Here is a 576,716-nt window from a genome sequence, read left to right on the forward strand (position 1 = left end):
TGACAACACAATAACTAGGCAGTTATAAAACCTTTCCTATTCCTCTAGGTTACCCTTGCTACCTCCCGCCCAGAATTCCCATTATACTTGCATTTTAATATTGACCTGTCTCTCTGTGCTTCAGGTGATTTTCCATGGCGTTTCTCCAGACCCCTTCCTCGTGGCTCAATTCTCTCTCTCTCTCTCTCTCTCTCTCTCTCTCTCTCTCTCTCTCTCTCTCTCTCTCTCTCTCTGTCTCTCTCTCTCTCCCCCTCTCTCTCTCCCTCCCTCCCTCTTTCCCTCCCTCCCTCTTCCTCTTCTTTCTCCTCTTCCTTGTGGCCGGCGGAAGTTCTGCCCTATTCTCTCTTCTCAGTTATTGGCTAGCCAGTTTTTAATGACAAACAAGAGAATAAGTAGGAGCAATGTTTACATAAACTTGGGACAGAGGATGCTTAGAGTGAGACTTACGACGCCATGTCCAGATTGGAACTAGATCTGGGGCCGAGAAACCAGCATATGAATAATACAAGGCTAATCTCTACACAGTACACAGAAACATCATGCCTATAATGTGGACTCTGGCCACCAGGTTCTCTCAGAATCACAAAGCACCTGCTACAGGGTCCTGGCTCCTCCCAGCACTCCTCACCCCACCCACTACCCTAAACCGTCCAGCTCCTGGGCTTCATTCCCCCCCCCCCCCCCAGCTTCTCTTTCCTATACGACTCAGCCATTTTGCCTATGTGCTCTCTTGGCTTCGCTCTTGGATTCTTGGATGTCTCTTTGCCCTTTTGGTTTCCCCCTGTTCTCTTCCTCTCTCTCTTCTCATAACACAGTCTATTCTGCTGGCCGTGTGAGTCTGGACTCATATAGATGCCTCTAGCTGTCCTCTCCCTCATATCTACAATAAAAACCTTCTCAACCATACATAGGAGCAGTCATGACCTCATTTTTATTTATGTAATTTTTCACTTATTCATATATGCCAAACCTGGGAGTGGCATCTATGAGTTCCCTTCTAAAGGACATGGCCTCTTTGAACCAAGGTGCTGATTTGCCTCTCCTAAGGTATGTATAGATCATCTGTTTCTGCTGGCCTTTGCCACCCCCCAAATTTGACTCCAAATTCTAGAGTTCTCCTCTTGAACTGCTTCTTCTCCTCACCTGCTCTAACCATTGTGTCTCCTCATCTACTCCGTTAGTGTCTGTTTAGCTCCCAAAGCCTGCTACACTCTCCATGTGTTCATCTCTCTAATGGAACCTGCCCTTTTGCCCAAAGCTTTTCCCAGTCTGTCTCTTCAGCTGCTCTCTCCTCTCCTTTCCTCTGCGACTGGATAAACATTAGCCTGGAGCTTCCCACCTTAATTAAGCCACACCTCTGTGCTAGGAGGCTCCCTTTGCCCCAGTGGGACCCTGTCACATGGGAAGGGATGCCTCTCTTCTACGGTTTGGGACATTTTCTCAGTCTGCTTGGGATTACACTTCTTGTCACCAGGACACTTACTTCCTCGCTTCCCTTTGTTCTCAGCTCCTTTCGGGAGCTTCCTTGCCTCCCCATATGTGCTGCTCGCTAAGTCCTGCAACTCCTCTCTGCCCTCCTGAGCCTCTATGAGTTTGGAATTCTCAGGAGGAATCCCTATCTGCTATCCTGCTCTTTCTCTCTCTCTTGGAACTTATGAGAATCATCCTTCTGGTGGAGCTCTGTTTTTCGACCCTTTCTCTTTTCTCCTCAGACTCAGAGATTTTCTTCAAGCTTCACTGTCTTACTGCAAACAGCTTGGCCCCAGTATAACTCAGTGACCAAAATTGGCACACTCGATTTTCAGTTCTGTCATGTGGTAACAACTCCTACCACTGCACAAACGAATGATCCCAAAGTCCCGTATATCTAAATTTTCTCTGCTCTACACTCCCAAAAGCCTCTTATTTTCTACTTTCCACTCTTAAAAACCTTTCATCTCTATGATTTATTTGTTCTCTGCTCTAAAAAACAAGTCTCTTAGAACTGTGCTGTAAACTGTCTCAGGATTTGTAAGTTCATTAGGCATGGTTAAAAACAAGGATCTTTAAGAATCTGTTTAAGACCAAAAGTTTTCTTAAAACTTGTAACCAAGCTTGATAATTTATAAACCTATTCATAGGTGTTATTAATTAGCTATGATGTATTATATATGTGATTCAACTCTTGTTTAGCAAAATCTATATTATTAAATAGCAACCATGTGGTTTGCCTCCACCTTGGCTGATGACCTAATTAGGATAGAAGCAACCATATGGCTAGCAGCCATCTTTGCTAAGGTTAAAAGAGAGTAATAAAGAAGCCTTATGAGTTCCTGAGGCTATAAATGTATAAGCAGAACTGACTTAGCAATGTATATATTACCACTTATGTCTTTGCTCATTGATCAGCATTAAGCTTCTGAAGATTTTAAATGAGGGACAGCATATGTTTGACGAGTAAGGTTTATGAGTTGCTAAGGTCTACTCAGGTTCGCAGCAGCGACCTGATGATGTGTGTCAAGCCTCTTTGTCTTGCTGACTTTGCTAAGCTCTGGCTGCTTGGAGAAGTGGACACACGCCTCGTCCTTAACTCAGAAGTGATCTCCAACTAAAACCAACTGCAAACGGAATTTACTTTTCTCCGAGGGAGTCTCACTGGGGAAACAAACTATTCTGATTTTTTTCTTGCATAATTTTAATCGATTCTTTGTGAATTTCATATCGCCCATCGCGATTCCACTCATTTCCCAGTCCTTCCATATACATCCTCCACTCTTGTATCTTTCTCCATAAAATAAAATAAAATAAAATAAAATTAAATTAAATTAAAGCATCTCTCCATGGAAGCTACAGTGTGCCATGGTGTGTCACACAATATACCCCTTTGCCCAAACAGGTTTATTTGCAAATGTTCGTTGCAACGTTTATTCCCTCAGTCTGGTTCGAGGCCTCTGCTTCTGCCTCATTATCAACACTGGATCCTCCCTGAGATGCCTCCCGGACAACCTGCTGTTACCCTCAAGCATGGAGATCTTGAAGCTTTGGTTCTGCTTGGACCAGCCCCTTCATGTGCTCCAGCAGCTCATAGATGGGGTAAATGTTGGTATAGGCTAGCTCAAAGGCCCGGATCTAGGCTTGGGTGGTGTCTGGGATGGTCGGCCTGTCAGCTCTCCTATGCAGTGGCCGGTGAGGAGCAGAGCCAGCTCTGTGCAGCTCTCAGACATCAGCATAGCTTCAGGCAACAGCCCAGAGCACAGACATCTGCATGGCCTTTGGTGGTAGCACGGGTCACGGATGTTGGCACAGGCGCCTGCTGTGGTAAGGACATATGTGGCCCTTGTGGCAGCATGGTTTGGACATCACTATGGCCTCAGGTGACAGCACAGGCCTTTCACATCAAGCTGGTCTCACAGCCATGGTGTTTCCAGTTCTGCCTCTCTTCATAGAGCACAGACTATTCTGCTTCTCTTTCTCTCCCATCTCTCCATCACATACTTGTTCATTGCCACAAGGTGGCAGGCAGGCCTCTGTGACAAACTGATCTAATGGGTAGGCCCTCACCCTATGGGAACAGAGCGCAGTAGTGCCTTTGGAGTTTCCCTGTCTGATAACATCAAGGCTGGGCTTTTCTTTTTACATTTTATGTTTATTTATTTTTCTGTTTTACTTAATTTCCTTCCTTTCTTTTTTTCTTTTCTTATTTTTCCTTTCTTCTCTTTCTACCCCTCCCTCCCTCCCCCTCTCCCCCCTCCCCCTTCTCTCTCTACCCTACAGGTTCTTTGCGTATAGATTATGGCTCCCCACAAAGGGGGGGTTCCTGGGTATGTGAATGAGTATGTCTGTGCATCTGTACCTGTCTCTTGCGTCTTTTCTTGGGCTCTTTTCTGTCTGTATGTTTGTATTGTCCTATTTGAATGCGTTTTTTAATCTTATTTTTATCTTACTATATTTTGTTTCATTATTAAATATCCATTAGAAGTCTGTTGTTTAATGAGATACAGAAAGGGATCTGGGTGGACTGGGATGTGTGTTGGGGAATTGAGAGGAGTAGAAGGAAGAGAAAAACATAAAGAAAACAAATTTTTTAAAAATAAGGGGCTGGAAAGATAGCTCAGCGGTTAAGAGCACTCATTGCTCTTCCAGAGGTCCTGAGTTCAATTCCCAGCAACCACATGGTGGCTCACAACCATCTGTAAAGAGATCTGACGCCCTCCTCTGGTGTGTCTGAAGACAACTACAGTGTACTCATATATATGAAATAAATAATTCTTTAAAAATTAATGAATAAAATAAGCCACAAAATTAAAAGTATTAGATACTACAATAATTAGCCTTAAACTATAGAAGCAATAATGCATATGATTTGATCTGTCAAACGGCTTATTTCTATATGTTTTTGATTTTACAAGATATCATGTCTTGAAGTAAACCAACGTTAGGTAAGATCTCTGAAGAAAGCGAATGACGTAACTGACTTCAGTCATCCAGAACCACAATTAAAACTCAAGATTTTCCATCTTTCTCGTGTGTGTGTGTCTGTGTGTGTGTGTGTGTGCACGCGAGTGTGTGTGTGCCTGTGTGTGTGAGTGTGTGTGTGTGCGTGTGTGTGCCTGTGTGTGTGCCTGTGTGCGTGTGTGTGCCTCTGTGTGTGTGTGTGTGCATGTGTGTGTGTGCCTGTGTGCGTGTGTGTGGGAGTGTGTGTGGGAGTGTGTGTGTGAGTGTGTGTGAGTGTGTGTGTATGTGTGTATGTGCCTGTGTGTGTGCGTGTGTGTGTGTGCCTGTGTGTGTGCGTGTGTGTGTGTGCCTGTGTGTGTGCGTGTGTGTGTGTATGTGTGTGTGTGAGAGTGTGTGTGTGTGTATGTGTGTGTGTATGTGTGTGTATGTGTATGGTGTATGTTTGTGTGTGTGTGAGTGTGTATGTGTGTGAGTGTATGTGCCTGTGTGTGTGCGTGCGTGTGTGTGTGTGTGTGTGTGTGTCTGTAGAGAAGTGAAATTAGCTCATATCTGTCACCTTCCCAACACTCACTTCCGTGGATCAAAGGTGTGGTGTGAAACCTGAAACTGCTACAAGAAAACACAGCTGGTGCCTAGAAATGGATTTTTCCGAATAGGACTTCATTTGTCCAAGAATTAAGGCCAGCTATTGACAAGGGATTCTTTGTAAAACTAAAAGCCTTTAGACAGGTAAAGAAACTATCAGTTGGCTTAAGAGGAAGCCCACAGACTAGAAGAAAATCTTTGCCAGCTATGTAGCTAACAGAGATTTAATATTCTGAATATACAAAGAGCTAAAAACAAACAAACATGATAATAATGACAAAAAACCCCAAAAAACAAAATGAAAAGAAAAAAATTAAAATCTCAAAACAAACAAAAAAGTCATATAAAAACGAATGAACAAACAAATAAACCCAAACAGCTCATTAAAAAAAAAATGGCTTGTTTTCTGAACATTGAGTTCTCAAATGAATCGATAAAGATGACTAAGGAATATCTTTAAAATTTTTATCATCTCTAGCAGTTAGTAAAATGCAAATCAAAACAACTCTGAGACGTAGCACATCCAGTATAAGCTTAATCCCTGACTAGCTTACAAATAAATGAGACTCAGACCGTGGTTGGTTATTTTATTTGGCTTTGACGATTACTGGGGAAGGGGTGGGGGTGGGGTCACCCCTAATCTACTCTTCTAACTTCTTGCCTGGCTACCTCCTCAGTGGTTACCTCAGACACTTGCTGTTTCTCCTGGCCATAGGCTCATGGTCTCTCTCCCCTCATGGCGGCTTCCTCCTCTTTTCTCCTTCTTGTTCCTCCTCCTCTTGTCTCTCTCTTCCAACCCTGTCAATCCAAACTCTCTTACCTCTAATCCCTCCAGTAATTGGCTGCAGCCAATTCTCTTTAATTAATACTTTTAAATCAAGGAACGAAGTTTGCCCAACAAAAGCTCGTAAACATGAGAAGTCACTTGTGGTCTTAGACCTTCATAGAGTTTAACATTACAATCCATAGCAATAGACCAAACCCTAACAATTCCTCTCTTTTGTCCAAATAAAAAGGCTCTTTCTCCCCTAGTAATAAGCAACATGACCTAGGAACAATTATAAAATCATTATGAAAATTATTAACTAAAAGTTACATTAAAAAAAACCCAGTCTGATTGTATTTGGCAACTCAGGAGAAAGTATTTTACTATCTACCCTATCCTGGTGAGTTCAGAGTTCTGTATCTAAATCGATTTCTATCCTAACTTGTATTATGCTCCTAAAATCACCGTCTTAGATCTAGAACATCCTTTTAAATCCTAAACAACTTAAGATTATAGTAAGACCATGTCTATTCACTTAGGCTTCAGCCCCATCGGAGGCCTGAGAAGGAATAATTATTCCCCGAGTGTGCAGGAAGCACAGGATGCAGCTTCCAAAACCTTAGAAATGACAGAGACAGCCAACCGCCTGGACAGTCCCCAATATTCTCTGTAACACTGGAGCACCTATCTTCTGGCCCAGAATATCTGACAGATCTCTTGTGAATCAGGAATTACGAAGGACTTGCCCTGTCTTGGCACAGCTTGCCAGTCGCCTTCCCTTCATCTGTCTGTCCTTTCTGGATGGCATTCCGACTGCAGATAAAGTTAGAGCATCTTCTGTGCCCAGTGATTAGCTTGCCACAATTGAAGTGACTTGATATGGAGGCCTTTGACGCTCATCACTCTTTTCCAAGTTGAATGGGGCTGCTGCCAGGGGCTGATATGTCTCAATGAAAAAAAAAGCCTTAAATTAATAAAAAAAACTTTAAATGCCATATTCTGTGAATATCTGAGGTTTTGAAGACCATCTATCTATTCATGGCATATCCAAATGTTGCCTGTCTCCAGCTATCTATAGTGTGTACAACCCAGCGTGTAGGGAGCGGCGCGGCAAAGTAAAGATGGCGCCGACAGCCAGACCTGTCCTAATGTGAATAACTTACCACGCATGCGCAGGCTTGTCCCCTGTCAGGGCAGCTGTATGATAATGAGGTGAATCTAGCGCCCTCCTGTGGTGAACAACAGTACTGCGCATGCGTGGGGTCTTGCACCTGACGTCAGTCTGGCTGGGGCGGTACTATGCTAATGGCAGTTCATGCCGTGCCAATCTCTGGAGGACAAGTAGCTGGGATGACAGTGGGGTGACTCGTGCCCCACCAATCCCTGAAAGAATATTAGCATACTGTTGTGTATATAAGGCGAGTGGCTTTGCCGCTCCGCGTGGTAACATTTGAAGCTGTAACACTTGGAGCTGTAACACTCTTGGAGCTGTAACACTTAGGGCTGGCTGCTGCCACCGCCGCCTCCCTGTGTCAAGAATGAAGGTGTCCTGCAGTAAAGGCTGTTGAGAAGAATCCAACTGTGTTGCGTCTTCCTTGCCGGCCGAGGTGGGCGCGACAAGTGGTGGTCCGTACGGGGAACTGAGGACATCCTCGTGGATCTCAGAACTCTTCAGCTTCAGGACAAACGACGTCGGAAAGTTCCCAGATAAGGGAGGTAAGATAAATAAAGTTCTCTGGAGGTAAGCAGAGACGATAAAAGCCTTGGTATAGAGGCGGAAAGGTTTGGGAACTATGGCAATGTTGTTTCCAATTGATCCTTTGAGGGTAGGGCTTATAATTTTGTTTCTTTTCTTCTTTGTGTGGGATAGAGAAGCCACAGAGGGCAAGCTTAAGCCCAGACCAAAACCTCTTTGGCGAATGGTCCCTGCCTGCTTAGAGGATAAACGATGTGAGGATGATGAGGCTGATCTCGAGGAAGAGGCTGCTCAGTGTGAGAGGGAGAGACTAGGCCAGAAAGCAGTTATACCAACAGCACCTCTGTATAACCTTCAATATAAAAACATGGTGAAGCCAGCAGGGGCTGCTTCCTTTTGCCCAGAGGTGTGGAAAGAGATGGGATTAACTTTTCCAGTGTTTCTGGATGCTAACGGGCATAGATATCATGAACCCGTTGACTTTAAGACTATGAAGCAATTGGCAGAATCAATCAGAACCTATGGGGTCAGTGCAGCTTTTGTTATGGCTCAAGTTGAGGCTGTTGCTAGGTATTGCCTCACCACTGGGGATTGGGGAAGTCTGGCTAAAGCCTGCCTCTCCTCAGGTCAATACTTAGATTGGAAATCTTATCTTTTTGAATACGCTAATACTCAGGCCGCCATTAATCTGGCCTCAGGAGTAGACCCTCAGAGACATTGGGACGCTGACATGCTATTGGGTCTAGGGAGATTCGCTGTGGACCAGACTGGTTATCCAGAGCAAGTTTATAACCAAGTAAATGAAATAGCCATCAAGGCATGGAAAGCACTGCCTAACAAGGGTACAGTCTCCGGGAACCTTACCAAGGTTCTACAAGGGCCCACAGAGCCGTTTTCAGACTTTGTGGCCCGTATGGTAGAGGCTGCTACCAAGATCTTCGGAGACCCTGATACAGCCATGCCTCTCATTAAGCAGCTGGTATATGAGCAATGTACAAAAGAATGTAGGAATGCCATAACACCATACAAACATAAAGGTTTAGAAGTTTGGATGAAGGTCTGCAGGGAACTGGGAGGACCATTGACTAATGCTGGCCTAGCAGCAGCTGTAGTACAGTTAGGGAAAAATACCACCATGGATACCTGTTTCAAATGTGGCAGTAAAGGGCATTATCGAAGACAGTGTCCTGAAAGGGATAAGGGAAGATTTAGTGATAGACCAAAGCAGCCTGGACTATGTCCATGATGTAAAAAGGGAAGCCACTGGGCAAGTGAGTGTAGATCTATGAAGGACTTGGATGGCCGACCCCTAGCGACAGGATATGGTGGTGCACGGCCAAAAAACGGACAACGGGGCCCACGTCCCCAGGGCCCTCAAATATATGGGGCTCTACAGGGCGACAGACAGGGACAGGACAATCAGAGGCCTTGGCCTTTCCTTCGCCACCCGAAGGACCGAGGAGAGCCGTTAAAGGCTCCGCAGGACTGGACCTCCACTCCACCACCAGACTCGTACTAACCCCCCAAATGGGAGTGCAGCCTGTAGACACAGATTTTAGAGGACCCCTCCCTAAAGATACAGTTGGATTATTGTTGGGACGCTCCTCCTCTGCCCTGGAAGGTTTACAGATTGTGCCCGGAGTAATTGATCCTGATTATTTAGGTACAGTAAAAGTGCTGGTAGCCTCCCCACAGGGAGTCACTGCCATTTCTCCTGGAGACAGAAAAGTTTCATGTACCTGCCTTTACTCTTCAACAAAAATTTAAAATCTCTAGAGCTGCAACTCGTGATGTGGTGTTACGTTGCCAAAATTGTGTTCAATTTCACCACCCTCCTCATGTGGGGATTAACCCTCATGGTCTGATCCCGCTAAAACTTTGGTAGATGGATGTCACACACATATCTCAATTTGGAAATTTAAAATATGTTCATGTTTCTGTTGATACCTGTTCCGGTATTATACACGCTACTCTGATGACTGGTGAAAAGGCTCGTAATGCCATTAGCCATTGCTTAGAGGCGTGGGCAGCCTGGGGAAAGCCTGATAGTCTCAAGACAGACAACGGGCCTGCCTACACTGCAAAGTCCTTTCAGACATTTTGCCAGACAATGCAGGTCAAATATACTACAGGATTGCCATACAATCCCCAAAGTCAAGGAATTGTGGAAAGGGTACATCGTACCTTAAAAGAGCTTATAAAAAAAACAAAAAGAGGGAATTGCCAGCGGCCGAACACCAAAAGAACAACTTTCTTTAGCTCTTTTTACTCTAAATTTCTTATTTTTGGATGCGCATGGCCACTCTGCTGCGGATCGCCATGCTGCTACTACACCTATAACTAATGCAGAAGTAAAGTGGAAGGATGTCTTAACTGATGAATGGCATGGCCCAGATCCCGTGATTTCGAGATCTAGGGGAGCTGTTTGTGTTTTTCCGCAGAATCAAGAAAATCCAATTTGGGTACCTGAGCGTTTAACTCGAAAATTGCCTTCTGGTCTTCCTGAAGATGAGACTACAAACCCTACTATTGCTACTGGGAATGGTAATGCTGATGCAGATTGCTGTCCTCAACAGCACTAGGCTGGACCACATCACAATTGAAGACTTTACCTCATGGATTATCAATGCTTTCTCCTTTTTTAAGGAGTGGGCAGGCATGTTTGCCTGGGGAGCTATTGTCCTCCTGGGATGCGGAATATGTCTCTGGTTTATTGGCCGTTTAAAAAGAGAACATGCCAGACACAAAGCGGTTGTTTACCAGGCTATGACCGCTATTGACGATGGTGCTTCTCCCAATATATGGCTGGCCTCTTTGAAAGATTAAGAGTTCGCCCTAGATCATTTTGTCACAGTCATGTGGGGTCATTGTATCCAGGGACGGGCAACTTTCCTCGAACTCGAACCAACCTAAGACACGGGGCCCGGTGGCGATAGGGTGACCTAGCGACGGGTAAGGCCGAGTCATCGCAAGGAACGACCTAAGACAGGAACAATGACAAGGTTGACGTGACACCCAGATCTAGACCAGTCATTTTATTAAACAAAAAAGGGGGAGATGTAGGGAGCAGCGCGGCGAAGTAAAGATGGCACCGACAGCCAGACCTGTCCGAATGTGAATAACTTGCCGAGCATGCGCAGGCTTGTCCCCTGTCAGGGCAGCTGTATGATAATGAGGTGAATCTGGCGCCCTCCTGTGGTGAACAACAGTACTGCGCATGCGTGGGGTCTTGCACCTGACGTCAGTCTGGCTGGGGCGGTACTATGCTAATGGCAGTTCATGCCGCACCAATCTCTGGAGGACAAGTAGCTGGGATGACAGTGGGGTGACTGGTGCCCCACCAATCCCTGAAAGAATATTAGCATACTGTTGTGTGTATAAGGCACGTGGTAACATTTGAAGCTGTAACACTTGGAGCTGTAACACTCTTGGAGCTGCCACCGCCGCCTCCCTGTGTCAAGAATGAAGGTGTCCTGCAGTAAAGGCTGTTGAGAAGAATCCAACTGTGTTGTGTCTTCCTTGCCGGCCGAGGTGGGCGCGACACCAGCGTATATATTTCTGTGATAATACAGGCCAGTATCTGACAAAACCATGAGTTTAATTGGCTGTTAACCTCCATTACTAATTTTCCTAAGCAGTCTGTAATAACGGCCATTAAAAGGACTGTGCTCTTAAATGAGTTGCATGGGCACAATACCTATTTAAGAGTTGAAACATACATATATTATGTTGTAACAAAATTAATCTTAAATTTTGTCTCAATATACAAAGATTTATAGCAATGAAACCTGTATCAACATACAAAACTCTGTACCAATGTAAGATTATGGCTATAAAATGCCTTTAAGAGTAGGTTCAAAATTCAAATTCATTATTTGTCTAATTTTATAATATTTCTGTATTATAATATTTCCCCTTTTTCCTTTCAACCCCCTTTCCCTTACACAGGAAAGAAAGAAAAATAGAAATTCCTGAGTCTAAGCTCTTTTGTTTCCTCCCTATAATTATTTATAAATTATAATTATTTATAAAAAATAACCATAATTATTTGTAATCATCCCTTAAAATGACAACATATCAATAATCCATAAAGTGATGAATAGCAGCCACCCCAACTTTAAAGGACTGGGATGACCGACCATCTTTTTATAATTGCTTCCCAAAATACCAACGTCCAACCCTATTACCTGGTCTGAAGTTTTCTGTGCCTTTGTTTCCCTTTGGTTCAGGACTCTGAACCAAGATCAGGTTTCTGATTCTTTTATTCGTAGGGAGGGGCTGATTGTAGGAAAAACCTGTGGCTCTTGTGCTTCTGAACTGGAGTTGTCTGAAAGTAAATTCGCATCACTGTGGGTATTGGTGGACATATATCCTGCTCCCTGCTTCTGCCTTCGCACTTGCGTGGGAATCAGGCAGGCATTGAGAAACCACGTCCATCGTCATAAACATGTAAGAAGAAACTCCCACCCGTCTCTCTTCAGAGACCCTGGCATGCTGTCTCCGTCTGTTCGTCTCTTCGTGACATTAATAGCTCTCTTTAATAAATTCTTCAACAATCTGTCTCAGTGTTCCTCTTTTTTTAAAAAAAGATTTATGTATTTAGTTTTATTTTATTTATTTGTGCCCTATGATGCATGCAGTACGCATAGAGGCCAGAAGAGGGCACCAGATCCATTACAACTGGAATTACAGATCTTCGTGAGGCACAGTGTGGGTGGTTATGGGCAAGAGCCACGAGTGCTCTTGAAGTGGTAAGACTCATTTTTCTAGAGTCCCCATCTGTGACCTTCCAGGTTCTACCCCAGTGAACTGATGTCTAGTTCTGAATTTCCCCCCTCGGGCTTCAGTGATCCACGAAGAGTAACCGGCAAAGCACTATTCTCATTAGGGTTTTCCTGACTTTTGTCTGTCTGTTTTTGTTTTTATTTTATCAGATATAATTTCTCTGTGTAGTTAGTTCTAGCTGTCCTGGAAGTCACGCTGTAGATCAGGCTGACCTCTGCCTCCTGCCTCTGAGATAAGGCATGGGCCGCCACAGCGGGCTGGCTTCTCCTGTCTTAACAGCTACGCGATGGACTGAAGTGCGCTACTCTCACCTGATGTATATGCATCGTTCAGGTTCTTGTTTTGACTGAAGAGCTGGAGGTTGGCTTTAGACAGCCCAACTTGTAAAGAAGGAAGGCTGCGGCTGCGTGACGTCCAATGCTAGCAGTTGCTGCTCTGAAGTTTAGTGTCCCACTTCTCAGCAACGGGACCTGTCGTTAAGCCTGTCTGGACCAGGCGTTTCCAGATTCTTGCTTATTCAAAGAACTGAAAGAACAGCCAGCCATGGTGTGACGCGTCTTTAAACCCAGAGCTAGGGAGGCAGAAACAGGAGGATCTCGGTGAGCTTGAGGCCAGCCTGCTCTACACAGGTAGGTTCGGGCAAGCCAGGGCTTGCACAGTGAGACCATGCTCTAAAAAACAAAACAAAGAATTGAAAAAAGGAGTTTCCCCTACCCGCCGAATTCTCAGGTCTTGCTTAGCTGCCGGGAGCAGCCTGCTGTTCCCTGGACCTCCACTGTCCAGCCACCTCTACCGACCTCACCCCCTAATTCCCTTCCTCTTGTGTCCTCAGGGGCACAACCAACGCTGAAGGCTTGCACCATTCCCTGGGTCCCATTGTTCAGCCCAAGGATACCGACCAGAAGCCTGATCATCTTAGGTCCCCTCCCAATATCTGCTACAACGGTAACATCCAGGGACAGGGACAACCAGATGGCTAAAGTCTCACAAAAAACCCCACAACCAACAAAATCTAGGGCAACATGGCGCCTTCAGAGACATTAAGCACTGGTTAGCCCAAAACAACTGAAACGCAAGAAAATGACCTTAAAACCAATCTTTAAAGATGACAGAAGCCTTTAAAGAGGAAAGGAAGAAATCCCTTTAAAAATACAGGAAAATACAAACAGGTAAAGGCCTTTAAAGAGGAAACATATGAATCCCTTAAAAAATACAGGGATCTTTCAATTGTGTTCGCAGCTTCAGAGAAAGGACTGGAAGAGCTTGAAGGGGCCCGAGACCCCATATGAACAACAATGCCAACCAACCAGAGCTTCCAGGGACTAAGCCACTACCCAAAGACTGTACATGGACTGACCCTGGACTCTGACCTCATAGGTAGCAATGAATATCCTAGTAAGAGCACCAGTGGAAGGGGAAGCCCTGGGTCCTGCCAAGACTGAACCCCCAGTGAACGTGATTGTTGGGGGGAGGGCGGCAATGGGGGAGGATGGGGAGGGGAACACCCATAGAGAAGGGGAGGGGAAGGGGCTAAGGGGATGTTGACCCGGAAACCGGGAAAGGGAATAACAATTGAAATGTAAATAAGAAATACCCAATTTAATACAGATGGAGAAAAAATTATTAAATTAATAACAAAAAAATACAGGGATCTTTCGATCGTGTTCGCAGCTTCCGCCGCGCTGCGGTTAATGCCAAGCGCCGCCTCTCTTTTGCTGAGCTCCTGCTGAAGGAGAAGGGTGGGGGTGGTGGTAAGTAAGGAGGTGCGCATACCATGGCTCATACAAAGCAGACTGTCCGCAAATCCACCGGTGGTAAAGCCACCCAGGAAACAACTGGCTACAAAAGCTGCTCGCAAGTGTGCGCCCTCTACTGGACAGTGAAGAAACCTCATCGTTACAGGCCTGGTACTGTGGCACTCCGCGAAATCAGACACTTTCAGAGGTCCACCGAACTTCTGATTCGCAAGCTCCCCTTTCAGAGGCTGGTGAGAAAAATTGCTCAGGATTTCAAAACAGATCTGCGCTTCCTTGCAAAGGCAGGAGGAAAGTGAGGCCTATCTGGTTGGCCTTTTTGAAGATAGCAATCTGTGTGCTGTCCATGCCAAACGTGTAACAATTATGCCAAAAGATATCCAGGTAGCATGACGCATAGGTGGAGAACATGCTTAAGAGTCCACTATGAGAGGAAACATTTCATTCTTAAAAATTATTTTTTCTCTTCTTCCTGTTATCAGTAGTTCTGAATGTTAGATATGTTTTCCATGGGGTCAAAGGTACCTAAGTTTATGATTGCGAGTGGGAACATAGGGGACAGAATCAGGTATTGGCAGTTTCTCCACGTTCATTTGTGTGTGAGTTTTTAATATAAATGCAAGATGTAAAGCATTAATGCAAGCGAAATGTTTCAGCGAATGCATTTCAACAGCTCAACTTTATAACAATTGTAAATAAGCCTGTTAAAATTTTCTGGACAATGCCAGCATTTGGATTTTTTTTTTTAAATAAGTAAATTTTTTACTGATGGCAACTAAATGGTGTGTGTAGCATTTTATCATACAATAGGCTCCATCCGTTCACTATACTTTTCTTTTTTTCTTTTTTTCTTTTTCTTTTTGGGAGCTGGGGACCCAACCCAGGGCCTTGCGCTTGCGCTCTACCACTGAGCTAAATCCCCAACCCCTCACTATACTTTTCTAATGGACTTGTCCTACATGCAAGTACACGTTTTAATGTTGTCTGTCTTCTGTGCTGTAAACTATAAAAAGGATATACAGGAAAATAATAAATAAATAAATAAAAACTGTTCAAGACCTGAAAATGGAAATAGAAGCAATAAAGAAAGCACAAACTGGGGGGACTCCTGGAGATGGAAAACCCAGAGAAGAGAACAGAAACAACAGACACAGGTATCACCAACAGGATATAGGAAATGGGAGAGAAATCCTCAGGGGTAGAAGATAAGAGAGAAGAAATTGATACATCGGCCAAAGAAAATGTTAAATCTAAAAAAATTCCTCACACGAAACATCCAGGAAATTTGGGATGTCATGAGAAGATCTAACCTAAGGATGATGGGAGTAGAAGAAGTTACCTGAAGTATAAGCTGAAATAAACCCTTTTCCTCCTCAGGTTGCTTCTTTGGTTAGAGTGTTTCAGCCCAGCAATGGTAACCCTAACTAGGACAGAAGTTGGCACCAAAAATGGGGTATTGCTGTCATACACTTAACCATGTTGTTTTGGGGAGGATTATGGAGTTTTGTTAAAATTTTTATTTCGTTTTTGTTTTTGGAGACAGGGTTTCTCTGTGTAGCCCTGGCTGACCTGGAACTCACTCTGTAGGCCAGGCTTGTCTCAAACTTAAGAGATCTGTCTGTCTCTGCTTCTTGTGTGCTGGGATTAAAGGCGTGTGGCATCGCTGCCTGGCCAGATTATGGAATTTGTAACTCCGGACTAGAAAAGTCATTGATTGCCGAGAGTTCAGTGGACTCTTCTGTAGGAGCTTGCAAGGTAAGAATTTTGAGAACAGAGCGGGCAGTGGAGGACTGGCTTGTGAAGTTTCAGGGGGAAACTTAGGGCAGTGGTTCTTAACCTGCGGGTTGAAACCCCTTTAGGGGGAGTGCGATGACTCTTTCTCCGGGGCCACCTGAGACCACCAGAAAAAGTTATTTAACATAATGCTTCGTAACAGTAACAACATTACAGTTATGAGGTAGCCACAAGGATAATTTTAGGTGTTGGGGTTACCAAAACGCAAGGAACTGTATTAAAGGGTCTTAGCATTAGGGAGGTTGAGAACCACTGGTTTAGGGGATCAAACCCAGGGTCCCTAAGTGCTTTTCGCCGCTGGGCCACCTGAGTTGCTGTTACTTTGATCACTGGCGTGACCCAGAAGCCCAGGTTAGTTCATCAACACCGGCACCTCATCAGCTATTTTGGTCTTGAGTCATATTTGTGTCTTGCCCTATTCTGTGACTTGTGGCCTAAACACTCATTCAGTTTTATCTATCCCCTTTGTCACAGTGCTTTGGCTTTGCTTCCTCTGCAGTAAACTGGGCAGAAATTCTAGAGACCTTTTGTCAGATCCTTTCTGGGGTGTCAGCAGACAAATCCTGGGATTCGTTCAGTGAAGAAGTATCCTTTGATGGCCCCCTCACCCGTGAGATGGCTGTGGTGATTCCAGAGCCCAGAAGGATCTAGGCGTCTTAGCATATTTATTTTCCTAGGGTTCACCCAGAAGTTCCTGCCTTGGTTGCTGCCACCTTCTGGTGAAAGGTGTCAGTTGCACTGGGAAACATGTTGAGGATCTAAGGTTTTCTGTTTGTTTTGCTCTGTCTGATATTTTTAGGTATTTATATCTTTTGTAATTTTTTCCAAGTGGCTTCTCAACTCTCAGTCAACACCCATCAACATCTGCCTCACCTCAAACTCCCTGTCTTAGATTACAGCCAAGTGACGTGTAGGGGCTGTGACCATGGTACCTCCGTGCATTGGACTGAAGGGATGTTTAAATGTTTAGAGGGAAAAGAAAACGAAACACCACCAAACTGTAGAGGACTTTGTAACATGGACAACACTATAAGGAACAACAGAGGCTTATGAGCATCAATAAATAATTAAGAAAGAGAGGCTTGAAAACATGTTAGCTGAAGTCATGGCCTACCTATGCTATCAGATCAATGATTCAACCTCACCAACCTTCATTTTGAATAATTCTTCAAAGCTACCTGTTTCCGATTTGTATATTTAGCCTGTTCCTGGGTCTGTAACTAAATATCTTCTATATAACTCAGCTGAAGCATCAGGTCATTTTATATGGTTCAGTGACCTGGGAGGTCCAGGATGAAGATTTGGTGCTGGCTGGGCGTCTATTCCTTCTTGGTGTGTCCTCATGTTGTAGAAGAGGGGGAGGATGACACACTCCCTACACCCTCTTTTAGAAGGGCCCTGATACTTTCATGTAAGTCCAACACTCGAGACTTACAAAATGGTGCCACTACTGTGAGTTTGGGCTGTAATGTCACCGTCTAGGTGTTAACAGTATGTTAGTAACATGAAGAAGTGTGCCCTAACCAGTTCTGATTAATACCCACCCTGAGAATGCCAACAGACTGCCCACAGGTTTAGAAAAGTAAATTCCAGGTTCGAGTCACTTCTTTCTGATTCCCTAAGATACATTTTAGAAAGGTGGCAAATTGAGAATATCCAGTCTTATTTTTGGCTTTAAAAGTGGGGAGACTGCCCCACCTGGGGATTCATCCCATATACAGACACCAAACCCAGACGCTATTGCTGATGCCAAGAAGTGCTTGCTGACAGGAGCCAGATATGGGTGTCTCCTGAGAGGCTCTGCCACAGCCTGATAAATACAGAGGCAGATGCTCACAGACAACCATTGGGCTGAGAATGGCATCTCCAATGCAGGACTGAAGGAGCTGAAGGGCTTTGCAACTCCATAAGAAGAACAACAATATCAACCAACCATATCTCCCAGAGCTCCCAGGGATTAAACCACCAACCAAAGAGTACACGTGGAGTGACCCATGGCTCCAGTTGCATGTGTAGCAGAGGATGGCCTTGTTGGGCACCAATGGGAGGAGAAGCCCTTGGTCCTAGGAAGGCTTGATGCCCAGTGTAGGGGAATGCCAGGGGGGGTAGGCGGGAGGGAGTAGGTAGGTGGGCCGGTGGGGTAGCACCTTCATAGAAGCAGGGGGTGGTGGTGGGATAGGGGGTTTCCAGAGGGGCAACCTCGAAAGGAGATAACATTTGAAATATAAATAAAGAAAATATCCAATAAAAAAAAGTAACATCCAATGAAACCTTACATCAGTGATATAATTCACATGAAGGATACTACTTCCCTTCACATCAGTAATACCCATAGAAGAACGATTTTATTAGTTGAACTTCCGAGATCCCAAGACTACTTTATTTCAACTTCATTTACTTGTAAGGCCCTTTCCAACCTTGCAAAGGTTTAATTTCATTTACTAATGTTTTACATGTAATTTGCATGTATATGTGTCTCTCTGGGTGTGTGTGTTCACGTGCGTGCCTGTTTTCTTGACCCTCTGAAGTAGCGGTCAGTCTCCCTAAAGCTGGAGCTGCAGTTTGTTCCGAGCTAGGCAATGTGAGTTCTGGATCCAATCTGGACCTCTGCCAGAATAACAAGTGCTCTTAACCCCTATCTCTCTCTTCAGCCCCCAACATTGGGAATACCAAGAAAAATCACCATTGGATATCGTGCCACTTGGATGAAAATGGACTAGTTTACTAGATTGATTGGGCTTATTTTAAGGTAAGGATAGAAATAAATTCATTCACCAAGATAATATGTAGCAACTCACTGTCATGTAATTGTTATTTTGGAACAATAAGAAAAGCAATAAAGAACATTTACATTTAATTCTTTAAAGAAAAGTGGGGAATAAAAGCTGGTCATAGTGTCTCCTCTCTTTATTCCCAGCACTCGAAAATTTAGGGAGGCAGGCAGATTCCCATATTTGAGGGGCAGCCTGGTCTACACCGTGAATTCAGGGCAGCCAGGGCTACACAGAGAAGCCATGTGTCCAAAACCAAAACCAAAGCCAAAGCCAAAACCAAAAAGCCAAAACTAAACAAAAAAACAGTGGGGGATAAACTCAGACAGCTCTTGCTTTTATTATTGATTATTGTTTTATTATTGATTGGTTGTACTGGGATTGAGCTGAAAGCCTCACATTCTAGACAAGTGTTCTCCTGCAGGCCACATCCTTGTCCCTCTCTTTATATTTTGAGGAAAGGGCTCATTAAATTGCCCAGGTTGGCCTTGAAGTCATGGTCATCCAGGCAGGATTTGAACTTGTGAATTTTCTGCTATAAACTCCTGAATAGTTGGGATTGTAACCCTGTGCCCCACCAGGCCTAGTGAGATGCTGTGTGTGCTGTTTTGCTTTAGTTTGGTTTTTAAGTAACACAGCATAAACTTTCAGTTAAGCTCTTATTTTTGCTATATTTGAGGCTTTAAAATTGGTACTGTGTAAATCACTCTGGCATGTGCTTATGCGACAGGAATACAGATCATCTGCGTCATGACGTCTTTGCATTATTAGACTTAGATAAACTTCAAGATATCAAGAAAAAAAAAGTCCTAACTTTTTGATATTGGTATTCCTCAGCGGTCTTTCCCATTTACTGATTGTTTGTGCGTGAGTGTGGGCACACATGAGTGTGTCAAAGGACAACCCTCAGGTGTCAGTTCTCATTCTGTCATGGGGTTTCTGGGGAGGAGACACAGGCCAGGCTTGAGGGCAAGTGCCATTCCCCACGGAACCAGTAGGGCTTGCTTGAAGTTGGTAAGGCTGTTTCCTCCTTTGAGGTAGGCTCTTGGCTTCATAACTAAATATGTGATTTTTGGAAAGTCATTTAACCTTCTGGATTTCAGACATCAATTGTGAAATTGGGGGAATTAAGCTAGAAAATTAAGGGCCAGATCGCTGGGGTTGGTCTTGTGCACTGTGTGTTTAGATGCTGTGCCCCGAGATTAGGTTGCAGTCTGGACATAGGCACTGTATTGACCGATGTGCTACGGAGAATGCTGCCCAGTAATATCTGACCGGGTGATACAAGACTTTAGTCTATGGCTGGGCAGGAGAGAGAGAAAGGCAGGGCTTGAGATCAAGTGATGGGTCTCAGGTAGGGTCCTCGAGGGAGGAGAGAGGAGGTAAAAAGGAGGTTGTCTTGAAGCTTGAGGATGCCCCATGAACACGTGACCAAGAGAAGCTCGCCCCGAGGACTCACGTGGAGCAGAGCAAACAGAGCAAGACTCAGTTACCAGGCAGTGGGAGAATCTATCTGGTTGTTAATACCCTAGCAGTGGTATAATGGTCTCAGAACCTGTCTAGTTTAGGTTGGTAGCTTGACGGTAAATCCCAATGTCTAGGTGTTGTTTCCTTGGGAGCCAAATGGGAAAGAGTGGGGGCAGAAACCTCCTGTAAACTTACTTCAGTAGCAGAGAGATGACCCAGCCTAACGTCGTGAGCACATATCGCTCTTCCGGAGGGCTTGGGCTTGATTCCAAGTACTAGTGTTGAGTGGCTCAAAATGGCCTGTGACCCCAGCTCCAGGTGAACTGATCCCTTAGCCTCTGTGGGACGTATGGTGTGTGAATGCTCACAAACTCACTTTTTAAAAAATTTTTATTATTTATTTATTTATTTATTTTTTATTAACTTGAGTATTTCTTATTTACATTTTGAATGTTATTCCCTTTCCTGGTTTCCGGGCAAACATCCCCCTAATCCCTCCCCCTCCCCTTCTCTATGGGTGTTCCCCTCCCCATCCTCCCCCCATTGCCGCCCTCCCCCCAACAATCACGTTCACTGGGGGTTCAGTCTTGGCAGGACCCAGGGCTTCCCCTTACACTGGTGCTCTTACTAGGCTATTCATTGCTACCTATGAGGTCAGAGTCCAGGGTCAGTCCATGTATAGTCTTTGGGTAGTGGCTTAGTCCCTGGAAGCTCTGGTTGCTTGGCATTGTTGTTCACAAACTCACTTTAAATAAACAAGCCAAAGAGTTAAATCGGAGGTTCTTAAGGATTCGATAATTGTGTGCACTTAGTATTTAATACTTCAGTAAAAATGGCTGCAGATAACGAGTTTTAGCCTCGAGGCTACAAAACTAATTTCATTCATGTGATAGCCAGGATCTGAAAACGTCACTCCCACTTAACCAAGCCTCAGTTATCATCACGGTAAAATGGAATATGGCGATTTTTAGTAATCAATTTTTTTTGACACGCAGTTTTTGGATTTTAAAATTGAATTGTGTGAATTTCGGGGTTATTCGATTCTTCGTATTTCATACCGTACAAGAGTGAAATATTTCACCTGAAGTGAAAAAAAAGCCCTAAACACACTAGAAACCTCACAGCTTCCGACTGAAGGGGTTTCACAGACTCTTCTCCATGTCGACGGGTAATAATAAACTTTCTCTTTCCTATATGTTCAATATTTTTTAAGACAGTAGGATTATTTCTTGATACAAAGGTAGATTAATGAATTCAGACCCAGAAGGTTAGAAGTCCATAAAAAAATCAACATGTACATTTGTTGCTAGCTGTCTTATTAAATCTAGTTAGGTCGTAGCTGCAAGGAAGATGGCTCAGTGGGTAAGAACACTTGCTGCTCTTCTAGAGGGCCCAAGTTCGAGTCCTGACATCTACATGAGAGCTTATAACCAGCTCTAAGTGCATTCAATGTCCCCCTTTGACCACCAAGCACAAATGTGATACACAAACATACGTGTGGACAAAACATTCATATACATTAAAAAGAAACTAGTTTGATCAGAAATTACAATTTTTACCTTTACCCGATATCAGTCACTCAGTGGTGCAGGTACCCAAGGATTAACCATTGAGATATGCACTCTCAGTGCACTTTAAATTAGTGTCTATGGCTAGAGAATCTGGAAGAGCATATTGAACACACCACTTACATTTATCCAAAATTAATTTAATTAATTTCCACTCATGTCAAATGTGCTGAGTAGAATGAAGTCTTCATTGTGTCTGCTTGTCTGACCACGCAGATTCATGTGCTGTGCAAAAAGAAAGGTTGGGAACTCACAGACAGGTTGTTGGGACCTGTGTCTGGTAAATAGATTTTTATAATACAATCCCCAAATGACTTAAAGGTAATGATTCAAGCCCAAGTAACCCACCATGGATGAGTAAACTGATGCTTCTAGATTCCATCTCAGCTGTGGTCTCGATTTACGTAAAAGCTAAGACCGTACCCGGCTCTGACAAGCAGCGTAGTCCCTAAATTAAAAATGACCACCGATGGGCTGGAGATATGGCTCAGCAGGTAAGAGCGATCACTTTGCAACAGTGAGAGTGCAAGCTGAGTTTTCAGACTCTATTAGAAAGCCTGGCGTGGCCACGGACGTCCACAGATGTGCCAGGCAGATAAAAGGATCGCTGGGCCTTCCTGGATGTCAGTCCAGTTCCAGGTTCAGTGAGCCATCCTGTCTCACGGGAATAAGACAGAAAACGATAGCCAGGACACCTGATGTCTTCTTCCTCTGGCTTTTGTGTGTATGTGCATCTCATACATCCTTACACATTTGTCTGCCCACACGCACACAGATAAATACATAATATATAATGATTATAAATGCTGTGTAAAATATGAATTTACAGGTAGTACAGTTAAAAATGTAACGTCCTCTTGGGGGATGCATCTTCAGGTCTTTTATAGATTCATACCATGAAGCTATCAGATAGCAGGACATTTTAAAAGGAACTGCTTCTGTGTATATATATATATATATATATATATATATATACACATATATGTATATATATATTTTGTTGTGAATCTCATTCATTTATTCTGTGATTATCCCTTTAGTTTCTGGGATGATCATATTATTCTAGTTGCTAACAGGAGCGAGTTCTTATTTTTAAAATTTTTTATTAGATATATTTCTTTACTTGCATTTCAAACGTTATTCCCCTTCCCGGTTTCCTGTCCATAAGCCCCCGTTCCCTCCCCTCCCCCTCCCTCATACGGGTATTCCCCCCTATACATACCCCTTTCTGCACCCCCCCAAATTCCCCTGCACTGGGGGTCCAACCTTGGTAGGACCAAGGGCTTTCCCTTCCCCTGATGCCCCAACAAGGCTATTCTCTGCTACATATGCAGTTGGAGCCCTGGGTCAGTCCATATATAATCTTTCAGTAGTGGTTTAGTCCCTGGAAGCTCTGGTTGGTTGGCATTGTTGTTTTTATGGTGTTGCAAGCTCCTTCAACTCTTTCAATCCTTCCTCTAATTCCCCCCAAGGGGGTCCTGTTCTCAGTTCGGTGGTTTGGTGCTAGGAAATGCTTCTATATTTTGAAGTGTTTTCCCTTGTGATCTTGAAACAGTTTTGAGAAATTGTTGTAGTGTAGCCCTTCACATACTACGTTGACTAGTCAACTGAGGTTTTTTATGTACCCCAAATCACTTATTTCTTTACTATTTTCAATTTGAAAAGTATATTGTAGGAAGAACAGTTTATCCTGCAAAGCAAATAGGTCTTCACTCCCAATAATAAGCAAATGATTTTTTTGGAAGGTCAATGCCTCACAGTAAAAATATCACGTGTTACAAACCACCCAAAACTCACAGAACTCAAACTCACAGCAATCCTTCTGCCTCTGCCCTTCAGGTGCTGAGATTAAAGGTTTGTGCTACCACACCTCATGTAGAAAGTGCACGTTCTAATAACCCTTACTCTGGGTTTGGAGACAGCATATTAAGACAATCTGGTTAGGTGAGTGTTTGCTTCCTTTATATCTGCTCAAAAAATCTTCCTTTTTAACTTGCTAATCATTCACCAGCCCTTTTAGAGTAAGGTCCCAATACTTGTCAGCAGTTCCAAAGTCAGGGTTAAATCTCCAGCTCTTGGGACAAAATGAAACAGGGCTCCTATTTTGCCAGGGTCATCACCAACACTTAGTTTCACTCACACATGGCTATGCCAGGGCTAGAAACACTAATACTGAGCTCATTTTGAACTCCTTATTGCTGATTTCCCCCTATTCTTTCCTCAGATCACTTCCCAGATAAAATTCTTTTCCAACAGAAATCATTGAAAACTCCTTCTCCTTCCCACCTCAAGATAGAACAAAGTTTATCACGATCCTTTGATCTTAGGAACATTGGGCCTTGTTCGCCCTGAATAAAATATGTATGCACAAGTGTGTCGCTGAATATCGTCTAACAGAGCTGTTTCATTGAATACCATCTAAAAGAGCTGTAACGTTGAAATCCTTGGAGAAGGCTACCCTACCCATTTCTGTACCCACAGTTAAACCAAGATCCTGTTGACCCATCTGCTCTAAGCTCAGATTCATTCTTTCCCTCCTGATATGCAGCCTGAACCCCCCCCCGCCAGGAGGATGCGGAACACGGAAGAATACTTCAGTATGTTGTAACCAGGTGTACTGGCTGGTTTTGTGCATCAACCTGATACAAGCTAGAGTCATCAGAGAGGAAGGAGCCTCAGTTGAGGAGACACCTCCATGAGATCCAGCTGTAAGGCATTTTCTCAATTAGTAATCAATGTAGGAGGGTCCAACCCATTGTGAGTGGTGCCATCCCCGGTGGTCCTAGGTTCTATAAGAAAGCAGGATGGACAAACAAGTCCTGCCTCCAGGGTCTGTTCCTGCTTGAGTTCCTGTCCTGACTTTCTGATCTGAAAGTGTAAGTCAAATAAACTGTTTCCTCTCCAACTCGCTTTCTGGTTATGGTGCTTCATTGCAGTATTAGAAACTCAAAGACACCAGGAGACGGTAAGAATGAATATAAGTTGAGAATGTTAGCACATGCCTTCAATCCTAGCATCCAGCGGGCCGAGGCAGACAGATTACTGTGACTCTGAGGCCAGATTGATCTACATAGTGAGTTCCAGGACAGCCAGGACTCCATCGATATGCTGTGTTTGAAAAAGGGGTGGGGGGGAGGAGTGGTATAAATGGGTCAGTGAGGTGGCTCAGTGGATAAAGGCACTTGTCACCAAACCTGGTGATCTGAAGGAATCCGTGTTGTAGGAGAGAACTGACTTCCACACGTTCTTCTGACCTCCATATGCATCTCTCTCTCTCTCTCTCTCTCTCTCTCTCTCTCTCTCTCTCTCTCTCGCCCACCCACTCACTCACCCACCCACCCACTCATTCACTCACTCACTCACTCACTCACTCACTCACTCACTCACTCTATATAAACAAACAAACAAGCAAGCAAACAAAGTGTTTAAAAACCAATGAGAGGCTGGAGAGCTGGCCCAGTAGTTAAGAGCATGGGTTGTTCTTTAAGGTTCAATTCCCAGCACTCACACGGCAGCTCGCAACTGTCTGTAACTCCAGCTTTAGGGAAATCCACCACTGTTACACAGACATACATGCAGAGAAAAACACTAATGCTAGTAAAAGTAACCATTTTAAAAAAAAGAGTTGGAAAACCCACCTTTAAAAAAAAAGGATACAAACGAATACACCACCACCACCGCTGGCAGAGCAGTAGACTTGGTGTGGGTTCTTGACACTGGTGAGCGGCAGAAACAATGTAATTCCCTTTGTCTGGTTGGCTTGACATTAGGAAAAATAAATTTGTGTTCTGTTCCTGGCAATTAGAACTGGTGCTAAATGATACGTTTCTCTTTGCTTTAGTTTCTGGAAGTTTGTGTTTCAGGGCTTAAAATGTAGAGTTTTCTAATCTGACTCAGTTGGGTTGTACTTCATTTATGCTATTTTATAATCCATAATAAATGTAGTCAGTGGGACGGTGCTCTCAGTTACAGACCTTTAAAGGTTGGCAAACAATAGTGTGACAGGTGAGGACAGTGCAGAACTTCCTCCATCTTGTATTCTTGCTGAGGCCATTTCAGGTTTAACTGGAATTTCATCTCCTTGATGGGGAATCCCATGGGAAACGACCAAGCTCTATTCTAGGAGCCCAAGGTCAAGATGCCCCAGCTAGCTTAGCACAGCTTCTGTTAAACGACTTGCTTCTTCTAATGTCCCCTGCATCTTATGAGCGAGATGCCAAGATGTGGATTTTGCCTTCAAAACTTGGTGCCCTGAACACTTGGGGCTACACCTGGGTCCCTGAATACCCAAGTATAGTCCCAGCCAGCTAGAATAAAGACTTTCAATGGGGTATAAACTGCGTCTGAATGGTTATTTCTGATGGGCTCCTGTTAATAGCTTGTTGGCCAAAACTTGGCAGAAGAAGTAGGAAAAACCAAGAAAAGGGTTTTTATGTTTTAAAGGCCTGTGTGTGTGTGTGTATGTGTGTGTTGCTGTGGATTGATCCCAAGGCAGGTTAGGCAACACTGCTCATCATCTTTAAAGTTTTTATTTAAAAAGAAAATAAAAGCAAAAGAAACTTTGCCAGTTTTTGCAAAGTCACACAGTGATGTCATGTAATAAAGCTGAGATTAAATTTTTACTAAGGAAAGTACTCTTAGGTTAGCATTTTAATGCTTTCGAAAAGTAGACCTATAAAGGTTGCTTTGTAAAGCTTTTTCCACCGAGGAAGATGAATTTTATCTTTAAATTCAATCCTCCTTGACTGCAGTCCAGTTTATTACATTTTATTGTTGAAAGGAAATGAGTGGAATGAATGAGACAGGGTCTCAGTGCAGTTGAAACCCACACAGGGAGTCAACTCTCCATGCAATACCCTAATAAAAGATAAGGGTCTGTATGTGTGTGTGTGCGTGTATGTGTGTGTGTGCGCGTGTGTGTGTGTGCGCGTGTGTGTGCGTGTGTAGTGTTGGAGATGGAGCCCAGAGTCTCTGGAATACCAGGTAAGTTCTAAGTCTCAGAAATATGTAGCCGGCACTTAAAATTTTTACATGGATCCTCTTCTTTCTAGAGAGGACAGGACAGCAGGTGGTTGCAAATGTATGCCAGGAATTCAAGAGTAGAAGACAAAAGGAATGAACAAGCAACAGCCACTTTCTATTTTGCATTTTATTTATTTATCATTCCAAAGGTGGGCGCTGTTTGTACTAAGTACTAAGGTAGTCTACCATGTCCAGACAGCCTTCCTGAGCTCTGCACAAAATGGAGGGCTTCCTTTTCTTAGTGGAGCTTTCTCTTCTTCACCTAATCTGGGGAGCCTGACACCCAGTCTTCTACCTGAGGAACGACCTGTAATCCCTGGAGAAATTACAGGTTCAGCTTCCTGGAGTGCCTGTCCATGCAAGTGAGGTATTCCTGGTACCTTAAGCCTCAGCCAATGAAACATCACTATCTTAGTTAAGAGTTTCTGTAAAGGATTTTAATTGGGTATAAAGTGTCTGAATGGTCATTGCTGGGAAGAAACACCATGACCAAAGCAACTCTTAAAAGGACAACATTTAATTGGGGCTATCCTACAGGTTCACAGGTTCAGTCTATTATCATCAAGCCAGAAACATGGCAGGCATGGCGAGAGAGGAGCTGAGAGTTTTGAAGGCTGATAGAAGAATGGCTTCCAGGTAGCTAGGAGGAGGGTCTCAAAACCCACTCCCACAGTGACAACCTTCTTCCAATGGGGCCATACCCACTCCAATAAGGCCACACCTCTTAATAGTGTCACTCCTTCAAACCACCAAAATCACCCTAAGAAGAACCTCTTCCCACTCTCCAAGGTTCATATGTATAGTCCTTGATTCACTTCAAATAAAATGTTTATGTACAAGCTGTTCATTAAATGTCATCTGAAAGAGCTGTAACACTGAATCTTTGGAGAAGACCTTCTCCCAGCATTTACTGCGGGACTGGAATCCTGCTGACCCACCCATTCTGGACTCTGTTTCACTCTTTCCCGCTCAGTGTGCATTGGTGCCTGGACACTCTGAGGGAAGACTTGGACTGTGGAATTCAGCTTCATCTCTCCTCCCTGCCTAGACATCCCAAGGGAAGAGGGGAAAATGGGATCTACAGCTGTTTTGTAGTTTCTACTTTCGGATCTATTCTGGCCAGTTCGCTTTGAACAAGGAAGTCAGGGCTAAAAGTGAAGACTAGGAAATGACTCACCAATGCTTTCACAGCTGGTGAGGATAGACAAGAAGAGAAAAAGGTCAAAAACAAAGCCCGAGGGACTGCCGGGGGAGAAGAGGCAAACGGTGAAAGTCAGGATCCAGAGAAGTAAAAGAGAGTGGTTTCATGAAGCTTAGAACTTCTGAAAAGCTTCAGCACCTTAAAGGACAAGGATGAAGCAATTTGAACCGGGACAACAGGACACAGGGTATTTTATAGTTTTGTTCGATTTGGTAGTCAATAGTCTTCATGGGTGTTTTAATCTAATTAAGAGTAAGTAAAACACTTACAATTCAAGATTTCTTTGTTAAATTGTATTTGCTATATTTAAAATGCAAAAGCCACCAAACTGGTGTCCACCACACTGAACAGCTCAAGGTATGAAGCATTCTGTTTGCAGATCATTACTGGTGTATAGTTTTTTTTTTTTTTTTAGACTTTTTTTTTTAGCTGAATATTTATATTTCAAATGTTATTCCCTTTCCAGGTTTCCTGTCCATAAGCCCCCATCCCTTCCCCCCTTCTTCTATAAGGGTGTTCCCCTCCCCGTGCACCCCCTTTACTCCTCCCCCCAACATCCCTTATACTGGGGGTCCAACCTTGGCAGGACCAAGGGCTTCTCCTCCCATTGGTGCCCAGCAAGGCCATCCTCTGCTATACACGCAGTTGGAGCCCTGGGTCAGTCCATGTATAGTCTTTGGGTAGTGGTTTAGTCCCTGGAAGCTCTGGTTGGTTGGAATTGTTGTTCTTAAGGGGTTGCAAGCCCCTTTAGCTCTTTCAGTCCTTTCTATAATTCCTCCAATGGGGGTCCCGTTCTCAGTTCAGTGGTTTGCTGCTAGCATTTGCCTCTGTATTTGACATACTCTGGCTGTGTCTCTCAGGAGACATCTATATTCAGTTCCTGTCAGCCTGCACTTCTTAGCTTTGTCAATATTATCTAATTTTGGTGGCTGTATATATATGGGGCACATGTGGGGCAGGCTCTAATGGCCACTCCTTCATCTGCTCTGAACTTTGCCTCCATATCCCCTCCTATGGATATTTTTTGTTCCCCCTTTCAAGAAGGAGTGAAGCATCCACATGTTGGGAATCCTTCTTCTTGAACTTCAAGTGGTCTGTGGATTGCATGTTGGGTAACTCAAGCTTTTCGGCTAATATCCACTTATCAGTGAGTGCATACTATGTGTGTTTTTCTGTGATTGAGTAACCTCACTCAGGATGATATTTTCTAGTTCAATCCATTTGCCTATGAACTTCATGAAGTCATTGTTTTTGATAGCTGAGTAGTACTCCATTGTGTAGATGAACCACATTTTCAGTATCCATTCCTCTGTTGAAGGGCATCTGGGTTCTTTCCAGCTTCTGGCTATTATAAATAAGGCTGCTATGAACATAGTGGAGCACATGTCTTTGTTATATGTTGGGGCATCTTTTGGGTATATGCCCAGGAGAGGTATAGCTGGGTAGTGGAACGTCCAGTTATCCGAGGAACCTCCAGACTTATTTCCAGAGTGGTCGTACCAGTTTGCAATCCCACCAACAGTGGAGGAGTGTTCCTCTTTCTCCACATCCTTTCCAGCATCTGCTGTCACTTGAGTTTTTTATCTTAGCCATTCTGACCTGTGTGAGGTGGAACTCAGGGTTGTTTCGATTTGCATTTCCCTGATGACTAAGGATGTTGTAGGTACTTCTAAGCCATTCAATATTCCTCAGCTGAGAATGTTTTGTTTAGCTCTGGACCCCATTTTTTAATAGGGTTGTTTGGCTCTCTGGAGTCTAACTTCTTGAGCTCTTTGTATATTTTGGATATTAGCCCTCTATCAGATGTAGGACTGGTAAAGATCTTTTCCCAATCTGTTGGTTGCCATTTTGTCCTAATGACAGCATCCTTTGCCTTACAGAAGCTTTGCAGTTTTATGACGTCCCATTTGTCGATTCTTGATCTTAGAGCATAATCCATTGGTGTTTTGTTCAGGAAATTTTCCCCAGTGCCCATGTGATCGAGACTCTTCCCCACTTTTCTTCAGTTAGTTTGAGTGTATCTGGTTTGATGTGGAGGTCCTTGATCCACTTGGACTTAAATTTGTACAGGGCGATAAGAATGGATCGATTTGCATTCTTCTACATGCTGACTGCCAGTTCAACCAGCACCATTTGTTGAAGATGCTTTTTTCCATTGGATGTTTAGTTCCTTTGTCAAAGATCAAGTGATCATAGGTGTGTGAGTTCATTTCTGGGTCTTCAATTCTATTCCACTGGTCTACCTGCCTGTCTCTGTACCAATACCATACAGTTTTTATCACTATTGCTCTGTAATATAGCTTGAGGTCAGGGTTGGTGATTCCCCCAGAAGTTCTTATATTGTTGAGTGTAGTTTTCACTATCCTGGGTTTTTTGTTATTATAAATGAATTTGCAAATTGCTCTTCCTATCTCTATGAAGAATTGAGTTGGAATTTTGATGGGGATTGCATTGAGCCTGTAGATTGCTTTTGGCAAAATGGCCATTTTTACTATATTAATTCTGCCGATCCTTGAGCACTCCTGTAGATCTGTTTTCCTATTTTCTTTCAGCCAGTTCTGGGAACAGAGTGCTCTGCTCTCCGGTGTGTAGTTGCTCCTGGTGACTGGCTTTCAGCCTTGGCATAGGCAGGAACTGGAAGGGTCCTGCCCCTGACTTTTCCTAGGTCCCTATGCCCAGGGGGCACAGATGGCACTAGATGATTTCCTCTTGGGTCGGGAATGTGGGCAGAGGGTAGTCTCCTCTGATTTCTCAGGAGTGTCCGCACTTCTGAGGGTCCAGCTCTCTCCCCCACGGGACTTCTTGTGTATAGTTTTGAAAAGTGTCTGATAATGCAGAAGCCATGGAACCCTCTTGTCTGTGTGCTGGATAGTTTTACTTGATATTTATTTACTTTGTGCTGGACAGTTTTATACTAACATGACTCGAGTTAAAGTCATCAGAGAGGTGGGAACCTCAATCAAGGAAATGCCACCAGGAGATTGGCTGTTGGCAAGCCTTTAGGGCATTTTTAAAATTAGTAATTGATGTGGGAGGCTCCATCTCCTTGTGGGTGGTGCCACCCCTGGGCTGGTGGTCCTGGGTTCTATAAGAAAGCAGGCTGACCAAGCCAGTAAGCAGCCCTCCTCCATGGCCTGTGCATCAGGTCCTGCCTCCAGGTTCCTGCCCTGCTTGAGTTCCTGCTCTGACTTCCTTTGATGGTGAGCTGTGATGGAGACGTAGAAGCTGGAGAAACACTTTCCTCCCTAAGTTTCTTTGGTCATGGTGTTTCATCTCAGCAACTGTAACTGTAATACAGCCTGGTTGGTTTGACCTCCTCTCAACTTAGAATTAATACTTATTTATATGCATTCGTGTCCCTCTAGGAATATAAGTATGTGAATACAGTTGCTCCTGGGTACAAGAGGGAGTTGGGGGAACTGAAATACTGTCTCTGCAAGAGTAGTGTGGGTTCTTATCCTGTGGGCCTCTCTTTTTTCCTTTTTTTTTTTCCTTTTTTCCTTTTTTCTCCATCTTTATTAAATTGGGTATTTCTTATTTACATTTCAATTGTTATTCCCTTTCCTGGTTTCCGGGCCAACATCCCCCTAACCCCTCCCTCTCCACTTCTATATGGGCTTCCCCTCCCCTACCTCCCCCCATTACCACCCTCCCCCCAACAATCCCGTTCACTGGGGGTTCAGTCTTGGCAGGACCAAGGGCTTCCCCTTCCACTGGTGCCCTTACTAGGCTATTCATTGCTACCTATGAGGTTGGAGCCCAGGGTCAGTCCATGTATAGTCTTTGGGTAGTAGCTTAGTCCCTGGAAGCTCTGGTTGGTTGGCATTGTTGTTCATAGGGGGTCTCCAGCCCCTTCAAGCTCTTCCAGTCCTCTCTTTGTTCTATTTAGTTTTAGTCTCAAGCTCTCTTTCCTTGACTAGTGTCTGTTGACACCGCCCCTCCCCCCAGCATAGCTGTAGCCATTTTGTTCCATGCCCACCAGCTATTTCATTGTTGCTGTAACATGCCTCGCAGTCAATGATGTAGAAAAATAGTTTGGCTTAGAGTAGGGTCATGCTGACTGCATAACCTGTTATGTTCTGTATGTTATGAGGTTTGTTAATCTTAAGAAATTCCACAACTGCATGCTTCACATAGGACCCATCAAATTAAAAGTCAATATGAACTGTTTGATCCAAAATGGCTTGAGTCAGGGGCAACACCAGGCAGCACTTCCAGCATGGGTATATGAGCTCATTGTGTGTGTGTGTGTGTGTGTGTGTGTGTGTGTGTGTGTGTGTGTTGCAGTTTTAGCCTTTATAAGCTGGACTGAGAAATGTCCAGTGAGCAGCTTTGAGCCTGAACTGTTGCCCTGGTCGATCGTTCTTTAGATGTGTGTTCAATAAACCATCCCTGTCTGACTGAGTTGGTGTTCCCATGGTTTGCGTGGTGGACTCCTGGACACTGTCTATCTGCCATCCACCTTCTGCTCTACCTGCGTTACTGACAGTGAGCTCCACTTTCCCAGTCTTCCATTCTTAAGTTTGTGCTGATAGGACACTCTAGGAAGGTGGTTCCTCCCAGTGTTAATGCAGTCCATTTACATCACAAATAACCCCAGGGCAGGATGGGATTATCCATCTCCCCTTGCCTTCTTGTCTTCTTGACTGAGGTAGTCTTCCCTTTCTGCCAGCCTTGTGCTAATTACAATTTCTTTCCCTTCACTACAGGAGTCCTCTTGCTTCTAATCTTTTCCCCAACGTCCATAAGAATCTATGGTCCTGTCATTTCATTTCCTTAACCGTTCCCAAACTCATTTAGGCTTTTGGCCAACATAATGTAGAGGTTTAATGAGAGAAGAGTAGAAGAGTGAACTGTGGGCATGGAGGGGGTAGGATGGGGAAGCGGGCAAGAGCAGCGAAGAGCAAAGAGTAAGAGAGAATTAAGAGAAAGTAAGAGAGGGCAAGCAGCTCCTTTTATAGTGTCAGGCACAGCTGGCTGTTGCCAGGCAACTGTGGGGCAGAGCATACCTGGCTATTCCCAGGTAGCTGTGGGGGACAGTTAGGTCACAAATTTCGGGCACTCTAGGTTCCCTCCTTCCAATTCCCATTAGTCTGTGGTACCATTCCTGTGGCAGGTTCATACCTTGTCACCTTCCTTTCAGCACACACGATACCACCTTTCAGACTTCAAGATCATCTGGCATCCATTTAGTAACATCCAGGACCAAAGACACAGGGAAGGAGTGCGTGCGTGCGTGCGTGCGTGCGTGCGTGCGTGTGCGTGCGCGCGCGCGTGTATTTCTATGTGCCCAGTGTGTGTGTCTATGTTAATATGCCAACTAAGACCACATCCTGTTTGTCCTTGTCCATTTGGGGAGCAAATAATAACACCATCCTGCACTCCCAACCATTCCACTCACATAAAGCAGCCGATTTTTCAGCCGCACAAAACAGTTTGAGGACAATTGGCCCAGCAGGGGTCAACAAAGAACTTGAGCGCCGAAGGTGGTTGTGGGAGCGCAGTGGTAGCTCCGCGGGCTCATGGGAAATGTAGTGCGATTATCTGCAGCTTCGCGGAGCCCAGGTGAGAGAGCGCGAGAGCACTTGCCTAGCTCTCTGGGTTGTTTCAGGTCAGGCTGGTAGAGAGAGCAGCTGGGAGGGGAAAACTTCTCATGTGGCGCGCCCTGTTTTTGACAAGGACAGAAGGTAGCAAACCTTGGCTTTCTCCCGTTAGCTCCTTGCCTGCTGTCCTGGCCAGGAAGAATCGACCCAAGTCGTGCAGGGTGCAGTCAGTGGGTCGCAGGGTATTGGGCCACTGGGAGCCCTGGTCGGGTCTCTTTTCCTCTGGTCTAATGTGGGGTGGGTGCCTGGGACTGTCTGTGTCAGCTGCCTTCTTTGAGGTTGGAGATGGGCACTTGCTTTTAAGACTTTTCAGCCAGTGTCAATCCCGTGAGACAGGCATGCTCGTGGCAGTTCAGTCACAAGTCTCCCTACACTTTTTTGATCAATCCTGCATTTGAGGTGGGATGACGTCTGCCCGTGGTTTTGATCGAGTTCATTGAACCTTTGCTCCAGCTGTATACCAGGCACCCAAGACTGTGTCATCAAGTAGATGAATCTTCTTTCTGAGTCAAAAATATGCAGGAGGGGATGGGAGAAGGAGAGGGGAACCAGGTGCAGCAGCAAGGAGGCAAAAGGTACTAAGACGGTGGGTAACCAAAATGTCTGGATTATATAGGGGAGAGTTTCTAGGGGAAAGAGCAGCTCAGCCCCTGGGCTGGAGAGTTCAGGGAAGAGGGCAGAGCATGCCAGCCTTACTCTGTGACAGGTAGGGACTGAGGGATGCTGGGAGAACCTGAAGGTCAGGTTCATTTTGACATATTAAATAGGCATCTCGGCTATTTGTTCTGGTTTTTGAAACTTAACACTTGTATCACTGATTTTGCATATTAGTATATTCATGTATATATTCTTTCTAGTCTTTTAAAAATAATCAATAATAAATATTGTTAATAAATAATATAATAATACATTAATAGTCACTTTAATAAAGATAATAGTTACTTTATCTGTGTTGCTTCATCTGCTCTGTTTTCTTTCTTTTTGTTATAACGGTTATTTTTATTTTATGTGTATAGGTATATTGCCTGCATGTGTGTCTGGGCACCACCTGCATCTGCGGTGTCCAAAGAGGACAGAAGAGGAAGCCAGATCTCCTGGAGCTATAGTTAATGAATGGTTGTGTGTTACCCTGTGGGTGCCAGGACTTGAACCCAGGTCCCCTGGAAGAACATCAGTGCTTCTAACCACTGAGCCATCTCTCAGCCCCAGGGCTCTCTTTTCTAACTCAGGCATGGACACAGCACGATGGCCACTTGTGGTCCTATTCAACATGACGTATTGAGAGTTAGCCAGTAGCAGAGCGTGTATATCTATCTCCATGCTCCCCTTTCCAAGACAACGTGCTTAGGCTGGCCTTAACGGGGTACTGCCAGGGCCGCCATCCCAGTAAATAGGGACCTTACTAATGTCACATGACAGGTTCATCCAATCAGGTGTACTGATTCCTCTCTTCTTCACGTCCATCCCTCCCGATGCCACTTGAACTTTCTTTAACCCTTTCTTGCCTGTTTCTTTACCTTGTATGCCTCCAGTGTAAATCAGGTCAGTATTTCTGCTTGCCACGGGTGGATCACAGGGCTTCTCATTATTCACCATGCTGCCCTGCTGTCCGACCATTCTGCCTCGCGTGTCTCCAAACGTGCTCTGGGTGCTAGCCAACTGAACTATTGCCATTTTTCTTCTATCCTTATATTATGACTTACTAGTCATAATTTGAGTTTTGACGGTGCCCCAATTATTTCGAAATACAATTTTATTTAAGTTATTTCACTTGCTAAATTTGAAGTATGCAGCATTGGACTGGAGGGTCAGTAAACACTTACTGCAATAAAAAACTTGTGCCAGCCGGGCATGGTGGTGCACATTTTGATCCCAGCGCACAAAGGCCGAGGCAGGATAAATGTTGTAAGTCTGAGGTGAGCGAGGCCTGCATGGTGAGAGACTGTCTCAATGACAAAAAAAAAAAAAAAAAAAAAAAAAAAAGGGAAAAAATATTGCAAACTGGGCATGTGGACACACACCTGTAACACCAGCACTTGAGAGGTAGAGGGCAGGAGTACCCGAAGTCAAGCTCATCCTCAGCCTTCTAGCAAGTTGGGGGCTAGCCTGGAATACATGGAACCCTGTCTCAAAACAGAACAGCAGCAACAGCAACAGCAACAGTAAGAACAACACAGTTGATCACCCTCAAGTTATGCCTGTATTTCACTACTGGACACTTCTGTCTTCCCTTTGCTCTTTATAGCTCACTGAATACCTTCTTTTAAAATGAGTCTATGTTGTTCTGATCCTTCTAGTTTGAAGTCTTCCCAGCTCTCCCAGTTAATATCGAGCTTGTCTTTTGGTCTTTAGTTATGCCACAGGCAGCAGCAATGCTATTAGCAGTCAGTCACATGAAATTACATCGTAGTCTCTCACTGGTTAGTGTGTTTTTCTTTTACTCCGCTAAGTTAAAATCATGCACAAAGCCATGAAGTGTTTTAGAGCATATGCTCAGGGCACTGAGGCCATAGTAAACAGATATGCTAACTCACCAACATTCATTCATCCCTTCTGTATGTTTCCTGGGCATGCACTGTCTGCCAGCATCCATTTCCACCATTGCTGTGGAGGACTTAAGCTAACAGATGAGTCATCTTGAGTCGTGTTATGTTCTGAAGTTTTCTATATTTTTTAAAATTTGTTTTTAACCTTTCTAGATTGTTGAAAAGGAAACTAAAGTTTTTTTTAAACATCACAGACATTTTTATAAACTATAGAACACATAAGTAACATTATAATTGTTCCTTCAGGAGTTTTAAGATTTATATGTTTTCTTTACAGAATCACTATAAATATCAATTATAAAGGTGATCTGAAACTCAGTAAAATGAAGACGTTCTTAAGGACAGAAAGTAAATTCAGGCCTATTACTGAAACATGAAGTCACTCAAGTGAGCTAATAGTGTTATGCTCACTTGAATGTACCTGCTAATATATTAATATATTATGTTAAACCTTAATGTATAGCTAAAAGGTGTGATCGTTCAGTGATGTGTTGCATTCATATTGAATATATGTGTGATAGGTCCTGCTAGCTTTCTATTCGTGTGGTAGCCTTGTCTGTAGCTTGAATATCCTTGTATTGTTATGCCTTCAACTAGAGCATATTGCCAGTATATATTAATAATAACATCATGAAGATTTTTTCAGTCGACAAAGCAAATTTAACATCAGCTATTATGTTCAATTCTCTAAGCTAGAAGATGTCTTGAGAGGTTAATATCTCTTAATATTGTTTATATTGTAATATAGGTTTGGAGTCACCCAGAGATTAATCATGTCCACAAACAAATTTTAATAAGAGAGGACTTTTTTGCTTTTAGATACTGGTACCCAGAGTGATTGGGGCCAGGTCTGTTCTTGAGAGCACTCCCAAGATGCCGCCCCTAGGCATATCAGCCCAGGGCTTATAAAGTAAATTAAAAAAAAAAAGCTGTAAGATTACATCTGTCTAGGTGTAGGCAGGGTCTAACGCATATTTTTAACATATATGTCTTGCAGTCATTGGGCAGAGCAAGCAGATAACAGAAGTGGAAATAGCAGTTGTTGTCTTATGATCTTGGAAGAACAGCCATTTTAGAAGATCAGTCCATTTAAGAATAGTTTTCAATGCTGGAGAAAAAAGGGATGTGAGCTGCTAGAGTAATACCAGTACAAGCTAGAGATACATCTTAGAGGCTGTTTTTACTTTCTGGTCTCTTTTGCATAGTATGCCTACATTTAAAATGTAATATTAGGGGTTGGGGATTTAGCTCAGCGGTAGAGCACTTGCCTAGCAAGCGCAAGGCCCTGGGTTCGGTCCCCAGCTCCGAAAAAAAAAATGTAATATTAATCACCCTTATATAAACTAGTAAATAGTTGAATTTTTTCCATATCCTATCTTAGTTAGGGTTTCCATTGCTGTGAAAGGGACGCCATGACCAAGGCAACTCTTATAAAGGCAAGCATTTAATTGGGGCTGGCTTACAGATTCAGAGTTTCAGTTCATTATCATCGTGATGAGAGCACGGCAGCATCCAGGCAGACATGGTGCTGGAGGAGGAGCTGAGAGTGCTGCATCTCAAATGAGGAAAGGTAACCAGGAGAGACTGGCGTCCTCAGGCAGCTAGGAGGAAGCTCTCTTCCACAGTGGGTGGAGCCTGAGCAGAGGAAGAGACCAGCCCCACAGTGACGCACTTCCAATACCAGGGCCACACCCTGCACAGCACTATTTTCTATTGGCTAAACATATTTAAACCATCACATAATCTTTCTTCTTTCTTCCTCCTTCTCCTCTCCTCTTCCTCCTTCTCCTCTCCTCTTCCTTCTTCTCTTCCTCCTCCTTTTTTTTTTTTTTTTTTTTTTTTTTTTAAAAGACAGGGTCTTCCTATGAGCCCTCGCTGTCCTGGAACTTGCTCTGTAGACCAGAATACCATTGAGTTCATAGAGATCTGACTACTTCTGTCTTCCAAGGAAATTAAAGGGCTGTGCCACTACACCTGGTGTGAGCACTGGGTGAGCCGGCCTCGAGGGCATGAAAGTAGTGGAAATAGCTCTGCCCCTTGCCAGCTGCAGCGGTGGGTGAGCTAGCCAGAGCAGTGCTAGAGAACTCAACCCGGTGGTGAGGATGAGGGAGAGCTGGTGCCGACCAATTCAGCTACCAACCAGGCCTACACCCAGGGCTTTGAGTTGGTCCATCCCAGTATCTACTCTATCTGTGAGCTTCTGGAACTCATGAAAGAGGCTGATCCTGCAGAACCCAAGCTACAGGATCTCCATAACACGGGGCAACAACAGGATATCCCAGAAGAGTCCCAGTGAGGATCCAGTATTGATAGTGTAGCAGAGTCAAAGGCCTGGAACTGGGCCAGTGATTCTCGCAATGAACATTTGCAAGTAAAGCTGTGTGGACAAAAGGGTATAGGTAGGACACACCATGACACAATGTAGCTTCCTCGGCGAGATGTTTTTGTAGTTTTTGTTGTTCTTGCCTTTTTTGAAACCTCACAGTCCCACCTCACTTAATTATAGTGAAAAAAATACTTTATATCATACAATCAAAGTACTTTGTAACATTGAAAAGGTAAGAAAAGAAAAGCCAGGTGTAGTGCGTACTGGAGAGAAGCCCTCCCCCTCAACTCTCAGGAGAGCAGCCACTGCACCTTGACTGGGCAGCCCAGTAGAACTGCCCCTGGTGGCGTGAGCACTGGGTGAGCACAGGAGCTTTCCCAAGCTTATGCACCTCACCTGCTCCTTCATCACCAGGGCCCGCTCTACTGTGGTGCTCAGGCATGGTGCAAGGCTTGCTTTCCCGAGTGCCACAGCTGGGGAGGGGCTGGGCCAGCTCTGCACAGCCCTTGGACATCAACTTGGTTCCAGGCAGTAGCCCTAGACCAAGGATGCCTACATGGCCTTTGGTTGTAACATGGACCATAGGCATTGGCACCGACCCCTTCTGCTGCATCAGGGCCAAGGACCCAGCTGTGGCCCTCAGTTGCAGCAAGGGCCAGGACTTCACCATGGCCTCAGGTGACAGGGCAGGCTGTTCACATTCCACTCCACCTCTAGTTCCGAGTCTCCAGTTCTGCCTCTTTTCACAGTGCTCAAACCTTTCTGCTTCTCTTCGTCTCCAATCTCTCCACCATATACTTGCACACTGGAGTGGCTCCACTGTGGGGAGGCCATGTGGTGGGCGGGCCTCTCATGTCTGACTGTATTACTTTTATCATCACTGAGACAGAATAAGGAGGGAGGAAATTATTATTATTATTATTTTTTGCTCACGATTTAGAAACCAAAATTCATCATAACAGAGAAGTCGTGGAACAGTGCTGTCTTCTGTGGCCTTGGGCATGTGAAGTGGGTGGTCATCTCAGTGACAGATAGGACATGATTTGAGAAGCTGGGTGGGCCTACAACACACAGGCCCCACCTCTCCTAGCCATTTGTCAGCTTGGCTAATAAAATCATAACCTCCCCAAATACTGCGATCCAAGAGGGATGAGGTCTCCAAACACAGGAGACTGTAGGGGAGGTCTCCAGGGGCTCATGATGCATTTAGTCATCCCTGAGTATGATTATGCCTTTATTTTTTTATTTTTTAAAGATTTATTCATTTATTATATATAAGTACACTGTAGCTGTCTTCAGACACACCAGAAGAGGGCATTGGATCTCATTACAGATGGTTGTGCGCCACCATGTGGTTGCTGGGATTTGAACTCAGGACCTCTGGAAGAGCAGTCGGTGCTCTTAACCGCTGAGCCATCTCTCCAGCCCTGATTATGCCTTTATATGTAAAAAGACACACTTGAGAGCGTCTGGATATTGGAGCACACTGCAGGAAGGTGTCCTCAGAGAGGGCAGTGACTTGCTGCATTCCCGTAGCTTTATGCCGGGTCTCTCCCACCTGATTTCATCCGTAGCCTTGTAAGTACCCTGTGTAATCAAAGTGTGGGCATGAGTGGTGTTAGCACGAACCCTGTGAGCTGCTCTAGTAAGTTAACAGAACCTGAGGCGGGAATCTTAGGAAATCAGTTACAGCTGTTGTGTCAGACGTGTGGGTGACTGCTTTCTGCTGACACGGCCAACTGAAGCGGGGACCAGGCTTGCCGGACTGAGCTCTTAGCCTGTGGGAGGCGACACTCTTACTAGGTAGCTACTGTTGGACTGAATTGAAATCAATTGACTTCAACTAGAGGACTATGAGAGGTCACTCAGCTGGGTCTGCTAGAGAATTGTGGCGGGAAATATTTTTTAAAAAAAAAAGATTTTCCATCTCACGCTACGCCATTGCTGGGCCACATGACGCCAGTGGGGTGTTCTCATCTTGGTCAGCCAGACTCGGCAGATTCTCCAGCCCAGAGCTCTCGAAATGTCTCCACCCGACTCACTAAGTTCCCATGGCGGGTCACTACTACGACAGTCCCACGCATCCAAATTCCCCGGCCCCATACCTTTCTCTTGAACTCAGTTGAGCCACCGCAGGAAGGAAAACACCACACTAACTTGGTTTAGAATTAACAGGTAACTCAATCGCTGGGAGCAACTACTAACATCTGGATTAGTAAGCCATACTAAGTTAAATCCTCCGGTGGAAGATCCTAGTGGATCCTCCACCTAACTGGGGGCTTCTAGTTGGTTACATCCTCTATCCCCAGCTCTCTCTTGGTCCCAAAAGCCTCAAGTCCCTTCTCTCCTCTTCTCTTCTCCCCTCCGACCTGGAAGTCCTGCCTACTCTTTGACCAGTGATTGGTCCTCTGAAATCTTTATTCATTAGGGAGAAGATCCTTGCCACAGAGAATCTTCCAAGAATCGGTTGAGGGTATTCTCTGTCTGGGTGTGTTGAGTGCCTAAGAGTAGGAAGAGACACTTTGTTTCCTTTGTGTCTCTGACTCAGGGTTAGGGAAAGGGAAGTGTTTTTGCAATGGTAGCCACATATAAACAAATTATTTTGATATTTTAATGGAAAACAGTATTGAGTGAGACCGTTGGTAAAGTGATGAGGGAATAGATTTTACGTTGTGTAGTGTAGTATTTTAGTACTGACTGAGTTTATTATGTATTTTGTGTGCTTGTGCACAGTTGGGCCTCTGTGGAAGAGAATTTTGCTGGGCATGGTGGCACACACCTTTGATCCCAGCTTTCAGGATGTAGAGGTAGGCAGATATCTGAGTTCAAGGCCAGCCTGGTCTCTACTGTGAGTTCCAGGACAGCCAGAGCTACATAGAGAGACCCTAGAGACAGACATGAAGACACACAGACACAGACATACATCTATACATAGACACACACGGACATGGACACACGAACAATACGATTTAGAAATAGTTGGTGATAAATTACATTAACATATGTTAACATTGCATAGGGGTTGTTTTTAAGTCTTTATTGATTCTTTGTGAATCTCACATTACGCACCCAGATCCCACTCATCTCTCCAGCCCTCCATATCTTGCCTTTGTCTTTGCAGTCTTCTCCTTGAAAGAAAACAAAAGATAAAAATTAAAAACTAAAATCAGCCAAACCAGAGCAAAACAACAAAAACAAAAATCTCAAGGCGGAAGCCGTGGTATGCTACAGTGTGTCACACAGTATCCCCTTTTGCCTAAAATGGTTTAGTTGCAATGTTCATTGCAATGAGTCATTGGTCTGGTTCTAGGCCTCTGGCTTCTGCTGCACTATCAATATTGGATCCTCTCAGATGTCCTGTTGTTGCCCTGTGTCTTGGAGATCCTGTAGCTTTGGATCTGTGGGACCTGCTCCTTTATCTGCTCCAGCAGTTCATAGATGGGATAGATGTCGAGTGGGCCAACTCAAAGCCTCTGGTAGCTGAGGTGGTCAGCCTGCCAGCTTCTCTCCCTTGTCACCAGGGCCAGTTTAATCAAGCTGGCTAGGTAATGGGGGGGGTCTTCCCAGTTGCTGCACCCGGTGAGGGGGTGGGCCACTTCTCCTGTCTGGACTAGACCATAAACCTCAAAATGAAGGTAGGAGGGGTCCCTCCCTTACTCCAACTCCTCGACTAGGGTATAGCAGTCTACAAAGTGGTAGGACGTGAGCTTGGAATTTAGAAAAAGAAAATGTCTACTTGCAATCTGACTAAGTCACTTTGTCCAGTTTCCTTCAGTAGGAAACTTCATGTTTTATGAACTTGCAGTTACATTTTCCTTGATCCAGTTCCTTGACTGTTTTTGCTAAGCATGGTATAATAGTTATATTCAAAGATTGGGTTTCAGAACACTAACAGCACTGCTTAAACCTAGCTCCCTATTCTCTCACTTAACCCAACTCTGTGCTCATTAGCTTCCGGCTCTGTAAAGTGAGGCTCATATTACCCAAGTAAGTTTACTTTGTTGTGAAGATTATGCTAATCAGGACTAACTAGTAAAAGAATGTAGAGCGTCTGCTCTCTGGCAAACAGTGTTATGTGACAGCATGTTTCTCTCCATTCTTTTCCCCTTCCTTTTCATTGTGTTAATTTGTATTTCTGAACATAGGAAATTGTCTTTTAACTTCTATTTCCAATTATATCACCGATACAAGTGATCAAAAAAATAAATATTTACAGCATAGGAATACTCCCCCCCCCAAAAATACTCAGTAAATCAGTTTACGTACTTTGTGTGAAGATAGCAAACCAAATAACCAATGGAAAAGAAAGGACTTTATATTTTTAATTCCGTTAGTTTGAAATAATGTGATTTTATTTTATTTTCAAACAAACAGGTCATGTCCGTTGTTCATTACTCCTCTTTCTCAGGGCTCGCTTGCTATCAATGGTGGCATGAGGAATCCTGTGAGCAGGAAGCAACTGCTTTTGGCTTTAGAGGTCTGTGGACCCACGGATGCTCTCCTAATGCCACCTCATAAGCCTCATGCACTTGTAAGACAACATCATCTAAGTATCTAAGAAAACCCGCGCTGCTCTCAGCGAAAAAGAAACCATTATGCTTTGGGGCAGAAGCTCCTTCTGTGAAAACAGCATCTGGGTTAGCTTCTAAAGTTACCCTGTGTATTCTCTTCTTAAAGGCATGGCGGTCTCTGTTGTTGGGAAGCACAAGAGTCCCAGATAAACAGACTTTACCAGTTATTCTTTGTGTGTGTGTGTGTGTGTGTGTGTGTGTGTGTGTGTGTGTGTGTGTATGTGGTCTGGTGTCCTGGCCTGTGCCATGCCTGTAGAGGTCAGAGGTTGATGAGGGGAGAGAGAAGCCATAATTCACTGTTGGTAGTAATGTGGTTGGCAACATGACAACAGTAACAACAGCAGCAGCAGCAACAACAACTACAGCAAATACAGCTTCCTATGATGATCTAGCTGTCCTACTCCTGGGTACGTACCCAAAAGAAATGTTAATTTTTACTTCCCTTTGGCTAAGGATATTAAATATATTTTTTCTAGATTCTTAGTTGTTTTTATTTCTTCTTTTTGAGAACTGGCTGTTCTAGTCATTTGCCACGAAAAAGATTCTTTTTTTCCTTCCACTTTCTTTCTCTGCTACTTCATTCGTAGCATACAGAAACGCTCCCGGTGTCCGGATGTTGTTCCTTTGTTCTGTTATCTCGCTGAAGTTGTTCATTAGGTCTAAGAATTTCCTAGTGGAGTTTTTCTCTAGGCGTGCCCCTCTTCTTTCTTCCTCTTAGGGGTCTAGCTCAGACCTCTAGAACTCTATTGATCTGAGTGGTCAGAGGACAACTTTGTCTCAATTTTTCACTGTTTACCGTATTGGATATAGTTTGTTGTATCTGTATCCTTTGAAGGCTCTAATTTCTCCATAGCTTTTATCATGAAGGGATGCTGAACTTGGTTGAAGCATTGAGTGAGATGACCGTGTGGTTGCTGTCCTCATTTTGTGCTTACTCTTGACTCTCTCTCTCCATATTTTTTTTATCTTTATTAACTTGAGTATTTCTTATTTGCATTTCGATTGTTATTCCCCTTAACGGTTTCTGGGCCAACATCCCCCTAACCCCTCCCTCCCCTTCTATATGGGTGTTCCCCTCCCCATCCTCCCCCCATTGCCACCCTCCCCCCAACAATCACATTCACTGGGAGTTCAGTCTTGGCAGGACCAAGGGCTTCCCCTTCCACTGGTGCCCTTACTAGGCTATTCATTGCTACCTATGAGGTTGGAGTCCAGGGTCAGTCCATGTATAGTCTTTGGGTAGTGGCTTAGTCCCTGGAAGCTCTGGCTGGTTGGCATTGTTGTTCATATGGGGTCTCAAGCCCCTTCAACCTCTTCCAGTTCTTTCTCTGATTCCTTCAACAGGGATCCCGTTCTCAGTTCAGTGGTTTGCTGCTGGCATTCACCCATGTATTTGCTGTATTCTGGGTGTGTTTCTCAGGAGAGATCTACATCCGGTTCCTGTCGGCCTACACTTCTTTGCTTCATCCTTCTTATCTAGTTTGGTGGCTGTATATGTATGGGCCACATGTGGGGCAGGCTCTGAATGGGTGTTCCTTCTGCCTCTGTTCTAAACTTTGCCTCCCTATTCCCTGCCAAGGGTATTCTTGTTCCCCTTTTAAAGAAGGAGTGAAGCATTCGCATTTTGGTCATCCCTCTTGAGTTTCATGTGTTCTGTGCATCTAGGGTAATTCAAGCATTTGGGCTAATAGCCACTTATCAATGTCTCTCCAAATTTTTTTTAAAGATTTATTCATTTATTATATATAAGTACACTGTCGCTGTCTTCAGACACACCAGAAGAGGGCATCAGATCCCATTACAGATGGTTGTGAGCCATCATGTGATTGCTGGGAATTGAACTCATGACCTCTGGAAGAACAGTCGGGTGCTCTTAACCGCTGAGCCATCTCTCCAGCCCCCTCTCTCCATATTTTTAATAGCATTCCATACAGTAAATTTTATGAGAACCCTTGTCTTGGAGCGAGGGTTAGACAGTGACTCAGTCGTGTGCAAACAGAAGACCCGAGTGTCGTTCGTTGCTAAAGATGGCCGTTGAGCAAAAAGCACTCAGCACCTCTGATCTCGGTCTTTGTTTTTGGATTTTGTCGTGGGCTTTTCAGCAGTTTCACTTCTGAAAACGACAACCAAGAGCCTCGCAAGAAAACGTTGTGACTTTTGAGTCTTAACCCAGACATTTTGGTAGAAGAAATTATTTCTTCTCAGGATGAGAAAATACTTTCAGAAAGTGATAATTGGACAGAAGATGCAGGCAATCGGAATTGTAAGTAAAATTTCCAAAGTCCGTCTATAAATATTTGGAAAATATCCCGTTTCTGCTCTTGCTTTCTTTGTACACCAGTGGTTTGCAGGGGTTCTGTGATTTCCTCAAGATCATTGGAATTAGTTTGGACCTGCTGGTAGGCAAGCCACGCCGACAGGTTTTAAGAACAGTAGTTGTAGGTGAATTCTAAGTTGCAGTCTGAGGAATGCTTACTGGCTAATGTTTACGAAGCTTTTATCAGCTCGCCTGTTGTTTCACCTGTGCTGCTGGATCTGGACCAGCAGGTTGTTCTCAGTGACAAGTTCTTGAGGGGGATGATCAGGGCATCGGAAGTAATAAAGAAGGCATGAAAGTTGGGGTCAGGTCTTGCACAAGCTATGCCTTGTGCCAAGCAAGAAGGGCAGCATCTTATATACAGTTCATAGGGGAAACACGGTACAGTGTCAGCAGAAAGTTAATTAAGCAGTGTTGCACAAAGGAACACAGGGCATCTCACATGTACCACAGACTGAGTGCTTGGTAGCTTTGGGACTGAAAACTCCAGTTTCTTCAGGAGGAAAAAAGTCAGATTCTTAGGATCTGAAACCTTAAATACTTCAAGGCTCTGGCCCTAGCCCTAGATCGACCTGCCTGGTCTGTTGCTGGGCAAGGGTATACAGAGGTATTGTTTCTTTCATCCATTCATCAGGGCTTCTGAGAAAAGCCTTGAACCAGTCTCCCTGTCAACAGCTATTCTCTGCCCTGAGGATTCCCTCAGGCACTCGGTCCTGCAGCACATCCCATGAGCTCTTCAGATTTTGTTGAGATTAAAAATGTGAACTTCCCACACCCGCAGATCCCAGCCCGCAGCAGCTCTCTGCTCCCAAACCCCGTGGGAGAGAGACCTCACCGCCTGGTCAGGTGGGCACTCCTGAGGCTGCAGAGCGGAGGAGACCTCCAACACTGCCCACCCCTGCCCACATCCCTGCCCATTTCCCAGAGGAAACTGTATAAGGCCTCTGGGTTCCCGTAGGGGAGGGCCCAGGAGCGGCAGGACCCCTGCGCCTGAGACACCGCCGGAACCTGAAGGAAACAGACCGCATAAATAGTTCTCTGCACCTAAATCCCGTGGGAGGGAGAGCTAAACCTTCAGAGAGGCAGACAAGCCTGGGAAACCAGAAGAGACTGCTCTCTGCACACACATCTCGGACGCCAGAGGAAAACACCAAAGGCCATCTGGAACCCTGGTGCACGGAGGCTCCCGGAAAGAGCGGCGCAGATCTTCCCGGTTGCTGCCGCTGCAGAGAGCCCGTGAGCAGCACCCCACGAGCAAACTTGAGCCTTGGAACCACAGGTAGGACCAACTTTTCCCCTGCAAGAGACCTGCCTGGTGAACTCCAGACACAGGCCTACAGGAACAGCTGAAGACCTGTAGATAGGAAAAACTACATGCCCGAAAGCAGAACACTCTGCCCCCATAACTGGCTGAAAGAAAACAGGAAAAGAGGTCTACCACACTCCTGACACACAGGCTTATAGGACAGTCTAGCCACGGTCAGAAATAGCAGAACAAAGTAACACTAGAGATAATCTGATGGCGAGAGGCAAGCGCAGGAACCCAAGCAACAGAAACCAAGACTACATGGCATCATCGGAGCCCAATTCTCCCACCAAAATAAACATGGAATATCCAAACACACCAGAAAAGCAAGATCTAGTTTCAAAATCATATTTGATCATGATGCTGGAGGACTTCAAGAAAGACGTGAAGAACTCCCTTAGAGAACAAGTAGAAGCCTACAGAGAGGAATCGCAAAAATGCCTGAAAGAATTCCAGGAAAACATAAATAAACAAGTAGAAGCCCATAGAGAGGAGACACAAAAATCCCTGAAAGAATTCCAGGAAAACACAATCAAACAGTTGAAGGAATTAAAAATGGAAATAGACGCAATCAAGAAAGAACACATGGAAATAACCCTGGATATAGAAAATCAAAAGAAGAGACAAGGAGCTGTAGATACAAGCTTCACCAACAGAATACAAGAGATGGAAGAGAGAATCTCAGGAGCAGAAGATTCCATAGAAATCATTGACTCAACTGTCAAAGATAATGTAAAGCAGAAAAAGCTACTGGTCCAAAACATACAGGAAATCCAGGACTCAATGAGAAGATCAAACCTAAGGATAATAGGTATAGAAGAGAGTGAAGACTCCCAGCTCAAAGGACCAGTAAATATCTTCAACAAAATCATAGAAGAAAACTTCCCTAACCTAAAAAAAGAGATACCCATAAGCATACAAGAAGCCTACAGAACTCCAAATAGATTGGACCAGAAAAGAAACACCTCCCGTCACATAATAGTCAAAACACCAAACGCACAAAATAAAGAAAGAATATTAAAAGCAGTAAGGGAAAAAGGTCAAGTAACATATAAAAGCAGACCTATCAGAATCACACCAGACTTTTCGCCAGAAACTATGAAGGCCAGAAGATCCTGGACAGATGTCATACAGACCCTAAGAGAACACAAATGCCAGCCCAGGTTACTGTATCCTGCAAAACTCTCAATTAACATAGATGGAGAAACCAAGATATTCCATGACAAAACCAAATTTACACAATATCTTTCTACAAATCCAGCACTACAAAGGATAATAAAGGGTAAAGCCCAACATAAGGAGGCAAGCTATACTCTGGAAGAAGCAAGAAACTAATCGTCTTGGCAACAAAACAAAGAGAAGAAAAGCACACAAACATAACCTCACATCCAAATATGAATATAACAGGAAGCAATAATCACTATTCCTTAATATCTCTCAACATCAATGGCCTCAACTCCCCAATAAAAAGACATAGATTAACAAACTGGATAAGCAACGAGGACCCTGCATTCTGCTGCCTACAGGAAACACACCTCAGAGACAAAGACAGACACTACCTCAGAGTGAAAGGCTGGAAAACAACTTTCCAAGCAAATGGTCAGAAGAAGCAAGCTGGAGTAGCCATTCTAATATCAAATAAAATCAATTTTCAATTAAAAGTCATCAAAAAAGATAAGGAAGGACACTTCATATTCATCAAAGGAAAAATCCACCAAGATGAACTCTCAATCCTAAATATCTATGCCCCAAATACAACGGCACCTACATACGTAAAAGAAACCTTACTAAAGCTCAAAACACACATTGCACCTCACACAATAATAGTAGGAGATTTCAACACCCCACTCTCATCAATGGACAGATCATGGAAACAGAAATTAAACAGAGACGTAGACAGACTAAGAGAAGTCATGAGCCAAATGGACTTAACAGATATTTATAGAACATTCTATCCTAAAGCAAAAGGATATACCTTCTTCTCAGCTCCTCATGGTACTTTCTCCAAAATTGACCATATAGTTGGTCAAAAAACGGGCCTCAACAGGTGCAGAAAGATAGAAATAATCCCATGCGTGCTATCGGACCACCACGGCTCTGAAACAGAATACTCACTGCCTTGCTCCTTCCAACTTGCTAGCAGAGTTCTTAGACCATTCAAGACCATCTGACCAGGGATGATACTGCCCATCCTACCCTGAGCCCTATCACGTCAATTATAAATGAAATAATAAAATATTCTACTACCTTGCCTACAAAAAAAAAAATGCCTATGGAGTTTCCTTGGCAATCACCAGCAGTAAGTGTCCTGAAGTCTTTCTAAGCATGAAGTGTATGCATAATCCTGATCAAAAAAGTGTTAAACAAGGATGAGATCATAGCTTGACAGGTAGTAGACCTAATTATCTGTAAAGAAAAGAATCAGCGGGTAGAATGTTTTTCGAGTGGACGCAATCAGCCTAAGTTAATCTTGACACACCCTCATGTTGTACCCAACTAGTAAGCTGGGACTTGTCACCAGAGCTGGACTCAAAATGGACACAAAGGGGTGGTATCCACTGTGACCACAGACCAGTTGTAATGGTAATAGCAATGTCTAATAATCATTATGTTTAAGTGTTAAGCATTTGTTAATTTATTTAGCTTCCAAATCAACTCTATGATATAAGCAATTATATATTATTTCTATATTAAAGAAAAAAATGAAAAAAAAGCAATATTGTAAACAACTAAAATATCAAGTATCTGGCTTTATTTATTTTAGTATGGCTGAAATCCATAAGTACTTGAAATAACTTGCTTTTGTGGAGCATGTATGAAAGAAAATAAACTCAATATGATTACCCGTTTGACAGAAAAAAAAAATCTTTGAAAACTCAACTGGTGAAAAGCCATGAGTGAAAAATCTACCCTATATCAACAATTATATGATTGAATTCACTGTATACTTTTATCTCTTTACTTAAAATATAGAAAGAAAAATGAAAAAAAAATGTGAACTTCCCAATTAGGAAGACTCAACCTCAAAATCTTATGTTAGAAATAAATTTGAATACTTTTGCAAATTTTAAAAAGCTTATTTATTTCAAATATTTTAAATTATTATTATTAAAAAAAAACCCCATACCTTTCAAAGTAGAACTTTTATGGGGCCATACATGCCATTTTATAATTCCTGAAAGTCTTAATATGACTCTGGCCATGGAAAATGAGTTTAGGTCTGGGGAGATGTCTGGTTGGTGGCAACCTCAGTGATCTGCCTGTCTCTGGCTCCGCAGCGCTTCTACCTGCACGGTACCACGCCCAGCTGTTTGTCTGTGCGAGCTAAGGCAGGTCCTTAGCTCTCATAAATTGTGAAATGACATTTATGACCCCATAAAAGTTTCACTTTGAAAGATGTGTTTTTTTAAGTAATAGTAATTTTAAAGTATTTGAAGTAAATGGGATACTTTTTAAAATTTACAAAAGTATTCAAATTTACTTCTAACATAAATAAGAATTTTAGATTGAGCCTCCCTAATCTGAAAGTCCAAAAACTCAAGTATGTTCAAAATCTGAAGGTGTTTGAGAGCTGAAATGATGCCGGAAGTGGAAAGCGTCCATACAGAAGCTTGTGATGAGTCCCAGTCAAAGCATACCAAAATCAGATAGAAAATTACCCTAGCTGTGATGTAAGGTTGTAAAATTAATAATTAATTAATAAATCTCGGTGTGTGGTTACTACCTGCCCCAATGGCTTATGTTCATGAATGAAACACACACACACACACACACACACACACACACACACACACACACACAGACACACAGACACAGACACACACACACACACACACACACACACACAGTCTTTATATTTAATATGCCTTAAGCATTACAATAGCTGAGTGGCTGCCTAGCCCCCATGTTGCTAGAACCTACCTGCTGCTGATAATTCTGAGTTACTATTTACTAATTCTATCTTCCACCTTGGCCACTCCAGCCCTATTTGTGCAGCCCTCTGGGCCACACTTTCTTGGCCCTGAGCCCAGGGTACTCTCTTTGCTTCTCTACTTCATGGTGGCCTCTGTGTCTCTCCTCTGTCCACACTCCGTATCCTCCTCCTCCAGGCCTCAAGCCCGGGAGTCCTAAAATCCTGCCTCTATCTGTCCTTCCTAGCTATTGGCTGCTGGCATCTTTATTTACCAATCAGAACCAACATAGGAAGAACAACAATATCAACCAACCAGACCCCACCAGAGCTCTCAGGGAATAAACCACCAACCATTGAGTACACATGGAAGGACCCATGGCTCCAGCCGCATATGTAGCAGAGGATGGCGTTGTCCAGCATCAATAGGAGGAAAAGCCCTTGGTCCTGTGAAGGCTCATTTCCCCAGTGTAGGGGAATGCCAGGGCGTTGAGGTGGGAGTGGGTGGGTAGGAGTGGGAACATCATAGAAGCAGGGGGAGGGGGAGTGGCATGGGGGGGAAAGGGGATAACATTTGAAATGTAAATACATAAAATATCGAAGAAAAATAAAATAAAATAAAAAAAAAGAACCAACTGGGGGCTGGTTTCCCGATGCTATGTGCAGACCCTCTTGTGCAAACAGTTTTTCGGGGGAAATAATTAGCATATGTAATCGAAGCAGCTACATAAAGTATATGAAACATTAGTGAATTTGGATAAAGGCAATTCAACGTATATTAAGTTTTATTATAATTTTATGAAATGCCAAAGATGTTACTAGTAAAATTATCATTTTGTACTTTTTATTTAGTAGAATCAATGGTGTAATTTTAAAGAATTCTTGCATGTGTATGTCTTAATTTGTTTTGCCTGTGGATTTGTCCTTTTTATTTGCTTTGACTATGACGGTAAGGTGATGGCTATTGTAATGTTGCTTTTGTATGCTTGGTTAAGAAAACGTGCAGGTCTTTGAGTGTGCTTTGGTCTTCTGGTTTTTGGCTTCAGTTCTTCCCGATGCTTGCAGTAGCATTTTGGAGAGATGGTTGAAAGCAGGTTACATCAAACATAAACCAGTTAGGCTGTCCACAAGGCACTATGAACCTGGGCTTGGTAGGTATTACTTTAAAACAAACAAACAAACTTTTTTTCTTTTTAGAAAATATGTTGTCTTTTATGTGAATGAATGTTTTGCCTGCATGCATGTGTGTGTATTACATGTGTCTTTAGTGCCCGCAGAGGTCAGAAGACAACCTCAGACCCTGGAATTAGGGTCATGGATGACTATGAGCTAATGGGCTCTGGGAACCGAACCTGGGTCGTCTGGACGAGCGGTTAGTGCTTTTAACTATTGAGCCATCTCCTAGGCCTGATGTTTCTTCCTTAAAATCCCTGTTGTGTGTTTCAGAATTAAGGTTATGTAACCTTTGAAGATCAAAGGTTATAGTTCAGTGTTTATTTCTTTAGTTTAAAACGTTTCTTAGGCGGCTTTGCTTGTGTTTAGTAAATGAACTTGTTTTTAATATATGTACACTTGCAGTTCGTGACTCAATCCCCTGAGGAACTTCCATTAAAAAGTGTAATTAAGGGACATAAACTGCTCTTTGTGGTTTCTGCTTGTTTTTATTCCTCTATCAGTGTTTGTAAGGGAGGGAGAGGGTAGCTGGAAACAAACAACACTATGTGTTAGAGGGAGAGTGTAGCTGGATACAACACTATCTATGTGTTAGAGGGAGAGTGTAGCTGGAAACAACACTGTATCAATGTGTTAGAGGGAGAGGGTAGCTGGAAACAACACTATCTATGTGTTAGAGGGAGAGTGTAGCTGGAAACAACACTATATGTTAGAGGGAGCGTGTAGTTGGAAACAACACTATGTGTTAGAAGGAGAGGGTAGCTGGAAACAACAGTCGTGGAATGGAATGCACAGAAGGAAAGGACAAACACTCTTTTCGGGGAAATGTTGTGAGGCTCCGGGCGTGCACAGTCTGCTTGGATATCCCCCCCCCACCTCTGTTTTCAAACGTACAAGATAGTTCTAAGGGTATGTGCCAGTTTAGAACCTTAAATCTAGATAGGTTTCCTGCATATCTTAGCAGCATTTCATTGTAGTCAGTAATTACATGTTTTTCGTTTTCTTTCTGTTTTTATTTTGTTTATGGTAATAGCAGAAGGTTCCCCCACACCTTTAGCACACTATGTTCCCCCTCCCCCTCTCTTTCTCACCGTTTTATTGTGGTGGGGAGGATAGTACCTGCTAGGCTCTGCTAGCTCTGTCCCTGAGCTCATTCCCAGCCCCCTATTGTAACCCGGCAGACTCAGACTCCTGCCGCTGCTGCCCCAGCTCCCCTAGGGGAGGATTGCCTGTGTGTGCTGTGGCACCCATATCTTAAGTACTTGAACTGTGTGTTTTCTCCTGCCGGCTTTCTGTTGGTCTGAACATTCCTGAGGAGATTGTATCTTTCTTTTTTGTATCTTTTCTCTGTAGTGCAGTTTCTTTGCCAAGGGCTGCTGGTTTAGCAGACCCGGAAGAAGCCTTGTCTTAGTAATTGGTACTCTTTACACCTGGCCTCTGCTCGCCAAGTCCCTGAGAACCCCAGCCTTTATGGGAAAGAATGTCTTCTATTTGTCTCTTACATGGTCCTCTTGGGCTGTGAATGGAAAGCGTCCTATTTAAGCAGTGACTCCAATTTTAAAGTCAAGTCTCAGTGTCATTTTTTTAACTTGAAGTCGGATTTTGTTGAGTCATATTCATTGTTTCCCTTTAACCGAGATTATAGTACCTCCCTAAGAAGCAAACAATCTTTCCGGGGAAATGTTGTGGAGGCTCCGTGCGTGCAGTCTAAATCTACAAGGAAAATGAAGTGATGTTGTCGCATTTTCCATGTCAGGAATTCCTGCCATATCGACCCATATTCCTGATTTGGAGGATGAGATCATTTCTCTCGGTTTGGAGTCAGAGGTTAAGTGCAGAAGCACTTTTCTTATCAGCATTTTAATTTCTCCGGAGTGGACGTTTTCGACGTCTCTCTTTTTATATGTCTGAAGTCTTACCTTGAAGCTCATCGGATGCCAGGAAAAAGCTATACAGTCCTTTTCACGTGTCACGTTAGCAGGTAGGTGCAATCCAGATTTTCTCCAGTGTAGTTTGGCCAACTTTTTCTTTTCTTTCTTTCTTTTTTTTTTTGAAAAAGTCTTTTTACCGACAGTTGCAGAAGCAAACTCAGATCACGTGACCCATTTTGAATAGCCAGAAGACTTAATTGGACTTAAGGACCGTGCAGCGGGGAGGGTGGCATGCAGCTGCCTCAGTCTTGCGCCTCCCACTGCGCCGACCCCCACAGCTCTCTAAGCATTAGATGTCCAGCTGCGAAATCCACTTAATGGGTAAACTGCATTTATTAGTTCCTTTGGTTCCACACATCCGACCCTGTCCCTCGATATGCTCATTAAACGCATCCCCCCCAACCGCAGCTCCCTGTGCCTTGGAGAGAGTCCTGCTATGTCTCCTGAATCCCGACTTCATGTCCGGAGCACCAAGATTCCCACGACCATGGGCAAGCTCTGGTGTCATGCTGACCTGCCGTCGCCTCTAACTGTCCAGTTCTCCTCCAGGCCACGTTCCCCTTCGTGGCTGCGGCGTCCTTCAGGGTAGCCATCACCAGTTCCTTGGTCCTGACTGCTTCGTTCCTGCGCCGTGAATCCCTTTCCGGCATCTCCTGCAGCATCGATTGCTTCTGTAGTTCTCCTGGGGTCACCAAAGCAAACAGAATAGAGCCCACACCAGCTCCCGCGCCTAGCACTGCAACTACAGCCAGTGTTTTACCAGCCGCCTCCGTGGCGAGCTACACTACAAACGAGACGCCGTCCGCATCCTCCCGCAGCCTAGAAGGGAGCCATGACATCGCGCCGATTCCTATCTGCTTTTACAGCATTGCCATCTGGTGGCCAAAGGTAGTAGCTGCAGGAAGTCTGACAGAACTGAAATACATATTTACTTACTCATTTTAATGAGATAATTTTCTTTCGACGTAGTCTCTCAGGCTTTGAGTTTGTGTGTAGAGCAGGCGCCTGCCTCTGCCTTCTGTGCTGCAAATTCAAGGGTAATTCTTGAAATATTGAGATCATTTGTTCTAGCTAGAAGCCGCTTCAAAATCTGGTGTTTCTCCTGGAGGCAAGTACTATTTGTCTCTCTCCCACCTCTCCCCCTCCTTTCTCCTTCCTCTCCCCCTCCTCCTTTCCCCCTCCTCTCTCCCACCTCTCCCTTACCTCTCCCACTTCTCCTGTCCTCCTCTTCTCCCCTCCTTCCCCCTCCTCTCTTTCCTCTCCCCTGCCTTTCCCCCACCTCTCCCCCCTCTCCCCACCTCTCCCTTCCCCCATTCTTTCCCACCTCTCCCCCTCCTCTCCCCACTCTTCCCCTCCTCTCTCTCGCCTCCCCCCCTCTTCCTTTTGTCTCTCTTCCTCTGTATTTATATAGTTCCCGTCTCTATAGCCTAAGCAGTTTGGATTCTTAACCTTTGCTGTATTCTTGGGATCATGTTGATGCTGTGGGTTCTTAGTATCAGAAGTTTCCAAAACACTGGGAATGGAGAAAACACAGCTTTTTTTTTTTCCATGCTGCTGATTCTTGCTTGTCGTTTTAGGGGCCAGTGAGTAACATCCTTGATTTTTTTTTTCTTTCTTCTCAACCTTGTAAGTAGTTGAGAAATGAAGGAAAAGCTGACTGGTTCTGAAAAGGGCATGGACAAGAAATCCTGGCTGCAAGCTAATGGGTAAGCCAGCATTGCTGCTGTCCCGGGAAGCTGTAAGCAAAGGGAAAAGCCCAAGGTTTATTTCCTGCTTCTCTTCCCCTGGAAATATGAAAAAAGGGAGAGGGGAGTGACCTGGTGTTCTCCCAACACCTCCAAAGTCACTGGAGTGATCGATGAAGTGTAAGGCAGGGAAATCCTGTGCTTTCTTTGGACTGAAAGCTGGTAGATAATTATTTCCATCTGTTGTCTCTCGAGATACGGTTTTCAGCTGCTGGTTAAATGAGAGGTTTTGGTTACAATGTTCTTTGTAATAGCTAGAAAGCATACATGTTATAGGGACAACAGGAATACATTTTACTTTAAAAGATGGTTTGAGGGTAAGTAAATCTGAGATTTTGAAAGTTAAAGAACTGACATTTCACATTAACTTATTTAAAATAGAGTTCTAAATCTGAGCTTTTATTTCATATATCAAGTGGGCTTATTAACATTACTTCCTGACCAAAGGATTATGATGGGAATAAAATGAGTTAATCTTGTGTCTTTTTCTTTTTTTCTTGCTTAATCCTCTTTTTTTTTCTTTTTTTTCCGGAGCTGGGGACTGAACCCAGGGCCTTGCGCTTGCTAGGCAAGTGCTCTACCACTGAGCTAAATCCCCAGCCCCCTTTTTCTTTTTTCCTTCTCTCTCTCTCTCTGTCTCTCTCTCTCTCTCTGTCTCTCTGTCTGTCTGTCTCTGTCTCTGTCTCTCTGTCTCTCTGTCTCTGTCTGTCTCTCTCTCTGTGTCTCTGTCTGTCTCTCTCTCTGTCTCTCTGTCTCTCTCTCTGTCTCTCTCTCTCTCTCTCTCTCTGCCTCCTCAGGGCTGGGAGGATGCTGCAATGCCCAGTGGTTTCTTTATGTTTGGTTGGTTGGTAACTTGGTTTTTTGGTTTTTGGAGACAAGGTTTCTCTGCGTAGTCCTGGCTGTCTGGGAACTGCTCTGTAGACCAGGTTGGCCTTGAATTCAGAGATCCAGCTGTCTCTGTCTTTGGAGAACTGGGATTAAAGACATTCACCACCATGCCCAGCCTTTGTTTGTTTTAATGAGATTACTGGGGACTGAGGTCAGGCTCTTAGGCTTGCATAACAAGGATTTTACTGACTGGGCAATCTCTGCCAGGCCCTCTTATTTTTTTTCTTAATGACTTGTTTAATTATTGTTAACTTTTAGAAAATGTTTTTTATTGACATGTTTTTAATTGCATTTTATTTACATTTTAAATATCCCATTTCCTGGTTTCCCCTCCAGAAGCCCGCTATCCCACCTCCTTCCCACATTTATGAGGGCGCTCCCTCACCTACTGACCCACCACCTCCCACCTCCCCCTCCTGACATTCCCTACACTGAGAACTTCAGACCAATTTCCCTCATGAATACCAACACCAAAATACTCAATAAGATTCTCACAAACGGAATCCAAGAGCACATCAAAATGGTCATCCATCATGATCAAGTAGGCTTCATCCCAGGCATGCAGGGATGGTTCAATATACGGAAATCCATTAATGCAATCCACTATATAAACAAACTCAAAGAAAAAAAACACATCATCATCTCATTAGATGCTGAGAAAGCATTTGACAAAATTCAACACCCCTTCATGATAAAAGTCCTGGAAAGATCAGGAATTCAAGGCCCATACCTAAACGTAGTAAAAGCCATATACAGCAAACCAGTAGCCAACATCAAGCTAAATGGAGAGAAACTTGAAGCAATCCCACTAAAATCAGGGACTAGATAAGGCTGCCCACTCTCTCCCTACCTATTCAATAGAGTACTCACAGTCCTAGTCAGAGCAATCAGACAACGAAAAGAGGTCAAAGGGAAACAAATTGGAAAAAGAAGAAGCCAACATATCATTATTTGGGGATGATATGAGAGTACGTTTAAGTGACCCCCAAAAGTTCCACCAGGGAACGCCTACAGCTGATGAACGACTTCAGCAGAGTGGCTGGGTATAAAATTACCTCACACAAATCAGGATGCATCAGGACGTGTGTGAATAATGGATGCCCTGTGTGGTTGCTTAAGGCTTCATTTAAGTGTTCTGTCACAAACAGGCTTCATCTGCTGGAAACGGCAGCATAAACCTACGTGTGATAAGGGGCTGAATAGTGTTGGGCAGATAATCAGCTCTGTAAATGCCACAAGGATTTAGCCAGCCAAGGGTCACAATCATCATTTACTGTGTAAAATATGTAGCAAGTTTTTACTACAAATTAAAAAAAGTTTTAGGGGTTGGGGATTTAGCTCAGTGGTAGAGCGCTTGCCTAGGAAGCGCAAGGCCCTGGGTTCGGTCCCCAGCTCCGAAAAAAAGAACCAAAAAAAAAAAAAGTTTTGATCACAGTGTAACTAGAAAAATGAAACTAAAAATTATGAAGATCGTTTATCTTTTCTGCTTGATAATATTTAGCTTATATTATGACTATTGATTTTAAATATTTTTCTGATAAAATATGACAACGTAGCAAAAATTTCTTTTTTGATATCCACTTAGTTTGTTAAAGTGAGTACCTCCTTTACATCAAAGAGAGAAGGAATAATTTTCTCATATTATTTCTGACTAGAATTTATAATGTCTAAACTGATTCTTTTAAATCTACTGTGATTGTATGTAGCAAGCTACAAATTTGCTTCTGATCCTGATGACTATTTGACTTCATTTTCTTTCTTTTTTTTTTTTTTTAAAGATTTATTTATTTATTTTATGTACAGCACTCTGCCTGCATATGTGACTGCAGGCCAGAAGAGGGCACCAGATCTCATTACAGATGGTTGTGAGCCACCATGTGGTTGCTGGGAATTGAACTCATGACCTCTGGAAGAGGAGTCAGTGCTCTTAACCTCTGAGCTATCTCTCCAGCCCCTTGACTTCATTTTCTAAATGACAGTATAAAGTTCTCTTTTGGAATTTAACGTTCCCTCTTGCCATCAAACGAATGAATATTTTCTTCTGAGCCAACCTTTAAATAACTGTCAAAAGTTTAATGCTCTCCAATTGCTTTATCTGTCTTAAAGAGAATAAGGAAGTATATATCGGAGGGCTTGTAACAAGGATATGAAGGTAGGAATTGATATAATTATATTAAACCTTAAAACTATGAGAAAAATTAAAGATAAGATATTCTCTTCATGAAAATGCACCATAGAGATACCTAAGTTTTTTTGCCATATGCCTTGAATTCTCTCCATTTTGTACATTTTCTCAAAGATCTTTGATTTCATCAAAGATAACTGGATGGTGTTGATTGCAGGATGACATTTAAACTCAAAGTTATTTAATAATAATCATAATAATATAAACAGTATATACTATAATATAAGGTAATGTCATTGGTCAAATGGGACAGTTAACAGAAATAGTTGCAATGTTAAATTTAATTCATACAATTTTAAGATATAAATGAAGCAATTTTGTCTAAGAATAATATATTCTAATAAAACATATAAACATTCTTATCTTGTTACATTACATAGTTCAAGAGATAGTATAAACTCTTACAATCAATTGAAAATATTATTCAAATTCCTTATGTATTGCCAATACAAAAGTCCTTGAATAATTAAAGCAACTTTAAAAATAATCTAACAGAGTTTCCTGAGGGACTTATTTTTTCTTTTTCTTAAACTATTCACAAATTAACAATATTTGAAATGAATATGTTATTATGTAACTAAAATTTTCTGAACAATAATATCAATTTATAAATCATTACCAAAAAAAGTCCAGGGCCAGATGGCTTCAGTGCAGAATTCTACCAGATCTTCAAAGAAGACCTAATACCAACACTCCTCAAACCATTCCATACAATAGAAAAAGAAGGAACACTACCTAATTTATTTGATGCCATAATTACTCTGATACCTAAACCACACAGAGTCCCAACAAAGAAAGAGAACTTCAGACCAAATTTGCTTAAAAATATCGATGCAAAAATACTCAATAAAATTCTGGCAAACTGAATCCAAGAACACATTAAAATGATCATTCACCATGATCAAGTAGGCTTCATCCCAGGGATGCAAGGTTGGTTCAATATACAAAAATCCATTAAAGTAATCCACTATATAAACAAACTCAAAGAAGAAAAATCACATGATCATTTCATTCGATGTTGAAAGAGCATTTGACAAAATATGACACCCCTTCATGTTAAAAGTATTGAGAGATCAGGAGTTCAAATCCCATACCTAAACATATATAAAAGCAATATATAGCAAACCAGTACCCAATATCAAATTAAATGGAGAGATACTTGAACCAATCCCACTAAAATCAGGGACGAGACAAGCATGTCCACTCTCTCCACATATATTCAATATAGTACTTGAAGTTCTAGCAATAAGACAAATACAGGAGGTCAAGGGGATACAAATTGGGAAAGAAAAATTCTTCATATGATGTTTACAGCTTGATTGTAAAGAGAACGTCCTGACCACACAAATTATTGAAACCTTTATCACGTTTTTGTTTGCTGAGGCAAAGTCTTACTCCATAGTCTAGGCTAGCTTTGAATTTATAGTAATCCACCTGCCTCAACACCCTGAGAGCTTAAGTTATGGGTGTGAGCCAGCCTAGCTGGCTTTCCAGGAGCCTGTTTTAGCTCTCTAATATTTACACCACACTTAGAGGCTCTAACTGTGCTTTGCGGTTATGTTTTTTTTCCCTTGTCAAAGTATAGATTGCTAGGTTTTCAAGTATGAAGTGTTTAAGTCAGTGGTTCTCAACCTTTCTAAAACCGGGACCCTTTAATATTGTTCCTCATATTGTAGTGTCCCCAATCATAAAATACTTTTGTTTCTACTCCACAACTGTAATTTTGCTGTTCTTATGAATCATAACTTAAATATTTGATATGCGGTGTGTATTTTCAAATTGAACATAGTTAAAACAGACTGATCGAAAAACGATATGTAAGTATATATTGTGAAATATTTATTTCTAATTACAAATAAGTGAAATACTGTCTTGAAGCATGGTGCAGTGTGGGTAACAGTCTTAATATAACAACAGCAAACTCTATTGCTACGTTTTGCAAACAGTGTGCACGGGAAGTCAACGTCAACACCAAGGTTGAGATCGCTTCTTTCTCGCCAGGTCAGAAATTCTCAGGCAGTGAATTTTCAATCACAAAAAGAAGATCGCCATCTTCCAGGACAAGTCTGCTTCTGAATTCAGACTTGATAACAACGGGCTGGCGAAACTCGTTTCACAGAAATGGAAGAAGAAGGTACAACATGGTCTCAGACAGAACAGAGCGTAGTCTCAGATAGAACTTGCAAATGCTTGCTTGATCCAGAACTGTGCGACTGGCATTGCAGAGAAATCAGTTCTTGCTGCATCACTGTTAATAAGTTTAGTGAACTCTTGGGCTGTCTCAGGGACATCTTTATGTTGTCTGTTGTTGGGAGCAATGCCCTTGAAGCCCTCCATTATTGATGTTATTATTATGGTTAGAATTAAGTATGACTGGGTTTGTGGAAAATCCCCAGCCAGCTACAGAAGACTAATACAAATGTGGTGGTCAAAATGAATAATCATATGATAACGTCTGACGTTAAGATACCCAATGTGATGACCTGTAACCTTTCTGAAAAACCAACATCCTGCTGACTAATAGATATGACAAACCTGTGACCTTTCTGACATCCTGTCAACATCAGCAAATTCCCTGACCACACGAATACTGTGTCCTTGGCCTGCGTAAATGTTTCTTGTTCCCCCTCCCTCTGTTACCCATGTTATGGTATAAATTCAGCCTTGGGGAAAAATAAAATTGTTGCCTTGGTCAGACTCTTGTCTTGGCGTCCTTCTTCACATCTCTCGTATCCCATTCTCTTCCAGGTACCTTCAGTACCCTCATTGACAGTCTATGAATGGGCTTCTGGCAAGTGCAAAATGAACTGTTTGGTATTTTGGAAAATTCAATGAAATTTCGTCTGTAAGCATGGGCAAGTGTTTGTTCTCAGAAATTATCATCGTAATCCTTTCATCTGGTCAGTGTCATGCTCCTCAAAGACAGCAGAAAAAGTAGGCAACATATAAAGTTTATTTTCATCCAATTCTTTTTTTTTTCTTCGCCAAACCTCAAGTTTCATCTGGAATGACCATATTTATTCAGATAAATTGAGGCATGCTGCATTTGTCCTTGCAACAATAAATTTGACTCATTCAAGATGGCAAAGATGTCAACCAAGTAAGTTATTTTCTGAAATTCACTTTGTTTATTCTTTTCTCATACAGTATTTCCTGTCTGCAGCCTTCCCTCCCTTACATCTTCCTCCCGTTCAGATTCACTGCTCCTCTGTTTCCTTTCATAAAAGAGCAGGATTCCCAGTGATATAATGAAACATGACGTAACAAGATGCAATGAGACCAATCACAAACTGTCATATCCAGGGTAGATGAGTAACTCAGTAGGAAAAGGGCCCCAAGGGCAGGCAAAAGAGTCATAGACTCTCCATCCCCCACTCATATTGTTAGGAGTCCCACAAAAATCTCGAGTTACACAACCATAGCGTATACGTATCCACAGACCAGACATGCTATGTGATTGCTGCTTCAGTCTCTGTGAGCCTCTAGGAGCCCTGTTTAGTTGATTCCATGGGTTGTTTTCTCTTTGTGTCCCTGACTCAACTGACTGTTACGATCCTTCCTCCCCATCTTCTGCAACACTTTTATTGCTGAAAAGTTCTTTGAACTGTGGTCATGCTTTCTGATTAAAAAAACGCTTTTAAGTTTTGTACCCAGATCCCACCGGGAGAGAGCTGGTCTCCCAGGAGTGCTGACACACCTGAGAACACAGGTAAGACAACCACTTCTGCTCCGAGTGACCCATCCAGAGCACTTAGGACACAGGAACCGAGGAGCAGTCTGGGTAAGATTCTTCTGGTTTCCATCTGTGCTTGGAGTTGACCCTGTGCCATAGCTCTCTGTACCCAGGTCCATCTAGGAGAGAGCTGGTCTCCCAGGAGTTTACAGGAGGGCCAAAGAATGGCAGAGACAGCAAGACCAGCTAACACCAGAGATAACCAGATGGCGAGAGGCAAGGACAAGAACTTAAGCAACAGAAATCAAGGCCACTTGGCATCATCAGAACCCAGTTCTCCCACCAGAGCAAGTCTTGGATACACCAACAGACCGGAAAAGCAATATTCTGCTTTAAAAATCACATCACATGATGATAGTAGAGGACTTTAAGAAGGACATAAATAACTCCCTTAAAGAAATACAGGACAACACAAATAAAGAGGTAGAAGCCCTTAAAGAGGAAACACAAAAATCTCTTAAAGAAATACAGGAAAACACAGTCAAACAGGTGAAGGAATTGAACAAAACCATCCAGGATCTAAAAAATGGAAATAGAAACAAAAAGAAATCACAAAGTGAGGCAACCCTAGAGATAGAAAACCTAGGAAAGAGATCAGGAGTCATAGACACAAACATCACCAACAGAATACAAGAGATTGAAGAGAGAATTTCAGGGACAGAAGATACCACAGAAAACATTGACACAACCATCAAAGACAATGCAAAAAGCAAAAAGATCCTAACCCAAAATATCCAGGAAATACAGGAAATACAATGAGAAGATCAAACCTAAGGATAATAGATATAGAAGAGAGTGAAGATTCCCAATTTAAAGGACCAGTGAATATCTTCAACAAAATCATAGAAGAAAACTTCCCTAACCTAAAGAAAGAGATGACCACGAACATACAAGAAGCCTCCAGAACTCCAAATAGATTGGATCAGAAAAGAAATTCCTCCCATCACATAATAGTCAAAACAGCAAATACACAAAAGAAAGAATATTAAAGCAGTAAGGGAAAAAGGTCAAGTAACATATAAAGGCAGACCTATCAGAATTACACCAGACTTCTCACCAGAGACTATGAAAGCCAGAAGATCCTGGGCAGATGTCATACAGAATCTAAGAAAACACAAAATGCCAGCCCAGGCTACTATATCCAGCAAAACTCCCCATTACCATAAATGGAGAAACCAAGATATTCCATGACGAAACCAAATTTACACAATATCTTTCCACAAATCCAGCCCTACAAAGGATCATAGATGGAAAACTCCAGCACAAGGAGGGAAACGACACCCTAGAAAAAGCAAGAAAGCAATCATCTTTCAACTAATGCAAAAGAAAAGAGCCACACAAATATAATTCCACTTCTAACAACAAAAATAATAGGAAACAACAATCACTATTTCTTAATATCTCTTAACATCAATGGACTCAATTCCCCAATAAAAAGACATAGACTAACAGACTGGATATATAAACAGGACCCAGCATTTTGCTGCATACAGAAAGCGTACCTTACTGACAAAGACAGACACTTCCTCAGAGTAAAAGGCTGGGAAAAAATTTTCCAAGCAAATGGTCCCAAGAAAGCAGCTGGAGTAGCCATTCTAATATCAAATAAAATCGGCTTTCAACCAAAAGCTATAAAAAAAGATAAGGAAGGACACCTCATGCTCATCAAAGGAAAAATCCACCAAGATGAACTCTCAATTCTGAATATCTAAGCTCTGAATGTAAGGGCACACACGTTCAGTATATGCAAGAGCATATACGTTCTTTGAACTTTACTAAAGCTCAAAGCACATATTGCGTCTCACACAATACTAGTGGGCGACTTCAACACCCCATTCTTATCAATGGACAGATCATGAAAACAGAAACTCAACAGAGACACAGAAAAAACTAACAGAAGTTATAAACCAAGTGGACTTAACAGATATCTATAGGACATTTCATCCTAAAAAAAAAAAAAAAAAAAAAGAATATACCTTCTTCTCAGCACCTCATGGTACCTTCTCGAAAAATGACCATACAATTGGTCACAAAACAGGCCTCAACAGATATAAGAAGATAGAGATAATCACATGCATTCTATCAGATCACTACAGAATAAGGCTGGTCTTCAATAACATCACAAACAACAGAAAGTCCACATACACATGGGTTGCATTGTTTAACAATTTGAGTCACAGACAGACCCCCAACCTTCTGTGGAATTACTACCCTCATTTCTGTGATGAGTGACGTATTAGCCAGGAACAATATTTTCAAGATATTGTTTTAATAGACCTTCCCCCTCAGGCGCAAATAAATCATGACTCCTTTACACAGGTTAGAAGACAGATTTAGACTTGATGGGAGAGTGTGACTAAATCACAGTACAATGCTTGGAAAGTTTACCTCCTTCTAATGTCATATTTCTTTCTAAATGGCCGTGATGAGTGACTGTTATAGAAGGTTCATGAAAGCAGTGGAGTATTTAAAAAAGTTAAGACTTTACGACAGGTTTCAAAAATATCTGAAAGTTCGCATATACGTTCAAGCTTAATAGTTCTGTATCATAATACCCTCTAATAGTTTTCAAGAACCTTTCTTGGCAATTAAAAAATTAACTGGGGTTGGGGATTTAGCTCAGTGGTAGAGCGCTTACCTAGCAAGTGCAAGGCCCTGGGTTCGGTCCCCAGCTTCGGAAAAAAAAATTAACTAAAGCTAAAGAGAGATAAAAAGAAAACCAAATGAAATGTGTGAAGATTATGAGGTATAAGTTGAAAATGAGTATGTGGGCTGAAGAACAAGGGCAGACTCTTATTTAAAGCTACCTAGAGTTTAGACAATGAGAGATTATTGAAGAGGCTGCCTCCCTCCTTCTGCAACCAGGTAAAATCGTTCTACTCATGATGGTTGGGGAACTGTCTCCTACTGTGGCAAGGTGACCTCCAAAACCACAGAAGATGGGGATAAAGCTGGATGGTCTGCAGAGAATTTACCCATCTTTTACTTCTTTGAAAGGGATTTATATTTGATGCTTTGTTTCTAATAATTGTGTGCTACTGAGGCCATGTTTCATGTCGGATCCCTGAGCCTTAATCAATTTGTGAAAAGGCATTTGCATGAGTTTCCAAGGACCCGTGGTATACCATGTGGACAGTAGCTCACTGTAGGACCAGCCTGGTACCATTTGCTGTTTCAGTACTGGAGATTTAGCCCAGAGTCTCGTATGAAGCAGGCAAATGCTCCATCCTGGGAGCTAATGCACCAAGCCCGTACCAGTGCAGCTTTTACTAGTGCGAGGAAGCAGCGCTGTGTGTTGCGATGTGTGCAAAATAAGCTGCAGATCCAGGGAGAGCTGACCGCTCACTCTCACCCGCTAAACTTTCTATTTAACCGTGAATCACAAAAACAGTACATTAATTAGCTCTCTGTCACCAAAAGACCTGAGTTTTAGAGCTCTTAATCCACAGTCTCTAGGTTCCGTTGTTCCAACTCTGTCTATGCAACACATCGTGATAGGCTGTGTGCTGGGGGAAGCTACCGGCCTCCCAGGGGACGTCAGACGAACACAGCACAACAAGATACAATAAGGCCAAGCACGAAAACTCACATTAAGGCTTGGCGAGGCAACGGAGTAGGAGGAAAAGGTCCCAAGAACAGGCAAACGAGTCAAAGACACTCCCACCCCCACTATTAGGAGTCCCACAACAAAACCCAAGCTAAACAACTACAATATATTTGTAGAAGACCTAAGGTAGAACCACGTAGATTCTGTGATTGCTGCTTCAGTCTCTGTGAGCCTCCATGGGCCCTGCTGTTTTCTCTAGCTGGTTTCCACAAGTCTTCCTCCCCACTTTCCAGAGTTTTCTTTGAGCTCAGAGGGTGGGAAGACGGTATCGATGGAGACCTCCAACCTGGGCTCTCTCTCTGCCTCATACAAGACCTACACATTTTATGTTCTTTCCTGTAGTTTTGTATTTCCACAGTTATGGAATTCATAAAAGAGGTTTGAGATTCAGAAAAACATATAGAAACCACTCTCACATATAGCTTCAGCTCTTATCAGTGCCGATAACAATGACATTTATTTGGTCTTCCTAATAAAACGAAACCAAAGGTTTGGAAAGCAGCGTTCTATCAGGATTATTCCCTTTTTGGGTCCAGTGTTTAATTCCTTAAGCAAAGCCAGCACAACACATGTAGCGCTCAGTTTTCTGATTATGGCTCCTGGAGGCCGGGAGACGTGTTAGATGCTTTCTCTTGATCACTGTGAGGTTTGGGCCTCTAATGCCTCCCCAGAGCAACTACACGGAGCCATGAGCTTCTTCAAGGCTGTGTTTCATGAAGGGGCTCATTTACTTACCCATCTCTTTAGAATGGCTTTTCCAGACTACTCCTTAAGGAGTAGTCTCTTGCTGGAGGATTGACAAACCCATTTGAGGTTAACTCTTAAGGAGAAAACAATAGTATAGATGGTTGTAATATTTTTGTAGTGGGCTACAGTGTCATGTCTCTCCCTAGTGCCAAAGGTAGATTGGATTCTTTTCTTTTCTTTTTTGGAGCTGGAAACCGAACTCAGGGCCCTGCGCTTGCTAGGCAAGCGCTCTACCACTGAGCTAAATCCCCAACCCCAGATTGGATTCTTTTGACCAGGAGGAAATAATGTCTCTTTATTAGACATAAACAGAGCTCCGATAGCCATCTTTGATGTCCTATAAGGCCACCATTATAGGGCCAACCCCTAACAGGAATTAAGGGCCTAAAATCATTGAGGAAATAGGTTGAAATTGGGAAATAGATACAACTTGTTTGTTCCACGAAAATCCAAAGATCCATCTCCAGATGATCCAGAGCTTGGTGTCTGCTTTGCAACCTCCTTTCCATGCTCACCTAGCCTCAAGGTAGAAGTGTCATTTAGAAACTGGAGCTACTCCGAACTAGCATAGTTTTTTGGCCTTGGGCTAGGACAGAACAAAGGCCATTCCTGATTTGAGTCAAGAGCGAGAATTCTCTTTCAGGTTCCCTGCCCCCGAGCCTCCGGTAACTTCTTTCTGTCTCCTGCCCTCAGCAATTTCACATTTGGGAAGTCTGAGACCCATGCAGAGGCACACAGTTCACTGTAAAGGGTCTGTTTCACACCTGAGGTTTCAGTAGCCCATGGATACCTTTCAGTTGCTTCTGTGTATGTTTGAAATTAATGGCAGACTAGTAGATCCATAGCCACCATCAGCTGCTCATAACAGAAACATGGTTTAAGAATTCTCTCCATTTTAGAGTGATACAAAAGCTCGAATACGATTCAAACATTCTTGATCTGGCCATTCTTTACATTTTGGGAGTGTAAAACAACAGAGAATTTCCAAAAATGCTCATGTTACAAAAAGGCACGGGCTTTACGAAATTGGTTTTAGAATTTTTGAAAGTTTTCTTTGATTCCAAGCTGCTCCATGTCCACTTTTTCTTATTTCTGATGCAAGAGCTATGATTCCTAAGTCCCCGGCCTCTTCCAGAGAATCTGCCTGCCCATAGGGGATGGCACGTGTTAAGTTGCTATGGTTTTGATTTAGAAGGCTTGTGGAGAAAGCCAATGCACTGTGTCCTGTGGGAATTTCAGAAATAGTTGTCCCTGGTTTTGTATCTTTAAATTAGAAGCTCTTTGTGGTGGCGGGCTATTCTTTTAGCAGTATGTACTGAAAAGCACTGCTAAGCATGATATACCCACTCTGCTATGTAAATAAAGACATTATTGTTGGAATAATGCAAGGCAGGGGATGTCTCTTCGGGTAGGCTTATCTGCCAATCTGTGTTTAGTTGGCTTTTCAGCCCACCCATTGTAATTACCACCTTTCAATCTTCTGGAATAGGGATCTGGGAAGGGGATTCATTCCAACTGGGTTACTTAAATGGGAATTTTCCACATATACAGTATCTCCTCCTCAGATCGCAAATCCACTCCCCCATCCTTCCTGTGTCCTTTAGAAGCCCTCCGCAGACTATTATTATGAGCTGAAGGGCAGGTTTCAAGCTCCCCCTGCTTCTGAGCTGGTGCAGCCGTCAGTAAGCTGCGTGCATTTCAGATTGCTACTCCTCGTTCTAATTTCACTGGGAATTGTGCTAACTTTAAGAGTGCGAATTGTTTCAGGAGCTAAGTTGGCAAACGCTGAATATCAGGTCTGTTGCATGTTGTCTGGCCTTTTTATAATTGGACACTATTTAATATAGATGGTTTGATGGGTGTTATAACTAAAGATTTTATTAAATATGTCACATAAGCTGTTTTGAGGTTCTTAGGAATGTAACCAAGGGCCTTGTGCATGCTAGGTAATCATTTTTACTCAGCCACATCTATAGCTTTAATTTTTTTTAAAAAAAGATATTAAAATATTAAATACAAAGGGAAACATTATCATCCACTGTGGTAGACCTGTAACATTTATGATCTTCAGGAAGGTGGTATGTATTTTGCAATATCCTTTCCTTTGCCCTCAAAGCTCGTGGCTGAGAAATAGATATTTGGAGTTGAGTCTACAGTTGAAGGCCTGTGCTACACCAGGATGAGTTTCCCTGCATTTTCTTATTTATGGGAGCCTGCAGTGTACCACACTGTGACACATTTGTAAAGGAAGCCACAGCTTCTCCCGCTTTATGAATGGCTCTTATGTTGCAAACTTTACAAGGTGCATAATCCAGTTAGAAATTCATTTTTATCCACTGTTTTCCATCCCAAGTCTCCCTTCTCAATCACATTTGTTAGCCCTCATCTGCATTTCTTATCTCCTGCCTATGTTGTAAGTTTCTACTTCTACCTCAGAAAGACCTTGGGGGAGCTCACAGAGAACTCTGGGGAGCATTTTCTTGAACCCATGCCTTTTTTTCCCCATCTTTATTAACTTGGGTATTTCTTATTTACATTTCGATTGTTATTCCCTTTCCCGGTTTCCAGGCCAACATCCCCCTAATCCCTCCCGCTCCCCTTCTATATGGGTGTTCCCCTACCCATCCTCCCCCCATTACCGCTCTCCCCCCAACAATCATGTTCACTGGGGGTTCAGTCTTGGCAGGACCAAGGGCTGAACCTATGCCTTTTAAATGTCACATCATCTCAGTTTGTTGACCTTTCCCCATGTCTTTCATATTCTTTTTGAAATAGAACAGCAATAATGATCACCAAAATTATTAATAGGTACAATTATAAAATATATAATATACTATTAATAATATTACTGCCACTTTAATTCTTGGTGCTGGATATTGCTAGCTTTCTATTCTTTTTATTTTAGATTTATTCATTTATTATATATAAGTACACTGTAGCTGTCTTCAGACACACCAGAAGAGGGCATCGGATCTCATTACAGATGGTTGTGAGCCACCATGTGGTTGCTGGGAATTGAACTCAGGACCTCTGGAAGAGCAGTCGGGTGCTCTAACCACGGAGCCATCTGTCCAGCCCAGCTAGCTTTCTATTTTAAGGTTAATTTCTTTCATCATTTTTTTTTGTTTTCTTTATTCTTCTCTCATTCAATATATCCTGCCTGCAACTTCCCTTCCCTCCACTCCTCCTATCTCCTCCTCCCCTCCCATTTTCCACAGATTAACTCCTTCCCTGACCACCTCCACTGCCCTGAGAAGAGTGGGCCTCCCAGGGTCTTCCATTTCTGTTGTTTACCATAGGACTTTTCCAGTTAACTTAGCCTGGAAAGTTCTGAGTCACGGTTACTTCTTGTTCCCTCTCTCTTTCTCCTTGTGATTAGTCAGTTAAAGTTTTCTTGTCTTTCTGAGTAGTGTCTTCTCCCTCACCCTTTCTTTCCCATTGTCACTCCTCTACGTCTTTTTTATCGTTGGCCTGTTCTGTAGGCTTCAAGTTCTTGTCTTCCCTCTGCAGAAGAAACTCTGAGGCAGTTTAGGTATTGCTAACCTGACTGGTGCATAAAGGCAAAACTAGAGACATTGATATAAGACCCGATGTCTCAGTTTGCTACTAAGCTGACTGCTAATGGAGGTGACGTAAATGCTGGCTAGATGTCTACAGCATTGTGTCTGGTTTGCCACAGTGCACTGTTATAGAAAGCTGTGCATATGGGCCAGGACACCCATGGGGTAAACAGAGCCTGAAGGAAGTTCTGTTTTATAGGAAGTCTCTGACGAAATATCATCTCACACAGACATTCTGCTTTAACTATTTCTGGACTCTAATTTTGTGTAGATCTGGCAAGAACGATTCTATCTTGATACCAGCAACTCTCACACTTTCTTCCTTGTCTAGAACAGCTATCTTTTAAAGGTGGGTAAACTTTTGAGCCTCATGGATTAATCTTACTTTGTTCTACTCCCTTCTGGTTGTTATACTTAAAACCAGCCATGACTGTTTCTCACCCTTCAAATGTCTTTTTTCCCCCAAATGCACTTTACTCTTCCACCTTTCCTTTTCCTGTTTGCTATTAAAGGAAACACAAAACCAACCAACCAAGTAACCAATCGACCATCCTACCACCCAAACAAACAAAAATAAGAACCCTGCAGCCGCAATGAAGCACTTGCCGTAGAAAGGCTTTGAGACATTAAAAAAAAAAAATAGTTGCATCTCCCAGCATGCCCATGTAACTGGAGCTAACGTGAATTATTATGCTGAGATGATACGTGACATAGTCGAATTCTGTTTAAAGAGTTTTGGACTGCAGAGACTTAGTAACCAGTATTGGTAATACCAGAAAAAGTCCTGCCTAGAATATGACCCTTCAGCTGAGCTCTACAAGTAAAGAAGAAGGAAGATCATTCCAAGCAGAAGAACACATACATCTGTGAGAGAGACCATGCGCAATCTGGACATTGGTTGATATCAAAAGCTAGATCTAAATGGAGATGAGACGAAAAGACAAATGTGTAGGTAATGGAACTTCTTATATTTTCTCTTCCTTGGTGAGATGACGGAAGACACCAACGATACTGGTTATGGCGAGGCAGAGGTTTGGTAAAATAATATTTTCATCTCTGGGAAGGCTTCATAGATGAGGTTTAGATGTATGGGCTAAACTACACACACACACACACACACACACACACACACACACACACACACACACACCCACACACACACACCCACTCATTCTTATCACTTTCAAATTTGGGAATAAGCAGCTGTTCAAAAGCAGGAGAGCCAACTGACAAAATGTCAAACAGTTGGAGAGGATGTCATTTTGGAAGTTACTCAGAATAAATATGATATAAAACTGGGGGTATCAGGCCTCTGGATATGGAGCTTGGAGTTCTGGTGGTGGGCGCTATAAAGAGTGCATCCTCCCTTGGTGGCTTTATGGGTAGTGGACATAGATCAGTTGGAGTTAGAATGGCAACTAGTGGCAGAAAAAAAAACTAGAAAAAAATTAAAATTTGAAAAGAAACATTTCAACTAATTACCATTTTGGGTAAATTAAATTACCCAAATCTGTTTTTTAAAGGTAAACATGGCCTTTAAGATGCTTTGATTACGGGCTGGAGATTTAGCTCAGTGGTAAAGTGCTTACCTAGGAAGCGCAAGGCCCTGGGTTCGGTCCCCAGCTCCGAAAAAAAAAAAAAAAGAAAACCCCACCAAGATGCTTTGATTACTTGTGGGAATTCTGCCAGGACTCTTTATACTTCTCGGTAGTACACGTCTACAACCACTACATTGCTTATAGACAACAACCATTAAGTTTTAGCAAATTTTACCCTTAAAACAAGTTGTGGGAGCTCTTATAGTCCGTGACTCCCTGACAACATCAGGAAGAAGTAGGGTCCATATAGGAACCTGTCTTAGAACCCCCCATCCTTCACTCTAGACTAACATTTGGTCTATCTTGGTACTCTTTGTCCAAGTCTAAAAATGGCCTCCAGTTGGCTTCCAAGGACAACACGGGACCCTATTCCTTAATCTTCGTGAGATCAAGGCTAGCCTGGTCTATATATCTACATAGCATGCTCCATACCAGGCAAGTCTACTCCTTCAGAGTAGACTCAATGATTATAATGGTGGTGGTGGTGATGGTGGTGGTGGTGATGGTGGTAGTGGTGGTGGTGGTGGTGATGGTGGTGGTGGTGATGGTGGTGATGGTGGTGGTGGTGGTGGTGATGGTGGTAGTGGTGGTGGTGGTAGTAGTGGTGGTGGTGGTGGTGGTGTCTCTTTTGAGTTGTTGGTCAAGGCTGTCCAAGATATTTCCAAACATTATAGGCTATTGATCTTGCCCTTGGTTGCCCCCAACCCCAGAGATAGAAGGTAAGGTCTTACTGATGAAGACACAAAGCGCTTGTACTCAGTACCACAGAAGACCCAAGGTGAATGAACTGAATGCCTCCTTCCTGAGGACTGGCTTTTATGATGCCAGAAGGTGCTATACAAGCTTCCGAAGAAGAAAGGAAGCCACTATGACCAACCAGGATGGCATGATTACCCTATGGGTATGGTAGTGGCCTATATACCTTGGCCATAGCAGACCTCTCATTGAGGACTTAAGACTTGATCAACAAGAGGACAATCATGCTCAGTACTGGAAACCTGGCCAACTACCTGGGATTTGTGAAGTTACTGAGGGACCCTAGAATCAATAGAAATCCCTAACTTTTTTCTAAATATTATTTATTATTATTATTATTATTATTATTATTATTATTAATTTTTTCTTACAAAGTCAGAGCAATGCTATTTGGTGCTAAACCAAAATTTTGGTACCATGAAAGGGTTTCTGGCTACAATTCTTGTGACTGAAAGTCGAATTTTGTAACATCGCTTTTCACTCACTACTTGGGAATATTCTTAACAAATAAACAAGGTCTGTCAACCACTTTCCTGTGAGCATATGGACCATGCAAATTGTACGTAGTGGGTTATAAAGAAAAGAAAGATGAGAATGTGGAAGAGAGTGGCGAGATGACAAGATAGGAGTTAGGAGGAGACAAGATACATTCTATGGATGTAAGAAAATCTCAAATAATAAAAATATATCATTTTAAAAGTTCAAAACAAAGTCAAAAAGCCCCTCTCTTTCTTTCTCAGTAGGAGTCCTTGGGCAGCCTTCATACTACGTCCTATAATAAAGAGATCCTGGTGAAAACCCAAAACATTGAAGGTCCCTGGTAGCGGGAGCTCCCTCTTTGGCTATGGAACGCAACCAGAATAGAACCTTTGGTTCTAGCCTAACTGTGTTGAGCAGAACAGAGACGGAACAGATATGCCTCAACGTCACAGTGGGAAGCATACATATTCCAGGGAACCTTCTGGCGGTTGCCACAGGAGTCTTGCCAAGCCTGGCAGCTCCTGGTGCCAGGAGGTCCTGGTCCTCAGGGGTGCTGCAGCAAGGTCCTGCTGCCCCCACAGAGAAGTAGGCTAGTGAATCCACAGTGTTGTGAGGAGTGAGAGAAGGGGGCACTAATGGGGCCTGGCAGGGCAGCTATGATTGGGAGAGTGCCCTGGGGGCGGAGCTAGGCAGACAACAAGGGTGGGTTGGGCGACTCCACAACCACTAAAGAGGACTGAAGGTTCTCTAGCTGCAGAAGGTGACCCTGAGCCTGAAGCTAAGGTGAGCGTGGTTCTGGGGCTTTGGAGTTCTCTTGGGTGAGGGTAAAGAGAAATTGGAAAAAAAAAAGTATATTTTCATTCTCCAGATAAAATAGTATTTTACACAGTAGAATATGCCATAAAATGTTTGGACTACATTTCAAAGCGATAGAAAATAGAATAATGTCTGGCCTTTTCAGTGTTTTTGTTCTGGGCACTCTTGTATGTGTTAAGTAGGCAGCTGGCCTCACATTGATCTAGGTACTCAAAAGGTCGCGGCGCACGTGGGTGGGGCTTAAAGCTGAGACAGTCGCTGCTGTGCTGCCACCCCAGGGAGTCTCACAAGGCGCCCGTTGCTGATTTGGAATGCGCATGTGCAGTGAGGAAGCATTGAGAACAGTGAAGGCAACTCTGAAATAAAACCCTGCAATAGGGCAGTCAAATGGCGGATGAGACCGCTTCATAAAAATTTTAAACATTTGGGGAGGGGACAATTATCGGTGATATTTAGTGATCAGAAACGGGATTTAAATAGCTTAATCCTAAAACTAGTGTGCATACTAGTTAGTTCCCAGAGATTAGCAGTGCTCTTAGTATCTGATCTTTACTATCCCACTATATATCCTACTATCCCCCCCCTCACACATATATATTTATTACTTAGATCTGTCTTGTAGGTTAGTAAACTGAAGTTCAGAGAAAGGGTTTTGCCAGGGTCACACTGCTTATTGATGGCAGAACCAAGACGTGATCTTAACAGACCTCCCCATTATCCAGTGTTTCCCCTCTTCGTTACAACTCAGTGTGGTTGCCCAAGAGTGGTTTCGAGATGATCTTCATTTTAAATCTGCAGAAGAGGCAACCTCCATGCCAGTGGCTTGAGAAGAACGCAGCATTTGATAATAATGCACTTGAGAGGTAGTGGTGAGAGGAATACAGTACTTGGAGAGCTGTTTCCCCCATCTCTTGGATTAGTCATTTGTTTACTTTGTCAGTTCACCTCATGCCCTTTTAGAGTCACGACTCTTTAGAGAAATGAGCAGTCCTGTTTCTGCAGAAGGAACTTGTGCTCTGACTACCAGCTACTTACCGCCAACCCTATCCCTCAAGGCATCAGGTCTTTAGAAACAGTGAAGGCTTAGATTCTAAATATTTTAGGTTTACAGCCATATGGTTTTCGGACACAAGGACTCAACTTTGCTCTTCTGTCTTTGTTGGGAGATGGATGTTTTTTGAGGAAAGAGAGATTTATTCAGTTAAGCCGTAAACTGATCCATATAGCACGGTGTTAGTGTTTGAATTAGGTCCCCTTGGCTGTATCATAACATTGTAGAGAAATAAAAGAATTCTAGGCAATGTGTGAACGAATGGTGTATGGCTGAATCCCTGGGAACAAAGCCGAGCGGATTGGGCCCCCTGACTTGGTTCTCATTTGCCAATTCCTGTTTTGGACTGTGGAGTAATTTCTAGCTCACTTTCCTTGGCCGTGGCTGACATGTGTTAAGGTATGTTCTCTGTGTCAGATCCTTCGCAAACATCATGCATGTGAGCACAGGGGGCTTTGGAGACTCCATTATTAAATAACATGGTCAGAAACTAGGTTGTTTGTAAATTTGTCACTACTATTTTATTTTGAATTTTTTTGTCTACAGAAACACTTGGGAAGTTATCTCTTACCAGCTCTGTTACCCTTAATTGCATTTTGAGTCTTTGGTTTTGCTGAGTCCCCACGTATTTAAATTTAGATGAAAAAAATCATGATTATTTTTCCTGGGAGGCTAAGCATGTACTCATTGATACTAATGTAAGATCATGGTTTCTGTTTAAAATCAGGAACATAAAAAGCCTAATGATCCTGAAGAATCCTCAACAACAATACAAGATTTCACAACATAAGTGTTTTGGGAAACACTCGCCAAAGCTCTAGTGGGAAATACAGTCTCTCCCTCCCCCTCCCCCTCCCTCTCCCCCTCCCCCTCTCTCTCCCCTTTCTCCGTCCTCCCCTTCCTCGATCTCCTTCTCTCTTCCCTCTCTCCTTCTCCCCCTCCTCCTCCCCCTTTCCTCCCTCCTCCCCCCTCTCCCTCCCCCTCCCTCCTCCTCCCTTTCCCCTGTCTCTCCCTCTCACTCCCCCTCTCCCCTCTCTCTCCCTCTCCCCCTCCCCCTCCAGTATGCAGGCACCAGCTGAAAGCAGGAGATCAGATCAGATCAAAGGATGTAATTCTAGGGACACAGCTGATGTATATTCTGACTCTTTGGTATTTGTTTTTACTAAAAAAAGTTGTCAGATCCAATTTCTGGCGAGTCTACAGTGTTAATTATGAAGAAAATATAGGAGGGCATCAGTAGAAAAGTTGCATGTAATCAGATATATTTTCTTTTGAGTTAGCGTTTTAACTTTTATCATGAAAGGAACTTAGCTGCATTGTGTAAAATGTAGTTTGAAGGGACAGTTACTAGGTTAAAGAGTTTACAGAATTCTCATAAAAAAACTGATATAATTACACAGAATGAAGAATTAGTTTGGCCATTGTAACATTTCTGTTTCAGAATTTATAAAAATGATTTTACTTTTTTATAGGTTATGTAGATGTTAATGCAGTTGCTGATATTAAAGGAGAGCGTTTTCGCACATATCATGACTTCACTGAAGTTAATATAATTTCTGGTGACCCTAAAAATACAGAACAAGAGAATGCTAGCGATGAAGGGAATCAGGAGGCTATTTACACCCGGGTTTCTCATCAGCAGCACTATTAATGCACTGGACTAGGTTGTTCACTGTTGGGAGGTACATGGTGCTGGGGAGTGCGAGGATGGAGCAGTCCTGGGCACTGAAGAATATTTAGCAGTATCTATGGTTTCTGCACGTGAAGTTCCTTCCGTGTTGGATGTAGTGTGTTTGTAAATGTCTTCGTATGTTGGAAAACTGCTACTCTAGGGATGGCTTGGTGGGAGTCATCTTTGATTAAGACACTGGGGCTTGGTGCAACCCTCTTGCTATTAAATAACATTGATCCTGTGCCTGCTTTCAAAGAACTAAGAAGTTTTTCATTTAGTAGCCTAGTTAGGTCTGGTATGTTGGAAGTAAGAGAAGGCAAAGAATGAAGTTATGAATATAATTCAAAGCCTCCATAGATAACACTGGCAGATTTTTAAAAAATGCATTTCTGGGGCTGCCATTTTGTTCTACGATCCTTTCTAGTCTTTCTTTTTCTAAGATCAGCAGCACTAAGAAAATCAATAAACATATCACTTAATTTTATTGACTACATTTACACATAAACACTCTCAGGTGTGCATATGCACAGCCATGCACATGCTCACACGTGTACACACTCACAGTGAGACAGGGTGTTGCTGTATTTCCCAGGTTGTCTTGCGCTCATGGGCTCAGTGCTTTTGCTGCAGTACCCTGAAGCTGGGTTTTAGGTGTGTGTCCCTCTGTTATACTAGTTTGTTTGTTTGTTCACATGACTTTCTCAATGAAGCGTACTGTGTTGATTCTGATAGGAGCATTTAGTGTTCCAACATTCTGTGACAAAATTCACGGACAATCATCAATATCTGGTCCCTTTTGGCTATACCACTGAAGAGATGAACACATCCTTAGCGTGGGCTCCTTTCTAAGTCTGTATCTGTTCTCTATGAGGAGATATTTCCTTGAGGCTCTGTTTTCTATCTGGCATAGTCACAAAGCAGACTTATATTACTCTCTTCCTTAAATTTATTTATCCTATTAATTAATTAATATGATTAAATTAATCCTATTCAAACCTCTCAAAATGTATGTTTGGTTCTTTTAAGAAATGTCCCAGTGAAGACTGTTCTTTGATGGCAATATAATTCTCTCAGGCAATGATAAATTCCATGTTCTCTTTGTTTTTCTGGGGGATACAACACACACACACACACACACACACACACACACACACACAAATCATACATATTGACTCACCCCAGAAAGAAAACCCGTGAGATATCAAAATAATGATCTCACAACATCCATCTGGGCAATCAACTGTAGTCTCCTGTCAGTCTTCTCCCCTGAGTTGTTCATTCCTTTCTATACTGCTGGTGGTGGGGGGGCCCTCAAATATCTTCCAAGTGTTTCTTCTCCCAAACGAGGGAGGTTTTATTTACCTCCTGAGTCATATGAGCTTCTCTCCTACAGGGAATATTTCAAATTGGGGGGAAAGTGTCATATGAAACTGTCTGTGTGTGTGTGTGTGTGTGTATTTAGACAAGAAAGGGCATGGGCAACAAAGAACTTGGAGTTTCCTACAGTGGGAAGAAATTGACCTTCACCAATTTGGAGGACGGACATCAGTGAGGGAAAGAAGGCCTTAGCAGAGTAAAGCAAAAGGCAGATGGTTGAGCCCTGGCATACTAAACCAAGTGACTTTAATTTTTATCCCAAGGACAATGGAAAGGGTATAAACCGATCAGACTTTATAGAAATCATCAACAAGAGTCTATTTCCACAACTATACATGGTGTCAAGTACTTTGGCTTCTTGATCACAAAACTGTTCTTCATAGTGACACAGGGTGGTGGCAGAGATAGCCTGACAATAAAAGACAAACAGTGACCTGTGGGAGAAGATCTAACACACAAGGACAGCGAGGCATTGCTACTTTCTAAATGTATCTGTGGAATTACGCTGTGCCAACATACAGATCAACGTCAAGTGATAATTTCACACAAGAGAGTAAATACTTGCTTCAGAAACGAACAGTCGGGACCAGATCTTTCAGGCGAGAGAGAAAAGACAGTTTCTAAATTCAACTTAGCTGGTGACCAAATTAACTCCTATTAGCATTTGAAGAAATATCCTTAGCCCTAACTAGAGTATGCACATTTGCAAAAACAGCCTCAGTGTTGGAGAAAGCTGCTGCTGCTTCAGCTCTCGTTGTGTTGATGGAACACTCTGTCCCCGTTAAGGTGCCCCCACTCCCTCAACGAAACAGGAAGACTAGAACGGCGCAACTGGGAAACCGACAAAGCCGAGTTGTCCCGACTTCTCTAGCTTAGCCTTTGAATTGTCAGCTTACCCAGGAACTGGGATATATTTAACACAGGAGGAGTCTGTAGTGCTATCCTTGAAATGTAGGATGCTTATTACTTTTTCCAGATTTAATTAAACATATGCTTGTTGTGTGCGATAGGAAGACATTGTGGCCAGTGAATCAGAGGATGACGAAAGTAATATTATGGTGTGCTTTGAGGTAAAACCAAAACTTACGTGAAAGAACAGGATCTGACAGTAATGCCTGTCACTCTGAAGCTTTTTTCAAAAGTTGCCATATATGTGTATATATATGAATATATACAAGAATATATACAAGAAGGGGTTGGGGATTTAGCTCAGTGGTAGAGCGCTTGCCTAGCAAGTGCAAGGCCCTTGGTTCAGTCCCCAGCTCCGAAAAAAAGAAAAAAGAAGAAAAAAAAAAGAATATATACAAGAATACATATATATGTATATATATGTACATATGTATATATGTATGTATATATATATATATATATATTCTTTTCTTATACAATACATCTCAACTGCAGGCTGTCCTCCCTCCCTTCCTCCAAACACCCCTGCCTCCCCTCTTTCCCATATCCACTGCTCCTTTGTTTCTTTTTAGAAAACAGCTGGCCTCCAGTAATACCCCTGAACTTAGTATAACAAGATGCAGTTAGACTAGGCACATATCTATCCTCACATCAAGGCTGGATGAGGCCACCCAGTAGAAAGTAAGTCCTAAGGTTTGACTTCTCTCTCTTGTCCCTTCATACAGATGAACAGTAAGTTGAGAAAATTATTAACAGTAAATCCAACTTCGTACCTCCCATGGAGGTATTGGACAAAATTCATTTCCTGTCAGGAAGAAATAAGAATCTAGTATTTGTTCATATTACCTCCCAGACTTTGAAAAGCAGGCCACTTTTATTGTAACCGAGAGAAATTATCCCTTTCAGGACTATTTTTGGACCTGTATACAGTTAAAGTGTTATTCAAAAGATCTAAAAATAAATGTTAAGTATTTGTCATAATAACAGGCAGTGTGGTAGAAGGCGATTTTCCTTTTATGTAAAAATATAAAGCCTTGCTGATTTCCTTGCTTTAATCTTGCTTTCCAAGTGTGAGCTTTTTTTTTGTCTCCACAAATGTTCATATTTTATTTTCCTGTTTTGGAGAGGAAGGGGCGGTTGTTAGCTCACCATTGGAATGCTCGGCAATGTGGCATTTCTTTTGACACTGTTTCTTGAAAAAAGAAAACAGGTAAAGCTTCTGCATATAACGTAGACTAAAGAGAGCATAAGTATAAACATTGCAAGATAGAAATATTATAATAGTTTACCTGAGCACTGCATTAAAACAAGAGTAGAAGCATTGCCCATGAAAAAGCCTTGTCTTCCAGTGTTGACGAATGTCTGGAAAAAGAATGCTGGGCATAAAAGGGACTATGTTGGTAGACAGTTTGTGTTTAGATTAACTGTGATTTCTAGAGAAAGAAATACGCATTGTAGATGAAGATCTGGTTTATTACTCATGTTTTTTAAAAAACTCCTACTTAGTAGTTTCTATATCCTGCAAGCTGTTTTTAAACTAAAAATTATTACACTTACTATTCATCATTTATTCATTTTATTATGTGCATCAAAGTCAGAGGATACCTTGCAGGAGTTGGTTCTCCCTTTCACCATGGGTGTTCTAGGGATAAAGCTCAGGTTCCTGGGCTTGGCAGTCGGTGCTCATATTAAATGAGCCACTCCCAGCCCCAGTTGCTTGCTTATAAGAGAAACATTTCCAGTCTTTTTCCTGGCTTCCCAAACTGAAATGCTCCAGTGGTCTCCAGTGTCTGCTGGTAGTCCTGGTAGACTGTGACTGTTGACTCTCGGGCTCTAATGTTAGATAACTTTTTCACATGGTCAGGTGGAAATGTTTGCCGTCTGCCATTTCACTTGGCTTAGGATGCTCCGCCGTGAACGTTAGATTTCATCCCCCTGCCCCAGTTCTTTATTTCTCTAACTTAATCACATTTTTGCACAGTGAGTGCTGGACTAGCCTCCTTTGTATTTTAGACTCGATCTTTACCTCTCGGGATCATCTTCACTCCTCTGGCATATGGAGGCCTAGTTAAAGGAGCCCATCTTTGTGGACATTGCCGAGATTGTGCTCTGTGGGGACACTGGGAGGAAACAGTTGAGTGCAGAAGGTTTACGGATGTGTGTTCACGGGAGATAGTTCTCTAGTGACAGACAAACGGCAGACTAGAGCTAGGAGACTCTTACCTGCAATAGGATAGAAATGGAGGTCTCTCTACCTATGCTGTAGGATGCTGTGGTTATTAGGAGGGGCCTAAGGGATCGTCGCAATTTGAAGCATACGCTTCAGGCATTTGTTTTCAGTGTTAGCCGTGTGTTATCTTTTCACGCCTCCTAGGTGTGGCTTTGACCTAGGACAAGGCCCTTCTCTGTGGCATTAGTCAGGGACTTTGCAATGAGCCATAAACTAGTGATGGGATCAGATGAGTTCGTGCATTGGCCTTGAAATTGCAGATTTTTAATTTTCTAGAAAAGAGTAGGCCTTACAAGCATTATAAACCACCCACTAGGGCATCAAACACTGTCACAATTCTAACTAATCCCTTGGGGCCTTGGTTGGAAACCATTTATGATCACTGGGTTAAAAGACTGCTTATATCTACTATGGCTTTAAGGCTTGTGGATGAACGGGTGCATTGTGGGTCAGAATAGCAAACCTGGCCTGGCTCAGATAATACTGAATCTAAATACTTATATGCAACCACTACTGCAAAGGATGTGGAGGATATTTAGAATGTTGCCCTCTGTTGCCCTGTAAAGCAGTTGAACCAGTTTATATTTTCATTAGCCATCTAACAGCCACGGGCTTTTAAAGTCTGCTAATTTGAATCTCTGTGAATTTTTACTGATGTTGTGGATGAGGCCCGAGAAGACAGGTAAAGAAGTGGGGCTTGTATAACCTAGGCTATGCTGCCATGCATGTTTTTATCCGGGTTTCTCCAGTGCCTCTAGAGATCTCCGAGAACAAAGGAGAGAGCTGGACACTTTATAATTCACATTTAAGAAAAACTAGAGTACTTAAGAAAGTGATTACTGAGAAGAACGTGGAAATATTTTAAGTTTTGACTGTGCAATTTAAACTCTCTTGGAGGTAACTCTCTTACTCCAATTTAACAAATTTAGATTAGTTCAACTCTGTCCTTTTAATATCTACTAATGGTTCAAAAAGGAATATCTGCTGTTAATTTAATCCTGTTCCCAAGGGCCAGCTGTCGATAGGATTGGCAGCTTCCCAGAAGAAAGAGTGGGCACGGAGACAAAAATAACCAACAAGTTTTCAGTGTGTGAGTTCCAAGAACAGGATGGGAGACTTGAAAATTAATTGTATAAAGTATCCAGATATTATGTATGGGCCAAAATGTGGCCCACACCATTTGTTGTTAATTTGGGATCTTTCACTTTTCTTTCTTTTTTTGTTTATAATCATAATTTGTTCAGTAATAATGTGTCATCACAGTTTGGTATATATAGAGACCATGATATTTTATACGTTTTTAGGAATAGCTAATTTAATAGTACACATAAGATATTAACTCTGAGCTACCCATGCTTTTTCAAACAGAAATTGTCCTATGCAACCACTTATACTTTAATGAGAACCAGGTCATGTATTTTTGTATTTTAATAATAAATTTTAGAAACAACTAATTATTTTAGATATGAACAAACAATACTGAAAATATTGGTGTATCTTTCTATAACAGCAGACATAAAATCAACATTGTTTTATAAAAACAAATACTCTCCCTTATAGTTATTCATGAGCTTATTAAAAAGATGAACATTTTTATGTTTTAATACAAAGTCTTTCGCAGTTTCATGTAATTATTAGAAAGATAAAAGGAGGCTCATTGACAAAAGAAAAATAACCATGTTCATTTTAATGGACTCTTCCAATTTTTCACTTTTTACCACAGTACTTTACCTTTAGATTTGTGTGCATGTGTGTGTGTGTGTGTGTGTGTGTGTGTGTGTGTTTGGGTGTGTATGTGTTTGTATGTGTGTGTGTATGTGTGTATGTGTGTGTATGTGTGTATGTGTGTGTTTGTGTTTGTGTGTGTATGTATGTGTGTGTATGTGTGTATATGTGTGTGTTTGTATGTGAGTGAGTATGTGTGTGTATGTGTTTGTGTGTGTATATGTATGTGTGTGTGTTTGTGTGTGTGTGTGAGTGTGTATATGTGTATGTATGTGTGTGTGTTTGTGTGTGTGTGTGTGTGTGTGTGTGTGTGTGTAAGTGCAGGTGTCTGAGGAGGTCAGGGAACCTTGGAATCCTGCGAAAAGAACTCAGGTTCTCTATAAGAGCAATATATGCTCTTAATCATTGAGTAATCTTTCCAATCCTTCTTATGGATTTCAGATATTTCTGTTTTTTTAAGCATAGTATATTGAAAAGTGTGAAAATAAGTTGTATAATGCTATAAATTATTTTGTTCTGTTATAGCACCAAAGTAAACCATCAAGAACAATGTTTTAAATACTGACACACTATCTTCTTAAGAATGAGAATAATATTTCACGATGCTTAAATGACATAATTTGATCCATACATAAGTTGCTTAAAAGCTGTCGTTATTTTAAATAAATTTTCAATAAATAACTTGCTTACAACTCATTGAGTGTTGTCAAATTAGTTTCTTAGATATATCCTTGTGCTGGAATGGCCGTTTGGAAGCAAACCTATTTTGAATTTGAGGCATATTTTCAGAAAATTTTCAGTACCAATTTGCACTCTCTAATAGTGACGTGAGGGAATCAACTACATCCTTTTAGGTATTAATAATATCAATACTTGACCAGCAGATGAAAATCTGTTTTAATCTTTTGATCATTAGTGAGATTGGAAATTTTCATTAGTATTTGCATTGTTTTGTGAGTTATGGGTCTTTTGGTAGTTTAAAAAACTAGATTGTTCCTTTTTAATAAAAATAGATTCAAAAGGACATGGCAGTGATTAAATATATTAGTCCTGTATATTACACATACATTTTCTTGACTTTATTTATAGTATACTTTCCTAGATTAAAAATCATATTTAAAGTATTCAAGTTTTAAGTATTTTCTTGTGTGATTTCTGATCTTTAGGTCAACCTTAGACTAATCACAATATAAAAATATCCTGATTAAAAATGCTACCTTTTTCCTCTTTTTTTTTTCTCTCAAATAGAAAGTCTTTCATATTGTGTTTTCTTTAGCTCTCCCGAGGGGGAAGAAGAAAGATCACCAATGGCAGAAGGCCGTGGCAGCATAGGCGCAGAAAGAGCTTGTTTTGTGCTCAGGAGAGAACACGGCATCTCAGCCTCCTGGTTTTAGGTACTCTATGTGTTCACGGAAGTTTCTCTAGTAATGAAGTTCAGAGATGGTCCCTGGAAGTATAGTTCTCGATATCAGATATTTATTCAAAAAATTATATATTTTTGTGAGTTGGTTTCTTGTACAGAATAAGAAGTCTGGTATCTATGTTAGGTTTTGTCTACTTGACAAAGAGTTACCTGAGACCCCAGTTGAGGAATTACATCTATCAGATTGGTCTGTGGGGTTAGTGTTTGATTACTGATTGATGTGGGAGGGCCTCGCCTACTGTGGGTGGTGTCACTCCCTAGGTGGGTTGTACCCTGGGTTTGTATAAGAAAGAACACTGAGCAAGCAACCGGATGTAAGCCACTAAGCAGCTTCCCTCCGCTGGTCTCTGCTTCTAGCTTCCACATTGGCTTTCATCCAGGATGCACAATAGCCTGTAGACCAAAACACTCCCTTTCTCTCCAAATTGGTTTTTGTCAAGGTGCTAATCACAGTGAGAGAGGAGAATGAGGACAGTATCTTTCCAAAGGAAGGGTGATTATATGAATTATGTTTATTTTATAACTTACTCCCTTCACTTATTTGAAGTTATTTCATCTTCACTTAGATCTTCATTATTTTAAAATCTTTCTTGTTTTATTTAGTATTTATTTATTTATTATTCATTCTTCTCTCATACATTACACCCCAACCACAATTTCCCTTTTTATCCTTCTCCAATCTCATCTCCCTAACCTCCTCTCTCCCCAGATGCACCCCTCTCCAACTCCCCTCAGAAAAGAGCAGGCCTCTCAGGGACATCAACCAAACACGTAATACAACTAGGTACATACCGTCACATCAAGGCTGGACAAGGCAGTCCAGTAGGAAGAAAAGAGTCCCATAAGTAGGCAAGAGAATCAGAGAAAGCCCCTGCTACCATTGTTAGGATTCCCACAAGAACACCAAGTTACTCAGCCGTTGTTAACATGTCTGCAGAGGACTGAGGTCAGACTCCTACAGGCTCCCTAATCTCTTTGAGAGCCCATGACTCCTGCTCAGTTGATTTTGTGTTCTCCTGGTACATCCCTGACCACTCTGGTTCCTCCAGTCCTTCCTCTTTCCCCTCAGCAGGACTCCTGGAGCTTCACCTAATTGTTTGGCTGTGTTGCATCGATCTGTGTTACCCAGTGGCTGGGTAACGTCTCTCTGCTCTCTTTGGTGAAGATCCTGCCATACTTCAGTCTCAGAACATTCTGTTGGCGGGACAAACTGTAGGTCAAAGTCTTGTGGCTGGGTTGGTGTCCCAATCCCTCCACTTGAGGCCTTGCCTGGTTACAGAAGACGGCCAGTCAGGTCAAGTTACTCTTTAGAGTTCCATGGAGTTTGCATAGTACCTCACCCCTGAAATGGTCTCTAATTCAGTCTTTCCTCCCAGTATTTTTCTCCCTACTCCCAACCTGATCAACCCAGTCCACCCTTGGAATCTATTCGATTTCCCTTTCCCAGGGAGATCCTTGCATCCTTCTTCTTACTTAGCCTTTCTAGGTCCTAAAGTTCACTTATAAATGAGTACATACCATGTTTGTCTTTCAGGGTCTCACTTGCCTCACTTAGGGTAATTTTTTCTATTCCTATCAATTTACCTGAAACTTTGATGATGCATTCTTTTTAACAGCTGAGTAATACTCCATTGTGTAAACATACTGTGTTTTCTTTATCCATTCTTCAGTTGAGGGACATCTAGGTTGTTTCCACATTCTGTCTGTTATGAATAAAGCTTCTTTGAATGGAGTTGAGCAAGTGTCCTTATGTTGGGATAGAGTTTGGGTATATGCCCAGGAGTGGTATGGCTGGTTCTTGAGGTAGATCGATATCCAATTATCTGAGAAACCACCATATTGAGCTCCAAAGTGTCTGTGAAAGTTTGCACTCCCACCAGCAATGGAGAAATGTTCTCCTTGTTCCACATCCTCACCAGTATGAACTCTCGCTTGCGTTTTTGATCTCAGTTATTCTGACAGGTAGAAGACAGAGTCTGAGTCATTTTGCTTTGCATTTCCCTGGTGGCTAAGTAAGATGTTGAATGTTTCTTTGTTTCTCAGCCATTTGGTAAGTGGTATCTATCAAAGATTATCCATTTATTTTCCATTTTCCATTTTGTGCAGTTCAGGTTTTTGAAGTAAAATGTAATGATTTTTTTTTATTTTCTTAGTGCCTGTTGTTATGTCCCCCTTTTAACACCTGATTTTGTTAATTTGGATATTCTCTGTGTTTTACTTAGCTTGGATGAGGGTTTGTCAATATTGTTCCTTTTTTTTTGCAAATAACCAACTCTTTGTTTCATTGATTATTTGTATTGTTTTTGTTTCTATTTTATTGATTTCAGCTCTGACTCCTACCATCGACTCCTCTTGGGAGTGTTTGTTTCTTTTTATTCTAGTGCTTTGGGATGTGCTAGTATCAGATTTCTCAAATTTCTTTATGTAGGCACTTAGTGCTATGAACTTTCCTCTTAGCACTGCTTTTATCATTTTCCATCAGTGTAGGTATATTGTGTGTTAATTTACATTGAATTCTAGTAAGTCTTTAAGATCTTTCTTTATTTCTGTTTTGATCCTGAAGTTGATCTGTAGGGAATTGCTCAGTTTCCATGAGTTTGTCAGCTTTCTTTAGTTTCTGTTGTTGTTGATACCCAGGTTTAATCTGTGGTGTTCTGATAGGATACAGGGGGTTAGTTTACTTTTCTTATATTTGTTGATACTTGCTTTGTGACTGAGTGTGTGGTCAATCTTTGAGAATGTTCTGTGAGTCGCTGAGAACAAACAAATATTCTTTTGTGTTTGAGTGAAATCTTCTGTAGATATCTGTTAGGTACTTGATTCATATTATCTATTAGTTCCATTATTTCTCAGTTCAGTTTTCATCTGAATGGCCAGTGCATTGGTGAGAGTAGAGTACTGAAATCCTCCACTATTAATGCGTGGGGTTTGATGTATGATTTAAGCTTGAATAATACTTCTTTTACAAGTGTTTGACTTTGAATTTAGGGTATAGATAATAAGAACTGAATTGTCATTTTGGTGAATCTTCCCTTTGTTGAGTATGGAATGTCCTTAGCCATCTCTTTTGATTAATTTTGGTTTGAGTCTATTTTGTTAGATATTAAAATAGTTATGCCAGATTATTTCTTGTGTCCATTTGCTTGGAAAATAATTTTACAAGCCTTTACTCTGAAGTTTATCGCTGATGTTGAGGTTTGTTTCTGGTATGCAGCAGAAGGATAAATCCTGTTTTCATTTTGTTAGGCCATTTTGTTAGCCTGAGTCTTCTTATTGGAGAAGTTAGTCCATTGATATTGAGAGATGTAAATGACCAATGATCCTTAATTCCTGTTATTATTGTTTGTTGTCGTTTGTGGTTCTCTCTCTCTCTCTCTCTGTGTGTGTGTGTGTGTGTGTGTGTGTGTGTGTGTGTGTGTGTGTGCTTTCCTTCTTTGGGTTTTGCTGGTGTGAGATCATTTTCTGCCTATGGTTTTACCTGCCTGTGTAGTTAATGTCCTTTGGTCACATTTTCCTTCTAGTACTTTCTGTAGGGCTGTATTTGTGGATAGACATTGTTTACTTTTGACTTTGTTTTATCTATGGTGATTGAAAGTTTTTCTGGGTATAGCATTCTGGGCTGGCATTCATGATCCCTTAGAGTCTCCAAGACATCTGACCAGCTCCTTCTGGCTTTTAGCATCTCAGTTGAGGTGTCTTGTGTACTTCTAATATTACCACAATAATGGTAATAATATTGCAGCTTTTAATATTTTTCTTTGTTCTGTATATTTAGTGTTTTGATTATTATGTGGTGTGAGGACTTTCTTTTCTGGTCCAATCTATTAGGGGTACTGTAAGCTTCTTGTACCTTCAGAGGCATGTCCTTCTTTGGGTTAGGAAAATTTTCTTCTATGATTTTGTTAAATTTTCTGGGTTTTGAGCTGGGATTCTTTCCCTTCTATTCCTATTATTCTTATGTTTAGTCTCTTCATAAGGGTCCTAGATTTCTTGGAGGTTTTATGTTAGAAATTTTTTAGATTTAACATTTTCTTTGACTGATGAATCTAGCCATTCTAGTATATCCTTAACACCTGAGATTCTTTTTTCTGTTTCTTGTATTCTGTTGATGATACTTGCATTTGTAGTTCCTGTTTGCTTGCTTACATTTCCCATTCCCAGAATTCCCTCAGTTTGTTTCTCTATTGCTTCTGTATCCATTTCCAGGTCTTGAATAGTTTTCTTCCCTTGCTTGTTTTTTTTTTCCCCCCTTGGCTTTCTTGTCATTCTGTAAGGGATTTATTGATTTCCTCCATTTTTTTTGTCTTTTCCTTGATTTCCTTAAGGACTTAAACATTTTTCTTTAAGTAATTCTGTCATCTTCATAAAGTTGGTTTTAAGTTTTTTTTTTTTTTTTTTTTTTTTTTTTTTTGTGCTTTGGCTGCACTAACCAAGTCTTGCTGTCATAGGGTAGCCTCATGGTGCCATGTTGCCCCGGTTGTGCTCTTTCACTGGTGTTTAGGCATCTGGTTTTGGGATGATTATAGCTCTAGGTGTTGATTTCTCAGTTTGTCTTTGTGATGGATGTTTTGTTCCTTAGGTTCTGGTTCTTTGTTGGTCTTCTGGTCTTTGTGGACTGGATTTCTGGTGACCGGTATGACCTCTCATCTAGTAGGGAGTCTCTTGGCCTTAGGTGCAGCAGGGGGTCTCTGTTCTTCTGACTACCGAGTCCTGCACCTGAGCGTCTTCTGGAATTGTAGGCAGGAACCTAGCTGCAGGGAGAGCAGTGAGGTGGGTAGAAGGGACCTGGCCTTGGGGTGGGTGGTTAGTGGGGGTGGGTGGAATGGCTCTTTGGGAACTGAATCTAGGGTGTTAGTTTGGCTGGCAAGCAGGTCAGTCACCTGTCCTTTTGACCAAAGTGACCTGAGCAACAGGAGTCTTCAGGTATTAGGGTATTTCTTGATTTTTAAAAATTATCATATCTATCTATCTATCTATCTATCTATCTATCTATCTATCTATATCTATATATATCGAATGACAAGAAAGATTAATAATTTTGTCCATATGGGGGCAATGCCAGTGTTTCAATGCTAGTCTAGCATCTAGGACTCACTGTGGCAGAGCTTGCTCTATGTCCTTCCCTGTCCATTGTTGACAGTGTTTTGATTCTAGGCCATTACTAAGCTCCATGCCTTCTATTTTCTGCTCATAATCTGAAAAAAATTCTCCAACACGTTAACCCATGTTTCTAGAAGGTACAGAGCGAGATTACTAATGGATAATAAACATGATTGCTGTGTCTGACACAGTACTTTCTGTCCCCATTAAACACTTAAGATCTTGAATAGACTGATATTTTATCCAGCAGTCAACCCAGCATTGTCACTTTGGACTCTGTTTGGCACTCCAGTCAAGGGGTTTGAGGTACTGGCCTACTCAAAGGTGGCTGTCTTTTGGTATGGATATCCTTATAATCTGTTTTATTAAAAGTTTAGTAATTGGGGTTGGGGATTTAGCTCAGTGGTAGAGCGCTTGCCTAGCAAGCACAAGGCCCTGGGTTCGGTCCTCAGTTCTGGAAAAAAGAAAAAGAAGGAAAAAAAAAAAGAAAACAAAAAGTTTAGTAATTAATGACATGAACCCTTTTGTGTGTGTCTCAAATCCCTTGCATATATCGATACATACAATAAAGAGAAGAAAGAGTTTAAGATCTGTATTTTATAGCTGAAAAAAAAAACCAAACTGAAATAAACAAGAACACACCCAGAGACTTTTAATTGCTATTCAACCCACCTAAAGTTCTACACTCAGAAAGGCTCTTTTATTTAAAATTTTTAATTGATGTTGATTTGATTCTTATAAGCAAAATATAAACTATGTAGCTCAGGCTAGACTTGAGCTTCTGATTCTCCTGCCTGCTTCTTCAATGCTGGGTTTACTGTCGTGTGTGACTTTTGTCCATTCTCCAGAAAAGATCTTACACCAGTATTTCAATTAAGGTGTTTTATTTTATTTTAACTTTTAAGATACTGAAAATTTCAATTCTAGTCATCTAGGTAATTGACTTTTTGGTTTAAGAACAATACCTACTTAAATATTGAAAAGCATTTTTTCTTCATTTTCACTCCAAACTCAATAGCCAACATGAAAGTTTGTGAATAGCTCCTGCATCATTAAATCAATTCATTCCCTCTATTTTGTGTTCTTTAAGAGTTTTATGGTATTCCCAGTTCAGCTTTGAAAGCCCCGAGAAGTTTTCAGCATCTTGCGTCCAGTTCTCATTCTTGGAAAGCTCAGAGGCAGCCAGGCTTTCCCAACTGATGAAAAGCAACACAAAGCTTAGAAGCCCTCTAACCTCACCTCAGCATGATGGCTTTCCTTCTTGCTTTATTACCTTTTTGACAGAGAATCCAACTACAAGAAAAGGGCATTTAAGAGATAAAGTCATTGCTAAAGTGAATATTGCAGACTTCCTTTGGCTCTACCCAGATTTCTAGCCACACTTTCATTTCTAGAAAATCTCTAAGACTTTTAAGTCCTATATTCTTTGCTTTTCTACTAGTTTATTTTTCAAGTATTAGATGTTTATGGCTTTTGTAATAAGTTCTAGTGTCCAGAAAAACTACTATCTATCTATCTATCTATCTATCTATCTATCTATCTATCTATCTATCTATCTAATGTTCATTCAGAAATCAAAGCTCTTGAAATTATTTTTTGAGAGTGATATAATGTTGAAAACTTATACATTGGGAGTGTTGGTGAATTATGATCAAGGTCATGGCAAACACATTGCTTTTCTAGTGGCTGCATAATTATGAGGTCTTTGATGATAAATCTGTACCCACTGAAAATGCATTTAACTTATGTTGGTGATTTTGATTTATTGACCTTACAACAGACAAGGTGCCCATTTATTAGTGCTTGTTTTATATCTCAGTGGCTGGGGAGCTTGTACATTTGAGGCATAGCCTAAAGTTAGTCTAGCTGTGTCATATTTTATAGCGAGCATCTAATCAGGGAAGCACTTTTTTGATATTTCTATTGTGATATTATATTGCTTTTAATATAGAGCGAGCATGTGATTTTAATTTAGAGTTCCTCTTTTCATGAACAGTATTGTGGTTTCAAAGAACTGGAAAATACAATAGAAATATGAAAATTACTAGTGAGCAATCAGCTTCATTTAGGGGGACATAAGTTAAATAATTTAAATAAAAGCAACAAACAAACAGCGACAGAAAAGATGTATTCATTAGCTTCTTTCTGAGCTTTTCTTCAACATGGACAAATGCTCCTAATGAATTTTATTAAAATTATTCTTAGTTTTCACTATCTAGGGGAATCCTTCAGCGTTTCCCTGGAAGAGCCAAAGAAAAAACTTGAAAGTCTCTAACTAGAATGAGAGCTTAAGGAATGTGGGCTTCAAGTGCCAAGGTTTAGAATAATTTCCAGGGTTAAATTGACTACTAGAGGAAGTACACGTTAATCCAAGCTTTCCTTCTGGGTTATTGTAACTTGAAGCTCCATGGATTTGTTAGTGCTCTCAGCTTGGGTCCTAGGAGCCCTGATTTTCACAGTATTGTCAATTCCGGGGGCTGTTCTGTGTATTGTAGTGTAGTTAGTGTTATCTCTGGCCTGTGTCTATTATGTGCAGGTAGGACTACCACAACTGGGAGATGTTTCTAAGAGCTGGGGAGATAGCTCAGGAATATATATATATATATATATATGTATATATATATATATATGAATGATATCTTTTGATGATTGTTATCCTTTGGGTCAAATGCTAATTTTGGAGCCAAGAGATAGCCAAGAGATAAATCAAATATAGATCAGATAAATTATCCATTCCATGAAAGTATTCTTAATTTCCTAAGTGAGCTGGAATAGAGGTAAATTTTTTTTGGGGGGGGAGGGGAGATGATCATCCAAATCTAACACCTTTGGGAACGTGGTTGACATTTGCATTTAGTATGAAAAAGCTGTTATGAATTCCAAAAACCATACTAAGATGCCATAAGCCAGATCCTTTGAATGGTGAAGTGTAACGATTGCGCTATGTCCACCTTAAAGTAACTGCGCTATCCCTTTGATTGAGATAATTAGTCTGGTGTAGACTGGGTGGTTCGCTCAGAGCAGACTGCAAGCAATTATCACCAGATAAGAGATTATTCTAGACCTGCTTCCCACACAGCACGGCTAACTGTATGTTTTCCTGGGGAGGAAGTTAGCTACAAACTTCCACCATGATTTTTAATACGGCAGAGCATAGGGTGTAATTTACAATGAAATTATTTGACCAATGTGTGATGGGAATTTGTATTTTAATATTTTCTTTTTTTCTCATCCCACTTGGGATTTATTATACATTTCTTTTTTAAATTTATTTATTCACTTTCCATACCAATCATAGCCACCTTCCTTCCTCTCCTCCCAGCCCCACCTTCTCATCCCCGTTTTCCCAATTCCATTCTCAGAGAAGGAGCCCCCCTGGCACGTTTTCTCCCACTGAGACCAGACAGGGCAGCCCAGCTGGGGGAAAGGGATCTCAAGCCAGGCAACAGAATCTCAATCTTGCAACTTTAAAACACAAGTGTAGGTAGTGAGCAGAAGGTTTTATTTTGATGAGTATCAAAGAGCCTGACTTTTAAAGTGTAGGTGATAGCAGTTCACACTGAGGTCCTCATGCCTCTGCAGCAAGCAAGCATTTGCCAGTTGAATAGTCTTCCCTGGGAAATAACTTTCCTTCCTTCCTTCCTTCCTTCCTTCCTTCCTTCCTTCCTTCCTTCCTTCCTTTCTTCCTTCCTTCCTTCCTTCCTCCCTTCCTCCCTTCCTTCCTCCTTCCCTCCCTCCCTCTTTCTTTCTTTCTTTCTCTCTCTCTCTTTCTCTTTCTTTCTTTCTTTCTTTCTTTCTTTCTTTCTTTCTTTCTTTCTTTCTTTCTTTTTCTTCCTCCCTCCCTTCCTTCTTTTCTTTCTTTCTTTCTTTCTTTCTTTCTTTCTTTCTTTCTTTCTTTCTTTCTTTCTTCTTTAGTTAAAAAGAAAGAAGATTAAAAAGTACTTGTTTGGGTTATAGATATCACAACTAAGAAGTATCTTCCTTCCCTTCCCTTCCCTTCCCTTCCCTTCCCTTCCCTTCCCTTCCCTTCCCTTCCCTTCCCTTCCCTTCCCTTCCTTTCCTCTCCCTCTCCCTTCCCCCTCCCTTTCTTTCCTCTCCCTCTCCCTTCCCCCTCCCTTTCTTTCCTTTTTTTCTTTTTAAATGAAGGGTTATTTACTGAACACTCAGGGAGGCAGACAGATCAGGATCTGAACATATCCCCAAAGAGAGATTGTACAACACTTTAAAAAATATTTTTAATCATTTTTTTTACAGTTCAGTTGTTATCCCCTTCGGGGTCCACGCTCTGACAGTTCCTCATCCCATTCCTCCTCCCCCATCTCCAAGAGGATGTCTCCAATTCACCCCCTACCCTCCCAGGCCTCCCTCCCTCTCTAGGGCCTCAAGTCTCTCTAGGGTAAGGTGCATCTTGTCTCACTGAGGCCAGACCAGGCAGTCCTCTGCTGTATATGTGTCAGGGACCTCATATCAGCTAGTGAATGCTGCCTGGTTGGTGGCTCAGTGTCTGAAAGATCTCAGGGGTCTATGTTAGTTGAGATTGCTGGTCTCCCCATGGGGTTGCCCTCCTCCTCAGCTTCTTCCAACCTTTCCCTATTCAACCACGGGGGTCCCTGTCTTCTGTCCATTGGTTGGGTATAAGCATCTGCCTGTAACTCTTTCAGCTGCTTGTTGGGCCTCTTGGAGGTTAGCCATGCTAGGCTTTGTCTATAAGCACACCATAGCATCAGTAATAGTGTTAGGCTTTGGAGCCTCCCCTTGAGCTGAATCTCAATTTAGGCCTGCAACTAGACCTCCTTTCCCTTGTGATAGCCAGAAGCTGGAAACAACCCAGATATCTTACAACAGAAGACTGGCTATAGAAAATGTAGTTCATTTACACAATGGAATACTATTCTGCTGTTAAGAATGAGGACATCAATGAGCTTTGCAGGCAAATAGAACTAGAAAATATCATCCTGAATGAGGCAACTCAAACCCAAAAGGACATGCATGGTATCTTCTCTTTGTTTCTTATTGAGATAAGGTTTCTCTTTGTATCCTGACTGTCAGAGATCTAACTGCCTCTGTCTCCTGAGTGCTGGAATTCTTTAATCCCATGTATGTACCACCATGCTTGACAGAGAAGCCTCTCTGGTTTAGTAACTTTTAACCCCCCCACTCCCTTTCCATGCAAAATTTGAAAATTAGGATTAATATAAAATTTTAACACAGAGAAGTTTACCAAGAGCTAAGTATATATTTTATGATATTTTCATATCATATTAACGATATGAAATATTTATTAGAAGCTAAGTGTAGTCACACATTTCTAAGAAACAGTTTACAGCATTGAGATAGTAATGCCGTTGACTGACAACCAGGGTTAAAATTTTAATTAAACAGTACAAGGGCAGTGGCTTTTATTATTACCAGATAGGAGTGCCTTGTCACCTGGGGAGGGCAAAATTTGTAAGTAGCTAGAGCAGAGGGTCTGCCTTAATTTCTGTCAGAAAGAAAGGCAAACAAAGTCATTCGGGAGGCAGAGGCAGGCAGATCTCTGTGAGTTCGAGGGCTGCCTACTCTATATAGTAAGTTCCAGGACAGCCAAGATTTCATAGTGAGAGCTGGCCTCAAAAAATCAAGACCAAGACCTACTCCCTGCACCACCTCCCCCTGACAAAAATCTGACCCAACCATAACCTAACCAAACCAAAAGGCAGAGAGAGGCTGGAGAGAAATCAGTGGTTAAGATCACTTGTTGCTCTTGTAGATAGATGACTTGGGTTCACATGGCAATGTATAAACATCTATGACTCTGGTTCTAGGGAAACTATGCCCTCCTCTTGCCCATTCTGGCTCCTGTATATATGCGATGAATATCCATCAACTTAGGCACTCATTTATGCACATAAAATAAATAAATATATTTTAAAGGGCAAACAGTAAACCATTTCTCATTTCTTCATTTAATACATGAGATTAGGTAGGGAAAATATAAAAAAAATGGAGTTGCACCAACAGTGCAATTTAAACCATTTAATTACAAGCCTTATAAAATTAGATTATATGTTGCTAAGTTTTAAGAATTAAATATGCAAATATTTTGAAAAATAAGTGTTTCAGGAGAAGAGACGGGTGGGAATGAATGTGGAAGGTAGAATTGCTGAGAGACTGAATTTCGATGGAAAGCCTGTAGGGGCCCTTTACATCTGTCTCACATGCGTCTTTGCAGTAAAGAATTACATCAGATATTTCTGGTGATCGTTTTCATGTCCAAGTTAAGAGTGAAAAGCGTGTAATTAATCTTAAAAGACTACCTGTAGGGTCACTTCCACATGGCCAAGGATTTGGCCTCTGTCAGAGTGATGTTTGATGTTTGAGGGTGGCTCTTGGGAACTTGTCACCAAGGAAAAAGAAGCATTTGAATTTATCTGTTCACCCAGAGGAGTATTAAAGCATACTCTGACTTCTGAAGTCTGTTTGAACGTCGAATGCCTTCCTTTGAGACTACTTTGCTGTTCACTTATAAAACTGGAAAAGGGCATTGCTGCCATTGCTGTAGTCTCTTAGTTAGGAGCAGAGACTGAGCAGTGGCCACCAGCAGGGATAACTTAAGGGCCCCTCAGAACGCTCTTCTACCAAAACATATCTGCCTGCATGAAGCCTATATATTTCTCTTTCTTGAACTGATTGAAATTCTGCCTACACACAGTGCCCTCTTTAAAACATATATTCCAGGGAAGGTTAAATAGTCTATTAATCGATCATTCACAGTCCTATGGGACTTAGTTTAATTAAATTGCTTTTTTTCTAGGTAATGGAAGTTTTGATGAGGGTCAGGAGGAGAGAGAAGGGAAGTAGTTTTGTCCCTGAGGCTAGCCTGAGCTGAATGCCAAAGTGAACTCACTTTTGACATCGGAAGGACACAGGATGATACCAGGGACGAAGAAGAGAAGAGATAGAACTAGGAGAGTAAAGAAAGAAAAGAAGTATGGGCGAATATTCAAAAAAATGTTGAAGCATATTTTTTAAAATTTCTTTTTTAGAATTTAGGTTATTTTACTGACTTTGACTAATGTGATTAATGCACTCAAAGCTGCATATAGATGATATCAACCTGTATCCCCATGTTGCTTTGAACATTTATGTGATTATTAATTTTGTTTCAGGTTGATTTTTTTTATTAACTTGAGTATTTCTTATTTACATTTCAAGTGTTATTCCCTTTCCCGGTTTCCGGGCAAACATCCCCCTCCCCCCTCCCCTTCTTTATGGGTGTTCCCCTCCCCATCCTCCCCCATTGCCGCCCTCCCCCCATAGTCTAGTTCACTGGAGGTTCAGTCTTAGCAGGACCCAGGGCTTCCCCTTCCACTGGTGCTCTTACTAGGATATTCATTGCTACCTATGGGGTCAGAGTCCAGGGTCAGTCCATGTATAGTATTTAGGTAGTGGCTTAGTCCCTGGAAGCTCTGGTTGCTTGGCATTGTTGTACATATGGGGTCTCGAGCTCCTTCAAGCTCTTCCAGTTCTTTCTCTGATTCCTTCAACGGGGGTCCTATTCTCAGTTCAGTGGTTTGCTGCTGGCATTCGCCTCTGTATTTGCTGTATTCTGGCTGTGTCTCTCAGGAGCGATCTACATCCGGCTCCTGTCAGTCTGCACTTCTTTGCTTCATCCATCTTGTCTAATTGGGTGGCTGTATATGTATGGGCCACATGTGGGGCAGGCTCTGAATGGGTGTTCCTTCAGTCTCTGTTTTAATCTTTGCCTCTCTATTCCCTGCCAAGGGTATTCTTGTTCCCCTTTTAAAGAAGGAGTGAAGCATTCACATTTTGATCATCCGTCTTGAGTTTCATTTGTTCTAGGCATCTAGGGTAATTCAAGCATTTGGGCTAATAGCCACTTATCAATGAGTGCATACCATGTGTGTCTTTCTGTGATTGGGTTACCTCACTCAGGATGATATTTTCCAGTTCCAACCATTTGCCTACGAATTTCATAAAGCCGTTGTTTTTGATAGCTGAGTAATATTCCATTGTGTAGATGTACCACATTTTCTGTATCCATTCCTCTGTTGAAGGGCATCTGGGTTCTTTCCAGCTTCTGGCTATTATAAATAAGGCTGCGATGAACATAGTGGAGCATGTGTCTTTTTTATATGTTGGGGCATCTTGTGGGTATATGCCCAAGAGAGGTATAGCTGGATCCTCAGACAGTTCAATGTCCAATTTTCTGAGGAACCTCCAGACTGATTTCCAGAATGGTTGTACCAGTCTGCAATCCCACCAACAATGGAGGAGTGTTCCTCTTTCTCCGCATCCTCGCCAGCATCTGCTGTCACCTTTCAGGTTGATTTTGATCTGTTGTCTGCTCTCAGCAATTTTGTTTCAGGTTGATTTTGATCTGTTGTCTGCTCTCAGCAGCACATGCATACACATGCACACACATGCATACACACACACACACACACACACACACACACACACGCCTACTTCTGGGTTAGGGGCATGGAAGAGTGCACAGTTAAAGATTAAATCTGTGAGTTCACCTTCGGTTGTAAACCTGATTACATGGGGAATCCAAGGCAATGTAAGGTTGGTTACACCGTTCTCTCACAGGGAGGTTAAACTTAAAAGATGCTGAGTACACAGCAGGGCCCCGGATTGAATCATCTCTCACGATCTCAAGGCGATCTCAAGGCGTACAATTAACTAGGTTGCAAGGTTCAGCAAATGCTTACCCTTCTTAAAGGCAGGAGGTATTCTCAGAGGAAGATAGCAGCACCCGCTTCGGCAGCCCTCACCTGCCGCGGCAGTGTCTTCTCCGTGAGTAGCTCTCCCGTCCGAATCTGCCTTCTCCAGTTCCACCCAACACTGCACAATGCTCATGTTTTCTTGGCCAGTGTTCTTCTGTAACCTATCCACTTAAGTACTATATTTTTTTTTCCCTTACATTTAGGCGTGTGACTTGAGGGAGGGAAACGTCATTATCCATTTTTTCTCAAGGGAGTAACATGTGTCTTAAAAAAATGTTGTAATATGCTTAAAATTACCTTTGGCTTTAAAGGAATTTTAGTAGGTCATACTTAAGTTTAAGTGTCTGACAAGTTTCTTATATGTTCCTCATTACCCCTTATGGAATTTGTCTTCCGTGGAATACTAGACGGAGCCAGTAAATCCATAATGTTTGGGTAATTTTGAAACACAAACCTGAATCATAGCTGAATGTGTTAGGGCAGAATGTGTGCAAGTTTTGTTGAGGCAAATCTGTGTCCTAGTAAAACAATGAAGACAAAATTCATATAGCCATCCATATATATATGCATGTATAATATATGCATATAATATATATCCATCCATATATGCCCATATATATTCATATATATGTGTATGTTATACACACACACACACACACACACACACACACACACACACACAAGTATACTTGAGGTAAGTATTGCTTAAAGCAGTCTCTGGCTTTTGCCTGGTTTCGTAGCTACAAGGCAGGAAAAGACACAGGGAGTGATGTGAATGCTGCCGCTGTTAGAGGAGACGGTTGCTAGAAGGCTCGAAGGAAAGGACTAGCAATGGGAGGAAGGGAGGCACCTCAGGGCAAAGAGTCAAGATTTACTTTTTCCTCCTCACCTGCGTCTTGCTTCTTACGGTTTGAAAGGGAGATCTGAGAATGATCTAGCTCTTAGAACTTCAGACCAAGAGAGAAAGACAAATCCTAGATCTAGATTAGCTCTTCTGTTGATCCCTTATTTTCCTCTGCCAGAAAGGATTATGTAAATCAGGGCAATGTTCGTGTAAACCATCAAGTGAGCACAAACCTCCCTTAATGTTTCTTAATTAGGTCATCAAAAATGCCACCGAGGGAATTGTGCTGGCATTATATATAATATCTGGAATCCAATGTTGAGGACACAGGTGTGTTTTGTAGAAGAAGGGGATAGGGGAGGTATAGGGGCTTATGGACAAGAAACCGGGAAAGGGGAATAACATTTGAAATGTAAGTAAGAAATACCCAATTTAATAAAGATGGAGAAAAAAATAAGAGAGGCAGTCCTCACCAGTATAAACCACACTGCGGTACTGTAACAGTTGGTATAATGTCCTATCTGAGCTATTGCTTTTTGATGATGAAAGTGATGATGATGACGATGACGGCGATGATGGTGATAGTGTGTAAAATGAGACGCTGTAATGTTTTTAGGATGAAGGGTGATATCAGATGGAATGTAGTTTGATTTTAATTAAATTAGCTGCATTTACTCTTAGCCTTCATCTTCGTGGGAGTTACAAAAGATGGACTTGGTTGTCCATATACGTCATGTAAATATGTATTTAAATGAAACGTTTTGCAAATTCTGTAACTACAAGATGCTTTATGTCAAGGGACTCATGTCGCTAGGGACCTCTTTTGAGGAAAAGCTATTTAAATAAGTACTTTGGGATTTTGGGGTCTGTAGAGAACCTTATCCCTGAATTGCAACTGATTAGGCTTTTGATAAATGAATCTGGAGAAGACACGAGACTTTCTTCCTATTCCACCATTGGACGTACCTCTAACTTATTATGTAACTAAGCAATTAAATGTACCTCCTCTCCTGGTATCAGCTGACTCGTAGAAAAAGCCAGATGAACAAGGCCTGCAGGATCAAGATGCTTTTAAAACAGTGTGGAGCAGCTGCAGTCCCTGTCATCAGTGGTCCTGTCTCGGGGACAGGGTGCATGGCCAAAAGGACTTAATAGCTTGCTCTGAAGTTCTGCTTCATAGAAGACTAAGTGAAATGGTTGATTACCTTTCATATTTAGCATAGTTCTTTCTGATGCTCTATGAGGTAATTGCATGGTGAGCTGAGTATGGATTCTGGAAGAAGATAGCATTTCCCCAAGGCTAGCATCTGCTGTTACCATTTAAGCCACCCTTCTAAGCAAGCACTCTCCCCCTTATAAGCTTGCTGTAGCTGACTTAAAAGATCACTCTGTTAATTTGTTTTTATTCTATTCATTACTCATAAACTCACACAAGCCTCAGATTTCCCTACCAATGAAGAAATTCCCCTGTCACACTTTTTAAGCTCTTAGATATGGTTAAAAAGTTTGCCACACAGCTTTTCTTAATATATTGCCAAACATTATCTTATCATATATTAATTTTATTACTTATTTTATTCATGATTCTTTTTAAAGTTTTGCTTCCTTGAATTTGAGAGTGATTACCTTTCCTCCTTGTTCTTGTTTTTCTTGACACTTTCAAATGTATTACCTTTAATAGTAAGCTTATTTTGGGAAGCTTCTATCTTTAATGAGGGTATTAAAATGAGTTCTTATGTTTCCTACTGTAAGAGAAAGAGAAGGGAGAGGAAGAGGAGGAGGAAGAAGAAGAATCTTTTCACTCCTGCCCAATTTCAAAGGGACATCAGGAGAGCCTGTGGCTTGGAACTGGGCTTGTGGTTTTTGATCATTTATTATGCGATTATCTTTTTAAGTGGGGACTCTCTCAATGGAGATTCTTACAATCGTTTTATTGTTAGTCATAAAGCTATGTGTGCAGAAAGTGTGAGTTGCTTCCTGTCATTTCTTGGCTCTATATTTTGTTATTTGCTTCACATAGTGACCTAGGCCATAGCAGTCCTTGACCCAAAGAGTATGGACTCATGGACTCCTAGTGGTTCTCATGTACTCTGAGAGTTTCAGGGATAGCATATTACTTTCTTGTTGCTGTGATCAACCTGATAAGAAGTAATTAAGTGGAGGAAGGATGTATGGACCCATGGATTGAGCCATGGTAGAAATGGCATGGCAGCTACTTGCTTCCATATAGGTAGGTTAGGACGCAGAGAAGGGAGACAAAGTGGGCACTCAGCTGGCCTTCTCCTTCCTCCTCCTTGTAAGTTCTGGCCTCCGAGTCATGAGACAGTACACCTAACCCGCAGGGCTGCTCTTGTGTTTGAGTTTATCCTATCTGGGAAAGCTCTCACAGAAACTAAACCTTTGCCTCTTCGGTTTCCGAATCCAATGAGGCAGCACTAGCCATCCTTTCTGGTTAGGTTAATTTATAGTTGTCTGGACCCAAAGGCAGCTAAGGAATGCGGACAGCAACAGTCTTCTCCAGGCAAGAGCACACACGTTGGTTATCTAGTACCAAATGGTCAGTCCTGAAAAGATACATTTAAGTAAGATTATATAGACCGAGCAGGTTGTATTGTGTGTGTGTGTGTGTGTGTGTGTGTGTGTGCGCGTGTGTGTTCATTCGTTCCAGTAAACCATGATCAATGCCTTGATACATTTTACTTAATGATAATTATGATAATGATGATGATGATGATGTTGACGACGATGATGACGATGATGATAATAATAATGGTAATAATCTCTGAAGGTAGTCTAACAGTCCTGTTGGAGAAGACATCTCCAATGGAAAGTGTCTGGAAAATTCTAGACCCCAATTGTTATTTAGTGCTAAATTGTTATTTAGCCTCAGGAATGCTGTGTGTGTACTCTGCTAATGGCCATATCCCCAGCCCTTTGAACTGGTGTTTATTTATTTGTTATTCATTATTTCTGTGCTGAGAATTGAACCCAAGGCCTGTGTGTGCTATGCTCTTCTCCCGAGGTAACTTACTAGCTATGTGGCTTGTATATTTGGACCAGTTTCATCATGTTTATTACTGTTCCACTCTCAGCCTTCTGCTATGTTATTTTAATCTCACGTAAGTAGTTCTTAATAAAAAGCATTCTATTCTAAGTTGATTTCATCTTATGCAACCTTAGCTCTTTACTTAGAAAGGAAAATACTTGAAGAGCTAGCATGTCTGGATCCCACGTGCTACTGTCCTCACGTCTTTCTCGTTAGCGCATTTCATGCTTTTTGGTCACCCCATTCTCTATTATTTGTTCTTCCCTGTGTGGGGCTCACAAGGCTTTGGGGTCTCGGGGCCTCATTACTGCCCAGCCTTATCTGAGTCTGTGTTCAGGTTGCCTTTGCCTGTTTGTCTCTCCCCCGTCCCTTTTTACTCGCTTTCTTTTTTGGGGGGAGGGGGAGGTATTTTTATTTATATTTCAAATGTTATTCCTTTTCCTGGTTTCCCGGCCATAAGCCTCCTATCCCACCCCCCTCTCCTTCCTCTATAAGGGTGTTCCTCCTCCCCAACCACCCCCCTTTCTGCCTTCCCCCCTGACATTCTCCTATACTGGGGGGTGGGGTTCCAGCCTTGGCAGGACCAAGGGCTTCTCTTCCCACTGGTTTCCAACAAGGCCATCCTCTGCTACATATGCAGCTGGAGCCATGGGTCTGTCCATGTGTAGTCTTACTGATGAAGCCAAGAAGTGCATGCTGACAGGAACCGGATATAGCTGTCTCTTGAGAGGCTCAGCCAGAGCATGACAAATACAGAGGCGAATGCTAGCAGCAAACCACCGAACTGAGAACTGGGTCCCTGTTGGAGGAATTAGAGAAAGGATTGAAGGAGCTGAAGGGGCTTGCTGCCCCATAAGAACAACAATACCAACCAACCAGCTCCCAGGGACTAAACTCACTTGCTTTCTTTTGGTCCCTAGAATTTAGGAGACCGTGGACCTTGTTACTGTTTGTCAAGAGCCAGCTTTTGCTTCTTTTGCCTGCCTCTGCTATGCCATTTAGTGGAGTTGTTTTCTACCTTGGAACAGTTTTGTTCATTAATTTCTTCTATGCTTTTCACAATTATTATTTTTTGCTTTGCCCCTAGAGTTATTAGAGTTGTTTTGTTTTGGTAAATACATTCGAGGCAGTCAATTTGCTGTTTGATACTACTTCATGTGCACCCTACAGGCATGATGTCCTTATGCATATTTTCCTCATCCCATGCCTAAATACTTAAATTTTTCTATTATAATGTATATTAAATTTAAGATTTATTCTCTCTAGAATTTTTTACATGAGTACTTACATTATCTTTGCTCCTTTCTTCTCCCCTAACATCTTCTGTCCTCCAGATTCCCTTTCAAATCCATTATGTATTTTTAATTATTATTACATGTTCATAAGTATGTATATATGTACATATATATCTTGTTGAGTACATTTGTGTGTATATATATATGGTGTGTGTGTGTGTGTGTGTGTGTGTGTGTGTGTGTGTCTTTAGGGCTTACTTTGTAGGTTGGATAAGCTATCAGGGGCTTTATCCCTGGAGAGAACTGATCCTCTCTCAGTGGCTTTTAATTGCTCATTCTCCTCATCTAGAGGGAAGGCCTTATGGTATTTTCCTTCCTATATTGGCAGGGAAACTGGTATTGCCATTGTTCTGGTCTTGTTTAGACTACCATTTTGTTGAGCTATCATGAGTGCAGTTTTCCTTTTATACATAACAGACACAGTCGCACACCAGACGTCCGATTCTCTGTTTCTGCAATCTTTGGCCGCCTCTCCCAGAATGTTTCCTGAGCCTTAGGTGTCGGGGTTGTGTTGTAGATGTATCAGTTGGATTGGACACTCCACTGTGATTTGACCAGTTGTGATTTTCTAATGGTTTCTGTTCACTACAGAAAGAAGCTCCTTTGATGAGGGATAAGAGCTACATTTCACTGTAGGTTTAAGGATAGGTATTTAGAATGCAACTAGAATTTATACTGCTTTAGGCAGCATAGATTAAAGCTGGATATCAACAATGGTAGAAACAACAGAAGACTTATAAACTCGTGAAACCTTGACAACTGGATAAAAAAATGGGAGAAGACAGAAATTAGGAAAGGATTTAAAGTCTTTCTAGAGTTGAATGAAAACAAGTGTACAACATACTTGAAATATAGTTCCCTATATTTAGTGATATATTAAAGTGATTCTAAGAGGCAGAGTCCTAGCTTTAGTGCCTATATAAGATCTCTGGAGAGACCTTATATTAGTAACTTAATACTATACTTGAACATTCCACACCAATATAAGAAATCATATCCAAAAGAAGTAGACATCAAGACATTCTCAAATTCAGGGCTGAAGTCAATAAAATAGAAACAAGTGAGCAAGCAAACAAAAAATAATACAAAGTATCTGTGAAACAAAAGCTTTTCATTTGTATATTCTTGAGGTTTCTGTTAAAGGTTATACATAAATTTTAATTAAATTATTTTTTAATTAATTAAATTAAATTACTTTTTATTTTTATTTTATGTGCATGGGTATTTTGCCTACCTATCTGATGTGTGTGCAGTGCCCAAAAATGTCAGAAGGATGCATCAGATTCCCTGGGACTGGAGTTATAGATGGCTTTGAACTGCCAATTAAATCTGGGTCTTGTGGAGGAACAGCCAGTGCTCTTAACCACTGAGCCATCTCTCCAGCCCTCTCATCTGTATTTCTAATTGTCATTTTTTTAAAGTAGTGAGTATTCTTTGAATATTTTGAATAGCAGACCTTTATCAGAGAGACATTTAAAACATATTTTTTTCAGTCTAGTCTTCTCTTGAAAAATAATTTTTATAGAGAGAATGTTTAATTTTAATGAAGGCCAGTTTTCTAGCTCTTCCTTTTCATATATAATGCTTTTGGTGTTATGTCTGAAAAGAGTCAATATTAAAATGTGTTTCATGTTTCTCCTTACCTAAAAGGAATTTTTGTTTGATTCTCTGGCTAGTATAAAATCTTTTTGCAGATATTTTTTTCTTTTGCACTTCCTCCCCAGTTGTTCCAACACATTTGCTGAAATACATTTATTTTCTACCGCAATGCCTTGGTTATTTGGTTGAAGATTAGTAGATTATATTCATAAGAGTCTGCTTGTCTATTGATATATATGGATGTATATCAATCAATATATATTCAAGAAAGTGTAATTTTATCTACACTATGCATCCCTCATGTTTATAAAATTCTTCTGTCAGATGCATCCTGTTGTAAATTGTCTCTTCTCTCTGTGAGAGTTCAGGTAATTTATTTATTCATTATTCTTCCAAGACAGTGATTTCCAATGAATGAATGTCAAAATATTAGAAATGCATCAGTGAAGAAGGAATCCTTAAACCCCGGTGTTTATAGGCCTTATAATCTCTGATGTAAATACGTAAGCAAAGATAGAGATAGATAGTCATAAATTAATCCCCTAGTTACCACTAACTTTTGTCTTATCATGCTTATTCATTGAAACTGTCCAAATGAGGCAGATTCTCCTCTAAATGATTTTTAATTTTTATTTAATAAAAAATTAGTTATGTGGGGTGGACATAAGCACTTTAACGCATGTCTGTAGAGCGGAGAGAGAGGGTACAGGTCCCTGGCGACTGGAACTAGAGGTACTTGTGAATTGCCTGATGTGAGTACCGGGAACTGAACCCTGGTCCTCTGAAAGAACAACACGAACTCTTACCTGTCGAGTGATCTCTCTAGCACCACTGACCTCCACCCAAGCAATTTATTAAAAAACCCACAAACTTCTCCTTGTGTCTTCGTTACTTTCAACGCCCAGAGTCAGTGGCGTCCTAGTGTCACCTGCACCCCTGCGACAAAGAAGGAAAAGAAGACGAGGTTTGGCCTGAACGTTTACATGGACAAGACAGTCTGTGACACTTGTTTGACCCACATTCTTGCAGCTAGACCTTGAGCGCAGTTCAAGAGTTCCTACGAAAGGGAGTTTACCATGGGCTCACGATGAAGAGAAAGCAAGTCTGGCTAGAGGTACAGTAGACTGGGCTGTGCCTCAGTTTAGTGAAAGCGCCGCAGATCCTTGGAGAGCATAGCTGCTGTAGTCCTTCAGAATAGTCCTGAGCTGGGCCAGTTTATCCGGGTCTGCAACCACTCTGGGCTGACTTGCCACTGAGAGTGGACTGCCTGGGCGGCGGGTGTGGTTATGAACAAGGTAACTTCCAGAGAGTGTGATTCCGAGAAGTAAGTGTCACAGCTCAAGGTTGTGCTCTGTGCGTTTCCATAAGTAGGGGACTGCTCTCTCTCTCTCTCTCTCTCTCTCTCTCTCTCTCTCTCTCTCTCTCTCTCTCTCTCTCTCTCCCTCCCTCCCTCCCTCCCTCCCTCCCTCCCTCCCCGAAGGCTTGCGTCATGCTTCTCAGTATCCACCAGGGGTGTAGATATATTGTAGTTAGGTTTGCACAAAGACAAAAACCCGAGAACAGAATATAGCAAGACAGAAAATGGAGACAAAGCACATGCACGACTTTTTCTTTATTTCCGATGCTTGCTGTAAAGTGTGGATTTATCTGTATTCATATTGCTCATCTGAGTGTGCTTTCAGCCTGAGACTTGCATCATTAGTTTAATACTCACAGGTCAAATATTGCCTGCCTTCTATTTCTCTTTTTCCTGAAACTTGCTTTCCATGCTCACTGGGATCCTTCAGTATTTATGTCTCTTATTTGATATTTCATCTTTTTTTCCCTCCTCTAAGCATTTCTGGGAAATCCTCCATGCCGTCTTCTAATTCTTAGTCTAATCCAATCTAGACTTACTTTGTACCTTGAACATACAATTTTTCCAAATAATATATTCTCCTTTTCCAAAATTCCAATCTCTTCTTTTTCATGTCTCTATTTTACTCCTGACTGCTTTACTTCGTAGTTTGATGTTCTCTTCGAAAGTCACCCCATCTCCTCCTCCTCTCATGGTAGAGTTCAGTGTCCGTTTAACTCCATCTCATGCCGTTTGCTGTTCCCATTCTCTATGGGATGTCAATTCATTACAATTATTGGTATCATTCATTACTTTTTCCAGTGATGGTTTGGAGCGCATGTTTTATGATTTTAAAGTTATCTTATAACCGCCTGGTTTACACAGAATAGAGATTTTTTTTCTGTTTTTTTTTTTTTTTTTTTTTTTGCGTTTTTGTATTTTCTGAGTCACACTGTGGCTGCTGGGAGGATTTCCAGTTCAGACCCAGCCATGGTTCTTCCTGGCTCTTGCCCCTGCACTGATGGGAATATTGCACATCCCGTTCCTTAGCCAGGCCTGGCAGGGTCTGACCACATTTATGTTACTTCTTAAATAGGGAAGTTAGAATGAGCCATGCCTCTAGCAGGAAGTAGTCGCCTTTTCTGCTCCCTCTTGGCCATTGTTTTTAGTGGAGTCAGGTGCCACTCTGCCTTCTGTGGGGTTTATGCTGGTTTCTGGGTGTCTCAGCAGTGTCGAACCCTAGGAACCTTTACCTGCCTGTGGGGGCTGGGACACTGTCCGCACTGCTTCATTTCTGTCACTACACTGTCTTCTGGTTTGGGGTCCTTTGTGGATTAAAAGTGCATCTCTGACTCACTCCATTCCACAAAGAAAACCTGTTCCTACCTTCCTCTTTCTTTTGGTCTAGTCTTCTACAGAAGCCTCACTTATCTGCGGGATTAAAATATAATTTATTATCATATATCATGCTTGCACAATCTCTGACTCCCTTTCCTGTCTGATTATGTTGGTCATTATGGCCTCTGGCCTCTGGCCTCCCTCCTTCCTTCCTTCTTAATGATTTCTGCTCTTCCTACACTATCCACACTTTCCTGAGTCGGCTGCTTGTCTTAATTCTCTGAAAATGAGTCTTATCTGTATGTTAAAAATAACACCTAAAATATTCAACTCTAACATGGAAAGAGAGGCAGGAGTGTGTGAGTCAAATAGGAGAGTGCTTCCTGGAGCTGGGCCTTGCATCATTTTGGGTTATAAGGCTCATCATCATCACCATCATCACCATCATCATCACCACCACCATCATCACCATCACCATCTCATCACCATTATCACCACCACCATCGTCACCATCATCATCACCATCATCACCACCATCATCACCATCATCATCACCATCATCACCACCATCATCACCATCATCACCACCACCATCACCATCATCATCACCATCATCATCACCACCATCATCATCACCACCATCATCATCACCATCATCACCACCATCATCACCATCATCATCACCATCATCACCACCATCATCACCACCACCATCATCACCATCACCATCATCACCACCATCATCACCATCATCATCACCATCATCACCACCACCACCATCATCATCATCATCACCATCATCATCACCATCATCACCACCACCATCATCATCATCATCACCATCATCATCACCACCACCATCACCATCATCCATATTATGTTTTACAGGATAAAGAGTTTTGGTTAAGAGAATAAGTAACTATCTTGAGTTTTTTCTAACATAAGCAGCCTCCAAGACTCAGGACTCTAGTTTTCGAAACAGTGATGTCATGGCACATTTAATATAATAGCTGGTTGTATAAAACTCAAGACAGTGAATGGGAACTAAGAACCTTGTAGGGGGAGTACGATTCCCCAGAAGAAGTTTATTTCTCAGGAATCGGGAGATCTGTATCCTGTTTTCCATTCATTCACAAACCCAGTGCTAAATGGATATATAAATTCTTTACATATACCTGAAATGCATTCTTCTTACCTGTAGGAAGGGGGCTCAGAGAAACTCTTAAGATTCTTTGCCATCTTCAAATTATATTACTTGAAGCTGTTACTTAAATATAAACTCTCCTACACCAGTATTTTTTGCAAGGTCTTGAGAATAAAGAAAGGAGAGTACACAGAAGGAATAGACTGTGATTGGCCTCAATTTCTTGGACTGGATCTTTAAATTTACTATTTCTCAGTACAGAACGATTCTCTGTACGATAGCTTTGACCTTTATTTTATTTTGTTTTATTTGTTGTAATTAATTTTTTAGCAATTTCATTGTTGCTTTTACCTATTTACAAAATGTCCCAAGCATATCAACAGGGAACTATTTTGCAAAGTGAGTATTTACTCTGTATTATTATTTATAAGATGTTAATGCCTTCTATTTTAGACATAAATGATTAAGGCCAAATACACTTTATAATAGCACTGTTTTAATCTATAAAAATAACACGAAAGCATGCACATCGTGTTTCATTTGTCATGTATTAATTTGGGAATCTTCATGAGATATTTTGAAACCATACGTGATATGTAAGAGTGCTTCACAGACGGGAGAGTCAGTCTTCTACTGTTGTCACTGGGAATATGTACCTTCACTTAGAGTTTTCTTACCAAAAATCTTTTCATTAAAAATTGTTAAAAACTAAAATATAATTACACTACTTTTCTTTCCTTGAATTCCTTTCACTATTTCTTCCTCTCAAATTCATGGCTTCCTTTGTTATTGATACACAGACTCACATGCACGAATGTACACACACACACACACACACACACACACACACACACACACACACATTCAAAAATGTATAAAAAAGGCCTGCATAGTCCGTATAGTGATATATGTATATGTTTCAAGAGCTGACCACTTATCTTACGAAACTTTGTACATAAAAATGCATGATAAGACATAATACTCGTACATTTTATTCAAGAAAAGCTTAAGTCTTCCTGTCATGGGAGTTTGAGGTGAGAGAAATGTAGTAAAAGGTGGATCTTTCTGAAGCCAGCTGCTTGTGTGTTCACTGCTATTTTGGACCAAAGCACTTAGATTCATTTCTCATTTGGCTAATTATGTTCTTCCTGTCAAGGTCTCTGTACTAGTCATATTGTAAAATGCATGGCAGGTTACATGGAGGTTTTAGTAGTAATAGGGTTTCTAAAGAGTAGGTTGTCTTGGAAAATGTAGAAGAATACAAAACTAAGACTTCAGAGCAACAGTGTGTGTGTGTGTGTGTGTGTGTGTGTGTGTGTGTGTGTGTGTGTGTGTGTGCAGATGTGCATATGCTATGGTGTGCATGTAGAGATCAGAAGGCAACCCTAGGTGTTGGTTCTTATCATCTTATCTTGTTTTAGACAGGATCTTTACTGTTTGTTCACTGTGTTGTCTAGGGTATCCAGGCTAAAAGCATCTCTGGGATTCTCCTGTCTCCATTTCTCATCTCCTTATTGGGGTCTTGTGATAGCAAACACTTGTCCTGCATGCTCTTACTCACATAAAATCCCCAAGAGGGATTTGAACTATGGACTTTACATTTCTTTCATAGAAAGCTAGCTCCCTAGAAGGGTCCCAGCTTTCTATGGTGCAATAGTACAGGCTTAGCCACATATACAATCAATGGAAGACAAAAGTTAGTACTTGGCCAGGTGGGTCTTCCAAAGTAACTCTGACACATCCGGCTTTTTAAAACAAAGCTCTGTGCTTCATATTTCTTTTGATGGAGAATCAGCTGATAATAAATAAAAATATCTATGAGGATTAGAGCTTAGTTTCAGTCTTATGTGTCATTTTGAAAAAGTAATAGGTGTCAGTAAATGCATTTTAGTTGCTAAATAAGATATTGGGAAAGTGCATACTATTCCCAGGGGCATAGCTTAATGAATAATACATATTTACAAAGGGAACATATTGTAAACCACATTCCATAAATGTCAGAAATTACTAGGACTTATAGTCTCACCTGAGACTCTTAACTCCTCTCCCTAGAGGTTGTACTTAGTTTTGAACTTTATATCAACTGGAGCATAAATCAGATCCTCTTTATGCTGACTTACACTCTTTAACATTGTCTGTGAGAACCAATGATCTTTGATTAAGTCCAGTGTCAAGGCTGCAAATTTTCCACTATGTACATAGTGCTTACATTATTTATTCTTCTTTTGGTGGACATTAGAGTTGTTTCTATTATTTCAATTTTTACACAGTACTACTATGATCATCCTTACATGTATCTTTCAGTAAATTGTGTTGCCTTTTCCATAAGGAGTCAGAATTGTCTGGTTCACGGGTAGGAATTTAGTTTTTGAAGATTATTTCCAACCAGTTTAATAAATTGACCAATTAATTCTCCAATAGGCAGGGAGTGAATATTTGAGTTGATCTATGTCTTTGGGGATTTTAAAGAGTCGTTTATTTGGGTATGTGTCTGTAAATTTTAGCCTTATTTTTCCTAATAACAAATCAATTTTGAGTATTATCTAATTTCCATTTGGAAATCTGCCTTGTAATTTTTTCAGTGTTTTCTTTTGTTATAATTTTACTGATTTGTGAAAGCATCTTAGATGTCTGTGTTTTCAATTTTACATTATGTAGAGACTAAAATTACGCATTTCAGCTCCTTGGAGCAGTTGGTACCTTTACTCAAATGTGGCTCCACTTGACAATGATCGACTCTCACTAACACAGGCATAATCTGCTTGATTCCCAGGAACTTCCGTACACATGTTTGATTTTGCTAAATCATTTTCATATATGTATGTGCATATATGTATATATCCATGGGGGCGGCTAGAGTTATATCTTGAGTATCTTTCCTTATATCTCTCTACCTTATTATTATTTTTTGAGACAAATATCATTGAGCCAAGAGCCAGTATAGTTAAGCAGATTGGCTGGTCAGCAAGCTCCAGGAACCATGCTGTCTTCTCTTCCCTAGCGCTACACAGACATGAGCTAGAGGCACACGCCGCCCCATCCAGCCTCAAGTGAGATCTGAGTGTTTGAATTAAGGTCCCTGTGTTTGGGCAGCACACACTGGGGTAACTTCCACCTCACCAAATTATATTTCATAGATCACTGTAGTAATCCCTCGTCATGTGAGATGACAGAAAACCACGGCTTATTGAACATGACTCAGCAGAGTCGGCTTCCTTTCCCCCCCTTTTATTAAAAATACAATTTTTCCTCTCACATAATGTATCCCGGCAACACTTTTCCCTTTATCTAACATCCCAGTTCCTCCTCCCCTCCCCAGCCCTCCCCTCCAATCCAGAACACACCCTTTCTGTCATTAGAAATCGAACAGACTTCTAAATAATAATAATGCAATAAAATAAAAAAAAGATAAAACAAAACCTAACACATTGGAATAGGACGAAATGAACTGAAAGGACAGAGCCCAAGGAAAAGCAAAACTAACAGATACAGATGTCGTGATCCATTCATTTTCACACTCAGGAATTCCATGGAAATACAAAGCTGGAAGCCATTTACTCATTTCCTCTTTAAGGGCCTCTGTCATATTCATAAAGACCACTTCAAGGTCTCTTACTTGTAGTTAAGCTATGTTGCAATGCTCAGGGCCTTCTGTGGTGTGGTTGCTGGCCCTAGTGGAGACATTTTGTCCCGGCTGTTCTTGTGTTTGTTACACTGGAGTCTACACAATTGGCTTTGGAAGACTGGAATTTTAGGTGCTGATTTCCTGTCTTGTCTTTGTTGGGGGAGGGGTGTTTTGTTCCTTGGTTTCTGTTGCTTTTTCTGGTTCTTAGGAGGGTGTGGTGGCTGTGTGTTGCCCAGTGGGGATGCTTCTGGGATCATACAAGGTGTGGTCAATGGGGATTCTAGCTAAAATGTATTCTAGGTGTCTTAGTTAGGGTTTTACTGCTGTGAACAGACACCATGACGAAGGCAAGTCTCCCCAATCCAAACGAGCAATCTCAGGTTCTTTCTGCTCGTAGTTATTGTTCTGTACAAGTGAGAAAATACTTTGTCTAAAGCAACTTGAAAGAGAAGGGGCTTATCTTTGTTTTCAGTCTAAGGAAACAGCATAGGATGGCATAAGGATTCCAGTTGTGGTGGCAGAAGCAAGAGGTGGTTGTTTGCACTGTCTCCACAGTCAGCAAGTACAGAGGGAACCACCGAGTCTCCTCTTTTCCTTTCTATTCTATCTGGTATAGCAGTATGGTGGCACTGGCGCTCTCTGGTAAACTTCTCAAAGACTTGCTCAGAAGTGTGTCGTCTGATGGGTCGTGATCTAGTCCAGTGGCCAATATGGATAGACCATCACCCTTGTTAATCTGAACGAAATGTAGCACAGATTGGGAACAGTGGTCAGACCAGACTACGAGAGAGAGGTTATGGAATGAGAGGGAGTGCCGAAGGCTGTGGGGAGTCACGTGACTCAGGAGGTCTGGCCTGGACTTTTCCTTTTATGTCAGACTCTGCAGCTTCTGAAAAGGCAGGAAGTGGCCAAAGGAGACCTGGGAAACCTTGACCGCATAGTTGACTTCTGTCATTCAGAATCGGCGGTTTATTTTTTTATTTCAAAATATATAAAAACAATACACCAAAATTAAAATCGGAAGGGCCCTTTAAAGTATTTTATCCCAGTAATATCATTTAAATGAGGAAAATTAAAACTAAACCAAGTCAAATCCACCTACTGACTTAGTTCCAGAGTTGTGGAGTTTTTAAGATTGTAGTCCCAAGCTTCTTCTTCATATTTATATAGGACGGTGAGATACACAAGGCCAGGGCCAAGGCCACGTCCTTAAATGCAATCAGAAGCAGTGGAAAGGAAATGATCTGGTCCACACTTTGGAAGGCGGATGCTCTTCTGTGAAGACAGACAAAAACGTAAGGTGCTTTGAGGCCCAGGGCCCCAGGAACAGGTAGATACAGGTCAAGTTTCTGAGCGCAAAGTGTGGAGGTGAAAGTGGGACTGGAGATTTAGAAACTTGGTGTGGAGAGACAGTGGGAAGAAAGTTAGTGTTAAACGAAAATTTCTTTTTTTTTTAAATTTTTTATTTTTTTAATGCATTTTCTTTTTTTTCTTCCATCTTTATTAAATTGGGTATTTCTTATTTACATTTCAAATATTATTCCCTTTCCCGGTTTCCAAGCCAACATCCCCAAATCCCTCCCACTCCCCTTCCTTATGGGTGTTCCCCTCCCCATCCTCCCCCCATTGCCGCCCTCCCCGCATAGTCTAGTTCACTGGGGGTTCAGTCTTGGCAGGACCAAGGGCTTCCCCTTCCACTGGTGCTCTTACTAGGATATTCATTGCTACCTATGAGGTCAGAGTCCAGGGTCAGTCCATGTATAGTCTTTAGGTAGTGGCTTAGTCCCTGGAAGCTCTGGTTGCTTGACATTGTTGTACATATGGGGTCTTGAGCACCTTCAAGCTCTTCCAGTTCTTTCTCTGATTCCTTCAACGGGGGACCTATTCTCAGTTCAGTGGTTTGCTGCTGGCATTCGCCTCTGTGTTTGCTGTATTCTGGCTGTGTCTCTCAGGAGCGATCTACATCTGGCTCCTGTCGGCCTGCACTTCTTTGCTTCATCCATCTTGTCTAATTGGATGGCTGTGTATGTATGGGCTACATGTGGGGCAGGCTCTGAATGGGTGTTCCTTCTGTCTCTGTTCTAAACTTTGCCTCCCTATTCCCTCCCAAGGGTATTCTTGTTCCCCTTTTAAAGAAGGAGTGAAGCATTCGCATTTTGGTCATCCTTCTTGAGTTTCATGTGTTCTGTGCATCTAGGGTAATTCAAGCATTTGAGCTAATATCCACTTATCAGTGAGTGCATACCATGTGTGTCTTCTGTGATTGGGTTACCTCACTCGGGATGATATTTTCCAGTTCCACCCATTTGCCTAATTTCTGTCATTTGTTCTCACACCAACTGCTGGGCCACCTTTTCCAGGTCCCTAATTTATGGTCCCCTTCCCGGCATCCCCCTGTGGGGCAACCACATCTGTTCTTGATCCCAAGTACATCCTTATGAAAGACATAACATTTGTTATCTTTCCTTTGCTTGGCCAACATTTCCAGGATACTAATGGCCAATTGTAAAGACAGAAGTTTTGTTTTAGCTCATGGTTTCAGAATTTTCTTTCCATGGTTGTTTGACTCCATCATTTCGGTCTGTGGTGGCACAGTACCTTAAACTAGGGACATTTGATGGAGGAAGTTTGCTCATATCCTGGAAGTGGAAGCAGAATGTCTAGGGTCTTGATATTCTCTTCAAAGGTATGACTCAGTTTCCAGAGATCCTCCTACCAGGAAATGCCACCACCTTCTGGTACTTTTATACAAGCCTTTAATATATAGGCCTTTGGGAAAATTTAAGGTCCTATATGGTATAGTCTACGATCAACTCTGATTAGTCATCTACTTTATGAGGATAAGGTAGGAAATGAGTTCTAATTCTGTTTGCCTCTTATCCTACAAAAACAGGAATGTAAATCTTAAGCTTTCTCTTACCAATTTAGAGAACTTTAAGTTGCATCTACCCGGAGAGGACATATTCTGTGATCCTGCCTACAGTATAATTCTGAGACTTGGAGAAATAGATTTTTCTAGAATTCCGAATTTTTAAATACGTGTTGTAGTGGTTTCTTTCTCTGGGTAGGGACCGAGGAAACTTTTTATACTTCTTTATCTAACCACATGTGACTATAGTAATGACTTTCGTGGGGTGGAGTTTATGCTTATTACAATAGTCCCCAAAGGGTTGAACTCTTCTTCACAGATTGTTGGATGAGTCAGTCAACTGAACAGTTATGTGTAAAGTCTAGACTACGATGGTGTGTGGGTCCCTGCGAGGCATGTAGTATTCTTGTTTATAATCATACAAACACTGAGTGCACAGTTTCCACCAGTGCAAGTGATTCCATAACTCTAGAGACACGTAATACATAGCATAATGCTTTCAAAGGAACGTAGTATTGATGTAGAAAGGAGAACTCAGCTCTGTCCATGTACCAGTCCATTTCCGAGCATCTCCAGAATCTGGAACACTGGACTAGAAACCCCTGTATCAAGGTTCAAGGCAGAGGTAAACTTCAAAAATGAAGTTCTTAGAATCTAGACTGATATGTTCATTAAACTTCCCAGGTGCATGGTAGTCATTCACAGTTGAGGACAAGCAGTGTTTAATTTCTAGTATTTTTTTTTTAGTATAATTTTGCTTTCCAGGTGCATGTGGTCTGTGTGGGGTTATGGGACTCTTAGACATACTTCTATTGTTAGCTCCTTACACAGATGAAATAGACAGCATAGCTATGATATTTAAAGCAGAGATAAGGGACTGAGACTAGACAAGTCACGAAGGAGATGGGAACAAAACCCCGGGCACTTTTTAAGTTGAAGATGAACACAAATCTAAGATCAGAGCTGGAATGTATAAGGTATGAATTAGATATTAATAAGAAAGTAATGAAGTTGCGTGAGCTCTCACAGCACCTCGAGGTAGAATATTTGAAGTTGAGTTCTTTTACTCCACGAAATAGCTGTTCGCATGAACTGTTGGTTCCCTTTCTCTCCATTTTTTCTTTCGGGCTCTACCAAATGTGAGGCAGCAGCTCTAGGAGGTGTCCAGCTCTGTTACAATACATGAACTGTCTGAGGGAAGTTCATTTAACTCCGTTCCAGAGGTGCAAATTACGGCGCTAGCTTTGTCCCAGCTTCAGTGGGGAAGCTTGTGGCTGAGTTTCTCATAGTGGCAGCACATGAGGAAGAGAGCAATCATATCTCAGAAACCGGAAGCCAGAGGGGCTAGGGTAGCTCAACCTAATCCTATTACATCCTCCACATGACTTAAAGATGCTTCACTAGTTCTTAAGTCCTTCACACTGTCATTGGCACACCAAGAGCCATGCTTTCAACATGGGAACCTTTGGGAATACACTTAAAGACATCCAAACCCTTTCAAAGCTGTTTGAGTCCAGTAAGGTAGAATGTAAGCAAATACCCCACCACCCATCAGAGAAGAGACATTGAAAGCTTTAGATCAGGGGGCTGGAGGGGTGGCTCTGCTCTTCCAGAGGAGCTGGGTTAAAGTCTCAGCACCTTCATGGCCACTCACAACTATCTGTAATTCCAGTTCTAGGGCTTCTGATACTCTCACATGCATATAGACATCTGTGAAAGCAAAACACTAACAACTGTAAGATTGTGTGTGTGTGTGTGTGTGTGTGTGTGTGTGTGTGTGTGTGTGTGTGTGCGTGTGTGTGTAGCCCCGGAAAGTTTTAGATTAAAAGTATGCAATATAAGTGTTAGTTAATCATTTTATTTATGAATAAATAAAATACCTAAATAAGTGACCGTCACATCTTTATCACTCATAAACAGTGGCATTCAGCATTCAAGAAGGATAACCCAACCTACCCGTCATGGCAACTGCAGAAGCTATACCTGAAGTAGTGGAAGGTGAGTAGCCATGTTACCTAATCAATGAAATTGTTTTGAAGAATCTTTTCCTCTGATGCAATGACTCACAGAACAAACCATGTGTAAAGCATGACTTTTGACTTCTACGAACAGAGAAGGCCTGACATGTTATTTACTAGTCACGTGCGGCTACCCACTGCTTGAAACATGGCTGGCATAGCCAAGAGTGCCCATGACTAACAGCTGTTCATGTTTATCTTTTTGGAACATGATCTTTTCTATGCATGAATCTTTTATTGAAATATCTTGGCTTTCACCTGTTAGATATATGTTATTTTAGCCAACGATTATTTCCTTTAAAATAAAACTTAGTAGGAGCTTAAATATGAAACAGAGTTTGAGCTACTCTGGCTGGGGTGCTGGGAGCTCAAGAAATTAATGAAGTACAGATTTAAAGCTGCTGCTTGAGTTTGGATTTGCCTCACTGGGTCATTTCTCTGGAGATGTTTCTGTTTTAAACCTTTCCTTCCATCACGCAATGTAAAGCTTTAACTCTTCAAGGTGAAGTTTAGTCATCAGGGGGCCAGTTAGTGGTGGTTTATGCTATTCTATATTTCAGTATACTTTGTACTAAATGCCATTGAGTTTGTTAATAGATTCTTTCTAGAAGAACCCAAGCTCTATAGTACATAGAAAACAGGTGCAACGGTGTCCCGTGTGGGCACATTTGGCACTGAAAGCAGCACAGAGCTTAGCAGGTACGCAATGAATACATGCAGAATTGAGTTCATTGTGCCTAAGGTTATTTAGCACAGTTTTATTTTTGACTTTTTGAGACAGTATCTTGTTATGTAGCCCAGGCTGGCCTCAAAATCTTTTTGTCTCAGCTTCCCAAATGCTGGGATTCTAGGCATCTGCCAACAGGCTCAGTTTGAGGGTGCCTTTTCCAAATCCTGCGAATTCAGTCAAACACAGACCAGTAAGGGCATTCACTCAGACTACACATGCAGGATGGACTCACCCACATGACCATAAATCTTTGATTATCTTTTTTGTAATTTTTTTGTGAAGGCTTTCTGGGAAGTGAAGTCTAACTGGGAAGGGGTGAAACTTTCTGTGTTAGAAAATACAGGCTTACAAGTCTCTGGGACTTTTGGGTGCATAAAAGGCTTGTTCAAGGATCCCCCTTGCGGGGGAATTAGAGGAAGGATTGAAAGAGTTGAAGGAGCTTGCAACCCCATAAAAACAACAATGCCAACCAACCAGAGCTTCCAGGGACTAAACCACTACCGAAAGACTATACATGGACTGACCCAGGGCTCCAACTGCATATGTGCCTTGTTGGGGCACCAGTGGAATGGGAAGCCCTTGGTCTTGCCAAGGTTGGACCCCCAGTGAAGGGGAATATGGGGGGCAGTCAGGGGGATGTATGGAAGGAATATCTGTAGGAGGGGAGGGGATGGGGGCTTATGGACAGGAAACCGGGAAGGGGAATAACATTTGAAATGTAAGTAAAGAAGTATATCTAATAAAAAATTAAAAAAAAGGAATGGATATTTCTCATTTCCATATAAGTCCTACTGATTTATTGAGGCATTTTATTTTATAATTGTTACTTTACCAACAAATTAAAAGCACTCAAAAACGTATAGAATTATATGCTTTAGTCAACTGGGTAAGAGTTAATATTTTTATGCCCCAAATGTATTTTAATATTTTTATAAGATGATATTCAAAGAATCTTCAAAGACGATGGATATTTCAAGTTTGTTTGTTTTTTCCTTTAGTTTTTCAGGGACTTAATATTTAAGATCATTTAGCTCATTATCCTGACCACTATAAATTGAGTTTTCTTTTCAAATAATAGATATTACATACAAGTAGACGTTATTTCATTTCTTTCGAATCGAACTGTAAAGATTACTTAGAAAGTCCCCGTAATTGAGCCCCACAAAATCCACAACTGTCTCCAAAATTTAATCTCCTAGCTTCACCCCCTTGCTGTAGGGAAGTAAGTAATGATTTTAAGCAGTGCCTGGGAGGCTGAGGAAGGACAATGGCAAATGGCAAGCCAGCTTGTGACCTTGTCTCAGCCACAAAACAAATACTTTTATTTAAAGCAGTGTTTTTGTTTCCATTCTAGGCCCCTTATTAGAAACCACCCAGCGAGATTTTTTGCAAGAAGCAAAATCTCTTATCGCCCAGCATTACAAGAGAGTAAACGAGGTATTGCTTTGCCTTATTTAATGCGTCTATTCAGAAAAAATGAGTCAGGGACTTGAAGACCGTAATGATCATCACAAAAGCTTTCATGGACACTAATGACAGCTTCAAGTAGCTTTTATAAAAACCGATTCAGATGGCACACAGATCATTATTCAAATGATTTGATGATTACACACACACACACACACACACACACACACGTTTGCACATTTGATATATTTAAGGGTGTTAACCCTTTCTTGGATTTATCATTTTATGTAAGTATTCCCTTAAGTCTGTTTAGACAAAACTAGAATAGAAGCTTCACCATGAGACGCACCTCTCCGGTCTCCTCAGCCTGATATGTGAACCGGTGTCTTTTCCCGTGTCACTTTGCATTAAAGCTCTCTGTTGCAGTCTGTAGACCCTGGAGGACAGGCTGTCTTCTCGGAATGTCGTATCTCCAGCAACAAGCGTTGTGCCTGCTCAACAGACATTTGCTAGGCGTCAGGCAGTTGTGCGGTCTTAGGAAGGGTGGGAGGGTAAAAGGGAGCAAAGACGGGGGTCCCAGTTGGGAAAAAGGCTTTGCAGAGCAGGTGGGAAATCTTAAGACGGGGTAGCCATTGGGACAAGTGGTAAAGGTAATACTTAGCACCAAGAGCTTAATGACATCTTGAGTTGGCAACAATTAGAAGTGACAACAACTTGGCTTTTTGTAACCAGCTCTGTCCATCTGTAGGACAGATATTGTATAGACAATTGCATTTCAGGGACCTGGAGCTGTGTCAGTCTTCCACTGACTATGCTGCTCAAAATTAAGAAACACGTGATTAAAAACAACTGAAAAATTATATCCTGTTATCAATACATACAATCAATTCATGACAGCATACCTCCATCCTGAGTGGTTTCCAGCTTAGCAGAGAAACATTTGGGAATTTTATAGGCAGTTAAGTGTTCTCAGAGGTGGTTAAAATGACTAAATTAAAAAAATTATTTAAAAATAGACTGTATTTCTTGAGATAATTTAATTATAATTAATTTCTCCCTTCCCATCCTTCCCTTGAAATCCTTCCATATACCCCTTCCTGCTCTCCTTCAAATTCATCCATTCTTTAAATGTTATTATATATTCATATATATATATATGTATATACACTTTTTTTAAATTAACTTGAGTATTTCTTATTTACATTTCGAGTGTTATTCCCTTTCCCGGATTCCGGGCAAACATCCCCCTAATCCCTCCTCCTCCCCTTCTTTATGGGTGTTCCCCTCCCCTTCCTCCCCCATTGCTGCCCTCCCCCCAACAATCTAGTTTACTGGGGGTTCAGTCTTAGCAGGACCCAGGGCTTCCCCTTCCACTGGTGCTCTTACTAGGATATTCATTGCTACCTATGAGGTCAGAGTCCAGGGTCAGTCCATATATAGTCTTTAGGTAGTGGCTTAGTCCCTGGAAGCTCTGGTTGGTTGGCATTGTTGTTCATAAGGGGTCTCGAGCCCCTTCACGCTCTTCCAGTTCTTTCTCTGATTCCTTCAACGGGGGTCCTATTCTCAGTTCAGTGGTTTGCTGCTGGCATTCGCCTCTGTATTTGCTGTATTCTGGCTGTGTCTCTCAGGAGCGATCTACATCCAGCTCCTGTCGGCCTGCATTTCTTTGCTTCATCCATCTTGTCTAATTGGATGGCTGTATATGTATGGGCCACATGTGGGGCAGGCTCTGAATGGGTGTTCCTTCTGTGTCTGTTTTAATCTTTGCCTCTCTATTCCCTGCCAAGGGTATTCTTGTTCCCCTTTTAAAGAAGGAGTGAAGCATTCACATTTTGATCATCCGTCTTGAGTTTCATGTGTTCTAGGCATCTAGGGTAATTCAAGCATTTGGGCTAATAGCCACTTATCAATGAGTGCATACCATGTGTGTTTTTCTGTGATTGGGTTACCTCACTCAGGATGATATTTTCCAGTTCCAACCATTTGCCTACGAATTTCATAAAGTCATTGTTTTTGATAGCTGAGTAATATTCCATTGTGTAGATGTACCACATTCCTCTGTTGAAGGGCATCTGGGTTCTTTCCAGCTTCTGGCTATTATAAATAAGGCTGCTATGAACATAGTGGAGCACGTGTCTTTTTTATATGTTGGGGCATCTTTTGGGTATATGCCCAAGAGAGGTATAGCTGGATCCTCAGGTAGTTCAATGTCCAATTTTCTGAGGAACCTCCAGACTGATTTCCAGAATGGTTGTACCAGTCTGCAATCCCACCAACAATGGAGGAGTGTTCCTCTTTCTCCACATCCTTGCCAGCATCTGCTGTCACCTGAGTTTTTGATCTTAGCCATTCTCACTGGTGTGAGGTGAAATCTCAGGGTTGTTTTGATTTGCATTTCCCTTATGACTAAAGATGTTGAACATTTCTTTAGGTGTTTCTCAGCCATTCGGCATTCCTCAGCTGTGAATTCTTTGTTTAGCTCTGAACCCCATTTTTTAATAGGGTTATTTGTCTCCCTGCGGTCTAACTTCTTGGGTTCTTTGTATATTTTGGATATAAGGCCTCTATCTGTTGTAGGATTGGTAAAGATCTTTTCCCAATCTGTTGGTTGCCGTTTTGTCCTAACCACAGTGTCCTTTGCCTTACAGAAGCTTTGCAGTTTTATGAGATCCCATTTGTCGATTCTTGATCTTAGAGCATAAGCCATTGGTGTTTTGTTCAGGAAATTTTTTCCAGTGCCCATGTGTTCCAGATGCTTCCCTAGTTTTTCTTCTATTAGTTTGAATGTATCTGGTTTGATGTGGAGGTCCTTGATCCAGTTGGACTTAAGCTTTGTACAGGGTGATAAGCATGGATCGATCTGTATTTCTTCTACATGTTGACCTCCAGTTGAACCAGCACCTTTTGCTGAAAATGCTATCTTTTTTCCATTGGATGGTTTTGGCTCCTTTGTCAAAAATCAAGTGACCATAGGTTGTGGGTTCATTTCTGGGTCTTCAATTCTATTCCATTGGTCTATCTGTCTGTCTCTGTACCAATACCATGCAGTTTTTATCACTATTGCTCTGTAATACTGCTTGAGTTCAGGGATAGTGATTCCCCCTGAAGTCCTTTTATTGTTGAGGATAGCTTTAGCTATCCTGGGTTTTTTGTTATTCCAGATGAATTTGCAAATTGTTCTGTCTAACTCTTTGAAGAATTGGATTGGTATTTTGATGGGGATTGCATTGAATCTGTAGATCGCTTTTGGTAAAATGGCCATTTTTACTATATTAATCCTGCCAATCCATGAGCATGGGAGATCTTTCCATCTTCTGAGGTCTTCTTCAATTTCTTTCCTCAGTGTCTTGAAGTTCTTATTGTACAGATCTTTTACTTGCTTGGTTAAAGACACACCGAGGTACTTTATATTATTTGGGTCTATTATGAAGGGTGTCGTTTCCCTAATTTCTTTCTCGGCTTGTTTCTCTTTTGTGTAGAGGAAGGCTACTGATTTATTTGAGTTAATTTTATACCCAGCCACTTTGCTGAAGTTGTTTATCAGCTTTAGTAGTTCTCTGGTGGAACTTTTGGGGTCACTTAAATATACTATCATATTCATCTGCAAATAGTGATATTTTGACTTCTTCTTTTCCGATCTGTATCCCCTTGACCTCCTTTTGTTGTCTGATTGCTCTGGCTAGAACTTCAAGAACTATATTGAATAAGTAGGGAGAGAGTGGGCAGCCTTGTCTAGTCCCTGATTTTAGTGGGATTGCTTCAAGTTTCTCTCCATTTAGTTTAATGTTAGCAACTGGTTTGCTGTATATGGCTTTTACTATGTTTAGGTATGGGCCTTGAATTCCTATTCTTTCCAGAACTTTTATCATGAAGGGGTGTTGAATTTTGTCAAATGCTTTCTCAGCATCTAATGAAATGATCATGTGGTTTTGTTCTTTCAGTTTGTTTATATAATGGATCACGTTGATGGTTTTCCGTATATTAAACCATCCCTGCATGCCTGGGATGAAGCCTACTTGATCATGGTGGATGATTGTTTTGATGTGCTCTTGGATTTGGTTTGCCAGAATTTTATTGAGTATTTTTGCGTCGATATTCATAAGGGAAATTGGTCTGAAGTTCTCTTTCTTTGTTGTGTCTTTGTGTGGTTTAGGTATAAGAGTAATTGTGGCTTCGTAGAAGGTATTCGGTAGTGATCCATCTGTTTCAATTTTGTGGAATAGTTTGGATAATATTGGTATGAGGTCTTCTATGAAGGTCTGATAGAATTCTGCACTAAACCCATCTGGACCTGGGCTCTTTTTGGTTGGGAGACCTTTAATGACTGCTTCTATTTCCTTAGGAGTTATAGGGTTGTTTAACTGGTTTATCTGTTCCTGATTTAACTTCGGTACCTGGTATCTGTCTAGGAAATTGTCCATTTCCTGCAGATTTTCAAGTTTTGTTGAATATAGGCTTTTATAGTAAGATCTGATGATTTTTTGAATTTCCTCTGAATCTGTAGTTATGTCTCCCTTTTCATTTCTGATTTTGTTAATTTGGACACACTCTCCGTGTCCTCTCGTTAGTCTGGCTAAGGGTTTATCTATCTTGTTGTTTTTCTCAAAGAAACAACTTTTGGTTCTGTTGATTCTTTCAATGGTCCTTTTTGTTTCTACTTGGTTGATTTCAGCTCTGAGTTTGATTATTTCCTGCCTTCTACTCCTCTTGGGTGTATTTGCTTCTTTTTGTTCTAGAGCTTTTAGGTGTGTTGTCAAGCTGCTGATATATGCTCTTTCCTGTTTCTTTCTGCAGGCACTCAGCGCTATGAGTTTTCCTCTTAGCACAGCTTTCATTGTGTCCCATACGTTTGGGTATGTTGTGCCTTCGTTTTCATTAAATTCTAAAAAGTCTTTAATTTCTTTCTTTATTTCTTCCTTGACCAGGTTATCATTGAGTAGAGCATTGTTCAATTTCCACGTATAAGTGGGCATTATTCCCTTATTGTTATTGAAGACCAGCTTTAGGCCGTGGTGGTCTGATAGCACGCATGGGATTATTTCTATCTTTCTGTACCTGTTGAGGCCTGTTTTTTGACCAATTATATGGTCAATTTTGGAGAAAGTACCATGAGGAGCTGAGAAGAAGGTATATCCTTTTGTTTTAGGATAGAATGTTCTATAAATATCTGTTGGGTCCATTTGCCTCATGACTTCTCTTAGTCTGTCTACGTCTCTGTTTAATTTCTGTTTCCATGATCTGTCCATTGATGAAAGTGGGGTGTTGAAATCTCCTACTATTATTGTGTGAGGTGCAATGTGTGTTTTGAGCTTTAGTAAGGTTTCTTTTACAAATGTAGGTGCCCTTGTATTTGGGGCATAGATATTTAGGATTAAGAGTTCATCTTGATGGATTTTTCCTTTGATGAATATGAAGTGTCCTTCCTTAACCTTTTTGATGACTTTTAGTTGAAAATTGATTTTATTTGATATTAGAATGGCTACTCCAGCTTGCTTCTTCCTACCATTTGCTTGGAAAGTTGTTTTCCAGCCTTTCACTCTGAGGTAGTGTCTGTCTTTGTCTCTGAGGTGTGTTTCCTGTAGGCAGCAGAATGCAGGGTCCTTGTTGCGTATCCAGTTTGTTAATCTATGTCTTTTTATTGGGGAGTTGAGCCCATTGATGTTGAGAGATATTAAGGAATAGTGATTATTGCTTCCCGTTATATTCATATTTGGATGTGAGGTTATGTTTGTGTGCTTTTCTTCTCTTTGTTTTGTTGCCAAGACGATTAGTTTCTTGCTTCTTCTAGGGTATAGCTTGCCTCCTTATATTGGGCTTTACCATTTATTATCCTTTGTAGTGCTTGATTTGTAGAAAGATAATGTGTAAATTTGGTTTTGTCATGGAATATCTTGGTTTCTCCATCATGTTAATTGAGAGTATTGCAGGATACAGTAACCTGGGCTGGCATTTGTGTTTTTTTAGGGTGTGTATGACATCTGTCCAGGATCTTCTGGCTTTCATAGTTTCTGGCGAAAAGTCTGGTGTGATTCTGTAGGTCTGCCTTTATTTGTTCCTTGACCTTTTCCCTTACTGCTCTTAATATTCTTTCTTTATTTTGTGTGTTTGGTGTTTTGACTATTATGTGACGGGAGGTGTGTTCTTTTCTGGTCCAATCTATTTGGAGTTCTGTAGGCTTCTTGTATGCCTATGGGTATCTCTTTTTTTAGGTTAGGGAAGTTTTCTTCTATGATTTTTTGAAGATATTTACTGGTCCTTTGAGCTGGGAGTCTTCACTCTCTTCTATACCTATTATCCTTAGGTTTGATCTTCTCATTGAGTCCTGGATTTCCTGTATATTTTGGACCAGTAACTTTTTCTGCTTTACATTATCTTTGACAGTTGAGTCGATGATTTCTATGGAATCTTCTGCTCCTGAGATTTTCTCTTCCATCTCTTGTATTCTGTTGGTGAAGCTTGTATCTACAGCTCCTTGTCTCTTCTTTTGGTTTTCTATATCCAGGGTTGTTTCCATGTGTTCTTTCTTGATTGCTTCTATTTCCATTTTTAATTCCTTCAACTGTTTGATTGTGTTTTCCTGGAATTCTTTCAGGGATTTTCGTGACTCCTATCTCTAGGCTTCTACTTGTTTATTTATGTTTTCCTGGAATTCTTTCAGGGATTTTTGCGATTCCTCTCTGTAGGCTTCTACTTGTTTATTAATGTTTTCCTGTGTTTCTCTAAGGGAGTTCTTCACGTCTTTCTTGAAGTCCTCTAGCATCATGATCAAATATGATTTTGAAACTAGATCTTGCTTTTCTGGTGTGTTTGGATATTCCGTGTTTGCTTTGGTGGGAGAATTGGGCTCCGATGATGCCATGTAGTCTTGGTTTCTGTTGCTTGCCTCTCGCCATCAGATTATCTCTCGTGTTACTTTGTTCTGCTATTTCTGACAGTGGCTAGACTGTCCTATAAGCCTGTGTGTCAGGAGTGCTGTAGACATGTTTTCCTGTTTTCTTTCAGCCAGTTATGGGGACAGAGTGTTCTGCTTTCGGGCGTGTAGTTTTTCCTCTCTACAGGTCTTCAGCTGTTCCTGTGGGCCTGTGTCTTGAGTTCACCAGGCAGGTGGCTTGCAGCAGAAAAGTTGGTCTTACCTGTGGTCCCGAGGCTCAAGTTTGCTCGTGGGGTGTTGCTTATGAGCTCTCCGCGGTGGCAGCAACCAGGAAGCGCATATACACTTTTATTTACATTTCTTTTTTTTTTTTCCAGAGCTGGGGACCGAACAGGGCCTTGTGCTTGCTGGGCAAGTGCTCTACCACTGAGCTAAATCCCCAACCCCTTTCATATATATTTCTATATTTCTAAATGTTCAATTTGAATAATGCTGCCTGTATGTAAGTTTTGGGGGGTGTTTGTTTGCACACCTACATTTTAAAATATCTCTTTTGAGACACAAGCTGCTATTGGACAAATCACTTTCCTTTTGAAGTGGGATTTTGAAGTCCCATTCATGCTTGGGACTAGCTTTAGAGTGTGGGCTTAATTAATAACGGTCATGCATGTTGCAGTAAATATCTTCTCAGCGAGATGGTTTTCAAAATGCAGCCAGCTATGGTATGATTTTTTTTTCATCTCGGTAAAGTTTACTTATAAACTTAACCATGCAACTACATTAAAAAAATAAATATTAAAATTTTAATTTTTTTGTTTTATTTATAGAATAAGGCTCATGGAACGTCTATAGATGTCTTTAAAAACAAACACCAAAAACCGAAAACTGGCCAATTCATACCTTTCGAGATTAAGAAAAGTGAAATCCTTAATGTCGTTGAAGAACATCGGTTGGTACTCAGAAGCATTAGCTCCCCCAAGGACACTGCCAAATGCTCAAATTTAACTGAGGCCTCACAGCAAACTTCCTTGACGGAGCAGCATGTTCCGAATATAAAAAATAAGTACCAGCCTGTAGACCTTTTAAAAAAAGGTAAGCCTCACATGGCAGCAAGAAGATTGGAAAAGCAGCACATGGAACCCTTTGCTGTTTTTGAGAGCTTGAAATAAAATTTTCTGGTTCAAATGGTACCTAGAACCTTGTTTTAGCCGTGAAGGCTGAGGAGGATGGTTTCTGGAGCTTTCAACGTTTGATCTGTCAGAAACTGTGACAAGAGCATCCTAACAGGGAAGGGGAACCTAGGAACCAGAACTGGCTCATGTGTTTTCCTTAAGTGACATTTTTTTCTTTTTCTAGTGCAGATAGTTCGAGAATATTTATTTACCAAATAGCTTAAGTTCTATTGATGGGGACCATTAGGGCAAGCAACCTCTTTTCAGGGATGTTTCCCCAGCTCCCTCAACAGTATTCCCAGGCTGTAGAGTTTTCCACAAGGCAAACATTAGTAAAAATGTATTCTTTATTAGAAGCGTAGTAAGGGGGAAACCTCGGTTCCATTTAAGCAAAGTCAATACTGTTTTCTTCATAGTAACAGCTTAAACAAATGACCTCAAAACACACTTGTAGTTGTTATAGTGGTCAAAGGCTTAGGTATTTCTAAAATATTTCCTAAGCCATTCATCTGTTTATAGTTTTTTTTCTCAGCAAAGACTTTTCTTTCTGTGTCAGACACTGTTCAGAACTGGGGAAACAAAAGGTTAAAAAAGACTTATAGATCAATGTTAGGTTCGAGAATATTCTTTTCCCACTGCATGGCAATTGCTGAATGAGAAGTAAAAGAAAGTATATGGGAACACCATGAAATAATAAACTAAAGGCCAAAATGAAAATTTATCAGCAAAGATCTCACTAGAAATAGGATTTTAAGACATTTCTTTATTGTTAAGAGCAGAGAGAAGCCCCATTGAGCAGTGGGAGAAAAATTCCTCAGTCCCCAGAAGGGCGAAAGATCATGATATCAGGAAACAAAGCTGGGAAGAGGGATAGGGCCAGACTTTTGGGAATCTAAGCAGCCTAGGGTTTGAATCTATGCTTTTAGCAGATGAGAGCAAAGAAATATAAATAACAATGTCTTAGTGTTGTATTGCTGACAAGAGACACCACGACTACAGTTCTTTTAAAGAAAAACATTTAATTGGGACTGGCTTCCGTTTCAGAGGTTTAGTCTATTTTCATCATGGTGGGAACCATGATGGCATGCGGGCAGACATGGTTGAGAGGTAGTTGTGAGTTCTATATCTGAATCCACAGGCAGGTTTAAGCTTCTAAGACACCAAAGCCATACCCTACTGACAAACCTTCTCCAATAAAGCCACACCTCCTATTGTCACTTCCTATGTGCCTATAGGCATCCTTCATCCCTGCATCCCTGGGATGAAGCCTACTTGATCATGATGGGGGATTGATTTGATGTGTTCTTGGATTCAGTTTGCAAGAATCTTATTATTTTGGCATCTATATTCATAAGAGAAATTTGCCTGAAGTTCTCTTTCTTTGTTGGGTCTTTGTGTGGTTTACGTATAAGACTAATTGTGACTTTGTAGAAGGAATTTGGTAGTGTTCCTTCAGTTTCTATTTTGTGGAATAGTTTGGATAGTATTGGTATTAGGTCTTCTACGAAGGTCTGATAGAATTCAGCACTAAACCCATCTATGTGGTCCTTGGTTTTCTTTGATTTGGAGACTTTTAACTTCTATTTCTTTAGGAGTTATTGGACTGTTTAGATGGTTTATCTGATCCTGATTTAACTTTGGTACCTGGTATCTGTCTAGAAAATTGTCCATTTCATTCATATTTTGCAGTTTTGTTGAGTATAGGCTTCTGCAGTAGGATCTGATGTCTTTGAATTTCCTTGGTTTCTGTTGTTATGCCTCCCTTTTCATTTCTTATTTTGCTAATTTGGATACTGTCTCTGTGCCCTCTGGTTAGGCTTGCTCAGGGTTTATCTATCTTGTTGATTTTCTCAAAGAACCAGCTCTTGGTTTCTTGATTCATTGTATAGTTCTTTCTGTTTCTACTTGGTTGATTTCAGCCCTGAGTTTGATTATTTCCTGTCTTCTACTCCTCTTGGGTGTATTTGCTTCTTTTTGTTCTAGAGCTTTCAGATGTGCTGTCAAGCTGCTAGTGTATGCTCTCTCTAGTTTCTTTTTGGAGGCACCCAGAGCTATGAGTTTTCCTCTTAGTACTGCTTTCATTGTGCTCTATAAGTTTCAATATGCTGGGCCTTCATTATCATTAAATTCTAAAAAGTCTTTAACTTCCTTCTTTATTTCTTCCTTGATCAAGTTATCATTGAGTAGAGCATTGTTAAGCTTTCATGTATATGTGGGTTTTCGGTCATTTTTTGTTGTTCTTGAAGACCAGCCTTAGTCCACGGTAGTAGGACAGGATGCCTGGGATTATTTCTATCATCTTGTATCTGTTGAGGCCTGTTTTATGACCTTTATGACCAAGGGTGCCCTTGCATTTAGAGCATAGATATTCAGAATTGAGAGTTCATCTTGGTGGATTTTTTCTTTGATGAGTATAAAGTATCCTGCCTTATCTTTTTTGATAACTTTTGGTTGAAAGTTGATTTCATTTGATATTAGAATGGCTTCTCCAGCTTGTTTCTTGTGACCATTTGCTTGGAAACTTTTTTCTAGCCTTTTACTTTGAGGAAGTGTCTGTCTTTTCACTGAGGTGTGTTTCCTATATACAGCAAAATGCTAGGTTCTGTTTACATATCCAGTCTCTTAGTCTATGCCTTTTTATTGAGGAATTGAGTACATTTGTATTGGTAGATATTAGGAACTAATGATTATTGTTTCCTATTATTTTTGTTTTTAGAGGTGGAATTATGTTTGTGTGGCTATCTTCTTTTGGGTTAGTTGAAAGATTACTTTCTTGCTTTATCTAGGGTTTAGCTTCCTGCCTTGTGTTGGAGTTCTCCATTTAGTATCTTTTATGGGGCTGGATTTGTGAAAATATATTGTGTAAATTTGGTTTTGTAATGGAATATCTTGGTTTCTCCATCTATGGTAATGGAGAGTTTTACTGAATATAGTAGCCTGGGCTGGCATTTGTGTTCTCTTAGGGTCTGTATGACAACTGTGCAGGATCGTCTAGCTTTCATAGTCTCTGTTGCGAAGTCTCGTGTAATTCTGGTAGGTCTGCCTTTATATGTTACTAGACCTTTTTGTCTTACTGCTTTAATATTCTTTCTTTGTTTAGTACATTTGGTGTTTTGACTATTATGTGCTGGGAGGAATTTTTTTCTGCTTCAGTCTACTTGGAGTTCTGTAGGCTTCTTGTATGCTTTTGGGCTTCTCTTTAGGTTAGGGAAATTTTCTTCTATAACTTTGTTGAAGATATTTACCGACCTTTATGTTGGGAATCTTTGCTATCTTCTATACCTATTATCCTTAGGTTTGATCTCATTGTGTCCTTGATATCTCAGATGTTTTGGGTTAGGATCTTTTTGCATTTTGCATTTTCTTTGATGGTTGTGTCAATGTTTTCTAAGGAATCTTCTGCCCCTGAGATCCTCTCTTCTATCTCTTGTGTTCTGTTGGTGATGCTTGCATATATGACTCCTGATCTCTTTCCTAGGTTTTCTGTCTCCAGGGTTGACTTCCTTTGTGGTTTCTTTATTGTTTCTATTTCTATTTTTAGATCCTGGATGGTTTTGTTCAATTCCTTCACCTGTTTGGTTGTGTTTTCATGTAATTCTTTAAGGGATTTTTATGCTTCCTCTTTAAGGGGTTCTAATTGTTTACTTGTGTTGTCCTGTATTTCTTTAAGGTTTTTACTTATATCCTTCTTAAAAGTCATCTAACATCATTATGAGATGTGAGTTTAAATGGGAATCTTGCTTTTATGGTGTGTTGGGATATCCTTGCCCTGCTGTGGTAAGAAAACTGGGTTCTGAAGATGCCAAGTTGCCTTGGTTTCTGTTGCTCATGTTCTTACACTTGGTTCTTGCCATTTGTTTATCTCTGGTGTTAGCTGGTCTTGCTGTCTTTGACAGTCACTTGACCCTCCTGTAAGTCTGTTTGTCAGCTCTCCTGGGAGACCAACTCTTTCCCAGCAGGATCAGGACACAGAGGCCCGTGGCTCAGTATCACCTCTGGGTGCAGACAGAAACTGGAATGATCCTGTCCCAGATTGCTCCTTGGCTCCTGTGTCCTGAGGGCTCCAGGTGGGTCCCTAGGAGCAGAAGTTGTAGTCCTACCTGTGCTCTTGGTGTGCTAGCACTCCTTCCCTTCTTCCTTCCCTTTCCTCACTCCAAGCCTTCCTTCCCATGCAAACCCTTCTTTATTATCTTTTAAATTCATGACCCCCTTTTAAAATTGTTAAATGTGTGTGGGTATGTGTATGTGTTCGCACACACACACATGTGTGCATGTCCATGTCAGTGTCTGTGTCTGTGTGTATTGCAAAATATACATAAATACAACCTGCTTCATCTGTGCAATGTTGCTTGTATGTGTATTTTCAGGCTGACCATTTGATAATGGATAGCCAATTGGTGTACTCTTCCCTAGGGAAGAATATTTCTACCACATTCAGCATTCTTTGGTTGCCTGTAATTCTTCCTCTAGGGTTGAGACTTCATGAGCTTCCTCCTTCCGTGTTAGCATGTTTACTGGTGTCCTTCATGCTCAAACAGTCATGTTGGTGAGACTTTAAAAGTGTAGCTTCTGACATTACATGGAAACACAGGCTCACAGCAAATTCTCTGTTCCTCTGGCTCTTACAATGTTTTTGTCCCTTCTGCAGTGATCACTAAACATTAGGTGCAGGAATTTTTTTGTAGATAAGTTGAGACTGGGCTCTACAACTCCCATTTGTAGAGTTGTAGTTTTCTGTAATGGCCTCCTTGTGTTGTAAAGAGACGTTTCCTTAATGAGGTGTGAGAACTACACTTATCTGTATGTATAAGGTCAAGTATGCAGAATGTAGTTAGGGATCGTGCTGATTAGAATTATTAGTCCAGTGCTAGTTGTAGGTTCCCCAAGGTCCATGACTTCACTAACCCTGAGTAGTTGGTTAGGTTTTCCAATACCAGGCACAACTTCTCTCTTCTTGGCAGGTCTTAAGTCTAATTAGAGAGATGTTGGTTACCGTCAAGGTCTGTGTGTCACTATTGCACCCTTAGAGTTAGTATACCATGCTGGTCATTGTTGTGGTTCATAGGCATCATAGTTGAGTAGGGCTATGAGTTGCTTACATGGTGTCTTTTCGTATCATGAAGGAGACTTTCCGGTCACATCTAGATTAGGTTAGGCCCCCTGGGCCCTGTTTGGGTATGTAGTTTTTAATGGAGAAAACTCAAGAGTTAGGATTTGGATATAGTAGGTACAAGGAGTCTTTTAAACATCAAAGACATGACATCAAGTAGTCTTTTCCTTAAGAGCATTCACTCTGTTATAGCACCACAAAATGGGCTATGACATTACTCAAAAGATACTTTATTTATAACGACATTCAAATTTGATTTTGTGGGCTAAATATCTAAATTTAGTGTTTATTTCTCAAGTAGCACAAATATAGAGTTTATTACCATCATAGACCTTGAGAAGGTCATGAAGGGAAAAAGTGTAGTTGGGAGAAAATCCAAGATCTGAGCTCCAGAGACTTGTAGCATTGTGAGAAGAAAACAAGGAGTGGGAACTGAGGAGCTGAGGGGATTGACAGGACATGCAGTGACCTCATGTTCATGTTTCTACCAGGGAGGAACAATGCCTTAGACATTACCAAGTGTCCTAGGTGAGGCAGGTCTTGGGCATTGATGAATGCAGATTGGCAAGTGAGGGGTAGTGTTACATCTATATTTAAAAATAAATGTCAGAATGAATTCTTCACTTGAAGCTGGGATTGGATCACAAGTAGTAGAGTTTAGAGTAACTGGGAGAGGGGTCACTCTGGCAGACTTTTTTGGTAGAGTGTGGCAATGAATTGACTATGTTAATTTTTGTTTTCAGAGGAAAGGAAAATGATTGGTTAGTTTCTATAAAGAGAACGACTTTCTACAGCCCCAGAGTGTGAGTGGTGAACACATGGAATAAACAAGAGATTCTGGAAGGCTGTGTCCTTAAGATAGATGGTAGAAAGACCAGGCAAGGGACATCAAGGAGAATATAGTGAAATACCAACTTATCTGAGGGAAAGTCTTGAGATATTTGGTGTATAATAGTTTATGTCATGGTTTGAGGAAGGATGATAGATATGGATCTGTGGAGATTGGGATGAAACATTAAGAGTGACAAAATTGTGAGGATCTAGTAGAAAAGATGAGTAACTCTTTATAGCCATAGTCTCTTTGGGGAATATAGTTCCCTTTGGCAGTTAATTTGTACACAAGAGGTTAGGAATGTGGTACGTGATGAGGGAATGAAGTGTCTGTGAGAGTTCAATCACAGGGATCCTCCGGGGAAACCTCTATAGACTCTGTGATGTCAGAGCCATTTGACTAAGAGCCTTTGTATGTTCCCTACCAGGTAGCAATGATCAGAGAGAGAACTGATGTGTGACTTGAAATTGTGAGTCATTTGTTAAAGGTCTTATCTCAACACACATTAGGTTGTACCTTGGATGCATTTATTGAACAAATTTGATATTCACTTTGGGCTGACTTGGAAATGTGATCTAAGGTATCAGTGGCATTAATTTTAGAATTCAATTAGAGTTTGTGAGATAAGAAAGAGAAAATCTGCTATAGTACTTGTAGTCTACTCAGGCTGACAATTTTCTTCTGAAAATGGTGTATCTATCTGTCTATGTGAGAACATGCTAAACATTACCTTGAATTTGATCCAAAGATATCAACTTTTAAAAATGCCATGACAATTATCAGATCAAATAGCTTTAGCAAATATGTTCTTTATGTGTGACAGTTTCCTTAATAGAGTAAAATAAGGAAAAAATATGAACTCAATTTCTCTCGAAGTTTATAGATTCTACAGTACTGATTAACCAATTCCAATCGTCATTCTTCCAAGAACTTATGACTCTGGATTATTATAAATTAGAATTTTGAATGATGTATTATCAAATTAATGAATTTCAGAAATTAGAGATCACACGAGGAGTCACATGAAGAAGTTGGTTTTTGTAGTACATATTAAACACCACTCCATAGTCATCATAAAGCATATAATGTAAATGTCTTTATGCTTTTCTTTGGGGATAAAGGCATGTAATTTTACTTTTGGATTAGTTACAATTTTAAATGAACTTTGCGAGATTTAATATTTATATATGACAAATATATTTAGGATTGATACTAGGTTTTTAACTAGTCTGAAAGGAAGTGTGTGTGTGTGTGTGTGTAGAGAAAGAAAGATAGAGAGACAGAGAGAGAGGCAGAGACAGAAAGAGAGAGGGAGAAGAGACAGAAAGGGAGAGGGAGGAGAGAGAGAGAGAGAGAGAGAGAGAGAGAGAGAGAGAGAGAGAGAGAGAGAAATTTAATTTTGAGATTGTATGTGTGGGTAGTTGTAAATGTGTAGAGATGTGTCAGAATGTATGTTTCTTTGGTTATCAAATCACACATCGTTTCCTTTACATATACGATGAAGGCATATGCACTTTGATAATGATTTTCCTAAGGCATTATTAGGTGATGCATATGTAGGAAAGAATAGAGAAATCTCTAAGGATAGATGTCTGTTTTGTGCTTATTTCTGTGGCCACAGTTACAACTTATAAACAGTGTTTTGATCAATGATGTTTATAAAATATTCTAGTCTATATTTTAATGACTTTTAGAACACATGTAATTGTAGCAAACGTGTTAAAACTTTCTTTTAAAACTTATTTCTACAAAATTATTTGGAAGGATTTAAGTCTGGGATTCTTGATAATTTATTAGAAAAGGAGAAACTAAAATATATTTTTAAAAATGTTTCCATGAAGTAGGAAAATATATTGACTTTAGTATCATGAAGTAACTTGATCTTTGAAGCTTTCACATTTGAAACTATTTCCTTGTGCACAGAGGCTGACTTTCTAGGGGAGGGCTACCCTCAGAAGATGGTCACACAGAGAACTGTGTCTCTGGCTTTTCTTCTAGGTTTGGTTTGTTGTTTATTTTCAGTCCTTGTTACAGAACTTACTGTCCCCCCTTACTTTGTGTTACTGAGAAGACAGGCTCACCGACCTCCCTGACACATGTCTGGGTCATCAGCCTGTATCTCTGTACTCCTTTCACACTGTATCTTGAAACAGATGCATGCAGAGCGAGAACTCTGAATAAATAGGGGGTGCACTGCTTTTGCTGTAATAGGGGTTCGCATGTGAAAAACTTTTGATATAGTTATAAGATCTTAAACATGAACTTATCGTAAGAATTTAGAAGTAATAAAAAGGATTTTCAAAACCATCTTCCTTCTAGTATTTCTAGTATTACCAGACCAGAAAAATTCCATAATGGTCTGACTTTCAAATTGTCTGATTACTCTTGCTTCATGTTTTTTATATGTGGGGAAGAATTAAGAGCATGTCAAGTGTTTTATGGGGGGTGAAGGTCACACCCCATGTTTTATACATGAGTAACTTACACCAGCTCTTCTGAGGAAGTAAAATCATAGCTTCTTAGCTATGGTTTCTTATTTGTAGTGACAACCATCTTTAGTAAATGTATATATTGCTTTGGATTTCCAAGAATCCTTTAGTTCTGTTGACAACATAGTAAACATGCCTGCAATTTGCATCCAGGCATATAAAATCCACATGTGAAATTCATGTATAAACAGTGACTCACTCTTTCATGGCCAGAGTGATGTATTGAATGATAAAGCTCCAACAGGCAAGGGGAAAATGAGTCTGGAGGTAGCAGAGGATATGACCTGGGAATTTAGGACAGAAAATACAGAGTAATGGAGAAAAGCCAAGTCCTAACAAAATTGGTTAGGCCTCTGGACCTAGTATTGTTGCAAGTAAACCTTACCCGGACTCATGAAAACCAGGGACTGTTCCTTTCTTGAGAAGGTAGTCAACACATGTTCACAATTTAGAAGCATTTTCTTTGTGTTTACACTAATTTAGTTTTGTGTTGATCGTCACTATAATTCTGATGGAAACAGACTTTTCATCCAGTCGTCACAGGAAAAAAAATATCCCCTCAGTTGTCTTAAGTAGGTTGAATAATGGTAACTGGATGATACAGACTAGTGCCTGTAAAGTTATTTTATTAAGAAAAACAAGAGCAACAGCAATGAAAACAATGAAGGGTCTTTTTAGTTAAAGTTAACTTGAGAAACATGGGTTGGGGAGAGCAGTGAAAGCTGAGGTAGAAACACTGTCACAGGGAGAGTAGGAGATTGCCGATACAAAGAGGAGCCTTGGACCCTGGTGGCAAGTGTGGTGTGGGCAGAAGGTTGCTGGCAGATCTCGGAACTTGGAAGAGAGGAGGATCATTTATCTATCTATATCTATATATCTATATACCCATACCTATACCTAGATCTATAACTATATTTATATATTAATAGGCTTTATGATATATGGACCATATGCCTCTGTACCTTTTAATATATCTAAGCTGAGAAATGAAAAGTGTTGGTGGATAACCAACTTATTACTTTTGTCTTGAGCCTATTAAATGAAGAGATTTTTGCTTCTGTTAATTAATGACTTGCTAATTGATTTTTAAAACACCAGAGACTCCTATGTAAACCAAGCTTTATGATAATGAAGATAATAATGGTGATATGCACGGAAGTCCTTTGTATGTATGGGCATAAGCTATGTTGGTGTAGGCATTTTTTCCTGCTTTTGATAGACGCTGTTCAAGTCCGGTTTACTTTCTAGCTCTAAATTTTAGTGATTACAAAAGGTCAGAGTAGCATAGAGTAATGAAAAGTCAATCAAATGTGTTTCATGGGTAACTTTGTGCTATTGATTTTGGAATAATATAGCATCTCCTATTTTAAAAAGGTCTGTAAGTTTAAGTTGTAATTCAATCAAAAAGTACATTTGTTTTGGAAACTATAGTAATGCACAATCAAATCTTTTTTTTTTTTTGTTAATTCTAGAAAAAGTGAAACTGGGTAAAATAATGGACGATATTGAATCCGTGAGTAAGAGAATGGAGAAAGAGAAGGAGATGAATCTCAGGAAGTACAGGTACTGTGGATTATCTAATTTAGAGAATAGAGAGAGAGAGAGAGAGAGAGAGAGAGAGAGAGAGAGAGAGAGAGAGAGGGAGGAAGGGGCAGAGGGAGAGGGACTGAGGAAGGAAGAGGGATGGAGGAAAGGAAGGAGGGAGGGAGGGATAGAGACAGAAACAGAAAAAGGAGAGAAAGAGACAGAGAGGGGGGAGAGAGACAGAGAGAGGGAGAGAGAGAGACAGAAATTTTCTTCTTTTCTGGCCGTATTCTCTGACCAATGGCAGTGGTTTCTCAAACCCATCAACACCCCATGCATGAGGCTAATTTATCTTTCTGCTCCAGTCCCAAGGCATGTCAATTATCAAGATTTTAGTTTTCAGTTCAATTAACTTTTGAACCAGAGGATGTCTGAGTAGCTAAGCAAACCATCTGGGTTTTACAGTGCAGAAGCCTGTATCCAATTTGTGTCTTTCTTGAGAAAAATGCCATGTTTTTATGATAATATTATATAAGTTTGGAATTTTAATAACCCCTTTGCAGCAATTATGGAGCAGAATAACTTATGATTTTTTCCCTTTAAAATCTAATAGTTAAAGGTTAGTTTTTCCGTCACAGATGATGAGGGTGATTCCACAGGATGTGGTTGAGATGCAAGGATTTGCAATCTTGCTTCTGCTCTCCAGAGTGCCTGGAGATGGGTCAGCTTCTCTTCAGGGTTATCTTATGGAGTCATATCATCTTCCAGATACCTTTACAGGGGTGTGTGTGTGTTTTACCCCAGGGCTTCAGATAAAACCTCCGACTGCCCATAAGCACATATATTTGACAACTTGTACACTGTAGATGTTTCTCTGTTAAAATGCTCTCTCAATGGCTTATTTTACAGCAATTCATTAACACAACATGTTAAGAGAATTCCACACACGTTAAGAAAATTGACACAATATATAAAGAATGTCTTGTCTTCCAAATTCTGTGTCACAAACTGTGCCTCACGCCAGAAGACCCTTGACCGGTGCACTCGATCTCTTTGATCAAATCTGTTACAAGTCTCAGGTTTGAACAGATGGAAAACAGGCACAGCTTCAGGGCAAGGAGTTTGGTTTCACTTATCATTGGGGGAAGATATACATTATAAGAAAAAGAAGTTATTATATTGAAAGATTAATTTAAAAAAATTTCTCCTTTCTATCTTTACCCCATTTAACTCAAGATTCAGGTAAGATTAACTAAATCATGGCTGTTGGAAGACTACTTAATAAAGCAATTAATGTATAAGGCCTCTGGGTTCCCGTAGGGGAGGGCCCAGGAGCGGCAGGACCCCTGCGCCTGAGACACAGCCGGAACCTGAAGGAAACAGACCGGATAAACAGTTCTCTGCACCCAAGTCCCGTGGGAGGGAGAGCTGGACCTTCGGAGAGGCAGACACGCCTGGGAGACCAGAGGAGACTGCACTCTGCGCACATCCAGACGCCAGAGGAGAACACCAAACGCCATCTGGAACCCTGGTGCACGGAGGCTCCCGGAAAGGGCGGCGCAGATCTTCCCGGTTGCTGCAGCCGCGGAGAGGACTTGGGCAGTACCCCGTGAGCAAACTTGAGCCTTGGAACCATGGGTAGGACCAACTTTTCCCTTGCGAGAAACCTGCCTGGTGAACTCAAGACACAGGCCCACAGGAACAGCTGAAGACCTGGAGAGAGGAAAAACTACACGCCCGAAAGCAGAACACTCTGTCCCCATAACTGGCTGAAAGAAAACAGGAAAACAGGTCTACAGCACTCCTGACACACAGGCTTATAGGACAGTCTAGCCACTGTCAGAAATAGCAGAACAAAGTAACACTAGAGATAATCTGATGGCGAGAGGCAAGCACAGGAACCCAAGCAACAGAAACCAAGACTACATGGCATCATCGGAGCCCAATTCTCCCACCAAAATAAACATGGAATATCCAAACACACCAGAAAAGCAAGATCTAGTTTCAAAATCGTATTTGATCATGATGCTGGAGGACTTCAAGAAAGACGTGGAGAACTCCCTTAGAGAACAAGTAGAAGCCTACAGAGAGGAATCGCAAAAATGCCTGAAAGAATTCCAGGAAAACATAAATAAACAAGTAGAAGCCCTTAGAGAGGAGACACAAAAATCCCTGAAAGAATTCCAGGAAAACACAATCAAACAGTTGAAGGAATTAAAAATGGAAATAGAAGCAATCAAGAAAGAACACATGGAAACAACCCTGGACATAGAAAATCAAAAGAAGAGACAAGGAGCTATAGATACAAGCTTCACCAACAGAATACAAGAGATGGAAGAGAGAATCTCGGGAGCAGAAGATTCCATAGAAATCATTGACTCAACTGTCAAAGATAATGTAAAGCAGAAAAAGCTACTGGTCCAAAACATACAGGAAATCCAGGACTCAATGAGAAGATCAAACCTAAGGATAATAGGTATAGAAGAGAGTGAAGACTCTCAGCTCAAAGGACCAGTAAATATCTTCAACAAAATCATAGAAGAAAACTTCCCTAACCTAAAAAAAGAGATACCCACAGGCATACAAGAAGCCTACAGAACTCCAAATAGATTGGACCAGAAAAGAAACACCTCCCGTCACATTATAGTCAAAACACCAAACGCACAAAATAAAGAAAGAATATTAAAAGCAGTAAGGGAAAAAGGTCAAGTAACATATAAAGGCAGACCTATCAGAATCACACCAGACTTTTCGCCAGAAACTATGAAGGCCAGAAGATCCTGGACAGACGTCATACAGACCCTAAGAGAACACAAATGCCAGCCCAGGTTACTGTATCCTGCAAAACTCTCAATCAACATAGATGGAGAAACCAAGATATTCCATGACAAAACCAAATTTACACAATATCTTTCTACAAATCCAGCACTACAAAGGATAATAAAGGGTAAAGCCCAACATAAGGAGGCAAGCTATACCCTAGAAGAAGCAAGAAACTAATCGTCTTGGCAACAAAACAAAGAGAAGAAAAGCACACAAACATAACCTCACATCCAAATATGAATATAACAGGAAGCAATAATCACTATTCCTTAATATCTCTCAACATCAATGGGCTCAACTCCCCAATAAAAAGACATAGATTAACAAACTGGATACCCAACAAGGACCCTGCATTCTGCTGCCTACAGGAAACACACCTCAGAGACAAAGACAGACACTACCTCAGAGTGAAAGGCTGGAAAACAACTTTCCAAGCAAATGGTCAGAAGAAGCAAGCTGGAGTAGCCATTCTAATATCAAATAAAATCAATTTTCAACTAAAAGTCATCAAAAAAGATAAGGAAGGACACTTCATATTCATCAAAGGAAAAATCCACCAAGATGAACTCTCAATCCTCATCTTCGGTTGGTTTATATACAAGTGTGCAATTTCTAGGCTTGAAAGTAAAATGATGCTATCTGGTGCTGGATAGAGGAGCCTTATTTTTTATTATGGCAGCTTGCTATTTTTGTAACATGGTGATTTGGTTGAACACAATAAAGTACAGTAGTAACTGATCTCCCCTTCTTCCTGGATGAGTGAGCAGATGATTAAATGTTGATGTCAGCATCCTTGAGCATACTCAGATGAGCTTCTGCTTCTGTTGAAAATGATGCTGTGTTTGATTGTGGTCCGAAGCTTTGAAGCACTACTTGGCATCTCCTTCCTTGGAGGTCTCACTGTTTAAACCTAACAGATTTGATAGCTTGTTGGTAAGGTGAGGTCCAGCTTGTCTCCACTAGGTCATCTTCATGTGAATCCGGTGGTTATATGGTTTTGTTCTAGGGATATTTCATTTTTTTTAATAACGGTTTTAGCTGACATTCATGGAGAGAATGAATCCTTAGAACTGTGCCACTAGTGAAAGGAAATCCTGTCTAGAGTATGTTTCTTTACAAAGCTGTGTCACACCATCCTTTGGGCCCTCTGCTGGAAAAGTAGAATCAAGTCTCAAATAATGCCTTTTAAATTGTATCCTCTAGTATTATAGATGTAGGACAGTACTGTATCATACCTCTGTGGATGTAAAATAGCTTGTACCTGCTTTATGATACGTAGTAGTGACCGTGCTTTATCAGAGCTGTTTTTAATGATGTTGCTCAGAATGTTTTCTTTCCAGATGATGATTGAGAAGCTAATTTAAAAAAAAATGGTGCCAGGTACCACAAGAGTAACAGAACTGTGCTGTTTTCTCGGGTTTTGTTTTTTTACTTTTTTTTTTTTTTTAATGGAGTGTGCTGGATGTCTCTACAGTTTTGTTCAGATGACTGCAGAACCTGGAAAAGCTGTTGCTGCTGTTGATGCACAACACACTGCTATTATTGGTCTTTTTATATAAATATAAATATATATATACAGATATATAATTTGAATTTTTTGAAACTTTAGCTGTGCTGTCAACTTTGGAAAAAAGTATCCCCATTTACTGTGTTGAGTTGGCACTGTACAGAAATTAACAGCCATATTGGTCTAGAAATGTTGAACTTAAGTTTTTTCCATTTGTACAGGGGTAACACACTGTATTAAATATGTAAGGTCTTATCTATGTGGGTTTGATTACAAAAATTAATAAAGTATTCGCTAAATAAAAAAAAAAACTCAACCGTGATAATCTTAGCAAATGAGCGGCCGTTTTGTTCATTTAACTATGCAAATAGAGAATCATTTAAATATGCAAATAGCAGCTCAGGTTCATGCAGCATTTAGCCTAGTATTGTAGCAAGTTTTCCATTCTCTCCCACAACTTTCTCTTGTTCTGAATGCTATCATCTGCAGAAGTAGATGGCAGTGTAGTTCACCTCTGACTTCAACACCTTTATCCAATGACATGTTAAACATCTTTATATAGAAATCTCTTTCCAAACAGGTTTATTAAAAGGGAAACTTTCAGCTCTTTGGTTCTCTAAAATAAAAAGCATACCAATTTTAATAAAAAAAATAAAGCAGTTAAACAGTTTAGTCTATCCAGCAAGCTTTTAATAATGAGAAAAGTTAACCAAATTCATTGAAAAATAATTCTTATTTAATTTTAGGAAGCCTGTAATCCAAGGAACATTGACATCGATTTAGGGACAAATGAGCACTCATTTGTGATAAATCTGAACAAGAATAATGTCTTTCATTACGGTGTCTTTCTCAGTAGGGTTAACTGTTTCTCGGGGAATTGTTTCTTCTGCAATGGGTAGAAGATAAAGGTCTCCTAATACCCTCCTAGGTCCCATTTTTAAATGAAAACACATCCTGTTTAATGAGGAAGATCAACACTGTTCGAAATTAAGACCTGGTCCATGTACTCCAATGATAGCCTGGGGCACATAAAGCCTGAACTTCAATCTGCTCGGGCTGCCTTGTCTTTATTTATAGTTATTCTATGTTAGTAAGTTGTTCCTACCTCGGCAGTTGGCTTCATTTTGTTAATGCTGCTGTATGATGGGAATGCAGACAGACAGACAGACAGGCAGACAAGTAAGTACTTTGGGACATGGTGATTCAGGTTTTTTGAAAACCAGTATTTAGGTAGAATTTTTTTTTTTTTTAAAGAAGACATCAGGTTGAATTTTTTTATTGAAATCTGGCTCGTCCTGTCATGCAGAGAAAGCTTAGCAGAGATGCTGTAGAAAGCAGAAGGGAAAGAATGGAATCAGTCAGGTGGACAGGTAGAGAATTGCTAACAGCTTTTCAGACTAGATTTTGGGGGCGCTTCTGTCCAGATCACAGAGAGGCTTACAGGGGAGTTTTTTTCTCTCTCTCCTATATTTCCTTTCAAGATGACTTAGACAGAAAGCACTTATGGTTAAGGTGACATACATCATTTTCAGGTAGATTATAAAAATATTTACTAAAGAAAAGAAAAATGCCTAAAAAATAAGAAATATAAAAGAATTTTGTAAACACGCGATGTTTTAATTCATCTACAGTTCCCCATTTTTTGTCATGCAAAGAACAGAGTGGGCTGTTTCCACATTTTCACACTTCAGTTTAAGAATGTGACTTTCAAATTTTAAGTTAAAGATTATCGTTCACAAACCGTCCTGGTCCAACCATGGCAATGGTGGATGTGGATACATTCTAAATGTTACTTTCCAACCATGACGAAGCTGCACTGACCTACCTATTAGTGCTGTCAGTCATAGCCAGTGCATTGGAAAGCATGGCATCTGTCTTTCCGTCCAGGCACTCTTGGAATCCAGGCAAGTGAACCTAAACGCTGACCTCTGCTTTGTCCTCACCGAAGAGCTTACGCTGTATGTGACAGTCCAAGCCTGGGTCCTCTGACAAGTTCAATAAGAGAACCATAATGACGTGCCTCCCACTTCATTCTCCCACTTTGATTCATCTCCCTCAAAGTGCTAGGATTATTGGCATGCATCTCACTGGGTTGAAACAGCTCTGAATTAGGACTTAATGCTTTTCCTTCTTTTGTTTGCTAAACCAGATGATTTCGGTGACCATTTTTCATTAGTAGACGATTGTTGCTAAGATATCATGTTTTCCAGTTTGAAGATTAAAACATACTTAGTCATGTTCTACATGTTAGAGAGTAAACTGTCTGATACACGCACATACCTCTCAAGTTTGGTAGGATATAAATGAATTCTAAAATTTCAGTGGAATTACCCCGATCTTTGACAAATCCTTGAATATGTCATACTCATAGAAGAAAGACAAGGTGATTTATGAGATAAGTTAATCTCGTAATTTATTTACTCTTTATTTAGTGCCCACACCATATCTGATAGCAAGCTCTGACCAGGACTGTCATAGTCTCTTTCCCCATACATGCTGTTGTTTTTTTTCTCTTAGGGAAATATTTTAAATGCTAACACCTCTGTAATATTTATATAACATCTGGACAATAGTCCCATCCCTAGGCATTTATACCAAACAGGAAATTGAACAGGGGTAGAATTGAGAATGCCCAAAGGTTTCTGAGCCTTTTAAAAATGGCAGAACAGTGTGAGCTCCCTAAATATCTATCAGAAGACTGATACACCATTAGTCTATTCAATCCATATAGTACGACATTAAATAATAGTCCAATAGAACAGCAAGCATCTATGTGTGCTAATGAAGATATCCATAAGAATATCCAGTGTAAAAACTACTAGAAAACAACTTTATACACATAAACACTGTATGGAATATACTCTCTAGCTTATCATGTCAAATGAAGCTAGAATAGATAGTGTGTTATAATTCCTTAAGCCCACTGCCTGACCTCAAATCGAGGCTCCACCTATTTCTAGTTGTGATAATCTGACCTAATAACCCCCAGGCATTCTAGTGCCTTCATGTATAAAATTTGTAAATTAATAGTAGTAATTGGTTATTGGGCAAATTAAATCAGATAGGACATACAGAAGGCTTAAATGATACCTAGTCTATGAGAAATTATAAGTTAGCAAAATATTAGATGATGGCATTAGAGGAGATGTTCCTTTTCTTTTGGTTATTTATATTCTCTAAATTGTCTACATGGTCCTTGGCTTTAGATCCTACAGACAGACCTGTTTTAATCTTTACAAGAGACATTAGGAAAGCACGATTTAAAAATCTCTTATGAAACAATAAAAAATAGACATGGTGATTATTTTCCTGACTTCCGTTAGGTGAGGTTTGCTCAGACAGATGTTCCTGATGTTTACCACACTTAGAAGGTTAAGATTATTCTTTTAATAACGCTTACTGTGTAGGACACTGAGGGTGCCACAGCTCTAGTCCCTTTGTCAGGAGTACATGAGATTAGCATTTAATCCTGTAATTTGAGGTATGGGGGGCTTGCACTACCTAACAGGGGGCACTGAATGACTCAAGTTATAATAATTATGTTTTGAAAACAGGATGTTGGAACCCTTCCATTCCCAGATTGGCTTGTCTTTGCATAATGCGACCTCCCATTTGGGACTTCTGAAGGAACTTGGTGAGTTTCCCTGGACAAATGCTGGGAGCAGTAGTGATTTTCATTATATAAACCAAAGAGATGGTATTGAGCAAAGTCACTTGTTTATGATGTCATCTAAAAAACCATGCCAAAAGATAAAAGAGATTTGGGGGAGATCTAGTGGGAACTACTTTTTGTTACTTTAAACCTGAGAAGTTGGATCTTTAAGGTGTGAATATAGAATGCTGTAGGAAATTATGAAGATAAATTCATAGGCTTGAAAAGGAGTTTTCAGCAATAATTCTTTCAAGTTATTATTTTTGAAGTATATAAAATGTCTTAAAAACAAGCTATCCACGACACTTTATTTTATTTTTTTCCTCCATCATTATTTATTTATTTTTTTGTTATCTTTATTAACTTGAGTATTTCTTATTTACATTTCAGTTGTTATTCCCTTTCCTGGTTTCCAGGCCAACATCCCCCTAACCCCTCCCCTCCCCTTCTATATTGGTGTTCCCCTCCCCATCCTCCCCCCATTACCGCCCTCCCCCCAACAATCACGTTCACTGGGAGTTCAGTCTTGGCAGGACCAAGGGCTTCCCCTTCCACTGGTGCCCTTACTAGGCTATTCATTGCTACCTATGAGGTTGGAGTCCAGGGTCAGTCCATGTATAGTCTGTGGGTAGTGGCTTAGTCCCTGGAAGCTCTGGTTGCTTGGCATTGTTGTTCATATGGGGTCTCGAGACCCCCTTCAAGCTCTTCCAGTTCTTTCTCTGATTCCTTCAACAGGGATCCCGTTCTCAGTTCAGTGGTTTGCTGTTGGCATTCGCCCATGTATTTGCTGTATTCTGGGTGTGTTTCTCAGGAGAGATCTACATCCGGTTCCTGTAGGTCTGCACTTCTTTGCTTCATCTATCTTATCTAATTGGGTGGCTGTATATGTGTGGGCCACATGTGGGGCAGGCTCTGAATGGGTGTTCCTTCTGCCTCTGTTCTAAACTTTGCCTCCCTATTCCCTGCCAAGGGTTTTCTTGTTCCCCTTTTAAAGAAGGAGTGAAGCACATCTGGGTTCTTTCCAGCTTCTGGCTATTATAAATAAGGCTGCAATGAACATAGTGGAGCATGTGTCTTTTTTATATGTTGGGGCATCTTTTGGATATATGCCAAAGAAAGGTATAGCTGGATCCTCAGGCAGTTCAATGTCCAATTTTCTGAGGAACCTCCAGACTGATTTCCAGAATGGTTGTACCAGTTTGCAATCCCACCAACAATGGAGGAGTGTTCCTCTTTCTCCGCATCCTCGCCAGCATCTGCTGTCACCTGAGTTTTTGATCTCAGCCATTCTCACTGGTGTGAGGTGAAATCTCAGGGTTGTTTTGATTTGCATTTCCCTTATGACTAAAGATGTTGAACATTTCTTTAGGTGTTTCTCAGCCATTCGGCATTCCTCAGCTGTGAATTCTTTGTTTAGCTCTGAACCCCATTTTTTAATAGGGTTATTTGTCTCCCTGCGGTCTAACTTCTTGGGTTCTTTGTATATTTTGGATATAAGGCCTCTATCTGTTGTAGGATTGGTAAAGATCTTTTCCCAATCTGTTGGTTGCCGTTTTGTCCTAACCACAGTGTCCTTTGCCTTACAGAAGCTTTGCAGTTTTATGAGATCCCATTTGTCGATTCTTGATCTTAGAGCATAAGCCATTGGTGTTTTGTTCAGGAAAATTTTTCCAGTGCCCATGTGTTCCAGATGCTTCCCCACTTTTTATTCTACTAGTTTGAGTGCATCTGGTTTGATGTGGAGGTCCTTGATCCACTTGGACTTAAGCTTTGTACAGGGTGATATCCATGGGTCGATCTGCATTCTTCTACATGTTGACCTCCAGTTGAACCAGCACCATTTGCTGAAAATGCTATCTTTTCCTTTGGATGGTTTTGGCTCCTTTGTCAAAAATCAAGTGCCCATAGGTGTGTGGGTTCATTTCTGGGTCTTCAATTCTATTCCATTGGTCTATCTGTCTGTTTCTGTACCAATACCATGCAGTTTTTATCACTATTGCTCTGTAATACTGCTTGATTCAGGGAGGTGATTCCTCCTGAAGTCCTTTTATTGTTGAGGATAGTTTTAGCTATCCTGGGTTTTTTGTTATTCCAGATGAATTTGCAAATTGTTCTGTATAACTCTTTGAAGAATTGGATTGGTATTTTGATGGGGATTGCATTGAATCTGTAGATCGCTTTTGGTAAAATGGCCATTTTTGCTATATTAATCCTGCCAATCCATGAACATGGGAGATCTTTCCATCTTCTGAGGTCTTCTTCAATTTCTTTCTTCAGAGGCTTGAAGTTCTTATTGTACAGATCTTTTTTTTTTTTTATTAACTTGAGTATTTCTTATATACATTTCGAGTGTTATTCCCTTTCCCGGTTTCCGGGCAAACATCCCCCTCCCCCCTCCCCTTCCTTATGGGTGTTCCCCTCCCAACCCTCCCCCCATTGCCGCCCTCCCCCCATAGACTAGTTCACTGGGGGTTCAGTCTTAGCAGGACCCAGGGCTTCCCCTTCCACTGGTGCTCTTACTAGGATATTCATTGCTACCTATGGGGTCAGAGTCCAGGGTCAGTCCATGTATAGTCTTTAGGTAGTGGCTTAGTCCCTGGAAGCTCTGGTTGCTTGGCATTGTTGTACATATGGGGTCTCGAGACCCCCTTCAAGGTCTTCCAGTTCTTTCTCTGATTCCTTCAACAGGGGTCCTATTCTCAGTTCAGTGGTTTGCTGCTGGCATTCGCCTCTGTATTTGCTGTATTCTGGCTGTGTCTCTCAGGAGCGATCTACATCCGGCTCCTGTCGGCCTGCACTTCTTTGCTTCATCCATCTTGTCTAATTGGATGGCTGTATATGTATGGGCCACATGTGGGGCAGGCTCTGAATGGGTGTTCCTTCAGTCTCTGTTTTAATCTTTGCCTCTCCCTTCCCTGCCAAGGGTATTCTTTTTCCTCATTTAAAGAAGGAGTGAAGCATTCACATTTTGATCATCCGTCTTGAGTTTCGTTTATTCTAGGGATCTAGGGTAATTCAAGCATTTGGGCTAAAAGCCACTTATCAATGAGTGCATACCATGTATGTCTTTCTGTGATTGGGTTAGCTCACTCAGGATGATATTTTCCAGTTCCAACCATTTGCCTACGAATTTCATAAACTCCTTGTTTTTGATAGCTGAGTAATATTCCATTGTGTAGATGTACCACATTTTCTATATCCATTCCTCTGTTGAAGGGCATCTGGGTTCTTTCCATTTTCTGGCTATTATAAATAAGGCTGCGATGAACATACTGGAGCACGTGTCTCTTTTATATGTTGAGGCATCTTTTGGGTATATGCCCAAGAGAGGTATAGCTGGATCCTCAGGCAGTTCAATGTCCAATTTTCTGAGGAACCTCCAGACTGATTTCCAGAATGGTTTTACCAGTCTGCAATCCCACCAACAATGGAGGAGTGTTCCTCTTTCTCCACATCCTCGCCAGCTTCTGCTGTCACCTGAGTTTTTGATCTTAGCCATTCTCACTGGTGTGAGGTGAAATCTCAGGGTTGTTTTGATTTGCATTTCCCTTATGACTAAAGATGTTGAACATTTCTTTAGGTGTTTCTCAGCCATTCGGCATTCTTCAGCTGTGAATTCTTTGTTTAGCTCTGAACCCCATTTTTTAATAGGGTTATTTGTTTCCCTGCGGTCTAACTTCTTGAGTTCTTTGTATATTTTGGATATAAGGCCTCTATCTGTTGTAGGATTGGTAAAGATCTTTTCCCATGCTGTTGGTTGCCGTTTTGTCCTAACCACAGTGTCCTTCGCCTTACAGAAGCTTTGCAGTTTTATGAGATCCCATTTGTCGATTCTTGATCTTAGAGCATAAGCCATTGGTGTTTTGTTCAGGAAATTTTTTCCAGTGCGTATGTGTTCCAGATGCTTCCCTAGTTTTTCTTCTATTAGTTTGAGTGTGTCTGGTTTGATGTGGAGGTCCTTGATCCACTTGGACTTAAGCTTCTTCAGGGTGATAAGCATGGATCGATCTGCATTCTTCTACATGTTGACCTCCAGTTGAACCAGCACCATTTGCTGAAAATGCTATCTTTTTTCCATTGGATGGTTTTGGCTCCTTTGTCAAAAATCAAGTGACCATAGGTTGTGGGTTCATTTCTGGGTCTTCAATTCTATTCCATTGGTCTATCTGTCTGTCTCTGTACCAATACCATGCAGTTTTTATCACTATTGCTCTGTAATACTGCTTGAGTTCAGGGATAGTGATTCCCCCTGAAGTCCTTTTATTGTTGAGGATAGCTTTAGCTATCCTGGGTTTTTTGTTATTCCAGATGAATTTGCAAATTGTTCTGTCTAACTCTTTGAAGAATTGGATTGGTATTTTGATGGGGATTGCATTGAATCTGTAGATTGCTTTTGGTAAAATGGCCATTTTTACTATATTAATCCTGCCATTCCATGAGCATCGGAGATCTTTCCATCTTCTGAGGTCTTCTTCAATTTCTTTCCTCAGTGTCTTGAAGTTCTTATTGTACAGATCTTTTACTTGCTTGGTTAAAGTCACACCGAGGTACTTTATATTATTTGGGTCTATTATGAAGGGTGTCGTTTCCCTAATTTCTTTCTCGGCTTGTTTCTCTTTTGTGTAGAGGAAGGCTACTGATTTATTTGAGTTAATTTTATACCCAGCCACTTTGCTGAAGTTGTTTATCAGCTTTAGTAGTTCTCTGGTGGAACTTTTGGGATCACTTAAATATACTATCATATCATCTGCAAATAGTGATATTTTGACTTCTTCTTTTCTGATCTGTATCCCCTTGACCTCCTTTTGTTGTCTGATTGCTCTGGCTAGAACTTCAAGAACTATATTGAATAAGTAGGGAGAGAGTGGGCAGCCTTGTCTAGTCCCTGATTTTAGTGGGATTGCTTCAAGTTTCTCTCCATTTAGTTTAATGTTAGCAACTGGTTTGCTGTATATGGCTTTTACTATGTTTAGGTATGGGCCCTGAATTTCTATTCTTTCCAGAACTTTTATCATGAAGGGGTGTTGAATTTTGTCAAATGCTTTTTCAGCATCTAATGAAATGATCATGTGGTTTTGTTCTTTCAGTTTGTTTATATAATGGATCACATTGATGTTTTTCCGTATATTAAACCATCCCTGCATGCCTGGGATGAAGCCTACTTGATCATGGTGGATGATTGTTTTGATGTGCTCTTGGAGTCGGTTTGCCAGAATTTTATTGAGTATTTTTGCGTCGACATTCATAAGGGAAATTGGTCTGAAGTTCTCTTTCTTTGTTGGGTCTTTGTGTGGTTTAGGTATAAGAGTAATTGTGGCTTCATAGAAGGAATTCGGTAGTGCTCCATCTGTATCAATTTTGTGGAATAGTTTGGATAGTATTGGTATGACGTTCTAGGTATGATAGAATTCCGCACTAAACCCGTCTGGACCTGGGCCCTTTTTTTTGGGATACCTTTAATGACTGCTTCTATTTCCTTAGGAGTTATGGGGTTGTTTAACTGGTTTATCTGTTCCTGATTTAACTTCGGTACCTGGTATCTGTCTAGGAAATTGTCCATTTCCTGCAGATTTTCAAGTTTTGTTGAATATAGGCTTTTATAGTAAGATCTGATGATTTTTTTGAATTTCCTCTGAATCTGTAGTTATGTCTCCCTTTTCATTTCTGATTTTGTTAATTTGGACACACTCTCTATGTCCTCTCGATAGTCTGGCTAAGGGTTTATCTATCTTGTTGATTTTCTCAAAGAACCAACTTTTGGTTCTGTTGATTCTTTCTATGGTCCTTTTTGTTTCTACTTGGTTGATTTCAGCTCTGAGTTTGATTATTTCCTGCCTTCTACTCCTCCTGGGTGTATTTGCTTCTTTTTGTTCTAGAGCTGTTAGTTGTGGTGTCAAGCTGCTGACATATGCTCTTTCCTGTTTCTTTCTGCAGGCACTCAGCGCTATGAGTTTTCCTCTTAGCACAGCTTTCATTATGTCCCATAAGTTTGGGTATGTTGTACCTTCATTTTCATTAAATTCTAAAAAGTCTTTAATTTCTTTCTTTATTTCTTCCTTGACCAGGTTATCATTGAGCAGAGCACTGTTCAATTTCCACGTATATGTGGGCATTCTTCCCTTATTGTTATTGAAGACCAGTTTTAGGCCGTGGTGGTCTGATAGCACGCATGGGATTATTTCTACTTTCTGTACCTGTTGAAGCCCGTTTTTTGACCAATTATATTGTCAATTTTGGAGAAAGTACCATGAGGAGCTGAGAAGAATATACATCCTCTTGTTTTAGGATAGAATGTTCTATAAATATCTGTTAAGTCCATTTGGTTCATGACTTCTCTTAGTCTGTCTACGTCTCTGTTTAATTTCTATTTCCATGATCTGTCCATTGATGAGAGTGGGGTGTTGAAATCTCCTACTATTATTGTGTGAGGTGCAATGTGTGTTTTGAGCTTTAGTAAGGTTTCTTTTACGTATGTAGGTGCCCTTGTATTTGGGGCATAGATATTTAGGATTGAGAGTTCATCTTGGTGGATTTTTCCTTTGATGAATATGAAGTGTCCTTCCTTAACCTTTTTGATGACTTTTAGTTGAAAATTGATTTTATTTGATATTAGAATGGCTACTCCAGCTTGCTTCTTCCTACCATTTGCTTGGAAAGTTGTTTTCCAGCCTTTTACTCTGAGGCAGTGTCTGTCTTTGTCTCTGATGTGTGTTTCCTGTAGGCAGCAGAATGCAGGGTCCTCGTTGCGTATCCAGTTTGTTAATCTATGTTTTTATTGGGGAGTTGGGGCCGTTGATGTTGAGAGATTTTAGGAATAGTGATTATTGCTTCCCGTTATATTCATATTTGGATGTGAGGTTATGTTTGTGTGCTTTTCTTCTCTTTGTTTTGTTGCCAAGATGATTAGTTTCTTGCTTCTTCTAGGGGGTAGCTTGCCTCCTTATGTTGGGCTTTACCATTTATTATCCTTTGTAGTGCTGGGTTTGTAGAAAGGTATTGTGTAAATTTGGTTTTGTCATGGATCATCTTGATTTCTCCATCTATGTTAATTGAGAGTTTTGCAGGATACACTAACCTGGGCTGGCATTTGTGTCTCTTAGGGTCTGCATGACATCTGTCCAGGATCTTCTGGCTTTCATAGTTTCTGGTGAAAAGTCTGGTGTGATTCTGATAGGTCTGCCTTTATATGTTCCTTGACCTTTTTCCCTTACTGTTTTTAATATTCTTCCTTTATTTTGTGCATTTGGTGTTTTGACTATTATGTGATGGGAGGAGTTTCTTTTCTGGTCCAATCTATTTGGAGTTCTGTATGCTTCTTGTATGCTTATGGGTATCTCTTTCTTTAGGTTAGGGAAGTTTTCTTCTATGATTTTGTTGAAGATATTTACTGGTCCTTTGAGCTGGGAGTCTTCACTCTCTTCTATACCTATTATCCTTAGGTTTGATCTTCTCATTGAGTCCTGGATTTCCTGTATGTTTTGGACCAGTAGCTTTTTCCGCTTTACATTATCTTTGACAGTTGAGTCAATGATTTCTATGGAATCTTCTGCTCCTGGTATTCTCTCTTCCATCTCTTGTATTCTGTTGGTGATGCTTGTATCTACGACTCCTTGTCTCTTCTCTTGGTTTTCAATATCCAGGGTTGTTTCCATGTGTTCTTTCTTGATTGCTTCTATTTCCATTTTTAATTCCTTCAACTGTTTGATTGTGTTTTCCTGGAATTCTTTCAGGGATTTTTGTGATTCCTCTCTGTAGGCTTCTACTTGTTTATTTATGTTTTCCTGTGTTTCTCTAAGGGAGTTCTTCATGTCTTTCTTGAAGTCCTCCAGCATCATGATCAAATATGATTTTAAATCTAGATCTTGCTTTCCTGGTGTGTTTGGATATTTCCTGTTTGCTTTGGTGGGAGAACTGGGCTCCAATGATGCCATGTAGTCTTGGTTTCTGTGCTTGCCTCTGGCCATCAGATTATCTCTAGTGTTACTTTGTTCTGCTATTTCTGACAGTGGCTAGACTGTCCTATTGGCCTGATTGTCAGGAGTGCTGTAGACCTGTTTTCCTGTTTTCTTTCAACCAGTTATGGGAACAGAGTGTTCTGCTTTCGGGCGTGTAGTTTTTCCTATCTACAGGTCTTTAGCTGTTCTGTGGGCCTGTGTCTTGAGTTCACCAGGCAGGTCGCTTGGAGCAGGAAGGTTTGTCTTACCTGTGGTCCTGAGGCTCAAGTTTGCTCGTGGGGTGTTGCTTATGAGCTCTCTGAGGCGGCAGCAACCAGGAAGATCTGCACCGCCCTCTCCGGGAGCTTCTGTGCCCCAGGGTTCCAGATGTCGTTTGGTGGTTTCCTCTGGAATCAGTAATGTGGGCAAAGTCTAGTCTCTTCTGGTTTCCCGGGTGTGTCTGCCTCTGTGAAGGTTTAGCTTACCCACCCACAGGATTTGGGTGCAGAGAACTGTTTATCTGGTCGGTCCCTTCAGGTTCCGGCAGTGTATCAGACGCACGGGACCTGCTGCTCCTATGCGCTTATCTCCAGGAACCCAGAGGCCGTATACAGTTTCCTTTGGGCCAGGGATGTGGGCAGGGGTGGGCAGTGTTGGTGGTCTCTTCCGCTCTGCAGTCTCAGGAGTGCCCGCCTGCCCGGGTGGTGAGCTCTCCCACGGGGTTTGGGAGCAGTGAGCTGCTGTGGCCAGGGATCCGAGAGTTTTAGATATATTTCTTTACTTACATTTCAAAAGTTATTCCCTTTCCTAGTTTCCTGTCCTTAAGCCCCATCCCCTCCCCTCCCCTCCCCCGTACGGGTATTCCCCCTATACATCCCCCCTACTACCGCCCTCCCCCATATTCTCCTGCACTGGGGGTTCAACCTTGGCAGAACCCTTCCCCTGATGCCCCAACAAGTCTATTCTCTGGTACATATGCAGTTGGAGCCCTGGGTCTGTCCATGTACAGTCTTTGGGTAGGGGTTTAGTCCCTGGAAGCTCTGGTTCGTTGGCATTGTTGTTTTGATGGGATTGCAAGTTCCTTCAACTCTTTCAATCCTTCCTGTAATTCTTCCAAAAGGGGGTCCTGTTCTCAGTTTGGTGGTTTGCTGCTGGCATTGACCTCTGTATTGGACATGGTCTGGATGTGTCTCTCAGGAGAGATCTATATCTGGTCCCTTTCTGCATGCATTTTTTTTTTTAGCTTCATCCATCTTATCTAGTTTTGATGGATATATATATATATACATATACATATACATATACATATACATATACATATACATATACATATACATATATATATATATATATATATATATATATATATGCGCGCCACATGTGGGGCAGGCTCTGAATGGTTGACACTATTTTTAAGTGCTTTTTAAAAAGTAAAGACTGCAAGCAGACTGAAGCAATGGTTCTTTACATCAAGTACATAGTTCTACGCCTGAAAGCCAAACTCTCTGGCAGATCGCTTCATATCCCAGTTCTCTCAACATTCGTCTAAACCAGTCAGTTTAATGTTCTGAAAGTACAAAAATTTCAGTAAATTGATAATTTCTGAGTGTTATAGGCTGCTGTTCTTTCTTTCTTTAAAATTAAATGTATCCCCAACATAAGGAGTTTGTAACCAATGTTCGATCATGTGAAGTTTTGTTGAATTTCATTATGTTTATAGCTAAATCATTACATTTTAATTGAATTAAAACTTTCTAAACAACAACAACAACAACAACAACAACAACAGACAACTAAAATAGAAACACCTAAAGGCTTAGGACCAGGGATTTATTCTGTAAAATACAATGTGAAAAATGTTGATTTTTCTTCTGAAATAATTTATACATATTCCTTACATTGCATAGCATCTTTGTTGAAAAACAGTATTTTAAAAATATTTTTAATGTTCACTCCCATGGCGTTTTCTAAACATATGCATGACATAGGCTTTTATTATTATTACTAAGCCTATTGGCTAAAATGTTTCTCCAGTAATCATAGGAAACATCCACTGAGGCTGATTAAATTATAGAGTGGTGAAAACAGGGAAGAAAAGGACCTAGATCGGCTTCATCTGAAGGGCACAGTCATTTTCTGAAATCTTAAACATTTCTAAAAAGTTTAGGAATAAATTTTCGTAGAAAAAGGGAAGAAAACTAGATCATAAGAATCAAGACCGATCCTGATTTCTATCCATTTGATTGAAATTTTAAGTGGGTGACTAGGACATCACTCTTTGAAGCTCACGTTGTAAAATGGTGGAGCAGGGTGCTTGCTTTGATGATCTGATCCTGCTACACCCGATGCTTACCAAAGCTGAGCTGCAGTTACCGGTAACGGTTTCCAAGTCAAAGGTGAGATAGGAGCAAAGGCCTGTCCTCGACACCTATCCTACAAGAGGGGCAATCTCACAACACAACCTGCATGGTGTGAACACTGCTCCTTTGTGGGGTCATCTGTTCTGCCGTTGTTGCGGTAGTCGTCCCGCTCGAAGGTCTATTTGCCTTCCTGCTTCAGTATGTTCAATAAAGCCCTTCTAACTTGATATTCCAACAAACAACCTTTCCACCACTCATTTCAAAACTCTTTCTTACTTATCTCATTCTAAGAGAATAAAACCATGGCATGAGTTCTAGTTTGGAAAAATGTTCTTTTTTTTTTAAAACTCTAGATTTTAGTGATTTATTTTTCCCTTCTTTTTTATGTTTTTTCTTGCTTTTAAAAACTTTTTTATTAGATATATTTCTTTACTTACATTTCAAATGTTATTCCTCTTCCCAGTTTCCTGTCCATAAGCTCCCATCCCCTCCCCTCCCCCTCCCCCGTACCGGTATTTCCCCCATACACCCCCCTTACTGCCACCCCCCCATATTCCCCTGCACTGGGGGTCAAACCTTGGCAGGACCAAGGGCTTCCCCTTCCACTGGTGCCCCAACAAGGCTATTCTCTGCTACATATGCAGTTGGGGCCCTGGGTCAGTCCATGTATAGTCTTTCAGTAGTGGTTTAGTCCCTGGGAGCTCTGGTTGGTTGACATTGTTGTTTTTATGGGGTTGCAAGCTCCTTTAACTCTTTCAACACTTCCTCTAATTCCCCCCAAGGGAGTCCTGTTCTCAGTTTGGTGGTTTGCTGCTAGCATTGACCTCTGTATTGGACATGCTCTGGATGTGTCTCTCAGGAGAGATCTATAGCTGGTCCGTTTCAGTATGCATTTTTTAGCTTCATCAATCTTATCTAGTTTTGGTGGCTGTATATATATGGGCCACATGTGGGTTAGGCTCTAAATGGCCATTATTTGAGTCACTGCTCTAAACTTTGCTTCCATATCCCCTCCTATGGATATTTTTTCACCTTTTAAGAAGGAATGAGAGCATCCATATTTTGGTCATCCTTCTTGAGCTTCCTTTGGTCTGTGGATTGCATTTTGGGTAATTTGAGCTTTTTGGCAAAAATCCATCAATGTAATCCACTATATAAACAAACTCAAAGATAAGAACCACATGATCATTTCATTAGATGCTGAGAAAGCATTTGACAAAATTCAACACCCCTTCATGATAAAAGTCCTGGAAATTGCATCTTGGGTAATTCGAGCTTTTTGGCTAATATCCACTTATCAATGAATGCATATCAAGTGTGGTTTTCTGTGATTGAGTAACCTACCTCAGGATGATATTTTCTAGTTCATTCCATTTGCCTATGAATTTCATGAAGTCATTGTTTCTGATAGCTGAGTGATATTCTACTGTGTAGATGTACCACATTTTCTGTATCCATTCCTCTGTTGAAGGCATCTGGGTTCTTTCCAGTCTCTGGCTATTATAAATAAGGCTGCTATGAACATAGTGGAGCACGTGTCTTTGTTATATGTTGGGGCATCTTTTAGGTATATGCCCAGGAGAGGAATAGCTGAGTCCTCAAGTAGTTCAATGTCCAATTTTCTGAGGAACCTCCAGACTGATTTCCAGAATGGTTGTACCAGTTTGCAATCCCACCAACAGTGGAGGAGTGTTCCTCTTTCTCCACATCCTCGCCAGCATCTGCTGTCATCTGAGTTTTTTATCTTAGCCATTCTGACTGGTGTGAGGTTGAACTCAGGGTTGTTTTGATTTGCATTTCCCTGATGACTAAGGATGTTGAACATTTCTTTAGGTGCTTTTTGGCCATTTGATAGTCCTCAGCTGAGAATGTTTTGTTTAGCTCTGTACCCCATTTTTAATAGGGTTATTTGTCTCTCTAGAGTCTAACTTATTGAGTTGTTTGTATATTTTGGATATTAGCCCTCTATCAGATGTAGGATTGATAAAGATCCTTTCCCAATTTGTTGGTTGCTGTTTTGTCCTAACAACAGTGTCCTTTGCCTTACAGAAGCTTTGCAGTTTTATGAAGTCCCATTTGTCGATTCTTGATCTTAGAGCATAAGCCATTGGTGTTTTGTTCAGGAATTTTTCCCCAGTACCCATGTGTTCAAGACTATTCCCCACTTTTTCTTCTATAAGTTTGAGTGTATCTGGTTTGATGTGGGGGTCCTTGATCCACTTGGCCTTAAGCTTTGTACAGGGTGATAAGCATGGATCGATCTGCATTCTTCTACATGCTGACCTTCAGTTGAACCAGCACCATTTGTTGAAAATACTACCTTTCTTCCATTGGATGGTTTTAGCTCCTTTGTCAAAGATCAAGTGGCTATAGGTGTGTGCTTTCATTTCTGGGTCTTCAATTCTGTTCCACTGATCTATCTGCTTGTCTCTGTACCAATACCATACAGTTTTTATGACTATTGCTCTGTAATACTGCTTGAAGTCAGAGATGGTGATCCCCCAGAAGTTTTTTATTGTTGAGTATAGTTTTCACTATCCTGGGTTTTTTAATTATTTCAAATGAATTTGCAAATTGCTCTTTCTATCTCTATAAAGAATTGATTAGGAATTTTGATGGGGATTGCACTAAATCTGTAGATTGCTTTTGGCAAAATGGCCATCTTTACTATATTAACCCTGCCTATCCATGAGCATGGGAGATCTTTCCATCTTCTGAGATCTTCCTCAATTTCTTTCTTCAGAGACTTGAAGTTCTTGTCATACAGATCTTTCACTTGGTTGGTTAAAGTCATACCAAGATATTTTATGTTATTTGGGACTATTGTGAAGGGTGTCATTTCCGTAATTTCTTTCTCAGCCTGTTTATCTTTTGAGTAAAGGAAGGCTACTGATTTGTTTGAGTTAATTTTATAACCTGACACTTTGCTGAAGTTCTTTATCACGTTAAGTAGTTCTCTGGTGGAACTTTTGGGGTCGCTTAAGTTCATTATCATTTCATCTGCAAAGAGTGACATTTTGATTTCTTCCCTTCCAATTTGTATCCATTTGACTTCCTTTTGCTGTCTGATTGCTCTGGCTAGGACTTTGAGTATTATATTGAGTAAGTAGGAGAGAGTGGGCAGCCTTGTCTAGTCCCTGATTTTAGTGGGATTTCTTCAAGTTTCCCTCCACTTATTTTGATGTTAACTACTGGTTTGCTGTATATTGCTTTTACTATGTTTAGGACAACGGGGCATCTGAACACAGTGTTTCCAAAACTGGTGCTTAGCTGATGTCTTCCTTATTTTTATTCTGCCTGGGATGCTGGTCTGTGGCAAGGCATCATCCACATCTAGGATAGATCTTCTCTCCTCAGTTAAACCTCTGTGGTGACACCCTCAGAGATACCTGGAGAGGCATGTTTCCTCAGTAATACCAGGTTCAGTCATAAAATCAAGATAAACCATTATAAGGCCTAAGTAGAAAGTAAGCTTTCTTAGGACCTTAAGGTTTGTGTCTTGTAAAACTTCGATAAATAAACAGGACTTCTTTATTAATCAGTTTTTATAGGGGTGTCAGCCGTAAACATGAAAATTGTGAACAATATTGTTTTTCTTCTACATACATCTTTATTTTTCTTGAATCTATTTCAAAACAGTTCATTTTATTCAAACAAAAGACGGTAGCTATCATAACTTGATAATACATTGTTTCATTTTACAAAATAATACATATGAATTAGTTTGAATGGACCGTTTTGCCATTTTTTTTTCTAAAATTCAACTAATATAGCAGATAGAGTTCAGCTACCCAAGCAACTTTCTGAGGTTTGATTATTCAAATGGTTAAGATGCTATTTGTCAACTGTAGGTTACCATCCCTTTTAATTATATAGGTAATCAAACTAAGAACTGCCAATTCTCTCTCCTATTAATTGTTTGTAATCACCTACAGATTAAAACTGCGTGTGCAGTTAACTCTAAGAATTTATTAGTACAAAGGGATTGATAGAAAGGAAACAAAATGAGCTTAGCATTAGAGAGGCTCTGGGGACCCAAGACCACTAAACCCATTTGGTTCTGTCACGTCCTAATAAAGATATATTGGCTTTTCATTGGGCATTCTCCAGAGGCAGCTGCATGCACTGTTACTTCACAGCATTTAGTTTCTTTCTTGAGTGAAACCTTCTATGCAAAGTTCAAAGTGCTGTTGTCTTTTGCCAATGTCCAGATGAACTGAACAAATCTCTTGTTTGTGACGTGAGGGAATGCCGGGGAATCCTTTGCTCCCTCCCTTCTCCTCCCGTCCTCTCAGGCTTTGGTGGCACGCCCAGGTACACACAGCATTACCAGTTTTCTGTGAATCACTTGAACAATTTAGATTTCTAAAACAGCCATGCTTATTAGGTTTCAGAAACATAGCCAACCTGGTTAAATAATTGGCTTAGGTTGAGCACATAAATTTGAATAAAAATGGAAAAAAATCTTCCACCTGGAGGATACTTAAGAGACTATTACCATTCTAATTTTGAAGGTATTGGAGACTAAGGAAAGATGATGTGGTAAAAACATTTTGTCCTCCAAAAGGTGGTACTTTAAATCCTGTGAAATAATTTTTGTCCCCTCGTGGAGTGGTTTTGCTTGGGGGGTTTCATTTGTATGCTTTTGCTGGCTGGCATGCCGTTTAGTGCCAAATGGGTGCTGGGATCTAAGAAAAGGTCGAAGCATTTTCAGTTGTGTCTAGGTTGGCAATGAGATATGCAGAAGACAGCAGAATAATACGAACTCCTGGTATTTTCCAAGCCCACGTGTGTTCTTTGGTTGGTGGCTCAGAGCTCCCAGGGGTGGTTTAGTTGTCGCACTCATCATTTTCTTAAGGAAAAGATTGCCGTAGAATTCCACAGAAGAACGGAGGGTGTCTGTTGTCTGTCCATTTTCTCTCTCACTTTAGCGCCGTTAACAATTTCATTTACTTTGCATTTTTAAAACTTATTTCTTAATAATTTTCTGGATTTCCTTTTAATGTACTTACATGTCAGAGACATTTACTTTTTATGTGTGCAACTCACAAATAGGATTTTACTCGAAGTCTCCTTAAAAAACAAAACAAAACAAAAAACAAAACAAAAAACAAAGGGGTCAACATTCTTGGAGAAGTGAGTCCCCGAGGGTGAAATGGTTAGCTTGCTGCCTGCACACTGGATGCGCTTTACTGTGCTAATTAATTCAAGTCTCTCTTCGTGCAGGGCCATCGCTTCTTCATCTCTCTCTGATGAGATGACAAGATGTGATTTTAACACAGAAAAGTGAGCCCACAAAGATGTTTTGCTTTCCTTCTTGTGTTATAAAGCACTATGATCAGTATGTACTCGTCTTAGATAAATATTATTTTAACCTCCATCAATATTTCCAGCTGACAGGACTCTTTATGATCAGAGGAGTGCTGCATTGATGAGATCTTCCCATTTGCCTCATGAATCTGCTCAGACTTTATCAGGAGCCTCAATAATATTTAAGGATTATTTTATCGTAAGTATTTTTTAAATATGCACATGTCATTTACTTGCCGTTGTTTTTTTCCCTCTCAGTAAAATACTGGGTCGATTTTGATGAAAAAAAAAAGCCATGAAATTTTACAGTGAGCCTAGTTCATTTCTTTTTTTTTTTTTTTTTAATTAACTTGAGTATTTCTTATATACATTTCGAGTGTTATTCCCTTTCCCGGTTTCCGGGCAAACATCCCCCTCCCCCCTCCCCTTCCTTATGGGTGTTCCCCTCCCAACCCTCCCCCCATTGCCGCCCTCCCCCCCACAGTCTAGTTCACTGGGGGTTCAGTCTTAGCAGAACCCAGGGCTTCCCCTTCCACTGGTGCTCTTACTAGGATATTCATTGCTACCTATGAGGTCAGAGTCCAGGGTCAGTCCATGTATAGTCTTTAGGTAGTGGCTTAGTCCCTGGAAGCTCTGGTTGCTTGGCATTGTTGTACATATGGGGTCTCGAGCCCCTTCAAGCTCTTCCAGTTCTTTCTCTGATTCCTTCAACGGGGGTCCTATTCTCAGTTCAGTGGTTTGCTGCTGGCATTCGGCTCTGTATTTGCTGTATTCTGGCTGTGTCTCTCAGGAGCGATCTACATCCGGCTCCTGTCAGTCTGCACTTCTTTGCTTCATCCATCTTGTCTAATTGGGTGGCTGTATATGTATGGGCCACATGTGGGGCAGGCTCTGAATGGGTGTTCCTTCAGTCTCTGTTTTAATCTTTGCCTCTCCCTTCCCTGCCAAGGGTATTCTTTTTCCTCATTTAAAGAAGGAGTGAAGCATTCACATTTTGATCATCCGTCTTGAGTTTTGTTTGTTCTAGGGATCTAGGGTAATTCAAGCATTTGGGCTAATAGCCACTTATCAATGAGTGCATACCATGTATGTCTTTCTGTGATTGGGTTAGCTCACTCAGGATGATATTTTCCAGTTCCAACCATTTGCCTACGAATTTCATAAACTCGTTGTTTTTGATAGCTGAGTAATATTCCATTGTGTATATGTACCACATTTTCTGTATCCATTCCTCTGTTGAAGGGCATCTGGGTTCTTTCCAGTTTCTGGCTATTATAAATAAGGCTGCGATGAACATAGTGGAGCACGTGTCTCTTTTATATGTTGAGGCATCTTTTGGGTATATGCCCAAGAGAGGTATAGCTGGATCCTCAGGCAGTTCAATGTCCAATTTTCTGAGGAACCTCCAGACTGATTTCCAGAATGTTTTTACCAGTCTGCAATCCCACCAACAATGGAGGAGTGTTCCTCTTTCTCCACATCCTCACCAGCATCTGCTGTCACCTGAGGTTTTGATCTTAGCCATTCTCACTGGTGTGAGGTAAAATCTCAGGGTTGTTTTGATTTGCATTTCCCTTATGACTAAAGATGTTGAACATTTCTTTAGGTGTTTCTCAGCCATTCGGCATTCCTCAGCTGTGAATTCTTTGTTTAGCTCTGAACCCCATTTTTTAATAGGGTTATTTGTTTCCCTGCGGTCTAACTTCTTGAGTTCTTTGTATATTTTGGATATAAGGCCTCTATCTGTTGTAGGATTGGTAAAGATCTTTTCCCATGCTGTTGGTTGCCGTTTTGTCCTAACCACAGTGTCCTTTGCCTTACAGAAGCTTTGCAGTTTTATGAGATCCCATTTGTCGATTCTTGATCTTAGAGCAGAAGCCATTGGTGTTTTGTTCAGGAAATTTTTTCCAGTGCCCATGTGTTCCAGATGCTTCCCTAGTTTTTCTTCTATTAGTTTGAGTGTGTCTGGTTTGATGTGGAGGTCCTTGATCCACTTGGACTTAAGCTTTGTACAGGGTGATAAGCATGGATCGATCTGCATTCTTCTACATGTTGACCTCCAGTTGAACCAGCACCATTTGCTGAAAATGCTATCTTTTTTCCATTGGATGGTTTGGGCTCCTTTGTCAAAAATCAAGTGCCCATAGGTGTGTGGGTTCATTTCTGGGTCTTCAATTCTATTCCATTGGTCTATCTGTCTGTCTCTGTACCAATACCATGCAGTTTTTATCACTATTGCTCTGTAATACTGCTTGAGTTCAGGGATAGTGATTCCCCCTGAAGTCCTTTTATTGTTGAGGATAGTTTTAGCTATCCTGGGTTTTTTGTTATTCCAGATGAATTTGCAAATTGTTCTGTCTAACTCTTTGAAGAATTGGATTGGTATTTTGATGGGGATTGCATTGAATCTGTAGATTGCTTTTGGTAAAATGGCCATTTTTACTATATTAATCCTGCCAATCCATGAGCATGGGAGATCTTTCGATCTTCTGAGGTCTTCTTCAATTTCTTTCCTCAGTGTCTTGAAGTTCTTGTTGTACAGATCTTTTACTTGCTTGGTTAAAGTCACACCGAGGTACTTTATATTATTTGGGTCTATTATGAAGGGTGTCGTTTCCCTAATTTCTTTCTCGGCTTGTTTCTCTTTTGTATAGAGGAAGGCAACTGATTTATTTGAATTAATTTTATACCCAGCCACTTTGCTGAAGTTGTTTATCAGCTTTAGTAGTTCTCTGGTGGAACTTTTGGGATCACTTAAATATACTATCATATCATCTGCAAATAGTGATATTTTGACCTCTTCTTTTCCGATCTGTATCCCCTTGATCTCCTTTTGTTGTCTGATTGTTCTGGCTAGAACTTCAAGAACTATATTGAATAAGTAGGGAGAGAGTGGGCACCCTTGTCTAGTCCCTGATTTTAGTGGGATTGCTTCAAGTTTCTCTCCATTTAGTTTAATGTTAGCAACTGGTTTGCTGTATATGGCTTTTACTATGTTTAGGTATGGGCCTTGAATTACTATTCTTTCCAGGACTTTTATCATGAAAGGGTGTTGAATTTTGTCAAATGCTTTCTCAGCATCTAATGAAATGATCATGTGGTTTTGTTCTTTCAGTTTGTTTATATAATGAATCACGTTGATGGTTTTCCATATATTAAACCATCCCTGCATGCCTGGGATGAAGCCTACTTGATCATGGTGGATGATTGTTTTGATGTGCTCTTGAATTCGGTTTGCCAGAATTTTATTGAGTATTTTTGCGTCAATATTCATAAGGGAAATTGGTCTGAAGTTCTCTTTCTTTGTTGTGTCTTTGTGTAGTTTAGGTATAAGAGTAATTGTGGCTTCGTAGAAGGTATTCAGTAGTGATCCATCTGTTTCAATTTTGTGGAATAGTTTGGATAATATTGGTATGAGGTCTTCTATGAAGTTTTGATAGAATTCTGCACTAAACCCGTCTGGACCTGGGCTCTTTTTGGTTGGGAGACCTTTAATGATTGCTTCTATTTCCTTAGGAGTTATGGGGTTGTTTAACTGGTTTATCTGTTCCTGAATTAAATTCGATACGTGGTATCTGTCTAGGAAATTGTCCATTTCCAGAAGATTTCGAAGTTTTGTTGAATATAGGTTTTTATAGTAAGATCTGATGATTTTTTGAATTTCCTCTGAATCTGTTGTTATGTCTCCCTTTCATTTCTGATTTTGTTAATTTGGACACACTCTCTGTGTCCTCTCGTTAGTCTGGCCAAGGGTTTATCTATCTTGTTGATTTTCTCAAAGAACCAACTTTTGGTTCTGTTGATTCTTTCTATGGCCCTTTTTGTTTCTACTTGGTTGATTTCAGCTCTGAGTTTGATTATTTCCTGCCTTCTACTCCTCCTGGGTGTATTTGCTTCTTTTTGTTCTAGAGCTTTTAGGTGTGCTGTCAAGCTGCTGACATATGCTCTTTCCTGTTTCTTTCTGCAGGCACTCAGCGCTATGAGTTTTCCTCTTAGCACAGCTTTCATTGTGTCCCATAAGTTTGGGTTTGTTGTACCTTCATTTTCATTAAATTCTAAAAAGTTTTTAATTTCTTTCTTTATTTCTTCCTTGACCGGGTTATCATTGAGTAGGGCATTGTTCAATTTCCACGTATATGTGGGCATTCTTCCCTTATTGTTATTGAAGACCAGTTATAGGCCGTGGTGGTCTGATAGCACGCATGGGATTATTTCTATCTTTCTGTACCTGTTGAGGCCCGTTTTTTGACCAATTATATGGTCAATTTTGGAGAAAGTACCATGAGGAGCTGAGAAGAAGGTATATCCTTTTGCTTTAGGATAGAATGTTCTATAAATATCTGTTAAGTCCATTTGGCTCATGACTTCTCTTAGTCTGTCTACGTCTCTGTTTAATTTCTGTTTCCATAATCTGTCCATTGATGAGATTGGGTGTTGAAATCTCCCACTATTATTGTGTGAGGTGCAATGTGTGTTTTGAGCTTTAGTAAGGTCTCTTTTACATATGTAGGTGCCCTTGTATTTGGGGCATAGATATTTAGGATTGAGAGTTCATCTTGGTTGATTTTTCCTTTGATGAATATGAAGTGTCCTTCCTTATCTTTTTTGATGACTTTTAGTTGGAAATTGATTTTATTTGATATTAGAATGGCTACTCCAGCTTGCTTCTTCCTACCATTTGCTTGGAAAGTTGTTTTCTAGCCTTTCACTCTGAGGTAGTGTCTGTCTTTGTCTCTGAGGTGTGTTTCCTGTAGGCAGCAGAATGCAGGGTCCTTGTTGCGTATCCAGTTTGTTAATCTATTTCTTTTTATTGGGGAGTTGAGGCCATTGATGTTGAGAGATATTAAGGAATAGTGATTATTGCTTCCTGTTATATTCATATTTGGATGTGAGGTTATGTTTGTCTGCTTTCATTCTCTTTGTTTTGTTGCCAAGACGATTAGTTTCTTGTTTCTTCTAGGGTATAGCTTGCCTCCTTATGTTGGGCTTTACCATTTATTATCCTTTGTAGTGCTGGATTTGTAGAAAGATATTGTGTAAATTTGGTTTTGTGATGGAATATCTTGGTTTCTCCATCTATGTTAATTGAGAGTTTTGCAGGATACAGTAACCTGGGCTGCCATTTGTGTTCTCTTAGGGTCTGTATTACATCAGTCCAGGATCTTCTGGCCTTCATAGTTTCTGCTGAGAAGTCTGGTGTGATTCTGATAGGTCTGCCTTTATATGTTACTTGACCTTTTTCCCTTACTGCTTTTAGTATTCTTTCTTTATTTTGTGCGTTTGGTGTTTTGACAATTATGTGATGGGAGGTGTTTCTTTTCTGGTCCAATCTATTTGGAGTTCTGTAGGCTTCTTGTATGCCTATGGGTATCTCTTTTTTTAGGTTAGGGAAGTTTTCTTCTATGATTTTGTTGAAGATATTTACTGGTCCTTTGAGCTGGGAGTCTTCACTCTCTTCTATACCTATTATCCTTAGGTTTGATCTTCTCATTGAGTCCTGGATTTCCTGTATGTTTTGGACCAGTAGCTTTTTCCACTTTACAATATCTTTGACAATTGAGTCAATGGTTTCTATTTAATCTTCTGCTCCTGAGATTCTCTCTTCCATCTCTTGTATTCTGTTGGTGAAGCTTGTATCTACAGCTCCTTGGTCTCCTCTTTTGGTTTTCTATATCCAGGATTGTTTCCATGTGTTCTTTCTTGATTGCTTCTATTTCCATTTTTAATTCCTTCAACTGTTTGATTGTGTTTTCCTGGGATTCTTTCAGGGATTTTTGTGTCTCCTCTCTATGGGCTTCTACTTGTTTATTTATGTTTTCCTGGAATTCTTTCAGGGATTTTTGTGTCTCCTCTCTATGGGCTTCTACTTGTTTATTTATGTTTTCCTGGAATTCTTTCAGGCATTTTTGCGATTCCTCTCTGTAGGCTTCTACTTGTTCTCTAAGGGAGTTCTTCACGTCTTTCTTGAAGTCCTCCAGCATCATGATCAAAAATGATTTTGAAACTAGATCTTGCTTTTCTGGTGTGTTTGGATATTCCATGTTTGTTTTGATGGGAGAATTGGGCTCCGATGGTGCCATGTAGTCTTGGTTTCTGTTGCTTGGGTTCCTGTGCTTGCCTCTCGCCATCAGATTATCTCTAGTGTTACTTTGTTCTGCTCTTTCTGACAGTGGCTAGACTGTCCTATAAGCCTGTGTGTCAGGAGTGCTGTAGACCTGTTTTCCTCTCTTTCAGTCAGTTATGGGGACAGAGTGTTCTGCTTTCGGGCGTGTAGTTTTTCCTCTCTACAGGTCTTCAGCTGTTCCTGTGGGCCTGTGTCTTGAGTTCACCAGGCAGGTCACTTGTAGCAGAAAAGTTGGTCTTACCTGTGGTCCTGAGGCTCAAGTTCGCTCGCGGGGTGCTGCCCTCGGGCTCTCTGTGGCGGCAGCAACCAGGAAGATCTGCGCTGCCCTTTCCGGGAGCTTCAGTGCATCAGGGTTCCAGATGGCCTTTGGTGTTTTCCTCTGGCGCCCGAGATGTATGTGCAGAGAGCAGTCTCTTCTGGTTTCCCAGGCTTGTCTGCCTCTCTAAAGGTTTAGCTCACCCTCCCACGGGATTTGGGTGTAGAGAACTGTTTATCCGGTCTGTTTCCTTCAGGTTCCGGCGGTGTCTCAGGCAGGGGTCCTGCCGCTCCTGTGCCCTCCCCCACGGGAGCCCAGAGGCCTTATACAGTTTCCTCTTGGGCCAGGGATGTGGGCAGGGGTGGGCAGTGTTGGTGGTCTCTTCCGCTCTGCAGCCTCAGGAGTGCCCACCTGACCAGGCTGTTGGGTCTCTCTCTCACGGGGTCTGGGAGCAGAGAGCTGCTGCCTAGTTCATTTCTAAACTCTCCATTGAAATTCATCTTCTTAGCTACGTCTTTTTAGTTCATGCCTGCAGTCCCAGCACATGTGAGGCCAAAGCAGGAGAATTGGCTGTGTGCTTGAGGCCAGCCTAGGCAACAGTTCTGAGGTATTGTCTCAACGTCAAAAGCAACCTCACCAAAATAAATAATTAAACAAACAAATAAACAAACAGATGCTCTTTTCTGCCAGAAGCAAATCTTGAGCCCTTTTATCATGCCTTGCGTAAAATTTACTAATCACCTTGACCCATAACATGTGCCTATATTTTAGTAGAAAAGCACTTAGCCAAAGGATCATCACATTTTTTTTTCTACATGTGATTACACAGCTACTGTTTCTGTATTATACCAAGGAGTCGAGTAGAGACTGAGGAGAAACACATCTACTTGAAGGATGATAATTGAGGGACCGAGAAAATCCAATTTAGGGCTTTTAGAATGAAGACTCTAATTCAGAGCACGTGAAGCTATAATCTGATAGTCTTTTTGGGTTCTTCTATTAGAGCAAGTCCTTGGGTGCAGCGATGTGAATACCACAGGAAATTCAGCCTTAAACATCTTCAGCACCAATTCTGTAAAAAAAGATTCCAGAGCTATAACACTGTGTCTCAGAGTGTCAGTCTGTGTATCTTGTGTCTCTTACATGATCCTCCCTGTGTGTGACTATGCGCGACCCCTCTTTTCTTTTATCCTATATTTTATATGTTAATGATTTATTTATTTTTCTTCCCTTCCCATTTGCCACCATAGAAAAAAAATGTCAGTGAGTGGTATTAGATAAGTTAATCAGCAAAAGTTCATTGTTCTCACAGTTCTGGATCCCAGAAGTTAGCTATCAAGGTTGCTGGCAGGTGTTTCTTCTGAAGCTTCCCCGTTGACTGCACGGCAGCTGTCTGCTTTGTGTGGTCTCTCCTCTGTTTGTATGGAGTCTGGTGTCTCCTATCTTTTGATAACATTTAATCTTAGCTTCCTCAGATCTGTGTATCCAAAGATGGTCGCACTGATGGCTAGGTCTCTTGCATGTTTGAAGAACACAGTTTAATTATAATTAAATATGAATGAAGTATATTTGAAGTGTTTCTTTACGTTGAATAGTCCTTTACATTTATTTGTCTGTCTGTCTGTTTGTTTTTATTTTTGGGTAGTGATGCGTGGGCCATGGAGTACAGGTCAGAGGACAATATGTAAGAGTGAGTTCTTTCCTATACTGTGTGGGTTGTGGAGTTTGAACCAAATTTAACAAGATTAGCAGAAAGCATCTTTACCCATTCACCAGCAACAGTTCTTATCATTTAAAGTCCTATAGCCACGACTTTAAAATTCACTCTTATCTTATGGTGTTAATTATGTTACTCGTATCTTTATGAGTCTACTTTGCTAAAACTAAATTTTTACAAGTCTTTTTTGGATATGGAAATTACATGGATTCTTTTTAATGGAAAATATAGACATGTCTATGTTTTCATGTCTACATGTGTATAATTTCCTGAAAAAGGTTAAGTCATTGTTATATATTGTTTATGGAAGACATTCCTCAATTCATGATAGTTATTGTTTAGAAGGAGAATGTCTCCTACAGGCTTATATGCTTAAACACTTGCTTGCTAGCTGTTATCATTGTTTTGGTAGATTACCTGACTTCCAGGAAGCAGAAATTAGATGGACAGTGGTACGCCTTATGGTTATAACTTGATTTTCGTTTCCTATGCTTCTCAACTTGATGATACAATGCAACCAGTTGCCACTATGAGCCAGTCTTGCCACCATGCCATCCTTGACATGGTAGACTGTACCATGCAAACAATCCTTCCTCTCCTAAGTTTATAATCCTTGTGATACAAAATAACCGGTTTAGAAAATCAGCACCGAAAAATGGAGTCCCTGCTGTGGAAAACAGTGGTTCATTAGCCTTTGGAGACGTTTGCAGTGGGAATGTGAAAGAGTTTGGAGTTTCTGGCTACAGAAGTGGTTGTGTGCTCTAAGTAGAGCTCAAAGGACCTTTCTGGTAGATGTTCAGAAGACCAAAGTGCTTCCAGAAATGTGAATGTCAAAGTGTTTGCGTGAAGTATCGAAGGGGAAGAAGGACTCTACTAGGGACTTCCATGTTCCAACAATGGACCTGGCTACATTCTACCCTTGTAGAATTATAACTTGGGGTGAAATTTGTAGCAGGATAGCTGAGCTTTGGTGGCGCCTGACTCTTACTGATTGTGTTCTTATGCTCTCCTATAGGCATCTAGATTTCCCTGGTGTTGGCTGGATGAACTTGATGATAGCAGGGCTTTTTTGGAAGGGAGGGAGCCATGAGCCTGACTATGGAGGTTTGGGCACTGGACTCGGCTGGATGTGCCTCTGGCAGACCCCACTAGCAAGGTATTTGTGGGGCAGTGTTCCAAGTCCGTAGTTCTTGGAGGCCCTGTTTGCCTCTATGTGGAAGCAAGAAGCTCTTAGAGTTCTGCAAGGCTCCCATGGACCAAAGGGCAAGCCCAGTGCTAGTGAAAGGAGGTCAGTGGACTGCGTACAACTCACTTCCGCCAGCTGTGACACAGGCAGACCCACCTGGGAAAGCATTGGTAGGGTACGGTTCCAAGCTGGTGAAGCTTGGGTCCCCGGAGGCCCCCACAGGGGAGCAGTACACTCATGGTGTTCCCCATGGCTCCACAGGACTGAAGAGTGAGCCCAGTGCCAAACAATGGAGGTCAGGAGACCGTGGGCAAGTCAACGGTGCTGTCTCTGAGAAAGGGTCTTCTGTTTCATTGACTTTTTATTTGTATTTTTTTGCCAGTCCTGTTTGGTTCTATCCCGTGTCTCTTGGCTGTACTTAACCTCTGGTTTCTGCTTTTTTTTAGGCAGTCTCGGGCATGGGTTCCCTCTCAGGCATGGGCCTCAAGTTGGGCTAGTTATTGTTAGGCTGTTCCTACAAGTTCTGTGCCACCTTTACTCCACCATATTTTACAGGTAGTACGAATTAAAGGTCAAAGATTTTGTGGTTGGGTTGATGTCCCAGTCCCACCACTAGGAGCCTTCCATGGTTATAGAAGGAAGACAGTTTGAGCTCCATATCCTCCATTAGCAGAGACTCTGTTAGGGTAACTCTTGCAGATTCCAGTGATCTTTATCAGTGCTCCCTATCTCTTCCTTGGCCTTATCCCTCCTGCTCCCATCCCCACCTGCCCTAACTTCACCTGAAAAATTTATTTCATTCGTCCTTGATACAGAGATCTGTTTATCAGCCCTTGAACACTTCTCGTTCCTTAGCCACTCTGGGTCTGTGGATTATAGCATGATTATCCTTTGCTTAACAGCAGTACCCAAAAATATAGAACTCAAGAAACAAGACGTAAAAAAAAACACCCCAATAATCCAATTAAAAATGGGTACACCCAGAAGAAGAGACAAGGAGCTGTAGATACGAACTTCACCACAGAATAAGAGAGATGGAAGAGAGAATCTCAGGAGCAGAAGATTCCATAGAAATCATCGACTCAGCTGTCAAAGATAATGTAAAGCAGAAAAAGCTACTGGTCCAAAACATACAGGAAATCCAGGACTCAATGAGAAGATCAAACCTAAGGATAATAGGTATAGAAGAGAGTGAAGACTCCCAGCTCAAAGGACCAGTAAATATCTTCAACAAAATCATAGAAGAAAACTTCCCTAACCTAAAAAAAGAGATACCCATAGGCATACAAGAAGCCTACAGAACTCCAAATAGATTGGACCAGAAAAGAAACACCTCCCATTACATAATAGTCAAAACACCAAATGCACAAAATAAAGAAAGAATATTAAAAGCAGTAAGGGAAAAAGGTCAAGTAACATATAAAGGCAGACCTATCAGAATCACACCAGACTTCTCAGCAGAAACTATGAAGGCCAGAAGATCCTGGACTGATGTCCTACAGACCCTAAGACAACACAAATGCCAGCCCAGGTTACTGTATCCTGCAAAACTCTCATTAACATAGATGGAGAAACCAAGATATTCCATGACAAAACCAAATTTACACAATATCTTTCTACAAATCCAGCACTACAAAGGATAATAAATGGTAAAGCCCAACATAAGGAGGCAAGCTATACCCTAGAAGAAGCAAGAAACTAATCATCTTGGCAACAAAACAAAGAGAATGAAAGCACACAAACATAACCTCACATCCAAATATGAATATAACGGGAAGAAATAATCACTATTCCTTAAAATCTCTCAACATCAATGGCCTCAACTCCCCAATAAAAAGACATAGATTAACAAACTGGATACGCAACGAGGACCCTGCATTCTGCTGCCTACAGGAAACACACCTCAGAGACAAAGACAGACATTACCTCAGAGTGAAAGGCTGGAAAACAATTTTCCAAGCAAATGGTCAGAAGAAGCAAGCTGGAGTAGCCATTCTAATATCAAATAAAATCAATTTTCAACTAAAAGTCATCAAAAAAGATAAGGAAGGACACTTCATATTCATCAAAGGAAAAATCCACAAAGATGAACTCTCAATCCTAAATATCTATGCCCCAAATACAAGGGCACCTACATATGTAAAAGAAACCTTACTAAAGCTCAAAACACACATTGCACCTCACACAATAATAGTGGGAGATTTCAACACCCCACTCTCATCAATGGACAGATCATGGAAACAGAAATTAAACAGTGATGTAGACAGACTAAGAGAAGTCATGAGCCAAATGGACTTAACGGATATTTATAGAACATTCTATCCTAAAGCAAAAGGATATACCTTCTTCTCAGCTCCTCATGGTACTTTCTCCAAAATTGACCATATAATTGGTCAAAAAACGGGCCTCAACAGGTACAGAAAGATAGAAATAATCCCATGCGTGCTATCGGACCACCACGGCCTAAAACTGGTCTTCAATTACAATCAAGGAAGAATGCCCACATATACTTGGAAATTGAACAATGCTCTACTCAATGATAACCTGGTCAAGGAAGAAATAAAGAAAGAAATTAAAAACTTTTTAGAATTTAATGAAAATGAAGGTACAACATACCCAAACTTATGGGACACAATGAAAGCTATGCTAAGAGGAAAACTCATAGCACTGAGTGCCTGCAGAAAGAAACAGGAAAGAGCATATGTCACCAGCTTGACAGCACACCTAAAAGCTCTAGAACAAAAAGAAGCAAATACACCCAGGAGGAGTAGAAGGCAGGAAATAATCAAACTCAGAGCTGAAATCAACCAAGTAGAAACAAAAAGGACCATAGAAAGAATCAACAGAACCAAAAGTTGGTTCTTTGAGAAAATCAACAAGATAGATAAACCCTTAGCCAGACTAACGAGAGGACACAGAGAGTGCGTCCAAATTAACAAAATCAGAAATGAAAAGGGAGACATAACAACAGATTCAGAGGAAATTCAAAAAATCATCAGATCTTACTATAAAAGCCTATATTCAACAAAACTTGAAAATCTTCAGGAAATGGACAATTTCCTAGACAGATACCAGGTACTGAAGTTAAATCAGGAACAGATAAACCAGTTAAACAACCCCATAACTCCTAAGGAAATAGAAGCAGTCATTAAAGGTCTCCCAACCAAAAAGAGCCCAGGTCCAGACGGGTTTAGTGCAGAATTCTATCAAACCTTCATAGAAGACCTCATACCAATATTATCCAAACTATTCCACAAAATTGAAACAGATGGATCACTACCGAATACCTTCTACGAAGCCACAATTACTCTTATACCTAAACCACACAAAGACCCAACAAAGAAAGAGAACTTCAGACCAATTTCCCTTATGAATATCGACGCAAAAATACTCAACAAAATTCTGGCAAACCGAATCCAAGAGCACATCAAAACAATCATCCACCATGACCAAGTAGGCTTCATCCCAGGCATGCAGGGATGGTTTAATATACGGAAAACCATCAACGTGATCCATTATATAAACAAACTGAAAGAACAAAACCACATGATCATTTCATTAGATGCTGAGAAAGCATTTGACAAAATTCAACACCCCTTCATGATAAAAGTCCTGGAAAGAATAGGAATTCAAGGCCCATACCTGAACATAGTAAAAGCCATATAAAGCAAACCAGTTGCTTACATTAAACTAAATGGAGAGAAACTTGAAGCAATCCCACTAAAATCAGGGACTAGACAAGGCTGCCCACTCTCTCCCTACTTATTCAATATAGTTCTTGAAGTTCTAGCCAGAGCAATCAGACAACAAAAGGAGGTCAAGGGGATACAGATCGGAAAAGAAGAAGTCAAAATATCACTATTTGCAGATGATATGATAGTATATTTATGTAATCCCAAAAGTTCCACCAGAGAACTACTAAAGCTGATAAACAACTTCAGCAAAGTGGCTGGGTATAAAATTAACTCAAATAAATCAGTTGCCTTCCTCTACACAAAAAGAGAAACAAGCCGAGAAAGAAATTAGGGAAACGACACCCTTCATAATAGACCCAAATAATATAAAGTACCTCGGTGTGACTTTAACAAAGCAAGTAAAAGATCTGTACAATAAGAACTTCAAGACACTGAAGAAGGAAATTGAAGAAGACCTCAGAAGATGGAAAGATCTCCCATGCTCATGGATTGGCAGGATTAATATAGTAAAAATGGCCATTTTACCAAAAGCAATCTACAGATTCAATGCAATCCCCATCAAAATACCAATCCAATTCTTCAAAGAGTTAGACAGAACAATTTGCAAATTCATCTGGAATAACAAAAAAACCCAGGATAGCTAAAGCTATCCTCAACAATAAAAGGACTTCAGGGGGAATCACTGTCCCTGAACTCAAGCAGTATTACAAAGCAATAGTGAAGCAATAGTGATAAAAAACTGCATGGTATTGGTACAGAGACAGACAGATAGACCAATGGAATAGAATTGAAGACCCAGAAATGAACCCACACACCTATGGTCACTTGATTTTTGACAAAGGAGCCAAAACCATCCAATGGAAAAAAGATAGCATTTTCAGCAAATGGTGCTGGTTCAACTGGAGGTCAACATGTAGAAGAATGCAGATCGATCCATGCTTATCACACTGTACAAAGCTTAAGTCCAAGTGAATCAAGGACCTCCACATCAAACCAGACACACTCAAACTAATAGAAGAAAAACTAGGGAAGCATCTGGAACACATGGGCACTGGAAATAAATTCCTGAACAAAACACCAATGGCTTATGCTCTAAGAACAAGAATCGACAAATGGGATCTCATAAAACTGCAAAGCTTCTGTAAGGCAAAGGACACTGTGGTTAGGACAAAACGGCAACCAACAGATTGGGAAAAGATCTTTACCAATCCTACAACAGATAGAGGCCTTATATCCAAAATATACAAAGAACTCAAGAAGTTAGACCGCAGGTAAACAAATAACCCTATTAAAAAATGGGGTTCAGAGCTAAACAAAGAATTCACAGCTGAGGAATGCCGAATGGCTGAGAAACACCTAAAGAAATGTTTAACATCTTTAGTCATAAGGGAAATGCAAATCAAAACAACCCTGAGATTTCACTTCACACCAGTGAGAATGGCTAAGATCAAAAACTCAGGGGACAACAGATGCTGGCGAGGATGTGGAGGAAGAGGAACACTCCTCCATTGTTGGTGGGATTGCAGACTGGTAAAACCATTCTGGAAATCAGTCTGGAGGTTCCTCAGAAAATTGGACATTGAACTACCTGAGGATCCAGCTATACCTCTCTTGGGCATATACCCAAAAGATGCCCCAACATATAAAAAAGACACGTGCTCCACTATGTTCATTGCAGCCTTATTTATAATAGCCAGAAGCTGGAAAGAACCCAGATGCCCTTCAACAGAGGAATGGATACAGAAAATGTGGTTCATCTACACAATGGAATATTACTCAGCTATCAAAAACAACGACTTTATGAAATTCGTAGGCAAATGGTTGTAACTGGAAAACATCATCCTGAGTGAGCTAACCCAATCACAGAAAGACATACATGGTATGCACTCATTGATAAGTGGCTATTAGCCCAAATGCTTGAATTACCCTAGATGCCTAGAACAAATGAAACTCAAGACGGATGATCAAAATGTGAATGCTTCACTCTTTCTTTAAAAGGGGAACAAGAATACCCTTGGCAGGGAAGAGAGAGGCAAAGATTAAAACAGACACAGAAGGAACACCCATTCAGAGTCTGCCCCACATGTGGCCCATACATATACAGCCACCCAATTAGAAAAGATGGATGAAGCAAAGAAGTGCAGACCGACAGGAGCCGGATGTAGATCGCTCCTGAGAGACACAGCCAGAATACAGCAAATACAGAGGCGAATGCCAGCAGCAAACCACTGAACTGAGAATAGGACCCCCTTGAAGGAATCAGAGAAAGAACTGGAAGAGCTTGAAGGGGCTCGAGACCCCATATGTACAACAATGCCAAGCAACCAGAGCTTCCAGGGACTAAGCCACTACCTAAAGACTATACATGGACTGACCCTGGACTCTGACCTCATAGGTAGCAATGAATATCCTAGTAAGAGCACCAGTGGAAGGGGAAGCCCTGGGTCAGACGTACTTTCTCTGTGTATCCTTAGCTGTCTTAGAACTTACTATGTAGGGGCTGGAGAATGGCTCAGTCAATGTTAAGAGCACTGACTGCTCTTCCAGTCCAATTCCCAGCACCCACAAGGCAGCTCACAACTGTCTGTTATTCCAATATCTGATGCCCCCACACAGGCATTCATGCAGGCAAAACACAATGCACATAAAATAATTATCCATAAAATTAAGAAAAGAGAAAAGATATCATAGGCAAGAACCTGAAATAGTCGATCATTCAGAATCAAGAACTGAGACAAATGAAATATAGACATGCTTACCTGCTTATGTGCCTGCTTCTCTCATTTAGGTTTCTCTTCCCATATCCTCTTCAGTACCTCCTGCCTAGGGAACGGTGCCAACTATAATGGGGTGTCTTTCTACAGCAAAGAACAGTCAACAGTGAACCCCCTGAGGTGTGCTCACAGGTCATGCTCATCTTGATAATTTCTCAGTTGAGGCTCTCTTCCCAGTTGTTTCTAGTTTGTGTCAAGTTGACAGTTGAAACTAACTACCACAGGGTCTCTTTAGTGGCCTACATCTGGTATTCTCTCACAGTGGTGAGAAAGCTTCTAAAGATTGTAGGTGAACTTTGAAAATGGCCTTCCTGAAATTTACACATATTAAAAGTCATTTCCTGGTCCACTAGTCTAGTAACGACAAAGGTAATAAATAGTTAAACTTTAATAAGCAAATGGATTCGGGAAGACATTTCTTATTCCTTTTTTTTTTGCTTGGTCTACTACTTGGTACCCTTGCTTTGTGTGTAAATCCTTACCTGTCATCAATCCGATCACAGGCTGGTATATTAAACTTGTAGGCCCATGCTTTGCAAATTTTATTTTTCCATCTCTTTCTAAAGTGAAGACACTTGGTATTCTTTGGAATTCTCATATCATATTCATTATCTAGTTTCTCACGGTAGACAGAAACAGATAAATGTGGAAAATTGCTCCTGTTAGCCCAGAACATTTAACCACTGAAGGGAAACTTCAATTTTCTTGATGAGATCTTTTCTTAGCTTCAGCCTCATTCTCTCCCTTCCAGTGTACTAGTCCCTCCTCTTCGGGATAGCAGAATTAGTCCAGCAGAAGCTATTTCATTTCCAGCACATCCCTAGACACTGTGCAGCAAGCAAGCTAGAAGATACATTTACTATATTCAGTCTTTACCTCCTGCCCGCTGCCAGGCTAATCTGGACTCTTGGCTTGACTTAGTTACTTTCTCCAATGTCTTCAGCCTAATACGTAGAGAGAGCCAGGGAAGATCACCTTTATGCTACCCCATTAGGGTGCAGCTGTTATAGCTAGCAGGGAGTAGCTAGAAGAGGAATGCATTTTCCAGCCACACTTCTGTCTCCGTGCTCCACACTTACCTCCAAGTCTTGCTCTTGTCTGTCCCTTCAGGGTTTGAGGCCCACTTTCCCCCCTTCTAGTGGAAGAAGAACTAAGTTTAAGGCAAATGAAATCATCCTGTGGTATTTGGTTTGACTTTGCTTCTGATTGCCTCGGCTTGAGTTTGCCTGCTTGCCCATACTTTCAGTAATTACTGGTGTCTTGCTTACTATTGTCAGGACATTTGAGCGTTCTCTTCCTCATGGAGTCCGTGCTTTTCAGTGCCAGCATTTTTTTTTTTTCATGTGGTGTTTCTACTCAATAAGGCTACACATCCCTGTAGGGGCAGGATGGAGCAGTGACCTATTGTACCGCAGATCTCGGTATGATCAGGGACTGCTGTGCCAGCAGCACCACAATTCCAAATCTAGTCTGATCAGAGTAGAAGAAGCATTGCACTGTCAGGGTGAGGATGAGAACACGAAGTGCCCAAGTACCAACAGTGAGAATCTCTGTGAAGACTGAGTAGAGCCTATTGGCTACAGCTTCAGGTTGAAATGAAATCTTCTGTTGTCTCCCCTGGAGCCAAGGTGGCCTGGTCTATATGCTCAGCCATATGTAGAAAACAGACATGTTTCCACTAACATCTGATGAAGGATATAACAGCAAGTAGAGAACGTACTGGTCCTGGGAAATGTCTAGATGGCCGGCTGGGGATGAATGGCTGCGATTCTTGCCTGAAATCAGAAGGAAAAAATGAATGATGGAGGAGAAACAAATCATGAAGGAAAGGATGCAGAAGAGTTCTCACCTTTAAATTACAGCACCACTCCAAAAGCAGTGATGAAGAACGAAGTGCCAAGGATGGGAAGGCAGACTTGCAATAACTTTTCCTTAGAGAAACTTACAGAAAGTGCTAACAGAGGGGCAGAGGCCTGAGGTGAGGGCCCTCTGGACTCCATGGTGCTGTTCTGAGAATGTCTGCCTCTTCTACTTTTCTACTATTCTTTGGCTTATTACTGCTGTCTGGTTTTTGGAGGTATTTTATTTGTTGTAATCAGAGTCCCTAAATGATATATCTCACTGGAAATGTCAAAATCATTCTTTTTTTTCCTCTATCTTTATTAAATTGGGTATTTCTTATTTACATTTCGATTGTTATTCCCTTTCCCGGTTTCCGGGCCAACATCCCCCTAGCCCCTCCCCCTCCCCTTCCCTATGGGTGTTTCCCTCCCCATCCTCCCCCCTTTACCACCTTCCCCCCCACAATCACGTTCACTGGGGGTTCAGTCTTGGCAGGACCAAGGGCTTCCCCTTCCACTGGTGCTCTTACTAGGCTATTCATTGCTACCTATGAGGTCAGAGTCCAGGGTCAGTCCATGTATAGTCTTTGGGTAGTGGCTTAGTCCCTGGAAGCTCTGGTTGCTTGACATTGTTGTACATATGGGGTCTCGAGCCCCTTTAAGCTCTTTCAGTCCTTTCTCTGATTCCTTCAACGGGGTTCCCGTTCTCAGTTCAGTGGTTTGCTGCTGGCATTCGCCTGTGTATTTGCTGTATTCTGGGTGTGTCTCTTAGGAGAGATTTACATCTGGTTCCTGTTGGCTTGCACTTCTTTGCTTCATCCATCTTGTCTAATTGGGTGGCTGTATGTGTATGGGCCACATGTTGGGCAGGCTCTGAATGGGTGTTCCTTCTGCCTCTGTTCTAAACTTTGCCTCCCTATTCCCTGCCAAAGGTATTCTTGTTCCCCTTTTAAAGAAGGAGTGAAGCATTTGCATTTTGGTCATCCTCCTTGAGAGCAAAAGCATTTTTACAAATTTAACTTATTTCACAGATGAAGTAGACTAGCATGAATTCTTACTTTCTGCTAACATATATATCCGCTGATTTCATGACTTAGAATATATACAAAAATTTCATTAGGACAGGTTCTCTTGAACACCAACATGTTAATTGCAAAAATGTCTATATCACTTAGAAGTCATTCATTCTAGTGTGTACAAGTAAAAGCCATTAATAAATTAATAATTATGTAGGGATTCAAAGGTTTTTGCTCAAAATTTGGTAGAAGATAAGTAGGAATTATAAGTTAAAGATCATCAGGATGATCTTGAGTTAAGGAGCCTCTGTTTCTGGATCAGAAATCATCCTGATGTCCTTGTCAGTCCTTTTGCCTCAACAAGCAGATGTATAGTCGTGCCAGTAGCTTTGCCCTGGGAGCCTGTACCCATAATTCCATTCTTTCTGCGATCAATTCTAAGAAAATACAGTCTTCATAAAGCTGTCACACTTCCACTGTTCCTTCCGGGAAACACAATTGATGACTTGTGTATACCTTATCATAGGGCATATGGGAAAATGTAAGGGGAAGGCAAGAATGACCCTTTGGATATTTGAACGAATAGGACTGGCTATGTTCAGCAGGAATCCCCACTAACCATGGTCCTCTACAGAATGCCCATAGGAACGTAGCCATTTGTCATTTGGAACTAATAAAATATCTTGACCCCAAGGGCAGTGACAAACATTGTCACTTTATAATGTCACCTCAGGAAGGGCTTGTAGCTGCCCTTTTTCAAAATAAATAAAAAATAGCTCAGGCATAAATGACAGTAAATATCAGGGATACCAAATTGGGCAAATTTCAGTCGCAAAGAGGAAGTAAAGGATTTGCAAGAATTAATAAAATGAGCGCTTTTTGTATATCAGGCGCTTTTTTATCTAGGAAAATTATATTAAAATCCAAAATAGGTCCTCCTCTGTCAAATTAAGAAGAGATTGTACTTGAAATTCAGCTAGTCAGTGTAACAGAAAGGATTTCACAGTGAATTTTACTCTCTCTCTCTCTCTCTCTCTCTCTCTCTCTCTCTCTCTCTCTCTCCCCCTCTCTCTTTTTTTCCAATCTGAGTAACATTTGTGATTGGTTTCTCAGTACTGGGAACCAATCTCAGGGCCATGTCCATGCCAGACAAACATGTTTGCTGAGTTAAATGATTTGCCACTCAGTGTCTTGTAGGCATGAATTTGTCAGCCTTTGCCTATTTTACTATCTTCATCGAAATTCATCTGTCCCCACTTCATATCTGTCGTAGCTTCTTCTCAAATCCTTTGTTTGTAAGATCAGTTCAAGCCATTCTAGGAAGCTCTGTATAAAGAATTCCATCTCAGCTTTGTCTTTACTTTAAAAGCTACTAGTCATCTATCCATTACTGATCAATATCTGCACGTTTAGGCTCTAAGGTAAAAGTTTGCTTTACATTTTCAGTTGTTAATAATTGTTTCTAACATTTTTTTAAAAATGTTTGCATTTCTTTTTTTTTCTTTTCTTTTTTTCGGAGCTGGGGACCGAACCTAGGGCTTGCGCTTGCTAGGCAAGCGCTCTACCACTGAGCTAAATCCCCAACCCCAATGTTTGCATTTCTTAATAAAAAATGTTTAGAAAATGGGAGCCATTAGCTTAGTAGCTGTATCAGTTCCATCCCTCCTCCTTAACTATTTCTGTGACTTACCTGTCACTTCAAATTTATGATCTCTAATTGTTACTGTTGCATGTCTATGTGTGTTTGTGTTTGTATGTGTGTGTTCGCGCATGCACACATGCATGTGCATGCGTGTGTGCCTGTGTTTGTAATGTACTGTGCTGATAATCCCTTCGATTGGACAACTTACGTGGGAGCTTGTTTCTGGAGAATACTGCTTTCTTCTATCTGAACGGTAATTGACCATCTCTAGCTCTTTATCTAGGGGTGGGACCTTGAGGAATTTCTCCTGCTCCCACTGGCAGGTCAGTTGAGTTGCCACTATGTTGGTTTTGTCAGGCAAGAAAGCTGTTGAGATTTCATGAGTGCAGTCCCCTTGTCAGGTCTAGGAGATCCTATGTTGTAGCAGATGTTTCTGGGGCCCTGGAACTTAAAATCTTTCTTAGAATTCATTGACTGGAGTTCTGTATCTAGGATTTGTGAAATTTCCTCTGTCTCCATTGGCATGGCAAATGATGTCGTCATTATCTAGGTCTTGTTTAAGCAACAGCACTGTTGAGATTTTATGAGTATAATTTCCCTACCATATTGCAAAGACATTGTCTAGTAGCCAGTGACCAGACCCTCTGGCTCCTAAAATCTAGGGTTTATCTACATTCTACTTATTCTACAGAATTATCTACGAATGATATTGGAATTCAAATTCTGGAATAGTGTTATACTATAATTCACACGAGATACAATACAGTGCATTTTACAAGTACGAAAGACAGATTTGAGATTTCTTGCTATTCTACTGACAACCAAGCTTTTATGGTTATATTCGATATCAAAATCAGACTTCCAACTCCTCAATATACCAAGGAACGAGAAATAATAACCATGGGTAAACAAAACAAACAAACAAACAAAAAAACAGACTTGCTCAAGAATCCACTTAATGTAGAAATTAAATAGACTAGAAGAAAATAGAACAAAACCAATGTCAGTTTGAAGAAAATAGAACCAAACCAAAGTCAGTTTGAGTCAGAGACTTACTCTCGGAATTAAGAAAATTGGGTTTGAAATTCTCTGGCCTTTGTCCAGAAGAGAGAACTGTGGTGGGTGGGCTGCCCTATGGTTCTCCTTTTGATATGTGCCCAGAAGTCGTAACAGTAGTGGTTTTTCGTTTCTATAGCCTAAGAATTTGCAAGAGAAGTCAAATCTGAGAGACACTGAAAAAGCAGTCACCATGTTAAACATAAATCATAAATCTAAAGAAAAACATCAGGACACAAAGTTGCCCATGCTTCATATTCATAGCACACACATACATGATCATAGTAGAGAGCTCACATTTTCTTCCGTGCTTACCATCACTGCCATGAGTTTATACACCTTAGTATTGACATCCCATCTTCGTTTTGAGTATGAGCCCACTGTGACTTATACTGTTGCCTAACTCGGTGCTTGCCACACTGCTGCCTCTCTCAGGTCTAGGGTCAGAGGTCATGTTGATGTTGGGTTGGCATATAAGTCATAAATGGCTGACTTATTTAGAGCGGTAGTTATTCTAATATAACGGTGTGGGCATGAAAATTATCTGGACCATCCTGCCCTTTTGAATAGTTGTGAATCAGTTTGAAATATTCCCTCTCTTTTGGGTTTCCTTCCTTTAAAAGTTTGATGTTATGTATGATATATTGACTCTAGCGTCTTTATCCTTTTTTGGAGAACTTTTTCACATAGTTGAATGAGGTTATATATTGAGTTCTATGTACAAGTCCTAGTATATTTCTTGTCTCAGGCCTTTGTTATTGAAGGCTGAATAGTAAAGGTCTGGTGTTCCAACTTCTCTAGAATCTGAGGTCCAAGGTTCATGACTTCATTACCTGCAAGGGATACAGTGAGTTCAAGGCCGGTTTGAGCAACCTAGAAAGACCATGTCTCAATAACAACAACAACAACAGCAACAACAACAGCAACAACAACAGCAACAACGGAACACCAAAAAACCCCCACAAATGAAAAAACAAAAACAAAGCCCCAGACCAAACCAAAACAAAAAAGCTGGGCATATAGCTCAATGGTAGATCACTATGAGGTCATGGCTTTAATACTCAGTACTAAAGTGTGTGTGTGTGTGTGTGTGTGTGTGTGTGTGTGTGTGTGTGCGCGCTCGCGCACACATATACATTCCTCATCAAAAGAATTTAAATTATCTCTAAGAAGTCTTTACATTTTATTTTCAGGTCACAGATTATTGTAAAGCCTGATAAAATCAACAACAAAGTTAAAAGAATTGGGCCACACATAGAAATTTTCCAGCTGTTCCAGGGAAGAAAAAGACTTATATTTACTAAAAGAATTGTTAAACTGATCATCATTATACAAGCATTTATCAGGGGGTGGCTTGAGCGCAAAAGACTTCAACGATTAAAGAGCAAGGTAAGGGTTACCCTGCAGATAAGAATGTCTTTAACATTTTCGATGTAGATTTATGGTTGCTTGATTTGGGTTCGTTGTTATTGTTGTTTTAAGACAGGGTTTTTCTGTGTAGCCCTGGCTGTACTAGAACTTGCTCTGTAGACCAGGCTGGCCTTGAACTCAGAGAGCTGCCTGGCTCTGCCTCTTGAGTGCTGGGATTAAAGGAGATATGCTTCACTACCATCTTGCTTCTTTTTTTTTTTTACGTCACAACATTGTTTATTATGTGAATTTTTTTTACAATACAAACAAAAAATACAGGTATGCAATATATAGATACAGCTAAATGCAGAATGGTGACTTTTTTTCTCTTCAAGAGGCCATGATTCCCATTTCTAGTAAAACAAGACTGAGTATAGGTAGAAACAGGCTGGTCGTTAACTTCACAATTTGCCTAGAAATGATCTACAAATGCATTTTTCCTCCTGCTACTTACCATAAAATGTAAAAAGGGAGTTAAAGTAAAGTTTCCTCGTTGGTTTCTACCATATGAAAGATGCTATCTTCTATTTTAGCAGGGCCAATACATGGAAAATATCTAAATTAAATGTTATTACAAAAATGAAGCAGTAATGAGATTCTGGCTAAAGGGGTACTAAATGAGAATAATATATATATATATATATATATATATATATATATATATATTTAAAGAATCCAAAACAAACAAACAACAAAAAAGGCTGTTATAAAAAGCTCTAGGTGCACTGTAAGCATATAGGTTTTTTCCATGTGTACTTTTAAACAATGGAAGTGTCAAAAAATAGGGTCCACTGTGTTAGACTAAATACATTATTGTATAGGCTGCATCGAATGGAACCTCTGTATTATAATTATCATAGAGTAGCATAGTTTGCATCATATTATGGCAATTTATCCTCAATGAAAACCTTCCAGAGTCCTTTTATTTTAGAATATTCTGTAAACAATCAAACCACCAGAACATGATTATACAACAGTAAAATGTTTTCTTGCATTAAACTGAAGACATCTTTTTAATTTAAAAAAAAAAGAAAAATGTAGAAAGGTACTTAGAGCTGTTAATTTCTAAGTACACAATATCCTAGACAATTCAAGGCATCTTAATCTCCTTCGAGAACAACAACAAAAAAATAATTTTTGTCATGCTGTTAAATCCATCATTATGGATAAAATTGGTGCAAATTGGTCAAACGGATCCAACAAACACTGATGTCCAAGCTGGCGTATTGGCAACTAATACATAACTGGTGGTCAATAGAGTTTAAAAGATCTTGCCTTTCTTCTTGTTCTTTTCCAAGGTTCTTGAAGAATTCTGTTGCTCTAAAATACGTTGTTGAGCTTCCCAGTTTGCTTTTTCTTCTTCAAACTGACGACGTTTTTCCTCTAATTCTTTGTGCTGTGCTTCTTTTTCATTTGCTCATGGCGCCGCTGGAGCTCGGCTTCAGAGTCCTTCAGCTTTTGAACTTTTTCCTTGACCTTCATCTCAAACACCTGCTCCATCTCCATCTCCATCTTCTTCATCTTGGCCACGTGCTCCCTTCTCTCCTCCTCCATCTGCGCCAGAGGGCTCTTGGTAAGTTGCCCTTTGTTCTTGTTGTTATCTACTCCATTGTAGGTCACTGCTGCTAGTTTTCTGCTTCTGTAGTTCTCATAGTGTACGTTATTGGTAACATCTTTCAAGTCCTGCATGTGTGTTCGTATCAACATATTTCTTAGAATTGTAAAATCACAATGCTCACCATTTTCAACTTCAGCCACGCCCCAAGGATACTGCCTTCCTCTGACTCTTTTGCCATTAACTTCAATGATAGTATTACTACCCACCACAGCAAGAGGTAAACGGTCCTTTATCTTCTTAACCAGCTTATTCTCTTCTTCATCATCCGTTTCTGGAAATTCATATATTTTAATTTTATGTTCTTGGATTTCTTTCATTATCTGCTTTTTAAACTGTTGGCATTCCTCTGGTGTAAGTGTGTCTGCTTTGGCAATTAAAGGGATGATATTCACTTTTTCATGCAAACGTTTCATAAACTCAATATCCAATGATTTAAGTCCATGTCCTGAAGGAGCAATGAAGTATAAACAACACTGCACCCTGTTATCAGGCATCTGTCGTCTGTTCACTCGAGATTCTGCATTTAAGTAATCTTCAAATTTACTATCAATGTAGTCGATAACAGGCTGCCAGCAATTACTATTATCCACTGCACCTCCAAGTCCCGGAGTATCAACTATCGTCAGCAGCGACTGAACACCACCTTCTTTGACTAAAACTTTGGATTGCTCCACCTGTACAGTCTTTTTGATTCTATGAGAAGGTCCTGGATACTCTAGAGAATACAAATCTGTGAGGAATAATGAGTTGATTAATGTCGACTTTTCCAGTCCAGATTCACCTACTACCATAAGAGTGAATTCAAATCCTCTTTTCACCGATTTTCTGTACACTTGATTTGGGAGGATGGCAAATCCCACATAGCCCTCAAGGTTCTTCGGTTGAGCCACAAGGGGACCTCAACCCAGGCTGCTCGGGCGGGAGACCCGAGCAGGCAAGGCCTCGGGACCGAAGAGTCGAGGGCCGGAGGCCCAGAGGAGACGCAGGAAAGACTGGCCTCCAAGGCGGGCGAGGGCTGGGCTGGGACGGGGCGGCTCCGGCGACTCGGGCCTCAGAGGCCACGGTCCGCCCGCCCGCTCCGCTCCCCCGGCCTGCCCGCCAAAGCGCTACCATCTTGCTTCTTATGTATTCTTTTTTTTTTCATCTTTATTAACTTGGGTATTTCTTATTTACATTTCGATTGTTATTACCTTTCCCAGTTTCCGGGCCAACATCTCCCTAACCTCTCCCTCCCCTTCTTTATGGGTGTTCTCCTCCCCATCCTCCCCCCATTACCGCCCTCCCCCCAACAATCACATTCACTGGGGGTTCAGTCTTGGCAGGACCAAGGGCTTCCCCTTCCACTGGTGCCCTTACTAGGCTATTCATTGCTACCTATGAGGTTGGAGCCCAGGGTCAGTCCATGTATAGTCTTTAGGTAGTGGCTTAGTCCCTGGAAGCTCTGGTTACTTGGCATTGTTGTTCATATGGGGTCTCGAGCTCCTTCAAGCTCTTCCAGTTCTTTCTCTGATTCCTTCAACGGGGGTCCCGTTCTCAGTTCAGTGGTTTGCTGCTGGCATTCGCCTCTGTATTTGCTGTATTCTGGCTGTGTCTCTCAGGAGAGATCTACATCCGGTTCCTGTTGGCCTGCACTTCTTTGCTTCATCCATCTTGTCTAATTGGGTGGCTGTATATGTATGGGCCACATGTGGGGCAGGCTCTGAATTGGTGTTCCTTCTGTCTCTGTTTTAATCTTTGCCTCTCTCTTCCCTGCCAAGGGTATTCTTGTTCCTCTTTTAAAGAAGGAGTGAAGCATTCACATTTTGATCATCCGTCTTGAGTTTCGTTTGTTCTAGGCATCTAGGGTAATTCAAGCATTTGGGCTAATATCCACTTATCAATGAGTGCATACCATGTGTGTTTTTCTGTGATTGGGTTACCTCACTCAGGATGATATTTTCCAGTTCCAACCATTTGCCTACGAATTTCATAAAGTCATTGTTTTAAAGCTGGGAGTCTTCACTCTCTTCTATACCTATTATCCTTAGGTTTGATCTTCTCATTGAGTCCAGGATTTCCTGTATGTTTTGGACCAGTAGCTTTTTCCTTTTTACATTATCTTTGACAGTTGTGTCGATGATTTCTATGGAATCTTCTGCTCCTGAGATTCTCTCTTCTATCTCTTGCATTCTGTTGGTGATGCTTGTATCTATGGCTCCTTGTCTCTTTCTCCCTTTGTGCTTTCTTTATTACTTCTATTTCCATTTTTAATTCCTTCAACTGTTTGATTGTGTTTTCCTGGAATTCTTTCAGGGATTTTTGTAATTCCTCTCTATAGGCTTCTACTTGTTTATTACTGTTTTCCTGTGTTTCTCTACAGGAGTTCTTTATGTCTTTCTTGCAGTCCTCCATCATCATGATCAAATGTGATTTTAAATCTAGATCTTGCTTTTCTGGTGTGTTTGGATATTCAGTGTTTGCTTTGGTGGAAGAATTGGGCTCCAATGATGCCATGCAGTCTTGGTTTCTCTTGCTTGGGTTCCTGCGCTTGCCTCTCGCCATCAGGTTGTCTCTGGTGTAACCTTGTTCTGCTATTTCTGACAGTGGCTAGACCGTCCTATAGGCCTGTGTGTCAGGAGTGCTGTAGACCTGATTTCCTGTTTTCCTTCAGCCAGTTATGGGAACAGAGTGTTCTGCTTTCTGGCGGGTAGTCTTTCCTGTCTACTGGTCTTCAGCTGTTCCTGTGGGCCTGTGTCCTGAGTCCACCAGGCGGGTCGCTTAGAGCAGAAAAGTTGGTCTTACCTGTGGTCCCATGGCTGAAGTTGCTCCTGGGGGGCTGCTTTTGAGCTCTCCGTGAGGGCAGCAACCAGGAAGGTCTGTGCCGCCTTTTCCCGGGGGCCCCCATGCACCCAGGTCCCAGATGGCATTAGGTGTTTTCCTCTGGAGTCAGAAATGTGAGCAGAGTGTAGTCTCCTCTGGCTTCCCAGGCGTGTCTGCCCCTCTGAAGGTTTAGCTCTCCCTCCCACGGGATTTGGGTGCAGGGAGCTGTTGGGTGCAGGTGGTGTCTGGACCACAGGGAACCTGCCGCTTCAGTTTTTATGTATTCTTAATTATAGAATTCAAATAGTTTTATTGGAAATATTTATGTAATTTGTCTAAAAATGTTCTATCTCTACAAAAATCTATACATTTTGATTGAGAAAACCAAATGAGTAATTTAATTTAGTCTGGTAATAGTTTTGCCTTCTGAGAATTTGGTCACTTAGCAAAGTACTATCTTTATCCAAAGTTCAGCAATTCTGGGACTAGAGGAAACTGTCTTTTTGGTTTGTTTTTTTTTTTTTTTCTTGTGATTTACTCTCTAGCTAGAATAATTAGAAGCTTTCTGCTTCCCAAGCTCCTGGGTACTCTCAAAGTGCATTAAACATTTCCTTTGGAAATAACTGTGTGTAACTCTTCCTTCTACATCTATCTTGGCAGATTTTAGAAACAGCAATGTTGGGTTTCATAATAAACCACAAGTATTCCTTTTGGCTGCCCAAATACAAAAGAATGCCAAATGGATGTGTCCTGGTAAAACTATGAGGGCATGAGAAATATCCTCACTTTGAGAATTAAAGCTTGGCAAACTATAAAGATGTGCACACATTTTTCTTTCAGAGTAGCTCATTGGAGGGACCTTCCTGTTAGGTCCCCAGAATACTTATTTGTAAGAACACAGCTATCTACTTGTTTGTAAGTGCAAGTGTATCCATTGCTTCGATCATTCTGATGTGAAATCTGTCTTATTAAAAATAAACTCTTTATACTGAATTCATCACTAATTCTAATCACTAATATAGGTAGCCGCTGTATATTTTATACTTGAAGAAATACAGGCTCCAGTAAGTAAAATCAACTGCTCAAAGTCGAGTCAAACAGCTGATAGCCTGATAGTCAGTTCTAGGTAGCCTATTGCCTACTTGAACTACTTCCGGCAGGAGTCTTTCCTAATCCAGTAAAGCTACGTCATAGACGTTTCTGTAGCCCAGGCCCAGCTACTGCACTGATTACTCGACGTTTCCTTAGGTCACAATTCACGTGACCCAAAATGAACTCATTTTCTTACTTTCCCAGGTACCTCTGCTCCTGCATTGCATATGCAGTACATCCACTGTGCAGGCACAGCTTAGAAGTGTCTGCATTTTGACATTTTTGTTGCCATACCCAATTGCTTTGAGTTTCACATCTTTCTCTATATTCTCTTCTTCTCTGCCCTTTCCTTTAGATTTTATTTACATCTGCTTTCACGTGAAGAATTACAGTAGGTTTCTCGTTGGTTTCTTTGATTTTGCGCTTATTTTCATTCAGACCTCTGTAATATCTGCCATGTTTTATACTTGACACATTTCCCTATTTCTCATAGTCTTATGCTGCCTTACATTGGATAGGCCATGAACTGTGAACTTACTGACTTGGACATAGGACCTCCAGTCTCTGGTGTCTGTAAAGATTGTCACATGGTACTTCTTTACATACTCTTTAGGAATTAATAAATTCCAAATTTTGATTGTACACTGTTGTTCTGTGGCTTTGACTTCTTTTTTTTTTTTTTTTATTAACTTGAGTATTTCTTATATACATTTCGAGTGTTATTCCCTTTCCCGGTTTCCGGGCAAACATCCCCCTCCCCCCTCCACTTCCTTATGGGTGTTCCCCTCCCAACCCTCCCCCCATTGCCGCCCTCCCCCCATAGACTAGTTCACTGGGGGTTCAGTCTTAGCAGGACCCAGGGCTTCCCCTTCCACTGGCGCTCTTACTAGGATATTCATTGCTACCCATGGGGTCAGAGTCCAGGGTCAGTCCATGTATAGTCTTTAGGTAGTGGCTTAGTCCCTGGAAGCTCTGGTTGCTTGGCATTGTTGTACTTTTCGGGTCTCGAGCCCCTTCAAGCTCTTCCAGTTCTTTCACTGATTCCTTCAATAGGGGACCTATTCTCAGATCAGTGGTTTGCTGCTGGCATTCGCCTCTATATTTGCTGTATTCTGGCTGTGTCTCTCAGGAGCGATCTACATCCGGCTCCTGTCGGTCTGCACTTCTTTGCTTCATCCATCTTGTCTAATTGGGTGGCTGTATATGTATGGGCCACATGTGGGGCAGGCTCTGAATGGGTGTTCCTTCAGTCTCTGTTTTAATCTTTGCCTCTCCCTTCCCTGCCAAGGGTATACTTTTTCCTCATTTAAAGAAGGAGTGAAGCATTCACATTTTGATCATCCGTCTTGAGTTTCGTTTGTTCTAGGGATCTAGGGTAATTCAAGCATTTGGGCTAATAGCCACTTATCAATGAGTGCATACCATGTATGTCTTTCTGTGATTGGGTTAGCTCACTCAGGATGATATTTTCCAGTTCCAACCATTTGCCTACGAATTTCATAAACTCGTTGTTTTTGATAGCTGAGTAATATTCCATTGTGTAGATGTACCACATTTTCTGTATCCATTCCTCTGTTGAAGGGCGTCTGGGTTCTTTCCATTTTCTGGCTATTATAAATAAGGCTGCGATGAACATAGTGGAGCACGTGTCTCTTTTATATGTTGAGGCATCTTTTGGGTATATGCCCAAGAGAGGTATAGCTGGATCCTCAGGCAGTTCAATGTCCAATTTTCTGAGGAACCTCCAGACTGATTTCCAGAATGGTTTTACCAGTCTGCAATCCCACCAACAATGGAGGAGTGTTCCTCTTTCTCCACATCCTCGCCAGCATCTGCTGTCGCCTGAGTTTTTGATCTTAGCCATTCGCACTGGTGTGAGGTGAAATCTCAGGGTTGTTTTGATTTGCATTTCCCTTATGACTAAAGATGTTGAACATTTCTTTAGGTGTTTCTCAGCCATTCGGCATTCCTCAGCTGTGAATTCTTTGTTTAGCTCTGAACCCCATTTTTTAATAGGGTTATTTGTTTCCCTGCGGTCTAACTTCTTGAATTCTTTGTATATTTTGGATATAAGACCTCTATCTGTTGTAGGATTGGTAAAGATCTTTTCCCAATCTGTTGGTTGCCGTTTTGTCCTAACCACAGTGTCCTTTGCCTTACAGAAGCTTTGCAGTTTTATGAGATCCCATTTGTCGATTCTTGATCTTAGAGCATAAGCCGTTGGTGTTTTGTTCAGGAAATTTTTTCCAGTGCCCATGTGTTCCAGATGCTTCCCTAGTTTTTCTTCTATTAGTTTGAGTGTGTCTGGTTTGATGTGGAGGTCCTTGATCCACTTAGACTTAAGCTTTGTACAGGGTGATAAGCATGGATCGATCTGCATTCTTCTACATGTTGACCTCCAGTTGAACCAGCACCATTTGCTGAAAATGCTATCTTTTTTCCATTGGATGGTTTTGGCTCCTTTGTCAAAAATCAAGTGACCATAGGTGTGTGGGTTCATTTCTGGGTCTTCAATTCTATTCCATTGGTCTATCTGTCTGTCTCTGTACCAATACCATGCAGTTTTTATCACTATTGCTCTGTAATACTGCTTGAGTTCAGGGATAGTGATTCCCCCTGAAGTCCTTTTATTGTTGAGGATAGCTTTAGCTATCCTGGGTTTTTTGTTATTCCAGATGAATTTGCAAATTGTTCTGTCTAACTCTTTGAAGAATTGGATTGGTATTTTGATGGGGATTGCATTGAATCTGTAGATTGCTTTTGGTAAAATGGCCATTTTTACTATATTAATCCTGCCAATCCATGAGCATGGGAGATCTTTCCATCTTCTGAGGTCTTCTTCAATTTCTTTCCTCAGTGTCTTGAAGTTCTTATTGTACAGATCTTTTACTTGCTTGGTTAAAGTCACACCGAGGTACTTTATATTATTTGGGTCTATTATGAAGGGTGTCGTTTCCCTAATTTCTCTCTCGGCTTGTTTCTCTTTTGGATAGAGGAAGGCAACTGATTTATTTGAGTTAATTTTATACCCAGCCACTTTGCTGAAGTTGTTTATCAGCTTTAGTAGTTCTCTGGCGGAACTTTTGGGATCACTTAAATATACTATCATGTCATCTGCAAATAGTGATATTTTGACCTCTTCTTTTCCGATCTGTATCCCTTTGATCTCCTTTTGTTGTCTGATTGCTCTGGCTAGAACTTCAAGAACTATATTGAATAAGTAGGGAGAGAGTGGGCAGCCTTGTCTAGTCCCTGATTTTAGTGGGATTGCTTCAAGTTTCTCTCCATTTAGTTTAATGTTAGCAACTGGTTTGCTGTATATGGCTTTTACTATGTTTAGGTATGGGCCTTGAATTCCTATTCTTTCCAGGACTTTTATCATGAAGGAGTGTTGAATTTTGTCAAATGCTTTCTCAGCATCTAATGAAATGATCATGTGGTTCTGTTCTTTCAGTTTGTTTATATAATGGATCACGTTGATGGTTTTCCGTATATTAAACCATCCCTGCATGCCTGGGATGAAGCCTACTTGATCATGGTGGATGATTGTTTTGATGTGCTCTTGAATTCGGTTTGCCAGAATTTTATTGAGTATTTTTGCGTCGATATTCATAAGGGAAATTGGTCTGAAGTTCTCTATCTTTGTTGTGTCTTTGTGTGGTTTAGGTATAAGAGTAATTGTGGCTTCGTAGAAGGAATTCGGTAGGGCTCCATCTGTTTCAATTTTGTGGAATAGTTTGGATAATATTGGTATGAGGTCTTCTATGAAGGTTTGATAGAATTCTGCACTAAACCCGTCGGGACCTGGGCTCTTTTTGGTTGGGAGACCTTTAATGACTGCTTCTATTTCCTTAGGAGTTATGGGGTTGTTTAACTGGTTTATCTGTTCCTGATTTAACTTCGATACCTGGTATCTGTCTAGGAAATTGTCCATTTCCTGAAGATTTTCAAGTTTTGTTGAATATAGGTTTTTATAGTAAGATCTGATGATTTTTTGAATTTCCTCTGAATCTGTAGTTATGTCTCCCTTTTCATTTCTGACTTTGTTAATTTGGACACACTCTCTGTGTCCTCTCGTTAGTCTGGCTAAGGGTTTATCTATCTTGTTGATTTTCTCAAAGAACCAACTTTTAGTTCTGTTGATTCTTTCTATGGTCCTTTTTGTTTCTACTTGGTTGATTTCAGCTCTGAGTTTGATTATTTCCTGCCTTCTACTCCTCCTGGGTGTATTTGCTTCTTTTTGTTCTAGAGCTTTTAGGTGTGCTGTCAAGCTGCTGACATATGCTCTTTCTTGTTTCTTTCTGCAGGCACTCAGCGCTATGAGTTTTCCTCTTAGCACAGCTTTCATTGTGTCCCATAAGTTTGGGTATGTTGTATCTTCATTTTCATTAAATTCTAAAAAGTTTTTAATTTCTTTCTTTATTTCTTCCTTGACCAGGTTATCATTGAGTAGAGCATTGTTCAATTTCCACGTATATGTGGGCATTCTTCCCTTATTGTTATTGAAGACCAGTTTTAGGCCGTGGTGGTCCGATAGCACGCATGGGATTATTTCTATCTTTCTGTACCTGTTGAGGCCCGTTTTTTGACCAATTATATGGTCAATTTTGGAGAAAGTACCATGAGGAGCTGAGAAGAAGGTATATCCTTTTGCTTTAGGATAGAATGTTCTATAAATATCCGTTAAGTCCATTTGGCTCATGACTTCTCTTAGTCTGTCTACATCACTGTTTAATTTCTGTTTCCATTTTCTGTCCATTGATGAGAGTGGGGTGTTGAAATCTCCCACTATTATTGTGTGAGGTGCAATGTGTGTTTTGAGCTTTAGTAAGGTTTCTTTTACGTATGTAGGTGCCCTTGTATTTGGGGCATAGATATTTAGGATTGAGAGTTCATCTTGGTGGATTTTTCCTTTGATGAATATGAAGTGTCCTTCCTTATCTTTTTTGATGACTTTTAGTTGGAAATTGATTTTATTTGATATTAGAATGGCTACTCCAGCTTGCTTCTTCTGACCATTTGCTTGGAAAGTTGTTTTCCAGCCTTTCACTCTGAGGTAGTGTCTGTCTTTGTCTCTGAGGTGTGTTTCCTGTAGGCATCAGAATGCAGGGTCCTCGTTGCGTGACCAGTTTGTTAATCTATGTCTTTTTATTGGGGAGTTGAGGCCATTGATATTGAGAGATATTAAGGAATAGTGATTATTGCTTCCCGTTATATTCATATTTGGATGTGAGGTTATGTTTGTGTGCTTTCATTCTCTTTGTTTTGTTGCCAAGACGATTAGTTTCTTGCTTCTTCTAGGGTATAGCTTGCCTCCTTATGTTGGGCTTTACCATTTATTATCCTTTGTAGTGCTGGGTTTGTAGAAAGATATTGTGTAAATTTGGTTTTGTCATGGAATATCTTGGTTTCTCCATCAATGTTAATTGAGAGTTTTGCTGGATACAGTAACCTGGGCTGGCATTTGTGTTCTCTTAGGGTCTGTATGACATCAGTCCAGGATCTTCTGGCCTTCATAGTTTCTGGCGAGAAGTCTGGTGTGATTCTGATAGGTCTCCCTTTATATGTTACTTGACCTTTTTCCCTTACCGCTTTTAATATTCTTTCTTTATTTTGTGCGTTTGGTGTTTTGACAATTATGTGACGGGAGGTGTTTCTTTTCTGGTCCAATCTATTTGGAGTTCTGTAGGCTTCTTGTATGTCTATGGGTATCTCTTTTTTTAGGTTAGGGAAGTTTTCTTCTATGATTTTGTTGAAGATATTTACTGGTCCTTTGAGCTGGGAGTCTTCACTCTCTTCTATACCTATTATCCTTAGGTTTGATCTTCTCATTGAGTCCTGGATTTCCTGTATGTTTTGGACCAGTAGCTTTTTCCGCTTTACATTATCTTTGACAGTTGAGTCAATGATTTCTATGGAATCTTCTGCTCCTGAGATTCTCTCTTCCATCTCTTGTATTCTGTTGGTGAAGTTTGTATCTACAGCTCCTTGTCTCTTCTTTTGGTTTTCTATATCCAGGGTTGTTTCCATGTGTTCTTTCTTGATTGCTTCTATTTCCATTTTTAATTCCTTCAACTGTTTGATTGTGTTTTCCTGGAATTCTTTCAGGGATTTTTGCGATTCCTCTCTGTACGCTTTTACTTGTTTATTAATGTTTTTCTGTGCTTCCCTAAGTGTGTTCATGTCTTTCTTGAAGTCCTCCAGCATCATGATCAAATATGATTTTGAAACTAGATCTTGCTTTTCTGGTGTGTTTGGATATTCCATGTTTGTTTTGGTGGGAGAATTGGGCTCCGATGATGGCATGTAGTCTTGGTTTCTGTTGCTTGGGTTCCTGCGCTTGCCTCTCGCCATCAGATTATCTCTAGTGTTACTTTGTTCTGCTATTTCTGACAGTGGCTAGACTGTCCTATATGCCTGTGTGTCAGGAGTGCTTCAGACCTGTTTTCCTGTTTTCTTTCAGTCAGTTATGGGGACAGAGTGTTCTGCTTTCGGGCGTGTAGTTTTTCCTCTCTACAGGTCTTCAGCTGTTCCTGTGGGCCTATGTCTTGAGTTCACTAGGCAGCTTTCTTGCAGCAGAAAATTTGGTCTTACCTGTGGTCCCGAGGCTCAGGTTCGCTCGTGGGGTGCTGCCCAGGGGCTCTCTGCAGCGGCAGCAACCAGGAAGACCTGTGCCGCCCCTTCCGGGAGCTTCAGTGCACCAGGGTTCCAGATGGTCTTTGGCTTTTTCCTCTGGCGTCCGAGATGTGTGTGCAGGGAGCAGTCTCTTCTGGTTTCCCAGGCTTGTCTGCCTCTCTGAAGGTTTAGCTCTCCCTCCCACGGGATTTGGGTGCAGAGAACTGTTTATCCGGTCTGTTTCCTTCAGGGTCCGGCGGTGTCTCTGGCAGGGGTCCTGCCGTTCCTGGGCCGGCTTTGACTTCTTTTAATATTAGCCAAGAAAACTTTATTCCTCCTCCTCCTCCTCCTCCTCCTCCTCCTCCTCCTCCTCCTCCTCCTCCTCCTCCTCCTCCTCCTCCTCCTCTTCTTCTTCTTCTTCTTCCTTCTTCTTCTTCTTCTTCTTCTTCTTCTTCTTCTTCTTCTTCTTCTTCTTCTTCTTCTTCTTCTTCTTCTTCTTCTTTTCTTCTTCTTTCTTCTTCTTCTTTCTTCTTCTTTCTTCTTCTTCTTCTAACTTCAAGTCGTCCAGGCAACTAACCCTCCCCATCCCTGGTCCATAGTGCAGAGCGGACCCTTTCATTTTTCTATCTAGTTATCTACATCGTGATCATCTATACCTTGTGGTATAGAGTGCCACTGGGCATGCAAAGCTTAATATTGTCAAATTGACAGGACGTACATTTTCCACAGAAGCAAATTTCTGGTAATGAGGTGAGAAAAGCCACCCTGTATGTAGGTTTTACCATTTCATGGGCTGCTGAGTCCTAGACTGAATAAAAAGGAGAAACCCAGCTGAGCACTAGCATTCATCTCTCCCTGCTCATGACTATAGACAGATTGTGATCAGCCTCCTCCTGGAAATGAAGTTTAAAAATACTACTACTACTACTACCACTACTACCACTACTACTACTACTACTACCACTACTATGACTACTACCACTACTACTAATACTACTACTACTACCACCACCACTACCACCACCACCACTACCACCACCACCACTACCACCACCACTACTACTACTACTACCACCACCACCACCACTACTACTACCACCACCACCACCACTACTACTACCACCACCACCACCACTATTACTACTACCACTACTCCTACTACCACCACCACCACCACTATTACTACTACCACTACTACTACTACCACCACCACCACCACTACTACTATGACTACTACTACCACTACTACCACCACCACCACCACCACTACTACCACCACCACCACCACTACTACCACCACCACCACCACTATTACTACTACTACCACCACCACCACCACTACTAGTACTACTACTACCACCACCACCACCACTATTACTACTACCACCACCACTACCACCACCACTACTACTACTATGACTACTACTACCACCACTACCACTACCACTACCACTACCACTACCACTACTACTACTACCACTACTATTACTACCACCACTACTACTATGACTACTACTACTACCACCACCACCACCACTACTACTACTACCACCACCATCACCACCACCACTACTACTATGACTACTACTACTACCACTACTACCACTACCACTACTACTACTACTAACAACAACAACAACAGCAAGGCCTTCATTCCACAGTTTGCTTTTGTCAGTTATTTGATCACAGCCAAAAAACAACTAATTAATACAGGAAGTACAATTTTTTTGATTTAATTGAGAGCTTCTAGATTGATTTTTGTATTCATATCAGCACATACTCCCTTGACATATAATATACAGTCTTTAGCATTTCAACCATGACTTATTATCTGCTATTTTTCTTGCTCATTATCTATGTATTTAAATTCTTTATTTGGGGATTACAACCCCTGTCTTGTTTGCTACTATTTTAAAATATAGAAAACAGTGTTTAACCTATGGTCTTTCTCTTTACTCAAAAGGTAGCTATGAAATAAATAAGTTGATTCAATGAAACATTATTTATAAGTTTGGCATGCTTCCTAATGAGGCAGAGCTTCAACGTTCTTTGTGTGTTTTTTTTTTTTTTTGAGTATTTCTTATATACATTTCAAGTGTTATTCCCTTTCCCGGTTTCCGGGCAAACATCCCCCTCCCCCCTCCACTTCCTTATGGGTGTTCCCCTCCCAACCCTCCCCCCATTGCCGCCATCCCCCCACCACTCTAGTTCACTGGGGGTTCAGTCTTAGCAGGACCCAGGGCTTCCCCTTCCACTGGTGCTCTTACTAGGATATTCATTGCTACCTATGGGATCAGAGTCCAGGGTCAGTCCATGTATAGTCTTTAGGTAGTGGCTTAGTCCCTGGAAGCTCTGGTTGCTTGGCATTGTTGTACATATGGGGTCTTGAGCCCCTTCAAGCTCTTCCAGTTCTTTCTCTGATTCCTTCAACGGGGGACCTATTCTCAGTTCAGTGGTTTGCTGCTGGCATTCGCCTCTGTATTTGCTGTATTCTGGCTGTGTTTCTCAGGAGCGATCTACATCCGGCTCCTGTCGGTCTGCACTTCTTTGCTTCATCCATCTTGTCTAATTGGGTGGCTGTATATGTATGGGCCACATGTGGGGCAGGCTCTGAATGGGTGTTCCTTCTGTCTCTGTTTTAATCTTTGCCTCTCCCTTCCCTGCCAAGGGTATTCTTTTTCCTCATTTAAAGAAGGAGTGAAGCATTCACATTTTGATCATCGGTCTTGAGTTTCGTTTGTTCGAGGGATCTAGGGTAATTCAAGCATTTGGGCTAATAGCCACTTATCAATGAGTGCATACCATGTATGTCTTTCTGTGATTGGGTTAGCTCACTCAGGATGATATTTTCCAGTTCCAACCATTTGCCTACGAATTTCAAAAACTCGTTGTTTTTGATAGCTGAGTAATATTCCATTGTGTAGATGTACCACATTTTCTGTATCCATTCCTCTGTTGAAGGGCATCTGGGTTCTTTCCATTTTCTGGCTATTATAAATAAGGCTGCGATGAACATAGTGGAGCACGTGTCTCTTTTATATGTTGAGGCATCTTTTGGGTATATGCCCAAGAGAGGTATAGCTGGATCCTCAGGCAGTTCAATGTCCAATTTTCTGAGGAACCTCCAGACTGATTTCCAGAATGGTTTTACCAGTCTGCAATCCCACCAACAATGGAGGAGTGTTCCTCTTTCTCCACATCCTCGCCAGCATCTGCTGTCACCTGAGTTTTTGATCTTAGCCATTCTCACTGGTGTGAGGTGAAATCTCAGGGTTGTTTTGATTTGCATTTCCCTTATGACTAAAGATGTTGAACATTTCTTTAGGTGTTTCTCAGCCATTCGGCATTCCTCAGCTGTGAATTCTTTGTTTAGCTCTGAACCCCATTTTTTAATAGGGTTATTTGTTTCCCTGCGGTCTAACTTCTTGAGTTCTTTGTATATTTTGGATATAAGGCCTCTATCTGTTGTAGGATTGGTAAAGATCTTTTCCCAATCTGTTGGTTGCCGTTTTGTCCTAACCACAGTGTCCTTTGCCTTACAGAAGCTTTGCAGTTTTATGAGATCCCATTTGTCGATTCTTGATCTTAGAGCATAAGCCATTGGTGTTTTGTTCAGGAAATTTTTTCCAGTGCCCATGTGTTCCAGATGCTTCCCTAGTTTTTCTTCTATTAGTTTGAGTGTGTCTGGTTTGATGTGGAGGTCCTTGATCCACTTGGACTTAAGCTTTGTACAGGGTGATAAGCATGGATCGATCTGCATTCTTCTACATGTTGCCCTCCAGTTGAACCAGCACCATTTGCTGAAAATGCTATCTTTTTTCCATTGGATGGTTTTGGCTCCTTTGTCAAAAATCAAGTGACCATAGGTGTGTGGGTTCATTTCTGGGTCTTCAATTCTATTCCATTGGTCTACCTGTCTGTCTCTGTACCAATACCATGCAGTTTTTATCACTATTGCTCTGTAATACTGCTTGAGTTCAGGGATAGTGATTCCCCCTGAAGTCCTTTTATTGTTGAGGATAGCTTTAGCTATTCTGGGTTTTTTGTTATTCCAGATGAATTTGCAAATTGTTCTGTCTAACTCTTTGAAGAATTGGATTGGTATTTTGATGGGGATTGCATTGAATCTGTAGATTGCTTTTGGTAAAATGGCCATTTTTACTATATTAATCCTGCCAATCCATGAGCATGGGAGATCTTTCCATCTTCTGAGGTCTTCTTCAATTTCTTTCCTCAGTGTCTTGAAGTTCTTATTGTACAGATCTTTTACTTGCTTGGTTAAAGTCACACCGAGGTACTTTATATTATTTGGGTCTATTATGAAGGGTGTCGTTTCCCTAATTTCTCTCTCGGCTTGTTTCTCTTTTGTATAGAGGAAGGCAACTGATTTATTTGAGTTAATTTTATACCCAGCCACGTTGCTGAAGTTGTTTATCAGCTTTAGTAGTTCACTGGTGGAACTTTTGGGATCACTTAAATATACTATCATGTCATCTGCAAATAGTGATATTTTGACCTCTTCTTTTCCGATCTGTATCCCCTTGATCTCCTTTTGTTGTCTGATTGCTCTGGCTAGAACTTCAAGAACTATATTGAATAAGTAGGGAGAGAGTGGGCAGCCTTGTCTAGTCCCTGATTTTAGTGGGATTGCTTCAAGTTTCTCTCCATTTAGTTTAATGTTAGCAACTGGTTTGCTGTATATGGCTTTTACTATGTTTCGGTATGGGCCTTGAATTCCTATTCTTTCCAGGACTTTTATCATGAAGGGGTGTTGAATTTTGTCAAATGCTTTCTCAGCATCTAATGAAATGATCATGTGGTTCTGTTCTTTCAGTTTGTTTATATGATGGATCACGTTGATGGTTTTCCGTATATTAAACCATCCCTGCATGCCTGGGATGAAGCCTACTTGATCATGGAGGATGATTGTTTTGATGTGCTCTTGAATTCGGTTTGCCAGAATTTTATTGAGTATTTTTGCGTCGATATTCATAAGGGAAATTGGTCTGAAGTTCTCTTTCTTTGTTGTGTCTTTGTGTGGTTTAGGTATAAGAGTAATTGTGGCTTCGTAGAAGGAATTCGGTAGGGCTCCATCTGTTTCAATTTTGTGGAATAGTTTGGATAATATTGGTATGAGGTCTTCTATGAAGTTTTGATAGAATTCTGCACTAAACCCGTCTGGACCTGGGCTCTTTTTGGTTGGGAGACCTTTAATGACTGCTTCTATTTCCTTAGGAGTTATGGGGTTGTTTAACTGGTTTATCTGTTCCTGATTTAACTTCGATACCTGGTATCTGTCTAGGAAATTGTCCATTTCCTGAAGATTTTCAAGTTTTGTTGAATATAGGCTTTTATAGTAAGATCTGATGATTTTTTGAATTTCCTCTGAATCTGTAGTTATGTCTCCCTTTTCATTTCTGATTTTGTTAATTTGGACGCACTTTCTGTGTCCTCTCGTTAGTCTGGCTAAGGGTTTCTCTATCTTGTTGATTTTCTCAAAGAACCAACTTTTGGTTCTGTTGATTCTTTCTATGGTCCTTTTTGTTTCTACTTGGTTGATTTCAGCTCTGAGTTTGATTATTTCCTGCCTTCTACTCCTCCTGGGTGTATTTGCGTCTTTTTGTTCTAGAGCTTTTAGGTGTGCTGTCAATCTGCTGACATATGCTCTTTCCTGTTTCTTTCTGCAGGCACTCAGCGCTATGAGTTTTCCTCTTAGCACAGCTTTCATTGTGTCCCATAAGTTTGGGTATGTTGTATCTTCATTTTCATTAAATTCTAAAAAGTTTTTAATTTCTTTCTTTATTTCTTCCTTGACCAGGTTATCATTGAGTAGAGCATTGTTCAATTTCCACGTATATGTGGGCATTCTTCCCTTATTGTTATTGAAGACCAGTTTTAGGCCGTGGTGGTCCGATAGCACGCATGGGATTATTTCTATCTTTCTGTACCTGTTGAGGCCCGTTTTTTGACCAATTATATGGTCAATTTTGGAGAAAGTACCATGAGGAGCTGAGAAGAAGGTATATCCTTTTGCTTTAGGATAGAATGTTCTATAAATATCCGTTAAGTCCATTTGGCTCATGACTTCTCTTAGTCTGTCGACATCACTGTTTAATTTCTGTTTCCATGATCTGTCCATTGATGAGAGTGGGGTGTTGAAATCTCCCACTATTATTGTGTGAGGTGCAATGTGTGTTTTGAGCTTTAGTAAGGTTTCTTTTACGTATGTAGGTGCCCTTGTATTTGGGGCATAGATATTTAGGATTGAGAGTTCATCTTGGTGGATTTTTCCTTTGATGAATATGAAGTGTCCTTCCTTATCTTTTTTGATGACTTTTAGTTGGAAATTGATTTTATTTGATATTAGAATGGCTACTCCAGCTTGCTTCTTCTGACCATTTGCTTGGAAAGTTGTTTTCCAGCCTTTCACTCTGAGGTAGTGTCTGTCTTTGTCTCTGAGGTGTGTTTCCTGTAGGCATCAGAATGCAGGGTCCTCGTTGCGTGTCCAGTTTGTTAATCTATGTCTTTTTATTGGGGAGTTGAGGCCATTGATATTGAGAGATATTAAGGAATAGTGATTATTGCTTCCCGTTATATTCATATTTGGATGTGATGTTATGTTTGTGTGCTTTCATTCTCTTTGTTTTGTTGCCAAGACGATTAGTTTCTTGCTTCTTCTAGGGTATAGCTTGCCTCCTTATGTTGGGCTTTACTATTTATTATCCTTTGTAGTTCTGGATTTGTGGAAAGATATTGTGTAAATTTGGTTTTGTCATGGAATATCTTGGTTTCTCCATCAATGTTAATTGAGAGTTTTGCTGGATACAGTAACCTGGGCTGGCATTTGTGTTCTCTTAGGGTCTGTATGACATCAGTCCAGGATCTTCTGGCCTTCATAGTTTCTGGCGAGAAGTCTGGTGTGATTCTGATAGGTCTCCCTTTATATGTTACTTGACCTTTTTCCCTTACCGCTTTTAATATTCTTTCTTTATTTTGTGCGTTTGGTGTTTTGACAATTATGTGACGGGAGGTGTTTCTTTTCTGGTCCAATCTATTTGGAGTTCTGTAGGCTTCTTGTATGTCTATGGGTATCTCTTTTTTTAGGTTAGGGAAGTTTTCTTCTATGATTTTGTTGAAGATATTTACTGGTCCTTTGAGCTGGGAGTCTTCACTCTCTTCTATACCTATTATCCTTGGGTTTGATCTTCTCATTGAGTCCTGGATTTCCTGTATGTTTTGGACCAGTAGCTTTTTCTCCTTTACATTATCTTTGACAGTTGAGTCGATGATTTCTATGGAATCTTCTGCTCCCGAGATTCTCTCTTCCATCTCTTGTATTCTGTTGGTGAAGCTTGTATCTACAGCTCCTTGTCTCTTCTTTTGGTTTTCTATATCCATGGTTGTTTCCATGTGTTCTTTCTTGATTGCTTCTATTTCCATTTTTAATTCCTTCAACTGTTTGATTGTGTTTTCCTGGAATTCTTTGAGGGATTTTTGTGTCTCCTCTCTATGGGCTTCTACTTGTTTATTTATGTTTTCCTGGAATTCTTTCAGGGATTTTTGCGATTCTTTCAGGCATTTTTGCGATTCCTCTCTGTAGGCTTCTACTTGTTCTCTAAGGGAGTTCTTCACGTCTTTCTTGAAGTCCTCCAGCATCATGATCAAAAATGATTTTGGAACTAGATCTTGCTTTTCTGGTGTGTTTGGATATTCCATGTTTGTTTTGATGGGAGAATTGGGCTCCGATGGTGCCATGTAGTCTTGGTTTCTGTTGCTTGGGTTCCTGCGCTTGCCTCTCGCCATCAGATTATCTCTAGTGTTACTTTGTTCTGCTATTTCTGACAGTGGCTAGACTGTCCTATAAGTCTCTGTGTCAGGAGTGCTGTAGACCTGTTTTCCTCTCTTTCAGTCAGTTATGGGGACAGAGTGTTCTGCTTTCCGGCGTGTGGTTTTTCCTCTCTACAGGTCTTCAGCTGTTCCTGTGGGCCTGTGTCTTGAGTTCACTAGGCAGCTTTCTTGCAGCAGAAAAGTTGGTCTTACCTGTGGTCCCAAGGATCAAGTTCGCTCCTGGGGTGCTACCCACGGGCTCTCTGCAGCGGCAGCAACCAGGAATACCTGTGCCGCCGTTTCTGGGAGCTTCAGTGCACCAGGGTTCCAGATGGTCTTTGGCTTTTTCCTCTGGCGTCCGAGATGTGTGTGCAGAAAGCAGTCTCTTCTGGTTTCCCAGGCTTGTCTGCCTCTCTGAAGGTTCAGCTCTCCCTCCCACGGGATTTGGGTGCAGAGAACTGTTTATCCTGTCTGTTTCCTTCTGGTTCTGGTGATGTCTCAGGCACAGGGTTCCTGCCGCTCCTGGGCCCTCCCCCACGGGAGCCCAGAAGCCTTATACAGTTTCCTCTTGGGCCAGGGATGTGGGCAGGGGTGGGCAGTGTTGGTGGTCTCTTCTGCTCTGCAGCCTCAGGAGTGCCCACCTGACCAGGCGGTTGGGTCTCTCTCTCACAGGGTCTGGGGGCAGAGAGCTGCTACGGGCCGGGATCCGCGGGTGTGGGACTTCCGGTAAACACAGAACGTGCCCGGTTCTACAGGAATTCTGCTTCCGTGTGTCCCAAGCTCACCAGGCAGCTTTCTTGCAGCAGAAAAGTTGGTCTTACCTGTGGTCCCGGGGCTCAAGTTCGCTCGTGGGGTGCTGCCCACGGGCTCTCTGCAGCGGCAGCAACCAGCCTTTGTGTGGTTTTTGAATCTTACGTAATTTAATTGTATTATTTCCTGCTGTCAGAGTGAATAGTAGTCATTCATAACCTCGAGCAAAATTGAATCTAGAAAGTTTAGCAACATCGTAACTAAGAGGAAGCTTAATGGAGAGACTGGTATGGAGACCATTGACTTTCTCTGAGGCAGTAGAGTGTGAGAGGAAAACAGTGGGGAGTACTTTAGGGGATAGAGCCAATAGCAGGAAGATTGTAGACTTTTATTTGGTTATAAATTTTGTTATGATCTTTGATATTGATTTTCTGTGCTTATTCTATCACTGGCATGGCATTTAGTGAACCCGATGGTTGCTTTGTTGATTTGACTAAAGTTGTTTCCCTCCTGACAAAATGCTAGAGGGACAGGCTTATAGCACAATAAATGATGTTTCCAAGACCATGCTTACATGAAAGGTTGCTACTGGGGAATCTTGAGATAAGTTCTGCTCCAGGGGCTGCACAGCAAATCATAGAATAATTGCCAGCACTGTGACTATCCCTCTACTGGGAGACTTCCAACTCATCGCTGTAGACACTGTTTACTACAGTGATGGTTTGGTTTTTCACTCTTGCTTTTGACATCCTCTCAGTTTGTGCATATTTGAAAATAATGAAGCAGTGTTCAATTATCTTACCAGTCATTAATAAGATCATGGAGATTTTGACCAGCATAATTTCTAAAGAATTCAAATAGTTCTTTTCTTTAAAAAAAATCTGTTTGTTAGTATTTGATTACAGTATAATAATCCTAAAAACAGAAACAAGGCAAAAACAATATTTCTCAATGTAAAATCTTACTTAATATCAATAGTTTTTATAACTTAGATAATTTTAATTCTTATATGAGATTAGTCAGAATTTTAGGATTAGGTTAAGAAACTATTTAAAATCTTTGAAATTCCAAGTTTTAAAGTTACTATAGCAATGGATAACACATGGGTCAAAGGTCTTTAATATTTTGAAACTCGTAAAATCCTTTGAAAATTTGATAAAGTATTAATTGTATCTCATTGTATGTGTCAAAATCTATAGCAACAGCAAAGTCTGCTTAACCTACTCAGGGATTCCGTGCTAATTTCATGTAAAATAGGTTTGCTTTATAAATGTTTCGTTCCTAGTCACCTGTGGAACATTTACTTAACAATATAACCTATTTTATTCAATACTTTTAATGTGAAAGAGAATCACAGCAGCCTAACAGTGTTCCTAGTTACCGGATACTGAGTTCAATTTCCTGCTACATGATTTCATATAGCATGCATCCCAGTTAAAAGTACAAATGACTTTTAAAAATCTTAGGTACTCTATGAAACTTAATTATGAATACTTAATTAACAAGGCCAGTCACTTAACCCACATTGCTATGTCTGTGTAGGGGTTGGTCAATGCTGATATACTGCAATGTAGAGAGTTCTGTTTTGTCAGACGGTTGTAAAGTCAATAGAGGCAAAAGGAAAGACAGTACCAATGTCCTTGGGTGACACGGAACACTTTTGGGACACGTGGAGTCTTGTTAGGGCAGTGGAATTGGAGGAAGCCAAAGATAAGAGGCTTTCTAAGGGGGCTCTTAGATTAGTGACTGGGCTATTCTGAATGATGTGTTAGGGGCAGAGAGTGACAAAAGAGAGGAAGATGGTTTACTGTGCTCTTTTAGTAGCCTGGTGCATGGTGAGGATGGCTTGAGGCATGGAGAAACGTCAATGGATAGGACTTGGGGTTGACTGGCTGAAGACAATGGTGAGGGAGTAGTCAATAGAGTACCATCATTCTGCTCTGGGTGGATGTGTGAGCAGCTCAGACGTTTTGAGATTTTTCAGGTAAAAGAGTAGGGAGGCAAAAAAAAATGAAGTAGAATACAGATTTCAACACTGAGTTTGAAATGCCTGTTAGAAATCTTTGAGGTAACTAGATATCCATTGGGAGTGTGGATCTAGCGCTCGGAAGGGAACCTGGCCTGTAGGAGAGGATGAAATATTCTTTGATCTTAAATTCCTTTCAAAGTACCTCTCCACAAAAGTTACTTATTTTGCTAATTCTTCTTCCCTTGTCTCTAATAAAGTGTTTCCCCCACTTAGCATGGTTCCCTTGCTTCAGTCAAGTCACTGTTCCTAGCTTCTTTATCAAACAGCTGCCCTGTTGTCCCTTATCTGAAAAACTCTCACTCTGGAAGCTGTCCCCATGCCACCTAATGTACATAACTGTTTCAAAATAGTCAGCTTTGAAATCATATACACATAAGCAGCAAAACTACTCTGCTGGCTATATGTGTATATAACGATATTAAAGAAGACACTATCAGTTTGAGAGGAAGTGAGGAGGCATGGAATGGGTTGGAATGAAGGCACCTGACAGTGGGGAGAACTTATATAATTATATGCTAATTAAAATATATATTTAAAAAACTTTCACTTTGAAAAAGAACGTGGTCTTCAGAATACTCTATGAATTTATCAGAAACAAAGCCAAAACCTTTGCCACAGTTATTCCTAGAAATGTTGCAGTCTGCTGACCTAGCCTAACCTCTTTCTTTGAGTTTAGATGATCAAGGATGTTCTAATTTTCTTATATCTCTTGCTGCTGTTTTCATATTTATGGTATAGATCTATTTGCCTTTGACTTGGATCCATCTCAAACTTTCTTTTACAGGATTCTTTCTGTACTGTATATACCTTCTTAGAACAATGATGTCTATTACCATGACTCCAATTACCACCAATTGTAAAATTTATGGGAGTGAGCAGGACACAGAAACAGCACTGTTGGCTGAGAGACTACTTTAGAATGTTTAGGGCAAAAGAAATTCCCCTGATCCTACTGTGCGATTATACACTTCTATTTAGTTATTCAAAAAACATGCATTAGTTTCTAAATAAGTCATATGAAAGTTCTGGGTCTTGTAAGTCCATTTAATGGACATCTAAGATTCCTATTCTTAAAGAATTATATTCTACCAGGATAATAACTTAATAAAAAATTATGAAGTAGATACCAAATCAAGGAAAGGGACAGCGTCTTCCTCATCTTGGCATGGCTAAGAGTGTCAGTAACGTTTTATTGGCTGAAAAAATTGATATCAGAATCACAACTGGTGTTTCCTGCCTTTGTCGCTTGCATATTTACATGTATGCTTATGTATATAAACATAAGGTGGATATTTAGAATGTTTTATTTTATTTCACTTCATTATTTTAAATTTTATTTCATGGATTTAGTCATTTAAGTATGTGTTCCTCCTTACTTTATGAGGTTTCGGAATAAAGACTCTCTTGGATATTGCCATATGTCAGTGTTTACACAGGGTTAGATCAGCAGACCAGCTAGATATTTCCTCACAGGGGCTAGCACATCACTTTCCAAGAGCTGAATAAAAGCAACACAAAAGCGTTCACTGAGAGAGAGACAGGGTTAAGAAAACATACCAGCCTTCGAAGTTCTCTGAAAAAGTCCTGAGCTGCCCAGAGCATGATAAACAAGCAAACAGAGCCTGTACTTGCTGGCTGCAAAAGGATACATGGGTAGTAAACAGGGAAGGGGCTGCTCTTGCTAATAGAGAAACCACATCCCTCTCAGTGTCATCATGCCAGTGACCAGTGACATGATAGAATCAAACAAAAGACAGACTGAAGCATCCAGGGAGCTAGCATAGACTTGTCCATTATGTTAATATGAATTGGAATATTTTAATCAATAATTTATGTTAACTTTTGTATCATAGCGTTAGAGAATTTAATTAGCATTTTCTCATATATTCTGTATTAGTTACTTTTTTCAGTATTGCCGAATACGTGACAAAAAGCGATGTAAAGCGGAACGGTCTACTTTGGCTCGCAGTTCACAAGGCTACAGTCTGTTACAGCAGGAAAGGTGTCCTAGTTTGTTTTTATTCGATTTGATATAATACCAGGATCAAAGGCAACTTGCGTTGCTTATATCGTTTTGTTTGCATAGCATGGTCTCGGTCTATCAGGAAGGAAGGCAGGGAAGGGATTTGTCAGGAACTGAAGCAGAAGCCCTGGAGTAATGCATACAGCCTTTGCCTCGATGGCTTGTTCAGCTTGTTTGGTCATAAGACTCAGGATTACTTGACCAGAGGTGGTTGTACTCCTAGTAGGCTGGGCTGTCCTGCATAAATAGTTAATTAAGAAAATGTCCCAGGTACAGTTCTGGGTTAATATTTTTGAGATGGGTGGTTGGCCCCATCCCTCAACCAGGGGCTGTGCCTAACCTCTGGATGTAGACTCTACATGCTCTCTCTTCCCTTTGTTGGGTCTTGGCTAATGTCATCCTCACTGGGTCCTGGAAGCCTCTCGCTTTCCTGGCATCTGGGACTTTCTAGCGGTTATGCCCAGTTCCCCATTCCCCAATACTATAAACCTCCATTCAATTTCCGGACCCTCTGTACATCTCTCCTATCTCCTCCCATACCTGATCCTGCCTCCCTTTTCTCTCTCTGTCCTCTTTCCCTCCCAGATCCCTCCCTCCCTCTACTGCCCATGATTATTTTGTTCCCCTTTCTAAGGAGGACTGAAGCATCTACTCCTTGGTCTTCTTTTTTTTCTTGAGCTTTCTATGGTCTGTGAGTTATATTGTAGGCATTCTGAGCTTTTCCCCTAATGTTCATTTATTGGTGAGTGCACACCATGTGTGATCTTTTGTGACTGGGTTCCCTCACTCAGGATGATATTTTCAAGTTGCATCCATTTGCCTGCAAGTTTCATGAAGTCATTGTTTTTAATGGCTAAGTAGTTTCCAGCTTTTTGCTATTATAAATAAGGCTGCTTTGAACATAGTAGAGCATGCGTCCTTGTTATATGTTGGAGTATCTTTTGGGTGTATGCCCAGGAGAGGTATAACTGTGTACCTAGGTAGTGCTATGTCTCATTTTCTGAGGAACTGCCAGATTGGTGTCCAGAGTGGTTGTACCAGTTTGCAATCCCACTAGCAGAAATATTAATGTAGAATTGCTCCTTTCTAAAGGAAATGCAGGGACAAAGAGTAGAGCAGAGAATGAAGGAAAGGGCATCCAGAGACTGCCCCACCTAGGGATCCATTCCATCCACTGACACCAAACCCAGACACTATTGCTGATGCTAAGAGGTACATGCTGACAGGAGCCTGATATAGCTGTCCCCTGAGAGGCTCTGCCAGAGCATGACCAATACAGAGGCAGATGCTCACAGCCAGCCATCAGACTGAGCACTGGGACCCCAATGAAGGAATTAGGAGGACAGAAGGAGCTAGAGGGGATTGAAACCCCATAGGAAGAACAACAATATCAACCAACTAGACCTTCCAGAGCTCCCAGGGACTAAACCACCAACCAAAGAGTACACATAGAGGGACCCATGATTCCAGCTGCATATGTAGCAGAGGAGTGCCTTATCTTGTATTAATGGGAGTGGGGGCCTTTGATCCGATGGCTCGATGGAGGCTCGATGCCCCAGTGTAGGGGAATGCTTGATTGGTAATGCTGAAGCAGGTGGGTGAGTCAGGAAGCACCCTCGTAGAAGCACAGGGGAGGGGCATTGGTTAGGGGGTTTTCAGGAGGGGAAACAGGGAAGGGGGATAATATTTCAAATGTAAAATAATCAATTTTTTTTAAAAAGAAAATGTCCCAGTGCTCTACGGCCAATGTAATGGTTGCATTTTCTCAATTGGGGTTTCCTCTTAAATGAATCTAGCTTGTGTCAAAATAACAAAGAAACTGTCCAGTCTGGTGATGGGAGTGGCTGTTTGTGCTCCGAGGGCAATACACAGCGGGGTGCATATTTCTGTGCAGATTTTTAAGACTGGCTTTTACCTAAGTTGTTTACTCTGGTTATAAATAACAGAAATATATGATATAATATATATATATAATATATATATAATGGTATGTTTTTACTCTTCCTAGGCTTTGTATCATGGGCCGAATTTGAAAGCAGTTATAAAAATGTATCGGAGCTTAATCCACCGTGTTAGACACCGTCTTGGTCTTTGGAGAACAAGACAGATTATATACTTTGGAGAGCTAGAAGAATGGATGGACAGAAAAAAATGTAAGTATTGCAGTCCCTTCTGGCTTGCTGCTAGGTTTAGAACCCATTTTTACTTATTGAAAAGACCTCTATCTACTCCTAGCAATGGAAGGGAGATTGTGTTTTTTATATTTCCATTTGCATCATAAAGTGGCTCGCTGAGTACTTAGATGAATTCATTAGAATTTTTTTTTTGTTATAAACAACAGACTCCTCATTTGGCTACACAAAGTGTAGCAGGAAATTTAAAGGGAAGGGGTTGGAAACACAGATGAAGAAATCAGATTCCACAGAGGGGATAAGCAATAAGTTGCTCCAGAGACCTATGGATCAGAAAATAAAAAGAATCTACTGTTTCCTGAAGAAGAGAAACAGACAACATTGTTATAGAGACTGTCTGTCTGTCCATCCATCCATCCATCCATCCATCCATGCAACCACCCACTCACCCACTCACCCACTCACCCACCTACTCACCTACCTACCCACCAATCCACCTACCTGCCTACCCATTTACCTACCTACCTACCTACCTACCTACCTACCTACCTACCTACCTACCTATTTTCTACCTATTCATATATTGCAATAGGGCTCTCATCTGCCCAGGCTGACTTTGAACTCTTGATGTAGCTAAGAATGACAATGAACTCAAGCTCCTTCCCCCTCTGCCTCCCAAGTGCTGGGACTACAGGTTGGTATCATCATGTCTTTCTTAATGCTGTGTTGGAGAGCCCAGAGTTTCCTGCACGCTAGGCAAATACTTTACCAAGTGACGTATTCATACTGAGACACATTTATTTTTAAATCGGATTTCCAAGAGATTTTAAATGAATGGCTTAGCTTGAGCCACAAGTCAGAAACTTGAAGTGACTGTGGAAGGATTGGAGGCCTTGAGAGTTACAATGGATGACTCTTTGCCCATTGTGGGAGGGGTTCGCCACTCCTGAAATGAATATTAAATTGTAATATTGGTAAATGTTAAAGCATACTGGGCAGAATAAACCATGTATTACTTCAAATTGTTAGGGTTCTGCTCATAAATATAAGGACACACTTTTTTTATCATTGTCTTTCTATTTATAGTTCATCAGTTGAGTGTTATTTAGGTACTGTGTATTACTAGACCAATCTTCTTAAGAATTAAAATGAATGACGCAAGTAAGTTATACTTAATTGGAATAATTTTATGATTTTATGAGATCAATGTGCTACCTTTTGGTAGTTTCAGCTAGTTGTAGTATGTTCATTCTTTATTTGGGACTTCATATTCATGAATGCATCATGAAGATGGGGCTTATGTCTTTCAATGAGCATTACTATTTAATACGTGGCTAGTATATTAGAATAGCAAAAACTATTTTCAAAAGGCTATTTGCATTCAGTTTGTATGCAAAAATGTATTTTTTAAAATAAGTCATACTTGTTCCATTTCTGTCGTTAGACATTAAAGAAAGAAGAAGAAGCCAAATAAAGAAAGAGACCCAGAGAGACAATTCAGAGGTCCATGATACATACATAGATCTTGAGAACCCAGTTCAGGGGATCTAGTCCCACAGCCTGATTTTCAGAAAGTTAGATAAGGCATTTGTAGAATTCTCAAGGCATCTCTCAAACAGATAATACAGCAAAGAGTCAGACAGAGGGAAAGCTATGAATGAGAAAGAAAGAAATCATGGAGAAGACAGAGGCAGAGGCAGTGAGAAATGTTTTCATTTTGGAAACTGCTGGGACTTAGTTTGCAAACTTGAGGGAAGGAGAGGAATATGGGTCCCACCCACGTGTACTCAGAGGTTTAAGACTGTTGGTCATGAGTGCTCCACGCACTAGTATAAAATCAGAGGATACCTCAGTAGTCTTCTATGAATAGTCGTTTCATATTCTGCTAAGCTTTGTAATACAGAGTTTCTAATATTTATCAAAATGTGTGATAGGACTTTTGGTTATTGTAGCAACTAACTTGTGCCCCCCCCCATTTTATTTGATTGTATTTTGAAGGGCTGATTATCTGTTACACTTCAAGACTTATGTTTTACTGGACTCAGACTTCGAAGTAGAAGTACTCTGAGGGCAGCCTACGCCTCTTGACAATCCGTTCCTGGCATTTTTCCTTTGGCTCCCTTCATTCTCTTGGCCAAAATTTAGCATATTGTGCAACACTATAGTGTTTTCTTTAGTACGGTACTTCTTCAGAGAACTATGTCAGTGCTTCTGTTGGGGGGCGCATGGAGGAAGAAGACACTTCATCTTGGCTGTTTTGGTCCCGGGCTTCTTACCTTCTTTGTTTAAGGGCTTTCTGACAACATCCTGGGGGACATTATCTTCTTTAGAGAGGTTGGAAAGCTTTTAAGTTCTGTTGGTTCTTTGGGGTCTTACAACTGAGGCACAGTAGTATCTGTCAGTTCAGGAATATCCTCTCTGTGTCTCTGTGTCTCTGTGTCTCTGTGTCTGTCTCTCTGTCTGTCTCTGTCTGTCTCTGTCTCTCTCTGTCTCTCTGTCTCTCTCTCTCTCTCTCACACACACACACACACACACACACTAACCAAGCTGAGAACATTCAAGTTGGCATCCACAAGAGCTACAATGCATCCACATTGTTAAACTTCCTCTCTCCAGCATGCTTGGTCTTCAAGAAGAATGAATGAATGACTCTTATTCAATGGCAGATGTGCTCTGATGCGGGTCAAGACATATTGCTTTATGGGAAACTCTTGTGTGTTGTTCCCAACCACTCATTTACACCACATGACTCTTCTATTCTTTATTCAGATTACTGATAGTACTTCTTTGGCCATTTCTGGAGGTACCATGAAAACGTCTGTTTTAGTACTCAGCCACAGAATTCCCAGTCACATGCATTTTTATTTTTGACATGGTCCCATTTCTTTAAAACCCGGTATGATTGTCACACTCCAAAATTCTGTCACTATGCTTTTTAAAATTAGTTCTAACGTAACTTGTTTGTTTTAGTTTTAACCCTATCTCCATGATTTCTTACTCTTAACTTGTAATTACAGATTTAAAATTTTCATTATTATTATTTTATTTTTTTAGTTTGGAAACTCACACAGATGGACACACACATACCCCATGTATATCTGTTTTTTTCAGACTGGATTCTGATGGTATCTAGCTGATAAGGTTATTGAGTAAAAGTCTTAAAAGTCTGTGGGTAACTTACATGTGTCTCTTGGCTTGATTCCTAGTCAAGTTCAGAAGGCACTAGAAGATTACAGAGAACCACAGTGCAGTTTATGAATACCTATCGGTGTGGTTAGGCTGGCATGAGACAAAGACAGAATAGAGGCATTTGATTAGACAGACGGTGCTCTGTCCATAGAATCTGCATGGCTAAAGAATTATGAATAGCTTTCACTTACGTTAGACCTAGAGCTTACATAATTTGCAAGGTATTTATGTCATTTTTTCATAGAATTCTCTTCTTTTCCTATGCAATTATTGCTAATTTTTTTATATTTGGAAAATACCTGTGTACCTTTAAAAATATTTCAATAATTTCTAACTGTACTAATAGTCACAATTTCAGTTTTGTTTTTACTAAAACTGGCTAACTAGCTTAGTTCATTAATTCTGCTAGTGAGCTGCAGAAGGCTTGTATTGTACCCTAGGCAGGGCACAGTCACAGAAGTAAGATATTAAAGATATGAAAGGATTCTAAAGATGAGCGAAGGAGAAATTAACAAAAGTTCATGAATCTTCATAGAAATTCTTTGTGTCTTAATTTTAGTCTTTTAGAGAAACAAACCCTGAGACATGGATTTAAGTACGGCTAACGTATTGGGAAGTAAATCCCATAAAGTACTCTTAAATGGCATAGAAAAATGCAGTAGGGACAGGATGAAAGTTAAAAAAACAAACAAACAAACAAAACAAAACACTGTCATGGGAACTCTTGAAGGCAAGTTTCTCAAAAACTAGATTTTCATGTATCAGTTGCCCCCAATCTCTTGCACTTCAGCAGGGGTTGAGGGCCACTCTGCAGGGGTCTGAGACTTTTGGGTTATTGGCCAGAAGGCAACAGATTGATGCCCGGTGCTAGGAGAAGCTTTGAGGCAATGAAATGCAGATGCTGGCACTTCTGAATCAGAAAGCCCGGACACAGAAGGAAAGCCTCAAGTTCCATGCTAAATCCGATGAGAAGAGGCTCCAAATGCAGCAGCTTTAGTTCATAGATTTGAGGAGAGAGAAAAGCACATAACTATATCAAATATTAATTTGTATGTGTTTCCAATGGCTTTGAAGATCTGGCGTAGCCATTCATATTCCAGTAGGAATTTGTTGAATTTTTTTTCCCCTTTTGCTGTGAGATCACTGAACAAAATGTGAACATTGTTCCCAACTCTATTTTTGAATCAGAAAGTCTAATGGAAATCCCAGGGATTAGAGTGTGGACTGGGAGTAGTGAAGAAGTGAGAGGTTTACAGGAGACATGGTAACTTCTGACAGGAGTCATCGTGAATCAGAAACCTGGGGTTCTTGTCATTGGTACTGACAATGTGGACGAAAGGGAACAGACAATATGGAGATTCAAAAGATAAACGAATAAAATAAAAATTCAAAATCGGCCGATGTGGCATTACAGACCTATCATGGTTAAAGCAAGGAGTTTGTAAGTTCCAGGCTAGCCTAGGCAACTTAGTGATCCCCTGGTGCAGAATAAGGTTAAAAAGAGTTGTGGTGGTGATAGATACAGCAGTGGTGGAGTTCTTGCCTTGTATGCATGGTGCTCTCGGTTCAGGCGCCAGTCACAAAATAATTGGTTTTGAAAAAAGGAAGAAGGAAAAGACAAAGAAATCGCATATGATCCAGCTAAGCCACTCTCACTGTGTATCTGAGGAAGCCAAAGCGGCACCCCAAAGAGATTCGCTCTGTCCCTTACTTGTGGCTATTGTCACATTAGTCATAGGCACGACATGGAGTTGGCCCAGGTGTCTAGCAGCCGATGCACGGATAAAGAAAACAGGTTATATATCCTGACTGCAATTTCAGCCATAAAGAAAAGCTTAATGTTTTCATTTTCAGCAATCCGAGTGGATATTGTATTAAGAGAAATGAGCAACACATAGAAAGACAGATAACCACAGTCTTCTCCTAAATATGAATGTTGCAAACATCGACATAGAAATCAAATAGCAACTGTTAGTAGATGAGAAGAGATACAGAGGGACAGGATTAGATCCCTCAGTGCTGTGTATATGCCTTGGATTATCACACTGAGCCCCATTAATGTGTACAACGAGCACATCTTAATAAAAATAAAACATCCCCCATTACAGCTAATAGTTTGTGTGTTGATATGTGTAAGTTCTGTGATCATTTGCCATGAAGCAGGTAGAGCCCCCACCTGTGTCCTGTGCTTTCATGGGAAGCCTGACTGAATGTTAGCCTGAGGAAATTCATGGTGTGGGAATGGGTGAGGAAGAGAGACCCTGCGTCCTGCCTGTTAGCCAGAAGACTTAACACTGGTTTCTAGAATGCCAGAGGCTCTTCCCCAGGTGCAAAGATCAACCTGGCTGACTTCAGTTAACTTCCAGTACAGAAGAACTTTGTAAGTGACTTGTCCACAGCACACTATTTGTAAAAGAAACTCTATTATTTTCCCTTTTGGTTTTTAGTCTATGAAACCATGTTTGCCAAGAGAGAAGACTGGCAAGGATTAGAAAGAAGTGAGCTGCTGAAGTACTTCAACGACTGTGGTCATTTCCCCACACAGAAGCAGATCGATGAGCTCTGGGACCTGTTCCACAGATGTGAGTACTGCTGCCCTCATCCTTGTCCCGCCTTCCCTCTTCTCTCCGTGCTTCTCCTCCTCTTCCTCTCTGATTTATTGTTTAGTAATGTATATTCATTGCACATTGCGTTTTATTAAATAAGTATGACTTCATGCGCACATAACTTTTATGTTTTGCCTTAACGTCGACTACACCTTTTCCTCAAATTTGTTTGTATCCAAACTTAATCTATCTGAGAAAAGGCTGGTTGAAAGAAGTTGAAGTTGTATTTTGACTGAAGAGCATAAAGAAGATGATTTCAGCTTTAACTTTAAAAATAAACATTTTGATATAAGTTACAATAATAATAATAAGTTACATCCAGCTAAGTATGGTAATTACTTTTTCAATCAATACAACGGATACTTGGGAAAAGCAATTTCAATTTTGACTCTTGGTTTCAGAGGATTGAAACGCGTAGTAAAAAGGGAGTGAGAGAAGGGAGACAGAGTTCCACAACAGGCTGCAGTACACAAGGCTGTGCCTTAGTGATGTATTTCTGAATTCTCCAGAACTTCCTAGAGTAGCATCATCAGTGTCAGAACCAAAGCCTTCAACAGCAAGCCCATGAGGGGCCATTTCATTAATAGCAAAGCTATACTAATATATTTAACCCACGGAATTTTAAAAATTGCTGCTAAAATCTTTCTCCTGGTTAGTTAAATTTGATGCCGATAAGCAAAGTCAGCTTAAAAGGCATAAATATAGTAAGGTAAAGCATCTTTCCAATTGGAAAATAAGTTTTTGCTGGGTGCATGGATGAGAAGTACAGAACTTGCCTAGCATACACAAGGTCATGGGTAAAATCCCCAGCAATTCCAGAAAAGGAAAATCATTTTGCCCCAGACCGTAAACAGATAAAATGATAAAAATGTCTAATATTTAATAATAATAATTTATGTAATAGACATTTTTTCTCTTCTCAAACCAGTAAGAGGGAATATTGTCCCAGGTATGAGAACTCTTAATGAATAATTAAAAACATTTCAGCCCGTTTTCTTCCTTATGCTTATTGAAGCCTAATGAACAAATATATTTGAGGAGTATGATGTGGGATGTTATGCCACACATCGATGGCCAAAACTGCTAGCCGGGATATTAGTGGTTGTGTATAGTTCCCTTATGCATACATCTGCGTACATGTGGGAGGGGATGGTGAAGAATTCTCACTTAACAAGGTTTGAGTAAGCCATACAGAATTGTTAATTCTCTTCCGCTCATTAAACTTGTGTTTAAATTATGCTGCTGTATTGTGGGTATACTTTGCATTTTACATTTACAGACTAGCTTCAATGACTTTTCCAATAAGACAGGTTTTCTATAAACTGTCATTCTAATTAATAATTCTTATTAATTATTATATTCTAAAAAACTAATTAAAAACCTTTTTCTTTCAATTCCTAAGGTTAGGGAACTTTCTTGTTTTTATTTATGTGCATTTCAGGGTGTGTATGCATGTGTTTGTGGAGATGTATTCAGAGGCCAGAGAAGTGTCCTGCTTTATGACTCTCTATTCTCTGGAGTGTAACAGTAATATTAATATAAATGTAAGGAGAAAATTAATACAGTGCCTGTTTTTCTTTATCCTAGCGAGTTACCCAATAAAGACCCCAAGCTTTATTTAATCAATCTTTACTACACAATTCTTGGGGAGTCATTAATCTATTTTAATCCTCCAAGCTAATCTGGCTACCTCCCAGCCAAAATCCCTGAGATCCTTGCGTTGTTGTATTGGTCTGGTCCTCTGGCCTTCAGGTGTATTTTCCTATGATGTTTCCTCTCACCCTCATTGTGGCTGAGTCCAGTTTACTCTTCTTTCTTTCCGCATTCCTTGGCTGGCCAAAGTCTTACACGGTTCTCTCTTCTGGCCAGTCATTGGCTGATCAGCTTTTATTGACAAGGCTAAGAATAAGTGGTAAGCCTTGTTTACACAAACTTGAGAAAGGAGATTCTTGACATAGGCATTTGCAATGCTCCGTCAGGATTGAAACCGGATCTGAGCGAGAGAAATCAGCATCTGAATAACACAAAGATTATCTTTAAATAGCGCACAATAGCATTCTGCAAACACTGAATCTATCATTTCTTACTAAACTTGAAGTTCACAGTCATTTGGTTAGGTTGGCTGAAAAGGAATTTCCTGTCCTTGTCTTCTCTTGCCCTCTCTGTGCTGGCATTGTGGGTGCACACCTCACTTTTTATGTGACCCTAGGTCAGGTCTTCATGCCTGTCTGGAAATGATTCTTACAAGGTGGACAGATTTTATCCTCTAGAAAACAACCATAATATTTTCAGTTTATTGTATGTTTAATGATATTGCCCTGTCCCATTAAAGACTCCTTTGTTGCCCACGATAGTTACTGAAAATGAAGTTAACAATGGGAAGAAAACAAAAATCTTGGAGAAGTACTGGTCATTTTGACACACATCATTTTCAAGAGAATCTGATTGCAGATTGTCAGTCAGCCATCTTTATCCACACCGACTCTGCTTGTGGGTGGCAGCTTGATAGATACAAGCTACACATAGAGCATTTAATCTAGTTCACATTTAGTCAGTTCAGCTGATTAACTTCTAGCATGCAATATCAAGTAGGTCAGATTCCTGGAAGGCTTTGCATCTTTAGGTATTTTTTTTATCTTTATTAACTTGAGTATTTCTTATTTACATTTTAAAGGTTATTCCCTTTCCCAGTTTCCGGGCCAACATCCCCCTCCCCTTCTCTATGGGTGTTCCCCTCCCCATCCTCCCCCCATTGCCGCCCTCCCCCCATAGTCTAGTTCACTGGGGGTTCAGTCTTAGCAGGACCCAGGGCTTCCCCTTCCACTGGTGCTCTTACTAGGATATTCATTGCTACCTATGAGGTCAGAGTCCAGGGTCAGTCCATGTATAGTCTTTAGGTAGTGGCTTAGTCCCTGGAAGCTCTGGTTGCTTGGCATTGTTGTACATATGGGGTCTCGAGCCCCTTCAAGCTCTTCCAGTCCTTTCTCTGATTCCTTCAACGGGGGATCTTTAGGTATTTTTAACTCATTGTTATTCCTTATTCTCACTACTATGGTAACATTGGAATTGTAACTGAGGACAGGGTTTCAGTTTGAAAAATTTCTTCTGGGAGAAAGAACTGTACTTGGGCTACATGTATTTTCTTCTTAAATGCCTCTTCCTCTTTTTCCCTTGGTAAATTTATCCAATTTTCTTCCTCTTTGGACTTCGTGCTATACTTTGGACTGCTGTTGCTATACCTAGAATTACATTTTCATCAGGGTCCAGGAGCTCACAGAGACTGACAATGAGGGAGTCTGTATGAATCTGAGCTTGGCCTTGTGAATATATGCTATGCTTGTGCAGGTTGGCCTTCTTGTGGGACTCCTACCAGTGGGAGTGGAGGCTATCTCTGACTCAATTGCCTGCTTTTGGGACCCTTTTCCTCCTATCGGGTTTCCTTGTCCAGCTTTGATATGAGGATACATGCCTAGTTTTATTGTAACTTGTTATGCCTTGTTTGGTTGATATTCCTGGGAGGCCTGTTCTTTTCTGAAGGGAAAGGAAGAGGAGTGGATCCAGGAGTAGAGCAAACGTTTGGGGAAGGGACTGGAAGGAGTGGAGAGAAAGGAAAGCACAGTCACGATGTAATATATGAGATAAAAAGCAGACAAACCAATAAAACTATAAAAGATATGAGACTAGCAAATACTGATGGTGAAATAATATAGAAGAACTAAAGTTTAAGTTGAGGCAAAACTTATTAGTAAGTAACCCTAGAATAAGTGTGGCTCACTTCTTAACAATGTTTGATGTTCATTTACGCGTTAGCATGTTCTCCACTTTGTCCTGTTCTACTAACAACATTCTGGTGTGTGACTCTACTATGTCTTGTTTACCTGGCCATTGGTTTAGTGGCTGTTTAAGTTGCTTTGTCCTTTTTTGCTATGATGTACTATGGACATCTTTATGCCTTGATTTGCATTTCCCTAGTAATGAGTTAAGAGCAAACATTTTTTTCCTATTCTCAGTAGACATTTCTTTTCCTTCTGTAGAGGAATTTGTTGAAATCATGCATATCATTTGGTGTTTCTCTGATAAATAGTATACATCATTTTCCACGATATCAACACATGTGCATTCATGCACACATGCACACTCACACTACATATAATATTTTATGTTATGTTATATATACATATATAAGTCCATTTAGTGTTGCTTTGAGAGACATAGTCTTTACATAGTTTATTAACTCTAATCAATTTACCCATCCAGGCAGACTCTGCCAATTGTTTAAGGTTTGGAAGCTGTGTCTTTGTGTTTCACTCACTGCTTATTTTAAAGTCATTTTAGTCTGTCTTCTTAAAGTTGTGGCTAAGTCCCATTTTCTGATCTATGTTTGTGTTTATTGTGTTCCTCATCTCTATAATGTTTTTCCTCTATTTATCGTGGTTATTGTTTTTTGATTGCTACCATATTTTCTTAGAATTCTTTATGGTTTATGGTAACAATGTGAATGTTTATCTTAGTTCCTTTCAAGACTGCACTAAACCTAACCCCTAAATCCATGATTACTGGCAGCCTGCTTCCTAGAGCATGAGGAATCTGTTCCTATTTTCCTGCATTTCTCATGTTATGTTCCTGCTAATATTGAATCCTGGATATTTTAGGTACAGTGTTCTCAGAGGTATGGAGTCTGCTCAGTTCCAAGACTTTATTTATTCATTTACACTTGATTGGTGGAAATGGAATAAAGGGAACCCTATGCTCATTGGCTGTTCATTCCTGTAATCATTATTTAAAGATTGTGTGTGTGTGTGTGTGTGTACATAAAAGAGGTCAAAGGAGGATATTGGATGCCCTGTATCTGGCGGTATGGCTAACTGTGTACTGACATGGGTGCTGGGAACAGAACTCTGGTCCTCTGAAAAAGCAGCAAGCATTCTTAATCAATTAACTGTCTCTCCAGTCCATGGTATTGTTTAGTTCTTTATTGTTGTTATTGATGCTGTTGTTATTGTTGCTGCTTGAGTGACGTTTCAAAAAGCTACTCTGTACAGTGCTCACCCAATGATTGAATATTCACTCAGATACTTTGAGTTCACCACGTTTATATCCTCTGCCCACAGTTCTGTGTGAGGGGTGGAGCTAATGTTCAGTCGTCAGGTTGTATGTCAGCCCCAGGCTTGATGTTCCCCAGTGGTCTGGAGGACTTCCTTTGAGTCATTTGATTTCTCACACAGCTTTGAAGGACATTCTGTAGTTTTTCATTTCCAAGGGTTTCCTATTCCATTCATGGCAGATCTCTCATTGATGCCAGCTCAGACCGAGCTTTTCTGTGTATTTCTTACACGGTTGTTTTTTTTCTCCTAGTGTCCATGTCAGTTTGCATCATTTCAAAGCCATCAATTTGGCTTAAAGCGATAGCTGGTTAGGAAAAGATCATTTGTATTTGAGCATTTTAGTATCTGCTCAGGGATTCATATTCTTGCCAGAAACTTCAGTAGTTATACTTTTCTTGCAAAAGAGAATGCTTAGAAGAATGGAGGTAGGCAAATGAAGAGAACATTAAGCCCAAATCTGAAGGTCAGAAACCAAGGGGCAAAGATGATTTAGATATGTGGCTACAGTTAGGAAAATGTTACTTCTTCCAATAACAAGCAGTCGGAATATCCCTTTGACCACCATGCTCGTGTCAGCAGTGAGCTGAGCCACCTGACCTGTTCTGACACAAGCTTATTTAGAGCGATTTGAGATGTTTATGTCATGTAACACTAGATCACTGGGGAATAATTAAATGTTACCCTGTCTGCTGATGGCTGTAACCCTAAGTCCTGTTGGGTCTATGTGTATCAAGATCCAGTTTTCTAGCATTCAGTATTTATGTATGGTGTGCATGTGCGTGCGTGCGTGTGCATGCATGTGCCTGTGTACATATATAGGATCCAGAAGTTGTAGTTAGGTCTCATCCTCTATCAGTCTGTACCTTATATTTTGAGACTTTTTCATTAAACATAGAAGTCACCATGTCAGCTAGACAAGTTGGCTAGCAAGGGCCCGGGATCTGCCTATCTGTATCTTCCCTGAGCTGTGGCGACTGATACGTGTGTGGCTGTATCTGGCTTTATGTGGAAGCTGGGATCTGAACTCAGGTCCCTCATGCTTGTGCAGCGAACGATTTACCATTTTAGCAGTGCCCCCTATTGATTTTCGATGAAACTGTTATTTATAAATACATTCTAGAAACTACTGTCCAGCACTCTAGGGACGCTCACCTGTAACTGGACAAATGCAGTATCAAAAGTTTTCTTCATGAATGTGCTGAGTGTGAAGGTGTCACAGGTGTTAATCATGGCTTCAATCTGGAGATCAGAGAAAGGTACAGGGAAGCTAAGGCATGAGTTAATTGTTGAGGGCTAGTTAACTAGATTGAAAACAAACACCGATGTTTGATAAATAGGAGGGCACAATGACTTAGAATTCTCTAGGCAGCCAGTACATCTGAGTAGGAAACCAGATAGGTCTGCCGGGGAAGTGGAAAGGGCACCATATTACTGAAACTTCTGGATAAAAGCAACACCACCACCATCTGCCTGGTCATTTCCTGGGCACAGTGATGGTGTTTGCTTTTCTCTACAGGGGGAATTTTACTGTTTTGAAGTGTTTATTCAATTTATCATCATCTGTCCAATAAAAAATAAATGCTTCCAAATGTTTAATCCAAATAAAATTTTGGATGTAAATCAGTCATATTCCAGTAGGAACTGTTTAAGCAATTTCTAATATTTCCTTCCCTTGGTCATTGAGACCTTACATTTCAGCTTGAAAATTTGAGTTTAAGAACATTTAATCCCTTCAAGCTCGGGGACGCTTTTCCTTCACCTTACCTTGTCTGAGGCCTGTATCATCTTTCACATCGATAAAGTGATGTCAGCTTCTTCTTCGGATTTACTGACGAACATTAAAACGCACTAGGTGAAAGTGGCGTGTCCAACATTGACGACATTAACTTATTTCAAACGAAGGCAAGCAAGTGCAGCATCAGGCGCTTTGACCTCACTGTACCGTGGCAGGAAGTGAATGGCATGTAGAGGAAGTCAGGAGCTGCGAGCCCCACAGTTCATATCACACCACGGCATCATGTTAAGATCCTCCAGGATCAACCATGGCCATACACGTGGATGGGCATCTTAATGTGCACATGATATTACCAAATAGAAGAAATCTTCATACCTTATTGCCTTTGTCCTGAAGCTGTGATCTTAAGATCAGAATTTGGTGTATATATATATGTTTTATACTGTAAATTTCTACATGGAAAGTGGCAGTCTCATGCTCACCATTGCTTAGATTTTAGTGTAGGGTCTTTGTTGGCCTAACGTTGGAGCATTTCCCTTTATGAAGTGATTCATGAAGTACAGTAAGAATAATCTTATCAAGGTTACTACATATTATTATTTTATAGTAGTATGTAGACCTGGTTCTCTAGGTTTCCAGGCTAACTTCGAACCCACCCTGTAGAGTTCTGTAGGCCAACTGACTTCCAGTCTGTGCTAATGCCCCCCGCCTCTGACCAAGTCCTGGGATTATAAAAGAGAGCTGGATTTGGACGCAGCTTTAAATGGAAGGAATCAGAATGAAGTAAAACGCAGAAGAGCTTAAAAAAAAAAGACTTCTGTCCAAGTTGGTCCCTTTCTATTAGGCAGCAGAAATTATTTGGATTCATTCCTACTTTCTTTTTCTTTTTATGGTTTCCAGGAGTAGCTGCAGTCCATTCTGCGTCCTTCTCTGTGCACCGAGGAGCCCTTCAGGGGTTGTGATTCAATCCATTTTCTGTGCTGTCACTTTCCACACTTAGCCCCATTCATACTTGGAAATGCATCCACTGCAGGAGAGTTCCTTGCTTGACTTCTTGAAGAAGTTTTCCCCTCTGCTTTCTCCGGGTGCATTCTTGTTTGTTGTTGTTTTGTTTTTTTTTTTTTGTTTTCTCTTGTTTTCTTCCTGTTGGTGGATGAAAAAGAGTAATAGAGAATCATTTGGCTATGTGTATGAATACACATAGGATGATACTTTAAGTTTTAAATCTGATTTGTTAGGAGGGCATAGTTCTGAACTTTATACTTAAAAAAAAAAAGAAGTGTAACTGTCTGTCGCAGCTAACACGATGAAATAGCATCTAAATCTCAGTGTCCTGGTGCACACTGGTGACCCAGTACTGTGGAGGTGGGGACGATCAGATCCCTGGGGCCCCTGGGCATTCGACTACTTGAAGATCTTCAGGCCAGTAAGAGACATTGTCACCCAAAATAGGTGGACAGCTCTTTATTAACAACTGCCAAGGTTGACTTCTAGCCTACATGCACACACATGCGCGCGCACACACACACACACACGCACACACACACACACACACACACACACACATTGTTCACATGCATACTTTTACACACAAAAGTTATACACACACATACAAAGCAAAAAACAACGATAAAATATGTTTTCGTTATTATCAGAAAAACACTAAATGAAATCTATGAATGTATACATCTACTACTTAATAGATAGATATGATGCTATAAATATTTTACATGTTTAATCCAGTATCTTTAGGAGGATTACGCCATCACCTGGGGATAAACTGTTTAATATTGTAAAGACTATTTGAGTTACGGTTTAGTCGGAAGACAAAAAATTGTCCAGGAATTTGTGTAAGAAAAAAAAAAACTAACACGATGAATTATTAACCCTAGAGAGGAACTGGATTATCAATACAGTATCCGTCATCTAGTGGGGGCTAATAACTAAAGAACTGAGTAGAGCAGATACAGGGAGTGAGGCAGGATGCCAAGCAGGCCACAAACAATAGAGAAGATTGCTCACCCTAGCCTGACATGTCCTTAGAGACCATTCAGTTCCAGCTCAGGGAATGGTGGACAGTACTGAGGTGCCAGGCCTGTGGATCTATGTAAAGCCACTTTCTAGGGTTTGAGAAGAGCCTGTGTGCGGGGGTGTTAGAGGAGGATGCTAAGGAAACGGTCCTGCTTGCCTGATGTCTACATACTCAGGCACGTGTTGAGACACATCCCAGAACTACAGCTCTGCATTCCTGAGGTTCCTCCATTGACCTCTGAGGTGAATGTTAAAAGTCAGGCCCTAGCCTGACAGGGAAGACAGTGAGGGCTGGTGCTGGAGCTCTGAGGTGGTGGACTAACAGATCTGCCTAGCAACAGATCTCTATTCTAATTATGTAGAACTGCCTTGGCTTATTTGCCAACTCCCCCCAAAGAGAGTTTTAACAAAATAAAGAAAAATAAGAGGAAAGGAAAGAATCAAACATAAGAAGGCATTCCATGGAGGTTTTCTTCAATATTTCTTCTTTAATGAAAACCTAACTAATGCTGTGCCAGAACAGTCACTATTTTCATCATTAAAACATTCTAATTTTATCATCCCCACCTCTTTCCTAACCCTCCTATGTTTGATTTACCCTGCCCTACCTTCAAAGCCTCCTCTTTTTTTTTAATTGTATTTTTTATTTACATCTTAAATGTTATCCCATTTCCTGGTTTCCCCTTTAGAAACCCACTATCCCACCCCACCCCTGTTGCTCCCTCACCCTCCCACCCACTCCTTCCCACCCACATGCCCTGATGTTCCTTTACACTGCAGCATCAGGCCTTGACAGGACCAAGGGCTTCTCCTCCCATTGAGGCCCAGCAAGGCCATGCTCTGTACATAGGCAGATAGAGCCATAGATCCATTTCTATGTTCTCTTGGAAGGGTGGTTTAGTCCCTGGGAGCTCTGGGCAGCCTGGTTGGTTGATATTGTGGTGTTCTAATGGGGTTGCAAACCCCTTCAGCTACTTCGGTCACTTCTCTAACTCCTCCATTGGACCCTGCCTTCAGTTCAATGGTTGACTGGCAGCATCCTCCTCGCTATTTGTAAGGCTCTGGCAGAGCCTCTCAGCAGACAGCTATATCAGGCTCTATCAGTCAGCACACACTTACTGACATCTAATCTATATCAGATAGCTATATCAGTCAGCACACGCTTACTGACATCATCAATATTGCTGGGGTTTGGTGGCTGTATATGGGATTCATCCCCAAGTGGGGCAGTCGCTGAATGGCCTTTGAATCTCTGCTCCACACGCTGTCTCCATATTTCCTCCTGTGAGTATTTTTGTTTCCCCTTCTAAAAAGGTCTGAAGTATCCACACTTTGGTTTTCCTTCTTCTTGAGATTGATCTGGTTTATGAATTGTCTCTTGGCTATTTCGAGCTGTTGGGCTAATATCCGCCTATCAGTGAATGCACACTGTATGTGATCTTTTGTGACTGGGTTACCTCACTCAGGATATTTTCAAGTTCTATCCAGTTGCCTTAGAGATGAGCTATAAAAATCTTATGTGATACTACCTTAAAGATCTTGGACAATTCTTTGTTAATTACAAGTGTTCGAAGAAAAAGAATCTTGGTATATCTGTTTTCTGTTTTCTGGTTTTTATGTTAAAATGTTAGACCAGGGATGTTAATTCTTTCTTTATTACCAGCTTGTAAAACTTTGTATTAATTCAACATTTTGCCAGAATAGTCTGATTTTGCTCCTTAATGGCAATTTAAAGTATTCAGTTGTGTTGTAGAATTTATAATGTAACGTTGTTCATTATGTATCTTAATTTTTATGTAGCTTTGGCAATCACTGCTGTAGACGATAGGATCTGAGCCCAATATTGACAAATCTCTGTAAATTTTTGTCAGGACTATATAAAGGATATGATTTTAGTTAAAGTAGTTCTGACATAGGTCAGTCCATGTTTTGATTATATCTTAACACTAAAATTGTTAAGTAGTGTTTAGTTTTTATCTTTTAGAATAAATATGTAAGACATATAAAACGTGTGAAAATTAAAACAATCCTCTCTCTCTCTCTCTCTCTCTCTCTCTCTCTCTCTCTCTCTCTCTTACAGATAGTGAAGGAAAATATTCTGAAGTAATCAGAAAGTCCAGTGCTATTGAACTATTATTTACACTCTATCCTCCTCAAGGTGCCAGAGTGAACGCTGGCACAAGACTGCGGTCCACGTGGCTGAGACCCTTGGTGGATGGGGAAGAAGGCTATAAGTACATAGGTAAGATGCTTGTTTTATTTCTGATGAAAAGGAGGAAATACTATGTCCTGCTCTAGGGCTCTCACCACCACCTAGATGATGCACATGCATGCTGCAATGTCCTCTTTACTTCCTAGGCATTGTGTCTACTGTTTTAAAAGGGGGTATTTTGTGCCTTTTGTGCCCTTACTAGTGTAGTGGAACCACACTGTGGTAAACTATTGCTGAATGGTGGAGAATTGGGAGGTTTTGACTTTGAATGAGTCATGTGTATCCTCTGTATACATCCACATGCAGTGCTATGCACAGTCATAGACATACCTTTCTCTTGGTCATAGAGCTTCAGTGAGGATCTTGCTATTGCACGGCTCTCATCAGTAGGAGATAAAAATTGTTCTTTTCTACAGCTTTTACCAGTTACTGAGATCAGTGTTTGTATGTTTAGCAAGTCCAACAAACATTTATTTACTATATTCTTTTATACTTCTAATTCACATTTTCAAAGTAACTAACCATTTGGAGTCTTTGTATTCGCAATTTTAATGTTTCTGTGGTGATGTCTGTTCCAGGATCTTGGACACTTTTGTATTGTTTGGAATATTGTCAAGCTGTAAGCTCTGTAGGTATTCTCAGGCAGAAATCCTGCATTGCATACATGTTTTAAATTCATGTTTCATCTCTTAAATAGAGTCTTTTGAAGAGATTTTATTTGGTGAGGTCCAAGGGACCATTGCATTTCTTTACGACTTACACCTTTTCTGTCATTTTTAGGATATACCGTCTGGACTTGTCATAAAGGTGTTCTTTATAAAAATTTCAGCTTAAGGGCTTATATATTAGTAGAATTGGTTTTGAGTAAACTTTGTATGTAGCTCAAAGTATAAATTAAACTTTTAAATTGCACTTTATCTCCAAATTTTCTACCAGCATTTACTGAAAAGATCGTTTTATGAATTAAGCTCACATTTTGGTCCAAGCCAAATAAAGTATATCATTGGCAAACATGTGAATGAAATCTATTTGGTGCCATTAGTTACAAAGGATATCAACATTAGAACGGTAGTGAACCAATGCTACTTATCTATTGAGAACGATAACACGTCTTTGATATTAGGTCTACCAGAGTGATATGTGGCAAAGGCATGGAGCGTACACTGAGGAGGAAATTTCAAGAGAGTTGAATTACCTTAGAAATACTTTCAAACTTTCTTATACTGTTGCTATGTTCAGTCACTAAATTCAGGCAACTTCTCTAGGCGATTGCTGAAGATAAGAGAAATAAATTTTTACATATAACTTAAAAAATGAAATTAAGAAGTAGCATCTTTGTGTTTTGATATTATAATTACATCATTTCATCTTCCTCCTTCCAAATCCATGCAGTGCCCTTGTTCTGTTTCAAACTAATGGCTTTTTTCTTTAGTTGCTTTTACATAGATTATATAAAATGATTTTTATATAAAACCTTATATGTATGGATGTATGTATCAGCATCATTCATAATTTGTAGAGTCTGGAAACACATAAGTGGCCTTTAATTGGTGGATGGAAAGCAACATTATATGTAATAACTAATGGTACCCGGAAAAAGATAGGAATACATAGGAACAAACTGTTGCTAAGAGGAATAATGATATGGAAAAACTCCGATATGTCCTGATAAATGAGAAAGCCAGGTTCAGGTGCAAGACATTGTATGGCGCCGTCGAAGTGACAGCTGGGAAAAGGAGAAGCAGCGCAACCAAAGCAGGTCTGTGACTTGTGGAGCTGAGTAATTGTGACTGAGTTCAAGTGCGAAGATGCTGCACAAGGGACCTCTCAGGGTCATGGGACAGCTTTGCACTTGGATCAGTGTATTTGTTAAGCACATGTATGGGAGTCATACAACTCCAGATGAGTCAAATCCCCCAAAATTATACACTTAACTTAGAAAACTGTGCTGTGGACACATTTTAAAAAATGGAGGCACACATCAGTTCTTAGTCAGTAGGGGATTTTTACAGCAGTCTGCAGTGTGTACTGAATGCCCGGTCCTAACTCACTAATATTAGAAGTTAGGTCATCCCAAGTGTTAGCAAGGACTGCAAGAACATGAAACCCAGCAAAATTCTGCTCATGCAAAATTGAACTGCACACACAGTCTTCACACACACACACACACAAAAAAAACTAAAAAACTTGCCACTCTCTAAAAATGTTAACCCCACCCTGCCCTCTTCAGCACAAACAGACACTGGTATTCATTTACCTATTTAACAGGAAGGACTCAAATGACCAACTACAGGTGGACAGAAGGAATATGTTGTGTTATGTAGATGTACATACTTAGAAACAGAAAAGAAAACAAAACTCTTAAAGCTAGTGTTGTACATGAGAATATGGGAAGTGACATGATTCTGCTGAGTGAAGAAAGCCAGATGAAAGGGACCTCATCGGTCTGATGGTTCTCAATTTGAGTAAATATAGAGTAGGCCACGGAAGGAGACTGAGACCTCTTAGGAAAGCAGATAAGATTTTGGAATTAAAGATGAAGTGGGTAAGGGCGATAGGAGTGGTTGGTATCAGACTGTATAATTTTTCACGGGTAAAATGTCAAAAATCCGTCCCATTGAAGACTGTAAATTGCGTGCAATTATTGTCTAATGTCTACCCCTCAGTAAAATTATAAAAGGAAGTATGGAGATATATTTGAAAATATTAAACTTTTATTTTGGAAATTGCTATGCCTGCAAGTATTAAGGCTTGCACATAAATGTTGAATACTCAGTCGAGTGTTGCCCTGGAGGTTGTGGCTCAGTGGTAGAGCACTCACTCTGTGTGTGAGCCATTATTTCAGTCTCCAGAACGGCTAAATGAGTAAGTCACATCTCATTAGAATTTCATCAGACTGGTGTATAGAAACTCATATTAATGTGCTCTGTTTAGTGATATTCTAGAGGAAAAAGAAGAAAAGAAACATTTTTAAAATGATGGAAAGCATTTAGTTTGAAGGGATATGTCTCTGTAAATTAATCAATACTATGGTTCCTATTTATTTTGTCTTTGTGTTCTTCCACCTACGGTTACTAGAACTTGATCGGTTTTAGGCTAAAGATTGGTTTTTACTCTGTAGAGCCAGCTTGACTGATATCCTGTCATAGTAAACACAAAGGAAACCTGACAGCAGCTTTGCCCTATGCCGAGGGCTCTTTTATTAGGTTTCTAGGCTGATTTTTCCCTCTGCCATTTTGGGGAAATGTCCAGAGCCTTGCATCATCTTGAATTACAGTTGTTCTTAAATTAACCAACAAGAGGATTTGAATCATTTCCCTTAAAAAAGATCAGTTTATTTCAGAAATGTTTCCTGAATCTGAGGAGCTCTTTAACTATAAATGTTTGAGAGGAGCTAGAATTGGGAATCTATGTTGTGCTCCCATATTAATACTCTACAGTGTAAGCACTTGTGTTTATTGATTTCACTCTGTAGATTCACTGATGTGCCATAACACGACCGAGGAACAGTTAACAGAGATCTGAGAGCTGTATAAAAGCCTCGGGTGGCAAACAGATTAGTCAGGCCTATGCCTTCCCTGAAGAGACACCTTTCCACCTATATTTTTAACACCATAATTCATAATGTAAGAGTGGTTAAATGTAACGACTGCTGAATATATTTGTCATAATCACGATTTGCTTAATTTGCACAAATAATTTCTTCTAATGGTAATTTATAATCTTTTTCTACTATGTAGAAAAAGAGTTCAGTTTTTAAAGGATACATATCTTACTAGACATATTTAGAAGTGCTCTTTGGGGAAGCTAGTTTTTAAATATCATCTGGTTATTTTTCTATATAAGCCTTCTGTTCTTCAGTTACCTGACCCTCTGGCAGAGCTCGCCCTTACCCTTGCTTCAGCTCCTGCTCTCTCTCAATCAGGCAGGCAAAACTTCTTGTCCTAAATTACATTTGTGTGTGTCCTCGGTTAGCTTTCAATCTGGGAGGTATAATTATATTAAAGAACATCGCAGCCCTATAATTCATAAAGTTTTCATGGGAGTTGCTTTAAAGTGTCTCAAAGCAATGACCATGAAAATAAAATCACTTTATTGTGTGATTATAAGGTTTCTTTCTAATTAGTTCAGGCCATGGGGAATGAGCATAGATCGTAAGGACTACTTGCATGGATTCATTTACAGTATTTCACACAATGAATTCTACATACTGTTATAACATACAGGTTATTTAGATTATACGATCAGCACTGAATCCCTCTTTCTTGAGCCTGCCACTCTTTTGTGACCCATTTAAGAAGTATGTATTGGGGAAAAGTGAAGGGGTAGGAAGGGGAAATGCAGTGTGGTTATGGGTCAAAATACATTGTATACGTGGATTAAAGTTCTCTAAGTGATAATAAAATATACCCCAAAACAAAATTTTAAAAGGATCTTTTTATAATATTCACCTTGTTTTGGTGTCTTTAGGCAAAAACTGACATTTATTTATTTACTTTAAATTTTTTATTAGATATATTTCCTTACATACATTTCAAATCTTAATCCCCTTCCCGGTTTCCTGTCCATAAGCCCCCATTCCCTCCCCTTCCCCTCCCCCATACGGGTATTCCCCCATACAGCTCCCTTACTACCCCCCCATATTCCCCTGCACTAGGGGTTCAACCTTGGCAGGACCAAGGGCTTCCTCTTCCACTGGTGCCCCAACAAGGCTATTCTCTGCTACATATGCAGTTGGAGCCCTGGGTCAGTCCATGTATAGTCTTTCAGTAGTGGTTTAGTCCCTGGGAGCTCTGGTTGGTTGGCATTGTTGTTCTTATGGGGTTGCAAGCCCATTCAACTCTTTCAATCCTCCCTCTAATTCCCCCCAAGGGGGTCCTTTTCTCAGTTCGGTGGTTTGCTGCTAGCATTGACCTCTGTATTGGACATGCTCTGGATGTGTCTCTCAGAGAGATCTATATCCGGTTCCTGTCAGCATGCACTTCTTAGGTTCATCAATCTTATCTAGTTTTGGTGGCTGTATATATATGGGCCACATGTGGGGCAGGCTCTGAATGGCCATTCCTTGAGTCGCTGCTCTAAACTTTGCTTCCATATACCCTCCTATGGATATTTTTTCCCCTTTTAAGAAGGAGTGGGAGCATTTGCATTTTGGTCATCCTTCTTCTTGAGCTTCCTGTGGTCTGTGGATTGCATCTTGGGTAAAAATTTGACATTTATTAAACATAGGAATTTATTCCATTTTTAAACACAGTCATCTCTTGACAGTCAAGTTTGGTGTTTAGTGATCTTTCCTCAGAGTTTTCTATTTAACTCCATAAGTACCGAATCTCTCTTTTTCTTATACTCTTTAAGTATCCATAAATTAGAGCTTCGTATAGATCATTAAAACTCTTGTAAAATATGTCATTTCAAGTAACCCTCAGAAACCCCCACTCCCACTCCTCAGTGTGTTTTAGGTTTTTCACTCTGAATGCTTTGCATATTTTTCATGTTTTACATGTGATTGAGTTTGGAATAAGATTATTAATACAGTTCTGATTTAAAGTAATTTTAGGTTCTACCAATTTCCTTTATAATTTTGAACCATGTAGATGATTCTAAATGCACATCTCAACACTTATTTGGATTTCTATCCTTGATTTTATAATTCTGTAAAGTTTCTATGTGACAATATAATTTCTGCATTTTCTTTTATCTTTTAATTTTGGTATCCTGACTCTTGTCCTGGTTTCAGTCAGTCTCCCAAAATATATACATTTATTATTCTTGCCAAAACTAAGATGAATTTTGAGAACATTCTTTGAAGTCATCTAAAGTATTATTGTAAAATTAAAAAAATGATTTTAAAGGACAAATTGTATAAATATAAGTCATTTATTTCTGATTAAGTATAAAAACGACCTATTAAAATTAAGAAGCATTTAAATATATGGTTAGCTGAATGTCATCCTATATAATACCTACTTGACTGGAGGTGAATAATATAGTCACTAAAAAATGCGTTTTAGACTACGTCAGCCTTAACATGCTGTTTGTGCATCCACTAATTTATGTTCTCTATCAAGCGTATGCTCCCATAGGCTCCACTGTTACGTTTTCTACTTTCTGATTTACTCTCCATAGTGAGGTATGAATATCTTTTCACCTTAGGTACAATTGCTGATGAGAAAAGTGTGTGTTTGCACTCAGTTGTTAACCCCCTTAGTCCTTGGTGTCCTCCCAGATAGCACAGCTGCGAGCCCTTTGGAAGCAAACTCTGCTGCCCCCAGCTAAACTGTCCATGTGTGCTCAAGCTTTTAAAAATTCTTAAGAGTAATTATTTTCCTCAGTTAGGTAAATAAATATATTCTGTGTTAATCCCCCCCCTGCCTTTTTGCTTTTTTTTTTTTTTTCGGAGCTGGGGACTGAACCCAGTGCCCTGAGCTTGCTAGGCAAGCGCTCTACCACTGAGCTAAATCCCCAACCCCTTTTTTGCTTTTTTTTAAACCTTGGATATTAATGATAATATCCTACCCTCATCAAATCAAACTAAACGAGTGGCATTACTCAAAAAGGAAAGCCAAGCTTTATCAGGTTTGCGAGATAAAGGTCGTATGAGCCGCAGAGGATGACTGGTTTGCCTCTCACTACTTCACCGCTCAACTTTTAAAATGGACATTGAAGGATGACTTATTGTGAATCCTGCGTCTTTAATAACCGTGAACTGTCTGCTATGTGGTTGGCAGTGACGTTTGCGCAGTCATTTTATCTCGGTTGCCACTCTAGTCCAAAGCTCTGTCAAGAGTTTTGCACATGCGGGCCGAGCCTCAGTCCTGTTAGTGATGCAAGGTCAGACAGAATGCGCCTGTAGAAAGAACTTCACAAAAAACCTGGACCGACATCCAGAAATTATAAAAATGATGCCAGGCTTCCAATATCCAACATGAAAACACGAAGTCCGCTGTCCACTCTGTAAGAGAAAGTTATTCTTACGGTGCTCAGCGTCTCTGAGAAATCTGCATTTGACATTCTATTTGGTTTGGAAGAAGAACCCATGAGAAACTTCTGAGTATTCATGACTTTGTGAGGTCCTCTCATACTGCACGGAGAATGGCTTTGTTACCAACAGTTACAGTAGAAATGACAGTGTATCACTTCTGAGCTAAAACCTAAACCATGTTCTAGCTTCGGCTTTACTCTCTCTTGGAAAATTGCTCTGAGTAAAACACAGTTGCCCACTAGTGAGGCCACTCCAGCATCCCTGTTGAAGATGGATTGAGCTCTGATTATAGGCCATTAGACAGTGCAGTCTATAGTCAGTTCCTAGTCTATGTCTCCCAGTCCTCTGGAACTGGAAGCTCCAGTCCAAGCACGGTAGTAATGTCCTGAGACCCTACAGTGCAGCTGACAACCACTCTAGGTCTCCATTTCCTAGGAACCATGTGAGGTAAATGTATATTTAAGGTTCTACCTTAGGTAATTGGTTGTGAGGCAGCTGATAGTGGTATGGCGAAAGTCAGTGAACGGATCATTGATAAATGGTGAGATGAATTTTAAACTGGTTCTGGTGTGGTTTGACTATAGCAATCAAGATTGTTTAAAGGGGGTTAAGAATAGCTTCTGGCATTACCAGAAGCCTGTGACCAGAGTTGTAGGAAGTTATCGTTTTATGAAAAAAATTTTTTTTGTTTCTATTCCTGCATGACTTTTCTACCACTGGAGGACAGGAGGTGGGTTTTCTTTTTTGTTTTGTTTTTCTTTTTTGACAGAAACTTTAATGTAACCAGATAAATTGGTAACATAATGTATGGTGTTAGGCATACCTTTTAGGATGTACATATCTTTAGTCAATTCAGTCACTTAAAATATTAATTAGTGGGTATATTTATAGTCATAAATATATGTGGCTACAGATACAAATATATTAGAGATGTTTAGGTAAAATCAAATTCTTCATATAATTTGGGCTGCCCCTATGTGAAAGGGTATTTTATGTAATAAATTTGGGTTTTTAAGACTCCAATAAAAAGGTTGAGGTTTTATTAAAATATCTCTGCCAGTCACAAAAGACCTTAGAAAAAGTGATGTAGAGACCCAGGAGAGAGCCTATTTCAAAGTCTAGTTACTTACTTTAGCTAATGAAGTACATTCCTGTTCAAGACAGGTTTCTCTGGAAGGAATGGTTCCCTGATCTATTAGAGATAGATATTATGTAACAAATATTTTGTTTTTTCTTAATTTCACTAAGTAAAATGTATAGGCAATCCATTAAGATGAACACCCTACACACATAATTTCACATACATGAAAGTATATCTATAAAAAATTATGATTTCTGGTGTATGTATATAGCACATAATCAATGATGAAAATAAAATATAAAATAAATATCGCTTACAAGTAAATTATTTATAATTTCCATATAGTAAATATCCATGGAAATTATAGGTAGATAGTATTGATTCTGGTACCTGAGCAACTAATAAAATGTGGCCTGTGAAAATATGAACTTTAATTGTATAAATGCTAATGTGCTAATGTTCTAGAATATACAACGAGATACTGATATTCTGAGACAGTACATATGAGACAGCCTAAGCCTGGCAACTACAGATACAGAGTATCAAAGGCACTGTACATTTGATCACATACCCTATAGACTATTGCTTTGGAAGTTTCTAATTTTCAAAGGAGTGGGCAATTCTTAATAGAGCTCTTAATAAGAGGATATATAGATTTTGTTGTTGTTTGTTTGACATTGTCCTTGTGTCCAGGAATACTTAGTATCTATTAGAAAATGTCAAATAAAGCATTTTTGTCTGAGCATAGAAATTAACTGAGATGAGTGCCCAAGTGCTTACTCACAGGGTTTTCTCACATAGGATGGAGTAGAACATTTGAAATTTGTTTAGTATAGATGTTTCTAGTCATATAATGACATTTTATCTATTAAAGGAAAATTGTACCCTACATCTCTACCCCAGAAAGACATTTGAGGCACTCAATTATGACCGCAAATACAACATATTCGAAGTTTCAACATCGACAGAGACATATCCCTGAGCAATCACAGCACCTAAAATAAACATGTACATAAACACATAAATACACAGTGGAAAATCTTAGCATTAAGTTTAGTACACATAAAAGTACATGTTCACAATATCCTTAAACCAAATATTATAACTTGAGCTTTTGAATTGTGAAGACTTATCGTGACAGTTAATTTTAGTTGTCAACTTGGCTTAGCTAAGGAACGCTAAGGTAGTTGATGAGATATTTCTGAATGAGTTTGTTACAGACTTTACAGTAGATATTGGTATTTGAGACAGTGGACTAAGTAAGAAAAGCCTTTTTCACCAATGTAGTGAGCATTGAGTAGTCTGTCTAAAGCCGGAACACGACAAAGGGGTGGATGGAAGGCACACTACCTTGCTGTTTGAAGCGGGACATATTGTCTTCTCCCTTTGGCAATAGTGTTCTTCATTCTGTGTCTCTGGATTAGACAGGCACTCACATCATCAGCCACATAGCCCTTGAGCCTTTGACTCATATTAAAGCTTACACCACTGACCCATCGAGTATGGACTCATCAACTGGCTCCTCCGGACCGTCACCCTGAAGATCTGAGACTGCCCAGCCTCATAGCTGATCCTTCACGGTCTCCATCTCTCACCCTTCCTCTCAAGTCTACCTCTGTCTCTCTTCAACCCATCATCCCTCCCTGCCTTTTATATTGTTTCTGTACCTCTTGAAAGCATTTGCTAACTCAGTTGACATGAATATAAAAGTGATAAAGTTAACTCTTTTCATTTCCTAAGTTTGCATGACTCAGGGTCGTGTGCTTTAAGTACATTTTTTTTATTTCACTTTCTCTTTAGTATACACATGATAGAAGCTGTAATAAACGTCATTCTGATGAGGATGATACCATATCACATTGAAGCTAAATCGCTTTGGATCATGGAGTTACTGGGCATACAAGAAGATGTCAGTTAAGCTATTTGACTTTAGACCAAGTTTTTTTTTTTTTTTTTTTTTTTTTTTTTGCTTTGCAAGATGTGCTTTTATTTTTCTTTAAGTTATCTTGGCAAAGACCAGAGAGAATAATTAATTTAATGGTAGTGAAAATCTTAAATCAGCAAAACAGTAATAGAGAAATCCAAAATGGTATTGATTGAAATTTTTGTAATTTTTTTTTTTACATTTTTTTTTTATTAACTTGAGTATTTCTTATATACATTTCAAGTGTTATTCCCTTTCCCGGTTTCCGGGCAAAATCCCCCTCCCCCCTCCCCTTCCTTATGGGTGTTCCCCTCCCAACCCTCCCCCCATTGCCGCCCTCCCCCCATAGTCTAGTTCACTGGGGGTTCAGTCTTAGCAGGACCCAGGGCTTCCCCTTCCACTGGTGCTCTTACTAGGATATTCATTGCTACCTATGAGGTCAGAGTCCAGGGTCAGTCCATGTATAGTCTTTAGGTAGTGGCTTAGTCCCTGGAAGCTCTGGTTGCTTGACATTGTTGTACTTTTGGGGTCTCGAGCCCCTTCAAGCTCTTCCAGTTCTTTCTCTGATTCCTTCAACGGGGGACCTATTCTCAGTTCAGTGGTTTGCTGCTGGCATTCGCCTCTGTATTTGCTGTATTCTGGCTGTGTCTCTCAGGAGCGATCTACATCCGGCTCCTGTCGGTCTGCACTTCTTTGCTTCATCCATCTTGTCTAATTGGGTGGCTGTATATGTATGGGCCACGTGTGGGGCAGGCTCTGATTGGGTGTTCCTTCAGTCTCTGTTTTAATTTTTGCCTCTCCCTTCCCTGCCAAGGGTATTCTTTTTCCTCATTTAAAGAAGGAGTGAAGCATTCACATTTTGATCATCCGTCTTGAGTTTCGTTTGTTCTAGGGATCTAGGGTAATTCAAGCATTTGGGCTAATAGCCACTTATCAATGAGTGCATACCATGTATGTCTTTCTGTGATTGGGTTAGCTCACTCAGGATGATATTTTCCAGTTCCAACCATTTGCCTACGAATTTCAAAAACTCGTTGTTTTTGATAGCTGAGTAATATTCCATTGTGTAGATGTACCACATTTTCTGTATCCATTCCTCTGTTGAAGGGCATCTGGGTTCTTTCCATTTTCTGGCTATTATAAATAAGGCTGCGATGAACATAGTGGAGCACGTGTCTCTTTTATATGTTGAGGCATCTTTTGGGTATATGCCCAAGAGAGGTATAGCTGGATCCTCAGGCAGTTCAATGTCCAATTTTCTGAGGAACCTCCAGACTGATTTCCAGAATGGTTTTACCAGTCTGCAATCCCACCAACAATGGAGGAGTGTTCCTCTTTCTCCACATCCTCGCCAGCATCTGCTGTCACCTGAGTTTTTGATCTTAGCCATTCTCACTGGTGTGAGGTGAAATCTCAGGGTTGTTTTGATTTGCATTTCCCTTATGACTAAAGATGTTGAACATTTCTTTAGGTGTTTCTCAGCCATTCGGCATTCCTCAGCTGTGAATTCTTTGTTTAGCTCTGAACCCCATTTTTTAATAGGGTTATTTGTTTCCCTGCGGTCTAACTTCTTGAGTTCTTTGTATATTTTGGATATAAGGCCTCTATCTGTTGTAGGATTTGTAAAGATCTTTTCCCAATCTGTTGGTTGCCGTTTTGTCCTAACCACCGTGTCCTTTGCCTTACAGAAGCTTTGCAGTTTTATGAGATCCCATTTGTCGATTCTTGATCTTAGAGCATAAGCCATTGGTGTTTTGTTCAGGAAATTTTTTCCAGTGCCCATGTGTTCCAGATGCTTCCCTAGTTTTTCTTCTATTAGTTTGAGTGTGTCTGGTTTGATGTGGAGGTCCTTGATCCACTTGGACTTAAGCTTTGTACAGGGTGATAAGCATGGATCGATCTGCATTCTTCTACATGTTGCCCTCCAGTTGAACCAGCACCATTTGCTGAAAATGCTATCTTTTTTCCATTGGATGGTTTTGGCTCCTTTGTCAAAAATCAAGTGACCATAGGTGTGTGGGTTCATTTCTGGGTCTTCAATTCTATTCCATTGGTCTATCTGTCTGTCTCTGTACCAATACCATGCAGTTTTTATCACTATTGCTCTGTAATACTGCTTGAGTTCAGGGATAGTGATTCCCCCTGAAGTCCTTTTATTGTTGAGGATAGCTTTAGCTATCCTGGGTTTTTTGTTATTCCAGATGAATTTGCAAATTATTCTGTCTAACTCTTTGAAGAATTGGATTGGTATTTTAATGGGGATTGCATTGAATCTGTAGATTGCTTTTGGTAAAATGGCCATTTTTACTATATTAATCCTGCCAATCCATGAGCATGGGAGATCTTTCCATCTTCTGAGGTCTTCTTCAATTTCTTTCCTCAGTGTCTTGTAGTTCTTATTGTACAGATCTTTTACTTGCTTGGTTAAAGTCACACCGAGGTACTTTATATTATTTGGGTCTATTATGAAGGGTGTCGTTTCCCTAATTTCTTTCTCGGCTTGTTTCTCTTTTGTATAGAGGAAGGCAACTGATTTATTTGAGTTAATTTTATACCCAGCCACTTTGCTGAAGTTGTTTATCAGCTTTAGTAGTTCTCTGGTGGAACTTTTGGGATCACTTAAATATACTATCATGTCATCTGCAAATAGTGATATTTTGACTTCTTCTTTTCCGATCTGTATCCCCTTGATCTCCTTTTGTTGTCTGATTGCTCTGGCTAGAACTTCAAGAACTATATTGAATAAGTAGGGAGAGAGTGGGCAGCCTTGTCTAGTCCCTGATTTTAGTGGGATTGCTTCAAGTTTCTCTCCATTTAGTTTAATGTTAGCAACTGGTTTGCTGTATATGGCTTTTACTATGTTTAGGTATGGTCCTTGAATTCCTATTCTTTCCAGGACTTTTATCATGAAGGGGTGTTGAATTTTGTCAAATGCTTTCTCAGCATCTAATGAAATGATCATGTGGTTTTGTTCTTTCAGTTTGTTTATATGATGGATCACGTTGATGGTTTTCCGTATATTAAACCATCCCTGCATGCCTGGGATGAAGCCTACTTGATCATGGTGGATGATTGTTTTGATGTGCTCTTGAATTCGGTTTGCCAGAATTTTATTGAGTATTTTTGCGTCGATATTCATAAGGGAAATTGGTCTGAAGTTCTCTTTCTTTGTTGTGTCTTTGTGTGGTTTAGGTATAAGAGTAATTGTGGCTTCGTAGAAGGAATTCGGTAGGGCTCCATCTGTTTCAATTTTGTGGAATAGTTTGGATAATATTGGTATGAGGTCTTCTATGAAGGTTTGATAGAATTCTGCACTAAACCCGTCTGGACCTGGGCTCTTTTTGGTTGGAAGACCTTTAATGACTGCTTCTATTTCCTTAGGAGTTATGGGGTTGTTTAACTGGTTTATCTGTTCCTGATTTAACTTCGATACCTGGTATCTGTCTAGGAAATTGTCCATTTCCTGAAGATTTTCAAATTTTGTTGAATATAGGTTTTTATAGTAAGATCTGATGATTTTTTGAATTTCTTCTGAATCTGTAGTTATGTCTCCCTTTTCATTTCTAATTTTGTTAATTTGGACGCACTCTCTGTGTCCTCTCGTTAGTCTGGCTAAGGGTTTATCTATCTTGTTGATTTTCTCAAAGAACCAACTTTTGGTTCTGTTGATTCTTTCTATGGTCCTTTTTGTTTCTACTTGGTTGATTTCATCTCTGAGTTTGATTATTTCCTGCCTTCTACTCCTCCTGGGTGTATTTGCTTCTTTTTGTTCTAGAGCTTTTAGGTGTGCTGTCAAGCTGCTGACATATGCTCTTTCCTGTTTCTTTCTGCAGGCACTCAGCGCTATGAGTTTTCCTCTTAGCACAGCTTTCATTGTGTCCCATAAGTTTGGGTATGTTGTATCTTCATTTTCATTAAATTCTAAAAAGTTTTTAATTTCTTTCTTTATTTCTTCCTTGACCAGGTTATCATTGAGTAGAGCATTGTTCAATTTCCACGTATACGTGGGCATTCTTCCCTTATTGTTATTGAAGACCAGTTTTAGGCCGTGGTGGTCCGATAGCACGCATGGGATTATCTCTATCTTTCTGTACCTGTTGAGGCCCGTTTTTTGACCAATTATATGGTCAATTTTGGAGAAAGTACCATGAGGAGCTGAGAAGAAGGTATATCCTTTTGCTTTAGGATAGAATGTTCTATAAATATCCGTTAAGTCCATTTGGCTCATGACTTCTCTTAGTCTGTCTACATCACTGTTTAATTTCTGTTTCCATGATCTGTCCATTGATGAGAGTGGGGTGTTGAGATCTCCCACTATTATTGTGTGAGGTGCAATGTGTGTTTTGAGCTTTAGTAAGGTTTCTTTTACGTATGTAGGTGCCCTTGTATTTGGGGCATAGATATTTAGGATTGAGAGTTCATCTTGGTGGATTTTTCCTTTGATGAATGTGAAGTGTCCTTCCTTATCTTTTTTGATGACTTTTAGTTGAAAATTGATTTTATTTGATATTAGAATGGCTACTCCAGCTTGCTTCGTCTGACCATTTGCTTGGAAAGTTGTTTTCCAGCCTTTCACTCTGAGGTAGTGTCTGTCTGTTTTAACACTTTAAATAGCAAAACTTTGGAAATTTATTTTAGCTGAAATGTTCTTAAATCACCAAGAAAATACTAAACTATGATGCCTTTACATATTTAGAATTTAGTGAAGTGACTACATGTAATTGTGGACACTTGAATCTTAGTCTCAGGAGACAGGGGCAGAAGGATTAGGGTGTCAGGACTAGCCTGAGCTACATAGCAAGATCCTGTCTTAGGCTGAGACTGTACATGGCTCATGGAACGTGCTTGGCAGCTGCTTCGATCTCTAGCTGTAGAAATAGTGGGCGGTGTGGTATGATGGTCTATCTCAGCACAATATATGAAGCATTGACCTAGTAGGTTAAGCATTATTCCACAATCATTTTTTATTCAAGTAATTTTGATTGCTTTCCCTAAATGTCTTCTGAGATCACTGTACCACCTGGCTATAATGTGAATGCAATATCAAGGCAGACTAAAGAAATTTTGTAAAAACTTTAAAATAGAAAATATGACTAGGAGGCGAATTCTGTATCATAGGTGCTTCTCTTAGTTTTTGGCTTAGTTTCTTCAGAAGTTTTACTTAACTACAGAATAATGAAGATCTGAAAAGGCTGTTGCACAATATTTGCCCAGTTCTCTATCGTTATTCTTATAGAAAGCTACTCAACCGACATTAGGAACGTATTTTAATTAAGCATCCTGAGGCACAGAGGCTATGTGGCTTGTATAAGATTCTGCCTTTAATTGTAACTTGAGTCAATGCCTCAATTTCGCCTACGTTAGCCCCATTACTCTCATCCCATGGTTCTGCCGATGTAAAAGTGATTTAACTGGCCCAAGTCTATGTAGCACTTCTTTATGTATAAGCTTTGGGTTTATTTTTTGTTTTGATAAAAGATAAATGAGAGTGGCTGTTTTTGTCCTTTGCATATTCCCTGAAGCAAAAATTGCAAGAAATTCTCTTCTTCTGTCTTGGGAAATGGAGTGGCGGCAAAGGCTGGAGCATTTTACCACTGCAAAATCTCTCACTGTCTGTGGGCACACTAGATTTCAATTTGGGGAAATCCCTCAACATGAATTATTTTTGCCCCTCAAAATTTACTGTGCATATCTATTTTAATTTCATTTCTTCCACTTTCCAACTATTCATGTTACAAGAGGAAAATGGTATTTTCTCTTGGAATCTCATGTGAAGCAAAACCCGATTCTTATCACATGTAAGCTTTAAGTAGAAACCATTTCATATTGCTAGAAGAGAATGCTTATTGCCCCTTTCCACAAGACTGCGGCATAATGAAGTAAAAATGTTTTCACAATACTTTGGAATCTTTGTAATTGTCCTCTGTATTATTTGGCTATCAGTTAAACTTGAACGTTTGATAATTGCAGGGAGCTGACAAGACTTTCTATTACAGGGATGTCATTTAATCTCAGCTCAAATATAGTTTGCCTGAACCCTGTTCTGATTACATAATAGTAGAATAAATTAAGCTATTAAGTGAGCTTACCCGGAGGTCGTAGAATATTTTAAATGTATTTAAAAATAACAGTGATTTAAACAAGTTGGTAAATCCTATATTAAAACCATACCTGTTTTTTCTCCTTAAAGCCTTTAAAATTTAGAGCATAGATATTTAGATATCTACATCCATATTTAGTGGTAAAATTCACACAATAAATAAGGAATATTTGGATCTTATTGTGTACTTATAATGTAAAGATAGGAATGAATTTTTAAGAATGTAGGCTCTCCCAGGTTTCATTTTGCATGCCAACACCTGGATACTGGAATTTTTGAATGAATCAACTGTCAGCTGCTCCTACAAGCACAGTTTTTATTTGAAAATGTAAGCCTGCTTTGTTTTTTTCTTTGTGACTGTGTAAAAATAATAAATGTCCTCCAACAACTGTAACTTTATATATGAGTGGGAAAGGTTCATTGACCATTTCAGGATATGCTTTGAAGCATTCCTATCACTGTCACATACTCTCTAATTTTAAAGATACGGTCTGCATTCTATTTTTAGATCTATGAAATACAACTGCCCAATCTTAGCCTAATTAGGTGGAAATGTAAAATCTTTACTCACTTAATATTCATTCCAAAAATATCAAGAAGTATGTATGTAGACTGTGGCTGGTACAACAGGAACCTGTAACCCATTTAGAGACGTGAAAGATTCAAGAAAGGTCGACAAGAGAGTAAATGATTTTTTTTCTAGCCTATGGGTAAATTGACTTCCAGGATGCCTGACCTAAAACAAATGTAAAATGTGCACTATTCTGGGCATAATTGAACTATTCTTCATTATTTTTCATGTTATCTTACCTCCAACAATCTATGTAGTAGGTATCTACTCACATTTTAAGGCAGAGGGAAAAGTATGGGGGAGATGATGGGAGGAGAATTTTTTTTTAATCTTTATTAACGTGAGTATTTCTTATTTACATTTCGATTATTTTTCCCTCTCCCGGTTTCCGGGCCAACATCCCCCTAACTCCTCCCCCTCCCCTTCTTTATGGGTGTTCCCTCCCCATCCTCCCCCCATTGCCGCCCTCCCCCCAACAATCACGTTCACTGGTGGTTCAGTCTTGGCAGGACCAAGGGCTTCCCCTTCCACTGGTGCTCTTACTAGGATATTCATTGCTACCTATGAGGTCAGTCCAGGGTCAGTCCATGTATAGTCTTTAGGTAGTGGCTTAGTCCCTGGAAGCTCTGGTTGCTTGGCATTGCTGTTCATATGGGGTCTCGAGCCCCTTCAAGCTCTTCCAGTCCTTTCTCTGATTCCTTCAACGGGGGTCCCGTTCCCAGTTCAGTGGTTTGCTGCTGGCATTTGCCTCTGTATTTGCTGTATTCTGGCTGTGTCTCTCAGGAGCGATCTACATCCGGTTCCTGTCAGCCTGCACTTCTTTGCTTCATCCATCTTATCTAATTGGGTGGCTGTATATGTATGGGCCACAAGTGGGGCAGGCTCTGAATGGGTGTTCCTTCTGCCTCTGTTCTAAACTTTGCCTCCATATTCCCTGCCAAGGGTATTCTTGTTGAGGGGAGGAGAATTTTACAGCAGACACAGGCACGGCATGTGCATTGTCATAGGTATACTCTGAGGCCACGCTATTTATGTCTACCATTTAAAATGTCATTACCTAGTGTACAGCCTACAGGTTTTAGTAGTAGCTCAGTCGTTTTACAGGTAGAACAATCGCTCCTTCTGAATGACCACTGCTATGAAGAAGCTGCAAATTACAGCCTCAGTTTTTGGTCTTAACTCGGGGTAACTGCAGTTCTTTAGCATCAAACACAACCAACACCTGTAGACCCCTTCCATAGATAATATATTTTGGGTTGAAAATTATAACTCACCGGACCCAACTAGAAAATCCTATGATAGGTGTCTTAACTGCCTTTGTTTAGGTGGTCTTATAACCCAGTGTGTCAGGTAACTCATTATAAAATGACCAGAACATGGTTTCTTGTATGGGGGATAATTTCTGGATATATCAAATAGGCATATATGTTTTTTATTGAGTTTTGGTTATGATGATTTTTGAGTTTTGGAAGGGAAGATAAGTTAGTTTTAAAAGCTAACATCAATATAACTTTGTGATGTTTACCAATTTTCTTAAGAAAAAATTATTAATTACTCCTTATGAATGCTTTTGAGTAAAAATAAAAATAAAAAAGAATGTAGTATTGATGTGGGGTCCTATGTCCATTCTGCCACAGGTCTAGGGCTCCTCAGGAAGGCACGACACAGGAAGTTTGACCATGCTTACCCCACTCTCCCCAGGGCAGGTGTTGGGCTGTGGGAAGCCATGGGACACCGCTCTGGGGGTGGGGAAGCGCCATGTGAGGTGCCACTGAGAAGGTGTGGAAGAGTTGAGAATGGAATGGGAGCCCACGGGCTGGATCTAGTCCAGGGCTGAAGGGAAAAGAAGGGAAGCTCTGGCTGGTCCTGTGTGTGTGTGTTGGTGTGTGTGTGTGTGTGTGTGTGTGTGTGTGTGTGTGTGTGTGTGTGTGGTGTACTTGGCTGGGCGGGGGCAGCTGGGAGTACAGGGAGGCTTTCTTGGGAGATTAGACAGTAGCTCTGTAGGCCAAGGCCTTCTCTATGGCTCCCCACAGAGGATCTCAATGATCCTCTGTGGTTTTAAAGCATTTATTGTTAATGGCGGAAAGTGGATGAGTAAAACTGTACCCCACTTCTCAGAGTGGGCCTGAGATTAAATACCTTTTGCAGGGAGGGGTGTCTGGGAAGAAAAGTTCATTGACTAAGCCTCCAGGCTTTTAGGTACCTCATTATAATGGAGATCTGTTTTGAGCCTACTGACCTGTCCTCATGTCCTCTATCTGTGAAGGGGAATGGGGCATTGCCCTTATATGACTGATGGCCACGCATCTATGCAGGGCTGAGAGCCTATGGTCCCTTCAGGGTCACTGGGGTCTCAAGTCTCCTCAACTGGGAACCAGGGTGCCTTTCACGGTCCTACAAAAGAATCTACTCATTTACTCAACCAATATTTATTGATTACTACAGCATAGCAACAAAGTGGCCACCAGGAGACAGCCACTCAAAATGATTTGTGTTTTCTTACGCTTTTCTTTTTAAATATAATTATCGTCAGATATAGATTTTAAAATCAGTTTTTCTGATTGTAAAATAACACATGGTCATTGTGAAATATCTAAAACTTAAAATTACAAATAAGTAACATTATAAAAAGTATTCAAATATCTACATTTTAGAATTCTTGTTGTCTTAGCGTATTTCATGTTATACAATGGACTCATTCCTCACACATATGCACATACATACATGCATGCATACATACATAACATGTCTAATTATACTGCTTGCTATCATAGTTGATCTAGGAAAATTTATAGCTAGATGGACAATGTTAATGAAACAATGGACAGATCCTGTTTTCTTTAATAAGGCTTAGTGGTGTTTCATGATTGAATGGTTGAGCCCTTTGGTAATTCAGTGAGACTCTAACAAATTCAGAAGAGTATTACTCACAGTCTTCTCCCAGGAAAATGGCTAAATTGCCTCTCTGCACTCCCCTGGTTTTGTTCAAGGAAACATTTTAGAAATTCTCAGCACTGGTTCCAGCTATACAAATATTTTGACTATTTAAGGAAGCTCTAGAAGATAAGACTAATGTTTAGTTTCTATTTCTTCTATATCCATACGTCATATGTGAAAAATAAAGTAAATATGGAAATCAGGAATGATTTCGTAGCGTTTGTTGCTTGACCCTGAACTGACAAGCATGGGAGAGCTTAGCAGGAAGGGCAAGGTACCACAAAGGGAACAGTTGAATGAATGAAGGAATGAATGAATGAACGAATGAACGAAGTGTTTTCCACATAGAATGGGGAACTCTTGATCACACACTTTTAACATTAATTTTCAGATTTGAATGTAGTGCGTCTTATCTACCAATACATGGTGCTCCAATCAAAATTAACTATGCTTCTTATTTAGTCTTATTAGAAGATCATTAAATCCCAATGGAGCAAAATAAGGTGACATCTAGAAATAGTTTTTTTTGGGAGGGGGGACTAGTCTCTGCCAGTCCACTGGCATATAAGCCATTGGTCTGACTGATATATCAAAGCCCATGTGCCAGGGAGAGATCTCCACAAAGTACCTACTGGGGAGAGTCAGTACTACCTTAAGAATCACCAGGTTGGCAAAACATTTATTTAAAATTGTGATTTGAGGGACATAGCAAGAATAAGGACAGAGCAGAAGCCCCTAGTGAGGGGCAAATTCAGGTCAGGCTATGCGAAATTTTTGGCAAACAGTTATCAAATGGGGTCCTTCAGTGTGAGCTCTAAGTGGAATTAAAAAAAATATACATACAAGTTTTCCACTTAAGTTTTGTTTTGATTAGGTTCTCCATCTGCTAAGTGTATCTAAAACTTGAAAATTATGTAAGTCCTCTTATAGCCTTAAAAGTCTGTTCTTTTTACAGAACCAGAAAGTATACGAAAAGCTTGGGTCAACCCTTCCCTCCCCTGTCAGTCTGTATAAAATCTTCAGCTAAATTATATACATATTTTACTATAGCAGTTTTCAATGTAATAAGTTAGGAATGTGTGTGTGTGTGTGTGTGTGTGTGTGTGTGTGTGTGTATGTGTGTGTATGTGTGTGTATATGTGGGTGTGTATGTATGTGTGTGTGTGTGTGTGTGTATGTATGTATGGTGGTTTTCTATACATGCACGAGTACATGAATTAAGATTCCCAGAGTCTAAAGTCTGGATATGGCCACACCTGTGCTGTGGGAGTGGAGGTAGGAGGGTAGCTTGATTTTTCTGGACAGCCAGTCTAGCTAAAACCGGAAATCTCCTGATTCACTGAGGGACCATGTTTCAAGTACATAAAATTTAGAATGGCAGAGAAAGGTACTGCTATTGCCTCTGCACATGCTTATATAGGCATTTGTGCCTGCATGCATGGTGGTCCATCTGCATACCATACCATACCTACACACACACACACACACACACACACACACACACACACACACAGTGGATGTACAAACACATAAATTCAAAACATAAAGGGAAGATATGCTTGTAGTCTTTATTTCCATTTTATATATTTATACATGCTAGAAGGGTATACAGTATTATTCTTATTTAAAATATTAATTATTAACTATGTTTTATTTATTCCTTGATAATTTTATAACATGCAGACAATGTATTTTGATCTTATTTGCCAACCATTTCCCCCTCCAACTCTTCCCAGATCTTGCCTCATTACCCTTCCTAGCTTGATGTATTTTTCTCTTATTTTTTATAGTCTACTGACCCTAATTGTTACTGCCTTATGTCCACTGGTCTGGAGCACTTCCATACGGGCATCAGAATCTTTCTCCTACAACATCTATCAACTTCCAACAACAACTTAGTTGGGCTGGGGTGCTCCCTGTGCCTCCTCATCCAATCATGCTGGAGTATTTCCTGGCTTTCTCTTCTGCAGGGCTAGTGCAGGCAACCAGAGCTGCTTTGAGTTAATGTGTGCACATACTGTCATGTCCAGATGACACTGTTTTGAACGTAAAGAATGGAAGTGACAAAAATAGTTTTGAGAAGTTTATACATTCCTACACATATACAATGATATATGACTACATTTTCCCCAGTTTTCCATTCCAACACTGTCCATATTCCCTATGCATGGCCCTCCCAACCTCATTACTTTCTCTTGATAATTCACTAAGTCCAGCTAGTGCTGTCCATGTATGTATGAGTATGGGGCCATCCACCAGAACATGGGAAACCTACCCATTGGCTTCCTTTATATTTTCCTGGCTGTGGTGAAGGTTTATGAATAGACATAAGGTGACCATTGCTCACTGGCTGGAGACTTTTGAGAAAATATTCTGCCTCTTGTAAACTTTAGAAACTAAAATCAGAATAACGACCTAATATTCTAGCTTATATCCTTCCTGTCTTTATTATACATATTTAAATTAATTTTCGATAGACTCATACAAGTATAAGCACAGCAGCTGAAGTGGTCACATCATTAATACTGATGTAAATAATTGCACCGTAGAAAAAATTGTTTCTACTGTTTAAGAATTAAGTCTGGCATAAAATTCCACATGGAATTCATGGCACACTTCTTTTGTTTTTTTGTATGGTAGCATTATCAATTACAAAGTTTAGCTTTTTTCACACCAAAGATTACAATGTAGGTTTTTAAAGGCAACCACACAACTCTAGTTGTTCACGTTTGTCCCACGCATGCGTTATAAACGCTATGAAGATGTGGCATGGTGGAATTCTGACTAGCATTTCATTCCCATATGACTGACAGCACAGAATTCATACAAACTGAAGACATTTTCAACTAGACAAGTTCTGCAAAGCCTGAGTGGAAAAATAAGAATTCTAAAAGGGAATATGTACCGTCTGCACCCCCCAAAAGCACACTCAGTGACTGATGTGTCTTCAGACCCTCCTTCTGATAATCCACTCATCTATGAGCCCGTCAACAGACTGATCTATCAATCAAATTAGCACACTGCTGATTCAGTCTCCTTTCAGTGGTACCATCAGCTGGCACTAAGAATTCAACACATGAGATCTTGGTGGGGGACACTCTACATTTTAATCATAAAACAATAAATTTCCCTCATGAAATAGAAAGCAGGGGATTTGTCTCCCTTGCTCCAGAAATTCTGGAATTCTCATTGTCCCCTGTGCTTCTTATTGCCCCGAGTCTACAACACTATTTCATTAAACTTAGTAGTAGATACTACTGATAATCCTGGAAATGTGAAAGTGTTTGAGACTGTTGATGGAGAAGGAGCCATTTGTTCTAAGCTATTTGGGGATTGTCAGTTTTACATGTAGGGGGAAGGTTGGTTTGGGTCTAAGCCTATTGTAACTAACTATACAAAGCAACTCTAACCTTTATTGTTACTGGCTGTAAAGGAGGGTGAGGGTCCGGGGAATTGGAAAGAACATCAAAACAGGATATGGTAAGTGGTTAACTTGGGCATGAGAAAGTTACTCTGTAACAATGTATGACGCTCGGCTACAGGCATACAACAAAATGGCTACAGTAATGTCAGAAAGGCAATGGCTACCTAGGTCTTAACATTAAAAAAAGAGTCATGTAATTGAACAGAGCCTATGAATTGTAGAAAATTCTCAGAACTTGTAGGAAAGGAACCAGGAAAGATAAAAGTGCAATGTGTTCCATGATGTCCTAAGGGGCATGACAGACACACACCACATGTTTTCCTCAGTTCCTAGGTATGGGGTCCTGTTTGCTTCCTTAGCCTGTGGACCTTTCCTAAAGCAGCTCTTCCACTAGAGACTGAAGCGAGTTTGCCCCGAATCAGGGGCTGAAATTCCTGATTTACTGTATAACTGAAAAGCTCTCATGGTGCAAGCAAATCCTCTCCTTCTGAACTCATTTGGGATATCAGTTTGGGTCAAAATTGTCCTTCATGATGAATACCTGGTAGAATTGATTGGCTACTTTGGTGATACTCAGAACGCAATGGAACTATTTATATCTCTCAGCACTTGCATGAGATAAAGAGAATATTAAATTTAATCAACTGCTTTTATCCCCCCACCCTTAGGAAAGCTTCCATTATAAGTTAGGAGCGGATAAGGTTCAACAGGGGTTCACATATGAGAAAAATCAAGAGTTACTTTTTTTCTCTCCATCTTTATTAACTTGGGTATTTCTTATTTACATTTCGATTGTTATTCCCTTTCCCGGTTTCCAGGCCAACATCCCCCTAACCCCTCCTCCTCCCCTTCTTTATGGGTGTTCCCCTCCCCATCCTTCCCCCATTACTGCCCTCCCCAGAACAATCACGTTCACTGGGGGTTCAGTCTTGACAGGACCCAGGGCTTCCCCTTCCACTGGTGCTCTTACTAGGATATTCATTGCTACCTATGAGGTTGGAGCCCAGGGTCAGTCCATACTTTTAATGGTATTTGTCATCCTAAATAAATATGCCTATTTCAAGTCACTGGCTCTCAAGTAAGAGATTGCATGGATGAGACCTAGACACGTTTTTTATAATATGCCCAGAGGAGAGTTCTTTGTTATGGCTTCACTGCACACTCATTAATTTTGTAACCGAATGAGGGAGTTGCTAACAGTTTTGCACCTATCTGCAGATATATGAAATGTTTAGTCACTTTCCGGGAAAAAATTCTCACATGTCAGCATTTCACCGAATTTAACAAAACTTCTCAGCTTCTGTAAGAAAAATTGTTTAATAATCACGAGCATCAAAACATCTCCATTAGTTAATGAAATTGATTTTAAAATACAGCTATGCCAATAAACTGTATTTTTAGTTTTAAGTATGTCTTGAAAACTTAGAGGGCTATGGGCATTATTATTTGCACACCTACCTATTGGCTGTCCAAAGAGGGCCCTCAAATTTTGCCTTATGTGTTATATTTTCCCCTCCATTTGACCTTCTCCTTACTTAACATGGTCTGGAGGAAAACATGCAGAGAACACAGGGAATGGGTCAGGGCAGTGACTGCAGAGGGACGGAGAGGCCCTCAGAGTTCCCACGTACCCGCATCACATCGTCTTAGCACTAGCCCTGCTCTGCTCTGCAAGCTTAGACCCGCTCCTGCCTCCCTGTAGCAAGCTTGGACCCGCTCCTGCCTCCCTGTAGCAAGCTTGGACCCGTTCCTGCCTCCCTGTAGCAAGCTTCCTCCTGTATGAGTGTGTGTATTTTAGTGGGAGATAAATAGAAACTCATAATAATAATATCATAGATTTTAAGAGGTTTCTGGAACAGCCACATCGATTTAAGCCAATAATTGTTAAATCAAATTGACAAAGCAATGATCATGCTTGTTGTGGTATTTTAACTTTTCTGTAGTTCACAAATATTAATACTCACACATTTTAAAAATATTCCCCTTGAGTGTATGCCCAGGAGTGGTATAGCTAGGCATCAGGTAGGCTACTTCCAATGGGGGAATGGGGTGAAGAACTCCGGGAGGGGAACCACTAGGAGGCAATATTTGTAATGTAAATAAGTAAAATAATGAAAGAAAACAAGAAAATTAAAAAAAATTTCTTCCTTCCTTTCCTCTGATGATGAATGTATATTCATCATTTCCTTTTTCTTTATGCACTGAGACTGGATCTCACATTCTCTGTCACTAACCCAGTACCCCTCATGTAGTGTCCATGAGCCTTGAACTTGTGACAATCCTCCTGTCTTAGTTTTGCCTGGTTTAAAAATTATTAGTGATATAAAATGCAACAAAAGTCAGCATTTTTAAAGGACTGCCTACAAGTGTTAAACTCACGGCATGGTAATTTGGCATGATAACAACAGTTGGAAGGATGAAGTCAGTTTGAGAAGGCCAATTTGGAAAAATTAAAGTTTGAGTGTTATGTGTACGGAGAAGATTGGAGAGAAATAGTTTTTCAGAGACACCAGGAGTTTAAAAGTTGCAACATGTCTAGCTAGTTTCCTCTTCTGGGAATAGAGAACAAGTCTTAATACTAATTATACCAACGAGCATTTGCATAGCCCTTTATTGTCCCCAAAATACTTTCCTGTCTCCTGGTAGATATGGCTGGAGGTCATTGAAACGAGCTACTCAGAGTAACTTAACACTCACTCTTATTCTTTGGCAGAAAACAGACAACTCCATGACAGGTAGGTTGTATAATGCCCCAGGGGTTAAAGGGGAGTGATGCATAACCCTTTGGGATTCCACTTAGCTGTACTTTTGTATTTTCTGTTCTTTGCTATACAAAACTAACTAAGCTTAAAGAAGGCATCCAATCTAGAATAATCATATGTAACCGTTCTCAGAAAAGCGGCACTTAATTCAATCTCAAGTTGGGTAATTCTACATTTTTGGGCTGAAAGTCATATTCAGAAAATTATCTTTCTATCTATCTATAGTACCGTTACACTGTTGCAGAAATGAATCTATAGATGTGAAATGGCTCCGGTTCAGCTTAAAAATGCATTCAACACCCCCAGTGCTCTGTACACACAACACTCCCAATGCTGTATCTATACCTCACTCTCAATGCTTTCTGTATATGTTACCCCTAATGCCCTGGATTTGGAGGCAGGGTAGCCCTTTTGTGCTGGCAGTGGAACTGGAATTTTCTTCCTAGTTGCCATGTGTTTCTGGCAAGACTATATGTTGAAAGCCAATGTTAGCTATAGATATGTGTTAGTTTGTGACCTCTTTCTCCGTTTGAATTGGCCACTCTAGAGTTTTCAGATGTCAGTTAGAGCACTGTTAGATATCTAGTTGTGGACGTGTGCTGTTCCCAGTTCCTTTTGGCTGGCTTTGCTTGGTGGCATTTAATTCCAGGATGTTTTTGGTCTCAGTGAAATCACAAGCCAATTCAACCATTAATTTGCTTTGCTCAGAGATGTGAGCCTCTAGGCAATATAACTGAACAACCACAGTCCAGGCAATTCTCTAGAACTGTGCCGTTCCTCAGACATGAATTAATCACTAGGTATTTAAGTCAGTACATTTAAAAATGAGGTTGAATAAGCTATTCCTCATCAGTCAGATTAACTTTTCAGAGTGTGAAATGTAATTACTACTGTGGAAGACAGACCATATGAGCATTGTACCAATCCTCAAACAAGAAGAAGCAAAACACATAAGTATTTACAAGAGGAGCAACCTGAAGGGCCTTCAGCTGTGCTCACCAGAATAAGGGGGAAATGCATCCCTCAAGTTACGTTACCATTTACATAATCGAATAAAAGAGCTTAAAAAGAGAAAGTCAAACACACAGAGAGGTTACATTTAAGTACATTGCAATGAAACTTGTATTGGAAGAATGAGGGAGAGTTGCCATGACTTGGAGGCAAAGGGATCAGATTTAAGAGCTTCAGGAGAGAAATCATCCAGCTACATAGGTGAAAAGGAAAAGCAGGTCCATAGGGGTGCTGCATAGAAGGTAACATGGCCGCAAGATAAAATATAGGCTTAGAAGGTGTTAAGCTAGGAATACCGGAGGGGAGTATGTGCTAGCTGGGGAAGGTTAGAAGTACCTAACCATTAAGCTAGTCAAGGCATATCAAAATTAGCTGGTGTGTGCGTGTGTGTGTGTGTGTGTGTGTGTGTGTGTGTGTGTGTGTGTGTCTTTAATTCATGAATACAGAGCTCTTGGGAGGGTGCAATGTGTGTACACGACCCATAGGGAGTCAAAGCAGATTAATGTGAGCTTCAGGATCATTTTTAAAGTACTTCAGAAACAAAAAAATAAGAAGAAACCAAAAAAGAATAGTAACATATGGACAATATATGGAATTGGTAATAAAGTTGCCCTATTTTATTCCTGAGAGTTTATAAATCAACTTTTATTAAAGGTGTGGACCTGTGAGCCCTTCCCACTGTCTCCTCTTGTATCCATTGAAGTATGGCACGTTTGGAGTTACTGATTATTCAACCTGGCAGTGACATCATAATGACAATTACAAATAAGGAGAATCGCATTTCTCATCTGATTTGAACAAGATATAGCATTAATGAATCCATTTATACAGGACCTTCCAAGTCTTACGAATTTTTCCTTAGAAGCAATGAGAAGCCAGTGTTTTTAGTAAGAGATGTTCATATTTGAGACCTGAGAAGTTACTTGTTTTCCCAGGAGAATGAGTTAGTTACGGGAGGATGAGCAAATGGGATGGAGGGATGGTTCAGTCTACAGTTTATCCACTCGAGTGTATTTATTGGGTACTTAGTATGTTCTACGTGCTGAGGCATGGCTCTTCATGTCATAGTAATGCAGCTCTAGTTGGCATGGCTGCTAATTGTTTGAATTAGGGCTCTCATGGAGAAGATGAAAAGAACGGTATGTATTTGAGAGTAATATTAAAAGAAAAGCACTCGATAATAGTCAAATTTAGCTTGGATTTCCAACTAGAAATATGGGATGAAATATCTACCATGACAAAGACCTAATTTGTATAGAAAAATCATCTCTAGATCTTTGAATATGCTGGGCTGGACAGATTTATCAAGTCAATTCCCAGCTCTGAGCTGTGGCTGGGAGATCTTGGCTTCTGAGAGTTCCTGACCTGGAACTTTGCTCCCTCTATTCACTTTTTCCCCTGACTCAACCTGTCATGTGGTTTGCTCCTTCCTCCCTGTCATTCTTCCACCACAGAGAGGTGGCCGTCACCCCTTCCTTACGCTTGTATGCTCTTCATCTGTATGCTTTCCCATGAGGTCTTTGAGGACTAGCATGCTAACCACACTAGACAGACTCTGACACTTGAAAGGCATTTAATTGCAGGTATGCTCAAAAGAATGGTTCAACAGTCAGATTAAGACCACGTCAGGCCTTAAGCCCAGAAATACAGCTAGTGTCACAAGTCCTGGGCTTTCCTCGTGTTCTCCCCAAACTTCTGTCTGAGGAACAGCAGTAGCAGGTCCAGTTTTCACTTCTCCCTCCTGCGTCTCATCCTTTAAGCAGAGGAGTTAAACTTAAAGTGGATACCTGAAAAAGCCTTAAGAATGTATATACAGTTTGTTTAAGTAAAATGACAAAAGCAAGATCTGAAGAAACACTGTACAGACACAACTCCAGGCTGTCCCTGACGCTTGTTTTTGATCTAACTGAAAATGGAGCATGACCTGGACGGAGGCAGACACTTTCAATCTTCCTTCTTCTCTCTGAAATTGGGAATCTATGAGAGCTTAGGAATTCGGCCTCTCATTATTATTCCACCGAGAGCCAACCTTTCGAAGCATATTTAATGTTAATGATTATAATCATGAATTCAGAGAGAAATTATTCTTTCGAACGTAATCAGTTTTGTAGCTAAATAATCGACTTTTTCCAAAAATCTTTGTGATAGATTTCACAATCATACTTATGTCAAATGTGGTTTGTTAAATATATGGAATATTATAAATCTGATAATAGCACCAATTTGTGTCCCTGAATTCTATAATATCCTGGAAGAGCCGCTAAGGTCTGCATTATTCACATATGACTTCAAACCTTCCTTAGTTAGCACTTTGTGGCATTCTTTTTTGCTAAGATCAAGAACGGTAGCAAGCATTAGTTAATGAGTAGGCATATTCTAAAGTTTCTAATTTATGAATAAGTCAAAATGTATTGAGTAAGCATTTTGTCCCAATTCCTTATCATGACTTTATTCATAGTATCTTTATATAGGAAAGAAAGTAATTGCTCATGTAGCCAAACATCTGTTTACCCGGGCATGACCCAAGGGGTTAAAAGGTGCTAAGTATTTCTATCAGCCCTAGGACATATGAGGGAGTCCATTTGCTTTTAATACTATTTGGATATCTGTTTAGAACATTGAAGCTTCAGTAAAAATGTCTTCTCTCTTTGAGTTCAAGGATGTGATCAGTAATGTCAAAAGAAGACTAAAATTAAAACTTAAGTTGCAGTTTTTACATGACTGCTCTAAACTAGACACACCAACCATTAGCAAAACCATTGAGTTTAAATCTGCTATTGCTCCGATGTATTGAAGTCTGAGGGTGATTCTGCCTTTGATAGCACTGAAATTTAGTGTGAACAATATCCCTGAAAACAATCACATAGTACGGCCTTTATCATTGCTTCATTAGCAGCCGAGGCCATTTGGGAAGAGATTATCCCTGTCTATTCAGCAGGGAGCTTCTCGGTTCTTCTCTGTGACATTGTGTTTTCATTCCAGAAGATAACTAGGCTCTATCAGATGCCAAATACACCACGAGCTTTTATCTAAGTTCTGTAGGGAAAACAGGACCCAGGAAAGTACCCATTCTGCAACTAGAAAGACTTTAGGGTATAAATTAGAATTATAATATGCCACCGTGCCATATTAAAATGGGGACCCGATGCCAATTTCATTCTAAGTGGTTTATGGCATCTACGGAAACAACACTTTCACTCACTAAATTACTATACATTCCTAAATTTTGGAAGAGAAATCTACACAGATGTAGACTCTAAATAGAACAAGGCCAAGAGTTGGCAACATTCCAAGAAACTAGGACAGTGGCAGTAAAAACACTGTGTAACTCAACCATTTCCCCAAGTGCACCCAAGGATTTTTTTATCATACAACCCCACTCATTTGTTTTTTCTAGGCCTTATTGACAATAGGCTTTATGCAATTCTGTTTTAAAACCACAAGGGACATCGTGATCCAAATAGCCCCAAATCCTTGTTAGTAAATAATTAATATTTTGTACAAATACATATATATTATACTATATATATATATATATATATTAAAAGGTACTAAAAATGTCTGGTTCAAAATACAACAGTGGGGTGGAAGGGGCCAGAATGCAGGTACTTTTCCTGAAGAGATACAGTGCTTCAATTTAAATGGGACAATCTGTTGGTTCGATTTCTGTTATGATAACAAAAAAGAGTAGGGATTTCTTTCAGTTTACATTTTTTGAGGTTACAGTCCAAGATCCAATGATAAATTGCTTTGGAACTCTAATAGTTTATCTAGGAAAACAAAGCTCACTTCATTGAATCCAGAAGCAAGGTAAGAAAGGCAATGTGGCCGACAGCCTTCTTCAAGCACATATTCTCAAAGACATAAAGGATTTCCACCAAACACAGCTAAAAGTTCCATTTCCTATAAGTTGACTCTGGAGACTGAGCTTGTAAATATGGTTCTTTGAGGACACTTGTGCAAACCATAGCAAATGACCAGGAATATTACACTTGGGAGGTGATATTTGAGCATTAGGGAATGGAGTTCAATGGCAGAGAACTTGCTTTAGGAAACATGAGGCCCTGGGTTCAAGTCCAAACACACAAATGGGGAATAAGAGAGATGGAGAAGGAGGAGACTAGGACAGAGAAGGCAGAACAAGGCAAGTAACAGAGAGAAGGATGGAGGGTGGGAGGGGAGGGGAGATAGTGCAGGTAGCAACATTTGAAGAAACGCTTGAAAGAAAATGGAGGAGGATTGACCATTGAGAATTATTGAGATAATTCTAAGACTCAACAACAAAATAAAAAAGTCTTTAGTAAAGCAGGTTTGAAGTGTTTGAGGAGCAGCTGGAAAGACTAACGTAGTTGGAAAAAAATAAATGATCGCAAGGGTTAGGTTAAGGTTATGTATGGGGGCAGTCTTTTATGATTTTAGTGTTTAGGAAGAAGGAAATGGGAATTGTGGTAGAGTGCCGATCATGGGTGTCATGAGTTGGGCTGCAGTCCCAGCACTCAGGAGGCTAAGACAAGAGGAGTGAAGAGTGAACTCTTAGCCACCTTGGGCTACATAGCAAGCCTCTGCCAAAACAAACCAACAAACGAATGAAATAAAAAGAAAATAAAGGTATGATTTACACTGGTTGTTATCTAGATAATGAGCTGAAGAGGCAAAAATTGTGGCTATCAGAGCTGGGGTGATGCTGGCTTCTCTGGCCCAAGATAAATGATGCCCAAGAACTCAGCTATTTAGAAGGCAGGGTTGATGGTGTGCAGGACCCGTCCAGGCAACACAACGAAAACCATGCTTAATCAGTCAAACGAGTCAGCAGTGAGGGAACAAAGAGAGCTGTTTTAATAATCCAAGCAGGTTCCAAATAAGAGCTTCCAAGATGCGGAATAATGTTCCCATGGCAGTGATGACAAGTGACCCTAGGATGAACCTATTTAGAAAATAGAAGTAGCAGAACATGCTATTAAATTGATTGTCATTACATGGACAAGAGCTAAAGTCTGACTTCTAAGTCTGAAGAGTAAGATGACGAGCTTCATTGAGCTGAGAAGAAAGGGAAACGCGGGTGAAGAGAAACTCGAAAGACGTTCCCAATGGAGTGTGAATTTTAAAATGGGGAGTATACACTGAGGCAGAGATTGCAAGACACATGGACACCAAGTCTGGACAAGAAGGTGCTTCGATCAGGCTGAATCTTAAACAACAGGATTGGTAAGAATGTTCCTGTTTAAAAGAAGAGCTGCCAGCACACTGGAACAGGTAAGCCAACTGCAGAATGTTCAGCCATGCACACGAGGTTATGGTCAGGGCACATCCTTTGGCCTTCTCTCCCTCTCTTGGATCACAGAGTCGCTCAGCTTTCTTTTCTTTGCATATTCGTTTGCTGCTTTTGTTAATGCTGTTTTCTCCATCCAGGACACATAGATAGCTATAGACAGTAGCCTGTTTGGGCATAATATAAAAGTCCAGCATGTAAACGTTGCTACAAATAGCTACAAACCCTCTCCTCCTGAAAATATGCTGAGCTAATTTGTTTCTGTGGTCTCTCCTTTATTGGACGGCACAAGGATCCGAAACGTTTAATTTCCTCCCTTCAGATAACCCCACGGTCTTCACTTCCGTGTTTGTAAGGAAATCTACCATTGCAGCGACACCAAAACCGGCTACTGATCTTGGACGCAGGACTTTGCATTCATAGGGTATCACTAGATACACAGAAGCAGTTGCTAAAACAAGAGTTTCCAACACACAGAGTGAAGAATGCTTTCAGTCCCTTAGTATTTTGTTGGCTTGAGTTTCTTGGGCATCTCCAGGCCCTTATCTGAAAGTACTTATCAGCAGTCTACCTCTGGAAGGGCAGGTGGGGATTATATTTCTAATTTTCATGGGCTAACTGCCTCTAATATGATGCTCCTGGGTGTAAAATTGATAAAAGAGGTCTAACATTATATATAAAAGAATTTGATGAACACAGTACATCCCTGGTAGTGTTATTTTTCTAGTACACAGTAGATCCTAAGACCCTCATATAGATATAAAAGTTATACCCAAAATAGACACATAAATTAGATAATGCCCTGAAAATGTACTAGATCAGGCTGCTCAATGCATAACCAAAGTTGTCTTCAAACTCCATGTAGTTCGGGCAGTCCTCCTTGAACTCTTGAATCCTCTGGCATCAGTTTTCCAGGGATGAGATTACAAGTGTAAGTTGTACTGCCCAGATCAACCTCATGATTTTTAAAGAGTCCTGGGTATATGAGTATAGCAAACAAGCAATGAAAATAGATGGGCTCCCTCATCTATTTTCCATCTATTCATAATCAGAATATGATTACAGGCCAGAGGGACGAAGTCTTAAAAGTCTGCACAGAAACAGTCAGGAAGGGAAGAATACGGGGCTTGCTTTGCCAATCTCATTCCAGATGAGACTGGGGAGACAGGAATGAGCCAGGCCAGCCAGGTCTTTTGGAGACCTCAGTGACAAAGTTTAGGTGGTTTTTGATTATCACAACTGAGGGAGAGCCTCTGTTCCCAGTTGGAAGCACTGTCTTGATATGAAGCTCTTAATGCATCTTTAGTTCTAGCATCTGAATAAAATTTTATTTCCTTTTGAAGGTCAACTGATTTAGTCTTATCACCTTGGCCAATGCACCAAAATGTATGTTAAAAGGAAATTTTACTAAAATAATTAAAGCAATGATCTGTTTTTGCTATGATGTAAAATCTAATGTCTTCTGAGGAAAGAAGTGATTATAAAATATTATCATACTTTAATTAGACCCAGAAGCTTCATGTGACTGATTTGTGTTTTTAAAAGGCAGAGACTTGTGCAAACACTGGCATTTTAATATTAAATTGCAGAGATTCCCCTTTTTTTAATTTTTCTTAAACCTTTCTATTTTTTCTTTGTTTAATAAATACATTTTGGGATTCTAAATGACGACCTTGGATAGATATAAAGTTTAGAGCCTTTAAAGAAGCATACCTATCTGTTGTTTGTTTCTGTACATATCAGATTACGTTATATAAAACTAACTGGGGAGAACTCACAGGATATTTTCATTTGCATTCTATTGCAGAAAATGCATTTTATGTCCCCCTTGCTACACAAATATGAATGTGGCTCCACGTTGAGGTCAGACTCACTGAGGGGCCAGTGGGGGCCTTGAGTAAAGCACATTGGAAACATTGGGCGGTGCCTGCCACCTGTCACTCACTGTGCATTGTCACTTCCGCTGGGCAGCCCTGGCTGCACTGCAGCAGGCTATTGTTTGTGGGGAAAGCGGATATTAGGAGAGAGGCGATGAGAATGCCGTAGAAGAAGATAATTGAATACTATCTGGTTTTTCTTTTTTGGCACTTGCATCTTGTATCTCTCTGTAGTTTGTCACTTTAGAGTCCTTTATTCGGTCTTTCTATAAAATCCCATTATTTAAAAACTGAGGGCACAGCGATGGCCTGTAGGGGTTTAATATATCACTCTGATGCTTGGTGAAAACCCTTTGTCCTCCGCTACTCAGCAAACCCCATTTTATTGAAAACATGAGAAAAGCCTGAAGAAAATAATAAAATATAAATTATCATCCCAGGATTCACTTGAAACATTTTTCCATTGTTGCAATCTTTTTCAGAGTGTGAGGACATTCTAAACTTACGTCAATGTTATAGGGGTGGGGTGGACACACTTTCTTAGGTGCTGCTCTTTCTTTTTTTTTTTTTTTTTTAGATTTTTTTTTTATTAACTTGAGTATTTCTTATATACATTTCAAGTGTTATTCCCTTTCCCGGTTTCCGGACAAACATCACCCTCCCCCCTCCCCTTCCTTGTGGGTGTTCCCCTCCCAAACCTCCCCCCATTGCCACCCTCCCCGCATAGTCTAGTTCACTGGGGGTTCAGTCTTAGCAGGACCCAGGGCTTCCCCTTCCACTGGTGCTCTTACTAGGATATTCATTGCTACCTATGGGGACAGAGTCCAGGGTCAGTCCATGTATAGTCTTTAGGTAGTGGCTTAGTCCCTGGAAGCTCTGGTTGCTTGACATTGTTGTACTTTTGGGGTCTCGAGCACCTTCAAGCTCTTCCAGTTCTTTCTCTGATTCCTTCAACGGGGGACCTATTCTCAGTTCAGTGGTTTGCTGCTGGCATTCGCCTCTGTATTTGCTGTATTCTGGCTGTGTCTCTCAGGAGCGATCTACATCCGGCTCCTGTCGGTCTGCACTTCTTTGCTTCATCCATCTTGTCTAATTGGGTGGCTGTATATGTATGGGCCACATGTGGGGCAGGCTCTGAATGGGTGTTCCTTCTGTCTCTGTTTTAATCTTTGCCTCTCCCTTCCCTGCCAAGGGTATTCTTTTTCCTCATTTAAAGAAGGAGTGAAGCATTCACATTTTGATCATCCGTCTTGAGTTTCGTTTGTTCTAGGGATCTAGGATAATTCAAGCATTTGGGCTAATAGCCACTTATCAATGAGTGCATACCATGTATGTCTTTCTGTGATTGGGTTAGCTCACTCAGGATGATGTTTTCCAGTTACAACCATTTGCCTACGAATTTCATAAACTCGTTGTTTTTGATAGCTGAGTAATATTCCATTGTGTAGATGTACCACATTTTCTGTATCCATTCCTCTGTTGAAGGGCATCTGGGTTCTTTCCAGTTTCTGGCTATTATAAATAAGGCTGCGATGAACATAGTGGGGTGCTGCTCTTTCTAATCGGTGTAGCTGGCTCCTCTTCATAAAGGGCTTCCGATATTTCTGAATAGACAGATGGAGAGATGCAAAATAACGATCAATTAAAGTTCTAACTGTACACTCTAGGATCTCATTCATGCTTTTATCAGGTTTAAAAACTTCATAATACGCCATTGGAAACCCCAAATGGTCAGGTATTTCTATGCTGGCCATGTCCGGGAAAACAGGATAACTTCCTTTTTTAAAAGTCAATTATTGATGACATCAAAAATAATCTTATAGCATTGAATTCTGATCTTATTTTGAGAAAATGCTCTACTTTTAATCTGAGTTTGATGAATGTTAACATGAAGCATGAACATGAAAGAGGAATGAATAGTTAAATTAAAATACGTGGAAAATGAAATAATAACAAGGATATCGTAGCGAAAATATATTCATATTTGTAAAAAGATCTGGAAAGAAACTAGGGGGCAAAAGTACCTGCTCTTCTTCCCACAGAAATACATAAAATTATCATTCAAAGCTCACTTAGCTTTAATTTTTAATTTTACAAAACTGTAACCATCACTTCCAAATACTTGCATAGGAACAAGCCTTCTCCTGCATGCACCTTCTGCATTAGACTTCTTTTGTCTAGCTGTGGTGGGGACTTGCATAGAGTTTTGATCTCTCTGCTTCCTCCTCCTTCTGCAGGGAAGATGAAGGAAGCAGAAACATCAGATGACTGTAGGCGCCACGTTGTAGCAAAAATACCAGCCGAACGAATTTTTGGTCAGGTACAAAGAAACAAATGGCTGGTGGTTTTCCCAAATGTTGTTTACCCTTCTGATATTCTTCCCCAAACCATCCTGTATAAATATGTCTGGTATTTACTTCACTGTACAGCTGAGCACTAACAACAAGGTTTACAGGCACGGATATTTTTTCTTCATTATGAAGGTGTCGATACTTGTAAATGAATGGGTCTGAGACTACCTTAGTGGCTACGACTAAGAAAAATCTTGCTAAAAAGAGATTACCTAGAAACAGAGTGGTGAAAAGGAGGGGGAGGGGAGGAGAGAGGAAGAGGCAAGAGAGGGAGGGGAAGAGAGGGAGAGTGGAGAGGAGAGGAAAAGAAGAGGGGAGGGGAAGAGGGAATCCATTTCACTACCCTGATATTGACGTGTTCATGAAATGATGCCTTGGTTATCTAATCAATTCTTGATGGTCTACTTCCTAATTTCACAAATTTCACCGTGACTTTTTGGAGCCACAGAAAACTGAAATATTCTCAGAAGCAAAACTTATATCCAACAGCACTGCTATCTCTAAAAGCTACAACTTCTACCAGGAAGCAATGACACAATTTATATAACCAAGTCATTGTCAGTTGATTTCTGATCATGACTGGAATACATAACAATATTGAAGGGACATTTGACATACAAGTAACATTTTAGGTTATAAGATACAATGTGAATTCAACAGACAGTTAACGAAACATTACCAAATTTTGAAATAGTCAAAACATTTATCTGAAGATATAACTAATATCCAATAATTTGATTGTCCATTGTAGCTCCTGTCGTGAAGTTGTCCTTCTAAATCTGAGTTTCATTTTGTATACAATGAAATTGCCAAGCATGAGTAGTTAGAAAGTTGCTATTTTTTTTCTCTCTAGAATTCAAGGAGGTGGGAGGAAACTGATGTGTGCCTAAAAGTTAATCATGAAAGAAGAAGAAAAATGTCTTTCCAGAAACTTAGGTCTAAGAAGTGTCAGGTAAAGGAGGTTCAGGGTGTATATATTTTCAATAGCTTTGAAGAATAGGAAAAAATCCAGCAGTGAAGCATATATATATATATATCCTTGGTGTTTGGAGGAGAGAAGGCATAGGTGGATGAACTGGAGGAAAATAGTTTTCATGGACTTTACATTGTGAAGCACTGTGGAGTAAGAAATCAGTGGAGAATGTTTCAAAGAGAGTATCAAAGAAATGTAAGAGAAAGGAGCATTAAGATTACTTTAAAATGACTTTTAGCACATATATGTATAAGTTTATCATTAACTTAGAACTGAGTAAAAATTAGTATTGTTCATCATTAGCTTATACTATGCCAAAAGACATCAGATGGATCTCTAGTGTATATTTGGGTACATTGTGAGAATTATGGCCACGAATATCCTTTTATTTAACTTGACAATTCAGGGTTGAAAATTCCCTATTCTTGAGACAAAAGCACATTTCTCCTTTTCTTTCCTGGTAAGAGAATGGTATCTTAGTTTTGTTTCTGATGGGGCACAATATACCAAGACAAAAGCAGCTTAGCGGATAGAAGCATTTTCTTTTTCTAGCTCATAGTGCCAGGTTAGAGCTGCAGGAACTTGGGACAAGGCGGTCATGTCGCATCCACACTGTCGAAAGGAAGGGAAGCTGGGAGAATGAGTGTATGACCAGGTGTCACTCAGTTTTCTGTCCTCCTTCATTCTGTCCAGACCTGAAATGGTGCGATATGCATCCAGGGTAGATCTTCCCACCTCAGCTAGACGGCCATATTGAGAAAATCCTTATAGGTCTGCTTATGGGCCAAGCTAATGTAGACGATCCGCACTGAGACACCCTTCCCAGGTGATTTCAGGCTGTCAGGAATCAAAACTAACCACCCACTCTGAGGACCATCAACACCACTGAGGTTGGTGGCTCTGGAACATGTCATAATGCTCAGTCGCAGTGTCCTAAATTTTGAAATAATTGGCAGTTTTGTTTCAAAATGCTCTGCCCAAGACAAGCTATGCCAGAAAAAGAAGCAAACATGTACAGTACCGAATTATAATAAATGCACTAAACTGAATAGATCTAAACGAATACTATTTAAATAACCAAATAACCATCTTTGAACCCACACTGAAAGGTAAGATTCTTTTGTTCAGATAATGTCCAAGTCAAATAAATATGGACTTCTAAGAATATGTCTACAGTAGAGCTTGTAGTTGACACTTGTGTTGACACCGCCCTTAACTGTTTGCAGGCTCAGACTAATTGCAATACTGTTCTGAAGGCTTGAGTAATTCGTCAGACTTATACAGGGGTGCGGGGGGACGGTACATGGGAGTGGAATATGCTGCTAAAATTCAAGGATGGTCACTCTTAGAAATACCAAAATCTAGCCGTCAATATCAGACTCAGAGCTGAGCTGAAAACATGGGCATCGCATTTCAAGGTGGAGTCACATGCCAACAGATTGTTGCCGTGGTTGGTCCATTCCGTTCTGTGCATCTTTGAGAAAGGAAGACAAATGACTGATTTTCCCTCTGCTCTCGAACGTTTGTCTGTCTGAAGTCAAACAATAAAGATTGAGAGGTAGGAAGGCGCTCAGGATGGAGAAGCACCTAAGCCATGCTTCTGCCTCTGGAAGAGAGCTGCTAAGGGAAGAACTCGCTGGTAACGATGTGCAAATTCTCCTGTCCAGACCAAGCTCACTGAGAGCCAGCCTGGGTCTTCTTGATCAGTCTTGGTTTTTATGTTTTGCACATCAGAGGGCTGTCCGCAGAGTTAATGTTACTTTCAGTGACTTTCTCGGGTGTGGGATAAGAGTCAAGACTGCAGAACATTTTGGTGATAGGAACTGGCTGCTCATTAGCTAGTGTGTGTTAACAGAATAATACATAGGAAGAATTTACAACTGTGAGTGTGTTTATCCTACGAATGTACCTTTTCAAGTTGTCTTTCAATGAAGGTCGTGTTTTAAAGAGGTTGTGTAACATTCTGGCACAAGTGTTTACTTGGAAACTTTCAATGATTAACTTCAAAGTCTGGAAGAAAGAAATGTGAGCTATTCTGCCAGGTCGAGTCTCTTATTCAATATTCTTGTAAAATGGAAAAATGTGACAATGACAATTGGGAGATTGAGCTGGAAGCTTTTATACCCACAGATATACCTAAATAACGTATCCAAGAGGGATTAATAAAAGGGAAGTTTGTACACCTTGGATTTAGGTTGGTCTGTATCTTGAAAACTAATCAGAGTAGATTATGGTAAACTCGTTTGCACGTAAGAATCAATTTCAGTGATCATCAACGGGTGATTAGATAAGGAACATCGCATGGCCTGAGAGCAGAGAAATCGATCCTTTAGAATGATCCTGAAGTCTTCGCTGTTTTTGCCTTGTATTTTCCTTTTTCATCCTCTTTAAGCTTCAAAAGAAGACATCCTGAAAAATTTGAAATTGCGAGCTTTGAAGCCACTCCGGTATCCTCACCTCTCAGAGTCCTTGCTCAGAGCTTCTCTTCTCAGCCATGACAGAGAGCAAGACCCAGTTCATGGGAATGACAGGTTGCTTGCATAAATCTTGCCCGGGAGCTCTCAGAGAGGTTATTGCTTATAATTAGGCCTGAAGAGTCCAAGAAAGATTTTACCAACCTGAAATTGGTTAGAAATTATTTGCCTTCATAGTAAAAAGCATTGAATGGAGAAAAGTTTAGAATCAGGTTTCTAGTAAAGGATATGCTAAGGCAGTGGCATACTGCTATAGGAATATAAGAATACCATATTTGTGCTGCATGGTCTGCTATGTTAACACATTTAATCAGCACATATTACCAATTACTATGGAAAGCAATTGATATGATTTAACCAGTCTAAATAAAAAGCAATTAGTGGGAACATCTGCTACATGTGGGCAGGGGGCCTAGGTTCAGCTCCTGTACGCTCTTTGATTGGTGGCTCAGTCCTGTAGAGCTCCCAGAGGTCCAGGTTGGTTGGCTCTTTTGGTCTTCCTGTGGAGTTCCTAGCCCCTTCGTGGCCGTCAATCCTTCCCCCAACTTTTCTGTAAGCGTCCCCGACCTCTGTCCAATGTTTGGCTGGGGGTATCTGCACCTATTTCAGTCAGCTTCAAGCCATTTTTTTAAATGTATCTTCAGACATCTATTTGATTTCTTTGATATTACTTCTTTTGATATTACATATTTCTTTCAGGAAATAAACTTCTCTATGTTATTACAGAAGACAGTAAACTAAATGAGGTTGGAAAAAATAGACACAGGGACGACGTAACCCAGTTAAAGCATTAGAACCTGCTGTCAGTGTGACTTATAGATGATGTCATTAATGTGGATCACTCGGGTGACAAAGCGCTTAACCAGACCTCACTCCTCTAAAGATGGACGATGCTCTTTCTGCAGTTAATGTTTCGGAATCACAAAGCAGGCCCTGCAAGATGGCTCTGTTGCCAAAGGAACTTGTCAATCCTGAAACACGGAGTTTAGTTCTTAGGACCCATACAGTGGGCAGAGGGAAGTGACTTCTTGGGACCCACATGATAGACACAGGGAACTATTCTGCGAGCCACCCTCTGACCTTCACATGTGCATCCTGTTAGACATACATTCCAGCACATAAATACATTTTTAAAAATAAATATAAATGAACTACACTTTTCATTTCAATTTGGGGAACAGATGGGTTAGTGATACTATTTTCCTTCCAGAGATGGATGACATCACACGTTTTTAAGAAATATTGTGCAATGGTCCCATTCTATCAATTTTTAAATTAATATCATTATACATTAATTGTATTGACTTAGGTATGTTCTTTTAAAGCAAGGCTCCTGTATTTTCTCACAATGCTTTATTTCTGGAGTTTGACCATTTCCTTACTTTCTGGCAACACCCCTCTCTGCAGGCTCATGTGGTGTTACCTTTGAATGGTCCATTTCTCTAAGAACCATAGGCTGTTTTATTGTGAATGATATTTCAAAGCTAAGATCTGGGCCCAGATCTGCTTATTGCCAAAATAAAGTCAGTCAGTTGGTTCCCCCTTTCCTCTTTCTCTCCTCTCCCATTCTCCTGTCTTCCCCCTCTGTCAATGTATCTGTAATCCATCCACATTTTATCTCTGCCTCCAGTTTTCCTTCAAACTCCTCTGCAGTGTCTTCCCGTCCATATCCTTGAATTTGCTTTCACTCTGAGTTTAATTTTCATGTCTTAAGTATGAAGAGGTCATGAGTGTAGAGTACGTTTTCTTGTTGGTAATTGTTTTTTTTCTCTTTATCTCACCATCTCGTCAGCTTTTGTGCTTGTATGTTGCCCCTGTTACTAACACATGATTGTTAGGGCCTCTTTGCTGACAGTCCTTCGTAAGAGGCCTGCTCCCTCATTTCCTCTCATCTATTGAGTGATTCTGCATTCTAACATTCCTGGTGCTAACCTACTCTATCCTGTAACCTGTGTTACCTGGACCCTGCAGCCTTTCAGTGACATCACTGTGATATTTGCCAAGGCCCCTGGAGTTGAGCACTTCCAACTCTGTTTTTACTTTTTGCAAACTGGGGTCAGGTCTGGTCAGCTAGTCCTCTCAGAATGCCTAGGCTCCCTTCAGAGATTTCACAGCCTTATTAGACTTCCTCTTACCCTGTGGGGATCAGTTTTTTATGTAAGACTGCAGAAGCCTGGCTGTATTCAGCCCTCAGCCTGGCTTTTCTAAGAAGTCTGCAACCAAACTTCCCTAGTCTTCGACCATCCTAGTGATATGGACACACTTCATATCTTTGTGGTCTTCCCTTTTCTTTCCCCAGGCCAAGGAGCCAGGGAAGGGAGCCTTGGGCTATGCTCACAGCCTAACATGGTTCTCTTTTTTCTCCATTACTCTGCTCTTCAGTTCTCACTTTCATGCAGTTGGACAGAGTTCTCACCTCATCACAGGGTCTTCTTACCATATGGCCCACGTGCCAAGTCCTCCAGACTCCCACTTCCTAGATCCCTAAATGCCACTCATGCTGCAGGAAGCTATACCCTTCCAAGTGGGAAGCTTGCTTTTATAAGTCTTTTCTTTGTCTTTTATAACCTCTTGAAATGTGCGTGTCTTTGTTCTTGGATTTTTCTGCCTGAAGGAAGTGTATGTATGGATTCACAGATGGATGAAGGAAAAGGATTCACATCCTTTTTCAAAGGATGAGTTACGGTTTATTAAGCGTCTATATGTTTTTCAGTTTTGCAAATTTAAAACCTCAAGATGAATGTATTTATTAACTGCTACTGATTTGTTTTTTTAAAACTTGGTAACCAGAAATGAGGTGCTTTCTATTCAGTTATTCTTAGGAAGTCACTCTTGCCCTCTAAGTAGCAGCATCTGAAACTAGAGGTGATGGTAAGTGAGAGACGAAGTTTTAATATTTCACAATCCCACACAACCATGAGTGCACACATATCTGCAAGTGAATGTCCGTATGCAGGAGTGTGTGTGTGGTCTGTCAGAAGCCATCCCCATAACTTCAGTGATGGTTACAGATTCTCTTAAATATCTTAGTTCACACTTGCTCACGAGTGCATCACTCTAGACTGCAGCACAGAACTCCAAGTTCTCGGTACTTGGTACTCACCCATCCAACCCCCGTCTCGTGATGCCCTGCTGAAGCTTAAGGAGCCTGGTGAAGATTTGTTAGTGCCCCCACTGCCATTCTCACCCACTAACGTCATGTTCTGGTGAGTCACGTGGAATAAAGCCAACACAGTGACGGAAGAAGCCCCTTTCCTGTCTTTATACCGCTGTCACTCTGTTGGATCATTGATGTGTTTGTCTGTTCCAACATCATATAGGGGAATGGCCTTTTGCCTCTTTTCATTTTCCCACCGAAGCCTTCCTCCCATAATGCAGTACACAAGATCTCCCTATGCATGGGAAGAGAAGCTGAATAAGGGACTAGAAAACCTATCCAAAACACAGAGAAACCATCCAGAAGGTACTACCAAGTACCTTCATGTAGAACTAGAGATAGACCACTCCAATGGTCAGTGGCACTGACCGTCTGTCCTTACCCATGGTCTACTTGAGTATTCTTCCAGCTGTACCTGTTCAGATACTTTGCTCTCACCACTTAATTTAGTTTTGCTTGTGTAAGGCTGGGCCTTTGGCTAATGTCAGCAACAATATGACAAGTTTTCTGGCAGTTGCTTGTGTTTTTGTTTAACAACTGTAGTGCTTGAGCAGTTGGGCTATGTAAGCCTATCTCTGAATTGTTGCTATGTATAATGGTGGCTTTAGTAAATATATGACTCATAGCTTTCAGAATAACTGCACAGATAAATATGAGCCAAATACAGGCACGCTATACATTAGTGACTTACATTAAGTATCTGCATGAATATTATGCTATCAGTTTTAATATGTTTGTTCTTGTGATTGAACAAAGTGTATCTCATTTATTTCAAGTATTCTATATGTCAATGAAATTTATTTCCTGATATAATTTCTCTCAACCCTTACTAAAGGGTTCAATTTTATTTATCTTCATGTCTGTATGTGTGAGTATAGGCCACATGTGTGAGAGTCCCTAGAGAGACCAAAGGAAGGTAGTGGTTTCCTGGGAGCTGGAGTTACCACTCATAGGGAGTCACCTGACATCAGTGCTGGGAAATGAATTGAGATCCTCTGGAAGAGCAGCAATGCTCTTAACCATTGACTCATCTCTCCAGCACCTTCTCTCAACTCTTCAGTCCAATAACAGTTGGAGAATCAGTTGACAAGATCTATAAGGTGATACAATAGAAATGAGAGAAATGTGCCCAATTCATTCTTTTGGCATGTTGTAGCACAACCAAAATTAATTTCATATGATATATTAATATTTCAAAAACATAATGTATTTCCATTGTATGAATTGATTGGACATCCTTAATGTAATCCTATATTTTGTATTATAGTGACTGGACATCCAATACTCAAGAGAGCTAACATCCGGACTGTTGGGAAGTTGGTGGCTAGATCCATAAGAGAAAGAAAAATGAGACAATTTTATAAATCATGAGAACTGGAATAAAATTTTCAACACAGTGCTTCATTAAATAGTTGAACTTACCTCCTCAGAAAAGCATATTAGTAATGAACGCAGAATGACTTGCTATCAACAGGATAAAAGGAGGAATCTTTGCATATGCGAAAGGGGCTGTTGACAAGTTAGTTCCTCATTTCTAAGTAAGTTTGGATGAGCGGTCTTTATCGTCCTCATTAAACATCTGCTAATCATGATGACGTGAAGCTGTGCAGTGTCACTTATTAATTCTCATTGGACTGAAATCTATTTTGCTCCGCTGCTAACGAAGGTTACAAACTTGAGAATTCTTAGCTTCCATTTTTACTCTTTCAAAATTGTATCGGTGTGGTATTTTGCTGAAACAACACATTTCAAATAGTCTGTCAGAATGTGTCTCATCACTTAAGTCTTTTGAATTGTTTCTGAAAACGTGTCTAGATCACAGACCACTTTTTTGTTTGTTTGTTTGTTTGTTTCTCTCCTTGACCACATTGCTCATTCCAAAGGGAAGAACAGACCTCCAACATGCTCTACACACGAGTCATTTGGCCTTTGTGCTACAAGAATTTGAAGTGCAGTGGCTACGCCATCAGTTCTTTAAGAATCTGAATTTAGTTTTATTCATATGTCTATTCTTAGAGTCACACTCAACTTCATGAACGGGAGTGTAAGGTCAGGAAGGTGGGTGCGGCCGTAGGGGAGCGGAGTCTAATATGCAACACAGACACATATCCGAGGGATAACCTCTGGCAGGCATCCTGGGTTCTCAAAGTGCTTAACATTGATCTATTATTACTTTAATATCCCCCCTTGTTCCCTCAGGCCACTTACATAAGGTAGTTTACCATGGGAATGCACATGGAAGTCTGGAGAGGAACTACGCAAGTCTATGCCTCACTAAAACTAGAGCCAAGATGATATAGAAGCCATGAGGCAGTCTAACCAGAAAAGTTTAGATCTTACATCCAACAAGGATGAAAACACTGATGCCTGACTAAAATATAGCTTATGTAGGAAATGAAATTAAACGTAGTCTTCTTACTAACAGTTGCAATGAAAATCACTTTAGTGAGAAAGGGTTTTTTTTGTTATTCATGTGCTAAAAACAGGAATGCACAATCAAACATACAAGAAAAATGTAAAAATGCACCACTGTTACTCCTAAATATTGGGAGGACAATATGCAGTTATAGTTAAAAGTTTCTTATGGACCTGAAAAAGAAGCTCTCCCAGTGTGATATTATCTTTTCAATAAATGGACGACAATCATATCTCAGGAGGTAATTAATATAAAATCATGTCAAAGGTACTTTATAAAAATACAATGAAATTTAGTTATGAATATAACATTGAGTAATGAAGTACTTTTAAAAAGTCATCACTGTTATCTCTGTCTCCTTCTTTTACAACAAACTACAGTGGGGTTGCTGAATGTCTTTCAGAAGTGTAGGCCTACATTAAGTCCAATGATAACATGTCACTTCAAACTGTGGAAGACAGTGTAAGGTCAGGGAGAGAAGCCTTCACTTTTCAACTGTCAGATTGTATGTACAAATTGGCACTTGGCGCTCATCAAAGAAGAAGAAATATTGGATGTGCTCTAAGTGTCCATCGTGTTTTGGAGCCAACTCCCTGATGGAAGTCGTCAGTTATATGCAAATGAATTGTCAATGGCTTGCCACAGTTGGCAATCACTGGACTGTGAAGGGTATGTCTTAGTAAGAACTGAAGCTCTCTCTTCACGTACTTTGATTCACAAAAAACAGTGGAAGGAAACAAATAAAAATCTCCAGGACCCAAAACGGAAATAGAATCAATAAAGACAATACTAACTAAAAGAATTCTCAGAATAAAAAATTTAGGGATTTGAGCAAGAACTACAGAGGCAAGCTTCACCAAAAGAATACAAGAGATGGAAGGGAGAATCTCAAGCATTGAAGATACAATGGGTAGAACGGTCAGAGGCAAAAATAAAGCTCCTGTCACGAAACATCCAGGAGATCCGGAACAGTATGAGAAAGCCAAACCTAAGAGTAGTAGGAATGGAGAAAGGAGACTAACCCTAGCTCACAGGCACAGAAAATACTTGCAGCAAAATTACAGAAAAAAAAATTGTCCTAAGCTAAAGAAGATGATGCCTTCAAAGGTAAGAAGTTTACAGAATACCAAAATGGATTGGACCAGAAAAGAAAGTTATTTCAACGTGAGGACAACGCCTTTTGAATCAATATTATAGCGTTCATCTTAGCAATTTTGAGTCACACACTCCTGAGCGTGCGACTGGGTGGGTCTCTGGTTCATGTGCCTTCTCTTGGGGATCTTGGCCTTCTGTTACGTTGCCTTGTCCAGCTCCAGTGTGATGGTTTTGCTTTATTTTATTATATTTCATTTTGTCATGTTCGGTTGTTATCTCCTAGAAGCCTGTTCTTTTCTAATGAGAGACAGAAAGGGGGTGGATCTAGAGGGGAGGGGAGAAACTGAGGCAGCTACTAAAGCAACAGATGAAGGGCGATGTGACTGAATGGGAGTATCTCAGTTACATGTTCTGAACAGTGAGCATTATGACACCCTATAAGGGACAGTTCAGAAGGAGGTTACATTTTTATTCAAACAAGATATCAACACAAAACAATTTTTAAAACACTGTGTAACTCACAATAAAACATGAAATGAGACTGTGTGTGGTGGGGGAAAGAAGGTAAGTGAGTAAACATTTCATATTCACTGGTTTCATATCTTAGCTGTATCATTATTAACTGGCTGAATGTTTGGAGCCAATAAAATTGTCTCCCTGGGCCTCAATTTATCTCCATACAAAACATTGGGTTTAGCTCAGCTGATACCTTAAACGGTTGCAATATTAAATGTTCTACAATGCATGATCTAAATTAATTAAAATAACAGATATTTACTGATTGTAGCCTGTAAGTAACACATGAAGCTTACAGCTTTATTAAAAATCTATAGAAGTTATGGAAATCTCAAAAATAAGAGTATTTACTAGGAACATTTTCATGCAGAAGGCACACATATCTAAGCAAATTTTATTAGCTCTTCAGACCACTGTATGGTTATACAAAAATAACATTGGAGAATGTTACAGAGTTTTGACTTTTGGTATTTTTCCAAAACATTAGGTGACAGCAATGTAATTCAGCTTGGCAAGGTTCCCAAGAATAACACATCTCTCATTGGACTTGATTATATATATACAAACATCATAAGAATATCAGTAAAACTAGAACAAAGTTGTTCATTTCGAAAAAATACTTTGACTCATAGTCTGACTGTCTTATGAAAGATACTTATATCCACTACTCACTAATCCATTGGACATGTGTCAAAATTATACAATTTAAAAATTATTTCCAAAAATTTCATTTGGAAGAAAAGTGTTCATTACTTATAAGTTTAACATGTAACATGGTAATATAATATCAATTGCTTAGCATTATCTAAACCCATAAAGCAGTGTAACTATTCTACATTTTATGACTAAAAATAACTCTCAATTTTAAGGTATCTTATTACATACAAAAATTAATATTTACTGGTTCCAAAAGTGACCACATCGCATTCTTGAGCTCTGTTCTAATTTCACCAACACTGACTGCATTTCATAATCGGACTCTCAGGAAGACTTTGCGTGTGGATTTAAGAAGCTTGGTGTCTTACAAAATCGTTGTGAGACGGTGAGAACATCCTCCCTGGCTTAGTGCCACGTGTGGGTTTCCCAGACGTTTTGTCAAATGCTTTTACTTTACAAGAATGCTACTGGAGAGAAGAAAAACACTGATTTGATCTGTTTTTTGATTCTTCCATATCTAGTTCTTAGAAAACAATAAATGCCCAATTTGTACTTAGAAACATGTTTCTCATTAATACTAATAAATGTACTAACGTGTGTTTTAGACAATTTTTAATGGGTGAAATTTAAATGTGTGATCTTCACTTCTAAAGTCTCTTAAACTGGCCACCCACTGAGTAGCTTAACCAGGTATCTAAGAGCAGACATTTTAGCTATGGATCCAGAGGTCCAGTATTACATCAAAAATACTTTGAATCTCTGAATAAAAGTACATTATTGTTAGATGTGGCAACTCGTGCCTTAACACCAAGCTGAGGTAGGATTGCTGTGAAATCTAGGTCAGGGACATCTTTTGCTATAAAGTAACACCATGTCTCAGAAAACAAACAAAAATAAACAAAAAAGAAAATATCAACTATTGAGTAGCATATGTATTTATTCTGCTGTATGTATATTTACATATATATAATATATAATATATATAATATATATGTATATATATATATACATATTTAAGGTAATACATGATGCTGCTTAGGGAAGTCTTTCTGATATTTCACAGCACAGAGACTTAGTGTTCTATTTTACAAAAGGTTTTCTGTTTCTTTTTCTTTTTCTTCTCACATCTATATGGGCGTTCCCTTCCCCACCCTCCCCCCATTACCGCCTTCCCCCCAACAATCACCTTCACTGGGGGTTCAGTCTTAGCAGGACCAAGGGCTTCCCCTTCCAGGGGTACTCTTACTAGGCTGTTCATTGCTACCTATGAGGATGCCCTTCAACAGAGGAATGGATACAGAAAATGTGGTACATCTACACAATGGAATATTACTCAGCTATCAAAAACAATGGCTTTATGAAATTCATAGGCAAATGGAGGGAACTGGAAAATATCATCCTGAGTGAGGTAACCCAATCACAGAAAAACACACATGGTATGCACTCATTGATAAGTGACTATTACAAATTCCAAATGCTGGAATTGCCCTAGATGCCTAGAACACATGAAACTCAAGAAGGATGACCAAAATGCGAATGCTTCACTCCTTCTTTAAAAGGGGAACAAGAATACCCTTGGCAGGGAAGAGAGAGGCAAAGATTAAAACAGACACAGAAGGAACACCCATTCAGAGCCTGGCCCACATGTGGCCCATACATATACAGCCACCCAATTAGACAAGATGGATGAAGCAAAGAAGTGCAGGCTGACAGGAACCGGATGTAGATCGCTCCTAAGAGACACAGCCAGAATACAGCCAATACAGAGGCGAATGCCAGCAACAAACCACTGAACTGAGAACGGGACCCCCGTTGAAGGAATCTTAGAAAAAACTGAAAGAGCTTGAAGGGGCTCGAGACCCCATGTGAGCTCTTGGTCCTGCATTTGGAGACTTTAAGATTTAGCAATGAACCACTGACAAACTTCCATTTTTTTCTCTTACTGAAAATCTGATTTCCCATAAAAACACGGCATGCGTGTGCACCCACCCGTGTGTGCTGGTAAACTTGCCCGTGTGTGTGTCCATGAGCTGAAAGGCCAGTGTCACCTGTCTTCCTTTGCAGTTCTCTACCATATGCTTTCATTGACTCTCTGTGTGCCTTGAGCCGCCTTCTTAGCTAGTCTGAGTAACCAGAAGGCACTGCCTTGACCCGGAGCTTGACCCGGAGCTTGACCCGGAGCTTGACCCGGAGCTTGACCCGAAGCTTGACCCGGAGATTGACCCGGAGCTTGCCGTTCATCTCCGCTTCCAGTACTGGGGTCACAGACCTTCACTTCTCCTCTTGCCTCCTTATATGGATGTTGGGGATCTGAACTCGGCTCCTCATGCTCGTATAATCGGCACTTCATCCATTGAGATGTCTCCATGCTCTACCATTGTTCTTGAAATACAGGTTCTTGGAGCCTAGCATGGCCTGGAACTTCTCCGTGGTACAAACTGCTTTCCGAGTCATGAATGTTCTCTCCCATTAGTCCTCCGCGTGCTGGGATTACAAGCATGGGTTACCGCGCTAGAAAACAATGATTCTTTAATTTGCATGCATGTAAGCAGTATGAATAATATACAAAATAATATTTGAAATTAAAAGCTGGAATAACCACCTATTTCTCCGGATTGCAGATGCGCCCCTATCTATATAATGCTTTGAAAAATGAGACCTTCCAAACCTTTGTTAAATAATGAGCTGTACTCGGCGTTTTTCTCAAAATACCAGTTAAGTCTTTGGTGACACAACTTAAATAATTTTTCTCCTCCTGTCTCTTACATCGTTACTTTCTTTTTATTTAAGAGACTCAACAAGGTTGTCCTTAATAGCCTGGGACTCTGTAACGATTATGTTTCTGTATTGAACGATGGATGATCTCAAGCCTCCACTTCCCTGTGCTAGAATTTTTCCCTCCTCAGAGTTTCATCTTGCTGAACTTCTTGTTTAGAGGACCCAGTTTGTAGTCCCTTGTCCTGTACAGACTTTCCCGATCCTTACCTTGCTGTCAGATCCCTCAGACGCTACATCCCCTGACAGATGGGGTCGAGCGAGTAGCCTAGGCAACCTCTACTTTGTCTTATAGAAAGCAGCTAGGCTGAACAGCAACCTAATGTTTACCTTACAGGAAGGGCCCATGACTTTCCATAACTTACGCAATGAAATCACATGAAATTGTGTCTGAGAATCACTATAATGTAAAAGTGTAAATAATGTATGTTATTGGGTGTCGCTGTCATCAAAGCACCAAATCTCAGATTTTCCATAATTTCCTTCACTGCACCCTGTGGATGCAGGTGAGGGCAGGCACATGAAAAGGTAAAGCCTGTGACTGGGCAGTGAAAAGGAAAGGCGGGGGCAGAGTTTTCGAAAGGCAGGAGAAATAGAGAAGAGAAGAAATGAAGAGGGAGGAGGAGAAAGATGACCCACCCCCGTGTGGCTTTAAATAGCCACAGGTAGCTATGAAAATCTTATAAGGGGTGGGTAATTACAGGACAATTTGTCTCATCTAGGTGCGCAGTTTATATCAATATTAATTGGCTATCAGTTTATTGTGTGGTCATTTTTGTGGAGTGAGAATTTACTGATATAAATCTAATTGATAAATTACAAGCTTCAAGAGTTTTGATTTGGTTGGATTGCTGGGAATTGTGACTGTATCCGCTGGGCCAGATGCAGGGAATATGAGCAGAGAGCCGCGAGATGGGCAGCCACTGAATGGAGGCTAGCCATGGAGGCAGAGAGACTGCTCCTAGGGCCAGAGAGTAGAATCTGAGAGTCAGGTAGAGAGGTTTTGAGAGCTCTGGGTCAAAGAGTCTGCCGAGGTGGAAATACCTGACAGTGCCATGTGGTCCAACTGTGCAGCTCTAGCATGAGGGGGTGATTATTATTATTATTATTGTTGTTGTTGTTATTGTTATTATTATCATTATTATTATTATTTATTGCAACAGCACCCTTCCTACCTAGTCTCAGTGTGCTGGAGGCTTCCAAGGGTGTTGTAAGACTCCCTCATCTGATGAATCAGTATCAAGAAAAAACGGGAAAGAAGAACGTCTTGACAGTATTAGATTAGAGAGCTAATCTCTGTGAAGATCTCCACACCGTTTCATCTCTGTGCAGGTTTGTGAACTTTTGCAGGAGGCTTCCAGTATCTAACCCCATAGGGCTATGAGGAAATTTGAGTCATCTGGATCAGGGCTTTAAACTTTTCTTCACCACAGATGCCTTTGTATTTCTTAAACAATCCTGAGCACATAGGTATAGGTATGTAGATCAAAATTTACTGATATAAATTCACAACTTTATTTCGAAACAATATATATTATATAATAAATATATGTATCATGTAGTATATGTAATAATAAATGATATATTTTTACCATTTTAAGCTTTTTCCTTTGTTTAATTGGATATTTCTTTATATACATTTCAAATATTATTCCCTTTCCCAATTTCCCGTATATATTAGTCCCTTCCCCCATTTCCTCCCCTTCTTCTATAAGGGTATGTTGTGCCTTCATTTTCATTAAATTCTAAGAAATCTTTAATTTCTTTCCTTATTTCTTCCTTGACTAAGTTGTCATTGAGTAGAGAGTTGTTCAACTTCCATGTATATGTGGGCTTTCTGTCGTCGTCGTTGTTGTTGAAGACCAGCCTTAGTCCGTGGTGATGTGAGAGGATGCATGGGATTATTTCTATCTTCCTGTATCTGTTGAGGCCTGTTTTGTGACCAATTTATAGGATACAAATTATCCTATAAATTTTGGTCAATTTTGGAGAAGGTATCACGAGGTACTGAGAGGAAGGTAAATCCTTTTGTTTTAGGATGACATGTTCTATAGATATCTGTTAAATCCATTCGGTTCATAACTTCTGTTAGTTTCTCTGTGTCTCTGTTTAATTTCTGTTTCCATGATCTGTCCATTGATGAGAGTGGGGTGTTGAAATCTCCTACTATTATAGTGTGAGGTGCAATGTGTGTTTTGAGCTTTAGTAAGGTTTCTTTTATGTATGTAGGTGCCCTTGCATTTGGAGCATAGATATTTAGGATTGAGAGTTCATCTTGGTGGATTTTTCCTTTGATGAATATGAAGTGTCCTTCCTTATCTTTTTTAATAACTTTTGGTTGAAAGTCAATTTTATTCGATATTAGAATGGCAACTCCAGCTTGTTTCTTTGGGCCATTTGCTTGGAAAGTTGTTTTCCAGCCATTTACTCTGAGGTAGTGTCTGTCTTTGTCTCTGATGTGTGTTTCCTGCATGCAGCAAAATGCTGGGTCCTCTTTATGTATCCAGTCTGTTATCTGTGTCTTTTTATTGGGGAATTAAGTCCATTGATGTTGAGAGATATTAAGGAATAGTGATTGTTGCTTCCTGTTATTTTCATATTTGGAGGTGGGATTATGTTTGTGTGCTTCTCTTCTTTTGGTTTTGTTGCAAAACGATTAGTTTCTTGCTTTTTCTAGGGTGTAGCTTTGCCTCCTTGTGTTGGGCTTTGCCATTTATTATCCTATAATTTGTATCCTATAATTTGCTGGATTTGTAGAAAGATATTGTGTAAATTTGGTTTTGTCATGGAATATCTTGCTTTCTCCCAATGTTAATTGAGAGTTTTGCTGGATACAGTAGCCTAGGCTGGCATTTGTGTTCTTTTAGGGTCTGTATGACATCTGTCCAGGATCTTCTGGCTTTCATAGTCTCTGGTGAGAAGTCTGGTGTAATTCTGATAGGTCTGCCTTTATATGTTACTTAACCTTTTTCCCTTACTGCTTTAATATTCTTTCTTTGTTTTGTGCATTTGGTGTTTTGACTATTATGTGACGGGAGGAATTTCTTTTCTGATCCAATCTATTTGGAGTTCTGTAGGCTTCTTGTATGTTTATGAGCATCTCTTTCTTTAGGTTAGGGAAATTTTCTTCTATGATTTTGTTAAAGATATTTACTGGCACTTTAATTTGGGAGTCTTCACTCTCTTCTATACCTTTTATCCTTAGGTTTGATCTTCTCATTTTGTCCTGGATTTCCTGTATGTTTTGGGCTAGGAGCTTTTTGCATTTTACAGTTTCTTGACAGTTGTGTCAATGTTTTCTATGTTATCTTCTGTCCCTGAGATTCTCTTCTATCTCTTATATTCTGTTGGTGATGCTTGCATCTATGACTTCTGATCTCTTCCTTAGGTTTTCTATCTCCAGGGTTGTCTCCCTTTGTTCTTTCTTTATTGTTTCTATTTCCATTTTTGAATCCTGGATGGTTTTGTTCAATTCCTTCACCTGTTTGGTTGTGTTTTCCTGTAATTCTTTCAGGGATTTTTGTGTTTCCTCTTTAAGGGCTTCTACCTGTTTACTTGTGTTGTCCTGCATTTATTTAAGGGAGTTATTTATGTCTTTCTTAAAGTCCTCCATCATTGTCATAAAATGTGATTTTAAATCTAATTATTGCTTTTCTGGTGTGTTTGGAAATCTGGTATTTTCTCTGGTGGGAGAACTGGGCTCTGATGATGCCAAGCAGTCTTGGTTTCTGTTGCTTATATTCCTGCGCTTGCCTCTAACCATTGGTTGTCTCTGGTGTTAGCTGGTCTTGCTGTTTCTGACAGTGGCTTGACCTTCCTATAGGCCTCTGTGTCAGCACTCCTATAGAACTGTTTTCCTGTTTTCTTTCAGCCATTTCTGGGAAAAGGTGCTCTGTTCTCAGGAGTGTAGGCGCTCCTGGGGACCGTCTCTCAGCTCTTGGTGCAGGCAGGAATCAGAAGGTTCCTGCCCTTGAGTACTCCTAGGTCCCTCCACTCAGGGGGCCAGCTGGCACTAGGGGATTCCCTCTTGGGTTGGGAATGTGGACAGAGGGTAGTCTCCTCTGATTTCTCAGGAGTGTCTGCAATTCTGAGGTTCCAGCTCTCTCCCCCAAGGTATTTGGGGGCAGGGAGCTGTTTGACCGGTTCAGTTCAGTTAAGGGCCCACACCAGAACCGCAGGTACCTTCAGGTGACTGTTCCTATAGTCCCGTGTCCAGAGGCACACATGCAGTTTCCCCTTGGACCATGGATGCTGGCAAAGGTGGGCAGAAGTGGCAGTCTGTACTGCAGTCTCAGGAGGGTCCTCAATTTCGGGTGTTCGGCTCTCTTCCCCACAGGATTTGGGTGCAGGAAGCTGTGGGATGAGATCAGTTCCCTTTATCCCATTTACTGTACTTTCTTTGATCTGTGCATTTGGTTTTAATTATTATGCAAATGGAGGGATTTTTTTTTCTGTTCCAGTTAATTTGGTGTTCTGTATTCTTGTATGTTTATGGTCTTTTCTTTCTTTACCCTAGGGAAGTCTTCTGCTATGACTTTGTTGAAGAAGTTTACTGGACTTAGGAACTAGAAATCTTCATTATCTTCTATATCTATTATCCTTAGTTTTGGTCTTTTAATTATGTTCTGAAATTCCTGGATGTTTTGAATTCAATAAACCATATATGTTTATCTGAGATCTTTGATTTTGTGTTTTGTTGAGTGACCCCCTCACTGCACCCAAACTCTCCCATTCAGCAGCATATTGGATAATGAGACATGGTCAGGAATGGTGACCTCTTACCAAAAACTACATGAAAATGGCGAGGTGAATTCATGTGTGTTGAGTATCAGTAGTCTCCTGGCTGGTTTTGGCTCCCAGTTAGCCATATGCAACAGTTTCAAAAGCCCAGTTTTGATGTTCCTGGGGATTCCCATGACGATGCACTCAGACATGACAGCAAACAACCATAATCCTTGTCAAATAACTTGATTTATATAATAGAGAGAAAATTACTAAGTTATGTTGCAAGATATTTGATCACACTGTGATCTCCAAGGATGTATTATTTAATGAAAAACTATCCTATGGTATAGCATGGCCATGGCACAGACATTTAAATCAAGAGCTGTTTACTGAAAACATCGTCTTTATTACAGTATGGCTCACCTACCAGACATCTTTATAGCAGAGCTAAAAAGTGCATTCATGTCCAGAGCAGATCAAGGAAGACTTGAAAGTAAATGAAGATAACTAGGGCAATGGGAAGTCTTTGAGTTGAAGGATTTTTAAGATAGTGTGCAGAGGGAACCACAATGCTCTTCTTCTGAGAGGTCAGTGAATTAGGAAGGACAGTTGGGAGCTTTACTTGACTTCAGCATCTGACCCTGGAGACTTTATTGGTAAAATTAACGTCTGGAATTTTGTGTTGTAAAACAACACTTTGGCTCTGCAGCTTTTGGCAAGGCCATGGACAGAGAGATCACACCAGCTGGGGACAATCTGAATGGAAATCTGGTTTTCTTAAGTCACCTGAGAAGTCCTCAAGGAGAGAGGAATGAATGGGTAGCACCATAATAGAAGGCTTTAGGATCTCGTATAGTGCTACTCTAGATGCCTTGAAAATAGAAGCAGAAAATGTAAGCTAAATGACTTTCAGGAATTAGCTCATTTCTGATTATGATTATTTCATATTGGTATTTTATACTTGATTATTTTTTTAAATTTAAAACAAGAGCCTTTGGTTTTAATTTGAGGTGGTCTTAGATTCACAAAATGCTTACAACCCCTGTCTGGCACCCGGCATCTAACACTATGGGGCTAGAGATTCTACTTTTACCTTCGTCACCATCGACAGCTTCCATTTAACCAGCAGGTGTCCATGCCAGGCAGACACTGAGCAGGTTGTATGTTCTGTTAATCTCCACAACAACCCAATTCAGCAGAAACACGTCCATTTTACAGGTGAAGAAACCACAGCTCAAAGCAAATGAGTATCAGGGTCCCCTCAGTCTCACTGTCTGTCACTTAGACCCACATCCTTCTCTGTAAAGGGAAGCCATGGGCCTGATGTGGCTGTGCAAGCTGACTCTCCTGAGATGATCAATGCTATTCTTGACCCTGGGAGAATTTAAGACAAGGTGACCCACAGACTCCTGGGATAGATTCTGCCTCTGGGTCCTAGGGTGGGACACAGTATCCCTTACTGTGGGTCTCTACTCATCTGAGGAGTCTGTTCCCATGTGTCAGCTTCTATGACAGTGGTTCAAAACACTCCTAATGATGCAACCCTTTAATACAGCTCTTCATGCTGTGGTGACCCCCACCATAAAATTATTCCATTGCTACTTCATAACTAATATTGCTACTCTTATAAGCTATAATGTGCAAGGTATCTTATATACAATCTTTGTGAGTGGTTGCTCCCCACAGGTTGAGAAACATTGCTTTATATACTTTTTTTTTGAGAAGCCTTCATCTGAGGAGGACCTGATGCAGGTGTGAGAGCAGAGACACCCTGACATAGTGACAAGTTAGCAGGCCCAAGGCTGCTTGCCTTAATGGCAACAGAGATTCCTGGCTGAAGGCACAATCTGAAATCACTGTCCCCAGGACATTTCTTACATCAGTTTTCCCTCATTAAAATGTGTGTCTGCTTGGCCATGTCTGTCCAGGAAGCCAGTCCCTGTAGTCTCTGATACAGACAGAATGCTAAAGGCAAGAATGCTTTCCCTCTGTTGGCTCCAAGTCACTTCTATAGAAGTGAGTTCAAATCCCCCGTGGGTAAATGTGTGTCTCACATAATGCGTGAGAATTGAAATGTCATCCATTTGAGTGGACAAAAACCAGCTCTCACTTCAGATTTACAGCTGACCAACACTTAGTTTCAGGAGAATGAAGAAGCTGGCCAGGCCTGCAGAGTCAGATCCCCTCCCTGCCTGGGACAATCCCACCCACAGTAGACTTCAGCTTCACCAGCAGCTGTTATCAGAAAATCTGACCTTAAGGTTCTGAAGTCCACATATGCACCAACCCTAACGTTGTTAGATGGTGGATATGGGGTTTTTATCCCATTTAAAATCATTCAGGCCTCTTCTCTCCCCTGGGATGCACTCTGTTCTCTCAGGTCTGTTGGTCCTGGAAGGACCTCGGTTCAACTGAAGGCCTGGGAGGGAGGGGGAGGACCGTTTGTTGTAGGAATGAGCATGGATCAAGAATGTAGCCCCACTGTGACTGGGCAACTAAGCTCCAGAAAATCTTCTCCAATCACAGAACTGGGTCATGTGGGAGCCTACACTGTTTCAAAGGGAGAGCTGGTTGCTTTCTCCTGGAAGAAGCACTTGGGGGTTGATTGTCACTTCTGAACCTTCTGTTCTAAGTCACTTCTCAGAAGGGGCACTTTGCTCTGACTTATCCATGGGACCCACACAGCACTGGGAGTGGAGGATCCTATGGAGTTGCAGCTCTGAGCTGGGAGGGGTAGCTCTCACACTATCTTGAAGAGGCCTGTTTTCACAGCTGATCTAGATCTGAGGAACAGGTGCTTTTAAAGAAGCATGTGAAAGCATCTCCTGCAGGAGAGCTCACTATGCAGGGAAAGTCACACAGGTCAGGGAAAAGTGGCTTCCCAACTTCCCCAGGGCACTCAAACCAGGGAGGATTGTTGAATTTGTTCATTGTCTATTGTTATATCCCCTTTTCATTTCTAATTTTGTCAATTTAGGTATTGTCTCTTTGTATGCAGTTTGTTCGAGGAAGGGGTTGTCTCTCTGGTGGATCTTCTCAACAAAAAAAAAAAAAAAAGAAAAAAAGAAACAAAAAAAGCAAGCAAACAAACAAACAAAAAAACCAACACACATCTTGTGGTTCCCTTGACTCTTTGTATTTTTCTCTTTGTTTGTAATCGATTGATTTGATTTGAGCCTTGAATTAATTTCCTGCTGTCAAATCCTACCAGACACTCTATAAGATGAGGCTTTGCCTCACCTTGGTAAAAGTAGCGTGTAATAAATGAAGCTTATGTTGCTCTCTCTAGTGGGGATAACATCACAATCTCACTGCAAACCATGCACAGCCCGGTTTAGGCTGTATTAAAGTAGCCCACCATTTCAATGCCTGCAAGGTGCCATGGGACAGTAGTAACATGAGTCTGCCTGCACCTGGACAGTTTTCACTAGGGACTACACACACACACACACACACACACACACACACACACACACACACACACACACAGAGCCTTTACTGACATGGTGCACATTCTTTCCACACCAAAAATAAAGTGAGCTGCTATGAAACACATCAATAATGGAATCAATAGAGGGAGTTGTGGGGAACTGGGGCTTAGAGTTACTTAAAGGCCCTATGCAGGCTCTCCTTATATTGGAGGAGAAACTTCAAGTGCAATGTGGTTCTTTATTTTTTTTCTCTAAAAAACACACGGTTAGGGTAGAACCTATGGCTTTGAGCATGTCTGGTAAGTACAGGGACACTGAATTAAATCCTAGGGCTGGAACACAATTAATCTTCTAAAAGATTACAGAGCAGCCTGGATGAAGACTCTCAGCTGAAAATGTGGACATCTCAAGACAGGCACTGGACAATGGCTGACAGACTTGACTGAAGACTGGAAATGTTTTCCCATCTCACAGGAAAAGAAGGCCCCTCATACCACACTGTACTCTAAGGACAGTTTATTCAGGTTAGGATGACATGAACTATTGTCTCATGTGACAGATGTCAGTACAAAGTATCCAAGGTATTGTATGCCAATGGTACCATTAACAGAACAAAGCACACAGTGTCATGAACACATAAATTATGAGTTTGTGTAGCAAGACCCAGGCCTCTTCCAGGTTCTTAGATAGTAACTGAGAACCTCAAATACGGTAGTGATGTGATAGTGTGGGGTGAATCTAGTTACAACTAGTTTCTATTGTGACACAGATGACTCTTTTTGTGTCATGTTCAGCTTATAATGAATGACTAGACCTAAGCATGAGAATAACCAAATACTACATTGCTTCTCTACCTGCTGAGCTTTTAAAAGCCCTGGGGTGACAGCAAGCTTTTGTGGACATCTGGATTATTCCTTCTGTACTTTAACTCTGTGAGTCACCTCCACTCTCAGTACGTTAGTTCCATTCCATAAATTGGAAATGAGTCACCTGGAAAAAATACATTCTCAATACGATCCCAGATTGGCCATGGAAAAAGGGTAGCTTGAACTGTCCCACCTAGGTTCTGGGCTTGCACAGGCCTGCTCTCCAAAAGAAACCTGTGTTCACAGCTGTAGGCTACATTCACTATGGATGCTCTTGAGGTTCCTCCCTAAACTGCTTAGATTAAGATACTTTTCTTGCTACCAAAAGAACTCATTATGCCAAGCTGGCTTACAGGAAGCTAGTTTCTATTCTGTATTTTATCAGATGTGCATAACAGATATGGTCATCATTGACAACAGGTGAAAGATCTGCTCTAATATGGACACTAAGTGATGCTGGAGGATGATCCTGACCCACAATGAGCAGTGGGGACACCAGAGCCCTGTAGGGATGCCTGACAACCTAACACGTTGAGCATGCACAGCTCAGTAAGTTCCCTGTGAATACACATCTCCTGAGATCTCTCTATTTAATGGAGGTGATCCTGTCCACCTAATACAGCACCTCATGTGGAATAACAAAAGCCACCTGCAGGAGCTGTGGTGACAACTCACAGGGTAGAGCATCTGCTGCTCTCTCAGAAGAACCACATGGACCCTAACAATTGGGTAAAGCATGTCAGTGATTACATCATAAAGTGTGTGCCGAGAAAAAGCCACATTCTCCTCAAAAAAGACACTGTGACACTGGGTACCCCTTGGTGACTTTGAATTCGCTAATTAGCCCAGGCTCCATGGAACAGGCAGAGATCCATCTCTAGCTGTCAGTTCTAAGCCCTCAGGAGGGGACAGAACCCATGAATAAGAATGATGGTCTTAAGAGTCAAGAGATAAAAATCAATATTTATTCATAATGAATACATTTTTACAACAAAACAGGATTAAAATGAATGAATAAAAATATTTAAACATATTGGAAAGTGAAAAACAGTAACAAGAACATATAAATATGAAACAACAAAAAGAAAACTTCAATTAAAATCATAACAAAAATATTTCTAAACAGCATATTCTTAACAAACATTTAGAAGCACAGATGTATTGCTGTTTCTCCTCTAGCACACATAATGAAAGGCGGTCCCCCAAGTTGTCTCTCAAGTGGTGTTTTCTGAAGAAGAAAGTGAGTAAGACCTCAATCAGTCAGGCTGGCTTAGTGTTATATAAATTTAGGGTCTCTAAGAAATGACAAATTAACTCTGAGGAAGAATACTCATCCAAAAAATGTTGTTACCGTTCAGGATGTTTGTCATCAGGGACTCCTGAGAAAGCAACTTATTCCTCAGGAAGCTCTCTTACTGGTGTGTGTCCAATTCCAGCTCTCTTGCACTTTCTGAGACCTGGGAGAGGAAGGCAGTTTTTCAGACACTGACTTGGTGGTGAAACGCAAGCCAGCTGTCAGAATCCTGCCTTCTACCACCTCAGTTCTATTGGACAGTCAACATGGACCTTTTACCTGATATCATTGTTGCTAACTCTGTGGGCAGGGCAAAATCTCCAGCAACCCTCACAGTAATGTGGGCTGCCAATCTGGGACCCAGACTTATACCAGTGCAAACCAAGAACAGGGCAATGGAAGGGACCTCATTGGGTTGCAGGAAGAAAGGAAATGTCCATATGTCACCAAGGTTAAAGCCAATGACAAGTACTAATTTGACATTTGCACTTGGTTCTTATCCCAGAAAGGTGCTTCCTACACAAGAAGTCACATGACCACAGAGTGTCATTTGTCAAAGGACCACGAAGTTGTTCAAAACTCTGCATAGGATCCAATCTATCACATGGATATGCAATAATGAGGTATGTTATTCATCTGTCACCATTTCTATACTGCAGATTCAAAAAGAGCAGCAAAATATACTTGCAAAATAATTCAGCTTCTGAAAAGTGGTTAACTTCCCAGAATACTTGTGCATAGGCAGAGCAATGAACAATTCCATTGCATGAGGGGGTTGGCTGGTTGGGAGTGTAAATTAGAAAGGTGGTAGGAGAAAGCAAAGTTGTATCAAATTGGCAAATTTTATCAGATATTGTTAAGCTAACTCAGCTGCTCGTCCCTACCTGATGATGCTGGATCTGGACGTTGCTGGTCTTTATCTTTCTTGTTGAAGTCAACCAAATATTTCTGGTTCAGTGCACAATCAAGATGTCCCTCCTTGCTCCCCTGCATCTGTGGGACCAACTTCTTCCTACATGTATTCTCCATCAGGAGCTGGCTGAGCAGGTTTCTGGAAATACAGTCTGCATAGTAAGATCATGCTGTCCCTTTCTCCCATTCCTACTCCCAAGTCTCACTAACCATACCAGGTTCCAGGTACCCCTGAAGAGTTAATAAAATACATCTCGATACATATAAGGCTGCTGCACAAACCACAAAGAGTTAATTCCAGGAAGAATAAATTGTTTGTTTGGGCCGAGCACCAGTTAGTGTCCGCATCTCTCAAAAAGAACATGGATCTACAACTATCCATGAAAGACCAATACATGGGGGCAACATCAATTAGTAGTTGGCAAACACCCTCAAAGCAGGTCAGTAGAACCAAGAGAAGGTCATGCTAACCATGTGGTCCACGCACTAAGTTTTGTAAAACCTGGTATGACACCATAGGTCCAGGTCAGCCTAATAACCTTCTGCTGACTTCAATCACTACTGTTCTATCTGGAGCCTTCTGAAGATGCCTAGACAATCCTGGGATGAGTAACAGTCTTTTATGGAACTGAAAACTGAGTCCTAATGACCCTGGCACACTGATGTGTAAACAGCACAAGAGATAGAATCATAGCTGAAGACCTTCCAATCCATAACAAAGAAATCAGAAATGGCCATTCCACAGGTGATAGCCTTTCTGACCAGGACTTACCTAGAGAAGGTAATCTCCTTCTTCAGCTTATGGCTGTTCTCATGGATCTCAGTGTTCTCCATCTCTAAGTTGTGCAGAATTGACATGACCACCTCCTCCATTCTCTCCAGGTCTTCGTAATACGGATTTGGCCTGAAGTGTGGCCTGGCCCCAAATGATAGAATACTATGAACATCAGCATTTAGGAATATATGAACTTGGGGTGGGTCCTGTACTACACCAGTCCTGGAAGGACACCTTCTGAATTCTACATATTGGGATCTTCTTCAGCTTCAGAAACGTGTTTTTCTGCGTCCAGGACACCAGAAGCTTGGCATCCAGAGGGAGGGTTCCCTGGCTCCCTTTGTTCAATCAAGAGGAAATCTGCAGTCAAGCCAGTTAAGCTATCAAGAGCCTAGGCCACACCTCTCCATGCTCCCCCACCCCAACACAGCCAGAAACCTGTGATTTCTTTTCTCCTGTTTTGATAACAGACCGTATATCAACACAAAATTATAATCTGCACAAAGAATAAAAATAAACAGACAAACGTGTCCACATAGGCAAAGAACTGTGTTGTTGACAGTGGGGCTCCCAGAACAAAGCATTCACATGACCATGAAAGTGTTACAGGTAAATACTCAGGCCAAGACGTAGACCCCTAGATTCCAAGTGTGGAGGGAAATATAAACATACAAAAGTTGTCCATATGCATTTGGATGTATGCACACACAGACTCACAGACTGAGACATATCCACAAAAAAGAGCAATGTAAACAGAGTAAGAGAAAGAGAAAGAGAAATATGGAAACAGAGAGCACTGTGAGAACCAGGAGAAATGCATGCACCATTGCTGTCTCAGAGGGCAAGACACACAGACAATAACAAACAGGCCTGAGCCTGAGACCTTCTACTCAAGCATTGAGATGAACAGTTTGGGACCAGGACCCTCAGGCTGCTGCCTGGATCTTCCAGCACTCAGTGCCCTGCCTAGCAGTACAGAGACTGACCATAAACTCACTGCAATTACAATCTTGCAAAGACACCAGCTGTCAAGGGCTTTGCAAATGCACACTGGGCACTCACTCTCCCTGACTTTATTCCTGAATTCTTCATTCAGTCCACAAGTTCTGCTTTTCAATAAATGGAAGCAGATGAGTCCATTTTCCATCTCGCTCCTCAGGGTCAGATTCTGAATCTCCTCTATATGGGAGGTGAGGTTTAGCACAGGGTGGTTAGGGGGCACAGCTTTCTAGAACCCAAAACCTTAATAGGATAATATGAAGGTGACCTTGCAGACCCAGGAATGTAACAAAGCACTTGGAGGGATCCATACCTGTTGTTCTTGGATCTCTCTGTCAGAAACCTCAGGCGATATCTCAGGTCATTTCTCTCCTTGGTAATGAGCTGCAGCTCTTTAATCAGCCTCTCCTTTTCCTTCTTGGCCTGCTTCTCGCTTAGGGCAGTTTCAGGGGAAGATGTTTCTCTCCCAGCGTCTGTAGGTAGAAGAACACAAGTGAACCTGCATGGGGAGAATGCATAGAGTGTACATAGACCACAGTTAGGCCTAAACAGGAGAACAAGCCTGGAACCCAGTGTCACTGCTAGGCGATTGGTCTATGCTTAAGATCCTCCTCAGTGGATCTCAGTTCTCCCACTACTCTATAGAGACCAAGAGATGTAAGCAGCCAGGTGTTCCCTATGCCGGATATCACGTGCTTACATGGACGACGGAGATGGCTTCTCCAGGATTATTATCAGCTGAACAGGGTACAGCTTGGTTTCCTCACCCCTGTGGTTTCAGAACTCAGATGATAAATTCACCATCTACAACATTTGAATGATTGGAGACACTCAGATGTCCTACCCTGATACTCTAGGCCAACAACTTTAGATTTAAAATGCATTTCCAAGGAGGACATGGTCAACAGACTTATCTGTTCCCCTATTTGAAACACCAAAACCCCAGAAGTGCCAATAGGTTACAGGCTGCATCTTGGTCTACACGTTCCAAATAGCTTTTGTATTGTAGAAACATGTTTGTAACACACAACCTCTAATATATAAAGCTAACGATGACCCTTCCAGTTAGAAGAAATCAGAGAAGGTCTAAGAACATAAGGTTATTGCCTGGAGCACAATTCTCCCCCTGTTACTACTGTCAGATATCCACTGTATTTAAAGAAGCAATGATAGTGAAGTACATTGATGCCCTGTCTAAACTCAGAAAAGGTGGACCCTCCATGACTCCTGATGGTGTTATTATATCAATGTAACAGAACAAATGAACTGAAAAGTAAAGACCAGAAGTTCCCAGTATAATAGCATTGGCCTTACTATAGCCTCCCAGTGGGGATGGTGAATCTAAAGTTCTGAAATCCTTGACTTTAAGGAATTGTGATATTCATGGAAATTCAATTCCTTTTCAGATGCTCCAGTTGTTGTGGCTAGAAAGGTCAGCTTAAGCCTCCAGCACCCCTGACAGGAAGCTCAAAATATACTGCCCAGTACTTACTCCACATTCCCCAGAAGTGCTGTCTTTGTCCATCATTACTTAGAGACGAAAGGCCAGACTCCTTCACTCTAGTCTCTCCACAATCGACGTTCCCCCTCCCAAAACGCTTGCGAAGACAGGAAAACATGTCTTAGCTTGTAACTGCCAGACTCAGACTGAGAGAAACTAGGGCACTGGTTGTCACTACAACACTGGTGACATCACAGAGGATGCCAGAACTCTCTAGGAGACAATAGAATGTCCAAGAAGGGACAGCTGATGTCACGGGGAGCAGACTTTGCCTCCTGCTAATGTTCTCCCTGTACTGAGCATAAGCAGAGGTGCCCTTTCCAGGAGACTTTCCTGGGGCAGAGCCACTGAGCATCTCCTGCTTTCAAAGACAATTTTTCTTCAAGGCTTGATTAGAAAAAAACCTTAGTAATTCCTATGCATCTAAATGAATGTTTCCTTTCAAATCTTGCCCAAAAAATGTCTCACTAACTCACATTGTCCTCATTCACCAATGTTAGCCATTAAAACTTCCTGAGATTTCACACCAGCTTGAATATGCAGTCAAAAGTTCTCCTGTCTCATTCTGTACAGGTGCTTTATATCACATCAAGAAATAGTCTGCATGGTAGGTTACAACATGGGTGTGTGTTAGGGGAACACTCATGAAGTCATGTGCTTAGCAATCGACAATTGCCAGAAAATTCCTTAGGAGAAAGAGTTGAAGTCTTTAAGGTGCTAGGAACAGTGTGGAGACCAGTTGGCAGAGGAAAGTGCAATATTGGAGCCATCAGTGAAGGGAACCTCATGCTGCTTGTGGGGTTCTCCTCTCTGCACCAATGTCGCTAAAGGAGCACTGCTCACAAGCCTGAGTAAGATATACCATGAGCTTCTGTCAGAAAAAATAAAATAGTCAAGAGATATAGGGGGTGCACATAAACGTCTAAAATGAAGGTATAAACATCATTAAGTGGATAGAGCAAGGTCCCAGCACCTGTACACTGGGAAATGGCCACCCTACCAAACACAAAAGCATCTATCATATTAAAAAATGAATACTGTATAGAATTCATACATTAACACTGATTGATCACATCCATAGTTCAAATTTTCGGGGCAAATTCATGGCCCTAACTATCTTTCTCTCAACTTCTATAGCAAAAAATAAGAAAGAAAGAGAAAAGAAAAAGTCAAAGCAAAAAGCTCAAGCTTCTCATATGAGGACTGCAGGAAGTGTTATATGGTAGTCAGTTCTGATTAGGCCATTTTAGATAGAACAGTGCACAGTGACCCTTAATGTGATGGGCCCTATATAAAGCTTTTTGCAATATTGGAATTTTAACAAGCCTCATCCAGAACATACCGAACAGGAAAGGATGTGATCACCATGTCCTTGCTCTCTATCAGGGTATTTTTCTGTGTCCTTGATTGTCAGGCATAGAACAGCAACAATCTGAAATAGCTGGTAGACATGGAAAAAGGTGGCTAAAACTATAGTTGTGGGTTACACACCTCAACTGTCACAGGCTAATGCTGTCCTCACAGTCCTTGGAGGCTACTCTTGTAAGCCTATTTATTGGAAAGTGGAAGGAGGTTCATCTGAGCTCAAAGTGAACCTGGCCAGCCATGTAGAGGGCAACATGGGATACTTGAGACCCTGTCTAAAACCAGCACAGAAACCCACCCTTCATTCAAAGCATCATCTGTGAATTCTTGATTATTTACCATTCTCTCCCTACCAGTCTTTCAGTCTGGAATGATAGAAAAGAACTGGAAATGATCTTCCTATTCTCAGGACATTAATCTCTCTTTCCTTAGGTGCACATTAAGATCTCATGCAAATGGGTATGACCATCTGAACAACTTAGTATCATCTACTCAGTATATCTAGCCTAATACTGTGCTATGACAATCTCAAGCTTCCCTGAGTTTCGCTGACCCAGCAAGAAGTATGAAGTACTGAGGTCAAACCCCAGTGATCCTTTCAAGGGTTTAGAAGAAAGCCATCAGAGAAACTCCACTTCTTTGTCCTTAGATTAAATCACATTGACACAATGTGAACCTGGTGGACTATTTAACCAGACATCTTTCTCCTAACCCCAGCTTTCTGAGTTCAGGCCATGTGAACCTGCATGGGGAGAATGCATAGAGTATACATAGACCACAGTGAGGCCTAAACAGGAGAACAAGCCTGGAACCCAGTGTAACTGCAAGGAGTTTGGTCTTTGCTTAAGAGACCTCCTCAGGGGGTTGGGGATTTAGCACTTGCCTAGGAAGGGCAAGGCCCTGGGCAAGGCCCTGGGTTCGGTCCCCACCTCCAGAAAAAAAAGAACCAAAAAGAGAGAGAGAGAGAGAGAGAGAGAGAGAGAGAGAGAGAGAGAGAGACCTCCTCAGTGGGTCTCAGTTCTCCCATTACTCTATAGAGACCAAGAGATGTAAGCAGCCAGGTGTTCCCTATGCCTGCCAACACAGGCAATAAATGCAGTAAATTTTAATTTCTGTTCAATTGTTCAGTAACTTACTTACACTTGCATATTGCTTTGGAAGTGGTGGGGTTTCATGATCAGCATTGCATTTAATAATACATAACCAATCATCCCTCCTAGAATGACTCTGTATATAGAGAAAGAAAATTTATTAGAATGGCTTATAGGCTGTGGTACAGCTAATTCAACAAGGAATGGAAGGTCTAAAATGCAGTAGTTACCCCTGTTGAAGCCAATTCCCCTAGCATACCTGTAGCCATTTTGTTCCATGCCTGCCAGATAGTTCATATTCTTGCTGTAATATGTCGCCTAACATTGTTGTCTGAAAATAATTTAACTCACAGCAGGGTCAGGCATGATCACATAACTTGTGTATGTTTTTCTTATTGGTTATTTTGTTTATTTATATTTCAAATGTTAACCCCCTTTCCAGTTTCCCCTCCAAAAACCCTGCATTCCACCCCTTTCCCCAGCCCCCTCGAGGGTGCTCCCCCACCCACCTGTTCCCAAACCACTGGGAGCAAGTTGTTTATGTTGTGAGGTTTCTTAATCTTAAATTCCATAAGTATAAGCTTCATGTAGGACCAATAAAATTAAAGGTCAATATGAGGCCTGCAGAGATGGCTCCATGGTTAAGAGCACTGACTGCTCTTCCAGAGGTCCTGAGTTCAAATCCCAGCAACCACATGGTGGCTCACAGCCATCTGTAATGAGACCTGATGCCCTCTTCTGGTGTGTCTGAAGACAGCTACAGTATACTTATATGTAAATAAATAAATCTTTAAACAGATAAAAAGTCAGTATGAACCTTTGTTGTCTAAAATGGCTTGAGTCAGGGCTGACAACCAGACAGCCCTTCCAGCACCTGCCTATGAGCTCACATTTTAGTCTTTATAAACTGACATAGAAAAATGTCCAGGGTCCTAGCCTGACAAATTCTCAGCTACATCTCTGATGATCAGTCTTAGGGTGGGCATTCAAGAAACCATCCCTGTCTAAGTGAGGTCAGAGTTTGTGTGGTTTATGGGGCAACTCCTGAACCCCAACGGTTTTGTCCATAAGGCTGGATATTTCAGCTGCTCTTCAGTACATGCAGGAATCCTGAAGAAGTAGGCAAATTAATAAAGCAAACTTCCTTCTTCCATGTCCTTGATGTAAGCTGCCAGCAGAAGGTGTGGTCCAAACAACAACCAACAGATTGGGTAAAGATCTTTACCAATCCTACAACAGATAGAGGGCTTATATCCAAAATATACACAGAACTCAAGAAGTTAGACCGCAGGGAGAATAATAACCCGATTAAAAAATGGGGTTCAGAGCTAAACAAAGAATTCACAGCTGAGGAATGCCGAATGGCTGAAAAACACCTAAAGAAACGTTCAACATCTTTAGTCATAAGGGAAATGCAAATCAAAACAACCCTTAGATTTCACCTCACACCAGTGAGAATGGCTAAGATCAAAAACTCAGGTGACAGCAAATGCTGGCGAGGATGTAGAGAAAGAGGAACACTCCTCCATTGTTGGTGGGATTGCAGACTGGTACAACCATTCTGGAAATCAGTCTAGAGATTCCTCAGAAAATTGGACATTGAACTGCCTGAGGACCCAGCTATACGTCTCTTGGGCATATACCCAAAAGATGCCCCAAAATATAACAAAGACACATGCTCCACTATGTTCATAGCAGCCTTATTTATAATAGCCAGAAGCTGGAAAGAACCCAGATGCCCTTCAAAAGAGGAATGGACACAGAAAATGTGGTACATCTACACAATGGAATATTAGTTATCAAAACCAATGACTTTATGAAATTCATAGGCAAATGGATGGAACTGGAAAATATCATCCTGAGTGAGGTAACCCAATCACAGAAAAACACACATGGTATGCACTCATTGATAAGTGGATATTAGCCCAAATGCTCGAATTGCCCTAGATGCACAGAACACATGAAACTCAAGAAGGATGACCAAAATGCAGATGCTTCACTCCTTCTTTAAAAGGGGAACAAGAATACCCTTGGCAGGGAATAGGGAGGCAAAGTTTAGAACAGAGGCAGAAGGAACACCCATTCACAGCCTGCCCCACATGTGGCCCATACCTATACAGATATTAGATAAGATGGATGAAGCAAAGAAGTGCAAGCCGACAGGAACTGGATGTAGATCTCTCCTGAGAGACACAGCCAGAATACGGAAAATACGTAGCCGAATGACATCATTAAACCACTGAACTGAGAACGGGGCCCCCGTTGAAGTAATCAGAGAAAGGACTGGAAGAGCTTGAAGGGGGTTAAGACCCCATATGAACAACAATTCCAACCAACCAGAGCTTCCAGGGACTAAGCCACTACCCAAAGACTGACCCTGGGCTCCAACTGCATACGTAGCAATGAATAGCCTAGTAAGAGCACCAGTGAAAGTGGAAGCCCTTGGTCCTGCCAAGACTGAACCCCTAGTGAATGTGATTGTTGCGGGGGAGGGCGGTAATGGTGGGAGGATGGGGAGGGGAACACCCATACAGAAGGAGAGGGGGAGGGGTTGGGGTCTGTTGGCCCGGAAATAGGGAAGGGGAATAACAATCGAAATGTAAATAAGAAATACTCAAATTAATAAAGATGAAAAAAATAAAAAAAAAAAAGAAGGTGTGGCGCAGATTAGAAGTGGGCCTTTCCATCTCAAAAGATCTGAATTAAAGATTTAACTCCTCATCTCAAATATTTGGATTAGAAGTAGGTCTTCTTGCTTCAAATAATTTAATTAAGAAAAAAAATCCACTGGTGCTCATGCCTTTAGCCTCAGGATCCAGGAGGCAGAGGCAGGTGGATCTCTGAGTTCAAGGCCAGCCTGGTCTACAAAATGAATTCCAGGACAGCCAGAGCTACACAGAGAAACCCTGTCTCAAAAAAAAAACAAAGAAGAGGAGGAGGACCAAGAGGAGGGGGTTGAAGAGAGGAAAACAGAAAGAAGGAAGGAGAGAGAGAGAGAGAGAGAGAGAGAGAGAGAGAGAGAGAGAGATCCCCCTCACAGAGCGTCAAGCCATTTGGCATTAGTTAATTCCAGGTACACTCAAGTTGACAACCAAGAACAGCAATCCCATTACCCGTGGTTGTGATCTCACCCTGGTAGGCTCCTGAGTAGGAGGCTGAAGCAGGAGAATTGCCATAAGTCTGATGCCAGCATGAACTACACACGTGTTCCAAGCCAAGCCAATCTCAGCTACAGTTTGAGATTCTGTCTGAAAAATATGAAAGAGAAAGAAAACATAAATTCCTAGAGCAGTGTTTCTCAACCTTCCTATGGCCTCAACCCTTTAGAACAGTTCCTCATGCTGTGGTGACCCCAACTACAAAATTATTTTGTCTCTACTTCACAACTGTAAATTTGCTACTGTAATGAATCTTTATTGTAGTGTAAACTATCTGATAGGCGACCCCGTGTGGGTCACGACCCACAGGCTGAGGGCCTTTGCCCTAGAGGTGGTCTTGGCCTAGTTTATATAGTTCATATTATAATGGGCTCTCTCAGCATTTGAAGGTCAAGTATATTCACTTGTAACATCACAACTTAGAAATTCAGCTGAGCTGCTGGCTGGTACGGTCTGACATCCCCCAGAATACCTTTGCAATTTTGTTCCATGCCTGCCAGCCATTTCATATTGTTGCTGTAACACGCCTGCTGTCACTGACGAGGACAAGGGACTAGGCTCAAGGACATGCTGACCACACACCTTGTTTTGTTCTGAATGTTCTGTATGCGGTTTGCTAATCTAGAGAAATTCTACACCTGAAGGAGTGGTTCCCTGAAGTGGACACAGGTGAAAGGCTAAGGCAGATGTGTGAAGGAACGTTTCACTGAAGCAGACGCAGGTAAAAGGATATTCTGCTAAAGCACGCATGTGAAAGGACACGTGATGAAGGGTTCTTCACTAAGGACACACATGCATTGGTCTGCCTTGCATTCTGTAGTTGAGCTGCATTTGTTGGGACTTCATAGAACCACAGCAAAAACCCTTCTGGTGGGCTGCTGTAGTTTCTCGCTGCTTCCTGGGGCTCGGGCTGATGGGCAGAGTGATGTCAGCTGAGACAGACACATGTGCTGACCCAGGACACACACTGAGGCCAGACCCATGGAGGATACGGGATATTGAGAGGGAGTTTGGATGGAGTTATGCTTGCGTAGCTTGTTGGTCTGTGGTCTCTGCTGATCTCTGCTCGCCTGAGAGCTGCTCTTACTGACTGTGTAGCATCTTGACTGTTTTTGTTCCACTTGGACAGCCCTCAGGACCAGGCTCTCCTCTCTCTTAACCATGGCTGCTGTCCTCTTCCTCTCTCCTCTCCATCACACATGTTCTTCCTTTATTCTTTGGCAATTTCTTCTTCCTTCTTCCCTCCTCATGATCCTCTCTAGCAAAGCCCTCAAAGCTCCCCTCCCCCATCTCTGGGCTGTTGGCTGTTGGTGTTGGCTTCTTTATAATCACAGTTAACTGGGAGCAGGGTCAGTTATTTGGGGTTAACCAGTCTTGAGTTCAACAAATTAGCATTAAAATACAAGCAGCATTAGGCCAATACACTACAGGGGTTTTTGTTTGTTTGTTTGGTTGGTTTGGTTTAATTTTCATTTACCTTTTTACTTGTTATTTTATTTTTGGCATTTTTTTATTAATCGGTTATTTTATTTATTTACATTTCAACTGTTGTCCTGCTTTCCACACTCCCCTCATCAAACCTTACATTCCATTTCTGCTCAGCTTTGCCTATGTGACAGTGCTCCTGCACCCACACATATCCATCCCCACCTCACACCTCTAGGATCTGCATTTGGTGGGGCAATAGGCCTCACCTTGAACCATAGAGCATCCTTGCATACACTTTGGCTGGCAGTTTGGCCCCTGGGAGCTTGGGGATTAACTGGTCAGATATTAAAGCCAATGATTGCTACTTTCTCTTCTTTTTCTGGTTATAGGTGAAATTATGTTTGTGTGCTTATCTTTTTTTTAATTATTGAGAGAAGATTAATTTCTTGGTCTTTCTTGGGTAGAGTTTAGTTCATTGTCTTGGAGTTTTCCTCCTATTAGCCTCTGTTGTGCTTTCTTAGAGAAAAGAGTTGTTTAAATTTGGTTTTGTCATGAAATATCCTGGTTCCTCCTTTTATGGTGATTGAGGATTATGCTGGATATAGGAGCCTGTGTCTGTATTACATCTGCCCAAGATTTTCTGACTTTTAGAATCTCTGTTGAGAAGTCTGGTGTAATTCAGATACGTCTGAATTTATTTGTTACTAGATATTTATACCTTTTAATGTTCTTTCTTGATCTGTGCATTTAGCGTTTTAATTATTACGTGAATGGAGGAATTTTTCTGGTACAATTAGTTTGATGTTCTGTAGGCTTGTTGTACCTTTATGGCCTTTTCTTTCTTTACCTGATGGAAGTTTGCTGCTATGATTTGTTGAAGGTGTTTACTGGATCTATGCACTAGACATCTTAATTCTCTTCTCTATCTATTATCCTTAGGTTTCAACATTTAATTGTGTCCTGAAATTCATGGATGTTTTGGATTCAATAAACCATACATGTTTATCTGAGATGGGTGTTTTGTGCTTTGTGGGATGACCTCCTTGACCCCAGGCTGCATGAAGAATCTCAGCTGACAATGGGGACATAAATTATAAGTATGTGTAGCAAGACCCAGGCCTCTTCCAGGTTCTTAGATATTAACTGAGAACCTCAAATACAGTAGTAATGTGATAGTGTGGTGTGAATCTAGTTACTATTCTCTATTTTGATATAGATGACTCTTTTTGTGTCATGGTCAGCTTATAATGACTAGAAGACCTAAGCTTGAGAATAACCAAAGACTACATTGCTTCTCTAGCAGCTGAGCTTTTAAAAGCCCTGGTGAGACAGCAACTGTTGGTGGACATTCTGGATTATTCCTTCTGTACTTTAACTCTCTGTGTCACTTCCACCATCAGTAAGTTAATTCAATTCCATAAATTGGAAATCCATCACCTGGAAGAAATACTCTTTTTTTTTTAAAGATTTATTTATTTATTTATTATATACAAGTACACCGTGACTGTCTTCAGACACACCAGAAGAGGGCATCAGATCTCATTACAGATGGTTGTGAGCCACCATGTGGTTGCTGGGATTTGAACTCAGGACCTCTGGAAGAGCTGTCAGTGCTCTTAACCACTAAGCCATCTCTTTAGCCCAAGAAATACTTTCTGAATATGATCTGAGATTGGCCATGGAAAAAGGGTAGCTTGAACTGTCCCACCTAGTTTCTGGGCCTGCACAGGCCTGCTCTCCAAAAGAAACCTGTGTTCACAGCTGTTGGCTGGCTAAGAAAGATTTCACGAGACGTGATACACAGCCCTCGGACTTCTGCTTCAGTCATCTGCACAATTTTTCCCGGACGATATCCTCATACCTCCAGCAGGCGGGTGATGAAGCTGTCCACTCTCAGCTCCCCTTCAGCCATCTTGTGGGCACCAGACTCTCCTCCCTGCAGCAGGAACAAGGGCTTCTCCATGGTGGCTGCAGCAGCAGTGGTGGTTTGGCATTCTCACCTAGGAGGCCCTATGCCTTTCTACCCCAGTTCCAACTCACCTCAGGCCTGGGCCTTCCCCCCATCCACTTCCCACGGAGCAGGGAGAGCAGCACCCACTAGAAATAAAAGGGAAGCCCTTGGTCCTGCCAAGACTGAACCCCCAGTGAAAGGGATTGTTGGGGGGAGGGTGGCAATGGGAGGAGGATGGGGAGGGGACACCAATAGAGAAGGGGAGGGGGAGGGGTTAGGGGGATGTTTGCCTGGAAACCCAGAAAGGTAATAACAATTGAAATATAAATAAGAAATACCCAATTTAATAAAGATGGAGAAAAAAAGAGAAAAGTGTCACACATTTAAAACAGAAGAATATGGACCCTAATTTTAAAGCACAGCTCTGACAATTAACTAAACCTTTAAAAAGCTCAGAAAATCAGGCCAAACAATATTTTCTCGGTTTATGTATCTGTAATGTCGCATAAATAATAATGTCCGTTTCTTGCTATTGTGGAGGGAATTAAATAGATAATATGTAATCATGGAAATTTTGAAGTACCATCCATTTTTCTGTTCATTAAATCAATCTTCCTCATTTCATTGATCAAGTATGTATGTTTTCTTTTCATAGTTACATGTATAATAAAACCAGTATAAAAACCTTCAGAATTGTATAAGCTTTCATTTTAACAAATTAAATTAGTTGTTCTTTGTATTTCTGCTGAACATTTAAATGTTCTTTATATGTCCCAATGCTAGTTTATTAGGTGCCTATAAACTTTAAACTCTTTGCCTGAGAGCATGAGTACTATTTAATTATATAGTAACTACACTCAGGCTGTCTTTGTATTAGAACCAATTATATCAGACTCTAAGAAAAATTACTATTGCTTTAAAGTTTGTGTGTGTATGAGTGAGAGTATGAGTATGAGTGTCTGTGTGTGTGTGTGTGTGTGTGTGTGTGTGTGTGTGTGTGTGCAGCACATGACCAAACAACTTTCAGGAGCCATTTCTCTCCTTCTGTCATGTGGGTCCCAGGATGTAACCCAGATGTTTGACTTTGGCAATAAATAATATTACCCACTAAATAAATAAATAAACAAACAAAAAACAAGCCACAAATCAACTTTAAAAGTAAAGGCCAGAAGTTCACAGAATAGTAGCATTGGCCTTACCATATCCTTTCTTTGGGGATGGGAAAATTAATGTTCTGAAATCCATGACTTTCAGGAATTGTGATATTCATGGAAATTCAATTCCTTTGCTGATGCTCCAGTTGTTGTGGCCAATTGCTAGAAAGGTCAGCTTAACCTTGCAGGACCCCCACCAGCCCTCCCCCCACCCCACCTCCACAGAAAGCTCAAAAGACACTGCCCAGAACTTACTCCACATTCCCCAGAACCACTTTCTTTGTCCATCATTTCTGTGAGACGAAAGGTCAGACTCCTTCACCCTAGTCTCTCCACAATTGACATTCGCCCCTCCCAAAACACTTCTAAGACTGGAAAACATGTCTTAGGATGTATCTGCCAGACTCGGACTGAGAGAAACTAGGGCACTGGTTGTCACTCTAACATTGGTGACATAGCAGAGGACGCCAAGAACTCTCTAGGAGACAATTGAATGTCCAAGAAGGGACAGCTGATGTCATGGGGAGCAGACTTTGCCTCCCTGCTAATGTTCTCCCTGTACTGAGCATAAGCAGAGGTGCCCTTTCCAGGAGACTTTCCCGGGGCAGAGCCACTGAGCATCTCCTTCTTCCAAAGCCAAATTTTCCTCTAAGCTTGATTATAAAAACCTTAGTAATTCCTATGCATCTAAATGAATGTTTCCTTCCAAATCCTGCCCAAAAATGTCTCATCCTAACTCAAATTATCCTTCTTCACCAATATTAGCCATTAAAAATTCCTGAGAAATAATACCAGTTTGAATATGCACTCAAAATGTTCTCCTGTCTTATTATGTACAGGTGCTTGAAATCACATCAAGAAATAGCCTGCATGGAAGGTTGCAACATGGGTGTGTGTTAGGGGAACACTCATGAAGCCTTGTGCTTAGCATTCAACGGTTGCCACAAAATTCCTTAGGAGGAAGACTTGAAATCATTATGGTGCTAGAAACAGTGTGGAGGCCAGTTGGCATAGGAAAGTGAAACATTAGAGCCACCATTGAAGGCTCCTGTTGGGCCCTACCTTGGTGTTTCCCTCCCCCCTCGCTGAGCCTTTCAGCCTGCTATAGCAAGAAATTGTTTACACCTTTGACAGCTGCTCTTAGCCCCTGATTTGGGGCTGGGATTTTCCATGGCACCCTTCCTCCCCACTGAGCTTTCCTGCTTCTTGTTTTTAAGAAGCTGTTTATGCCCCTGATTGGGCTGGAACTTTCACCACACAGACTTGTCCTATTTTCCTGTTTGGGGATTTTCACCTGCCTTGTTGTTTTTCCACGGCTTTTGCCTCTGGTATATAAGGAGATCTCAGTAAAGCCTTGGTGGCACTCGCTAAAAAGGGGTGACCCGTGTAAGTGTTTTCTTTCAACCCCACAAACCTACACCTGATATTCACACACTGTCGGCACAGGCACTGACAATAGGTATCACAATAGAAACTAGTAACTAGATTTAACCAAACTATCACATTAATGCTGTATTTCGTGGTATTTTTTTTTTTTTTGCTCTCCTAGAACCTCGAAGAGGCTTGGGGTTTTCTAATCCTACTCATAATTTATTAATCTTCCCAACACTATGGGCTTTGTTCTGTTAATGCTAACAGCGGCATCCAATACCTAGGATATTTTCTACTGACATGTGTGACATGAGACAAAACAGTCCCTGTCATCCCTCACCTGAATAAACTTTCTTAGAGGACAGTGTAGTTGGAGGGTCCTTCTTTCCTCTCCAAGATCGAGAAACATTTCCAGTCTTCAGACAAGTGTGTCAGCCATTGTCCAGTGACTGTCTTGAGATGTCCACATTGTCAGCTGAGTGTCGTCATCCAGCCTGCCCTGTAATTGTTGTAGATGATTAATAGGGTTCCAGCCCTAGGATTTAATTCAGTGCTACAGTACTTGCCAAACATGCTCAAAGCCCTAGCTGCCACCCTAGTCCTGTGTGCTCTAGAGAAAGAAAATAAAGATCCCCATTGTCTATCAAGTTTCTCCTCCAATAGAAGGAGAATCTGCATCCGGTCTTTTAAGTAACTCTAAGCCCCAGCTTCCCCACAGCTCCCTCCATCGATTGCACTATTGGTGCATTTTCAGTAATTCTCACTTTATTTTTGGTGTGCAAAGAATATGCACCATGTAAGTAAAGTGTGTGTGTGTGTGTGTGTGTGTGTGTGTGTGTGTGTGTTTGTGTTCATCCATGAACTCACTATAAATTATTATCAAATGACCCAGAAGACCGTGGAGAAACCTGTCGATGTGCATGCAGAATTATGTTACTACCGTTCCATGGCACCTTGCAGGTAACACTGAAATACTGGGCTGCTTTAATAGAGCCTAAAACCAGGCTATGCATGGTTTTCGGTGAGATTGTGATGTGCAACACCACAACAGAGATCAGCAGAAGCTTCATTTTTTCCATGCTGCTGTTACCAAGTGAGGCAAAGCCTCATCCCATAGAGAGTCTGGTAGGATCTGATGAAAGGAGTAAACTCAGGGTTGAAATCAAGCCTTTAGAAACAAAGAGAAAAATACAAAGTCAAGGAAAGCAAGAGCTGTCTTTTCTTCCTCTTTTTTTTTTTTTTTGAGAAGATCCACAAGAGAGACAACCCCTTCCTCAAACTAACAATGCAGAAGAGAGGCAATACATAAATTAAAAATCAGAAATGAAATGAGGGACATAACAATAGACACCGAGCAAATTGCAAAATCATTAGTTCTTACTCCCGAGGACTTTACGCCAGAAACTGGAATATTTATTCGATATTGTTGATTTTGTAGACAGATAACAATTACCAAAGTTAAATCCAGATCTGGGAAGGTATCTGAAAAATATCCCTAAGAAAATAGATACTGTCATTAAAGGTTGCATACATTATATATTATACTGCTTTATTTTTGCACGATTAAACCCCTTCGAGGACATTTAGCTATGTTATAGAAAGTGTTACTTTTAAAACAAAAGGACGAAGAAAGAAACTGTGGAGTCACTGAGATATACTTCCCAGACAGGATCAAGGAAAGACGGCTGAGAGATGCAAGCAGGGGCTGGAATGCTGCCCTTGAGAAGAAAATGTTTTTCTCACTTTACCTCACACTCTGTTGCACTATGTCCTATGTTTGTGGAAGCGGCTCTCATGCTCTCTGGGTTATGACAAGCATATTGTGATACTAGGAAGAGGGGTGATTTGCTATACAGATATTTTAAGGAGAAGCCTTTGCTTAGTCTTACTTCTTTGCCTAGTCTTGCCTCGGTTGTTCCTGGTATCATGGGAATAACGATCTTATTATATCTTGCCAAAAGGGAAAGTGAGGTAATGCATATTCATGCCTGTATAAGGGTTAATAAGCTTGCAGCTGCATGCAGTTGCATCTGCCTTTGCTCTGCATCCCCTGTGTCCTGGTTATTTGTGAGCATACCTGGGCCCCCAACGCACTAGATGTTGACAGGCATCACCCTTCTCAGTGTTAGGTATATATTTTTTTGAAATCTATGATGTGGAGGCGTATTACAGCAACAATATGAAATAGCAGGCTGGCATGTATGAAAATTGCTGTGTTTAAGCTGGGTGTGGGGACAAGTCCTCAAAAGGAGCTGTTAAGATGGGAAACAAATAATGCATTTGTTGCTGGAATTGAGTTGCCTCAGCTGTGTTGCTCTGCCTGCTCAGTGTCCATTCAACATCACTCTGTTTCTACAGAGGAACTCAAGGTTTGCCCCAGCCGCCTGTGAGCTGTGATATGGGCAGAGAAAGGCCAGGACACAGTGGTGATTTCCCACTCCTCAGTTATGCTGAATTTTCCACTACTGTACTTGTATACACAAGTACAGTGTGGTCAGTTATTATAGATATTTGTCATTTCTTACAGAGGGCAACTATGATTGACTACACCCAATTCTATAAAAAACAAAACTCAGGAAACCTGGCCCTTGGCAGCAATGAATCAAGAAATAGCTAGGATGGTGGGGCATGAATTCTGCCAAGCAATGAACTCAGATAGGTGGGGTTGTGAGGAAGATGTATGGTTGAATAGCCCAATAGATTCACGTTGTATCATCTTGATTTAATCTAAGGACAAAGAAGTGCAGTATCTCTGATGGCTTTCTTCTAACCCCTTGAAAGGTTCACTGGGGATTGACCATAGAACTTCATTCTTCTTGATGGGGCAGCAACATTAGGGAAGCTTGAGATTGCCATAGGCACAGTATTAGGCTAGAAATGCTGAGTAGGTGATACTAAGTTGTTCAGATGGTGATACCCATTTCATTTGTTCTTAACGTGGACCTAAGGAAAGACAGATCGAGGTCCTTAGAATACAAAGATCATTTCCAGTTCTTTTCTACCTTTCCTGAATGAAAGACTGGTTGGCAGAGAATGGTAAAAATTCAAGAATTGGTAGATGATGCTTTGAAAGAAGGGTGGGATTCTGTGCTGGTTTTAGACAGGGTCTCAATTACCCCATCTTGTTCTCTACGTTGCTCGTCAGGTTCACTTTGAGCTCAAATAAAGCTGCTTCCACTTTCCAACAGGTCGTCTTACAAAGGGGCCTCCAAGGACTGTGAGGACAGCATTAGCCAATGAGAATTGAGGTGTGTAACCCACAACTATAGCTTTATCTGAAAGACCCTCAGACAGAGGAGATTCTCGCAGCAGTCCTGAGGACAATCACCACCACATGAACACACAGGACTCAGTCTTGATGTAAAAACAAGAGGTTTACTTTGGGAATCCAATGCACTGGGGCTCGACACGGTCCTCACGAAGGAGGGATGTGAGGAGCCTCGAACAACAAAAATGTACAGATTAAACAGTCAGTGAAGATTACACAGTTTCCTTAGCTCAGCTATTTCGGTGCCGAGGATAAGTAGGCAGATGTTTCTCATCCTGGAATTCCTGGGATAAGGCCATAACCACATCAATGCAGCTATTTCAGTACCAAGGACGTCTGACTTGATATATGTTTTCTTATCCTGGGGTTCCCAGGACAAGGACCAAGGATATCTGTCTTGGCAGGTGTTTCTCTTCTGGAGTTCCCAGGACAAGGCTATAGCTATGTCAGCCTATAGCACAGCTGCATTCAGTACCAAGGACATCTCACTTCTATAGTGGTCAGTCAGCTTCCCAGAGATGTTTCCTGTCTTGTAATTGCCCTGCAGTAAATATGTTCTATACCCTCTGTTCTTATGGCCCGGCAGCTTCCTAGAGCGTGGGTGGGAATGTGCTTTCTGTACTTTCTGGTCTATTGTCTAATGTCAAGGGCCTAAGCGACGGCCAGCTTAAAAGATTCTCATTCTTAAGAAATGGCTTTACTGATATATAAATGGGGATCTTTCATATCCACTTTCTTCCAAGTCTACCAGCCATCTCAGATTGTTGCTGTAATATGCCTGACAATCAAGGACACAGAAAAATAACTTGATACACAGCAAGGACATTGTGATCATATCCTGTGTCGTTCTGTATGTTCTGGATGAGGTTTGTTAAAATGACAATATTGCACAAAGCTTTATATAGGACCCATCAAATTAAGGGTCACTATGCACTGTCATAGCTAAAATGGCCTGGTCAGAAGTGACCACTGGATCACTCTTCTGTAACTTCACATGAGAGGCTTGTGCTTTTTGTGTTTTTTATTTTTCTGTTTTATTTATTTATTTATTTATTTATTTATTTATTTATTTATTTATTGCTTTATATGTTGTCCGGAAGATAGTTCAAGTCATGGATCTGCCCCCAAAATCTGAGCTTTGCTACTAATAGTGTAAACAGTATTAGTGTATGCATTCAATAAAATAACTTGTTTTTTTTTTTAAGTAGGATAGATGCGTTTGTGTTTTGTGGGGTGATCCATGAAACAGGAGTGAAGATGGTTGTTTCTTACTCTGTCCACTGAGTTATGTCTCTAGGCTTGTCCTACTCCTTTGGCTGTACCCCCCCACACACACATCTGCTGACTATTTTATTTTTCAGATGAACTCACACGTTGGAGCTTAGAGAGGCCTGTAAGCAATCCTGCTTTGGTAACTTAAGTGCAAAGAGGAGAGCTCCACACTCAGCCTGAGGGTGCATTCACTGGTGGATCCAATATTTCAGTTTCCTCTGCTAACAGATCCCCACATTTTTGCCAGGGCCATAATGAATGCAATTCTTTCTCCTAAGGAATCTGGTGGCAACTGTCAAATGTTAAGCACAAAGCTTCAGGTTGTACCTATAACACACACCCACATCGCAACCTACCCTACAGGCTATTTCTGGGTGTGATTTCATGCACCTGCACATGATGAGACAGGAGACTTCTTTGGCTACTTATAGGAACTGGTGTGATTTCTCAGTAATCTTTAATGGGTAATATTGCTGACTGAGGAGAATTTGAGGTAGGATGAAACATTTCTGTGCAGGGATTGGGGAGGAAGCACTCATTTGGATACATAGCAATGACTTAGGTTTTTCCAATCCAGACTAGAGCCAAATTTGGCTTTGGAAGCATGTGGTGCTCAGTGGCATGCCACAGGGAAGTCTCCTGAAAAGGGCACATCAGCTTTTGCTCAGTACAGGGAGAACATTAGCAGGGAGGCAAAGTCTGTTTTCCGTGACATCAGCCGTCCCTTCGTGGACATTCTATTGTCTCCTAGAGAGACCTTGGAATCCCTGTGATGTCACCAGTATCGTTGTGACAACCAATTCCCTACTTTTTCTCTTAGTGTCCAAAGGATATATCCACAGACATGTTTGCCCGTCTTCTCAGGCGCTTTGGGAGAGTTGATGTTGGTAGAGAAGAGTCTAGAGTGAAGCAAACGGAACCTAAAGGTAATGATGGACACAGGACATGGGGAATGTGGAGTAAGTTCTGGGCAGTGTATGTTGAGCTTCCTCTCAGGGGTGAGTGTGGGGGTCTTCCGCTGGCCTTTTTAGTAATGGGCCACAACCACTGGAACATCTTCACAGATATTGAATTCCATGATTATCACAATTCCTGAAAGTCAAGGTTTTCACATCATTAGTTTCTCCATAACCACATGGAGGATATGGCAATGCCTATGCTATTATTGGGTGAACTTCTAGTCTTTACTTTTACAGTGCATTCGGTAGGTTAAATTGATATAATAACACCATCAGGAGTCATGGAGGGTATAACTTTTCTGAATTAAACAGGGCATCAATGTACTTCACTTTCATTGCTTCTTTAAATTCAGTGACTATCTGACAGTAGTAAGAGGGAGAGAATTGTGCTCCTGGCCATGACCTTATATTCTTAGAACTCCTCTGACTACCTCTGGCTGACGGGGCCAATCTTACCTTCATATATTAGAGGTTCTGTGTGGCAGATATTTTTCTACAGTAGCCAAACTATATGGAGCAGGTAGAGAAAGAGCCTGTAACCTATTGGCACTTCTGGGGCATTTGTCATTTCAGTAGGGGGAATTAATAAGTCTGTTGACCATGTCCTCCCCCTACATGACTTTTTAATGCAAAGTTATTGGACTAGAGTAACAGTGTAGGATATCTGAGTATCCCTGATCAATGAAGTCATTGTGGATGCTGAATTGATGATCTGACTTCTGAAACCAGAGGGGTGAGGGTCCTGAAACCGGGTTGTAGCGTGCGTACCTGATAATAATCCTGGAGAAGGCATCTCTCTGGTACTTGTAAGCCTGTGTGGGTGGGCATAGGGAACACCTGGCTGCTTACATCTCTTGGTCTCTATATAGTAGTGGGGGAACTGTGATCCACTTAGGATGCCTCTTACACATAGACCAAACTCCTTGCAGTGACACTGGCTTCCAAGCATGTTCTCCTGTTTGGACCTCACTGTGGTCTGTGTATGCTCTATGCATTCGCCCCATGCGGGTTCACTTGTGTTCTTCTACCTACAGAGGCCTGCAGACAGACATCATCCCCTGAAAATGTCCTAAACAAGGTGCAGACCAACGAGGAAGAGGAGAGGCTGAATAGAGAACTGGAGCTAACTACCAAGGAGAGAAATGAGCTGACAGATCGCCTCCTTTATGTGACAGGTGGATCCATGAACAAGAGGTATGCATTGCTCCAAACAAACGACCTTTTTCTAAACCTCATCTCCCATAGAGAGGAGATTCAGAACCCTACCCTTACTGAGGAGGGAGATTGAAAATGGACTCTCTGATTCCTCCTGTTGAAAATCTGAACTTGTGATCTGAGTGAAGATTTCAGGGATAAAGTCACTGGAGCATGAGTTCCCAGTGTACAATTGGAAAGCCCTGGACAGGTGGTAGTTTTGCAAGGTTCTAGGTGCTGTGAGTTTGTGGAGAGTGTTTGTACTTGCTAGGAAGGTGACTGAACGCTATCATCTCCTGGCAGCAGCCTTAGGTGACAGGTCCCACATTGTTCATATCAATGCTTAACTACAAGGCCTGAGGCTCTGGCCTGCTCCTTCTTGTCTCTGTGCCTTGCACTCTGAGACAGTAATGGTGCATGCATTTCTACTGATTCTCATTGTGCTCCTTCCATATTTGTCTCTCTCATTCTCTGAGTCTGTTTACTTTTCTTTCTTTCTTTTTTTTTTTTGGTTCTTTATTTTTTTTGGGGGGTTCTTTTTTTCGGAGCTGGAGACCTTACTTTTCTTTTCCTGTGGGTGTGTCCCAGTTTGTGTGTCTCTGTGTGCACAGGTCTGCATGAATATGCACAACCTTTATATGTTTCTCTATTTCTCCACCCTTGGAATTTAGGGGTCTGTTTTTTGACCTCAGGATTTACCTGTATAATAGTTTCATGGAGGTGTAAGTGCTTTATTTTGGAAGCCCCACTTTCAACAGCACAGTTCTTTGCCTGTGTAGTCACATTTGTCGATACATTTGTATGCCTTGAGCAGATTATAAGTTTGTGGCAATATCTGGTCTCATCTCCAGAATTATGTGTACTGTCTGCCTCTAGAATATTAGTTATTCGGCTTGTAGCATTCCACTTGTCAAAATAGGAAAAATGAAATCAGAGGTTTCTGGATGTATGTGTGTGTGTGTGTGTGTGTGTGTGTGTGTGTGTCTGTGTCTGTGTGTGTGTGTGTGTGTGGTTGGGTAAGCTCTTTGGCCTAGGCTCTTGACAGCATAACAGGTTTGAATGCAGATCCAGCCCTCCTGATTGAAAAAAGTGAGCCAGGGAACCCTTTATCTGGGTGCTTAGCTTCTGTTGTCCTGGGCACACAATTCCAAGTTTCTGAAGCTGAAGAAGATCCAAATATGTAGAATTCAGAAAGTGTCCTTCCAGGGCTGGGGTAGTACAGGACACAGCCTGAGTTCATATAATCCTAAACCCCGATGTTCATTGGGTTCTATCTTCCTGGGTCCAGCCCCTACTTCAGGCCAAATCCATTTTATGAAAACTTGAAGATAAAGGAGAAAGAGGTCATGTCATTACTGCACAACTTAGACACAAAGAACATTGAACATCGTGAGAAATTTCAGGAGCTCAAGAAGGAGATTAACTTCTATTGGTAAGTACTGGTCAGAAGGGCCCATCACTTGTGGAATATCCATTGCTGCCTCTCTTTGTTCCGGACTGGAGAGCCTGCAGCTCTGGGTCCATGTCTTCTGCTGTTTAAATATCACTGTGTCGTGGGTCTTTTGGACTCAGTTTCAGTTCCATAAGAGACTGTGACTCATCACCACAGTGTCTATGCATCTTTAGAAGGCTCTGGATAGAACTATACTGATTCAGGCATCAGAGTGTTATTAGGCCGACCTGGGCCTCTGGGGTCATACCAGGTTTAACAAAGCTCAATGTGTGGACCACATGGTTAGCATGACCTTCTCTTGGTTCTACTGTCCTCTTGTGATTGTTTACTGCCTACTAATTGATGTTGCCCCGGTGCATTGGGCTTTCATGGATAGTTGTAGATCCCTTGTTCTTTTGGAGAGACATGGACTCTTACTGGTGCTTGGGTCACAGAAACAATTTATTCTTCCCTGGATTGGCCGTTTGCTGTTTGTGCAGCAGCCTTACATGTATGGAGATGTATTCTATGAAGTCATTATGGGTATCTGGGTCCTGGTGGACTTTGTGGGATTTGGCAGTTGGAATGGGAGGAAGAGGCCTCAGGATCTTACTATGCAGAGTGTGTTTCCAGCAACCTGCACAGCCGGCTCCTGATGGACCAGGCATGTATGAAGAAGAAGTTGGTCACATTGAAGCAGGAGTGCAAGGAGTTACAGCGATATTTGTTTGAGTTGAACCCAAACGATGAAGAAGAACAGGAGATGACCAGCAACCTCCAGACCCAGCAAAATGTGGTAGGAACAAGCAGCTGAGTCAGATTAACAATGTCTGATACCATTTGCCTATTGGATACATCTTTACTTCCCCTATCATCTTTCTAATCTCCCCACACCCAATCAGTCACCCACCTCATGTGATAGAGTTATTCATTGCTCTGTCTATGCACAAGTATTCTGGGATGTTAACCACTTTTCAGAAGCTGAATTATGGGCAATTATACTTCTCTGCCCTTTTTGAAACTGCAGTCCAGAAATGGTGACAGAGGAATAACATATCACATGACTGCATCTCCCTATCACAGATTGGATGCTATGAAGAGTTTGAACGAGTTCTTGGTCCTGTGACAAAGGTCATACAGGGGTCATGTTATGGTTGGAAGCACCTTGTAGGGATAAGAACCAAGTGCAAATGGCAAATGAGTCCTGGTCATTGGCTTTGATCTGGGTATCATGTGGCCTTCTCCTTTCTTCCTGCACCCCAATTAGGTCTCTCCCCATTTCCCCATTCTTGGTTTGCACTGGTAGATTCTGAGGAGCAGCTTGTTCTCCCACAGTACTGTGAGGGTTGCTGGTGATGTTTCCCATCCTGCATAGATATCAGCAATGATTTCAGTGAAAAGATCAGTGCTGTCTGTCCAATGCAGCTGAGGGGAAAGAAGGCAGCAACTTGATAGCTGGTATGCATGTCCCCACCAAATCAGTGTCTTAATAGCTGCCTTCTCCTCCCAGGTCTCAGGAACTGCAGGAGACATGGCATAGGACGGATCCCAGGAAGACAGCCCCCTGAGGAATGAGTTTCTCTCTCAGGAGTTCCCTGTGACAACAATCCTCCCAGTCAAAGACTTTTTGGGGGAATATTATTCTTCTCAGATAATTTCCTCAATGTATAGAGACCCTAAATTTATGTATCCGTATGCCAGCCTGTCTCATTGAAGTCTTTCTCCTTTCTCATACCGACAACACCATTTGAGAGACAACTGAGGGGACTGCCTTGACATCTCCTGTCCTAGAGGAGAAACAGGACTACAACTGTGTTTCTAAATGTTCATTAAGAAAATGCTGTTAAGAAATGTTTTTGATTATGATTTTCATTGAAGTTTTCTTTTTGTTATTTCATAGTTATATATTCTTGTTACTGTTTTTCATTTTTTATACCATTTTAGTTGTTCATTTTATGCCTGTTTTTTGTAAATTGTATTCCTTATGAATAAAAATTGATTTGTAACTCTTGACTCTTAAGACCATCTTATTCAAGGGTCCTTTCCCCTCCTGTAGACTTAGAGCTTACAGCTGGATATGGATCTTTGCATGGTCCAGGCAGCATGGGTAAATAGGGAATTCAAAGCCACCAAGGGGTACACAGGGTGATGGTGTCTTTTGTGTGGATAATGTGACTTTTTTTTATGGACACACACTTTATGATGTAATCACTGCCATACTGTATCCATGCTGTCATGTATTCTGCTCATCCTAGTCTATATCAGTCTACAACACACATTCCTTATTGACTGTGTGCACCAGATATAGAGTAGCACACACTCATGCCTGTAGAGCTGCAGAAAAAATGACAACTTTCACAAAGGAATATAGAATAATCCTAATCGAGAACCATGTGCCTCAGTTTTTCTTACAATACAGCATTAGTATTAAACCACAAAGATAATGACCATCAACGTCATTTTGGGAAATAGGTTTTTATAGGTGCTGTTTCACTTGATCATTCATATGCTGTGTTTTTTATTGTTGCTGATTATATTTATTTTTATCATGTAACTCAATGGATCTTTTTTTTTCAAATGTATGTCTGGGTCACTCCTGAGTGCATTTCCCTCATGATCCAAAAGAGGGAATAGCATTCCCCATTGTAGATGATTGTTAGGGACCATGTGGTTCTTCTGAGAGAGCAGCAGATGCTCTAACCTGTGAGCCATCACCACAGCTCCTGTAGGTAGCTTTTGTCCTTCCAGGGCATGTGCTGTACTAGATGGACACGATCACCTTCAATTAAGGAGAGAGATCTCAGGAGATGTGTATGTACAGGTGGTTGAGCGGTGCCTGCTCAATGTGGTAGCCTGCTAGGCATCCACACCGGGCTCTGGTGCCTCCACTGCTCATTGTGCATTCAGAATCATCCTCCAGCATCACTCGGTTTCAATTCCAAACAGATCTTTCACTTACTATCGATGATTATATACATTAAGCACATCTGATAAAATACTGAAGACACTAGCCTCCTTCTACAGGCCAACTTGGCATAATGAATTCTTTTGATAGAAAGCAAGATAATTATCTTAATCCATGCAGTTTAGGGAGGACCTCAAGAGCATCCATAGTGAATGCAGACTGCAGCTGTGACCACATGTTTCTTTTGCAGAGCAGGTCTGTGCAAGCCCAGAGCTTAGGTGGGACGGTTCATGTTTCACCTTTTACATGGAAATCTGTGATCGTATTGAGAAAGTATATGTTCCACGTGACTCATTTCCAATTTATGGAATTAAACTGACTTACTGTGAGTGGAGGTGACTCCGAGAGATAAAGTGAAGAAGAACAATCCAGTATGTCTGCAAACAGATGCTGTCTCATTAGGGCTTTTCAATGCTCAGCAGCTGGAGAAGCAAGGGAGAGGCATTGGTGACTCTCAAGCTTAGGTCCTCTAGTCATTATAAGCTGAGCATGACACAAAAAGTCATAGGCATCACACTAGAATCTAGTAACTAGATTTAACCAACCTATCACATTAATGCTGTGTTTGGTGGTATTTTTTGCTCTCTTAGGACCTGGAAGAGGCTTGGGGTTTTCTAATCCTACTCATAATTTATTAATCTTCCCAACACTATGGGCTGTGTTCTATTAATGCTAACAGCGCCATCCAATACCTAGGATATTTTCTACTGACATGTGTGACGTGAGACAAAACAGTCCCTGTCATCCCTCACCTGAATAAACTTCCTTAGAGGACAGTGTAGTTGGAGGGTCCTTCTTTCCTCTCCAAGATCGAGAAACATTTCCAGTCTTCAGACAAGTGTGTCAGCCATTGTCCAGTGACTGTCCTGAGATGTCCACAATGTCAGCTGAGTGTCGTCATCCAGCCTGCCCTGTAATTGTTGTAGATGATTAATAGGGTTCCAGCCCTAGGATTTAATTCAGTGCTACAGTACCTGCCAAACATGCTCAAAGCCCTAGCTGCCACCCTAGTCCTGTGTGCTCTAGAGAAAGAAAATAAAGAACCACAATGTCTATCAAGTTTCTCCTCCAATAGAAGGAGAATCTGCATCGGTCTTTTAAGTAACTCTAAGCCCCAGCTTCCCCACAGCTCCCTCCTTCGATTCCATTATTGGTGCATTTTCAGTAACGCTCACTTTATTTTTGGTGTGCAAAGAATATGCACCATGTCAGTAAAGTGTGTGTGTGTGTGTGTGTGTGTGTGTGTGTGTGTGTGTTCATCCATGAACTCACTATAAATTATTATCAAATGACCCAGAAGACCGTGGAGAAACATGTCGATGTGCATGCAGAATTATGTTACTACCATTCCATGGCACCTTGCAGGGAACACTGAAATAGTGGGCGGCTTTAATAGAGCCTAAAACCAGGCTATGCATGGTTTTCGGTGAGATTGTGATGTGCAACACCGCAACAGAGATCAGCAGAAGCTTCATTTATTCCATGCTGCTGTTACCAAGGTGAGGCAAAGCCTCATCCCATAGAGAGTCTGGTAGGATCTGATGAAGGGCAATAAACTCAGGGTTGAAATCAAGCCTTTAGAAACAAAGAGAAAAATACAAAATCAAGGAAAGCAAGAGCTGTCTTTTTCTTTTCTTCCTCTTTTTTTTTTTTGAGAAGAACCACAAGAGAGACAAACCCTTCCTCAAACTAACAATGCACAAGAGAGACAATACATATATTAAAAATCAGAAATGAAATGAGGGACATAACAATAGACACCGAGCAAATTCCAAAATCATTAGTTCTTACTCCCGAGGACTTTACGCCAGAAAACTGGAATATTTATTCGATATTGTTGATTTTGTAGACAGATAAAAATTACCAAAGTTAAATCCAGATCTGGGAAGGTATCTGAATAATACCCCTAAGAAAATAGATACACTCATTAAAGGTTGCATACATTATATATTATATTGCTTTCTTTTTGCATGATTAAACCCCTTCAAGGACATTTAGCTGTGTTATAGAAAGTGTTACTTTCAAAACAAAAGAATAAAGAAAGAAATTGTGGAGTCACTGAGATACACTTCCCAGACAGGATCAAGGAAAGACGGCTGAGAGATGCAAGCAGGGGCTGGAACGCTGCCCTTGAGAAGGAAATGTTTTTCTCACTTTACCTTACACTATGTTGTACTATGTCCTATTTTGTGGAAGCAGGTCTCATGCTCTCTGGGTTATGACAAGGATATTGTGATACTAGGAAGAGGGGTGATTTGCTATACAGATATTTTAAGGAGAAGCCTTGGCTTAGTCTCACTTCTTTGCCTAGTCTTGCCTCAGTCGTTCCTGGTATCATGGGAATAACCATCTTATTATATCTTGCCAAAAGGGAAAGTGAGGTAATCCATATTCATGACTATATAAGGGTTAATAAACTTGCAGCTGCATGCAGTTGCATCTGCCTTTGCTCTGCATCCCCTGTGTCCTGGTTATTTGTGACCGTACCTGGGCCCCCAATGCACTAGATGTTGACAGGCATCACCCTTCTCACTGTCAGGTTTATTTTCTTTCTTTTTTGAAATCTATGATGTGGAAGCGTATTACAGCAACAATATGAAATAGCAGGCGGGCATGTATGAAAATTGCTGTGTTTAAGCTAGGTGTGGGGACAAGTCCTCAAAAGGAGCTGTTAAGATGGGAAACACATAATGCATTTGTTGCTGGAATTGAGTTGCCTCAGCTGTGTTGCTCTGCCTGCTCAGTGTCCATTCAACATCACTCTGTTTCTACAGAGGAACTCAAGGTTTGCCCCAGCTGCCTGTGAGCTGTGATATGGGCAGAGAAAGGCCAGGACACAGTGGTGATTTCCCATTCCTCAGTTATGCTGAATTTTCCACTACTGTACTTGTATACACAAGTACAGTGTGGTCAGTTATTATAGATATTTGTCATTTCTTACAGAGGGCAACTATGATTGACTACACCCAATTCTATAAAAAACAAAACTCAGGAAACCTGGCCCTTGGCAGCAATGAATCAAGAAATATCTAGGATGGTGGGGCATGAATTCTGCCAAGCAATGAACTCAGATAGGTGGGGTTGTGAGGAAGATGGATGGTTGAATAGCCCAATAGATTCACGTTGTATCATCTTGACTTATTCTAAGGACAAAGAAGTGCAGTATCTCTGATGGCTTTCTTCTAACCCCTTGAAAGGTTCACTGGGGTTTGACCTCAGTTCTTCATTCTTCTTGCTGGGGCAGCAACACTCAGGGAAGCTTGAGATTGCCATAGGCACAGTATTAGGCTAGAAATGCTGAGTAGGTGATACTAAGTTGTTCAGATGGTGATACCCATTTCATTTGTTCTTAACGTGGACCTAAGGAAAGACAGATCGAGGTCCTTAGAATACAAAGATCATTTCCAGTTCTTTTCTACCATTCCTGAATGAAAGACTGGTTGGCAGAGAATGGTAAAAATTCAAGAATTTGTAGATGATGCTTTGAATGAAGGGTGGGTTTCAGTGCTGGTTTTAGACAGGGTCTCAATTACCCCATCTTGTTCTCTACGTTGCTCGTCAGGTTCACTTTGAGCTCAAATAAAGCTGCTTCCACTTTCCAACAGGTAGTCTTACAAAGGGGCCTCCAAGGACTGTGAGGACAGCATTAGCCAATGAGAATTGAGGTGTGTAACCCACAACTATAGCTTTATCTGAAAGACCCTCAGACAGAGGAGACACTCACTCCAGTCCTGAGGATAATCACCACCCCATGAACACAGAGGACTCAGTCTTGATGTAAAAACAAGAGGTTTACTTTGGGATACCAATGCACTGGGGCTCGACACGGTCCTCACGCAGGAGGGATGTGAGGAACCTCGAACAACAGAAATGTACAGCTTAAACAATCATTATGATCACACAGTTTCATTAGCTCAGCTATTTCGGTGCCAAGGATAACTAGGCAGATGTTTCTCGTCCTGGAATTCCTGGGATAAGGCCGTAACCACATCAATGCAGCTATTTCAGTACCAAGGACGTCTGACTTGATATATGTTTTCTTATCATGGGGTTCCCAGGACAAGGACCAAGGATATCTGTCTTGGCAGGTGTTTCTCTTCTGGAGTTCCCAGGACAAGGCTATAGCTATGTCAGCCTATAGCACAGCTGCATTCAGTACCAAGGACATCTCACTTCTATAGTGGTCAGTCAGCTTCCCAGAGATGTTTCCTGTCTTGTAATTGCCCTGCAGTAAATATGTTCTATACCCTCTGTTCTTATGGTCGGGCAGCTTCCTAGAGAGTGGGTGGGAATGTGCTTTCTGTACTTTCTGTTCTATTGTCTAATGTGTAGGGGCTAAGCGAGGGCCAGCTTAAAAGATTCTCATTCTTAAGAAATGGCTGTACTGATATATAAATGGGGATCTTTCATATCCACTTTCTTCCAAGTCTACCAGCCATCTCAGATTGTTGCTGTAATATGCCTGACAATCAAGGACACAGAAAAATAACTTCATACACAGCAAGGACATGGCAATCATATCCTGTGTCGTTATGTATGCTCTGGATGAGGTTTGTTAAAATGACAATGTTGCACAAAGCTTTAAATAGGACCCATCAAATTAAGGGTCACTATGCACTGTCATAGCTAAAATGGCCTGGTCAGAATCAGAAGTGACCACTGGATAACTCTTCTGTAACTTCACATGAGAGGCTCGTGCTTTTTGTGTTTTTTTATTTTTCTGTATTTTTTCTTATTTATTTATTTATTTATTTATTTATTTATTTATTTATTGCTTTATATGTTGTCCGGAAGATAGTTCAAGTCATGGAACTGCCCCCAAAATCTGAGCTTTGCCACTAATACTGTAAACAGTATTAGTGTATGCATTCAATAAAATAACTTGGTTTTTTTTTTAATATGATAGATGCTTTTGTGTTTTGTGGGGTGATCCATGAAACAGGAGTGAAGATGCTTGTTTCTTATTCTGTCCCCTGAGTTATGTCTCTAGGCTTGTCCTACTCCTTTGGCTGGACCCCCACACACACACACACATCTGCTGACTATTTTATTTTTCAGATGAAATCACACGTTATAGCTTAGAGAGGCCTGTAAGGAATCCTGCTTTGGTAACTTAAGTGCAAAGAGGAGAGCCCCACACTCAGCCTGAGGGTGCATTCACTTGTGGATCCAATATTTCAGTTTCCTCTGCTAACAGATCACCACATTGTTGCCAGGACCATAATGAATGCAATTCTTTCTCCTAAGGAATCTGGTGGCAACTGTCAAATGTTAAGCACAAAGCTTCAGGTTGTACCTATAACACACACCCACATCGCAACCTACCCGACAGGCTATTTCTGGGTGTGATTTCATGCACCTGCACATGATGAGACAGGAGACCTCTTTGGCTACTTATATTAACTGGTGTGATTTCTCAGTAATCTTTAATGGGTAATATTGCTGACTGAGGAGAATTTGAGGTAGGATGAAACATTTCTGTGCAGGGATTGGGGAGGAAACACTCATTTAGATACATAGCAATGACTTAGGTTTTTCCAATCAAGCCTAGAGTCAAATTTGGCTTTGGAAGCATGTGGTGCTCAGTGGCTATGCCACAGGGAAGTCTCCTGAAAAGGGCACATCAGCTTTTGCTCAGTACAGGGAGAACATTAGCAGGGAGGCAAAGTCTGTTCTCCGGGACATCAGCAGTCCCTTCGTGGACATTCTATTGTCTCCTAGAGAGACCTTGGAATCCCTGTGATGTCACCAGTATCGTTGTGACAACCAATTCCCTACTTTTTCTCTTAGTGTCCAAAGGATATATCCACAGGCATGTTTGCCCGTCTTTGTAGGCGCTTTGGGAGAGTTGATGTTGATAGAGAAGAGTCTAGAGTGAAGCAAACGAAACCTAAAAGTAATGATGGACACAGGACATGGGGAATGTGGAGTAAGTTCTGGGCAGAGTATGTTGAGCTTCCTGTCAGGGGTGTGTGTGGGGGTCTTCCGCTGGCCTTTTTAGTAATGGGCCACAACCACTGGAACATCTCCACAGATATTGAATTCCATGATTATCTCAATTCCTGAAAGTCAAGGTTTTCACATCATTAGTTTCTCCATAACCACATGGAGGATATGCCAATGCCTATGCTATTATTGGGTGAACTTCTAGTCTTTACTTTTACAGTGCATTCGGTATGTTAAATTGATATAATAACACCATCAGGAGGCATGGAGGGTATAACTTTTCTGAATTAAACAGGGCATCACTGTACTTCACTTTCATTGCTTCTTTAAATTCAGTGACTATCTGACAGTGGTAAGAGGGAGAGAACTGTGCTCCTGGCCATGACCTTATATTCTTAGAACTCCTCTGAATACCTCTGGCTGACAGGGCCAATCTTACCTTCATATATTAGAGGTTCTGTGTGGCAGATATTTTTCTACAGTAGCCAAACTATATGGAGCAGGTAGAGAAAGAGCCTGTAACCTATTGGCACTTCTGGGGCATTTGTCATTTCAGTAGGGGGAATTAATAAGTCTGTTGACCATGTCCTCCCCCTACATGACTTTTTAATGCAAAGTTATTGGACTAGAATAACAGTGTAGAATATCTGAGTATCCCTGATCAATCAAGTCATTGTGGATGCTGAATTGATGATCTGACTTCTGAAACCAGAGGGGTGAGGGTCCTGAAACCGGGTTGTAGCCTGCGTACCTGATAATAATCCTGGAGAAGGCATCTCTCTGGTACTTGTAAGCCTGTGTGGGCGGGCATAGGGAACACCTGGCTGCTTACATCTCTTGGTCTCTATATAGTAGTGGGGGAACTGTGATCCACTTAGGATGCCTCTTACACATAGACCAAACTCCTTGCAGTGACACTGGCTTCCAAGCATGTTCTCCTGTTTGGACCTCACTGTGGTCTGTGTATGCTCTATGCATTCGCCCCATGCGGGTTCACTTGTGTTCTTCTACCTACAGAGGCCTGCAGACAGACGTCATCCCCTGAAAATGTCCTAAACAAGGTGCAGGCCAACGAGGGAGAGGAGAGGCTGAATAGAGAACTGGAGCTAACTACCAAGGAGAGAAATGAGCTGACAGATCGCCTCCTTTATGTGACAGGTGGATCCATGAGCAAGAGGTATGCATTGCTCCAACCAAACGACCTTGTTCTAAACCTCATCTCCCATAGAGAGGAGATTCAGAACCTGACCCTTACTGAGGAGTGAGTTTGAAAATAGACTCTCTGATTCCGCCTGTTGAAAATCTGAACTTGCGATCTGAGTGAAGATTTCAGGGATAAAGTCACTGGAGCATGAGTTCCCAGTGTACAATTGGAAAGCCCTTGACAGGTGGTAGCTTTGCAAGGTTCTAGGTGCTGTGAGTTTGTGGAGAGTGTTTGTACTTGCTAGGAAGGTGACTGAATGCTATCATCTCATGGCAGCACCCTTAGGTGACAGGTCCCACATTGTTCATATCAATGCTTAACTAGAAGTTCTGAGGCTCTGGCCTGGTCCTTCTTGTCTGTGGGCCTTACACTCTGAGACAGTAATGGTGCATACATTTCTACTGATTCTCATTGTGCTCTTTCCATATTTGTCTCTCTTTCTCATTCTCTGAGTCTGTTTACTTTTCTTTTCTTGTGGGTGTGTCCCAGCTTGTGTGTCTGTGTGTGCACAGGTCTGCATGCATATGCACAACTTTTATATGTTTCTCTATCCCTCCCCCCTTGGAATTTAGGGGTCTGTTTTTTGACCTCAGGATTTACCCGTATAATAGTTTCATGGAGGTGTAAGTGCTTTATTTTGGAAGCCCCACTTTCAACAGCACAGTTCTTTGCCTGTGTGGTCACATTTGTCTATACATTTGTATGCCTTGGGCAGATTATAAGTTTGTGGCAATATCTGGTCTCATCTCCAGAACTATGTGTACTGTCTGCCTCTAGAATATTAGTTAATCGGCTTGTAGCATTCCACTTGTCAAAACAGGAAAAATGAAATCAGAGGTTTCTGAATGTGCATGCGTGTGTGTGTGTGTGTGCGTGTGTGTGTGTGTGTGTGTGTGTGTGTGTGTGTGTGTGGTTGGATAAGCTCTGTGGCCAAGGCTCTTGACAGCATAACAGGTTTGAATGCAGATCCAGCCCTCCTGATTGAAAAAAGTGAGCCAGGGAACCCTTTATCTGGGTGCTTAGCATCTGTTGTCCTGGGCACACAATTCCAAGTTTCTGAAGCTGAAGAAGATCCAAATATGTAGAATTCAGAAAGTGTCCTTCGAGGGCTGGGGTAGTAAAGGACACAGCCTGAGTTCATATAATCCTAAACCCCGATGTTCATTGGGTTCTATCTTCCTGGGGCCAGCCCCTACTTCAGGCCAAATCCATTTTATGAAAACTTGAAGATAAAGGAGAAAGAGGTCATGTCATTACTGCACAACTTAGACACAAAGAACATTGAACATCGTGAGAAATTTCAGGAGCTCAAGAAGGAGATTAACTTCTATCGGTAAGTACTGGTCAGAAGGCCCCATCACTTGTGGAATATCCATTGCTGCCTCTCTTTGTTCTGGACCGGAGTGTCTGCAGCTCTGGGCCCATCTCTTCTGCTGTTTAAATATCACTGTGCCGTGGGTCTTTTGGACTCACTTTCAGTTCCATAAGAGACTGTGACTTCTCAGCACAGTGTCTATGCATCTTTAGAAGGCTCTGGATAGAACTACACTGATTCAGGCATCAGAGTGTTATTAGGCCAACCTGCGGCTCTGGGGTCATACCAGGTTTAACAAAGCTCAATGTGTGGACCACATGGTTTGCATGACCTCCCTTGGTTCTACTGTCCTCTTGTGGTTATTTGCCGCCTACTAATTGATGTTGCCCCGATGCATTGGGCTCTCATGGGTAGTTGTAGATCCCTTGTTCTTTTGGACAGACATGGACTCTTATTAGTGCTTGGGTCACAGAAACAATTTATTTTTCCCTGGATTGGCCGTTTGCTGTTTGTGCAGCAGCCATACATGTATGGAGATGTATTCTATGAAGTCTTTATGGGTATCTGGGTCCTGGTGGAGTTTGTGGGATTTGGCAGTTGGAATGGGAGGAAGAGGCTTCAGGATCTTACTATGCAGAGTGTGTTTCCAGCAACCTGCACAGCCGGCTCCTGATGGACCAGGCATGTATGAAGAAGAAGTTGGTCACATTGAAGCAGGAGAGCAAGGAGTTACAGCGATATTTGTTTGAGTTGAACCCGAATAATGAAGACGAACAGGAGAATACCAGCAACCTCCAGACCCAGCAAAATGTGGTAGGAACAAGCAGCTGAGTCAGATTAACAATGTCTGATACCATTTGCCTATTGGATACAACTTTGTTTCCCCTATCATCTTTCTAATCTCCCCACACCCAGTCAGTCACCCACCTCATGTGATAGAGTTATTCATTGCTCTGTCTATGCACAAGTATTCTGGGATGTTAACCACTCTTCAGAAACTGAATTATGGGCAATTATACTTCTCTGCCCTTTTTGAAACTGCAGTCCAGAAATGGTGACAGAGGAATAACATATCACATGACTGCATCTCCCTATCACAGATTGGATGCTATGAAGAGTTTTGAACGAGTTCTTGGTCGTGTGACAAAGGTCATGCAGGGGTCATGTGATGGTTGGAAGCACCTTGTAGGGATAAGAACCAAGTGCAAATGGCAAATGAGTCCTGGTCATTGGCTTTGCTCTGGGTATCATGTGGCCTTCTCCTTTCTTCCTGCACCCCAATTAGGTCTCTCCCCATTTCCCCATTCTTGGTTTGCACTGGTAGAGTCTGAGGAGCAGCTTGTTCTCCCACAGTACTGTGAGGGTTGCTGGTGATGTTCCCCAGCCTGCATAGATATCAGCAATGATTTCAGTGAAAAGATCAGTGCTGTCTGTCCAATGCAGCTGAGGGGACAGAAGGCAGCAACTTGACAGCTGGTATGGGTGTCCCCACCAAATCCGTGTCTTAATAGCTGCCTTCTCCTCCCAGGTCTCAGGAACTGCAGGAGACATGGCATAGGATGGATCCCAGGAAGACAGCCCCCTGAGGAATGAGTTTCTCTCTCAGGAGTTCCCTGTGACGACAATCCTCACAGTCAAATACTTTTTTTGGGTGAATATTCTTCTTCTCAGATAATTTCCTCAATGTTTAGAGACCCTACATTTATGTATCCGTATGCCAGCCTGTCTGGTTGAGGTCTTTCTCCTTTCTCATACCGACAACACCATTTGAGAGACATCTGAGGGGACTGCTTGATGTCTTGTCCTAGAGGAGAAACAGCACTACAACTGTGTTTCTAAATGTTCATTAAGAAAATGCTGTTAAGAAATGTTTTTGGTTATGATTTTCATTGAAGTTTTCTTTTTGTTATTTCATAGTTATATATTCTTGTTACTGTTTTTCATTTTTATACCATTTTAGTTGTTCATTTTATGCCTGTTTTTTGTAAATTGTATTCCTTATGAATAAAAATTGATTTGTAACTCTTGACTCTTAAGACCTTCTTATTTAAGGGTCCTTTCCACTCCTGTAGACTTAGAACTGACAGCTGGGTATGGATCTTTGCATGGTCCAGGCAGCATGGGTAAATAGGGAATTCAAAGCCACCAAGGGGTACACATGGTGATAGTGTCTTTTGTGTGGATAATGTGACTTTTTTTATGGACACACACTTTATGATGTAATCACTGACATACTGTATCCATGCTGTCATGTGTTCTGCTCATCCTAGTCTATATCAGTCTACAACACACATTCCTTATTGACTGTGTGCACCAGATATTGAGTAACACACACTCATGCCTGTAGAGCTGCAGAAAAAATGACAACTCTCACAAAGGAATATAGAATAATCCTAATGGAGAACCATGTGCCTCAGTTTTTCTTACAATACAGCATTAGTATTAAACCACAAAGATAATGACCATCAACGTCATTTTGGGAAATAGGTTTTTATAGGTGCTGTTTCACTTGATCATTCATATGCTGTGTTTTTTATTGTTGCTGATTATATTTATTTTTATCATTTAACTCAATGGATCTTTTTTTTTCAAATGTATGTCTGGGCCACTCCTGAGTGCATTTCCCTCATGATCCAAAAGAGGGAATAGCATTCCCCATTGTAGATGATTGTTAGGGACCATGTGGTTCTTCTGAGAGAGCAGCAGATGCTCTAACCTGTGAGCCATCACCACAGCTCCTGTAGGTAGCTTTTGTCCTTCCAGGGCATGTGCTATACTAGATGGACGCCATCATCTCCCATTAAGTAGAGAGATCTCAGGAGATGTGTATGTACAGGTGGTTGAGCGGTGCCTGCTCAATGTGGTAGCCTGCTAGGCATCCACACCGGGCTCTGGTGCCTCCACTGCTCATTGTGCATTCAGGATCATCCTCCAGCATCACTCAGTTTCAATTCCAAACAGATCTTTCACTTACTATCGATGATTATATACATTAAGCACATCTGATAAAATACTGAAGAGACTAGCCTCCTTCTACAGGCCAACTTGGCATAATGAATTCTTTTGATAGAAAGCAAGATAATTATCTTAATCTATGCAGGTCAGGGAGGACCTCAAGAGCATCCATATTGAATGCAGACTGCAGCTGGGAACACATGTTTCTTTTCAGAGCACGTCTGTGCAAGCCCAGAGCTTAGGTGGGATAGTTCATGTTTCACCTTTTACATGGAAATCTGTGATTGTATTGAGAAAGTATATTTTCCACGTGACTCATTTCCAATTTATGGAATTAAACTGACTTACTGTGAGTGGAGGTGACTCAGAGAGATAAAGTGAAGAAGAATAATCCAGTATGTCTGCAAACAGATGCTGTCTCATTAGGGCTTTTCAATGCTCAGCAGCTGGAGAAGCAAGGGAGAGGCATTGGTGACTCTCAAGCTTAGGTCCTCTAGTCATTATAAGCTGAGCATGACACAAAAAGGGTCATAGGTATCACACTAGAATGTGGTAACTAGATTTAACCAACCTATCACATTAATGCTGTGTTTGGTGGTATTTTTTGCCCTCTTAGGACCTGGAAGAGACTTGGGGTTTTCTAATTCGACTCATAATTTATTATCCTTCCCAACACTATGTGCTTTGTTCTGTAAATGCTAACAGCGGCATCCAATACCTAGGATATTTTCTACTGACATGTGTGACGTGAGACAAAACAGTCCCTGTCATCCGTCACCTGAATAAACTTCCTTAGAGGACAGTGTAGTTGGAGGGTCCTTCTTTCCTCTCCAAGATCGAGAAACATTTCCAGTCTTCAGACAAGTGTGTCAGCCATTGTCCAGTGACTGTCCTGAGATGTCCACATTGTCAGCTGAGTGAGGGCAGGGCAGGGGATTGGGACAGAGTCCATGAGATGTCAGTAGGCAACAGGCCAGCTGGGGCTAGTGTGGGTACAGAGCTTCTAGTGTGGGTGTGAGAGGAGGAAATTAGGAATGGTCAGATTCTGATGCAGCATATAGGCGGGAAGGAGCTTAGACCATCTCAGTGCCATATAGGGACATTTAGACCCTGATGGGCAGTGTGGGGATGGTAGGGTCCCATATAGTGCTCTCTGCAGGTGTCAGGAGAGCATACAGTGGCTCTGTCAGACTTATGACAATCAGGCAGGCACTGGGTGCAAGTGAGAATCATGGGACAAGCCCTGGGTGCAGCCTGGTTTGGGGACATTCCCAGGTGCCCCATGGACTGCAAATTAAAGGCAAAGGACACAGGGAAGCCAGCAATTCCCATGCACATGACATAAATACCTGTAGATCTTTCTAGAATTTCCATAGACTATCTGTCACTAGTCCTCATTATAGAAGGCACCAACATTCTGCCCTCTACTTCAACTTGATGAGACAGCTATTCTAACTCCAGCAGGAAGGCCTCAGGGAAGACAGTAAGAACTCGCAGGTGACCCCTTTTACTATTGAAACAGGGTCTTCCTATGGAGCCCAGAGTGGCTGTAGGATACTAATGCTCCTGCCTCACAGTGACTAGAATTCCAATCCACCCTCAAGAGCAGTTGATTCATCACTAGATCAGACTAAGGACATGTGAGGCCCCAGGGTGCTAGGATTACCAGGGTCCTAGTAAGTTTCTCCAGCCTAAATTACAACCTGAGTCGGTGCTGCTATTTGGGACAACGCCTGATGCCCAGTGACATCACACCTTGGAACTCTTTGTCAAACATAAGCTGTTACGGGAATGAAGTACCCACACAATAAAAACTGGTCTGGATAGTCCTAGGTCAAGAATCCCCTGTTGAAAATGCCTTGGACCGCAAAATTTTAAATTCTATATCCTTCTGGCTTTTAGAAGATTTATAAATACAAAAAAAGAAAGATGGGCATAGTAATTTAAGCCTATCATCCCAGTCATGGGAAAATGAGTCAGGGTGATGGAAGACTGTAAGTTCCAGGGCAACCTGTGTTTCAAGAAAAAAAAAAAAGGCATGGTGAAGATTCCACTCAAGTAGAAAACAAAAGGGTTTCACATGGGCCCTGCCATCCACTGGTCAGCACTCTCATCACCACAGCCACAGGCAGACACTGGGGAACATTTCCCACTGTCTCTCTTTGGGATGCAATCCACCCCATGATTCTATGTGAGGAATCCCCCAAAGGTTGCATCATGTGAGGGACCTAGAAAGTTCCAGGATTGGGAGAATTTAGGAGTTTATAATTAGGGATGATCTACAGCTGTGGCAAAGCCTTTTCCCAGCACATGGCAGCCCTAGGTTTGTCCCCAACAGTAAAAATAAAATCCCCCAAAATAATTCAAACAAAATGTCGTGAAGCCTGAGCCCTGACCAGTCTCCTCAAAAGTGTGCAGGAACCTGGGTCCACATTTAGGACCCAGCACGACCTCTGTGACCCGTGAGAAGGGATCTAATATGGGAATTAGTACAGTATGACTTATCCTTGTGGATACCTTTAGTGACAATAACCACCTGACCCCTGAAAACCCATCTACCTGGGGGACTCAGCATCATGTCACCCAAAAAGTCCAGATCCTAGGGCCAGCATGGGCAGGTGGTGAAGAAAGTTTGTCTCTCGTGAACATCAGTTGCTGCTCCTGACCTGACTCTATCCTCAGGAGACAATGTCACCCCAGAAAGTGTGGGTGTCAACGGCTCTTCCCAGGCCAAGCCTGGGATACTGCTTAAGTTCCACAATGCACAGCAGTGCTCACTCTAGAGCTAAATGTTCTACAGCTGAAAGGGGTGGGTGCTCTGCTGGCCATGCCCCTCCCCTGCAGTGTTTAGTGCACTCAGAGTGGTGCTTCAGATGTGAGGGACTTCTTGAGGCTACTCCCATGGAGAATGGCAGATTCATCAGAACGGGGTACAGGGTGAGTTCAGAGCACAGCTGGGAGGAATTTAGGGATGCCAAGCCATGACTAAGACCAGATCCTGGGCTGACAGGCACTTGAGCTGGAGAACTGGCATCCAAAGTGTGACTGCCTGAATTCCTCTTAGACCAAAAGCCCTGGATCTGAGCTACTTTGGTGCGTGCTCCTAAGTGGGGTCCCAGACACAGCTCAGAATTGGGGCTGTGCATGGACTTTGGTGCTGGCAGCAGGTGGCTTAGCCATAAAGTGCCGAGCTTTCCCATCTGTGCCCACTCAAATTCCTCTGTTTCATTTTAGGTGTGTTTGGTATAGTTTTGAGACAGGGTATCTTGTAGCAGCCCAACTCGCTTTGAGCAACACTGTAACATAAAAATAACCTTGAATTCAAGATCCTCCGACCCCTCTGTCCCAAGTCCTGGAATTAAGACCTCCAGCTGTGACCATTTTACTGCAGCATAGGATCCATCTGTATTAGAGTGAGCTTTGGAAATACTGGAGCTCCGACTGTTCCTTAGAATTCAGGTTTCCTTAATTCTTAGCAGGAGTTTTGTGATGATGCTGATGAGAGAGTCAGGAGTTACACTGGGAGAGGTAACAGTCCTGGCAGCCCTGAGTGCGCAGTGAAAGTCAAGACAGAAGCCTGCTGATTAGCACCTGAGTGAAAGTGGGAGGATTCAGAGTTCAAGAACAGACTCAGTTACATTCCTAAGACCATATTGCAACATTTTTGTTTCATTTTTGGCTTGTTTTCTTTGAGACAAGGTGTTAATTTATAGCCCTGGCTGTCCTGGAACTCACAATGCCTCTACCTCCCAACGGATGGAATTAAAGGCAGGTGCCAACATGCACTGCCACTAATTAATTTTTAATTAAACATGCTGGCACAATCCAGTAATCCCAGTGCTTAAGAGGCCGAGGCAGGCAGATATCTGGCTTCCTGACAAGTCTGATCTACAGAGAGCCTGTCAGAATAGCCAGGGCCAAACAGAGAAACCCTGTCTCAAAAAACAAACAACAAAATGAATTTGTTTTAAAGAAGAGAGGAACGATTTAACAGAGAATTAGAGGCCAAGATCCAAATGATATTGGGTAGTACAGAGCCTAGCTTCTGAGATGAAACTGGACACCATGGGGTTAGGGTGGGGATTCTCATCTTGGACTGGGAGACAGAGGGTGACTTCAGGCATGGAAGGCTCAGTCAGTCATTAGTCAGGATTCTCAATCAAGAGGGTGTTGTAAGATCCAAAATGTGTGAGCAGTGTTCTGCATGAGACTAGAAGGTCCCACGAACCAATACAAAATAGCCAATAAAGAGTAATCACAAGCATACGTCTGGAGGTCCATGGAGAGGTTAATGTCCACCTTAGTGTGGATTCTTCAGAGCACAGGTGGAGAGAAATAGAAGAGCTGATGATGGCTGAGGCAGGAGAGGAGTTCAGGTGTGAATTTGAGCCAGTAAAGGAGCTTGTAGGTCGGGCAGAGCAATGAGAGGTCTAACAGCATAGCTGTTGAGATCCTTCAGATTAATTTGTCTTAAGAGCCTCATGCCATAGCCAAGGACAGGAGTAGATCTGACTATTGGGTGGGTGGGCTCACATAGCCCAACAGGTTTGGCCTTGCATCTGTGGGATTCCAAGTCTCTCCCTTTAGACACAGCCATGGAGAAGGTGTAGCAGTGAAGGTGGAGATGGCTTTGCAATGCTTGGCTTATGGTGTTGAGTACTTCATGCTCCACAGAGCTAGGAAATGTCCTAGAAGCCAGGGAGGCTGAGCATGAGGAAGACAGGTCTCCAGGAGAGAGAAATGATAACCAAAGTCACTAAGAACTTCCTGAATCTCAGTGTCTTTTAACCATATATTTTATATACTTATTTTTATGGGCCTGAGTGTTTCACCTAATAAATGCTTGTGCACCATGTGGTATGTGTGGTGCCCGTGAAGTCCAGACTGATTCCCTAGAATTGCAATTACAGGCTAATAGGAGCCACCATGTGGACACTGGGAACTGAACCTGGGTCTTCTGCTCTTAGCCACTAAACCAACCATCTCTTCAGCACCCCCCCCAATTGTATTGTCATTAAGATTTACCCATTTAGCCTTCAGTATTTGAATTAATACAGATGTGACAAGAATTATAGTTAACATGATGGTTCAGGCATAGACAGGGAGGCATCTCATTGTATACAAAATATGAATCCTTCCTTCCTTCCTTCCTTTCTTTCTTTCACTTCTTTCTTTCTTTCTTTCTTTCTTTCTTTCTTTCTTTCTGTCTGTCTGTCTGTCTGTCTTTCTGTCTGTCTTTCTTTCCTTCTGTCTTTCTTTCTTTCTGTCTTTCTGTCTGTCTTTCTTTCTTTCTGTCTTTCTTTCTTTCTTTTTGTTTTACTCTTGGAGACAGTGTTGTTTTTTGTGTAGCTGACCTGGAATTAGCTCTGTAGAGGAAGCTGGCCTAGAATTCAGAAATCTGTCTGCCTCTGCCTCCCAAGTGTTAGGATCAAAGGCATGTGCCACCACCACCACACATCCTTCTGTTTAAAGGAAAAATGTAGTCTTACAGGGCAGCATGAGTTTAGCCCCGGTATAGACATTTTCCTAGGCCTCAGGAGCTCTAGAGTTCATGAAGGATTTGCTGCCTTCCCCTTTAGCCTGGCTAACTATGAGAGCTCCACACACATGGGTGTTTGCTTCATTAGAGTCTGGAGGATGAGGTTCACAGGCTGATGTAACTGTGTAGAGCAAAGGATGCCTGGTGAAGGTCAAGTGGGTAAAATGCTGAAATGCTGAGAGAAGAGGCCTATGGTTGGCGCCTCCTACACCTGAGACTTCCAACCCAGAAAAGCAGGGGGTAGAGAGTGAGGATGCACAGTGCACACATGTCAGGAGAAGGCCATGTTCCTGAAGCCTCCATGAGTGGTGAGCAGGCTCTGGGGCACCATGAGGGACATCAGGAGCTCCTGCACTTTGTAGAATTACAGGGTTCCATGTTGTCTCATATGCCCATGATTTGCCCCCTACTGCAGGGAGAAGCCAACACTAGAAGCCTCCAGCTCCCAGCAATGCTTTTGCCATGTAGCTTTATCCAGAAGAGCTTGGAAGTCCCTGGACATGGAGTCTCAGGTGGTTGTGAGCCACCTGACCCGGGTGCTGGAGACTGAACTCAAGTCTTCTGCAAGAGCAGCAAAGACCCGTGCGCTGCCTGGCCCAGCCTGGGCTGTGAAAATGGTGTTTATTTTCATGCTGAACAAACCCAACAACAGTTTAGGTCCCTAGAAGCCACATAAACCTGGATACAGTAGTGTCTGTCATCCAGCCCTTCCCACAGGGAGATAGGAGCCTAAAGTGGACAGTCTCTAGGATTAGGGGGAAGGGCTAGCCTAGCATACACAGCCATGGACGAGAGGTAGAAGGTGAGGACCTGTGTTCAGGTTGTCCCTGACCTTTACACAGGCACACACACACCTGTACTCACAGAAACGCCATACAGACATACGTGAAAAAGGAAATAAAAACAAACAACATTGAAAATACAATATACTGGGGCTGGAGGGATGGCTCAGTGGTTAAGACCACTGACTGCTCTTCCAGAGGATCTGAGTTCAATCCCCAGCAACCACACTGTGTCTTATAACCATTTCTAATCTCATCTTCTACCCTCTACTGTTGTGTCTGAAAGCAGGGACAGTGTACTCACTCATATGGACAAAATAAATAGTTTTTTAAAATCCTTTTCTTAAAAAAAAAAAACTCTTCTGTGACACATGATCATTGTGTGATTCCAAATGTCGCTAAGTCAGTAAAGTCCTATTGCTACATGGTCACCAGTTGTGTCAGCCTTGGTAGTAGAATGGCACAGTTGAAAAGTTGCTGGTCACAGTGACCAGGCAGCCTAGAAAGCTCACCATGAGCAGAGAAGGCTGTGCTGTGTCCTAGTCCTCTACCCCACACTGCCCCTCATCCTACGAACAGAGCAAAAAGAACAGATGAGGAATGTTCCAGGATTCTTTCCTCTTTGATTGCCTTACTAAACTAGCCCTGTGCTACATGTAACCTTGTCACATCCTCTGTCCCATCCCTAAGCCCTCATAACTGTCAGATAAGACAGGGATCTTGCTTTGGGGGGAAGCTCTGGTCCCTCTCTGTCCTAAGAGGCCCTGAGCCATTGCTGAAAGAGAATCTTCTGAGGATTGAGGGACGTCCATAGCCAGTGCTCTGACTTCCAGGAAGGTTTGAGGAAGGTGGTCCTCTTCCTGTGGTGCCTCTAGTAGGAACAGCCCACACTTGGGCCCAGCTCCCACTGTCAGAAAAAGGCGGGTGGCTCTGGTCTTTGCACAGCTCTCCAGCTGAATGAACAGTGCATCTCTCCTCTCTCTTTTTCAGGAAGTCTCCAGTCACTGGTGCAGGTGCTGTTCCCAAGACAAAGGAAAGGAAAGTGCTAAGTGAGGGTTCCTGGGATCCTTTAAAACATTGTATGCATTGTCTTCATTAATGTTTCTGTTTAATTTTTTATCCCATGTGTATTGATCTCCTTGTAGGGGTGTGCATGCCAAAGCATGAGTGTTGAAGGTGGAGGAAAAGCCATGGGAGTCACTTTATCCTACCGTGCGGGGTCCCAGGCTCTGAACTGGGTCATTGAGCTTCTTTACAAAGAGCTTTCATGCTGAATTTCTTGCTGGCTCTGATTTCAGGGAGAGCATCTCATAGAGCCCAGACTGGCCAGTAAACTACTGATCATCCTGCCTCAAGTATTGCCATCTAGTTCATGAAAGGGTTGAGTTATTGACACAAGGAACTGGGCATGGGCAGAGGTGCATGACTGAGGCTATCTCTGCTCAGTGGCATGCCTTTGGGGACTGATAGTTTTAATCACTGAGGTGTCATTTGAGTGCAGTTCTCTTCTGGCGAGATGGAGTCTCTTTTGCCAGGGCATCAGGCTGTCCAGGCAGGACTTGAAGGTGGAGGTCTGGAGCCCAGGCCTGCATTCCTCTTCAGAAGCTGCAGTCCCCACTCTGGACAGTGCTATAGCACAGGGTCACATATCCAGTTCTACCCTGAGACCTGCTGAGTCACATGCAGTTTGTGCTGAGAAGCAAACTGGGGTCTCCTGCAAGGGCAGGGAGTGCCTCTCAACCACTTACTCATGCTTTCCTTAATTATACACTCGAAGTGGGGCGGGCATGACACATGTGGGGGTCAAACACAAATCAGGGGAGTTTTTTTCTCTTTTTGTATCAGAGAGGGCCTAAGGATCAAACTCAAGCCCTCAGGATTGACAGTGATGCCTGGACCTGGTGTGTTCAGGGTACGGGATGAGGGTTTAGTCCTAGAGATGGAGCCCAGGACCTCACATACGCTAGGCAAGTGCCTAATCACTGAGCTACATCCCCAGCAGATGTTGGTTGCAAGAGAACTTGGGCCCTCACAATGCCAAAGGAGCACTCTATCACTTAGTGGCCCCAGCCTGGTAGTCTTGTTTGTAACCTCTGTTGTGTTTGCATGCTGCCTGAGCTTATTAATATAGCCACATTCTCAGGGTGACAAAAACTTCATGGAGACTCCCACTGTCAGATACCTGAAGACAGGTTTCAAAGAGAACAGGTAACCAGTGCAGAAGTCTCACAGTGTTCATGTGAAGTACATGGAATATAAGTCCTAGATGACAGAATGCTCAGAACACTGGTGTCCCCACTGTTGGAAATAACCAGGACCACAGATCCCAGTCTTTCATCACACCTGAAGACCCCTAGCTGGCATGGTGGCATATACTTCTCATCCCAGCACTTGGGAGGCTTAGTCAGGAGAATCTCCTGAGAACAGGAGTAGGAGAACAGCCTGGCCAACCCATCAGGTGTTACCTGCAGGTCTAGTTCCAGACATAATCCTAGCATACAGTCATCCCCGGCCATGCAGGGAAAGCATCATGGCACACCAGGAAGCCAGTGAGGCCCATGTTGCTTGACTGGGCAGCTACTTGTTAGCCATAAGGACTAGGGCTCAGAGTGCCCAGAGGCTGTGAGACTGAGGGTTTCAAGGACCCAGCAGCAGGCCAGATGGTCTCAGCCTGGACTCGATACTGAAGAAGGAAGGAGCCCTGAGTCCTGGGCCAAAGCTGTTAGTAGCCCCATGACCTGGGCTGCTGGTGGCTGCTGGGGTCAGGAGCAGTGTCTTGGTGGGTCCTGCTGTGGTGAGAGAGAGCAGCAGAACTTCTGGAGGACAGAGAGGGAGCAAAATAGAACAGGAATCCAGTGTAGAGATCTTAGAGTGTTTTTGTGAAGCAGAGCTAGGAAGTGGGTTGCAGGGGCAGAGGAGCAGCAGGCTGTGCCTGTAGAGATGAGTCAGCCCAAGGGAGGAGTTGTCAGAGCCCAGCAGCATGAGGTGGGAGAGTATCTCAGGGGAGGGGCTCCTGTCCTTCCAGGACAGTCTCCATCAGAGACTGAAGGGCTGGGCCTGAGAGGCGAGGGGAATTAGGGATGAGGGAGAGACTGGAGAGATGTGGGAAAAGAATGCACCTAGGAGTGAAGCAGGGCCCCCAATGTGGGATGGCTGAGGCCTGACAGAGTTGGATGTTGCTGATCCTACATTAGGCCAGGCCAGAGGGCCGAAGCTCCAGCAGCCAGAAAGGAAGCCAAAGTGTCTGAGGAGGCCTGCATCAGATTGAGTCTCATGAGGGTCCCACCAATGGCCAAGGCAGGATTTGTTGAAAGCAAGGTTGTGGGTATAATTGTTCTCACCTCGGAAGGGAATAGGTGGCCATGGCTCTCACAGGTACTGACAGTGCAGGGACAGGAGACCTATGGACTGACCTTACTGCCACAGGGCGGCTGAAGGCTCTTGTTGCCTTCAGTTAGTTGTTGTATTAACCTGGTAGCTTCATTTCTTGAGAAGCTTGGGTGGATGAGGTGTAGAGGAACAAGGTCCAGCTGAGAGGAGGGATCTAGAGTGTACCGTGGTTGGCAAACAGGTTCTGAGATCAGGCCTGTGCACTCAGGCCAGTGTAACGGTTTGTCTTAGCTGCAGGCTCAAGAGGGTTGAACTGACCCAAGATCAAACACCACATGTGCCCTGTGTTTTCCAAGCTTTCTCATGGTTGCAAGCGCTGGGCGATCTCACATGGACTTTTCCATCATTCCCTGAGCTCTAGGTGACTCGGATGGATCATGGAGATATCTCTAAGCCTATGCCAGCACAGCAGTGACATCATGGCAGTGTCCTCCAGGGTTCCAGGACTGGATCTTTTTTTTTCTTTCTCTGCTGATATAAGGAATAAGACATCCTATAAAACAAGGCCAAGCTTTCCTAGAGTTGAAGCCCAGAACACACAAGACTCCCCCAGGGATGGACCCATCCAAGAAGGTGTGGGATGTTTTGTGGCTTAGGTTGTTTCACGGTGAGTGAGAAGTGTCTGAGACGCATACATGTAGCTGCTTGGGAGCTGGGGAGGTCATGGGACACCCTAGATCTGATTCTGCAGATGACTGTGAACATCCATGTGCTGGGATCTGAACTCTGGTCCTCAATCACTGAGCCATCCCACTGGCCCCTGGCTATCCCTTCCTAGAATGTTTCTGTATTTCCTCCTACTTGATGCCTTGATGCTGGCTCCTAGCCCAATGGCCTATATACAAGATGAATTCTATAAATGTCTTATAAACACTAAGTATCCTGTGAAGGGTACTAGTGCCCTGTTCATAACAGGAAGGCTGAGGAATCCAGTCTGCAACAAAGAGAAGGCCGGGTGCTTTTCCTGTCATTCAGCATGAAGGGCCAGTCCTGCTTTTCACTGCAGGGTCCTGGTTATGCAATGGGTGTTCCTGGTGCAGCAGTTGTATCCTATGACACACGATGTGTCTCCTGCAGGAGGAAGAGTGGTCAAGTCACAGTACCTGCAATATGACAATAAAACGAAAAAGGTGATGAAGACCTTGACTCCCAGAGCCACTGGGAGTGGGTGAGGTGGAGGGCAAGTAGGGAGACAGTGGAATCCTGGAGGACACTGTTGGGGCCTTTACCAGGTGCCTCTGTGACATCCAGACTTGGACACAGGGATAAGTCTGGGTAGTCTAGCATCAGCATATGTCAGTCTCCATGGTCTATGGCCCCTGCACCTCTTCACTGCTCCTCTTGCTTTGGGGACCTCAATTTTGCCAAGCCTTTTCTTCAGGACCATCCCCTGGATCATCCAGGTGGCTCCTAAGAGACAGGCACTGACAGCAGACATTTGGTATGGATCACAGGCGAAATTGTTATGGGGCTTTGTGCCATCCTACCCAGAATGCTGTGAAAGGCCCCACTTTGGTGGTGGTCAATTCTGGAATATCCTGTGTGATAGTTTCAGCTGTGAATAACAAGGCTAGCAGTTTCTACTGCTGCCCACACAGGCCTCCAGCACCCTGAAAGCTGCAGTGCTCACCTAGAAGGGAAGCACATTCAGGACAGGGAGAGCCCTGAGGAGCTCAGTCAGCTTCCTGGTCATCCCTGCAGGGACACCTCACCCCTGCAGTGTGGTCATCCCCGCAGTGACACCTCACCACTGCAGTGTGTGGTCATCCCCGAAGTGACACCTCACCCCTGCAGTGTGTGGTCATCCCCGCAGTGACACCTCACCCCTGCAGTGTGTGGTCATCCCCGCAGTGATGCCTCACCCCTGCACTGTGTGGTCATCCCTGCAGTGATGCCTCACCCCTGCACTGTGTGGTCATCCCTGCACTGACGCCTCACCCCTGCAGTTTGTGGTCATCCCCGCAGTGACGCCTCACCCCTGCAGTGTGTGATCATCCCTGCAGTGACGCCTCACCCCTGCAGTGTGTGGTCATCCCTGCAGTGACGCCTCACCCCTGCAGTGTGTGGTCATCCCCGCAGTGACACCTCACCCCTGCAATGTGTGGTCATCCCTGCAGTGATGCCTCACCCCTGCAGTGTGTGGTCATCCCCTGAGTGACGCCTCACCCCTGCACTGTGTGGTCACCCCTTTGGTGACACCTCACCCCTGCACTGTGTGGTCACCTCTGCAGTGACACCTCACCCCTGCACTGTGTGGTTATCCCCTGAGTGACGCCTCACCCCTGCACTGTATGGTCATCCCTGCGGTGACACCTCACCCCTGCAGTGTGTGGTCATTCCTGCAGTGACACCTCACTCCTGCAGTGTGTGGTCATTCCTGCAGTGACACCTCACCCCTGCACTGTGTGGTCATCCCTGCAGTGATGCCTCACCCCTGCAGTGCAGACCTTTGGGCCTGTGGCCTTCAGGTTCCGGATTATCTGTTAAACTCAGTTCATAATCAGAATGTTTTGTGTTCAGCCTCTGCCTGGACTGTACTCCAAGAAGAGTTAAAGGGTTTCTGTGTCAACATCTAGCGATTAAGCCTTAGCAAAAGGATTCCCACATCACCCTGCAGGCAGATTCCCATAGTCATCCCTAGTCCATTTAAGCTGCTGCTGAAGATGCCTTGAAGGCATAGCCACAGCGACCCCGTGTGTTCAGAGGTGATGTTTTCGTTCAGTAACCTGATGCTGAGTCTTCTCCTAACCCAGCAGGTGGTCCCTGCATCAGGCTGGAGTTTTGAGTTTCTGTGTTGTCCTGATACCACCTGCTGTGTTCTCCTGGGGCAGAATGGATCTCAGAAGGTCTGGGCCAGTCTCACTGGTTGAGGATTCTTGCAAGGCCTCATCTCCAATTCCTGAGGGAAGGTGTAGGTTAGGAGAATGCCTGGATTTGAAATTCAGTGTTTTCAGATTTCAGGATTGGATGAGGGGTACTCAGCATGTGCATGTGTCCATGTCTCTGTATGCATGCACATGCAGGCCAGGGATGGACACCAGCAACCTTCCTCAGTCACCCTACGCCTCTCACACAAAGGAGCTCTCACACAGAAGCTGTGGCTCACAGATGAGGCTGGTCAGGCTTAGAGTCCCAGAGATTCTTCTGCTGTGCTTCAAAACTTTGAATGTGTGTGTGTGTGTGTGTGTGTGTGTGTGTGTGTGAGAGAGAGAGAGAGAGAGAGAGAGAGAGAGAGAGAGAGAGAGAGAGTGAGAGAGAGATTCTACCAGCTTGTACAACCATGCATGCACATATGGATGCCAGAGGGAAATTTCCAGTGTCTTCCTTTTCGAACAGGGTCCTAATCAACTATCAGGTCTCTATATCTTAATATCTCGCAGGGGTCCCAGCGTGAGCATAGCCAGGGCATACACATGCTTGGCTGTCAGGCAGGCAAGAGGGAGAGATCTTGTTCTATTTTTCATGGTTAATGCTCTTAGTGCCCTTGAGGGCCTGGCGGACACCTGCCTGGAGACGGCTGGATCTGATGCTGGCCTAGACAGCCAGGGCTATTGATGATGGATGCCCAAAGTGGCCCTCATTCTTGGCAAACTTCTCTCTTCTAGTCCGAATATGCTTGAGTATTTAATGCAAGGACTGGGTTTTAGTTTTCCTCTTCCATCCTGCTGCCTCCTTGTTTTCTCCAGCGGGTCACCTGCCCTAGTGAGGAAAGAGAAGTGTGTGAACCACAGCACCACCCTCCCATGCTTCTGCTTGCTGGTCTGTGGTATCTGTTGATGGAGAACCGTTCCTGTGGCGGTCGGTCCTGTTGCTGTTTGTGAGTTTTGAGGATTTACGTCAGTGTCGTAATGTGCACAGTCATCCTGGGAAACACCACAGGAAGTTGGTCCCCAGGTTTCAGCACACAGAAGCACAGGCCAGAAGAGATGCCCAGGTGTTGAAGGAGGTCCAGTAGATGTGCTGTTAGTTTCCTGTGTCTGATGCATGATTGTCCCTTGCTTATTAAAATGTATACACAAAACTCTTTAAGTGTCCCACTGACCTCTGAGAAAGAACATCAATGGGAAGATGGCTTTGAACTCTTAACTCCCTGTTCCTTTCCTCATAACAGGTTTCTGTAGCAACCAAAGGAGAGAAGCCACCTGAGGGAAGGAAGTCCAAGACAGTGCCTAGGAGCAGAAGTAGGGTCTGGCTGTAGAGGGGACAAGTGGCTGGGTATAGGGACTCTAGGATCAGAAAAGAGGCTGTCTGGCATCTCCCACAGCAACGAAGACAGTCACGCATAGTCATGCTCAAAGGCCAGTCTGATCCAGACTGTCCCTCATTTCCCAGGCGATTATAGATGGTGTCAGGTAGCAGTTGAAAACTGCCCATCAGGGCATGATTCAAGTGTTTATTAAGGTATCATGGCATCAAGGGTTTATGAGGACATAGCCATATGTACACAGAACGACTTGCAGATCCAGAGAGCAAGGAGGGAATAGCCAGGAGCTCCTGCATGCTGCTGCCTTAGGGGTTCTACAGAAATCCAGTGGCACTTGGGAAGTGGAGGCCATATCAATTTGGGATTGTGGCCACATGGGGAGATTGAGGCCAACCATGTGCTGTGGCATCAGAACACTGACCAGCGATGACAAAATGGAACATAAAACACTGGTTGCTCAGCTTTGATACTGCTGACTGCTGGCGTGGCCAGGGGCCATCCGGTTCACCAAAGGCTCAGCCAACAGTTGTCTCTCCACTCAACAAAAGTCAAAGAGTGGCCCAGCTCCAGAACCAAATGTGTGCCCACATTGCAATGGCTCCGGTACTGTTTCACCTCAGCTGCGGAGATCTCAGGATCCTTGAGTGTCCAGCACGCACACACCCGAAAGAGACAGTCTTAGGGGTCTTAGGCAGCACTGAGGGTGGTGAGCCTCTGCCTCACGGCTGAACGGCCCTGACCTTAGCATTGTTTGGGCACAAGAGAGCAAAGTGATGGGGACAGACAACCTGCAGTCTACCATGCTGGAAGGGCATGACTAACACTGATTGATCACATCCATGTGACTACTGAAGCCAATCTGGCCTACAAGAAGCTAGTTTCTATTCTGTATTTTATCAGATGTGCATAATACATATGGTCATCATTGATATTAGGTGAAAGATCTGCTCTAATATGGACACTAAGTGATGCTGGAGGATGATGCTGCCCCACAATGAGCAGTGGGAACACCAGAGCCCTGTAGGGATGCCTGACAACCTAACACGTTGAACACGCACAGCTCAGTAAGTTCCCTGTGAACACACATCTCCTGAGATCTCTCTATTTAATTGGAGGTGATCCTGTCCACCTAATACAGCACCTCATGTGGAATAACAAAAGCTACCTGCAGGAGCTGTGGTGATGACTCACAGGGTAAAGCATCTGCTGCTCTCTCAGAAGAACCACATGGACCCTAACAATTGGGTAAAGCACGTCAGTGATTACATCACAAAGTGTGTGTCTGAGACACAGCCACATTATCCTCACAAAAGACACTATCACACTGGGTACCCCTTGGTGACTTTGAATTCACTTATTAGCCCAGGATCCATGGAACATGCAGAGATCCATCTGTAGCTGTCAGTTCTAGGTCCACAGGAGGGGACAGAACCATTGAGTAAGAATGATGGTCTTAAGAGTCAAGAGATAGAATTCAATTTTTATTCATAACAAATACATTTTTACAACAAAACAAGATTAACATGAATAAATATATTTAAAAATATTTGAAAGTAAAAATAGTAACAAGAACATATAAATATGAAACAACAAAAAGAAAACTTCAATTAAAATCATAACAAAAATATTTCTAAAAGCATATTCTTAACGAACATTTAGAAGCACAGACGTATTGCTGTTTCTCCTCTAGCACACATAATGAAAGGCGGTCCCCCAAGTTGTCTCTCAAGTGCTGTTTTCTGAGAAGAAAGTAAGACCTCAATCAGTCAGGCTGGCTTAGTGGTATATGAATTTAGGGTCTCTAAGAAATGACAAATTAACTCAGAGGATGAATACACATCCAAAAAATGTTGTTACCATTCAGGATGTTGGTCATCAGGGACTCCTGAGAAAGCAACTTATTCTTCAGGAAGCTCTCTTACTGGTGTGTGTCCAATTCCAGCTCTCTTGCACTTTCTGAGACCTGGGAGAGGAAGGCAGTTTTTCAGACACTGATTTGGTGGGGAAATGCAAGCCAGCTGTCAGAATGCTGCCTTCTACCACCTCAGTTCTATTGGATAGTCGACATGGACATTTTAAGTGATATCATTGTTGCTAACTCTGTGGGCAGGGCAAAATCTCCAGAGAGCCTCACAGTAAAGTGGGCTGCCAATATGGGACCCAGACTTATGCCAGTGCAAACCAAGAACAGGGCAATGGAAGGAACCTCATTGGGTTGCAGGAAGAAATGAGATGTCCATATGTCACCAAGGTTAAAGCCAATGACAAGTACTAATTTGACATTTGCACTTGGTTCTTATCCCGGAAAGGTGCTTCCTATACAAGAAGTCGCATGACCACAGAGTGTCATTTGTCAAAGAACCAAGAACTTGTTCAAAACTCTACATAGGATCCAATGTATCACATGGATATGCAATAATATGATATGTTATTCATCTGTCACCATTTCTAGACTGCAGCTTCAAAAAGAGCAGCAAAATATGCTTGCACAATAATTCAGTTTCTGAAAAGTGGTTAACTTCCCAGAATACTTGTGCATAGGCAGAGCAATGAACAATTCCATTACATGAGGTGGTTGGCTGGTTGTGAGTGTAAATTAGAAAGGTGGTAAGAGAAGCAAAGATGTATCAAATTGGCAAATTTTATCAGATATTGTTAAGCTAACACATCTGCTCGTCCCTACCTGATAATGCTGGTTCTGGCCGTTGATGGTCTTCATCTTTCTTGTTGAAGTCAACCAAATATTTCTGGTTCAGTGCACAATCAAGATGTACCTCCTTGCTCTCCTGCTTCAGTGGGACCAACTTCTTCCTACATGTGTTCTCCATCAGGAGCTGGCTGAGCAGGTTTCTGGAAATACAGTCTGCATAGTAAGATCATGCTGGCCCTTTCTCCCATTCCTACTCCCAAGTCCCACTAACTCTACCAGGTCCCACATACCCATGAAGACTTAATAAAATGCATCTTGATACATATAAGGCTGCTGCACAAAACATAAAGAGTTAATTCGGGGAAGAATAAATTGTTTGCTTGGCCTGACACCAATTAGTGTCCACATCTCTGAGAAAGAGCATGGATCTACAACTATCCATGAAAGCCCAATGCATGGGGGCAACATCAATTAGTACTGGGCCAACACCCTCAAAAGAGGTCAGTAGAACCAAGAGAAGGTCATGCTAACCATGTGGTCCACACACTGAGTTTTGTAAAACCTGGTGTGACACCATAGGTCCAGGTCAGCCTAATAACCTTCTGCTGACTTCAATCAGTACTGTTCTCTCTAGAGCCTTCTGAAGATGCCTAGACAATCCTGGGATGAGTAACAGTCTTTTATGGAACTGAAAACTGAGTCCTAATGACCCTGGAACACTGATGTGTAAACAGCACAAGAGATTGAACCAGAGCTGAAGACCGTCCAATCCAGAACAAAGAAAGTCAGAAATGGCCATTCCACAAGTGATAGCCTTTCTGACCAGGACTTACCTAGAGAAGGTAATCTCCTTCTTCAGTTTATGGCTGTTCTCATGGACCTCAGTGTTCTCCATCTCTAAGTTGTGCAGAATTGACATGACCGCCTCCTCCATTCTCTCCAGGTCTTCATAATATGGATTTGGCCTGAAGTGTGGCCTGGCCCCAAATGATAGAATACAATGAACATCGGCATTTAGGAATATATGAACTCAGGGTGGGTCCTATATTACCCCAGGCTGCTGCCTGGATCTTCCAGCACTCAGTCCCCTGCCTAGCAAGTACAGAGACTCACCATAAACTCACTGCAATTACAATCTTGCAAAGCCACCAGCTGTCAAGGGCTTTGCAAATGCACACTGGGAACTCACTCTCCCTGACTTTATCCCTGAATTCTTCATTCAGACCACAAGTTCTGCTTTTAAATAAATGGAAGCAGATGAGTCCATTTTCAATCTCACTCCTCAGGAAGGGTCAGGTTCTGAATCTCCACTATATGGGAGGTGAGGTTTAGCACAGGGTGGTTAGGGAGGCACAGCTTTCTAGAACCCAAAACCTTAATAGGATAAGAAAAAGGTGACCTTGCAGACCCAGGAATGAAACAAGAGCATTTGGAGCGATTCATACCTCTTCTTCATGGATCTCTCCGTCAGAAACCTCAGGCGATCTCTCAGGTCATTTCTCTCCTCGGTAATGAGCTGCAGCTCTTTAATCAGCCTCTCCTTTTCCTTCATGGCCTGATTCTTGCTTAGGTCAGTGTCAGGGGATGATGTTTCTCTCCCAGCGTCTGTAGGTAGAAGAACACAAGTGAACCTGCATGGGGAGAATGCATAGAGTGTTCATAGACCTCAGTGAGGCCTAAACAGGAGAACAAGCCAGGAACCCAGTGTCACTGCTAGGCGATTGGTCTATGCTTAAGAGGCCTCCTTAGTGGATCTCAGTTCTCCCACTACTCTATAGAGACCAAGAGACGTAAGCAGCCAGGTGTTCCCTATGCCAGACATCACGGGCTTACATGTACCATGGAGATGGCTTCTCCAGGATTATTATCAGCTGAACAGGGTACAGCTTGGTTTCAGGACCCTCACTCCTGTGGCTTCAGAACTCAGATGATAAATTCACCATCCACAAAACTTGAGTGATTGGAGACACTCAGATGTCCTACCCTGATACTCTAAGCCAACAACTTTGGATTTAAAACGCATTTCCAGGGAGGATATGTTCAACAGACTTATCAGTGTCCCTATGTGAAATACCAAAAGCCCCAGAAGTGCGAATAGGTTACAGGCTGAATCTTGGTCTACACATTCCAAATAGTTTTGGTATTGTAGAAAAATTTTTGTAACATACAACCTCTAATATATAAAGCAAACGATGACCCTGCCAGTTAGAAGAAATCAGAGAAGGTCTAAGAACATAAGGTTATTTCCTGGAGCACAATCTCTCCCTGTTAGTACTGTCAGATACCCACTGTATTTAAAGAAGCAATGATAGTGATATACATTGCTGCCCTGTCTAAACTCAGAAAAGGTGGACCCTCCATGACTACTGATGGTATTATTATATCAATGTAACAGAACAAATGAACTGAAAAGTAAAGACCAGAAGTTCACAGTATAATAGCATTGGCCTTACCATATCCTCCCAGTGGGGATGGGGAAACTAAAGTTCTGAAATCCTTGACTTTAAGGAATTGTGATATTCGTGGAAATTCAATTCCTTTTCAGATGCTCCAGTTGTTGTGGCCCATTGCTAGAAAGGTCAGCTTAAGCCTGCAGCCACCCTGGCAGGAAGCTCAAAATACACTGCCCAGAACTTACTCCACATTCCCCAGAAGTGCTGTCTTTCTCCATCATTACTTTGAGACGAAAGGCCAGACTCCTTCACTCTAGTCTCTCCACAATCGACGTTCCCCCTCCCAAAACGCTTGCGAAGACAGGAAAACATGTCTTAGCTTGTAACCGCCAGACTCAGACTGAGAGAAACTAGGGCACTGGTTGTCACTACAACACTGGTGACATCACAGAGGATGCCAAGAACTCTCTAGGAGACAATAGAATGTCCAAGAAGGGAAAGCAGATGTCATGGGGAGCAGACTTTGCCTCCCTGCTAATGTTCTCCCTGTACTGAGCATAAGCTGAGGTGCCCTTTCCAGGAGACTTTCCTGGGGCAGAGCCACTGAGCATCTCCTGCTTCCAAAGCCAAATTTTCCTCAAGGCTTGATTATAAAAACCTTAGTAATTCCTATGCATCTAAATGAATGTTTCCTGTCAAATCTTGCCCAAAAAATGTCTCATCCTAACTCAAATTGTCCACATTCACCAATGTTAGCCATTAAAACTTCCTGAGATTTCACACCAGCTTGAATATGCAGTCAAAAGTTCTCCTGTCTCATTCTGTACAGGTGCTTTAAATCACATCAAGAAATAGTCTGCATGGTAGGTTACAACATGGGTGTGTGTTAGGGGAACACTCATGAAGTCATGTGCTTAGCAATCGACAATTGCCAGAAAATTCCTTAGGAGAAAGAGTTGAAGTCTTTAAGGTGCTAGGAAAAGTGTGGAGACCAGTTGGCAGACAAAAGTGCAATATTGGAGCCACCAATGAAGGGAACCTCATGCTGCTTGTGGGGTTCTGCTCTTTGCACCAATGTCGCCAAAGGAGCACTGCTCACAGGCCTGAGTAAGATATACCATGAGCTTTTATCAGAAAAATAAAATACACAAGAGATATAGAGGGTAGCACAGAAACGTCTAAAATGAGGCTATAAACATCATTAAGTGGATAGAGCAAGGTCCCAGCACCTGTACACTGGGAAATGGCCACCCCACCAAACACAGAAGCATCTATCATAGTAAAAAATGAATACTTTATAGAATGCACCCACTAACACTGATTGATCACATCTGTAGTTCAAATTTTGGGGACAAATTCATGGCCTTAACTATCTTTGTCTCAACTTATATAGCAAAAAATAAGAAAGAACGAGAAAAGAAAAAGTCAAAACTAAAAGCTCAAGCTTCTCATATGAGGATTGCAGGAAGTGTTATATGGGAGTCAGTTCTGATTAGGCCATTTTAGATAGAACAGTGCATAGTGACCCTTAATGTGATGGGCCCTATATAAGGCTTTTTGCAATATTGGAATTTTAACAAACCTCATCCAGAACGTACGGAAGAGGCAAAGATGTGATCACCATGTCCTTACTCTGTATCAGGTTATTTTTCTGCATCTTGATTGTCAGGCATATAACAGCAACAATCTGAAATAGCTGGTAGACATGGAAAAACATGGCTAAAACTATAGTTGTGGGTTACACACCTCAACTGTGAAAGGCTAACGCTGTCCGCACAGTACTTCGAGGCCATTCTTATAAGCCTATTTATTACAAAGTGAAAGGAGGTTTATCTGAGCTCAAAGTGATCCTGGCCAGCCAGGTAGAGGGCAACATGTGATACTTGAGACCCTGTTTTAAACCAGCACAGAAATCCACATTTCATTCAAAGCATCATCTACGAATTCTCGATTATTTACCATTCTCTCCCTACCAGTCATTCTGTTTGGAATGGTAGAAAACAACTGGAACTGATCTTTCTATTTTAAGGACCTTGATCTCTCTTTTTTTAGGTCCACATTAAGAGTGCATACAAATGGACATCACCATCTGAACATCTTAGTATTATCTACTCTGTATATATAGCATAATACTGCGCCTATGAAAATCTTAAGCTTCCTTGAGTGTAGTTGCCCCATCAAGAAGTATGAAGTTCTGAGTTCAAACCCTAGTGATGCTTTAAAGGGACTAGAAGAAAGCCATCAGAGATACTCCACTTCTTTGTCCTTAGATTAAATCAAGTTGACACAATGTGAACCTGGTGGGCTATTTAACCATGCATCGTTCTCCCAACCCCACTTCCACGAGTTCAGTCCATGGCAGAATTCATCCCCCACCATCCTAGATATTTCTTTGTATATTTCTACAAGAGCCAGGTTTCTTTTTTTTAATAGAATTAGTTGTAGTCAATCAACTGCTGCCCTATGTGAGAAATGATTAGTATCTATTGCAACTTACCACAGTGTATTTGTGTATACAAGTACATTATTGGAAATCCAGCACTACTGAGGGATTGGAAACCAGTGCTGTGGCCTTGCCTTTCTGTGCCTCTTCCTGGCTCACAGGCAGCAGGGGGCAGACCTTGAGTTCCTCTTCAGGGACAGAGTGATGTTGAATGGGCACTGAGCAGGCAGAGAAACAAAGCTGAGGCAGCTCCTTTCAGTTATCAAACAAATCATCTCCTTCCCATCTTAAGGGCTACTGCTGAGGTCTTGCCCCCGTACCTACCTTAATAGCAGCGAATTTGTTACACAGCAGCCAGCTCTTTCCTATTGTTCTGTAATACGCCTCCACATCATGGATGCCAAGAAAAACACTAACAAAGAACAAAAAACTCTGACGTTGAACTGTGTGGTGCTGGTCACATACCCTGTTATGTTCTGTATGTTATGAGGTTTGTTAATCTTAACAAGTTCCCCAAGTGTATTCTTCACATAGGACCCAATAGATTCAAGGAAAATTGGAACAATTATGTGTAAAATGGCCTGAGTCAGGGCCCATAGACCGAAGCATTTCCAACACTTGTGCATGAGCCCATGTGGATTTTGCAATGAGCAGGGCCTAGCAATGTCCAGTACACAGTTGTGAGCTGTTGCTCTGGTTGAACTGTATTGGTGTGTGCATTAATAAACTACACCTATTTAAATGAATTCAGTGTTCCTGTGGTTTGAATCCAGACCCCTTGACACCAGATCTTCCCTTCTGCAGCACTTGGGAAAAAGGCTAAGTTTAGGAAAGGTGACGTCTTGTCATAAGTTATGTGACAAGAGGGATGGTGAATGATCCCTTGAGATAAGAATCAAGGTTTCCTCTGTGGTATTTAGGTCTATACTGGCCCTGTGCAACAGCTTCAAGAACCCATTTGTGATTTTCCTTGGGATTCCCGTGATGATGCACTCAGACAGGATTGGAAACAACCAAAACGGTGGTCAGACTTGATTTATAAAATGTAGGTAACATTGCAAACTTATGTTGTAGGATATTTGATCATATTGTCATCCCCAATATTGTGTTATTTACTTAGAAAAATACCTTCTGGCTGTGTAGTTCAGCACTAGCACCAATATTTAACCCTAGAGCTATTTTTGTTTGTTTGTTTGTTTGTTTTTTGTTTTTGTTTTTGGATGAACAAGTACTTTCCTATTTTGTGGCCCAGCCCTATCTCTTACTTCTTTGCACAGTCATAGAGAGCCCTCAAATATATACTCAACAAAGCCAGGGGAGTGTATAAAAGGGCCTAAGGCAATACCACATAATGACATTGAAAGTGGGCTCTCTTCTTCATGCACGCCTCCAGCTCTCCTGACATCTACAGGAATTATAACTCCTAATGCAGTGTAAATAATGTCTGCGCTATTGCTGAAGGAATCATGAGAATAACAACTGTAAACATTCCACCATGGATAGAATTTGTGGAAAGAGGTGACTGGCAGCCAATGAGAGGGCTCTACAGTTAAAGGGGCTTGCTGTCAAGTCTGATGAGCTTGACTCAATCCCCAGGACCCACGTGGTAAAAAGGAGAGAAACAAGGGCCAAGCTGTCCTCTGGCTTCCACTCATGTGCTTACATGTATGTGAGTATATATGTATATGTCTGTATGTACGTGTGGATATGAATGTGTGTATGCATGTATGTGTATACGTGTATATGTATATGTGTGTATATGTCTGTCTATATGTGTGTATAGGTGTATTTGTATGTGTGTATATGTATTGTATGTGTGTGTATGTATGTATGTATATGTGTATGTGTGTATGCATGTATGTGTGTATGTGTGTGTATGTGTGTATGCATGTAGGTGTGTATATATGTGTGTGTGAGCATGAATGTGTATAGTCATGTATATGCATGTGTTTTAATGTACATGTATTCGTGTATATGTACGAATGTATGTGTGTATATGTATGTATGGACACACAAAAACACAAAATGTTAAAACATAAAAAGCTCCTTGGAGTATTCACCGTGCCTGGATAAGTGGTGACCATGTGGGGGAAACACAGGTCCATGTAAGCACACCTGTTCACATGTGCTGAGCAATGCCCAGCCTGGTCTTGAGCTCACTACCTGCCCAACGATGAGTTTCTGCCCACCTGGTCTTCTCAGAGCCAGGCGACGATTGTTCCTGCCATTCCAGTTCCAGTTTCTCATGCCACAAACCTTCTAGCTTGAATCTCACCTACTGACACAGGAACCTAACAGCCTCCAACCCAGTGAAGTAAGTAAACTTCTTCCTAACATCCTCAGGCTTGGTGTCCCCCATGAGTCACAGGGAGAAAGGATGGCATGCAGCAAGAAGGGCCATGTGCAAGGAAGACAGGAAACATAAGTCAGTCATCACTGACACCAGCAAAGTGTGTGCTTCAGAGCTGGCTCTGCTCACTCTTGCCCCAGTGGCAGGACTTAAGAGTGGTGCATACCTGTCACCCAGCACTCAGAGACGTCTGAGGCATGAGAACCAGGAGTTCATGGCCATCTTAACTAATGGTGAGATCAAAGCCAGCCTGGGCTGCATAAGACTCAGTTTCAAAGCAGGCAAGGAGGAACTTGCTATATTTGAGCAAGGAAGCTGGCATCCTCCTGGGTTCTAAACATTCACTGCAATACAGAAAGATGCTAGGGCTAGTGTGGCAGAAAGTAGGAGACAGAGAAGCCAGGTTAACCCTCCCTAATCTTCTCATGCTGTGTGAGCTATGAGTAGATGGTGCCCTATACACTGTGGACAGGATGGTCTCTCAGACGGTTCAGAAAGCCATGGAGGACTTCAATAATTCTCCACTTGGGTGTCACTTGAGTCTTATATGTGTGTGTTTACAAGCCAAAATATAAGATCCATAGGTGACTGTGTAAATTCAATATGGCACAGCCATGTGCTGGAATATTATTCAGCCTTACATAGGATTCAGATTCTGACCCTTGAACAGGAATGAGAATGGTAGCCATTCTCCTAAGTCAGACCTCCAGGCAGTGCAAAGACAAACTAACACTGTATGACACCACTGAGGGCTGCAGTGTCACCAATTACATAAAGACAGAAAACAGGAAGGTTTACAGAGCCCCAGGGGTGACATGGAGTGGGGAGGTTGGAGGGTAGGTGTGTAAGTGGGACTGAGCCTCAGAGGAATCAGACATGGCTGCAGAATATGCATGTGGCTGCCTCCCATACCTGTGGGTGCTGCCTCCTCAGAAAGGCAAATACAGCAAAAGAAAGGACCAGAGGGGACAGGCTCTGACCTCCTGTAGACACACACAAATGACGTGACAGAATGTGCACACTGCTGCCTTGCTGCAGGAGCAGTTGAGCTTCCAGAAGGGTTGAAAGAGGCTAGAAGGGCTGAGCATGGCACTGAGTTCAAGGACATAGCTTTAGGTCCTGGGGAACCTATGGTGCCCAGGCCCCATCCTGCTGATACTGATGGACACAGCTGACATTCAGGGTGATGGCTGGGCTGGGCTGGGGAATAGGTGTCCACTCTCACCTGCTCCAGCTTGAAGGTGTGCTGGGTGAAGTAGGACTGCAACTGCTTGTTGGATTCATTGATGCAAATCTGCTGGAAGCTATTCTGTTCAAAGTCCTCAAATCTGAATATGGCCAAGACACCAATGGGCAAGCACTGGGAGACAAGGTTTGGTTATAGCTGGGGCCTCCTGGAAAGACTAGCCCTCCTGAGAGGAGTTGCAGCAGAGGGGGTGTGTTTTCCTGACCTGTTTGGTACCCAGTGTTTTTTGCCAAGGGTCCCTTTATTACTTCTTGATGGAACCAGGCCTGCACATATCCAGGAAGCATTGGGGTGGAACCTGGGCTTGGTGCCCACATGCTGGCATCGCTGAGGGTGAAGCCTAGCCTATCACACTCCCAGACACCGAGTGCAGATGCCTGGGTTCCTATAGAATGGCGGTTCTTACCCTTCCTAATGCTGTGACTCTTTATTTCAGTTCCTCATGTTGTGATCCCAACCATAAACTTATTGGAGAGCTACTTCATGAGTGTAACTTTGTTACTGTGAGGAACTGTAATGTAAATGTCTGGTGTGCAGGAGCTCTGAGGTAGAACCCACAGATTGAGAGCAGCTGCTGTAGAGGATCAGAGTCCCCTGCCAGCCCTGGTGTTTGCAGAGATCCCCTGGGTTCCTAGTCTCCATGGCTTTCCCAAGGACAGGGTTTATTCTTGGCCGTCTCAGGGCCCGGGACCTCACAGAAACAGCCTCTCCCATGTCCTTCCTGTTGAGGAGAGCGTGGTTGGTCCTCAGCACAGACCAGTCAAACAGGGCGCTGTATAGACACTTGGCCAGGGGTCTCCTGCAGTTATGGCCTCTGGACAGAGGGGTTTCTTACCTGGGGTGGGGCAACCATGCCAGGTACAGGCAGTGATGCTCAGAGTCAAGACCTAGTTTTGTCTTATTTTAATAGACAAAGTTGCCCAGGCTGGCCTCGAACTTGCCGTGTAGCCAAGGATAATTAAACAACTGATCCTACTGCCTCTACCCCCCATGGCCTGGCATTGCAGATGAGTGTCACCAGAGCTGGCTTGTCACAGCTGCTGTACGGCTCTAAGTCAGGGGCCTCATGTGCAGGAGTGTTATGACTGTGCCATCCCCACCCTGCAACCAGGGTTTTCACCTTTCTCCTGCTGAAGTCTGCTTAATCCTACCCTGGACCCAGGACACAGCAGGTGTGGGAGACTCAAAGCCTGGGGCTTCAGCACAGCATGGGTACACAGCATGGCATGCAGCCTACACGGCTGTGAAAAAGCCAAGGAAGTGCTTCTCAGCTCACCCCCTGTAGGAGTGTCTAGTCCATCCTTCTCTCCATGGACACAGACATCTGCTTCCAACTGCCCGACATGTCCCTCTGGTTTTGACTTTCCTGGATGCCATGTCAATGCCACCACACAGAGTGCTGCCTCTACTGGGGACACACACACAATCTCTCTGGGGGACATCTGAGCCAAGCAGGGATTGGGTGCACTGCAGAGAGGTCAAGTCATGTAGTGAAGTACCTTGTCCCACAAAGGCTCACTGTTCAGGGAGTTGACTGGAAAAGTAAGCTTATGCCCCTGGGCAGGGTCCCCATAGGGAGTGTCCCACACCCTGCTATCAGGTCTATTCCTGGTGCCATGCAAATTCAATTTGCAAGACCAATGCTCTGGAAATGTCAAGAGCTAACGGAAATGTACCAGGAAGTGCACACCATAGCAAAGGGAGAGGATGGCACAGAGACCTATGCTATGGGTTAAGGGGCACGGAAAGGCCACCTCGAGCACAGGGGTCAGTCACCTCTTTCACAAACAAGGCTAATGGTCAATGCTCTCAGCTCTGGGAGCCTAAAGGGCTCTGTGGCTCCTAATCCCTGCAGCTGCAGCCAGAAGCAGCACTGAACAGGATGTAAATGCTGAGGATGGTGATGTCAATAAAACTTTATTTACAAAACCAAATTGGTGGTGGTGGTGGTGGTGGTGGTGGTGGTGGTGGTGGTGGTGGTGGTGGTGGTGGTTCCGGACTGGTTCATTTCAAAGCATGCTGGAGTGGCATGGCCACTGAGCATCGGGAAACACAGAAAGGAATGAGACCGGACGCATGGCTCCCAACTCCCTAGACGTCGACCTATGGCACTGGAACAGGGTCCCTGAAGGTAAGTCTGGACAGTCAGATAAGGTAAGTACATTTTATTACAAGGAAATGGGACAAGATAAATCTTCTCTTCATCTCGCTATGCTTAAGCATCTTTAAGAGTTCAGGGAATTCATGTCTCGTAGTCTGGTTTAGAAAAGTGTTTAGAGACAGCAAGAGTAAACTCCATGATTCCCTGACGAGGGTTCCAGGGATTCTGATATCTGGGTCAAAGTGAAAGTTAAGGTGAAAAAGGCTGTCAGGCAGGGCAAAAAGATTTCAATTTCTGGTCTCTTTGGGCTGTAATTTTTACTGTGTTCAAGGCCATGAATGCAGACAGGGTAATAACGAATACAGAACAAGAAGCTAGAGCTTCATTAAGACAAAACGAAAGTAAAAGTTTTGCCCTCTGCACCACTGCCTGAAGCAGGTTTTTCTAAGTCGTTTCCCGAGGATGGCATGTTGACCATTAGATTCACAAGATGATGATGACAAATTCACCTGCTTTTTCTTTTCCTATAATTAGGCCAGCATTGATTCAAGGTGTGGCCCAACCGACTTATTATAAAGGATGATACTGGTTGGTTGAAAAAGGTAGTAGCTTTCTATGAACCATATATTAAGTTTTTATGTATATTAAAATTAACATTGGAAAGAACAATGGTAGGAGAGGTAGCTGGAGGACAACTGCTGCAAATGCTTGCTTTTGAAAATGCTAATGAAGAGTACAGGAGAGCATTATTACCTATAAAGGAGGCTGGGGATATTAATGCTTATATGAAGGCATGCAAGGGTGTCTTTTCTGAAAATGGAAAGATGCATATTTGGCATGTATTGATCCAGATAGAGTTATTAAATTATATGTTTAAATACTCTTGAATATCCTACAGGCACTTTCGCTCAGGATGAGTTGCCTTTAGAATGGATATAAATTAAATAAAACTTTAACCAAACATTAACAAATTATGAGGAACAAATTTCTTTAATTATTCAGCAAGGCATACAAAGACCTGTTACACTGTGGGGATATGATTGTGCTGCTATTGTTTTCCCATTAAGGAAAGATAAAGTGGAATATTTAATGCAGATGTCTGAGGTTTTTCAATTAGCCATGATTTCTTACACTGGAAATATTGAATTTCATCCTCCCCATAGTAAATTGTGGGATTGCTTTACTGTAGTAATTTTTTTTTCTTTTCTTTTGGAGCTGGGGATCGAACCCAGGGCCTCGTGCTTGTTAGGCAAGCGCTCTACCACTGAGCTAAATCCCCAACCCCGGGATTGCTTTAAAAAACCAAAAAAAATTTGATAAATACACTAATTTCTGTTGATCCATTACCATCAGCCTTTACTGTGTTTACAGATGGTTCTAACACCAAGATGGCTTATTGGACCAAAGATTAATTTTGGGGACAAGAATCTTCTTTTGGGTCAGTACAACAAAATGAATTATTAGCGGTAATTAATGTATTCCAGGATTTTACTCATGATGTAAAAATATTATAGCTGAGTCCGCTTATGTTGTAGGAGTAGTACAGAATATTGCGACTGCTGTTGTTTCTACATCTAGGCCTATATTAAATGTTATTCTCACATATTAAAGGACTATTGTTATTATGAAACTCTAGAATATTCATTACACATACTAGATCACATTCAAAATTTCCAGAATCTTTAACACTTGGCAATCATATGGTAGATCAATTAGTGGCATTTGCTACCCCAGAAGAACACAGTCATAATCATGCCAATACAGGATATTTACATATTAAATATAAGCTTCCCTATTCTTAAGCCAAACAAATTATTGCTAATTGTCCTATGTGTTAGTCTTCACGTATAAAATGTGTTCCATCTCAAATTAATCCCAGAAGGATGCAACTTAATACATCGTGTCAGATCGATATAACCCATATTTCTGAGTTTGGTCGCCTTTCACATATAGATGTAAGCATAGATAATTTTTCAAAATTTGTGTGGGCTACACCATTGCCAGGAGTACGCACTGCTCATGTTATACAGCATCTATTGGAAACTTTTGCTGTTATGGGACTGCCTTCTAAAATTAAAATTGATAATGGACCAACATATATTTCTTATCAATATAAACAATTTTGTCAATGATATCATATTGTACATATTACTGGTACAGAACACAATAAACAAGGACAAGCTTTTGTTGAAAGAATTCACCATACCCTGAAATGACAAATTATAAAATTAAAAAGGGGGAAAAGAGATGGCCTTATGCAACCTGAATGGAGTTTGCAGACCAGTCCCAGGGCTATATTGGCACAAGCATTATACGTTATTAATTTTCTTAATTTACCACAAGGTGAAGTTATATCAAAAGCCGATAGACACTTTGTTGAACTTCCCCCAAGAAGGCATGGAACCGACAGTATGGATAAAAATTGCCCGGGATGCTGAATGGCAGGAAGGGACATCATTGTATATAGGGGAGAGGGTTTTGTCTCATTACAGGATGGGAGACTATTCTGGTTACCCGGGAGATGGATCCAAGCACAGAATAATAAGAACTGCTCCCTACCCTCAAAGGAATCCAGTTAAACCAGCTACATTTTCTCCTGATGGATGTTCTCAGGAGATGAGGAGGTGTCCTCCATTACTGAGGCCCTGGCTTCTCTTAGTGTCCACAAACAACAATGGATAAGGATCCGTGCAGTGACAACCCTATTACCTATGTGGGGTCAGGTGAAGCGATTAAGCACTGAAAGGAATAATTTTGTCTCCTTCAGGAAAGTCCTTTACTGCTGAGCACTTATTCTTAGCAATGTGTGTTTTACTCATGGTTTCTTCTGCTGCGAACAATGCCAGTTATCGGGCTTATATTGCTTATCCTGATGAAATCCTACTACTTGTCTGTTAATAAATATATGGATAATGACACAGAACATGATTGGAAGTTAATTCAAGCCTATTTAGAGGGTAATGAAAGTGCTTCAAAAGTAATTAATGCCTTGAAATATGATGTTTGAATGTCTTCTGGTAAACAGCTGGAAGATACTACCCCTATGGAAATAGCGAAATTATTGGCTGATCAATTGACAGGATTAGATCCCAAGGCTTGGCTTCAAAGGATTTTCCATAGCATGGGAGGAACTAGTTTTGCCATAATCTTATGTACATTATGTATTATGTTGCTTTATTTTTACATGACTAAACCCCTACAAGGACCTTTAGCTATGTTATGTAAAGTGTTACTTTAAAACAAAAGAAAAAAGAAGGAATTGTTAAGACATAGAGATGCAGCTCCCAGGCAGGGTCAAGAAAGGCCTGGTGACAGATTCAAGTAGGGGCTGGAATGCCGCCCTGGAGAAGAAAATGTTTTTCTCACTTGGCCTTAAATTATGTTCTGCTGTGTCCCGTTTCTATGGAAGTGGTTCTAACGCTCTCTTGGTAATGGTGAGTATATTTTGATTATAATAAGAGAGGTTATTTGTTATATGAATATTTTTAGAAGAAGCTTTTGTTTATTCGTCTTTCTTTGTTTAATCTTCCCTCATTGTTCCTGGTATCCTGGGAATAATAATCTTATGGTATCTTGACACAATGAAAATTGTAGTGATGCATATTCTTAGCTTAATAAGGATTAATAAAGCTTGCAACTGCATGCAGTTTCTTATGCCTTTGCTCTGCACCCCCTGTGTCCTGGGGTATGCGACCATACCCAGGGCCCCAACTCACTAGACATTGACAATGGGTCACCCCACAAAACACAGAAGCATCTACCTTAGTCAAAAATGGACATTTTATTGAATGCATACACTAACACTGATTGATCACATCCATAGCAGAGATACTAGGGGCAGGTCCGTGGCCCAGAATACATTCCTCTAAACCTATAAAGCAAAGAAAGAAAGAAAGAAAGAAAGAAAGAAAGAAAGAAAGAAAGAAAGAAAGAAAGAAAGAGAGAGAGAAAGAAAGAAAGAAGGAAAGAAAGAAAGAAAGAAAGAAATAAAGGAAGGAAGGAAGGAAGAACAAAAAACTTAAGCTTCTCATATGAACTTCGCAGGAAGTGTTGTCTGGCGGTCAGTTCTGATTAGGCCATTTTAGATAGAACAGTGCATAGTGACCCTTAATGTGATGGGCCCTATATAAAGCTTTTTGCAATATTGGAATTTTAACAAACCTCATCCAGAACATACAGCAGAGGCAAGGATGTGATCACCATGTCCTTGCTCTCTATCAGGTTATTTTTATGTGTCCTTGATTGTCAGGCATAGAACAGCAACAATCTGAAATAGCTGGTAGACATGGAACAAAGTGGCTAAAACTATAGTTGTGGGTTGCACACCTCAACTGTCAATGGCTAATGCTGTCCTCAGAGACCTCGGAGGCCCCTCTTGTAAGACTGTCTATTGGAAATGGAAGCACTGACTTCAAAGTGAACCGGGCCAGCCAGGGAGAGGGCAACATGGATGCGTGAGACCCTGTCTAAAACCAGCACAGAAACCAACCCTTCATTCAAAGCATCATCTATTAATTCTTTATTATTTACCACTTTCTCCCTACCAGCCTTTCAGTCTGGAATGGTAGAAAAGGACTGGGAATGTCCCTTCTATTCTAAGGACCTTGATCTCTCTTTCCTTAGGTCCACATTAAGAACACATGCAAATGGATATCACCATCTGAACAACTTAGTATCATCTACTCAGTATATCTAGCCTAACACTGTGCTATGACAATCTCAAGCTTCCTTGAGTTTCGCTGACCTAGCAAGAAGTATGAAGTACTGAGGCCACACCCCAGTGATCCTTTCAAGGGGTTAGAAGAAAGCCGTGAGAGATACTCCACTTCTTCGTCCTTAGATTAAATCACATTGACACAATGTGGGTGGACTATTTAACCAGACATGTTTCTCCCAACCCCACCTTTCTGAGTTCAGACCATGGCAGAATCCATGCCCCACCACCCTAGATATTGAGTTTAGTGATATGTAATTATTATTTAAACCTATGTATTAAATTTTGTCATTTTGTTAATTTTTGTGGTTTTCACAGTCTTCTTTGATTAACTTTCCTAGTTTTATTAATTTATCCCCTGTGTTCTCTGGTATTTTGTCCTTCCCTTCAAACTAAAGTAATCCTTTTAGGATCCTCTACAGAGCTGTCTTACTGGTTATACATATTTTGTTAAATTTATTTTAGTGTACATTAGTCAGCACAGTAGCTGGGCAGCTGCCTGCCCTCCATGGTATCAGATCTACTTTCCAAACAATAATGCTCAACTCTTACTGGCTGTGTAGCATCTTGGCTGCTCTTTGTTCCACTTGGACAGCCCTCAGGACCAGGCTCTCCTCTCCCTTAACCATGGCTGCTGTCCTCTTCCTCTCTCCTCTCCATCACACACGTTCTTCCTTTATTCTATGGCAGCTTCTTCTTCCTTCTTCCCTCCTCATGATCCTCTCTAGCAAAGCCCTCAAAGTTCACCTCCCCCATCTCTCTGCTGTTGGCTGTTGGCTTCTTTATAATCACAGTTAACTGGGAACAGGGTCAGTTATTTGGGGTTAACCAGTCTTGAGTTCTCCAAATTAGCATTAAAATACAAGCAGCATTAGGCCAATCCACCACAGGGATTTTTGTTTGTTTGTTTGGTTGGTTTGGTTTCATTTTCATTTACCTTTTTACTTATTTTATTTTTGGCTATTTTTATTAATTGGTTATTTTATTTATTTACATTTCAACTGTTGTCCTGCTTTCCAGCCTCCCCTCATCAAACCTTACATCCCGTTTCTGCTCAGCTTTGCCTATGTGACAGTGCTCCTGCACCCACACATATCCATCCCCACCTCACACCTCTAGGATCTGCCTTTGGTGGGGCAACAGGACTCACCTAGAACCATAGAGCATCCTTGCATACACTTTGGCTGGCAGTTTGGCCCCTGGGAGCTCGGGGATTAGGGAAAGAGGATCTGGTCAGATATTAAAGCCAATGATTGCTGCATTCTCTTCTTTTTCTGGTTATAGGTGAAATTATGTTTGTGTGCTTCTCTTTTTTTAAATTATTGAGAGAAGATTAATTTCTTGGTTTTTCTTGGGTATAGTTTAGTTCATTGTCTTGAAGTTTTCCTCCTATTAGCCTCTGTTGTGCTTTCTTACAGAAAAGAATTCTGAAATCCATGACCTTCAGGAATTGTGATATTCATGGAAATTCAATTCCTTTGCAGATGCTCCAGTTGTTGTGGCCAATTGCTAGAAAGGTCAGCTTAAGCTTGCAGGACCCCCACCATCCCTCCCCCTGCCTCAACAGAAAGCTCAAAAGACACTGCCCAGAACTTACTCCACATTCCCCAGAACCACTTTCTTTGTCCATCATTTCTTTGAGACGAAAGGTCAGACACCTTCACCCTAGTCTCTCCACAATCGACATCCCCCCTCCCAAAACACTTCTAAGACTGGAAAACATGTCTTAGGATGTATCTGCCAGACTCGTAGTGAGAGAAACTAGGGCACTGGTTGTCACTACAACATTGGTGACATAGCAGAGGACGCCAAGAACTCTCTAGGAGACAATAGAATGTCCAAGAAGGGACAGCTGATGTCATGGGGAACAGACTTTGCCTTCCTGCTAATGTTCTCCCTGTACTGAGCATAAGCAGAGGTGCCCTTTCCAGGAGACTTTCCCGGGGCAGAGCCACTGAGCATCTCCTGCTTCCAAAGCCAAATTTTCCTCAAGGCTTGATTATAAAAACCTTAGTAATTCCTATGCATCTAAATGAATGTTTCCTTCCAAATCCTGCCCAAAAATGTCTCATCCTAACTCAAATTATCCTCCTTCACCAATATTAGCCATTAAAAATTCCTGAGAAATAATACCAGTTTGAATATGCAGTCAAAATGTTCTCCTGTCTTATTATGTACAGGTGCTTGAAATCACATCAAGAAATAGCCTGCATGGAAGGTTGCAACATGGGTGTGTGTTAGGGGAACACCCATGAAGCCTTGTGCTTAGCATTCAATGGTTGCCACAAAATTCCTTAGGAGGAAGACTTGAAATCATTATGGTGCTAGAAACAGTGTGGAGGCCAGTTGGCAGAGGAAAGTGAAACATTAGAGCCACCATTGAAGGCTCCTGTTGGGCCCTACCTTGGTGTTTCCCTCCCCCCTAGCTGAGCCTTTCAGCCTGCTCTAGCAAGAAATTGTTTACACCTTTGACAGCTGCTCTTAGCACCTGATTTGGGCTGGGATTTTCCATGGCACCCTTTCTCCCCACTGAGCTTTCCTGCTTCTTGTTTTTAAGAAGCTGTTTATGCCCCTGAGTGGGCTGGAACTTTCACCACACAGACTTGTCCTATTATCCTGGTTGGGGATTTTCACCTGCCTTGTTGTTTTTCCACAGCTATTGCCTCTGGTATATAAGGAGATCTCAGTAAAGCCTTGGTGGCACTGGCTAAAAAGGGGTGACCCGTGTACGTGTTTTCTTTCAACCCCACAAACCTACACCCGATATTCACACACTGTTGGCGCAGGCACTGACAATAGGTATCACAATAGAAACTAGTAACTAGATTTAACCAAACTATCCCATTAATACTGTATTTCGTGGTATTTTTTTTTTTTTTTGCTCTCCTAGAACCTGGAAGAGGCTTGGGGTTTTCTAATCCTACTCATAATTTATTAATCTTCCCAACACTATGTGCTTTGTTCTGTTAATGCTAACAGCGGCATCCAATACCTAGGATATTTTCTACTGACATGTGTGACGTGAGACAAAACAATCCATGTCATCCCTCACCTGAATAAACTTCCTTTGAGGACAGTGTAGTTGGAGGGTCCTTCTTTCCTCTCCAAGATCAAGAAACATTTCCAGTCTTCAGACAAGTGTGTCAGCCATTGTCCAGTGACTGTCTTGAGATGTCCACATTGTCAGCTGAGTGTCGTCATCCAGCCTGCCCTGTAATTGTTGTAGACGATTAATAGGGTTCCAGCCCTAGGATTTAATTCAGTGCTACAGTACTTGCCGAATACACTCAAAGCCCTAGCTGCCACCCTAGTCCTGTGTGCTCTAGAGAAAGAAAATAAAGAACCACATTGTCTATCAAGTTTCTCCTCCAATAGAAGGAGAATCTGCATCCGGTCTTTTAAGTAACTCTAAGCCCCAGCTTCCCCATAGCTCCCTCCTTCGATTCCATTATTGGTGCATTTTCAGTAATGCTCACTTTATTTTTGGTGTGCAAAGAATATGCACCATGTCAGTAAAGTGTGTGTGTGTGTGTGTGTGTGTGTGTGTGTGAGTGTGTGTTCATCCATGAACTCACTATAAATTATTATTAAATGACCCAGAAGACCGTGTAGAAACCTGTCGATATGCATGCAGAATTATGTTACTATCATTCTATGGCACCTTACAGGGAACACTGAAATAGTGGGCTGCTTTAATAGAGCCTAAAACCAGGCTATGCATGGTTTTCAGTGAGATTGTGATGTGCAACACCACAACAGAGATCCGCAGAAGCTTCATTTATTCCATGCTGCTGTTACCAAGAGGAGGCAAAGCCTCATCCCATAGAGAGTCTGGTAGGATCTGATGAAGGGCAATAAACTCAGGGTTGAAATCAAGCCTTTAGAAACAAAGAGAAAAATACAAAGTCAAGGAACGCAAGAGCTGTCTTTTTCTTTTCTTCCTCTTTTTTTTTTTTTGAGAAGATCCACAAGAGAGACAACCACTTCCTCAAACTAACAATGCACAAGAGAGACAATACATGAATTAAAAATCAGAAATGAAATGAGGGACATAACAATAGACACCGAGCAAATTCCAAAATCATTAGTTATTACTCCCGTGGACTTTACGCCAGAAAACTGGAATATTTATTCGATATTGTTGATTTTGTAGATAGATAACAATTACCAAAGTTAAATCCAGATCTGGGAAGGTATCTGAAAAATACCCCTAAGAAAATAGATACACTCATTAAAGGTTGCATACATTATATATTATATTGCTTTCTTTTTGCATGATTAAACCCCTTCAAGGACATTTAGCTATGTTATAGAAAGTGTTACTTTTAAAACAAAAGGACAAAGAGAGAAATTGTGGAGTCACTGAGAGACACTTCCCAGACAGGATCAAGGAAAGACGGCTGAGAGATGCAAGCAGGTGGCTGGAATGCTGCCCTTGAGAAGAAAATGTTTTTCTCACTTTACCTTACACTATGCTGTACTGTGTCCCTTTTTTGTGGAAGCGGCTCTCATGCTCTCTGGGTTATGACAAGTATATTGTGATGCTAGGAAGAGGGATGATTTGCTATACAGATATATTAGGGAGAAGCCTTTGCTCAGTCTCACATCTTTGCCTAGTCTTGCCTTAGTCGTTCCTGGTATCATGGGAATAACGATCTTATTATATCTTGCCAAAAGGGAAAGTGAGGTAATCCATATTCATGCCTATATAAGGGTTAATAAACTTGCAGCTGCATGCAGTTGCATCTGCCTTTGCTCTGCATCCCCTGTGTCCTGGTTATTTGTGACCATACCTGGGCCCCCAACACACTAGATGTTGACAGGCATCACCCTTCTCAGTGTCAGGTTTATTTTCTTTCTTTTTTGAAATCTATGATGTGGAGGCGTATTACAGCAACAATAGAAATAGCAGGCGGGCATGTATGAAAATTGCTGTGTTTAAGCTAGGTGTGGGGACAAGTCCTCAAAAGGAGCTGTTAAGATGGGAAACAAATAATGCATTTGTTGCTGGAATTGAGTTGCCTCAGCTGTGTTGCTCTGCCTGCTCAGTGTCCATTCACCCTCACTCTGTTTCTACAGAGGAACTCAAGGTTTGCCCCAGCCGCCTGTGAGCTGTGATATGGGCAGAGAAAGGCCAGGACACAGTGGTGATTTCCCACTCCTCAGTTATGCTGAATTTTCCACTACTGTACTTGTAGTACAGTGTGGTCAGTTATTATTGATATTTGTCATTTCTTACAGAGGGCAATTATGATTGACTACACCCAATTCTATAAAAAACAAAACTCAGGAAACCTGGCGCTTGGCAGCAATGAATCAAGAAATATCTAGGATGGGGGGCATGAATTCTGCCAAGCAATGACCTCAGATAGGTGGGGTTGTGAGGAAGATGTATGGTTGAATAGCACACTAGATTCACGTTGTATCATCTTGATTTAATCTAAGGACACTGAAGTGCAGTATCTCTGATGGCTTTCTTCTAACCCCTTGAAAGGTTCACTGGGGTTTGACCTCAGTTCTTCATTCTTCTTGCTGGGGCAGCAACACTCAGGGAAGCTTGAGATTCCATTGGCACAGTATTAGGCTAGAAATGCTGAGTAGGTGATACTAAGTTATTCAGATGGTGATACCCATTTCATTTGTTCTTAACGTGGACCTAAGGAAAGACAGATCAAGGTCCTTAGAATACAAAGATCTTTTCCAGTTCTTTTCTACCTTTCCTGAATGAAAGACTGGTTGGCAGAGAATGGTAAAAATTCAAGAATTGGTAGATGATGCTTTGAATGAAGGGTGGGTTTCTGTGCTGGTTTTAGACAGGATCTCAATTACCCCATCTTGTTCTCTACGTTGCTCGTCAGGTTCACTTTGAACTCAAATAAAGCTGCTTCCACTTTCCAACAGGTAGTCTTACAAAGGGGCCTCCAAGGACTGTGAGGACAGCATTAGCCAATGAGAATTGAGGTGTGTAACCCACAACTATAGCTTTATCTGAAAGACCCTCAGACAGAGGAGACTCTCGCTCCAGTCCTGAGGACAATCACCACCCCATGAACACACAGGACTCAGTCTTGATGTAAAAACAAGAGGTTTACTTTGGGACACCAATGCACTGGGGCTCGACACGGTCCTCACGCTGGAGGGATGTGAGGAACCTCGAACTACAGAAATGTACAGCTTAAACAGTCATTTACGATCACACAGTTTCATTAGCTCAGCTATTTCGGTGTCAAGGATAACTAGGCAGATGTCTCTCGGCCTGGAATTCCTGGGATAAGGCCATAACCACATCAATGCAGCTATTTCAGTACCAAGGATGTCTGACTTGATATATGTTTTCTTATCCTGGGGTTCCCAGGACAAGGACCAAGGATATATGTCTTGGCAGGTGTTTCTCTTCTGGAGTTCCCAGGACAAGGCTATAGCTATGTCAGCCTATAGCACAGCTGCATTCAGTACCAAGGACATCTCACTTCTATAGTGGTCAGTCAGCTTCCCAGAGATGTTTCCTGTCTTGTAATTGCCCTGCAGTAAATATGTTCTATACCCTCTGTTCTTATGGTCGGGCAGCTTCCTAGAGAGTGGGTGGGAATGTGCTTTCTGTACTTTCTGGTCTAATGTCTAATGTCAAGGGGCTAAGCGAGGGCCAGCTTAAAAGATTCTCATTCTTAAGAAATGGCTGTACTGATATATAAATGGGGATCTTTCATATCCACTTTCTTCCAAGTCTACCAGCCATCTCAGATTGTTGCTGTAATATGCCTGTCAATCAAGGACACAGAAAAATAACTTGATACACAGCAAGGACATGGCAATCATATCCTGTGTTGTTATGTATGTTCTGGATGAGGTTTGTTAAAATGACAATATTGCACAAAGCTTTATATAGGACCCATCAAATTAAGGGTCACAATGCACCGTCATAGCTAAAATGGCCTGGTCAGAAGTGACCACTGGATCTCTCTTCTGTAACTTCACATGAGAGGCTCGTGCTTTTTGTGTTTTTTTATTTTTCTGTTTTTTTTCTTATTTATTTATATATTTATTGCTTTATATGTTGTCAGGAAGATAGTTCAAGTCATGGATCTGCCCCCAAAATCTGAGCTTTGCTACTAATACTGTAAACAGTATTAGTGTATGCATTCAATAAAATAACTTGGTTTTTTTTTTTTTTTAGTACGATAGATGCTTTTGTGTTTTGTGGGGTGATCCATGAAACAGGAGTGAAGATGCTTGTTTCTTACTCTGTACACTGAGTTATGTCTCTAGGCTTGTCCTACTCCATTGGCTGCACCCCCTCACACACACACATCTGCTGACTATTTTATTTTTTCAGATGACCTTACACGTTATAGCTTAGAGAGGCCTGTAAGCAATCCTGCTTTGGTAACTTAAGTGCAAAGAGGAGAGCCCCACACTCAGCCTGAGGGTGCATTCACTGGTAGATCCAATATTTCAGTTTCCTCTGCTAACAGATCACCACATTGTTGCCAGGACAATAATGAATGCAATTCTTTCTCCTAAGGAATCTGGTGGCAACTGTCAAATGTTAAGCACAAAGCTTCAGGTTGTACCTATAACACACACCCACATCGAAACCTATCCTACAGGCTATTTCTGGGTGTGATTTCATGCACCTGCACATGATGAGACAGGAGACCTCTTTGGCTACTTATAGGAACTGGTGTGATTTCTCAGTAATCTTTAATGGGTAATATTGCTGACTGAGGAGAATTTGAGGTAGGATGAAACATTTCTGTGCAGGGATTGGGGAGGAAGCACTCATTTAGATACATAGCAATGACTTAGGTTTTTCCAATCAAGCCTAGAGTCAAATTTGGCTTTGGAAGCATGTGGTGCTCAGTGGCTATGCCACAGGGAAGTCTCCTGAAAAGGGCACATCAGCTTTTGCTCAGTACAGGGAGAACATTAGCAGGGAGGCAAAGTCTGTTCTCCGTGACATCAGCCGTCCCTTCGTGGACATTCTATTGTCTCCTAGAGAGACCTTGGAATCCCTGTGATGTCACCAGTATCGTTGTGACAACCAATTCCCTACTTTTTCTCTTAGTGTCCAAAGGATATATCCACAGACATGTTTGCCCGTCTTTGTAGGCGCTTTGGGAGAGTTGATGTTGATAGAGAAGAGTCTAGAGTGAAGCAAACGAAACCTAAAGGTAATGATGGACACAGGACATGGGGAATGTGGAGTAAGTTCTGGGCAGTGTATGTTGAGCTTCCTGTCAGGGGTGAGTGTGGGGGCCTTCCGCTGGCCTTTTTAGTAATGGGCCACAACCACTGGAACATCTCCACAGATATTGAATTCCATGATTATCACAATTCCTGAAAGTCAAGGTTTTCACATCATTAGTTTCTCCATAACCACATGGAGGATATGGCAATGCCTATGCTATTATTGGGTGAACTTCTAGTCTTTACTTTTACAGTACATTCGGTATGTTAAATTGATATAATAACACCATAAGTAGTCATGGAGGGGATAACTTTTCTGAATTAAACAGGGCATCAATGTACTTCACTTTCATTGCTTCTTTAAATTCAGTGACTATCTGACAGTAGTAAGAGGGAGAGAACTGTGCTCCTGGCATGACCTTATATTCTTAGAACTCCTTTGACTACCTCTGGCTGACGGGGCCAATCTTACCTTCATATATTAGAGGTTCTGTGTGGCAGATATTTTTCTACAGTAGCCAAACTATATGGAGCAGGTAGAGAAAGAGCCTGTAACCTATTGGCACTTCTGGGGCATTTGTCATTTCAGTAGGGGGAATTAATAAGTCTGTTGACCATGTCCCCCCCCTACATGACTTTTTAATGCGAAGTTATTGGACTAGAGTAACAGTGTAGGATATGTGAGTATCCCTGATCGATCAAGTCATTGTGGATGCTGAATTGATGATCTGACTTCTGAAACCAGAGGGGTGAGGGTCCTGAAACCAGGTTGTAGCCTGCGTACCTGATAATAATCCTGGAGAAGGCATCTCTCTGGTACTTGTAAGCCTGTGTGGGCGGGCATAGGGAACACCTGGCTGCTTATATCTCTTGGTCTCTATATAGTAGTGGGGGAACTGTGATCCACTTAGGATGCCTCTTACGCAGACCAAACTCCTTGCAGTGACACTGGCTTCCAAGCATGTTCTCCTGTTTGGACCTCACTGTGGTCTGTGTATGCTCTATGCATTCGCCCCATGCGGGTTCACTTTTGTTCTTCTACCTACAGAGGCCTGCAGACAGATGTCATCCCCTGAAAATATCCTAAACAAGGTGCAGGCCAACGAGGAAGAGGAGAGGCTGAATAGAGAACTGGAGCTAGCTACCAAGGAGAGAAATGAGCTGACAGAACGCCTCCTTTATGTGACAGGTGGATCCATGAGCACGAGGTATGCATTGCTCCAAACAAACGACCTTGTTCTAAACCTCATCTCCCATAGAGAGGAGATTCAGAACCTGACCCTTAGTGAGGAGTGAGTTTGGAAATGGACTCTCTGATTCCGCCTGTTGAAAATCTGAACTTGTGATCTGAGTGAAGAATTCAGGGATAAAGTCACTGGAGCATGAGTTCCCAGTGTACAATTGGAAAGCCCTTGACAGGTGGTAGCTTTGCAAGGTTCTAGGTGCTGTGAGTTTGTGGACAGTGTTTGTACTTGCTAGGAAGGTGACTGAATGCTATCATCTCCTGGCAGCACCCTTAGGTGACATGTCCCACATTGTTCATATCAATGCTTAACTAGAAGGCCTGAGGCTCAGGCCTGTTCCTTCTTGTCTGTGTGCCTTAAACACTGAGACAGTAATGGTGCATACATTTCTACTGATTCCCATTGTGCTCTTTCCATATTTGTCTCTCTTTCTCATTCTCTGAGTCTGTTTACTTTTCTTTTCTTGTGGGTGTGTCCCAGTTTGTGTGTCTGTGTGTGCACAGGTCTGCATGCATATGCACAACTTTTATATGTTTCTATGTCCCTGCACACTTGGAATTTAGGGGTCTGTTTTTTGACCTCAGGATATACCTGTATAATAGTTTCATGGAGGTGTAAGTGCTTTATTTTGGAAGCCCCACTTTCAACAGTACAGTTCTTTGCCTTTGTGGTCACATTTGTCTATACATTTGTATGCCTTGGGCAGATTATAAGTTTGTGGCAATATCTGGTCTCATCTCCAGAATTATGTGTACTGTCTGCCTCTAGAATATTAGTTATTCGGCTTGTAGCATTCCACTTGTCAAAACAGGAAAATTGAAATCAGAGGATTCTGGATGTGTTTGTGTGTGTGTGTGTGTGTTTGTGTGTGTGTGTATGGGTTTGTGTTTGTGTGTGTGTGTGTGTGGTTGGGTAAGCTCTGTGGCCTAGGCTCTTGACAGCATAACAGGTTTGAATGCAGATCCAGACCTCCTGATTGAAAAAAGTGAGCCAGGGAACCCTTTATCTGGGTGCTTAGCTTCTGTTGTCCTGGGCACACAATTCCAAGTTTCTGAAGCTGAAGAAGATCCAAATATGTAGAATTCAGAAAGTGTCCTTCCAGGGCTGGGGTAGTACAGGACACAGCCTGAGTTCATATAATCCTAAACCTCAATGTTCATTGGGTTCTATCTTCCTGGGGCCAGCCCCTACTTCAGGCCAAATCCATTTTATGAAAACTTGAAGATAAAGGAGAAAGAGGTCATGTCATTACTGCACAACTTAGACACAAAGAACACTGAACATCGTGAGAAATTTCAAGAGCTCAAGAAGGAGATTAACTTCTATCGGTAAGTACTGGTCAGAAGGGCCCATCACTTGTGGAATGGCCATGTCTGCCTCTCTTTGTTCTGGACCGGAAAGTCTGCAGCTCTGGGCCCATCTCTTCTGCTGTTTAAATATCACTGTGCCGTGGGTCTTTTGGACTCAGTTTCAGTTCCATAAGAGACTGTGACTTCTCAGCACAGTGTCTATGCATCTTTAGAAGGCTCTGGATAGAACTACACTGATTCAGGCATCAGAGTGTTATTAGGCCAACCTGCGGCTCTGGGGTCATACCAGGTTTAACAAAGCTCAATGTGTGGACCACATGGTTAGCATGACCTCCCTTGGTTCTACTGTCCTCTTGTGGTTGTTTACTGCCTACTAATTGATGCTGTCCCGATGCATTGGGCTCTCATGTGTAGTTGTAGATCCCTTGTTCTTTTGGACAGACATGGACTCTTATTGGTGCTTGGGTCACAGAAACAATTTATTCTTCCCTGGATTGGCCGTTTGCTGTTTGTGCAGCAGCCTTACATGTATGGAGATGTATTCTTTGAAGTCTTTATGGGTATCTGTGTCCTGGTGGAGTTTGTGGGATTTGGCAGTTAGAATGGGAGGAAGAGGCTTCAGGATCTTACTATGCAAAGTGTGTTTCCAGAAACCTGCACAGCCGGCTCCTGATGGACCAGGCATGTATGAAGAAGAAGTTGGTCACATTGAAGCAGGAGAGCAAGGAGTTACAGCGATATTTGTTTGAGTTGAACCCGAAGGATGAAGACGAACAGGAGAAGGCCAGCAACCTCCAGACCCAGCAAAATGTGGTAGGAACAAGCAGCTGAGTCAGATTAACAATGTCTGATACCATTTGCCTATTGGATGCATCTTTGCTTCCCCTATCATCTTTCTAATCTCCCCACACCCAATCAGTCACCCTCCTCATGTGATAGAGTTATTCATTGCTCTGTTTATGCACAAGTATCCTGGGAAGTTAACCACTCTTCAGAAACTGAATTATGGGCAAGTACACTTCTCTGCCCTTTTTGAAACTGCAGTCCAGAAATGGTGACAAAGGAATAACATATCACATGACTGCATCTCCCTATCACAGATTGGATGCTATGAAGAGTTTTGAATGAGTTTTTGGTCGTGTGACAAAGGTCATACAGGGGTCATGTGATGGTTGGAAGCACCTTGTAGGGATAAGAACCAAGTGCAAATGGCAAATGAGTCCTGGTCATTGGCTTTGATCTGGGTATCATGTGGCCTTCTCCTTTCTTTCTGCACCCCAATGAGGTCTCTCCCCATTTCCCCATTCTTGGTTTGCACTGGTAGAGTCTGAGAAGCAGCTTGTTCTCTCACAGTACTGTGAGGGTTGCTGGTGATGTTCCCAGCCTGCAGAGATATCAGCAATGATTTCAGTGAAAAGATCAGTGCTGTCTGTCCAATGCAGCTGAGGGAACAGAAGGCAGCAACTTGACAGCTGGTATGCATGTCCCCACCAAATCAGTGTCTTAATAGCTGCCTTCTCCTCCCAGGTCTCAGAAACTGCAGGAGACATGGCATAGGACGGATCCCAGGAAGACAGCCCCCTGAGGAATGAGTTTCTCTCTCAGGAGTTCCCTGTGACGACAATCCTCACAGTCAAAGACTTTTTGGGGGAATATTCTTCTTCTCAGATAATTTCCTCAATGTATAGAGACCCTAAATTTATGTATCCGTATGCCAGCCTGTCTCATTGAGGTATTTCTCCTTTCTCATACTGACAACACCATTTGAGAGACAACTGAGGGGACTGCCTTGACATCTCACGTCCTAGAGGAGAAACAGCACTACAACTGTGTTTCTAAATGTTCATTAAGAAAATGCTGTTAAGAAATGTTTTTGGTTATGATTTTCATTGAAGTTTTCTTTTTGTTATTTCATAGTTATATATTCTTGTTACTGTTTTTCATTTTTTATACCATTTTAGTTGTTCATTTTATGCCTGTTTTTTGTAAATTGTATTCCTTATGAATAAAAATTGATTTGTAACTCTTGACACTTAACACCATCTTATTCAAGGGTCCTTTCCCCTCCTGTAGACTTAGAACTGACAGCTGGATATGGATCTTTGCATGATCCAGTGAATTCAAAGCCACCAAGCTGTACACGGGGTGATAGTGTCTTTTGTGTGGTTAATGTGACTTTTTTTATGGACACACACTTTATGATGTAATCACTGACATACTGTATCCATGCTGTCATGTCTTCTGCTCATCCTAGTCTATATCAGTCTACAACACACATTCCTTATTGACTGTGTGCACCAGATATTGAGTAACACACACTCATGCCTGTAGAGCTGCAGAAAAAATGACAACTTACACAGAGGAATATAGAATAATCCTAATCGAGAACCATGTGCCTCAGTTTTTCTTACAATACAGCATTATTATTAAACCACAAAGATAATGACCATCAACTCATTTTGGGAAATAGGTTTTTATAGGTGCTGTTTCACTTGATCATTCATATGCTGTGTTTTTTATTGTTGCTGATTATATTTATTTTTATCATTTAACTCAATGGATCTTTTTTTTTCAAATGTATGTCTGGGCCACTCCTGAGTGCATTTCCCTCATGATCCAAAAGAGGGAATAGCATTCCCCATTGTAGATGATTGTTAGGGACCATGTGGTTCTTCTGAGAGAGCAGCAGATGCTCTAACCTGGGAGCCATCACCACAGCTCCTGTAGGTAGCTTTTGTCCTTCCAGGGCATGTGCTGTACTAGGTGGACACGATCACCTCCCATTTAGGAGAGAGATCTCAGGAGATGTGTATGTACAGGTGGTTGAGCAGTGCCTGCTCAATGTGGTAGGCTGCTAGGCAACCAACTGAACCCCAGCCCTGCTCCACCTGCATTCTTCGAGGCAGAGTTTCTATAGCCCAGGATGGTCTAGAATGCATCATCTGCCTATGTCTTTTTTCCACTAATGCTAGGATGAGGAGCATATGTCCTCCACACCCTTCTTTCCAAACAATGAACATGCTCATGGTCTGGTTATCACATGGCCATGAGGGAGGTAAATAACACTCAGCCAAAACAGAGGCGCATTCCACAGTCACACAGACAGCCTGGACAGATCTGACACGATCAGCACCAGGTTTGACTGCCACTACTTGAAGCAAGGTCCTCCAGTGTTAGGACAACCATTCAAACAGCAAAGAATGAACCTGTTCCCAGCATCCGAGGAGTGGGAGACCCAGGAACCCATGTGTCAATGTGGCCATTTGGAAAATGGAAGTGGGGAGGCAGGGAAGCAGGCAGAACTGGACACAGTTGCAGGGACCCAGGCAAAGAGGGAATATTGGGGCAGAGTCCATGAGATGTCAGTAGGCAACAGGCCAGCTGGGACTAGTGTGGGTACAGGGCTTCTAGTGTGGGTATGAGAGGAGCAAAAGTAGCAATGGTCAGATTCTGATGCAGCATAAAGATGGGAAGGAGCTTAGACCGTCTCAGTGTCGTATAGGGACATTATAGACACTGATGGGCAGTATGGGGATTGCAGGGTCCCTTATAGTGGTCTCTGCAGGTGTCAGGGCTCTGTCAGACCTATGACTATCAGGCAGGCTCTGAGTGCAAGTGAGAGTCACGGGACAGGCCCTGTGTACAGCCTGGTTTGGGGACATTTCCAGGTGCCCCATGGACTGCAAAATAAAGGCAAAGGACACAGGGAAGCCAGCAGTTCCCATGCACAGGACATAAATACTTGTAGACCTTTCTAGAATTTCCATAGACCATCTGTCACTAGTCCTCACTATAGAAGGCACCAGCATTCTGCCCTCTACTTCAATTGGTGAGACAGCTAGTCTAACTCCAGCAGTAAGGCCTCAGGGAAGACAGTAAGAACTCACAGGTGACCTCTTTTACTATTGAAACAGGCTCTTCCTATGGAGCCCAGAGTGACTGTAGGGTCCTAATTCTCCTGCCTCACAGTGACTGTAAATTCAAATCTACCTTCAAGAGCAATTGATTAATAGCACAGGGGGGAAGATCAGATTAAGGCTATCTAAAGGCCCCAGGGTGGTAGGATTACCAGGGTCCTAGTAAGTTTCTCCAGCCTTAATTACAACCTGAGTCAGTCCTGCTGTATGGGATATCACCTGCTGCCCAGTGATATCACAACTTGGAATTCTTTGTCAAATATAAGCTGTTATGGGAATGAAGTAGCCACACAATAAACACTGGTCTGGATACTCCTAGGTCAAGAATCCCCTGTTGGAAATGCCTTGGACCGCACCATTTTACATTCTGGATCCTTCTGGCTTTTTAGCAGATTTATAAATACAAAAAAGAAAAATGGGCATAGTAATTTAAGCCTATGATCCCAGTCATGGGAAACTGAGTCAGGGTGATGGAAGACTGTAAGTTCCAGGGCAACCTGTGTTTCAAGAAAAAAAAAAGGCATGGTGAAGATTCCACTCAAGTAGAAACCAAAAGGCTTTCACATGGGGCCTGCATTCCACTGGTCAGCACTCCCATCGTCACAGCCACAGGGAGACACTGGGGAATTTTTCCCACTGTCTCTCTTTGGGATGCAGTCCACCCCATGATTCTATGTGAGGAATGCCCCAAAGGTTGCATCATGTGAGGGACCTAGATAGTTCCAGGATTGGGAGAATTCAGGAGTTTATTATTAGGGATGATCTACAGCTTTGGCAAAGCTTTTCCCTCCACATGGCAGCCCCAGGTTTGGCCCCAACAGTAAAAATAAAATCCCCCCAAAATAATGCCAACAAAATATCACGAAGCCTAAATGTCTGACCAGTCTCCTCAAAAGTGCACAGGAACCTGACTCCACATTTAGGACCCACTATGGCCTCTGTGACCTGTGAGAAGGGATCTAATATGGGAATTAGTACAGTATGACTTATCCTTATGGATATCTTTGGTGACAAGCACCACCTGACCCCTGAAAACCCATCTACCTGGGAGGCTCAGCACTCATGTCACCAAAAAAGCCCAGATCCTAGGGCCAGCATGGGCAGTAGGTGAAGAAAGTTTGTCCCTCGTGAACATCAGTTGCTGCTCCTGGCCTGACTCTATCCTCAGGAGACAATGTTGCCCCAGAAAGTGTGGGTGTCAATGGCTATTCCCAGGCCAAGGCTGGGATACTGCTGGTCATCCCCGCAGTGACACCTCACCCCTGCATTGTGTGGTCATCCCCGCAGTGACACCTCACCCCTGCAGTGTGTGGTCATCCCCGCAGTGACACCTCACCCCTGCAGTGTGTGGTCATCCCTGCAGTGACACCTCACCCCTGCAGTGTGTGGTCAGCCCCGCAGTGACACCTCTCCCCTGCATTGTGTGGTCATCCCCGCAGTGACACCTCACCCCTGCACTGTGTGGTCATCCTCGCAGTGACACCTCACCCCTGCAGTGTGTGGTCATCCCTGCAGTGACATCTCACCCCTGCAGTGTGTGGTCATCCCCACAGTGACATCTCACCCCTGCAGTGTGTGGTCATCCCTGCAGTGATACCTCACCCCTGCAGTGTGTGGTCATCCCTGCAGTGACACCTCACCCCTGCAGTGTGTGGTCATCCCCGCAGTGACACCTCACCCCTGCAGTGTGTGGTCATCCCTGCAGTGACTCCTCACCCCTGCAGTGTGTGGTCATCCCTGCAGTGACTCCTCACCCCTGCACTGTGTGGTCTTCCCTGCAGTGATGCCTCACCCCTGCAGTGCAGACCTTTGGGCCTGTGGCCTTCAGGATCCGGATTATCTGTTAAACTCAGTTCATAATCAGAATGTTTTGTGTTCAGCCTCTGCCTGGACTGTACTCCAAGAAGAGTTCAAGGTTTTCTGTGGCAACATCTAGCGATCAAGCCTGAGCAAAAGGATTCTCACATCACCCTGCAGGCAGATTCCCATAGTCATTTCTAGTCCATTTAAGCTGCTGCTGAAGATGCCTTGAAGGCATAGCCACAGCGACCCTGTGTGTTCAGAGGTGATGTTTTCCTTCAGGAACCTGATGCTGAGTCTTCTAACCCAGCAGGCGGTCCCTGCATCAGGCTGGAGTCTTGAGTTTCTGTGTTGTCCTGATACCACCTGCTGTGTTCTCCTGGGGCAGAATGGATCTCAGAAGGTCTGGGCCAGTCTCACTGGTTGAGGATTCTTGCAAGGCCTCATCTCCAATTCCTGAGGGAAGGTGTAGGTTAGGAGAATGCCTGGATTTGAAATTCAATGTTTTCAGATTTCAGGATTGGATGAGGGGTACTCAGCATGTGCATGTGTCCATGTCTCTGTATGCATGCACATGCAGGCCAGGGATGGACACCAGCAAACTTCCTCAGTCACCCTACCCCTCTCACACAAAGGAGCTCTCACACAGAAGCTGTGGCTCACAGATGAGGTTGCTCAGGCTTAGAGTCCCAGAGATTCTTCTGCTGTGCTTCAAAACTTTGAGAGAGAGAGAGAGAGAGAGAGAGAGAGAGAGAGAGAGAGAGAGAGATTGATTCTACCAACTTGTACAACCATGCATGCACATATGGATGCCAGAGGGAAATATCCGGTGTCTTCCTTTTCGAACAGGGTCCTAATCAACTATCAGGTCTCTATATCTTAATATCTAGCAGGGGTCCCAGCGTGAGCATAGCCAGGGCATACACATGCTTGGCTGTCAGTCAGGCAAGAGGCAGAGATCTTGTTCTATTTTTCATGGTTAATGCTCTTAGCACCCTTGAGGGCCTGGCGGAAAGCTGCCTGGAGACTGCTGGATCTGATGCTGGCCTAGACAGCCAGGGCTATTGATGATGGATGTCCAAAGTGGCCCTCATTCTTGGCAAACTTCTCTCTTCTAGTCTAAATGTGCTTGGGTGTTTAATGCAAGGACTGGGTTGTAGTTTTCCTGTTCTATCCAGCTGCCCCCTTGTTTTCTTCAGCGGGTCACCTGCCCTAGTGAGGAAAGAGAAGTGTGTGAGCCACAGCACCACCCTCCCATGCTTCTGCTTGCTGATCTGTGGTATCTGTTGATGTAGAACCGTTCCTGTGGCAGTCCTGTTGATGTTTGTGAGTTTTGAGGATTTACGCCAGTGTAGTAATGTGCATAGTCACCCTGGGAAACCCCACAGGAAGTTGGTCCCCAGGTTTCAGCACACAGAAGCACAGGCCAGAAGAGATGCCCAGGTATTGAAGGAGGTCCAGTAGATGTGCTGTTAGTTTCCTGTGTCTGATGCATGATTGTCCCTTGCTTAATAAAATGTATACACAAAACTCTTTAAGTGTCCCACTGACCTCTGAGAAAGAACATCAGTGGGAAGATGGCTTTGAACTCTTAACTCCCTGTTCCTTTCCTCATAACAGGTTTCTGTAGCAACCAAAGGAGAGAAGCCACCTGAGGGAAGGAAGTCCAAGACAGTGCCTAGGAGCAGAAGTAGGGTCTGGCTGTAGAGGGGACAAGTGGCTGGGTATAGGGACTCTAGGATCAGAAAAGAGGTTGCCTGGCATCTCCCACAGCAACGAAGACAGTCACGCATAGTCATGCTCAAAGGCCAGTCTGATCCAGACTGTCCCTCATTTCCCAGGCGATTATAGATGGTGTCAGGTAGCAGTTGAAAACTGGCCATCAGGGCATGATTCAAGTGTTTATTAAGGTATCATGGCATCAAGAGTATATGAGGGAATAGCCATATGTACACAGAACGACTTGCAGATCCAGAGAGCAGGGAGGGAATAGTCAGGAGCTCCTGCTTGCTGCTGCCTTAGGGGTTCTACAGAAATCCCAGTGGCACTTGGGAAGTGGAGGCAATATCAATTAGGGATTGTGGCCACATGGGGAGATTGAGACCAGCCATGTGCTGTGGCATCAGAACACTGACCAGCGATGACAAAATGAAACATAAAACACTGGTTGCTCAGCTTTGATACTGCTGACTGCTGATGTGGCCAGGGGCCATCCGGTTCACCAAAGGCTCAGCCAACAGTTGTCTCTCCACTCAATAAAAGTCAAAGAGTGGCCCAGCTCCAAAACCAAATGTGTGCCCACATTGCAATGGCTCCGGTACTGTTTCACCTCAGCTGCGGAGATCTCAGGATCCATGAGTGTCCAGCACGCACACACCCAAAAGAGACAGTCTTAGGGGTCTTAGGCAGCACTGAGGGTGGTGAGCCTCTGCCTCACGGCTCAACGGCCCTGACCTTGGCATTGTTTGGGCACAAGAGAGCAAAGTGCTGGGGACAGACAACCTGCAGTCTACCATGCTGGAAGGGCATGACTAACACTGATTGATCACATCCATGTGACTACTGAAGCTTTTCCTGCTCTCTGTAGTGGTGACCTTACAGAAACCATGCACACACGGTTTAGACTGTATTAAAGTAGCCACCATTTCAGGGTTCCCTGCAAGGTGCCATGGGACAGTAGTAGCATGAGTCTGCATGTATCTCGACAGTTTTCACTAGGGACTACACACACACACACACACACACACACACACACACACACACACACACACACACAAACACACACATACACACACACTTACTGACATGGTGCACATTCTTTGCACACAGAAGAAAGTGAGTAGTAGTGAAAACACACCAATCATGGAATTGATGGAGGGAGCTGTGGGCAGAAGCTGGGGTTTAGAGTTACTTAAAGGCCCTATGCAGGCTCTCCTTTTGTTGGATGAGAAACTTCAACTGCAATGTGGTTCTTTATTTTCTTTCTCTAAAGCACAGAGGGCTAGGGTGGATCTCAGGGCTTTGAGCATGTTCGGCAAGTGCAGTCACACTGAATTAAATCCTAGGGCTGGAACCCTATTAATCTTCTACAGAATTATAGAGCAGCCTGGATGAAGACTCTCAGCTGAAAATGTGGACAACTCAAGACAGGTACTGGACAATGGCTGTCAGACTTGACTGAAGACTGGAAATGTTTTGCTATCTCACAGGAAAAGAAGGCCCCTTCCACTACACTGTACTCTAAGGACATTTTATTCAGGATAGGATGACATGAACTATTGTCTCATGTCACAGATGTCAGCACAAAGTATCCAAGGTATTGTATGCCAATGGTAGCATCAACAGAACAAAGCACACAGTGTCATGAAGACATAAATTATGAGTTTGTGTAGCAAGACCCAGGCCTCTTCCAGGTTCTTAGATAGTAACTGAGAACCTCAAATACGGTAGTGATGTGATAGTGTGGTGTAAATCTAGTTACAACTAGTTTTGACACAGATGACACTTTTTGTGTCATGGTCAGCTTATAGTGAATGACTAGACCTAAGCATGAGAATAACCAAATACTACATTGCTTCTCTAGCTGCTGAGCTTCTAAAAGCCCTGGGGTGACAGCAAGCTTTTGTGGACACACTGGATTGGTTCTTCTGTACTTTAACTCTCTGAGTCACCTGCACTCTGAGCAAGTTAGATGAATTCCACAAATTGGAAATCAGTCACCTGGAAAAAATACATTCTCAATACGATCCCAGATTGGCCATGGAAAAAGGGTAGCTTGAACTGTCCCACCTAGGTTGGGCTTGCACAGGCCTGCTCTCCAAAAGAAACCTGTGTTCACAGCTGCAGGCTGCATTCACTATGGATGCTCTTGAGGTTCCTCCCTAAACTGCTTAGATTACAATAATTTTCTTGCTAACAATCAAAAAACTGATTATGCCAACCTGGCCTACAAGAAGCTAGTTTCTATTCTGTATTTTATCAGATGTGCAGAATACATATGGTCATCATTGATAACAGGTGAATGATCTGCTCTAATATGGACACTAAGTGATGCTGGAGGACGATCCTGACCCACAATGAGCAGTGGGGACACCAGAGCCCTGTAGGGATGCCTGGCAACCTAACACGTTGAGCACGCACAGCTCAGTAAGTTCCCTGTGAACACACATCTCCTGAGATCTCTCTATTTAATCATAGGTGATCCTGTCCACCTAATACAGCACCTCATGTGGAATAACAAAAGCCACCTGCAGGAGATGTGGTGATGACTCACAGGGTAGAGAACCTGCTGCTCTCTCAGAATAACCACATGGACCCTAACAATTGGGTAAAGTGTGTCAGTGATTACATCATAAAGTGTGTGTCCGAGGAACAGCCACATTCTCCACACAAAAGACACTGTCACACTGAGTACCCCTTGGTGACTTTGAATTCACTTATTAGCCCAGGATCCATGGAACATGCAGAGATCCATGTGTAGCTGTCAGTTCTAAGTCCACAGGAGGGGACAGAACCCTTGAGTAAGAATGATGGTCTTAAGAGTCAAGAGATAGAATTCAATTTTTATTCATAACAAATACATTTTTACAACAAAACAGGATTAAAATGAATAAAAATATTTAAAAATATTTGAAAGTAAAAATAGTAACAAGAACATATAAATATGAAACAACAAAAAGAAAACTTCAATTAAAATCATAACAAAAATATTTCTAAAAGCATATTCTTAAGGAACATTTAGAAGCACAGATGTATTGCTGTTTCTCCTCTAGCCCACATAATGAAAGGCAGTCCCCCAAGTTGTCTCTCAAGTGCTGTTTTCTGAGAAGAAAGTAAGACTTCAATCAGTCAGGCTGGCTTAGTGGTATATAAATTTAGCGTCTCTAAGAAATGACAAATTAACTCAGAGGATGAATACTCATCCAAAAAATGTTGTTACCATTCAGGATGTTGGTCATCAGGGACTCCTGAGAAAGCAACTTATTCTTCGGGAAGCTCTCTTACTGCTGTGTGTCCAATTCCAGCTCTCTTGCACTTTCTGAGACCTGGGAGAGGAAGGCAGTTTTTCAGACACTGATTTGGTGGGGAAATGCAAGCCAGCTGTCAGAATGCTGCCTTCTACCACCTCAGTTCTATTGGACAGTCGACATGGACATTTTAAGTGATATCATTGTTGCTAACTCTGTGGGCAGGGCAAAATCTCCAGAGAGCCTCACAGTAATGTGGGCTGACAATATGGGACCCAGACTTATACCAGTGCAAAACAAGAACAGGGCAATGGCAAGAGACCTCATCAGGTTGCAGGAAGAAAGGAGATGTCCATATGTCACCAAGGATAAAGCCAATGACAAGTACTAATTTGACATTTGCACTTGGTTCTTATCCCAAAGGTGCTTCCTACACAAGAGATCACATGACCACAGAGTGTCATTTGTCAAAGAACCAAGAACTTGTTCAAAACTCTACATAGGATCCAATGTATCACATGGATATGCAATAATATGATATGTTATTCATCTGTCACCATTTCTAGACTGCAGCTTCAAAAAGAGCAGCAAAATATGCTTGCACAATAATTCAGTTTCTGAAAAGTGGTTAACTTCCCAGAATACTTGTGCATAGGCAGAGCAATGAACAATTCCATTACATGAGGTGGTTGGCTGGTTGTGAGTGTAAATTAGAAAGGTGGTAAGAGAAGCAAAGATGTATCAAATTGGCAAATTTTATCAGATATTGTTAAGCTAACAGGTCCCTACCTGATAATGCTGGTTCTGGCCGTTGATGGTCTTTATCTTTCTTGTTAAAGTCAACCAAATATTTCTGGTTCAGTGCACAATCAAGATGTACCTCCTTGCTCTCCTGCTTCAGTGGGACCAACTTCTTCCTACCTGTGTTCTCCATCAGGAGCTGGCTGAGCAGGTTTCTGGAAATACAGTCTGCATAGTAAGATCATGCTGCCCCTTTCTCCCATTCCTACTCCCAAGTCCCACTAACTCTACCAGGTCCCAGATACCCATGAAGACTTAATAAAATGCATCTTGATACATATAAGGCTGCTGCACAAAACATAAAGAGTTAATTCGGGGAAGAATAAATTGTTTGCTTGGCCTGACACCAATTAGTGTCCACACCTCTGAGAAAGAACATGGATCCACAACTATCCATGAAAGCCCAATGCATGGGGGCAACATGAATTAGTACTGGGCCAACACCCTCAAAAGAGGTCAGTAGAACCAAGAGAAGGTCATGCTAACCATGTGGTCCACGCACTGAGTGTTGTAAAACCTGGTGTGACACCATAGGTCCAGGTCAGCCTAATAAACTTCTGCTGACTTCAATCAGTGCTGTTCTCTCTAGAGCCTTTTGAAGATGCCTCGACAATCCTGGGATGAGGAACAGTCTTTTATGGAACTGAAAACTGAGTCCTAATGACCCTGGAACACTGATGGGTAAATAGCACAAGAGATAGAACCAGAGCTGAAGACCGTCCAATCCAGAACAAAGAAAGTCAGAAATGGCCATTCCACAAGTGATAGCCTTTCTGACCAGGACTTACCTAGAGAAGGTAATCTCCTTCTTCAGCTTATGGTTGTTCTCATGGACCTCAGTGTTCTCCATCTCTAAGTTGTGCAGAATTGACATGACCGCCTCCTCCATTCTCTCCAGGTCTTCATAATATGGATTTGGCCTGAAGTGTGACCTGGCCCCAAATGATAGAATACAATGAACATCGGCATTTAGGAATATATGAACTCAGGGTGGGTCCTAAATTACCCCAGGCTGCTGCCTGGATCTTCCAGCACTCAGTCACCTGCCTAGCAAGTACAGAGACTCACCATAAACTCACTGCAATTACAATCTTGCAAAGCCACCAGCTGTCAAGGGCTTTGCAAATGCACACTGGGAACTCACTCTCCCTGACTTTATCCCTGAATTCTTCATTCAGACCACAAGTTCTGCTTTAAAATAAATGGAAGCAGATGAGTCCATTTTCAATCTCACTCCTCAGGAAGGGTCAGGTTCTGAATCTCCACTATATGGGAGGTGAGGTTTAGCACAGGGTGGTTAGGGAGGCACAGCTTTCTAGAACCCAAAACCTTAATAGGATAAGAAGGTGACCTTGCAGACCCAGGAATGAAACAAGAGCATTTGGAGCGATTCATACCTGTTCTTCATGGATCTCTCTGTCAGAAACCTCAGGCGATCTCTCAGGTCATTTCTCTCCTCGGTAATGAGCTGCAGCTCTTTAATCAGCCTCTCCTTTTCCTTCTTGGCCTGATTCTCGCTTAGTTCAGTGCCAGGGGATGATGTTTCTCTCCCAGCGTCTGTAGGTAGAAGAACACAAGTGAACCTGCATGGGGAGAATGCATAGAGTGTTCATAGACCTCAGTGAGGCCTAAACAGGAGAATAAGCCAGGAACCCAGTGTCACTGCTAGGCGATTGGTCTATGCTTAAGAGGCCTCCTCAGTGGATCTCAGTTCTCCCACTACTCTATAGATACCAAGAGACATAAGCAGCCAGGTGTTCCCTATTCCGGACATCACGTGCTTACATGTACCACGGAGATGGCTTCTCCAGGATTATCATCAGCTGAACAGGGTACAGCTTGGTTTCAGGACCCTCACTCCTGTGGCTTCAGAACTCAGATGATAAATTCACCATCCAGAAAACTTGAGTGATTGGAGACACTCAGATGCCCTACCCTGATACTCTAAGCCAACAACTTTGGATTTAAAACGCATTTCCGGGGAGGATATGTTCAACAGACTTATCAGTGTCTCTATGTGAAATACCAAATGCCCCAGAAGTGCGAATAGGTTACAGGCTGAATCTTGGTCTACACGATCCAAATAGTTTTGGTATTTTAGAAACATGTTTGTAACACACACTCTAATATATAAAGCTAACGATGACCCTGCCAGTTAGAAGAAATCAGAGAGGTCTAAGAACATAAGGTTATTGCCTGGAGCACAATCTCTCCCTGTTACTACTGTCAGATACCCACTGTATTTAAAGAAGCAATGATAGTGAAATACATTGCTGCCCTGTCTAAACTCAGAAAAGGTGGACCCTCCAAGACCACTGATGGTGTTATTATATCAATGTAACAGAACAAATGAACTGAAAAGTAAAGACCAGAAGTCCACAGTATAATAGCATTGGCCTTACCATATCCTCCCAGTGGGGATGGGGAAACTAAAGTTCTGAAATCCTGACTTTCAGGAATTGTGATATTCATGGAAATTCAATTCCTTTTCAGATGCTCCAGTTGTTGTGGCCCATTGCTAGAAAGGTCAGCGTAAGCCTGCAGCCACCCTGGCAGGAAGCTCAAAATACACTGCCCAGAACTTACTCCACATTCCCCAGAAGTGCTGTCTTTGTCCATCATTACTTTGAGATGAAAGGCCAGACTCCTTCACTCTAGTCTCTCCAGAATCGACGTTCCCCCTCCCAAAACGCTTGCGAAGACAGGAAAACATGTCTTAGCTTGTAACTGCCAGACTCAGACTGAGAGAAACTAGGGCACTGGTTGTCACTACAACACTGGTGACATCACAGAGGATTCCAGAACTCTCTAGGAGACAATAGAATGTCCAAGAAGGGACAGCAGATGTCATGGGGAGCAGACTTTCCCTCCCTGCTAATGTTCTCCCTGTACTGAGCATAAGCAGAGGGGCCCTTTCCAGGAGACTTTCCTGGGGCAGAGCCACTGAGCATCTCCTGCTTCCAAAGCCAAATTTTCCTCAAGGCTTGATTATAAAAACCTTAGTAATTCCTATGCATCTAAATGAATGTTTCCTTTCAAATCTTTCCCAAAAAATGTCTCATCCTAACTCAAATTGTCCTCATTCACCAATGTTAGCCATTAAACCTTCCTGAGATTTCACACCAGCTTGAATATGCAGTCAAAAGTTCTCCTGTCTCATTATGTACAGGTGCTTTATATCACATCAAGAAATAGTCTACATGGTAGGTTACAACATGCGTGTGTATTAGGGGAACACTCATGAAGTCATGTGCTTAGCAATCGACAATTGCCAGAAAATTCCTTAGGAGAAAGAGTTGAAGTCTTTAAGGTGCTAGGAAAAGTGTGGAGACCAGTTGGCAGAGGAAAATGCAATATTGGAGACACCAGTGAAGGGAACCTCATGCTGCTTGTGGGGTTCTGCTCTCTGCACCAATGTCGCTAAAGGAGCACTGATCACAGGCCTGAGTAAGATGTACCATGAGCTTCTATCAGAAAAATAAAATAAACAAGAGATATAGAGGGTGCACAGAAATGTCTAAAATGAGGCTATAAACATCATTAAGTGGATAGAGCAAGGTCCCAGCACCTGTACACTGGGAAATGGCCACCACACCAAACACAAAAGTAGTAACACATTTATCATAGTAAAACACATTTATAATAGTAAAAAATGAATACTTTATAGAATGCACCCACTAACACTGATTGATCACATCCGTAGTTCAAATTTTGGGGGCAAGTTCATGGCCTTAACTACCTTTGTCTCAACTTATATAGCAAAAAATAAGAAAGAACGAGAAAAGACAAAGTCAAAACTAAAAGCTCAAGCTTCTCATATGAGGATTGCAGGAAGTGTTATATGGGAGTCAGTTCTGATTAGGCCATTTTAGATAGAACAGTGCATAGTGACCCTTAATGTGATGGGCCCTATATAAAGCTTTTTGCAATATTGGAATTTTAACAAACCTCATCCAGTATGTACGGAAGAGGCAAAGATGTGATCACCATGTCCTTACTCTGTATCAGGTTATTTTTCTGCATCCTTGATTGTCAGGCATAGAACAGCAACAATCTGAAATAGCTGGTAGACATGGAAAAACATGGCTAAAACTATAGTTGTGGGTTACACACCTCAACTGTGAAAGGCTAATGCTGTGTGCACAGTCCTTGGAGGCCACTCTTTTAAGCCTAATTATTTCAAACTGAAAGGAGGTTTATCTGAGCTCAAGGTGATCCTGGCCAGCCAGGTAGAGGGCAACATGTGATACTTGAGACCCTGTTTTAAACCAGCACAGAAATCCACACTTCATTCAAAGCATCATCTACGAATTCTCGATTATTTACCATTCTCTCCCTACCAGTCGTTCTGTTTGGAATGGTAGAAAACAACTGGAACTGATCTTTCTATTTTAAGGACCTTGATCTCTCTTTTTTTGGGTCCACATTAAGAGTGCATACAAATGGACATCACCATCTGAACATCTTAGTATTATCTACTCTGTATATATAGCATAATACTGTGCCTATGACAGTCTTAAGCTTCCTTGAGTGTAGTTGCCCCATCAAGAAGTGTGAAGTTCTGAGTTCAAACCCCAGTGATGCTTTAAAGGGACTAGAAGAAAGCCATCAGAGATACTCCACTTCTTTGTCCTTAGATTAAATCAAGTTGACACAATGTGAACCTGGTGGGCTATTTAACCATGCATCTTTCTCCCAACCCCACTTCCACGAGTTCAGTCCATGGCAGAATTCATCCCCCACCATCCTAAATATTTCTTTATATATTTCTACAAGAGCCAGGTTTCTTTTTTTTTTAATAGAATTAGTTGTAGGCAATCAACTGCTGCCCTATGTGAGAAATGATTAGTATCTATTGCAACTTACCACAGTGTATTTGTGTATACAAGTACATTATTGGAAATCCAGCATTACTGAGGGATTGGAAACCAGTGCTGTGGCCTTGCCTTTCTGTGCCTCTTCCTGGCTCACAGGCAGCTGGGGGCAGACCTTGAGTTCCTCTTCATGGACAGAGTGATGTTGAATGGGCACTGAGCAGGCAGAGAAACACAGCTGAGGCAGCTCCTTTCAGTTATTAAACACATCATCTCCTTCCGATCTTAAGGGCTATTGCTGAGGTCTTGCCCCCATACCTACCTTAATAGCAGTGAATTTGTTACACAGCAGCCAGCTCTTTCCTATTGCTCTGTAATACGCCTCCACATCATGGATGCCAAGAAAAACACTAACAAAGAACAAAAAACTCTGACGTTGAACTGTGTGGTGCTGGTCACATACCCTGTTATGTTCTGTATGTTATGAGGTTTGTTAATCTTAACAAGTTCCCCAAGTGTATTCTTCACATAGGACCCAATAGATTCAAGGAAAACAGGAACAATTATGTGTAAAATGGCCTGAGTCAGGGCCCACAGACCGAAGCATTTCCAACACTTGTGCACCAGCCCATGTGGATTTTGCAATGAGCTGGGCCTAGCAATGTCCAGTACACAGTTGTGAGCTGTTGCTCTGGTTGAACTGTATTGGTGTGTGCATTAATAAACTACACCTATTTAAATGAATTCAGTGTCCTGTGGTTTGAATCCAGACCCCTTGACACCAGGTCTTCCCTTCTGCAGCACTCGGGAAAAAGGCTAAGTTTAGGAAAGGTGACCTCTTGTCATAAGTTATGTGACAAGAGGGATGGTGAATGATCCCTTGTGATAAGAATCAAGGTTTCCTCTGTGGTATTTAGGTCTATACTGGCCCTGTGCAACAGCTTCAAGAACCCATTTCTGATTTTCCTTGGGATTCCCGTGATGATGCACTCAGACAGGATTGGAAACAACCAAAACGGTGGTCAGACTTGATTTATAAAATGTAGGTAACATTGCAAACTTATGTTGTAGGATATTTGATCATATTGTCATCCCCAATATTGTGTTATTTACTTAGAAAAATACCTTCTGGCTGTGTAGTTCAGTACTAGCACCAATATTTAACCCTAGAGCTATTTTTGTTTGTTTGTTTGTTTTTTGTTTTTGTTTTTGGATGAACAAGTACTTTCCTATTTTGTGGCCCAGCCCTATCTCTTACTTCTTTGCACAGTCATAGAGAGACCTCAAACATATACTCAGACAAAGCCAGGGGAGTGTATAAAAGGGCCTAAGGCAATACCACATAATGACATTGAAAGTGGGCTCTCTTCTTCATGCACGCCTCCAGCTCTCCTGACATCTACATGAATTATAACTCCTAATGCAGTGTAAATGATGTCTGCGCTATTGCTGAAGGAATCATGAGAATAACAACTGTAAACATTCCACCATGGATAGAATTTGTGGAAAGAGGCAACTGGCAGCCAATGAGAGGGCTCTACAGTTAAAGGGGCTTGCTGTCAAGTCTGATGAGCTTGACTCAATCCCCAGGACCCACGTGGTAAAAAGGAGAGAACCAAGGGCCAAGCTGTCCTCTGGCTTCCACTCATGTGCTTACATGTATGTGAGTATATATGTATATGTCTGTATGTACGTGTGGATATGAATGTGTGTATGCATGTATGTGTATACGTGTATATGTATATGTGTGTATATGTCTGTCTATATGTGTGTATAGGTGTATTTGTATGTGTGTATATGTATTGTATGTGTGTGTATGTGTGTATGTATATGTGTATGTGTGTATGCATGTATGTGTGTATGTGTGTATGTGTGTGTATGTATGTGTGTATGCATGTAGGTGTGTATATATCTGTGCATGAGCATGAATGTGTATAGTCATGTATATGCATGTGTTTTCAGGTACGTGTATTCGTGTTTATGTACGAATGTATGTGTGTATATGTATGTATGGACACACAAACACACACAATGTTAAAACATAAAAAGCTCCTTGGAGTATTCACCATGCCTGGATAAGTGGTGACCATGTGGGGGAAACACATGTCCATGTAAGCACACCTGTTCACGTGCACTGAGCAATGCCCAGCCTGGTCTAGAGCTCACTACCTGCCCAACGATGAGTTTCTGCCCACCTGGTCTTCTCAGAGCCAGGCGACGATTGTTCCTGCCATTCCAGTTCTGTTCCAGTTTCTCATGCCACAAACCTTCTAGCTTGAATCGCACCTACTGACGCAGGAACCTAACAGCCTCCAACCCAGTGAAGTAAGTAAACTTCTTCCTGACATCCTCAGGCTTGGTGTCCCCCATGAGTCACAGGGAGGAAGGATGGCATGCACCAAGGAGAAGGGCCATGGGCAAGGAAGACAGGATCATAAGTCAGTCATCCCTGACACCAGCAAAGTGTGTGCTTCAGAGCTGGCTCTGCTCACTCTTGTCCCAGTGGCAGGACTTAAGAGTGGTGCATACCTGTCACCCAGCGCTCAGAGACGTCTGAGGCATGAGAACCAGGAGTTCATGGCCATCGTAACTAATGGTGAGATCAAAGCCAGCCTGGGCTGCATGAGACTCAGTCTCAAAGCAGGCAAGGAGGAACTTGCTATATTTGAGCAAGGAAGCTGCCATCCTCCTGGGTTCTAAACATTCACTGCAATACAGAAAGATGCTAGGGCTAGTGTGGCAGAAAGTAGGAGACAGAGAAGCCAGGTTAACCCTCACTAATCTTCTCATGCTGTGTGAGCTATGAGTAGATGGTGCCCTATACACTGTGGACAGGATGGTCTCTCAGACAGTTCAGAAAGCCATGGAGGACTCCAGCAATTCTCCACTTGGGTGTCACTTGAGTCTTATATGTGTGTGTTTACAAGCCAAAACATAAAATCCATAGGTGACTGTGTGAATTCAACATGGCCCAGCCATGTGCTGGAATATTATTCAGCCTTACATAGGATTCAGATTCTGACCCTTGAACAGGAATGAGAATGGTAGCCATTCTCCTAAGTCAGACCTCCAGGCAGTGCAAAGACAAACTAACACTGTATGACACCACTGAGGGCTGCAGTGTCACCAGTTATATAAAGACAGAAAGCAGGAAGGTTTACAGAGCCCCAGGGGTGACATGGAGGGGGGAGGTTGGAGGGTAGGTGTGTAAGTGGGACTGAGCCTCAGAGGAATCAGACATGGCTGCAGAATATGCATGTGGTTGCCTCCCATACCTGTGGGTGCTGCCTCCTCAGAAAGGCAAATACAGCAAAAGAAAGGACCAGAGGGGACAGGCTCTGACCTCCTGTAGACACACACAAATGACGTGACAGAATGTGCACACTGCTGCCTTGCTGCAGGAGCAGTTGAGCTTCCAGAAGGGTTGAAAGAGGCTGGAAGGGCTGAGCATGGCACTGAGTTCAAGGACATAGCTTTAGGTCCTGGGGAACCTACGGTGCCCAGGCCCCATCCTGCTGATACTGAGGGACACAGCTGACATTCAGGGTGATGGCTGGGCTGGGCTGGGGAATAGGTGTCCACTCTCACCTGCTCCAGCTTGAAGATGTGCTGGGTGAAGTAGGACTGCAACTACTTGTTGGATTCATTGATGCAAACCTGCTGGAAGCTATTCTGTTCAAAGTCCTCAAATCTGAAAATGGCCAAGACACCAATGGGCAAGCACTGGGAGACAAGGTTTTGATATAGCCGGGGCCTCCTGGGAAGACTAGCCGTCCTGAGAGGAGTTGCAGAAGAGGGGATGTCTTTTCCTGACCTGTTTGGTACCCAGTGTTTTTTACCAAGGGTTCCTTTATTACTTCTTGATGGAACCAGGCCTGCACATATCCAGGAAGCATTGGGGTGGAACCTAGGCTTGGTGCCCACATGCTGGCATCGCTGAGGGTGAAGCCTAGCCTATCACACTTCCAGCAATGAGTGCAGATGCCTGGGTTCCTATATAATGGCGGTTCTTACCGTTCCTAAAATTGTGACTCTTTATTTCAGTTCCTCATGTCGTTGTCATCCCAACATAAACTTATTGGAGAGCTACTTCATAAGTGTCACTTTGTTACTGTGAGTAACTGTAATGTAAATGTCTGGTGTGCAGGAGCGCTGATGTAGAACCCACAGATTGAGAGCAGCTGCTGTAGAGGATGAGAGTCCCCTGCCAGCCCTGGTGTTTGCAGAGATCCCGTGGGTTCCTAGTCTCCATGGCTTTCCCAAGGACAGGGTTTATTCTTGGCCGTCTCAGGGCCTGGGACCTCACAGAAACAGCCTCTCCCATGTCCTTCCTGTTGAGAGTGTGGTTGGTCCTCAGCACAGTCCAGTCAAACAAGGCGCGGTATAGACACTTGGCCAGGGGTCTCCTGCAGTTATGGCCTCTGGACAGAGGGGTTTCTTACCTGGGGTGGGGCAACCGTGCCAGGTACAGGCAGTGATGCTCAGAGTCAAGACCTAGTTTTGTCTTATTTTCATAGACAAAGTTGCCCAGGCTGGCCTCGAACTTGCCGTGTAGCCAAGGATAATTAAACAACTGATCCTACTGCCTCTACCCCCCATGGCCTGGCATTGCAGATGAGTGTCACCAGAGCTGGCTTGTCACAGCTGCTATACGGCTCTAAGTCAGGGGCCTCATGTGCAGGAGTTTTATGACTGTGCCATCCCAACCCCGCAACCAGGGTTTTCACCTTTCTCCTGCTGAAGTCTGCTTAATCCTACCCTGGCCCCAGGACACAGCAGCTGTGGGAGACTCAAAGTCTGGGGCTTCAGCACAGCATGGGTACACAGCATGGCATGCAGCCTACACGGCTGTGAAAAAGCCAAGGAAGTGCTTCTCAGCTCACCCCCTGTAGGAGTGTCTAGCCCATCCTTCTCTCCATGGACACAGACATCTGCTTCCAACTGCCCGACATGTCCCTCTGGTTTTGACTTTCCTGGATACCATGTCAATGCCACCACACAGAGTGCTGCCTCTACTGGGGACACTCACACAACCTCTCTGGGGGACATCTGAGCCAAGCAGGGATTGGGTGCACTGCAGAGAGGTCAAGTCATGTTGTGAAGTACCTTGTCCCACAAAGGCTCACTGTTCAGGGAGTTGACTGGAAAAGTAAGCTTATGCCCCTGGGCAGGGTCCCCATAGGGAGTGTCCTACACCCTGCCATCAGGTCTATTCCTGGTGCCATGCAAATTCAATTTGCAAGACCCAATGCTCTGGAAATGTCAAGAGCTAACGGAAATGTACCAGGAAGTGCACACCACAGCAAAGGGAGAGGATGGCACAGAGACCTATGCTATGGGTTAAAGGGCACGGAAAGGCCACCTTGAGCACAGGGGTCAGTCACCTCTTTCACAAACAAGGCAAAGGTCAATGCTCTCAGCTCTGGGAGCCTAAAGGGCTCTGTGGCTCCTAAGCCCTGCAGCTGCAGCCAGAAGCAGCACTGAACAGGATGTAAATGCTGAGTATGGCGATGTCAATAAAACTTTATTTACAAAACCAAATTGGTGGTAGTGGTGGTGGTGGTGGTGGTGGTGGTGGTGGTGGTGGTGGTGGTGGTGGTAGTGGTGGTGGTGGTGGTGATGGTGGTGGTGGTGTCGGCGGACTGGTTCATTTCAAAGCATGCTGGAGTGGCATGGCCACTGAGCATCGGGAAACACAGAAAGGAATGCGACCGGACGCAGGGCTCCCAACACCCTAGACGTCGACCTATGGCACTGGAACAGGGTCCCTGAAGGTAAGTCTGGACAGTCAGATAAGGTAAGTACAATTTATTACAAGGAAATGGGACAAGATAAATCTTCTCTTCATCTCGCTATGCTTAAGCATCTTTAAGAGTGCAGGGAATTCATGTCTCTCAGTCTGGTTTAGAAAAGTGTTTAGAGACAGCAAGAGTACACTCCATGGTTCCCTGACGAGGGTTCCAGGGATTCTGATATCTGGGTCAAAGTGAAAGTTAAGGAGAAAAAGGCTGTCAGGCAGGGCAAAAAGATTCCAATTTCTGGTCTCTTTGGGCTGTAATTTTTACTGTGTTCAAGGCCATGAATGCAGACAGGGTAATAACGAATACAGAACAAGAAGCTAGAGCTTCATTAAGACAAAACGAAAGTAAAAGTTTTGCCCTCTGCACCACTGCCTGAAGCAGGTTTTTCTAAGTCTTTTCCCGAGGATGGCATGTTGACCATTAGATTCACAAGATGATAATGACGAATTCACCTGCTTTTTCTTTTCCTATAATTAGGCCAGCATCGATTCAAGGTGTGGCCCAACCGACTTATTATAAAGGATGATACTGGTTGGTTGAAAAAGGTAGTAGCTTTCTATGAACCATATATTAAGTTTTTATGTATATTAAAATTAACATTGGAAAGAACAATGGTAGGAGAGGTAGCTGGAGGACAACTGCTGCAAATGCTTGCTTTTGAAAATGCTAATTAAGAGTACAGGAGAGCATTATTACCTATAAAGGAGGCTGGGGATATTAATGCTTATATGAAGGCATGCAAGGGTATCTTTTCTGAAAATGGAAAGATGCATATTTGGCACGTATTGATCCAGATAGAGTTATTAAATTATATGTTTAAATACTCTTGAATATCCTACAGGCACTTTCGCTCAGGATGAGTTGCCTTTAGAATGGGTTTATATTAAATAAAACTTTAACCAAACATTAACAATTAATGAGGAACAAATTTCTTTAATTATTCAGCAAGGCATACAAAGACCTGTTACTCTGTGGGGATATGATTGTGCTGCTATTGTTTTCCCATTAAGCAAAGATAAAGTGGAATATTTAATGCAGATGTCTGAGGTTTTTCAATTAGCCATGATTTCTTACACTGGAAATGTTGAATTTCATCCTCTCCATAGTAAATTGTGGGATTGCTTTAAAAAACAAAAAAAATTTGATAAATACACTAATTTCTGTTGATCCATTACCATCAGCCCTTACTGTGTTTACAGATGGCTCTAAGACCAAGATGGCTTATAGGACCAAAGATTAATTTTGGGGACAAGAATCTTCTTTTGGGTCAGTACAACAAAATGAATTATTAGCGGTAATTAATGTATTCCAGGATTTTACTCATGATGTAAAAATATTATAGCTGAGTCCGCTTATGTTGTAGGAGTAGTACAGAATATTGCGACTGCTGTTGTTTCTACATCTAAGCCTATATTAAATGTTATTCTCACATATTAAAGGACTATTGTTATTATGAAACTCTAGAATATTCATTACACATACTAGATCACATTCAAAATTTCCAGAATCTTTAACACTTGGCAATCATATGGTAGATCAATTAGTGGCATTTGCTACCCCAGAAGAACACATTCATAATCATGCCAATACAGGATATTTACATATTAAATATAAGATTCCCTATTCTCAAGCCAAACAAATTATTGCTAATTGCCTATGTGTCAGTCTTCACGTATAAAATGTATTCCATCTCAAATTAATCCCAGAAGGATGCAACTTAATACATCGTGTCAGATCGATATAACCCATATTTCTGAGTTTGGTCGCCTTTCATATATAGATGTAAGCATAGATAATTTTTCAAAATTTGTGTGGGCTACACCATTGCCAGGAGTACGCACTGCTCATGTTATACAGCATCTATTGGAAACTTTTGCTGTTATGGGACTGCCTTCTAAAATTAAAATTGATAATGGACAACATATATTTCTTATCAATATAAACAATTTTGTCAACGATATCATATTGTACATATTACTGGTACAGAACACAATACACAAGGACAAGCTTTTGTTGAAAGAATTCACCATATCCTGAAATGACAAATTATAAAATTAAAAAGGGGGAAAAGAGATGGCCTTATGCAACCTGAATGGAGTTTGCAGACCAGTACCAGGGCTATATTGGCACAAGCATTATACGTTATTAATTTTCTTAATTTACCACAAGGTGAAGTTATATCAAGAGCCAATAGACACTTTGTTGAACTTCCCCCAAGAAGGCATGGAAAAGACAGTATGGATAAAAATTGCCCGGGATGCTGAATGGCAGGAAAGGACATCATTGTATATAGGGGAGAGGGTTTTGTCTCATTACAGGATGGGAGACTATTCTGGTTGCCCGGGAGATGGATCCAAGCACAGAATAATAAGAACTGCTCCCTACCCTCAAAGGAATCCAGTTAAACCAGCTACATTTTCTCCTGATGGATGTTCTCAGGAGATGAGGAGGTGTCCTCCATTACTGAGGCCCTGGCTTCTCTTAGTGTCCACAAACAACAATGGATAAGGATCCGTGCAGTGACAACCCTATTACCTATGTGGGGTCAGGTGAAGCGATTAAGCACTGAAAGGAATAATTTTGTCTCCTTCAGGAAAGTCCTTTACGGCTGAGCACTTATTCTTAGCAATGTGTGTTTTACTCATGGTTTCTTCTGCTGCGGACAATGCCAGTTATCGGGCTTATATTGCTTATCATGATGAAATCCTACTACTTTTCTGTTAGTAAATATATGGATAATGACACAGAACATGATTGGAAGTTAATTCAAGCCTATTTAGAGGGTAATGAAAGTGCTTCAAAAGTAATTAATGCCTTGAAATATGATGTTCGAATGTCTTTTGGTAAACAGCTAGAAGATATGGAATAGCGAAATTATTGGCTGATCAATTGACAGGATTAGATCCCAAGGCTTGGCTTCAAAGGATTTTCCATAGCATGGGAGGAGCTAGTTTTGCCATAATCTTATGTACATTATGTATTATGTTGCTTTATTTTTACATGACTAAACCCCTACAAGGACCTTTAGCTATGTTATGTAAAGTGTTACTTTAAAACAAAAGAAAAAAGAAGGAATTGTTAAGACATAGAGATGCAGCTCCCAGGCAGGGTCAAGAAAGGCCTGGTGCCAGATTCAAGTAGGGGCTGGAATGCCGCTCTGGAGAAGAAAATGTTTTTCTCACTTGGCCTTAAATTATGTTCTGCTGTGTCCCGTTTTGTGGAAGTGGTTCTAACGCTCTCTTGGTAATGGTGAGTATATTTTGATTATAATAAGAGAGGTTATTTGTTATATGAATATTTTTAGAAGAAGCTTTCGTTTATTCGTCTTTCTTTGTTTAATCTTCCCTCATTGTTCCTGGTATCCTGGGAATAATGATCTTATGGTATCTTGACACAATGAAAATTGTAGTAATGCATATTCTTAGCTTAATAAGGATTAATAAAGCTTACAACTGCGTGCAGTTTCTTATGCCTTTGCTCTGCACCCCCTGTGTCCTGGGGGTATGCGACCATACCCAGGGCCCCAACTCACTACACATTGACAATGGGTCACCGCACAAAACACAGAAGCATCTACCTTAGTCAAAAATGGACATTTTATTGAATGCACACACTAACACTGATTGATCACATCCATAGCTAAGATACTAGGGGCAGGTCCGTGGCCCAAAATACATTCTTCTAAACCTATGAAGCGAAAGAAAGAAAGAAAGAAAGAAAGAAAGAAAGAAAGAAAGAAAGAAAGAAAGAAAGGAAGGAAGGAAGGAAGGAAGGAAGGAAGGAAGAAGAAAAAACACAAAAAACTTAAGCTTCTCATAGGAACTTCGCAGGAAGTGTTGTCTGGCGGTCAGTTCTGATTAGGCCATTTTAGATGAAACAGTGCATAGTGACCCTTAATGTGATGGGCCCTATATAAAGCTTTTTGCAATATTGGAATTTTAACAAACCTCATCCAGAACATACAGCAGAGGCAAGGATGTGATCACCATGTCCTTGCTCTCTATCAGGTTATTTTTATGTGTCCTTGATTGTCAGGCATAGAACAGCAACAATCTGAAATAGCTGGTAGACATGGAACAAAGTGGCTAAAACTATAGTTGTGGGTTACACACCTCAACTGTCAAAGGCTAATGCTGTCCTCAGAGACCTCGGAGGCCCCTCTTGTAAGACTATCTATTGGAAAGTGGAAGCAGGTTTATCTGAGTTCAAAGTGAACAGGGCCAGCCAGGGAGAGGGCAACATGGGATACTTGAGACCCTGTCTAAAACCAGCACAAAAACCAACCCTTCATTCAAAGCATCATCTATTAATTCTTTCTTATTTACCACTTTCTCCCTACCAGCCTTTCAGTCTGGAATGGTAGAAAAGGACTGGGAATGTTCCTTCTATTCTAAGGACCTTGATCTCTCTTTCCTTAGGTCCACATTAAGAACACATGCAAATGGATATCACCATCTGAACAACTTAGTATCATCTACTCAGTATATCTAGCCTAATACTGTGCTGTGACAATCTCAAGCTTCCCTGAGTTTCGCTGAACTAGCAAGAAGTATGAAGTACTGAGGCCACACCCCAGTGATCCTTTCAAGGGGTTAGAAGAAAACCATGAGAGATGCTCCACTTCTTTGTCCTTAGATTAAATCACATTGACACAATGTGGGTGGACTATTTAACCAGACATGTTTCTCCCAACCCCACCTTTCTGAGTTCAGACCATGGCAGAATTCATGCCCCACCACCCTAGATATTGAGTTTTGTGATATGTAATTATTATTTAAACCTATGTATTAAATTTTGTCATTTTGTTAATTTTTGTGGTTTTCCCAGTCTTCTTTGATTAACTTTCCTAGTTTTATTAATTTATCCCCTGTGTTCTCTGGTATTTTGTCCTTCCCTTCAAACTAAAGTATTCCTTTTAGGATCCTCTACAGAGCTGTCTTACTGGTTACTCATATTTTGTTAAATTTATTTTTAGTATGCATTCGTCAGCACAGTAGCTGGGCAGCTGCCTGCCCTCCATGGTATCAGATCTACTTTCCAAACAATAACGCTCAACTCTTACAGGCTGTGTAGCATCTTGACTGTTTTTGTTCCACTTGGACAGCCCTCAGGACCAGGCTCTCCTCTCCCTTAACCATGGCTGCTGTCCTCTTCCTCTCTTCTCTCCATCACACATGTTCTTCCTTTATTCTCTGGCAGCTTCTTCTTCCTTCTTCCCTCCTCATGATCCTCTCTAGCAAAGCCCTCAAAGCTCCCCTCCCCCATCTCTCTGCTGTGCAGCTGTTGGCTGTTGGCTTCTTTATAATCACAGTTAACTGGGAACAGGGTCAGTTATTTGGGGTTAACCAGTCCTGAGTTCCACAAATTAGCATTAAAATACAAGCAGAATTAGGCCAATCCACTACAGGGATTTTTGTTTGTTTGTTTGGTTGGTTTGGTTTAATTTTCATTTACCTTTTTACTTGTTATTTTATTTTTGGCTATTTTTTATTAATCGGTTATTTTATTTATTTACATTTCAACTGTTGTCCTGCTTTCCAGACTCCCCTCATCAAACCTTACATCCCGTTTCTGCTCAGCTTTGCCTATGTGACAGTGCTCCTGCACCCACACATATCCATCCCCACCTCACATCTCTAGGATCTGCCTTTGGTGGGGCTCCAGGCCTCACCTTGAACCATAGAGCATCCTTGCATACAGTTTGGCTGGCAGTTTGGCCCCTGGGAGCTTGGGGATTAGGGAAAGAAGATCTGTTCAGATATTAAAGCCAATGTTTGCTGCATTCTCTTCTTTTTCTGGTTATAGGTGAAATTATGTTTGTGTGCTTCTCTTTTTTTAAATTATTGAGAGAAGATTAATTTCTTGGTTTTTCTTGGGTATAGTTTAGTTCATTGTCTTGGAGTTTTCCTCCTATTAGCCTCTGTTGTGCTTTCTTACAGAAAAGAATTCTTTAATTTGGTTTTGTCATGAAATATCCTGGTTCCTCCTTTTATGGTGATTGATGATTATGCTGGATATAGGAGCCTGTGTCTGTATTACATCTGCCCAAGATTTTCTGACTTTTAGAATCTCTGTTGAGAAGTCTGGTGTAATTCAGATACGTCTCAATTTATTTGTTACTAGATATTTATACCTTACCCCTTTTAATGTTCTTTCTTGATCTGTGCATTTAGCGTTTTAATTATTATGTGAATGGAGGAATTTTTCTGGTACAAGTAGTTTGATGTTCTGTAGGCTTGTTGTACCTTTATTGCCTTTTCTTTCTTTACCTTATGAAAGTTTGCTGCTATGATTTGTTGAAGGTGTTTACTGGATCTATGAACTAGAAATCTTAATTCTCTTCTCTATCTATTATCCTTAGGTTTCAACATTTAATTGTGTCCTGAAATTCATGGATGTTTTGGATTCAGTAAACCATACATGTTTATCTGAGATGGGTGTTTTGTGCTTTGTGGGATGACCTCCTTGACCCCAGGCTGCATGAAGAATCTCAGCTGACAATGGGGACATAAATCATGAGTTTGTGTAGCAAGACCCAGGCCTCTTCCAGGTTCTTAGATATTAACTGAGAACCTCAAATACAGTAGTAATGTGATAGTGTGGTGTGAATCTAGTTACTCTTCTCTATTTTGATATAGATGACTCTTTTTGTGTCATGGTCAGCTTATAATGACTAGAAGACCTAAGCTTGAGAATAACCAAAGACTACATTGCTTCTCTAGCAGCTGAGCTTTTAAAAGCCCTGGTGTGACAGCAACTTTTGGTGGACATTCTGGATTATTCCTTCTGTACTTTAACTCTCTGTGTCACTTCCACCATGAGTAAGTTAGTTCAATTCCATAAATTGAAAATCCATCACCTGGAAGAAATACTCTTTTTTTTAAAGATTTATTTATTTATTTATCATATACAAGTACACCGTGACTGTCTTCAGACACACCAGAAGAGGGCATCAGATCTCATTACAGATGGTTGTGAGCCACCATGTGGTTGCTGGGATTTGAACTCAGGACCTCTGGAAGAGCTGTCAGTGCTCTTAACCACTAAGCCATCTCTTTAGCCCAAGAAATACTTTCTGAATATGATCTGAGATTGGCCATGGAAAAAGGGTAGCTTGAACTGTCCCACCTAGGTTCTGGGCCTGCACAGGCCTGCTCTCCAAAAGAAACCTGTGTTCACAGCTGTTGGCTGGCTAAGAAAGATTTCACGAGACATGATACACAGCCCTCGGACTTCTGCTCCAGTCATCTGCACAATTTTTCCCGGACGATATCCTCATACCTCCAGCAGGCGGGTGATGAAGCTGTCCACTCTCAGCTCCCCTTCAGCCATCTTGTGGGCACCAGACTCTCCTCCCTGCAGCAGGAACAAAGGCTTCTCCATGGTGGCTGCAGCAGCAGTGGTGGTTTGGCATTCTCACCTAGGAGGCCCTATGCCTTTCTACCCCAGTTCCAACTCACCTCAGGCCCGGGCCTTCCCCCCATCCACTTCCCACGGAGCAGGGAGAGCAGCACCCACTAGAAATAAAAGGGAAGCCCTTGGTCCTGCCAAGAGTGAACCCCCAGTGAAGGGGCTTGTTGGGGGGGGGGAGGGTGGTAATGGTGGGAGGATGAGAAGGGGAACACCCATATAGAAGGGGAGGGGGAGGTGTTAGGGGGATGTTTGCCTGGAAACCCACAAAGGTAATAACAATTGAAATGTAAATAAGATATACCCAATTTAATAAAGATGGAGAAAAAAATAGAAAGAAAAGGCACACATTTAAAACAGAAGAATATGGACCCTAATTTTAAACCACAGCTCTGTCAATTAACTATACCTTAAGGAAGCTCAGAAAAGCAGGCCAAACAATTAATATTTTCTCGGTTTAAGTAAATAATAATGTCCGCTTCTTGCTATTGTGGAGGGAATTAAATAGATAATATGTAATCATGGAAGTTTTGAAGTACCATCCATTTTTCTGTTCATTAAATCAATCTTACTCATTTCATTGATGAAATATGTATGTTTTCCGTTTCACAGTTATATGTATAATAAAACCAGTATAAAAACCTTCAGAATATTCAGTTATTATAGATATTTGTCATTTCTTACAGAGGGCAACTATGATTGACTACACCCAATTCTATAAAAAACAAAACTCAGGAAACCTGGCCCTTGGCAGCAATGAATCAAGAAATATCTAGGATGGTGGGGCATGAATTCTGCCAAGCAATGACCTCAGATAGGTGGGGTTGTGAGGAAGATGTGTGGTGGAATAGCACACTAGATTCACGTTATATCATCTTGATTTAATCGAAGGACAAAGAAGTGCAGTATCTCTGATGGCTTTCTTCTAACCCCTTGAAAGGTTCACTGGGGTTTGACCATAGAACTTCATTCTTCTTGCTGGGACAGCAACACTCAGGGAAGCTTGAGATCGCCATAGGCACAGTATTAGGCTAGAAATGCTGAGTAGGTGATACTAAGTTATTCAGATGGTGATACCCTTTTCATTTGTTCTTAACGTGGACCTAAGGAAAGACAGATCGAGGTCCTTAGAATACAAAGATCATTTCCAGTTCTTTTCTACCTTTCCTGAATGAAAGACTGGTTGGCAGAGAATGGTAAAAATTCAAGAATTGGTAGATGATGCTTTGAATGGAGGGTGGGTTTCAGTGCTGGTTTTAGACAGGGTCTCAATTACCCCATCTTGTTCTCTATGTTGCTCGTCAGGTTCACTTTGAGCTCAAATAAAGCTGCTTCCACTTTCCAACAGGTAGTCTTACAAAGGGGCCTCCAAGGACTGTGAGGACAGCATTAGCCAATGAGAGCTGAGGTGTGTAACCCACAACTATAGCTTTATCTGAAAGACCCTCAGACAGAGGAGACTCTCGCTCCAGTACTGAGGACAATCACCACCCCATGAACACACAGGACTCAGTCTTGATGTAAAAACAAGAGGTTTACTTTGGGATACCAATGCACTGGGGCTCGACACGGTCCTCACGCAGGAGGGATGTGAGGAGCCTCAAACAACAGAAATATACAGCTTAAAATGTCAGTTAAGATTACACAGTTTCCTTAGCTCAGCTATTTCGTGCCAAGGATAACTAGGCAGATGTTTCTCATCCTGGAATTCCTGGGATAAGGCCGTAACCACATCAATGCAGCTATTTCAGTATGAAGGACGTCTGACTTGATATATGTTTTCTTATCCTGGGGTTCCCAGGACAAGGACCAAGGATATCTGTCTTGGCAGGTGTTTCTCTTCTGGAGTTCCCAGGACAAGGCTATAGCTATGTCAGCCTATAGCACAGCTGCATTCAGTACCAAGGATATCTCACTTCTATAGTGGTCAGTCAGCTTCCCAGAGATGTTTCCTGTCTTCTAATTGCCCTGCAGTAAATATGTTCTGTACCCTCTGTTCTTATGGTCCGGCAGCTTCCTAGAGAGTGGGTGGGAATGTGCTTTCTGTACTTTCTGGTCTATTGTCTAATGTGTAGGGGCTAAGCGAGGGCCAGCTTAAAAGATTCTCATTCGTAAGATATGGCTGTACTGATATCAAACGGGGATCTTTCATATCCACTTTCTTCCAAGTCTACCAGCCATCTCAGATTGTTGCTGTAATATGCCTGACAATCAAGGACATAGAAAAATAACTTGATACACAGCAAGGACATTGTGATCATATTCTGTGTTGTTATGTATGTTCTAGATGAGGTTGGTTAAAATGACAATATTGCACAAAGCTTTATATAGGACCCATCAAATTAAGGTTCACTATGCACTGTCATAGCTAAAATGGCCTGGTCAGAAGTGACCACTGGATCACTCTTCTGTAACTTCACATGAAAGGCTTGTGCTTTTTGTGTTTTTTTATTTTTCTGTTTTTTCTTATTTATTTATTTATTTATTTATTTATTTATTTATTTATTTATTTATTGTTTTATATGTTGTCAGGAAGATAGTTCAAGTCATGGATCTGCCCCCAAAATCTGAGCTTTGCTACCAATACTGTAAACAGTATTAGTGTATGCATTCAATAAAATAACTTGTTTTTTTTTTAGTAGGATAGATGCGTTTGTGTTTTGTGGGGTGATCCATGAAACAGGAGTGAAGATGCTTGTTTCTTACTCTGTCCACTGAGTTATGTCTCTAGGCTTGTCCAACTCCTTTGGCTGTACCACCCCCCACACACACACATTGCTGACTATTTTATTTTTCAGATGAAATCAGACGTTATAGCTTAGAGAGGCCTGTAAGCAATCCTGCTTTTGTAACTTAGGTGCAGAGAGGAGAGCCCCACACTCAGCCTGAGGGTGCATTCACTGGTGGATCCAATATTTCAGTTTCCTCTGCTAACAGATCACCACATTGTTGCCAGGACCATAATGAATGCAATTCTTTCTCCTAAGGAATCCGGTGGCAACTGTTAAATGTTAAGCACAAAGCTTCAGGTTGTACCTATAATACACACCCACATCGCAACCTACCCTACAGGCTATTTCTGGGTGTGATTTCATGCACCTGCACATGATGAGACAGGAGACCTCTTTGGCTACTTATAGTAACTGGTGTGATTTCTCAGTAATCTTTAATGGGTAATATTGCTGACTGAGGAGAATTTGAGGTAGGATGAAACATTTCTGTGCAGGGATTGGGGAGGAAGCACTCATTTAGATATATAGCAATGACTTAGGTTTTTCCAATCAAGCCTAGAGCCAAATTTGGCTTTGGAAGCATGTGGTGCTCAGTGGCTATGCCACAGGGAAGTCTCCTGAAAAGGGCACATCAGCTTTTGCTCAGTACAGGGAGAACATTAGCAGGGAGGCAAAGTCTGTTCTCCGTGACATCAGCAGTCCCTTCGTGGACATTCTATTGTCTCCTAGAGAGACCTTGGAATCCCTGTGACGTCACCAGTATCGTTGTGACAACCAATTCCCTACTTTTTCTCTTAGTGTCCAAAGGATATATCCACAGACATGTTTGCCCGTCTTCTCAGGCGCTTTGGGAGAGTTGATGTTGATAGAGAAGAGTCTAGAGTGAAGCAAACGAAACCTAAAGGTAATGATGGACACAGGACATGGGGAAGGTGGAGTAAGTTCTGGGCAGTGTATGTTGAGCTTCCTCTCAGGGGTGAGTGTGGGGGCCTTCAGCTGGCCTTTATAGCAATGGGCCACAACCACTGGAACATCTCCACAGATATTGAATTCCATGATTATCACAATTCCTGAAAGTCAAGGTTTTCACATTATTAGTTTCTCCATAACCACATGGAGGATATGGCAATGCCTATGCTATTATTGGGTGAACTTCTAGTCTTTACTTTTACAGTGCATTCGGTATGTTAAATTGATATAATAACACCATAAGTAGTCATGGAGGGTATAACTTTTCTGAATTAAACAGGGCATCAATGTACTTCACTTTCATTGCTTCTTTAAATTCAGTGACTATCTGACAGTAGTAAGAGGGAGAGAACTGTGCTCCTGGCATGACCTTATATTCTTAGAACTCCTGTGACTACCTCTGGCTGACGGGGCCAATCTTACCTTCATATATTAGAGGTTCTGTGTGGCAGATATTTTTCTACAGTAGCCAAACTATATGGAGCAGGTAGAGAAAGAGCCTGTAACCTATTGGCACTTCTGGGGCATTTGTCATTTCAGTAGGGGGAATTAATAAATCTGTTGACCATGTCCTCCCCCTACATGACTTTTTAATGCAAAGTTATTGGACTAGAGTAACAGTGTAGGATATCTGAGTATCCCTGATCAATCAATTCATTGTGGATGCTGAATTGATGATCTGACTTCTGAAACCAGAGGGGTGAGGGTCCTGAAACCAGGTTGTAGCCTGCGTACCTGATAATAATCCTGGAGAAGGCATCTCTCTGGTACTTGTAAGCCTGTGTGGGCGGGCATAGGGAACACCTGGCTGCTTACATCTCTTGGTCTCTATATAGTAGTGGGGGAACTGTGATCCACTTAGGATGCCTCTTACACATAGACCAAACTCCTTGCAGTGACACTGGCTTCCAAGCATGTTCTCCTGTTTGGACCTCACTGTGGTCTGTGTATGCTCTATGCATTCACCCCATGCGGGTTCACTTGTGTTCTTCTACCTACAGCGGCCTGCAGACAGACGTCATCCCCTGAAAATGTCCTAAACAAGGTGCAGGCCAACGAGGAAGAGGAGAGGCTGAATAGAGAACTGGAGCTAACTACCAAGGAGAGAAATGAGCTGACAGATCGCCTCCTTTATGTGACAGGTGGATCCATGAGAAAGAGGTATGCATTGCTCCAAACAAACGACCTTGTTCTAAACCTCATCTCCCATAGATAGGAGATTCAGAACCTGACCCTTACTGAGGAGTGAGATTGAAAATGGACTCTCTGATTCTGCCTGTTGAAAATCTGAACTTGCAATCTGAGTGAAGATTTCAGGGATAAAGTCACTGGAGCATGAGTTCCCAGTGTACAATTGGAAAGCCCTTGACAGGTGGTAGTTTTGCAAGGTTCTGGGTGCTGTGAGTTTGTGGAGAGTGTTTGTGCTTGCTAGGAAGGTGACTGAACGCTATCATCTCCTGGCAGCAGCCTTAGGTGACAGGTCCCACAGTGTTCATATCAATGCTTAAGTAGAAGGCCTGAGGCTCTGGCCTGCTCCTTCTTGTCTCTGTGCGTTACACTCTGAGACAGTAATGGTGCATGCATTTCTACTGATTCTCATTGTGCTCTTTCCATATTTGTCTCTCTTTCTCATTCTCTGAGTCTGTTTACTTTTCTTTTCTTTTTCTTTTTTTTTTTTTTTGGTTCTTTTTTTCGGAGCTGGAGACCTTACTTTTCTTTTCTTGTGGGTGTGCCCCAGCTTGTGTGTCTGTGTGTGCACAGCTCTGCATGCATGTGCACAACCTTTATATGTTTCTCTATCCCTCCACCTTTGGAATTTAGGGGTCTGTTTTTTGACCTCAGGATTTACCTTTATAATAGTTTCATGGAGGTGTAAGTGCTTTATTTTGGAAGCCCCACTTTCAACAGCACAGTTCTTTGCCTGTGTAGTCACATTTGTCTATACATTTGTATGCCTTGGGCAGATTATAAGTTTGTGGCAATATCTGGTCTCATCTCCAGAATTATGTGTACTGTCTGCCTCTAGAATATTAGTTATTCGGCTTGTAGCATTCCACTTGTCAAAACAGGAAAAATGAAATCAGAGGTTTCTGGATGTGTGTGTGTGTGTGTGTGTGTGTGTGTGTGTGTGTGTGTGTGTGTGGTTGGGTAAGCTCTGTGGCCTAGGCTCTTGACAGCATAACAGGTTTGAATGCAGATCCAGCCCTCCTGATTGAAAAAAGTGAGCCAGGGAACCCTTTATCTGGGTGCTTAGCTTCTGTTGTCCTGGGCACACAATTCCAAGTTTCTGAAGCTGAAGAAGATCCAAATATGTAGAATTCAGAAAGTGTCCTTCCAGGGCTGGGGTAATACAAGACATAGCCTGAGTTCATATAATCCTAAACCTTGATGTTCATTGGGTTCTATCTTCCTGGGGCCAGCCCCTACTTCAGGCCAAATCCATTTTATGAAAACTTGAAGATAAAGGAGAAAGAGGTCATGTCATTACTGCACAACTTAGACACAAAGAACATTGAACATCGTGAGAAATTTCAGGAGCTCAAGAAGGAGATTAACTTCTATCGGTAAGTACTGGTCAAAAGGGCCCATCACTTGTGGAATATCCATTGCTGCCTCTCTTTGTTCTGGACTGGAGAGCCTGCAGCTCTGGGTCCATGTCTTCTGCTGTTTAAATATCACTGTGCCGTGGGTCTTTTGGACTCAGTTTCAGTTCCATAAGAGACTGTTACTTATCACCACAGTGTCTATGCATCTTTAGAAGGCTCTGGATAGAACTATACTGATTCAGGCATCAGAGTGTTATTAGGCCGACCTGGGCCTCTGGGGTCATACCAGGTTTAACAAAGCTCAATGTGGGGACCACATGGTTAGCATGACCTCCCTTGGTCATACTGTCCTCTTGTGGTTGTTTACTGCCTACTAATTGATGTTGCCCAGATGCATTGGGCTTTCATGGATAGTTGTAGATTCCTTGTTCTTTTGGAGAGACATGGACTGTTAGGTGCTTGGGTCACAGAAACAATTTATTCTTCCCTGGATTGGCCGTTTGCTGTTTGTGGAGCAGCCTTACATGTATGGAGATGTATTCTATGAAGTCTTTATGGGTATCTGGGTCCTGGTGGAGTTTGTGGGATTTGGCAGTTGGAATGGGAGGAAGAGGCTTCAGGATCTTACTATGCAGAGTGTGTTTCCAGCAACCTGCACAGCCGGCTCCTGATGGACCAGGCATGTATGAAGAAGAAGTTGGTCACATTGAAGCAGGAGAGCAAGGAGTTAGAGCGATATTTGTTTGAGTTGAACCCGAATGCTGAAGACGAACAGGAGAAGACCAGCAACCTCCAGACCCAGCAAAATTTGGTAGGAACAAGCAGCTGAGTCAGATTAACAATGTCTGATACCATTTGCCTATTGGATACATCTTTGCTTCCCCTATCATCTTTCTAATCTTCCCACACCCAATCAGTCACCCACCTCATGTGATAGAGTTATTCATTGCTCTGTCTATGCACAAGTATTCTGGGATGTTAACCACTTTTCAGAAACTGAATTATGGGCAAGTACACTTCTCTGCCCTTTTTGAAACTGCAGTCCAGAAATGGTGACAGAGGAATAACATATCACATGACTGCATCTCCCTGTCATAGATTGGATGCTATGAAGAGTTTTGAACGAGTTCTTGGTCGTGTGACAAAGGTCATACAGGGGTCATGTGATGGTTGGATGCACCTTGTAGGGATAAGAACCAAGTGCAAATGGCAAATGAGTCCTGGTCATTGGCTTTGATCTCAGTATCATGTGGCCTTCTACTTTCTTCCTGCAATCCAGTTAGGTCTCTTCTCCTTTCCCCGTTCTTGGTTTTCACTGGTAGAAGTTTGAGGAGCAGCTTGTTCTCCCACAGGACTGTGAGGGTTGTTGGTGACTTTCCCCAGGCTGCAGAGATATCAGCAATGATTTCAGTGAAAAGATCAGTGCTGTCTGTCCAATGCAGCTGAAGGGACAGAAGGCAGCAACTTGACACCTGGTATGCGTGTCCCCACTAAATCAGTGTCTTAATAGCTGCCTTCTCCTCCCAGGTCTCAGGAACTGCAGGAGACATGGCATAGGACAGATCCCAAGAAGACAGCCCCCTGAAGAGTGAGTTTCTCTGTCAGGAGTTCCCTGCTGACGACAATCCTCAACAGTCAAAGACTTTTTTGGGGAGAATATTCTTCTTCTCAGTTAATTTCCTCATTGTATAGAGACCCTAAATTTATGTATCCGTATGCCAGCCTGTCTCATTGAGGTCTTTCTCCTCTCTCATACCGACAACACCATTTGAGAGACATCTGAGGGGACTGCCTTGACATCTCCCTAGAGGAGAAACAGCACTACAACTGTGTTTCTAAATGTTCATTAAGAAAATGCTGTTAAGAAATATTTTTGGTTATGATTTTCATTGAAGTTTTCTTTTTGTTATTTCATAGTTATATATTCTTGTTACTGTTTTTCATTTTTTATACCATTTTAGTTGTTCATTTTATGCCTGTTTTTTGTAAATTGTATTCCTTATGAATAAAAATTGATTTGTAACTCTTGACTCTTAAGACCATCTTATTCAAGTGTCCTTTCCCCTCCTGTAGACTTAGAACTGACAGCTGGATATGGATCTTTGCATGGTCCAGGCAGCATGAGTAAATAGGGAATTTAAAGCCACCAAGCTGTACACAGGGTGATAGTGTCTTTTGTGTGGATAATGTGACTTTTTTTATGGACACACACTTTATGATGTAATCACTGACATACTGTATCCATGCTGTCATGTGTTCTGCTCATCCTAATCTATATCAGTCTACAACACCCATTCCTTATTGACTGTTTGCCCAGATATTGAGTAACACACACTCATGCCTGTAGAGCTGCAGAAAAAATGACAACTTTCACAAAGGAATATAGAATAATCCTAATCGAGAACCATGTGCCTCGGTTTTTCTTACAATACAGCATTAGTATTAAACCACAAAGATAATGACCATCAACGTCATTTTGGGAAATAGGTTTTTATAGGTGCTGTTTCATTTGATCATTCATATGCTGTGTTTTTTATTGTTGCTGATTATATTTATTTTTATCATGTAACTCAATGGATCTTTTTTTTTCAAATGTATGTCTGGGCCACTCCTGAGTGCATTTCCCTCATGATCCAAAAGAGGGAATAGCATTCCCCATTGTAGATGATTGTTAGGGTCCATGTGGTTCTTCTGAGAGAGCAGCAGATGCTCTAACCTGTGAGCCATCACCACAGCTCCTGTAGGTAGCTTTTGTCCTTCCAGGGCATGTGCTATACTAGATGGACGCCATCTTCTCCCATTAAGGAGAGAGATCTCAGGAGATGTGTATGTACAGGTGGTTGAGGGGTGCCTGCTCAATGTGGTAGCCTGCTAGGCATCCACACCGGGCTCTGGTGCCTCCACTGCTCATTGTGCATTCAGCATCATCCTCCAGCATCACTCAGTTTCAATTCCAAACAGAGCTTTCACTTACTATCGATGATCATATAGATTATGCACATCTGATAAAATACAGAAGAGACTAGCCTCCTTCTACAGGCCAACTTGGCATAATGAATTCTTTTGATAGAAAGCAAGATAATTATCTTAATCTATGCAGTTTAGGGAGGTCCTCAAGAGCATCCATAGTGAATGCAGACTGCAGCTGTGACCACATGTTTCTTTTGCAGAGCAGGTCTGTGCAAGCCCAGAACTTAGGTGGGATAGTTCATGTTTCACCTTTTACATGGAAATCTGTGATCGTATTGAGAAAGTATATTTTCCTCGTGACTCATTTACAATTTATGGAATTAAACTGACTTACTGAGAGTGGAGGTGACTCAGAGAGATAAAGTGCAGAAGACTTATCCAGTAAGTCTGCAAACAGATGCTGTCTCATTAGGGCTTTTCAATGCTCAGCAGCTAGAGAAGCAAGGGAGAGGCATTGGTGACTCTCAAGCTTAGGTCCTCTAGTCATTATAAGCTGAGCATGACACAAAAAGTCATAGGTATCACACTAGAATCTAGTAACTAGATTTAACCAACCTATCACATTAATGCTATGTTTGGTGGTATTTTTTGCTCTCTTAGGACCTGGAAGAGGCTTGGGGTTTTCTAATCCTACTCATAATTTATTAATCTTCCCAACACTATGGGCTTTGTTCTGTTAATGCTAACAGCGCCATCCAATACCTAGGATATTTTCTACTGACATGTGTGACGTGAGACAAAACAGTCCCTGTCATCCGTCACCTGAATAAACTTCCTTAGAGGACAGTGTAGTTGGAGGGTCCTTCTTTCCTCTCCAAGATCGAGAAACATTTCCAGTCTTCAGACAAGTGTGTCAGCCATTGTCCAGTGACTGTCTTGAGATGTCCACATTGTCAGCTGAGTGTCGTCATCCAGCCTGCCCTGGAATTGTTGTAGATGATTAATAGGGTTCCAGCCCTAGGATTTAATTCAGTGCTACAGTACTTGGCAAACACACTCAAAGCCCTAGCTGCCACCCTAGTCCTGTGTGCTCTAGAGAAAGAAAATAAAGAACCACATTGTCTATCAAGTTTCTCCTCCAATAGAAGGAGAATCTGCATTGGGTCTTTTAAGTAACTCTAAGCCCCAGTTTCCCCACAGCTCCCTCCATCGATTGCACTATTGGTGCATTTTCAGTAATTCTCACTTTATTTTTGGTGTGCAAAGAATATGCACCATGTCAGTAAAGTGTGTGTGTGTGTGTGTGTGTGTGTGTGTTCATCCATGAACTCACTATAAATTATTATCAAATGACCCAGAAGACCGTGGAGAAACCTGTCGATGTGCATGCAGAATTATGTTACTACTGTTCCATGGCACCTTGCAGGGAACACTGAAATAGTGGGCTGCTTTAATAGAGCCTAAAACCAGGCTATGCATGGTTTTCTGTGAGATTGTGATGTGCAACACCACAACAGAGATCAGCAGAAGCTTCATTTATTCCATGTTGCTGTTACCAAGAGGAGGCAAAGCTTCATCCCATAGAGAGTCTGTAGGATCTGATCAAGGGCAATAAACTCAGGGTTGAAATCAAGCCTTTAGAAACAAAGAGAAAAATACAAAGTCAAGGAAAGCAAGAGCTGTGTTTTCTTCCTCTTTTTTTTTTTTTGAGAAGATCCACAAGAGAGACAACCCCTTCCTCTAACTAACAATGCAGAAGAGAGACAATACATAAATTAAAAATCAGAAATGAAATGAGGGACATAACAATAGACACCGAGCAAATTCCAAAATCATTAGTTCTTACTCCCGAGGACTTTACGCCAGAAAACTGGAATATTTCTTCGATATTGTTGATTTTGTAGACAGATAACAATTACCAAAGTTAAATCCAGATCTGGGAAGGTATTTGAATAATACCCCTAAGAAAATAGATACACTCATTAAAGGTTACATACATTATATATTATATTGCTTTCTTTTTGCACGATTAAACCCCTTTGAGGACATTTAGGTATGTTATAGAAAGTGTTACTTTTAAAACAAAAGAACAAAGAAAGAAATTGTGGTGTCACTGAGATACACTTCCCAGACAGGATCAAGGAAAGACAGCTGAGAGATGCAAGCAGGGGCTGGAATGCTGCCCTTGAGAAGAAAATGTTTTCTCACTTTACCTCACACTATGTTGTACTGTGTCCTATGTTTGTGGATGCGGCTCTCATGCTCTCTGGCTTATGACAAGTGTATTGTGATACTAGGAAGAAGGGTGGTTTGCTATACAGATATTTTAAGAAGAAGCCTTTGCTTAGTCTTACTTCTTTGCCTAGTCTTGCCTCAGTCGTTCCTGGTATCATGGGAATAACGATCTTATTATATCTTGCCAAAAGGGAAAGTGAGGTAATGCATATTCATGCCTATATAAGGGTTAATAAACTTGCAGCTGCATGCAGTTGCATCTGCCTTTGCTCTGCATCCCCTGTGTCCTGGTTATTTGTGACCGTACCTGGGCCCCCAACGCACTAGATATTGACAAGCATCACCCTTTTCAGTGTTAGGTATATATTTTTTTGAAATCTATGATGTGGAGGCGTATTACAGCAACAATATGAAATAGCAGGCTAGCATGTATGAAAATTGCTGTGTTTAAGCTAGGTGTGGGGACAAGTCCTCAAAAGGAGCTGTTAAGATGGGAAACATATAATGCGTTTGTTGCTGGAATTGAGTTGCCTCAGCTGTGTTGCTCTGCCTGCTCAGTGTCCATTCAACATCACTCTGTTTCTACACAGGAACTCAAGGTTTGCCCCAGCCGCCTGTGAGCTGTGATATGGGCAGAGAAAGGCCAGGACACAGTGCTGGTTTTCCACTACTCAGTTATGCTGAAATTTCCACTACTGTACCTGTATACACAAGTACAGTGTGGTCAGTTATTATAGATATTTGTCATTTCTTACAGAGGGCAACTATGATTGACTACACCCAATTCTACAAAAAACAAAACTCAGGAAACCTGGCCCTTGGCAGCAATGAATCAAGAAATATCTAGGATGGTGGGGCATGAATTCTGCCAAGCAATGAACTCTGATAGTTGGGGTTGTGAGGAAGATGGATGGTTGAATAGCCCAATAGATTCATGTCGTATCATCTTGATTTAATCTAAGGACAAAGAAGTGCAGTATCTCTGATGGCTTTCTTCTAACCCCTTGAAAGGTTCACTGGGGTTTGACCTCAGTTCTTCATTCTTCTTGCTGGGGCAGCAACACTCAGGGAAGCTTGAGATTGCCATAGGCACAGTATTAGGCTAGAAATGCTGAGTAGGTGATACTAAGTTGTTCAGATGGTGATACCCATTTCATTTGTTCTTAACGTGAACCTAAGGAAAGACAGATCAAGGTCCTTAGAATACAAAGATCATTTCCAGTTCTTTTCTACCTTTCCTGAATGAAAGACTGGTTGGCAAAGAATGGTAAAAATTCAAGAATTGGTAGATGATGCTTTGAATGAAGGGTGTGTTTCTGTGCTGGTTTTAGACAGGTTCTCAATTACCCCATCTTGTTCTCTACCTTGCTCGTCAGGTTCACTTTGAGCTCAAATAAAGCTGCTTCCACTTTCCAACAGGTAGTCTTACAAAGGGGCCTCCAAGGACTGTGAGGACAGCATTAGCCAATGAGAGCTGAGGTGTGTAACCCACAACTATAGCTTTATCTGAAAGACCCTCAGACAGAGGAGACTCTCGCTCCAGTCCTGAGGACAATCACCACCCCATGAACACACAGGACTCAGTCTTGATGTAAAAACAAGAGGTTTACTTTGGGATACCAATGCACTGGGGCTCGACACGGTCCTCACGCAGGAGGGATGTGAGGAGCCTCAAACAACAGAAATATACAGCTTAAAATGTCAGTTAAGATTACACAGTTTCCTTAGCTCAGCTATTTCGTGCCAAGGATAACTAGGCAGATGTTTCTCGTCCTGGAATTCCTGGGATAAGGCCGTAACCACATCAATGCAGCTATTTCAGTATGAAGGACGTCTGACTTGATATATGTTTTCTTATCCTGGGGTTCCCAGGACAAGGACCAAGGATATCTGTCTTGGCAGGTGTTTCTCTTCTGGAGTTCCCAGGACAAGGCTATAGCTATGTCAGCCTATAGCACAGCTGCATTCAGTACCAAGGACATCTCACGTCTATAGTGGTCAGTCAGCTTCCCAGAGATGTTTCCTGTCTTCTAATTGCCCTGCAGTAAATATGTTCTGTACCCTCTGTTCTTATGGTCCGGCAGCTTCCTAGAGAGTGGGTGGGAATGTGCTTTCTTTACTTTCTGGTCTATTGTCTAATGTGTAGGGGCTAAGCGAGGGCCAGCTTAAAAGATTCTCATTCGTAAGAAATGGCTATACTGATAGCAAACGGGGATCTTTCATATCCACTTTCTTCCAAGTCTACCAGCCATCTCAGATTGTTGCTGTAACATGCCTGACAATCAAGGACATAGAAAAATAACTTGATACACAGCAAGGACATTGTGATCATATCCTGTGTTGTTATGTATGTTCTAGATGAGGTTGGTTAAAATGACAATATTGCACAAAGCTTTATATAGGACCCATCAAATTAAGGTTCACTATGCACTGTCATAGCTAAAATGGCCTGGTCAGAAGTGACCACTGGATCACTCTTCTGTAACTTCACATGAAAGGCTTGTGCTTTTTGTGTTTTTTTATTTTTCTGTTTTTTCTTATTTATTTATTTATTTATTTATTTATTTATTTATTTATTTATTGTTTTATATGTTGTCAGGAAGATAGTTCAAGTCATGGATCTGCCCCCAAAATCTGAGCTTTGCTACCAATACTGTAAACAGTATTAGTGTATGCATTCAATAAAATAACTTGTTTTTTTTTTTAGTAGGATAGATGCGTTTGTGTTTTGTGGGGTGATCCATGAAACAGGAGTGAAGATGCTTGTTTCTTACTCTGTCCACTGAGTTATGTCTCTAGGCTTGTCCAACTCCTTTGGCTGTACCCCCCCCCCACACACACACATTGCTGACTATTTTATTTTTCAGATGAAATCAGACGTTATAGCTTAGAGAGGCCTGTAAGCAATCCTGCTTTTGTAACTTAGGTGCAGAGAGGAGAGCCCCACACTCAGCCTGAGGGTGCATTCACTGGTGGATCCAATATTTCAGTTTCCTCTGCTAACAGATCACCACATTGTTGCCAGGACCATAATGAATGCAATTCTTTCTCCTAAGGAATCCGGTGGCAACTGTTAAATGTTAAGCACAAAGCTTCAGGTTGTACCTATAATACACACCCACATCGCAACCTACCCTACAGGCTATTTCTGGGTGTGATTACATGCACCTGCACATGATGAGACAGGAGACCTCTTTGGCTACTTATAGTAACTGGTGTGATTTCTCAGTAATCTTTAATGGGTAATATTGCTGACTGAGGAGAATTTGAGGTAGGATGAAACATTTCTGTGCAGGGATTGGGGAGGAAGCACTCATTTAGATATATAGCAATGACTTAGGTTTTTCCAATCAAGCCTAGAGCCAAATTTGGCTTTGGAAGCATGTGATGCTCAGTGGCTATGCCACAGGGAAGTCCCCTGAAAAGGGCACATCAGCTTTTGCTCAGTACAGGGAGAACATTAGCAGGGAGGCAAAGTCTGTTCTCCGTGACATCAGCCGTCCCTTCCTGGACATTCTATTGTCTCCTAGAGAGACCTTGGAATCCCTGTGATGTCACCAGTATCGTTGTGACAACCAATTCCCTACTTTTTCTCTTAGTGTCCAAAGGATATATCCACAGACATGTTTGCCCGTCTTCTCAGGGGCTTTGGGAGAGTTGATGTTGATAGAGAAGAGTCTAGAGTGAAGCAAACGAAACCTAAAGGTAATGATGGACACAGGACATGGGGAATGTGGAGTAAGTTCTGGGCAGTGTATGTTGAGCTTCCTCTCAGGGGTGAGTGTGGGGGCCTTCAGCTGGCCTTTATAGCAATGGGCCACAACCACTGGAACATCTCCACAGATATTGAATTCCATGATTATCACAATTCCTGAAAGTCAAGGTTTTCACATTATTAGTTTCTCCATAACCACATGGAGGATATGGCAATGCCTATGCTATTATTGGGTGAACTTCTAGTCTTTACTTTTACAGTGCATTCGGTATGTTAAATTGATATAATAACACCATAAGTAGTCATGGAGGGTATAACTTTTCTGAATTAAACAGGGCATCAATGTACTTCACTTTCATTGCTTCTTTAAATTCAGTGACTATCTGACAGTAGTAAGAGGGAGAGAACTGTGCTCCTGGCATGACCTTATATTCTTAGAACTCCTGTGACTACCTCTGGCTGACGGGGCCAATCTTACCTTCATATATTAGAGGTTCTGTGTGGCAGATATTTTTTTACAGTAGCCAAACTATATGGAGCAGGTAGAGAAAGAGCCTGTAACCTATTGGCACTTCTGGGGCATTTGTCATTTCAGTAGGGGGAATTAATAAATCTGTTGACCATGTCCTCCCCCTACATGACTTTTTAATGCAAAGTTATTGGACTAGAGTAACAGTGTAGGATATCTGAGTATCCCTGATCAATCAATTCATTGTGGATGCTGAATTGATGATCTGACTTCTGAAACCAGAGGGGTGAGGGTCCTGAAACCAGGTTGTAGCCTGCGTACCTGATAATAATCCTGGAGAAGGCATCTCTCTGGTACTTGTAAGCCTGTGTGGGCGGGCATAGGGAACACCTGGCTGCTTACATCTCTTGGTCTCTATAGAGTAGTGGGGGAACTGTGATCCACTTAGGATGCCTCTTACACATAGACCAAACTCCTTGCAGTGACACTGGCTTCCAAGCATGTTCTCCTGTTTGGACCTCACTGTGGTCTGTGTATGCTCTATGCATTCACCCCATGCGGGTTCACTTGTGTTCTTCTACCTACAGCGGCCTGCAGACAGACGTCATCCCCTGAAAATGTCCTAAACAAGGTGCAGGCCAACGAGGAAGAGGAGAGGCTGAATAGAGAACTGGAGCTAACTACCAAGGAGAGAAATGAGCTGACAGATCGCCTCCTTTATGTGACAGGTGGATCCATGAGCAAGAGGTATGCATTGCTCCAAACAAACGACCTTGTTCTAAACCTCATCTCCCATAGATAGGAGATTCAGAACCTGACCCTTACTGAGGAGTGAGATTGAAAATGGACTGTCTGATTCTGCCTGTTGAAAATCTGAACTTGCAATCTGAGTGAAGATTTCAGGGATAAAGTCACTGGAGCATGAGTTCCCAGTGTACAATTGGAAAGCCCTTGACAGGTGGTAGTTTTGCAAGGTTCTGGGTGCTGTGAGTTTGTGGAGAGTGTTTGTGCTTGCTAGGAAGGTGACTGAACACTATCATCTCCTGGCAGCAGCCTTAGGTGACAGGTCCCACAGTGTTCATATCAATGCTTAAGTAGAAGGCCTGAGGCTCTGGCCTGCTCCTTCTTGTCTCTGTGCCTTACACTCTGAGACAGTAATGGTGCATGCATTTCTACTGATTCTCATTGTGCTCTTTCCATATTTGTCTCTCTTTCTCATTCTCTGAGTCTGTTTACTTTTCTTTTCTTTTTCTTTCATTTTTTTTTTTTTGGTTCTTTTTTTCGGAGCTGGAGACCTTACTTTTCTTTTCTTGTGGGTGTGCCCCAGCTTGTGTGTCTGTGTGTGCACAGCTCTGCATGCATGTGCACAACCTTTATATGTTTCTCTATCCCTCCACCTTTGGAATTTAGGGGTCTGTTTTTGACCTCAGGATTTACCTTTATAATAGTTTCATGGAGGTGTAAGTGCTTTATTTTGGAAGCCCCACTTTCAACAGCACAGTTCTTTGCCTGTGTAGTCACATTTGTCTATACATTTGTATGCCTTGGGCAGATTATAAGTTTGTGGCAATATCTGGTCTCATCTCCAGAATTATGTGTACTGTCTGCCTCTAGAATATTAGTTATTCGGCTTGTAGCATTCCACTTGTCAAAACAGGAAAAATGAAATCAGAGGTTTCTGGATGTGTGTGTGTGTGTGTGTGTGTGTGTGTGTGTGTGTGTGTGTGTGTGTGTGTTTGGGTAAGCTCTGTGGTCTAGGCTCTTGACAGCATAACAGGTTTGAATGCAGATCCAGCCCTCCTGATTGAAAAAAGTGAGCCAGGGAACCCTTTATCTGGGTGCTTAGCTTCTGTTGTCCTGGGCACACAATTCCAAGTTTCTGAAGCTGAAGAAGATCCAAATATGTAGAATTCAGAAAGTGTCCTTCCAGGGCTGGGGTAATACAAGACATAGCCTGAGTTCATATAGTCCTAAACCTTGATGTTCATTGGGTTCTATCTTCCTGGGGCCAGCCCCTACTTCAGGCCAAATCCATTTTATGAAAACTTGAAGATAAAGGAGAAAGAGGTCATGTCATTACTGCACAACTTAGACACAAAGAACATTGAACATAGTGAGAAATTTCAGGAGCTCAAGAAGGAGATTAACTTCTATCGGTAAGTACTGGTCAAAAGGGCCCATCACTTGTGGAATATCCATTGCTGCCTCTCTTTGTTCTGGACTGGAGAGCCTGCAGCTCTGGGTCCATGTCTTCTGCTGTTTAAATATCACTGTGCTGTGGGTCTTTTGGACTCAGTTTCAGTTCCATAAGAGACTGTGACTTCTCAGCACAGTGTCTATGCATCTTTAGAAGGCTCTGGATAGAACTATACTGATTCAGGCATCAGAGTGTTATTAGGCCGACCTGGGCCTCTGGGGTCATACCAGGTTTAACAAAGCTCAATGTGGGGACCACATGGTTAGCATGACCTCCCTTGGTTCTACTGTCCTCTTGTGGTTGTTTACTGCCTACTAATTGATGTTGCCCAGATGCATTGGGCTTTCATGGATAGTTGTAGATTCCTTGTTCTTTTGGAGAGACATGGACTGTTAGGTGCTTGGGTCACAGAAACAATTTATTCTTCCCTGGATTGGCCGTTTGCTGTTTGTGGAGCAGCCTTACATGTATGGAGATGTATTCTATGAAGTCTTTATGGGTATCTGGGTCCTGGTGGAGTTTGTGGGATTTGGCAGTTGGAATGGGAGGAAGAGGCTTCAGGATCTTACTATGCAGAGTGTGTTTCCAGCAACCTGCACAGCCGGCTCCTGATGGACCAGGCATGTATGAAGAAGAAGTTGGTCACATTGAAGCAGGAGAGCAAGGAGTTAGAGCGATATTTGTTTGAGTTGAACCCGAATGCTGAAGACGAACAGGAGAAGACCAGCAACCTCCAGACCCAGCAAAATTTGGTAGGAACAAGCAGCTGAGTCAGATTAACAATGTCTGATACCATTTGCCTATTGGATACATCTTTGCTTCCCCTATCATCTTTCTAATCTCCCCACACCCAATCAGTCACCCACCTCATGTGATAGAGTTATTCATTGCTCTGTCTATGCACAAGTATTCTGGGATGTTAACCACTTTTCAGAAACTGAATTATGGGCAAGTACACTTCTCTGCCCTTTTTGAAACTGCAGTCCAGAAATGGTGACAGAGGAATAACATATCACATGACTGCATCTCCCTGTCATAGATTGGATGCTATGAAGAGTTTTGAACGAGTTCTTGGTCGTGTGACAAAGGTCATACAGGGGTCATGTGATGGTTGGACGCACCTTGTAGGGATAAGAACCAAGTGCAAATGGCAAATGAGTCCTGGTCTTTGGCTTTGATCTCAGTATCATGTGGCCTTCTACTTTCTTCCTGCAACCCAGTTAGGTCTCTTCTCCTTTCCCCGTTCTTGGTTTTCACTGGTAGAAGTTTGAGGAGCAGCTTGTTCTCCCACAGTACTGTGAGGGTTGTTGGTGACTTTCCCCAGGCTGCAGAGATATCAGCAATGATTTCAGTGAAAAGATCAGTGCTGTCTGTCCAATGCAGCTGAAGGGACAGAAGGCAGCAACTTGACACCTGGTATGCGTGTCCCCACTAAATCAGTGTCTTAATAGCTGCCTTCTCCTCCCAGGTCTCAGGAACTGCAGGAGACATGGAATAGGACAGATCCCAAGAAGACAGCCCCCTGAAGAGTGAGTTTCTCTGTCAGGAGTTCCCTGCTGACGACAATCCTCAACAGTCAAAGACTTTTTTGGGGAGAATATTCTTCTTCTCAGTTAATTTCCTCATTGTATAGAGACCCTAAATTTATGTATCCGTATGCCAGCCTGTCTCATTGAGGTCTTTCTCCTCTCTCATACCGACAACACCATTTGAGAGACATCTGAGGGGACTGCCTTGACATCTCCCTAGAGGAGAAACAGCACTACAACTGTGTTTCTAAATGTTCATTAAGAAAATGCTGTTAAGAAATGTTTTTGGTTATGATTTTCATTGAAGTTTTCTTTTTGTTATTTCATAGTTATATATTCTTGTTACTGTTTTTCATTTTTTATACCATTTTAGTTGTTCATTTTATGCCTGTTTTTTGTAAATTGTATTCCTTATGAATAAAAATTGATTTGTAACTCTTGACTCTTAAGACCATCTTATTCAAGGGTCCTTTCCCCTCATGTAGACTTAGAACTGACAGCTGGATATGGATCTTTGCATGGTCCAGGCAGCATGAGTAAATAGGGAATTTAAAGCCACCAAGCTGTACACAGGGTGATAGTGTCTTTTGTGTGGATAATGTGACTTTTTTTATGGACACACACTTTATGATGTAATCACTGACATACTGTATCCATGCTGTCATGTGTTCTGCTCATCCTAATCTATATCAGTCTACAACACCCATTCCTTATTGACTGTTTGCCCAGATATTGAGTAACACACACTCATGCCTGTAGAGCTGCAGAAAAAATGACAACTTTCACAAAGGAATATAGAATAATCCTAATCGAGAACCATGTGCCTCGGTTTTTCTTACAATACAGCATTAGTATTAAACCACAAAGATAATGACCATCAACGTCATTTTGGGAAATAGGTTTTTATAGATGCTGTTTCACTTGATCGTTCATATGCTGTGTTTTTTATTGTTGCTGATTATATTTATTTTTATCATGTAACTCAATGGATCTTTTTTTTTCAAATGTATGTCTGGGCCACTCCTGAGTGCATTTCCCTCATGATCCAAAAGAGGGAATAGCATTCCCCATTGTAGATGATTGTTAGGGTCCATGTGGCTCTTCTGAGAGAGCAGCAGATGCTCTAACCTGGGAGTCATCACCACAGCTCCTGTAGGTAGCTTTTGTCCTTCCAGGGCATGTGCTATACTAGATGGACGCCATCATCTCCCATTAAGGAGAGAGATCTCAGGAGATTTGTATGTACAGGTGGTTGAGGGGTGCCTGCTCAATGTGGCAGCCTGCTAGGCATCCACACCGGGCTCTGGTGCCTCCACTGCTCATTGTGCATTCAGCATCATCCTCCAGCATCACTCAGTTTCAATTCCAAACAGAGCTTTCACTTACTATCGATGATCATATAGATTATGCACATCTGATAAAATACAGAAGAGACTAGCCTCCTTCTACAGGCCAACTTGGCATAATGAATTCTTTTGATAGAAAGCAAGATAATTATCTTAATCTATGCAGTTTAGGGAGGTCCTCAAGAGCATCCATAGTGAATGCAGACTGCAGCTGTGACCACATGTTTCTTTTGCAGAGCAGGTCTGTGCAAGCCCAGAACTTAGGTGGGATAGTTCATGTTTCACCTTTTACATGGAAATCTGTGATCGTATTGAGAAAGTATATTTTCCACGGGACTCATTTACAATTTATGGAATTAAACTGACTTACTGAGAGTGGAGGTGACTCAGAGAGATAAAGTGAAGAAGAATAATCAAGTATGTCTGCAAACAGATGCTGTCTCATTAGGGCTTTTCAATGCTCAGCAGCTAGAGAAGCAAGGGAGAGGCATTGGTGACTCTCAAGCTTAAGTCCTCTAGTCATTATAAGCTGAGCATGACACAAAAAGGGTCATAGTTATCACACTAGAATCTAGTAACTAGATTTAACCAACCTATCACATTAATGCTGTGTTTGGTGGTATTTTTTGCTCTCTTAGGACCTGAAAGAGGCTTGGGGTTTTCTAATCCTACTCATAATTTATTAATCTTCCCAACACTATGGGCTTTGTTCTGTTAATGCTAACAGCAGCATCCAATACCTAGGATATTTTCTACTGACATGTGTGACGTGAGACAAAACAGTCCCTGTCATCCCTCACCTGAACAAACTTCCTTAGAGGACAGTGTAGTTGGAGGGTCCTTCTTTCCTCTCCAAGATCGAGAAACATTTCCAGTCTTCAGACAAGTGTGTCAGCCATTGTCCAGTGACTGTCTAGAGATGTCCACGTTGTCAGCTGAGTGAGGGCAGGGCAGGGTAGGGCAGCGGATTGTGGCAGGGCAGGGCAGGGCAGGGCAGGGCAGGGCAGGGGATTGTGGCAGGGCAGGGCAGGGCAGGGCATTGGGACAGGGCAGGGCAGGGCAGGGGTTTGGGGCAGGGCACAGCAGGGCAGGGCAGGGCAGGGCAGGGCAGGGCAGGGCAGGGCAGGGGATTGGGGCAGAGTCCATGAGATGTCAGTAGGCAACAGGCCAGCTGGGGCTAGTGTGGGTACAGGGCTTCTAGTGTGGGTGAGAGAGGAGGAAATTAGGAATGGTCAGATTCTGATGCAGCACATAGGCCGGAAGCAGCTTAGATCATCTCAGTGCCATATAGGGACATTGTAGACACTGATGGGCAGTGTGGGGATGGTAGGGTCCCATATACTGCTATCTGCAGGTGTCAGGTGAGCATACAGTGGCTCTGTCAGACTTATGACAATCAGGCAGGCACTGGGTGCAAGTGAGAATCATGGGACAAGCCCTGTGTGCAGCCTGGTTTTGGGACATTCCCAGGTGCCCCATGGACTGCAAATTAAAGGCAAAGGACACAGGGAAGCCAGCAATTCCCATGCACATGACATAAATACCTGTAGAACTTTCTAGAATTTCCATAGACTATCTGTTACTAGTCCTCATTATAGAAGGCACCAACATTCTGCCCTCTACTTCAACTTGGTGAGACAGCTATTCTAACTCCAGCAGGAAGGCCTCAGGGAAGACAGTAAGAACTCGCAGGTGACCCCTTTACTATTGAAACAGGGTCTTCCTATGGAGCCCAGAGTGGCTGTAGGATACTAATGCTCCTGCCTCACAGTGACTAGAATTCCAATCCACCCTCAAGAGCAGTTGATTCATCACTAGATCAGACTAAGGACATGTGAGGCCCCAGGGTGCTAGGATTACAAGGGTCCTAGTAAGTTTCTCCAGCCTAAATTACAACCTGAGTCAGTGCTGCTATTTGGGACACTGCCTGATGCCCAGTGACATCACACCTTGGAACTCTTTGTCAAAAATAAGCTGTTATGGGAATGAAGTAGCCACACAATAAACACTGGTCTGGACACTCCTAGGTCAAGAATCCCCTGTTGGAAATGCCTTGGACCGCAAAATTTTAAATTCTAGATCTTTCTGGCTTTTAGAAGATTTATAAATACAAAAAAAGAAAGATGGGCATAGTAATTTAAGCCTGTGATCCCAGTCATGGGAAACTGAGTCAGAGTGATGGAAGACTGTAAGTTCCAGGCCAACCTGTGTTTCAAGAAAAAAAAAAAAGGCATGGTGAAGATTCCACTCAAGTGGAAACCAAAAGGGTTTCACATGGGCCCTGCCATCCACTGGTCACTACATCCACTCTCATCACCACAGCCACAGGCAGACACTGGGGAACATTTCCCCCTGTCTCTCTTTGGGATGCAATCCACCCCATGATTCTATGTGAGGAATCCCCCAAAGGTTGCATCATGTGAGGGACCTAGAAAGTTCCAGGATTGGGAGAATTTAGGAGTTTATAATTAGGGATGATCTACAGCTGTGGCAAAGCCTTTTCCCAGCACATGGCAGCACTAGGTTTGCCCCCAACAGTAAAAATAAAATCCCCCAAAATAATTCAAACAAAATGTCCTGAAGCCTGTGCCCTGACCAGTCTCTTCAAAAGTGCTAGGAACCTGGGTCCACATTTAGGACCCAGCACGACCTCTGTGACCCATGAGAAAGGATCTAATATGGGAATTAGTACAGTATGACTTATCCTTGTGGATACCTTTGGTGACAATAACCACCTGACCCCTGAAAACCCATCTACCTGGGGGGCTCAGCACTCATGTCACCCAAAAAGCCCAGATCCTAGGGCCAGCATGGGCAGGTGGTGAAGAAAGTTTGTCTCTCGTGAACATCAGTTGCTGCTCCTGACCTGACTCTATTCTCAGGAGACAATGTCACCCCATAAAGTGTGGGTGTCAAAGGCTCTTCCCAGGCCAAGGCTGGGATACTGCTTAAGTTCCACAATGCACAGCAGTGCTCACTCTAGAGCTAAATGTTCTACAGCTGAAAGGGGTGGGTGCTCTGCGGGCCACGCCCCTCCCCTGCAGTATTTATTGCACTCAGAGTGGTGCTTCAGATGTGAGGGACTTCTTGAGGCTACTCCCATGGAGAATGGCAGATTCATCAGAACGGGGCACAGGGTGAGTTCAGAGCACAGCTGGGAGGAATTTAGGGATGCCAAGCCATGACTAAGACCAGATCCTGGGCTGACAGGCAGTTGAGCTGGAGAACTGGCATCCAAAGTGTGACTGCCTGAATTCCTCTTAGACCAAAAGCCCTGGATCTGAGCTACTTTGGTGCGTGCTCCTAAGTGGGGTCCCAGACACAGCTCAGAATGGGGGCTGTGCATGGACTTTGGTGCTGGCAGCAGGTGGCTTAGCCATAAAGTGCCGAGCTTTCCCATCTGTGCCCACTCAAACTCCTCTGTTTCATTTTAGGTGTGTTTGGTATAGTTTTGAGACAGGGTATCTTGTAGCAGCCCAACTCGCTTTGAGCAACAATGTAACATAAAAATAACCTTGAATTCAAGATCCTCCAACCCCTCTGTCCCAAGTCCTTGAATTAAGACCTCCAGCTGTGACCATTTTCTGTAGCATAGGATCCATCTGTATTAGAGTGAGCTTTGGGAATACTGGAGCTCCGACTGTTCCTTAGAATTCAGGTTTCCTTAATTCTTAGCAGGAGTTTTGTGATGATGGGGATGACAGAGTCAGGAGTTACACTGGGAGAGGTAACAGTCCTGGCAGCCCTGAGTGCTCAGTGAAAGTCAAGACAGAAGCCTGCTGATTAGCACCTGAGTGAAAGTGGGAGGATTCAGAGTTCAAGAACAGACTCAGTTACATACCTAAGACCATATTGCAACATTTTTGTTTCATTTTTGGCTTGTTTTCTTTGAGACAAGGTGTTAATTTATAGCCCTGGCTGTCCTGGAACTCACAATGCCTCTACCTCCCAACGGACGGAATTAAAGGCATGTGCCAACATGCACTGCCACTAATTAATTTTTAATTAAACATGCTGGCACAATCCAGTAATCCCAGTGCTTAAGAGGCCGAGGCAGGCAGATATCTGGTTTCCTGACAAGTCTGATCTACAGAGAGCCTGTCAGAATAGCCAGGGCCAAACAGAGAAACCCTGTCTCAAAAAATAAACAACAAAATGAATTTGTTTTAAAGAAGAGAGGAACTATTTAACAGAATTAGAGGCAGAGAACCAAAAGGTAATGGGCAGTGCAGAGTCTAGCTTCTGAAATGAAACTGGACACCAGGGGTTAGGGTGGGGATTCTCATCTTGGACTGGGAGACAGAGGGTGACTTCAGGCATGGAAGGCTCAGTCAGTCATTAATCAGGATTCTCAATCAAGAGGGTGTTGTAAGATCCAAAATGTGTGAGCAGTGTTCTGCATGAGACTAGAAGAACACGCCTACCTATACAAAACAGCCAATGAAGAGTAATCACAAGCATACGTCTGGAGGTCCACAAGAGGTTAACGTCCACCTTAGTGTGGATTATTCAGAGCACAGGTGGAGAGGAGTAGAAGAGCTGATGGTGGCTGAGGCAGGAGAGGAGTTCAGGTGTGAATTTGAGCCAGTAAAGGAGCTTGTAGGTCGGGCAGAGCAATGAGAGGTCTAACAGCATAGCTGTTGAGATCCTTCAGATTAATTTGTCTTAAGAGCCTCATGCCATAGCCAAGGACAGGAGTAGATCTGACTGTTGGGTGGCTGGGCTCACATAGCCCAACACGTTTGGCCTTGCATCTGTGAGATTCCAAGTCTCTCCCTTTAGACACAGCCATGGAGAAGGTGTAGCAGTGAAGGTGCAGATGGCTTTGCAATGCTTGGCTTATGGTGTTGAGTACTTCATGCTCCACTGAGCTAGGGAATGTCCTAGAAGCCAGGGAGGCTGAGCATGAGGAAGACAGGTCTCTGGGAGAGAGAAATGATAACCAAAGTCACTAAGAACTTCCTGAATCACAGTGTCTGTTAACCATATATTTTATATACTTATTTTTATGGGCCTGAGTGTTTCACCTAATAAATGCTTGTGCACCATGTGGTATGTGTGGTGCCCGTGAAGTCCAGACTGATTCCCTAGAATTGCAATTACAGGTTAATAGGAGCCACCATGTGGACACTGGGAACTGAACCTTGGTCTTCTGCTCTTAGCCACTAAACCAACCATCTCTTCAGCACCACCCCCCAATTGTATAGTCATTAAGATTTAACCATTTGGCCTTCAGTATTTGAATTAATACAGATGTGACAAGAGTTATAGTTAACATGGTGGTTCAGGTATAGACAGGCAGGCATCTCATTGTATACAAAATATGAATCCTTCCTTCCTTCCTTTCTTTCTTTCACTTCTTTCTTTCTTTCTTTCTTTCTTTCTTTCTTTTTTTCTTTCTTTCTTTCTCTTTTTGTTTTACTCTTGGAGACAGTGTTGTTTTTTGTGTAGCTGACCTGGAATTAGCTCTGTAGAGGAAGCTGCCTTGAATTCAGAAATCTGTCTGCCTCTGCCTCCCAAGTGTTAGGATCAAAGGCCTGTGCCACCACCACCACACATCCTTCTGTTTAAAGGAAAAATGTAGTCTTACAGGGCAGCATGAATTTAGCCCCGGTATAGACATTTTCCTAGGCCTCGGGAGCTGTAGAGTTCATGAAGGATTTGCTGCCTTCCCCTTTAGCCTGGCTAACTATGAGAGCTGCACACCCATGGGTGTTTGCTTCACAAGAGTCTGGAGGATGAGGGTCACAGGCTGAGGTAACTGTGTAGAGCAAAGTATGCTTGGTGAAGGTCAAGTGGGTAAAATGCTGAAATGCTGAGAGAAGAGGCCTATGGTAGGCGCCTCCTACACCTGAGACTTCCAACCCCAAAAAGCAGGGGGTAGAGAGTGAGGATGCACAGTGCACACAGGTCAGGAAAAGACCATGTTCCTGAAGCCTCCATGTGTGGTGGACAGGCTCTAGGGCACCATGAGGGACATCAGGAGCTTCTGCACTTTGTAGAATTACAGGATTCCATGTTACCTCACATGCCCATGATTTGCCCCCTACTGCAGGGAGAAGCCAACACCAGAAGCCTCCAGCTCCCAGCCCTGCTTTTGCCATGTAGGTTTATCCAGAAGAGCTTGGAAGTCCCTGGACCTGGAGTCTCAGGTTGTTGTGAGCCACCTGACTCGGGTGCTGGAGACTGAACTCAAGTCTTCTGCAAGAGCAGCAAAGACCTGTGTGCTGCCTGGCCCAGCTAGGGCTGTGAAATGGTGTTTATTTTCATGCTGAACAAGCCCAACAACAGTTTAGGTCCCTAGAAGCCACATAAACCTGAATGCAGTAGTGTCTGTCATCCAGCACTTCCCACAGGGAGATAGGAGCCTAAAGTGGACAGTCTCTAGGATTAGGGGGAAGGGCTAGCCTAGCATACACAGCCATGGAGGAGAGGTAGAAGGTGAGGACCTGTGCTCAGGTTGTCCCTGACCTTTACACAAGCACATGAGTACCTGTACTCACAGAAACGCCATACAGACATAGGTGAGAAAAGAAATAAAAACAAACAATATTGAAAATACAATATACTGGGGCTGGAGGGATGGCTCAGTGGTTAAGACCACTGACTGCTCTTCCAGAGGATCTGAGTTCAATTCCCAGCAACCACACTGTGTCTTATAACCATTTCTAATCTCATCTTCTACCCTCTACTGTTGTGTCTGAAAACAGGGACAGTGTACTCACTCATATGGACAAAATAGTTTTTGTTTTAATCCTTTTCTAAAAAAAGAAACCCATCTGTGACACATGATCATTGTGTGATTCCAAATGTCCCTAAGTCAGTACAGTCCTATTGCTACATGGTCCACCAGTTGTGTCAGCCTTGGTAGTAGAATGGCACAGTTGAAAAGATGCTGGTCACAGTGACCAGGCAGCCTAGAAAGCTCACCATGAGCAGAGAAGGCTGTGCTGTGTCATAGTCCTCTACCCCACACTGCCACCTCATCCCTACGAATAGAGCAAAAAAGAACAGATGAGGAATCTTCCAGGTTTCTTTCCTCTTTGATTTCTTTATTAACCTAGCCCCTGTGCTACATGTAACCTTGTCACATCCTCTGTCCCATCCCTAAGCCCTCATACCTGTCAGATAAGACCGGGATCTTGCTTTGGGGGGAAGCTCTGGTCCCTCTCTGTCCTAAGAGGCTCTGAGCCATCACTGAAAGAGAGTCCTCTGAGGATTGAGGGAAGTCCATAGCCAGTGCTCTGACTTCTAGGAAGGTTTGAGGAAGGTGGTCCTCTTCTTGTGGTGCCTCTAGTAGGAGCACCCCACACTTGGGCCCAGTTCCCACTATCAGAAAAAGGCGGGTGGCTCTGGTCTTTGCACAGCTCCAGCGGAATGAACAGTGCATCTCTCCTCTCTCTCTTGCAGGAAGTCTCAGCCTCTGGTGCAGGTGATGTTCCCAAGGCAAAGGAAAGGGAAGTGCAGAGTGAGGACTCCCAGGATCCTTTAAAACCTTGTCTGCATTGTCTTCATTAATTTTTCTGTTTAATTTTTATTCCATGTGTATTGATCTCATTGTAGGGGTGTGCATTCCAAAGCATGAGTGTTGAAGGTAGAGGAAAAAGCATGGGAGTCACTTTATCCTACCGTGTGGGGTCCCAGGCTCTGAACCGGGTTGTTGAGCTTGGCTACAAAGAGCTTTCATACTGAATTTCCTGCTGGCTCTGATTTCAGGGAGAGTGTCTCATAGAGCCCAGATTGGCCAGTAAACTACTGATCATCCTGCCTCAAGTATTGCCATCTAGTTCATGAAAGGGTTGAGTTATTGACATGAGGAACTGGGGATGGGCAGAGGTGCATGACTGAGGCTATCTCTGCTCAGTGGCATGCCTTTGGGGACTGATAGTTTTCATCACTGAGATGTCATTTGACTGCAGTGCTCCTCTGGAGAGAAGGAGTCTCTTTTGCCAGGGCATCAGGCTCTCCAGACAGGCCTGGAAGGTGGAGGTCTAGAGGCCAGGCCTGCATTCCTCTTCAGAAGCTGCATTTACCACTCTGGACAGTACTGTAGAACAGGGTCACATATCCAGTTCTACCCTGAGACCTGCTGATAAAGAATGTCTATCCTGGGACAATGTCTATCATCGGTTCAAGGTGTGGCCCAACCAACTTATTATAAAGGATGATAGTGGTTGGTTGAAAAAGGCAGTAACTTTCTATGAACCATATATTAAGTTTTTATGTATACTAAAATTAACATTGGAAAGAACAATGGTAGGAGAGGAAGCTAGAGGACAACTGCTGAAAATGCTTGCTTTTGAAAATGCTAATGAAGAGTATAGGAGAGCATAATTACCTATAAAGGAGACTGGGGATATTAATGCTTATATGAAGGCATGTAAGTATATCTTCTCTGAAAATGGAAAGATGCATTTTTGGCACGTATTGATCCAGATAGAGTTATTAAATTATACATTGAAATACTCTTGAATATCCTATAGGCACTTTAGCTCAAGATGAGTTGCCTTTAGAATGGATATATATTAAATTTAACTTTAACAAAACATTAACAATATATGAGGAACAAATTTCTTTCATTATTCAGCAAGGCATACAAAGACCTGTTACACTGTGGGGATATGATTGTGCTGCTTTTGTTTTCTCATTAAGCAAAAATAAAGTGGAATATTTAATGCAGACGTCTGAAGTTTTTCAATTAGCCATGATTCCTTACACTAGAAATACTGAATTTCATTTTCCCCATAGTAAATTCTGGGATTGCTTAAAAACACAAAAAAAAATGTAATAAATACACTAATTTCTGTTGATCCATTACCATCTGCCGTTACTGTGTTTACAGATGGCTCTAAGACCAAAGATCTAAGACAGATGGCTTATTGGACCAAAGATAAATTTTGGGGGCAAGAATCTTCTTTTGGGTCAGTTCAACAAAATGAAGTATTAGCAGTAATTAATGTATTGCCGGATTTTACTCATGATGTAAAAATATTATAGCCGAGTCAGCTTATGTTGTAGGAGTAGTACAGAATATTGCAACTGCTGTTGTTTCTACATCTAAGCCTATATTAAATGTTATTCTCACATATTAAAGGACTATTGTTATTCTGAAACTCTAGAATATTTATTACACATATTAGATTACATTCAAGATTGCCAGCATCTTTAACACATGGCAATCATATGGTAGATCAATTAGTGGCATTTGCTACCCCAGAAGAAAACAGTCATAATCATGCCAATGCAGGATATTTGCATATTAAATATAAGGTTCCCTATTCTGAAGCCAAACAAATTATTGCTAATTGTCGTATTTGTGAGCCTTCACTTATAAAATGTATTGCATCTGAAATTAATCCCAGAAGAATGCAACCTAATACATCGTGGCAGATGGATGGAACCCATATTTCTGAGTTTGGTCGCCTTTCATATATCCATGTAAGCATAGATAATTTTTCAATATTTGTATGGGCTACACCATTGCCAGGAGTACGCACTGCTCATGTTATACAGCATCTATTGGAAACTTCTGCTGTTATGGGACCGCCTTCTAAAATTAAAACTGATTATGGACCAACATATATTTCTTATCAATTTAAACAATTTTGTCGGCTCTTCCAGGAAAATGGCGACTCCTGCACGTGCTCCAGAGTTGCCGCAGCCACGGAGCCTGCGACCTCCATGGGCCCTGCTGGGGAACCCTGCCTGCGGGGCCAGCCTCAGCCCATGCACAATGTGCTCCCTACCCCGAGGCTTCGAGCCCCCGGTTCCTGAGGACGTGGGGCGGCAGAGTTTGGCGGAGCTGCGGGAGAGGTTGAGGCGCCAGGAGAGACTTTTGGGCAAAGAAAAATTCATTTGCAAATTGCCCGACAAAGGTAAAAAGATCTCAGACACCACTGCCAAACTGAAAGCTGCCATTTCAGAAAGTGAAGAGGTCAGAGGGAGAACTGAACTACTTCATCCTGTTAGTGATGACTGTAAGCTAAGGCATAAAGCAACCACAAGAGTTGATACCGACATAGACAAGGCCCAGAATTCTGACCTGATGCTTGATACTTCATCATTAGTTCCTGAATGTTCGTCAGTAGACATTGAATCATCTAAAACAACCTCAGAAACTCAGGGACCTACACAGCTCACTCACAAAGGCAATGAAGAGACTTTGGAGACTGGCTGCACAGTGAGTACCAGCCCGTCTGTCCGCATCACAGCCCAGGCTCCCCCATCTGAAGTTAATGAACATCTCCCCCAGCATTCAAGTCAAGCGGAAGAGGTTTCCAGCAGCGTCGACAGTCTGTTTATCACTAAATTGCAAAAGATCACAACTGCAGACCAGACTGAACCCTCAGAAGAAAACACCAGCACTGAGAACTTTCCAGAACTGCAGAGTGAGACTCCTAAGAAGCCTCATTACATGACAGTGCTAGAAATGCGAGCTAGAAACCCAGTGCCCCCTCCTCATAAGTTTAAGACCAATGTGTTACCCACACAACAGAGTGACTCAACAAGTCATTGTCAGAGGGCTCAGTCTCCTGCTTCCTCAGAAGAGCAGAGACGCAGGGCTAGGCAGCATCTTGATGATGTCACAGCAGCTCGCCTTCTTCTGCTCCACCCCCTGCCTGCACAGCTGCTCTCCATAGAAGAGTCTCTGGCTCTGCAGAAAGAGCAGAAGCAGAATTATGAGAAGATGCGGGCAAAGCTCGCAGCACAGAAACTAGCTGAGAGACTGAATATTACAATGCAGAGCTACAATCCAGAAGGGGAGTCTTCAGGGAGATACCGAGAAGTGAGGGATGAAGATGATGCCCAGTCCTCGGACGAATGCTGAAAATGAGCGCTGGGAGATCCCGGGAGTTGACTGTTGAGCTTAAATTGTCTCATCCAACTTCCTAACAAGTACCAAGACAGTGTCAGACCTTGTTGAGGGACAGCAGTTGAAGTTACACAAAGGTAGCTACAAAATAAGAACCCAGTTTGTCTTTCAGGAGATGATCTTCACATGCTTGAACAGTTCAATATTTGAACATTGTGTTTGGCCGTATTGTGTTACAGTTTTGCAGTATATTGTGCATTGGTCTGATATTTTAGTGTGAGTAGAACACACGTTTTCTTTAAGATATCTGCTTTTTCCTTCTTCGTATTCTTATCAGATAGCACTGCTTACACCCCTTCTGGTGAAATACTTTGTTATTCCAGGCACCTAAAGTGAATTAGGAAGGCCTGGTCCCCTCACTCAAGAAATTAGGGGAGCAGTCTAAAGAATGGTACGCATGCTTGCATGGACACGTTCCTGAGACGCTGGATATGAAATGCCGCACACAACACTCGGGAACCACCACCACTGTGTCTGCTGCTCTGTCCTCTCTTGGGGCGACTGCTGTCACCTGTGATGAGGTTAAGGAGCACTTGGAAGAAGTGCTAGGTGGGGAGGGTCTTCTGAGCTGGTGTGGGGAGCTGCTACTGGCTGCCCTAGGCTTGAACTCATTGCCATCTGGGATGATAGGTCCCTGTAGAGGACACTCGTGCTTGGTAAGGAAACCGGTGTTTTTCTAAGAGTTACAGTTGAATTGTCAGTTAATTGCTTTTTTTCCTTGTTAAACCCACAGAGGTGTTTACAGGCTGCAGAAACCTCAGTCCTGTATGTGCACATTTGTGCTGTTTCAAATGATTATATGATCATTTCCAGCAAAGTTAACAATGTTATCAAAAAGCCTCTTTCTATTATGTGGAATTTGTAAAGGAGAAATAAAATACCAATCAGAGCAAAAATAAAAACCATTTTGTCAATGATACCATATTGTACATATTACTGGTATAGAATACCATCCACAAGGACAAGCGTTTGTTGAAAGAGTTCACCATACCCTGAAATGACAAATTATAAAATTACAAAGGAAAAGAGATAACCATACACAGCCTGAATGGAGTTGGCATACCAGTCCCAGAGTAATATTGGCATAAGCATTATTTTTTATTAATATTCTTAATCTTAAATTTCATAATTAAAGCTTCATGTAGGACCAATAAAATTAAAGGTCCATATGAGGGCTGCAGACATGACTCCATGGTTAAGAGCACTGACTTCTCTTCCAGAGGTCCTGAGTTCAAATCCCAGCAACCACATGGTGGCTCACAACCATCTGTAATGAGACCTGATGCCCTCTTCTGGTGTGTCTGCAGACAGCTACAGTGTACTTATATATAAATAAATAAATCTTTAAACAGATAAAAAGTCAGTATGAACCTTTGTTGTCTAAAATGGCTTGAGTCAGGGCTGACAACCAGACAGCCCTTCCAGCACCTGCCTATGAGCTCACAGATTTAGGCTTTATAAGCTGACATAGAAAAATGTCCAGGGTCGTAGCCTGACAAATTCTCAGCTACGTCTCTGATGATCAGTCTTAGGGTGAGCATTCAAAAAACCATCCCTCTCTAAGTGAGGTCAGAGTTTGTGTGGTTTATGGGGCAACTCCTGGACCCCATAAGGCTGGATATTTCAGCTGCTCTTCAGTACATGCAGGAATCCTGAAGAAGTAGGCAAATTAATATAGCAAACTTCCTTCTTCCATGTCCTTGATATGAGCTGCCAGCAGAAGGTGTGGTCCAAACAACAACCAACGGATTGGGTAAAGATCTTTACCAATCCTACAACAGATAGAGGGCTTATATCCAAAATATACAAAGAACTCAAGAAGTTAGACCTCACGGAGACAAATAACACTATTTAAAAAATTGGGCTCAGAGCTAAACAAAGAATTCACAGCTGAGGAATGCCGAATGGCTGAGAAACACCGAAAGAAATGCTCAACATCTTTAGTCACAAGGGAAATGCAAATCAAAACAACCCTTAGATTTCACCTCACACCAGTCAGAATGGCTAAGATCAAAAACTCAGGTGACAGCAAATGCTGGCCAGGATGTAGAGAAAGAGGAAAACTCCTCCATTGTTGGTGGGATTGCAGACTGGTACAACCATTCTGGAAATCAGTCTGGAGATTCCTCAGAAAATTGGACATTGAACTACCTGAGGATCCAGCTATACCTCTCTTGGGCATATACCCAAAAGATGCACCAACATTTAACAAAGACACATGCTCCACTATGTTCATAGCAGCCTTATTTATAATAGCCATAAGCTGGAAAGAACCCAGATGCCCTTCAACAGAGGAATGGATACAGAAAATGTGGTACATCTACACAATGGAATATTATTCAGCTATCAAAAACAATGACTTTATGAAATTCATAGGCAAATGGATGGAACTGGAAAATATCATCCTGAGTGAGGTAACCCAATCACAGAAAAACACACATGGTATGCACTCATTGATAAGTGGATATTAGCCCAAATGCTCGAATTACCCTAGATGCACAGAACACATGAAAATCAAGAAGGATGACCAAATGCAGATGCTTCACTCCTTCTTTAAAAGGGGAACAAGAATACCCTTGGCAGGGAATAGGGAGGCAAAGTTTAGAACAGAGGCAGAAGGAACACCCATTCAGAGCCGGCCCCACATGTGGCCCATACCTATACAGATATTAGATAAGATGGATGAAGCAAAGAAGTGCAAGCCGACAGGAACTGGATGTAGATCTCTCCTGAGAGACACAGCCAGAATACGGCAAATACGTAGCTGAATGCCATCATTAAACCACTGAACTGGGAATGGGGCCCCCTTTGAAGTAATCAGAGAAAGGACTGGAAGAGCTTGAAGGGGGTTAAGACCCCATATGAACAACAATTCCAACCAAAGCCACTACCCAAAGACTATACATGGACTGACCCTGGACTCCAACTCCATACCTAGCAATGAATAGCCTAGTAAGAGCACCAGCAGAAGGGGAAACCCTTGGTCCTGCCAAGACTGAACTCCCAGTGAACATGATTGTTGGGGGGAGGTCGCTAATGGGGGAAGGATGGGGAGGGGAACACCCGAATAGAAGGGGAAGGGAAAGGGTTGAGGGATGTTGGCCTGGAAATCGGGAAGGGGAATAACAATCGAAATGTAAATAAGAAATACTCAAGTTAATAAAGATGAAAAAAATAAAAAGAAAAAAGATGGTGTGGTCCAGATTAGAGGTGGGCCTTTCCATCTCAAAAGATCTGAATTAAAGCTTTATCTTCTGATCTCCAAGATTTGGATTACAAGTAGGTCTTCTTGCTTCAGAAAATTTAATTAAGAAAAAAAATCCAATGGTGCTTATGCCTTTAGCATCAGCATCCAGGAGGTAGAGGCAGGTGGATCTCTGAGTTCAAGGCCAGCCTGGTCTACAAAATGAATTCCAGGTCAGCCAGAGCTACACAGGGAAACCCTGTCTCAAAAAAACCAAAGAAGAGGAGGAGGACCAAAAGGAGGGGGTTGAAGAGAGGAAAACAGAAAGAAGGAAGGAGAGAGAGAGAGAGAGAGAGAGAGAGAGAGAGAGAGAGAGAGATCTTCCCCTCACAGGGCATCAAGCCATTTGGCATTAGTTAATTCCAGGTACACTCAAGTTGACAGCCAAGAACAGCAATCACATTACCCGTGGTTGTGATCTCACCCTGGTAGGCTCCTGAGTAGGAGGCTGAAGCAGGAGAATTGCCATAAGACTGATGCCAGCATGAACTACACACGTGTTCCAAGCCAAGCCAATCTCAGCTACAGTTTGAGATTCTGTCTGAAAAATATGAAAGAGAAAGAAAACATAATTTCCTAGTGCAGTGTTTCTCAACCTTCCTATGGCCTCAACCCTTTAGAACAGTTCCTCATGCTGTGGGGATTCCAACTACAAAATTATTTTGTTGCTACTTCACAACTGTAAATTTGCTACTGTAATGAATCTTTATTGTAGTGTAAACTATCTGCTAGGAGACCCTGTGTGGGTCACGACCCACAGGCTGAGGGCCTTTGCCCTAGAGGTGGTCTTGGCCTAGATTATATAGTTCATACTATAATGGGCTCTCTCAGTTTTTGAAGGTCAAGTATATTCACTTGTACCATCAAAACTTAAAAATTCAGTTGAGCTGCTGGCTGGTACGGTGTGACATCCCCCAGAATACCTTTGCCATTTTGTTCCATGCCTGCCAGCCATTTCATATTGTTGCTGTAACAGGCCTGCTGTCACTGACGAGGAGAAGGGACTTGGCTCAAGGACATGCTGACCACACACCTTGTTTTGTTCTGAATGTTCTGTATGCGGTTTGCTAATCTAGAGAAATTCTACACCTGAAGGATTGGTTCCCTGAAGTGGACACAGGTGAAAGGCTAAGGCAGATGTGTGAAGGAATGTTTCACTGAGGCAGATGCAGGTAAAAGGATGTTCTGCTAAAGCACGCATGTGAAAGGACATGTGATGAAGGGTTCTGCACTAAGGACACACATGCATTTGTCTGCCTTGCATTCTGTAGTTGAGCTGCATTTGTTGGGACTTCATAGAACCACAGCAAAAACCCTTCTGGTGGGCTGTGTGGTTTCTCGCTGTTTCCTTGGGCTCGGGCTGATGGGCAGAGTGATGTCAGCTGAGACAGACACATGTGCTGACGCAGGACACACGCTGAGGCCAGGCCCATGGAGGACCCGGGATATTGAGAGGGAGTTTGGATAGAGTTATGCTTGAGTAGCTTGTTGGTCTGGGGTCTCTGCTGATCTCTGCTCGCCTGAGAGCTGCTCTTACTGACTGTGTAGCATCTTGACTGTTTTTGTTCCCCTTGGACAGCCCTCAGGACCAGGCTCTCCTCTCCCTTAACCATGGCTGCTGTCCTCTTCTTCTCTCCTCTCCATCACACATGTTCTTCCTTTATACTATGTCAGCTTCTTCCTCCTCCTTCCCTCCTCATGATCCTCTCTAGCAAAGCCCTCAAAGCTCACCTCCCCCATCTCTCTGCTGTGCAGCTGTTGGCTGTTGGCTTCTTTATAATCACAGTTAACTGGGAGCAGGGTCAGTTATTTGGGGTTAACCAGTCTTGAGTTCTACAAATTAGCATTAAAATACAAGCAGCATTAGGCCAATCCACTACAGGAGTTTTTGTTTGTTTGTTTGTTTGGTTTGGTTAAATTTTCATTTACCTTTTTACTTGTTATTTTATTTTTGGCTATTTTTTATTAATTAGTTATTTTATTTATTTACATTTCAAATATTGTCCTACTTTCCACACTCCCTTCATCAAACCTTACATTCCATTTCTGCTCAGCTTTGCCTATGTGACAGTGCTCCTGTACCCACACATATCCATCCCCACCTCACACCTCTAGGATCTGCATTTGGTGGGGCAATAGGCCTCACCTTGAACCATGGAGCATCCTTGCATACACTTTGGCTGGCAGTTTGGCCCCTGGGAGCTTGGGGATTAGGGAAAGAGGATCTGGTCAGATATTAAAGCCAATGATTGCTGCATTCTCTTCTTTTTCTGGTTATAGGTGAAATTATGTTTGTGTGCTTCTCTTTTTTGAAATTATTGAGAGATGATTAATTTCTTGGTTTTTCTTGGGTATAGTTTAGTTTATTGTCTTGGAGTTTTCCTCCTATTATCCTCTTTTGTGCTTTCTTAGAGAAAAGTATTGTTTATATTTGGTTTTGTAGGGTTGGGGATTTAGCTCAGTGTTAGAATGCTTACCTGGCAAGCTCAAGGCCCTGGGCTCGGTCCTCCGCTCCGGAAAAAAAAAATTATTCATTAAATTTGTTTTGACAAGAAATATCTTGGTTTCTCCATTTATGGTGATTGAGGATTATGCTGGATATAGGAGCCTGTGTCTGCATTAGCTCTGCCCAAGATTTTCTGACCTTTAGAGTCTCTGTTGAGAAGTCTGGTGTAATTCAGATACGTCTGAATTTTTTTTGTTACTGGATGTTTATACTGAAAGAACCACAAATTTGGTGAGACTCTCGCTCCAGTCTCCTTATGGCTTGCCCCAGGAAACACGCATAGCCGATCTTGATGTAACAACAAGAGGTAGCTTTATTAACAAGATCTCGGGACGACACGTATCTCACGGAGCCGACCTCGAGCCTCTAAAGGCAGGGGTTTATATAGGGAAAGCCAGGGGATTTCGCGCTGTTACACATGATTGGCTGATTCAAATGGTGCACAGTTACTTTTAGTGCGGAGTTACATCAGCAAAGAATACGTGTAATCTAGCATCTCAGCAATGTGGGTAGGGTGACTCATCTCACTCAGCAGGGGGATGACTCATCCTCAGGGAGTGAAGGAAGGGGAGGGGGTGGCTCCAGATGGCCAGTGTCCTTGGGGGCTGATAGCCGGGTCGGTGAACCCTATCTCAAATTCTCTCAGGCATGTAAGCACTTTGTTTGTGACTGACTTTTTGAAATTTAGCTCTTCAATACCTTACCCCTTTTAATGTTCTTTCTTTGATCTGTGCATTTAGTGTTTTAATTATTGTGTGAATGGAGGAATTCTTTCTGGTATAATTAATTTGATGTTCTGTAAGCTTGTTGTACCTTTATGGTCTTTTCTTTCTTTACCTTATGGAAGTTTTCTGCTATGATTTGTTGAAGGTGTTTACTGGACCTATGAACTAGAAATCTTAATTCTCTTCACTATCTATTATCCTTAGGTTTCGACATTTAATTGTGTCCTGAAATTCATTGATGTTTAGATTCAATGAACCATACATGTTTATCTGAGATGGGTGTTTATGCTTTGTGGGTGACCTCCTTTACCCCAACTGTTCTATTTAGTAGCACGTTGGATAATGAAACATGGTCAGCAATGGTGACCTCTTCCCATAAACTATATGAAAATAGGGAGGGGAATTGATGTGTGTCAAGTATCCGTAGTCTCCTGGGTGGTTTTGATTCCCAGTTGGCCACATGCAACAGTTTCAAAAGCCCAGGTTTGATGTTCCTTGGGATTCCCATGATGATGTACTCAGATATGACAGAAAAAGACCAGAATACACATGTGAGAACTTGATTTCTATAATAGAGAGAACATTACTAAGTTATGTTACAAAATATTAGATCACACGGTGATCTCTATGAATGTATTATTTAGTGAAAAACTAGTGTGTGGTATAGCATTGCCATGGCACAGACATTTAAAGAAAAATTTGTTTGTTTACTGCAAACATGGACTTTATTACCATATGACTCACCTACTACACACCTTCATTGCAAAGGTAAAACGTGCACTTAGGTCCAGAGGAGATCAAGGCATATCTTGAAAGGAAATGAAGATGACTAATGCAATGGAAAGTCTTTGAATTGAAGGATTTTTAAGAAAGTGTGCAGAGGGAACAAGAATGCTCTTCTTCTGAGAGGTCAGTGAATTAGGAAGGATAGTTGGGAGCTTTACTTGACTTCAGCATCTGATTCCTGAGACTTCATTGGTAAACTTAATGTCTGGAATTTTGTGTTGTAAAACAACACATTGGCTCTGCAGCTTTTGGGAAGGCCCATGGACAGAGAGATCACACCCGCTGGGAACCATTTGTGTGGCCATCACATTTTGGAAAGACACTTGAGAAGTCCTCAAGGAGAAAATAATGAAAAACTAAATGTCTTCACAGGAATTACCTCAATTCTGACTATGATTTTTTCATATTAGTAATTTATACTTGATTCTTTCTTTTTTAATTTAAAACAAGAGCCTTCAGTTTTAATCTGTGGTGGTCGTAGAGTCACAAAATGCTTACAATACCTGTATGACACCGGTGTCGTCTCTGTCTCCATCCTGCAGATAGGAGAGACACCACGAAGTTCTTCTCAAAGCAGTTTATTCAGCATTTATTTCTTTCTGCATGCAAGCAGCAATCTCCTACCCCCAAGGACACTCCCTACTAAAAAACCAGTAACCACGCCCCATCAGTCCAGTCTACATAGTCTCAGTTCATAGGTCCACGCCAAATGGCCTGATCTTGTGTCATGGTGCGCCTGCGCAGCTCACACGATGGGCGTGGCTTACTTTTGGATGTATGAGGAAGTCAGGTGCTAGTCATAAGACTTGGCAGCAGTCCCGGGCGCCATCTTGGGATTGCCGCCACACCTGCTCCCCACAACCCGGGATCTAACACTATGGGGCTAGAGATTCTTCTTTTAAATGCATCACCATGAACAACTTCCATTTAACCAGCAGGGTCCATGCCAGGCAGACACTGAGCAGGTTGTATGTTCTGTTAATCTCCACAACAACCCAATTCAGCAGAAACACGTCCATTTTACAGGTGAAGAAACCACAGCTCAAAGCAAATGAGTATCAGGGTCCCCTCAGTCTCACTGGCTGTCACTCAGACCCACATCCTTCTCTGTAAAGGGAAGCCATGGGCCTGATGTGGGCTGTGCAAGCTGACTCTGCTGAGATGATCAATGCTATTCTTGACCCTGGAAGAATTTAAGACAAGGTGACCCACAGACTCCTGGGGTAGATTCTGCCTCTGGGTTCTAGGGTGGGACACAGTATCACTTGTCGTGGGTCTCTACTCATCTGAGGAGTCTGTTCCCATCTGTCAGCTTCTATGGCAGTGGCTCAAATCACTCCTAATGATGCAACCCTTTAATGCAGCTCTTCATGCTGTGGTCACCCCCACCATAAAATTATTTCATTACGACTTTGTAACTAATATTGCTGTTCTTGTAAGTCATAATATGCAACTTATCTGATAGGCAAAGTATCAGAAAAAAAGGGCCTGGGAAGGGGTCTCGACCCACAGGTTGAGAAACATTGCTCTGTGAAATACTTTTTTTTTTTATTTTTTATTTTTATTAACTTGAGTATTTTTTATATACATTTCAAGTGTTATTCCCTTTCCCGGTATCCGGGCAAACATCCCCCTCCCCCCTCCCCTTCCTTATGGGTGTTCCCCACCCAACCCTCCTCCCATTGCCGCCCTCCCCCCAACAGTCTAGTTCACTGGGGGTTCAGTCTTAGCAGGACCCAGGGCTTCCCCTTCCACTGGTGCTCTTACTAGGATATTCATTGCTACCTATGGAGAAAGAGTCCAGGGTCAGTCCATGTATAGTCTTTAGGTAGTGGCTTAGTCCCTGGAAGCTCTGGTTGCTTGGCATTGTTGTTCATATGGGGTCTCGAGCCCCTTCAAGCTCTTCCAGTTCTTTTTCTGATTCCTTCAATAGGGGACCTATAGTGGTTTGCTGCTGGCATTCGCCTCTGTATTTGCTGTATTCTGGCTGTGTCTCTCAGGAGCGATCTACATCCGGCTCCTGTCGGTCTGCACTTCTTTGCTTCATCCATCTTGTCTAATTGGGTGGCTGTATATGTATGGGCCACATGTGGGGCAGGCTCTGAATGGGTGTTCCTTCAGTCTCTGTTTTAATCTTTGCCTCTCCCTTCCCTGCCAAGGGTATTCTTTTTCCTCATTTAAAGAAGGAGTGAAGCATTCACATTTTGATCATCCGTCTTGAGTTTCGTTTGTTCTAGGGATCTAGGGTAATTCAAGCATTTGGGCTAATAGCCACTTATCAATGAGTGCATACCATGTATGTCTTTCTGTGATTGGGTTAGCTCACTCAGGATGATATTTTCCAGTTCCAACCATTTGCCTACGAATTTCATAAACTCGTTGTTTTTGATAGCTGAGTAATATTCCATTGTGTAGATGTACCACATTTTCTGTATCCATTCCTCTGTTGAAGGGCATCTGTGAAATACTTTTAAAGTAAGGCCTTCTTCTCAGGAGAACCCGGAACAGTTGTCAGACCAGAGATGCCCTGAACTAGTTACATGTTTTAGCAGGCCTTAAGGACAACAGAGATTCCTGGCTAAAGGCACAATCTGAAATCACTGTCCCCAGGACATTTCTTGCCTCAGGTTTTCCCCATAACAATGTGAGTCTGCTTGAACATGTCTGTCCAGGAAGCCAGTCCCTGTAGACTGTTATACAGACAGAATGCTAAAGTTAAGAATGGTTTCCCTCTGACGGCCCATAGTCACTTCTCTAGAAGTAAGTTCAAGTCCCCTGTGTGTAAAGTCACATAGTGTGTGAGACTTGAAATGTCATCCGTTTGAGTTGACAAAAAACAATTCTCACTTCAGATTTACAGCTGACCAACAGTTATTTTCAGGAGAACACAGAGGGTGGCCAGGCCTGCAGAGTCAGATCCCCTCCCTGCTTGGGACAATCCCACCCACAGTAGACTTCTGCTTCTCCTAACAGTGTTATCAGAAAATGTGACCTTAAGGTTCTGAAGTACACACTATGAACAAACCCTAAAGTTGTTAGATGGCCGATATGGGGCTTTTCTCTGCTTTAAGATCATTCTGGCCTCTCCTCTCCCCTGGACTGCATTCTGTTCTCTCTGGTCCGTTGATCTTTAAGTACCTGGGTTCAACTCAAGGCCTGGGTGGGGAGAAGGACCTTTTCTTGTAGGAATGAGCATGGATCAAGAATGTATCCCCACTGTGACTGGGCAACAAAGTACCAGAAAATCTCCTCCAATCACAGAACTGGGTCATGTGGGAGCCACCACTGTTTCAAAGGGACAGCTGGTTGCTTTCTCCTGGAAGAAGCACTTGGGGGTTGACTGTCACTTCTGAGCCTTCTGTTCTAAGTCACTTCTCAGAAGAAACACTTTGCTCTAAGTCCTTTGGGGGACTCACCCAGCACTGGGGCTGGAGGATCCTATGGTGTTGCAGCTCTAAGCTGGGAGGGGGAGCTCGCACACTGACTTGAAGAAGCCTGTTTTCACAGCTGATCTATGTCTGAGGAACAGGTGCTTTTAAAGAAGCATGTGAAAGCATATCCTGCAGGAGAACCCATTCTGCAGGGAAAGTCACACAGGACATCCAAAAGTGGATTCCCACCTTCCACAGGGTGGGTGAACCAGGGAGGGCGCTGGATGGTCAGAGAGTTTGAGAAAAGCCTGGATTTTCTGAAAGACTTCCAGCACTTTACATCCCACCACTATCCCAGGCTCACATGTGAGGCTCAGCAACGAGCGCCACCTGCTGGGGTCCCTGAAAACTAAACTTGGAGTGGAGAACTGTGGAATACACCTCTGGGTAGGGGGAGATGCAGGACTCCAGGGCCAGGCCTGGGGTCTGTCCCTTTGGGTCTCCTTGCTTCCCAGAGGCTCTGAGTGCAGGGCCAGAGAGCCCAAATCTCAAATTCTTTGGCCTAAGTAGTGAGAGTCAACAGGGCAGGGCAAGGCAGGGCAGGGATGGGCAAAGGAGGGCCAGGCACAGGAAAGCCAAGCCCAGCCAGCCAGTGGATAGGCTCTGGGCATGAGGGACTGGGGACAGCAGGACCGACCCTCACTCTCCAGTCTGGGCATGGCACCCCAGCAGGGATGTGGAGAGTCCTGGAACCGACAGCCCCTTGTCCTCTGGCTGCATCTGACAGTGCATGGAGGGCTAGAATTCAGAGAGGTTCCTGGGATCCCCCGATTTCCTAATCACATTGTGCTCACAAGAACACTATTAATCTTCTACAAAATTACAGAGCAGGCTGTATGAAGACTCTCAGCTGACAATGTGGACATAAATTATGAGTATGTGTAGCAAGACCCAGGTCACTTCCAGGTTCTTAGATAGTAACTGAGAACCTCAAACACGGTAGTGATGTGATAGTGTGGTGTTAATCTAGTGACAACTAGTTTCTATTGTGACACAGATGACTCTTTTTGTGTCATGGTTAGCTTATAATGAGTAGAAGACCTAAGCTTGAGAATAACCAAAGACTACATTAGTTCTCTAGGTGCTGAGCTTTTAAAAGCCCTGGGGTGACAGCAACTGTTTGTGGACATTCTGGATTATTCCTTCTGTACTTTAACTCTCTGAGTCACCTCCACTCTCAGTAAGTTAGTTCAATTCCATAAATTGGAAATCAGTCACCTGGAAGAAATACTTTCTTAATGTGATCTGAGATTGGCCGTGGAAAAAGGGTAGCTTGAACTGTCCCACCTAGGTTCTGGGCTTGCACAGGCCTGCTCTCCAAAAGAAACCTGTGTTCACAGCTATAGGCTGCATTCACTATGGATGCCCTTGAGGTTCCTCCCTAAACTGCTTAGATAAAGATAAGTTTCTTGCTAACAATCAAAAGAATTCATTATGCCAAGCTGGCCTAAAGGAAGTTAGTTTCTATTCTGTATTTTATCAGATGTGAATAATATACATGGTCCTCATTGGTAATAGGTGAAAGATCTGCTCTAATATGGAAACTAAGTGGTGCTGGAGGATGATCCTGACCAACAATGAGCAGTGGGAACACCAGAGCCCTGTACGGATGTCTGGCAACCTAACACGTTGAGCACGCACGGCTCAGTAAGTTCCCTGTGAACACACATCTCCTGAGATCTATTTAATTGGAGGTGATCCTGTCCACCTAATACAGCACATGCCCTGGAAAGACAAAAGCCACCTGAAGAAGCTGTGGTGACGACTCAGAGGTTAGAGCATCGGCTGTTCTCTCAGAGGAACCACGTGGTCCCTAACAATAATATACAACGGGGAATGGGATTCCTTCCTTTGGACTATGAGGGAAATTCACCCAGGACAGGCCACAGACAGACTGTAGAAAAAAAGACCCATTGACATAAATGATAAAAGTAAGTCTAATCTACATCAATAAAAACACAGCATACTTCTGGTCAAGGACAAGACCATCTGTCAAAACCTGTTTCCCAGCATGACATTGAAGGTCATAATCTCTGGGGTAAATATCGATGCTGTATTGCAAGAAAAGCTGAAGCACATGGTTCTCCATTAGGATGACTTCTGTATTCCTTTGAGAATGTTGTCAATTTTTCTGTAGCTGTACAGCAATGAGTGTATATTACTCAATATGTGGGGCACAGGGTCAACAATGAATGTGAGATGCAGACTGTTATATGTTAAGGTGAGCAGAACACATGACAGTATGGGTAAAGTATGGCAGTGATTACATAGTAAAGTGTGCATCTGAGAGACAGCCACATTATCCACACAGTAGACACTTCACACTGGGTACACCTTGCTGGCTTTGAATTCACTATTTAGCCCAGGCTCCCTGGAACATGCAGAGATCCATCTCCAGCTGTCAGTTCTAAGTCCACAGGAGCAGAAAGAACCCTTGAATAAGAATGATGGTCTTAAGAGTCAAGAGATTAAAATCAATTTTTATTGATAAGAAATACAATTTACAACAAAACAGGATTAAAATGAATTAATATAAATATTTAAAAGTATTTTAAAAATGAAAAATAGTAACAAGAGCATATAACTATGAAACAACAAATAGAAAACTTCAATGAAAATCATAACAGAATATTTCTAAACATCATATTCTTTTTTTTTTTTTTTGGTTCTTTTTTTCGGAGCTGGGGACCGAACCCAGGGCCTCGCGCTTCCTAGGTAAGCGCTCTACCACTGAGCTAAGTCCCCAGCCCCTAAACATCATATTCTTAACGAACATTTAGAAGCACAGATGTATTGCTGTTTCTCCTCTAGCACACATAATGAAAGGCGGTCCCCCAAGGTGTCTCTTAAGTGGTGATTTCTAAAGAAGAAAGTGAGTAAGACCTCAGTAAGTCAGGCTGGCTTAGTGATATATAAATTTAGGGTCTCTAAGCAATGACAAATTAACTATGAGGAAGAATATTCATCCAAAAAATGTTGTTAATAGTCAGGATGTTTGTCAGCAGGGGACTCCTGAGAAAGCAACTTATTCTTCAGGAAGCTCTCTTACTGGGGTGTGTCCAATTCCAGCTCTCTTGCACTTTCTGAGACCTGGGAGAGGAAGGCAGTTTTTCAGACACTGATTTGGTGGGGAAATGCAAGCCAGCTGTCAGAATGCTGCCTTCTACCACCTCAGTTCTATTGGACAGTCGAGATGGACCTTTTAACTGATATCATTGTTGTTAACTCTGCGGGCAGGGAAAATCTCCAGCAAGCATCACAGTAATGTGGCCTGCCAATCTGGGACCCAGACTTATACCAGTGCAAACCAAGAACAGGGCAATGGGAAGAGACCTCATTGGGTTGCAGGAAGAAAGGAGATGTCCACATGTCACCAAGATAAAAAAAAAAGTCAATGACAAGGATGAATTCGACATTTGCAATTGGTTCTTATCCCACAACGGTGCTTCCTACCTAGGAGGTCACATGACCACAAAATGTCATTTGTCACAGGACCAAGACCTTGTTGAAAACTCTACATAGCATATCACACAGTCATGCCATAATGAGGTATGTTATTCATCTGTCACCATTTCTGGACTGCAGCTTCAAAAAGAGAAGCAAAATATACTTGCCAATAGTTCAGTTTCTGAAAAGTGGTTACCTTCCCAGAATACTTGTACATAGACAGAGCAATGAACAATTCCATTACAGGCCATGATTGGCTCGTTGGGAGTGTAAATTAGAAAGCTTGTAGGGGAAAGCAAAGATGTATGAAATTGGAAAATGGTATCAGATATTGTTAAGCTCACACAGCTGCTTATTCCTACCAGATATTGCTGGGGTCTGGCGGTTTCTGGTCTTCTCCTATTCATATTTATCGTTCTGTTCAATTCAATCAAATATTTCTGTATCAGTGCACAATCAATCTGTACCACCTTGCTCTCCTGCATAGATGTGACGAAGTTCTTCATACATGTGTTCTCCATCAGGAGCGGCTGAGCAGGTTACTGGAAATACATTCTGCATAGTAAGATCTTGCTGCCCCTTTCTCCCATTCCTACTTCCAAGTTCCACTAACAACCCTAGAACCCATATACCCATGAAGACGTAGAATACATCTTGATACATATAAGGCTGCTGCAGAAACAGGAAAGAGCCAATTCAGGGAAGAAGAAAATTTTTATGGCCCAAGCATCAAATAGGGTCCAAATCTCTCAAAAAGAACATGGATCTACATCTATCCATGAAAGCCCAATGCATGGGGGCAACATCAATTAGTACTGGGCCAACACCCTCAAAGGAGGTCCGTAGAACCAAGAGAAGGTCATTCTAACCATGTGGTCCACGCACTGAGTTTTGTAAAACCTGGTATGACCCCAGAGGCCCAGGTCAGCCTAAAACCTTCTTCTGACTTCAATCAGTGCTGTTCTATCTAGAGCCTTCTGAAGATGCCTAGACAATCCTGGGATGAGTAACAGTCTTTTTTGGAACTGAAAACTGAGTCCTAATGACCCTGGCACACTGATGTGTAAACAGCACAAGAGATAGAATCACAGCTGAAGACCATCCAATCCAGAACAAAGAAATCAGAAATGGCCATTCCACAGGTGATAGCCTTTCTGACCAGGACTTACCTAGAGAAGGTAATCTCCTTCTTCAGCTTGTGGCTATTCTCATGGATCTCAGTGTTTTCCATCTCTAAGTTGTGCAGAATTGACATGACCACCTCCTCCATTCTCTCCAGGTCTTCATAATATGGATTTGGCCTGAAGTGGGGTCTGGCCCCAAATGATAGAATACAGCAAACATCAGCATTTAGGAATATATGAACTTAGGGTGGGTCCTGTACTACCCCAGCCCTGGAAGGACACCTTCTGAATTCTATATATTGGGATCTTCTTCAGCTTCAGAAACTTGTTATTCTGGGGCCAGGACACCGGAAGCTCAGCATCCAGATGGAGGGTTCCATGGCTCCCTTTGTTCAATACAGAAGACTGGACCTGGAGTCAAGACAGTTATGTTATCAAAAGCCTCAGCCACAGCTCTTCCGGGTACTCCCCTACACACCCAGAAAATGTGATTTGATTTTTCCTGTTTTGACAACAGGAATTATTCATTCTGAATAACTAATAGTGTAGAGACAGGCATTACACATAATTATGGAGTTGAGATCACATCTGGCCACAAAATAATAATCTGCCCAATGGATACAACTGTACAGACAAATGTGACCACACAGTCAAAGAACTGTGCTGTTGACAGTGGGGCTCCCAGAACAAAGCACTCACATCTCCACGAAAGTGTAGCATGGGTAAATACTCAGGCTAAGACATAGACCCGTAGACTCAAATTTGGAGGGAAATATAAACATATAAATGTTATACATATGCATTTGAATGTGTGCACATGCACATACACAGACTGAGACACAGCCACAAATAAAGAGAAATGTAAACAGAGAAAGAGAAATATGGAAACAGAGAGCACTGTGAGAACCAGGAGAAATGCATGCACCATTGCTGTCTCAGAGGGCAAGACACACAGACAAAAACAAACAGGCCTGAGCCTGAGACCTTCTAGTCAAGCATTGAGATGAACCCCCTCAGGCTGCTGCCTGGATCTTCCACCACTCAGTCCCCTGCCTAGCAAGTACAGAGACTCACCATAAACTGACTGCAATTACAATCTTGCAAAGCCACCAGCTGTCAAGGGCTTTGCAAATGCACACTGGGCACTCACTCTCCCTGACTTTATCCCCGAATTCTTCATTCAGACCACAAGTTCTGCTTTTCAATAAATGGAAGCAGATGAGTCCATTTTCCATCTGGCTCCTCAGGAAGGGTCAGGTTCTGAATCTCCTCTATATGGGAGGTGAGGTTTAAAAAGGGGTCGTTACAGAGACACAGCTTTCTAGAACCCAAAACCTTAAAAGGATAAGATGAAGGAGACATTGAACACCCAGGAATGGAACAAGAGCGTTTGGAGCGATTCATACCTGTTCTTCATGGATCTCTCTGTCACAAACATCAGGCAATCTCTCAGGTCGTTTCGCTCCTCTGTAATGAGCTGCAGCTCTTTAATCCACCTCTTATTTTCCTTCTTGGCCTGCTTCTTGCTTAGCTCAGTTCCAGTGGATGATGTTTCTCTCCCAGCGACTGTAGGTAGAAGGACACAGTGAACCTGCATGGGGAGAATGCATAGAGTGTACATAGACCACAGTGAGGCCTAAACAGGAGAACAAGCCTGGAACCCAGTGTCACTGCTAGACGATTGGTCGATGCTTAAGAGGCCTCCTCAGGGGATCTCAGTTCTCCCACTACTCTATAGAGACCAAGAGATGTAAGCAGCCAGGTGTTCCCTATGCCGGACATCACGTGCTTACATGTACCACGGAGATGGCTTCTCCAGGATTATTATCAGCTGAACAGGGTACAGCTGGTTCAGGACCCTCACCCCTGTGGTTTCAGAACTCAGATGATAAATTCACCATTCACAAAACTTGAGTGATTGGAGACACTCAGATGTCCTACCTTGATACTCTAGGCCAATATCTTTGGATTTAAAACGCATTTCCAGGGAGGACATGGTCAACAGACTTATCAATTCCCCTGTTTGAAATACCAAACCCCGAAGTGCCATTGGGTTACAGGCTGAATCTTGGTCTACACATTCCAAATAGTTTTGGTATTTTAGAAAAATGTTTGTAACACACAACCTCTAATATATAAAGCTAACGATGACCCTGCAATTAGAAGAAATCAGAGAAGGTCTAAGAACATAAGATTATTGCCTGGAGCACAATTCTCCCCGTGTTCCTACTGTCAGATATCCACTGTATTTAAAGAAGCAATGATAGTGAAATACATTGCTGCCCTGTCTAAACTCAGAAAAGGTGGACCCTCCATGACTCCTGATGGTGTTATTATATCAATGTAACATAACAAATGAACTGAAAAGTAAAGACCAGAAGTTCACAGTATAATATCATTGGCCTTACCATATCCTCCCAGTGGGGATGGGGAAACTAAAGTTCTGAAATCCTGACTTTCAGGGATTGTGATATTCATGGAAATTCAATTCCTTTTCAGATGCTCCAGTTGTTGTGGCCCATTGCTAGAAAGGTCAGCTTAAGCCTGCAGCACCCCCTGACAGGAAGCTCAAAATACACTGCCCAGAACTTACTCAACATTCCCCAGAAGTGCTGTCTTTGTCCATCATTACTTTGAGACGAAAGGCCAGACTCCTTCACTCTAGTCTCTCCACAATCGACGTTCCCCCTCCCAAAACGGTTGCGAAGACAGGAAAACATGTCTTAGGGTGTAACCGCCAGACTCAGACTGAGAGAAACTAGGGCACTGGTTGTCACTACAACACTGGTGACATCACAGAGGATGCCAGAACTCTCTAGGAGACAATAGAATGTCCAAGAAGGGACAGCAGATGTCATGGGGAGCAGACTTTGCCTCCCTGCTAATGTTCTCCCTGTACTGAGCATAAGCAGAGGTGCCCTTTCCAGGAGACATTCCTGGGGCAGAGTCACTGAGCATCTCCTGCTTCCAAAGCCAAATTTTCCTCAAGGCTTGATTATAAAAACCTTAGTAATTCTTATGCATCTAAATGAATGTTTCCTTCCATATCTTGCCCCAAAATGTCTCATCCTAACTCAAATTGTCCTCATTCACCAATGTTAGCCATTAAAACTTCCTGAGATTTCACACCAGCTTGAATATGCAGTCAAAAGTTCTCCTGTCTCATTCTGTACAGGTGCTTTAAATCACATCAAGAAATAGTCTGCATGGTAGGTTACAACATGCGTGTGTATTAGGGGAACACTCATGAAGTCATGTGCTTAGCAATCGACAATTGCCAGAATATTCCTTAGGAGAAAGAGTTGATGACTTTATGGTGCTAGGAAAAGTGTGGAGACCAGTTGGCAGAGGAAAGTGCAATATTGGGACCACGAGTGAAGGGAACCTCATGCTGCTTATGGGGTTCTCTTCTCTTTACCAATGTTACCAAAGGAGCATTGCTCACAGGCCTGAGTAAGATACATCATGTGCTTTTATCAGAAAAATAAAATAGTCAAGAGATATAGGGGATGCACATAAACGGCTAAATGGTGCTTATCCTTTAAGTGGATAGAGCAAGGTCCCAGCACCTGTACACTGGGAAATGGCCACCCCACCAAACACAAAACCATCTATCATAGTAAATAATGAATACTTTATAGAATGCACACATTAACACTGATAGATCACTTCCGTAGTTCAAATTTTGGGGGCAAATTCATATAGCAACTTATATAGCAAAAAATAAGAAAGAAAGAGAAGAGAAAAAGTCAAAACAAAAAGCTCAAGCTTCTCTCTCATATGAGGACTGCAGGAAGTGTTATATGGTAGTCAGTTCTGATTAGGCCATTTTAGATAGAACAGTGCATAGTGACCCTTAATGTGATGGGCCCTATATAAAGATTTTTGCAATATTGGAATTTTAACAGACCTCAACCAGAACATACAGAAGAGGCAAGGATGTGATCACCATGTCCTTGCTCTCTATCAGGGTATTTTTCTGTGTCCTTGATTGTCAGGCATCTAACAGCAACAATCTGAAATAGCTGGTAGACATGGGAAAACGTGGCTAAAACTATAGTTGTGGGTTACACACCTCAACTGTCAAAGGCTAATGCTGTCCTCACAGTCCTTGGAGGCCACTCTTGTAAGCCTATGTATTGGAAAGTGGAAAGAGGTTCATCTGAGCTCAGAGTGAACCTGGCCAGCCAGGGAGAGGGCAACATGTGATACTTGAGATCCTGTCTAAAACCAGCACAGAAACCCACACTTCATTCAAAGCATCATCTACTAATTCTCGATTATCTACCATTCTCTCCCTACCAGCCGTTCAGTTTGGAATGGTAGAAAAAAAAACTGGAACTGATCTTTCTATTCTAAGGACCTTGATCTCTCTCTTTCCTTAGGTCCACATTAAGAGTGCATACAAATGGATACCACCATCTGAACATCTTAGTATTATCTACTCTGTATATGTAGCATAATACTGTGCCTATGACAGTCTCAAGCTTCCTTGAGTGTTGTTGCCCCATCAAGAAGTGTGATGTACTGAGGCCAATCCCCAGGGATCCTTTCAAGGGATTAGAAGAAAGCCATCAGAGATACTCCACTTCTTTGTCCTTAGATTAAATCAAGTTGACACAATATGAACCTGGTGGGCTATTTAACCATGCATCTTTCTTCCAACCCCTCTTTTCTGAGTTCAGTCCATGGCAGAATTCATTCCCCACCACCATAGATATTTCTTTGTATATTTCCACAAGAGCCAGGTTTCTTTCTCTTTTCTTAAATAGAATTAGTTGTAGTCAATCAACTGCTGCCCTATATGAGAAATGATTAGTATCTTTTGCAACTTACCACACAGTATTTGTGTATACAAGTACATTATTGGAAATCCAGCATTACTGAGGGATTGGAAACCAGCACTGTGGCCTTGCCTTTCTGTGCCTAGTCCTGGCTCACAGGCAGCAGGGGGCAGACCTTGAGTTCCTCTTCAGGGACAGAGTGATGTTGAGTGGGCACTGAGCAGGCAGAGAAACACAGCTGAGGCAGTTCCTTTCAGTTATCAAACACATCATCTCCTTCCCATCTTAAGGGCTACTGCTGAGGTCTTGCCCCCATACCTACCTTAATAGCAGCAAATTTGTTACACAGCAGCCAGCTCTTTCCTATTGTTCTGTAATATGCCTCCACATCATGGATGCCAAGAAACAAACTAAGAAAAACAAAAAAATCTGACATTGAACTGTGTGGTGCTGGTAACATACCTTCTTATGTTCTGTATGTTATGAGATTTGTTAATCTTAACAAGTTCCCCAACTATGAGTTTCACGTAGGACCCATTAGAATCCAAGAAAATAATAACCCTGAGTCAGGGCCATAGACAGCAGCATTTCCAGCACTTGTGCATGAGCCCATGTGGATCTTGCAATGAGCTGGGCCATAGCAATGTCCAGTACACAGTTGTGAGCTGTTGCTCTGGTTGAACTGTATTGGTGTGTGCATTCAATGAACTACACCTATTTAAATGAATTCAGTGTTGGTGTGGTTTGAATCCAGAACCCTTGACACCAAATCTTCCCTTCAGCAGCATTTAGGAGAAGAAGCTAAGGTCAGGAGAGGTGACATCTTGCCATAAGTTATGTGACAAGAGGGATGGTGAATGATCCCTTGTGATAAGAATCAAGGTTTCCTCTGTGGTACTTAGGTCTATACTGGCCCTGTGCAACAGCTTCAAGAACCCATTTCTGATTTCCCTTGGGATTCCCTTGATGATGCACTCAGACAGGATTGGAAACAACCAAAATGGTAGTCAGACTTGATTTAAAAAGTGTAGGGAACACTGCAAACTCACGTTTCAGGATATTTGATTACATTGTAAGCCCCATGATTTTGTTATTTACTTAAAAGAAAATATATGTCTGGTGGTGTAGGTCAGCACTAACACAAACATTTACCTCTAGAGCTTGTTGGTTTTTATTGATAGAGAAACTGCACAGAATTGCTATAGGGACCTGTGTCTTAGGTCTGTTTCCCTAGTATATCCTCTACATCTCTCATGATGGTGATCCTGTTTCTGGCTAACTGTATGTCTGTTTACTGGGGAATTGAGTTTAGTGACATGCAAATATTATTTTTTTTTTTTTTGGTTCTTTTTTTCGGAGCTGGGGACTGAACCCAGGGCCTTGTGCTTCCTAGGTAAGCGCTCTACCACTGAGCTAAATCCCCAGCCCCCGATTATTTAAAACTATGTATTAAATTTTGTCATTTTGTTAATTTTTGTGGTTTTTATTGGCTTCTTTTGATTGACTGTCACAGTTTTATTAAATTATTTCCTGTTTCCTCTGGCATTTTATCCTTCCCTTCAAACTAAAGTAATCCTTTTAGGATCCTCTACAGCGCTGTCTTACTGGTTATACACATTGTGTTAAATTTATGTGTACTATGCCCTAATCAGCACAGTAGCTGGGCAGCTGCCTGCCCTCCATGGTATCAGATCTACTTTCCAAACAATAACGCTCATCTCTTACTGACTGTGTAGCATCTTGGCTGCTCTTTGTTCCACTTGGACAGCCCTCAGGGCCAGGCTCTCCTCTCCCTTAACCCATGGCTGCTGTCCTCTTCCTCTCTCTTCTCCATAACACTCGTTCTTCCTTTATTCTTTGGCAGCTTCTTCTTCCTTCTTCCCTCCTCATGATCCTCTCTAGCAAAGCCCTCAAAGCTCACCTCCCCCATCTCTCTGCTGTGCAGCTGTTGGCTGTTGGCTTCTTTATAATCACAGTTAACTGGGAGCAGGGTCAGCTTCTTTGGGGTTAACCAGTCTTGAGTTCCACAAATTAGCATTAAATACAAGCAGAATTAGACCAATACACTACAGGGATTTCTTTAGTTTTGTTTTGGTGTCAGTTTTCTTTTACCTTTTCACTTTCTATTTTATTTTCGGCTATTTTTTTATTAATTGGTTATTTTATTTATTTATATTTCAAATGTTTTCCCTCTTTCCAGACTCCCCTCATCAAATCTTACATCCCATTTCTGCTCAGCTTTGCCTATATGACAGTGTTCCCCCACCCACACATACCCATTCCCACCTCACACCTCTAGGATCTCCTTTTGGTGGGGCAACAGGCCTCAGGGTAGTCAATGGCCTCCCACCACATGGATTCCACTTAAGTCACTCCTCTTCTACACAGTTACCTAGAACCATAGACCCATCCTTGTATGCACTTTGGCTGGCTGTTTTGTCCCTAGGAGCTGGGGGGTTGGTAACAGAGGGTCTGGTTAGATATTAAAGACCAATAGTTGCTGCTTTCTCCTCTTTTTCTGGTTTTGGGGAAATTATGTTTGTGTGCTTCTCTTTTTTTTTTTAAATTATTGTGAGGTGATTAATTTCTTGGTTTTGTTCTTGGGTATAGTTTAGCTCATTTTCTTGGAGTTTTCCTCCTATTGTCCTCGGTTATGCTTTCTTAGAGAAAAAATATTGTTTAAATTTGGATTTGTCATAAAATGTCTTGGTTTCTCCATTCGTGCTGATTGCGAATTATGCTGGGTATAAGAACCTGGGTCTGCATTACATCTGTCCAGGATTTTTGGCTTTTTGAGTCTCCGTTGTGCAGTCTGGTGTAAATCAGATAGGTCTGAATTCATTTGTTACTGGATATTTATACCTTACCCCGTATTATATTCTTTCTTTTATGTGTGCATGTAGTGTTTTAATTATTATGTGAATGGAGGAAATTTTTCTGGTTAAATTAATTTGCGTTCTGTAGGCTTGCTGTACCTTTATGGCCTTTTATTTCTTTACCTTATGGAAGTTTTCTGCTATGATTTGCTGAAGATGTTTACTGGACCTATGAACTGGAAATCTCAATTCTCTTCTATGTCTCTTATCCTTATGTTTGGACTTTTAATTGTGTCCTGACATCCATGGATGTTTGAATTCAAAAAATCATACATATTTATCTGAGATGGGTGTTTTGTGCTTTGTTAGTGACCTCCTTGACCCCAACTCTTCCATTTAGGAGCACGTTGGATAATGAGACATGGTCAGCAATGGTGAATTCTTGCCATAAACTATATGAAAATAGGGAGGTGACTTTATGTGTGTCAAGTATCAGTAGTCTCCTGGGTAGTTTTGGTCCCCGGTTGGCTGTATGCAACAGTTTCAAAAGCCCAGGATTGATGTTCCTTGGGATTCCCATGGTGATGAACACAGACATGACAGAAAAAGACCAGAATACACAGGATAGTACTTGACTTATGTAATAGAGAGAACATTACTAAGTTATGTTACAAAATATTTGATCACACTGTGATCACCCTGAATGTATTATTTAATGAAAAAGTATTGTGTGGTATAGCATCGCCAGGGCACAGACATTTAATGCAAGAGCTCTTTGTTTACTGTGAACATGGACTTTATTACTGTTCAGCTCACCTACCTCACACCTTTACTGCAAAGCTAAAGGGCACTTAGGTCTAGAGCAGATCAAGGCACAACTTGATAGGAAATGAAGATAAGTAGGGCAATGGAAAGTCTTTGAGTTGAAGGATTTTTAAGAAAGCGTGCAGAGGGAGCTACAATGCCCTTCTTCTGGGGGAACAGTGAATTAGGAAGGACAGTTGGGAGCTTTACGTGAATTCAGCATCTGACTCCTGAGACTTCATTGGTAAAATTGATGTCTGGAAATTTTGTGTTGTAAAACAACACATTGGCTCTGCAGCTTTTGGCAATGCCCATGGACAGAGAGATCACAGCAGCTGGGGACAATCTGAAAGGAAATCAGGTTTTCTTAAGTCACCTGAGAAGTCCTCAAGGAGACAGGAAAGAATGGGTAGCACCATAAGAGAAGGTTTTAGGATCTCGTACAGTGCTACTCTAGATGCCTTGAAAATAGAAGCAGAAAATGTAAAACTAAATGACTTCCAGGAATTAGCTCATTTCTGTTTATGATTATTTCATATTGGCACTTTATACTTGATTTTTTTTAATTTAAAACAAGATCCTTTGGTTTTAATTCAAGGCTCTCTTGGAATCACAAAACCCTTACAACCCCTGTATGTCTCCTGACATCTAACACTATGGGGCTCGAGATTCTACTTTTAAATGCATCACCATCGAGAGCTTCCATTTAACCAGCAGGGTCCATGCCAGGCAGACACTGAGCAGGTTGTATGTTCTGTTAATCTCCACAACAACCCAATTCAGCAGAAACACCCCCATTTTACAGGTGAAGAAACCACAGCTCAAAGCAAATGAGTATCAGGGTCCCCTCAGTCTCACTGACTGTCACTTAGACCCACATCCTTCTCTGTACAGGGAAGCCATGGGCCTGATGTGGCTGTGCAAGCTGACTCTGCTGAGATGATCAATGCTATTCTTGACCCTGGGAGAATTTAAGACAAGGTGACCCACAGACTCCTGGGATAGATTCTGCCTCTGGTTCCTAAGGTAGGACACAGTATCCCTTGCCATGGGTCTCTACTCACATGAGGAGTCTGCTCCCATGTGTCAGCTTCTATGGCAGTGGTTCAAATCCCTCCTACTGATGCAACCCTTTAATACAGCTCTTCATGCTTGGTGACCCCCAGCACAAAATTATTCCATTACTACTTCATAACAAATATTGCTACTCTTATAAATTATAATATCTGATATAAATTTGTGAGTGGTTTCACCCCACAGGTTTAGAAACATTGCTATATATATATATATATATATATATATATATATATATATATATAATTTTTTTTTGAGAAGCCTTCATCTGAGGAGGACCTGATGCAGGTGTGAGAGCAGAGACATCCTGACATAGTGACAAGTTTAGGAGGCCCAAGGCTGCTTGACTTAATGGCAACAGAGATTTTTGGCTGAAGGCACAATCTGAAATCACTGTCCCCAGGACATTTCTTACCTCAGTTTTCCCCCATTACACGGTGTGTCTGCTTGGACATGTCTGTCCAGGAAGCCAGTCCCCGTCGTCTCTGATACAGACAGAATGCTAAAGGTGAGAATGCTTTCCCTCTGTTCGCCCCAGTCACTTCTATAGAAGTGAGTTCAAATCCCCTGTGGGTAAATGTGTGTCTCACATAGTGTGTGAGACTTGAAATTCATCCATTTGAGTTGACAAAAAACAACTCTCACTTCAGATTTACAGCTGACCAACACTTAGTTTCAGGAGAATGAAGAAGCTGGCCAGGCCTGCAGAGTCAGATCCCCTCCCTGCCTGGGACAACCCCACCCACAGCAGACTTCATCTTCACCAGCAGCTGTTATCAGAAAATCTGACCTTAAGGTTCTGAAGTCCACATATGCACAAACCCTAACGTTGTTAGATGGCGGATATGGGGTTTTTCTCCCATTTAAAATTATTCGGGCCTCTTCTCTCCCCTGAGATGCACTCTGTTCTCTCAGGTCTGTTGGTCCTGGAAGGACCTCGGTTCAACTGAAGGCCTGGGAGGGAGGAGGAGGACCTTTTGTTGTAGGAATGAGCATGGATCAAGAATGTAGCCCCATTGTGACAGGGCAACTAAGCTCCAGAAAATCTTTCCCAGTCACAGACCTGGGTCATGTGGGAGCCTACACTGTTTCATAAGAAGAGCTGGTTGCTTTCTCCTGGAAGAAGCACTTGGGGGTTGACTGTCACTTCTGAACCTTCTGTTCTAAGTCACTTCTCAGAAGGGGCACTTTGCTCTGACTTCTCCATGGGACCCACACAGCATTGGGAGTGGAGGATCCTATGGAGTTGCAGCTCTGAGCTGGGAGGGGTAGCTCTCACACTATCTTGAAGAAGCCTGTTTTCACAGCTGATCTGGATCTGAGGAACAGGTGGTTTTAAAGAAGCATGTGAAAGCATCTCCTGCAGGAGAGCTCACTATGCAGGGAAAGTCACACAGGATAGGGAAAAATGGCTTCCCAACTTCCCCAGGGCACTCAAACCAGGGAGGATTGTTGAATTTGTTCGTTGTCTATTGTTATATCCCCCTTTTATTTCTAATTTTGTCATTTAGGTATTGTCTCTCTGGTGTATAGTTTGTTTGAGGAAGAGGTTGTCTCTCTGGTGGACCTTCTCAACAAAAAAAAAAAAAAAAAAAAAAAAGCAAGCAAGCAAACAAACAAACAAACAAAAAACCAACACACAGCTCGTGGTTCCCTTGACTCTTTGTATTTTTCTCTTTGTTTGTAATTGATTGATTTGATTTGAGCCTTGAATTTATTTCCTGCTGTCAAATCCTACCAGACACTCTATAAGATGAGGCTTTGCCTCACCTTGGTAAAATTAGCATGTAATAAATGAAGCTTTTGCTGCTCTCTCCAGTGGGGATGACATCACAATCTCACTGCAAACCATGCACACCCGGTTTAGGTTGTATTAAAGTAGCCACCATTTCAGTGCTCCCTGCAAGGTGCCATGGGGCAGTAGTAACATGAGTCTGCATGCAGCTGGACAGTTTCTACTATGGACCCTTCCCCATACAAACACACACACACACACACACACACACACACACACACACACACTTTACTGACATGGTGCATATTCTTTGCACACCAAAAATAAAGTGAGCTATAATGAAAACAGATCAATAATTGAATCAATGGAGGGAGCTGTGGGGAAGCTGGGGCTTAGAGTTACTTAAAGGCCCTATGCAGGCTCTCCTTTTGTTGGGGGAGAAATTTCAAGTGCAATTTCGTTCTTTATTTTTTTTTCTCTAAAGCACAGAGGGCTAGGGTGGATCACAGGGCTTTGAGCATGTTCGGCAAGTGCAGTCACACTGAATTAAATCCTAGGGCTGGGACCTATTAATCTTCTACAGAATTACAGAGCAGCCTGGATGAAGACTCTCAGCTGAAAAGGTGGACATCTCAAGACAGGCACTGGACAATGGCTGACAGACTTGACTGAAGACTGGAAATGTTTTGCTATCTCATAGGAAAAGAAGGCCCCTCATACCACATTGTACTCTAAGGACAGTTTATTCAGGTTAGGCATGACATGAACTATTGTCTAAGGTCACAGATGTCAGCACAAAGTATCCAAGGTGTTGTATGCCAATGGTAGCATCAACAGAACAAAGCACACAGTGTCATGAAGACATAAATCATGAGTATGTGTAGCAAGACCCAGGCCTCTTCCAGGTTCTTAGATAGTAACTGAGAACCTCAAATACGGTAGTGATGTGATAGTGTGGGGTGAATCTAGTTACAACTAGCTTCTATATTGACACAGATGATTCTTTTTGTGTCATGTTCAGCTTATAATGAATGACTAGACCTAAGCATGAGAATAACCAAATACTACATTGCTTCTCTAGCTGCTGAGCTTTTAAAGCCCTGGGGTGACAGCAAGTTTTTGTGGACATTCTGGATTGCTCCTTCTGTACTTTAACTCTGTGAGTCACCTCCACTCTCAGTAAGTTAGTTCAATTCCATAAATTGGAAATCAGTCACCTGGAAAAAATATATTCTCAATATGATCCCAGTTTGGCCATGGAAAAAGGGTAGCTTGAACTGCCCAACCTAGGTTCTGGGCCTGCACAGGCCTGCTCTCCAAAAGAAACCTGTGTTCACAGCTATGGGAAGCATTCACTATGTATGCTCTTGAGGTTTCTCCCTAAACTGCTTAGATTAAGATACGTTTCTTGCTATCAATAGAACACAATATGCCAAGCTGGCTTACAGGATCTAGTTTCTATTCTGTATTTTATCAGATGTGCATAATACATATGGTCATCATTGATAACAGGTGAAAGATCTGCTCTAATATGAAAACTAAGTGGTGCTGGAGGATGATCCTGACCCACAATGAGGAGTGGGAACACCAGAGCTCTGTAGGGATGCCTGGCAAGCTAACACATTGAGCATGTCGGCTCAGTAAGTTCCCTGTGAATACACATCTCCTGAGATCTCTCTATTTAATCATAGGTGATCTTGTCCACCTAATACAGCACCTCCTGTGGAATAACAAAAGCCACCTGCAGGAGCTGTGGTGATGACTCACAGGGTAGAGCATCTGCTGCTCTCTCAGAAGAACCACAAGGACCCTAACATTTGGGTAAAGCATGTCAATGATTACATCATAAAGTGTGTGTCCGAGGAACAGCCACATTCTCCACACAAAAGACACTGTCACACTGGGTACACCTTGGTGACTTTGAATTCACTTATTAGCCCGGGCTCCATGGAACATGCAGAGATCCATCTGTAGCTTTCAGTTCTAGGTCCACAGGAAGGGACAGAACCCTTGAGTAAGAAAGATGGTCTTAAGAGTCAAGAGATAGAATTCAATTTTTATTCATAACAAATACATTTTTACAACAAAACAGGATTAAAATGAATAAAAATATTTAAAAATATTTTAAAGTAAAAATAGTAACAAGAACATATAAATATGAAACAACAAAAAGAAAACTTCAATTAAAATCATAACAAAAATATTTCTAAAAGCATATTCTTAAAGAATATTTAGAAGCACAGACGTATTGCTGTTTCTCCTCTAGCACACATAATGAAAGGCGGTCCCCCAAGTTGTCTCTCAAGTGCTGTTTTCTGAAGAAGAAAGTGAGTAAGACCTCAATCAGTCAGGCTGGCTTAGTGTTATATAAATTTAGGGTCTCTAAGAAATGACAAATTAACGCAGAGGATGAATACTCATCCAAAAAATGTTACCATTCAGGATGTTGGTCATCAGGGACTCCTGAGAAAGCAACTTATTCTTCAGGAAGCTCTCTTACTGGGGTGTGTCCAATTCCAGCTCTCTTGCACTTTCTGAGACCTGGGAGAGGAAGGCAGTTTTTCAGACACTGATTTGGTGGGGAAATGCAAGCCAGCTGTCAGAATGCTGCCTTCTACCACCTCAGTTCTATTGGACGGTCGACATGGACCTTTTAACTGATATCATTGTTGCCTACTCTGCAGGCAGGGCAAAATCTCCAGCAAGCCTCACAGTAATGTGGGCTGCCAATAGGGGACCCAGACTTATACCAGTGCAAACCAAGAACAGGGCAATGGCAAGAGACCTCATCGGGTTGCAGGAAGAAAGGAGATGTCCATATGTCACCAAGGATAAAGCCAATGACAAGTACTAATTTGACATTTGCACTTGGTTCTTATCACAAAGGCGCTTCCTACACAAGAGGTCACATGACCACAGAGTGTCAAAGGTTCAAGAACCAAGAAATTGTTCAAAACTCTACATAGGATACAATCTATCACATGGATATGCAATAATGAGATATGTTATTCATCTGTCACCATTTCTAGACTGCAGCTTCAAAAACAGGAGCAAAATATGCTTGCACAATAATTCAGTTTCTGAAAAGTGGTTAACTTCCTAGAATACTTGTGCATAGGCAGAGCAATGAACAATTCCATTACATGAGGTGGTTGGCTGGTTGTGAGTGTAAATTAGAAAGGTGGTAAGAGAAGCAAAGATGTATCAAATTGGCAAATTTTATCAGATATTGTTAAGCTAACACATCTGCTCGTCCCTACCTGATAATGCTGGTTCTGGCCGTTGATGGTCTTTATCTTTCTTGTTGAAGTCAACCAAATATTTCTGGTTCAGTGCACAATCAAGATGTACCTCCTTGTTCTCCTGCTTCAGTGGGACCAACTTCTTCCTACATGTGTTCTCCATCAGGAGCTGGCTGAGCAGGTTTCTGGAAATACAGTATGCATAGTAAGATCATGCTGGCCCTTTCTCCCATTCCTACTCCCAAGTCCCACTAACTATACCAGGTCCCAGATACCCATGAAGACTTAATAAAATGCATCTTGATACATATAAGGCTGCTGCACAAACCATAAAGAGTTAATTCGGGGAAGAATAAATTGTTTGCTTGGCCTGACACCAATTAGTGTCCACACCTCTGAGAAAGAACATGGATCTACAACTATCCATGAAAGCCCAATGCATGGGGCCAACATCAATTAGTAGTGGGCCAACACCCTCAAAGGAGGTCAGTAGAACCAAGAGAAGGTCATGCTAACCATGTGGTCCACGCACTGAGTTTTGTAAAACCTGGTGTGACACCATAGGTCCAGGGCAGCCTAATAACCTTCTGCTGACTTCAATCAGTACTGTTCTCTCTAGAGTCTTCTGAAGATGCCTAGACAATCCTGGGATGAGGAACAGTCTTTTATGGAACTGAAAACTGAGTCCTAATGACCCTGGCACACTGATGGGTAAATAGCACAAGAGATAGAACCAGAGCTGAAGACCATCCAATACAGAACAAAGAAAGTCAGAAATGGCCATTCCACAAGTGATAGCCTTTCTGACCAGGACTTACCTAGAGAAGGTAATCTCCTTCTTCAGCTTATGGTTGTTCTCATGGACCTCAGTGTTCTCCATCTCTAAGTTGTGCAGAATTGACATGACCGCCTCCTCCATTCTCTCCAGGTCTTCATAATATGGATTTGGCTTGAAGTGTGGCCTGGCCCCAAAATAGAATACAATGAACATCGGCATTTAGGAATATATGAACTCAGGGTGGGTCCTATATTACCCCAGGCTGCTGCCTGGATCTTCCAGCACTCAGTCCCCTGCCTAGCAAGTACAGAGACTCACCATAAACTCACTGCAATTACAATCTTGCATAGCCACCAGCTGTCAAGGGCTTTGCAAATGCACACTGGGAACTCACTCTCCCTGAATTTATCCCTGAATTCTTCATTCAGACCACAAGTTCTGCTTTTAAATAAATGGAAGCAGATGAGTCCATTTTCCATCTTGCTCCTCAGGAAGGGTCAGGTTCTGAATCTCCACTATATGGGAGGTGAGGTTTAGCACAGGGTGGTTAGGGAGGCACAGCTTTCTAGAACCCAAAACCTTAACAGGATAAGAAAAAGGTGACCTTGCAGACCCAGGAATGAAACAAGAGCATTTGGAGCGATTCATACCTGTTCTTCATAGATCTCTCTGTCAGAAACCTCAGGCGATCTCTCAGGTCATTTCTCTCCTCGGTAATGAGCTGCAGCTCTTTAATCAGCCTCTCCTTTTCCTTCATGGCCTGATTCTTGCTTAGATCAGTGCCAGGGGATGATGTTTCTCTCCCAGCGTCTGTAGGTAGAAGAACACAAGTTAACCTGCATGGGGAGAATGCATAGAGTGTTCATAGACCTCAGTGAAGCCTAAACAGGAGAACAAGCCAGGAACCCAGTGTCACTGCTAGGCGATTGGTCTATGCTTAAGAGGCCTCCTCAGGGGATCTCAGTTCTCCCACTACTCTATAGAGACCAAGAGATGTAAGCAGCCAGGTGTTCCCTATTCCGGACATCACGTGCTTACATGTACCATGGAGATGGCTTCTCCAGGATTATTGTCAGCTGAACAGGGTACAGCTTGGTTTCAGGACCCTCACTCCTGTGGCTTCAGAACTCAGATGATAAATTCACCATCCACAAAACTTGAGTGATTGTAGACACTCAGATGTCCTACCCTGATACTCTAAGCCAACAACTTTGGATTTAAAAGGCATTTCCAGGGAGGATGTGTTCAACAGACTTATCAGTGTCCCTATGTGAAATACCAAATGCCCCAGAAGTGCGAATAGGTTACAGGCTGAATCTTGGTCTACACGTTCCAAATAGTTTTGGTATGTAGAAAAATTTTTGTAACACACAACCTCTAATATATAAAGCAAACGATGACCATGCCAGTTAGAAGAAATCAGAGAAGGTCTAAGAACATAAGGTTATTGCCTGGAGCACAATCTCTCCCTGTTCTTACTGTCAGATATCCACTGTATTTAAAGAAGCAATGATAGTGATATACATTGCTGCCCTGTCTAAACTCAGAAAAGGTGGACCCTCCATGACTCCTGATGGTGTTATTATATCAATGTAACATAACAAATGAAGTGAAAAGTAAAGACCAGAAGTTCACAGGATAATAGCATTGGGCTTACCATATCCTCCCAGTGGGGATGGGGAAACTAAAGTTCTGAAATCCTTGACTTTAAGGAATTGTGATATTCATGGAAATTCAATTCCTTTTCAGATGCTCCAGTTGTTGTGGCCCATTGCTAGAAAGGTCAGCTTAAGCCTGCAGCCACCCTGGCAGGAAGCTCAAAATACACTGCCCAGAACTTACTCCACATTCCCCAGAAGTGCTGTCTTTGTCCATCATTACTTTGAGACGAAAGGCCAGACTCCTTCACTCTAGTCTCTCCAGAATCGACGTTCCCCCTCCCAAAACGCTTGCGAAGACGGGAAAACATGTCTTAGCTTGTAACTGCCAGACTCAGACTGAGAGAAACTAGGGCACTGGTTGTCACTACAACACTGGTGACATCACAGAGGATGCCAGAACTCTCTAGGAGACAATAGAATGTCCAAGATGGGACAGCAGATGTCATGGGGAGCAGACTTTGCCTTCCTGCTAATGTTCTCCCTGTACTGAGCATAAGCTGAGGTGCCCTTTCCAGGAGACTTTCCTGGGGCAGAGCCACTGAGCATCTCCTGCTTCCAAAGCCAAATTTTCCTCAAGGCTTGATTATAAAAAACCTTAGTAATTCCTATACATCTAAATAAATGTTTCCTGTCAAATCTTGCCCAAAAAATGTCTCACTAACTCAAATTGTCCACATTCACCAATGTTAGCCATTAAAACTTCCTGAGATTTCATACCCGCTTGAATATGCAGTCAAAAGTTCTCCTGTCTCATTCTGTACAGGTGCTTTATATCACATCAAGAAATAGTCTGCATGGTAGGTTACAACATGCGTGTGTATTAGGGGAACACTCATGAAGTCGTGTGCTTAGCAGTCGACAATTGCCAGAAAATTCCTTAGGAGAAAGAGTTGAAGTCTTTATGGTGCTAGGAAAAGTGTGGAGACCAGTTGGCAGAGGAAAATGCAATATTGGAGACACCAGTGAAGGGAACCTCATGCTGCTTGTGGGGTTCTGCTCTTTGCACCAATGTCGCCAAAGGAGCACTGCTCACAGGCCTGAGTAAGATATACCATGAGCTTTTATCAGAAAAATAAAATACACAAGAGATATAGAGGGTGGCACAGAAACGTCCAAAATGAGGGTATAAACATCATTAAGTGGATAGAGCAAGGTCCCAGCACCTGTACACTGGGAAATGGCCACCCCACCAAACACAAAAGCATCTATCATAGTAAAAAATGAATACTTTATAGAATGCACCCACTAACACTGATTGATCACATCTGTAGTTCAAATTTTGGGGGCAAATTCATGGCCTTAACTATCTTTGTCTCAACTTACATAGCAAAAAATAAGAAAGAATGAGAAAAGAAAAAGTCAAAACTAAAAGCTCAAGCTTCTCATATGAGGAGTGCAGGAAGTGTTATATGGGAGTCAGTTCTGATTAGGCCATTTTAGATAGAACAGTGCATAGTGACCCTTAATGTGATGGGCCCTATATAAAGATTTTTGCAAAATTGGAATTTTAACAAACCTCATCCAGAACGTACGGAAGAGGCAAAGATGTGATCACCATGTCCTTGCTCTCTATCAGGTTATTTTTCTGCATCGTTGATTGTCAGGCATATAACAGCAACAATCTGAAATAGCTGGTAGACATGGAAAAACATGGCTAAAACTATAGTTGTGGGTTACACACCTCAACTGTGAAAGGCTAATGCTGTCCGCACAGTCCTTGGAGGCCACTCTTATAAGCCTATTTATTGCAAAGTGAAAGGAGGTTTATCTGAGCTCAAAGTGATCCTGGCCAGCCAGGTAGAGGGCAACATGTGATACTTGAGACCCTGTTTTAAACCAGCACAGAAATCCACACTTCATTCAAAGCATCATCTACGAATTCTCGATTATTTACCATTCTCTCCCTACCAGTCGTTCTGTTTGGAATGGTAGAAAACAACTGGAACTGATCTTTCTATTTTAAGGACCTTGATCTCTCTTTTTTTAGGTCCACATTAAGAGTGCATACAAATGGACATCACCATCTGAACATCTTAGTATTATCTACTCTGTATATGTAGCATAATACTGTGCCTATGGAAATCTTAAGCTTCCTTGAGTGTAGTTGCCCCATCAAGAACTGTGAAGTTCTGAGTTCAAACCCCAGTGATGCTTTAAAGGGTTAGAAGAAAGCCATCAGAGATACTCCACTTCTTTGTCCTTAGATTAAATCAAGTTGACACAATGTGAACCTGGTGGGCTATTTAACCATGCATCTTTCTCCCAACCCCACTTCCACGAGTTCAGTCCATGGCAGAATTCATCCCCCACCATCCTAGATATTTCTTTGTATATTTCTACAAGAGCCAGGTTTCTTTTTTTTAATAGAATTGGTTGTAGTCAATCAACTGCTGCCCTATGTGAGAAATGATTAGTATCTATTGCAACTTACCGCACTGTATTTGTGTATACAAGTACATTATTGGAAATCCAGCATTACTGAGGGATTGGAAACCAGTGCTGTGGCCTTGCCTTTCTGTGCCTCTTCCTGGCTCACAGGCAGCAGGGGGCAGACCTTGAGTTCCTCTTCAGGGACAGAGTGATGTTGAATGGGCACTGAGCAGGCAGAGAAACACAGCTTAGGCAGCTCCTTTCAGTTATCAAACACATCATCTCCTTCCCATCTTTTTTTTTATTTTTTTATTATTTTTTTTATTAACTTGAGTACTTCTTATATACATTTCAAGTGTTATTCCCTTTCCCGGTTTCCCGGCAAACATCCCCCTCCCCCCTCCCCTTCCTTATGGGTGTTCCCCTCCCAACCCTCCCCCCATTGCCGCCCTCCCCCCCAACAGTCTAGTTCACTGGGGGTTCAGTCTTAGCAGGACCCAGGGCTTCCCCTTCCACTGGTGCTCTTACTAGGATATTCATTGCTACCTATGGGGTCAGAGTCCAGGGTCAGTCCATGTATAGTCTTTAGGTAGTGGCTTAGTCCCTGGAAGCTCTGGTTGCTTGGCATTGTTGTACATATGGGGTCTCGAGCCCCTTCAAACTCTTCCAGTTCTTTCTCTGATTCCTTCAACGGGGGTCCTATTCTCAGTTCAGTGGTTTGCTGTTGGCATTCGCCTCTGTATTTGCTGTATTCTGGCTGTGTCTCTCAGGAGCAATCTACATCCAGCTCCTGTCGGTCTGCACTTCTTTGCTTCATCCATCTTGTCTAATTGGGTGGCTCTATGTGTATGGGCCACATGTGGGGCAGGCTCTGAATGGGTGTTCCTTCAGTCTCTGTTTTATTCTTTGCCTCTCCCTTCCCTGCCAAGGGTATTCTTTTTCCTCATTTAAAGAAGGAGTGAAGCATTCACATTTTGATCATCCGTCTTGAGTTTCGTTTGTTCTAGGGATCTAGGGTAATTCAAGCATTTGGGCTAATAGCCACTTATAAATGAGTGCATACCATGTATGTCTTTCTGTGATTGGGTTAGCTCACTCAGGATGATATTTTCCAGTTCCAACCATTTGCCTATGAATTTCATAAAGTCGTTGTTTTTGATAGCTGAGTAATATTCCATTGTGTAGATGTACCACATTTTCTGTATCCATTCCTCTGTTGAAGGGCATCTGGGTTCTTTCCAGTTTCTGGCTATTATAAATAAGGCTGCGATGAACATAGTGGAGCACGTGTCTCTTTTATATGTTGAGGCATCTTTTGGTTATATGCCCAAGAGAGGTATAGCTGGATCCTCAGGCAGTTCAATGTCCAATTTTCTGAGGAAACTTCTTCCCATCTTAAGGGCTACTGCTGAGGTCTTGCCCCCATACCTACCTTAATAGCAGTGAATTTGTTACACAGCAGCCAGCTCTTTCCTATTGTTCTGTAATACTTCTCCACATCATGGATGCCAAGAAAAACACTAACAAAGAACAAAAAACTCTGACGTTGAACTGTGTGGTGCTGGTCACATACCCTGTTATGTTCTGTATGTTATGAGGTTTGTTAATCTTAACACGTTCCCCAAGTGTATTCTTCACATAGGACCCAATAGATTCAAGGAAAATTGGAACAATTATGTGTAAAATGGCCTCAGTCAGGGCCCATAGACCGAAGCATTTGCAACACTTGTGCATGAGCCCATGTGGATTTTGCAATGAGCGGGGCCTAGCAATGTCCAGTACACAGTTGTGAGCTGTTGCTCTGGTTGAACTGTATTGGTGTGTGCATTCAATGAACTACACCTATTTAAATGAATTCTGTGTCCTGTGGTTTGAATCCAGACCCCTTGACATCAGATCTTCCCTTCTGCAGCACTTGGGAAAAAGGCTAAGTTTAGGAAAGGTGACGTCTTGTCATAAGTTATGTGACAAGAGGGATGGTGAATGATCCCTTGTGATAAGAATCAAGGTTTCCTCTGTGGTATTTAGGTCTATACTGGCCCTGTGCAACAGCTTCAAGAACCCATTTCTGATTTTCCTTGGGATTCCCGTGATGATGCACTCAGACATGATTGGAAACAACCAAAACGGTGGTCAGACTTGATTTATAAAATGTAGGTAACATTGCAAACTTATGTTGTAGGATATTTGATCATATTGTCATCCCCAATATTGCGTTATTTACTTAGAAAAATACCTTCTGGCTGTGTAGTTCAGTACTAGCACCAATATTTAACCCTAGAGCTATTTTTGTTTGTTTGTTTGTTTGTTTTTTGTTTTTGTTTTTGGATGAACAAGTACTTTCCTATTTTGTGGCCCAGCCCTAGCTCTTACTTCTTTGCACAGTCATAGAGAGCCCTCAAACATATACTCAGACAAAGCCAGGGGAGTGTATAAAAGGGCCTAAGGCAATACCACATAATGACATTGAAAGTGGGCTCTCTTCTTGATCCACGCCTCCAGCTCTCCTGACATCTACATGAATTATAACTCCTAATGCAGTGTAAATGATGTCTGCGCTATTGCTGAAGGAATCATGAGAATAACAACTGTAAACATTCCACCATGGATAGAATTTGTGGAAAGAGGTGACTGGCAGCCAACAAGAGGGCTCTACAGTTAAAGGGGCTTGCTGTCAAGTCTGATGAGCTTGACTCAATCCCCAGGACCCACGTGGTAAAAGGGAGAGAACTAAGGGCCAAGCTGTCCTCTGGCTTCCACTCATGTGCTTACATGTATGTGAGTATATATGTATATGTCTGTATGTATGTGTGGATATGAATGTGTGTATGCATGTATGTGTATACGTGTATATGTATATGTGTGTATATGTCTGTCTATGTGTGTGTATAGGTGTATTTGTATGTGTGTATATGTATTGTATGTGTGTATATGTGTGTATGTATATGTGTATGTGTGTATGCATGTATGTGTGTATGTGTGTGTATGTGTGTGTGTATGTGTGTATGCATGTAGGTGTGTATGTATCTGTGTGTGAGCATGAATGTGTATAGTCATGTATATGCATGTGTTTTCATGTACGTGTATTCGTGTATATGTACGAATGTATGTGTGTATATGTATGTATGGACACACAAACACACACAATGTTAAAACATAAAAAGCTCCTTGGAGTATTCACCGTGCCTGGATAAGTGGTGACCATGTGGGGGAAACACATGTCCATGTAAGCACACCTGTTCACATGTGCTGAGCAATGCCCAGCCTGGTCTTGAGCTCACTACCTGCCCAACGATGAGTTTCTGCCCACCTGGTCTTCTCAGAGCCAGGCGACAATTGTTCCTGCCATTCCAGTTCTGTTCCCGTTTCTCATGCCACAAACCTTCTAGCTTGAATCTCACCTACTGACGCAGGAACCTAACAGCCTCCAACCCAGTGAAGTAAGTAAACTTCTTCCTGACATCCTCAGGCTTGGTGTCCCCCATGAGTCACAGGGAGGAAGGATGGCATGCACCAAGGAGAAGGGCCATGGGCAAGGAAGAAAGGATCATAAGTCAGTCATCACTGACACCAGCAAAGTGTGTGCTTCAGAGCTGGCTCTGCTCACTCTTGTCCCAGTGGCAGGACTTAAGAGTGGTGCATACCTGTCACCCAGCACTCAGAGACGTCTGAGGCATGAGAACCAGGAGTTCATGGCCATCGTAACTAATGGTGAGATCAAAGCCAGCCTGGGCTGCATGAGACTCAGTCTCAAAGCAGGCAAGGAGGAACTTGCTATATTTGAGCAAGGAAGCTGGAATCCTCCTGGGTTCTAAACATTCACTGCAATACAGAAAGATGCTAGGGCTAGTGTGGCAGAAAGTAGGAGACAGAGAAGCCAGGTTAACCCTCCCTAATCTTCTCATGCTGTGTGAGCTATGAGTAGATGGTGCCCTATACACTGTGGACAGGATGGTCTCTCAGACGGTTCAGAAAGCCATGGAGGACTCCAGCAATTCTCCACTTGGGTGTCACTTGAGTCTTATATGTGTGTGTTTACAAGCCAAAATATAAGATCCATAGGTGACTGTGTAAATTCAACATGGCCCAGCCATGTGCTGGAATATTATTCAGCCTTACATAGGATTCAGATTCTGACCCTTGAACAGGAACGAGAATGGTAGCCATTCTCCTAAGTCAGAACTCCAGGCAGTGCAAAGACAAACTAACACTGTATGACACCACTGAGGGCTGCAGTGTCACCAGTTATATAAAGACAGAAAGCAGGAAGGTCTACAGAGCTCCAGGGGTGACATGGAGTGGGGAGGTTGGAGGGTAGGTGTGTAAGTGTGACTGAGGCTCAGAGGAGTGAGACATGGCTGCAGAATATGCATGTGGCTGCCTCCCATACCTGTGGGTGCTGCCTCCTCAGAAAGGCAAATATAGCAAAAGGAAAGAAACAGAGGGGACAGGCTCTGACCACCTGTAGACACACACAAATGACATAACAGAATGTGCACACTGATGCCTTGCTGCAGGAGCAGTTGAGCATCCAGAAGGGTTGAAAGAGGCTGGAAGGGCTGAGCATGGCACTTAGTTCAAGGACATAGCTTTAGGTCCTGGGGAACCTATGGTGCCCAGGCCCCATCCTGCTGATACTGAGGGACATCGCTGACATTCAGGGTGATGGCCGGGCTGGGCTGGGGAATAGGTGTCCACTCTCACCTGCCTCAGCTTGAAGATGTGCTGGGTGAAGTAGGACTGCAACTGCTTGTTGGATTCATTGATGCAAATCTGCTGGAAGCTATTCTGTTCAAAGTCTTCAAATCTGAATATGGCCAAGACACCAATGGGCAAGCACTGGGAGACAAGGTTTGGTTATAGCCGGGGCCTCCTGGAAAGATTAGCCCTCCTGAGAGGAGTTGCAGCAGAGGGGGTGTGTTTTCCTGACCTGTTTGGTACCCAGTGTTTTTTACCAAGGGTTCCTTTATTACTTCTTGATGGAACCAGGCCTGCACATATCCAGTAAGCATTGGGGTGGAACCTGGGCTTGGTGCCCACATGCTGGCATCGCTGAGGGTGAAGCCTAGCCTATCACACTTGCAGACACCGAGTGCAGATGCCTGGGTTCCTATAGAATGGCGGTTCTTACCCTTCCTAACACTGTGACTCTTTATTTCAGTACCACATGTTGTGATCCCAACCTTAAACTTATTGGAGAGCTACTTCATGAGTGTAACTTTGTTACTGTGAGGAATTGTAATGTAAATGTCTGGTGTGCAGGAGCGCTGATGTAGAACCCACAGATTGAGAGCAGCTGCTGTAGAGGATCAGAGTCCCCTGCCAGCCCTGGTGTTTGCAGAGATCCCCTGGGTTCCTAGTCTCCATGGCTTTCCCAAGGACAGGGTTTATTCTTGGCCGTCTCAGGGCCCGGGACCTCACAGAAACAGCCTCTCCCATGTCCTTCCTGTTGAGGAGAGCGTGGTTGGTCCTCAGCACAGACCAGTCAAACAGGGCGCTGTATAGACACTTGGCCAGGGGTCTCCTGCAGTTATGGCCTCTGGACAGAGGGGTTTCTTACCTGGGGTGGGGCAACCGTGCCAGGTACAGGCAGTGATGCTCAGAGTCAAGACCTAGTTTTGTCTTATTTTCATAGACAAAATTGCCCAGGCTGGCCTCGAACTTGCCGTGTAGCCAAGGATAATTAAACAACTGATCCTACTGCCTCTACCCCCCATGGCCTGGCATTGCAGATGAGTGTCACCAGAGCTGGCTTGTCACAGGTGCTATACGGCTCTAAGTCTGGGGCCTCATGTGCAGGAGTGTTATGACTGTGCCATCCCCACCCCGCAACGAGGGTTTTCACCTTTCTCCTGCTGAAGTCTGCTTAATCCTACCCTGGCCCCAGGACACAGCAGCTGTGGGAGCCTCAAAGCCTGGGGCTTCAGCAGAGCATTGGTACACAGCATAGCATGCAGCCTACAGGGCTGTGAAAAAGCCAAGGAAGTGGTTCTCAGCTCACCCCCTGTAGGAGTGTCTAGTCCATCCTTCTCTCCATGGACGCAGACATCTGCTTCCAACTGCCCGACATGTCCCTCTGGTTTTGACTTTCCTGGATGCCATGTCAATGCCACCACACAGAGTGCTGCCTCTACTGGGGACACTCACACAACCTCTCTGGGGGACATCTGAGCCAAGCAGGGATTGGGTGCACTGCAGAGAGGTCAAGTCATGTCGTGAAGTACCTTGTCCCACAAAGGCTCACTGTTCAGGGAGTTGACTGGAAAAGTAAGCTTATGCCCCTGGGCAGGGTTCCCCATAGGGAGTGTCCCACACCCTGCTATCAGGTCTATTCCTGGTGCCATGCAAATTCAATTTGCAAGACCCAATGCTCTGGAAATGTCAAGAGCTAACGGAAATGTACCAGGAAGTGCACACCATAGCAAAGGGAGAGGATGGCACAGAGACCTATGCTATGGGTTAAAGGGCACGGAAAGGCCACCTCGAGCACAGGGGTCAGTCACCTCTTTCACAAACAAGGCAAAGGTCAATGCTCTCAGCTCTGGGAGCCTAAAGGGCTCTGTGGCTCCTAAGCCCTGCAGCTGCAGCCAGAAGCAGCACTGAACAGGATGTAAATGCTGAGTATGGCGATGTCAATAAAACTTTATTTACAAAACCAAATTGGTGGTAGTAGTGGTGGTGGTGGTGGTGGTGGTGGTGGTGGTGGTGGTGGTGGTGTCGGCGGACTGGTTCACTTCAAAGCATGCTGGAGTGGCATGGCCACTGAGCATCGGAAAACACAGAAAGGAATGCGACCGGACGCAGGGCTCCCAACACCCTAGACGTCGACCTATGGCACTGGAACAGGGTCCCTGAAGGTAAGTCTGGACAGTCAGATAAGGTAAGTACAATTTATTACAAGGAAATGGGACAAGATAAATCTTCTCTTCATCTCGCTATGCTTAAGCATCTTTAAGAGTGCAGGGAATTCATGTCTATCAGTCTGGTTTAGAAAAGTGTTTAGAGACAGCAAGAGTAAACTCCATGGTTCCCTGACGAGGGTTCCAGGGATTCTGATATCTGGGTCAAAGTGAAAGTTAAGGTGAAAAAGGCTGTCAGGCAGGGCAAAAAGATTCCAATTTCTGGTCTCTTTGAGCTGTAATTTTTACTGTGTTCAAGGCCATGAATGCAGACAGGGTAATAACGAATACAGAACAAGAAGCTACAGCTTCATTAAGACAAAACGAAAGTAAAAGTTTTGCCCTCTGCACCATTGCCTGAAGCAGGTTTTTCTAAGTCGTTTCCCGAGGATGGCATGTTGACCATTAGATTCACACGATGATAATGACGAATTCACCTGCCTTTTCTTTTCCTATAATTAGGCCAGCATCGATTCAAGGTGTGGCCCAACCGACTTATTATAAAGGATGATACTGGTTGGTTGAAAAAGGTAGTAGCTTTCTATGAACCATATATTAAGTTTTTATGTATATTAAAATTAACATTGGAAAGAACAATGGTAGGAGAGGAAGCTGGAGGACAACTGCTGCAAATGCTTGCTTTTGAAAATGCTAATGAAGAGTACAGGAGAGCATTATTACCTATAAAGGAGGCTGGGGATATTAATGCTTATATGAAGGCATGCAAGGGTATCTTTTCTGAAAATGGAAAGATGCATATTTGGCACGTATTGATCCAGATAGTGTTATTAAATTATATGTTTAAATACTCTTGAATATCCTACAGGCGCTTTCGCTCAGGATGAGTTGCCTTTAGAATGGGTTTATATTAAATAAAACTTTAACCAAACATTAACAAATAATGAGGAACAAATTTCTTTAATTATTCAGCAAGGCATACAAAGACCTGTTACTCTGTGGGGATATGATTGTGCTGCTATTGTTTTCCCATTATGCAAAGATAAAGGGGAATATTTAATGCAGATGTCTGAGGTTTTTCAATTAGCCATGATTTCTTACACTGGAAATATTGAATTTCATCCTCCCCATAGTAAATTGTGGGATTGCTTTAAAAAACAAAAAAAAATTTGATAAATACACTAATTTCTGTTGATCCATTACCATCAGCCTTTACTGTGTTTACAGATGGCTCTAACACCAAGATGGCTTATTGGACCAAAGATTAATTTTGGGGACAAGAATCTTCTTTTGGGTCAGTACAACAAAATGAATTATTAGCGGTAATTAATGTATTCCAGGATTTTACTCATGATGTAAAAATATTATAGCTGAGTCTGCTTATGTTGTAGGAGTAGTACAGAATATTGCGACTGCTGTTGTTTCTACATCTAAGCCTACATTAAATGTTATTCTCACATATTAAAGGACTATTGTTATTATGAAACTCTAGAATATTCATTACACATACTAGATCACATTCAAAATTTCCAGAATCTTTAACACTTGGCAATCCTATGGTAGATCAATTAGTGGCATTTGCTACCCCAGAAGAACACAGTCATAATCATGCCAATATAGGATATTTACATATTAAATATAAGCTTCCCTATTCTCAAGCCAAACGAATTATTGCTAATTGTCCTATGTGTCAGTCTTCACGTATAAAATGTGTTCCATCTCAAATTAATCCCAGAAGGATGCAACTTAATACATCGTGGCAGATGGATGGAACCCATATTTCTGAGTTTGGTCGCCTTTCACATATAGATGTAAGCATAGATAATTTTTCAAAATTTGTGTGGGCTACACCATTGCCAGGAGTACGCACTGCTCATGTTATACAGCATCTATTGGAAACTTTTGCTGTTATGGGACTGCCCTCTAAAATTAAAATTGATAATGGACCAACATATATTTCTTATCAATATAAACAATTTTGTCAACGATATCATATTGTACATATTACTGGTACAGAACACAATACACAAGGACAAGCTTTTGTTGAAAGGATTCACCATACCCTGAAATGACAAATTATAAAATTACAAAGGGGGAAAAGAGATGGCCTTATGCAACCTGAATGGAGTTTGCAGACCAGTCCCAGAGCTATATTGGCACAAGCATTATACGTTATTAATTTTCTTAATTTACCACAAGGTGAAGTTATATCAAGAGCCGATAGACACTTTGTTGAACTTCCCCCCAGAAGGCATGGAACAGACAGTATGGATAAAAATTGCCCGGGATACTGAATGGCAGGAAGGGACATCATTGTATATAGGGGAGAGGGTTTTGTCTCATTACAGGATGGGAGACTATTCTGGTTACCTGGGAGATGGATCCAAGCACAGAATAATAAGAACTGCTCCCTACCCTCAAAGGAATCCAGTTAAACCAGCTACATTTTCTCCTGATGGATGTTCTCAGGAGATGAGGAGGTGTCCTCCATTACTGAGGCCCTGGCTTCTCTTAGTGTCCACAAACAACAATGGATAAGGATCCGTGTAGTGACAACCCTATTACCTATATGGGGTAAGGTGAAGCGATTAAGCACTGAAAGGAATAATTTTGTCCCCTTCAGGAAAGTCCTGTACTGCTGAGCACTTATTCTTAGCAATGTGTGTTTTACTCATGGTTTCTTCTGCTGCGGCCAATGCCAGTTATCGGGCTTATATTGCTTATCATGATGAAATCCTACTACTTTTCTGTTAGTAAATATATGGATAATGACACAGAACATGATTGGAAGTTAATTCAAGCCTATTTAGAGGGTAATGAAAGTGCTTCAAAGTAATTAATGCCTTGAAATATGATGTTCGAATGTCTTTTGGTAAACAGCTAGAAGATACTACCCCTATGGAAATAGCGAAATTATTGGCTGATCAATTGACAGGATTAGATCCCAAGGCTTGGCTTCAAAGGATTTTCCATAGCTTGGGAGGAGGTAGTTTTGCCATAATCTTATGTACATTATGTATTATGTTGCTTTATTTTTACATGACTAAACCCCTACAAGGACCTTTAGCTATGTTATGTAAAGTGTTACTTTAAAACAAAAGAAAAAAGAAGGAATTGTTAAGACATAGAGATGCAGCTCCCAGGCAGGGTCAAGAAAGGCCTGGTGACAGATTCAAGTAGGGGCTAGAATGCCGCCCTGGAGAAGAAAATGTTTTTCTCACTTGCCTTAAATTATGTTCTGCTGTGTCCCATTTCTGTGGAAGTGGTTCTAACGCTCTCTTGGTAATGGTGAGTATATTTTGATTATAATAAGAAAGGTGATTTTTATATGAATATTTTTAGAAGAAGCTTTCGTTTATTCGTCTTTCTTTGTTTAATCTTCCCTCATTGTTCCTGGTATCCTGGGAATAATGATCTTATGGTATCTTGACACAATGAAAATTGTAGTAATGCATATTCTTAGCTTAATAAGGATTAATAAAGCTTGCAACTGCGTGCAGTTTCTTCTGCCTTTGCTCTGCATCCCCTGTGTCCTGGGGTATGCGACCATACCCAGGGCCCCAACTCACTACACATTGACAATGGGTCACCCCACAAAACACAGAAGCATCTACCTTAGTCAAAAATGGACATTTTATTGAATGCATACACTAACACTGATTGATCACATCCATAGCTAAGATACTAGGGGCAGATCCGTGGCCCAAAATACATTCCTCTAAACCTATAAAGAAAGAAAGAAAGAAAGAAAGAAAGAAAGAAAGAAAGAAAGAAAGAAAGAAAGGAAGGAAGGAAGAAGAAAAAACACAAAAAACTTAAGCTTCTCATAGGAACTTCGCAGGAAGTGTTGTCTGGCGGTCAGTTCTGATTAGGCCATTTTAGATGAAACAGTGCATAGTGACCCTTAATGTGATGGGCCCTATATAAAGCTTTTTGCAATATTGGAATTTTAACAAACCTCATCCAGAACATACAGCAGAGGCAAGGATGTGATCACCATGTCCTTGCTCTCTATCAGGTTATTTTTCTGTGTCCGTGATTGTCAGGCATAGAACAGCAACAATCTGAAATAGCTGGTAGACATGGAACAAAGTGGCTAAAACTATAGTTGTGGGTTGCACACCTCAACTGTCAATGCCTAATGCTGTCCTCACAGTCCTCGGAGGCCCCTCTTGTAAGACTATCTATTGGAAAGTGGAAGCAGGTTTATCTGAGCTCAAAGTGAACCTGGCCAGCCAGGGAGAGGGCAACATGGGATACTTGAGACCATCTCTTAAACCAGCACAAAAACCAACCCTTCATTCAAAGCATCATCTATTAATTCTTTATTATTTACCACTTTCTCCCTACCAGCCTTTCAGTCTGGAATGGTAGAAAAGGACTGGGAATGTTCCTTCTATTCTAAGGACCTTGATCTCTCTTTCCTTAGGTCCACATTAAGAACACATGCAAATGGGTATCACCATCTGAACAACTTAGTATCATCTACTCAGTATATCTAGCCTAATACTGTTGTATGACAATCTCAAGCTTCCCTGAGTTTCGCTGACCTAGCAAGAAGTATGAAGTACTGAGGCCACACCCCAGTGATCCTTTCAAGGGGTTAGAAGAAAGCCGTGAGAGAAACTCCACTTCTTTGTCCTTAGATTAAATCACATTGACACAATGTGGGTGGACTATTTAACCAGACATGTTTCTCCCAACCCCACCTTTTTGAGTTCAGACCATGGCAGAATTCATGCCCCACCACCCTAGATATTGAGTTTAGTGATATGTAATTATTATTTAAACCTATGTATTAAATTTTGTCATTTTGTTAATTTTTGTGGTTTTCACAGTCTTCTTTGATTAACTTTCCTAGTTTTATTAATTTATCCCCTGTGTTCTCTGGTGTTTTGTCCTTCCCTTCAAACTAAAGTATTCCTTTTAGGATCCGCTAAAGAGCTGTCTTACTGGTTACTCATATTGTGTTAAATTTATTTTTAGTGTGCATTAGTCAGCACAGTAGCTGTGCAGCTGCCTGACCTCCATGGACCAGATCTACTTTCCAAACAATAACGCTAACTCTTACTGACTGTGTAGTATCTTGGCTGCTCTTTGTTCCCCTTGGACAGCCCTCAGGACCAGGCTCTCCTCCCCCTTAACCATGGATGCTGTCCTCTTCCTCCCTCCTCTCCATCACACGTTCTTCCTTTATTCTCTGGCAGCTTCTTCTTCCTTCTTCCCTCCTCATGATCCTCTCTAGCAAAGCCCTCAAAGCTGACCTTCCCCATCTCTCTGCTGTGCAGCTGTTGGCTGTTGGCTTCATTATAATCACAGTTAACTGGGAGCAGGGTCAGTTATTTGGGGTTAACCAGTCTTGAGTTCTACAATTAGCATTAAAATACAAGCAGCATTAGGCCAATACACTACAGGGGTGTTGTTTGTTTGTTTGTTTGGTTTGGTTTAATTTTCATTTACCTTTTTACTTGTTATTTTATTTTTGGCTATTTTTTATTAAATGGTAATTTTATTTATTTACATTTCAACTGTTGTCCTGCTTTCCACACTCCCCTCATCAAACCTTACATCCCTTTTCTGCTCAGCTTTGCCTATGTGACAGTGCTTCCCCACCCACACATATCCATTCCCTCCTCACACCTCTAGGATCTCCATTTGGTGGGCAACAAGCCTCACCTGAACCATAGAGCATCCTTGCATACACTTTGGCTGGCAGTTTGGCCCCTGGGAGCTTAGGGATTAGGGAAAGAAGATCTGTTCAGATATTAAAGCCAATGATTGCTGCATTCTCTTCTTTTTCTGGTTATAGGTGAAATTATGTTTGTGTGCTTCTCTTTTTTTAAATTATTGAGAGAAGATTAATTTCTTGGTTTTTCTTGGGTATAGTTTAGTTCATTGTCTTGGAGTTTTCCTCCTATTAGCCTCTGTTGTGCTTTCCTACAGAAAAGAATTCTTTAAATTTGGTTTTGTCATGAAATATCCTGGTTCCTCCTTTTATGGTGATTGAGGATTATGCTGGATATAGGAGCCTGTGTCTGCATTACATCTGCCCAAGATTTTCTGACTTTTAGAATCTCTGTTGAGAAGTCTGGTGTAATTCAGATATGTCTGAATTTATTTGTTACTAGATATTTATACCTTACCCCTTTTAATGTTCTTTCTTGATCTGTGCATTTAGCGTTTTAATTATTATGTGAATGGAGGAATTTTTCTGGTACAATTAGTTTGATGTTCTGTAGGCTTGTTGTACCTTTATGGCCTTTTCTTTCTTTACCTTATGGAAGTTTGCTGCTATGATTTGTTGAAGGTGTTTACTGGACCTATGAACTAGAAATCTTAATTCTCTTCTCTATTTATTATCCTTAGGTTTCAACATTTAATTGTGTCCTGAAATTCATGGATGTTTTGGATTCAATAAACCATACATGTTTATCTGAGATGGGTGTTTTGTGCTTTGTGGGATGACCTCCTTGACCCAGGCTGCATGAAGAATCTCAGCTGACAATGGGGACATAAATTATGAGTATGTGTAGCACGACCCAGGCCTCTTCCAGGTTCTTAGATATTAACTGAGAACCTCAAATACAGTAGTAATGTGATAGTGTGGTGTGAATCTAGTTACTATTCTCTATTTTGATATAGGTGACTCTTTTTGTGTCATGGTCACCTTATAATGACTAGAAGACCTAAGCTTGAGAATGACTAAAGACTACCTTGCTTCTCTAACAGCTGAGCTCTCTAAGAGCCCTGGTGTGACAGCAACTGTTGGTGGACATTCTGGATTATTCCTTCTGTACTTTAACTCTCTGTGTCACTTCCACCATCAGTAAGTTAGTTCAATTCCATAAATTGGAAATCCATCACCTGGAAGAAATACTCTTTTTTTTTAAAGATTTATTTATTTATTTATTTATTTATTTATTTATTTATTTATTTATAGTATACAAGTACACCGTGACTGTCTTCAGACAGACCAGAAGAGGGCATCATATCTCATTACAGATGGTTGTGAGCCACCATGTGGTTGCTGGGATTTGAACTCAGGACCTCTGGAAGAGCTGTCAGTGCTCTTAACCACTAAGCCATCTCTTTAGCCCAAGAAATACTTTCTGAATATGATCTGAGATTGGCCATGGAAAAAGGGTAGCTTGAATTGTCCCACCTAGGTTCTGGGCCTGCACAGGCCTGCTCTCCAAAAGAAACCTGTGTTCACAGCTGTTGGCTGGCTAAGAACGATTTCACGAGACGTGATACACAGCCCTCGGACTTCTGCTTCAGTCATCTGCACAATTTCTCCCAGATGATGTCCTCATACCGCCAGCAGGCGGGTGATGAAGCTGTCCAGAACACCAGAGCTCTGAAGGGATGCCTGGCAACCTAACACGTTGAGCAGGCAAGCTCAGTAAGTTCCCTGTGAACACACATCTCCTGAGATCTCTCTATTTAATCATAGGTGATCTTGTCCACCTAATACAGCACCTCATGTGGAATAACAAAAGCCACCTGCAGGAGCTGTGGTGATGACTCACAGGTTAGAGCATCTGCTGTTCTCTCAGAAGAACCACATGCCCCTAACAATTGGGTAAAGTATGTCAGTGATTACATCATAAAGTGTTTGTTGGAGACACAGCCACATTATCCACACAAAAAACACTATCACACTGGGTACCCCTTAGTGAGTTTGAATTCACTTATTAGCCCAGGCTCCATGGAACATGCAGAGATCCATCTCTAGCTGTCAGTTCTAGGTCCACAGAACCCTTGAGTAAGAATGATGGTCTTAAGAGTCAAGAGATAGAATTCAATTTTTATTCATAACAAATACATTTTTACAACACAACAGGATTAAAATGAATAAAAATATTTAAAAATATTTGAAAGTGAAAAATAGTAACAAGAACACATAAATATGAAACAACAAAAAGAAAACTTCAATTAAAATCATAACAAAAAAATTTCTAAACATAAGCATATTCTTAACGAACATGTAGAAGCACAGACGTATTGCTGTTTCTCCTCTAGCACACATAATGAAAGGCGGTCCCCCAAGCTGTCTCTCAAGTTGTGTTTTCTGAAGAAGAAAGTGAGTAAGACCTCAATCAGTCAGGCTGGCTTAGTGTTATATAAATTTAGGGTCTCTAAGAAATGACAAATTAACTCTGAGGAAGAATATTCATCCAAAAAATATTGTTACCATTCAGGATGTTTGTCATCAGGGACTCCTGAGAAAGCAACTCATTCTTCAGGAAGCTCTCTTACTGGGGTGTGTCCAATTCCAGCTCTCTTGCACTTTCTGAGACCTGGGAGAGGAACACAGTTTTAAGACACTGATTTGGTGGGGAAATGCTAGCCAGCTGTCAGAATGCTGCCTTCTACCACCTCAGTTCTATTGGACAGTCGACATGGACCTTTTAACTGATATCATTGTTGCTAACTCTGCAGGTAGGGCAAAATCCCCGGCAAGCCTCACTGTAATGTGGGCTGACAATATGGGACCCAGACTTATACCAGTGCAAACCAAGAACAGGGCACAGGGAAGAGACCTCATTGGGTTGCCGGAAGAAAGGAGATGTCCATATGTCACCAAGGTTAAAGTCAATGACAAGTACTAATTTGACATTTGCACTTGGTTCTTATCCCGGAAAGGTGCTTCCTACACAAGAGGTCACATTAACACAGAGTGTCATTTGGCAAAGAACCACGAACTTGTTCAAAGCTCTGCATAGGATCCAATCTATCACATGGATATGCAATAATGAGGTATGTTATTCATCTGTCACCATTTCTAGACTGCAGCTTCAAAAAGAGCAGCAAAATATACTTGCAATATAATTCCATTTCTGAAAAGTGTTTACCTTCCCAGAATATTTGTGCATAGGCAGAGCAATGAACAATTCCATTACATGAGGTGGTTGGCTGGTTGTGATTGTAAATTAGAAAGGAGGTAGGAGGAAGCAAACATGTATCAAATTGGCAAATTTTATCAGATATTGTTAAGCTAACACAGCTGTTTGTCCCTACCAGATGATGCTGGGTCTGGACGTTGCTGGTCTTTATCTTTCTTGCTTAAGTCAACCAAATATTTCTGGTTCAGTGCACACTCAAGATGTCCCTCCTTGCTCCCCTGCTTCAGTGGGACCAACTTCTTCCTGCATGTGTTCTCCATCAGGAGCTGGCTGAGCAGGTTTCTGGAAATACAGTCTGCAGAGTAAGATCATGCTGCCCCTTTCTCCCATTCCTACTCCCAAGTCCCACTAACTCTACCAGGTCCCAGATACCCATGAAGACTTAATAAAATACATCTCGATACACATAATGCTGCTGCACAAACCACAAAGAGTTAATTCAGGGAAGAATAAATTGTTTGCTTGGCCCGAGCACCAATTAGTGTCCACATCTCTCAAAAAGAACATGGATCTACAACTATCCATGAAAGCCCAATGCATGGGGCAACATCAATTAGTAGTTGGCAAACACCCGCAAAAGAGGTCAGTAGAACCAAGAGAAGGTCATGCTAACCCTGTGGTCCACGCACTGAGTGTTGTAAAACCTGGTATGACCCCAGAGGCCCAGGTCAGCCTAATAACGTTCTGCTGACTTCAATCAGTGCTGTTCTATCTAGAGCCTTCTGCAGATGCCTAGACAGTCCTGGGATGAGTAACAGTCTTTTATGGAACTGAAAACTGAGTCCTAATGACCCTGGAACACTGATGTGTAAACAGCACAAGAGATAGAACCAGAACTGAAGACCGTCCAATCCAGAACAAAGAAATCAGAAATGGCCATTCCACAGGTGACAGCCTTTCTGACCAGGACTTACCTAGAGAAGGTAATCTCCTTCTTCAGCTTATGGTTGTTCTCATGGATCTCAGTGTTCTCCATCTCTAAGTTGTGCAGAATTGACATGACCCCCTCCTCCATTCTCTCCAGGTCTTCATAATATGGATTTGGCCTGAAGTGTGGCCTGGCCCCAAATGATAGAATACAATGAACATCAGCATTTAGGAAGATATGAACTCAGGGTGGGTCCTGTACTACACCAGTCCTGGAAGGACACCTTCTGAATTCTACATATTGGACCTTCTTCAGCTTCAGAAACATGTTTTTCTGCGTCCAGCACACCAGAATCTCGGCATCCAGATGGAGGGTTCCCTGGCTCCCTTTATTCAATCAAGAGGAAATCTGCAGTCCAGCCAGTAGAGCTATCAAGAGCCTAGGCCACACCTCCCCATGCTCCCCCACCCCCAACGCACCCAGAATCCTGTGATTTCCTTTTTCCTGTCCTGATAACAGACCATATATCAACCCAAAATTATAATCTGCACAACGAATACAAATATACAGGCAAACGTGGCCACATAAGCAAAGAACTGTGCTGTTGACCGTGGGGCTCCCAGAACAAAGCATTCACATCACCATGAAAGTGTCACAGGTAAATACTCAGGCCAAGACATAGACTCCTATATTCCAGGTGTGGAGGGAAATATAAACATATAACAGTTGTGCATATGCATTTGGATGTATGCACACACAGACTCACAGACTGAGACACACCCACAAAAAAAAAGAGAAATGTAAACAGAGTCAGAGAAAGAGAAAAGCAAATATGGAAACAGAGAGCACTGTGAGAACCAGGAGAAATGCATGCACCATTGCTGTGTCTGAGGGGCTCCCACAGACACACAGACAATAACAAACAGGCCTGAGCCTGACAACTTCTAGTCAAGCATTGAGATGAACTGTTTGGGACCAGGCCCCTCAGGCTGCTGCCTGGATCTTCCAGCACTCAGTCCCTGCCTAGCAAGTACAGAGACTCACCATAAACTCACTGCAATTACAATCTTGCAAAGCCACCAGCTGTCAAGGGCTTTGCAAATGCACACTAGACACTCACTCTCCCTGACTTTATCCCCGAATTCTTCATTCAGACCACAAGTTCTGCTTTTCAATAAATGGAAGCAGATGAGTCCATTGTCCATCTCTCTCCTCAGGAAGGGTCAAGGTTCTGAATCTCCTCTATATGGGAGGTGAGGTTTAGCACAGGGTGGTTAGGGATGCACAGCTTTCTAGAACCCAAAACCTTAATAGGATAAGATGAAGGTGACCTTGCAGACCCAGGAATGAAACAAGAGTGTTTGGAGCGATTCATACCTGTTGTTTTTGGATCTCTCTGTCAGAAACCTCAGGCGATCTCTCAGGTCATTTCTCTCCTCGGTAATGAGCTGCAGCTCTTTAATCAGCCTCTCCTTTTCCTTCTTGACCTGCTTCTCGCTTGGGGCAGTTTCAGGGGAAGATGTTTCTCTCCCAGCGTCTGTAGGTAGAAGAACACAAGTGAACCTGCATGGGGAGAATGCATAGTGTGTACATAGACCACAGTTAGGCCTAAACAGGAGAACAAGCCTGGAACCCAGTGTCACTGCTAGGCGATTGGTCTATCCTCAGTGGATCTCAGTTCTCCCACTACTCTATAGAGACCAAGAGATGTAAGCAGCCAGTTGTTCCTTATGCCGGACATCAGGTGCTTACATGTACTACGGAGATGGCTTCTCCAGGATTATCATTAACTGAACAGGGTACAGCTTTATTTCAGGACCCTCACCCCTGTGGCTTCAGAACTCAGATGATAAATTCACCATCCACAGGACTTGAGTGACTGGAGACACTCAGATGTCCTACCCTGATACTCTAGGCCAATATCTTTGGATTTAAATGCATTTCCAGGGAGGACATGGTCAACAGACTTATCAATTCCCCTATTTGAAATACCAAACCCCTGAAGTGCCAATGGGTTACAGGCTGAAACTTGGTCCACATATTCCAAATAGTTTTGGTATTTTAGAAAAATGTTTGTAACACACAACCTCTAATATATAAAGCTAAGGATGACCCTGCAATTAGAAGAAATCAGAGAAGGTCTAAGAACATAAGGTTATTGCCTGGAGCACAATTTTCTCCCTGTTCCTACTGTCAGATATCCACTGTATTTAAAGAAGCAATGATAGTGAAGTACATTGCTGCCCTGTCTAAACTCAAAAAAGGTGGACCCTCCATGACTCCTGATGGTGTTTTTATATCAATGTAACATACCAAATGAACTGAAAAGTAAAGGCCAGAAGTTCACAGTGTAATAGCATTGGCCTAACCATATCCTCCCAGTGGGGATAGAGAATCTAAAGTTCTGAAATCCTTGACTTTCAGGAATTGTGATATTCATGGAAATTCAATTCCTTTTCAGATGCTCCAGTTGTTGTGGCCCATTGCTAGAAAGGTCAGCTTAAGCCTCCAGCCCCCCTGACAGGGAGCTCAAAATATACTGCCCAGAACTTACTAAACATTCCCCAGAAGTGCTGTCTTTGTCCATCATTACTTTGAGACGAAAGGCCAGATTCCTTCACTCTAGTCTGTCCACAATCGACATTCCCCCTCCCAAAATGCTTGCGAAGACGGGAAAACATGTCTTAGCTTGTAACTGCCAGACTCAGACTGAGAGAAACTAGGGCACTGGTTGTCACTGATGTCTGGTGACATCACAGAGGATGCCAGAACTCTCTAGGAGACAATAGAATGTCCAAGAAGGGACAGCAGATGTCATGGGGAGCAGACTTTGCCTCCCTGCTAATGTTCTCCCTGTACTGAGCATAAGCTGAGGTGCCCTTTCCAGGAGACTTTCCTGGGGCAGAGTCACTGAGCATCTCCTGCTTCCAAAGCCAAATTTTCTTCAAGGCTTGATTATAAAAAAACCTTAGTAATTCCTATGCATCTAAATGAATGTTTCCTTCTATATCTTGCCCCAAAATGTCTCATCCTAACTCAAATTATCCTCATTCACCAATGTTAGCCATTAAAACTTCCTGAGATTTCATACCAGCTTGAATATGCAGTCAAAATTTCTTCTGTCTCATTATGTACGGGTGCTTTAAATCACATCAAGAAATAGTCTGCATGTAGGTTACAACATGGGTGTGTGTTAGGGGAACACTCATGAAGTCATGTGCTTAACAATCGACAATTGCCAGAATATTCCTTAGGAGAAAGAGTTGAAATCTTTATGGTGCTAGGAAAAGTGTGGAGACCAGTTGGCAGAGGAAAGTGCAATATTGGAGCCACCAGTGAACGGAACCTCATGCTGCTTGTGGGGTTCTCCTCTCTGCACCAATGTCGCCAAAGGAGCACTGCTCACAGGCCTGAGTAAGATATACCATGAGCTTCTATCAGAAAAATAAAATAGTCAAGAGATATAGGGGGTGCACAGAAAGGTCTAAAATGAGGCTATAAACATCATTAAGTGGATAGAGCAAGGTCCCAGCACCTGTACACTGGAAAATGGCCACCACACCAAACACAAAAGCATCTATCAAAGTGAAAAATGAATACTTTATAGAATGCACACACTAACATTGATTGATCACATCCATAGTTCAAATTTTGGGGGCAAATTCATGGCCCTAACTATCTTTCTCTCAACCCATATAGCAAAAAATAAGAAAGACAGAGAAAAGGAAAAGTCAAAACAAAATCCAAAGCTTCTCATATGAGGACTGCAGGAAGTGTTATCTGGTGGTCAGTTCTGATTAGACATTTTAGATAGAACAGTGCACAGTGACCCTTGATGTGATGTCCCTATATAAAGCTTTTTGCAATATTGGAATTTTAACAAACCTCATCCAGAACGTACAGAAGAGGTAAGGATGTGATCACCATGTCCTTGCTCTCTATCAGGTTATTTTTCTGTGTCCTTGATTGTCAGGCATAGAACAGCAACAATCTGAAATAGCTGGTAGACATGGGAAAACGTGGCTAAAACTATAGTTGTGGATTACACACCTCAACTGTCAAAGGCTAATGCTGTCCTCACAGTCCTTGGAAGCCACTCTTGTAAGCCTATCTATTGGAAAGTGGAAGGAGGTTTATCTGAGCTCAAAGTGAACCTGGCCAGCCAGGGAGAGGGCAACATGGGATACTTGTGACCCTGTCTAAAACCAGCCCAGAAACCCACACTTCATTCAAAGCATCATCCACCAATTCTCGATTATCTACCATTCTCTCCCTACCAGTCGTTCAGTTTGGAATGGTAGAAAAAAATGGAACTGATCTTTCTATTGTAAGGACCTTGATCTCTCTTTTCTTAGGTCCACATTAAGAGTATATATAAATGGATATCACCATCTGAACATCTTAGTATTATCTACTCTGTATATCTAGCATAATACTGTGCCTATGACAGTCTCAAGCTTCCTTGAGCATTGTTGCCCCAGCAAGAAGTATGAAGTACTGAGGCCAGTCCCCAGGGATCCTTTCAAGGGTTTAAAAGAAAGCCATCAGAGATACTCCACTTTTTGTCCTTAGATTAAATCAAGCTGACACAATGTGAACCTGGTGGGCTATTTAACCATGCATCTTTCTTCCAACCCCTCTTTTCTGAGTTCAGTCCATGGCAGAATTCATTCCCCACCACCATAGATATTTCTTTGTATATTTCCACAAGAGCCAGGTTTCTTTCTCTTTTAAATAGAATTAGTTGTAGTCAGTCAACTGTTGCCCTATGTAAGAAATGATTAGTATATATTGTAACTTACCACACTGTATTTGTGTATACAAGTACATTATTGGAAATCCAGCATTACTGAGGAATTGGAAACCAGCGCTGTGGCCTTGCCTTTCTGTGCCTAGTCCTGGCTCACAGGCAACAGGGGGCAGACCTTGATTTCCTCTTCAGGGACAGAGTGATGGTGAATGGGCACTGAGCAGGCAGAGAAACACAGCTGAGGCAGCTCCTTTCAGGTATCAAACACATCATCTCCTTCCCATCTTAAGGGCTGTTGCTGAGGTCTTGCTCCCGTACCTACCTTAATAGCAGCAAATTTGTTACACAGCAGCCAGCTCTTTCCTATTGTTCTGTAATACGCCTCCACATCATGGATGCCAACAAACAAACTAACAAAAAACAAAAAAACCTGACATTGAACTGTGTGGTGCTGGTCACATACCCTGTTATGTTCCGTATGTTACGAGGTTTGTTAATCTTAACAAGTTCCCCAACTATGAGCTTCACATAGTACCCATTAGATTCAAGGAAAATAGGAACAATTATGTGTAAAATGACCCGAGTCAGGGCCCATAGACAGCAGCATTTCCAGCACTTGTGCTTTAGCCCATGTGGATTTTGCAATGAGCTGGGCCTAGCAATGTCCAGTACACAGTTGTGAGCTGTTGCTCTGGTTGAACTGTATTGGTGTGTGCATTCAATGAACTACACCTATTTAAATGAATTCAGTGTTCCTGTGGTCTGAGTCCAGACCTCTTGACACCAAATCTTCCCGTCAGCAGCACTTAGGAAAAGAAGCTAAGGTTAGGAAAGGTGACGTCTTGTCATAAATTATGTGACCAGAGGGATGGAGAAATGATCCCTTGTGTTAAGAGTCAAGGTGTCCTCTGTAATATTCAGGTCTATACTGGCCCTGTGCATCAGCTTCAAGGACCCATTTCTGATTTTCTTTGGGGTTCCCATGATGATGCACTCAGACATGATTGGAAAGAACCAAAATGGTGGTCAGACTTGATTTATAAAATGCAGGCAACATTGCAAACTTATGTTACAGGATATTGGATTCATATTATCAGCCCCAAGATAGTGTTATTTACTTTAAAAAAAATTACCTCTGGCAGTTCAGTTCAGCACTAGCACCGATATTTTACCCTAGAACTTTTTTTGGTTGTTTGTTTGTTTTTTGTTTTTGTTTTTGGATGAACAAGTACTTTCTTATTTTGTGGCCCAGCCCTAGCTCTTACTTCTTTGCACAGTCACAGAGAGACCTCAAACATATACTCAGCCAAAAGCAGGGGAATGTAGAAAAGAGCCTAAGGCAATACCACATAATGACATTGAAAGTGGGTGGCCAAAAGGTGTTATACAATTAACCTCACTTCAGTGAGTGATGACATACCAACCTGGTGGCCTACGATTCTGGAATATTAATCAGAATCCTTTCGTCATATTAGATCTTAATAGAAACAAGGAAGCAGTCCTTTCCTGAAGTATATATTCATCATACGTAAAGAAGATATTACATCCATATACAACTCAGAATAGAATTATCCCCCAAGACCGGAAAGATCTGGCAACATTAATATTAGAAGCTTCTCCTGTGTTACAGTGGTAAGCACAGAAGAAAGAGGAAGATAGGGCTGAAAACAAAAGCATCAGGCCAGAGCACTGTTTCTCAGGATGAGTTGCTAGGTGAAGGTAAATAAACCTTACTAAGTTTAATACAGTATTACATACACTGTTGTAAGTAACTGGAGCCGAGGCTATCCCCAAAGGTTTGCCTGTCTGTGAAATCTGATACCCTAACTCAGGTGTCTTCCCTGGCCTCAGTGGGAGAAGGTGCACCAGCCCTACAAAAACTTGATGTGTCTTGGTGGAGGCACACTCTGAGGGATATTCCTCTACTCTCTCAGAGGAGATGGTGTGAGGACATTGGGGAGGAACTGTGGGAGAGAAGTAACAAGAGGAAGGACAGCAATTGGGATGCAAAGTGAATTTAAGCCTGAATTAAGGTGAAGAGACACCTTAACTAAGGTAACTAATAAAAGAATCAGTGTGTGCCCATGGCTCCAGGTAGATATGTAGCAGAGGACTAGCTTATCTGGGATCACTGGGACGGGAGAACCTTGTTTCTGAGGAAGCTTCATGAACCATGATATTGGAACTTAGGCCTCTGAGGCGGGAGTGAATTGGTGGGTGGAGGAGCAATCTCATAGGGAGAGGGTGTGGGGGACAGAAGAGGGGGTCATGTAGAGGAACATGGAGTGGGAGATAAATTGGAAATGTAGATAAAGTGATGAAAGAAAACTAAAAAACATCAGACTATGAGTATCATTTAATTCAAGCCTCAAATAATAAAAACATAAATGCGAGAGTCTCCTGGTCCTGTTCATGTCATCCTGAATCTTAAAATCTTTTTTCCTCCAAATTCCGTGCCACATGAGGTGCACTGAACTGTCAGCTGCCTGCTTGGATGACAACTGCAGCAGCTTCCCTATGCACTTGCTTTGTAGGAGCACGAAATCTATTGAGCTCCCTTTTCCAAGTTGGAACTTTAATTGGTAAGAGTCTTGCCTTGAGGACACCTTCCACATCTCTACAGTACAGAGGCAGGAGGCTTATCGTTAATAACATTCATCTCCTTAACTATGTCACCCTCCTCTTCAGCACATGAATTTGCTGTGACATTAAACTTCTTAGTGATCTTTTCCACTCAAAGCTGCACATGGTTTTCATGTGTTTGCCCTGTGTGTTGTTCCTTCTCCTGCAGTCTTGAGGAACAGTGACCAAAAGTAACCAAACCACAGACTCAAAGCCATGTTAATACTGTATTGTGTACTATTTTCACAGAGTTGCCTGAGGTGTAAATGGGACATGGAGAATTCGAACATAGTTTGAATCTTAGGCCTTTCACTGGGCAGTCCCTCATCTTCTCTAAAAATTAACCCCATTCTTCTACCATTGAGACCCACCTGCTGGTTAGCTCTTTACCCCTCTGCCGTGGTCTGTTCCATATCTCTTCCTGCCCATGTCTACTCTGAATCTCCTGCTTCAGCTTGCCTCTGCCTATGTCCCTCTCTATGCCCGGAAGTTCTGCCCACATACTTCCTGACGAAGCTCTTGGCCATCAGATCTTTATTACATCCAATCGGCAGTGAGACAACACCTGATACATCTCTTAGCTTGTGTTGAGCTGATGAGAAGGACAAACATCCACAAAATAGCAAACCTGATGATGGGACATAGAAATGACAAGAGAAATCCTGCCAGCACTTAGCTCACTGCCAGTACAGAACTAACAATTGAAAGTTGACACACCTTAGTACAAAGGGAGGTCACCTCAGCATTTCCCCTTTTACTCCAAGAAATACCTTTAATTTAACATTAATAAGCTAGATAAAATAAGAAAACTTATGAGATGCATCAGGTAAGAATTACTGTCACAATATTCTGTCCATTCGTATTTTGCAAAATTGGAGAAGGTACTTCATTATCTAAATTATATTAGTCTAAAATTTTGTACCTAAATCATTTTCTATCACTTTTTAAGCTTTGTATCCCTTATCTATCATAACTTTCATTTATTAACCATAATAAGTCTTCTGAGACCAAATGTACTTTCATTAATTCCAAACAATTTAAGCGTTTATGTCTTTCATCCTTAAAATTTGACACATTTTTTGCGTACAAATTTTCTTTATTCAGCTTCTACACGAAGATTATTTTTGCTCTGATTTAGAGCAGGATGCAAGGGTGGAGTGCAGACCTGAGGGGAGGGCAGATGAATGGAGTTGAGCTGCAGGATGTGAGGTTCACAGAGAATAAATAAGAAGTTAAAAAAAATAAGAAATGAGCACAGTGGGGATGAAGCTGTGAATACTTGGCATGGGGACGTTTGGCAGTGGACTGGGCATTTTAGGGGTGGGGTGGATTGGCGTGGGTTCTGGAGTAGTAAGGATGATGTCTGTTCTTGTCTTTTGGGGAAACTCCTCGGTCTTCTCCCATCCCTCCTCCACCTCTACCCCCACCTCCAACCGCCATAACTGCCTCCTACCACAGCAGCGGCTTCTGGGCATCGGCCTCTTTCTGCTCAAGCTCTTCTATGTGCTCGGGGTGGTACAAGCTTTTAAAAGTCCCAGGCAGTGGGCAGACCACGCACACTCTCCTGGCATCCCCATCCTCTCTCAGGACTTATGGTGCCAGAGCGGATATCGCAGGAGTTTTAATACTGCTGTGGAGTGTCCATAGAGCCCTGCTTTCTGAGCCTCCCATGTCCACCCTGTTCCTGTCCAGGTTCCTGGCTGTCACATTTCTGCACGATGGTGAACAAGTTTGTTTTTCTGATTCTCATAACAAGAAAAGGTTAAGACTAAACTATCTAATCTTCAACCCCATCCAAGATCTGAGGAGGAGAAATGTTGCCTGAATAAAAGGAAATTCAGAGCAAACAGCTTCCAAATCTAAAGAAATGACAGAAATTGTTGGCTACCCTGGGAGTCAGTCAGCAAATATTCCTGTGTCACTGTGGCATCCACCTTCAACTCACTGGGCCAGGAGCTCTGACAACAATCCTTTGAAGCAGGTCACTTGAAGGACTATCCTATTTTTTTTTCCAAAAACTGGGACACAGACTTCCCCATGATCAACTTCTGCACAGTCTGGACAGCTTTCTGGCAGCAGTAGAGGTAAGTGGGTAGTATTTCACCCAATGGTTCTTTAGAGCCCATCATCTTTTTCAGAATAGATTGGGGACACTACCAGGAGTTGAGGTCTCTCCCACTGTGAAAAGCCTTTAACTATTAGGACATCTGAAATGGCAGATTCTTCAGATCTCTAAAGGATTTGAGAACCACTTTTGTATATAATGTCTATCTCAGTGGACAAATGTGGCTTTTTTTCCCCAAGGGATTTACTTCCTACTTAACTTTAAAAACATACACAGGAAGTTAAATAAAGCTTATTTCTGTACCTAACTAAAGCAGTACCTAACATGACTGGAAAACTGATTATTTATAGTTGGAAAGTACTAGCTTGAATTCCTTAATTATCCACGGCAGTGTGCAGTAGTAATTTTATAAAATTAGAATTTTACACCACATTGTGAATAAGTTGCATATACTTATATCTTAAAAATGAATTGAATCATTTATGCAAGTACAATTTTAAATTCTATCATCATTCAAAAATCCATGCCATCCTAAAATATTTGAGACTTGTTATTGCTTTCTAGTATAAATAGAGATACAGTGATCTATGATTTTGTCATTTTAGTCCCTTCTCCTGATTTCCCACAACATTAGACAGAGAATTGAGGAGAGAAAGAGAAAGGAAGAAAGACATCCCTGATTCGAATCTGCTTTACTGTTTCCTCCCTGACCATGGCCAGTAAGAACTTGCAACCAACCCCCTAACTGACAATAATCATCTACAGCCCACGGCAGACAAATAACCACCCATCCACCCTTCCTCTTGAGAATGAGGGGGTCATGTTCCTTTAAGTTGCTTCCCAATGTGTGTGGGGTGACAACATGTTTTGGGGACCTTTCAACAATTGGGACATTTTCCAAATCCTGGGAGATCTTGCAGTTTCCTATGCGTCCAGACCCTGAATGTGGAGGGATTAACTGAAGTCCTGGCTACATTAACAATGAAAAATACAAACACACATTCCTACCATATGAGGAAGGTCACCGGATATCTACCCCTTGAAGTTTGCTCAAAACAATTAGTCAATTAGCTTTTTATTTATCTTCAGGTCACTTCTTAGTAACCAGGCAGAAAAGAGACAGATTGTTTGCCAAAATTATATCAATTGCTTCTAAGCCAGTCACCAATTGAGTTCCTGCCATCCTTTGAAGTTTCATCAGAGAGGCTCTATTTTGCACAGACTCACAATACTTATGTCTCCCATGTGGCAAACTAAAAGAACTGTTAAGATCTCCTTAAATAATTCAACAGTTTTCCCAATCCAAAGTCTCCCACCCTCCTCCAAAAAATCAAGAGATTCCTCACAAACATCTCCACTCACTTCGGTACCAGTTTATATATCAGTCACATTTCTGTTACTGCAGAAAAATACTATGACCAAGAACAACTCAAGGAATACAGTTCTTCACATTGTGGTAACCAACCCCAACTACCAAATTATTTCATTGCTAAGTCATAAATATAAGGTCGCTACTGTTTGAATTGTAATGTAAATAGCATGTATAAAGTATGTCTCATATGTGGTTGTTCCCTGAAGGGCTTGCAACCCACAGGTTGAAAACTGCACTTGTGTGTGGTGGTGGGAGGGGGGGTGGTGAGTTTTTTGTTTTGTTTGTTTGTTTTCCTTTTTCTCAAAACCCAAATGCTGATAAGAACATAGGCCAATATCAGGCTCTTCAATTTTATTCCATTAGGCACTGTGTCTGCTCTCATGATATTAACATGCTGGTTTTTCTTTTTTACTATTCCCCAAAATGAAGGTGAAATCATTAAAGGTGATGCCTCCCGCAGTGCTTTACTGTCTTATTAGTTAGCAGTGTCTGACTGCCCTGCTCAGTTGTGCTTTCATGTGAGTTCTGAGATTTTTTTTTTCATTCCCATGAAGTTCAGCATTGAACATCTGTGACTTATACCTGATTTTAGTGGAAATGCATTAAGATTTTTCTCCAGTTAGGATGCTGTTGGCCTTGTATATTGCCTTTGTATTGTGAAGTTATGTCTTCTCCATATCTCAGCTTCTGCAGGACTTTTTCTTGAATCGCTGTGTGATTTTGCTAAAGAAATTGTCTGCCTCTAGTGCAGTGATCATGTGTTTCCTGTTCTTGGTTTTATGTGGTAAATTGTTTATTCATTTGTATTTGTTGAAACATTCTTGTACCTCTGGAATCAAGCCAGCGTCATCATGGTACCTGATACTTTTGGTATTTTCCTGAATTTTATTTGTCAGTATTTTATTGAGAAATTTTTCACTTAAATGTTCCTTCCAATCTTATTTTCTTTTCTATGTTGCAAAGAGACACCATGAGCAAGGGAACTTATAGAAGAAAGTTTATTGCAGCTTACAGTTTCAAGATCATGAGTCTTTGATTATTATGCTGGGGTACATGGCAGCAGGTAGGACACCATGTTTCTAAAGAACTGGCTGAGATCTTACATCTTATCTGCAAGTTGGACACAGAAAGTGACTGTTAACTATAAATGGTATTGAATTTGGAAACCTCAATGCCCAATCCCATAACATTCCTCCAACAAATCGATATCTTATAATTCTTACCGAACATTTCCACAAACCAGGAATAATCATTCCTATATATGAGTTTATGGGGGCCATTATCATTCAGATCACCATATTCCACTCCCAATTCCTCATAGGTTCTTAAACATATCATAATAAAAAAATACATTAGCTCAGCTTCCAAGACTCCTGTAGTCTTTCGGTCTCTGTACAGTTTATCCACAGTGCTTTATGATACTCCAGGCAGTCCCTTAATTATTCCCCCTACAAAATCAAAAGGCAAATTATACACATCCAATGTGTAATGCCAAAAGTAAATGTTATCATTGCAATGGGAAATTGGGAATGTGGTGAGTAAATTCACGGCATAAACCAAAAAGAGCGCACTCCAAATTTGCTACTTCTGATGAATGACAAAGGGATTAGATGGGTCCACTCCCGTGGCTTTGCTGATTGCAACATAAATCCTAAAACTATGTTGTATCACAGAGATTTGTGGTGCTTGTGTTTTTATTGTCATTCGTTTCTAGGAATTTTAATTTTTCCTTATGGATTTCTCCCTTGGCCCTTTCAGTAGTGTGTTGTTTGTGTTGCTGACTTTCCATGAGTGTGTGCACTGACTGTACTTTCAATTGTGTGATATCAGTTTGATTCCTTTGTGCTCAGATAGAATGCACGACACTACTTCAACCTTCTTATCTTTCCTGAGGGTTGTTCTGTGTCCTAACCCGTAGTCAATTTTGGAGACAGAAGCACAGGCTGATAGAAAATATATGTATAGTTCTGTGTAGTTTGTTAGGTCCATTTGACTGATGATGTCACTGAATTCTGCTCATCCTCTTTTGTTTATTTGCATGTGATCTGTCAACTGGTCAGAATGGACTATTAAAACCAATTACAACCACTGTTATAGCTAATCTGTAGTTTCATATCTATCTGATAGTATGTACTTTTAAAATTAGGAAGCTTGTGTTTAATATGTATTTATTTAGAGTTGTGGTATCTTTTGATAATTGCAAAGTATGAAGTGAATGTCCTTACATGTTGTGGACAGGATTCGTTTGAAATCTATTCTGTCAGCTAGATAGAGAAACTGCATAGAATTGCTATAGGGACCTGTGTCTTAGGTCTGTTTCCCTAGTATATCCTCTACATCTCTCATGATGGTGATCCTGTTTCTGGCTAAATGTATGTCTGTTTACTGGGGAATTGAGTTTAGTGACATGTATTAAATTTTGTCATTTTGTTAATTTTTGTGGTTTTTATTGGCCTCTTTTGATTGACTGTCATAGTTTTGTTACATTATTTCCTGTGTCCTCTGGTATTTTATGCTTCCCTTCAAACTAAAGTATTCCTTTTAGGATCCTCTACAGAGCTGTCTTACTGGTTATACATATTTTGTTAAATTTATTTTTAGTGTGCATTCGTCAGCACAGTAGCTGTGCAGCTGCCTGCCCTCCATGGTATCAGATCTACTTTCCAAACAATAACGCTCAACTCTTACTGACTGTGTAGCATATTGGCTGCTCTTTGTTCCCCTTGGACAGCCCGCAGGACCAGGTGCTCCTCTCCCTTAACCATGGCTGCTGTCCTCTTCCTCTCTCCTCTCCATCACACACGTTCTTCCTTTATTCTCTGGCAGCTTCTTCTTCCTTCTTCCCTCCTCATGATCCTCTCTAGCAAAGCCCTCAAAGCTCCCCTCCCCCATCTCTTGGCTGTGCAGCTGTTGGCTGGTGGCTTCTTTATAAACACAGTTAACTGGGAGCAGGGTCAGGTTTTTTTTTGGATTAACCAGTCTTGAGTTCTACAAATTAGCAGTAAAATACAAGCAGAATTAGGCCACTCCACCACAAGGATTTCTTTTGCTTTGTTTTGTTTTGTTTTAATTTTTCTTTTACCTTTTACTTTATTTTATTTTTGGCTATTTTTTAATCATTAGTTTTTTTATTTATGTATATTTCAAATGTTGTCCCGCTTTCCTGACTCCCCTCATCAAATCTTACATCCCATTTCTGCTCAGCTTTGCCTATGTGACAGTGTTCCCCCACCTACACATATCCATCCCCATCTCACACCTCTAGGATCTCCTTTTGGTGGGACAATAGGCCTCAGGGTAGTCAATGGCCTCCCACCCCATGATGCGACTTAAGTCAGTACTCTTCTACACAGTTACCTAGAACCATAGAGCCATCCTTGCATATACTTTGGCTGGCAGTTTGGTCCCTAGGAGCTGCGGGACTGGTGACAGAGGATCTGGTTAGATATTAAAGACAAATGGTTTCTGCTTTCTCCTCTTTTTTCTGGTTATAGGTGAAATCATGTTTGTTTGCTTCCCTTTTTTGAAATTATTGAGTTGATTAATTTCTTGGTTTTTCTTGTGTATAGTTTAGCTCATTTTCTTGGGGTTTTCCTCATATTATCCTCTGTTGTGCTCTCTTAAAGAAAAATATTGTTTAAATTTGGTTTTGTTGTGAAATATCTTGGTTTCTCTATTTATGGTGATTGAGAATTATGCTGGGTATAGGAGTCTGGGTCTGCAATACATCTGCCCAAATTTTTCTGGCTTTTGGAGTCTCTGTTGAGAAGTCTGGTGTAATTCAGATAGGTCTGAATTTATTTATTACTGGTTATTTATACCCTACCCCTTTTAAAGTTCTTTCTTTGATCTGCGTATTTAGTGTTTTAATTATTATGTGAATGGCAGAGTTTTTTCTGGTACAATTCATTTAGCCTTCTGTAGGCCTCTTGTACAGTTATGGCATTTTCTTCCTTACCTTATGGAAGTTTTCTGCTATAATTTATTGAAGATGTTTACTGGACCTATGAACTGGAAATCTTAATTCTGTTCTATATTTATTATCCTTAGATTTGGACTTTTAATTGTGTCCTGAAATTCATGGATGTTTTGGATTCAATAAACCATACATGTTTATCTGAGATGGGTGTTTTGTGTTTTGTGGGGTGACCTCCTTGATGCCAACTCTTACATTTAGTAGCAGGTTGGATAATGAGACATGGTTAGGAATGGTGACCTCTTGACATAAACTATATGAAAATAGGTAGGTTAATTTATGTGTGTCAAGTATCAGTAGTCTCCTGGGTGGTTTTGGTTCCCAGTTGGCCATGTGCAACAGTTTCAAAAGCCCAGGTTTGATGTTCCTTGGTTTTCCTATGATGATGCACTCAGATATGACAGATATCAACAGAATCCTTGTCAAAGAACTTAATTTATATAATAGACCAAAAATTACTAATTATGTTACAAAATATTTGATCACACTGTGATCTCCAAGAATGTATTATTTACCGATAAACTATTGTGTGGTATAGCATCGCCATGGCACAGACATTTAACACGAGGGTTGGTTGTTTGATGCAAACATGGACTCTAATTTGGTAAGGCTAACCTACCACACACCTTTATTGCAAAGTTAAAACTGCACTTAGGTTCAGAGATGGTCAAGGAAGGACTTGAAAGGAAATGAAGATAACTAAACCAATGGAAAGTCTTTGAGTTGAAGGATTTTTAGAAAGTGTGCAGAGGGAACAGGAATGCTCTTCTGGGAGGTCAGTGAATTAGGAAGGACAGTTGGGAGTTGACTTCTGTATCTGACTCCTGCGACTTCACTGGTAAAAATTAACGTCTGGAATTTTGTGTTGTAAAACAACACATTGGCTCTGCAGCTTTTGGCAAGGGCCATGGACAGAGAGATCACACCAGCTGGGGACAATCTGAAAAGAAGTCAGGTTTTCTTAAGTCACCTGAGAAGTCCTCACGGAGAGAGGAATGAATGGGCAGCACCATAATAGAAGGCCTTAGGATCTCAGATAGTTCTACTCTAGATGCCTTGAAAATAGAAGCAGAAAATGAAAAACTAAATGACTTCACAGGAATTAGCTCAATTCTGAGTATGATTATTTCATATTGGCATTTTATACCTGATTCATTTTTTAAAAAATTAAAAAAAGAGCCTTCTGTTTTAATGCGAGGCTGTCTTAGAATCACAAAATGCTTACAACACCTACATCTAACAGTATCGGGCTCGAGATTCTACTTTTAAATGCATCACCATCGAGAGCTTCCATTTAACCAGCAGGGTCCATGCCAGGCAGACACTGAGCAGGTTGTATGTTCTGTTAATCTCCACAACAACCCAATTCAGCAGAAACACGTCCATTTTACAGATGAAGAAACCACAGCTCAAAGCAAATGAGTATCAGGGTCCCCTCAGTCTCACTGACTGTCACTCAGACCCACATCCTTCTCTGTAAAGGGAAGCCATGGGCCTGATGTGGGCTGTGCAAGCTGACTCTGCTGAGATGATCAATGCTATTCTTGACCCTGGGAGAATTTAAGACAAGGTGACCCACAGACTCCCGGGATAGATTCTGCCTCTGGGTTCTAGGGTGTGACACAGTATCCCTTGCCATGGGTCTCTACTCACATGAGGAGTCTGTTCCCATCTGTCAGCTTCTATGGCAGTGGCTCAAAACACTCCTAGTGGTGCAACCCTTTAATACAGATCTTCATGCTGTGATGGCTCCCACCAGGAAATTATTCCATTGCTACTTCATAACTAATATTGCTACTCTTATATGTGTCATTGCATGCTAAGTATCTGATATGCAAGGTATCTGACATACACTCTCCTAGAAGGGGTCATGACACACAGGTTGAGCAACATTACTCAATAAACTTTTTTTTTCTTTTATAAAGAGAGGCCTTCGTCTCAGAAGGACCTGGACCAGATGCCCTGTAGTAGTGACAAGTTTTAGCAGGCCCAAGGCTGCTTGCCTTAATGACACAGACATTCCTGGCTAAAGGCACAATCTGAAATCACTGTCCCCAGGATATTTCTTACCTCAACCCCCCCCCCCATTACAATGTCTGTCTCCTTGGACATATCTGTCCAGGAAGCCAGTCCCTGTAGTCTCTGATACAGACAGAATGCTAAAGGCAAGAATGCTTTCCCTCTGTTGGCCTACCGTCACTTCTACAGAAGTAAGTTCAAATCCCCGAGTGTAAATGTGTGTCTTTAACATAGTGTGTGAAACTTGAAATCTCATCTGTTTGTGTTAGCAAAAACCTACTCTCACTTCAGATTAACAGCTGACCAACAATTATTTTCAGGAGACCACAGAGGCTGGCCAGGCCTGCAGAGTCAGATCCCCTCCCTGCCTGGGATGATCCCACCCAGGTTGGACTTCAGCTTCACTTATCAGCTGATATCAGAAAAATGTTATCTTAAGATTCTGCAGTCCACGGTCTGGACAAAAGTTGTTAAATGGCTAGTATGGGAGTTTTCTCCAGCTTAAAATCATTCTGGTCTCTTCTCTCCCCTGGACTGCCCTCTGTTCTCTCAGGTCTGTTGGTCCTGGAAAGACCTGGGTTCACCTCAAGGCCTGGGTTGTGGAGGAGGACTTTTTGTTGTGGAAATGAGCATGGATCAAGGATGTAGCCCTACTCTGACTGGGCAATTAAGCTGCAGAAAATCTTCTCCAATGACAGAACTAGGTCATGTGGGAGCCAACACTGTTTCAAAGGGAGAGCTGGTTGCTTTCTCCTGGAAGAAGCACTTGGGGGTTGACTGTCACTTCTGAACCTTCTGTTCTAAGTCACTTCTCAGAAGAAACACTTTGCCTTAAGTCCTCTGTGGGACCCACCCAGCACTGGGGCTGGAGGATCCTATGGTGTTGCAGCTCTGAGCTGGGAGGAGGAGCTAGCACACTGACATGAAGAAGCCTGTTTTCACAGCTGATCTGGATCTGAGGAACAGGTGCTTTTAAAGAAGCATGTGAAAGTATCTCCTGCAGGGGAGCTCACTATGCAGGGAAAGTCACACAGGACAGGGAAAAGTGGCTTCCCAACTTCCACTGGGCAAGAACCAGGGAGGGTATTGGATGGATGATCAGAGAGTTTGAGAAAGGCCTGCACCTCCCTGAGTGTCCTCCCTCAATCATAAGTCCCCCTACTGCCCCAGGGGCACACCTGAGGCTCAGCAAAGCCTGCCACCTGCTGGGGTCCCTCAAACTAAGCAGTGAGTGTAGAACTGTGCAAAACACATCTGGGGATGGGGAGACATAAGTGTCAGCTGGGCCTGTCCTCACTGCCTTTAGACTCTAATGGCAGGGCCGGTGCAGGGAATGGCTACTCCAGATCTCAAATGTCTTGGGCTGAAGAAGTAGGAGATGTCAGAGTCAGGGTCAGGGGCCGGGGCCGGGGCCAGGGCTGGGGACAGGTCAGGGTCAGGGTCAGGGTCAGGGTCAGGCAGAGTCAGGCAGAAAAAATTCAAGTCCCTGCCAGCAGACTGATAGGCTATGGGCATGAAGAAGTGCTGTGGTAGAGAGTGCCCTTGTTCTCTCTGGTTCGGCAAGTAACCAAGGTGTGATGGGAAAAGTTGGGGAACTCACAGACAAATGATTTGACACCAAATCTTCCCTTTGGCAGCATTTAGGAGAAGAAGCTAAGGTCAGGAGAGGTGACACCTTGCCATAAGTTATGTGACAAGAGGGATGGTGAAATGATCCCTTGTGATAAGAATCAAGGTTTCCTCTGTGGCACTTAGGTCTATACTGGCCCTGTGCAACAGCTTCAAGAACCCATTTCTGATTTTCCTTGGGATTCCCGTGATGATGCACTCAGTCAGGATTGGAAACAACCAAAATGGTAGTCAAAGTGCTTCATTTAAAAAATGTAGGGAACACTGCAAACTCATGTTTCAATATATTTGATTACATTGTAAGCCCCAAGATTTGTTATTTACTTAAAAAAATGTACATCTGGTGGTGTAGGTCAGCACTAACACAGACATTTACCTCTAGAGCTTGGTGGTTTTTATTGATAGAGAAATTGCATAGAATCGCCATAGGAACCTGTGTCTTAGGTCTGTTTCCCTAGTATATCCTCTATATCTATCATGATGGTGATCATGTTACTTGCTAAATGTATGTGTGTTTACTGGGGAATTGAGTTTAGTGACGTGCAAATATTATTTAAACCTATGTATTAAATGTTGTCATTTTGTTAATTTTTGTGGTTTTTATTGGATTCTTTTGATTGACTGTTCTAGTTTTATTAAATCATTTCCTGTTTTCTCTAATAGTTTATGCTTCCCTTCAAGCTAAAGTATTCCTTTTAGGATCCTCTACAGAGCTGTCTTACTGGTTATACATATTGTGTTAAATTTATTTTTAGTGTGCATTAGTCAGCACAGTAGCTGGGCAGCTGCCTGCCCTCCATGGTATCAGATCTACTTTCCAAACAATAACGCTCAACTCTTACTGACTGTGTAGCATCTTGGCTGCTCTTTGTTCCCCTTGGACAGCCCTCAGGACCAGGCTCTCCTCTCCCTTAACCATGGCTGCTGTCCTCTTCCTCTCTCCTCTCCATCACACACGTTCTTCCTTTATTCTCTGGCAGCTTCTTCTTCCTTCTTCCCTCCTCATGATCCTCTCTAGCAAAGCCCTCAAAGCTCACCTCCCCCATCTCTCTGCTGTGCAGCTGTTGGCTGTTGGCTTCTTTATGATCACAGTTAACTGGGAGCAGGGTCAGCGTTTGGGGGTTAACCAGTCTTGAGTTCTACAAATTAGCATTAAATAAAAGCAGAATTAGACTAATACACTACAGGGATTTCTTTAGTTTTGTTTTGGTGTAAGTTTTCTTTTATCTTTTCACTTTCTACTTTATTTTAGGCTATTTTTTTTATTAATTGGTTATTTTATTTATTTATATTTCAAATGTTTTCCTGCTTTCCAGACTCCCCTCATCAAATCTTAAATCCCATTTCTGCTCAGCTTTGCCCATATCACAGTGCTCCCCCACCCACACATATCCATTCCCACCTCACAACTCCAGGATCTCCTTTTGGTGGGGCAACAGGCCTCTGTGTAGTCAATGGCCTCTCCCCACATGGATGCCTCTTAAGTCAGTCCTCTTCTACACAGTTACCTAGAACCATAGACCCATCCTTGTATACACTTTTGCTGGCAGTTTTGTTCCTAGGAACTGGGGGATTGGTGACAGAGGGTCTGGTTAGATATTAATGACCAATGGTTGCTGCTGTCTCTTCTTTTTCTGGTTGTAGGTGAAATTATGTTTGGGTGCTTCTCTTCTTATTTTTGAAATTATTGTGAGGTGATTAATTTCTTGTTTTTTCTTGGGTATAGTTTAGCACATTGTCTTGGATTTTTCCTCCTATTATCTTCGGTTATGCTTTCTTAGTTTAAATTTGTATTTGTCATAAAATATCTTGGTTTCTCCATTCATGGTGATTGCGAATTATGCTGGGAATAAGAACCTGGGTCTGCATTACATCTGTCCAGGATTTTTTGGCTCTTTCAGTCTCCGTTGAGCAGTCTGGTGTAATTCAGATAGGTCTGAATTCATTTCTTAGTAGATATTTATACCTTACCCTGTATAATATTCTTTCTTTTATCTGTGTATTTAGTGTTTTAATTATTATGTGAATGGAGCAAATTTTTCTGGTTAAATTAATTTGCGTTCTTTAGGCTTCCTGTACCTTTATGGCCTTTAATTTCTTTACCTTATGGAAGTTTTCTGCTATGATATGTTGAAGATGTTTACTGGACCTATGAACTAGAAATCTCAATTCTCTTCTATGTCTCTTATCCTTGTGTTTGGACTTTTAATTGTGTCCTGAAATCCATGGATGTTTGGATTCAATAAAGCATACATATGTATCTGAGATGGGTGTTTTGTGCTTTGTGGGTGACCTCCTTGACCCCAACTCTTCCACTTAGTAGCACGTTGGATAATGACACATGGTCAGCAATGGTGACTTCTTGCCATAAATTATATGAAAATAGGGAGGTGACTTTATGTGTGTCAAGTATCAGTAGTCTCCTGGGTGGTTTTGGTCCCCGGTTGGCTGTATGCAACATTTTCAAAAGCCCAGGATTTATATTCTTTGGGATTCCCATGGTGAGTCACACAGACATGACAGAAAAAGACCAGAATAAACAGGATAGTACTTGACTTATGTAATAGAGAGAACATTACTAAGTTGTGTTACAAAATATTTGATCACACTGTGATCTCCCTGAATGTATTATTTAATGAAAAACTATTGTGTGGTATAGCATCGCCAGGGCACAGACATTTAATGCAAGAGCTCTTTGTTTACTGTGAACATGGACTTTATTACTGTTCACCTCACCTACCTCACACCTTTACTGCAAAGCTAAAGGGCACTTAGGTCTAGAGCAGATCAAGGCACAACTTGATAGGAAATGAAGATAAGTAGGGCAATGGAAAGTCTTTGAGTTGAAGGATTTTTAAGAAAGTGTGCAGAGGGAGCTACAACGCTCTTCTTCTGGGGGGACAATGAATTAGGAAGGACAATTGGGAGCTTTACTTGAATTCAGCATCTGACTCCTGAGACTTCATTGGTAAAATTGATGTCTGGAAATTTTGTGTTGTAAAACAACACATTGGCTCTGCAGCTTTTGACAAGGCCCATGGACAGAGAGATCACACCAGCTCGGGACAATCTGTAAGGAAATCAGGTTTTCTTTCTTTTTTTTTTTTTTTTTTTTTGGTTCTTTTTTTCGGAGGTGGGGACCGAACCCAGGGCCTTGTGCTTCCTAGGCAAGCGCTCTACCACTGAGCTAAATCCCCAGCCCGAAATCAGGTTTTCTTAAGTCACCTGAGAAGTCCTCAAGGAGAGAGGAATGAATGGGTAGCACCATAAGAGAAGGCTTTAGGATTTCGTATAGTGCTACTCTAGATGCCTTGAAAATAGAAGCAGAGAATGAAAAACTAAATGACTTCACAGGAATTAGCTCAATTCTGAGTACGATTATTTCATATTGGTAGTTTATACTGGATTCATTTTTTAAAAATTTAACATAAGAGCCTTCTGTTTTAATACTAGGCTGTCTTAGCATCACAAAATCCTTACTTACAAACCCTGCCTGGCGCCCGGCATCTAACACTACTGGGCTAGATATTCTACTTTTACCTTCGTCACCATCGACAGCTTCCATTTAACCAGCAGGTGTCCATGCCAGGCAGACACTGAGCAGGTTGTATGTTCTGTTAATCTCCACAACAACCCAATTCAGCAGAAACACGTCCATTTTACAGGTGAAGAAACCACAGCTCAAAGCAAATGAGTATCAGGGTCCCCTCAGTCTCACGGGCTGTCACTCAGACCCACATCCTTCTCTGTAAAGGGAAGCCATGGGCTGATGTGGGCTGTGCAAGCTGACTCTGCTGAGATGATCAATGCTATTCTTGACCCTGGGAGAATTTAAGACAAGGTGACCCACAGACTCCTGGGATAGATTCTATCTCTGGGTTCTAGGGTGGGACACAGTATCACTTGCATGGGTCTCTACTCATCTGAGGAGTCTGTTCCCATCTGTCAGCTTCTATGGCAGTGGTTCAAATCCCTCCTAATGATGTAACCCTTTAATACAGATCTTCATGCTGTGGTGACCCCCATCACAAAATTATTCCATTGCTACTTCATAACTAATATTGCTACTCTTATAAGTTATAATGTGCAAGGTATCTGATATAAATCTTTGTGAGTGGTAGCTCCCCACAGGTTGAGAAACATTGCTTTATATACTTTTTTTTGAGAAGCCTTCATCTGAGGAGGACCTGATGCAGGTGTGAGAGCAGAGACACCCTGATGTAGTGACAAGTTTAGGAGGACCCAGGCTGCTTGCCTTAATGGCAACAGAGATTCCTGGCTGAAGGCACAATCTGAAATCACTGTCCCCAGGACATTTTTTCTTTTTTTTTAAATTTATTTAATACTTAATAATAATTCTTTGGTGTCCAGGCAAACATCCCCCTCCCCCCTCCCCTTCCTTATGGGTGTTCCCCTCCCAACCCTCCCCCATTGCCTCCCTCCCCCCAACCTGTTTTCACAGCTGAGCTAGATCTGAGGAACAGGTGCTTTTAAAGAAGCATGTGAAAGCATCTCCTGTGGAGAGCTCACTATGCAGGGAAAGTCACACAGGACAGGGAAAAGTGGCTTCCCAACTTCCCCAGGGCACTCAAACCAGGGAGGATTGTTGAATTTGTTCATTGTCTATTGTTATATCCCCCTTTTCATTTCTAATTTTGTCAGTTTTGGTATTGTCTCTCTGGTGTGCAGTTTGTTTCAGGAACAGGTTGTGTGTCTGGTGGATATTCTCAACAAAAAAAGAAAAAACAAAAAGAAAAAGGAAACAAAAAAAAAAAAAGCAAGCAAACAAACCAACAAAGAAACAAAAAAACCTACAAACAGCTCGTGGTTCCCTTGACTCTTTGTATTTTTCTCCTTGTTTGTAATTGATTGATTTGATTTGAGCCTTGAACTAATTTCCTGCCATCAAATCCTACCACACACTCTATAAGATGAGGCTTTGCCTCACCTTGGTAAGAGCAGCATGTAATAAATGAAGCTTATGCTGCTCTCTCTAGTGGGGATGACATCACAATCTCACTGCAAACCATGCACAGCGCGGTTGAGGCTGTATTAAAGTAGCGCACGATTTCAGTGCTCCCTGCGTGCCATGAGACAGTAGTAACATGAGTCTCCCTGCACCTGGACAGTTTTCACTAGGGACTACACACACACACACACACACACACACACACACACACACACACAAACGCACACCGCCTTTACTGACATGGTGCACATTCTTTACACACCAAAAATAAAGTGAGCAGTTATGAAACACATCAATAATGGAATCAATGGAGGGAGTTGTGGGGAAGCTGGGGCTTAGAGTTACTTAAAGGCCCTATGCAGGCTCAACTTTTGTTGGAGGAGAAACTTCAAGTGCAATGTGGTTCTTTATTTTCTTTCTCTCTAAGGAACACAGGGTTAGGGTAGGACCTACAGATTTGAGCATGTCGGGTAAGTACAGGGACACTGAATTAAATCCTAGGGATGGAACACAATTAATCTTCTACAAGATTACAGAGCAGCCTGGATGAAGATTCTCAGGTGAAAATGTGGACATCTCAAGGCAGGCACTGGACAATGGCTGTCAGTCTTGACTGAAGACTGGAAATGGTTTGCTATCTCATAGGAAAAGAAGGCCCCTCTGTCTACACTGTACTCTAAGGACAGTTTATTAGGTTAGGCATGACATGAACTATTGTCTCATGTCACAGATGTCAGTACAAAGTATCCAAGGTGTTGTATGCCAATGGTAGCATTAACAGAACAAAGCACACAGTGTCATTAAGACATAAATCATGAGTTTGTGTAGCAAGACCCAGGCCTCTTCCAGGTTCTTAGATAGTAACTGAGAACCTCAAATACGGTAGTGATGTGATAGTGTGGGGGTGAATCTAGTTACAACTACTTTCTATCATGACACAGAGGACACTTTTTGTGTTATGTTCAGCTTATAATGAATGACTAGACCTAAGCATGAGAATAACCAAATTCTACATTGCTTCTCTAGCTGCTGAGCTTTTAAAAGCCCTGGGGTGAAGGCAAGCTTTTGTGGACATTCTGGATTATTCCTTCTGTACTTTAACTCTCTGAGTCACCTCCACACTCAGTAAGTTAGTTCAATTCCATAAATTGGAAATCAGTCACTGGAAAAAATACATTCTCAATACGATCTCAGATTGGCCATGGAAAAAGGGTAGCTTGAACTGTCCCACCTAGGTTCTGGGCTTGCACAGGCCTGCTCTCCAGAAGAAACCTGTGTTCACAGCAGCAGGCTACATTCACTATAGATGTTCTTGAGGTTCCTCCCTAAATGGCTCAGATTAAAATAATTTTCTTGCTAACAATCAAAAAACTGATTATGCCAAGCTGGCCTAGAAGAAGCTAGCTTCTTTTCGGTATTTTATCAGTTGTGCACAATACATATGGTCATCATTGATAACAGTTGAAAGATCTGCTCTTATATGGAAACTAAGTGATGCTGGAGGATGATCCTGACCCACAATGAGGAGTGGGAACACCAGAGCCCTGTACGGATGCCTGGCAACCTAACACGTTGAGCACGCACGGCTCAGTAAGTTCCCTGTGAACACACATCTCCTGAGATCTCTCTATTTAATTGGAGGTGATCCTGTCCACCTAATACAGGACCTCATGTGGAATAACAGAAGCCACCTGCAGGAGCTGTGGTGATGACTCACAGGGTAGAGCATCTGCTGCTCTCTCAGAAGAACCACATGGACCCTAACAATTGGGTAAAGCATGTCAGTGATTATATCATAAAGTGTGTGCCGAGAAAAAGCCACATTATCCACACAAAAGACACTGTCACACTGAGTACCCCTTGGTGACTCTGAATTCACTTATTAGCCCGGGCTCCATGGAACATGCAGAGATCCATCTCTAGCTGTCAGTTCTAAGCCCTCAGGAGGGGACAGAACCCTTGAATAAGAATGATGGTCTTAAGAGTCAAGAGATAGAAATCAATATTTATTCATAATGAATGCATTTTTACAACAAAACAGGATTAAAATGAATGAATAAAAATATTTAAAAATATTGGAAAGTGAAAAACAGTAACAAGAACATATTAATATGAAACAACAAAAAGAAAACTTCAATTAAAATCATAACAAAAATATTTCTAAACAGCATATTCTTAACGAACATTTAGAAGCACAGATGTATTGCTGTTTCTCCTCTAGCACACATAATGAAAGGTGGTCCCCCAAGTTGTCTCTCAAGTGGTGTTTTCTGAAGAAGAAAGTGAGTAAGACCTCAATCAGTCAGGCTGGCTTAGTGTTATATAAATTTAGGGTCTCTAAGAAATGACAAATTAACTCTGAGGAAGAATACTCATCCAAAAAATGTTGTTACCGTTCAGGATGTTTGTCATCAGGGACTCCTGAGAAAGCAACTTATTCTTCAGGAAGCTCTCTTACTGCTGTGTGTCCAATTCCAGCTCTCTTGCACTTTCTGAGACCTGGGAGAGGAAGGCAGTTTTTCAGACACTGATTTGCTGGGGAAATGCAAGGCAGCTGTCAGAATGCTGCCTTCTACCACCTCAGTTCTATTGGACAGTCGACATGGACCTTTTAACTGATATCACTGTTGCTAACTCTGTGGGCAGGGAAAATCTCCAGCAACCGTCACAGTAATGTGGGCTGCCAATATGGGACCCAGACTTATACCAGTGCAAACCAAGAACAGGGCAATGGAAGGGACCTCATTGGGTTGCAGGAAGAAAGGAGATGTCCATATGTCACCAAGGTTAAAGCCAATGAGAAGTACTAATTTGACATTTGCATTTTGTTCTTATCCCGCAAAGGTGCTTCCTACACAAGAAGTCACATGACCACTTGTCATTTGTCAAGAACCAAGAACTTGTTCAAAACTCTACATAGCATCCAATCTATCACGTGCATGTGCAATAATGTGATATGTTATTGATCTGTCACCATTTCTATAATGCAGCTTCAAAAAGAGCAGCAAAATATACTTGCAAAATAATTCAGTTTCTGAAAAGTGGTTGACTTCCCAGAATACTTGTGCATAGGCAGAGCAATGAACAATTCCATTACATGAGGTGGTTGGCTGGTTGTGAGTGTAAATTAGAAAGGTGGTAGGAGAGAGCAAAGATGTATCAAATTGGCAAACTTTATCAGATATTGTTAAGCTAACACAGCTGCTTGTCCCTACCAGATGGTGCTGGGTCTGGACGTTGCTGGTCTTTATCTTTCTTGTTGAAGTCAACCAAATATTTCTGGTTCAGTGCACACTCAAGATGTCCCTCCTTGCTCCCCTGCTTCCGTTGGACCAACTTCTTCCTGCATGTGTTCTCCATCAGGAGCTGGCTGAGCAGGTTTCTGGAAATACAGTCTGCATAGTAAGATCATGCTGCCCCTTTCTCCCATTCCTACTCCCAAGTACCACTAACTCTACCAGGTCCCAGATACCCATGAAGACTTAATAAAATGCATCTTGATACATATAATGCTGCTGCACAAACCACAAAGAGTTAATTCAGGGAAGAATAAATTGTTTGCTTGGCGTGAGCACCAATTAGTGTCCACATCTCTCAAAAAGAACACGGATCTACATCTATCCATGAAAGCCCAATGCATGGGGCAACATCAATTAGTAGTTGGCAAACACCTGCAAAAGAGGTCAGTAGAACCAAGAGAAGGTCATGCTAACCATGTGGTCCACGCACTGAGTGTTGTAAAACCTTGTATGACCACAGAGGCCCAGGTCAGCCTAATAACGTTCTGCTGACTTCAATCAGTGCTGTTCTATCTAGAGCCTTCTGAAGATGCCTAGACAATCCTGGGATGAGTAACAGTCTTTTATGGAACTGAAAACTGAGTCCTGATGACCCTGGCACACTGATGTGTAAACAGCACAAGAGATAGAACCAGAGCTGAAGACCGTCCAATCCAGAACAAAGAAATCAGAAATGGCCATTCCACAGGTGACAGCCTTTCTGACCAGGACTTACCTAGAGAAGGTAATCTCCTTCTTCAGCTTATGGTTGTTCTCATGGATCTCAGTGTTCTCCATCTCTAAGTTGTGCAGAATTGACATGACCGCCTCCTCCATTCTCTCCAGGTCTTCATAATATGGATTTGGCCTGAAGTGTGGCCTGGCCCCAAATGATAGAATACAATGAACATCAGCATTTAGGAAGATATGAACTCAGGGTGGGTCCTGTACTACACCAGTCCTGGAAGGACACCTTCTGAATTCTACATATTGGACCTTCTTCAGCTTCAGAAACATGTTTTTCTGCGTCCACCACACCAGAATCTCGGCATCCAGATGGAGGGTTCCCTGGCTCCCTTTATTCAATCAAGAGGAAATCTGCAGTCCAGCCAGTTGAGCTATCAAGAGCCTAGGCCACACCTCCCCATGCTCCCCCACCCCCAACGCACCCAGAATCCTGTGATTTCCTTTTTCCTGTCCTGATAACAGACCATATATCAACCCAAAATTATAATCTGCACAACGAATACAAATATACAGGCAAACGTGGCCACATAAGCAAAGAACTGTGCTGTTGACAGTGGGGCTCCCAGAACAAAGCATTCGCATCACCATGAAAGTGTTACAGGTAAATACTCAGGCCAAGACATAGACTCCTATATTCCAGGTGTGGAGGGAAATATAAACATATAACGGTTGTGCATATGCATTTGGATGTATGCACACACAGACTCACAGACTGAGACACACCCACAAAAAAAAGAGAAAAGTTAACAGAATCAGAGAAAGAGAAAAACAAATATGGAAACAGAGAGCACTGTGAGAACCAGGAGAAATGCATGCACCATTGCTGTCTCAGAGTGCAAGACACACAGACAATAACAAACAGGCCTGAGCCTGAGACCTTCTAGTCAAGCATTGAGATGAACAGTTTGGGAACAGGCCCCTCGGGCTGCTGCCTGGATCTTCCAGCACTGAGTCCCCTGCCTAGCAAGTACAGAGACTCACCGTAAACTCACTGCAATTACAATCTTGCAAAGCCACCATCTGTCAAGGGCTTTGCAAATGCACACTAGACACTCACTCTCCCTGACTTTATCCCCGAATTCTTCATTCAGACCACAAGATCTGCTTTTCAATAAATTGAAGCAGATGAGTCCATTTTCCATCTTGCTCCTCAGGAAGGGTCAAGGTTCTGAATCTCCTCTATATGGGAGGTGAGGTTTAGCACAGGGTGGTTAGGGAGGCACAGCTTTCTAGAACCCAAAACCTTAATAGGATAAGAAGAAGGTGACCTTGCAGACCCAGGAATGAAACAAGAGCATTTGGAGCAATTCATACCTGTTCTTCATGGATCTCTCTGTCAGAAACCTCAGGCGATCTCTCAGGTCATTTCTCTCCTCGGTAATGAGCTGCAGCTCTTTAATCAGCCTCTCTTTTTCCTTCTTGGCCTGATTCTCACTTGGGGCAGTTTCAGGGGAAGATGTTTCTCTCCCAGCATCTGTAGGTAGAAGAACACAAGTGAACCTGCATGGGGAGAATGCATAGAGTGTACATAGACCACAGTTAGGCCTAAACAGGAGAACAAGCCTGGAACCCAGTGTCACTGCTAGGCGATTGGTCTATCCTTAAGAGGCGTCCTCAGTGGATCTCAGTTCTCCCACTACTCTATAGAGACCAAGAGATGTAAGCAGCCAGGTGTGCCCTATGCCGGACATCAGGTGCTTACATGTACTACGGAGATGGCTTCTCCAGGATTATCATCAACTGAACAGGGTACAGCTTGGTTTCAGGACCATCACCCCTGTGGTTTCAGAACTCAGATGATAAATTCACCATCCACAAAACTTGAGTGATTGGAGACACTCAGATGTCCTACCCTGATACTCTAGGCCAACAACTTTGGATTTAAAACACATTTCCAGGGAGGACATGTTCAACAGACTTATCAATTCCCCTATATGAAATAACAAATGCCCCAGAAATTCCAATAGGTTACAGGATGAATCTTGGTCCACATGTTCCAAACAGTTTTGGTATTTTAGAAAAATGTGTGTAACACACAACCTCTAATATATAAAGCTAATGATGACCCTGCCAGTTAGAAGAAATCAGAGAAGGTCTAAGAACATAAGGTTATTGCCTGGAGCACAATCTCTCCCTGTTACTACTGTCAGATACCCACTGTATTTAAAGAAGCAATGAGAGTGAAATACATTGCTGCCCTGTCTAAACTCAGAAAAGGTGGACCCTCCATGACTCCTGATGGTGTTATTATATCAATGTAACCTAACAAATTCACTGTAAAAGTAAAGGCCAGAAATTCACAGGATAATAGCATTGGCCTTACCATATACTCCCTGTGGGGTTGGGGAAACTAAACTTCCGAAATCCTGACTTTCAGGAATTGTGATATTCATGAAAATTCAATTCCTTTTCCGATGCTCCAGTTGTTGTGGCCCATTGCTAGAAAGGTCAGCTTAAGCCTGCAGCCCCCCTGACAGGGAGCTCAAAATATACTGCCCAGAACTTACTAAACATTCCCCAGAAGTGCTGTCTTTGTCCATCATTACTTTGAGACGAAAGGCCAGATTCCTTCACTCTAGTCTGTCCACAATCGACGTTCCCCCTCCCAAAACGCTTGCGAAGAAGGGAAAACATGACTTAGCTTGTAACCGCCAGACTCAGTATGAGAGAAACTAGGGCACTGGTTGTCACCAAGTTTCTCATATGAGGACTGCAGGAAGTGTTATATGGTAGTCAGTTCTGATTAGACATTTTAGATAGAACAGTACACAGTGACTCTTGATGTGATGGGCCCTATATAAAGCTTTTTGCAATATTGGAATTTTAACAAACCTCATCCAGAACGTACAGAAGAGGTAAGGATGTGATCACCATGTCCTTGCTCTCTATCAGGTTATTTTTCTGTGTCCCTGCTTGTCAGGCATAGAACAGCAACACTCTGAAATAGCTGGTAGACATGGGAAAACGTGGTTAAAACTATAGTTGTGGGTTACACACCTCAACTGTCAAAGGCTAATGCTGTCCTCACAGTCCTTGGAAGCCACTCTTGTAAGCCTATCTATTGGAAAGTGGAAGGAGGTTTATCTGAGCTCAAAGTGAACCTGGCCAGCCAGGGAGAGGGCAACATGGGATACTTGAGACCCTGTCTAAAACCAGCACAGAAACCCACCCTGCATTCAAAGCATCATCCACCAATTCTCGATTATCTACCATTCTCTCCCTACCAGTCGTTCAGTTTGGAATGGTAGAAAAAAAAAAAAAAACTGGGACTGATCTTTCCATTCTAAGGACCTTGATATCTCTTTCCTTAGGTTCACCTTAAGAGTGCATACAAATGGATATCATCATCTGAACATCGTAGTATTATCTACTCTGTATATGTAGCATAATACTGTGCCTATGACAATCTCAAGCTTCCTTGAGTGTTGTTGCCCCATCAAGAAGTGTGATGTACTGAGGCCAATCCCTAGGGATCCTTTCAAGGGATTAGAAGGAAGCCATCAGAGATACTCCACTTCTTTGTCATTAGATTAAATCAAGTTGACACAATGTGAACCTGGTGGGCTATTTAACCATGCATCTTTCTCACAACCCCACCTTTCTGAGTTCAGTCTATGGCAGAATTCATTGCCCACCATCGTAGATATTTCTTTGTGTATTTCCACAAGAGCCAGGTTTCTTTTCTTTTTTTAAAATAGAATTAGTTGTAGTCAATCAACTGTTGCCCTATGTAAGAAATGATTAGTATATATTGTAACTTACCACTCTGTATTTGTGTATACAAGTACATTATTGGAAATCCAGCATTACTGAGGAATTGGAAACCAGTGCTGTGGCCTTGCCTTTCTGTGCCTAGTCCTGGCTCACAGGCAGCAGGGGGCAGACCTTGAGGTCCTCTTTAGGGACAGAGTGTTGGTGAATGTGCACTGAGCAGGCAGAGAAACACAGCTGAGGCAGCTCCTTTCAGGTATCAAACACATCATCTCCTTCCCATCTTAAGGGCTGTTGCTGAGGTCTTGCCCCCATACCTACCTTAATAGCAGCAAATTTGTTACACAGCAGCCAGCTCTTTCCTATTGTTCTGTAATACGGCTCCACATCATGGATGCCAACAAACAAACTAACAAAAAACAAAAAAACCTGACATTGAACTGTGTGGTGCTGGTCACATACCCTGTTATATTCTGTATGTTACGAGGTTTGTTAATCTTAACAAGTTCCCCAACTATGAGCTTCACATAGTACCCATTAGATTCAAGGAAAATAGGAACAATTATGTGTAAAATGACCCAAGTCAGGGCCCATAGACAGCAGCATTTCCAGCACTTGTGCTTTAGCCCATGTGGATTTTGCAATGAGCTGGGCCTAGAAATATCCAGTACACAGTTGTGAGCTGTTGCTCTGGGTGAACTGTATTGGCGTGTGCATTCAATAATCTACACCTATTTAAATGAATTCAGTGTTCCTGTGGTCTGAGTCCAGACCCCTTGACATCAGGTCTTACCTTCTGCAGCACTCGGGAAAAAGGCTAAGTTTAGGAAAGGTGACGTCTTGTCATAAGTTATGGGACAAGAGGGATGGTGAATGATCCCTTGTGATAAGAATCAAGGTTTCCTCTGTGGTATTTAGGTCTATACTGGCCCTGTGCATCAGCTTCAAGGACCCATTTCTGATTTTCTTTGGGGTTCCCGTGATGATGCACTCAGACATGATTGGAAAGAACCAAAACGGTGGTCAGACTTGATTTATAAAATGCAGGCAACATTGCAAACTTATGTTGCAGGATATTTGATTCATATTATCAGCCCCAAGATAGTGTAAAAAAAATTACCTCTGGCAGTTCAGTTCAGCACTAGCACCGATATTTTACCCTAGAACTTTTTTTGGTTGTTTGTTTGTTTTTTGTTTTTGTTTTCGGATGAACAAGTACTTTCTTATTTTGTTGGCCAGCCCTAGCTCTTACTTCTTTGCACAGTCACAGAGAGACCTCAAACATATACTCAGCCAAAGGCAGGGGAATGTAGAAAAGAGCCTAAGGCAATACCACATAATGACATTGAAAGTGGGTGGCCAAAAGGTGTTATAAAATTCACCTCACTTCAGTGAGTGATGACATACCAACCTGGTGGCCTACGATTCTGGAATATTAATCAGAATCCTTTCGTCATATTAGATCTTAATAGAAACAAGGAAGCAGTCCTTTCCTGAAGTATATATTCATCATACGTAAAGAAGATATTACATCCATATACAACTCAGAATAGAATTATCCCCCAAGACCGGAAAGATCTGGCAACATTAATATTAGAAGCTTCTCCTGTGTTACAGTGGTAAGCACAGATAAAGAGGAAGATACGGCTGAACACAAAAGCATCAGGCCAGAGCACTGTTTCTCAGGATGAGTTGCTAGGTGAAGGTAAATAAACCTTACTAAGTTTAATACAGTATTACATACACTGTTGTAAGTAACTGGAGCCGAGGCTATCCCCAAAGGTTTGCCTGTCTGTGAAATCTGATACCCTAACTCAGGTGTCTTCCCTGGCCTCAGTGGGAGAAGGTGCACCAGCCCTACAAAAACTTGATGTGTCTTGGTGGAGGCACACTCTGAGGGATATTCCTCTACTCTCTCAGAGGAGATGGTGTGAGGACATTGGGGAGGAACTGTGGGAGAGAAGTAACAAGAGAAAGGACAGCAATTGGGATGCAAAGTGAATTTAAGCCTATCAGTCACTGCTCTATTGCTGTGAAGAGACACCTTAACTAAGGTAACTAATAAAAGAATCAGTGTGTGCCCATGGCTCCAGGTAGATATGTAGCAGAGGACTAGCTTATCTGGGATCACTGGGACGGGAGAACCTTGTTTCTGAGGAAGCGTCATGGACCATGATATTGGAACTTAGGCCTCTGAGGCGGGAGTGAATTGGTGGGTGGAGGAGCAATCTCATAGGGAGAGGGTGTGGGGGACAGAAGAGAGACTCATGTAGAGGAACATGGAGTGGGAGATAAATTGGAAATGTAGATAAAATAATGAAAGAAAACTAAAAAACATGAGACTATGAGTATCATTCTAATTCAAGCCTCAAATAATAAAAACATAAATGCGAGAGTCGCCTGGTCCTGTTCATGTCATCCTGAATCTTAAAATCTTTTTTCCTCCAAATTCCGTGCCACATGAGGTGCACTGACCTGTCAGCTGCCTGCTTGGATGACAACTGCAGCAGCTTCCCTATGCACTTGCTTTGTAGGAGCACGAAATCTATTGAGCTCCCTTTTCCAAGTTGGAACTTTAATTGGTAAGAGTCTTGCCTTGAGGACACCTTCCACATCTCTACAGTACAGAGGCAGGAGGCTTATCGTTAATAACATTCATCTCCTTAACTATGTCACCCTCCTCTTCAGCACATGACTTTGCTGTGACACTAAACTTCTTAGTGATCTTTTTCCACTCTAAGCTGCACATGGTTTTCATGTGTTTGCCCTGTGTGTTGTTCCTTCTCCTGCAGTCTTGAGGAACAGTGACCAAAAGTAACCAAACCACAGGCTCAAAGCCATGTTAATACTGTATTGTGTACTATTTTCACAGAGTTGCCTGAGATGTAAATGGGACATGGAGAATTCGAACAAAGTTTGAATCTTAGGCCTTTCACTGGGCAGTCCCTCATCTTCTCTAAAATTTAACCCTATTCTTCTACCATTGAGACCCACCTGCTGCTTAGCTCTTTACCCCTCTGCCGTGGTCTGTTCCATATCTCTTTCTGCCCATGTCTACTCTGAATCTCCTGCTTCAGCTTGCCTCTGCCTATGTCCCTCTCTATGCCCGGAAGTTCTGCCCACATACTTCCTGACGCAGCTCTTGGCCATCAGATCTTTATTACATCCAATCGGCAGTGAGACAATACCTGATACATCTCTTAGCTTGTGTTGAGCTGGTGAGAAGGACAAACATCCACAAAATAGCAAACCTGATGATGGGACATAGAAATGACAAGAGAAATCCTGCCAGCACTTAGCTCACTGCCAGTACAGAACTAACAATTGAAAGTTGACACACCTTAGTACAAAGGGAGGTCACCTCAGCATTTCCCCTTTTACTCCAAGAAATACCTTTAATTTAACATTAATAAGCTAGATAAAATAAGAAAACTTATGAGATGCATCAGGTAAGAATTACTGTCACAATATTCTGTCCATTCGTATTTTGCAAAATTGGAGAAGGTACTTCATTATCTAAATTATATTAGTCTAAAATTTTGTACCTAAATCATTTTCTATCACTTTTTAAGCTTTGTATCCCTTATCTATCATAACTTGCATTTATTAACCATAATAAGTCTTCTGAGACCAAATGTACTTTCATTAATTCCAAACAATTTAAGCGTTTATGTCTTTCATCCTTAAAATTTGACACATTTTTTGCGTACAATTTTTTTTTCTTTTTCTTTATTCAACTTCCACACGAAGATTATTTTTGCTCTGATTTAGAGCAGGATGCAAGGGTGGAGTGCAGACCTGAGGGGAGGGCAGATGAATGGAGTTGAGCTGCAGGATGTGAGGTTCACAGAGAATAAATAAGAAGTTAAAAAAAATAAGAAATAAGCACAGTGGGGATGAAGCTGTGAATGCTTGGCATGGGGACGTTTGGCAGTGGACTGGGCATTTTAGGGGTGGGGTGGGATTGGCGTGGGTTCTGGAGTAGTAAGGATGGTGTCTGTTCTTGTCTTTTGGGGAAACTCCTCGGTCTTCTCCCATCCCTTCTCCACCTCTACCCCCACCTCCAACCGCCTTAACTGCCTCCTACCACAGCACAGGCTTCTGGGCATCGGCCTCTTTCTGCTCAAGCTCTTCTATGTGCTCGGGGGTGGTACAAGCTTTTAAAAGTCCCAGGCAGTGGGCAGACCACTAACACTCTCCTGGCATCCCCATCCTCTCTCAGGACTTATGGTGCCAGAGCGGTTATCACAGGAGTTTTGATACTGCTGTGGACTGTCCATAGAGCCCTGCTTTCTGAGCCTCCCATGTCCACCCTGTTCCTGTCCAGGTTCCTGGCTGTCACATTTCTGCACGATGGTGAACAAGTTTGTTTTTCTGATTCTCATAACAAGAAAAGGTTAAGACTAAACTATCTAATCTTCAACCCCATCCCAGATCTGAGGAGGAGAAATGTTGCCTGAATAAAAGGAAATTCAGAGCAAACAGCTTCCAAACCTAAGAAATGACAGAAATTGTTGGCTACCCTGGGAGTCAGACAGCAAATATTCCTGTGTCACTGTGGCATCCACCTTCAACTCACTGGGCCAGGAGCTCTGACAACAATCCTTTGAAGCAGGTCACTTGAAGGACTATCCTATTTTTTTTTCCAAAAACTGGGACACAGACTTCCCCATGATCAACTTCTGCACAGTCTGGACAGCTTTCTGGCAGCAGTAGAGGTAAGTAGGTAGTATTTCACCCAATGGTTCTTTAGATCCCATCATCTTTTTCAGAATAGATTGGGGACACTACCAGGAGTTGAGGTCTCTCCCACTGTGAAAAGCCTTTAACTATTAGGACATCTGAAATGGCAGATTCTTCAGATCTCTAAAGGATTTGAGAACCACCTTTGTATGAAATGTCTATCTCAGTGGACAAATGTGGCTTTTTTCCCAAGGGATTTACTTCCTACTTAACTTTAAAAACATACACAGGAAGTTAAATAAAGCTTATTTCTGTACCTAACTAAAGCAGTACCTAACATGACTGGAAGACTGATTATTTATAGTTGGAAAGTACTAGCTTGAATTCCTTAATTATCCACGGCAGTGTGCAGTAGTAATTTTATAAAATTAGAATTTTACACTACATTGTGAATAAGTTGCATATACTTATATCTTAAAAATGAATTGAATCATTTATGCAAGTACAATTTTAAATTCTATCATCATTCAAAAATCCATGCCATCCTAAAATATTTGAGACTTTGTATTGCTTTCTAGTATAAATAGAGATACAGTGATCTATGATTTTGTCATTTTAGTCCCTTCTCCTGATTTCCCACAACATTAGACAGAGAATTGAGGAGAGAAAGAGAAAGGAAGAAAGACATCCCTGGTTCGAATTTCCTTTACTGTTTCCTCCCTGACCATGGCCAGTAAGAACTTGCAACCAACCCCCTAACTGACAATAATCATCTACAGCCCACGGCAGTCAAATAACCACCCACCCACCCTTCCTCCTGAGAACGAGGGGGTCATGTTTTTTTAAGTTGCTTCCCAATGTGTGTGGGGTGACAACATGTTTTGGGGACCTTACAACAATTGGGATATTTTCCAAATCCTGGGAGATCTTGCAGTTTCATATGTGTCCAGACCCTGAATGTGGAGGGATTAACTGAAGTCCTGGCTACATTAACAATTGAAAATACAAACACACATTCCTACCATATGAGGAAGGTCACTGGATATCTACCCCTTGAAGTTTGCTCAAAACAATTAGTCAATTAGCTTTTTATTTATCTTCAGGTCACTTCTTAGTAAACAGGCAGAAAAGAGACAGATTGTTTGCCAAATTATATCAATTGCTTCTAAGCCACTCACCAATAGAGTTCCTGCCATCCTTTGAAGTTTCATCAGAGAGGCTCTATTTTGCACAGACTCACAATACTTATGTCTCCCATGTGGCAAACTAAAAGAACTGTTAAGATCTCCTTAAATAATTCAACAGTTTTCCCAATCCAAAGTCTCCCACCCTCCTCCAAAAAATCAAGAGATTCCTCACAAACATCTCCACTCACTTCGGTGCCAGTTTATATATCAGTCACATTTCTGTTACTGCAGAAAAATACTATGACCAAGAACAACTCAAGGAATACAGTTCTTCACATTGTGGTAACTTGGGGTTGGTTACCCCAACCCCAACTACCAAATTATTTCATTGCTAAGTCATAAATGTAAGGTGGCTACTGTTTTGAATTGTAATGTAAATATCATGTATAAAGTATGTCTCATATGTGGTTGTTCCCTGAAGGGCTTGCAACCCACAGGTTGAAAACTGCACTTGTGTGTGGTGGTGGGAGGGGGGGTTGGGAGTTTTTTGTTTTGTTTGTTTGTTTTCCTTTTTGTCAAAACCCAAATGCTGATAAGAACATAGGCCAATATCAGGCTCTTCAATTTTATTCCATTAGGCACTGTGTCTGCTCTCATGATATTAACATGCTGGTTTTTCTTTTTTACTATTCCCCAAAATGAAGGTGAAATCATTAAAGGTGATGCCTCCCGCAGTGCTTTACTGTCTTATTAGTTAGCAGTGTCTGACTGCCCTGCTCAGTTGTGCTTTCATGTGAGTTCTGAGATTTTTTTTTCATTCCCATGAAGATCTGTATTGGGATTATAATGGGATGGATTTAAACCTGTAGATGACTCTGGTAGGATTCGATATAATAATATAAATCATACTGATACATGAAAATGAGAGGCCTCTTCATTTTCTGGTTTCTTCAGTTTTTTTTTATTATTCCTAATGATTTCATTTTAACAAGTCTTTACTTCCTTAGATATTACAAGATTTTTATTCTGAATGGGTTTGTTTTCTTGGCTTCTTTCGTCATATTTATTTTTGGTATACAGGAGTTCTATTGATTTTACTGTGATTTTAGTGAATGTGTCCATGAGCCATAGGAGTTTGCTAGTGGTTTCGTAGTGGTCTTTATATATGGATCATATCGCCTGCAAATGAGAATGCTCTGACTGCTTTCTTTCATATTAACATGCCTTTCCATCTCTCTCTTGTCATATTGTTTGGATAAGACTTCACATACTAGTTGAATTAGATGAAAAGAATGAACATCTGTGACTTATTCCTGATTTTAGTGGAAATCCATTATGATTTCCTCCAGTTAGTATGCTGTTGGCCTTGCATATTGCCTTTATAATGTTAAGGTATGTCTTCTCCATATCCCAGATTCTCCAGGACTTTTGCATTAATCACTGTGGGATTTTGCCAAAGAGATTGTCTGCCTCTACTGCAGTGATCATGTGTTTCCTGTTCTTGGTTTTCTGTGGTGAATTGTTTATTCATTTGTATTTGTTGAAACATTCTTGCACCTCTGCAGTCAAGCCAGCTTGATCACGGTACCTGACACTTTTGGTAAATGTCTGAATTTTATTTTCCAGGATATTATTGAGAAATTTTTCACTTAACTGTTCCTTCCAATCTTAGTTTCTTTTCTATGCTGTGAAGAGACACCATGAGCAAGGGAACTTGTAGAAGAAAGAGTTTATTTCAGCTTACAGTTTCAAGGATCATGAGTCTATGAATATTATGCTGGGGTACACGGCAGCAGGTAGGACACCATGTTTCTAGAGAACTGGCTGAGAGCTTACATCTTATGTGCAAGTCGGAGACAGAGAAAGTGTTAACTATAGATGGTGTTGAATTTGGAAACCTCAAAGCCCAATCCCATACACTCCTCCAACAAATCCGTATCTTATAATTCTTCCCGAATATTTCCACTAACCAGCAACAAACATTCATATATGTGAGTTTATGGGGGCCATTATCATTCAAATCACCATATTCCACTCCCAATTCCCCATAGATTCTTAAACATATCATAATAAAAATACATTAGCTCAGCTTCCAAAACCCCTGTAGTCTTTCGGTCTCTACACAGTTTATCCACAGTGCTTTTCGACCCTCCAGGAAGTCCCTTAATTATTCCCCTATGAAATCAAAAGGCAAATTGCATATATCCAATGTGTAATGACAAAAATATGTTATCATTGCAAAGGGAAATTGGGAATGTGGTGAGCCAGTTCAAGGCATTAACCCAACAGGGCACACTCCAGATTCTCTACTTCTGATGCATGACAAAGGGATTAGATGGGTCCACTGCTCTGGCTTTGCTGACTGCAACATAATTCCTAAAACTATGTTGTATCGCATAGATCTGTGGTGGTTGTGTTTTCATTGTCACTCATTTCTAGGAATTTTAATTTTTCCTTATGTGTTTCTCCCTTGGCCCTTTCAGTAGTGTGTTGTTTGTGTTGCTGACCTTCCACGAGAGTGTGTCCTGACTGCACTTTCTATTGTGTGATACCAGTTTGATTCCTTTGTGCTTAGATAGAATGCATGACACTACTTCACCTTTCTTATCTTTCCTGAGGGCTGTTCTGTGTCCTAATCCGTGGTCAATTTTGGAGACAGATCCACAGGCTGATAGAAAATATATGTATAGTTCAGTGTAGTTTGTTAGGTCCATTTGACTGATGATGTCACTGAATTCTGCTCCTTCTCTTTTGTTTATTTGCGTGTGATCTGCCAAGTGGTCAGAATAGACTATTAAAAACAATCACAACCACTATTATAGCTAATGGGTAATTTCAGATCTATGTGATAATTATATATTTAAATTTGTGACTGCTGTGTTTAATATGTATATATTTAGATTGTAGTATCTTTTGGTAATTGCAAAATATGAAATGAATGTCCTTACATCTTCTGGACAGGATTGGTTTGAAATCTATTCTGTCAGCTGGATAGAGAAACTGCATAGAATTGCGATAGGGACCTGTGTCTTAGGTCTGTTTCCCTAGTATATCCTCTACATCTCATGATGGTGATCCTGTTTCTGGCTAAATAATGTCTGTTCACTGGGGAATTGAGTTTAGTGACGTGCAAATATTATTTAAACCTATGTATTTAATTTTGTTAATTTTTGTGGGTTTTATTGTCTTCTTTTGATTGACTGTTCTAGTTTTGTTAAATTATTTCCTGTTTGCTCTGGTATTTTATCCTTCTCTTCAAACTAAAGTATTCCTTTTAGGATCCTCTATAGAGCTCCTTACTGGTTATACATATTTTGTAAATTTATTCATCATATGCCTTAATCAGCACAGTAGCTGTGCAGCTGCCTGCCCTCCATGGTATCAGATCTACTTTCCAAACAATAACGCTCAACTCTTACTGACTGTGTAGCATCTTGGCTGCTCTTTGTTGCACTTGGACAGCCCTCAGGACCAGGCTCTCCTCTCCCTTAACCATGGCTGCTGTCCTCTTCCTCTCTCCTCTCCATCACACATGTTCTTCCTTTATTCTCTGGCAGCTTCTTCCTCCTTCTTCCCTCCTCATGATCCTCTCTAGCAAAGCCCTCAAAGCTCACCTCCCCCATCTCTCTGCTGTGCAGCTGTTGGCTGTTGGCTTCTTTATAATCACAGTTAACTGGGAGCAGGGTCAGTTTTTGGAGGTTAACCAGTCTTGAGTTCTACATATTAGCATTAAAATACAAGCAGAATTAGGCCAATCCACTACAAGGATTTCTTTTGTTTTGTTTTGGTGTAAGTTTTCTTTTACCTTTTCACTTTTTATTTTATTTTTGGCTATTTTTTTATTAATTGGTTATTTTATTTATTTACATTTCAACTGTTGTCCTGCTTTCCACACTCCCATCATCATATCTTACATCCCATTTCTGCTCAGCTTTGCCTATATGACAGTGTTCCCCCACCTACACATATCCATTCCCACCTCACAACTCCAGCATCTACTTTTGTTGGGCAACAGGCCTCAGCGTAGACAATGGCCTCCCGCCACATGGGTGCCACTTAAATCAGTCCCCTTCTACACAGTTACCTAGAACCATAGACCCTGTATATACTTTGGCTGGCAGTTTATTCCCTAGGAGCTGGGGGATTGGTGACAGAGGGTCTGGTTAGATATTAAAGACCAATAGTTGCTGCTTTCTCTTCTTTTTCTGGTTATGGGTGAAATGGTGATTGTGTGCTTCATTTTTTGAAATTATTGAGAGATGATTTATTTCTTGGTTTTTCTTGGGTATAGTTTAGCTCATTGTCTTGGAGTTTCCCTACTACAATCCTCTGTTGTGCTTTCTTAGAGAAAAATATTGTTTAAATTTGGTTTTGTCATGAAATATTTTGGTTTCTCCATTTATGGTGATTGAGAATTATGCTGGGTATAGGATCCTTGGTCCGCATTACATCTGCCCAAGATTTTCTGGCTTTTGGAGTCTCTGTTGAGAAGTCTTGTGTAATTTAGATGAGTCTGAACTTATTTGTTACTGGTTATTTGTACCTTACCCCTTTTAATGATCTTTCTTTGATCTGTGCATTCAGTGTTTTAATTATTATGTTAATGGAGGAATTGTTTCTGGTATGATTAAATTGGCGTTCTGTAGGCTTGTTGTACCTTCATGGCCTTTTCTTCCTTTACCTTATGGATGTTTTCTGCTATGATTTACTGAATATGCTTACTGGACCTGTGAACTGGAAATCTAAATTCTCTTCTATTCTATTATCCTTAGGTTTGGACTTTTAATTCTGTCCTGAAATTCATGGATGTTTTGTATTCAATAAACCATACATGGTTATCTGAGATGGGTATTTTGTGATTTGTGGGGTGATCTCCTTGACCCCAACTGTTACACTTAGCACCACGTTTTATAATGAAACAAGGTCAAGAATGGTGACCTCTTGCCATAAACTATATGAAAAAGGCAGGTGAATTAATGTGTGTCAAGTATCAGTAGATTCCTGGGTGGTTTTTGCTCCGGGTTGGCCATATGCAACAGTTTCAAAAGCCCAAGTTTGATGTTCCTTGGGATTCCCAAGATGATGCACTCAGACCTGACAGAGAACACCCAGAATCCTCGTCAAAGAAATTGATTTATAAAATCGAGGGAACGTTACTAAGTCATGTTACAAAATATTTGATCACACTGTGATCTCCAAGAATGTATTATTTACTGAAAAAGTAGTGTGTGGTATAGCAGGGCCATGGCACAGACATTTAAAGCAAGAGTTGTTTATTCATGTAAACATGGACTTAATTACGGTATGGCTCACCTACCACACACATTTATGGCAAAGGTAAAAAGTGCACTTAGGTCCAGCAGATCAAGACACAACGTGAAAGGAAATCTAGATAACTAAACCAATGGAAAGTTTTTGAGTTAAAGGATTTTTAAGAAAGTGTTCAGAGGGAACAGGACTGCTCTTCTTCTGGGAGGTCAGTGAATCAGGAAAGACAGTTGGGAGCTTTACTTGACTTCAGCATCTGACTCCTGAAACTTCATTGGTAAAATTAATGTCTGGAATTTTGGATTGTAAAACAACAGGTTGGCCCTGCAGCTTTGGGCAAGGCCCATGGACAAAGAGATCGCACCTGATGGGAACAATCTTAAAAGCCATCTGATTCTGGTAAGTCACCTGAGAAGTCCTCAAGGAGAGAGGAATGAATGGGTAGCACCATAATAGAAGGCTTTAGGATCTCGGATAGTGCTACTCTAGATGCCTTGGAAATAGAAGCAGAAAATGTAAAGCTAAATGACTTCGCAGGAATTAGCTCATTTCTGATTATGATTTTTTCATATTGGTATTTTATATTTATTCTTTTTTTAAAATTTAAATCAAGAGCCTTAGGTTGTAAGGTGAGGCGGTCTTAGAATCAGAAAATGCTTAGAACACTTGTATGGCGCCCCACAACTAACACTATCTGGCTAGAAATTCTACTTTTAATCTCGTCATCATCGACAGCTTCCATTTAACCAGCAGGGTCCATGCCAGGCAGACACTGAGCAGGTTGTATGTTCTGTTAATCTCCACAACAACCCAATTCAGCAGAAACACCCCCATTTTACAGGTGAAGAAACTACAGCTCAAAGCAAATGAGTGTCAGGGTCCCCTCAGTCTCACTGGCTGTCACTCAGACCCACATCCTTCTCTGTAAAGGGAAGCCATGGGCCTGATGTGGCTGTGCAAGCTGACTCTGCTGAGATGATCAATGCTATTCTTGACCCTGGGAGAATTTAAGACAAGGTGACCCACAGACTCCTGGGATAGATTCTGCCTCTGGGTTCTAGGGTGGGACACAGTATCCCTTGTCGTGGGTCTCTACTCAGCTGAGGAGTCTGCTCCCATCTGTCAGCTTCTATGGCAGTGGTTCTCAACAGTCCTACTGCTGCAACCCTTTAATACAGCTCTTCATACTGTGATGATCCCCTCCATAAAATTATTTCATTGCTACTTCATAAATAATATTGCTACTCTTATGAGTCATAATGTACAAGGTATCTGATATGCAATCTCTGTGAAGCAGTTGCCACCCACAGGTTGAGAAATATTGCTCTATAAACTTTTTTTTTTTAATGAAAGGCTTTCACCTCAGAAGTGCCTGGAGCAGTTGTAAGAGCCCTGAAATACTGACAAGTTTTGGCAAGCCCAAGACTGCTTGCCTTAATGACAACAGAGATTCCTGGCTAAAGGCACAATCTGAAATCACTGTCCCCAGGTCATTTCTTGCCTAAGTTTTCCCTCATTACAATGTCTGTCTGCTTGGACATGTCTGTCCAGGAAGCCAGTCCATGTAGTCTCTGATACAGACAGAATGCTAAAGGCAAGAATGCTTTCCCTCTGTTGGCCCACAGTCATTTCTATAGAAGTAAGTTCAAATCCCCTGTGGATAAATGTGTGTCTCTCACATGGTGTGTGAGACTTGAAATGTCAACCGTTTGAGTTGACAAAAAACAAATTTCACTTCAGATTTACAGCTGACTAAAAATTATTTTTGGGAGAATGCAGAGGGTGGCCAGGCCTGCAGAGTCAGATCCCCTCCCTGCCTGGGATGATCCCACCCTCAGTAGACTTCAGCTTCACCTATAAGGTGTAATCAGAAAAATCTGACCGTAAGATTCTGAAGTCCACAATATGCAAACCCCTAAAGTTGGTAAACGGCCTATATGGGGGTTTTCTCCAGTTTAAACTATTCTGGCTTCTTTTCTCTCTTGTGCTGCAATCTGTTCTCTCAGGTCTGTTGATCCTGGAAGGACCTGGGTTCAAGTCAAGGCCTCGTGGGTGGGGAGGAAGATGTTCTGTTGTGTGAATGAGTATGGATTAAGAATGTAGCCCCACCAACAGATTGGGAAAAGATCTTTACCAATTCTACAACAGATAGAGGGCTTATATCCAAAATATACAAAGAACTCAAGAAGTTAGACCGCAGGGAGTCAAATAACCCTATTAAAAAATGGAGTTCAGAGGTAAACAAAGAATTCACAGCTGAGGAATGCCGAATGGCTGAGAAACACCAAAAGAAATGTTCAACATCTTTAGTCATAAGGGAAATGCAAATCAAAACAACCCTGAGATTTCACCGCACACCAGTGAGAATGGCTAAGATCAAGAACTCAGGTGACAGCAAATGCTGGCCAGGATGTGGAGAAAGAGGAACACTCCTCCAATGTTGGTGGGAGGCAGACTGGTACAACCATTCTGGAAATCAGTTGGAGGTTTCTCAGAAAATTGGATATTGAACTACCTGAGGACTGAGCTATACCTCTCTTGGGCATATACCCAAAAGATGCCCCAACATATAAAAAAGACACGTGCTCCACTATGTTCATAGCAGCCTTACTTATAATAGCCAGAAGCTGGAAAGAACCCAACAGAGGAATGGATACAGAAAATGTGGTACATCTACACAATGGAATATTACTCGGCTATCAAAAACAATGATTTTATGAAATTCATAGGCAAATGGATGGAACTGGAAAATATCATCCAGAGTGAGGTAACCCAATCACAGAAAAACACACATGGTATGCATTCATTGATAAGTGGCTATTAGCCCAAATGCTTGAATTACCCTAGATGCACAGAACACATGAAAATCAAGAAGGATGACCAAAAAGCAAATGCTTCACTCCTTCTTTAAAAGAGGAACAAGAATACCCTTGGCAGGGAATAGAGAGGCAAAGATTAAAACAGAGGCAGAAGGAACACCCATTCAGAGCCTGCTCCACATGTGGCCCATACATATACAGCCACCCAATTAGATAAGATGGATGAAGCAAAGAAGTGCAGGCAGACAGGAGCCGGATGTAGATCGCTCCTGAGAGACACAGCCAGAATACAGCAAATACAGAGGCGAATGCCAGCAGCAAACCACTGAACTGAGAATAGGACCCCCGTTGAAGGAATCTTAGAAAGGACTGAAAGAGCTCAAGGGGGTTAAGACCGCATATGAAAAACAATTCCAACCAACCAGAGCTTCCAGGGACTAAGCCACTACCCAAAGACTGACCCTGGGCTCCAACTGCATACGTAGCAATGAATAGCCTAGTCAGAGCACCAGTGGAAGGGGAAGCCCTTGGTCCTGCCAAGACTGAACCCCCAGTGAACGTGATTGTTGGGGGGAGGGTGGTAATGGTGGGAGGATGGGGAGGGGGACAGCCATATAGAAGAGGGGGGGTTAGGAGGATGTTGGCCAGGGAAACCGGGAAAGAGAATACAATCGAAATGTAAATAAGAAATACTCAAGTTAATAAAGAAAAAAAAAAAAAAAAAGAATGTAGCCCCACTTTGACTGGCCAACTAAGCTCCAGAAAATCTTCCCCAATCACAAAACTGGGCCATGTGGGAGCCTAAACTGTTTAAAGGGGAGAGCTGAGTGCTTTCTCCTGGAAGAAATACTTGGGGGTTGACTGTCACTTGTGAACCTTCTGTGTTAAGTCACTTCTCAGAAGGGAAGCTTTCCTCTAACTCTTCCATGGGACCCACCCAGCACTGGGGCCTGAGGATCCTATGGTGTTGCAGCTCTGAGCTGGGAGGGGTAGCTCTCACCCTGGCATGGAGAAGCCTGTATTCACAGCTGATCTAGATCTGAGGAACAGGGGCTTTTAAAGAAGCATGTGAGAGTATCTCCTGCAGGAGAGCCCAGTCTGCAGGGAAAGTCACACAGGACAGCGAAAAGTGACTTCGCAACAAACACAGGGAATGGGAACCAGGGAGGGCACTGGATGGATGGTCGGAGAGTTTGAGAAAGCCTGCATCTCCCTGAAAGACTTCCCACAACCATAAGTCCCACCACTGTCCCCTTCTCACAGGGGAGGCTCAGCGAAGCCTGCCACCTGCTGGGATCCCTGCAAACTAAAACCGGAGTGGAGAACTGAGGAAAGCACTTTGGTGGAGGGGGAGACACAAGTCTCCAGGGCCAGGTCAGCCTTCTGTCCCTTTGGTTCTCCTCACTTCACAGAGGTGCCTATTGAAAGGTAAAGCTCAAAACACACATTGCACCTCACACAATAATAGTGGGAGATTTCAACACCCCACTCTCATCAATGGACAGATCATGGAAACAGAAATTAAACAGTGATGTCGACAGACTAAGAGAAGTCATGAGCCAAATGGACTTAACGGATATTTATAGAACATTCTATCCTAAAGCAAAAGGATATACCTTCTTCTCAGCTCCTCATGGTACTTTCTCCAAAATTGACCATATAATTGGTCAAAAAACGGGCCTCAACAGGTACAGAAAGATAGAAATAATCCCATGCGTGCTATCGGACCACCACGGCCTAAAACTGGTCTTCAATAACAATAAGGGAAGAATGCCCACATATACGTGGAAATTGAACAATGCTCTACTCAATGATAACCTGGTCAAGGAAGAAATAAAGAAAGAAATTAAAAACTTTTTAGAATTTAATGAAAATGAAGATACAACATACTCAAACTTATGGGACACAATGAAAGCTGTGCTAAGAGGAAAACTCATAGCGCTGAGTGCCTGCAGAAAGAAACAGGAAAGAGCATATGTCAGCAGCTTGACAGCACACCTAAAAGCTCTAGAACAAAAAGAAGCAAATACACCCAGGAGGAGTAGAAGGCATGAAATAATCAAACTCAGAGCTGAAATCAACCAAGTAGAAACAAAAAGGACCATAGAAAGAATCAACAGAACCAAAAGTTGGTTCTTTGAGAAAATCAACAAGATAGATAAACCCTTAGCCAGACTAATGAGAGGACACAAAGAGTGTGTCCAAATTAACAAAATCAGAAATGAAAAGGGAGACATAACTACAGATTCGGAGGAAATTCAAAAAATCATCAGATCTTACTATAAAAACCTATATTCAACAAAATTTGAAAATCTTCAGGAAATGGACAATTTCCTAGACAGATACCAGGTATCGAGGTTAAATCAGGAACAGATAAACCAGTTAAAGAACCCCATAACTCCTAAGGAAATAGAAGCAGTCATTAAAGGTCTCCCAACCAAAAAGAGCCCAGGTCCAGACGGGTTTAGTGCAGAATTCTATCAAACCTTCATAGAAGACCTCATACCAATATTATCCAAACTATTCCACAAAATTGAAACAGATGGAGCCCTACCGAATTCCTTCTACGAAGCCACAATTACTCTTATACCTAAACCACACAAAGACACAACAAAGAAAGAGAACTTCAGACCAATTTCCCTTATGAATATCGACGCAAAAATACTCAATAAAATTCTGGCAAACCGAATTCAAGAGCACATCAAAACAATCATCCACCATGATCAAGTAGGCTTCATCCCAGGCATGCAGGGATGGTTTAATATACGGAAAACCATCAACGTGATCCATCATATAAACAAACTGAAAGAACAGAACCACATGATCATTTCATTAGATGCTGAGAAAGCATTTGACAAAATTCAACACCCCTTCATGATAAAAGTCCTGGAAAGAATAGGAATTCAAGGCCCATACCGAAACATAGTAAAAGCCATATACAGCAAACCAGTTGCTAACATTAAACTAAATGGAGAGAAACTTGAAGCAATCCCACTAAAATCAGGTACTAGACAAGGCTGCCCACTCTCTCCCTACTTATTCAATATAGTTCTTGAAGTTCTAGCCAGAGCAATCAGACAACAAAAGGAGATCAAAGGGATACAGATCGGAAAAGAAGAGGTCAAAATATCACTATTTGCAGATGACATGATAGTATATTTACGTGATCCCAAAAGTTCCACCAGAGAACTACTAAAGCTGATAAACAACTTCAGCAAAGTGGCTGGGTATAAAATTAACTCAAATAAATCAGTTGCCTTCCTCTATACAAAAGAGAAACAAGCCGAGAAAGAAATTAGGGAAACGACACCCTTCATAATAGACCCAAATAATATAAAGTACCTCGGTGTGACTTTAACCAAGCAAGTAAAAGATCTGTACAATAAGAACTTCAAGACACTGAGGAAAGAAATTGAAGAAGACCTCAGAAGATGGAAAGATCTCCCATGCTCATGGATTGGCAGGATTAATATAGTAAAAATGGCCATTTTACCAAAAGCGATCTACAGATTCAATGCAATCCCCATCAAAATACCAATTCAATTCTTCAAAGAGTTAGACAGAACAATTTGCAAATTCATCTGGAATAACAAAAAACCCAGGATAGCTAAAGCTATCCTCAACAATAAAAGAACTTCAGGGGGAATCACTATCCCTGAACTCAAGCAGTATTACAGAGCAATAGTGATAAAAACTGCATGGTATTGGTACAGAGACAGACAGATAGACCAACGGAATAGAATTGAAGACCAAGAAATGAACCCACACACCTATGGTCACTTGATTTTTGACAAAGGAGCCAAAACCATCCAATGGAAAAAAGATAGCATTTTCAGCAAATGGTGCTGGTTCAACTGGAGGGCAACATGTAGAAGAATGCAGATCGATCCATGCTTATCACCCTGTACAAAGCTTAAGTCCAAGTGGATCAAGGACCTCCACATCAAACCAGACACACTCAAACTAATAGAAGAAAAACTAGGGAAGCATCTGGAACACATGGGCACTGGAAAAAATTTCCTGAACAAAACACCAATGGCTCATGCTCTAAGATCAAGAATCGACAAATGGGATCTCATAAAACTGCAAAGCTTCTGTAAGGCAAAGGACACTGTGGTTAGGACAAAATGGCAACCAACAGATTGGGAAAAGATCTTTACCAATCCTACAACAGATAGAGGCCTTATATCCAAAATATACAAAGAACTCAAGAAGTTAGACCGCAGGGAAACAAATAACCCTATTAAAAAATGGGGTTCAGAGCTAAACAAAGAATTCACAGCTGAGGAATGCCGAATGGCTGAGAAATACCTAAAGAAATGTTCAACATCTTTAGTCATAAGGGAAATGCCAATCAAAACAACCCTGAGATTTCACCTCACACCAGTGCGATTGGCTAAGATCAAAAACTCAGGTGACAGCAGATGCTGGCGAGGATGTGGAGAAAGAGGAACACTCCTCCATTGTTGGTGGGATTGCAGACTGGTAAAACCATTCTGGAAATCAGTCTGGAGGTTCCTCAGAAAATTGGACATTGAACTGCCTGAGGATCCAGCTATACCTCTCTTGGGCATATACCCAAAAGATGCCTCAACATATAAAAGAGACACGTGCTACACTATGTTCATCGCAGCCTTATTTATAATAGCCAGAAAATGGAAAGAACCCAGATGCCCTTCAACAGAGGAATGGATACAGAAAATGTGGTACATCTACACAATGGAATATTACTCAGCTATCAAAAACAACGAGTTTATGAAATTCGTAGGCAAATGGTTGGAACTGGAAAATATCATCCTGAGTGAGCTAACCCAATCACAGAAAGACATACATGGTATGCACTCATTGATAAGTGGCTATTAGCCCAAATGCTTGAATTACCCTAGATCCCTAGAACAAACGAAACTCAAGACGGATGATCAAAATGTGAATGCTTCACTCCTTCTTTAAATGAGGAAAAAGAATACCCTTGGCAGGGAAGGGAGAGGCAAAGATTAAAACAGAGTCTGAAGGAACACCCATTCAGAGCCTGCCCCACATGTGGCCCATACATATACAGCCACCCAATTAGACAAGATGGATGAAGCAAAGAAGTGCAGACCGACAGGAGCCGGATGTAGATCGCTCCTGAGAGACACAGCCAGAATACAGCAAATATAGAGGCGAATGCCAGCAGCAAACCACTGAACTGAGAATAGGTCCCCTATTGAAGGAATCAGAGAAAGGACTGGAAGAGCTTGAAGGGGCTCGAGACCCCAAAAGTACAACAATGCCAAGCAACCAGAGCTTCCAGGGACTAAGCCACTACCTAAAGACTATACATGGACTGACCCTGGACTCTGACCCCATAGGTAGCAATGAATATCCTAGTAAGAGCACCAGTGGAAGGGGAAGCCCTGGGTCCTGCTAAGACTGAACCCCCAGTGAACTAGTCTATGGGGGGAGGGCGGCAATGGGGGGAGGGTTGGGAGGGGAACACCCATAAGGAAGAGGAGGGGGGAGGGGGATGTTTGCCCGGAAACCGGGAAAGGGAATAACACTCGAAATGTATATAAGAAATACTCAAGTTAATAAAAAAAAAAAAAAAAAAAAAAAAAAAAAGAAAGGTGAGGCAAGCCGGGATCTCAACAGTCTTTGGCCAAAGAAGTGAGAGCCCACAGGGCAGAGCAAGGCAAAGCAGAGCCAGGCAGAGCAAAGTGAAGCCCTGCCAGTCAGCAAATAGGCCTTGCGCATGTGGGACTGGTGGCAGCAGTGCTTGCCCTTGCTCTCCTGGTGGTGCAGAACACCTGCCTGGATGTGGGGAAACTCACAGTGGCTTGTCCTCCAGCTGCAACTGCCAGTGCTTGGGGAGGGGGAAGTTGAAGATGCTCCCATGATCCTCCGATTTCTGGCCCACTTTGTCCACGGTTGTCCATGTTCAAGGCTGTGGTCAGCCCCGCCAGAAGCCCCGAGGACAGGTAGAGCAAGCACAACTGGCCAGCAACCACCATGGGCATCTGCGGTGGGACCCAGGCCAAGTAGCCACAGAGGCGCACCAGGCAGCCAGGCACCAGCCCCAAGCCTGTGCATACTGAGGCCAATGACACTCCACTAGTCCCTCCCACCATGCACATCCCACCCCTGGTAGGCAAGATCTCTCTGTCCAGGGCTTCCCCCAGACCTCCAACTACCACCAGCTCAATGAGCCTTTACTTAATTCTTGTTAACCATAATGGCTTGTCATAAAAGGTCATTGGGAAAGTCAATGATGAGATGAAAGCCTTAAAAGAAAACTAGAGAGACTTACAGAAATGAAGAAGAAAGCTCTCTTCCCAGTAGGAGCCTGGCAGTCCCAAGCTCAGGGCACCTCATGTCCAGTCTTGAACCCAGCATGCATTGTTGTGGAGAACCTGCCTGCTTAAGGACCTGGCTTCCCACTCATTCTCCTGAGATGATGACTTTAATTCTTTTAATTTTTACTGGTTATTTTCTTCATTTCCATTTCATGTGTTATCCCCTTTTCCAGTTTCCTTTCTCCACAAAGCAGAGTCCAGCTCACAAGCCTGAGCAGCTGCAGCCATAGTGCACCATGGGGGATCCTGGGGCAGACTGTTTCATCACCAAGATCCTGTGGACCCACAGGGGATGCATGACCTTAAAGGAACTGCAGAGTAGGATCAGGCTCCAGAGGCAGAGCTCTATGAGCTGCTGGGCAAGACTGCTTATTCCTATTGGAGACTGGAGATCAGGCAGGGATCATGCTGTAGGTGGCGGCTACTACTGAAGCCTGTGGCTTCAATCTCAAGTGCATCCAGGGACCATGCTACAGATTGCCCAAGCCTCTGCAAGCTCAAACTTCTGGGACAGAGTCATTATGCAAAATCCCAGAGAAACCTCTGCAAATATCCACACCAAGTTTTTAGGAACAGAGCTTCCAGGTCCTGAAGAATCATGAGCTTTCTGGGCTTAACCAAGAGGAGCCGGCCTTCTTCCTGGTACAGGGGGATTCTTTTCTCCTGCAAAAGTTACTACAAAGGAGACAGCCACAAACAGATCTGCTTGAAGCCACAGCCATGCAAGAGAGTCCAAGTCTGTGAGCACTTCACCCAGGCCAACTGCCGTTACCTCAATTGTCTCAGGTCTCATGACCTGTTGGACAGGAAGGTGCTGACCTCCGTGACTGAGCACGGGCTGAGTTCTGATGGGGTCCAGAACATCCAGGACATCTGCAACAACAAACACATTAGGAGGAGACCCACTGGCATGAGAGCTCCCCATGAACATCATAGCAGCAGGGCACACAGAGACAAAAGCAAAAGCAGAGACTGATTCCTTCCAAACAGTCTAGGATTTCTCTCCCATGTCTCATTTTGGCATCTGGTTCACTTTGTCCAGATGTCACCAGCTGTAAGGATTCCCTGGAGGATGTGTCTATAGCTGTCACTCAGGAGGTCAAGAACCTGGGGACCCAGGACTCTGCACAGCTTTCCTTGGTCTCATCTAAGGCTGCTGGTGTCTGAGGACCCAGTCACATGAGAGCAAGCCAGAGGTTTTCTGAGAATGGACATCTGGATGGCTTCTTTTCTAGAAATCCTACTGATTCTTTGTAAGCTCCTGCCTCCTCTGCTGGCTTTCTTCTTGCTGCAGCAAAAAGAGATGAGTCCATGTCCATGAGAACAGGCATGCCTTCTGGACACCGCATGGAGGTCAAGGGAAAGAATGAGGCTCCAGACATCGATTACATCCCATTTTAAATGGTTCTATTGATGGGGTGACAATGGAAGAAGCAACAGACTCAGGAATTCTAGGTAAAAGGAGAAACTCAGGGAAGGAGTTTGGCAATGTTCCTTCTCTTTCAATTCAGTGGAATAATTGAAGCACTATTGTTATTGGGTCTTCATTAAAAGTCTGGTAGAAAGGATGCATTAAAGCCATGTGGCCCTGATTATTATTATTTTTAATTTTTGGAGTGGCAGCCTTTAATGACTGTATCTATTTTCTTATGGGAATTATTCATTACCTTCCCAGATCTGTATTTAACTTGGTATTTGTTATCTGTTAGAAAAATCACCAGTATCAAATAGATTTTTCACTTTTCTGTAGTAAAGGCCTCTGAAGTAAGCCCTAATGATTGTTGAATTCACTCAGTGTCCTTTGTTATATCCCCCTTTTCATTTCTGATTTGGTACTTTAGATATAGGCTCTGTGGTTTGTCTGTCTTGTGGATCTTCTCAAAAAAAAAAAAAAAGCCAGCTCTTGCTTTGCTTGGCTCTTTGTATCATTCTCTTTGTTTGTAATTGATTGATTTTAGTTCTGAGTTTATTTCCTGCCATCAAATCCTACCAGACTCTCTATGGGATGAGGCTTTGCCTCACCTTGGTAACAGCAGCATGTGATACATGAAGCTTTTGCTGCTCTCTGTAGTGGGGACGACGTCACAATTTCACTGAAAACCATGCACAGCCTCGTTTTAGACTGTATTAAAGTAGCCCACGATTTCAGTGCTCCCTGCAAGGTGCCATGAGACAGTAGTAACATGAGTCTGCCTGCACCTCGACAGTTTTCACTAGGGACTTCTGAGTGATTTTATGAAAATTTATAGTGAGTTCATGGATGAACATGCACAAACACAAACGCACACACACACTTTACTGACATGGTGCACATTCTTTCCACACAAAGAAGAAAGTGAGTATTAATGAAAACACACCAATAAAGGAATTGATGGACGAGGTTGTGGGGAAGCTGGGGCTTAGAGTTATTTAAAGGCCCTGTGCAGGCTCTCCTTCTGTTGGAGGCTAAACTTCAAGTGCAATGGGGTTCTTTATTTTCTTTCTGTATAGCACACAGAGCTAGGGTGGAAACTAGTTTTTGAGCATATTTGGCAAGTACTAGAACACTGAATTAATTCCTAGGGCTGGAACCCTATTAATGTTCTACAGAATTACAGGGCAGGCTGGATGAAGACTCTCAGCTGACAATGTGGACATCTCAAGACAGGCACTGGACAATGGCTGACAGACTTGTATGAAGACTGGAAATGTTTGGCTATCTCAGAGGAAAAGAAGGCCCCTCCGACTACACTGTACTCTAAGGACAGTTTATTCAGGTAAGGGATGACATGAACTATTGTCTCATGTCACAGATGTCAGCACAAAATATCCTAGGTATTGTATGCCAATGGTAGCATTAACAGAACAAATCACACAGTGCTGTGAAGATATAGAATATGACTATATGTAGCAAGAACCAGGCCTCTTCTAGTTTCTAAGATCATACCTGAGAACCTCAAATATAGTAATAATGTGATAATGTGGTATAAGTCTAGTTACAACTAGTTTCTATTGTGACACAGATGACTCTTTTTGTGTCATGGTCAGCTTATAATGAATGACTAGACCTAAGCATGAGAATAACCAAATACTACATTGCTTCTCTAGCTGCTGAGCTTTTAAAAGCCCTGGTGTGACAGCAAGCTTTTGTGGACATCTGGATTATTCCTTCTGTACTTTAACTCTCTAAGTCAACCCCACTCTGAGTAAGTCAGTTCCATTCCATAAGTTGGAAATCAGTCAACTGGAAAAAAAAAATACTTTCTCAATACAAACACAGATTGGCCATGGAAAAAGGGCAGCTTGAACTGTCCCACCTAGGTCCTGGGCTTGCACAGGCCTGCTCTCCAAAAGAAACGTGTGTTCACAGCTGCAGGCTGCATTCACTATGGATGCTCTTGAGGTTCCTCCCTAAACTGCTTAGATTAAGATAATTTTGTTGCCATCTATCAAAAGAATTCATTATGCCAAACTGGCCTTTCTTCTGAATCTTCTGTTCTGTGGGCAGGGCAAAATCTCCAGCAACCCTCACAGCAATGTAGGCTGCCAATCTGGGACTCAGAATTATACCAGTGCAAACCAAGAACAGGGCAACTGGAAGAGACCTCATTGGGTTGTAGGAACCTCCTGTTCTGAGTCACTTCTCAGAAGGGGCACTTTGCTCTAACTCCTCCATGAGACCCAACCAGTACTGGGGCTGGAGGCTCCTTAGGTGTGGCAGCTCTGAGCTGGGAGGGGGAGCTGGCACACTGACAGGGAGAAGCCTGTTTTCACAACTGATCTGGATCTGAGGAGCAGGTGCTTTTAAAGAAGCATGTGAGAGTATCTCCTGCAGGAGAGCTCACTCTGCAGGGAAAGTCACACAGGACAGGGAAAAGTGGCTTCCCAATGTCCACAGGTCCTGTGACCCCAGGGAGGGCACCAGATGGTCCAAGAGTTTGAGAAAAGCCTGCATTTGCCTGAAAGACTTCCCTCAACCATAAGTCCCACCACTGTCCCAGACTAACACCTGAGGATCAGCAAAGCCTGCCACCTGCTGGGGTCCCCACAAAATGAACCCAGAATGGAGAACTGCGGGAAAGCACTTCCAGGGAGGGGGAGACACAAGTCTCTGGGGCCAGGCCTGGGGTCTGTCCCTTAGGCTCTCCTCACCTCCATTAGCCTCCTAGTGCAGAGCGCTGCAAGCCGGGATCTCAAAAGTCTTGGGCTGAAGAAGTGGGAGAAGGTAGCAGCAGTGGCGGTGGGGTCGACAGGGGAGTCGAAGACGGAATGGTAGCAACGCAAGCAGCGGCGGCGAGGGCGGAGGCCGGGGGGGGGGGGGGTGGTGAAGGAGAGGACAGGTGTGGGGGGGTCAGGGCGGGGGCAGGGTAGGGGCGAGGGCAGGCTGGGGGCGGGGGTTGGGACGGGTCTGAGTTGAGGGCGGTGGTGGGACTGGGAGGGGGGATGGGTCGGAGGCGTTGTCGAGTGCGGGTGTGAGGCGGGGGCGTGGGCAGGGGCAAGAGCAGGGGCGGGGGCAGGAGCAGGGGCAAGCAGAGCAAAACCCAGCCCTGTCAGCTGGCAGAAAGACTCTGGGGCTGGACAGACTCGCCCTGCAGCTCTATTTTGGGGTGACAATGGAAGAAGCAACAGACTCAGGTATTCTAGGTAAAAAGAGAAACTCAGAGAAGGGGTTTGGCAATGTTCCTTCTCTTTCAAATCAGAGGAATAATTGAAGCACTATTGTTATTAGGTCGTCATTAAACGTCTGGTAGAAAGGCTGCATTAAAGCCTAGTGGCCCTCATATATATTTTTTAATTTTTGTAGTGGCATCGTTTAAATACTATCTATTTTCTTATGAGAATAATCTTATGACTCTTTGTATTATCCTCTTTGTTTGTAATTGAATGATTTTAGTACTAAGTTTATTTCCTGCCATCAAATCATACCAGACTCTCTGTAGGATAAGGCTTTGCCTCATCTTGGTAACAGCAGCATGTGATAAATGAAGCTTTTGCTGCTCTCTCTAGTGGTGATGACGTCACAATCTCTGTGTAAACCATCCACAGCCTGTTTTTAGGCTCTATTATAGTAGACCACCATTTCAGTGTTACCTGCCAGGTGCCATGGGACACTAGTAACACACGTCTGCATGCCCCTCAACAGTTTTCATTACAGTCTTCTAAGTCATTTTATGAAAATTGATAGTGAGTTCATGGATGAACATACACAAACACCTGCACAGAAACACAAACAAACACAAACTCTCTCTCTCTCTCTCTCTCTCTCTCTCTCTCTCTCTCTCTCTCTCTCACACACACACACACACACACTTACTGACATGGTACACATTCTTTGCACACCAAAAATAAAGTGAGCAGTAATGAAAATACACCAATAATGGAGTCGATGAAGGGAGTTATGCAGAAGCTGGGACTTAGAGTTACTTAAAGGCCCTATGCAGGCTCTCCTTTTGTTGGAGGAGAAATTGCAAGTGCAATGTGGTTCTTTATTTTCTATCTCTAAAGCACACAGGCTATGGTGGAATGTAGGGCTTTGAGCATGTTTGGAAAGTACAATCACACTGAATTAAATCCTAGGGCTGGAACCCTATTCTACAGAATCACAGAGCAGCCTGGATGAAGACACTCAGCTGAAAAGGTGGACATCTCAAGACAGGCACTGGACAATGGCTGAAGACTTGTCTGAAGACTGGAAATATTTTGAAAATTCAGAGAGAAAAAAAAGGACCCTCTGACTACACCGTACTCTAAGGACAGTTTATGCAGGTTAGGCATGGCATGAACTATTGTCTCATGTGACAGATGTCAGCACAAAGTATCCAAGGTATTGTATGCCAATGGTAGCATCAACAGAACAAAGCACACAGTGTCATGAAGACATAAATTATGAGTTTGTGTAGCAAGACCCAGGCCTCTTCCAGGTTCTTAGATAGTAACTGAGAACCTCAAATACGGTAGTGATGTGATAGTGTGGGGGTGAATCTAGTTACAACTAGCTTCTATTGTGACACAGATGACTCTTTTTGTGTCATGGTCAGCTTATAATGAATGACTAGACCTAAGCATGAGAATAACCAAATACTACATTGCTTCTCTAGCTGCTGAGCTTTTAAAAGCCCTGGGGTGACAGCAAGCTTTTGTGGACATACTGGATTGGTCCTTGTGTACTTTAACTCTCTGAGTCACCTCCACTCTCAGTAAGTTAGTTCAATTCCATAAATTGGAAATCAGTCACCTGGAAAAAATACATTCTCAATATGATCCCAGATTGGCCATGGAAAAAGGGTAGCTTGAACTGTCCCACCTAGGTTCTGGGCCTGCACAGGCCTGCTCTCCAACAGAAACCTGTGTTCACAGCTGCAGGCTGCATTCACTATGGGTGTCCTTGAGGTTCTTCCCTAAACTGCCTAGATTAAAATAATTTTCATGCTAACAATCAAAAAACTCATTATGCCAATCTGGCCAACAGGAAGCTAATTTCTATTCTGTATTTTGTCAGATGTGCAGAATACATATGGTCATCATTGATAATAGGTGAAAGATCTGCTCTAATATGGACACTAAGTGGTGCTGGAGGATGATCCTGACCCACAATGAGGAGTGGTAACACCAGAGCCCTGTAGGGATGGCTGGCAAGCTAACACATTGAGCATGCACAGCTCAGTAAATTTCCTGTGAATACACATCTCCTGAGATCTCTCTATTTGATTGGAGGTGATCCTGTCCACCTAATACAGTACATGATGTGGAAGGACAAAAGCACCTGCAGGAGCTGTGGTGATGACTCACAGGATAGAGCATCTGCTACTCTCTCAGAAGAACCACATGGACCCTAACAATTGGGTAAAGCATGTCAGTGATTACTTCATAAAGTGTGTGTCCGAGAAACAGCCACATTTTCCACACAAAAGACACTGTCACACTGGGTACCCCTTGGTGACTTTGAATTCACTTATTAGCCCAGGATCCATGGAACATGCAGAGATCCATCTCCACCTGTCAGGTCTAAGTCCACAGGAGGGGACAGAACCCTTGAATAAGAATGATGGTCTTAAGAGTCAAGAGATAGAATTCAATTTTTATTCATAAGGAATTCATTTTTACAACAAAACAGGATTAAAACAAATAAATTAAAATATTTAAAAATATTTGAAAACATAAAAACAGTAACAAGAACATATAAATATGAAACAACAAAAAGAAAATTTCAATTAAAATCATAACAAAAATATTTCTAAACAGCACAATCTTAACGAACATTTAGAAGCACAGATGTATTGCTGTTTCTCCTCTTGCACACATAATGAAAGGAGGTCCCCCAAGTTGTCTCTCAAGTGCTGTTTTCTGAGAAGAAAGTAAGACCTCAATCAGTCAGGCTGGCTTAGTGTTATATAAATTTAGGGTCTCTAAGCAATGACAAATTAACTCTGAGGAAGAATACTCATCCAAAAAATTTGTTACCGTTCAGGATGTTTGTCATCAGGGACTCCTGAGAAAGCAACTTATTCTTCAGGAAGCTCTCTTACTGGTGTCTGTCCAATTCCAGCTCTCTTGCACTTTCTGAGACCTGGGAGAGGAAGGCAGTTTTTCAGACACTGATTTGGTGGTGAAATGCAAGGCAGCTGTCGGAAGGCTGCCTTCTACGATCTCAGTTCTATTGGACAGTCAACATGGACCTTTTAACTGATATCATTGTTGCTACTCTTTGGGAAGGGCAAAATCTCCAGAGAGCCTCAAAGTAATGTGGGCTGCCAATATGGGACCCAGACTTATACCAGTGCAAACCAAGAACAGGGCAATGGAAGGAACCTCATTGGGTTGCAGGAAGAAAGTAGATGTCCATATGTCACCAAGGTTAAAACCAATGACAAGTTCTAATTTGACATTTGCATTTTGTTCTTATCCCGCAAAGGTGCTTCCCACACAAGAAGTCACATGACCACAGAGTGTCATTTGTCAAAGAACCAAGAACTTGTTCAAAACTCTACAGAGCATCCAATCTATCACGTGGATATGCAATGATGAGGTATGTTATTAATCTGTCACCATTTCTATACTGCAGCTTCAAAAAGAGCAGACAAATATACTTGCAAAATAATTCAGTTTCTGAAAAGTGGTTGGCTTCCCAGAATACTTGTGCATAGGCAGAGCAATGAACAATTCCACTACATGAGGAGGTTGGCTGGTTGTGAGTGTAAATTAGAAAGGTGGTAGGAGAGAGCAAAGATGTATCAAATTGGCAAACTTTATCAGATATTTTTAAGCTAACACAGCTGCTCAACCCTACCAGATGATGCTGGGTCTGGACGTTGCTGGTCTTTATCTTTCTTGTTGAAGTCAACCAAATATTTCTGGTTCAGTGCACAATCAAGATGTACCTCCTTGCTCTCCTGCTTCAGTGGGACCAACTTCTTCCTACATGTGTTCTCCATCAGGAGCTGGCTGAGCAGGTTTCTGGAAATATAGTCTGCATAGTAAGATCATGCTGGCCCTTTCCCCCATTCCTACTCCCAAGTACCACTAACTCTACCAGATCCCAGATACCCATGAAGACTTAATAGAATTCATTTCGATACATATAAGGCTGCTGCACAAACCACAAAGAGTAAATTCCGGGAAGAATAAATTGTTTGTTTGGCCCGAGCACCAATTAGTGTCCACATCTCTCAAAAAGAACATGGATCTACAACTATCCATGAAAGCCCAATGCATGGGGGCAACATCAATTAGTAGTGGGCAAACACCCTCAAAGGAGGTCAGTAGAACCAAGAGAAGGTCATGCTAACCATGTGGTCCACACACTGAGTTTTGTAAAACCTGGTATGACACCATAGGTCCAGGTCAGCCTAATAACCTGCTGACTTCAATCAGTGCTGTTCTATCTAGAGCCTTCTGAAGATGCCTAGACAATCCTGGGTTGAGGAACAGTCTTTTGTGGAACTGAAAACTGAGTCCTAATGACCCTGGCACACTGATGTGTAAACAGCACAAGAGATAGAACCAGAGCTGAAGACCGTCCAATCCAGAACAAAGAAAGTCAGAAATGGCCATTCCACAGGTGATAGGCTTTCTGACCAGGACTTACCTAGAGAAGGTAATCTCCTTCTTCAGCTTATGGCTGTTCTCATGGATCTCAGTGTTCTCCATCTCTAAGTTGTGCAGAATTGACATGACCGCCTCCTCCATTCTCTCCAGGTCTTCATAATATGGATTTGGCCTGAAGTGTGGCCTGTCCCAAATGATAGAATACAATGAACATCAGCATTTAGGAATATATGAGCTCAGGGTGGGTCCTGTACTACCCCAGTCCTGGAAGGACACCTTCTGAATTGTACATATTGGATATTCTTCAGCTTCAGAAACGTGTTTTTCTGCGTCCAGGACACCAGAATCTCAGCATCTAGATGGAGGCTTCCCTGGCTCCCTTTGTTCAATCAAGAGGAAATCTGCAGTCAAGCCAGTTAAGCTATCAAGAGCCTAGGCCACACCTCTCCATGCTCCCCGACCCCAACACACCCAGAAACCGGTGATTTCTTTTCTCCTGTTTTGACAAGAGACCACATATCAACACAAAATTATAATCTGCACAAGGAATACAAATGTACAGACAATCGTGGCCACATAGGCAAAGAACTGTGCTGTTGACAGTGGGGCTCCCAGAACAAAGCATTCACATGACCATGAAAGTGTTACAGGTAAATACTCAGGCTAAGACATAGACCCCTAGATTCCAGGTGTGGAGGGAAATATAAACATATAAAAGTTGTGCATATGCATTTGGATGTATGCACACACAGACTCACAGACTGAGACACACCCACAAAAAAAAGAGAAAAGTTAACAGAATCAGAGAAAGAGAAAAACAAATATGGAAACAGAGAGCACTGTGAGAACCAGGAGAAATGCATGCACCATTGCTGTCTCAGAGTGCAAGACACACAGACAATAACAAACAGGCCTGAGCCTGAGACCTTCTAGTCAAGCATTGAGATGAACAGTTTGGGAACAGGCCCCTCAGGCTGCTGCCTGGATCTTCCAGCACTCAGTCCCCTGCCTAGCAAGTACAGAGACTCACCATAAACTCACTGCAATTACAATCTTGCAAAGCCACCAGCTGTCAAGGGCTTTGCAAATGCACACTAGACACTCACTCTCCCTGACTTTATCCCCGAATTCTTCATTCAGACCACAAGATCTGCTTTTCAATAAATTGAAGCAGATGAGTCCATTTTCCATCTTGCTCCTCAGGAAGGGTCAAGGTTCTGAATCTCCTCTATATGGGAGGTGAGGTTTAGCACAGGGTGGTTAGGGAGGCACAGCTTTCTAGAACCCAAAACCTTAATAGGATAAGAAGAAGGTGACCTTGCAGACCCAGGAATGAAACAAGAGCATTTGGAGCGATTCATCCCCGTTCTTCATGGATCTCTCTGTCAGAAACCTCAGGCGATCTCTCAGGTCATTTCTCTCCTCGGTAATGAGCTGCAGCTCTTTAATCAGCTTCTCCTTTTCCTTCTTGGCCTGATTCTCGCTTAGTTCAGTGCCAGGGGATGATGTTTCTCTCCCAGCGTCTGTAGGTAGAAGAACACAAGTGAACCTGCATGGGGAGAATGCATAGAGTGTACATAGACCACAGTTAGGCCTAAACAGGAGAACAAGCCTGGAACCCAGTGTCACTGCTAGGCGATTGGTCTATGCTTAAGAGGCCTCATCAGTGGATCTCAGTTCTCCCACTACTCTATCGAGACCAAGAGATGTAAGCAGCCAGGTGTTCCCTATTCCGGACATCAGGTGCTTACATGGACCACGGAGATGGCTTCTCCAGGATTATCATCAGCTGAACAGGGTACAGCTTGGTTTCAGGACCCTCACCCCTGTGGGTTCGAACTCAGATGATAAATTCACCACCCACAAGACTTGAGTGATTGGAGACACTCAGATGTCCTACCCTGATACTCTAGGCCAACAACTTTGGATTAAAAACACATTTCCATGGAGGACATGGTCAACAGACTTATCAGTTCCCCTATTTGAAATACCAAATGCCCGAGAATTTCCAATAGGTTACAGGATGAATCTTGGTCCACATGTTCCAAATACTTTTGGTATTTTAGAAACATGTTTGTAACACACAACCTCTAATATATAAAGCTAACGATGACCCTGCCAGTTAGAAGAAATCAGAGGAGGTCTAAGAACATAAGGTTATTGCCTGGAGCACAATTCTCCCCCTGTTCCTACTGTCAGATATCCACTGTATTTAAAGAAGCAATGATAGTGAAGTACATTGCTGCCCTGTCTAACACAGAAAAGGAGGACCCTCCATGACTCCTGATGGTGTTATTATACAATGTAACATAACAAATGCACTGTAAAAGTAAAGACCAGAAGTTCACAGAATAATAGCATTGGCCTTACCATATCCTCCCAGTGGGGATGGGGAAACTAAAGTTCTGAAATCCTGACTTTCAGGAATTGTGATATTCATGGAAATTCAATTCCTTTTCAGATGCTCCAGTTGTTGTGGCCCATTGCTAGAAAGGTCAGCTTAAGCCTGCAGCCCCCCTGGCAGGAAGCTCAAAATACACTGCCCAGAACTTACTCAACATTCCCCAGAAGTGCTGTCTTTGTCCATCATTACTTTGAGACGAAAGGCTAGACTCCTTCACTTTAGTCTCTCCAGAATCGACATTCCCCCTCCGAAAATGCTTGCGAAGACGGGAAAACATGTCTTAGCTTGTAACCGCCAGACTCAGACTGAGAGAAACTAGGGCACTGGTCGTCACTACAACACTGGTGACATCACAGAGGATGCCAGAACTCTCTAGGAGACAATAGAATGTCCAAGAAGGGACAGCTGATGTCATGGGGAGCAGACTTTGCCTCCCTGGTAATGTTCTCCCTGTACTGAGCATAAGCTGAGGTGCCCTTTCCAGGAGACTTTCCTGGGGCAGAGCCACTGAGCATCTCCTGCTTCCAAAGCCAAATTTTCCTCAAGGCTTGATTATAAAAACCTTAGTAATTCTTATGCATCTAAATGAATGTTTCCTTCCATATCTTGCCCCAAAATGTCTCATCCTAACTCAAATTGTCCTCATTCACCAATGTTAGCCATTAAAACTTCCGGAGATTTCACACCAGATTGAATATGCAGTCAAAAGTTCTCCTGTCTCATTATGTACAGGTGCTTTATATCACATCAAGAAGTAGTCTGCATGGTAGGTTACAACATGCGTGTGTGTTAGGGGAACACTCATGAAGTCATGTGCTTAGCAATTGACAATTGCCAGAAAATTCCTTAGTTGAAAGAGTTGAAGTCTTTATGGTGCTAGGAACAGTGTGGAGACCAGTTGGCAGAGGAAAGTGCAATATTGGAGCCACCAATGAAGGGAACCTCATGCTGCTTGTGGGGTTCTCATCTCTGCGCTAATGTCGCCAAAGGAGCACTGCTGACAGGCCTTCTATCAAAAAAATAAAATAGTCAAGAGATATAGGGGGTGCAGATAAAGGTGTAGGACGAGGCTATACACATCACTACGTGGATAGAGCAAGGACCCAGCACTTGTGCTCTGGGTCATGGGCTTCCCCACAAACACAAAAGTATCTGTCACAGTAAAAAAATGGATACTGTATTGAGTGCACACACCAACACTGATTGATCAGATCCATACCCCAGATTTTGGGGGCAGATCCATGGCCCCAAATATCTTCCTCTCAACTTATACAGCAACAAATAAGAAAGAAAGAAAAAAGTCAAAAAAAAAAAGCTCAAGCTTCTCATATGAGGATTGCAGGAAGTGTGATCTGGTGGTCAGTTCTGATTAGGCCATTTTAGATAGAACAGTGCACAGTGATGCTTAATGTGATGGGTCCTATATAAAGCTTTCTGCAATATTGGAATTTTAACAAGCCTCATCCAGAACATACAGAACAGGAAAGGATGTGATCACCATGTCCTTGCTCTCTATCAGGTTATTTTTCTGTGTCCGTGATTGTCAGGCATAGACAGCAAAAATCTGAAATAGCTGGTAGACATGGAACAAAGTGGCTATAACAAAACTATAGTTGTGGGTTACACACCTCAACTGTCAAAGGCTAATGCTGTCCTCACAGTCCCTGGAGGCCACTCTTGTAAGACTGTCTACTGGAAAGTAGAAGCAGGTTTATCTGAGCTCAAAGTGAACCTGGCCAGCTAGGAAGAGGGCAACATGGGATACTTGAGACCCTGTCTAAACCAGCACAGAAACCCACCCTGCATTCAAAGCATCATCCACCAATTCTCGATTATCTACCATTCTCTCCCTACCAGTCTTTCAGACTGGAACTGTAGAAAAGAACTGGAAATGATCTTCCTATTCTGAAGACCTTGATCTCTCTTACCTTAGGTGTACATTAAGAACTCATGCAAATGGGTATGACCATCTGAACATCTTAGTATCACCTACTCAGTATATCTAGCATAATACTGTGCCTATGGCAATCTCAAGTTTCCTTGAGTTTCGCTGACCCAGCAAGAAGTATGAAGTACTGAGGTCAAACCCCAGTGATCCTTTCAAGGGTTTAGAAGAAAGCCATCAGAGAAACTCCACTTCTTTGTCCTTAGATTAAATCAAGCTGATACAATGTGAACCTGGTGGGCTATTTAACCATGCATCTTTCTGCCATCCCCACCTTTCTGAATTCAGTCCATGTGAACCTGCATGGGGAGAATGCATAGAGTGTATGTACATAGACCACAATGAGGCCTAAACAGGACAACAAGCCTGGAATCCAGTGTCACTGCAAGGAGTTTGGTCTATGCTTAAGAGACCTCCTCAGTGGGTCTCAGTTCTCCCACTACTCTATAGAGACCAAGAGATGTAAGCAGCCAAGTGTTCCCTATGCCTGCTGACACACGCAATAAATGCAGTAAATTTTAATTTTTGTTCAGTTGTTCAGTAACTTACATATTGCTGTGGAAGTGATGGGGTTTAATGATCAGCATTGCATTTAACAATGCATAACCAATCATCCCTCCTAGAATGACTGTATATAGAGAAAGAAAATTTATTAGAATGGTGTATAGGCTGTGGTACAGCTAATTCAACAAGGAATGGAAGGTCCAAATTGCAGTAGTTGCCCCTGTTGAAGCCAATCCCCCTAGCATAGCTGTAGCCATTTTGTTCCATGCCTGCCAGATAGTTCATATTCTTGCTGTACTATGTCTGTCTGTCATGATTGTCTGAAAATAATTTAACTCAGAGCAGGGTCAGGAATGATCACATAACTTGTGTATGTTTTTTTTTATTGGTTATTTTGTTTATTTGCATTTCAAATGTTAACCCCCTTTCCAGTTTCCCCTACAATAACCCTGCATTCCACCCCCTTCCCCAGCCTCCTCGAGGGTGCTCCCCCACCCACCCATTCCGGAACCACTGGAAGGAAGTTCTTTATGTTGTGAGGTTTCTTAATCTTAAATTTCATAATTATAAGCTTCATGTAGGACCAATAAAATTAAAGGTCAATATGAGGGCTGCAGTGATGGCTCCATGGTTAAGAGCACTGACTGCTCTTCCGGAGGTCCTGAGTTCAAATCCCAGCAACCACGTGGTGGCTCACAACCATCTGTAATGAGACCTGATGCCCTCTTCTGGTGTGTCTGCAGACAGCTACAGTGTACTTATATATAAATAAATAAATCTTTAAACAGATAAAAAGTCAGTATGAACCTTTGTTGTCTAAAATGGCTTGAGTCAGGGCTGACAACCAGACAGCCCTTCCAGCACCTGCCTATGACCTCACAGTTTTAGTCTTTATAAACTGACATAGAAAAATGTCCAGGGTCGTAGCCTGACAAATTCTCAGCTATGTCTCTGATGATCAGTCTTAGGGTGGGCATTCAATAAACCATCCCTGTCTAAGTGAGGTCAGAGTTTGTGTGGTTTATGGGGCAACCCCTGGACTCCAACGGTTTTGTCCATAAGGCTGGATATTTAAGCTGGTCTTCAGTACATGCAGTAATCCTGAAGAAGTAGGCGAATTAATAAAGCAAACTTCCTTCTTCCATGTCCTTGATATGAGCCAGCAGAAGGTGTGGTCTAAACAACAACCAATGGATTGGGTAAAGATCTTTACCAATCCTACAACAGATAGAGGGCTTATATCCAAAATATACAAAGAACTCAAGAAGTTAGACCTCACGGAGACAAATAACACTATTTAAAAAATGGGGCTCAGAGCTAAACAAAGAATTCACAGCTGAGGAATGCCGAATGGCTGAGAAACACCGAAAGAAATGTTCAACATCTTTAGACACAAGGGAAATGCAAATCAAAACAACCCTGAGATTTCACCTCACACCAGTCAGAATGGCTAAGATCAAAAACTAAGGTGACAGCAAATGCTGGCAAGGATGTGGAGAAAGAGGAACACTCCTCCATTGTTGGTGGGATTGCAGACTGGTACAACCATTCTGGAAATCAGTCTGGAGATTCCTCAGAAAATTGGACATTGAACTACCTGAGGATCCAGCTATACCTCTCTTGGGCATATAACCAAAAGATGCCCCAACATATAACAAAGACACATGCTCCACTATGTTCATAGCAGCCTTATTTATAATAGCTAGAAGCTGGAAAGAACCCAGATGCCCTTCAACAGAGGAATGGATACAGAAAATGTGGTACATCTACACAATGGAATATTACTCAGCTATCAAAAACAATGACTTTATGAAATTCATAGGCAAATGGATGGAACTGGAAAATATCATCCTGAGTGAGGTAACCCAATCACAGAAAAGCACACATGGTATGCACTCATTGATAAGTGGATATTAGCACAAATGCTTGAATTACCCCAGATGCACAGAACACATGAAAATCAAGAAGGATGACCAAAATGGAATGCTTTACTCCTTCTTTAAAAGGGGAACAAGAATACCCTTGGCAGGGAATAGGGAGGCAAAGTTTAGAACAGAGGCAGAAGGAACACCCATTCAGAGCCTGCCCCACATGTGGCCCATACCTATACAGATATTAGATAAGATGGATGAAGCAAAGAAGTGCAAGCCGACAGGAACTGGATGTAGATCTCTCCTGAGAGACACAGCCAGAATACGGCAAATATGTAGCTGAATGCCATCATTAAACCACTGATCTGAGAACCGGGCCCCCGTTGAAGTAATCAGAGAAAGGACTGGAAGAGCTTGAAGGGGGTTAAGACCCCATACGAACAACAATTCCAACCAACCAGAGCTTCCAGGGACTAAGCCACTACCCAAAGACTATACATGGACTGACCCTGGACTCCAAGTTCATACGTACCAATGAATAGCCTAGTAAGAGCACCAGTGGAAGGGGAAACCCTTGGTCCTGCCAAGACTGAACCCCCAGTGAACATGATTGTTGGGGGGAGGGCGGTAATGGGGGAAGGATGGGGAGGGGAACACACAAATAGAAGGGGAGGGGAAAGGGTTGAGGGATGTTGGCCTGGAAATCGGGAAGGGGAATAACAATCGAAATGTAAATAAGAAATACTCAAGTTAATAAAGATGAAAAAAATAAAAAGAAAAAAGAAGGTGTGGTCCACATTAGAGGTGGGCCTTTCCATCTCAAAAGATCTGAATTAAAGATTTATCTTCTGATCTCCAAGATTTGGATTACAAGTAGGTCTTCTTGCTTCAGAAAATTTAATTAAGAAAAAAAATACAATGGTGCTTATGCCTTTAGCCTCAGCATCCAGGAGGTAGAGGCAGGTGGATCTCTGAGTTCAAGGCCAGCCTGGTCTACAAAATGAATTCCAGGACAGCCAGAGCTACACAGGGAAACCCTGTCTCAAAAAAAAACAAAGAAGAGGAGGAGGACCAAGAGGAGGGGGTTGAAGAGAGGAAAACAGAAAGAAGGAAGGAGAGAGAGTAAGAGAGAGAGAGACAGAGAGAGAGAGAGACAGAGAGAGAGAGAGAGAGAGAGAGAGAGAGAGAGAAAGATCTCCCCCTTGGGCATCAAGCCATTTGGCATTATTTAATTCCAGGTACACTCAAGTTGACAGCCAAGAACAGCAATCACATTACCCGTGGTTGTGATCTCACCCTGGTAGGCTCCTGAGTAGGAGGCTGAAGCAGGAGAATTGCCATAAGTCTGATGCCAGCATGAACTACACACATGTTCCAAGCCAAGCCAATCTTGGCTACAATTTGAGATTCTGTCTGAAAAATATGAAAGAGAAAGAAAACATAATTTCCTAGAGCAGTGTTTCTCAACCTTCATATGGCCTCAACCCTTTAGAACAGTTCCTCATGCTGTGGTGACCCCAACTACAAAATTATTTTGTCGCTACTTCACAACTGTAAATTTGCTACTGTAATGAATCTTTATTGTAGTGTAAACTATCTGATAGGAGACCCTGTGTGGGTCACGACCCCCAGGCTGAGGGCCTTTGCCCTAGAGGTGGTCTTGACCTAGTTCATATAGTTCATATTATAATGGGCTCTCTCAGTGTTTGAAGGTCAAGTATATTCACTTGTAACATCAAAACTTAAAAATTCAGTTGACCTGCTGGCTGGTATGGTCTGACATCCCCCAGAATGCCTTTGCCATTTTGTTCCATGTCTGCCAGCCATTTCATATTGTTGCTGTAACACGCCTGCCGTCACTGACGAGGAGAAGGGACTTGGCTCAAGGACATGCTGACCACACACCTTGCTTTGTTCTGAATGTTCTGTATGCGGTTTGCTAATCTTGAGAAATTCTACACCTGAAGGAGTGGTTCCCTGAAGTGGACACAGGTGAAAGGCTAAGGCAGATGTGTGAAGGAACGTTTCACTGAAGCAGACACAGGTAAAAGGATGTTCTGCTAAAGCACGCATGTGAAGGGACACGTGATGAAGGGTTCTGCACTAAGGACACACATGCATTGGTCTGCCTTGCATTCTGTAATTGAGCTTCATTTGTTGGGACTTCATAGAACCACAGCAAAAACCCTTCTGGTGGGCTGTGTAGTTTCTCACTGTTTCCTTGGACTCGGGCTGATGGGCAGAGTGATGTCAGCTGAGACAGACACATGTGCTGACACAGGACACACGCTAAGGCCAGGCCCATGGAGGACACGGATATTGAGAGGGAGTTTGGATGGAGTTATGCTTGCGTAGCTTATTGGTCTGGGGTCTCTGCTGATCTCTGCTCGCCTGAGAGCTGCTCTTACTACTGTGTAGCATCTTGGCTGCTCTTTGTTCCCCTTGGACAGCCCTCAGGACCAGGCACTCCTCTCCCTTAACCATGGCTGCTGTCCTCTTCCTCTCTCCTCTTCATCACACATGTTCTTCCTTTATTCTCTGGCAGCTTCTTCTTCCTTCTTCCCTCCTCATGATCCTCTCTAGCAAAGCCCTCAAAGCTCACCTCCCCCATCTCTCTGCTGTGCTGCTGTTGGCTGTTGGCTTCTTTATAATCACAGTTAACTGGGAGCAGGGTCAGTTATTTGGGGTTAACCAGTCTTGAGTTCTACAAATTAGCATTAAAATACAAGCAGCATTAGGCCAATACACTACAGGGATTTTTGTTTGTTTGTTTGGTTGGTTTGGTTTAATTTTTATTTACCTTTTTACTTGTTATTTTGTTTTTGGCTATTTATTATTAATCGGTTATTTTATTTATTTACATTTCAAATATTGTCCTACTTTCCACACTCCCCTCATCATACCTTACATTCCATTTCTGCTCAGCTTTGCCTATGTGACAGTGCTCCTGCACCCACACATATCCATCCCCACCTCACTCCTCTAGGATCTGTGTTTGGTGGGGCAATAGGCCTCACCTTTAACCATAGAGCATCCTTGCATACACTTTGGCTGGCAGTTTGGCCCCTAGGAGCTTGGGGATTAGGGAAAGACGATCTGATCAGATATTAAAGCCAATGATTGCTGCATTTTCTTCTTTTTCTGGTTGTAGGTGAAATTATGTTTGTGTGCTTCTCTTTTTTGAAATTATTGAGAGATGATTAATTTCTTGGTTTTTCTTGGTTATAGTTTAGCTCATTGTCTTGGAGTTTTCCTCCTATTATCCTCTGTTGTGCTTTCTTAGAGAAAAGTATTGTTTATATTTGGTTTTGTAGGGTTGGGTATTTAGCTGAGTGGTAGAACGCTTGCCTGGCAAGCTCAAGGCCCTTGGCTCGGTCCTCCGCTCCGGAAAAAAAATTATTCATTAAATTTGGTTTTGACAAGAAATATCTTGGTTTCTCCATTTATGGTGGTTGAGGATTATGCTGGATATAGGAGCCTGCGTCTGCATTACATCTGCCCAAGATTTTCTGACCTTTAGAGTCTCTGTTGTGAAGTCTGGTGTAATTCAGATACGTCTGAATTTTTTTGTTACTGGATATTTATACTGAAAGAACCCCAAATTTGGGGAGACTCTTGCTCCAGTCTCGGGATGGCGTGCCCCAGGAAACACGAGTAGCCGATCTTGATGTAACAACAAGAGGTAGCTTTATTAAAGAGATCTCGGGCCGACATGTATCTCATGGAGCCGACCTTGAGCCTCTAAAGGCAGGGGTTTATATAGGGAAAGCCAGGGGATTTCGCGTGGTTACACATGATTGGCTGATTCAAATGGTGCACAGTTACTTTTGTCGCGGAGTTACATCAGCAGAGAATACGTGTAATCTAGCATCTCAGCAATGTGTGTAGGGTGACTCATCTCACTCAGCAGGGGGTGGACTAATCCTCAGGGAGTGAAGGAAGGGGAAAGGGTGGCTTCAGATGGCCAGTGTCCTTGGGGGCTGATAGCCGGGTCAGTGAACCCTATCTCAAAATCTCTTAGGCATGTCAGGACTTTGTTTGTGACTGACTTTTTGAAATTTAACTCTTCAATACCTTACACCTATTAATGTTCTTTCTTTGATCTGTGCATTTAGTGTTTTAATTATTGTGTGAATGCAGGAATTCTTTCTGGTATAATTAATTTGATGTTCTGTAAGCTTGTTGTACCTTTATGGTCTTTTCTTTCTTTACCTTATGGAAGTTTTCTGCTATGATTTGTTGAAGGTGTTTACTGGACCTATGAACTAGAAATCTTAATTCTCTTCACTATCTATTATCCTTAGGTTTCAACATTTAATTGTGTCCTGAAATTCATTGATGTTTAGATTCAATGAACCATACATGTTTATCTGAGATGGGTGTTTATGCTTTGTGGGTGACCTCCTTTACCCCAACTGTTCTATTTAGTAGCACGTTGGATAATGAGACATGGTCAGCAATGGTGACCTCTTCCCATAAACTATATGAAAATAGGGAGGGGAATTGATGTGTGTCAAGTATCAGTAGTCTCCTGGGTGGTTTTGATTCCCAGTTGGCCACATGCAACAGTTTCAAAAGCCCAGGTTTGATGTTCCTTGGGATTCCCATGATGATGTACTCAGATATGACAGAAAAAGACCAGAATACACATGTGAGAACTTGATTTCTATAATAGAGAGAACATTACTAAGTTATGTTACAAAATATTAGATCACACGGTGATCTCTATGAATGTATTATTTAGTGAAAAACTAGTGTGTGGTATAGCATTGCCATGGCACAGACATTTAAAGAAAAAGTTGTTTGTTTACTGCAAACATGGACTTTATTACCATATGACTCACCTACTACACACCTTCATTGCAAAGGTAAAACGTGCACTTAGGTCCAGAGGAGATCAAGGCATATCTTGAAAGGCAATGAAGATGACTAATGCAATGGAAAGTCTTTGAATTGAAGGATTTTTAAGAAAGTGTGCAGAGGGAACAAGAATGCTCTTCTTCTGAGAGGTCAGTGAATTAGGAAGGATAGTTGGGAGCTTTACTTGACTTCAGCATCTGATTCCTGAGACTTCATTGGTAAACTTAATGTCTGGAATTTTGTGTTGTAAAACAACACATTGGCTCTGCAGCTTTTGGGAAGGCCCATGGACAGAGAGATCACACCCGCTGGGAACCATTTGTGTGGCCATCACATTTTGGAAAGACACTTGAGAAGTCCTCAAGGAGAAAATAATGAAAAACTAAATGTCTTCACAGGAATTACCTCAATTCTGACTATGATTTTTTCATATTAGTAATTTATACTTGATTCTTTTTTTTTTAATTTAAAACAAGAGCCTTCGGTTTTAATCTGTGGTGGTCGTAGAGTCACAAAATGCTTACAATACCTGTATGGCACCGGTGTCATCTCCATCTCCGTCCTGCAGATAGGAGAGACACCACAAAGTTCTTCTCAAAGCAGTTTATTCAGGAACCTTTCTTTCTGCATGCAAGCAGCAGTCTCCTACCCCCAAGGACACTCCCTACAAAAAAACCAGTAACCACGCCCCATCAGTGCAGTCTACATAGTCTCAGTTCATAGGTCCACGCCAAATGGCCTGATCTTGTGTCATGGTGCGCCTGCGCAGTTCTCACGATGGGCGTGGCTTACTTTTGGATGTATGAGGAAGTCAGGTGCTAGTCATAAGACTTGGCAGCAGTCCCGGGCGCCATCTTGGGATTGCCGCCACACCTGCTCCCCACAACCCGGGATCTAACACTATGGGGTTAGAGATTCTTCTTTTAAATGCATCACCATGGACAACTTCCATTTAACCAGCAGGTGTCCATGCCAGGCAGACACTGAGCAGGTTGTATGTTCTGTTAATCTCCACAACAACCCAATTCAGCAGAAACACCCCCATTTTACAGGTGAAGAAACCACAGCTCAAAGCAAATGAGTGTCAGGGTCCCATCAGTCTCACTGGCTGTCACTCAGACCCACATCCTTCTCTGTAAAGGGAAGCCATGGGCCTGATGTGGCTGTGCAAGCTGACTCTGCTGAGATGATCAATGCTATTCTTGACCCTGGGAGAATTTAAGACAAGGTGACCCACAGACTCCTGTGATAGATTCTATCTCTGGGTTCTAGGGTGGGACACAGTATCACTTGCATGGGTCTCTACTCATCTGAGGAGTCTGTTCCCATCTGTCAGCTTCTATGGCAGTGGTTCAAATCCCTCCTAATGATGTAACCCTTTAATACAGATCTTCATGCTGTGGTCACCCCCACCATAAAATTATTTCATTGCGACTTTGTAACTAATATTGCTGTTCTTGTAAGTCATAATATGCAACTTATCTGATAGGCAAAGTATCAGAAAAAAAGGGCCTGGGAAGGGGTCTCGACCCACAGGTTGAGAAACATTGCTCTGTGAAATACTTTTTTTTTTTTTTTTTTATTAACTTGAGTATTTTTTATATACATTTCGAGTGTTATTCCCTTTCCCGGTTTCCGGGCAAACACCCCCCTCCCCCCTCCCCTTCCTTATGGGTGTTCCCCTCCCAACCCTCCCCCCATTGCCGCCCTCCCCCCAACAGTCTAGTTCACTGGGGGTTCAGTCTTAGCAGGACCCAGGGCTTCCCCTTCCACTGGTGCTCTTACTAGGATATTCATTGCTACCTATGGGGTCAGAGTCCAGGGTCAGTCCATGTATAGTCTTTAGGTAGTGGCTTAGTCCCTGGAAGCTCTGGTTGCTTGGCATTGTTGTACTTTTGGGGTCTCGAGCCCCTTCAAGCTCTTCCAGTTCTTTCTCTGATTCCTTCAATAGGGGACCTATAGTGGTTTGCTGCTGGCATTCGCCTCTGTATTTGCTGTATTCTGGCTGTGTCTCTCAGGAGCGATCTACATCCGGCTCCTGTCGGTCTGCACTTCTTTGCTTCATCCATCTTGTCTAATTGGGTGGCTGTATATGTATGGGCCACATGTGGGGCAGGCTCTGAATGGGTGTTCCTTCAGTCTCTGTTTTAATCTTTGCCTCTCCCTTCCCTGCCAAGGGTATTCTTTTTCCTCATTTAAAGAAGGAGTGAAGCATTCACATTTTGATCATCCGTCTTGAGTTTCGTTTGTTCTAGGGATCTAGGGTAATTCAAGCATTTGGGCTAATAGCCACTTATCAATGAGTGCATACCATGTATATCTTTCTGTGATTGGGTTAGCTCACTCAGGATGATATTTTCCAGTTCCAACCATTTGCCTACGAATTTCATAAACTCGTTGTTTTTGATAGCTGAGTAATATTCCATTGTGTAGATGTACCACATTTTCTGTATCCATTCCTCTGTTGAAGGGCATCTGTGAAATACTTTTAAAGTAAGGCCTTCTTCTCAGGAGAACCCGGAACAGTTGTCAGACCAGAGATGCCCTGAACTAATTACATGTTTTAGCAGGCCTTAAGGACAACAGAGATTCCTGGCTAAAGGCACAATCTGAAATCACTGTCCCCAGGACATTTCTTGCCTCAGGTTTTCCCCATAACAATGTGAGTCTGCTTGAACATGTCTGTCCAGGAAGCCAGTCCCTGTAGACTGTTATACAGACAGAATGCTAAAGTTAAGAATGGTTTCCCTCTGACGGCCCATAGTCACTTCTCTAGAAGTAAGTTCAAGTACCCTGTGTGTAAAGTCACATAGTGTGTGAGACTTGAAATGTCATCCGTTTGAGTTGACAAAAAACAATTCTGACTTCAGATTTACAGCTGACCAACAGTTATTTTCAGGAGAACACAGAGGGTGGCCAGGCCTGCAGAGTCAGATCCCCTCCCTGCTTGGGACAATCCCACCCACAGTAGACTTCTGCTTCTCCTAACAGTGTTATCAGAAAATGTGACCTTAAGGTTCTGAAGTACACAATATGAACAAACCCTAAAGTTGTTAGATGGCCGATATGGGGCTTTTCTCTGCTTTAAGATCATTCTGGCCTCTCCTCTCCCCTGGACTGCATTCTGTTCTCTCTGGTCCGTTGATCTTTAAGTACCTGGGTTCAACTCAAGGCCTGGGTGGGGAAGAGGACCTTTTCTTGTAGGAATGAGCATGGATCAAGAATGTATCCCCACTGTGACTGGGCAACAAAGTACCAGAAAATCTCCTCCAATCACAGAACTGGGTCATGTGGGAGCCACCACTGTTTCAAAGGGACAGCTGGTTGCTTTCTCCTGGAAGAAGCACTTGGGGGTTGACTGTCACTTCTGAACCTTCTGTTCTAAGTCACTTCTCAGAAGGGGCACTTTGCTCTAAGACCTTTGGGGGACTCACCTAGCACTGGGGCTGGAGGATCCTATGGTGTTGCAGCTCTGAGCTGGGAGGGGGAGCTCTCACACTGACTTGAAGAAGCCTGTTTTCACAGCTGATCTATGTCTGAGGAACAGGTGCTTTTAAAGAAGCATGTGAAAGCATCTCCTGCAGGAGAGCCCATTCTGCAGGGAAAGTCACACAGGACATCCAAAAGTGGATTCCCACCTTCCACAGGGTGGGTGAACCAGGGAGGGCGCTGGATGGTCAGAGAGTTTGAGAAAAGCCTGGATTTTCTGAAAGACTTCCAGCACTTTACATCCCACCACTATCCCAGGCTCACATGTGAGGCTCAGCAACGAGCGCCACCTGCTGGGGTCCCTGAAAACTAAACTTGGAGTGGAGAACTGTGGAATACACCTCTGGGTAGGGGGAGATGCACGACTCCAGGGCCAGGCCTGGGGTCTGTCCCTTTGGGTCTCCTTGCTTCCCAGAGGCTCTGAGTGCAGGGCCAGAGAGCCCAAATCTCAAATTCTTTGGCCTAAGTAGTGAGAGTCAACAGGGCAGGGCAAGGCAGGGCAGGGATGGGCAAAGGAGGGCCAGGCACAGGAAAGCCAAGCCCAGCCAGCCAGTGGATAGGCTCTGGGCATGAGGGACTGGGGACAGCAGGACCGACCCTCACTCTCCAGGCTGGGCATGGCACCCCAGCAGGGATGTGGAGAGTCCTGGAACCGACAGCCCCTTGTCCTCTGGCTGCATCTGACAGTGCATGGAGGGCTTGAATTCAGAGAGGCTCCTGGGATCCCCCGATTTCCTAATCACATTGTGCTCACAAGAACACTATTAATCTTCTACAAAATTACAGAGCAGGCTGTATGAAGACTCTCAGCTGACAATGTGGACATAAATTATGAGTATGTGTAGCAAGACCCAGGTCACTTCCAGGTTCTTAGATAGTAACTGAGAACCTCAAACACGGTAGTGATGTGATAGTGTGGTGTTAATCTAGTGACAACTAGTTTCTATTGTGACACAGATGACTCTTTTTGTGTCATGGTTAGCTTATAATGAGTAGAAGACCTAAGCTTGAGAATAACCAAAGACTACATTAGTTCTCTAGGTGCTGAGCTTTTAAAAGCCCTGGGGTGACAGCAACTGTTTGTGGACATTCTGGATTATTCCTTCTGTACTTTAACTCTCTGAGTCACCTCCACTCTCAGTAAGTTAGTTCAATTCCATAAATTGGAAATCAGTCACCTGGAAGAAATACTTTCTTAATGTGATCTGAGATTGGCCGTGGAAAAAGGGTAGCTTGAACTGTCCCACCTAGGTTCTGGGCTTGCACAGGCCTGCTCTCCAAAAGAAACCTGTGGTCACAGCTGTAGGCTGCATTCACTATGGATGCCCTTGAGGTTCCTCCCTAAACTGCTTAGATAAAGATAAGTTTCTTGCTAACAATCAAAAGAATTCATTATGCCAAGCTGGCCTAAAGGAAGTTAGTTTCTATTCTGTATTTTATCAGATGTGAATAATATACATGGTCCTCATTGGTAATAGGTGAAAGATCTGCTCTAATATGGAAACTAAGTGGTGCTGGAGGATGATCCTGACCAACAATGAGCAGTGGGAACACCAGAGCCCTGTACGGATGTCTGGCAACCTAACACGTTGAGCACGCACGGCTCAGTAAGTTCCCTGTGAACACACATCTCCTGAGATCTATTTAATTGGAGGTGATCCTGTCCACCTAATACAGCACATGCCCTGGAAAGACAAAAGCCACCTGAAGAAGCTGTGGTGACGACTCAGAGGTTAGAGCATCGGCTGTTCTCTCAGAGGAACCACGTGGTCCCTAACAATAATATACAACGGGGAATGGGATTCCTTCCTTTGGACTATGAGGGAAATTCACCCAGGACAGGCCACAGACAGACTGTAGAAAAAAAGACCCATTGACATAAATGATAAAAGTAAGTCTAATCTACATCAATAAAAACACAGCATACTTCTGGTCAAGGACAAGACCATCTGTCAAAACCTGTTTCCCAGCATGACATTGAAGGTCATAATCTCTGGGGTAAATATCGATGCTGTATTGCAAGAAAAGCTGAAGCACATGGTTCTCCATTAGGATGACTTCTGTATTCCTTTGAGAATGTTGTCAATTTTTCTGTAGCTGTACAGCAATGAGTGTATATTACTCAATATGTGGGGCACAGGGTCAACAATGAATGTGAGATGCAGACTGTTATATGTTAAGGTGAGCAGAACACATGACAGTATGGGTAAAGTATGGCAGGGATTACATAGTAAAGTGTGCATCTGAGAGACAGCCACATTATCCACACAGAAGACACTTCACACTGGGTACACCTTGCTGGCTTTGAATTCACTATTTAGCCCAGGCTCCCTGGAACATGCAGAGATCCATCTCCAGCTGTCAGTTCTAAGTCCACAGGAGCAGAAAGAACCCTTGAATAAGAATGATGGTCTTAAGAGTCAAGAGATTAAAATCAATTTTTATTGATAAGAAATACAATTTACAACAAAACAGGATTAAAATGAATTAATATAAATATTTAAAGTATTTTAAAAATGAAAAATAGTAACAAGAGCATATAACTATGAAACAACAAATAGAAAACTTCAATGAAAATCATAACAGAATATTTCTAAACATCATATTCTTTTTTTTTTTTTTTTTGGTTCTTTTTTTCGGAGCTGGGGACCGAACCCAGGGCCTCGCGCTTCCTAGGTAAGCGCTCTACCACTGAGCTAAGTCCCCAGCCCCTAAACATCATATTCTTAACGAACATTTAGAAGCACAGATGTATTGCTGTTTCTCCTCTAGCACACATAATGAAAGGCGGTCCCCCAAGGTGTCTCTTAAGTGGTGATTTCTAAAGAAGAAAGTGAGTAAGACCTCAGTCAGTCAGGCTGGCTTAGTGATATATAAATTTAGGGTCTCTAAGCAATGACAAATTAACTATGAGGAAGAATATTCATCCAAAAAATGTTGTTAATAGTCAGGATGTTTGTCAGCAGGGGACTCCTGAGAAAGCAACTTATTCTTCAGGAAGCTCTCTTACTGGGGTGTGTCCAATTCCAGCTCTCTTGCACTTTCTGAGACCTGGGAGAGGAAGGCAGTTTTTCAGACACTGATTTGGTGGGCAAATGCAAGCCAGCTGTCAGAATGCTGCCTTCTACCACCTCAGTTCTATTGGACAGTCGAGATGGACCTTTTAACTGATATCATTGTTGTTAACTCTGCGGGCAGGGCAAATCTCCAGCAAGCATCACAGTAATGTGGGCTGCCAATCTGGGACCCAGACTTATACCAGTGCAAACCAAGAACAGGGCAATGGGAAGAGACCTCATTGGGTTGCAGGAAGAAAGGAGATGTCCACATGTCACCAAGATAAAAAAAAAAAGTCAATGACAAGGATGAATTCGACATTTGCAATTGGTTCTTATCCCACAACGGTGCTTCCTACCTAGGAGGTCACATGACCACAAAATGTCATTTGTCACAGGACCAAGACCTTGTTCAAAACTCTACATAGCATATCACACAGTCATGCCATAATATGATATGTTATTCATCTGTCACCATTTCTGGACTGCAGCTTCAAAAAGAGAAGCAAAATATACTTGCCAATAGTTCAGTTTCTGAAAAGTGGTTAACTTCCCAGAATACTTGTACATAGACAGAGCAATGAACAATTTCATTACAGGCCATGGTTGGCTCGTTGGGAGTGTAAATTAGAAAGATTGTAGGGGAAAGCAAAGATGTATGAAATTGGAAAATGGTATCAGATATTGTTAAGCTCACACAGCTGCTTATTCCTACCAGATATTGCTGGGGTCTGGCGGTTTCTGGTCTTCTCCTATTCATATTTATCGTTCTTGTTCAATTCAATCAAATATTTCTGTATCAGTGCACAATCAATCTGTACCACCTTGCTCTCCTGCATAGATGTGACGAAGTTCTTCATACATGTGTTCTCCATCAGGAGCGGCTAAGCAGGTTACTGGAAATACATTCTGCATAGTAAGATCTTGCTGCCCCTTTCTCCCATTCCTACTTCCAAGTTCCACTAACAACCCTAAAACCCATATACCCATGAAGACGTAGAATACATCTTGATACATATAAGGCTGCTGCAGAAACAGGAAAGAGCCAATTCAGGGAAGAAGAAAATTTTTATGGCCCAAGCATCAAATAGGGTCCAAATCTCTCAAAAAGAACATGGATCTACAACTATCCATGAAAGCCCAATGCATGGGGACAACATCAATTAGTACTGGGCCAACACCCTCAAAGGAGGTCAGTAGAACCAAGAGAAGGTCATTCTAACCATGTGGTCCACGCACTGAGTTTTGTAAAACCTGGTATGACACCGTAGGCCCAGGTCAGCCTAATAACCTTCTTCTGACTTCAATCAGTGCTGTTCTATCTAGAGCCTTCTGAAGATGCCTAGACAATCCTGGGATGAGTAACACTATTTTGTGGAACTGAAAACTGAGTCCTAATGACCCTGGCACACTGATGTGTAAACAGCACAAGAGATAGAATCACAGCTGAAGACCATCCAATCCAGAACAAAGAAATCAGAAATGGCCATTCCACAGGTGATAGCCTTTCTGACCAGGACTTACCTAGAGAAGGTAATCTCCTTCTTCAGCTGTGGCTATTCTCATGGATCTCAGTGTTTTCCATCTCTAAGTTGTGCAGAATTGACATGACCACCTCCTCCATTCTCTCCAGGTCTTCATAATATGGATTTGGCCTGAAGTGGGGTCTGGCCCCAAATGATAGAATACAGCAAACATCAGCATTTAGGAATATATGAACTTAGGGTGGGTCCTGTACTACCCCAGCCCTGGAAGGACACCTTCTGAATTCTATATATTGGGATCTTCTTCAGCTTCAGAAACTTGTTATTCTGGGGCCAGGACACCGGAAGCTCAGCATCCAGATGGAGGGTTCCCTGGCTCCCTTTGTTCAATACAGAAGACTGGACCTGGAGTCAAGACAGTTATGTTATCAAAAGCCTCAGCCACAGCTCTTCCGGGTACTCCCCTACACACCCAGAAAATGTGATTTGATTTTTCCTGTTTTGACAACAGGAATTATTCATTCTGAATAACTAATAGTGTAGAGACAGGCATTACACATAATTATGGAGTTGAGATCACATCTGGCCACAAAATAATAATCTGCCCAATGGTTTCAACTATACAGACAAATGTGACCACACAGTCAAAGAATTGTGCTGTTGACAATGGGGCTCCCAGAACAAAGCACTCACATCTCCACGAAAGTGTAGCATGGGTAAATACTCAGGCCAAGACATAGACCCCTAGACTCAAATTTGGAGGGAAATATAAACATATAAATGTTATACATATGCATTTGAATGTGTGCACATGCACATACACAGACTGAGACACAGCCACAAATAAAGAGAAATGTAAACAGAGAAAGAGAAATATGGAAACAGAGAGCACTGTGAGAACCAGGAGAAATGCATGCACCATTGCTGTCTCAGAGGGCAAGACACACAGACAATAACAAACAGGCCTGAGCCTGAGACCTTCTAGTCAAGCATTGAGATGAACCCCCTCAGGCTGCTGCCTGGATCTTCCAGCACTCAGTCCCCTGCCTAGCAAGTACAGAGACTCACCATAAACTCACTGCAATTACAATCTTGCAAAGCCACCAGCTGTCCAGGGCTTTGCAAATGCACACTGGGAACTCACTCTCCCTGACTTTATCCCTGAATTCTTCATTCAGACCACAAGTTCTGCTTTTCAATAAATGGAAGCAGATGAGTCCATTTTCCATCTGGCTCCTCAGGAAGGGTCAGGTTCTGAATCTCCTCTATATGGGAGGTGAGGTTTAAAAAGGGGTCATTACAGAGACACAGCTTTCTAGAACCCAAAACCTTAAAAGGATAAGATGAAGGAGACATTGAACACCCAGGAATGGAACAAGAGCGTTTGGAGCGATTCATACCTGTTCTTCATGGATCTCTCTGTCACAAACATCAGGCAATCTCTCAGGTCGTTTCGCTCCTCTGTAATGAGCTGCAGCTCTTTAATCCACCTCTTATTTTCCTTCTTGGCCTGCTTCTTGCTTAGCTCAGTTCCAGTGGATGATGTTTCTCTCCCAGCGTCTGTAGGTAGAAGGACACAGTGAACCTGCATGGGGAGAATGTATAGAGTGTACATAGACCACAGTGAGGCCTAAACAGGAGAACAAGCCTGGAACCCAGTGTCACTGCTAGACGATTGGTCGATGCTTAAGAGGCCTCCTCAGGGGATCTCAGTTCTCCCACTACTCTATAGAGACCAAGAGATGTAAGCAGCCAGGTGTTCCCTATGCCGGACATCACGTGCTTACATGTACCACGGAGATGGCTTCTCCAGGATTATTATCAGCTGAACAGGGTACAGCTGGTTCAGGACCCTCACCCCTGTGGTTTCAGAACTCAGATGATAAATTCACCATTCACAAAACTTGAGTGATTGGAGACACTCAGATGTCCTACCTTGATACTCTAGGCCAATATCTTTGGATTTAAAACGCATTTCCAGGGAGGACATGGTCAACAGACTTATCAATTCCCCTGTTTGAAATACCAAACCCCGAAGTGCCAATGGGTTACAGGCTGAATCATTGTCTACACGTTCCAAATAGTTTTGGTATTTTAGAAAAATGTTTGTAACACACAACCTCTAATATATAAAGCTAACGATGACCCTGCAATTAGAAGAAATCAGAGAAGGTCTAAGAACATAAGGTTATTGCCTGGAGCACAATCTCCCCCTGTTCCTACTGTCAGATATCCACTGTATTTAAAGAAGCAATGATAGTGAAATCCATTGCTGCCCTGTCTAAACTCAGAAAAGGTGGACCCTCCATGACTCCTGATGGTGTTTTTATATCAATGTAACATAACAAATGAAGTGAAAAGTAAAGGCCAGAAGTTCACAATATAATAGCATTGGCCTTACCATATCCTCCCAGTGGGGATGGGGAAACTAAAGTTCTGAAATCCTGACTTTCAGGGATTGTGATATTCATGGAAATTCAATTCCTTTTCAGATGCTCCAGTTGTTGTGGCCCATTGCTAGAAAGGTCAGCTTAAGCCTGCAGCACCCCGGTAGGAAGCTCAAAATACACTGCCCAGAACTTACTCCACATTCCCCAGAAGTGCTGTCTTTGTCCATCATTACTTTGAGACGAAAGGCCAGACTCCTTCACTGTAGTCTCTCCACAATCGACGTTCCCCCTCCCACAACGGTTGCGAAGACGGGAAAACATGTCTTAGCTTGTAACCGCCAGACTCAGACTGAGAGAAACTAGGGCACTGGTTGTCACTACAACACTGGTGACATCACAGAGGATGCCAGAACTCTCTAGGAGACAATAGAGTGTCATAGAAGGGACAGCAGATGTCATGGGGAGCAGACTTTGTCTCCCTGCTAATGTTCTCCCTGTACTGAGCATAAGCTGAGGTGCCCTTTCCAGGAGACTTTCCCGGGGCAGAGCCACTGAGCATCTCCTTCTTCCAAAGCCAAATTTTCCTCTAGGCTTGATTATAAAAACCTTAGTAATTCCTATGCATCTAAATGAATGTTTCCTTCCAAATCCTGCCCAAAAATGTCTCATCCTAACTCAAATCGTCCTCATTCACCAATGTTAGCCATTAAAACTTCCTGAGATTTCACACCAGCTTGAATATGCAGTCAAAAGTTCTCCTGTCTCATTATTATGGGTGCTTTAAATCACATCCAGAAATAGACTGCATGGTAGGTTACAACATGGGTGTGTGTTAGGGTACACTCATGAAGTCATGTGCTTAGCAATCGATAATTGCCAAGAAATTCCTTAGGAGAAAGAGTTGATGTCTTTAAAGTGCTAGGCAAAGTGTGGAGACCAGTTGGCAGAGGAAAGTGCAAATTAGAGCCACCAGTGAAGGGAACCTCATTCTGCTTGTGGGGTTCTCCTCTCTGCACCAATGTCGACAAAGGAGCACTGCTCACAAGCCTGAGTAAGATATACCATGAGCTTCTGTCAGAAAAATAAAATAGTCAAGAGATATAGGGGGTGCACATAAACATCTAAAATGAAGCTATAAACATCATTAAGTGGATAGAGCAAGGTCCCAGCACCTGTACACTGGGAAATGTCCACCCCACCAAACACAAAACCATCTATCATAGTAAATAATGAATACTTTATAGAATGCACACATTAACACTGATAGATCACTTCCGTAGTTCAAATTTTGGGGGCAAATTCATATAGCAACTTATATAGCAAAAAATAAGAAAGAAAGAGAAGAGAAAAAGTCAAAACAAAAAGCTCAAGCTTCTCTCTCATATGAGGACTGCAGGAAGTATTATATGGTAGTCAGTTCTGATTAGGCCATTTTAGATAGAACAGTGCATAGTGACCCTTAATGTGATGGGCCCTATATAAAGATTTTTGCAATATTGGAATTTTAACAGACCTCATCCAGAACATACAGAAAAGGCAAGGATGTGATCACCATGTCCTTGCTCTCTATCAGGGTATTATTCTGCATCCTTGATTGTCAGGCATCTAACAGCAACAATCTGAAATAGCTGGTAGACATGGGAAAATGTGGCTAAAACTATAGTTGTGGGTTACACACCTCAACTGTCAAAGGCTAATGCTGTCCTCACAGTCCTTGGAGGCCACTCTTGTAAGCCTATGTATTGGAAAGAGGAAAGAGGTTCATCTGAGCTCAGAGTGAACCTGGCCAGCCAGGGAGAGGGCAACATGTGATACTTGAGATCCTGTCTAAAACCAGCACAGAAACCCACACTTCATTCAAAGCATCATCTACTAATTCTCGATTATCTACCATTCTCTCCCTACCAGCCGTTCAGTTTGGAATGGTAGAAAAAAAAAACTGGAACTGATCTTTCTATTCTAAGGACCTTGATCTCTCTCTTTCCTTACGTCCACATTAAGAGTGCATACAAATGGATACCACCATCTGAACATCTTAGTATTATCTACTCTGTATATGTAGCATAATACTGTGCCTATGACAGTCTCAAGCTTCCTTGAGTGTTGTTGCCCCATCAAGAAGTGTGATGTACTGAGGCCAATCCCCAGGGATCCTTTCAAGGGATTAGAAGAAAGCCATCAGAGATACTCCACTTCTTTGTCCTTAGATTAAATCAAGTTGACACAATATGAACCTGGTGGGCTATTTAACCATGTATCTTTCTTCCAACCCCTCTTTTCTGAGTTCAGTCCATGGCAGAATTCATTCCCCACCACCATAGATATTTCTTTGTATATTTCCACAAGAGCCAGGTTTCTTTCTCTTTTCTTAAGTAGAATTAGTTGTAGTCAATCAACTGCTGCCCTATATGAGAAATGATTAGTATCTTTTGCAACTTACCACACAGTATTTGTGTATACAAGTACATTATTGGAAATCCAGCATTACTGAGGGATTGGAAACCAGCACTGTGGCCTTGCCTTTCTGTGCCTAATCCTGGCTCACAGGCAGCAGGGGGCAGACCTTGAGTTCCTCTTCAGGGACAGAGTGATGTTGAGTGGGCACTGAGCAGGCAGAGAAACACAGCTGAGGCAGTTCCTTTCAGTTATCAAACACATCATCTCCTTCCCATCTTAAGGGCTATTGCTGAGGTCTTGCCCCCATACCTACCTTAATAGCAGCAAATTTGTTACACAGCAGCCAGCTCTTTCCTATTGTTCTGTAATATGCCTCCACATCATGGATGCCAAGAAACAAACTAAGAAAAACAAAAAAATCTGACATTGAACTGTGTGGTGCTGGTAACATACCCTCTTATGTTCTGTATGTTATGAGATTTGTTAATCTTAACAAGTTCCCCAACTATGAGTTTCACGTAGGACCCATTAGAATCCAAGAAAATAAGAACCCTGAGTCAGGGCCATAGACAGCAGCATTTCCAGCACTTGTGCATGAGCCCATGTGGATCTTGCAATGAGCTGGGCCATAGCAATGTCCAGTACACAGTTGTGAGCTGTTGCTCTGGTTGAACTGTATTGGTGTGTGCATTCAATGAACTACACCTATTTAAATGAATTCAGTGTTGGTGTGGTTTGAATCCAGAACCCTTGACACCAAATCTTCCCTTCAGCAGCATTTAGGAGAAGAAGCTAAGGTCAGGAGAGGTGACATCTTGCCATAAGTTATGTGACAAGAGGGATGGTGAATGATCCCTTGTGATAAGAATCAAGGTTTCCTCTGTGGTACTTAGGTCTATACTGGCCCTGTGCAACAGCTTCAAGAACCCATTTCTGATTTCCCTTGGGATTCCCTTGATGATGCACTCAGACAGGATTGGAAACAACCAAAATGGTAGTCAGACTTGATTTAAAAAGTGTAGGGAACACTGCAAACTCACGTTTCAGGATATTTGATTACATTGTAAGCCCCATGATTTTGTTATTTACTTAAAAGAAAATATATGTCTGGTGGTGTAGGTCAGCACTAACACAAACATTTACCTCTAGAGCTTGTTGGTTTTTATTGATAGAGAAACTGCACAGAATTGCTATAGGGACCTGTGTCTTAGGTCTGTTTCCCTAGTATATCCTCTACATCTCTCATGATGGTGATCCTCTTTCTGGCTAAATGTATGTCTGTTTACTGGGGAATTGAGTTTAGTGACATGCAAATATTATTTTTTTTTTTTGGTTCTTTTTTTCGGAGCTGGGGACTGAACCCAGGGCCTTGTGCTTCCTAGGTAAGCGCTCTACCACTGAGCTAAATCCCCAGCCCCCGATTATTTAAAACTATGTATTAAATTTTGTCATTTTGTTAATTTTTGTGGTTTTTATTGGCTTCTTTTGATTGACTGTCACAGTTTTATTAAATTATTTCCTGTTTCCTCTGGCATTTTATCCTTCCCTTCAAACTAAAGTAATCCTTTTAGGATCCTCTACAGCGCTGTCTTACTGGTTATACACATTGTGTTAAATTTATGTATACTATGCCCTAATCAGCACAGTAGCTGGGCAGCTGCCTGCCCTCCATGGTATCAGATCTACTTTCCAAACAATAACGCTCATCTCTTACTGACTGTGTAGCATCTTGGCTGCTCTTTGTTCCACTTGGACAGCCCTCAGGGCCAGGCTCTCCTCTCCCTTAACCCATGGCTGCTGTCCTCTTCCTCTCTCTTCTCCATAACACTCGTTCTTCCTTTATTCTTTGGCAGCTTCTTCTTCCTTCTTCCCTCCTCATGATCCTCTCTAGCAAAGCCCTCAAAGCTCACCTCCCCCATCTCTCTGCTGTGCAGCTGTTGGCTGTTGGCTTCTTTATAATCACAGTTAACTGGGAGCAGGGTCAGCTTCTTTGGGGTTAACCAGTCTTGAGTTCCACAAATTAGCATTAAATACAAGCAGAATTAGACCAATACACTACAGGGATTTCTTTAGTTTTGTTTTGGTGTCAGTTTTCTTTTACCTTTTCACTTTCTATTTTATTTTCGGCTATTTTTTTATTAATTGGTTATTTTATTTATTTATATTTCAAATGTTTTCCCTCTTTCCAGACTCCCCTCATCAAATCTTACATCCCATTTCTGCTCAGCTTTGCCTATATGACAGTGTTCCCCCACCCACACATACCCATTCCCACCTCACACCTCTAGGATCTCCTTTTGGTGGGGCAACAGGCCTCAGGGTAGTCAATGGCCTCCCACCACATGGATTCCACTTAAGTCACTCCTCTTCTACATAGTTACCTAGAACCATAGACCCATCCTTGTATGCACTTTGGCTGGCAGTTTTGTCCCTAGGAGCTGGGGGGTTGGTAACAGAGGGTCTGGTTAGATATTAAAGACCAATAGTTGCTGCTTTCTCCTCTTTTTCTGGTTTTGGGGAAATTATGTTTGTGTGCTTCTCTCTTTTTTTTTTAAATTATTGTGAGGTGATTAATTTCTTGGTTTTGTTCTTGGGTATAGTTTAGCTCATTTTCTTGGAGTTTTCCTCCTATTGTCCTCGGTTATGCTTTCTTAGAGAAAAAATATTGTTTAAATTTGGATTTGTCATAAAATGTCTTGGTTTCTCCATTCGTGGTGATTGCGAATTATGCTGGGTATAAGAACCTGGGTCTGCATTACATCTGTCCAGGATTTTTGGCTTTTTGAGTCTCCGTTGTGCAGTCTGGTGTAAATCAGATAGGTCTGAATTCATTTGTTACTGGATATTTATACCTTACCCCGTATAATATTCTTTCTTTTATGTGTGCATGTAGTGTTTTAATTATTATGTGAATGGAGGAAATTTTTCTGGTTAAATTAATTTGCGTTCTGTAGGCTTGCTGTACCTTTATGGCCTTTTATTTCTTTACCTTATGGAAGTTTTCTGCTATGATTTGCTGAAGATGTTTACTGGACCTATGAACTGGAAATCTCAATTCTCTTCTATGTCTCTTATCCTTATGTTTGGACTTTTAATTGTGTCCTGAAATCCATGGATGTTTGAATTCAAAAAAGCATACATATTTATCTGAGATGGGTGTTTTGTGCTTTGTTAGTGACCTCCTTGACCCCAACTCTTCCATTTAGGAGCACGTTGGATAATGAGACATGGTCAGCAATGGTGAATTCTTGCCATAAAGTATATGAAAATAGGGAGGTGACTTTATGTGTGTCAAGTATCAGTAGTCTCCTGGGTAGTTTTGGTCCCCGGTTGGCTGTATGCAACAGTTTCAAAAGCCCAGGATTGATGTTCCTTGGGATTCCCATGGTGATGAACACAGACATGACAGAAAAAGACCAGAATACACAGGATAGTACTTGACTTATGTAATAGAGAGAACATTACTAAGTTATGTTACAAAATATTTGATCACACTGTGATCTCCCTGAATGTATTATTTAATGAAAAAGTATTGTGTGGTATAGCATCGACAGGGCACAGACATTTAATGCAAGAGCTCTTTGTTTACTGTGAACATGGACTTTATTACTGTTCAGCTCACCTACCTCACACCTTTACTGCAAAGCTAAAGGGCACTTAGGTCTAGAGCAGATCAAGGCACAACTTGATAGGAAATGAAGATAACTAGGGCAATGTAAAGTCTTTGAGTTGAAGGATTTTTAAGAAAGCGTGCAGAGGGAGCTACAATGCCCTTCTTCTGGGGGAACAGTGAATTAGGAAGGACAGTTGGGAGCTTTACTTGAATTCAGCATCTGATTCCTGAGACTTCATTGGTAAAATTGATGTCTGGAAATTTTGTGTTGTAAAACAACACATTGGCTCTGCAGCTTTTGGCAATGCCCATGGACAGAGAGATCACAGCAGCTGGGGACAATCTGAAAGGAAATCAGGTTTTCTTAAGTCACCTGAGAAGTCCTCAAGGAGACAGGAAAGAATGGGCAGCACCATAAGAGAAGGTTTTAGGATCTCGTACAGTGCTACTCTAGATGCCTTGAAAATAGAAGCAGAAAATGAAAAACTAAATGACTTCCAGGAATTAGCTCATTTCTGTTTATGATTATTTCATATTGGAACTTTATACTTGATTTTTTTAATTTAAAACAAGATCCTTTGGTTTTAATTCAAGGCTCTCTTGGAATCACAAAACCCTTACAACCCCTGTATGTCGCCTAACATCTAACACTATGGGGCTCGAGATTCTACTTTTAAATGCATCACCATCGAGAGCTTCCATTTAACCAGCAGGTGTCCATGCCAGGCAGACACTGAGCAGGTTGTATGTTCTGTTAATCTCCACAACAACCCAATTCAGCAGAAACACCTCCACTTTACAGGTGAAGAAACCACAGCTCAAAGCAAATGGTTATCACGGTCCCCTCAGTCTCACTGACTGTCACTTAGACCCACATCCTTCTCTGTAAAGGGAAGCCATGGGCCTGATGTGGCTGTGCAAGCTGACTCTGCTGAGATGATCAATGCTATTCTTGACCCTGGAAGAATTTAAGACAAGGTGACCCACAGACTCCTGGGATAGATTCTGCCTCTGGTTCCTAAGGTAGGACACAGAATCCCTTGCCATGGGTCTCTACTCACATGAGGAGTCTGCTCCCATGTGTCAGCTTCTATGGCAGTGGTTCAAATCCCTCCTACTGATGCAACCCTTTAATACAGCTCTTCATGCTTGGTGACCCCCAGCACAAAATTATTCCATTACTACTTCATAACAAATATTGCTACTCTTATAAGTTATAATATCTGATATAAATTTGTGAGTGGTTTCACCCCACAGGTTTAGAAACATTGCTATATATATATATATATATATATATATATATATATATATATATTTTTTTTTTTTTTTTGAGAAGCCTTCATCTGAGGAGGACCTGATGCAGGTGTGAGAGCAGAGACACCCTGACGTAGTGACAAGTTTAGGAGGCCCAAGGCTGCTTGACTTAATGGCAACAGAGATTTTTGACTGAAGGCACAATCTGAAATCACTGTCCCCAGGACATTTCTTACCTCAGTTTTCCCCCATTACACGGTGTGTCTGCTTGGACATGTCTGTCGAGGAAGCCAGTCCCCATCGTCTCTGATACAGACAGAATGCTAAAGGTGAGAATGCTTTCCCTCTGTTCGCCCCAGTCACTTCTATAGAAGTGAGTTCAAATCCCCTGTGGGTAAATGTGTGTCTCACATAGTGTGTGAGACTTGAAATTCATCCATTTGAGTTGACAAAAACCAACTCTCACTTCAGATTTACAGCTGACCAACACTTAGTTTCAGGAGAATGAAGAAGCTGGCCAGGCCTGCAGAGTCAGATCCCCTCCCTGCCTGGGACAACCCCACCCACAGCAGACTTCATCTTCACCAGCAGCTGTTATCAGAAAATCTGACCTTAAGGTTCTGAAGTCCACATATGCACAAACCCTAACGTTGTTAGATGGCGGATATGGGGTTTTTCTCCCATTTAAATTCATTCGGGCCTCTTCTCTCCCCTGAGATGCACTCTGTTCTCTCAGGTCTGTTGGTCCTGGAAGGACCTCGGTTCAACTGAAGGCCTGGGAGGGAGGGGGAGGACCTTTTGTTGTAGGAATGAGCATGGATCAAGAATGTAGCCCCATTGTGACTGGGCAACTAAGCTCCAGAAAATCTTTCCCAGTCACAGAACTGGGTCATGTGGGAGCCTACACTCTTTCAAAGGGAGAGCTGGTTGCTTTCTCCTGGAAGAAGCACTTGGGGGTTGACTGTCACTTCTGAACCTTCTGTTCTAAGTCACTTCTCAGAAGGGGCACTTTGCTCTGACTTCTCCATGGGACCCACACAGCATTGGGAGTGGAGGATCCTCTGGTGTTGCAGCTCTGAGCTGGGAGGAGGAGCTAGCACACTGACATGGAGAAGCCTGTTTTCACAGCTGATCTGGATCTGAGGAACAGGTGGTTTTAAAGAAGCATGTGAAAGTATCTCCTGCAGGAGAGCTCACTATACAGGGAAAGTCACACAGGATAGGGAAAAATGGCTTCCCAACTTCCCCGGGGCACTCAAACCAGGGAGGATTGTTGAATTTGTTCCTTGTCTATTGTTATATCCCCCTTTTATTTCTAATTTTGTCATTTAGGTATTGTCTCTCTGGTGTATAGTTTGTTTGAGGAAGAGATTGTCTCTCTGGTGGACCTTCTCAACAAAAAAAAAAAAAAAAAAAGAAAAAGGAACCAAAAAAAAAAAAAAAAAGCAAGCAAGCAAACAAACAAACAAACAAAAAACCAACACACATCTCGTGGTTCCCTTGACTCTTTGTATTTTTCTCTTTGTTTGTAATTGATTGATTTGATTTGAGCCTTGAATTAATTTCCTGCTGTCAAATCCTACCAGACACTCTATAAGATGAGGCTTTGCCTCACCTTGGTAAAAGTAGCATGTAATAAATGAAGCTTTTGCTGCTCTCTCCAGTGGGGATGACATCACAATCTCACTGCAAACCATGCACAGCCCGGTTTAGGCTTTATTAAAGTAGCCCACCATTTCAGTGCTCCCTGCAAGGTGCCATGGGGCAGTAGTAACCTGAGTCTGCATGCACCTCGACAGTTTCTACTATGGACCCTTCCCCATACAAACACACACACACACACACACACACACACACACACACACACACACACACACACTTTACTGACATGGTGCACATTCTTTGCACACCAAAAATAAGTGAGCAATAATGAAAACAGATCAATAATGGAATCAATGGAGGGAGCTGTGGGGAAGCTGGGGCTTAGAATTACTTAAAGGCCCTATGCAGGCTCTCCTTTTGTTGGGGGAGAAATTTCAAGTGCAATGTCGTTCTTTATTTTTTTTTTCTCTAAAGCACAGAGGGCTAGGGTAGATCATAGGGCTTTGAGCATGTTCGGCAAGTAGAGTTACACGGAATTAAATCCTAGAGCGGGGACCTATTTAATCTTCTACAAAGTTACAGAGCAGCCTGGATGAAGACTCTCAGCTGAAAATGTGGACATCTCAAGACAGGCACTGGACAATGGCTGACAGACTTGACTGAAGACTGGAAATGTTTTGCTATCTCATAGGAAAAGAAGGCCCCTCATACCACATTGTACTCTAAGGACAGTTTATTCAGGTTAGGCATGACATGAACTATTGTCTCAGGTCACAGATGTCAGCACAAAGTATCCAAGGTGTTGTATGCCAATGGTAGCATCAACAGAACAAATCACACAGTGTCAAGAAGACATAAATCATGAGTTTGTGTAGCAAGACCCAGGCCTCTTCCAGGTTCTTAGATAGTAACTGAGAACCTCAAATACGGTAGTGATGTGATAGTGTGGGGTGAATCTAGTTACAACTAGCTTCTGTATTGACACAGATGATTCTTTTTGTGTCATGTTCAGCTTATAATGAATGACTAGACCTAAGCATGAGAATAACCAAATACTACATTGCTTCTCTAGCTGCTGAGCTTTTAAAGCCCTGGGGTGACAGCAAGTTTTTGTGGACATTCTGGATTGCTCCTTCTGTACTTTAACTCTGTGCGTCACCTCCACTCTCAGTAAGTTAGTTCAATTCCATAAATTGGAAATCAGTCACCTGGAAAAAATACATTCTCAATATGATCCCAGTTTGGCCATGGAAAAAGGGTAGCTTGAACTGCCCAACCTAGGTTCTGGGCCTGCACAGGCCTGCTCTCCAAAAGAAACCTGTGTTCACAGCTATAGGAAGCATTCACTATGTATGCTCTTGAGGTTTCTCCCTAAACTGCTTAGATTAAGATACGTTTCTTGCTATCAATAGAACACATTATGCCAAGCTGGCTTACAGGAATCTAGTTTCTATTCTGTATTTTATCAGATGTGCATAATACATATGGTCATCATTGATAACAGGTGAAAGATCTGCTCTAATATGAAAACTAAGTGGTGCTGGAGGATGATCCTGACCCACAATGAGGAGTGGGAACACCACAGCTCTGTAGGGATGCCTGGCAAGCTAACACATTGAGCATGTACGGCTCAGTAAGTTCCCTGTGAATACACATCTCCTGAGATCTCTCTATTTAATCATAGGTGATCTTGTCCACCTAATACAGCACCTCCTGTGGAATAACAAAAGCCACCTGCAGGAGCTGTGGTGATGACTCACAGGTTAGAGCATCTGCTGCTCTCTCAGAAGAACCACATGGACCCTAACAATTGGGTAAAGTATGTCAGTGATTACATCATAAAGTGTTTGTTGGAGACACAGCCACATTATCCACACAAAAAACACTATCACACTGGGTACCCCTTAGTGAGTTTGAATTCACTTATTAGCCCAGGCTCCATAGAACATGCAGAGATCCATCTCTAGCTGTCAGTTCTAGGTCCACAGAACCCTTGAGTAAGAATGATGGTCTTAAGAGTCAAGAGATAGAATTCAATTTTTATTCATAACAAATACATTTTTACAACACAACAGGATTAAAATGAATAAAAATATTTAAAAATATTTGAAAGTAAAAAATAGTAACAAGAACATATAAATATGAAACAACAAAAAGAAAACTTCAATTAAAATCATAACAAAAAAATTTCTAAACATAAGCATATTCTTAACGAACATGTAGAAGCACAGATGTATTGCTGTTTCTCCTCTAGCTCACATAATGAAAGGCGGTCCCCCAAGCTGTCTCTCAAGTTGTGTTTTCTGAAGAAGAAAGTGAGTAAGACCTCAATCAGTCAGGCTGGCTTAGTGTTATATAAATTTAGGGTCTCTAAGAAATGACAAATTAACTCTGAGGAAGAATATTCATCCAAAAAATATTGTTACCATTCAGGATGTTTGTCATCAGGGACTCCTGAGAAAGCAACTCATTCTTCAGGAAGCTCTCTTACTGGGGTGTGTCCAATTCCAGCTCTCTTGCACTTTCTGAGACCTGGGAGAGGAAGGCAGTTTTTAAGACACTGATTTGGTGGGGAAATGCTAGCCAGCTGTCAGAATGCTGCCTTCTACCACCTCAGTTCTATTGGACAGTCGACATGGACCTTTTAACTGATATCATTGTTGCTAACTCTGCAGGTAGGGCAAAATCCCCGGCAAGCCTCACTGTAATGTTGGCTGACAATATGGGACCCAGACTTATACCAGTGCAAACCAAGAACAGGGCAATGGGAAGAGACCTCATTGGGTTGCCAGAAGAAAGGAGATGTCCATATGTCACCAAGGTTAAAGCCAATGACAAGTACTAATTTGACATTTGCACTTAGTTCTTATCCCAGAAAGGTGCTTCCTACACAAGAAGTCACAGGACCACAGAGTGTCATTTGTCAAAGAACCACGAACTTGTTCAAAGCTCTGCATAGGATCCAATCTATCACATGGATATGCAATAATGAGGTGTGTTATTAATCTGTCACCATTTCTAGACTGCAGCTTCAAAAAGAGCAGCAAAATATACTTGCAATATAATTCCATTTCTGAAAAGTGGTTAACTTCCCAGAATACTTGTGCATAGGCAGAGCAATGAACAATTCCATTACATGAGGTGGTTGGCTGGTTGTGAGTGTAAATTAGAAAGGAGGTAGGAGGAAGCAAAGATGTATCAAATTGGCAAATTTTATCAGATATTGTTAAGCTAACAGAGCTGTTTGTCCCTACCAGATGATGCTGGGTCTGGACGTTGCTGGTCTTTATCCTACTTGTTGAAGTCAACCAAATATTTCTGGTTCAGTGCACAAGCAAGATGTACCTCCTTGCTCTCCTGCTTCAGTGGGGCCAACTTCTTCCTACATGTGTTCTCCATCAGGAGCTGGCTGAGCAGGTTTCTGGAAATACAGTCTGCATAGTAAGATCATGCTGCCCCTTCCTCCCATTCCTACTCCCAAGTACCACTAACTCTACCAGGTCCCAGATACCCATGCAGACTTAATAAAATACATCTCGATACACATAATGCTGCTGCACAAACCACAAAGAGTTAATTCGGGGAAGAAAAAATTGTTTGCTTGGCCTGAGCACCAATTAGTGTCCACATCTCTCAAAATGAACACAGATCTACATCTATCCATGAAAGCCCAATGCATGGGGGCAACATCAATTAGCAGTGGGCCAACACCCTCAAAGGAGGTCAGTAGCACCAAGAGAAGGTCATGCTAACCATGTGGTCCACACACTGAGTGTTGTAAAACCTGGTGTGACCCCAGAGGTCCAGGTCAGCCTAATAACCTTCTGCTGACTTCCATCAGTGCTGTTCTATCTAGAGCCTTCTGAAGATGCCTAGACAATCCTGGGATGAGGAACACTCTTTTATGGAACTGAAAACTGAGTCCTAATGACCCTGGCACACCGATGTGTAAACAGCACAAGAGATAGAACCAGAGCTGAAGACCGACCAATCCAGAACAAAGAAATCAGAAATGGCCATTCCACAGGTGATAGGCTTTCTGACCAGGACTTACCTAGAGAAGGTAATCTCCTTCTTCAGCTTATGGCTGTTCTCAAGGATCTCAGTGTTCTCCATGTCTAAGTTGTGCAGAATTGACATGACTGCCTCCTCCATTCTCTCCAGGTCTCCATAATATGGATTTGGCCTGAAGTGTGGCCTGGCCCCAAATGATAGAATACAATGAACATCAGCATTTAGGAAGATATGAACTCAGGGTGGGTCCTGTACTACCCCAGTCCTGGAAGGACACCTTCTGAATTCTACATATTGGATATTCTTCAGCTTCAGAAACGTGTTTTTCTGCGTCCAGGACACCAGAATCTCGGCATCCAGATGGAGGCTTCCCTGGCTCCCTTTGTTCAACCAAGAGGAAATCTGCAGTCAAGCCAGTTGAGCTATCAAGAGCCTAGGCCACACCTCTCCATGCTCCCCCACCCAACACACCCAGAAACCTGTGATTTCTTTTCTCCTGTCCTGATAATAGACCATATATCATCACAAAATTATAATCTGCACAACGAATACAAATATACAGACAAAGTGGCCACATAGGCAAAGAACTGTGCTGTTGACAGTGGGGCTCCCAGAACAAAGCATTCACTTCACCATGAAGGT

The 576,716-nt window shown here is 42.0% G+C and overlaps 14 protein-coding genes, 4 long non-coding RNA genes, 2 other non-coding genes and 3 pseudogenes across 48 annotated transcripts in view; 7 read left to right on the top strand and 16 right to left on the bottom strand.

The window, feature by feature from the left end:
- Window positions 1-10,501: 10,501 nt before the first annotated feature.
- LOC147998802 (uncharacterized) lies at window positions 10,502-14,103 on the bottom strand. Its single transcript, XR_015644297.1, has 4 exons — window positions 14,040-14,103; window positions 12,578-12,837; window positions 11,669-11,808; window positions 10,502-11,061 (listed from the first exon to the last, which is right to left on the bottom strand). It is a non-coding gene; the product is annotated as an uncharacterized LOC147998802 (long non-coding RNA).
- A 39,768-nt stretch (window positions 14,104-53,871) lies between these two features.
- On the bottom strand, window positions 53,872-54,305 carry Uqcc3-ps1 (ubiquinol-cytochrome c reductase complex assembly factor 3, pseudogene 1; annotated as a pseudogene). Its single transcript, XR_015643703.1, has one exon. The product of XR_015643703.1 is annotated as a ubiquinol-cytochrome c reductase complex assembly factor 3, pseudogene 1, transcript variant X2 (transcript).
- A 19,275-nt stretch (window positions 54,306-73,580) lies between these two features.
- On the top strand, window positions 73,581-282,202 carry LOC147998803 (IQ domain-containing protein M-like). Of its 4 annotated transcripts, XM_087595439.1 has the most exons (15): window positions 73,581-73,608; window positions 83,882-83,999; window positions 116,877-116,954; window positions 119,059-119,141; window positions 126,810-127,074; window positions 137,058-137,148; window positions 144,994-145,073; window positions 160,779-160,894; window positions 169,935-169,948; window positions 174,897-174,944; window positions 183,196-183,391; window positions 210,174-210,318; window positions 215,934-216,068; window positions 227,044-227,205; window positions 271,336-271,663. In XM_087595439.1, exons 3-15 carry the CDS (start codon window positions 116,918-116,920, stop codon window positions 271,437-271,439), a joined length of 1,476 nt encoding a protein of 491 aa, XP_087451565.1. In that variant the 5' UTR covers window positions 73,581-73,608; window positions 83,882-83,999; window positions 116,877-116,917; the 3' UTR covers window positions 271,440-271,663. The 4 variants fall into 4 exon arrangements, 1 of the variants encoding a protein (XP_087451565.1); XR_015643767.1 differs by lacking the exons at window positions 83,882-83,999; window positions 169,935-169,948; window positions 174,897-174,944; window positions 271,336-271,663 and adding exons at window positions 278,691-278,859; window positions 282,044-282,202; XR_015643765.1 differs by lacking the exons at window positions 169,935-169,948; window positions 174,897-174,944.
- On the bottom strand, window positions 83,862-84,068 carry U3l4 (small nucleolar RNA U3 like 4). The gene has a single exon (XR_015644462.1). It is a non-coding gene; the product is annotated as a small nucleolar RNA U3 (small nucleolar RNA).
- Window positions 182,747-185,838, bottom strand: LOC147998804 (septin-7-like). Its single transcript, XM_087595438.1, is given in 3 exon segments — window positions 182,747-182,835; window positions 184,742-184,819; window positions 184,822-185,838. Coding segments are annotated over 3 exon segments (1,167 nt in total). The 5' UTR covers window positions 185,822-185,838.
- A 5,293-nt stretch (window positions 282,203-287,495) lies between the features above and the next one.
- LOC134478916 (disks large homolog 5-like) lies at window positions 287,496-292,178 on the bottom strand. Its single transcript, XM_087595460.1, has 6 exons — window positions 292,022-292,178; window positions 290,843-291,002; window positions 289,528-289,671; window positions 288,728-288,894; window positions 287,901-288,006; window positions 287,496-287,777 (listed from the first exon to the last, which is right to left on the bottom strand). The coding sequence occupies exons 1-5, from the start codon at window positions 292,146-292,148 to the stop codon at window positions 287,942-287,944; spliced, it is 663 nt and encodes a 220-aa protein (XP_087451586.1). The 5' UTR covers window positions 292,149-292,178; the 3' UTR covers window positions 287,496-287,777; window positions 287,901-287,941.
- Window positions 288,349-370,995, top strand: LOC134483340 (disks large homolog 5-like). Of its 9 annotated transcripts, XM_087595442.1 has the most exons (9): window positions 353,145-353,186; window positions 353,691-353,758; window positions 354,528-354,594; window positions 359,289-359,387; window positions 365,936-366,041; window positions 367,106-367,265; window positions 368,486-368,629; window positions 369,262-369,424; window positions 370,139-370,646. In XM_087595442.1, exons 4-9 carry the CDS (start codon window positions 359,307-359,309, stop codon window positions 370,166-370,168), a joined length of 684 nt encoding a protein of 227 aa, XP_087451568.1. In that variant the 5' UTR covers window positions 353,145-353,186; window positions 353,691-353,758; window positions 354,528-354,594; window positions 359,289-359,306; the 3' UTR covers window positions 370,169-370,646. The 9 variants fall into 9 exon arrangements, with proteins under 9 accessions (XP_087451576.1, XP_087451571.1, XP_087451574.1 ...); XM_087595441.1 differs by lacking the exon at window positions 353,691-353,758 and having other exon boundaries at window positions 353,025-353,186; XM_087595448.1 differs by lacking the exons at window positions 359,289-359,387; window positions 365,936-366,041 and having other exon boundaries at window positions 352,778-353,186.
- Window positions 306,904-315,060, bottom strand: LOC147998805 (uncharacterized). The gene is made up of 2 exons (XR_015643774.1): window positions 314,963-315,060; window positions 306,904-309,180 (listed from the first exon to the last, which is right to left on the bottom strand). It is a non-coding gene; the product is annotated as an uncharacterized LOC147998805 (long non-coding RNA).
- LOC147998806 (disks large homolog 5-like) lies at window positions 308,913-313,679 on the top strand. Its single transcript, XM_087595500.1, has 5 exons — window positions 308,913-309,014; window positions 310,082-310,241; window positions 311,530-311,673; window positions 312,307-312,469; window positions 313,184-313,679. Exons 1-5 carry the CDS (start codon window positions 308,933-308,935, stop codon window positions 313,211-313,213), a joined length of 579 nt encoding a protein of 192 aa, XP_087451626.1. The 5' UTR covers window positions 308,913-308,932; the 3' UTR covers window positions 313,214-313,679.
- Window positions 341,442-345,418, bottom strand: LOC147998807 (disks large homolog 5-like). Its single transcript, XM_087595461.1, has 6 exons — window positions 345,262-345,418; window positions 344,069-344,228; window positions 343,457-343,600; window positions 342,657-342,823; window positions 341,831-341,936; window positions 341,442-341,712 (listed from the first exon to the last, which is right to left on the bottom strand). The coding sequence occupies exons 1-5, from the start codon at window positions 345,386-345,388 to the stop codon at window positions 341,872-341,874; spliced, it is 663 nt and encodes a 220-aa protein (XP_087451587.1). The 5' UTR covers window positions 345,389-345,418; the 3' UTR covers window positions 341,442-341,712; window positions 341,831-341,871.
- NEWGENE_40933816 (transfer RNA valine (anticodon AAC)) lies at window positions 354,365-354,437 on the bottom strand. The gene has a single exon. It is a non-coding gene; the product is annotated as a tRNA-Val (tRNA).
- A 7,880-nt stretch (window positions 370,996-378,875) lies between the features above and the next one.
- LOC147998808 (disks large homolog 5-like) lies at window positions 378,876-429,337 on the bottom strand. 7 transcript variants are annotated; one of them, XM_087595478.1, is made up of 8 exons: window positions 429,276-429,337; window positions 408,101-408,259; window positions 397,993-398,067; window positions 381,494-381,653; window positions 380,885-381,028; window positions 380,085-380,251; window positions 379,268-379,373; window positions 378,876-379,149 (listed from the first exon to the last, which is right to left on the bottom strand). In XM_087595478.1, the coding sequence occupies exons 4-7, from the start codon at window positions 381,502-381,504 to the stop codon at window positions 379,309-379,311; spliced, it is 387 nt and encodes a 128-aa protein (XP_087451604.1). In that variant the 5' UTR covers window positions 381,505-381,653; window positions 397,993-398,067; window positions 408,101-408,259; window positions 429,276-429,337; the 3' UTR covers window positions 378,876-379,149; window positions 379,268-379,308. The 7 variants fall into 7 exon arrangements, with proteins under 7 accessions (XP_087451604.1, XP_087451600.1, XP_087451601.1 ...); XM_087595474.1 differs by lacking the exon at window positions 397,993-398,067 and adding an exon at window positions 407,673-407,770; XM_087595475.1 differs by lacking the exon at window positions 397,993-398,067 and adding an exon at window positions 419,140-419,237.
- On the top strand, window positions 390,467-417,858 carry LOC147998809 (disks large homolog 5-like). Of its 8 annotated transcripts, none has more exons than XM_087595486.1 (7): window positions 390,467-390,684; window positions 391,911-391,977; window positions 401,652-401,757; window positions 402,824-402,983; window positions 404,243-404,386; window positions 405,017-405,179; window positions 405,896-406,391. In XM_087595486.1, the coding sequence occupies exons 3-7, from the start codon at window positions 401,676-401,678 to the stop codon at window positions 405,923-405,925; spliced, it is 579 nt and encodes a 192-aa protein (XP_087451612.1). In that variant the 5' UTR covers window positions 390,467-390,684; window positions 391,911-391,977; window positions 401,652-401,675; the 3' UTR covers window positions 405,926-406,391. The 8 variants fall into 8 exon arrangements, with proteins under 8 accessions (XP_087451612.1, XP_087451615.1, XP_087451611.1 ...); XM_087595484.1 differs by lacking the exon at window positions 391,911-391,977 and adding an exon at window positions 399,470-399,529 and having other exon boundaries at window positions 390,508-390,684; XM_087595485.1 differs by lacking the exon at window positions 391,911-391,977 and having other exon boundaries at window positions 390,502-390,684.
- LOC147998810 (DNA-directed RNA polymerase II subunit GRINL1A pseudogene) lies at window positions 427,334-429,598 on the top strand (annotated as a pseudogene). Its single transcript, XR_015643768.1, has one exon. The product of XR_015643768.1 is annotated as a DNA-directed RNA polymerase II subunit GRINL1A pseudogene (transcript).
- A 14,555-nt stretch (window positions 429,599-444,153) lies between these two features.
- Window positions 444,154-447,603, bottom strand: LOC147998811 (uncharacterized). The gene is made up of 3 exons (XR_015643773.1): window positions 447,499-447,603; window positions 444,951-446,496; window positions 444,154-444,323 (listed from the first exon to the last, which is right to left on the bottom strand). It is a non-coding gene; the product is annotated as an uncharacterized LOC147998811 (long non-coding RNA).
- A 10,562-nt stretch (window positions 447,604-458,165) lies between these two features.
- LOC147998812 (disks large homolog 5-like) lies at window positions 458,166-462,119 on the bottom strand. Its single transcript, XM_087595483.1, has 6 exons — window positions 461,981-462,119; window positions 460,789-460,948; window positions 460,179-460,322; window positions 459,379-459,545; window positions 458,554-458,659; window positions 458,166-458,433 (listed from the first exon to the last, which is right to left on the bottom strand). The coding sequence occupies exons 1-5, from the start codon at window positions 462,105-462,107 to the stop codon at window positions 458,595-458,597; spliced, it is 663 nt and encodes a 220-aa protein (XP_087451609.1). The 5' UTR covers window positions 462,108-462,119; the 3' UTR covers window positions 458,166-458,433; window positions 458,554-458,594.
- A 16,702-nt stretch (window positions 462,120-478,821) lies between these two features.
- LOC147998813 (uncharacterized) lies at window positions 478,822-483,512 on the bottom strand. Its single transcript, XM_087595469.1, has 6 exons — window positions 483,355-483,512; window positions 482,178-482,337; window positions 480,847-480,990; window positions 480,048-480,214; window positions 479,221-479,326; window positions 478,822-479,097 (listed from the first exon to the last, which is right to left on the bottom strand). The coding sequence occupies exons 1-5, from the start codon at window positions 483,479-483,481 to the stop codon at window positions 479,262-479,264; spliced, it is 663 nt and encodes a 220-aa protein (XP_087451595.1). The 5' UTR covers window positions 483,482-483,512; the 3' UTR covers window positions 478,822-479,097; window positions 479,221-479,261.
- A 22,671-nt stretch (window positions 483,513-506,183) lies between these two features.
- On the bottom strand, window positions 506,184-510,861 carry LOC147998814 (uncharacterized). The gene is made up of 5 exons (XM_087595376.1): window positions 510,735-510,861; window positions 509,542-509,701; window positions 508,217-508,360; window positions 507,418-507,584; window positions 506,184-506,701 (listed from the first exon to the last, which is right to left on the bottom strand). Exons 1-5 carry the CDS (start codon window positions 510,859-510,861, stop codon window positions 506,637-506,639), a joined length of 663 nt encoding a protein of 220 aa, XP_087451502.1. The 3' UTR covers window positions 506,184-506,636.
- Window positions 510,862-516,033: 5,172 nt separating this feature from the next.
- Window positions 516,034-544,296, top strand: LOC134483176 (uncharacterized). Of its 2 annotated transcripts, XR_015643776.1 has the most exons (6): window positions 516,034-516,656; window positions 523,334-523,415; window positions 534,811-534,923; window positions 537,745-537,912; window positions 540,059-540,172; window positions 543,653-544,296. It is a non-coding gene; the product is annotated as an uncharacterized LOC134483176 (long non-coding RNA). The 2 variants fall into 2 exon arrangements; XR_015643775.1 differs by lacking the exons at window positions 516,034-516,656; window positions 523,334-523,415; window positions 534,811-534,923 and adding an exon at window positions 536,215-536,371 and having other exon boundaries at window positions 537,724-537,912.
- On the top strand, window positions 532,404-533,690 carry LOC147998815 (zinc finger CCCH-type antiviral protein 1 pseudogene; annotated as a pseudogene).
- On the bottom strand, window positions 539,214-542,883 carry LOC134483175 (uncharacterized). The gene is made up of 5 exons (XM_087595502.1): window positions 542,509-542,883; window positions 541,232-541,375; window positions 540,434-540,600; window positions 539,608-539,713; window positions 539,214-539,490 (listed from the first exon to the last, which is right to left on the bottom strand). The coding sequence occupies exons 1-4, from the start codon at window positions 542,550-542,552 to the stop codon at window positions 539,649-539,651; spliced, it is 420 nt and encodes a 139-aa protein (XP_087451628.1). The 5' UTR covers window positions 542,553-542,883; the 3' UTR covers window positions 539,214-539,490; window positions 539,608-539,648.
- A 14,390-nt stretch (window positions 544,297-558,686) lies between the features above and the next one.
- On the bottom strand, window positions 558,687-563,545 carry LOC147998816 (uncharacterized). Of its 2 annotated transcripts, none has more exons than XM_087595503.1 (5): window positions 563,389-563,545; window positions 562,205-562,364; window positions 560,845-560,987; window positions 560,036-560,216; window positions 558,687-559,315 (listed from the first exon to the last, which is right to left on the bottom strand). In XM_087595503.1, exons 1-3 carry the CDS (start codon window positions 563,513-563,515, stop codon window positions 560,867-560,869), a joined length of 408 nt encoding a protein of 135 aa, XP_087451629.1. In that variant the 5' UTR covers window positions 563,516-563,545; the 3' UTR covers window positions 558,687-559,315; window positions 560,036-560,216; window positions 560,845-560,866. The 2 variants fall into 2 exon arrangements, with proteins under 2 accessions (XP_087451629.1, XP_087451630.1); XM_087595504.1 differs by having other exon boundaries at window positions 558,695-559,085.
- A 10,542-nt stretch (window positions 563,546-574,087) lies between these two features.
- LOC147998817 (uncharacterized) overlaps window positions 574,088-576,716 on the bottom strand; it is a 4,634-nt gene continuing 2,005 nt past the window's right edge. The window contains exons 3-6 of the mRNA XM_087595509.1: window positions 576,115-576,258; window positions 575,315-575,481; window positions 574,487-574,592; window positions 574,088-574,363 (exon numbers count right to left, since the gene is read on the bottom strand). Of these exons, the coding sequence (XP_087451635.1) occupies window positions 575,352-575,481; window positions 576,115-576,258 (274 nt within the window). The 3' untranslated portion in view covers window positions 574,088-574,363; window positions 574,487-574,592; window positions 575,315-575,351. The remainder of the gene's footprint in view (window positions 574,364-574,486; window positions 574,593-575,314; window positions 575,482-576,114; window positions 576,259-576,716) is intronic.

This window comes from Rattus norvegicus, chromosome 19 (genome assembly GCF_021556685.1).
Source record: "Rattus norvegicus strain SHRSP/BbbUtx chromosome 19, alternate assembly SHRSP_T2T, whole genome shotgun sequence".
NCBI classification, from domain to species: domain Eukaryota; kingdom Metazoa; phylum Chordata; class Mammalia; order Rodentia; family Muridae; genus Rattus; species Rattus norvegicus.

Bases quoted from the DNA above. Each gene is read 5' to 3' on its own strand.
- LOC147998812 (XM_087595483.1), bottom strand. From the start codon at position 462,107: ATGTTTTCCCGTCTTCGCAAGCGTTTTGGGAGGGGGAACGTCGATTCT. The intron at 460,323-460,788 runs GTATGAATCGCT...TTTTGGGGCCAG, and splicing joins GAGAGATCTATGAAGAACAG to GCCACACTTCAAGCCAAATC. The intron at 459,546-460,178 runs GTAAGTCCTGGT...CTGTATTTCCAG, and splicing joins AAGGAGATTACCTTCTCTAG to AAACCTGCTCAGCCAGCTCC.
- LOC147998809 (XM_087595484.1), top strand. The intron at 401,758-402,823 runs GTAATGATGGAC...TTCTACCTACAG, and splicing joins GAAGCAAACGAAACCTAAAG to CGGCCTGCAGACAGACGTCA. The intron at 405,180-405,895 runs GTAGGAACAAGC...TTCTCCTCCCAG, and splicing joins TCCAGACCCAGCAAAATTTG to GTCTCAGGAACTGCAGGAGA.
- LOC147998808 (XM_087595471.1), bottom strand. From the start codon at position 382,809: ATGTTTTCCTGTCTTCGCAAGCGTTTTGGGAGGGGGAACGTCGATTCT. The intron at 381,654-382,682 runs GTAAGTTCTGGG...TTCTACCTACAG, and splicing joins GCACTTCTGGGGAATGTGGA to ACGCTGGGAGAGAAACATCA. The intron at 379,374-380,084 runs GTAGGGACCTGT...TTCCTCTCCCAG, and splicing joins GCCAGAACCAGCATTATCAG to GTCTCAGAAAGTGCAAGAGA.
- LOC147998803 (XM_087595439.1), top strand. From the start codon at position 116,918: ATGGCAACTGCAGAAGCTATACCTGAAGTAGTGGAAG. The intron at 137,149-144,993 runs GTACTGTGGATT...TTTTGAAAACAG, and splicing joins ATGAATCTCAGGAAGTACAG to GATGTTGGAACCCTTCCATT. The intron at 216,069-227,043 runs GTGAGTACTGCT...TCTCTCTTACAG, and splicing joins CTGGGACCTGTTCCACAGAT to ATAGTGAAGGAAAATATTCT.
- LOC147998806 (XM_087595500.1), top strand. From the start codon at position 308,933: ATGTTTGCCCGTCTTCTCAGGCGCTTTGGGAGAGTTGATGTTGGTAGA. The intron at 309,015-310,081 runs GTAATGATGGAC...TTCTACCTACAG, and splicing joins GAAGCAAACGGAACCTAAAG to AGGCCTGCAGACAGACATCA. The intron at 310,242-311,529 runs GTATGCATTGCT...TCCTGGGTCCAG, and splicing joins GGTGGATCCATGAACAAGAG to CCCCTACTTCAGGCCAAATC.
- LOC134483340 (XM_087595441.1), top strand. From the start codon at position 359,307: ATGACCTTCAGGAATTGTGATATTCATGGAAATTCAATTCCTTTGCAG. The intron at 368,630-369,261 runs GTAAGTACTGGT...GTGTGTTTCCAG, and splicing joins AAGGAGATTAACTTCTATCG to AAACCTGCACAGCCGGCTCC. The intron at 369,425-370,138 runs GTAGGAACAAGC...TTCTCCTCCCAG, and splicing joins TCCAGACCCAGCAAAATGTG to GTCTCAGAAACTGCAGGAGA.
- LOC147998814 (XM_087595376.1), bottom strand. From the start codon at position 510,861: ATGTTTTCCCTTCTTCGCAAGCGTTTTGGGAGGGGGAACGTCGATTGT. The intron at 509,702-510,734 runs GTAAGTTCTGGG...TTCTACCTACAG, and splicing joins GCACTTCTGGGGAATGTTTA to ATGCTGGGAGAGAAACATCT. The intron at 507,585-508,216 runs GTAAGTCCTGGT...CTGTATTTCCAG, and splicing joins AAGGAGATTACCTTCTCTAG to AAACCTGCTCAGCCAGCTCC.
- LOC147998816 (XM_087595503.1), bottom strand. From the start codon at position 563,515: ATGTTTTCCCGTCTTCGCAACCGTTGTGGGAGGGGGAACGTCGATTGT. The intron at 562,365-563,388 runs GTAAGTTCTGGG...TTCTACCTACAG, and splicing joins GCACTTCTGGGGAATGTGGA to ACGCTGGGAGAGAAACATCA. The intron at 560,988-562,204 runs GTATGAATCGCT...ATTTGGGGCCAG, and splicing joins GAGAGATCCATGAAGAACAG to ACCCCACTTCAGGCCAAATC.
- LOC147998813 (XM_087595469.1), bottom strand. From the start codon at position 483,481: ATGTTTTCCCGTCTTCGCAAGCATTTTGGGAGGGGGAATGTCGATTGT. The intron at 482,338-483,354 runs GTAAGTTCTGGG...TTCTACCTACAG, and splicing joins GCACTTCTGGGGAATGTTTA to ACGCTGGGAGAGAAACATCT. The intron at 480,215-480,846 runs GTAAGTCCTGGT...CTGTATTTCCAG, and splicing joins AAGGAGATTACCTTCTCTAG to AAACCTGCTCAGCCAGCTCC.
- LOC134478916 (XM_087595460.1), bottom strand. From the start codon at position 292,148: ATGTTTTCCTGTCTTCGCAAGCGTTTTGGGAGGGGGAACGTCGATTGT. The intron at 289,672-290,842 runs GTATGGATCCCT...ATTTGGGGCCAG, and splicing joins GAGAGATCCAAGAACAACAG to GCCACACTTCAGGCCAAATC. The intron at 288,895-289,527 runs GTAAGTCCTGGT...CTGTATTTCCAG, and splicing joins AAGGAGATTACCTTCTCTAG to AAACCTGCTCAGCCAGCTCC.
- LOC147998807 (XM_087595461.1), bottom strand. From the start codon at position 345,388: ATGTTTTCCTGTCTTCGCAAGCGTTTTGGGAGGGGGAACGTCGATTGT. The intron at 342,824-343,456 runs GTAAGTCCTGGT...CTGTATTTCCAG, and splicing joins AAGGAGATTACCTTCTCTAG to AAACCTGCTCAGCCAGCTCC. The intron at 341,937-342,656 runs GTAGGGACGAGC...TTCCTCTCCCAG, and splicing joins GCCAGAACCAGCATTATCAG to GTCTCAGAAAGTGCAAGAGA.
- LOC134483175 (XM_087595502.1), bottom strand. From the start codon at position 542,552: ATGAATCGCTCCAAATGCTCTTGTTTCATTCCTGGGTCTGCAAG. The intron at 541,376-542,508 runs GTCACCTTCTTC...CATTTGGGACAG, and splicing joins TTCATTCCTGGGTCTGCAAG to GCCACACTTCAGGCCAAATC. The intron at 539,714-540,433 runs GTAGGGTTGAGC...TTCCTCTCCCAG, and splicing joins TCCAGACCCAGCATCATCTG to GTCTCAGAAAGTGCAAGAGA.